Here is a 499134-nt window from a genome sequence, read left to right as displayed (position 1 = left end):
CATGCTAGCCCCTAAGATTCAGTCTCTACAAAATTCAATTCTTTCTCCTCATAATTGCTTTACCAGTTGATAGAATTCAACTAATTTCTTTATCTCTTGATTCTACTCTGAATTCATTTCATAATTTTCTTCCTTGATAGGGCCAAACTATTATATTTAGATGGCATTGGATTGGGTTCTGCATATTCATCATGGCTTTGCCTTGTTCTTCAGCTACAAAACTGAAGTCCTAGTAATGATGGATAAGACCACTTGATTTAGTTTGGGTGCCCCTGGAAGTAGGCCCTGAAAAAAGGACTGCAGCTTAAGTAGGATACAAAGTAAACACTGGGAAGTGGGACAGAGACAGAAGCCAGCCAACAAGAATTGTCACTGTGGGCTACTGGAATTTAATGCCAATGAGGGAACTCTGGGAACCAGTATAGAACACGTGTTTCAGAGTCATTCTCATCCAAGAGGTGAGTGAGGTGAGGTATTTATGCACCAATTCCTGTCAGTCATGCGTTAAATGCTGTTCCTGGAGGTCACTAATTTCCAGTACTTTCAGCCTATGCCACAGGACAAAGTGCTTTCAGTGATGAGAAAATGCTCACAGGCAAAGACATATAGGAGCTGAATTGGTAGAAGCATGAACCTGTCTGTCATTTTCTTCCTTGAGAACTTCATTGTACTTTATGACAAACTAGTTTCATAGTTCTTAATGACCATTTCCTCCAAGTCTCTCAAATACTAGTGATCTGCATTATCCAGTACACCATCTTCTACCTGTATCAGATTCCAGTTAACAACAAGTGAGAATGTTAATAGTTGGGTTGCCACAGAATGCCTAATGTTGGTACTATTCCACTTATCACCAGTAGTGGAGCCCTTATTGCCATTTGGCTGGTGAATTGTTCAATTCTAGAATCCCATTCTGAAAATCTGCTTCTTAGGATTTTTGCCTTGCCGCTAGCTCAGTTTGGGCTGTCACAGAAACATACTTTGCGAGAAAGATGGTAGAACAAAAAGTTTATTTGAGAGATGAAGCAAACATCAGTAGGAGAATTGGGAACTAAAACAAGGAGGGAAGGCAGCCAATAAAAAGGTTCATTGTCTGGTTAGTTACCACTGTGGGCAACTGGAATTTAATCTCACTGGGGGATCTCTGGGACCTATGTAGAACAGATGCCTCAGTGCTATCCCCCGCTCCCCAGGGTAAGGGATCTGGGATATTTATTTAGTAACTCCCTTCCACATTGGTGGAGGGCTCCTGCTAAGGGCTCCTGGCACTTTTGACCTGTTGCAAAATGGCTATAAAAAGCTGTCAGGGAAGGAAACCCAAGTATTGGGAGCTGGAAGCCTGGGCCACATACACAGAAGTGGTTAAGGATGAGAGGATATTAATGGGACACTTGCAGCCTTCCTTATACCATTGTTGTTGAGATTTTTGCTCCAGTTTGATAATAGATGTTTAAATAAAATGAGAATTAAAATTTCCAAAATTTTCAAAGTCTTTTAAATAACTACAAAGCATTTTCAGGATGTTAGTAAGTGTGAATTTGCTGGGAAAGGCAGATTCACTAAGCTGAGCTATTTAAGCTAAGCTATTTATTTTTACTTCTGCTAATAAGATTCCCAGATGTAGATGCAAAAGAATAGAATAAACATGTTTCTTGGATCACTAGAGGAAGGAAAGAGTATGAGTCATGTGTATAGAGACAGACAGGAATTTGTTTAGAGAGAAATTAGCACTGCTGGGAATTAATGTACCTATTTTAGAACAAGTAAATGAATTGGTATTGGGTGCTGGTACCCTTCTGGTATCATAAGATAGTAACAATGAAAACAGAAATGTTTTATTTTTCTATTTTCCATGATGAAATTAAATTTCATAGTTTTTTTGTTTGTTGAAGGAACACATTTGATAGAGATGTGAGAAAGTTTTTTTACCAATAATACATGAACTAGGGATGGTCTTGGGTTAATATGATGACCATATTGAAACTTCTGGTTATCTAAAATTTTGTAAATCAAAGTCAACAGTGAGGAGTATGATATTCATTGTCAATAAATTTCCTAAAACAAAATCTTATGTCGGAGCTGTTTTCTAATTAGGCATATTTTCTGAAGAGATATTAAGGAGGCACATTTAATTGTGATAAGGTGTTCTGACTAAATAATAGAAGTTATCAACAATCTTTGTGTGTATAGGAAAAGCAGAATCACTTCTTCTGACTTGCCACAATTACTTGGCAATTTTTACTATCACACATCAAGCATTTTATTTTCCATTTACTGAAATCCATACTGTCATCCATATCCATTATGTGAAAAACATTCTATTGGGCACTATGAATAATACAAAGTCAAGTTCCACAGTTGCTGTCTGTAGGTTGCTTATGGCTCAGTACAAAAAAAGGCCCCCATCTCAGCTATTTCTCTTACAATGGTGACTTTTTTCCCCTTCCAAACTATATTTTATTTATTTATTTAACATTTATTTTACTTTAAGGGATACATATGAAGGTTGGTTCCATCGATAAATTGCATGTCGTGGGGTTTGGTATACATGTTATTTTGTCCCCCAGGTAATAAGCATAGTACTCAATAAGTAGTTTTTTGATCCTCCTCCTCCTCCTCCCACTCTTTACCCTCAAGCAGGCCCCTGTGTCTATTGTTTCCTTCTTGTGTCCATGGGTACTCAATGTTTAGCTCCCATTTATAAGTGAGAACATGCAGTGTTTGGTTTTCTGTTCCTGTATTAGTTAACTTAGGATAATGGCATCCAGCTTCATCCATGTTGCTGCCAAGGACATTATCTCATTCTTTTTTATGGCTGCATAGTATTCCATGGTGTATATGTACCACAGTTTCTTTATCCAGTCCACTGTTGATGGACATTTAGGTTGTTTTCATGTCTTTGATGTGATGTGATGATGTCTGTGATGAACTCATTCTGTGAGGCTAGCATCATCCTGATACCAAAACCTGGCAAAGACACAACAACAACAACAAAATTTCAGGCCAATATCCATGATGAACATAGATGCCAAAATCCTCAACAAAATGCTAGCAAACTGAAATCCAGCAGTATATCAAAAAGCTAATCAACCGTGATCAAGTAAGCTCTGTTCCTGGGATGGAAGGCTAGTTCGACATATGCAAATCAATAAATGTGATTCACCACATAAACAGAATTAAAAACAAAAACCACACGTAGTAGATGTAGTAGATGTAGAAAAAGCTTTTGATAAAATCCAACATTCCTTCATGATAAAAACCATAAAGAAACTGGACATTGAAGGAACATACCTCAAAGTAATAGCTGTCTATGACAAACCCACAGTCAATATCATACTGAATGGGCAAAAGCTGGAAGTATTCCCCTTGAGAACTGGTGCAAGACAAAATTGCCCACTTTCACCACTCCTATTCAACATAGTATTGGAAGTCGTGGCGAGAGCAATCAGGCAAGAGAAAGAAATAAAAGGCATCCAAATAGGAAGAGAGGAAGTCAAATTATCTCTGTTTGCAGATGATATGATTCTACACCTAGAAACTTCATAGTCTTTGCCCAAAAGCTCCTAGATCTGATAAACCACTTCTCCAATGTTTCTGGATACAAAATCAATGTACAAAAACCAGTAGCATTTCTATACACCAATAACACACAAGCTCAGCGCCAATTCAAGAACTCAATCTCATTCACAATAGCCACAAAAAAGATGAAATACTTAGGAATACAGCTAAAAAAGAAGGTGAAAGTTTTCTATGATGAGAATTACAAAATACTGCTGAAAGAAATCAGACATAACACAAACAAATGGAAAAACATTCCATGCTCATGGATTGGAAGAATCAATATTGTTAAAATGGCCACACTGCCCAAAGCAAAGTACAGATTCAATGCTATTCCTATCAAACTACCAACGACATGCTTTCCAAAATTAGAAAAAAACTATTCTAAAATTCATATGGAACCAAAAAAGAGCCCAAATAGCCAAAGCAATCTTAAGTAAAAAGAACAATGGTGATTTTTTGGACCTTTATAGAGAAGTGTTATCTATGACACTTTTTAAGGTGATTCCACCATAAAATTAGATGCTGAACAAAAACTTCAGTGGCTGCTGAAATAAATGATTGTTTATGCATGGTTAGAAAAGTGAGTGGGAACCCCAGAGAAAAGTTTCTGGGTGACTTTTTATAACACAAATGTTGCTAGATAGATATTTCCCAAATGGAAATTCTCTTAGGCAATCAGTGTTTTCCAATTTGAAAGGAGCTAGTTTACCCTTCACAGCACCTCTAAGCAGCTGCAGATGTGGATGAAGTGGATGGAGATGCCTACAAATACTCAGTAGCACTAATTATATTTTGGCAAAAATGAACTCTATTAAATGAGTTGAGTCTGTTCTAGATCCTTGTTCCACATGAACCCAATTTATTTCAACCATTGGCTGTGATTATAGTTGATTGTCTTGGCCCAATTGCATGGTGGTAGATGAACAGATCTGCTTATTCACTTTCTCAGATCAGTAAAATCACTGAGGAGTCAGTAGTCCTGTCCACATCTCTGTGTAATGATATTAAGTAGGTATGCTGTGTGCCTGGAGGAAGTTATCTGCACTGTTATTGCACCCTCCCCAAACACTCTGCTGAGCAGAATCCAGGTCTGAAGCTTACCCTGTCTTTTATCTCCCACAGAGCTGCTTAGAAAGGAGAGCAAATGCCGTGCTTAACATGCTTTCCAAAGAACAAGAAACAAAGCTAAATCTGGTTCTAAGGAAAAGCTAACATTTCTTCAGTCTCTGAGCATGCATATTTTAAAAGGCAAAACCAAAATGCAAAGCATAGTCTGTATTTGTGTCATGACTATCTATCAGATGAAAATTGGCCAGTTAATACATGCAGAATAGGAGAGACCCAAGTTATTAAATCGATGAGTGTTGTTCAGACTAGAATAAATTGGAGTGATAGATAGTACCAGTCAATTTTAATTTTCATTTGGAATCAAACCCTGGACCCTATTTATATTTTCATGTCCATTGATGTGGGTTCACTGGCTTGAGATGGATGGCCTCCAAATATGCTTACACTGTATTCATACTGTGCTGACACTGCTGACATGCATTTGCCTCAAGCTGGTGTACACTGGTCTAAGCAGGTGCCTTGTGCTTCACCAATATTGGCAAATGCAAGGATTTGGCCTTGGCAGGAGGTTGGAATATCTGGTCCTCTTTGATAGCTGGTGAGAATGAAGGATCCCCAACTACATCCTACAGGAAATAAGCCTAGCAGTGACCCCGGAAACTGAGAACAGAATTATCCTACAACCAAAGTGAACATGACCAATTTGGACTACAGTACCTATATGTTAGAAAGAAGGAACATTAGACTAGGTAGGACATGTGGCTGAAACTCAGCTTTGGAAGTAAAGAGATGAACTCACATATGAGTCTTGGCCACTCCAGGGAACTTGCTTGAAGCAACGTAGGGGTGAATGAGAGCAGGGATCTGCCCTTGGAAAATGGGATGGGCTGGAGCCAGGTGGGAAGTAGCTCCCCAGTCAGTCACAGGAGGGACAGACAGTGGCTGGAGGCAGTGAACACAGTAGAAAGGGCAGGCTTGGTGGACTGGAATCAGATTCAAAAGTGCTTTCCCTCAGGTTTGGGGCATGAAAGGGTTTGGGGAGAAAGATGACTTGGTAGGTGACCTGATCACCTTACAAATATATTTGTGATGAGAATACACAAGAGGCTTTGCCTTTCATGTGAAGAATAGTAACTTATTTCCAATCCAGCTGTTATATAATTATTAATTCCCCATGCAACACACATTTATTGAGTGACTGTTATACACATACACCATTACTGGTCCTGGGGCTACAAGCACAATCTTCAAAGAAGTACATACAGTTAATTATAGCAATATGGCAACAAAGAAGAGAATGACATCTGTCCAATATGGACCAGAGGCTGGTGAGAAAAAGTTTCTTAGAGAAGGTAGTGGGATATAGGCAGATGGGACAAACACAGAAACAGTGGAGAGAGATGGTTTGGTTTAGTTGGGGGAAATAGTAGAAGTTCAGCATTGTTGGCTGAATGATGAGGTCCAAAGCCACGCAGGAAATGATTAGAGATATAAGTCAACTGTTCTTACTGCTTCAGGAAAGAGAGTGGGGCCATATTTGCCATTAGCTTATTGGTCATAAAGAACTCTGAGACAAGGCCAGGCATGGTGGCTCACGCCTGTAATCTCAGCACTTTGGGAGGCCAAGGTGACAGATTGCTTAAGCTTAGGAGTTCAAGACGAGCCTGAGCAACATGGCAAAACCTCATCTCTACAACAAATACACAAATTAGCCAGGTGTGGTGGCTTGCACCTGTAGTCCCAGGTACTCAGGACGCTGTGGTGGGAGGATTGCTTGAGCCCAGAAGGCGGAGGTTGCAGTGAGCTGTGATTGTGCCACTGCACTCCAGCCTGGGTGACAGAGCGAGACCTGTCTCAAACAAACAAAACAAAACCACACAACAAACAAACAAACAAACCTCAGGCATTAAAAATATCTAACCTTTATTGAGTGTTTATTATAACCCAGGCACTGTGCCAAGCATTTTATGAATCTTATTTTATTTTTACAACAACCCTATGAAGGGTTGCGTAACACAATATTGTCTTTATATTATGGATGAGAAAGTTGAAGCTTGTAACTAAAGTTTACACATAGATGAGGGCAGAGTTAGGACTCAAACACAGACCTGTCTGCCTAGAAAGCTCATGCCCTTTACAAGCACTATGGCTGTGCACCTGGGAACAAGCAGGCTGGGAGAGTCATCTCATTCAAGCCTGGAGACTTAAGGTCTGGGAATGGGGATACAGGCAATAGTTGATATTCAGCCAGGACACCAAATCATCAATCCCGCCTCATTTTCTGTCTTCCAATCTTGGCCCATTTATATCAAGATCTTTCCCAGGGGATAGATTATGCAAATATATTTGATCTGTTTAAAATGCTCCATTTATTCCTACAGTTGTATATGGTGTTGTTTCCCTGAAACTCTTTCAGGAAGTCTATGAGGTCAAAATGATTTTCATAATAATACTAAGACATTATTTACTTCTATCACTGTGCAGACATTTGCACTGAGAGTGCAAAAAATGCTTACAGTTTTAAAAAGTCAGTTTCATTTAGGAATGTTCTTAATGAAGTAGAATTATTAATTATATCAAATATTGACCCTTGAGAACACATTTGTGTGACAGAATAGTAAGTACCCACAAATGTTTTCATTTTATACTGAAGTATGTTGGTTGTGTTGAGGAAAAGCACTCCTGTGATAGCGTTGTGAGCTAAACTAAACTTCTTTTTTCATGGTACACCATTTTACTTCAAAGAATGGCTATGAGACAAACGTAATTATTTAGACTTAAGTATTCTGCATGTATATTTGTAGAAAATGAATGAACTGAATCTGCTGTCACTCTAAGGAAAACAACAGAATTTGGTGGCAACAATAAAATTCAATATCTCAAGTGCAAATTACAATTTTGGGAAACTTGAATCGGCTGCTATGAGTAGGACAGTTTTCCAATACTTTTCTGATGAGATCTGTAGTGATATTAACAAATGTGCTTTAAAAATATTATATAATGAATTATGTCTATATTTGGAACATCTGAATTATTTGGTGAAACAATATTTTTCAAATGACCGGTGTATGATGTTACAAAATTATATTGTACATTCAAAGGGCAAGATGGACCAATGGATTTTAACGTAGCAGAGCAACAAAGTTCATTGATAGGATTTCAGATTCCATGTGGTGACTAATCTTTTAAGAAACATCAGCGCATCAAAGAAGAATATTCACAATTATCTGAAAGGACTTTTAAAATAGCCCTTTGCTTTCCAAGTGTATATCTGTGAGAGGCCAAATTTTCTTAAGATACATCAACTAGCCCGGGCGTGGTGGCTCATGCCTGTAATCCCAGCACTTTGGAAGGCTGAGGCGGGCGGATCATGAGGTCAGGAGATCGAGACCATCCTGGCTAACACGGTGAAACCCCGTCTCTACTAAAAATACAAAAAGTTAGCTGGGCGTGGTGGCAGGCGCCTGTAGTCCCAGCTACTTGGGAGGCTGAGGCAGGAGAATGGCGTGAACCCAGGAGGCAGAGCTTGCAGTGAGCCAAGATCAGCCACTGCACTCCAGCCTGGGTGACAGAGCGAGACTCTGTCTCAAAAAAAAAAAAAAATCAACTAAAATAACATATTGCAAAAGATTGAATGCAGAAGCAGCTAGGAGAACCAAGTGTTGTCCATTAATCTAGACCTTAAGGAGATTTGTAAAATTATAAAACAAGGTTACTGTTTAAATATTTTTGTTTTGCTAAACGTTATTTTTCACAGGAATATGTTATTTAATTTAACATGTGATGGGTTTACTATTGTTATTTTTTATTTATTATTATTTTTTATTTATCTTTTTTGAGACAGAGTTTTTGCTCTTGTTGCCCAGGCTTGAATGAAGTGGCACGATCTCAGCTCACTGCAACCTCTGCCTCCCAGGTTCAAGAGATTCTCCTGCCTCAGCCTCCCAAATAGCTGGGAGGCATCCGCCACCATGCCCAGCTAATTTTTGTATTTTTAGTAGAGATGGGGTTTCACCATGTCATTCAGGCTGGTCTTGAACTCCTGACTTCAGGTGATCCACCCGCCTCAGCTTCCCAAAATGCTGGGATTACAGGCGTGAGCCACTGCGCCCAGCCTATTATTATTTTAAAATAAATATATACTTAAAACATTTCTCAGTTTTAATTTCTAATATAATAAATATCAATAGATATAACCCACATAAAGTGTAAAGAGCCCCTGAGACAAAAATACTAGATGATACATTTCTATTCAGATTCTCCTTGATAAAGTGTTTTTGACTTATGTGTTGCATTAGATGTAAGCTGTGTTTAATACTTAGATGCTGCGCTTTGAGAATTCAAAGAGTTCATAAAAATTTATTTCTAAAGCATAGAGATTTAACTTCTATAACTAGTTCTAGTGATATTCATGAAACTTCAGAGAAACTCACTGTTGATCAACAATAGAATTAACAGAGCTAACACACCCTCCTTTCTACGAACAAGAGGAAAATCTGTCAAGGGTCAATGCCACTTCCACACCTTTATTTCAAATAAGCAAATGGTGTTTATTCCTGAAATTGCTTCCTGCCTTTGAAAAACATCTAATCAACCACTACATTTCCTTGGCTCAATAAAGAGTAAAGGGATTTCACTGATACTTGATTCATTCAGTGCTTAAACTTCATTTCTGCTATAATTTCGTCTTTAAAAAATAGGTGTATTTGTCATGCAAAAGGTTTTTCTAGTCAATGCATATCAAACAAACACATTTACAGGCTAAAAAGTGAAAAATGCCATCATTAATTTTTATTTCCATAGAATTCTTTGCCATGTTTTCACATCGTGTGTCAAATACTAGTTCAGAAGTAGTTGGGTCTGAGGAAATTGGGTCTAAGGAATTGGGTCTAAGGAAATTGCTAGAAGACAGTGCTAGTGCATTGACTGTTTGTGAAAAAGACCTTTCAAAGAGTCTCTTTTACAGATAGATTGCTCTTTTATTTTCCCTATTGATGATCAGCTTCCAGTGGTATAGGGGGACGAAACCTTGCTATCCACAGAGAGGTCCTTAGACCAGCAGCATCAATACCACCTGAGAGCTTGTTAGAAGTGCAGGATCTCAGGTTCCACCCTAGGCCTACAGAATCAGAATCCGAATTTTAAAAAGATTCCCATTTGATGCCTAAACACATTAAAGTTTGAGAAACACTGCTATTAGGGATACAAATAATATGTTCTCCATACTTTTTTGGGTGTTTTTTTCTGACTAGTATTCAACTTCTCTTTTAGAACAATCTTAAACAATGTAATCAGTGTACTCAGACTTATTCCTGGATTGTTAAAATATTTACTTCTACCAACCATTTTGAAATAAGTACAGGTACTTATGCCCTGTCTTCTAAAATGCGATAGCAATGAAAACATCAAAGAACTTAAGAAATACAGATTGAAACCTAAATGTAGGGCAACAGTAACTGATGATAAGAATCAATAAATATTTATATTTTAAAGTATTTTGTCTTAAATGAGCCTGTTTTTGGGAAAAACTTTTATTTAAACATGAGGCTCTTCCATCTAGGCCCTTTATTTGCTCAATACCACCTTTTTAGATTGGAAAAAGATCTGATTTGCAAGATAACCTGATAGATATTCTTTAACATACTGTACTTGCCTGCCAGATACCAGTAGCACCCCCTTGATTGTACACCTCCAAACTTTGAAGTGTAGTGAATTCATTTTTTGAAGGAAAATAAAAGCTTTTATTGAAATATTTTCTTTATATTTCCCAAAGATGGCCTGTTTGAATGGTGAGCTCCCACACTTGGTAGCTCTACGGTAGCCTGCTTTAGGTCAGTGGAGATCATGGGCAGTCTTCCTGGAAATGACAAAAGATCACTTTATAAAACCAGGCCATGTTTTGCAACAGCTGGTTATTTTTGCTTCAGAGAAGCAGGCAATGAAGAAATATGGCAAAGTGTGAGGAAAAGCACATTATGGCAATATGATGCCATCTTTTCATATTCTGCGTATATTTCAGTGCATCTGTCATTTGGAATGTGGCCTTCCCCTGGTTAAAGATCATGAGATTTAAATATGTGTGACTCAGCACTTTGTAAACTCAGGGCTTTTAATGTTGATCACATAAACACTTAGCTGCAGTGTATATAACAAAAGACATATATGAAAGACCTACCTGTGTAAAGCATTATGTTAATTAAAGGGTATAACCACATCATTATGTACTTCAGGAATTTAGATAATGATTATCTATTGTTTCTTTTATGTGCTACTAATTTTAATGTAGTCCAGTGATACATGCTTAAGAATATGTGCTTTCAGTACTCTGATAAAAATGACTGTCAAAATGTGAATATATTTCACACTTCCTACATATTCCATTAGTCATTATTGGAGGAAAAAATGTGAATAATTTATTGGTAAAAAGTTTGAATTAATCTGCTGACAACTTAAATCATACATAAAGGTGCCTAAGAGTGTGGGGCTTTGGGGGAAAAAAGGCATGCTTTTTGTTAATAAGAAGGGTGACTCTTTGAAGGACAGAGAAAATAATTTTACCTTCTACAGAAAAAGTCAGCACACAATTATCTAATCTATTTCCTCATAGTGTAATCATCTTGGGTAAATTATTTCTTCATACATTATATTTATAACTGTTTTTAATTATAATGATTATGTATGGATTTGCCCACAGAGATATATATATATATATATAAAATTTGTTAACAAGTATATTTTCATATGCATTTATTTTTACTTATTTTAATATTTATTTTCTTTATGTTTTAGAGAAAAGATCTCACTCTGTTGCCCAGTCTGGAGTTCAGTGACATCACAGCTCACTGCAGCCTCGACCTTCTAAGCTCAAGCAATTCTCCTGCCTCAGCTTCCCAAGTAGCTGGGACTACAAGCATGTGCCACGACTTCTGGGTAATTTTAAAATATTTTATAGAGATGGTATTTCCCTATGTTTCCCAGGCTGACCTCCAATTCCTGGGTTCAAGCGATCCTCCTGCCTCAGCCTCCCAAAGTGCTGGTATTACAGGCATAAGCCACTGCACCTGGCTTGCATTTATTTTTATAAGATCTGTTTTAGATCATTTCATTTAAAAACGAAAAAATCTACATTTAGAATAAAACTAAAAATCACTAAAAAGTATAAATTACATGGAATAATATTCTACATAGAGAAGACACAGACAGGAACAGGAACTGAGGTGTAATGAGAAAGAGTTTTTGAAAGTGGGGAGTAAGAGAATATAAAATAAATGAATTGAGATACTTTGAGAACTGCTAATTCTAGGTAAAATCTAGATGAATCATCATAATAATAAAGTTAAAATGTATTGAGTATTTATAATGTTATATATGTAATTTTTTCCATTTAATCCTCAAAATGACCCTTTAAGATTTGACGCTATTGTTTTGCCTGTTTTCAAATGAGGAAACTGAGGCACAAAGTTATGTCTTAAGGTTGTACAACTTTAAGTAGCATCAAACCTAAGAAGTTAGCCCAGCAGCTCATGCTGTTTAACCCTGTGCTATGCTGAGCCTGACTACTGTGCCCCGCCTCAGGGTTTGCCTGCTAAGAGAGTCCACAGCTCAGGGCCCTGTGCTATAAGGTTAGTGATCAGATAATTTTCCAGTATGATCTTCACTCATTGACTCAGCTTCCTCATCTCCCTTTCCCTGATCAGTTCTGCAATCAGGCTCCCATTCTCACCACATTTTATAAAATAATGTTTTATTTTTAAATCAATTTTTTTTTTTTGAGATGGAACCTGGAGTGCAGTGACGTGATTTCAGCTCACTGCAACTTCCGTCTCCTGGATTCAAGTGATTCTCCTGCCTCAGCCTCCATCAGTAGATGGGATTACAGGCATGTGCCACCACGTCTGGCTTTTTTTTTTTTTTTTTTTGTATTTTCGTATTTTTGTATTTTTAGTAGAGACCGGGTTTCACCATGTTGGCCAGACTGGTCTTGAACTCAAATGATCCACCTGCCTCGGCCTCCCAAAGTGCTGGGTACAAGCATGAGCCACCAAGCCCAGCTATATTTTGAAATCATTTAAGCCTCATATAAAAAGCAGTAAAAATAGTACAGATTTGCTCTGTATCCTCCCCAAACTTGGTATTATCAGCATTTTTTTATTAACCATTCTCACAGGTATGCACTGGTATCTCCTTGTAGCTTTACTTTACATTTCCCTGATGGCTAAAGATACTGAGGATGCTCATTTGCCATTCATATACTGTTCAAATCTTTTGTCCACTTTCAAATTGGATTGCTGTGGTTTTTTTTTTAATTCTGAGTTTAGAATTCTTGACATGTTTTGGATAAAGTTCCATATAAGTTATATGATTTGCAAATATTTTCTCCCTTTCGTGGCTTGTCTTTTTATCCTCTTAACAGGATTGCTCTCAGAGTTACAGTTTTTAATTTTGTTAAAGTTCAATTCATTGATTTTTTTCTCTTAGGGATCATGTCTTCCATGTCATGTCTAATAACTCTTTGCCTAACTCCAAGTCATGAGGTTTTTTTTTTCCTACATGAAGTTTAGGTCAAGGTTTTTTCCTATGATTGTCCAATGTTCTGACACCATTTGTTGAACAGACTATCTTTCCTCTCAACTAATTTTTGAAACTACTTTCACCAAGGTTGCTAATGGCCTCCTACTTTCCTGATCTAAAGGAACGATGGCCTGTAACACATTTTAGCAATGTAATGTTGGTGTAGACTGTGTGCTTTGTAACAACAGTGACATCAGGAGTTCCTTCACCTGGACGTTGAGTGAATGGAGGGAGAGTGCTGGCCTCATCCATCACCCACTGGAGGGGTGGAACACATTCATAGTGGTGGGAGCAGCCCTGACTCTACACTGCCTGCTCATGTAGCATGAACCAGGTCTGTCTACCCATATTTTCCTAAATTGCGATAGACAATGATCTTTCAGGAATATTTTCTATCTGCACTCCTTGAAATAAGAAGATAATATTGTAGTTTTAATTTTTATTTTAAATATTTTTTTCTTATTATAAGAGTAATATAGTATATGCTCATTGTAAAAAATCTGGAAAATACTTAACACCTCCTCTTGCTCTTCTCTCTCCTCCCTTCTTCCTTCTTTTGCTCCTTCTCTTCCTTTTCATTCTCCTCCTCCTTCTGCTGCTGCCCATCTTGCCCCTTCTCCTTGTTCATAGGACTCATAAACATAATGGCAGTCTACTTCTGTGGAAGAAGGAAAAAAGTGAGAGAGAAAGGCTTAGATGGATGGAGGATGGAGGTTAAAGCAAATATCACAGAAATAACATGTTCAATCTTGGTAGTAGGGACATGGAAGTCTATTTTTATTTCTTCTATTCTGGTATGTAAGCTTGAAATGTTTCAGAAATAAAATAAAAATGAATAAAAGCCCTCAAGGCATTTACTTTCAGATGAAGAGACACTAAACATTTATGATCTTTATTATTATATTATGCAGCACTGAACTAAAAGGTTAGAAGCAGAGCATCCCCACCATCCCAGAGATGAAGGAATGCTGCTCTTGACTATTTAAAATGCACTAGACCTTTTCTTAAATGATATGAAAAATAAAAGAGAATATAATCTGTCCTGGATGTTTGGGTAGGGGACAGATGGAAGATGAATGAGGTATTTTCTGTATAGGCATACTGTTCTTTGCTATGTATGACAGAATGAATAGATGACCTGCATGGCAATTTTGGAAACTTTCCTGATGTGTTAAGATAATAAGAGCAGGCAAGTTAGCTGACTGGGAGCTATTAGTTCAGCAAGTTAGAATTGCTGTTCATAGTCAAGTCATAGATTTTATAGAAGTTTTTCTAGGTTTAGTTTGCTGATGGGTCTGTAACTTTTTAATATGTTCCCTTTCTTAGACATCTTGGCCTCCATCTGCTACCAGATTAGGCTCTGGAGACTTAATATTGAAATATAAATGTTAATAAGCTCTAAAGATTGAGGTATCTGTCTAAAAGGTACAGCATTTTAAGTTTGCACCTTGCAATGGTGTCCACGTTCTAAAGTAAAGCAAAGAACTAGGGCAATGATTTAGATGATTCAAGCAAAAACATTTTACCAAGCTCTAATTACCTGGACACTTAGGCCAAATCTATTTTTGGCACAAAGTATTCAGACAGCTACTTCATTTTGCGTAGACAGATATAAATTATGTCAAACTTGACTTGTTTGCCTTTTTGAAGGAACTTTAACACACACTTTTATACAAATGCTTTTCTTCCCCCTTTGGAAAAATGAGAGCAATAATTTTGCTTGGGAAATTTTCCTATTCTTGGAATCTTGTCTCACTTTGGACAAGCCTCTTGCCTCTACTGGGTCTCTTGTTCCTTGGCTATAGAATGTAGAGTTCGGACTTGATGGACTTTAAGCTCCCTTTCATCTTCATGCTTTTAGGTAAAAATCTTTGTGAGTCCCCTTTTCTGTTGGACTTCAGTTTTTCAACTGGGATATGATGTTAGGTAACCATTCTCCTGCAGAAATGGGCGCCGGGAGAGGGAGGAGGACGTGAGCCACCCTGATCCACACGTTCTCCACGCAGGCAGAGAAGACAATGTATCTTCACAGCTCTCCCACTGTGTGGCTACTTGGAGGAAATATGCTGCCAAATGAATGAAGGAAAGAAGGTGGAATGGTGAGTGACCAGATCACACCTTTAGGAGTTTGGACTTCAGTCTCTAAGAGCTAGGGCGCCACCTGAGGTTTTCAGGCAGCACAGTTATATGTTTCAATAAAAGAACCTCTGGCTAAAGTGTGAAAGATGATGGGAGGGCTAAACTGGCAAATGAGGCACAAGGTAGGAGGTTACTGCAGTAGTTTAGGTAAAAAATGACAAAGACATAGACTAAAGCAAGCGGAGAAGAAAAGAAACATTTGAGAAATTTTAAGGAGCTGACTTTGTCACAGCTTCTTGGGTGATAGGATGTAATGAGTGACAGCGAGCACTTAGGGTGTCTTCCCTGTTTCTCCATGCAAATTTTGCATTCTTTCCTATGCTACATCCTTATTTATTCTAATCTAAAAGTAATGTTTTGATTACTACTGATTATAATTAAAAATTTCAGATAAAATTATCTATGTTTATTCTGTGTATTCAGTTTGAGAAGTACAGATATAGAAAGAGAAGAAAAAGAGGCAATGGTTAGAACCCTAAGGAAAACTAACATTTAAGGGGTAGGTAGAGGTAGAGGAGCTGGCAAGGAGATTAAGGAGGAATGGTCAGAGAAGCTGGGGGTGAAGCTGAGAAAATGTTACCATGGAAGTGAAAAGAGGAGACAGTTACGGGGGCGAATGACTAATAGGGTCACATGCTGCAGAGAAGTCAAGGAAGTTAATGGAAATATTAACTTTGAGTTCAGAAATTAACAAAGTCTTGTTGATTTTAGTGAAGGCACATTCTGGTGACAGACAGTAGATTGTCATGAGTTGAGAAGTAAATGAAGAGTAGAAAAGTAGGGCAACGAGCATGAGCTACCCTCTTCAGGAATCTTGACTGTGAAAAGAAAGAGCACTAAGAGGGCAATTTATTCAGTGGGAAGCATAGCGTTTTTTTTCTTTCAAGTGTCAGAAAGATGAATATTTTTATAGATTGGGAGGAAGGACCCAGTAGATATGGAAAGATAGAAACTACGGAGAATTAATCTCAACCTCTCAAATTCTAGAAGGTAAATGGGAAGTTTTAAAGGTTTTAAAATATATATACTACATCCTTTAACTTTCATTTCTAGAATGTTATCCTAGTTTTAAATGCTTTGAGCACTTTTCCATAACTTAAACTCCACAATTAGAATTGTATCTTAAATATTTAATTAAAAATAAAATGAACAGAGATTTGTACAATTTTAGCATCAAAAAATTGGTAACTACTTACATACTCAACATTGAGAAAATTTCCATTGGCTGCTGTAAGAATATTCAGGTGAAAATTATTGAGTTTTTAAAATATATGTTTTTTTATTATACTTTAAGTTCTAGGGTACATGTATTTTTATGTTGGATAGGTTAGACAAGCTCAAAATATTTGTCATACCCAGGAGCCCTTTCAAGATGTTCCTCCCCACTTTTTTTCTTAAATCGTATTTATTCAGGCATAATTTACATGTAATAAAATGCACCCATTTTAAGTGTCCATTTCAAAAAGTTCTGACAAGTTTCACACCAGTGTAACCATCACCATGCTCAAGATAAAAAACACTTATACTACCTCAAAGAGTTCCCTCTCCCCCTTTCTAGTTCATCCTCACCCTGCCACTGGCCATAGGAAATCCCTGACCTGCTTTCTGTCACCATAGGTTTGTTTTTTCTAGTTTTAAATAGCATAGTATGCACTCTTTTTGTCTGCCATTTTTAGCTCAGTATTATGTTTCCAAGATTCTTCTATGTTGTTACAAGCAAATATTGGTAGTTATGCCTTGTTATCATTGAGTAGTGATGTCATGAATACACCAAATTTGCACATTTATTCACCAGTTGATGGACATTTAGGTTGTTTTCAGTTTTCAGCTGTTAAGAATAAGCTGCTATGAATATTCATTTACAAGCCTTTGTGTGAATGTATGTTTTCGTTTTGCTTGGGCAAATACCTAGGAATGGAATTGCTATATCCTAGGGTCAAATGGTAAGTGGTATTCAGTTTTATGAGAAATTGCCAAACTGTTTTCCAAAATGGCTCTACACTTTTTACATTCCCATCAACAATGTATGAGAGTTCCAGTTGCATACTCTTCCCAACCCTTGATAAATCAGCCTTCTTTACATTTTAGCCATTCTAATGGGTATGCAGTGGTATCTCACTGGGGTTTTAATTTGTGTGTCAGTGATGACTTGTGATATTGAGCATTTCTCATATGCTTTTGGGAATTTGTGTATCTACTTTTATGTATTGTGAATTTAAATCTTTTGCTTATTTTAAGATTAAATTGTCTTCATCTTCCTGAGTTGCAAGTCTTCACATATTCCAGATTCAAGCTCTTTGTCACATATAAGTATTATGCACATTTTCTTCCAGTCCTTGGCTTTTTAAATGATATTATTAGTGATATCTTTCCAAGAGCAGACATTTTAAATTTAAAGTCTGACTACTTTTCAAAAAAAAAATACATTTTTTTTTATACCTTAGGAATCTTTTTCTATTCCAAAGTTGTGAAAAAAACTCTCAATTTTTCTTCTAGAAGTTATATAGTTGGGAGGTCGAGATGGGCAGATCACCAGAGGTCAGGAGTTCGAGACCAGCCCAACCAACATGGAGAAACCCCGTCTCTACTAAAAATACAAAATTAGCCAGCTGTGGTGGCACACACCTGTAGTCCCAGCTACTCGGGAGGCTGAGGCAGGAGAATCACTTGAACCCGGGAGGCAGAGGTTGCGGTGAGCTAAGAGTGCACCACTGCACTCCAGACTGGGCAACAAGAGTGAGACTGTCTAAAAAAAAAAAAAAAAACAGAAAAAGAAAGAAAAAAGAAGCTATATAGGTTTAGCTTTACATTTAGAACAATGATCCATTTTGAAGTAATTTTTATGTAGGATATAAAGATGTTGGTTGTTTTTTTTTTAACATAGGATAGCTAATTATTTCAGCACCATTTATCAAAAAGATTAGCATTTTTCCCATTGGATTATGTTGGCACCTTTGTTGAAAGTCAATTGATCACATACCTACAGGTCTATTTCTGGGTTTTCTGCTTTGTTCAATTTATCCTTCACTACTACGTTGCTGTCCTAATAACTAACTTTATAATAAGTCTTGACATTAGGTAGGGTAAGTGCTCCAACTATGTTCTTCTTCAAAATTGTTTTGGCTATTCTATATCCTTTGAATTTTCATATAAGATTTAAAATCACCATGTGAATTTAATTTTTAAAAGCTTACTGAAATTTTGATTGGGGTTGTGTTGACTCTATAGATCAATTTGGATAAAAATTGCCCTCTTTGATTTGGAGAAATTCTGAAATAGTTTCTGCAGAATTGGTATTATTTTTTGCTTAAGTATTTTGTAGAATTCAACAATGAAGCCATCTGAGCCTATTAATATGTTTGTAAGACTTTTATTACAAATTAACGTAATTCATTTAACAGAATATAGGGCTATTAAGATGTATTTCTTTGAACTCCCTTTTGTTAATTTTCATCTTTTAAGAATTTTGTCTATTTCTTTATCACATTTATTGGTATAAAGTTGTTCATAATATTCCCCTATCTTTTCAGTGTCTGTAGGATATGTACTGATATCCATTTGTTATTTCAGATATTGGTAATCTGTATCTTCTGTCTTTAATTTTTTTGATCATTCAAGGTGGAAGTTTATCAACATGATTTATTTTTTCAAAGGCTAGGTTTTGGTTTAATTATTTTACTCTACTGTCTCTTTTTTACTTTACTGATTTTTGCTTTTGTCTTTATTATTTTATTTCTCCTACTTACTTTGGTTTAATTTGACTTTTTCTTTAGCTTCTTAGGGTCCATAACTTTTTTTACAGTGTGGCTTCTGCATACTGTGCCTGGGTCACCAGACCAGTACCATGTGGCTCCAGCACACTGAGAGATGATGGGCCTCAGTGAGCAGCTGATGCCGTGTATCGATTTGCCAGTGGCCCGTAAGATGCTATGGAGTAAAAATTCTGTTCAAAATCATTGAAGTGATTAATAGATAATTGTATTATTTCTCTCAAGAGGTTGAGAGCAAACAACAGAGTGAAAGTTTAGTTGTGAGAGTAGAATATTCTCAGATAGTGAGTAGTTGAGTCAAATAATGGTGCCCACTAATTGAGATAATGCATTTCTGCCACTGAAGGGACAGCAAAGTAGTTGTTAGTGCTGCCTTGAATGCTGGAAGACATTGTAGTTTGTAATTATGTTCTAATCTTGATAGAGCCTGGTTGTATGGCTGATCTTGTGTTTCGACAGGGCCTGGACATGTTACTGAGTTTGCCTTTTCTTTGCATGAGTAACTTTACCATTCACTCTTCTCCATACTTGATGTTACAAAGCAAGTCTCTGATCAACTACTCCTGAGAACCAAATGGGAAAAATTTTAGTGATAAAGCAAAAACACAAGACTCAATTTTATGTGTGCATTGTGTGATTCCATGGCAAAAACATGTAGAAAATGATTGAAAAGAAGTATATGGGATTATAGATAATGTTCATTTCCTTGTTTGTATTTTTCTTGCTGAAACCAGATTTCTTTAGACCTCACTTGCCTGTGTATAAAGATACAGTTACATTAAGAGTAGAAACCCAAATATCTCTGGCATAATTCCCTGTGTGCTTACACAGAACTTGGCTCCTTGTAAACCCACTTCCTTTTCCAACATAAGGAATTCCCAAACATTATTGATCTGAGGTAGAAACTAGGAGTATCCTAGACTCAAGTAGGAACCTTAGCGATATATATTTTTTATCATAAGCATGTATTACAATATCTTCATTATTCTCAGATTCTATATTTTCACATTTATTTATAACCCCAGATTAATACTTGCAGTGTTTTCTGGTCACTCATGGACATGTGCAGAGTGGGAAAAAAAATGGAGCCATCACATGCACATGTTCCCAGCTGAGTGAGCAATGTGATGTCTGCCTTCTTGCTTCAGCTCTTATGCTGTAAACAAGTGTCCTTCTAGTGGTCTATTTAGTGTCATGTTTTTTACACTTTTGTGCTTTTTGTTAATAATTTTGCTGTGTGAAGTGGCCTCCAAGCATAGTGCTAAAGTGCTGTTTGGTGTTCTTAAGTGCAAGAAAGCTTTAATATGCTTTACAGAGAAAATATATGTGTCAGTTTTGCTTCAGGCATTAGTTACAGAACTACTGGCTGTGAGCTCAATGCTCATGAATCAGCAATATATATTAAATAAGGTGTTTTTAAACAGAAACAGAAAAACAAGGTTATGTATTGATCCGTTGATGAAAATGTTGTGGTTAGAAGCTTGCTGGGACCTAACTCTGTATTTCCCCTAGGAACAATGGTTCAGGATTTACTAATTCAGTGTTCATGGTGGCTTTATAGAACACAACTCTCATGAATAATGAGAATTGACTATATTTTAAGAGGGAAAATAAAGACCTAACAAAAAATACAGACTAGAATGCATATGAACCAGTAAGATTAACATTAATAATTCTAACTGATGGAGGAAGACCAGAAATTGTAAAAGGATGTGGGGTCCAAGATCCAGAAGCAGGTACCTTTCCATTTTAGGCTTGAGGGAAAGAGATAAGGGAATAATCAGAAGAAGAAAATTTGAGGGGATGGAAGGGAATGGCAGAGTTGAAGACCAAATTTAAGGAGTTAAGGGCATCTACTAAAGATGATGTGGGGGGTTAATTAGGGACCCAAAAAGGATGTCAGCATTTTGGAATAGTCACTGAGAGGTACTAAGGCTAAGAAATGAAATGGTACTTAAAATGAAAGAACAAGCAACACAATTATAATTTATGACTTTTTTTTTGTTAAGATACATAGAAAAATGAGGTTTATAAGCAGATTGTATGGAATCTATTGTATAGATTGTTTAAACAGGCAGAATACTAACAAAATAATATTGTTTTCCCTAAGCCCTTGGCCAGGCTTCTAAATTGGATGTGTGGTGGCAGAACTATCATTTCCAGGCAAAACGTATATGTTCTTGATACTAAAATAAATTGTTTACGTGTTTTTCAAGTGCTAGTCCTTATGTTGTATATTTGTAGACATCCATTTAGTAGTAATTGGCAATTATTTATTGAACATCTACTAGATTACAGAAGCCAGAAATACATAAGAAATTAAACCTAGCCTCAGCCATCAAGAATCTTAGCTAAGGGTATATACTCCCAAATGAAGAGACAATTATGATTCAGTGTGGTGAGTGCTGCAGTGGGATAGACATGGGATACGTGGGAACAGCTGGGAAGCCTCAGACCCAGTCCTGGAGGTTTCATGAACGAGATAACCGGACTGAGATAATTGGGCTACAAACAGCTGGCTGGGAGGGATTCTAGGTGGTACAAAGTCCCAGAGATACAAACCACATAAAATTGCATACCAGAATTAATATCAAAGTATCTATTCTATTCTATTTTTGTATTACATTGTCAAAACCAGTGGCTGGCCTGAGTGCTCTTATAATTTTTCTGTGTAAAGTTTTATGTGACAATTATCATAATCATCATCAAAATTTTAATGTCAATATTTCTATAAATTGCATTTATTATTTATTCTTTTAAACTATTACATGTTCTGCCACTTTGATTATAATCAGAATATATTTAAAATTTGAATGGCCATAAAATAAAATAAATTGTTATCAATTTATAAACACGCTAAGCAGAAATAAAAATAGACATTTGTCTATCTATCAAACTATTTTAGAAACTCCACAAAGATGATTTAAGAACACGTTTTGTAACATGGAAAGGATTTTAGGTGAATTTTTTACTTAATATCTTTATTAACTAGCTTTTCTAAAATAGTTATAAATAACCCTCAAGCATTTTTTATAAGCCAATCTTTTTCTCCCAAGCAAAGTTGTGAGAAAATGTTCAACTAATAAGCCTTAAAGTTAAGGATTCTGGCAAAGTTTGACATTATAAACACATATATTTTTTGAAGAATAGAGAATTTTTATAAATATTCATTCTGGATGAATACTCTGCTTGGAAGTGGTTTGTATTTCAAATAAAATAAACTTTACATTGATTTATCTGTCTTTTGTATATGGAATAGGAGATATAAGTGATTTCAGATGTGTTGGGAGTTCTTTTTATTATTCAATTGGCTTTTATTAAAACACTATCATATAATACTTCCTTGCAACTAGAGTCTTTTTTGCTTTAGGACAATTTAAAATTACATAAATATTTCTTTTTTTCACACACAGACTCATTGAAAACAGTTTGGCACTAATTAGAGAAATTCATGTAAGTTATGTGGTCATATATTGCATATTAGCCATTTTCTCTGACCTGTCAATTGGAAGAATGTTGCTATAAAAATATGGAGAACAGTATTTTAAATAAATGGTCAAACTGCATTTGGCACTTATCAGAGCTGGCTAAGGGATCTTGCATACTATTAGATGTATTTGAAAGTGTATTATTGGTTTAAGGAATACCACTGTGGGCTTTTTTTTTCTTCCCTAAATAAGTCATTTGAATTCCTATAACTTTTTTTGCATAAGAGTGAGTGTTGTACTTCATAAGAAATGTGTTATTTATGTCAGTATATTTCCATGATGCTGCTGTGGTTTCAATTTTATATTGACATAACATAGAGTCATGAATGGGCATTTGGGATTTTTAAAAAATCATTGAATTGATATATTTGAACTGAAATGCTGTCTATTTTTCTGTTTGCTGTTGGAAATAGATGCAGAATGTTTGCATTATTAATAGAGGGCTTTGGGTTAGTAGTTTCATGCAAGTGAATGGGATGTACAATTAATGACAGAAATTAAATTATTTTAAAAATAGTTTCAGTAGAGGAGAGAGACTAAGTTATTAACTTGACATTTTAGATATGAATTATTAAGTTACTGAATATGAAAACGTTATATCACAGAGGTATAGCCAAGGGAAAAATCACATTTGCTTTAGACTAAATGTAGCAGAAAATGAGAACCGGGAATATTCCCTCTCGCCATATCTATGATATACACATATGATAGATTTCCATGTGAATACCCAGATGTTGAAGAAATTCTCAGTAGTTTTTCATACATCATAGTGGACAGTTGTTACAACTATTAACATTATACTGTATCAGCAAATTGTGGACTGCTATTCAGGATAAGCTGTGCTTATACACAGTTCTCACATAGCTAAAGCAAGTGAGTGCAAAAGATACAAGGACATGCTGGGTGCGGTGGCTCACGCCTGTAATCCCAGCACTTTGAGAGGCCAAGGCGGGCAGATCACGAGGTCAGGAGATCGAGACCATCCTGGCTAACACGTTGAAACCCCGTCTCTACTAAAAATACAAAAAAACAATTAGCCAGGCGTGGTGGAGGGCACCTGTAGTCCCAGCTACTCGGGAGGCTGAGGCAGGAGAATGGTGTGGACCTGGGAGGCGCAGCTTGCAGTGAGCCCAGACGGCGCCACTACTGCACTCCAGCCTGGGTGACGGAGCGAGACTCTGCCTCAAAAGAAAAAAAGAAAGATACAAGGACATGCAGGAAGTCATTCTATATATATATCTGAAAAGAAGCAAATCATTTTTAAATGTTGATACTTCACTAAGGCAAGCCGTGCATTTGATTATTGTACACTAGTCTGTTCCAATAGCATATTGAAAAACTGCTGGCCTAGAGGACTCTGGCTATGGAGAACACCCATGCATTATGAGTCATCAAGATTTCTTTATTATCAGTGGAAAGTGGCATTACAAGACCTGAATTAATTGCAACATACAGATTTTATTGGATTGAGCTGTTCACCAAGTAGCACTATTGATTAAATTCTAAGATAAATGCTTTGATGAAATCTTGAAATCAATAAATCTATTTGCATTATGACTTTAAATCATTTGTTATTTTAAATGGATGTGATGGTGAGCCATCTGGGAATATAATTTGATGAATTATAGATAAAAATAATGATTGGACTTTATTTATATCAACTGGGTTTTTTTTGGATCTCCAGTTGGGTGCCATTTCTAGAGAGTTTTGAGAATTAGGACTTGGACACATTTGAATAAATATTATATTCCAGGCATTGTGCTTGGGAATGATGTATGTCTTTGTTAAAAATAAAAGGATTGTTTTCCTTTGGCAATTAAGGTGCTGTTTAAAAGCTGTAAAGATGTAGTTACCCACAATGACATCATTCTAAGGCCTGGAAAATGGAAAAGGTTAAGATATGGAGAACAGTGGCTCTCAAGTTTTTTTTCAGTGGAGAGATAAGAAATTAAACAACAAAAAGAACATGACACAGGAAATATTTAAGGTGAAAGAATATAATTTTTTCATAAGAATAACTGAATTAAATATTTTTCTTTAATATCAATTAAAATTTTTTGAAGGAAATAACATAAGAACTGTTTCTTTTTTTCCTTATAAATTATTTATAGGGCAAAAAGGAGACTTTCTAGCAGGACACTGAAAAAGACAAGGAACCCTTGTGCGGATGAAATGCTAAGTGAAGTGTTAGGTAGTTTAATGTACAGTGTAGAGACAAGTAATATTGGCTCATTTCTGTAAACAATGAAAGGATTGTGTCATTTTGATTGCTGTTCCCTCAGGTAATTCCTCAAATGACAAAATGAATTTATCTACATTTCTAATAATGAAATCAGCTTCATCACTGGAATGGGATCCTGGTAGCAGACTTCTCAGTCATCTTGCAGCAATGTGGGTAAGCTGTACTGGCTCTCTTATTTATTCAACACCTATTTATGTCAGCAGTGGTCTAAGTGGTGGGAGTACAATTTAAAAAAAAAAAATCAATGATTTTTCAGTTTACTGAGAAGAGTGAAGGTAACAAATATAAGGCATTCACAAGGGAAAAAACAGCAGCTGCATTCTCCCCAATTTCCCCTTCTGCCTGTACATGTAAGACCTAGCTTAGTCATTGTGACTGATTGTGCAGAAACACTACTCACAAAATACCCATACACATTTCCTAATACCCATATAATGAAATGGGATCATGTGACTAGCTATGGTCAGTGAGTTGGACGTAGAAATAGAATTGATATAGTTCACTTCTAGGAGAAAGCATTATTAACAGGTATGTGATACTCCAGTTCTCTCTTCTTCACTGTGGTGACCCGGAATCCATGTGTTCTAGATGGTGTAGCTATAACAAGGAATTAGACTGGGTCCTTGAGTCATCGTTTTGAAGGGAGCTATGCTGAAGAGCCTCTAGACTCATGGTAGACTTGCTGTGTGTTAATCCATTGATAGATCATGGTTGTTGATCTTGCAGCATAACCTATCTTATGCTGACTAATGGATTGCCAGTAACTGATATTCCCCTGCTGCCGCCATCAGTAATCCAGAGATGAAACTTCCAAGCACATTAACAGTGTTCTAGGAAAATTTAGGGGACTCATTCTTTAATTCTTTAACTTATAATTTAAACATAGGATAGCTTAGCCTTAATCTCACCTACCTTTTTCCCTTACTACAAACTTTTCACTTTTGGCCCAGTATTTTAGTTGGACAAAGAAAATGTGCTACACTCAAGTAGGCTAGGTGATTATTATTCATGCCTAACCTTGATGTTGCTGGATTTTTGTTAAACAGAATCTTTGGAACTTGAACCTGTTGAAGGTAACAATAATAAGTCAGCACAGACAGTCACCACTTAAGAGAGATTGGTACTGATAAGCACTCTAATGACTCCTATTGTCTGCATAATGATGGTGGTGATGGTAATGCTAATGTCAGCTAACACTTCTATGGCACTTTAATATGTACCAATCATGAGTTTAAATTCTTTTCTATATATTAACTCATTTAATTTGTAATTAATGGTGTTCCCCAATTCTACTTCTACTCGTCATGAGTACTAACTTCATTTCACTGCTCAGTGAAATTTCTTCCAACTCCTCCAGGAACAATGATCACTTCTTCTGAGCTTCCTTACAACTTGGTACATATTTTTGTTAAGCATGTATAAGATTATATTGCAATTATTTGTTGATGTGTCTCGAACATCATATAATCCATAAGGGCTGCTTCTTGTTCAATTTTATATTCCCCAAACTTACACATTGTCTAGAACACCAATCAACATAAGATGAATGATTGAAAAAATAAATTTAATAAATGAGTGAATAAATAATTGAAATTACATGAATTTTTCCATTTGTTATGGCCAAGAGAGTACCGACAAATAAAAAACTGGGAAAATGGTCTTTTTACAGTGAAAACAAAAGGTTTTTACAGCTTTATAGTAACCCTGAAAATTTATAACAATAATTTTAGGCTTCACCTTCAAAGCAGCTTTTAATCAGGTATATTCTTTGGCCTGGATAATCAGATGTGACCCCATGGGGGAAAATGACACAAGAGCATTAGAAAGATTGATTTGTAAGGAGTCTCTTTCGTGCCTAGAAAGTGGTATTTTATACCCTTCGGGACATGGGTAGAAAATGGCCTAGTGCTCTTAGCTAGTGTCTAGGACTTAATGGAGTGGTTCTCTATAATCAGATATGAGACCTTTTAAGTAACTTAAAGGCAAAACTGCAAAAGCTTAAAATCTGGTAGCAAAACAACAGTGTTCATTGGCCTTCACTAGGATTAATGGCTTAAATTGTTATTATTTGCTATTTAATAAAAGAGAAATAATGCAACTGAAGGTTTTCTTTCAGAATTAAAGCATTCTGATAAATGATTCTATTGGAACTTTGACATAATTTTTATTCCAATATGTTAAAATCAAGGTCATTGATGGGTATGTGGACTTCCAGGCAAAAAAGGATGTCTCAGAAAGAACTCTTGAACATTCCTTACTGTATTGTCAACTTGGGAAATATTAAGGCTCTGTAATCTTCAAATCTGAAAGGGAATAAAATAAAAAAAATTTATTGCTATGATTAGTAACATTAGTAGTAACAGACATTTATTGAACTCTTACCATGTTTCAGGCATGCTGCTAATTCTGTATGCATTTTACCTTATTAAATCTTCCAAGCATCTTTTTGAGAGTTGTGTTATTATTTCCATTTTACAGATAAGGAAACTAAGGCACAGAGAGGTTAAGTAAATTGTCCTTGTCACAATCTCACATAGTTAATAAGCAATCCTAAAGCCCAATTCTTAATCTACACACTGCACATGCTCCCTATGGATGGGAATGGAGTTCTTTTTCTTCTTTTCCCCATCTTAATTGGGGTATAATTGACAAATAAATTCATCTATATTTAAGGTATACAATTTGATGTTTTGATATACCCATACATTGTGAAGTGATCACCAAACCACAATCAAGCTAGTTAACATATCCATCATCTCCTAAAGCTACTTTTCTTTTGATATGGTCAGAATACTTAAGATCTACCCTCTTAGCAGATTTCAAATATAGAATACAGGATTATTTACCATAGTCTCTATACTGTATAGTAGATCTCCAGCGCTTATTCATCTTGCATAACTGAAACTTTGTATCCTTTGACCACAACTCCCCATTTCCCCCAGCCCCCAACTCCTGGCAACTGCTGTTCTACTCTGTGCTTCTATGAGTTTAACTATTTTAGATTCCTCATATAGGTGAGATCATGCAACATTTGTCTCTCTGTGTCTGTCTTATTTCACTTAGCATATTATCCTCCAAGTTCATCCATATTGTTGTAAATGGTAGGATTTCCTTCTTTTTCAAGGCTAAATAATATTTGTGTGAGTGTATGTGTTTATTGTGTATCACTCCCGTGGCTCTTTTCCATGTTGCTGAGGTTGGGAAACAAGCTGGACTAGTACGAGGCTCATTCCTTTTAGTACCTTCCCACCAAAAAGTACTTTCCTCTTGGATCTACTATGGTTGGTTAGGAGGCTGGGGAACACACCCTTTTCTGAGAATCCTTTGCAACCCACAACTCTAATTTGGGTTGTGCCTAAGATTAGACAATGGGGACTTAAAAGAAACTGCCGACTCTCTCTGCCATTCAAAGGGACAATCTATGCTGTGTTGTCTAGATACCTCATATATCATTTTTTCATGATTCTCTGCATGATAAAAATTTTAAGAGACCACATGTTTTAAGAAAATATTATAAAAAAGAAAGCCAAACAAACTGAAGTTCAATTTAGGGCTAATGAATATCTGGAAGTCTTTTCCGCAGACATTTTTATCACAGGTGGTTGGACAACATTTATTTTTTAAACAGCTCATAGGTGCCTATACAAATTATACAATTAGAAAGATTTCATCTTTGTGGTAAATGGAAATAACTAGGGAATCCTAAAACTATCTGAGCATGGTTTTGTATCAGTAATAATAAAAATAACAGATTGTTTCATAACTGAATTTTGATATTTGTACAACTCATAAAATACTTTTACTAGTGTATTATATGATTAGATTTATAGAAACAGTTTTTGAGGTACATAGCTTGGGTGTTCTTATGAATTCTTACTTTATAGATGAGGAAACAGATGCTTGTTAGGTTACATGACTTGACCACAACCAATGGGGACTCACATCATATGCTCTGCCTTAAATCTCATAGTTTCAGCTTTGCAACACCTGACCTTTCTACCCAACCCATGACTCAGCTCTGTGGCCAGCCTCATGAGGGGATTAAGGAAAATGGGAAGAAGAGGCCTAAGTAATTTTTTCATAGATTATTGAAAATTGATTCATAAGACCTGGAAATTGAAATGTTGAAAGCACGGCTATCATCACAGCTAATTATGGGGTTGCAGATGAGTTCGACTTATCTGGGCTCAATGACTAAGGCTTTTAGATTCTCTCCTTCCCTCCCTCCCTTCCTCTCTTTCCAGAATTTGTTTAGCTAAAGTGACTTATGATTCATTCAACAAATATTTACAAAGCCCTAATCCACTTGCCTGGAAAATGCCCTTCTCTGAAAGTCAACCTGGCCCCACTGGATTCGAACAGTAAGTTCTGAAAAGAAGATCTAAGCTTTTCATACTGTTATTGGTTCAGTATTGCCTGGCTCCTTAGGGGCTTAAATGGCATAATAACTGGGGGCAAAAATTCCCATTACTGTACACATGCTATGTATAAGACACAATGCAAGATATTTGGGATGAGCAGAAAACAAAATGCAATAAAACATATTCCTTAGTGATCTTATAATTTAGCAAAATAGTTTCTAGGCCTAAATATTATGTGCCAATTCATATTTTTTCCTCTCTTGGACAATGTAGATTCTTCAGTATTAAAAGACCTAGTGTAATGAGGAAAAAAGATGTACTCATTTATTTAATTCATAGTGAGTGTCTGCTATGTGATCAGGTAACATCCCAGGCCCTGGGGAACAAAAGCAGCCTGAAACCACCTTATAAACCCCTGCCTTAACTCAAATAGGGGGAACAATTTAAAAAGAAATAAACATAAAAACTAAATGAAATGGTCCAAATTGTGTTATGTGTGAAGAGGCCAAAAAATAAAAAAAATAAAAAAATCAAGGGGCTAAGAAAAACACATTTGGAGAGGGGACCTCCTTTAGGTAGGACGCTCATGAAAGCATTTGGAGGGCTTCATTTAAGCTGGGACCTAGGGATGAAAAGAGTTAGTCATATGAAGAGAGAGGGCAAAGGCCTTCCAGGCAGAGGGAACGGCAGCAAAAAGTCAAAGGTCAGATTTCATTCCCACCAGGGCTAGAGTCAAAGATTCAAATGACGTGGTCAGGATTTGGTCCTGCTCTTCACCTCGCAGCTCTGCTTCCCTGTGTAGTAGTTTCATTCTAAGCTATGCCCTCACCATGCTCATGGCCAAGGCCCCATGTCCTGCTTGGCACTGAGGGTGCAGAAACCCACGGTGGGAGGATTTTACCAGAGGGAAAATGGATTCTGGGTAGGTAAAAACAACCTCCCCCTCCCCCATCCTTGAAGCCTGATTTGAAAACCCTTGAAGCCTGAAAGAGTTCCAAACAGATGGAGGATGAGTGTGGCAGGTTGTGGGAGGAGATCCGCCAAGATTGGGTGGGGCTGGTAGCGAGGGATGCATCCTCTAGGTGTTAGGAAGAGCAGCTTGGATTGGATCCTAAGAGCACTGGAAAGCTGTTAAAGGGTTTTAAATGGGAGTGATATAATTTGATTCATCTAATTTCTAAGATTTTTTCAAACATTTAAAATTATCCTCTATTTGAAAATAATTTCAAATTTATGGACAAGTTGCAATAATAAGAATACTATGTGGGATACTCATGTACCCTTTGTTCAGATTCACCTAATGTTAACGTTTAGTCTCATCAGTTTTATTATTTGCCTCCTCTATCTGTTTCTCTCTCCCTCTGTCTCTATCTCTCTTCTGTTTCCCTCTCCCTCTGTCTCTATCTCTCCCTACACACAAGAATAATCACACACATAAAACATACACATATAATATTTTTGAGCCATTTTCGAGTAAGTTGCATTATATTATCATAGCGCTCTACCCCTAAAACCTTCAGCATGTTTTTATTACTAAGAATATTCTATGACAAAACCTCAGTACAGTTAGCCACTTCAGTACCTTTAATTGTAATACAATATGTTAATGAAATCTAACATCTGCATTCCAGTGTTGTCAGTTGACCCAATAATGTCTTTTATAGATTCTTCCCCTCTCCTGTACAGGATATAGTATAAGATCACATACTGCATTTGGTTTTCATGTCTCTTTAGTCTCTTTTAATCTGGAACATTTCTGCAGCCTCTCTTTGTCTTTTATAGCATTGACTTCTTTGAAGAATACAGAATGTTCCCCATTTGGGGTTCCTCTGATGATTCCACGTGGTCAGATGGAGATATATGTGCCAGACTGAAATACTACATAAGCGATGTTGAGTCTTTCTCACGGTTTCACATCTAGAGACACATCATGTCCATCTGCCCATCATTGGCAACACCGATTTTGCTCCCCTGGTGTAGGTTTTGTCCAATTTCTCCTCCCCATTATTATATTATTTTGAAGCACATAAACAATCTGTGAGGAGTTACCTAAGACCATGCAAATATCCTGTTTCTCATGAAAAATTTCCCCAGGATTTAGCATCCACTGATAATTTACTTGAATCAGTCTTTGCTATGATGATAACAAAATGTGATTTTTCCAAAACTGCACTCCTTCCACATTTTATCGGTCAGTTCCATAAGCAAGAATACTCCTCTCTCCTATTTCTTTATTTGTTACTGGTATGGACTCATGGACATAGTTTTTCTAATAGTCTGTACTTTTTTACTATTCCTAATTGTTTTAGTCATCAAATTGTCTCAGATTTGGCCAGTGATAGACTTTTCCAACTGAAACCTGAATCTTGTGACATGCTCCCATGAAATTTTTTTAAGTACATTTTTACTATCTGGAAAAACAAGGTGTTCCATGCTTACCTGTACTTTCCTTGACCCAGCCTCAGAATCAGCTGTTTTTCTGAGAATCCTTGGTATTTGTTAGTGAGGAATGGGCATAGAGACCAATATCTGGGTGCTAGGCATAAAAATTGCTATTGGCATGGCTCCAGAGGCAGAGGTAGAAAATATATGCATATCTTACACCCATGTAAATATGGATACATACATGTACATGTACACACACATATATACATCAATCTACACATATACATGCATACATGCAAACACCTACGTATTCCATTTCTAGTTTAGAAAGCATGTGTTGACATTTATACCTCCAATTGTAATCCACTGCACAGGGTTGTTCATCCTCATTGCTTTTATAGTTAGAATTTGACTCTCAGCAACATCAACATACTTATTCATTTGCTCAATCCTGTAATGCATCTGAAATAGTTTCACAATTGCTTCTCTTTGTCACTAAACACATCCAATTGTATTTTTTTTTTTTTTGAGACAGAGTCTCACTCTGTCACCAGGCTGGCATGCAGTGGTGCAATCTCGGCTCACTGCGACCTCCGCCTCCTGGAATCAAGCGATTTTCCTGCCTCAGCCTCCTGAGTAGGGGTATTACAAGTGCGTGCCACCACGCCCAGCTAATTTTTGTATTTTTAGTAGAGATGGGATTTCACCACATTGGCCAGGATAGTCTTGATCTCTTCACCTCATGATCCACCCGCCTTGGCCTCCCAAAGTGCTGGGATTACAGGCGTGAACCACCGTGCCTGGCCCAAACGCATTTTAAAAGTTCAGGGTTTGGGCCAGGTGCAGTGACTCATGCCTGTAATCCTAGCACTTTGGGAGGCCGAGGCGGGCGGATTGCCTGAACTCAGGAGTTCGAGACCAGCCTGGGCAACACGGTGAAACCCCGTCTTTACTAAAATACAAAAAAAAAAAAAATTAGCCGGGCGTGGCAGCATGCACCTGTAGTCCCAGCTACTTGGGAGGCTGAAGCAGGAGAATTGCTTGAACCTGGGAGACAGAGGCTGCAGTGAGCCGACATCGTGCCACTGCACTCCAGCCTGGGCAACAGAGCAAGACTCTGTCTCCAAAAAAAAAAAAAAAAAAAGTTCAGGGTTTGTTTGTTTTTCTCCTTCTCCCCTTGTCTCCCCAAACCTGAGGGTAGATAATAAAATATTGTGTTCACACATGACTTAGATTCAATCTCTCTCTCTTTTTCTCCTTCTGTGTGATTATTTATTTGAATTACAATTGGGTTCACTTGTTTTAGTTTGATTTCAGCTTCAGTTTTCCTCTTTCCTAACCTTGTTGATTTAATCTTGTCAGGACATTAACAACCTTCTGAAAGAAAAATTAAATGGGAAGTTATCCTCAGAGAAGCGTTACTCCCTCTCACATCCCTTCCACCCTGTTCACTCTGCTCCCAACCCCTTGGAGGTAACCAACTTCATTGCTTTCTAATTAATCTTTCTTGAACTCCTTTTGTAAGGATAAGCAGGTAAATTCATGCTTTCTTGTTTTCCTCTTTCTTTCTTACAGAAAAGGCACATACTCTGTGTATTGTTTTGTACTGTGCTTTTTTCAGTTAACAATATCTCCTGAAAATTCTCCATATAAGTTCATATTGTTCTTTTTCTTTTTCATAGCTGTGCAATACTCCATATGTGTATGTATCATAGTTTTTTTCAATCTCTTATGCCCAACATTTGGATAGCTTCCAATATTTTGCCATGATAGATAATGCTGCAATAAATAGCCTCTTCCACACATGTATTTCCATATGTTGGAGAGCTATCTTCACAGTAAATTTCTAGATGTGGAGTTGCTGGATAAATAGCTAAATGCATATGTACTTTTATTAGATATTGAAAAACTCCCCTCCATAGAGACTGTATTATTTCTTGTGTCCCTCCTGCAATCCATTTGAGGGAATGAAATCTCTACTACCTTACAAGACAATGTATTGCTCTTTGCCAAACTATCTGCCATTATTTCTTATTTGGATCAAGTTCATTTTTCAGGAGATTTTTTGAGAAGGGCACATGAGTACATTAGGAAATAATTTCTTGAGTTCTTGCATGCTCAAAGACATCTATTTACAGCATTGATTGTTGAAGAACAGTTTGGATGGATACAATATTCTTAATTTACACATTTTTAGTTTTTTTTGAAAATGTTGTTACTATGTGTTGAATATGTCCCTGAAAGTTCATGTGTTGGAAACTTAATCCCCAATGCAACAGTGTTGGAAGGTGGGGACTAATAAGAGGTGACTAGGTCATGAGGGCTTTAACCTCATGAACAGATTAGTGTCATTATGATGGGAGTGGGTTATTTATCTCAAGAGTGAGCCTGATATAAAAACAAGTTTGCCCTTCTCTTGCTCTCTCGCTTTTGTCCTCTCTTGCCCTCCCACCTTCCACCATGGGATGATGCAGCATGAACGTCCTCACCAGATGCTGATGCCATCCTCTTGAACATCCCAGTCTCCAGAACTGTGAGCCAAATAAACTTCTCCTGTTTATAAATTACCCAGTCTCAGATATTCTGTTATAGTGACACAAAATGTACTAAAACAGTGGGTCAGTTGTTGCCTTGTTTTGTATGTTGTTTTTGACAAGGCCAATGCCAGTTTATTTCTCTGCCATAAGGTGGATCTTCTAGTAATGACTTCTCTCAGCTTTTGTTTATCTGGGAACAACTTTATTTTCTGTTCATTTTTGAAAGACAGTTTTGCTAGATGCAAGATTCTTGGTTGACAGATTCTCTTAGCACTTTGGATATTTCATCCCACCTGTTTTAGCCTCTATCTTTTCTGATGAAAAGACAGCTGTTAATCTAGTTGGATTCTCTTGTAGAGGATGATTCATTTTTATCTTGCTGCTTTCAAGATTTTCTTTTCCATTTGTCTTTCAAAAAATGTCAGGGTATGGATCTCTGTGTTTACACTATTGAGAGTTCATTTTTACTTCTTTCTTTATCTCTTTTTTTTTTTTAATTCTCATTTGAATCTAATTTTGGGTACCTTTTGATTTCTGATATAATTTTATCTTTTTCTCTCTTTCTTGAATTCAGCTTTCATTTTATTTCTTCTTTCCCATTCCCCTCTATTTCCGTTCTTGATTTTTGTTTTTGTAGTTCAAGGCTTTTTCATACTTACAAATATTTGTGTAAAAGTGTTTAATTCTGTTTGGAGTATTTTATGACAATTTCTTCAGCTTTGTGGTTGATTTTGTGGGGAGGGGTTTTGTTGACTAAAATGTCTCAACTCACATTTTCTGAGTTGTTCTCCAGCTTTTGTATGGATGTGGTCTGCTATTTGTATTCCTATTCATTTTGTAGTCAGTGCTCCTAGTTTGACAATTCTCTATTCTGATGTTTCTACCCTCTGAGTTGCTTTTATGGATGGTGTTGTTTGATAGTGTCAGGAAGACAAAAAATTGTGTGCTTTGTTTTTTTTGTTTCTTTAATTATTTTATTTAATTTAGTAAATATCTTTTCCTTTTCTCACATTCTACTTTTCTTTTACTGCTATATTTCCAAGGGTTACATCTCCTTTCCTGTACAACTGATTTTTCCCCTGAGTAATGCTTCTCAGAGACTGCTGCTTCTGGTGCCATCATCCTCAAACCCCTTCCCTTTAGCTGGTATTGTTAATTACCAAGTTCTCCCCTGTGATTAGTGTTTACTGCTGGATCTTTCTCTTTCTGGGGATGCTTTTGTTTGTACCATGTTTCAGTTATCTGTGCCTCTTTGATCTTTTCATAGTCTCTTAAGGATTGCCTCCTCCACTCTTTTCACCCACAGGCTTGTAGTGGTAGGTAGGCATCAGGAGCTCAGCTGGAGTTTTTTTTTCTCTACTTACAGAGAATTTGAGTGTCATGATATTCTCTCTCATAATACTGCTAAAGGAGTGGATTATGTATGATTTTATTTGCTCTCTTTGTTGGTTTTATGTTTTTTCACGGGGTGGAGGTTGAGTGGTAGATTCCAAATTAGGCAGTCACCATGAACCATTTAAAAAAAAAATTTGTTTTTTGAGATAGGATCTTGCTCTGTCGCCCAGGCTGGAGTGTAATGGCACAATCACAGCTCACTGCAACCTTTGCCTCCCAGGCTCAAGTGATCCTCCCACCTCAGCCTTCTGAGTAGTGGGACTATAAGTGAATGTCACCATGCCTGGCTACTTTTTGTATTTTTTTTTTTTAGAGATCGGGTTTCTCCATGTTACCCAGGCTGGTCTTGAACTCCTGGCCTCAAGTGATCTGCCCGCCTTGGCCTCCTAAAGTGCTGTAATTACAGGCATGAGCCACTGTGTCTGGACATTTTTAAAAATTTTAAATTTCTGAAATCAAGATATATCTTACAGTTATGTAATAAGAAAGCATTATGTCATAGTCTAAATGGTATGTGCTTTCTGATGTACATACCTTGTGGAGGTGTGTTTCTCTGGTACTATTTAAAAAGCACATTAATACTTATTACTTGTTTTTCTCACAATGTTCCTGTTGGGGTGGCAGGTCAGGTATTGATATTATTATTTCACAGGTGAATAAGTACAGGTCTGGTGTGACAGAAACATTTATAGCTATTCACCTAAAATGCATGATCTCCCTGGCTAGACCACATTTCTCAGGCCCTGGCTCCAACCTTACAATCAAGCATAGCCATTTGGCTAGTTCTAGACATTGGAATGTGAGTGAAAGTGAAATGTGTCACTCGTAGGCCAGACTCCTAAGAGGCAAGTGAGACTTCTCCACACTTGCTTTTCTTTTCCATTAGCTAAAAGCAGATAACTCTAAAGCTCTAGTGGATGGAGAAATTTTTAAAACTGGATGAGCCTGAATCCCTGAATAACTGTGTGGAGGAAAGTTGCTGCTGACTTGGAGTATTTGCATTGAACTGTCCTATGAACAAGAAACAATTTTCTATCACCAATGAAATGTTGGTATTTGTTCCACAGCTGATGTTATCTTAACTCGTATATCTGGAAATATTAAATGTCTTACACAATATCTCATAGTTAGTGAATAGTAGAATGATGGCTAAGACCCAGATCTCTTATCTCTTTGTTAAATGTTTTGATGGATCTCTATTGCATAGGTACCACGGGATCTTGGAACTGAGCATACTTTTTATAGAAAACTCTGAAAGTAGGTAAGTAGATAGTTGCATTAAATGCTCATTTAAAAATTATGTTTTAGATTTTGAAATAGGTAAAATGAATACATCCGTCCTGGATTCCTTATAAATCTGTGAAACTGATTTTAGAGATTATTGAGAAATAACAACTATTAGTAGGATAATAGCAGTTTTTTTTGTGGTACAAAACTGAAATGCACTTCTTAACAGTGAGACACCAACAGTGTGCATAATATTTTATCCCAGATGGCTCTCTCTTTTGCCAATTTTATGTGGAAATCAACAGCTTGTCTGGGAGAATGCCTAAATACCCTTTCAGGTCAAAGTTGTCGTTACATAACAATACACTCATGTGTTTTTCTCTAAGAAAAGACCTTCTAGGAAGGCTAGGATCATGCTAAAGTATAGTCTTCTCTGAAAAAAATTCAATTTAACAAAAGTATTACATTATATTATCCAGGGACTGATGATCTCATTTATGGATAATGGTCAACAATTTACTGTTACCAGGTTTTTGGTTAGTACTATTTTGGTTAGTACTCTTTCCAATATTTTCTTTTAAAATAGTTATCAGTCATTGGAGGAAATGATGTCAAAACTTCCACAAGTTTTTTTTTTTTTTTTTTTAATGCTTTCCTTGTCTGCTACTCTCTGTCCATTTCTGCAGTTTGCAGCTCTGTCTTGTACACAGCAGGGACCTGTTGCTACCTTAAACCTGACTCCAGGAAATGCATTTGGAGACTTTTTAGAAAAATCTCTCATTGGGTTCTCCATGGTAAATTTGGAGAGTTGGGGAGCTCTCTACTGCATATAAGATGGGTGGGTGCACAGAGTGTGACAGAAAAGCAAATGCACAGCCCTGTAGCAACTTTGAGAAAAGCTCTGATTCAGTCCTACATGGAGACATGCTGGTGGTTCCTCCTCAACTCCTTACTCCTCTATGGTTATAGTTTCTTTAAGTGCAAAAGTCCCATCTTCTCTTCGCTGTATAAGGCAAAGTCTACCCTTTGCATTCAGAAGAGTCCCGTGTGATGGGCAAGTATGCCCTACCACATCTGACAGGCAGGGAAGACTGAGGCAGTGTCTACTGGGCCCTGGTATGAATGGGTCTCTGTGAGGTTAGAAATGGAAGCACGAGTGCAATAGCATTTGTTGCGACTGGAGGGTCAGGCCAAGTCAGAGAGGGTACAGGAAAGTTCGGACTCAAAACCTGGGAAGACACAATGAGGCAAAGATCAAAGATGGGAATTGAAGTTAACTCTGTGAAGCCAAGTGCTCCGAAGGAAGATACCAATATAAGCAGAGTAGGATCAAGACTTAATTGAGTCTTTTGTCCCTGCTTAACGACTCAAGTTAACTTAGCCTCCTCCACCCCTTTTTTTTGGAATGGTATTTCCTTTAAGGACTTTCTTTAAGAAATTCCCGGTGGGGCGTGGTGGCTCACGCCTGTAATCCCAGCACTTTGGGAGGCTGAGGTGGGTGGATCACGAGGTCATGAGATTGAGACCATCCTGCCCAACATGGTGAAACCCTGTCTCTACTAAAAATACAAAAATTAGCTCAGCGTGGTGGCTTGCGCCTGTAGTCCCAGCTACTCGGGAGGCTGAGGCAGGAGAATCACTTGAACCTGGGAGGCGGAGGTTGCAGTGAGCCGAGATCACGCCACTGTACTTCAGCCTGGCGACAGAGCGAGACTCCATCTCAGAAATAATAATAATAATAATAATAAAAGAAAAAAGAAAAGAAATTCCCTGGCCAGGCGCGGTGGCTGACACTTGTAATCCCAACAGTTTGGGAGGCCAAGACGGGTGGATCACCTGAGGTTAGGAGTTCAAGACCAGCCTGGCCAACATGGTGAAACCCCGTCTCTACTAAAAATACAAAAATTAGCCAGGCCTGGTGGCAGGCGCCTGTAATACCAGCTACTCCGGAAGCTGAGGCAGGAGAATCGCTTGAACCCGGGAGGCGGTGGTTGCAGTGAGCCGAGACTGCGCCACGGCACTCCAGCCTGGGCGACAAGAGCAAGACTCCATCTCAAAAAAAAAAAAAATCCCTAGGGTTCCTAATTCTCTTTAAACCTTTCTAGTCTTTGTCCATTTACTATATGTATGTATGTATGTGTGTAGATGTGCTTCCCTATGGGGAAATACTTTCAGAGTTCTGGGGTGAGATGCCAGAAAGTACTGTTTCCGCTGCACACTTGACCAGGATTTTCTCTGACATCTTTGCATTCCTTCTCTGGGCAGTAGTATCAGCTTGGGTAGCTGTAAAGTCAAGCACTGGATTTGGGAGTGTGGATTCAGCTGGTAGATGAACTGAGAGACAAATTTTTGTCGAAAGAATGCTTTCCACAGTTGAAGAAGCCCTAGGAAACCGGGGTGGAAAAACCCTGCCTGACAGAGAGACTACAGAGCACTAGGTCTGGTAGCACAAGAGATTTTGACATCAGAATTACTGCTTTGCTGAAGGTGTTATCTGGGGAAGGAAATGCAATTAAAAGATCATAGTCTTAATCAATTTAACTCTCCTGTCCCTATGTGGCTTCCAGAAGAGAAAGTTTTCTTTAGTTTTATTTAACTAAAGAGAAAAAAAACCACAAGACCGCTATCAGATTCTCCTAGTTCTTTGCCCTAAAAATTCATTAACCGATAGTACTTGATAGAGCAGCTCAGAGCATAGGCAGACGCCAACTTCAAAGGCCGTAGTACTGACAGGTTAGACTGAAAGGCCAAAAGGGAGCTGGGGAGGGAGGGTGATATAGGGATTTCTGAAGAGGTTTTCTGAGAAAAAAAAAAAAAAAAAGAGAGAGAGAGAGGTAATAGAAAGCTGCTGAAGGCAGAAGAATTAAATGCAAGTGCCCGGTAGGAAATATTGGGAAGTTTGCATTCCTATCTGACCACTTTTCCCTCCCTTAGATTTTGAAACTATTCACAGTCAAGTTTAATACAATTGTATTAGGACTTATGTTATTGTGAAAAAAAAAGATGTTGGTTGTATAGGGCTCTGATTTTATTTTATTTTTGAGTCATCATTATTAATACAAACATCATCAACAGCCTAGATTTATATATTGGTCTGTAAGAACAATTTTGGAAGACACACACATTAACTTTCTAGGACAGTTTTTCACCTCAAAATGATATTTAAGTGATACTTTTATCATCTCCTAAGTGAATGTTGTTCGCAAAATTATCCTTTATTCTTTCCTTACAGTTTCATATTTTCTTTGGTAAGGACAATGCTCATAGTCCCAGAAGCAAACAGAAATTAGGCTGATTCTGAAAGAAAGTATTTAAGAAACCCTAATAACATAAAAATAAACACTAATAACATAAAATAAAATAAAAATAACATAAAATAAAATAACATAAAAATAAACACTAATAACATAAAAATAAACATTTTTTTTATTTTTCTAATAAAAAAATGATGGTCTCAGTTCTTTCCTTCTTCAGAATATTGATGTCATTGCTTGAATTCTGAGTTGTTACCTTGCTTTGTTAATTATAGGCCATGCCTAAGGAAAATTTTATTGGCTTATTAAAGATTTTTAGGCCCAAAGATATATTCAGCCTGCATCACCAATGATAAGAAGTCTAGCAAAAATCCTATCATCCTCTCCTAACAGTTTGTTTTGAAAATTGGAGTTTTATCCAATGTGAAGTTTATCTACATGTGATCACTTGCCCCTGCTCAGGTCTTTGAACACAAGTGAATCTGAAGAATCCTAGCTCATGGATGTGGGTTAGGTGTTGCTGTTTTCTTTGTTCAGAAAATATTGTCTAGGGTAACAAAATTACATAGAGTACTTTTTAAGCATACACAGAAGAAGAACTTGGCTGTTGATGAAGCTTTTGGTCCATAGTTCATTGAGTTTATGTAGAAACTCAGCTTCATTTTAATTCCACCAGATCTGGAGTTTAGTTTGGGCTTTCCTGTCACAAGTAGAGAGCACATAGGCAGAGAATGTATGCCTTTTAGGAACATCACCTTCTGTTTTTTTGCTTTCTCTTTATGAATTTCATGCATGGATATTTAAAACTTTGGATAGTAAATGATCTCCATAACAAAATCTTTCATTTGAGGATGTAGTGAACTCAGTTTTAGTCATGCCAAATGCTGGTTTTGAAATTTAATGTTATTTGGCCACAAATAATTATTTGCATTTTTGAGATGAATTATGGTTCTACCACAAATGCTGAAAGAAATGATAGAATGATAATGTGTTCTTTAGAGTGAAATTTGAGTTGGAAATAGATTGATATGAAAAGGACAAATATTCCATTGAAACCCACTATGGGTGTTTGTAAAACTGCTCAGTGATTGCTAAGTGTTTATTAATTTTTTCTAGTTATTCTTCTCAATATACTTCTCAAGTGGGCTGCATTACTATTTTTTATGCTTTAATTGTTAGAATCTAGTTTATCAGGGCTGATACCAGGGCTGACAGTAAAAGTATGAGAGATAAAAATTCCTAATATAAATAAGTAAATGAATAAACAAGCAAATAAGTAAAAAAAAAAAAAAAAAAAAAAAAGGTGAGTAAATGAACAAATGAATGAATAAATAAAAATAAATAGAAAGTCTGTTGGGAATGACCTCTTCAGATAATTCTCACAGTGACCCAACTATTATACTGTGAATGGCTGAGGAACTATCATTTGGTACAAAATGGCTATTTTTTTTTAACTTTCATTTTAACTTCTGGGGGACATGTGCAGGATGTGCAGGTGTGTTACATAGGTAAACGTGTTTCATGGGTGTTTGTTGTACAGATTATGTCATCACTCAGGTATTAAGCCTAGTATCCATTAGTTATTCTTCCTCATCCTCTCCCTACTCGCGCCCTCTGCCCTCCAGTAGGCCCCAGTGTCTGTTGTTCCCCTCTGTGTGTCCATGTGTTCTCATCATTTAGCTCTCACTGTATAATTGAAAACATGCAGTATTTGGTTTTCTGTTCCTGCATTAGTTTGCTGAGGATAATGGCCTCCAGCCCTATCCGTGTCCCTGCAATTGACATGATCTTATTCTTTTATATGGTTGCATATTAGTCCATGGTGTATATATACCACAATTTCTTTATCCAGACTATCATTGATGGGCGTTTAGGTTGATTCCGTGTCTTTGCTATTGTAAATCGTGCTGCAATGAACATACGTGTGCATGTGTATTTACAATAGAATGATTTATATTCCTTTGGGTATATACCCAGTAATGGGATTGCTGGGTTGAATGACATTTCTGTCTTTAAGTGTTTGAGGAATTGTCATACTGTCTTCCACAATGGTTGAACTAATTTACACTCTCAAATACAGTGTAAAAGCATTCCTGTTTCTCCACAACCTTGCCAGTATCTGTTATTTTTTGACAAAACGGCTGTTTATACTTGAAGAATAATAAATGTATTCTGTATTTTTTAAACATCATCGATAAGAACAATGCTATGTGCAACTCCACCAGGTGGTTTACAAACTTTGTATCACTTATATTTCCAGGCATTCGTGTAGCATGCTCTACCCAAATGAAAACTAAATTCATAATAAGGAGACCTGGATTTGAATTCTGGTTTGCCATGTTATTTGCATGACTGTCAGTAAATCACCTAATTTTTCTAAGACTCAGTCTTTTCTTGTATAAAATGGACATGATAATAATCCTCTCATAAGGATGATTTTGAAGACAAACCCTAATAATGGTTATTAAGGTGTGTTGTAAACTGGAAAGACCTATAGAAATGGTAAGAATTATCAGGTATTACAACTATCACTTTTTTCACACAGACAAAATGTGAAGGTGCCACTGGGTGGGCATTGAGCCCATTAGGTTATTATTGTTACAAATTTGAAGACAATAGAAACCTGGTAAATGAACGTTAACTGTGTTTATGTTTAAATAATTTCCCTTAACAATGTATTACATGTATTACATAATCTGATAATTAAACATGTTATTAAATATTAAATTTATTTAAATTTACATAAATTAATTAAATTATTTAAATAATTAAATTTATAATTATATATAATTATTATAACTATTACATATAATTATATATATTTTTTATATATTACATATAATATGTATTATAAAATATATAATATGTATTATAAAATATATAATATATATTATAAAATATATAATATGTATTATAAAATATATAATATATATTATAAAATATATAATATGTATTATAAAATATATATGTATTATAAAATATGTAATATGCATTATAAAATATATAATATATATTATAAAATATATAATATGTATTATAAAATATATAATATAAAATATATAATATGTATTATAAAATATATAATATGTATTATAAAATATATAATATATTATAAAATATGTATTATATATTAAATATATAATTATTAAAGAATTATTAAATATATAATTATTAAAAATTTAATATATAATTATTAAATATTAATTGGTAATTGGTTATGTTATATAAGTAATAATTAAAATATTAGTATACAATTTTGAATTCCATTCTCATCTGTGAGGTTAAAAATCAGCAGAGGGGAACCCTTTGTGAGTTACAAGGAAAGTGTAAGAAACGAGTACCCTCACACAGGATTTAAGTGCTTTTGCAATAGAACTTTGAAATCCTGATGTAGTGCTTTAAAAAAGGCGGTGCCTGGGGATAAGGGGATATGCATAACCAGACCTCTTCGTATTTGATTGGCTCACATATCTGCACTGAGACACTTACCTATGTAAATACCTGAGATACTTAACCATTTAAGAGAATTTTTGGTTTGTTTTAACTGCCAGACTGGAAGGAGAGTAAAAAGCCAGGTAGTTCTATCTAGTGAAGTTGATTATTGCTACCTTACATGACATAAACCAAAAATGATAAACACTCATTAAAAAAATTAAACCTACAATGAATTAATGAAGTGGATAAATCCTCAACTCCATCCACATGAGTCCATTGCAGATCTCATGATGAAACTACCGTTTCCCAACCAAGCAGAAACCACTGAACACATCCCTCATCAAACTACCCTGGGGCTTGGTCTGCAGATTCCAAGTGTCATATACCACTGCTCTTTATTTTCAATAAGCAAATGCTTCTACAGCAGTGGGCCAGGAGGGGAAAGATGGCTTGCTTTCAACCCAAAAGGAACACTAGTCCTGCTTGTGGAGTGAACTCCGCTGGGGTGCGGCAAGGGAGGATCTGCTCAGAGTCCCAGGAATCTGGCTCAGAAACACGGAGACCATTGTCTTTAGAGGCAACAAAAGGGGTTATTGAAAAAACCAACTTTAATATAAAGCCAAAAATCTGTGCTCATCATTTTGTGTTTATTTGGCATTCAAATATGGCAGTCATTCTCAGCTCTTGCTGCTGTTTATATTTAAAGGAGGCCCACAGCCATGGAATGGGAGCCAGCTTTCAATATCTCACTCTTAAAAAAACAAAAACAAAAAAAATCCCTGTATCATTTCTACTCATGTGTCCTTTGACTTCCTGTCTGAACCTTTGGGGCTGGGGAGATGGTGGTGAGTGACAGATCAGCAGGCTTCTTAACACCAGAGCCTGAGAACTCTCCCGGACAATTCTTTCATAACCAGATACACATTTGTGTTTACTTGGAGGAGGGGGACAACATTCCTTTGGCATTGGGTCAGATTTTCTTGTCTGCATATATATATATATATATATATATATATATATGTTTTTCTGGTTCTAGTTGGGCAATTTCTGTTAAATCTCAGCAACAGTGGAGTGTAATCATTGTGGAGTTTATTTCAGCTTCTTGGTTGGCAGTTACATTGGCCTCTAATCATGAGTGGTGGAGGAACTGCTGCAATTACATAACCTTTACCCTAACTGCCTGAGGAATGACAGTTGGAGGGGAGGGGAAGGTGATGGAGTGGGGCTGGTAACCTAGGAAGGGGCAAGGGTCACTACAATGTTAATTGGTGTCTGCAGATCAGACCCATTTTTCTATAGTGAATAATTTAAAAACAATGTCATTCATTAAATGAACCAATGCCCTTGACTTCTTAAAAGAGGTGAAGGGAATTAATCACAGTAAGTTCTCTGAACATAAAAATTAACTAAGTTTATAGTGCTGGAACTGATGTGTGTGCGATAACAGTACATTATATTTGAAAGGTGAGTTATATTTCTTCATAGTGCTTTTCATTTATATGATCATAAATTACTATATATTTGTATTTTATTGTATTACTTTATTTGATCATCACAATAAATCTGTAAAGAATTTAGAGCAAGCATCCATATCCTCAATGAGAAGTTTATTGAAAATAAGAAGTTACGTGATTTGCCTAGGGTCAAGTAAGCCAGTCTCCTACTTGATGCTTGGTGCCCCTTGATTTTTCAATGTTATCATTTAACTTTATGGAATGTTAGTCCCTTAGCCAAACTTAATGATTCAACAGTTGTAATACAATCAAACAACTATATGTCATCCAGTGAAAATCTCTATAGCACATCCCTGTTCTTTAATGTACCCAGTTTTAACCTGGAAAAAAAAGAAAAATGCTGCGGAAACATCACTGCTGCTTATTGTGGGTCCAAGTGATGGCACATGATACATTCCTTTCTATTCCATTTTCTTTTCACCATCAAAACAGATTTTTACTTGATTTCAGTGGTCTTTTCTTTAATTCTCTTTTGAATTAGCTTAGGGCAAAGTCTCTCTTGTCCACCAAACCTTAACTTTGAAAGAGTTGCATTTCTTTAGACCAATATTTTGCAGGTTACAACAAAACCCAAATGTCACCTCTTTCCATCCATATTAAAAATGCTCACAATATATGCTCACAATAATGAGTCTTCCCAGTCTAAAGTGGTTGCTGTAGTCCCTGGCCTAAGTAATCCACTCAAAGTCCTTTCTTGACCACATTTCTAATGACCCAATGAAAGCTGATGAACAGAAAGTAATTATAGGATCCTATGAAATCCCAGTAGGCCAACTACCCATCTGAAGTGTAACTATTCTATGAGTGTTGTGAACCACATTGGTCCATAAAGAAAGAACCTGGAGTGGCTCATGCCTGTAATCCCAGCACTTTGGGAGGCCGAGCCAGGTGGACCATCTGAGGTCAGGAGTTGGAGACCAGCCTGACCAACATAGTGAAACCCCGTATCTACTAAGAAATACCGAAAAACCTAACCAGGCATGATGGTGCTCACCTGTCATCCCAGCTACTCAAGAGGTTGAAGCAGGAGAATTGCTTGAACCCAGGCAGCAGAGGTTGCAGTGAGCCGAGATTGTGCCGCTGCACTGCAGCCTGGGCAACAGAGCAAGATTCCGTCTCAGAAAAAAAACAAAAAAAAAAAAAAGAGAAAGAACCTGGAGGCTCCTTCCACCTCAAAGGAGTTATCTCAGTAAATATTTGTTGATGCTAAACCTCATAATGGGAAATGTTTCTCTTTGTTCATCTTCCCAAATAGACATTTTATGGAATGTTGAATGTAAACATTTGAGGGATTCAGTAAAACTCCAGCTATGAGCACTTCCTGCCTCCAGCCTTTTGTTTGTTTTCCAGTGAGAATGTATAGTAACCCATTTCAAACTCTGGCTCGCATTTTTCTAGTGAAGGCTCCCCTGGAGGTAGGACTGCCAGGGCAAGAATTAGCCAGATTGTAATCTTTGTGTCTAGCAGTCTGACATCACTTGTAAACTCTGCCAAAATTCCTTTGGAAACAGATGTTCCTAGAGAGGGAATGGTAATCATTTATTCTCTTACATTTGTTCAGTAAATGCTGATTTGTGGAAAATACAAGGATTTAGGTTACGGTTAGAAACAATTCACTAAGGATATACCATTTCAGATAGAATAACCATTATTATTCCAAAACATTTTTTCTTCTTTCCCAGCATTTCTCATGCTTGAATTCAGGCTTTCCCATCTACTTAGAGTCAGGAACAGTCACATATATGCTCTCCCATGCTCCACCTGAAGTGGCTCCTGTATCAAGCTGTAGGCGAGTAATTTACATATCCTGGTAATATTTTCTAGTCACTAGCCTAGCATACAATATAAACTTTAAGCCCTCCTCCTTGTGATTTGCAAATTATCTCTTTCATCCAAAAAAGTGGAATGATAACATAAAACTCCAAAAAGGATCATTTTTTTGATGACTGACTTATAAACAAGGAAAACTCTGGGTCTCATATCATCACTGTGATCATAAGGTCCTTGGGCCACTATAATGAATGGATGTATATTGATATATGTATCAGAAAAATACTGCCTCTGATATAAAAATATCAAGGATTTAAATTTTTTATTTTTGTGTTCAAGGAATACATGCTATATGGAACATAAAGCTGAGTGAAACTGATATAAGACTGATTTGTGCTTGCCTAAATCTCTACACAAAAATTCTTTCTTTATTGGTAGTTACCATTGAACTGAAAGTATTTTCAGTTGAATTTTCATCTGAATGAATAATCAGCTACTGGTAAGGATGAAAGTTCGTTTAGAGGTGAACTCTTTAGTAACTGCTGAAGCATCTTACCAGGGAAGTCTTGGAGATCTTTTATGTTATTTGTGGTTTGTTCTGTAGTTTTGGGATCATCAGAATTTGCTTATTATGTATTTCAAACTCTGAATTATTAAAGAACTAAAAATAAATTATATTAGGGCAAGTTTCCTCCAGAAATTGCAGGATAGGGGCGTTCAATAATGTAATATATGAATCCCACTATATGTTAGTAACTTTTTCCAGAAATGTCAAGATGCTACTTTTATTGTGAACAGAAGTCTTTACAGCATTTATTAGTCTTTGATTCAATAAATGGAAAAATCTCTAAGGGCCAGATTGTATATTTCCTCTGTAGATTCCAAGCTCACATGTGTCTTTCCAGAGTCAGTTTCAATGCCCCACTGAGTTTCCAGGGGGTGGGATGGGCAGTGGACAGAACAATGCAGTGGTGAAAACAGGGCTGCATCTCAGCCCTTCTATGTAAATTCATGTCTGAATAATTTGATTCTGTTCTTACATGAACTAAATGATGTCCTCCCTTCAAAGAAAATGGGAGGACAAGTTAATGATCTAGTCAAAATTTTGGAGGTGGCCTCAAGAATAAATTGATTCTCATGGCCAATCACTGTCTTTAAAAAAATCTCAATATCAGTTATTGAGATTCAACTTCATTTTAATGGACTCTACTATCTAGTTGTGTAAAAAACTCGAATCCTTAGGCCATCTCATTTTAGAAACACCAAAGTAAATCCACAGGTGTTCTCATTTTAGATACCTTCAATTGAATTCTGCAGCTAATGCATTCCAGCAAGACATCAGAATGAAATCCTTCTAAAAATTAAGCTTTTGATAAAAAAGATATGTTCATGGTAGAATAAACATTTTTTTGTCCTCAAAATGTCCCACTCTAGATTAACAACTTACATGCTGTATGATGCAGAATTCAGCTGAAAATGGTTACCTGCTGGACTGCTTGAGCATCTGTTTTCTAGGGTGACCAATGTTTTGATCTGACGGGAACTGAGGATTTCTCAGGAGTTGGGGCTTTCAGTGCTAAACTGGGTCAGTCTGAGGCAAGCTGCTGAGTCACTTTCTGAGAAAAGTTCTGGCTCTGTTGTCAGGTATTTTTGTAGCTCAGGGATCAGAATACAAATCAGTGTCTCCACTTCTCAGAACAAGCATCACTTCCACCTAATTTTAGAGCACATGGGTTGCCTCATCAACCTCCTGTTTCTAGTGCTTACCAAGGTTTATTCCAAACAGACTTTCCTCTATTCCAAAGCTTTCATGAAAGATCCTATGACCACTGATATTTAGAAACATAGCCCAAGGAATACTCTGTCCTCCTTATTTTCTTCATTTTTTCTATAATTTTTGCTCAATCGCTTTGCATCAGGCATTGGGTTATGTGATGTTTCCAGTGAGGGCAGACACTGCCTACCATGGGGTTAGAATCTGATAAGGCAAATGAGTGAACAAGCACTATTAACAAAGCTTTGTCCCTTCATCAGGCCTGGTCAGACCAGGCCAAAGCTATGGTCCTAGGATAAATTCTGTCAGTTTTGTACAACTCATCTTCACAGATTTGCAATTTAGCATTATGCTAAGTGGTCATATGAAGAAGAACGACTTTGCGCTTTTTCAGAAAAAAAATTGACAACTGTCCCTTACACAGTTCAATATTCATTAAACAGAGATCTGTATAATGCAATCAGCTCTTCATATCTGTGGGCTCTTCATCCACAGATTCAACCAGCCACAGATAACAAATATTCAGAAAAAACAATAAAAAAAATACAAATTTAAAAAAATACGGTAAAACAACTATTTGTATAACATTTACATTGTAGGAGTGTTGTAGGTAATCTAGAGATGATTTAAACTGTATAGGAGCACGTGCATAAGTTCTATATAAATACCACATTATTTTACATCAGATACTTGAGCACCCAGGGATTTTGGTATCAGTTGGTGGGGTGGTTCCTGAAACCTATCCTTGGTGGATACTAAGGGACAACTGAGAGAGTTCATGGCTGGGAAATCATCTGTCTCTGCAGTTGAACAAATATGCTTCCTTGTAGTGGACAGTGAGAGCCAGGAAATGAATATAAGTTTGACATGCAGTTTTCAGTATCTTTTCTTAGTCTTGATTTAGTTTTCTGGTAAAATGATATTCTCATTTTTATAGTGTTAAAATATTTTAATCTCTCTCCATCAAGGGCTCTCTTTGCAACAGAGGGAGAATATTTCTTTTCTTCCATATACTAACCCCTTCAAAGACAGCATTCTTTTTATATTTAAGGCTATAAAGGGGCCAAGCATGATAGCTAACACCTGTAATCCCAGCACTTTGGGAGACCAAGGTGGGTGGATTGCTTGAGCCCAGGAGTTTGAGACCAGCCTGGGCAACATGGTGAAACCCTATCTCTACAAAAAATACAAAAATTAGCCAGGTGTGGTGGCATACACTTGTGGTCCTAGCTACTTGGGAGGGTGAGGCAGGAGGATCACCTGAGACTTGGAGGTCAAGGCTGCAGTGAGCTGAGATTGTGCCACCGTACCACTGTGCAACAGAATGAGAACCTCTCTCAATAAATAAATAAATAAATAAATACTAGCTGGGCATGGTGCCACATGACTGTAGTCCCACCTACTTGGGAATCTGAGGTGGGAGGATCGCTTGAGCCCAGAAGATAGAAGCTGCAATGGGCTATGATTGCACCACTGCACTCCAGCCTAGGTGACAGAGTGAGAACTTGTCTCAAAAAAAAAAAAAAAAAAAAAAAAAGACTATAAATGATTTTGGTTTTCAGAGGACCATTTTTCTGAAATTGACTATGAATCAGAAAAAAGTTCTTGCCCTAAGCTTCTCTAGCATTCTACAACCAGGACCACCCTCTTATTCCTGACTTTTGCCAATGAAATCTTAGGGGAAGGTTTTGAGAATGGGTGGTTCTTAGTGTACATCACAGCACTGCTGCAGAGTCTGATGTCTTAGAAAAATATTTGGTACTGAAAATATCTCTTCACCTTTCCCTAGTCTTCCAGTTCTCTTTTACTGGCACAAATAGTGTTTAAAACAAAAATTATCATATTTAATATGTGTTGCTAGGATGACCAGAAGACAGCAGCAGGAATTAAACTAAAGCCAAGAAACTGAGCACAGCTCCTTGGACAAATCTTAATCTTGGCTGATGCCATATCTGGTGGGGGTGAGCTGAAGTGTACTTCACTGTGCATAGAGAGAGAAACCTGCTTTTGAAACTCCTTCCAGAAGCATACTATCTTTTCGTAAGTGGGAAATGTCTTGTGTTTTGCCTTGTGTTTCTTGTTTGATGGCATGCCTGGGTCTTCTTTCTTATTTTTACCTTGTCTGCAGATTTTTCCACCACAAAGAGAGCTCCCAGATGATTATGCACTCTTCTGCCCAGTGAACAAAAGGAAGCATAATCTGGACTAACTACAGGTTGAATATCCCAGGTTCTTCTCAGGTTATGGTTGGCTGAGCTATACTTATTGAACACCTGCTGTAAATAACCATCATGAAGATGAAGCCTTGTAGGTTCCAATTGTGGTTTACCCACAGAGTGTTCTGGGCAAATCACTCTGTGATTCTGTTTTCCGTGTCATTAAAAGAGGAGAGTATTACCACCCTCCTAAAATGGGTATTGTGAGGATTAAATGGAAACAAAATAGGTTTTGTGGAAATTGTAAATGTTACCTTAACACTACACCAATGTTAGTTATTTTTTCCCAGTATCTGAAATTTGGGAGGAAAGAATAAAAGACAGAAAAATGAAAAAGAAGAGGAAGAGAAGGAAGAAGAGAGGGTGTGTGGATTTTGACCTTGAGATGCTTATACATGTGTGGCAGAGAAACAAAACAAATGACATGAAATGATGCTGTAAATTGGGAAACTTTATACATTTAGTTGGCTCTGCTGATTGTTCTAATTACCAGTTGATATGGTTTGGCTGCATGCCCACCCAAATCTCATCTTGAATTGTAGTTCCTATAATCCCCATGTGTCATGGGAGGGACCTGGTAGGAGGTAATTGAATCATGGGGGTGGTTTCCCTCATGCTATTCTCGTGATAATGAGTAAGTTCTCACAATATCTGGTGGCTTTATAAGGGGCTTCCCCCTTCACTCAGTTCTCATTCTTTTCTCTCCTTTTGCTATGTGAAGAAGGACATGTTTGCTTCTCCTGCCATGGCTGGAAGTTTCCTGAGGCCTCCCCAGCCATCCTGAACTGTGAGTCAATTAAACCTCTTTCCTTTATAAATTACCTAGTCTTGGGTATGTCTTTATTAGCAGTGTGAGAACTAACTAATACAGTTAATTGGTACTGAGAGTGGAGTGCTGCTATAAGGATACCTGAATGTGGAATGCAACTTTGGAACTTAGTAACAGGCAGAGGTTGGAACAGTTTGGAGGGCTCAGAAGTAGATGGGAAAATGTGGGAAAATTTGGAATTCGTAAAGTCTTGAAGGGCTCAGAAGACAGGAAGATGTGGGGTAGTTTGGAACTTCCTAGAGACTTGTTGAATGGCTTTGACCAAAATGCTGATAGTGATATGGGAAATGAAGTCCAGACTAAGGTGGTCTCAGATGGAGATGGGAAACTTGTTGGCAACTGGAATAAAGGTCACTCTTGCCATGCAAAGAGACTGATGGCATTTTGCCCCATCCCAGAAATCTGTGGAACTCTGAACTTGAGAGAGGTGATTTAGGGTATCTGGCAAAAGACATTTGTAAGTGGCAAAGCATTCAAGAGGAAGAATAGCATAAACGTTTGGAAATTTGCAGCCTGACTATTGTGATAGAAAAGAAAACCCCATTTTCTGGGGAGAAATTCAAGCAAGCTGCAAATATTTGCAAAGGTAGCAAGAAGCCTAATGTTAATCACCAAGACAATAGGGAAAATGTCTCCAGGGCATGTCAGACACCTTCACAGCAGCCTCTCCCATCACAGGCCTGGAGGCCTAGGAAGGAAAAATGGTTTCCTAGGCCAGGTCCAGGGCCTCCCTGCTGTGTGCAGCTTTGGGACTTGGTGCCTTGCATCTCAGCTACTGTAGCTGTGGCTAAAAGGGGCCAATGTACATCTCAGGCAAGAGGGTGCAAGCTCCAGGCCTTGGCAGCTTCCACGTGGTGTTGAGCCTGTGGGCACACGTAAGTCAAGAATTGAGATTTGGGAACCTCTGCCTAGATTTCAGAGGATGTATGGAAATGCCTGGATGTCCAGGCAGAAGTTTGCTGCAGAAGAACCTCTGCTAGGGCAGTGCTGAGGTGAAATGCAAGGTTGGAGCCCCCACACAGAGTCTCCACTGGGGCACTGCCTAGTGGAGCTGTGAGAAGAGGGCCACTGTCCTCCAGACCCCAGAATGGTAGATCCACTGACAGCTTGCACCATGCACCTGGAAAAGCTGCAGACACTCTATGCTAGCTGGGATGGGACTGTACTCTGCAAAGCCACAGGGGTGGAGCTGCCCAGGGCTGTGGGAGCCCACCTGTTGCATCACTGTGACCTGTATGTGAGATATGGAGTCAAAGGAGACCATTTTGGAATTTTAAGTTTTAATGACTGCCCTATTCGATTTTGGACTGGCATGGGGCCTATAGCCCCTTTGTTTTGTCCAATTTCTCCCATTTGGAATGGGCATATTTACCCAATGTCTGTACCCCCATTGTATCTAGGAAGTAACTAACTTGCTTTTGATTTTACAGGCTCATAGGCAGAAGGGACTTGCCTTGTCTCAGATGAGACTTTGGACTTGGACTTTTGAGACCATACTGGAATGATTTAAGACTTTGGGGGACTATTGGAAGGACATGATTATTTTTTGAATTGTGAGGACATGAGATTTGGGAGGGGCCAGGGGCAGAATGATATGGTTTTGCCATGTCCCCCCGCCCAAATCTCATCTTGAATTATAGTTCCCATAATCCCCACATGTCATAGGAAGTATCTGGTAGGAGGTAATTGAATCATGGGGGTGGTTCCCCCATGCTATTCTTGTGATAGTGAGTTCTCAGGAGATCTGATGGTTTTATAAGGGGCTTCCCCTGCACTTGGTTTTTCATTCTTCTGTCGCCTGCTGCCATGTGAAGAAAGAAGTGTTTGCTTCCCCTTCCATCATGGTTGGACGTTTCCTGAGGCCTCTCCAGTCATGCTGAGCTGTGAGTCAATTAAACCTCTTGCTTTTATAAATTACCCAGTCTCAGATATGTCTTTATTAGCAGCATGAGAATAGATTAATATACCAGTCAAGTGTTTGCCTCAAAAAAACCCTAAAAATTATGGTACTTCCTGGAAGGACATTTATTTTGTTGTTATGAAGAAAAAAAAAAGAGGCAAGATAGTTCAGAAAATAAGAGTGGTAATCTGGTATGTTTTACAAAAGGATCTAATATACCCAAATTTTCTATCATATGGAATAGCAATTTAACCTCATAAAAACTCATCTCCTTTTTATTTAATTCGAATAGCTAAAATTTAAAAATGCCAGTTTGTTTAAAAACATTTCACATTTAACTCTTACAACTTTTGAGACAGACATGTTACTTTTACACTTTAATACTTTGGTTGTAAAAATAATTCATGTTTACTTTAGAATATGCAGAAAATATAGATGGAGGAAAGAATATTTTAAAAATTTATCCAAAATCCTTTACCCAGGAATAATCACTGTTAATACCAAAAAATATTTTCCACCTTTTTTTTCTATTTAAAAATCAAAATTATATTCACGTGGCATAAAAAGTTTTCATCCTCCCCAAATTTCCTTTCTCAGAAATAACTAATTCCACCTCTTTTTAAAGCTTTTTGTTTTTGTATTTACCTCATCTTTAAATAACATATTTGTGTTTCTTCTTGTTTTATAAATTTTAGGCATTGTCTGTGGACTTCCCATTATGGAAAATGGCAGAGAAGTTAGCTCTGCCCCTCTACCATTGTATATGTATATATCTCATCTCCCATCTTCTCCATAGAGATTTTGGTTGATTAACATGCTGTGCTTACATTATTATATTGCATATGCTATTTGGAGATGAGATTCAAAGCTGAGATATATGGCTTACTATGATTAGTCTTTTTTCCTTCTTTCTTTCTTTCTTTCTTTCTTTCTTTCTTTCTTTCTTCTTTCTTTCTTTCTTTCTTTCTTTTTTTTTGAGACAGAGTTTCGCTCTTGTTGCCCAGGCTGGATTGCAATGGCGATCTTGGCTCACTTTAACCTCCGCCTCCCAGGTTCAAGCGATTCTCCTGCCTCAGCCTGCCAAGTAGCTGGGATTACAGGTGCCTGCCACTATGCCTGGCTAATTTTTTGTATTTTTAGTAGAGACAGGGTTTCACCATGTTGCCCAGGCTAGTCTGGAACTCCTAGCCTCAGGTGATCCACCCACCTCGGCCTCCCAAAGTGTTGGGATTACACATGTGAACCACTGCGCTGGGCCTTATTAGTTTTCTTGAACAATTTGGGGATGAATAATTACCTAGCTTTTCCTTTTTAGTTATTTGCTAGATGTAAATAAGGGTTAATGCAGGTTTTTCTCAGCATGGCCATCATACAATTTTGGGAATCCGCTAAGAAATGCAATTGCAAATTTTCAAAAAGTGAAAGGAACTTGGATCCCTAAATCAATACTTGGAGGAGAGCTGCCTACTAATCAGGAACTCCCATTTTGGGGTTTAAGTCATTGTTCTATGTAGGTTTAATTTTGTAACAGCTGGGATTATTGTATTTAATTTCTGCACCATAGACCACTTTTCTTCTAGGGTTTTTTTTTCTTTTTTTCTTTCTCTTTGTTTTGGTCTCTAACATTTATGTTAAAGGATCTACTCAAATATCTGGTTATACTTGATTGTCTGCTCGTGTTTAAAAGTGGGGGTCTAAATAGCTGATCTGTAGTCTCAGCATATGAGTGGAGCTGATTGAACATGAGCTTTACTTTAGGGTGCTCTGCTTGGGCCCACGTCAGTATGTTTAAGGCTTTTCTTTTGGATTGGTCAGATGCCCCAAAGAAGGCTCTTTCATCTCTGATCTGAAGGTAAAGGTCTGACTGCCAGTGTTCTGTGTGTTGAGTGGAGAAATTTGGCTGGAGGGTCTCAGAATTTACGACGTACAGGATTACAAAATCCCCGTGTGTCTGTATGATACTCATCCTTCAGTTAGGCCTGGTATCCTCTAGAGTAGACCAGACCCCCTCTATCTTGCCCTCTCTGTAGTATGAACCTCTTGTTTTCACCAGAGTGGGAGGACAGTCACCCAGTGGGGTGAAGCAGAGAAGAGGATCTAGGATCTGTTTCCTCAGAAGCTTTCAACAAATCCTGTTGTCTGTCCCATTTTCAGAGGTACCTGGTGCCAGTTCCTGAGACTTGAGGATTCTGGTTGGTTCTCAGCACAGGAGTCAGCCTGCTCTGATTTGCTAGGTCAGTGACCATGTGCTCATTTGCTTTCCAGTTACCAAAATGTTATTTCCTCTTCCATTTCCTCCAAATGTGTTCCTTTTAAAGATATTACCCAGAGGCTCGCTCCTACTCTTTTTTCTGTGCATATTTCTACATAGTTGTATGTTTCATATAAATTTTTTGAATGCTACTTTAATGATTGTTCATAGCAGATACAAGTGTTTGATCCTGTTATTAAAAGTTCTTCAGTCATTTATAGAGCAGCTTTATCAAGATTTAATTCACACATCATACAATTCATCTACTTAAAGTGTACAAATTAGTGATTTTTTTGCATATTCACAGTTGTGCAACCATTAACATAATCAATTTAAAAATATTTTCATCATCCCCCCAAAAAGAAATCCCATATTCACTAGTAGTCATTCTCCCTTTCTCCATAATACTAAGCAGACACTAATCTACTTGCCTCTATGGATATGAATATGGGTGTTCTGGACACTTCATGTAAATGGAATGACACAATATGTGGTCTGTTTTGACTGATTTATTTTACCTAGCATAGTCTTTTAAAGGCTTATCCATGTTGTTTCATGTATCAGTATTTCATTCCTTTTTTTTTTTTTAAAGGAGTCTCACTCTGTCACCCAGGCTGGAGTGCAGTGGCGTGATCTCGGTTCACTGCAATTTCTGCCTCCTGGGTTCAAGTGATTCTCCTGTCTCATCTTCTTGAGTAGCTGGGATTACAGATGCGTGCCACCACACTCAGCTAATTTTTTGTATTTTTAGTAGAGACGAGGTTTTGCCATGTTTGGCCAGGCTGGTCTCAAACTCCTGACCTCAAGTGATCTGCCTGCCTTTGCCTCCCAAAGTGCTGGGATTACAGGTATGAGCTACCGCACCCTGCCCATTTCATTCCTTTTTATTGTCAAATAATTATTACATTGTATGTTTATACCAAATTCTGTTTATCCATTCATCAGTTGATGGACATTTGAATTGTTTTCACATTTTTGTTATTACGAATAAATGCTAGTATAAATATTTATGTACATATTTCTGTGTGGACACATTTTCATTTTCATAGGAGTAGAATTGCTGGGTCATATGGTAACTCTATGCTTAACATTTTTCGGAATCGTCAGACTATTTTCCAAAGTAGTTCCATCATTATACATTCTCACCAGTTCACAGTCATTTTAATGTCTATGCATACATATTTATTTGTGCAAAATATTGCATTGTTTAGATATACCATGATTCAGTTAACTATTTTCTGTTGTCAGATTTTTAAGTATTTATATTTGTGTCTAACAAGTTTAATTTCTTTGAAAGTCCATGATGTGGTGCTATTGAGTTGCAGAGTATGAATGTTTTGGAATCTCTCTTCTACCTCCCTTCATTGCCCAACCCCTCTGCCTGACTACCCAACCATACACAATCTTTTCACAAGTGCATATTCTTGGTAGCAGATAGTCCACTTTCCTTAGCATTGACTGACTTTATTAAAAGTCTTTGCTCATTTAGTAGGTTTTTAAAGAGGTATAGCAGTGTTTTAAAATCCAGTCATTTTATTCCTAAATAGGCTGGATATATTTTTTCATATTTATCTTGGAGGTAATTTACTTTTGTGTGAATTTTCTGAAAACAAAAAAACTATCACCTTCATTTTATAAATGAGGGTCATAAACTTCAGAAAGGAAAAAGGGAAAGGAAATGACAGTTGTTGAACTTCCATCATGTTCTGGAACCTTGCTAGGTGCTTTGCATGTACCTTTTCACTTAATTTATCTCTCAAAGCAACCAGTAAGTAAGATTAAACAAACACACATTGCCATAAAGTGGCAGAGCCTTTTTTAAACTTTATTTTTATGCATCAAACAGCAGGGGAGAGGTTTACAACTTAGCCTTTCTTTTTTTTTTTTCTTTTTCTTTAAATTTTTTATTTTTTTATTATTATTATACTTTAAGTTGTAGGGTACATGTGCGCAATGTGCAGGTTAGTTACATATGTATACATGTGCCATGCTGGTGTGCTGCACCCATTAACTCGTCATTTAGCATTAGGTATATCTCCTAATGCTATCCCTCCCCCCTCCCCCCACCCCACAACAGTCCCCAGAGTGTGATGTTCCCCTTCCTTTGTCCATGTGTTCTCATTATTCAATTCCCATCTATGAGTGAGAACATGTGGTATTTGGTTTTTTGTCCTTGTGATAGTTTACTGAGAATGATGATTTCCAATTTCATCCATGTCCCTACAAAGAACATGAACTCATCATTTTTTATGGCTGCATAGTATTCCATGGTGTATATGTGCCACATTTTCTTAATCCAGTCTATCATTGTTGGACATTTGGGTTGGTTCCAAGTCTTTGCTATTGTGAATAGTGCCGCAATAAACATACGTGTGCATGTGTCTTTATAGCAGCATGATTTATAGTCCTTTAGGTATATTCCCAGTAATGGGATGGCTGGGTCAAATGGTATTTCTAGTTCTAGATCCCTGAGGAATCGCCACACTGACTCCCACAATGGTTGAACTAGTTTACAGTCCCACCAACAGTGTAAAAGTGTTCCTATTTCTCCACATCCTCTCCAGCACCTGTTGTTTCCTGACTTTTTAATGATTGCCATTCTAACTGGTGTGAGGTGGTATCTCATTGTGGTTTTGATTTGCATTTCTCTGATGGCCAGTGATGATGAGCATTTTTTCATGTGTCTTTTGGCTGCATAAATGTCTTCTTTTAAGAAGTGTCTGTTCATATCCTTTGCCCACTTTTTGATGGGATTGTTTGTTTTTTTCTTGTAAATTTGTTTGAGTTCATTGTAGATTCTGGATATTAGCCCTTTGTCAGATGAGTAGGTTGTGAAAATTTTCTCCCATTTTATAGGTTGCCTGTTCACTCTGATGGTAGTTTCTTTTGCTGTGCAGAAGCTCTTTAGTTTAATTAGATCCCATTTGTCAATTTTGGCTTTTGTTGCCATTGCTTTTGGTGTTTTAGACATGAAGTCCTTGCCCATGCCTATGTCCTGAATGGTAATGCCTAGGTTTTCTTCTAGGGTTTTTATGGTTTTAGGTCTAACATTCAAGTCTTTAATCCATCTTGAATTAATTTTTGTATAAGATATAAGGAAGGGATCCAGTTTCAGCTTTCTACATATGGCTAGCCAGATTTCCCAGCACCATTTATTAAATAGGGAATCCTTTCCCCATTGCTTGTTTTTCTCAGGTTTGTCAAAGATCGGATGGTTGTAGATATGCGGCGTTATTTCTGAGGGCTCTGTTCTGTTCCATTGATCTATATCTCTGTTTTGGTACCAGTACCATGCTGTTTTGGTTACTGTAGCCTTGTAGTATAGTTTGAAGTCAGGTAGCATGATGCCTCCAGCTTTGTTCTTTTGGCTTAGGATTGACTTGGTGATGCGGGCTCTTTTTTGGTTCCATATGAACTTTAAAGTAGTTTTTTCCAATTCTGTGAAGAAAGTCATTGGTAGCTTGATGGGGATGGCATTGAATCTGTAAATTACCTTGGGCAGTATGGCCATTTTCATGATATTGATTCTTCCTACCCATGAGCATGGAATGTTCTTCCATTTGTTTGTATCCTCTTTTATTTCCTTGAGCAGTGGTTTGTAGTACTCCTTGAAGAGGTCCTTCACGTCCCTTGTAAGTTGGATTCCTAGGTATTTTATTCTCTTTGAAGCAATTGTGAATGGGAGTTCACTCATAATTTGGCTCTCTGTTTGTCTGTTATTAGTGTATAAGAATGCTTGTGATTTTTGTACATTGATTTTGTATCCTGAGACTTTGCTGAAGTTGCTTATCAGCTTAAGGAGATTTTGGGCTGAGACAATGGGGTTTTCTAGATATACACTCATGTCATCTGCAAACAGGGACAATTTGACCTCCTCTTTTCCTAATTGAATACCCTTTATTTCCTTCTCCTGCCTAATTGCCCTGGCCAGAACTTCCAACACTATGTTGAATAGGAGTAGTGAGAGAGGGCATCCCTGTCTTGTGCCAGTTTTCAAAGGGAATGCTTCCAGTTTTTGCCCATTCAGTATGATATTGGCTTTGGGTCTGTCATAGATAGCTCTTATTATTTTGAGATACGTCCCATCAATACCTAATTTATTGAGAGTTTTTAGCATGAAGGTTGTTGAATTTTGTCAAAGGCCTTTTCTGCATCTATTGAGATAATCATGTGGTTTTTGTCTTTGGTTCTGTTTATATGCTGGATTACATTTATTGATTTGCATATATTGAACCAGCCTTGCATCCCAGCGATGAAGCCCACTTGATCATGGTGGATAAGCTTTTTGATGTGCTGCTGGATTCGGTTTGCCAGTATTTTATTGAGGATTTTTACATCAATGTTCATCAAGGATATTGGTCTAAAATTCTCTTTTTTGGTTGTGTCTCTGCCTGGCTTTGGTATCAGGGTGATGCTGGCCTCATAAAATGAGTTAGGGAGGATTCCCTCTTTTTCTATTGATTGGAATAGTTTCAGAAGGAATGGTACCAGTTCCTCCTTGTACCTCTGGTAGAATTCGGCTGTGAATCCATCTGGTCCTGGACTCTTTTTGGTTGGTTACCTATTGATTATTGCCACAATTTCAGATCCTGTTATTGGTCTATTCAGAGATTCAACTTCTTCCTGGTTTAGTCTTGGGAGGGTGTATTGTCGAGGAACTTATCCATTTCTTCTAGATTTTCTAGTTTATTTGTGTAGAGGTGTTTGTAGTATTCTTTGATGGTAGTTTGTATTTCTGTGGGATAGGTGGCGATATCCCCTTTATCATTTTTTATTGTGTCTATTTGATTCTTCTTTTTTTCTTTATTAGTCTTGCTAGCGGTCTATCAATTTTGTTGATCCTTTCAAAAAACCAGCTCCTGGATTCATTAATTTTTGAAGGGTTTTTTTTGTCTCTATTTCCTTCAGTTCTGCTCTGATTTTAGTTATTTCTTGCCTTCTGCTAGCTTTTGAATGTGTTTGCTCTTGCTTTTCTAGTTCTTTTAATTGTGATGTTAGGGTGTCACTTTTGGATCTTTCCTGCTTTCTCTTGTGGGCATTTAGTGCTGTAAATTTCCCTCTACACACTGCTTTGAATGTGTCCCAGAGATTCTGGTATGTTGTGTCTTTGTTCTCGTTGGTTTCAAAGAACATCTTTATTTCTGCCTTCATTTCGTTATGTACCCAGTAGTCATTCAGGAGCAGGTTGTTCAGTTTCCATGTAGTTGAGTGGTTTTGAGTGAGTTTCTTAATCCTGAGTTCTAGTTTGATTGCACTGTGGTCTGAGAGACAGTTTGTTATAATTTCTGATCATTTACATTTGCTGAGGAGAGCTTTACTTCCAACTATGTGGTCAATTTTGGAATAGGTGTGGTGTGGTGCTGAAAAAAATGTATATTGTGTTGATTTGGGGTGGAGAGTTCTGTAGATGTCTATTAGGCCTGCTTGGTGCAGAGCTGAGTTCAATTCCTCGGTAACCTTGTTAACTTTCTGTCTCGTTGATCTGTCTAATGTTGACAGTGGGGTGTTAAAGTCTCCTATTATTATTATGTGTGAGTCTAAGTCTCTTTGTAGGTCACTCAGGACTTGCTTTATGAATCTGGGTGCTCCTGTATTGGGTGCATATATATTTAGGATAGTTAGCTCTTCTTGTTGAATTGATCCCTTTACCATTATGTAATGGCCTTCTTTGTCTCTTTTGATCTTTGTTGTTTTAAAGTCTGTTTTATCAGAGACTAGGATTGCAACCCCTGCCTTTTTTTGATTTCCATTTGCTTGGTAGAGCTTCCTCCATGCTTTTATTTTGAGCCTATGTGTGTCTCTGCACGTGAGATGTGTTTCCTGAATACAGCACACTGATGGGTCTTGACTCTTTATACAATTTACCAGTCTGTGTCTTTTAATTGGAGCATTTAGTCCATTTACATTTAAAGTTAATATTGTTATGTGTGAATTTGACCCTGTCATTATGATGTTAGCTGGTTATTTTGCTTGTTAGTTGATGCAGTTTCTTCCTAGTCTCGATGGTCTTTACATTTTGGCATGATTTTGCAGTGGCTGGTACTGGTTGTTCCTTTCCATGTTTAGTGCTTCCTTCAGGAGCTCTTTTAGGGCAGGCCTGGTGGTGACAAAAATCTCTCAGCATTTGCTTCTCTGTAAAGTATTTTATTTCTCCTTCACTTATGAAGCTTAGTTTGGCTGGATATGAAATTCTGGGTTGAAAATTCTTTTCTTTAAGAATGTTGAATATTGGCCCCCACTCTCTTCTGGCTTGTAGAGTTTCTGCCGAGAGATCCGCTGTTAGTCTGATGGGCTTCCCTTTGTGGGTAACCCGACCTTTCTCTCTGGCTGCCCTTAACATTTTTTCCTTCATTTCGACTTTGGTGAACCTGACAATTATGTGTCTTGGAGTTGCTCTTCTCGAGGAGTATCTTTGTGGCGTTCTCTGTATTTCCTGAATCTGAATGTTGACCTGCCTTGCTAGATTGGGGAAGTTCTCCTGGATAATATCCTGCAGAGTGTTTTCCAACTGGGTTCCATTCTCCCTGTCACTTTCAGGTACACCAATCAGATGCAGATTTGGTCTTTTCACATAGTCCCATATTTCTTGGAGGCTTTGTTCGTTTCTTTTTATTCTTTTTTCTCTAAGCTTCCCTTCTCTTTTCATTTCATTCATTTAATCTTCCATCACTGATACCCTTTCTTCCAGTTGATCCCATTGGCTCCTGAGGCTTCTGCATTCTTCATGTAGTTCTCGAGCCTTGGCTTTCAGCTCCATCAGCTCCTTTAAGCACTTCTCTGTATTGGTTATTCTAGTTATACCTTCGTCTAAATTTTTTTCAAAGTTTTCAACTTCTTTGCCTTTGGTTTGAATTTCCTCCTGTAGCTCGGAGTAGTTTGATCGTCTGAAGCCTTCTTGTCTCAATTCGTCAAAGTCATTCTCTGTCCAGCTTTGTTCCGTTGCTGGTGAGGAGCTGCATTCCTTTGGAGGAGGAGAGGCGCTCTGCTTTTTAGAGTTTACAGTTTTTCTGCTCCGTTTTTTCCCCATCTTTGTGGTTTTATCTACTTTTGGTCTTTGATGATGGTGATGTACAGATGGGTTTTTGGTGTGGATGTCCTTTCTGTTTGTTGGTTTTCCTTCTAACAGACAGGACCCTCAGCTGCAGGTCTGTTGGAGTTTGCTAGAGGTCCACTCCAGACCCTGTTTGCCTGGGTATCAGCAGCAGTGTCTGCAGAACCGTGGATTTTCGTGAACTGCGAATGCTGCCGTCTGATCCTTCCTCTGGAAGTTTTGTCTCAGAGGAATACCTGGCCGTGTGAGGTGTCAGTCTGCCCCTACTGGGGGGTGCCTCCCATTTAGGCTGCTCAGGGGTCACAGGTCAGGGACCCACTTGAGGAGGCAGTCTGCCCGTTCTCAGATCTCCAGCTGCATGCTGGGAGAACCACTGCTCTCTTCAAAGCTGTCAGACAGGGACATTTAAGTCTGCAGAGGTTACTGCTGTCTTTTTGTTTGTCTGTGCCCTGCCCCCAGAGGTGGAGCCTACAGAGGCAGGCAGGCCTCCTTGAGCTGTGGTGGGCTCCACCCAGTTCGAGCTTCCTGGCTGCTTTGTTTACCTAAGTGAGCCTGGACAATGGTGGGCGCCCCTCCCCCAGCCTCGCTGCCACCTTGCAGTTTGATCTCAAACTGCTGTGCTAGCAATCAGCGAGACCCCGTGGGCGTAGGACCCCCTGAGCCATGTGTGGGATATAATCTCCTGGTGCGCCATTTCCTAAGCCCGTCGGAAAAGCGCAGTATTCGGGTGGGAGTGACCTGATTTTCCAGGTGCCGTCTGTCCCCCCTTTCCTTGACCAGGAAAGGGAACTCCCTGACCCCTTGCACTTCCCGAGTGAGGCAATGCCTTGCCCTGCTTCAGCTTGCGCACGGTGAGCTGCACCCACTGTCCTGTGCCCATTGTCTGGCACTCCCTAGTGAGATGAACCCGATACCTCAGATGGAAATGCAGAAATCACCCATCTTCTGCGTCGCTCACGCTGGGAGCTGTAGACCGGAGCTGTTCCTATTTGGCCATCCTGGCTCCTCCCTTGATCAAGACTGGGTTTAATTCCTAACTTTCTTGCTTACTTAGCCTTTCTTCCTCTGAAAATAATGGAGGCAGATGAAATTGCAGAAGTCATAAAAGTAAGGCTCCTCTTCCAAAAATAATGATTACATATATCCTTTTCACTAAAAAGCTATTTAGAGAGTCAATAGGGAAATATTTTCTATATTGACTTGGTTGTTATAAGCCTATCAACAATATGTAGATTGTCAGCACTGTCTTTGTGGATTGATCTCACCAAGTGGAAACTAGGAAAAGGAGCTAGCTTTTGAGGGTGTGTGGAGATGGAAATCAGAATCGGCTCATTTCATTCATTTCGTCTTCCATCACTGATACCCTTTCTTCCAGTTGATCGCATCGGCTCCTGAGGCTTCTGCATTCTTCACGTAGTTCTCAAGCCTTGGTTTTCAGCTCCATCAGCCCTTTTAAGGACTTCTCTGCATTCGTTATTCTAGGTATCCATTCGTCTAATCAACTCTGTGGATTTATTATAGTACTCAACTCCCTTGAGGCTTTTAGAGGAAAAGCAAACATGACTTTTCACTCAGGGTTCATGAAGATTTCATTAAGAACATAGGAGTTCTTCAAGCTTGAAAATAGCAAAGAGATTCTTTGAACATGATTAAATCAATTCAATTCAATGCTCATGTGACAGCTGCTGCATCAACACAGTTGATCATCACCACAGCTCCTGATTTTATTCCTACATTTCTGACCATTCCTTTTCAGTCTCTTTTATTATCTCCATAGTGATGATGTCAAGATTTGTAGTACCAGTTCAGACTTTGCTTCTGAATTTCAAGCCTAGATTTCCAATACTCCTCCCTCTTTTCACTTGGATGTTTAATAGGCATCTCGAAGGTATTAAGTCCAGAAATTAGCTCCTGAAATTCTACCCACCCAAATTCTGCTCTTTCTCAGTAGTTTAATTCTCCCAGTTATTTGGGTTCTCAAATTATTTTATCATCCTTATTTCTTCTCTTTCTCTCACACACATCCAATCTACCCACAAAATCTGTTGGTTCTACCCTCAAAACATATTTAGAATATAACCACTTTTACTCTACCCTTAGTCTAAACTATCATTATTTCTTTTTGTTTGGATTATTGCAGTGATGTCCTAACCAATCTCCCTGAAAAATTATCTGTGAAATTTATTTCTATACATCCAACAAGCACAATGAACTCTAGGTAGAATAAATTCAGTGAGGTCCACATCAAGAACATTGTAATCAAACTGTTGAATGTCAAAGACAGAGAATCTTGAAAGCAACAAGAAAGAATCAACTATCATGTACAAGGGAACCTTAGTAAGATGAACAGTTGGCTATTTATCAGGAACTATGGAAGCCAGAAAACAGTGGGCATATTTAAAGTGCTGAAAGAAAAGAACCTATCAACCAAGAATTCTGTATCTGGCAAAATTGCCCTTCAAAAGTGAGGAAGAAATTGAGATATTCCCAATAAACAAAAGCTGAGGGGTTCACTACAAGTAGACCTGCCCTGCAAGAAATGCTACAAGATGTCCTCAAGTTGAAATGAAAGGACACTAAATGGTAACTTGAAGCTGTATGAAGAAATAAAGGTCTACAGTAAAGGTAACTACATGGGCAAATATAAAAGCAAGTATTATTGTGTAGCATAATGGAGAATATATGTGGTCTCTCTGGTCTTTGTACCTGGCTCCTGGCACAGAGCTTCAAAAGCCCTTGGAATTTCCTGAGTGACAAGAGTATATTTTTTATGCTAATGAGGTGACTCTTTGTAGGTTCCTAGATAGCTTCAGAATGGGGCTGATCACCAGAAAGATCAATCACATGATTAGATGATGGCAACTTCTGGGAAGGGTATCTTTATGTCCTATATACGGGAATCCTCAAAGTCCAGGTGATGCTAATTCTGTTGGTCACTGGACCATATTTTGAGCAGCAAAGAAATAGCATAATAGCATTTGTTAAAACTGGTCAGACTGTAAGCATCACCTGAAGTGCTTATTAAAAATACCATCCAGATTACCTGACCCTACTCTACATCTGCCAAATCAGAATTAATCAACTTCTCAGGAGGCTTTTGTAATTCAATAAATTTGGGAAATGCTGAGGTAGGGCAGAGCTAAATGTGGCCCCTAAGAGATGAAGTGGTGAGTCACTGGGATAGCGCCCAAAGGGATGTGGACAGGAGCTGCTGGACATGCCCTTGGCTCTCACCTTCAAAGGGAAGTGGACTGTGTGAGTTCCCTCTCACGATTATCTCAGGTCAGTATTTGCCTTTGTAATTGATGGAGAACTTCTTAATTTCTCTCTCTAGTGCGTCTAGAGTGTTGACAGTTGTTTCCATGGACTTCAAATCAACCCAACCCTGTGAGCACAGACTTTCAGCACCAGAGTCAGATTTCCCAAAAATGCTATTCTTGAAGCGTAGAGCCAGACTCACAGATCCTGTAAAGAAAACAGATCTTTCAGCAAGTGAAACACCCAATCTTCCATTGCATGGGACTCACAGAGGTTCTGAGGGAGAGATGTGAATAGAAGGAGTGATCATCACTGTGGACTCTATTTCTTCCATCTGTGCGTGCAAGATTTATATCTGTATGTGTTTGTTTTAAAGTTTTATTGAGGTATAATTGATACACAATAATCTGTACCTATTTAATGTATACAATTTGATGAGTTTGGACATACTTAAATACCTGTGAAACCATCACCACAATCAAGGTAATAGACATAGCCATCACCTCCAAAAGTTTCTTTGTGTCCCTTTGTGGTTTGTTTCTGAGATAAGAACACTTAACATGTGGACTCTTGACACTCTCCTTGGATCTCTTAATTTGATTGCTGTTGCTGTCACCACATTGACTTCCTAGCCCTGCTGATCCTCCTTTATCACTAGCTCTAGAAAAAAAAACAAACCAAACACCACTAATTCATTTATTCAGTAATTCAACAAAAAAACCATTGAGCACTTAATATTTGCAGAATACATGGCTAGATGCAGAGGATTCAAAGAATTGAGTGAAGTCACATAAAGTGTTAAGAACAGTGTGTGATACAAACATGAAATATGTTAGCTGTTAGAATTTCAAACTCACTTCCATATCAATTATAATAAGGATTTCCATAAATAGCAGAATAGTATTTCTATTAGATGCTCACAGATGCTAATAAAACAGTAGAATGGTAAAAACCATGCATCCCCCAAGGCAAGAGAAGGTGAGCTATTTTGCCTCGGTGGCTCAATATTCCATCAATGGGTCCTGCTTTAAACTGCAAGTACCTGCCTTCCTTCTTTCAACAGACTGACTCCACGTTGCTTTAGGAAAGATTCACTGAAACAAAGGAATAAACCACCCAAGATATAGTGTTTTTAAAAACATTTTTTAATGAAGAAATTATTCCACTCCAAAATATAGACACACAATTAAATAGTTTAATCACTTCAAAATATAACATGTCCCCAGGAGGTTCCAACACACACACACACACACACACACAAAACAATACTTAACAGCAATACAAAAATCCATACAATAGTATTTTTTTTTTACAATACCAATGAATATTGTGAAATCTTTAGTGTCTCTGAATTGATTATTTCAAATGGTGTCAAATTGCAGTAGTCATAATTAAAAATGTCTTACAGTTAATTCGCCTCAAGATGCAACACTTCTGATTTTTTTTTCTCTTTTTGGTTCAAAAGTAAAAATGCCCTTTCTTCTAAGGACAGTGGAGTTCTCACTTGTGGCTCCTTGCGTGGAATCGAACCAAGGGGAATGCAGCAACCAAAGGTTGCTGGATTTACAAGATCTATCTACGGTTAACAGCCAAGAACTAATAAGGGTGGACAAAGATGATCAAAATAAAAGCAGACATCAGTGCTAAATTATGATGCAACAGTTTGGCTCATGCATATAAGAAAATACATAGTATATCACAACAAAGGCCACACACTCTTAATGCAATTCAGTTCACATTACTACTTACAAATGAACCTTCCCTGCCTTATAGTAGATCATTCAAGAACCCATTTTTCACAATCTCCAGCACAACTCCCTCTGACCAACCAAACTTACCCCAACTTCCGTCCTGACCAACCACAACTGTTTCCTGAATCCCATGCAGTAGATTTCACCTTCCTCCCCTCCTCCATTAATATGGCGCTGTGGAGGAGGGTTGGCTGTGTTAGACCAGTGCTTATTAACAGGCTATCAGCTCTGATGGAGATGGATGTGCAATTCATTGTGGAACAAGAAAGAAACAACCCCCGCAAGATGTAGTTGTATCTAATGGACAGGACAAGTGAAACTTGCTGGGTTTGCACTTAGAACAGGCCCCAAAAGTAAATCTGGAGAGCCAAGGAAAGAAACCCACCAAAAAACACAAAACCCCAAAATAACACACGCCATTTTGTCTCGCTTACAGGACAGGGGTGCTCGAGTCTGGTCTCAGTGCTGACGTGGAGCTAAGAGAGAGAAAAGGTGGCTGGTTAGTCAGAAATTGGTCATTGGCGGCAGTTTCCAGAGTCCTTGCAATGGCTTTATATGACGATATCAACAACCATGTGATGGAGTTGGTTGGCAATGAAATAGCTATGACAACGGGGAAGGTTATCAGCAGAACAGTTCAAATCTTAGACGAACATTTTGATGTAGAAACACAAAGAAACAACATATGCCAGCTCGGTCCAGTCAGTGGTGGAGTGCCACGTGCAGGATTTAAGTTCTGAGTTCAAGAACTACCTGGCTATGATTTTGAGCTGACAGCATTATAGGTAGCTGGGATGTAGTGGTTTTCAATACTGAGTATGAGGCACCAGTGGCCACCTGCTCCATCTAGAGAGGTATGGGTTCACAGAGGATGGGCAGTGGAAAAGAGATGAACATTAAGACACCCCAACAAAACCCGCAATAAAAATCAATCTGTGCAAAGAAATCTGAGAACTGTGCAGTTGTGCCACTTTGGTGTCAGCCTGTGCTCAGAGACATTTGTCAGGTGAGTTCTCTGGAGAGATATATGATTAAGTATGTCAAGGGATAGGATGGGCTTCTCACTAATGCCAATTGAGCACTTTATCCCCAAGGCAAGTGATTTGGTTTCAAAGGGCAGCCAAGGAGATGATGTCTGACCAAACGCAGACATGTGAACATCGTACAGCCGCCCTCTGCAGAGGGGGCATGAAGATGTCAGGACTTGGCTGGGCACCTACCAACTACGAACTTGGTGTGTGGGTTCAGAGAAGGTTTTTGCCAGCCCCAGAAGCAAAAGTGAATCACAGAACCTTTCTTGCTTATTCTGAATAAGGCCTTTTCAGAGACTTTATTATACGACTTCATTCTAAAGCAGTAGTTCTCAACCTTTAGCGAGCATCAGAATCACCTAGAGGGTTGACTAAAACAGACTTCTGGACCCAACCCCCAGAGCTTCTGATTCAGTAGGCCTGAGGTGGGGCTTACAAATTAGTATTTCGAAGACCTTCCTAAGTGTTGCAGATGCTGCTTGTCCGGGGAACACACTTTGAGAACTATTGTTCTAAAATGTTCTCTCCTTTCTTTTAAAGGAGAGACAGGAATTCCAGAGAAACTGCTAATTTAAGCATAATGTATTGAATAGGTCGCAGGCTTTTTTAAAAAAATCAAATCTTGAAGCAAGTAGAAGATTACTTTTTCTTTTTCCCCAGAATTCCCAAAGGAGGTCTTTAGGGCCCTCTAAAGAGGGTCCTTGGAAAAGACTATCCCAGTCTTTTATCCTCTTGTCTTTGATAGCTCTTTTGCACTTCAGCTTTTCACTGAGTGCAAAAATCCCAACTCAACTTAGAAGAGCCTGTCTCCTTTCACATGACCACAGAAGGCTACATGCAGAACACCAGGTGGCCAGCTAAGGCAATCAACATTCAGAAAAAAAGGAGAGCAAACGTTTGCAAGCGCACTTTAAGCCTGTACATTTAAAGCTGAAGGCCTCCAAACAACTTGATGGGGGAACTTGTGAACGAGCGGTGCTGTTAAAGACATGCTTCCTAAAGCCAAAACGAGAGGAACAAGACCATGGAAGAGCAGAGATAACTTTAGTCCGTTTGGGGATCTTATGGCACCTGTGGTTTATAAACAGCTTTAGTAACGAGTATTTCAAAACATAGTTCACAGTTTTTAAGAAGATCTGTGCTGATTTTAAAAACTAGATTCTATATAATTTGAATGCTGCCTTTTTTGAATATGATATCTATTTGGAAAAAAAAATATTTACACTAAATTCTATGGCTGATTAGAGTATCTTGAAAGAAAACAACCTCGAGTTGGAAAGAGGCCCCAAAGAATGGATTATTCCTGGTGTGTTTGGTTCAAGTCACTGCTCACAGAGACTTGGAGTCAACTACAGACCGTGCAGGCCAAGGACCCTTCTTGGCTTCCGGGCTCTGAGTTTGTACACTCAGGAACCAAATTCTTCAGGGTTATTGAATGATTGCAAGTGGTTGTTTTTTTCCAATTGCTGTGAAAAAAATGTACAGTGTATAATAAACTGTTTTGCTAAAATCTCAAAGAATTCAGAAATCAAACTTCTAGCTATAAACAGTATTAATATTGTCATTGTAAACTGAACAGGTTCAATATCATGTGCAAAGGTTTAAAATGCTTGTTAATACTGCCATTGTGTATAACAGCAGCATGGGTTTTCAGCCTGTGTTTGTTTGCTTTTTAACCAGGGATGAACCACGTTACAGAGGATGTAGCTGATAAGTTAACTTTGAACAGAAGTCTTTTTTTTTCCTTCTTGAAACACACACCTATGCACTACAAATCTGAGAACAAAAAGTTAGCTGCACTATAGTCATCAGGACACATCTTTAGGGGTGGGGGTCTGTCAGGAGCTGCTGGGTGTGGTGGTTCCTCTCTTCGGTGAGGCTGCTGCCAGGCTGCTGTCTTCCTCCTCTGTGTGGCCACAGGGCTCTCCATCATCACCAGTTTTCATGTTACTTTCATCATCTGTCTGACTATAGCTTGCCTGGGAATAAGGAATGTGTAATTTTTTTTAAAGATGCAAATTGTTTCTAAATTAGGGTTATGAAACTTAGGATCCCCCCTTTCCCCAATATAGAAGAAAGTGCGCGCGCACACACACACACACATGCACACACACACTCCTTTCCTACGACAATCAGGAATGAAAGTCCTAGGACACTGTGCTATTGCACCTTCTGGAAGAGAGGACAGGAAGTCCTCCATGTGGATCTCTTTCTTAGTGGGTACCAGAGGCATCTGGAGGGGAAAAGCAACACAAACAGAAATATTTGTGCTGTCTTTTGGACAAAGAGATAAAACCAGTGACCCATGATTAGGCTGCCACGTTGGTTTTTAAAAAATCTACTTTGGATGGTCCAATCCTCTAATTTCCACTTGGATGTGAGTGGCCAAGGACAGTGGTGTACCATGTGGCCACAGGATGTAACAGGGACAAATTGAATACCTAAATGGGCTAAAATTGAGTCTTGGAGGACCCTAAGCTGAGTGCCATTATGTATACCGTTTCTTCAAAAGTGGCTAGTTGAAAACCAATAAACCAGGTTTTAAACTATTCACTTTTTTTAATATTGTATGTTGAAAGTGTGTACTTATTTTCAAATAAGCCTAAAGCTCTTTTTGAGCAGAGGTTGCATCTTCTATGTCTCTGGCGTCCACCTTCTGCCTCTTCCCAATGCAAGGCTCTCTGCCTTGGCGGATGGCTAACTAATGTCAAGCTGATGAATCTGGCTTCAGAACCCTTGGATAAGAGACACATATACTTTGGGATAATTTCTGGTCTTGCAGTACAGCCAGAAAGTCTAAACAAAAATATTTTAATGAAATAAACTGGCCTAAAATGCACCTGCATTTCTTGGTTACATTAAGAAAAAGTACAATAGGATAGAACCAGCTGCAAAAATGAAAAGCCACTAGTTTTTACAACATTCTATCAGGTTTTAAATGAATTTGCCTATGTGGCTGATTGAATGACAGGCTGGTTCTTGTTCAGAGTTCTGTGGAATTCCAGCTAGGTAGGCTACAGGATGCAGTAAATGGCAAAGACTACAACAGTCTAATTTTTCACTGCCAAATTTGCAACCAAAGATTTAAAAAATGGCCTAGGAACTTCTAGAGTACTGAAATTTTTGGCTTTTAGGTACCAAATTCCACTTTTTATCTGGGTTTAACGCAAGCACATTTTATTAGACTTTCAAAAATATTTTTCTAAGAACTAGCTACTGATGTTTAAATAATGTGCAGAACAACAATGATCAAATTGCTGAAGCTAAGAGAAAGAAAGTGCTATTAAAGGAAAAGGCCTGCCCCTTGGGACTAAATTTGTTATAACTGGAGTGAATATTTTCAGAAACAGCTCCTGGGAATTTTTTCACTCTACTTGTAATGAGTCAGGAGAGCATGTGTGGTGGCACTCTCAAATCCAGGAGAGGCAGAATAGAGAGTGGTCAATGAGCTCCTTCCTCTTCGCTCATAAAATATATATGATCATAGCAATTACTCCATGATTTTCACTTGCTTAATTTTAACCTGAGGACTGAGACAGGATGTCAGTAGCATTTGCACTAGCATGTATTCTTTACTAATTAGTATGTCACTTAACAGATATTTATTCCTTTTTCAAATTATTAATAGCAACCAACATTGATAGCATTTACTGTCCACTGCAGTACAGACTTATGGGATTCCATGATTGGGAAAGCTCAAATGTTTGGGCCAGTGCAGCCAGAATCCTTTGAGAGGTATATTAGCTTTGAACTACCATGGAGGCATCTAAATGGCTATTAGCTGGAGCCAGAGAAAAAATCTAGACTTACGGAACAGTGTGGCCCACAGTGTGCCAAGTCATCACATGTAGCTGCATCCTAGCCTTGTTTATAAAAGTAGAAGAGAAAGCAAGCTAGTTCTGGGTCCCAGTGTTTCCCGTACACTTAGGTAAGCAATATGGCAGCTGCCAGGTGTTGAAGTGCTATAAAGCACTGAACATAGGGGCAGGCATATATGTGAATGTTCATAATAAATGATAATGTGCCTTCCACTATGCCAAGCTCTTTAAAAACTACATCCCAGTGAGTAGGATATGGTTTTTAATACCGGCCTCTTCTGTGGTGATACATAATACCAGCCTCTTCTATGAGGCTATTATGCAATATGTTGTATAGAGGAAACTGAGGTAATACGGGTTTAATAATTTGCCCAAAGTTCTGCTGTTAGGATTTGGTGAAACCCGTATTTGAAATGGGTCTATTAGAGTCTGGCGCCTAAGCTTCAGACCACTACAGTCAAGTGATGCTGCCAGTCCAGTGCTAATCTCTCTGCATTAAAAAATTACTGAGAATTTTCCACATATTTAGGTAGGGCTTTGGAGTGGTTTCACATGCCATGAAAATAATATTTTAAATTAATTTATATACTGCTGAATTCCACAATGGATTTGAATCAGGTATTCCAAAAACATAAGGCTGCAGAATTTTTCCTCTGTTTGGGCTCTTTTGTTCTCTTTATTAATGCATGATTTTGCTTTCACTCGTTAAGGCACACACATTTGATCTCTTGAGCCCGAGGTATAGTATGACTAACAAGCTGGCCCATCTCTAGAGGTACTGACTTTTCCTTTTCAAGTGCTAGAGCGGCTACAAACTCCGATATTGTCATGGATTGGTGATGTGACAAACTTATTGGTAAGTTTCATAGCCACAGAGGATTACTGGAACGTCTCTAGGTTTAGAAGCTTTGTGCCAATTTTCCTAGCTAATAGAGTAAGAAGTCACCTCCCAAGGATGTCTGGCAAATCTCCACTGGTTTATAATGAAACCCTCCACAGACTGAGACGACTCTTCGATATCAGCAGTTAAGGAGGGTATTTTATCACATAGAAAGAAATGACTAAGAGAAGTGATTGTGAATTCGCATTACAGGTTATCAGAATTCAGTGTACAGTGGCCATGATTCCTCCTAAATAAGATGGTACTTACTTGAGAGGAGTGTGATAAAAGGATATTGCATTCAACCTTGCAAGCTGACCTGTGGGTGACAAAGGACACAAACGAGAAAGGTGACACGTCAAGTCTGTGATGCAGTCAAGCTGGTGAATTATTTGGCGGGAAGCCATGCACAAAGACACAGAGAGAGAGAGAGTCTATTGAGTGAGAGTAGCGTTCCAATCCATCCAACAACCGTATGCTCACAGAGCATTCAAGGAAAACCACTTTGACATCTCCTCCAGGGAGTATGTTTTGAGTGGAGATACACAGGCCTGTTATAGTCTCCCAGCTTCTTCCCTGTCCTTTTCTTGGAAGTCATGAGGCACGGAAAAGAAAGGAGAGGGAGAGGGAGCTTAAGATTTACCAGCGATGGTAAAAACTCCAGTTGAATCTTAAGTCATTAGTAGAAATTCCCTTCATTTTACTCATAGAAGGTTACATTTTTAATTCATTAAAATGAATAAAAATCTAATATTTTATATGGAATGGTGTAAGCCTGCCTCCCTTAAAGAAAAAAAAGAACCCCTAGAATTTCAGTTACTGCTGCCACTGAAATACAGAAGGTGACACGAGCTCAAAGAGGGAGGCCTAATAGACGCTTCTAATAGCATGAACCAGAACATTGGTTATTTAGTCACATTTTTCTTTCCTTCTACACAGCAGAGCCTAAGGAGATATGTGTAGGAATGCCATCCCTGAGGATTCCCAGAGACACCCTGGCAGTTTCATTCCAGGCTGATTTCCTTCTGTGGAGGAGCCATAGAAGGCGCAAGGAAAACTGCACTCTCCATGGGTTTGCAATCAGGCGAATTTGTTTCTGAAGCATGGGAGCACGGCTCTACATATAGAGTCACTTATGTTTTTCTTTTACCCTCTTTCTTTGGTATGGCTAGACCAACATTTTAGTTGCTTCTGAAATGTGGTCGTTAAACTGAAAAGGCAAATGGAACATTCCAAAGAGGCAAAACTTTGTTTTTATATTGCTGGGATGGAATTGGTGGGCTTCCGTTTCCCTCCTGCTACAATCTTCTTGGAAAAATATTTCAAGGCTTTATCTATAGACATATGAGAAATAGGAGATAATTTCTTCTCTCTGCTTCCCTTTTTTTTCAATAACAAAGTAAGACAGGGCACTGCTGCCCTAATAATATGCAGAAAGCCTGGGTATGGTGGCTTATGCCTATAATCCCAACACTTTGGGAGGCCGGGGTGGGAGGATCACTTGAGACCAGGAGTTCAATACCAGCTTGGACAACATGGTGAGACCCTGACTCCACAAAAAATAAAAACATTAGCCAGGCATGGTGGTGTGCACCTGTAGTCCCAGCTACAGGAGGCTGAGGTGGGAGGATAGCTTGTGCCCAGGAGTTAGAGGCTGCAGTGAGCTATGATTGGGCAACTGCACTCCAGCCTGGGCAACAGAATGAGACCCTGTCTCAAAAAGAAAAAAAAAAAGGAAAAAAGAAAAACAAAAGAATGTGCAGAAAACTTGTCTGGCCACTGGACAGAAAGTCTGACAGGATAAAATAACCATTGAGGCCCAGGTTCAACCAGGCAAACATCCCTGAAATACCAGAACCCCAAGTAAACGCCTGTGAATTAAAGGGAAAAGGAACATACCAGGAAGACAAACAAGGTAGTAGAACGACCTCCATGGGGAAATGCATGGCCTTTAGGATGAGTCGCTGGTTACATTTATTGCCAATTGTATATGTCATGTTCAGTGAATTTTCAGGTGGCTAACATACTCCAGTACATCTGAAAATCTGTCCGTCCATACCTTGATGAACACAGGCCTGCAGTTCCCCCAACATTTCTCCAGGAATTTTGCCATTCTCCTACTTACACTTGGCATGAGGTGGGCAATGAGGAAGACTGAGGGCAAATAATTCAAGGGAAGTGGTGGGTTTATGCTTATTCAATTTCCTCGTGCCCTGTTCTTTGTATCCATTTAAAAATAATTATGAGAAAAAGCATCTTTCTTAATGGGCCTGAAAGAGTCTGGACTGTTAGTTACCTTGTTTTTTTCCAATATAAGAAGGCTGTTTATCACTTTCTAGGGCAGAATTTAAAAGAATACATGGTGAGTGACAGCTATAAGAGTGGGTGCAGTGGCTCACGCCTGTAATCCTAGCACTTTGGGAGGCTGAGGTGGGTGGATCGCGAGGTCAGGAGTTCAAGACTGGCCTGGCCAATATGGTGAAGCCCCTTCTCTACTAAAAAATACAAAAATTAACTGGGCGTGGTGGTGCATGCCCGTAGTCCCAGCTACTCGGGAGGCTGAGGCAGGAGAATCACTTAAATCAGGGAGACGGAGGTTGCAGTGAGCCAAGATCACACCACTGCACTCCAGCCTAGGCAACAGAGTGAAATTCTGTCTTAAAAAAAAAAGAAGTATTTAAAATGTTTACTGTCTAAAAGACACGGATTAAGGAGTGAAATCAGTGTATTTTGAAAAGGGAGGGTGGAAGGAAGAAGGCTCTGATTCTGCAAGTCATGTCAAAGACCCAGCTACCAAGGGGTTGAGGCAGAAGAGGTGGGGTGGGGTGGGCCTGGATCCCTGTACCTGATAAGCTTCATCTTGCAGCTTCTGTTTCAGGTATTCCTCCATCTGGAGCTCATTCTCCAGCTGCCGGACAGAGTCATTTTCATAGTTTTCATCTTCAGGCTGCACATAGGGATCTGCATCCTCCGTAACCCTGAAAATAAACCACAGATGACATGTTAGAGCAAATCTTAAAAGAGAATTACAAGCGGGATTCATGTGTGAGCTGTAGTTTCGTTGGCACCTTTATTTCCCCTTAGTTCTCCAAGTCACTTTCATGTCTTCTTTAGTAATACCTAAAAAAAACTTGGAAACATTTTGGAGGTTTGAAGCGATATATGATCAAGGTATTTTCATACACAATTTTTTTATGGCAGTTGCGATCATTGGTCATTTATCTTTTCCTAGGGTTTACTGGAATGGGTTGGCCCTTTAAATGTTCTATAATTTAAAAAATGGCAAACATCTTTTGAGGGGATACAAAGTTTTCCCAATCTGAGGGCTCTTTTTATTCTTGTTTAAAATAGAACCCAAGATCACTTTCTGTGTGGAGAGTGAGCCCTCTAGTGAAATAATGCTTAAGGACATTTGGTTATAATTTAACCTCTTTTGTGTTACACATACGCACATACATGCACATACACATATGCATGCATACCACATTCATGCCTTATTTTTATAGAATTAAGTCTTAGAATATCAGCTAGTCAATGCCAGGAGGGCTACTAACCCATAACTCTTGACCTTAGCTCTAAATCTGAAAAAAAAAAAAAAAAAAAAAAAAAGCATTTTAATTATCCAATTCCACTATCAAATAAATAGATAAAAATGACCTCATTCCCTAATGTGGGACTCTGTCTCCATCTATTCATCCTAGACTATGCAAAGCTTTTCATGGGGCTGGACATAAACTCACTACCTAAATCATAGGACTAAAAGAGTCTCAGGGTAAAACACAAGTACATGTTTAGACAATAGAAATATTAAATTATTCCCTAAAATGAAATAAGTGGTCAAGAAGAAGTTTCTAGGTTGGAACTTAAATGTCGTTGTTTGCGTTTATTTATAGCTGTACAACATGTTCTGGTTATTTTTGGAGGTTTGGGGCCAGGCTAAATGGGTCTGCCCAGGACTCTGTTAACTTTCCTTCCCTAACTCCTGAGTCACATGTTGGTAGCTGGTACTGCTACTCAGCATACCAGGGCTAGCAGATTAGGGTGGCCTCAATAGTCTTGGATTTTAGAATTAGGACAAGGAAATTCTAGCTAACTGCCATATAAATGCTTAATAATAAAAAGTCAAATAGATATGAATTTACCAGACAAAACAGATGACAACTAATTCACCATTTTGAATAACAAATCCAACAATTCTAGAATACAGAAGAAAGGACAAGAAAGCAAACTATATTAAGCAGCAGCGTACTGCCATGTTAAGTCCCATGATAATGGTTTTGTTTTGATCCTACTCTCTGCTGCTTCATAGCTGACTCTCAGACCACACCTCTTGATAATTCTCCATGATTACTGATTGTTTATTCACTGCTTGGATGGAGAGCCAAACACCAGAAAGGCCTCTGTTTAGTTTCTTCTCTGAGTCTTTAAAATGGCCAGTTTATTTTTATAGACTAGTCTGAAGTACTTTTCATATTAAGCAACATCACCCTTCTGAAGTATTTTTAGCATTCAGAAACTCCCTCCCCCAGCTTTTGGGTCAGCCTTTGCCCACATTTCCCATAACTCCATGAACCATGGTCATTTAATGGGCCACTTTCTTCATTTCTTTTGTTTTTCTCCTTTTTCTCCCAAGTTGGGCTCTGCAGCTCTGTCCCAGCTTTGCCTTTGTTTCTCAGCTTTGGTTTTCTCTGTTGACTAATTTGAGCTGATCCAGGGTCACAGAAAGTCTAGTGGGGACGTTACTGATGCTGCTGGTTTCTGACAAGCTCCAGAACTGGGTGAAAACTTTTGCAAATAAGTCTTTGGAGGGTCAGATTCATACAAATTCAACAAGTCAACCAAACTGGATTTCTTTATAATGAGATTTTATACATGTACTTATTTCAATTCCAAATACTTATGTGATGTTGTTTACACCAATTCTGGACAGAGACCTCTCCAATGTCATGGTATCCTCTAAGTGCAAATACAATAAGTTCAGAAGATAGGATGATTTATCTCCTGAACTAGTCTGTGAGTCCTAAAAGGGTGGCAGCAGTTTTTTAATACTATTTTGTATAGCACTAGCAATGTGCCTTGGGCAAGGCAGGCTCTTGATAGGCACTGGTTGGTTTAGGTTATTGATAACTCTCTGGAAATTGTAAGAGGGGAAATATTACAATGCCGAATTTAAATGTAGCACCCTTCTATATCTCTGGCAGAACAGAAAACTATGTCACCCCTTCTGAAGGTTAAAAAAACCCTAAACAATTATGCTTTTACTTTCTTATTGTCTCCTACAGATTGTTTTGTTACTGAGAAAATGCTTCCAAGCGGAAGATACTCACATGTCGCCACGCATGGTACTTGTGGTAGCTCCACTGTGAATGTACCCAGGTTTTCGGGCATGGATTTGCGCTAGAAAAGCCTTTTCAGAGGTTGGTGAGGGAACAAGATCCTCAAACTGAGTCCGTGCAAATTCAGAATCCACATTACTCTCTGTTTCACTCCCAACCTCTAGCAGATACAATTGAAGAAATAAAGAATGACTCGTTAGATTTTTTTATGACCTGCAAATAAAGGAGTAGGCTTCACAAATCAACCTGTGCTGTGTAAAATGTTAACCAGTTATCATATTTTAATCAAATACATTTTTATTGTTTCAAAATAAGAATTGATATTGACATGAATTACTATAAAATCATTTGGTATACAGCATTTTTAAAATCTCAGAAATGTTATGAGGAATTTTTGCCATCTTAGTAACTGACTTAACTCTTTAAGACTTCTACTTTTTCCTTTCTGTAAGAGACTTAACTAAAATTGTTACTTTTGCTTAATATTACACTAATTTAAGAACTATGAGTTAAAACCTAATCCTAACCATAAAATATTCACCTAAAATGCTTAAAATATGAACTTAAAATATTAAGTGAACCCTATCACTTAATACTTTAAAGAATTATGAGTATAAACTAACAGTACTTAAGACTTCTACACCAAGAATAACTTTGTACTCATCATTTGCTAGGGCAGTGGTTACCTGCCATTAATCATGATGTATTAACTACTATCTTTTTATTCCGTTTGGTAATCTTAATCTAAATTAGCAGCAACAATTTTCAATTGAGAGGCTTTAAGAAAGCGAAGTCCAGGATTTTTTTAAAACTGAAGTTTTATTTCTTATAGTTGCAATCTCAGCTGTAAGACCATAGTCTTGCCAGACAAATCTCTTGGTAGGTCGGCCTTAAGGAATAGATGGAGATGTATTAGTGACTGGTAAGATATTTATTTGCATATTCATACTGCTAAAGTTTTGAACACTCTTTGTAGTATTAAAAGGATAAAAAGTCTCCTTAAATTTTATGCTATTTATTTCTGGGCAGATCTATCTTCAGAGACATTGCAAAGGTAAATTTCAGTTTGAAATTCAAATTTAAATGATCAGGCATTCCAAATTAATGAAACCTAAATAGATAAGGGCTGGGAATCCCAGCACTTCGGGAGGCTGAAGCAGGAGGACTGTTTGAGCCCAGGAGTTCAAGACCAGCCTGGGGAAAAAAGGCAAGACCCCATCTCAAAAAAAGATAAATAATACACTTGACCCTATAAAATAACCTTAGCATCATGTTGTTTTAGGTCACCATAGATGTTAACAGTGGCTGTCTTTGGATTCCAGAATTATAGGTCAGTTTGAATATTTTTCGTTGTTCTTCTCTGCCTTTTTCAAACTTTCTACATTGAGTATGTGTTAATAGTCTTTTAATAAGCAAAATATAAACATTACTTAAAAAATCTGAATAGGCCAGGCATAGTGGCTCACACACTTTGGGAGGCCGAGGCAGGAGGATCACTTGAGGCCAGGAGTTTGAGACCAGCCTAGGCAACATAGCAAAGACTCTGTCTCTATGAAAACAACAACAAAAAATTAGCCAGGCGTGCTGGCATGTGCCTGTAGTCTCAGCTACTAGGGAGGCTGAGGTAGGGGGATCACTTGAGCCCAAGTGTTTGACATACCAGTGAGCTATGATGGTGCCACTGTACTTCAGCCGGGCAACACAGAGACACCCTGTCTCAAAAAACCAAAAACAAACAAACAAAAAAAAAACCCCTCAAATCTGAATAGACCAACAAAATATCACATAGAGCTTTAAAGAATCTTTTGATATTAGACAATAAGCAGATCTCTAAGAGAGACCCCTAGCACTTATGGATCCCTCCATGATGAGCAGACAAATGAGAGGGAATCAGGAACTCACCAGAATTCAGCTCTTTCACAAGAGAGGACATAGTGTTAGTGATGGAATCTGCAGCCACTAGCAAGTCATTCCTTAAGTTTCTTCTTGAACCTTCAGGGAAGAAGAAATAATTTAAAAAACCAAAGCTTCCTTCTATCCTAAATTTTTATGTTGTTTATTTATCCTTCCCATTAATAACCTAAAGCAAGAAAACTTCTAAGACTTCTCCTTTTCAGAAGTGCTTTAGTTCATTTCCTGAAACAAGAACAACAACAACAACAAAACACTGCTTAGGGCAGTGGGTCCTGCAGTAAGAAGACATGGCTAATGATGGAGTTTCATATATTATTTGTCCATATGGGGACAATTTTGAAGGTGAAAGAGAGCAGTATGAATAAGGCTGGCTGACCTGGCAAAACTGGGATGGTTCCAGGTAAACCAGTGCGTGTGGTCACCCTTCTTAAGAATAATCCACACAGATGAAAAATCAGGTTTTCCAGGAGAGCTGCGCCTTCCTAGCTGCTATTATTTTTCTTGCCCTTACCTGGTGGCTGAGCCCTTTAGATTCTGGTCTCTACTAGGACATGCGCTGTCTCCTATCAGGGCTCTTGGAGCTCTTCCTGCCAGTGTAAGTACCACTTGGGAATGGGAAACCCACATGCACTGAATGCCCCCAGAGCGTGAGAAAGGGGTGAGGATTCTTGTTTCTTCTGCCAAGACATGGGCAGATGCATGTCTGGTACTATAAATTGGAACTTAGACTATGTTTCTTTATGGCAGAGAAAGATTATTATTTTGTTTCAGGCACACTAAGGGTTAATGGAATTTCATTCCGTCATTTTTCAGAAAGTAATACTAACTAAATAAAATAATAAATGTTTAAATTAAAAAAATCAGAGTAGTTAAGTAAAAACATTAATTATAATGGAAATCACAAATTGATTTAAAATATAGTACATTTCTTTAAAATATGATTAAGAGAAGGGATATTTTCTTTCTAAAAATTAAAAGTTATTTTGTGAATTACATTTTTAAAAACTCTTGAGTTATATTCAGTGCCTAGAAGAAAAAGTTCTAATATAGATCCTTCCTTTTCCCTCAGAGTAGAGAGTTCATCATTCTCTCTCATTGAAGTGTGTTAAGATTTTATCACCCCTCTACATGGACGAGAGTACCTTTTTCCTCGCACTTTTGCTATCCCTGGATATTATGATGTTTCAAAACATTTTTTTAATCTTCTAGGCAAAAAGTGATACTTATTAAAATTTATATTTCTGTAATTAGAGGTTGAACATCTTTTCATATATTTATTGGCAATTTCTCTTTGTTCTTCTGTCTATTCGTATATTTCACCTGTTTTTGTTTTGGTGGTGTCTATTCTTTCTGATCTCTACATGATTTTTGTATAACTGAAATTATGAAACTTGATTGACACATATACTGGAAATGGTTTCCTCAAGACTGTTTTCTGTCTTTTAACTTTGTTTATGATCTCTTTTGCCTTAAAACCCATATTCAAACATGTCTCTCTTTTCCTTAGATCTCTATGTGAAGACTTCGAAGAATGTTAATGATATATTGCTAATTTAAAGAAAATGCAAATTGCAGACCCCAAAATGCAATGCATGATCCTATTTGTGTGAAAAAAAGAGTATGTGTCTATAATCACATCCTTAAACATATCTATTTACACAAAAGCAAAACTTTGGGAAGGATCAAACTGTTAATAGTGGTTACTTCTGGGAATGAAAGCTGCCGGTGAAGGTCTACAGAATGATTTTTTTATTATTATTCTCTATAAATTTAAAAAGTGATAGTAAGAAGAGGTTTTAAAAAGTGTTAAAAATATTTCTAAATTAATAAAGTTACTCTCCCTGTCATGGGAAAGTGCTGGCTGGCATCCCCATCCCTCTTTGTACTCCTCTAACTGCAGAGGCTTAACCCTGTAGCCCTGCCTTACAGAGGCAATGATTCAACTCTTCGGGGCATCAGAACAGGGAATCTGTCAAATGACTAAATGTCCTTCTTGGTTACCTCATTGCTAAAGAGCTGTGATTACTTATCTCAGTCTTGACTTTAATATAAAGAAAAGACAATATGAGATAAGAAAATCTCTAAGAATTAAAAAAAATAGATTACATTTATGAAGTTTTCTGGGGGTATTGGTGAAAAGATTTCCTGTCTTTTGATGAACAAAGACTTACTAAAAAATAAGGCAGGGCAACAAAAGCCAAAGGAAGGTAAAATCGTGAAGTGAGAACAAATTGGTGTAGGGAGTTCCCAAAATGGCTGGCAGGCCAGGCTCTGACACCAGCCATGAAAGACCCTACAATAGTCACATGTGGTTCTGACAACTCTTGACCACTCAATAGACCTTGGTGACCTATTTGCCACATAAAAGCAGACCACAACAAAAAATAAAGCCACTTACTTTGTGCAAATGCCTCTTGTACATCTCCCCCTACTCCTGTGAGGGAGTCCTGCGGCGTGTGCGTCGGGGTGGAGCAGGCTGACGCTGACCGGATGGGCATGGGAATTGGCCTGCTGATGGTGTGGCTGGGGGAGGAGCGGGGAGAGCCTGCCCCCTGAGTCTGGAGAGACAATGCAGGTCATTAATTTGCTTTCCCAAGAAAATGTCATATGTCATCCCCAATGCCTCAGTTGATTGTTGAAAACAGTGACAATGAAATTTCAAAGCAGGAGGAAATCCTAGGTAATTGTGTTGGTAATCCTAAAGCTAATTTGCAGGTGCAGATAATTTAGGACCTTATTGTATGTAATCTGAAGTTTGGGTTAAATATTGAAAGCTAAAACTATTAGTACAGCATTGCTCTACAGTATATGGGACATGTGCCCATAAAATGAAGGTACTGTTAAATGCAGATAATTACAAGGTGTGGATACTTTCTCCTTGAAGGAAGGTCTCCGAGGACTAAGAAGACATTAAGGAGAAAGTTTAAAATACAAACTAGAAGACTATTTGCAATGGATGCTTTCTGAATTTTCAACCTGACTGTACTAGCATTATCTTTAGAGGATAAGAGTTTAAATCATGTCATACAATATTGTGCATATTAAGTCTCAAATTAAGAATCAAATGAAGTGTAAATTGTTTTATCCCTATTTTATAGTAAAAGCTGATTTTGTCAAATTAGTAACTCAGGGATTCCAATGGGGAAGAAGAAGAAGAAGAAACCTTGTTTTCTAATTTTTTGGTATTATTTCCTGCAGGAAATGTCCTTCTCTTCTCCTATGAAAAAGCAGTATTCTAGCAGGACAATAAGAATAGTAGGATTTAAAGACAAGTAAAGAAAAAAGTAGAAAACAACTGAAGGAACTTATCTTTGCACTACAGTTTTTGGCATGAAACTATTCTGAGACTGTCACACTTTGAATCTTAAGGATTTGTCTCTAAATGAGGTGCCTTGGAAATATTCTCCCTGTTTTAATAATTAGTTGACAAAAGAAGTCAGCCACATGCGTAAGAAAATGCAAGGAGACCCTTGAGTGCATACACAACAGATTAGGTGTTCACATCAATTCCATCCCAGTCTGTTTGCTGTGGTTGCTAGAGTGAGAATTCTTCTCCAGCAAGGCCCAGAGAGTCATCATTAACCCATTCAAACTCCTAGATGTATACCACCAGAGCAATGCTCTGGAATATTCCATTTAGATATTTGCTTTGGGCTCAGTGGCTTGTGGTTAAAACACACCACATCAATCCTGAAAAATGCCATGCTGTTAGCTCTCCAGGCTCAGCATCACGCATAATTGTTAAAGCCATAAACTGAGAAAAACCCAGAATTAAAAATGAAGCAAAACAGAACAGAGCACAGAAAATAACCCATGGGGTGCCCAATGGGCTGAGGGTCCCATTCTTTCACTCTCAACAGTACCTTGTAATGGTCTGTCCAGGCCCAAGGAAGAGAACTTTGCCCGGTTGTGATGTTTTTGCAGCCTGCTTCCCTCGGCCTGCTCAAGGAGGGGTCTAGTTTTCCCCAGCAAACTCTGGCAGCTCAGCCCCATTACCTTGAAACCTTCTGCTTCTGAGCTACCACTGCATCCTTGACCTTCCCATGCCAATAATAAATAATTTCACATTTGCGTTGTGCCTTATGATGTTCAAAGGGTTTTCACATACACTCTCACTGATTTCTCTCCATGACCCTGGGAAGTATGCATTCTTACTCTAAATGTGAAGTTGTGGAGCCCAGTACTCAGAGAGGTGAAAATAATTGCTTTATCTGGAGACGGAGTCAGAGGGGCAGGGCTGGGGCTGAGCCCAGGGGCTCTGAGTGCCCTGGGCTGCGGGAGCCTTGCTGGCCATGGCTGGCAAAAAGTCCCTCAATGGAGACAGACGCTGGTCAGATGCCCTGAGCTCTTCCTACTTTGGCAATTCCTCTTGTACACCCTTTTTAAGGCAGAGGCCTTAGCAAGGCTCCTGAGCCTCTTGTCTCTGTCCTCTTTATCAAGGGACCAAACACAGCCGGGAGTGGGGACTAGAGAAGGGAAGTTGGACAGAGTGGTTATTAAGAAGTAGGATTCTCTTGGCTATCAGTGTGGGTTACCGTCTCATCCCTGGGAACTCAGATTGTCTTCCATGGTGAGAAGTTCACAATAATAATATAACTCCACTTTTGTAAGTAATTCAATGTACAAAGCACTTTTACATACACTGTTTTGTTTCATTTTCCTAGTACAGTGGTACAAGTGGTAATATCTTATATTTGAATAGCAATTTGCAGTCCATAAAGCACTTTAACCCCTAATACTTCATGTAATCCTCTTAATAACCATATGAAGTATTATTATTCCCATTTTATATATTAGCAAACTGAGGCTAAGAGGAGATAACTGGATTACCCAAGGTTTCTGAGCAAGAGAATGGCAGAGATAAAATTGATCCCCAGTCTTTAGACTCCAAGCTCAGGGTTTGCCATGCTGAGTCTAAGGACTGTGGGCACTGTGACCAGCCATCATACGCTTCCATCTATGCTTCACTACTATAGAAAGGTTCAGCAGCCTGAAGAGGGAAAAGACACAGGGCACAGACCCAGTAGGACCACCTTGTGGTGCTGGAGCAGCGTCCTAGGGCTTCCTGCTACTGGGCCAGGCAATACCTTTTAGTTGCTGGATCATGGAAAAGATGTATGGGTGCTCAGGGTGATGGGAGGGCCTTGGACTGTTTATCAATTGGTACAGAAGTACAGGCCTACAATCTCTTATTTGCAATTCTGAAAGCCAAAAAAGCTCTGACAAACACTGGTCATTCCATAATGAATTTGGTCTTAATGGATGTGAGGTAACTGATACGATATCTGCATCATATTGCTTTTCAAAATCAGATAAATGCCAAATTCTGGAACATATCTGGATCTAGTGATTTGAGATATGGGGCTATGGACCATATTTCACTACTTTAATGTCTGTTCTGGGGCTGTAGTGCACACCAGCCTTGCTTATACCTCTTATACCAGGTTCTCCAGGGTGCTGGGGGCTCCTCCCTCTAGGCAGCATTTGTAAGAAGACTCATATGTCTGGCCCTTCCACCTCCTTTTCTGTAAGCCTCTCCCCATCTCCTAGTGCACTGGGCTGTTCTGCTAATTCCTGTGGGTCTGAGGCATGCCTCACCCAACCTCTCCCTGCTCAGTTCCTGGTCTCAAAGGCAACTTTTGCTACTCCTTTCTGTGGGCATTCTTTTTCAAAACTCCCATTAGTGGTTCTGCAATAAGAAGAAAATCATTGACTCTCGTTGTGTGTTAAGGGAAAAACAGTTGACTGAATCTAAATTACACCAATGTGTGAATGATGAATAGCCACCATTTCCCAAAGGAATCTCTAATTGGTGCAATTTCATGCAGTTTGATTATGTGAAGAATTTAGGTGGAAGATCCTGTGCTGAAGAGAATAATCAGTTGCATCTTTCCCACAACTGGCAACTCCCATGTCACATCCAGCCTTTACCCAGACTTTTGGGGGTAGGACACTGACACCCTGGGTGATCACGGCCCCACCTCTCCATGTCAGGACACTGTCCAGTTTGATGCAGAGCATCTTCCTAGTGCCTACCCACTGTGAGGAATGCCATCTCTGGCCTTCCTTTCTGTTCTGTTCTTGTAGGAACACTAGGAAAAGGCAGTGGCCTCTTGGCATTGGGGCAGATCAGTGATGATGTCACTGAGTTTCATTTTCACAGGAAGTGGCCTCGGTGGGATGGTGGCCTCCAGCCTGGTCATGAGGCATGGTTGTCTGCTAACAACTGTAGAAGAGTTAGAGTGAATAATCTCTGTGAATATCCTTTCCTGGAAATTACTCAATGATTAATGGAGCAAAGACTTAAGGGACAATGGTCCATGCAGATCAATATATAGATCTAAAATTCCCAAGGAGAGAGTTGATTTATGGAAGAAGGAAAACATATATCACACTTGGCAAATTTAAAATAGCTCACTTCCTGGAGAATAAATGAAAAATTAATCTCTATGCACCATCCTCCAAGTCTACTCAACTTGCTGTTGTATCCATTTTTTTAAAAAGTCTGACAAGATTCATACATTTTCTGATATTTTCCAGGAAGTGTTTTGATTTCTATTCACCACCAGAAATGAGGGATGCTTCAAGGAAAGGAGCAAATGTCTAATTGTTGAATCAGGACACCCTGGTGAAACAGCAGAGAATTATATATCCCCCTCCCCGCTAGACCTGAAGAGTCTGCCTCTCAGTTTGGCTGAGAATGCAGTCTGGTCATGCCTGGCCGCACCTAGCAGCTTGGGAAGGTGCAGCAAAGCAGTGCTTAGCAGCATTCAGCCCTGTTTTTATCCTTTCTTCCAATATAAATTCACTGGCTATCATCACACTGATGATAATTTTTATAATCAGGCCTTTTAAAGTGCTCATTGTGTATAGAGTGTTGTGGGGGTACATGAGAGGTGATTAATTCCGACTGTTCAGGCAGGAGGCATCATTTGACTTGGGTTTTAACAGTGAAGATTTGCAGGCAGAAATGAGAAAGTGTGGGGAGAAGAGAAGAGCAGAGCAACCTGGGAACAGCAGGAGCAAGGCATGGGAAATGTGACACGTATTGTGGAGAGGGTGGGAAGGCCATTGTGGCTCTGGTGTCAGGCTGGCTGCTGGGTGTAGAGAGAAATGAGGCTAGAAGAGGGAGATGGGCAGGTCTCGGGACCTCCAGGGTAGACTTTATTGTGAACCAGAGAGTCATCTTCCTAGGTTTTTAAGCAGAGAAATAATATTTACTTACTTAGAATTAATTATAATAATCAATACTTAATTTTAAAAAGAGAGAGTCTGGGAGGGTATGTTTTTGAACACTAGACGATCATCTTTATATTGCAGTTGATCATTTCTGAGGTGAATTATCCCTCTCCCTCGCTTTTGACTGGTTCATGCCTGCATAGAATACCCACCAGAGAGGATGAGCTAGGAAAAGCCAGGAAGGTGAGGCCCAAGCAGGTTATTGCTGGCCTGCTAGTATTCCATGAAGTGTTTGGAAGAAGTAGAAACCTGATGACTACAATTTCCTGACTTAATTGGACCATCCAGTTATAAACAGAGAAGAGAATAAGGGTAGGAGATGGAATTTGGAATGATGCTTGACTTTTTTTCCCCACCAAGTTAGAACAATTGTATTACTTAACATAATACCAATGTATAGACATTATCTTCCCAAATAAGAAACAATTCAATCCCAAAGTTTAAAATGTAGTTTAAAAAAATGGATCCTTATTGTAAGTCTGAAAAAAAGTCCTGCAAATTAGCATAAGCTTAATTTTACCCCCTTTTTTTTGAGACGGAGTCTCGCTGTGTCGTGTTGCCCAGGCTGGAGTGCAGTGGCACGATCTCAGCTCACTGCAAGCTCCGCCTCCCGGGTTCATGCCATTCTCCTGCCTCAGCCTCCCGAGTAGCTGGGACTACAGGCGCCTGCCACCACGCCCGGCTAATTTTTTGTATTTTTAGTAGAGACAGGGTTTCACCGTGTTAGCCGGGATGGTCTCGATCTCCTGACCTTGTGATCTGCCTGCCTCGGCCTCCCAAAGTGCTGGGATTACAGGCGTGAGCCACCGTGCACGGCCTTAGTTTTATCCTTGACTAAAATATGCACCCTGTACTAATCACCTCTCTCACACAAAAATGTTTATTATAGATAAAACTTAAGAAAAAATATCAGATGTTTCATTGCACTCATATAGAACATCTGTTACTGGCAGCCCTTCACTGTATTAGCTGTTTAATATACCTACTCAAATTATGGCGAAAGCCACACTCTGTAGATATTAGTATATCTAGGATCATATCTAATGTTACCAGAAATAGGAAAATATAAACTTACTGGACTTGTCTGTCACTTTCTCTAACATAAAAATGACTCTTTTTTTCTACTGTTAAAAGCAATTACAAGAGATCTGAACAAATTAAAAGTCCTTTTCAAATTTCTTTCCCTGATGGAGACACTGTTAATGAACTGTAAGGAAGAGAAGTGAATGTGTGTGTGTGTGTGTATGTGAGTGTGTGTAAAATATGGACCAAATTTGAAAAGTTTATATATACCTGTGTGTATGTATACCTATATACATACATTCATACTTATAGCTGACGTATAAGATTTTACAAAGTGCTTTCACATCCAGTATCTATCAAAATCTATACAATAATCCTATTAGCCATGGATTATCAATAGTTTGAAATTAATGAACATGAAAGTTAAGCTTACAGCCGTGAGCAAAGATCTGGTACCACTGTAATTCAGGTCTAATTCCAGTAACTTTGCTAAGAAAACTAATATTGAGACCTTACTTTCTGGAGTCAAAGTCAGTCTACTCAGTTTTAGACTGGTACATAATATTTGGAACTGGAAGTGTACCAGAAACTCTGGAACATATTGGTACTGCAATTATACCCCAGCTGCCTTCATTATTAAACGTTTTATGAGTGTTCTTTTTATGGTTCCTTCAATAAATCTTAAAGATACACAAAGAAGAAAGAGGGTAGGATAACTTCAATTCAAGTTTTGTAAAAAAAAATTTATTGCTTGTGATATCATAATCATCACATTATATTACAGGCACTATTTTTTTTAATTCATGTTCTCTCCTCGAGAGGGATAAATTCATGCATTACCTCTAACAAGAAACAATGTAAGTAGAAATTATATATGCCAGTATAATAAAACACTACATTGAACCACACAGACTTATGATAAAGCAAGTAGAGGTTATTAAATCCAGCACAATTTGTTGTGTGGGGGTGTTCTAAGTTTGGTTTTACAAAGACAATGTCCCCAAAGGGGAGAAACACTCATAAATAAAAACAGAATTTAGAAGCAGATGCCAGTCTAAAACCTCTAAATTCTCTCCTTAGATCATGTTTTACCATGAGAAGTCTATATTTGGACAGCATTTGTTTATTTCCTTGCAGAACCGCCTCTATAGGGCTGGGATTGATAAGGTTCTGCTTTTAATTTTGACTGAGGTCAGTATAAGAAACAGCCACATGAAATCTATGACTGCTTTTTTTCCTTTTCTATCGTCCAGTACTCCTATAAAGCTCCCAGTGAAGACTTTCTTTCATATTTTATGCCAACAGAAATTTTGTTCCCCTGAGAAGTGGTATTTCTGTACTGATAAAACCACCGATAATTTTCCTTTTTTTTTTTTTTTTGCTTCATTGCCAGAACATGCAGAGTAACATCCTTGTCCCTTAAGATTAGCATATTCACATTTTATTTTCTTTAGTTTTTGATTTTTCTATTTCAATTTTATGAAGTCACTGTTTATATCTTTTGTTGTAAGCTGCCTCAGGTCCTTTTTGAAAAGAGGCTTGTGTATAAAAGCAAAAAAGATAAATAAGTGAAATAGGCAAACTCTGCCACTACCCAGACGATGTATTGCTGACATCTGGGTGACGTGGGCCCTGGTCCTTGGGTACCGACACCGCAGTACCCGCTGTTGGCCCCCTGAGATGCAGAAGCTGCTGAGGGGCTTGGTGGAGAGGAGCTGGAAGGTGAGGGGGCAGTGGCGCCACCTTGGGGGCACTGCCACAGTTTGGCTCTGTGCATCCATCTGTTTACGAACTTCCTGGTCCATAGGAGCCTTTCAAGATCCTGCTGCCTGGGAAATGGCCTGGAAAGTATCCCCAAGGGAAATGGCTAAAGCAAGGCTGATGACGACAGGATGATTGCCCTCTCTCTCTGCTAGGAGGAGGGAGGTTATAATTGAACCTTATTTCCTTTTTCTATGCACATGCTAAATAAGAGACAGGAGAGGAAAGAAGCCATTTGCAGAGAAGTATCATGAAGAAGGCATTTTTCTTTACCATGATCTAAGTGTATTGGAAATACAATAGCAATACCCCATGTATGCATTCATGGGCAATTATACAGGCTGTATGTGTTATGTGTCCTTCACCCAGGGGGACTGTCTTCTGTTAAAATTTGACTTTAATTTAGTAAAGTAATTTTTTTCACAAAATACAAAATAATGTAATACATTATCTTTATTGTCTGACATTACAGATTGATTTTACACTTTCCTTTTTTACAGACCATGGGAATGAAGGGTAAAAATGTGTCCAGCATTTTCCAAACATTCTTTGTTACACACAAACACACATAATGAATAATAGAAAAGAGCATACAGAAGAAATGAAAGATACGTTGAAATTGGACAGGTTGTGGTTCTAATTGATCCATGGAAATAATGTGAAACTTTTAAATAATGCTAGTGAGTGGGATATATTGTCATACATAGCGTGGTACATGCACTTGAAATTAAAGCTGCTTTTATTTTGCTTCTATTTAATTTAATTTAATTTAATTTAATTTGTTTTTTTTTTTGAGTTTGCTGCTCCCCCTGCTGGCTCTTGAGCCTGACCACAGGTTCAGACAGCTCCAGTTTAGGCTATAAAGTCACAATGCCCCTATTTCCAGAAAAAAAAAAAAGTATGTAATGACCCTCTCGTCTCCCGGAGCCGAAAGGCTCTGGTGCTAAGGAAAAAGCTGAGAGTTACTTTTTAAAAAGAGATTACTGTCAACCAACAGTAAGGATTCTGCTTTGGGGAAGAGCCAAAAAGATGGGACGTGAATAGTCAGTTATGGAGTACAGTCTTTCTCTCACAAAATTGAGCACATTTTGGTGAGCCATGGGGAACAAGGCTCAATAATTGTGTGATGAAAAGGGATTTAATTGCCTGATTTTTATAAAAAGAGGTTTCACAGGTTTTCAGTAAAATGAAACCGAACTGAATACTCACAGTGTGAGTGGGTGTAGAGGTTAGCTTCTGAGTGCTGTGGGTTTTGGGATGACATGAACCTCAGGGTATCTCTAGTGACTGTGGTATCTCTCTGTTAAGAGAAGGGTCTGATCAACAACTTGAAAAGCTAAGACTGGTTTGAAACTTATACCTCTGGGGATCTAAAATGTTTCCAATAAATGACAATTCGTTCCCTTTTCTAAAAGATGTCATAGTTCTTCTTTTGATGTGGATAGTAGTGATAGTTATAAAAAATGCTAAATTTATATATCTCAATTCAAGCACTACATTGAAAAAGAAGCAAATTAGTATGACTTTTTTCTCTTTCCAAACTGAAGCATGAACATACATTAGAGCAAAAGCAATGAGAAAACCGCAGGTCGGCAGGCCCCTCCACTGTTAGTTAAGACCTGCAGTAGGGGACATAACTTACTCCCTGCTTCAGTTCTTCTTCCTACAGAAAGATTGAATCAATAACAGTTAGATTACCCAGGGTTCCAATAAGAGCATGTACACAGTGTGAAGGAACGCAAGATGGGGAAACATCAACACACCTTTGACGGCAGGTCCAGGCCTCTGCCACCTCAGTGACTATCACTCCAAGTCTACTTGGTTATTTGAGACTACAGGCCCATCTCTTTTCTCTGCATGTACAACCATTTTTCAACACAATCCACCTCTCTGTCCTGGTATGTGTACATCTCAATAAAAGGCAGTACTCTGTTAGGCTAGGTTGATACCAACATGGCTGGTGGTGAATAGACTTCTATCCCATAGGGAAAGAGTCATAGCTAATGGTGACAGAAGCAATAGAAACATAGGGGGCAGTTTTCAAAGCTTCCTGTCATTCACTGAGGGGAAAGATAGGTTCAGTCCTTTTCATTTGGTATATTTGGAAAGGGAAGCAGAAAGAGTTTATTTTTGGTTATCAAATGAGATTAACAGGCCAGAAACAGCAGCAGGTTATGAACTATCTAGTCTTGTCTTACCCAAGATAGATCAACAAGAATTGAATTCTACACTGTACATATCTAATTACTGAAAAGTCAATTTTGTTGAGTAAAGATAAAGTATTCCCAATACCAATTGTTAAAGAGGACACTGATGGAGGGAAAAGGAATAAAATAGAGTAAGGAAAACAAAAGAAAGTTTACAAGAACAGTGGCTGGGACAAAGTAGCTTTCAAAAAATAAAACAAAGAAGGAAAGAGGGGGCAATCAAGAAAGAAACAAAAAAAATGAAGAAAAAGGGAAGAAGAAAAGAGAAAGGTAGACAAAAAAAAGAGAAAGAAAGGACAGACAAAAAAAAGAGAGAAAGAAAGGACAGACAAAATAAAAACAACAAATGTTGGTGTGTTGGGGCCGTGGGACATCCACGGACTGAAAGTTGGGAGACCCTCTCTCGCAAATGAGCTGCCCCAGGGTCTTCCCTTTACCATTCTCCTATCAGAAGTTTCACTTCCTGCCTTTGACATGTCACAGTTCCAATCCATACTGCTTCTTGCTTGTTTATATCAGGCAGGATGATCATGTGGCACTGATCACATGGGCTGACTGTAGACATGTGGCCATAATTTGCCTGCTTTTGACTTTAAATGCAATTTAATGTATACTAAAGAAGGGAATAAGGCTTTACTAAAAGAAGAATGCCACTTCCCAATGAGAAAAATAGATTACAGCACTCTACAGAAGACTTCTATAAATCATCTTATTAAACATTTTACTTACAGAAGAGTAATGAGATATTCTCTCTTAGAGTTTGTGTCTGAGTTCACTAGAAATCATGTGACCTACTGATAAAGCATACTAATGGAATAAAATATTTTACTGATATTAACAGTCACTCCTCTTAATTTAATCAGAATTGCTGAAAGCTACTAAATATAAAATATTTCTAAATAAATCCAGTTTTATTACTTGCAGACATAAAGAAACTGGAAATAAGCCAAGAAGAAGTTGCCCCATGAAGGCCCTCAGCAGTCTGGTTTCAGGAATGGATAAGAATGTGTTCTAGGCCGGGCGCGGTGGCTCACGCCTGTAATCCCAGCACTTTGGGAGGCCGAGGCGGGCGGATCACGAGGTCAGGAGATCGAGACCATCCTGGCTAACACGGTGAAAGCCCGTCTCTACTAAAAATACAAAACATTAGCCGGGCGCGGTGGCGGGGGCCTGTAGTCCCAGCTACTCGGCGGGGGGCTGAGGCAGGAGAATGGCGTGAACCCGGGAGGCGGAGCTTGCAGTGAGCCGAGACTGCGCCACTGCACTCCAGCCTGGGCGACAGAGCAAGACTCCGTCTCAAAAAAAAAAAAAAAAAAAAGAATGTGTTCTATTACTGACAGCTACTGCTACACTGGTCTAACAAATTGTTTTACATCTGAGCTTGAAACAACATGTTGAGGGAAATCACATACAGCAATTGGAAAAACCATTGCACATTATGTGCAAAAATTTTCACAGATGACATGGAAAATAAGCTCAGGAAAATTTATCTGGCAGGTCTTACCTTTAGTAGCTTCATGAGACCCTCCAACTGGACCATTAGCTCTCTCCGGCTCTCCTGGAGAGCAGACATTCTCTGTTCCAGCTCATCTTTGCGCTGTCTAAGAAAGAAGCAGCTGACATCAGAAGCGGCATGCAACTCTCTGAGCTAATCACATTTCCATTCTTGAGGGACTTGTGGACTGTCAGAAAAAGGGCATCTCTGGGTCTCTGACAAGGTTACCAGGCAGGGAACTGTTGTCAAATGAATGAACAATTACAGCTGGAAGTGTTTCTTTTGTTAGCAGTCATACTACATCAGAATTAAAGTCCTTTTAGATCTTTTGTTTCCTTCAGACCTTTCTACCCTGAATTAATCAACCATTGAATGAAATATTTTCTGAATGCTTACTATGTAGTGGGCCCTGTGATGTGCTATGGGGTCCCTTGAAACAAACAAAAACCAAATTGTCACTGAAAAAGGCAAATCTTCCAGATTCTCCAAATCTAAGAACCCTTTTGCAAATTCACAGAAAATATTGATTACCTTAGTATTTGGAAATATATTTAGAAAAGTACATTTGAAATCTTCAGCACCCATTGAGGTGTCTCTCAGAGGTGAGATATTAACAGCACGTAGATACAATCCATTTAAATTTTTGGGTTTGAGTTTGGTTTCATAAAGTGAAGTCAAAATAAAGGCATTTCTACATACTTGTTCAACAAGTGAAGATGATATATAAGGTTCATGCTTAATTTTGTTTTGTTTTACAGACCTTTTATTAAACTGTCAGCAAGAATGAAAACAACTAAGGACAATCTATACTCGATCATTTATGTTGACACTAAGAGGTACCAAAAAGATCTTTAAAGGGGGAAAGAAATGAAACAGTATGATGAGGAATGTTAATGGTTCACAATTCTGAAGTATATGTATACTTTCCAAATAAATTCCAAATCCATTACTGAATGATTATTACTGAATAAGTAATACATATAATTTTCCCATTGCCCCAAAGATTTCTGTTTGAGTTTGAAATATTCATACTTACATACTAAAACTGCATGGAAACTTTAAACATGTATGTATTAATGTATAAATGGATATGGCTAGTCTCAATGATAGCATATTAAATGAAACTATGACAAGAACTCTGCAACGAAAAACTGATGATATAAAAATGTCACAGTGAGCTAGGTCAATGACTCACTCAATTGAAAGATATTTTGTGGGAGGACAGGTTAGTGATATAAATGATACATTTCTATTTTTTTCTATTTTTTTTTAGAGACAAGGTCTCACTCTGTTGCCTACGCTGGAGTGCAGTGGCATAATCATAGCTGATTGTAACCTCAGTCTCCTGGGTTCAAGCAGTCCTCCGCCATCAGCCTCATGAGTAGCTGATACTACAGGCATGTGCCACCATGCCTGACTAATCTTTTTTTCTTTTTTAAGAGATGGTTTCTCACTATGTTGCCCAGGCTTGTCTTGAACTCCTGGCTACAAGAGCTCCTCCTGCCTCAGCCTCCTAAAGCAGTGGAGGACATTTCTAATTCACTTTCTTATAGGCTTCTTCTATAATGAATTATGAATTTAAAATTTATAAATATTTCACAATTCTTTTTGAATAAATTTATATTTTTAACTTTTTAACTATAAAATATAAATTTTTAAATTTATATTTTTAACTATTATTGCCACTTACAAGCAATCCTTACAAGAGTAAGGACTGCTTACTCTTGAAGCAATCTTTCTTTCAATTTCCTTTAAAATTGCTTCTTTTCTGAATCCAGAGGATGAGAAACATCATAATTTTATATGCTTTAATGGTATCTTATTTTAGTCTTTGTCTTCCTGGGTTGAAGCATTCTAATTTCAAAAGCCTTGCCCCATTCAAGAATATTCCTCAGTGACAAATTCAGGAGGTGTTCTTTCTCTTTCTCTTTTTTTTTTTTTTTTTTTGACCTTGTCTGTGTATGGTGTTCCAGGTACATCCACAGTAGTCTTTGGTACAAGAATAGATAATGTTTCTGATTTCTTTCCAGTTCTCTTCTTGATACTGTTCTGTAATTTTGGCCCTTTGGCCACAGAAACACTTTGGGAAGAGGGTTAAAGCAACCTTCTAAAACTGTAGGTGAGAAACACTAAGAGAAGCATTTAAAAACTATCAGAGAACGTTAACTGGTATTATTAGGTTGGTGCAAAAGTAACTGCGGTTTTTGCCATTAAGAGTAATGGCAAATTAATTTAGAATTAGTCAACACTAAAAAAATCTAATTGTACATTTATCTTACAGTAGTAATCTCTTAAAAATATGACATCGAATTCAATTAAAAATTAATTTAAGAGTGTCTTCATTCAATCTTCTCTAAGTTTCCACCAGCGTTTTCCAAATGTAGGTATAATAACAAATCTGTGGTGTAACCTCCACCTTCCAAGGAGAATGAGAAAACAAGACTAAATAGTGATTTTCCTTTCCTAGCACTACATGTATTCATCTCTAAAGAAGTGCCTTTATTCTGATAGTCTGTCAGATTATTTCTAATGTATATGTGTGTTAAAACCTACTTTCTTTTTTTTTTTTTTTTTTTTTTTTTTTTTGAGACGGAGTCTCGCTCAGTCGCCCAGGCTGGAGTGCAGTGGCGTGATCTCGGCTCACTGCAAGCTCCGCCTCCCGGGTTCACGCCATTCTCCTGTCTCAGCCTCTGCAGCAGCTGGGAGTACAGGTGCCTGCCACCACGCTCGGCTAATATTTTTGTATTTTTAGTAGAGACGGGGTTTCACTGTGTTAGCCAGGATGGTCTCGATCTCCTGACCTCGTGATCCGCCCGCCTCGCACTCCTAAAGTGCTGAGATGACAGGTGTGAGCCACCGCGCCCGGCCGTTAAAAGCTACTTTCTTTTAGAACAGTGTTAGAACAATTGTCAAAATTTTAATATGGGTTTATATTAAATACCATATATCAACATTAACTTTCCCGAATTGAAGATGGTATCATGGTTATACAAGATAATTTTTTTCTTAGGAAATATATACATAAATTACACACAATTATACAAATTTTTTTCTAAGAAAAAATTTCTCCTTATAAATCATATATAAGTACATAAATATATACACTAAGTGAAAGGTATGATATCTGCAACTTCTGTGTGACTTCTGTGAATCTCAGTTTCCTTATCCATTAAACGAGTAGAATAATACTGCCTATCTCCTAGGTTTGTTACAGTAATTTTACGGGACAGTGTATGTAGAGTTAGTATGCAGCAAAGCGTCAGATTAGCACATAGAAATGCCTATCATTCATATTCATTGTCACTTCTGGCTGTGACTCAGCTTTCAGTTTTCTTGTGGCGAAAGTGAAAAGGGAAAGGGAAACATGATCGTTGAGAAAGTTCATTGTGGTTTTAAGACAAAAATGAAAGTATGCATTAACGAAAAACAAAGCTCTGCCGTGCTCAGGTGTTAAAGTGTCTGAAGAGCAGAGCAAAGATAGAGCCTCCGGAAACATCCATGCAATCAACAGGAACTTGGTAAAATCCAAACATAGTCATAAAGAACTTGCTTCATTTCGTCTTTTTGTATGGAAGAAGAAAACAGGACTAATTCTGACAAGGGTTTCTGCAAAGAGGCATCTGTACTTACTATAAAAAGTATGACTCAGAGTTATAGATATACCTGGAACATAGTTGGCACCCAAACTGAAAGATGAAAAGAATGGGCTGGGCGCGGTGGCTCACGCCTGTAATTCCAGCACTTTGGGAGGCCGAGGCAGGTGGATCACGAGGTCAGGAGTTCAAGACTAGCCTGGCCAAGATGGTGAAACCCCGTCTCTCCAAAAAAAAAAAAAAAAAAAAAAAAAAAAACAAAAAATTAGCCGGGCGTGGTGGCACGCGCCTGTAATCCCAGCTACTCCGGAGGCTGAGGCAGAGAATTGCTTTAACCTGGAGGGGCAGAGGTTGCAGTGAGCCGAGATCGTGCCACTGCACTCCAGCCTGGGTGACAGAGTGAGACTCCATCTCAAACAAACAAACAAACAAACAAAAACAAAAAGAAAAGAATGTAATACTTCCCAACTACAGGTGCCTTGTGAAAGAACAGTATGATATTTATACGAGGGAATGTCTTTGAATTTATTTTTGTGTTGTTTGCCACATAAATACACTGGAATACCAGCCTTATTCAAGGCATGGTAAGAAGCTAGTCTGAAATGGAGCCCACAGCAAGACTCATTTTGCAGCGTGGGAGTAGTAGGAGAAACCACATTTCTTTTCCAAGGCCTGCTACTCCCTAGCTTCTGACTCTGAGAAGTGCACTGAAATGCAGCGGCAGAATCTGATTGAGTCAGGAGAATAGGGACTGGAGGCAGCGAAACTAAGGACGATTTGTACTGACTTCCTAGAACTGAATGGAAAGGAAAACCTCGCCTTTCCACACCCAAGTAACAAAAGGATCCGAGGCTACTCCCTTTGTATGGTGAGGCAGATGAATAATGGAAAGTACTTCTGATTGGTCCCCTCCTGCAACCAATCAAATGTTTGCATAGGATGTCACTTTGTAACTTCACTTCAGCCTCTGATTGGTCGCCTCCTGCAAGCAATCAGAGTGGTCCTGGGCCAAGTCCTCATTTACACAGGGTGTACCCAAATAACTAATGGGAAACCTCCATAGGGTATTTAAACCCCAGAAAACTCTGTAACTAGGGCTCTTGAACCGCTTACGGGAGCTGGCTCCTACTCTGTAGAGTGTACTTTCGTTTCAATAAATCTGCTTTCGTTGCTTCATTCTTTTGTTGCTTTGTTTGTGCGTTTTGTCCAATTCTTTATTCAAAATGCCAAGACCCTGGACAACTTCGTGGTCAAGACCCTTCACTGGTAACAAGATGACTTCTATAGTCCCTTCTAACTCAAGTATTTTATGATGACAGACTAAAGAAGACTAGGCTTTTATGTTCCTTTATAGTACAGGAAGGTGTGATGCCTATTTTTAAAGATCTGAATATAAAGAAAGATATTAGAGACCAAGACTTAGAGAAAATCAGACTCCTTTTATGAGTTAGGGGTAAATTTTTAAATTTAAAAACCTGTGATGTTTATTTAACTGATTATTTCTAAAAAGAGCTATGTTTAAATTGTTCCTAGTGAGATATGTTGTTTTTGATGTAAAGAACACTGCTGGCCGGGTGTGGTGGCGCACGCCTGTAATCTCAGCACTTTGGGAGGCCAAGGCGGGTGGATCACCTGAGGTCAGGAGTTTGCGACCAGTCTGACTAATATGGTGAAACCCTGTCTCTACTAAATACAAAAAAATTAGCCAGGTGTGGTGGCGCATGCCTGTAATCTTAGCTCTTGGGAGGCTGAGACAGGAGAATTGCTTGTACCTGGAAGGCAGAGGTTGCAGTGAACCGAGATCGTGCCATTGCACTCCAGCCTGGGCAACAAGAGTGAAACTCTGTCTCAAAAACAAAAACAGAAACACACTGCTTTTCCCTGTACCAAATGAAAGAACAAAATATAAACAGCTTCTCTCTAAATCCCCCAAATATCAGCAATTACGTGTGTGCTATGAAAAAAACAAATGTCAGCAGCTAAGGTAGCTGAGGACTGTTTTCTGGCTAGACACTGCTAGACTTTCTCAAAGATCTGACACATATATATTCCCTGAGATGACATGGGTGCTCTCTCCTACCTGAGGAGCCGGAGTTCTGCCAGCAGGGTGGGGTTTTGCTGTGCCTTCTCTGGCGTGGGCTGAGAAGCTTGTTCATGCTCTAGCCGAAGTCTCTGGATCTCCTGTAAGATTTCTCTTGGGAGAGAGGAGGAAGGTGAGAAACCAAGGTTAGTTAGCTTTCAGGAAACTAACATCGGAGCAGATCAAGGCCACCAGAACAAAGAGAGAAGGGATCATCCTATGTTTAGGAGCAGAACCGACCTTCCCTAACCAACAGATTCCAGTGTATTTAAGAGGCTTTGACTATAGCTAGATGGGTGCTGTGGGTGACGGGAAGATTGACTTCATTTCCAGTACATCCAAACCTAGAAGCTTCTGCAGCATGTCGTTGAGTTAAATCACCAGGGTCCAGTCATCTCTCTAGCAAGTAATGTAATGCATTACTACTAGCAAGTAAGGTAATGTGTCCAACTTTGAAGAGCATGCTGCTTAAGAGACAAAAATGCATCTTCCTGTTATTTACGATCACACTCTGACACCGTAAAGTACCTGCAGCTACCAAGTAAGAGGAGCCTGAAGGGAAAATAAGGATAAATGGGGCTCATTTCACAAAACTAAGTAACCTCATTCTCTCACCAAGAAGGGACTTCTCATTGAATTTATCTGAGAAAACCCCAGTTAGACAAAATTCTTTCTCTTTTTTTTTTCTTAAATCTCTCAGCCTTAACAATGGATCTCAGGGAAGTCCACCTTAGAAGGAAAGTGCTTTTAAAAAGATTCACAGTAATTGAGTCTGTGACATACAGTGCTATTGGTGTGACCTCTGTCGGGGGTGAGATGTGTCAGTCAACTATTGATGTCAGAGCCTGGGCTTCCCTGCATTTGGTGAGCATTAGGCTAGCCATAAAGGATATGTGACCTGGCAAGGCAAATTATCCCTAAGTGAGTCAGAAGCCATTAAGCAGGGTTATAAGTCATGTATTCTTGGGAGCTGGGGGTGTCAGTTTCCTACTCAACAAAATGCATAGAAGCCAGTAAGACGGAGCAAAGCACTGCGAATGGAAGGTGAACTTGGTGTACAAGGAAGTAGCTTTCCATTTTGGAGGGCTGATTTAAAACTGCCTGCTTCGCAAAGCCCCCAGAATCAGGAGGCTAATGATTAGTAAGCCATTATACATTTCGTGGGTGTGGTGAGAAGATGGAACTGTAATTCAGTGGTTTTCAGTCTTTTTTTTGTTTTCTCCTCTTTGTGATTCCATCGGGGAATCCTTTCTTTAAAAGAAATATGCCATGGATACCCAACATGTCAGATAGTTTAAGGGGTCGGGTGCTGCTGGGGTTAAAGAAATGAGGACAAGTCCCTGTGTTGCTGGGCCCTGCTGTGCCCTCCCAGGTGCCCCTGCAGAGCCCTCAGGATGCCATAAAGCTCAGCCTGAAAATCAGTGCAGTGGGATTTCCAAGATTTCCTCCAGGGCTAACACCCTGATATTCTATGACTCCTGCTATTCTCTTTGTTCATTCTAAAGACAGAAACACAACAGAGCCATTTGGTCCAAGGAAGGAAAAGAGAGCAACAGCTCTGGTAAGAAAAAATAAAGAAGAGATATGTAACGTGCATCGAGTAGTCAGTCTGTACCTGGGAACTCTGCTGACTTCTTTAATGTTATTTTATTTCATTCTATAACAGTTCTATTATATATAGGTACCATTATTATCTCTGTTTATTAAATGAGAGAATCCAGGCACAGACCAGTTGAAAGATTTCCCCAAGTTCGATAACAAGTAGGTGGTAGACGTGATGTGAATCCAGGCTGGCTAGCCCCAAACCCCACATATATCAGCCTGCCTCAGTCTTCTGGTACTTGCTTTGCTAGGTCTAGCCAAGACAGGCTGTGACCCATACAATATAATTTGAAGATTCCTGGTACTCCTAATACTAACCCTGACTGGCTCCACCAAAGGTGCTATAAGGAACCATTACCTTCTAAAGATCATTGCTGAAATGTCTGTGTGTTACCTGGGGTAGACAGAGTCATTAAATGAAATGAGGAACTCTATCTTCCCCTTAAACTCACAGATCTGATTATTGAGTTGTCATCTTAGAGACATGAGTTCCCTGGGTGGGTTTCCATGGTGCAGTAGTATTACCTAAAGGAGCTTTTGGCCCTGGGATGTCTAGAGAACCAGGCTGCTGGCTCAGAGAGATGAGCTTAGGATGTACTTGCTGCTCATCAGAGATGGGTTGGGGAGCTCTAGAACCCACAAAAGAACTCAGGGACAGAATGAATCTCTCTTTCCGCCATCTCTTCTCACTCCTATTTCTTTTTTCCTCTCTAGTCCTTAAAGACATGCATTTAGAGAGTGCGATCCAAAAACATCCAGGAAACAAGCAGCAAGAGTGATATTAAGGCATGGCCAGGGTTGTTGGGGCCTTCATGGTGCTTCATGCTGATTCTGGAATCAGAAATAGACAGAACCACATGGAGGCAGATATCTCTGGGGTATTTCCTCAAAAGAAGTCCTGCTTTCCCCTCAAATGTGTTACCCCCATGCCCGAGTGGAAGCAGAGTATTGGAAGGGAAAACAAAGTGCTCTGAAGAAGTGGAAGAGTAGGTTAATTAACAGTGCAACCAAGATAAAATATTCGTGGGCTTGTGAATTTCTGTTAGTCTTTTCTTTCTAAGAAGGGATGGAGGCGTGATGCTGCAGCTTGTGGAAACTCTGGTCAGGGTTGACCTCCTTTTGATATTCCACAAAGCCCCCTTTGACCTTGATGTTTTATCCCTTCTCTTTATATCGGGACAGATGGATAGGAGGAAGGAAAGAACAAGAGAGTGAAAGAAAAGAGGATTGCTAGTAAAATCTGAGTTGTGTGAAGGTTGTTGTTGGAAAATCTGGAATCCCTAATGGAAAGTTCAGAAATGAGTAATAGAATCTTGTAAATTAACATTTCAGCACTATTTTGCCTTTTGTCTAATCATCTCCTTTTTGGGTTCCTTTATTTTTATTTCTGGAACCATCTATCTAACATAGTTCCTCATCACTTCCCACCAGCTTCTAGTCAATCCCTTGTAAATGCAACCTGCATATTTAGTGAGCTGATTATTTTGCCATAAACATGCGGACATTCTGTCACTTGCCTGACCACTGCTGTCCATCATAACAGGATAGAATTAAAATTCTTTGGTCTGGTATACAAGCCTCATATACTGATGTTTTCATTTTATTCTTTGATTCCTCAGTGCTAGCCTGGCAAGTGTCTTGTTGCTTTTCTCAAAGTCTATGTGTATTTTTACCTTTAATTCTATCTCCCAACTTTCACTGCAAAATTTCACTGTCCTGAAATGTCCTAAAAACTCACCTTCCCCATGAAGTTTGCCCTACACAACCTAGACCACAATGATGGTGAAGTGGGTCATGTTGGGGAAAAAGAGTAGAAATAACACCTCACATTTAAATTTTCATCTGTAGAATGGGGATGATAATAGTCACCCTGCCTACCTTAAATAGTTGTTCTGAGGATGAAATGAAACTATATTTGTACACATGTACTTTAAATGTATTTTAAAGTTGTCCTTATTCTCACTTCAACCCCTCAAAACAAAAACCCAGGTTTCTTACTGCTGCCACCTGGAACCTGTGAGCATATGTTATTAATCCCAGCTGTGGTCCCTTCCCCAATGGATGGCTCCATGCTTGTTAGCAATCATAATATGTCTTAGAGAAAAGGGACTAAGGGATGGAGAAGGGATTATGGAATGATGTCTGGTAGAAAGTCCGAATGAACGGACTACATAGAAAGTTAGGTCCTTCTTCAGAAAATGGCCTCAACTCTGGCATAGTTCATTAAGGCCTCAAGCTGGCACAGCCTTCCAACAGCAGATAAAATGATTGTTTTTATCACTCCTTTCCTCCTTTCTTCTTTAGCTCTTTCTGTTGCCTTTATTATGGGACACTCACTGACTTACTGACATCTGTTAATTCTGAGTCATTTTAAATAAACCTTTCCACCATATATTATTGGTTGACTTTGTGGACTGAAAAAAATAAAACCCAAAATAAAACAAAACTGCTTTACATTCCAATTCTGACATTTGCTGAGGTTATCAACCGTAATATTTTGTTCCAAAAAAGCTGAAACTTTGGATTAAGTCTAATTGTCAATAATTTAAAACTGGCTTATTTTGCTTCTTTTTCTTGCCATGATCTTTCCAGTGCCTGAATTGATGTAAAGTATCAGTACATTTGAGGACGGCCCCTCCATTCTCCTACTCCCCATTGTCATCAGTGTCATCAATACTCACACAAGCATTCCACGAACCACAAAGTCCAATGGTTCTTTTACATTGTTTGCTTCGAGCCCTCTGCCTGCTAGCTCAGCTCATACACTTTCTCCAATGCCTGCCTGTCCCCACTTTTACTTGCATCCCCCAACTACCCTTTTCCTTTTTTTGGGTTGTTTCTCCTACCTTTTTAAAGTGCCTTTGCTCATTTGAAGACTTGGCTCCCACTCTCAATGCTTTTTTCTGACTTGGCACAATTACTTGCACGTAGTAGATATAATAAATGATACATAAAATAGAATAGGTAATTTTACAGACTTGTGAGTATCCTGAACAAATTCCAATTTGTATGGCTATTTTTTTTTATAATTCGTCACTATGCATCTGCTCTTTCCCTTCTTAATTCTTTCCTCCTATTATTTGCTACATTGACAGGGATCACATGTGACAAACTTTTTTTTAATTTTATTTTTAAATTTTTTTATTCCAGCTCTGATGTGAGCACATCTCCCTGGGGGTCAGAGTAGAGCAGTAGTTTCAAAGGCGATGGAGTCATGGTGTCACATTTATGAAGCTATTTCTATCCTAATTTGTGGTTTCCTAATGATGGCAGCCAGGTCTCAAGACAACTAAGCCAAAAGCTTTCCTTACTAGAAAAAAATATGAAAAAGTGCCAACCAGAGTTTGCACCCTCCTTTTTATTCTTTCTTGAGAACTTTAAAGAATACTTTGATCATTTATCCCCAAATTCTCAGGTCAAATTTTACAGGCATGAAATAATTATCACAACCTCCTCCTTTACTCCTCCAGTTTGACCTCAAATGTCACATCAGTGTTTAAGAATGGGGTTAAGCATGGAAATGTTTTGGTGCTGTTTCAAGAAATATATTACTAGAATGTGTTAGGTTGGTGCAAACGTAATTGCGTTTTTTTGCCATTAAAAGTAATTAAAAATAATGGCAAAAACCACAATTACATTTGCACCGACCTAGTACAAGTTGTTCCATGTTGGGTTTCCTCAGAACCAAGTTTGAGATTTAACTCAGCTATTCATCGTTTTCTCACTCAATGTATATCTACTGAGCTTCTACAATTGCCAGGCCTGGTTCTGGGCTCCAGGGACCATTTAGCCATGGCCTCTGTTCTCAAAGAACTTCCGTTTCAGTCCAGGAAGACAGACAATAAACGAAGAAACAAACACACATGATTATTTCAGATAGTGATAAGTGACAACCTCCTGCCCCCAACACACACACAGGGGTATGTAATTGAGACTAGTTTCTGGGCTAGGGGCAATTAGGTAGGATCAGACAGGTGGTCTTTTAGGAGATGATATTTGAGCTGAGACCCCAGTGATGAGAAGGAGCCATCCACACAGAGACCTGGAGGAAGAGCTTTCTAGGCTGAGGGAATGACTAATTCAAAGGCTGTAGACAGGAGGAACACATGGGAGGTGGGAGTGTGCTGAGCAAGGTGAGCTGAGGCTGGAATGGCAGGAGGGAATCAGGTCAGGTAAGACCTTGCAGGTGATGGTAAGAGGAGTAGGATTTAACTGAAGTGTGATGGGAACACATTAGAGGGTTTAAACCTGGAATAACATAAGATTGATGTTTTTGAAAAGGACAGGCTGAACTGGGTGGTGGTGGAGATGAGCTGGACAATTTTTGGGGTGTATGCTGTGGAGGTAGACTGTGAGTCAATCTGTGTTGAATAGAGGAAGAACCTGCTGATGGGCTGCAGGTGGAGATCTTTGGATGTTTGGAGAGTAACTGGGTGATGGTGGTGTCTCTCCAGATGCCTCTTTAGCTCAGGGTCCTTCCAGGGGGCCTCTCTGGTGAGCCTCCTACCTGTTTCTGGGTGGTAGAGACACCTTCTACCTAGTACCCAGGAGGGTCCTCCTGTACTAGAAGCTCTTGAACAAAATTAAGTATCTCAGAAAAAGGGAAGTGAGACCGTCTAGAGGGGCAACATTAATTGCATTGATATCTCAGAACTATACACATACATGCACACGCCGTTTTCTCATGGAGCTTCTGAAGTTCTAAAGATCTAAAGACCAGCTTTTTGGAAGTGAGCATCACTGAGTGTAGATGTCTTCCCTTGAGTAGCCATACAGGGTGTAAAGCCCTGAAACTTTAAAGCACGACCATAGTTTATTAAGGAATGCGCACATTGATCAAACAAGCCAGCACGTCTACAAAGTCTCACCTGTTCTTGTTTTCTAGCTCAGCAATCAGCTGCCTTTGCTGCTTATTCGCATCGATGGTGAAAGAGATGTCAGGAGCACTTCTCTGCTGAGGTGGCTGCTGTAAAATATGTAGTTTATAAGATTTCATATTGAGAATGTGAACCTATGTATTTGGGAAGGCAGGAGTCATGAGATATGCAGACAAGGAGGAGGGAATTATTTCTATCAAAACAAAGAAAGCAAATACATAAAATTCAATTGCCATTTTTCTCCTATGGACCAACTTTTCTGTGGATCTGGAGCACATCTGTGAGGTGGAAGGCAGAACAGAATTCTCTGGCAGGCAAATACACAAAAGGTAGGAAAAATGATTTTTCAGCTTTCTGACTGAAAATCTTTGGGAAGTGATTTTATTTTTGCCACACTGTCCCCATTGTACCTATTCTTTCATTATAGGTGGCTTTAAAAGATGTTGCACTGTTGAGAGGGTGCTTTCTCTAGAGTTACCGTTCAATTACTGTAATGTACAATTAAAAATATAGTTTTAGGCCAGGCATGGTGGCTCACGCCTGTAATCCCAGCACTTTGGGAGGCTGAGGCGGGCGGATCACTTGTGGTCAGGAGTTTGAGACCAGTCTGGCCAACATGGGGAAATCCCATCTCTACTAAAAATTCAAAAATTAGTTGGGCCTGGTGGCACACACCTGTAATACCAGCTACTAGGGGGGCTGAGGCAGGAGAATTGCTTGAGCCCGAGGTGGAGGTTGCAGTGAGCTGAGGTCATGCCACTGCATTCCAGCCTGGGTGACAGAGCGAGATTCCATCTCACAAAAATAAATAAATAAATAAAAATATAGTTTTAAAGTCATAGTTGGTAAGACTTACTTTTCTGATTCTTCTAATCAACAAACTTTTATGTCTTTCTTTATTCACACATGTAATTTTAGATTGATGAATTCACATATTCATGTATATTCTTTGATTTCCTTCTACTTTCTCACCACTCCAGCTCCTCATTTTCAGAAATGCAATCAGCTTTAACGACTGGTATACATGCAGTCACAGCTTTCTCCATTCTCATATAAACATAGATATCATTAATCATATGCCATATATATATATCTGTTTGTGTATGTTTATGTATATTTAGTCAAGGATTTATTTGGTGTTGTTTTACAAAAATGGGGTCATATTATGTACACTTATGTATGTCTTGCTTTCTTTGCCTTACAGTACATTTTAGAAATTCCTCCACACCAATTTTTATTGTTTTAAAAACAAATTTTTAAAAATCACAACTCATCTTTCTACCGAAGAATGGAAAGCTTTTAAAAATGGCAACTGTTGCCTAAGCCAGATGCAGAGAATCTTGTCCTGCTTTTTAATGTCCATAAACCTAACTGTAGGAAAGATTAAGTTTTGTAAAGGTTTTGCTTTTATAAAGCTGTCTATGCATTTTAATTTACACCTCTTTTCAGCAAAGAATGACTTATATAGCTAACAAGAAATTTTGAGGTCCTACATTTTAGATTCTAAATGACTTTCGGTAGCTAATTCTGGCATATGGCAACTTTGACTTGTGATTCAAGATTTTCTTCTGATTTCATTACATAAGTTTCCTTTTCTGGCATATACTTTATGTATTGATAAATGGTAGAAACTTATCTGAGCCAGTTGTGAATTTCAGTCATTGCTTTGCTATGTATATTAATTGATCAGGAATTATAAAGAAAAACATTGACCCATTTACTAAATGACCGTTCTATCTCCTTTCTAACCAAGTGTCATCTTACTAATCATGATTTACTCAGCTAATCATACTATTCTTAATATGTGGTTATGAAGAGATTTACAAAGGAACTAGAATTAATGTGTGGACGGTATCTTTCCTATGATGGATCCACAAAGATTATATATAGTGTAAGTAGGCAAGGAACACAAGTTACTAATGTTCTCCAGAAAGAAATGGAACAAGACTGGAGAATTTAGTACACATATAAATAATAACATGTGCATGGAGATTTAGCAGTCTGCCAGGGATCACTAATGCAAATGCTGAAAGGGGCAGGGAAGTAACTCAAGTGACGGAGGTGGGCCAGGGTAGGGGTTGTGGCAAAGTGCCACACACTTGCCCTGTCCGAAGCAGCAGAGTAATGCCTCCACTCCAGCTGCCTGCTGTCAGAAGGAACATGCATCTGATCTGGTCAGTCTTTTAAGATAAGATGAAAATCCAGACTTTCAAGGAAAACCATCTGATTTGTAAGTCCTGACATCTAATAAAGAATTGAAAACACTGTGGGGCTCAACAAAACATTTCTGGGGGACAAATTTGGTCTGCAGGCTGCCATTTTGTAATTGCTGGTTTATGCAGTACTTTCACACATTTTACTATCTCAGTGGATGCTAATAACAGGCAGCACTGACATATATAATAAGCATATTTACACCTGTGTACAGATGAGGAGACTGAACTCAAAGAAGCACTGCTTTGCATGAGGTCATGGAGAGCTGGGACACACATTGCTAATCCCATATCTTGGTATACCATAGCCTCTGTTTATAGAAGTATATGCATGGATAAAGGCAAGAAAACTTGGAAAAGAGGTTTTTCCAAAAACCTTGTTTTGCCTTTACTTTCAAGTGACTCCTGGAGTGGTTGCTTGTCCTAAAATCTAATTCTCCTGTATTCTCAGCTGATTCTATATTTTAATTTTCTTTAACATGTTTGCTCCTTACTTATGGCCCTTAAAATTTCATATACTCCAATTACGTCTCTGTTTTATCATGTCTGATTTTGGGGGCACACAGTACACTTTTAGCCTGTCCTGGATCCCCTCCATCTTGCTCATGGTAGTTTCTAACAGTGTTACAGTCACGGATGTCACAGAGAGCAACTGCCAGGGCTAATGCAGTCGGTCATTATGCAGCTCCCATCTGGGATCATTAGGTTAAATGCTCAGCATGAAGGGCTCTGATAACTGCAACATCTGATGTGAGAGGTGCAGGCAACAGCTTCCTCACTTGCTCCCCTGCCACTCTTTGTCCTTTGTGACGCACTAATAGCAACTCACCCTTAGTCAGCACAGATGAATTCTGAATCAATGTGTTGAGCTGACAGTTGCTTTTGTCTTAGAGACTGACACAAATGGAGAAAGCTATAGCTCTATTATTTCTACTGGTATATTTTAAGTGTCACTTGCAACTACTCTGCCTTAAACTTAGTGCCTTCACTAACCACACCTGCTTTAAATAAAGGAATCACAACCAGTCCTTGCCCCCTTCCTTGGGACTTCATATGGGGTTGACACTGAATGAAGGGGGATGCGAGGATTCCAGCTTGACTCCAGGGTCACACTACTGTGGATGGTTTTGTTCCTCAAGTCTTCCATTTTTAAACTGTAAATTCACCACCAAGACACCACAAACTTAGCAACAAACACATGCACAATAAATTAGCACAAATTGTCCTGGTAATCAGCACCAGCTATAATAACAATAAACATGACATATAAAATTCAAGGATCCCAGATGCCAACAGACGAATCCTTTTACTCCAACTACTTACAGACGAAGAGGACTCTGCTGCCAGCCTTGCCGCATACCTGGCAATTAGCCTGTGTTCTTCATCAAGCCGGTTTGAACTCTCAAGCATGCTATTAAGAACAAAGCAAGAAGGAGACCGTTAGGCAACTGAGAAAGATTGCTGCAGTCATTTTACCACAAGGAGTTTTTACTATTTCAATGTTTTGGTGCAAAAGATTTGCAAACTACACAAAACCCTGTTAGAATAACAATCTCAGACTTGAATTTGTAACATGATCTAATATATAGTCGGGAAGGTCATTAATAAATCCTGTCTTCAGTCAATTCAATTGTCTTACTAAGAAAGCCTCACAGAGAGGTGACTATTCTGATCAATACATCTGATCAGAAGAATTTCTCTTACTTTTATTGCCTTTAACATTTTTTCTTTCCTTTTTACACAAGTAACACATGTCCAAAATTGACATGTTAGAAAATAGGAAAGCAAGAAGAAAGAAAAACATCATTGTGGTCAATGTCCAGTGATCCCTACCTGCTGGTATTACATTCTCATGTAATTTCCTCCCCTTTAGGATGGGCTAGACTTACTAATCTGCTTCTAATGAATAGCATATGGCAGAAGGAATGGAATGTCACTTCCAAGATGAGATTATAAAAAGACCATGGCTTCCATCTTGGACTTGCTTGTTTTCTCTTTAGCTCTCTTGGTCTGTTTGGTGGGAAAATAGCTGTCAGGTCATAAAGCAGCCTTTATGGAAAGACCTAGGTGATGAGAAACCCAAGCAAGCCAATTACCATGTGAATGGATCCCCACTGGTAGAGCCTTCAGATGAGATCACAGCCTTAAGTGACATCTTGATTGCAACCTCACAGAAGCCTTGAACCAGAGGGACTTAGCTAAGCCAAACCTGGATTCTCAACCTACAGAAATTCTGAGATGATAAATGTTTGTTATTTTAAGCTACTAACTTTTGGGATAATTTGTTATGCAGCATAAGGTAACTAATACAAGTCTCATCTATAATATTACTACTTATTTATAACCTGCCTTTTATATTTACTTTCAGAGAAACAGAATTTTAGTAGTGACTCCCAATGACCTTAATGGAATTTTTTAGTGCCTCCTATAAATTTACAGAAACTGTTCATACTAGAATAAGGATGATCTGAGTCCCTAAAAACTAATGCAAATAGAAGCGTTACTAATTCTTCCATATTTCAGAAAACTTCATTCTGTGAAGTGCTCCATTCAAGACTAAGTTTTGGGTGCCATTAAAAATAATTCTATGAAACATACCAATAGCACTAATCTTGTTAACAAACTAGTTGGTTGTAGTTTGGCTTATTGGTTATTGTGGTATGTATCAGTTCAGAATCAAGATCAGAAACTAGTTCCTCTCATTCATAAACATACTTATATTCTTCTGCATCAGTTCTTATACTTACGGCTCTTCCTTAAAGAAATTAACTCATAAATACATATTGTAAAGACACCCTCTTATGCCAATATTAAGGTTGTAAGAATTATTCATTGCAATCACTTGGATCCATATAAAGTAACATACTATTATATGTACATTTACAAATAGAGTAAACATGAAACATAGTGTTTTAACCTTTGTTCTGAAGTGAGAAGATGAGTGAAAGTAATTATGTTCTTCCAGCATTTTGGCTATGTCACTTCCAAATAGCTCTTGTCTGGTTAGCTGAATCCACTATATAACAGGTTTGTTTTTTTTTTCTGGTCATTCATAAGACATTCCTGTCTACATTATCTCTGCTCTAGCCTACACCCCTTGCATATATAAGCTATAGCTGTTTTAATATGAATACTTCCACTCTAGACTTAGCCCTTTTCTCTGAGCTATAATAAATAACTAGAACATTCCTGAATTTCCTTATCTAACAACTGATTTCTCCCTCCTCAGAAAAAGAGGCTTCTCTTTCCTTTTGCTCAAATGAGATAATGTATGCAAAAAGCATCAAAAGAGTGTGATGCCTGGAACACATGAGGTGCTCAAAAATATTAGTTAATATAATGTTATTATTATTTTGCCTTTTAAATAACATGTTCATATCCATTAGTAATCCTCATCCCCTTCAAAATATCATCTACCATCTGACAATTATCTAGAGCAGTGCTTTTCAAATTTTAAAGTGTAAGCATATCACCTAGGGATCTTGTGAAAATGCAGTTTCTGGTTCTGTGGTGGTAGGGTAGGGGAGGTTGGGAGGGTGGGACCTGAGAAGATGCATTTCTAACAAGCTTCCAAGAAATGTCGATAATATTGGTCCAGTGTACTGGTTCAACACTGAGTATCAAGGATCTAGAAGATCTCGAAAACAAAATGGAAGACACAAATACGTGAAATGAAACCTAAATATAAACGATATAAAAGAGAGAGTTGTTCAAGAGTATTTAACAGATACCCATACAGCATGTGTGATATGTTATAAACATTCCCTTAAGACAGAAAATTGTAGGATATACGGCTTACATAATGTTTAGTATCAATCCCAGTGGATTGAGATTTTATTCATTACACAAGTTTAGATTTGGAGTAAGAAAATAATTTTAATAGCAAAGGCAGAATTATCTCTGGAAAACTGATGCTTTAAAGCAGATGTCTGTCTTTATAAAATAATGTCTGCATTCTGCAATGGTTAAAAATAATAACTAAATTCTTTATTACAGCTTCAATGAAAAAGAGAAAGTTACACTGTCTTTTCTTTCGACGTCAAACTACCCCACAAAGAGACAACTGAATTTGATTTTAACATGTTTATCATTTCTGGCTCATGTATTAGGGGCTATACATCTAATTCAACACAGTGTTTTGCGGATAACCCCATTGCTCCAGGCCCAGGAACATGATATCTTTGACACCTTGAAAGTGACTTTGTCAGAAACATTTGTATTTTGATAAATAAATAAATAATTTTAAAAATCTTGATAAAAACTTCTGATAAAAGTATCTTTTAAAATGAATGACTAGCTAGTGTAAGTAATATGAAGGTTATATTTTTAAAAAGCCTCCTGGAAATGTAAGACGTGAAGATATAGGATTCTGTATAGCAAGTGATAACTCATACGTCCATGCCTTTCCTCCCCCAGCACTGAGTGAATGAGGGCCTGTGTGATAATATTACCCCTTTGTGCACATGAACAATTTATGGGTCCACATAATGCCATTTCAGTATGTTCAAATTATACAAGGGTGAAGGAGGCATTCTTCTGATAAATTCCTCTATTTCAAGACTTCAATTACAAATAGTTGAAAATGAATGATCAACAATCCCTAAATCATTAAAATAAATACCAATTCCAACACTTTCTCCAGCCCTAGCTATTCATTTCAGGACTTTATAATCAGTAATCTTGCTACAAGACTATGATGAATTAACAAGTGATTGCAGTGTTGACGGCATTTCAGAGCAGGAAAATCCATTATTTTGAAAGCCCTCCACATTCTACCCGAAATGCATGGCCAGTGTCTGTTGCCAGTGATTTCAAAATGGCATTCCAGGAAACTCAAGTGGCCCCAGCTGAGCTAGGGCTTATGAAAGTGTGATTTAGCAAAGATTTTTGGGAACTCACGGTTTGTTCACATTCTTTTGATTTTTTTCTGGGCCTGTTCTGCTTTCTAAGTTAGGGTAGTCAACCAGAAAATACTGTGATCCAAAGCATATAGCATATATAAATGCAAAAGCAAAAGCATATATAAATGCTTCTATATTTTCTTTTCATATTTTTTCTACTACTCTGGCTAGTGATGGGAATTTTATCACTAGAAATTAATTTAGAAGGCCATCGAGTTTCATGTACTACTCTTCTATTAAGAGGATTAGTTAACTCAAATGGAAGATTGCTTTATTAGATTATTCTCTATCTTTGGCAGTTGGTTTAGAGCAAAATGCTAAGGGAATAGAGCACTTTTTTTTGGCATTTAGAAGTCAGTGAGCTCAAGAGAGTCAGGGTAGAAAGGAACAAAGTGACACTGGGGACCGAGAAATGGTTTTACAGTACTGAAGAATGGGGAAAGAAACTAACTCTCAAAGCTTAGTGTAGTGGCCCTTTGTGAGTGGTTTGGAATAACAACAAAAAAAGACAGGAAATCATGAAATGGCAATCTTCATGGATAACAATAAGAATTTACCACAATAATGGCTTCCTTAAAGGAGACCTTTAAACTCCTTTATTGAGACCCTGACTTCAACAACCCCCTATGTTACAGTTGAGGTCATGCATTCTATCTTCTAAAAACTCTCAGACTCCTCCATTTCCTTCTACTCCAACTGTTCCTGATGTGACAGTCTTTAGATTTATATTTCCAGGATTCTAAGGAAATATCTTTCTCAGAAGTCCAGTTCTATAATTGAAGTTCCTAAAAATTTTACTAAACAAAAGGAGTCGTGTTAACAGGAAATGAAAACTCATATAAAAGAGACACTGTCAGTAAGTGTAGGTAACTCTTCTTTTTTCTTTCAACAGATTATAATTTCTTTTTTCTTTCAACAGATTGCAATAAACTCACATTTTTCAAAATCAACAAAATGTACTAAAAAGAGTCAGTCAAATCTTGACCTACACATTAAAAATATTAAAGGCATACAATTCAGTGGATTCAGTGGGGAAGTGGGTTATGGATTCAATTGTGTCTCCCCCAGTATTCATATGCTAAAGCATATGAATACCCTCAGTACCTTAGAATGTGACTATATTTGGAGATAGGGCCTTTAATTACAGTTAAATGAGGTCATAGTGTGGGGCCCTAATCTCATAGGACTGCTGTTCTTTTAAGGAAAGGAAGAGACACTAGGGTAGAGAAAAAAGGTTATTTGCGGACACAGCAGGAAGGTGTCCATCTGCAAGTCAAGGACAGGAGAAACCAACCCTGCTGGCACCTTAGTCTTGGACTTCCAGCCTCCAGAACAGTGAGAAAATAAATTTCTGTTGTTCAAGCCATCAAGTCTATGGCATTTTGCTTTGGCATTCTTAGCAAACTAATACAAAGATGAAGAATCTAGGGGGGCATTAAAATTAAAAAAAAATTCTTGCCCAATTATCACTTTAAGTTTTTAAAAAAATTTTAGAATGCCCTATTAGTTGCTCTGTTCACATCAGTGAATTGCTGGTGCTTATCTTTGCCCATGTCTACCACTACACAAAGCTTAATACTTTAATTTTTCATCTATTTTATACTCCTATACTAAATGTTCAATTTAAGTGCTACTCTATAATAGTGATTTTTTTAAATAGTAAAAATTCTAATTTTGCTAGTAAAGTTTCTGACTACTCCTAACAACTTTGTTTAGGGGAAGATGGAATTTTTTTAGCTACTGCACTACTGATATTCTACAATATCAACAGATGTTTATTGAGCACCTACTATGTGCCTGGCACTGTGCTAGATGTCAGAGATAAGGTGGTGAACAAGTTGGAGAGGGTCCCTGCCCCACTGAAGATACAGTAAATAGTAAGCCAACCAACCAGCCACCAACCAACCAACTAACCAGTCAGCCAACCAACCAACCAATGAGCTAACCAGCCAAACAGCTAACCAACTAACCAACCAAACAATGACTGCAGCTGATAAGAAGAAAATAAAAATAGTATGCTATAATAGAGACTAATATAGAGGACCTACTGGGGGAGGTGTCTTTAATCTAAGATTGGAAGCTAGACAAGCAAGTTCATGTGCATATAGTAGGGGTGAAATGGGAAAGAATGTTCTAGACAGAGGGGAGAACTAGTATTGGAGTCTTGAGGCAGGAAAGAGCTTGGTTCGTTGGAGGAATTGATCAAAAATTGACATGACTAAATGTAGTGATTGAATGGGAGAACCCCATGAGATCTGAGGCTGAGAAAGGAGTAGGCAAGGGCTAAGTCACATGCAGGTTTGTACACCATGGTGAGGGGTCTGGGTTGTAAACTAGGTCCAATAGGAATCTATTAAAGAGTTCTAAGCATGCAAGCTAATAAAAATTTAGACCTCATAAATGAAATTCTGAAATAGGCATTCTTAGATGTCTTTTTTCCCAAAGCATAAAATATTGTGGAGCAATTTTAAACTAGATGGATTATTAATCCACTTAACAAGAAATCTATTGACAACACAAATGTACACTTTCTTGTACTTGAGAAAAATATAAGCAGAACAATTTTAACCTAGTCATATGACATCAGGAGTCTAATCAAGTGACAATGTTAGAGGTAGAAGTTCTGGGCTGGTTTCAAATCATTTGGTTGGTCTACTACAGACCTTGGTATAAACTAGCAAGCCCAGGAATTTGACAAGCTTTGGGGGAGGGTAGTAAAAGCCCACACTGTATCACATTTCAGACTCCTTCTCCTGCAATGAGGAAGGTGCATACAAATTATTAAGGCTTTTAAAACTTCATTGAATTAGGAAGGAAGCAGAAATTCTCCCTTGAGCTGCAGTTTATTTATTTGACTTATCTGACAGAACCAGCAATGACATAAGTGTTTCTTTAGCAGCAAACTATTACAAATAAGTCAGTTTCCCAGTGTGTTAAGTAGTTAATATAGGGTAGAAGACCCCCACACAGAGTTAATCAGGATTAGGTCTGAATAATGGCAAAAACAAAGCTTTTGATGGAGAACAGCTAGAGGCCAAGGAATGGGGTGGAAAATAGATGGGAACCAGTGTCATAAGACCTGTTTGCAAGCCCTTACTAGCATGTGACTTTGGATAAGTCACTTAATGTCTCAAAGCTCATATTTTTTAAACAGTGAAATGGAAATAATCATATCCAACCTTCTAGGACTATGAGAAGTAAATTAAATAATGTGTGGAAAAAGGCTTTGTAATTTTTGGAGCATTTCATAAATACAAAATTTATTATTCTTACTCCAGCTGTTGTAATAAGATAAAAGAGACTGAAGACAAAACTCTTGCCCTTTTTGAAGCTTACAATTAACATGAGAAGTCACAACTCAAGGAACTACATACATAAAAGGTAACTTGTTAAGAATCACCATTCCTGTTACTAGTATGTGCTCAAAATATTTGCTAAAATCAAATAAAAACACTAGAATAAGATATACAGTTTCAGTAAATACGTGGAGGATGCAGTGTGAAGGAGGCATCCACAAAAGATCCTGAAAGGCGTGTGTTGATGCAGATTTTAAAAGAGGTGATGAAACACAGTGGTTATGAACTTGGATGGATAATGGTTAAAATCTCTGCCCCACTTTTTATAGCTGTGGGACTAAGGGAGAGTCAGGTAAGCTCTCTAAAATGATACCTTTACTTGTCTATAAAAGGGGGATGATCTTATTTACTCCATGGGCTTACTTTAAGGACTAGGAGAAATTATGTATACAAGGCTCTGAACATAGAGCTTGGCATGAGGTAAGTGTTTTAAAAACACTTACTATTATTATTACTATTATTATATGTCTCACTGTAACTTAATGATGGTAAAGCATTGTAGCTACAATGATGTTAAAGGAGGTAAGAGGTCATTACATTACTTATAGAACCATGACAGGTATGAGGAATTGTTGGGATCTAATTAAACATAAAGAAAAGGGAAGAAAAAATGAGAAATTTGAAAAAGAAGTTGGAATTTTTTAAGGATAGAAAAAACTATGAGAAATATGGAGGGTGCAGCTATTAAAACAAAGCCTCCTTCATTGATTGGTTGGCCTTAAATTCTGCTTTGTTTTCAAAATACAAATCACATTTAGCTTTCATCAGGCAGACGCAAGGTGTCTCTGCTGAGACAGATTTATGGTCTTAAGTAACCATCAAGTCAATATGATTAATCACTTGAGTAGGGAAAATGGCTGGTAGTGACAAACTCTGAGCTTTTCTCTTTGGAGATTTCTTTGTTAACAACCTTAATTAAGAAAAGGTCAAAGAAGAGCAGTAGAAATAACTGGAGTGTGCTTAGAATTATGGGAAGAGGACATGATGTGAGATCGCATCATAGTCTTACAATTGAATCTACACTGACTGTATTCTTCTTCAAAGATGACCAATACAATTAAAAAAAAATTCAATGCTTAGTTCTACTGCTTCAGCTACCATGTAACACTGGAGTACCAAACTCCTTGGGAATAAAGCAATTTTGTAGTTTTGAGAGCCTGAGTTGTGAAAAAGTGGATACTATTTAATCTAGAAGCTCACAAAATTTGAAGAAAGAGATGGATTTACGTCAGCCAAAGAGTGCATTTTTATCCCCTTAAACAGTAGGATCTAAGGTAAAATTAAACTAGTGTACTGGTTATACATTTTTAAAAATACAAATTAAGATACATGTATGTACTAAAGCACATAAATGTTCATCAGTTCATGAGAACTAAAAATTATCTCATGTATTAATCTTGCAAAAATAGATCTAAGAAGCAGTAATAGGAAGAAAATTTTGAAAATACTCAAGTGAGGAGGAAAGAGGTTCAGAAACAAAGCGGCTAATAACATCAAGTGGTGAGGGCAAGGAGCATGGAGCAATGGCCTAGCATCTGAGGAATGCCTTGGTGAAATACTAGGTTGGTGCAAAAGTAATTGCAGTTTTTGTCATCACTTTTAATGTAATTGCCATTAATTTTGCCAATTACTTTTCCTCTAATAGTAGAGGAAAGAGGACTTGCCATGCTAAAGGTTTGAAACATTTTAATGGAAATTGAACCCATTGGCTTTCTTAATAATTGTAACTATGGAAAATCCATGGGCCCTTAATTGAGAGAAAATTGAAGTGGTTGAGAAAAATTGACATATTTTCAAGGAATTGGTTTGCTAAATATGTTTATAAAACAATAGTCTGAACTAGATTGAAAAATACATATGATACATAGTTTGTCCTTTTCCTTTAATTCAAGCTGCAAATCCACATTTATTATTAATATCAAGTAACTTTAACCAATGGAAGGAGTCTCCTATGTCACAATGAAAATGGAGAAAAGCCTTTTGAATGGCTTTATCCAAGTACACAGGGCTATCTTAATTCCTGAATTTAACATATCTGAAACTAAGTTTTGTGTATTCCAAGATGTGAAAGCAGGCTTTAGCAGGATGGTCATCAGAAAAATGTGTAATAGAATTGCTGAAAGACGATTGTTCCCACTGTTATCATTGTTAAAGAAATGATTTCCATTTTGTGATTCAATCACATCGCATTTTCTCTTTTTCACTCTTAAGTAAAATGAAGCATTGTTTTCCAAATCAGCAGAGACATCCATGTCCTTGGAATAAGACAAATTCTTTTATCACCATCCTGTGGTAATTTGACATGACACGTAGCACAGAACTGATTGGTGGGACCCGGAGTCCTGAATCTACCTGAAGGCTAATATTTAGCAAGGCATCCCTTTATGCAAGTTTTCGTTTTAGCTAATATATAAACAAGGATATGAATCCTATGGTTCCTTCATGGGAAGTATCCAAACTAACATCACGAGAGACTTCTTAACTGAACCAGTTAACAGTGCTTCAGTGTCACCACTGGCATCCAGTGACCTTGCTCCTTGCTGAGACTGCTTGTCACCAGCTCAGACTGTATCCCTCTCTAAGGACAGTCAAGCAGCCAAACCTGCACTAACCATGAGGGGTTGTTCCGGAGCATGTTGACATACAACCCGATGAGAACATGTTCATCAGCTAGCCTGTCTGCCACATTCAGGCTGTACTGTATCCTGAAACAGGGCAGGGGGAAAGAAAGCGTGTTGTTAAGAGAGGTGGACAGAAATAAGTAGAGGAGGTAGGAGTGAGTTTTTGGTAGAAAAGGCATTTAGAAAACCAAGCAGGTAAAGGAAGGGTAGTAAGTGATGTGCTATGAAAAACACAAGTGAAATCCAGGCAATGAAATCCACAATTCGATTTCACTAACTTTAAAAATAAAGACTTCCATTTAGGTTAAATAAAGTTTTAGAAAACAGATTTACATTTTTCAACCACTAAGGCCAAGGTATTCATCTGTAGAGTAAATACATTGAAATTGGTTGCAAGCAAAGATTAAATATCCTTCAGAAAATCGAGTCTTCAGCTTAGTCATTTCAAAAAAGAAAAGGACACAAATTCGGGAAAGTGAATAACAACACAGATGTGTCTACTGGAAATAACTACTTAGTGCTGTTAACTGGGTTAAAGCAGAGCTGCTTTTACTGAATCAAAGACAGTCTTTCACACACAAAGCATTTTTGACAAAAGAAATCTCCATTTTTAGTTTAGTTAATGCAGGGTTCCAGTACACTCTGGCTGTAACTTACCCTTTGCCCTTCAGAAAAGCTGGAGCAGCCCTAGCCAGCAGTTTGTTCTGCTCTACTTCACTGTCCTTGGGAGGAGAGCTAGTTAATAAGATGGGAAAGCCAAGAAGAGCGTAAACACGGCAATGCATTCAAGAATAGAAACTGGCAACAGACACTCCCAAGTCTAGATCCAAGTTTCATTTAGACAGATCTCTTATTATTTTGAAATGTTCAAGATGTTTTCAGATTTCCACAGACTTCAAGTAGGAATAGAAACCCAGCCTGAGAACCACAATCGCAATCACCATGATCCCAGATTTGACCTCTGCTATTTGCTTAACAAGCAAGCATTTATATTGAGTATGTCTAGACATAATGAAAATTCATTCAACATTTATCATGGCATATCATGTAAACAGTCCAATAGTTCACTAAGTCCTGCCAGCCTTTAGATCCCACTCAAGAACTTAGCCTTCCCTACATCCTCCAACTTTCTGTTCTGGATAGAAAGACTTGAAAATTACCTAGCTAGAGATTGCTTCATATTAGAAGTGTTTTACTACTCCAAGCAAAAGCCACATGATCTTGGCTGTGGAGCTACAAAGAAAATTTTCAGAGGAACAGAGAAATACACCTTTGAGTCTTATACATATATATTGTTATTTCTTATGTTTATATTAATACAAAGCTAGTGAATATAGTCTCATTGCTAAAGCAAATTCTTAACATTATGGATTCATTATGGGAACTACTCATTTTCTTTAGTAATTTAAATGACAATTTTAAAGTTTAAAATATAGTTTTATTAAAGTACAAATAGAAATATAAATAATAATTCATTAAGTGTGGCTATGGTAAAGTCATCCAAAATCTACTGTGACAATTTGTAGTCATGCTACATCGAGAACTATGGTATTGATTCTTAGTATTACAATTGTATTGGTAATGTGTTTGAAGAAAGTTTGCTCCTCTATAGGTTAAGTAAGAATTTGTCCTGCACACTGGTGAATCTAAAATTGTCCCTCTCCTTCTTCATGGAAAATAGAAAAATAAATTGTCTGTCTTTGTTTGAATACCAAATATTTAACTATTGGGATCTAAATTATGAGGTTCCACCAAAAATTTTCAAGAAACTCTAAATCTACTAAATATATATATAATGGTTTATAAATTAGTTAAAATCTTAAAAACTTTGTACTACAAGTTTTAGGGCTCTACTATAAAGCACCATTCTTTCAGGCCATGAAGTACTAAAAAATATAAATTTATACATAACACATTAGAACTATGCACATTATAGTTGGAATTCTTGCTTTATAATAGTGTATATTAAAAGATTCCTTGAATAGTGAGGTATCTGATAAATTTAATATTAAATTTGATTTGTAAAGAAAATGACTAGCAAAGAGTAGACATGCATGTTTGTCAGATGAATGACATTTTCACTCAGCTCTTCAGAAAGGCATCTGTTATATAAAGTATTGCTGTACTTAAAAAGTTCAACTGTACCCAACAAAATTGACCTTTTTTTTTTTTTTTTTTTTTGAGACAGAGTCTCGCTCTGTTGCACAGGCTGGAGTGCAGTGGTGAGATCTTGGCTCACTGCAACCTCTGCCTTCAAGGTTCAAGTGATTCTCCTGCCTCAGCCTCCCGAGTAGTTGGGATTACAGGCATGCGCCACCACACCTGGCTAATTTTTGAATTTTTAGTAGAGATGGGGTTTCACCATGTTGGCTGGTCTCGAACTCCCGACCTCAAGTGATCTGCCCCCCTCGGCCTCCCAAAGTGCTGGAATTACAGGTGTGAGCCACCGTGCTCGGCCCAAAATTGACTTTAAAAATAAATTAGATTGTGTTTTAGGATAATTTACTTTCCTGATGACCTCAATAACTTTCTTTTTCCAGCATATTGATGTTTTCCTTTTAAAACTGTGAAACCTGCCCATCAGGGCCAAATAACCACCTTCAGCCATCATTTTCTGATGTACCATTATACCACCAAAACTGTTTCTGTTTTCTGTGATGTACAGTTACCCCACCAAAACTGCATTCCAGACTTTGTCTACTGAAGCAGATCTCCATACATTCATTATGCAGTACCTACAGTACCCCTGCTGCCCAATATCCCCCCAATTCTTTTTTGTAACTAAAGATAGATGAATCTATTACATAATTTATTTCAGATGCTTGCAAAACCATTCAAAACACTGTGTGAAACATCCATGATTCTTCCCTCCAAACTAAAGTATCTCCCTGCCTTCTTATGCTTCTTTGTTCTTTGAATCTCAGAAATTGTGGCAATAATTTCTTAAGCAAACAGCCGAATAATTGCACAGGGACAACCTCTCATGCTGAACATGCAAGATAACAAGCAAGAATCAGTAGAGAAAAGAAACACAGGAACGTCAACCACAAAGATGTGTTTGCCACAAATTATTCTGGTGAACTTCTATGGGAGGAAGATGTGTCAGTGAAGGCCCAGAAATGTGGCTCCACCACCCATCACTGACAAAGCCCAAGCATGGAGGAGCCCTAGCCTCAGTACTGTGTACAGGTAGGGCTGAGAGAAGGGGGCGATAGGCCGGACTTTCCTTTGGTGGCCTTCTCCTTTTTTTTTTCTTCAAATCTTTGGGCTCCTCTCCTCCTTCCTCTACTCCACTTGCCTGTCTCTCCTCTCCTCTCCTCTTCCTTTTCTTCCTTCTTCTAACCAGGTCCCTTCTTCCCTCAAAGGAATGAGACATATTCTATATATATACATCTCTTAACTTTTGTTGTCATTTTCTTTGTGTTGGCCCTTGCCAGTGTTGGTTTAAAGAAATAGTTTAAAACCTTTTATCTTCCGTTCCTTTCCCATGTGAATTCTTAGAAAAAATAATTCTTGGAAAATATGGGAGTTACACCGTGAACATACATGAGTTTCTGGAAATAAACTATTTTGTTTTGCTATAGCTCTTAATTTCTAGTGCCAGAAGCACTTCTAACTTTTTGATACTCACTGTTCACATAGTTTCTGTAATTTCTAGAGCTAGCCTCAAATTCTTCTTCTCATCATCTGTTTCCAGGAAGCCAAAAATATGACTATGTACAGAGGAGGCCAAATGCATGATGAAAACAAGACAAAAATAGCCACTCTTTCAAAATGAAATGAATCAAGAACCTCGAGAGTTGACTGGGAGACAGGTTTCACTTAAAACTTGTGTCTTTAAAGTCTTTTCACTTGAAGTACTTTCCACCAGAACCTCTTCTCCAGCTTCCAAGCTTGAAGAGAGGCAGCAAAGTGAAATTTTTTCTCTTGAGTTGCTGTGAAAATAGTGATTGCTATGGTTTGAATATTTGACCCCTCCAAACTTCATGTTGAAATTTGATCCTCAATGTTGGAAATAGGTCCTAATGGGAGGTGTTTGGGTTATGGGGGTAGATCCCTCATGAATGGCTTGGTGCCATTCTCACAGCAATGAGTGAGGTCTCACTCTATTAGTTCCCTTGAGGGCTGGTTGTTAAAAGTAGCCTGGCACCTCTTGTCTGTGGCTTGCTTCCTCTCTCCTCATGTGATCTTGGCACAAACCAGCTTCCCTTTGCCTTCTGTCATAAGTGGAAGCAGCCTGAAGTCTCACCAGAAGCAGATGCTGATGCCATGCTTCACGTACAGCCTGCAGAACCATGAGCCAAATAAACCTCTTTTTTTTTTTTGAGACGGAGTTTCACTCTTGTTGCCCAGGCTGGAGTGCAATGGTGCGATCTTGGCTCACTGCAACCTCCGCCTCCTGGGTTCAAGCGATTCTTCTGTCTCAGCCTCCTGAGTAGCTGGGATTACAGGCACCCACCACCACACCCAGCTAATTTTTTTTTTTTGTATTTTTAATAGAGACAGGGTTTCACCATGTTGGCCAGGCTGGTCTCAAACTCCTGACCTCAGGCGATCTACCTGCCGTCGCCTCCCAAAGTGCTGGAATTACAAGCGTGAGCCACCGTGCCCAGCCTCAACCTCTTTTCTTTATCAGTTACCCAGCCTCTGGCATTCCTTTACAGCAACATAAAGGGACTAAAACAGTAATGATGTGTGGCTTATTATGATCCCTTCAAGGTGCTATATTATCACAATATTTTATGGACTAATTTAGATTCTAAACTTTGATTTTGTAGCTTGGAAGTTTGCATGGAGAAATTAAGTTTCTAATTCTTTGTGGGATTTGGGATCAGGTACAATGGAACCTACTTCCTGACTAAGGAAAGAGTGCTTCCAGCATATCATTGTGTCAGAATGTGACAATGGCTTTCATACAACCCAGACTGAGCTTCATTAAAGCTGCTTCTGTTCTACATGCCTTGTCTTCAAATCAGAATGCATTCTTCCTTTTAAGCTCCGAAACTGAGAACTATTTGGCATTCAACTTGACCATGGGATACACCTTTTCTAATCTGAGTTTCAAAGAGAAGCAAGACTATCATTTCTAAAATCATGTGCACACAAATCTCTTTTTCTTATCGCCATCTTTTTCTTTTCACTAATCCCTTGCCACTGTATGAGCACATCCTTTCACATACATATTATCACTGATGGTTGTGGGAACAGCCATACCTTTGAGGGCATGGCATGGTAAATTTTGAAGTTCATATATCTGCTGAAAGAAAAAAGGCAGGAAATATTCCTTCAGACTTTGTTTTTCTAACAAAAATCCTCTGGCTTCTCACCACTTCCTTTTTAGACCTTTGGAAAGCAGCATATCTAGAGATAAATAACCTTCCAAAATTTTTCTCACACACACACACACACACACACACACACACAGTGACACAATGGGTTCTGGAAAAGTAGAACAATCTCAAAATGTTTCATACTTATTAAAAAAATTATCCCCTTAGCTTTGAAGGGTGACGACTGATGCCAATAATTTTACTTCAGTGAAAATATTTAGGGGGTGGGTCCAAAGGTAACAAAATCACACACAGATGCTTCCTGGATACCTGAAATATATTTTTAAAAACCACTTCTGCTAATGTTGAGTTACTATATTAGCCCTTGACAAAGATTATTTTTTCTTTTATTGAACATGATATTAAAGGCCTGGCTGCAGTCTCACAGAGAACAAATATTATAGAAACAAATTATATTAATATAGAATAATTATCGCAATGGTTAAAAGAAAAACAATATTTGAAATATAGCAAATTAAGAACAGATATTTTCATTTCTATTGATTCTTAAATTATTAATAAGCTTGTATGACATTTGGATTTGTGAAGAATGACTTATAAAGTTGGCTGCCTCCTTAAGTAACTATCTATAGTGTATAAAATTTTCCTTCTCACTAGAATTATAGTCTAGTAATGAGGCCATCACACTAACTTAAATATAATAAAAAAATCCAGAAATCTGTTTTGTCAAGAAGTAATGTCTTGAAACATTGTTTCTTTTTTTCTAGATTTCAATAGCTTACATCTGAAATATAAAATATGTATTACCTGAAAATTCATAGACCAGTATTAAAAAATAGGTTAGTGTCTCAGTGGGAAAATTAGCTGTCATCAATTCAGGCTGGCATAGAAGTTCAACCATCTCAAACAGGTACCATGGAAAAAATAAGAATTCTTAGGTCATATTTAATTTACTACATTGTACCCAGGTATCATCAAGTCACAGCAATTGCACTTTTGTCAGGAGAGCCTCTAGGAAAGTTTGCTTGGTATAGGGCATGCAGAGACAACAGCCAAAGCAACTCTAGTAGGAGAGTAAAGGTTACTGAACTGAACAAGAGAGGTGACTGTGGTTTTAATGATGCATAGTATAGAAAATTATTAGGGTTGATGTGTAGACTGGTGTAATTCCAGTTTGGAAAGATCTAACATATTAGTAGAGCTCTGGGACTACATGAAGTAAAGAATTATCTGCAGAGAGTGATTATTTCAACTTCATAAAATTTCATACAACATGCCCAGAAAGTTTGAAAAGAATGAGAAATCTTCAGGGTGGTGCCAGATGTTGATTTACAAATTTATCTATTTTATGACTGAAAATGGATGGGCATTAATCTTAGAAAAAATTAGCTATGAAGAAAACTTTGATTTTCAAAAGGAGAGGCTACAATCAGTATCCAAAATTTATTTTTAGCTACTTTTGATGATCAAATCACAACTATTTAAAATTTAGCTTGAACTTTTTGAGTCAGATTAAAAGCCACGGTTGTTAAGTAAAGAATCTTTGGGTAAGCAAAAATATTTTTTAAAAATGAAAAAGGCACAGTGAATTAGCATTTCTTTGGTTGAAAACCCAAACCTATCAATCACCTGACCAACAAGTCAACCCAAAAAATAACTCACAATTTCTGCTCCTCTTGGAGGGATCAGGATTTGGGAAGTATCTGGGGTGGGTGCACTCTCCCTATAGGAACTACAGAGCCTAATACAGTATCATTTTTTATTTTTTTGAGATGGATTTTCACCCTTGTTGTCCCGGCTGGAGTGCAATGGCACGATCTCGGCTCACCACAACCTCTGCCTCCTAGGTTCAAGTTATTCTCCTGCCTCAGCCTCCTGAGTAGCTGGGATTACAGGCACCCGCCACTGTGCCTGGCCAACTTTTGTATTTTTAGTAGAGATGGAGTTTCACCACATTGGCCAGGCTGGTCTCAAACTCCTGACCTCAGGTGATCTGCTCACCTCAGCCTCCCAAATTGCTGGGATTACAGGCGTGAGCCACCTTGCCCGGCCATCTAATACAATATGATTAATTAACTACTTGTTATTGCAGCAAACCAGAAACTAGCACATTAGATTGTGTTCAACATGCTATATGAATTGTAAGCAATTTCCTAATATTTGGTGGAGTGATAAGACCTGGCTAGATGTTATATAGAATAGTCAAGGTGATTCCTTTTGTGAGTGCTTACCACTTTAGAGGTTGCAACTATGAAAATACCTGTGAAACCTTTAAATGATGTTTCTAAAATTGGAGGTAAAAGAAGTGTGACTAATTTTTTCATTAGTCTTTACTCTGACTAATGAAGAAGCTTGACCATAGTGAAAGAAGCTTACTTGACATTAAAAAGTATTGGTTAACTTTCTCATGTAAACTAAGTAATGATTATGGCAAGATAATTAAGATTTTAAAAAGGAGGCATGATGCCAAAGAAGATAGCAGATCCTAAGAGGCACAGAGCTGTGGGCAGTGAAGGGGAGAAAGAGCCTTTGGGACCTGGCTTTGTGGTCAGTCCTTGCAATAATATCTGCAATAATAATAATAATACACTAACTTTCATAAGCTTAGATAATGTTGCTGGCTCACCATACATAGCTCTTAGAGCTCTTTCCCCAGTGGTGATAATAGATTTCCATCAAATCAGCCATTCTTTCCCATAAATTTATAAGAAAACAAAATAGATTAGGGATACAGTTTACAATCAAGAAAATGAATGAAGTGAATCGGTCCATCAATTATGTTATATGACCCACATTCTACCTAACTTCTGACCAACACTGAATGTACACATGTGCACACGTGCACACACACATAGACATACACACATGTAAGAAGACTTCGAAGGACCAAGGGAGAGTGCCTTTGAGAATCGCTTTTTTTTTCTTTTAAGTAAGGGAAAAGTGAATCAAGTACAGAGCTAGAAAAGATGTAAGAACAGGGAATGCGACAGATGATGCTGGTAACCAGAGGTACACACTCATAAATCTGTGTGAAGTAGATTACTAGGATGTCAAAAGACTTCAAAGTTATATCCCTGTGTCTTTTGAAGATCAAAGTGGTATGCTTGTGAAGGGCCCTAGGTGAATAATGCCAGGAGTTTGTGGTGAGGATTCTGGAGTGGGGATTTCAATTCAGCCTCATTCAGCTTTATCTTTCTAGGATCTGTCATGATACAAAAGACTAAACTTAGGCTAAATAAAATATGGAGAACTTCTCTACTTTCTCGGTGCTGCCCTATACTGACTGGCACTATACTTGGCTTGCTTAGGTTTTATTTCATTGTTGGGATGGGCTAGGGGTGAGGGCAGAGCCATAGGTCATATTTCTTTGGTTCTGTTTCAATGATAGAAGTATAGAACCTTTAACTTTTGCCTACATCTGGCATGATAGATTTCTATCCATCTTAGTTTATCGACACGATTAAGAAAACAAAAGTGATTCACCACCAGCATTATCAAGTGATAGAGAATAAGCACAGAGAGCAAGAAACTGTTTTTGAAATTGTTACTTCATTAGGAATCAGACTTCCCTCCCTGGGGGGAAAATGGACCAGGTCCAATAGGACAGAAAGGTACAAGTCCTCAAGTCTTTAACTGCAAAGAGGTCCAGCTACATGACATTGTCCTAGCCTCACCTAGTTAATGCTAAAGATCTTTCCAACAGACTCCTTAATTCAAGAGTCTTAGAAATTACCATCTGGGTTTTTTGCAAATTGTACAAAAGCAGAGACTTGTCCAAACAAGATCCAGCTTGATACATTTCACATATATACATCTCTTATATACCGGTATGAGGCTATGAAATCCATAAAATATGTGGAAAGGAGAGGAAAGAGCTGCAAAGTCCAGCTCAAGTTGAAAAGTCTCAACACAATTTCATTAAACCCCAGAAGACCTCTATCTCCAATAAGACGTACTATGAGAGGATTTTAGTGCCAGAGTAGAATGACTTATCAGTCTAGCTATGGAACTACTACTACGATTAGCAATTCAGGGCTGGGATACTGACCGTGCACCGTGATCAAGCTGATTTACGTACAGCTTTATGAGGGAATGCTCTTCAGCCACAGGGCTGGATGCACTTATTCCCTCAGGTAACCTGAGGGAGTCAAACAATGAGACCTCATTAAAACTTCCCATGGACAGAGCAAGGCCCACTCAGAGAGGAAAGACATTTAGTGTACACAGCTTTATTGAACAGCACCCTCAAAACAGAAACCGTAGGCCAATCTCTGTGGTGACAGAAAGAAATGTGAGCTTTAAACAACACAACTGTGGTTCACAGAGAACATTCCAAAATGACTGAAAATGGGAAAAAAGGGAAATAATCATATTTTGGGTTAATGGGTACCATGCACCCTGGAGGAACCAGAACAGCTCAAAGTATTATAGGAATATTTTAGGGTAGAAGAAGTCATGTTATCCATCTAGACGCATCCACCAAAAGCACCGTCCGAGCTGAAATGATATAAAATGACCTTCAGTAAGGATGGGGTCTACCTCTGCTTGATATTTGCAGAATGCAGAGCTTCCTAATAAAAGTACATATTTCTAAACATCACATCAGGTCTTCCCTAGATAGATGCACAGACCTGTGTCTTTTACAGATTTTACAGTTTATGATTTCATTCCAGAAAAAAAAAATGGTTGCATTTGCTGGTGATTCTAAAAAAGAGTGCTAAAAGGAAGTTACTGAGGGCCTAAACCATATTATTTTACTGTGGATGTTCTGCTGTATAACTGTTTCCTTATTTCCACTTGTTACAGACCTCGTTTATACATCAGAAACCCCATTTTCTGCCATATTCTGTTTATTCTGCTAATTACAATTATGGGGAACATCTTCATCTCAGGTTCCTGTTGATGGGCACATACAGGAACTCAGAGGAAAAAAAATCAGCTGTGTTCTTAGTCTCATTGTCTTCAAATCCTCAGTTGAATGTACCAGGATATTACAGTGAAACTGGCACCTTATAAACCTCTTCAGGGAAAAGATGAATTATGTGCATTTTGTGAAATATGAGGCTGTACTTTTTTTCTGCTGAAAGGCATTTGAAATCTTATGTTCAATTACTCACTCCAATTTTCCTTACCTTTGTTTTTGCTTTCCCGTGAGCCTTCTCCATGTATTTATAAAATAATTATCTGGTGCTTGATTTGCAATATTTGATCAAATGACTCAGAGCACCTCTTGACCCTGCATATGTCTGATGCTAACTCTTAGAGAAATATTTGCTTCTCCTGTTTCTTGCTCACATGGCAATGGATCTTGTGCAAAGAAATGAGATGCAGATCCACCTTTTAAAAAAGTTCTTATTATTATCGTGAAATTACTTATATGGAAACTACATTTCCAAGTTTGGTCTTTATCCTCTAGCCTCAGGAACTCCAGGGTTCACCAACAAAGGATTCTTTTGTATCTTAGCTTTAAATAATGACACATTTCACCATTTATATAGTAACACACCATTGCATCCTGAAATTCCAGTTCTTTGACTTCAACTCTGAGGACTATGAACGTGACTTCCTTAATGAGATGGGATGCATGTGTGTCAGTAGTAAAACTGAAACATACCCTCACATTCTTACTGTGGGTAAATTATAAATGCAGGTTTCCAGACATGACATTAATCCCCAAAGCCACCCTACCCCTCTTTAAATGCATACAAATGAATGAAATTGAAAACTTATAATGGATATTTGCAAGTTAGTTTCTAGTAACAATATTCTGCCCTTGGCTTGCATGAGAATATTTTTCTTACCACAGAATCAAGGCTCATTACCAAAGAAAGGGCTTATTTTATAATAGGGTTGGAACTTACCTCCTGGTAATAAAAGGACTTCCTGAGGAGGGAACAGAGTGGGAGAACAGGGTGTCGTTCATGCTGGTTACAGGTCTGGGAGGCCTAAAACAAAACACAGGGTGAATGGAAAGTTAAAACAAATAAAAGTCACAAATTTAAAACTCTCCCTCATCCCTCCAGGAAACGGGATGGGAAGATCTGGGTTCTACCTTTCCCAGGATCAACAAGAAATCTTATATTTTCCAATTAAATTCCTTAAGTGTTTTAAAGTTACATTTCCTTGAGAATATATAATCTCAGGTAAACACTGGGAGGAAGATCTCCAGACACCATGTGAATACTGATGCATGAGCTTTGAGCCTTGATGTTTCATTGTATAATATTCTGGAATGAAGCAAGGATTTTGAAGAAGGTAGTGGCTTTACTTCTACTGCCTTCTCAAGAAGCCTTGAAGACCTGATCATTGAATCTATATTCTCTTGGAAAGAGGAAGATTCCTGAGGCTTTGAAAGGTTCCTTCTGTGTTCTCCATGATGATGGGCCTCTCCAACATGCCTGGTCTGAAAGGACACAGGCTGTAAAATCATATCATACCTTATTTGCCTTTGTTCTAAGTGAAGATGCAAGTAAGCTCCACAAGGATATATGAAGTTAGTTTCTGTTGTTTGGGTGATCCATATGATAGAGTATGTGGTGTACAGCATCCCATAAGCTTCACTTGTTTTCTTATGATAAGAGAAGGAAAACAGAATTCAATTTTCCTCAGAATTGTTCATGGTTCTACACACCAACTGCATGGAGTCTGTCTTCCTTCATCTGATTTTCATTTCATTCTGTCATTCTTTCCCCATCATGAATGTTTTAGTTCAGGTAAAATGATAGGGCTAAGATCCCTATCTCATCTCCAAGCCATTTTTACCCTTTTTTAGGTTCAATATAGGATAATGAATGGTAATATGAGATGGGACTTAGAGTTCAAAAGATGGAAAATGAGGTGGAGCATTTTCTGAATCAGAGGAAATTTCAGTTTCACTATAATTCTATATTTGAGTTTGACAGTATAGAACGTTTTGAAGATGAGACATTAATTATAGCAGCCTAAAGAATCAATTTATATTGGCATAATTAAGATCCAAATTTGTAAATGGTTTAATTTTTACCTTAGAGAACAGCTTTGGATTCTACAATGAAGACATTCTGGGAAAAAGGTAGACTTGCATATCCCAATGTATTGAATGGAATGGACCTGAAGCTCTGCAGGCTTTAAAATGTCAATACTACATGCAAAAATTCATTGAGACTTAGAATAAGTCTCTGGGGTTAGGGATAAAAGATCACAAATATGGTACAGTGTATACTGCTCGAGTGATGGGTGCACCAAAATCTCACAAATCACCACTAAAGAACTTACTCATGAACCAAATGCCACCTGTACCCCAATAACTTATGGAAAAATAAAAATAAAAAAATAAAAAATAACAAATTCATCAAAACTTTTTTCAAGGTAGCTGGTGCTAAACTATACTCTGAGATTTTGTAAGACATGTCATCTGTTGGATGAAGCCAAAACAACAGCTACTTATCTACTCTAGACAAAACTGAAGTTCTGAAAACAATCTTAGTGTTTTGCATTACTTATCTAAGACATATCTTTGATATATAAGGGAGCAACGCAAGGCTAGTTTAAAACTAATTCTGCCTTGAGTTGAACACTAGCACTTTGGAAGAAGGATGCTAATTTTATACAAATGTCCTCTGTGAATTATGAAAAGTTTGGTCTGTTAGATTTTAAAACAGTGAACAGAGTATAATATCTTCATTGTAGCTTTGCAAAGAGTTGAAAAAAATACTTGACCCCACACTTCTGATTTTGTCTTTTTTTAAAAATTTTTCCTTCTTGCTCTGTCTAAAAATGAGAAAACAAGTGGATTTAGAATGCTTTTTAACTAGCTTGATAAATGTATTCTATTGAATCTGGTCACTACAAAGCTGAAATCAAGGTTTCTCAGCAAATGGCTTTGTTTAAGGTCTACCACTGAAATGTTGAACTTTGGACAAAGAATGGCTAGCTCTGGCACCAAATGATGGTTTTCAGAGGGACTGAAATTCCTATTTCTTCCACAATCAAATGGCAAGTTACCTTATCTAACAAATGGCTCACACTGGGAATTTTGAACATATTTGGTTTTATGTAAAAGAAACAGCTCCACAAAAGAGAGTAAGTCACAATGGCCTTCTGGACAAGATCTTCACAGAGGACATTTTTATATAAGTGGCATCCTTGTGAACTGAGTGTACAGCATAAGAAGACTTAGTTCTAAACTAGCCTCATATTGCTCACTTGTTTTGTGTCTCATCCCCACTTATGATCATGATTATACATCTTTGTAAGTAGACTGGAAATGACTGCACTACTTACCAAGTATCACTTTTGGCAGCGAAGAATTGAACAGAATAGAGACCGTTAATCATGGTAATATTTACAAGCAATACAATAGCTAAGAACAAATGTCAAAATACCAAAATGTCACCACCTGCTCATTTCTATTTAAGGACTAATTCATGACTGGCAGCACCTCTCTACAAGGTGGGTAGAAAAAAAAAGTCCCTTGGCTATAGTTAAAAAAAAAATGGCATTTTCTGTGTGTCACATGCTTCATTTCCATATACAAATGTATGTATGTGTGTGTATATGTGTGTGTATTAGTACCGCAACCTGTTTAAAAATCCTATTGATTTAATTTTTTTTTTTTTTTTTTTTTACTGTATCTAAGGCTACCTGTAAAATGTTAACTTGTTACATAGTCAGACTGTGCCATATTTTTGCCATTTTTTCACATTTAAGTTGTGGCCAGGTATGGTGGCTCACACTTGTAATCTCAGCCTAGGAGTTCCAGACCAGCCTGGGTAATATAGAGAGGCCCTATTTCTACAAAAAATAAAAAAAGAAGAAAAAAGAAAAAGTTGGAACTTGAGTTTTAAATGAGTAATAAAAATATTTTCTAATGTATTGATAAAGCATTTTCCACTTATTATTTTCTTAATTTTATTTGTATCTTATAATGCTTTTGCTGCTCACCTTTGGATGCAATATATATTAGAGGACTAACAGCATTTTTTTTATTTTACTTTAAGTTCTGGGGTACATGTGCAGAACCTGCAGGTTTGTTACGTAGGTATACATGTGCCATGTAGTAAAAAAAATTTTTTTTTTTTTTTGAGATGGCGTCTTGCTCTGTCGCCTAGGCTGGAGTGCGGTGGCGCGATCTCGGCTCACTGCAACCTCCGCCTCCCTGGTTCACGCCATTCTCCTGCCTCAGCATCCCGAGTAGCTGGGACTACAGGCGCCCACCACCACGCCCGGCTATTTTTTTTGTATTTTTAGTACAGACGGGGTTTCATCGTGTTAACCAGGATGGTCTCGATCTCCTGACCTCGTGATCCGCCCGCCTCAGCCTCCCCAAGTGCTGGGATTACAGGCGTGAGCCACTGTGCCTGGCCAGCAATTTTTAACACAATCATTAAACAGCAAGATGTGCATTTAAGAAGACTGTATAATGTTCAACATCAAATTTTATATCCATGAGCTCTATAATGTTCTACATATTTCAGCACTATGTAAGGACATACAGTTATCCTTCACTTAAACATGTACATCATGGAATTTTTTTCTGAATATGTCTTTGAAGAATTTGTATTAATTTACAAAATCAACACACTTTTTCACAGTGGCAAAAAAATGTTTTATTTTGAGTCTGTGCTATAATTCCCAATGTCCAGAACCTCAGGTCATCAGTACAGGACAGAGGATGCCCATCAATATTGCCAATGCTTGCACCCCACTCACTGCTCCCTTCTTACCTCTGTCTGTAAGCTTATCTATGGGTGTAACTGATGTGGACTGGGATATTTTTGTGACACTACATCCAAAGAATGACAAAGATGTGGTTTGTACTACAATTAAAGATTGCTTAATAAATTATTTAGTAAAGCAAGGGGAAAGATCAGAGAGGGAATGAGGATGACCAAGACAGAGCTATAGCTAGAAAACATGTTTATTGCTATGTATAGTTCTAAGGAACATACTTTTAGGATGATTTTTGCTAGAGACTCAATGATAAAGTGTCTTACTATACACATTTCTGCACTATGACAATATTCCTTCTGCATAAGACCTTTATAATTTAAGTCATATTTGGGAGTAATAAATTAAGCGCATTAAGTGGAGGTGGGAGTATTGGTGTGTTTTATTTCTTAAATTTCACTTATTTCCATTGTACAGCACTGTATAAAAGTAGTGGGCTTATTATAAAATGACATGGTATGGAATGTCATATATTTTTGTCTAATTTATCAAAATCTTATTTACATACATTTGGAAGAAGTGTGAATATTCATTAATTCCATGTACATGTTCATTATAGCAGATTAAGAGAGCATTCTTCTTTGTAAATGATTAAGGCTTAATACCATTTATTTTTTCATTTCAATGGCCTTGATGTGCCTATGATAATTTAGAATAGTTAAATGAGCAATGCATTTTAAAATTAGAAATCTCAGAAAAAAGACATGGATATCTACTCATGACAATAGCATTTGAAAAAGAAACAAATATGGAAAAAATTTCTATGGCTAAAAATAGAAAAAAAATTCTTTTCTAATATAGACTTAACATTCTACATCCAGAATGTCTTGTATGTTATTTCAACAATTAAATATCTTGTACAATTTGCATTTTAAAATTAAAACTTTCATCCTGGGAAAATATGTTATCAGTGAGTAGAGATCAGTATTTTGATTCAAGGACTCTTGAGGATCTGGTAAAATACATAGAGGTTTTTCTCAGAAGACACATTTTGTACAGAATTTTAAAATCTCTCCATGGAACATAAACTAAGAACGCATTGTGAGGCTATAGCCCTCAGTTAATTCAATAAATAACAAAACAGATTATATTGCCCCGTAAGTCAAAATGTAAAAATTATTACTCAGCCAATTAAATACTTCTTTCTCCCTCTCTTTCTCTCTCTCATGCAGACACACACGTGCACACACACACACACACCACCCAATCCTAGCACCCACTGGGTACAGGCCCTGAGCTAGATAATACTCCAGTGGGACTCACTGTGAAATGGACTTTTACGTTGCAGTGCATCACGTTCTAATTCTTTGGAGGAGTGGGAAGCAGCAAAGCTCTTAGAGCCAGGCTATTCACACCCACACCCTCTATCTTCATGACACCCAGCAGCTCTGTTGAAGGCTGCTCTCTTGGGGTGAAACTCCCAGCAGGGCTGGTAGGAAATTACTCTCGGCAGAGCTCAGGGAGCACTGGCTGCTCTCACTTCGCTGTGGTCATTCATTAGCAACTTAGTGATTGTGTCTAATTGGTTATGGGAAGGAAAGTCTAGATCTTAATAAGGTTCTTAATAAGCATCTGTGAGGTAGATTTCTGCAAGTGGTTGGCCCTTTGGGACATTCCCCAGATTTATTTACCCCTGGCTTATTTTAAGGCTTATTTATAGAAACATAATTTCCAAAAATAAGCTAGCCACATTCTACAGAATTAGTTTACATTAGTTTCTGGAGGCTGAGCCCATGCCAGCTTGTAAGCTGAGAAACAGGAGCCTCCAGGCTGTGTATACTGCTGAGGTCAGAGATGCCTCAGAGCATCCCCGGGAACAAGCAAAACAAAGCCCCAAAGTATTTATACAAAGCTCACAGACGTGACCCAACACAAATCGTTTGGTGGTATTTGCTAAGGTCCATCAGAGAACATAGTTGCTGCTTCCACGAAGGTCTCATACCCACCACAGTGCCCCTTATGGATCATATGCTGAACTGCCTGAAGCATGAACTTTGCATTGTTGAATTCCTATACCGGTAGGTCCCGTCACCCACCTCTTGATGTCAACATGCAAACACAGGCCCTATGGTGTGATAGGTCCCACTGAAGTGTGGAAAACTACAGGCAGTTCATAAGGAGGCATCTGTGACTACATGACATCTAATTGTGCATAGAAGCAGGTAATGAGACTCTTTCTTCTTATGAGCCCCAGGTAACACCAAGGAAAAAATTGTTTCTTCTACCTAAGCCCCCTTGTTATCTTGGCCACCCAGGCCTGAGAGAGGTTCAAAGGCATGAAACTTCTGGGAGGTAGCAGGGATGGCTGGAAGGACTGTTTGTTGGCCCAACACCTTCTGCCACGAAACTCACACATACTTTGAAGAAAAGAATCTATGGATATTCTGATAAATTTTCCCGCCACTCCCCCTCTTCAACCTTCCCCTGCACAGGCTATGATTCTTCTAAAGTTATACAGCTTGGGATGAAAAACAAAAGTAATTTCTAGGTTTGCTGGCATCTTAAACTGGGTCTGCAGAGAAATAAAACAAACAGCTTTTATATTTGGAACTCAAAGCACATATGAAATTAAGGAATAATATACTGTAAATCATTTTTTACCACAGTGATCCCATTGTTAACTTCCAATGTGCAGACACCACTAACATCCGTATTTTATAACTAAGCTTTCTGAAATATTTTCCACCTCCAGGTGAATTATGTTAGTGTTGCATACTTTACTTGTCCAGCCTGGTGGAAGTACTGTACACCTCAACAACAACAAAAAATTATGATGGCATTACTCTGACTTTTTTTTTTAAACTAAATTAAAAATCTTGGTTGCTGACCACTGATAGGAAATTGCTTTTGTGTGGCTCCAGACATGTGCCCTTGAAGAAAATTGTCTCTATACTGGGAGGGTAGGGATACTCACACGATGTGAGCCAAGTTGAGTGGCTTCTCAGGCTGATCTGGGAACATGGGGTGCAAAGGTTCACGGCTGGAAGCACAGCTCAGGGACTTGCTTAATGCATTAGTCAGCTTCTTAGCAGGTGATTTCTGGAAAGAAGAAGGAAGGCAGAAGTGACAACAGCTAATATTTATGTAATATTTTATCAAATGATTTGCTTTTCATAATAGATATTCATTTACGGAAGAAATCCTTTTTCAGTGCTGATTCTGAGTCTGGAAGTTTGCTCAATGCTCGGAAAAGAGTTTCCGAACAAGCTGCCTCCTGCTGCTCAGTGTCAGCAAATGCTACAATAAATGGAAGCAGGCATTGTGCATGGGGCACCTGCGCTGGGACTTAATGGGCCTGCAGGAATCCTTCTGACAAAAACTCAGCAGACTGGGAAGGTCATTCGAGAATGGAGGAAGCAGCAACAGTGAAGGGAGCCCTTCTGGGGAGGAAAGCAGGAGGCAGATCATCAAAATCTTTATATGGCTTGTTAAGAACTGTCTCTTTATCCCCAGGACAGAGGCAGACCATGAAGAGTTTACATCACAGGCATGACAGCATCAGACCTGATTCTAGAAGGACTGCTCTCACTTAAGAACAGAAAATGGTTTGTGAGGAAATAGGCTTGGAATGAAGATGAGTGGAAGATTTTGCGGGAATCCAGGTGCAAGAAAGATGTTTCAGGTGTGGCTGAACACATCCAGTTAGAAGTGAAAATGGAACTTCAATCTGAGTCTTCAGAATTTAAAATTCAGGTTATTTCCAGAGAATCACGCTGCCTCTTCTTCGTTTAGATTGTTGGGAAATTTATCCTGATGTTATACAGTCAAAATTTTATAAAAAGTAGCCTACCACATACATTAGGTTGGTGCAAAAGCAATTGCGGTTTTTGCCATTTGAAAGTAATGGCAAAAACCGCAATTGCTTTTGCACCAACATAATAATAAAACCTTAACCATGTTTTTCCTTTCCATAAGAAACCATTTCAAATTTTGTCACTTTCTTTTATACCTAGAGTCCATAATTGGTAATATAATGAAGTGACTATTGTCCTCATTTTTTAAAAGCTAAGTAATAAGAGCATTGCTCAAGAAATCCCTCTGGCTTTTGTTAGGAGATGTAATTCTTAGAACAGTTAAGACAGCAGCAACAGCAGCTCTTTGCCCCACAAACCACAGGGCCTTCTGTCCTCTCAAGGAGTCTGATCCTTCTTTGTACAGATAGTGCCCTGGAATATAATGTTAGGTCTACAACCCCTAAGAAAGAGGCTCCTTATGTAGATTTAGCATTTATGTAAAACAACTAAATCTGATTAGTTTTCAAACATCAAATCTTTTAGGATATGGGGTAGAAGTTTGAAAACTGGTAATATGCTAACAATAAGAAAATAGAAAGTTTTAGCTCCTTTCTTCTAAACTAAGTTGTAGTTCATGATCCGTGTTAATGTATCTATCTGTCCTCAGCATGACATAAACAACAGTGAGGAGTTGCATTGGAATTGGCAAGTTCTCAGTATACTCTTCCTTAGTGAAGAACTGTTGCTTGAATTCAGAATCTGACCGGTGATGAAGTACTAGTATATTTACACTGAATATTGGTTCCCAATAATAATTCCTAGGAAGAACATTTTGATTTAAGATGTATATTCTGAAGACTTCTTTAAGTAAAGACTAAAGGTTGAATTGAAATATATTAAAATATAGAAAAACTCATAAATAGGTTGGATTTTCTTGTGACGGAACTATTCCAAGAGGTGCTGGAAGGGCTGATGGTATATCCCACAAGAACCAATCTGTACACCTTACAAAAACCAATCCTTGAAGAGATGCACGAGGGCAACATTGCTGGAACTGATCTTTGAGTTTAACGAAGATAAACATCAGTAAATCATAATCCATTTGAACAGTGAGCACATGGAGTCACATTTCCTCCCACAGACCTGGTACCACATGCTCCTGAGAATACATCTATCACACAGACACTCACATGCCACCTTTGCCAGGTTGGTCACTCACACTCTTCATGAAAAGATGGTTTGCTAATATAACCACAATCTCCCCTCCCCACCCTCTGCAGAAAAGTAAAATGGAACAGTATTATTAAGTCCACACTCTCCTCTCATACTTGTTTCTTTAATATTCTAGTCACGCACTTAAAAGAACTCCAGAATCTAAGAAAAATAAAACTAACAATAATTTTTAAGCCGTTTCCACAAAACAAAACTTGGAAAAGATTTTAACTTACTGTGAATGTAAGATTATGTTCCAGAAGGTCCTTGCTATTCAGTTGTTATTTAAATCAGTACTGAATTATCTATATTCCAAGAAGTAACATAGTTTTGAGTCTTCCTATATTTTAAATCTCAGGAAGCTACACTGGGTTCCAACAGAATAAGTAAGAGCACGCAGTAGGGTGGAGAGTGGGAGGAAGGGGGACTGAATACTAGACCTGGGATGGAAGGTAAGTTTGCCCTTTAATTCTGCCACCATCCTTGATATTCCCTTTAACTCTGGGCAACACTCACACATCCAACTCCAAGTATTGCCTGGACCTTGCCTTACCCATGACGTGTACTCTTTCATTTGGTGCTGGTTGCTATGAGAACCACCGGCATGTCCCCTCCAGAAGCAGTCCTGACAGAGCTGGTAATTGTGACACTGTTGGCATCGGTAGCGAAATCCCATCATACTCTCACTGTGGCAGTAGGAACACTCAACCGGATGGAAGACTAAGGGGGAAGTAAGTGAAGAAAAACCAAGAAAACAAAAGTATGAACCAGAAGAAGGAAAAATACAGCCTTACAGGAATTGCACCTTTCTTCTCTGCACCACGATTTCAGATGATAGTTGATTTGGGCTCAGAGAAACATTTAGTTCATTCCTGGAATCTTACAACCCTTTTCAATCATGCCTGTGGGGAAATGAAATGAAATGGGATGGAGAAGAGGTGTCCTTTTAACAACAAAAATCTCTGTAATGCCATTTGCTCTTTCTATTCCCATCTCTCACATTACAAGAATTTAAATTAGCCAAACAGACTTGCCTTTACCCCAAACTGCTCTCTGTCTCCAGGAGACCAGCACAGCTCACTGGAAGACTCAGAAGCACAAGGGGTGAATGCTGATTGTCCAGTGGGAAGAGAGCGAATATCAGAGACACGGAGAATGAGAGGAAGAAAAAAGAAAGGAAGATGGGCAGAGAATGGAAAACTGGTGTGGATGAGATAATTAAGTTATTTTTTAAAAAATAGAGTGACTAATGGCTTACTTAACGAGTGGTGTTGCCTACATCTGACAAACAGATTTTTTTTTCTTTCCTGAGGCAGGTGTATAGGGCCCTAAAAAAGATGTGCAAATTATCTGAAAACAGTTCTAAATAATTCAAATGCCTCAAGAGACGGTTAACTTTCTTTGGTAGGAAATTTGAATTATAAAGCAGGCAAAGCAAAATACTAGATTTGAAGCAAAGTAAAATATTAGATTTAAGTGATCAAATCCAAGTAATTGTCTACATGCTATGAGCTAGATACTAAAACAACAATAACAATTCTTGCCTTTGGTAAAGCTATTCTCCGGCCTAACCAGTCAGGAAAAACAATGAAAATAATAATAAATGAAGATAAAAAGCAAAGTGTAAAAACAAAGACATAACTAGCTCTGGACGCATTGTCTTCTAAACAAGTGTCATAACCTTTCTTCCCGGCTCTTGAGAAAGACTAGAGTGGGACTTCAATCTAGGGACAACTGTTCTGGGATGGTGCCTAAGAAACTGATCTCCTGCAGCAGGAAATGCTGAGAGAGAACGAAAGAAATTATAGCTTTATGATTGGAAAATGACTAGTTCTAGAACTGTAAACAGTAACGTGAACTCATTTTGCATAATAACATGGACCTTGATTGCTCTTCGCTTCTGCATATGGATAAACATAAAAAAACTATGATTGTTAGTGATTGCAAAAAAATAAAATAAATTCATTCTTTAAATTTTCTCCATGAGAAAAACAGGATAAATTCATAACTTCTAACTAACAGATAAATAAGGGCAGATGCTAAAAATTCTGAATGATAATTTAAAATTAAGCTAACTTTAGCTGCAATGTATATTAAAGAAATACACAGAAGTTGAGTAATATATAGAGACTTAAGTTAAATCTCAGTAAGAGATAGAGACTAAATTATTTCCTCGTCAAGTCTGGAGAAATTTCAGAGTTACATTGAACAATAAGTAGGAACACCTAAAGATTAGATGGAGGCACTGAACTGCTCCATGTTTAATTTTCTGTAAATTTTGCCCCAAATGGTATTTCATATTTAAATCTGGATATGCCAACAGTAGTTCCTTTTATCCTAGAAATACTTGCTTTAAAAAAAGACATGATACGAAAGTTATTTTACTCTTATCTTTAACGTAAGTACAACTATTGAAAGCTCACAATCTGGAACATATGACTAAAGATTAACAGGGTGCTATCATCTATTTTTTTTTCTCATTTCTCCCACCTATTTCTGGCTGAGTGCCTGGGAAGAAATAATCAGTACCGTGTATGCAAATATGAGAAATTCGGATCTAAAACAAATACAAAATAATGTCACACTCCTTGTTGAAGTTCGCCTTCTATCGTGCCAAGTCTTTTAACCACACCTGACTTGTAATTGAGAAGAAGACCATGAGATTTATTTTTGGAACTGACAGTCCTAATTTTTCAGTGGTCCTTTAAGGCCTTCCCGAACAGGGAGATGGGTTAGTTCTACCCTAAACAAAACTAAGAGCCACTAAATAGGCTTCCCTAAAACAACAGCCTGGGCTTACTAACTGTAGAACTAATGGCCTAATTTCAATAATTTAAAAAATCACCTTTGCTCCTTAGTAACTACTCACCATTTTCCACATTTGCTAGTCGATGCAGAAGAGGCAACCAGACCAGACACTGCGGGGGAGGATCTGACATAAGCGTGTCCAAGAAACCATTTAACGTGACTTTTTTCTGCATAAAAAAACCCCCCATAAATTTAGGACAGAGAATCATCTCAATTTACCTGCTATGTAAATATCATATCATTTGAGACTGAAACAAAAGAGCACTCAATAAATGTCTAATATCTGAAGAAACAGAACTTGCCAAATGTGTTATTAAACTAGTTTAGAACTGAAAACATCGTTTGCTTTTTATACCTAAGCAGACATAGGACTGAATTCTCTCCACTGAGGCTGAGTCAATAGTATCACCAGGAGAAAAACAATTCCAAGAGCATCATTTGTATATATGAAAGACAGTATAAAAATAATGAAGCAAAATAAAGAATGGAAATTCTCCATGGAATTTTACTCAAGAACGCATCATAGCTCACTCTACAATTTTCCTGTCAGTCAGTCTTCTAAATTTATAGAACAACTTCCCTTCTGAGCTTCCTCAACTTCCTTAAGTACTAAATATTTAGTGGTTAATGTGAATGGTTCTGTTATACAAGAGCAGGAGGGAATCCTGTTAGGACAGAACCATCTACATTTTTAAAAATTTGCTCCTTTTATTACTTTATATATAATTCCTCTCAATTCAGTCTGCTTCTTTCTCACTATCCAGGTCCTTTTGGATGTACAAAAGGAATGCATTGTATCTATAAGTTTCTTTCAAAATGATAAAAGTAAGAAAGCTATATTAATACATGTACTGTAATGGTATAAATAAAAAAATACATATTTATATGCAAAAATCACTACTTGAAATTTTGAACTAGAATATCAAAGGGGATGGGATAATTTTATTTATTTATTTTTTAAAATATTTTATTTATTTGCTTGAAAGATGGGGTCTCATTATGTTGCCCAGGCTGGACTCTAACTCCTGGTCTCAAGCTGTCTTCCTACCTCCTCCTACCTACCTCAGACTCTTGAGTAGCTGTTAATAGCCAATTCATTAAGTACAAAAATAAACTGGTCTTATTATTTTTGTGTTACCTCTTTTCATATTTGAAATGATCTTATTCATTTTGACTATTTGTCATACTTGCTAAAAAGCACTCCTGGAAGTTTCCAACAATGCTATTATGATTTCAACATGTATAAGTTGCTTATCATTAAGGATATATATAAATCATATAACAGAACAGTCTATAGGATATTTCAAAAGGAATTTTGAACATGTCAACATCACATATAATTCTTGAACACATAGGTCCTTTTTTCTCTTTTTTTTTTCTTTTAGAGACAGGATCTCACTCTGCTGCCCAGGCTGGAGTGCAGTGGCACAATTATAGCTCACTGCAACCTTGAACACCTGGGCTAAAGGGATCCTCTCATCTCAGCCTCCCAAGTAGCTGGGACTATAAGTGTGTGCCACCACACCTGGCTAATTGTTTAATTTTTTTTTTTTTTCAGAGATGAGATCTTACTATGTTGTCCAGGCTGGTCTTGAACTGCTGGACTCAAGCTCTCCTCCTGCCTCAGCCTCTCAGTGCTAGGATTACTGTGTGAGCCATCACACCAGCATAGGTCCTTTTAAGATTTTTTTTTTAAAACCCAGTCCTATTATTCTAGCTGATTTTGAATGAGACATATATTCTGAGGCATTAGCACATTTACCAATTATTCTATAATACACTAACTAAAATTCAAGAATTCAGTTATAAATGAAATTATTCTTGTTTCCATGACTGGGTGAAGTAATACAACAGGTAGTTACATTTCCTTGAGTCAGATCATCTGCATATTTGTAAATATGAACTGAAAGTGCACAAAACAAAAGCAACAACAACAAGAACACAAGAATAACATTAACAGATGGAATTAGAAGACCAGAGTTAAAAACTCAGCCCCCTGCCCTCACTAGCTATGAACTTTATATTGTTAAAAAAGAATCATATTTTCCTTGTTAGGTCACAGGGTTGTTGCAAGCCATAAATCAGATAATTCACTTTGTGAGGCATAAAGCACTGTAAAAATAAAAGGAGCCATACATTTAGCATGCCATGAGAAAAGTTGGAAAGCAGTAAAATTGAATGAAAAAATAGATTTGTGTTTTGAAGTGATTGACTTTTTTTTTTTTTTTTTTTTTGAGATGGAGTCTTGCTTTGTCTCCCAGGCTGGAGTGCAGTGGCACAATCTTGGCTCACTGCAACCTCTGCCTCACGGGTTCAAGCAATTCTCCTGCTTCTAGCTGGGACTACAGGTGCCTGCCACCATGCCCGGCTAATTTTTGTATTTTTAGTAGAGACGGGGTTTCAACATATTGGACAGGCTGGTCTCAAACTCCTGACCTTGTGATCCGCCCGCCTTGGCCTCCCAAAGTGCTGGGCTTACAGGAGTGAGCCACCTCACCCGGCCTATTGACACTTTTAAAAGTTAATTTCAGTAAAAAGAAAAGACTTCCTGACTCTTAATCCATAAAGCTGTGTAGTGAGCATTTGTTGTATGCATTTTATGGGGCAGGGATATACCTTTTTTTTTTTTTTTGAGACAGGGCCTTGCTCTGTCGCCCAGGCTGGAATGCAGTGGCGCCATCCGGGCTTAAGCTATCCTCCTGCCTCAGCCTCCTGAGAAGCTAGGACTACAAGCATGTACCACCATGCCTGGCTATGTTTTAAAAATTTTTCGTAGAAATGGGGTTTCCCTATGTTGCTCACACTGGTTTTGAACTCCTGAGCTCCTGAGCCTCGGCCTCCCAAAGTCCTGGGATTATAGGAGTGAGCCACCACACCCAGTCAAGAGGCATTTTTAGAGGACAAAAAAGTTAGTTTGGATTCTCAAAAAATGGTAAACTAACCTTTAATGTATGGATTTCTATGCTACCACTGGGCTACGCTGGAGAATGGGCCTGGAGTCTCTCTACATGACCAGAGAGGTACACACATAGATAGCCCCCTAAACTATGCAGCTTCCCAGGGTAGCTTGAGCCATACCCAGTTAAAACACATCACTTGGAACCCCAAATGTGTCATGCTGTAGAAGATTCAGGCAGCTGTGTTTACCATATTTTGGGCCTCTCAGGTCATGATGTGGCAGATGTTGGGATTCCTTTCTGGTATCCTTTGCTAAACCAATGTTAAAGCTTGTTGCCGGGTCAAGCATATATTTCACATGAGGCTGAGTGAGACAATTAAGCCCTTTTGAAAGTGCAGTGATAGTAAAAATAATGACACTGAGGGTGTAGGTGATATGGTAAGGCTTTGTGTCCCCACCCAATCCCATCTTGAACTGTAATTCCCAGGTGTTGAGGGAGAGACCTGGTGGGAGGTGATTGGATCATGGGGTGGTTCCCCCATGCTGTTTTCATGATAGTGAGGGAGTTCTCAGGAGATCCGATGGTGTTATAAATGGCAGATTCCCCTGGGCTTTTCATTCTTTCTCTTTCCTGTCGCCATGTGAAGAAGGTAGGTCTTTGCTTCCCTTCACCTTCCACCAGGATTGTAAGTTTCCTGAGGCGGAACTGTGAGTCTGTTAAACCTCTTTTCTTTATAAATTACCCAGTCTCGGGTATGTCTTTATAGCAGTGTGAAAAGAGACTAACACAGAAGGGTTGTTGTAGGGATTAAATTAGACAATGAAAGGAAAAAATTTAGCACAGTGCCTGCCTCATGGTCAGTAAACACTGTCTATTATTGTGATCCAGATGTGCTGGGTTTAGTTACTGGCTCAGAGGTCATTTGCCAGAGGCTGAAAAATACAATACAGGTTGCTATCACACAGAATAATTTGTCTGAGTATCTGTGACCTGGAATGACATCTAGAAGGAGAGCAACCACTGTTTGAAAGAGATACTTCCTTAAACATATTTTTCTCCTACCTGTTGGGAGAAACAGGATCTGGCTGACTGTTCTGTGTAACCAAATGAAGGACCTTCAAAAACTGCCGTGGGTAGTTTGAGAACTTCCCGAAGGAATTGGTCATATCGTCCATAAACCATCACCCCACTGGAGTCAGAAATCATTGAGAAAATATCTGATGAAAGGAAAAGGAAAGATATTATTCATCACATGAACATTCTCCACTGTTTTTGTTCAATATATCTGCTACAAATGACAAAAAAGTAGCAAAATAAACATTTTTTATGAAAGAATAATATAAAAGCTAATTTTTATGCTGAAATATTCCTGGCATAATGTTTTCTCTGGTTTCTTTTTGTAGATGATTCTGGCACATAGCAATCACAAGTAATTTGGGTAAAGTTAACATTTTAATGAGAGAGACACTTATTAAATGTCTTTAATAAGACACTACATTTTTGTTTTGAGGTCAACTATTAACTCTCATGTAGCTCAACAAGAGAAATTTTTGTATATATGAGAGAGACGCTGACTTCATTTGAAACACAATGAGAGTTTTACTATAAAGTTGGGGTGTGCGTATATTCATTTATCTAGCTAGAAATTTACCAATTTATATTATCACTAAAACTTTCGGATTTTGGTGTAAGATATTTGAAAATCAAAGACACGGTGAGGATAAAGATGTAATGACAAACACTTGATTAACTTCCTACAGAAGAAGAAAACTTTCTATGAATTACAGTTTTCTGGGTGGAAGGCACTTGATTTACAGGGAAGGGTTTTCTGACTCGTGTAGTGAAGAGGAAGCCTGGTCTTGTGGATGATCAATGAGGTAAAGTCAGGGTCCTGGATCTTTCTCTGAAGGGCCTATGGCTTCACTGAACCACTGTTCTTCAATTTCTGCCACTATGTGCATTTAATGAATATTAATGGCATAATTTCCCAAGGTGTTTTATAATTCCTCTGTGCAAATCACTATTAGAATGAAAGGGTTTGCTATTATATAGTTTGTCACCATGCTAACTAGCTTGTCACCAGGCCAGCACAGCTGCTGGGATAAACTGCTGTGAATGTGCCACCTCTATTCACTTTAGGTTTAATTTTTCAAGGTCAAAATATAATCTGGGAACATTGTTTTTACACCAAAGTCAGATGTTAAGCATATCAGAGGCTTTTATCGGATTATGGTTTTGAGAACATGAATTGACTCTCATTTTCATTAAATACTCCATTTATAAAGGGTTTCCGCTGTTTCAAATAGTTTATTAACCATGAGACTGTAGAGATTCTATCTGAGTAAAAAAATTAATGTACATATTTATGGGCTACAGAGTGATAGCTTGATACATGTGTTCAATGTGTAATGATCACATCAGGATAATGGGCGTTACCTTCATTTCAAACATTTATCATTTCTTTGTATTGGGAATATTCAACATCTTCTCTTCCAGCTTTTTGAAAATATACAATAAAATTTTGTTAACTATAGTCACCCTACAGTGCTATAGAACACTCGAACGTATTCCTCCTACATAGTTGTAATTTTGTAGCCATTAGCTAACCTCTCCCTATCCCCCCAACCTCCTGCAGCCCCCTACCCTTCCCAGCCTCTAATAAGCACAATTCTACTTCCATGAGTTCAGTTTTTTTTTTTTAGCTCCCACATATGAGTGAGAACATGCAGTATTTATCTTTCCGTGCGTGACTTATTTTACTTAACATAATGTCCTCCAGGCTCATCCCTGTTGCCTCAAATGACAGGATTTCATTCTTTTTTATGGCTGAATTGTACTGAGGAGTTTAGGTTGTGTCCAGAAGATGCTGAGGGAGATACTGAAGAATTTAAAGTAGGTCAGTGCGTTAGAAAGTCTATGGGTAGGCGTAGAGGCAAAACAACCAGTTCAGTAATAGAAACTCAATAAATATGCAGTATTTTCCATAATACTAGTCTTTTAAAAAGACTTAAAAAGTCCTCCCCAAAGCTTTAGAACAGCACATGACATACCAGGCTTACAGCATTGGATTTAGAATCCCTTAAGATCCTTAGAACTATCCAGGAGCCCTAAGACAGAAGTATAAACAAATGTTCCAACCCATTAAAACAGCTTATAATTGGGCCAAGAACAATCTGACAAAATAGTAGTGTTATTAGGTAAGTTTATGTTTAGGTTGCCATGGCACATGACTGCAGGGGGCGCCCTTCATCTCCTAAGCTGTGTCAATGATGCTCCCTGGAATTACACAGGGAACACCCTACCACTGAATGGTGCCCTAATTACTGGAAATTATGTTGCAACATAGTGTTGTTTTCTCTTCTAATGCATTTTAAAGCGTTAAGAAAATCAACTTCAAATTTTCTGTTGCTTTCTCTTTGTTTTTTAAAATTTCCGACTTATTTTCAGCCAGTTATTCTTGCTCTGTGTTCACCAACAATAAGGGAGTAGCTGGAACGAGCTAAATATCTCTCAACCCTATGCACAAAAATAGAAAAATTGCCAAACAAGCACAGCTGGCATTTTGGCTTAACGTGAATTAGAAAAACTTTAAAGAAGGGAAAACAAAACCCTCAAGCCTGAAACATTCCATATCCCTTCATTTTACTTTTTCTTATTACAGAAGCAACGTAGAAAATCATGACCTTACCTGTTTTTTTTGTTTTGTTTTGTTTTGATTTGTGTTTTTGAGATGGAGTCTCGCTCTGTTGCCCAGTGTAGTGGCGTGATCTCAACTCACGCAACCTCTGCCTCCTGGGTTCAAGTGATTCTCCTGCCTCAGCCTTCTGGGTAGCTGGGACTAAAGGCATGTGCCACCATGCCTGGCTACCTTATCTGTTTTATCATTAAAATGCAAGCCAGCAAAAGAATACAATAGGAACACCCACAATCCCACTCACCAAGGGGCAGCCACTGGTCTCTGCGGGCAGATTTTGTGGGTAAATTTGCCCACATTCGCTCATTCCATTAATAATTATCACAGAAACTAGAAATATTCATAACTCAGGATATTCATTTTTGACTAGTTAACATTCTGGAGAGATTTTTGTGACCAAATTACCTTTAACTAAATTGTTTTTGGTCAAATTGATTTTAACCAAGTTACCTGGAAACTGCTAAAACCATCTTCCCAGGATTAACTATACAAAGAGTGACTCCTCAGTCAGAGAACCAGGGACACATAAGGGTGTGATTCAGGTGCACTGCTCTCAAAGTGGGGAATGCGATTTATCGGGGTCACACTATCTGTATTTCTACAGAATCTGTGATATTGTGGGCTTGTTTCTGCAGACTAGAAAACTTAGTTTACCTCCAAGGGGACACATGCATTTGTTGCTTCTTTCACTGCCCTAAAGAGGATAGACTTTGGCCACTAGAGAGTGCTTTTTGGAGGGTGATGGGATGGGGTGAGGAGAAAGCACTGTAGCAGTTATACTGTTTCCTTTGAACTCCTGGGCCCAAGAGAGAACTGGAAGGGTTTTCACAATTGTAAAGATCTAATCAATAACTTAGTTATATTTTGAACTTTGTAACTGTGCTGACATTGCTAGTCCCTTACCTACCAGCCATTCCCTTCATCTTTATTTGACCCACATTTGTTCATGGATTGCTCATGGGTTGAGGGAAAGGGATGGCCCTTCTGAGCACAGGAGGTGAAAGTGGATTACACAATGGCCATTGCTGTCATACTTTTTCTCTAACCAGTAATTAGTTTAGTAATTGGTCTGAGACGCCACCTAGGTGATGAGCTGTAAGGGCTTGGGGACCTCTGTAGTGAGATGTGACTCCTGTGACTGTCACCTCCACCAAGCCCCCCTCCCTCACCCTCCACCCTTACTCTTGGAGGAGGATGAAATCTTACACTGAACAAAGCTGAGTGGAAAGACAGCAAACACCAGGACTTCGAGGGCTCAGAATTAGCCTGGTATGTTAAAGGTTGACAGACGTTCTGAGATGCAGAAAACTGGTTTTCTTAGATTTCCTTAAACCTATTTTAATATGGGACCCTTCTATCCAGGTACCTATTAATATAATATTAAACAGGTATTTTTAGATGTCTCTCAAGTGGATTTTTTTGTTTAGCTTTTGTTTTGTTTTTTACATTTATCTAATGTCCTCTTCGTAAATGGCCAGTTGGGGTTGGCAGACAAGGTTCTCAGAACTTCCTTCCTTAGCCTTGGTTCATTTTGCTAAACTTTCTCTTTCTGGCTTAACCCTGAAGGAAATGCCCGAGGATTACTCTGAAGCTTTTTTTTTTTCTTTTTTTTTGAAAAAAAAAAAGAAAAAAAAAAGCCCTCGGTGTCAGCACCTTCTAATTTAGCTATTATCTCTCAAATAAGCACTGAGGTAGATAGTTTTTAATTTTCTATATCTTTCAGGCTAACAAAAGAGAAGCTACATGGCTCCTCCTAAGGTCTGGCTAGGCTTCTCTGAATCCTGGCTGTCTTTGGCTCTCCATGGAGGGAAGTCCCAGAAGTGAGGGAAGCTGTGTGGCTACCTGAGGCTTTGTTGTCCCTTTCACTTACTTACTGGTCCACTGGAATGACTCATCCCTGGAGCATCTCCAGGGAAATTTCAAAGGAACAAAAGGTGTTCTGTGTCTTCCTTTATTCTTTCCTTTTGGGTGGATCAAGAAGCAAGCGATCTCACTCAGAAGAGGACAGGCAGCAGGTGAGCCTTGTGCTGTGAGCCACACAGATGGCTGCATGCAGCCAGGTGTGATTCTATGGGTATCTTACAAAATCCCAAAATTTAGGATACAGAAGGAGGCTGAGGACTAAAGAAGTGAAGTAACTGACAAAGGATAACTCAGCAAATTAGTCACATAGCTGGGCTTGCAACCTGGAACTCCCAATTCCCAGGACAGTGCCCTTTCTAACACAGCATTATAGCCCCAACTCATACTATTTAGGGAAAAGGATAGGGTTAAATGGAAATTTTAAATTTAAACAGCGGCATCAACATCATTTTAAACTAGTTAGAAATAAATATGCTTTTCACCCACCCTCATCCTAGGCCTACTGAGTCAGAAATTCTTGGGGTGGGACCCAGAAATCTATGTTTTACCGAAGCCCTCAAGGTGATTCTGATGTATGCTAAAATTTGTGAACCACCTGTGTAGAAAAAAAAGTCAGGGTTCAAATCCTGGCATCGTCTTAGCCATATGGTTAACTGAGTCTCAGTTTCTTTACCTAAAGCAAACAAACAAACAAACAAACAATCCCCAGTGTGTCGTTGGTTAAGGAACTCTACCATATTTAGAGACAAAATGTTCATTAAGGCCCACAATTACTCAATGTACTTTAGCTACCATGCTTTTACTGGCATCTAGTTAACTCTGCCAATGCTGTCTCTATGTAATTCCTATTCTTCTTTCCTGACATTGTTGGCTTTGAAACCTTTGGAGTTCCCAGTGATTTGAACAGTGCTGGCTGAGAAGAATGAGGAAATGTGCCAAGAGTCTTGCTTTTAGAAGATTTAAAGGGGAAGGTTTCCCACTAAGCCTTCACGTGCCTATCATCCTGTACCACGTGTAAGGCAGTATAACACAATTAACTGCAAAGAGTGCTTATTTTACTTTAATTTCAGAAAGAGGCCAGTTGGTGATACTCAACAGGTTATAAGTAGAGGAAAACATTCATTTCATTAGCATTTATCTAATATGAAAATATCGCTATGACAAAATCCAAACATCAGTGAAAAATGTATTTCAAACAACTCTCATAGAATGAGGAAAGATACAAATGGGGAGGGGACATAGAGGAATGAGGGAGAGAAAAGGGTGGTACCTAGCAAGGAAAAGCAAACAGACACACAAGGAATAATAACTTACATCTTAATTTGTCCATGATCTTCCCTCCACACAATGTGGCTAAAGCCATTTTGACAGCAAATACTGAAATTTTACCATGGCCTTCCCTGTTTAATGGTAATAGAAAAAAAACAAAAACAAAAACAAAACAAAACCATGATGTCATTTGGAGTACTTCCAGCAACAAGGTTTGACATTTTCTATTCTGTAGAAATCACAGGATACATAGCTGCATGCCTTATGTGGGCACATCCATTTTATAAAAGGTTGTGAAAACAATTCAATGCACATATCTGAAGAACTGTCTATTCAATGTTTCCTTAAGAGACATCAGAATCTCTTAGCTTATTCTTTGTATATGTCACTTGCTCAAAATATGGGCTGATAGCCAGAGGAATATCTACTAGCTAACTATGGATTTAAATAACAGAACATGCTTTTCACTTGGAGTTTCATAAAATGATTTTTGCACACAATAATTCCAGAATCTCTATAATTTACTTAAACAGAGCTTCAGAAACATCATTTTTTTTTTTTTTTGTCAGAGAATTTCTGAATTTGAGGTTAGGGTAACTATGGGGACTTTTTCATCACACATTTTTTTCAACCATCATTTCCTACCCACAAGCCAACTGTGCTTATGTGATATATTTACTTTTCAAAGAGAGCTGCTATTTTAAAGGGGCAAAAGTAAAAGCTCTGGCCGAGCACGGTGGCTTACGTCTGTAATCCTAGCACTTTGGGAGGCTGAGGTGGGCAGATCACTGGAGGTCAGGAGTTTGAGACCAGCCTGGCCAACATGGTGATATCCTGTCTCTACTGAAAATACAAAAATTAGCTAGGTGTGGTGGTGCACGTCTGTAATCCCAGCTACTTAGGTGGCTGAGACATAAGAATCGCTTGAACCCGGGAGGTGGAGGTTGCAGTGAGCCAACATTGTGCCACTGCACTCCAGCCTGGGCGACAGAGGGAGACTCTGTCTTAAAAAAAAAGTAAAAGCTCTGTTTGAACACTTTCTTTCTACCCAAATGACACAAGTGCTGCCAAATCCTCATTGATTCAGGAAGTATAACAAATCTGTCCTTCACAAATGTGATATAAAGGGGATATGATAAAAAGTATAATGTTTCAGCTAAATGATTTTCCAGCTGGAATCAACTGTTTATTCTTATACTTTGGAATCAGAAACTGTATCATATTAGTAATTCATTTATTTGATAGTTGCTAATCTTAAGAATGGTCAAAAGAGTTATTTAAAATAATAATGTGTCTGAAAGGTAAGTAAAGCTTGTATTGGCAAAGCTTTAGTACATGGAATAAATAATTTATATGAATAAGATTCATATGCCTTATATATAAGAAAAATAAGATATAAATAATCGTGGTTTTGTTCCTTACTAGGTTTCAGAGAGGGATCATTTGTTATTTATCACTGTCGCTGTCATTTTTAGTGTAATACCTCAAATACAACCAGCCAGAATGCAAAATTGACTGAACCCTATGCTAGTGACTCTTTCATATTTATTTCTAAGCCTCAGCACCAGATTTATGTAATCATTTATCTGAAACCTTCACTTAGATACCTCATGCCAAACTAAGTATGTTCAAAAGAGAACTCATTATCTTTACAGAGCTCTTCCATAATACTCAGACTCACCGTAGTACTAACCTGCTGTTCCTCCTGCAGTCCTTCTGCTGGTTATTAGAAACACCATGTACCTAGTTACCTGAAAATGAATCCTGAGTTGGGGTCGCCTTTGATTTCTTGCTCTTCCTTAATTACTACCACTCCGAACAAATGTTTGAAGGACTCAGCTAGACTTGTTACCTGTATGTTGAATCCATTCCCTTCTTTTCATTCCCACTGTCACTGCTTCCATCAGCTCTTGCTTTAACACGGTCATAACCTCTGAAATGATCTCTCTGCTTGCACACTCATATCACAAATTTGACCATATTATTTCATTGCTTAAAACCCTCTGGCCGCCTTTTGCCCTCAGGACGAAGTTCTAACGTTTGCTCATGGCACACCCAGCAGTCTCGTCTAGTCTCCTCTGCTACCATTTCTGTTGTTGTACTGCACACCATGGTCAAACTGTTCAACGCCTCCTGGCCCCTCCCCCTCCTAACATGGTCTGCCCACAACCCTCCCATCCATTTGTCAAGATGCCACTCAATATCATTATTCACCCTGCTCTGAAAACAGCTTTTCTCCTAGATGTCTAGGAAATCACTCTGCCCTTCACTTTTTACTTATTATGTGGCATCTGTCACAATGAATGACCTTGATGTGATTTTTACATGTCCACAATGTGACTGGATTCTACATTGTGAGATCCTTCAGTGCAGAGATGATGTTTTCTGAATTACTTGAATTCCTAGTGCCTAGCACTTGGTCTCACACAGAGTTAGTGACTAATACATTTCTTATATTAAGAAATGATTAGTAATCATTATAAAAATTACACCTAGAATTTTGAGTGTCCATCCACTCAGTGAGTTATTAATTTTAGAGCAGGTAGCTGTAATAGAAATGCAATGATTTTGTAAAAACCAGCCTATTCAAAAGCATTCCTGTCCTCCCATTACATGGATAACTGGAAGTATCAAACATTTGACCTCAGGAGGTAATTAGCTTTTTTCCTAAACTGTAACATGGTTCAAATAATGACAACAGTAAAGTCTACAAGGTATGGAAGATTAGCAATCACATAGCAATAATGTGGCCCTCAAAATGCAAAGAAATCGAGGAGCATTATATGTGAGGCTTCAAGAGCAATACAGTTCCTTTCAATGAATCCGAGAGAATAATTTATTTAAAAGGAGAGGATTGACCACCAATGATTTTGGAACAGAGAGTTCTCCAAAGGATGAAACAATGATAGCTCATAGGTGTACTCTTAGACCTCAGCTTTTAATGAAGAAGATCATGGGGAGATTGCCAGTCCTGTATTGTTCCTGGAAATGGAAGATTGATGATACTAGATCCAACAGTGGTTATATCAGAGCTGTTCTGCCAAATTGACACAATAAATCTAGATAAATCACCAAGTGGAGGGCAGCCGAATGAGGGTTTTACAGGAACTCAAGGGTGAAATTAGGCCACTGGAATCTATTGTTATGCAAGCTACTGTGCCAGATTGCAAATGTGACTCTGTCATGAAGAAGGATTCTGGGGGTATGCAGGGATTTAGGTCGTGGCAAGCACACCAAAACTGGGTGAGTTCATACTTTGCTTATCCCAGGCACTGGATAAATATTTATGCGGTTTGAGGAGTGAGCAGAGATGACTGACTCTACAACAGAGAATGGGAGCACTAAAGACTTAAATACAAATGGATCTTTTTTAAAAGAACATTATTTGTAAATATAACAGGGTGAAGAGGAGGGTGTCCAATTTTAAAGAGGGGGCCTTTAAAAAATATCAGCTTTTTTTGAAGAGTAAATATATCACATAAGCACAGTTGTATTGTGAGTAGGAAATAATGGTTGAAAAAAATTTGTGATGAAAAAGTCCCTATAGTTACCCTAATTTCAAATTCAGGAATTCTCTAACAAAAAAATTATGTTTCTGAAGATTTGTTTAAATAAATTATAGAGACTGTGAGATTATTCTGCACAAAATTATTTTATGAAACCCAAAGTGAAAAGCGTCTTCTGTTGGCTAGTTAGCCAACCACAGTTAGGTAGCATATATTCCTCTGGTTATCAGCCCATATTTTGAGCAAAACATGGGACCAGGGTCCCTATTTCATTGTGAAAAAAGGCACTGGCATTAACACAGGAAGCAAGGAGTAGAGAAAAGCTGATACATCCCAAATGGAAAAATTTAGGAGCTATGCTCATCAGGAATTGTCATTAGTTGGGACCAGTTTGATTTACAAACAGCCAATAAAATCTGTTAAGTGTCTAGGAAGCAGAAAGACAAGTGCATGAGGATGGATAATGGGAAGCTCCTCAGAGTCCTGTACAAACGAGCAGGAAAGCAGCATATTGCTCCAAAATGACTATGTCTCTGGCAATGCCTTTGCAGTAAGGTAGTAAAACTGCACCGATGGAATGCTGGCTGTCAGCTGCAACCCAGGAAGCCAACCACCAGTGTGTGCTGAGGTTGAAAAACATAGATTTTCCCTAAAACTTCAGGCCAAACAGCCTGGGAGTGGGGCAGCATCAGGAAGTGCACAGAAAAAGTCTGTATACTTCTCTTGCTTTTATGAAAAGCCATGGCAGTATGCCTTCAACTTCATGTGCAATTCTGACTGCCATCTCAAGACATAAAAGAGCCAGATGTGTTTGAGAGACTGGATGCATCACAGGGCACAAGTCTGGATGAATCACAGACTTTTAGGGGCGGGATCAGCCTTAGGAGTCTGTGATGTGGTCAATCACATGGCCATGTAAGTCTTTCTTTGTGAATTAAGGCTGCTAGTACAGTTAATTCTTTGGTAATATAAAAGGCACAGAAAAAGCTTAAAGAATTAATATTAGTATATCATTTTATTATTAAAATAGTAATTGGCCAGGGGTGATGGCTCACGCCTGTAATTCCAGCACTTTGGGAGACTGAGGTGGGCAGAACAAGAGGCCAGGTGATCAAGACCATCCTGGCCAACATGGTGAAAACCCGTCTCTACTAAAATACAAAAAATTAGCCGGGCATGGTGGTGTGCACCTGTAGTCCCAGCTACTTCGGAGGCTGAGGCAGGGGAATTGCTTGAACCCAGGAGGCGGAGATTGCAGTGAGCCAAGATCGCGCCACTGCACTCCAGCCTGTTGACAGAGCGAGACTCCATCTCAAAAAAAAAAAAAAAAGTTATTTTATTTTTAAAATAAAATAATAGTATTTTGTTTGTAATGTTTTCCATTTCAATGCAGAGAGAAAACAGCGCATAATACATACTTTATTCATTTTCTCCATTATAGTCTTTTGGCATAGTGGAATATGTTCTGTTTCTAAGCCAATTACCCTGGAACTTTTGCCTATACAAACTTTACTTTCTTGTTCTAGATCGACATTCAAAAATTCTCAATAAAATTGTGTATTGGTATATAATTAACATGTAACAAGGTATTTAAGAGAACCAGGCTAATATATGCAAATTATCAAAAGCACAAACTGAAATGGCTTCATAAATCAATGTTTCTTGAAATCTTTTATCTTCCTTTACATTTTGTTTTCTCACTCTGAGACTTTTCAAGTTATTCTAGGGGACAACTGATTGAAAATGGAAAGAGGAAGGCACTTACCCTTTGGTTAAAATATATATAGTGATTTGTAGGGTGTTTTATGTTAAAAATTTGAATTACTTCAAAATTTGACTTGTCATAATAAAGAAGTGAGAAACTGCTTTAGTCTGCCCTGGGTTTCCCATAATCTTATAAAGAGACATACTGATTTCTTCCAACTAAGAATATATTATTTATATGGAAAAGTTGCAGGGAAGAGAATATTTGTTTTTGACAAGAAGATAAAACAACAAATAGATATTGATCGGTAGGGCTGGATGCTAAGTACAGGAGGTAAATTGTCTCCGAATTGCCAACAGGGTTTCCTGTTTGAAGTTACAAAATCCCATGAGAAACTTGAAGTTCTTTTAAGTAAGATTCAATTCTGACTGATTCTTTCTTAAACAGACAGAAGGAATTATTTCTCTATTTAAGAGTACTAAAATCAGAAGCTCTTCTTTTACCAACATATTTCACAAAAACATTTGGTAAGCATTTTTGATAAGCAGAGGCACAGCACTCAAACTGCTCTTTCTCACACATTTTGGTGGCTTAATTAACGGAGAGAATTGCTTCCTCCCTCTGCTTCCACAACATGCCTCTACTATAACACATTTTTTATCTGAAAATTATTTTGCTCATATGGATCACTCATTTAGTCACTCAATAAATATTGATTAGCATTGTCCTAGAGGTTGGGGATATACAGATGAAAAAGGTGTGGTCTCTACTCTTCATTTGCTCACAACATGTTGGAGATAAAGGGTCAGAAACAGTTAATTTTAATACAACCCATTTTCCAAGGGTATCTCATCTCATTTCATCTTGTCTTATCATTTATTCCCAGCCTATCATAACACCTACCACATAGCAAGCTCTTTACATATGTCAGTTCAATTAATGAATGCACAAGTGAGAAGCAACTTTCTGATTTACCACTTGAGATTTATATTGAGAAATATAACGTGTTTGAATACGATGATAATGATTGGCTTTATGGCTGTTTCTTTTAGATTGTGCAGTTATGTGATGCTTTGAATTTAGAAGTGTTCACAGGCATAATTAACTCTGGTTTGGGGCGTAGTGAAGTTAACCTGTGAACAGACAGAAACCCTTTATTTGGATCTGGCTTCTCTCTGGGCCCTCCACAATGTTAGCAAAACATCTGGGAAAAGTACTCCTTATAGCGCCGGGGCAGGTGAGTTTGCTAGGGGTTTCTCCAGAACAGAAGGGGTCAATACTGTTGGAATGCCCCCATACCCCTTGAAATTCCTCATCTCTCTTGAAATTCTACCTGCTACTCATTCAAAGTATGTCAGATAAACAACGAGTGACATTAGGATATTTAATGTATCTACAGCTGTGAAAATTCTTTGGAAAGTGATTCCATTTTAGCAGGATGTAGAAATTTTGAACAAAGTATTTTTCACTACAACAAGATTTTAGTTAGTAGAGGAGAATGTTCTATGGACATCTTGAAATTTAAGACGTGCAAAGAAAAAAGTCACCACGCCAAGTAAACACTGTTTTAAATATCTAGTCTTGGCTGTATAGATAATAAAAGAGAAGAACATTTGGTTTTTTATAACTCTTCTCTTTTTTTCTTCTTTGCTTTCACAAATCTACATAGTCTCAAACATGAACAATACTTTTTTTGGTGCAGAGAAATGGTTGTGTACTTTGTAGTACATTTTGCATTAAATATCGAATCATTTTTTAAATTCGAAAGACAGAAGGATTTTGGCAGAGTACCAGGCATTTCATATCCATGCATTTGAAATAGTTCTGTGGTCTTTTTTGTAGCATTGGAAGGCTCAGCAGTGGGCATGGGTGTTCAAATGGCCCAGTAAGGTGCAATATGGCAAACAGGGAGGAAAATACCAGGATTTTGTATTCTCTACGTAAGACTATTATGTGATGGACTTGTAGTTCTGGGTAGCTGTCATAAAACTGATCCTAATGCTACAATGTAAAACATGTTAAGTCCAAATATTTCTTCCACATACACTCTTTCAAATGTGTATAAATACCAGAAACTGGAAAGATTAGGAATGTAAGCATCAGAATAATATCCTGTAATAAGCAAAACAAGTCTGGGAGAAAAAAGGTTAATTAATTTTCATTTTAAAAAGTGAAACAGAAAGCATGAATAGAGCTGAGCTTAAAACAGTTCCTGAAACAAAATGAGTTTTCCCTCATTTACCTCATTTAGTATGATGCTGTATGACCTGCAAATTATTTAACCTCTTTCTATCTCCTCTACTGGAAAATCATGATAATATAGGGCCAAGTCAGTAAGACTATTGACATATAGTAAATACTGAGTACATCTTATTTTTAATACAATTATTATGATTATCATGGAAGACTATAGCTTGACCTCTGAAAATAGGAAAATCACTGTTCCTTTTAATATTTTTAACTGTCATACTATGATTTTTGAGTGACTGAGTATATATGATAATGTTATTTGCTAAAAACAAGGCTAGAGTCACATAATCTACTTTATGAAGAACTGTCTTACGAAAGAAGATACTACTGAATTGAAATGAGATTGAGTCAAGACAACTTGTTTTTAGTGTTTCCTGGGGAAGCAGGGAGAAGGTGAGAGGAGTACATAGAAGTCTTTTGTAAAAATAGGATCACCAACATTGGTAACCATGAACACTTGTTTTTTTTTTCTGTGGAGCAGAAGTAAAAATAGAGGGTCTGAATCTAGGTGACTGGGACCCGCTAGTCTTTGTAATATATTGGAGATCAAGGAAGACTTAATCTCAGAAAAAGAATTAAAAGAAAACTGGCCAGACATGGTGGCTCATGCCTGTAAATCCCAGTACTTTGAGAGGCTGAGGCAGGTGGATTGCTTGAGCCCAGGAGTTCAAGACCAGCCTGAGCAATATGGTGAATCCCTATCTCTACTAAAAACACAATTACTAGCCAGGTGTGGTGGTGCACGCCTGTAGTCCCAGCTACTCGGGAGGCTGAGGCACAAGAATTGCTCTAGGCCAGGAGGCGAAGGCTGCAGTGAGCTAAGATTGTGCCACTGCACTCCAGCCTGGGCGGCAGAGTGAGACTCGGTCTTAAAAAAAAATAGTTAAAAGAAATTAGTACGACAAGAGCTCAGAAAGATCAACCTTGGATTTTCATTCATTGATTCATTCTTGTGTTGGCTATGGTCTCAGGTGCTGTTCATAAGAAGAATAAAATATGGTTCTTTCCTAAAGAAGTCTTTGGGAGGCAGTCATATAAACAGTCAGACATGCACTATAAGACAATAGCAGAATCAGGTGCAAGGAGAGGTGGACCTGTGGAAAGGTGATCAACTTGACCATGACAGGCGAAAGGCTTCACAGAACCTCAGAGTTTGTGACTGCACCTCTCAAAAAGGCTGCACATTATAGGCTTTTAAGAATTATTTTCATCTTTTAACTTTCTGCAATATTTTTCTTTTGAGTTACTCTCTATTTCCTACAAAATAATAAGAACAACATTAAAGGTCCTTTGAAGACTTCAAAGAGTTTTCCCCCTCCTCAATAGAATATGGACAAGAGGTGACAGAAGAAGCTGCTGCCAGTTTGCTGGGGGGATTCTGGAGGAGACAGAGGAGCGGAAGGCTCCTGGCAGCAAAGAAGGGGAGGTGGGAGGCCAGTTCCTGGGGTGATCGGAGGAAAGGGACAAGAGGAAGAGACTGGCTCAAGTTCTGGCTGCTCCCTCACATATCTTCTTCCCTCTCAGCCCCTGGTCTTATTTCTGACATCTCTTTTCCCATCCTTCTCAGGCACACTCATCCATTCCACTAGACGCCTTAAAAAAGATAACCTCTGGCCGTGGAGAGATTTGCTTAGAAGTTGGTTGGTAACTGCTCCCTGGGTGACCCCCTCCCAGGAATACAGCCATTTTTAAAAGGAATGTCACAAAAAACAAAAATCTTCTGGACTCAAGGAACTGTGTCTTCAGGGACAGAATGGCAAGCATGAGCATAAACCACTGGGGTCCACTGCCCACCCCCAACATTGTACAAATCATCTACAGATGTAGTTATCATATCTTCTGAGAGGCTGACTTGCCAACGAGCAGAGAGAAATCTTGCAACCAGGAAACTGATTACAGTCTGCAGTAAGCATCCTGGTATGAAAATTGAGATCCGGATGTTTTTTTGGTGGGAGAGGGAATGCTATTCTTGGGGAGCTATGGCTGTGCGAAGGTAAGTCTGGCTCTCAGAAGTACATCCCAGTAAAGGAGGCATCAATCCTCATCTCAGGTTACCACTTTCTTCACGAAGTTCAACTACCTGGGAGTCTAGTGAATTTTAAGGCACCATCCCCTCCCCCACAAAATGGCCAAGTTTCTTTGAATCCAAGTTCTTATTCTTCATGAGTTTAAATCACTATACTGCCTTTCTTTTTTATTTATTTATTTTTAGCAACTCTTCTTCAGAGTCTAGGTTCTTAAGGCATCTCTAATTTTTATTTTGGATTTTTTCCCTGTTTATTTATATGTCCATTTAAAATACGACAAATGGGAGAAAAATCTCCTAAATGTTTCAGTGATTCTGTAATAGCAACAGCACATCTTTCTTTTAGTAGTATCAGGATCATTCATGTCTGCCAAAATACAGACGGTTCTCTTAAACACTTGGACTCTGTCGTGGGACAGGTGGTAGGAAGTGGCATCAGATTTCCACGCTGGGTCTCATTTGGATAAATTGGAGTTTACTATTATAAGAAATAGAATTTGAACATTTATTTTATTCTTAAGTTTCTCTTCTTATATTCACTTCTAAATTACATATCCAGTTAGCTGTACTTCCTGATGGCTTACATTTCATATCCAAAATTCCATGCCATCAGATGGAAAATTTGAGTGTCAGTAGGACTGCCTATGCTCATTTGCTACGCTGAAGGAGCAAACGCAGAAGTGTCTGCAGAGTAGGATCTCTACATGGATATGTTTATAAATCTTTGCAGTGAAATTTGTCTATGTGGATGTGTTTATAAATCTACTACAGTGAGATTATTGAAAGTACACATCAGGAGGCTTCCTATCTATACGAAGAATAGGCACCAAATAAAGATTTCTTCTGAACTTTTTTGTGAATTGTTCCTTACCTTGGAATAGATGTCAAACTTAGCTTTTCATCAATCTTGAAATGATTCAGCTATATTTTCAGCAGCTATTTAGAGACCGTTCATAGCTCTATATTTAGAAGTGATCTAGCAAATATTTCTGACCAAAAGTGAAAAATCTAACTATATTTGTGTGAATCCTATATATCTCACAAAATACCCCCTTCCTTATTGTTAGTCTGGTTTCTGGTCTATATTTATGGAGTGGGTGCAAATGATTATTTGGCTTTGATTCTTTATGAGTTCTCTAGCAGTACTCCAGGATTTAGTGAGATATTATATTTCTCTTTTTGCAGTTTCCATTGTTACATTTCTAACAAATAAGTCTCTTGACATCTTTAGGGGCAAATCTGAAAGCTGCCACACTCTTGTCACAGGGCCAGGTTAGAAATGCCACTACAGAAATGCCATGGCCAGGTTCCATTCTGCTGCCTCTGCTGCCTGTCATGTGGAACCACAGTCCTCTTTACCTGCCCCAGCATCCAGTTACTATAGTGATTAAGCTAGAGCTGTACATCTCGTTCTGAAGTGTGCACAGCCGAAGCAAAGACTCTACCAACCTGGAATGCTAGTTGTAAAATTGTTTATTTTAACTGAAGAATTTCTCAAAATATAAATATCACGAAGACAATAATGCACACTGGAAAAACTGAGCAGGAACGATTCTGTTAACACTCTAAGTTGCAAAGTGACAGCTGGTAGCTTTTGTGAATTGCAAAATAACATTAGCCTGGCTGGAACATCTCCACTGCGGGGGTAAATACTTCCAGGCATTGGCCAGACAATGAGACTAAGTAAAACCTTCTGAGAATCTCAAAATGTGATTGCTGAAAGGTCAGGTTAGCAATTTTCCTTTTTAATATTCAAAACAAGCAGTGGAAGTGGAGGGGGTGGTACTACGTCCAGGTTGGAGGCTATTGGCAAAAAGCCCTCTTGAAATTGTAGGCTGAGAATGTAATTCAGGGGAATCCACATATACCTTGGTAAAGAAACCTTTGTTGAACACCTAAGTCCCCACTCGGCCACTAACATGCTGCGAGACACCAAACAAGTGACAATTTCTTTGTGCTTCATTTCCTTCATCTGTAAAATGAGATATGTGGACGAACAGCCTTTAAGATCTCAGCCAGCCCTGAAATTCTCTGATTCTAAAAGGGAAAATTATACAAAAATGAAGCTGAGCTTCAGTTGTGGTCTGTGGACAGCATCCCCTTATTTTATGATCGAAACACTTAAATTGACCAGTCCATTTAACGCAAGTCATAGTTACTTTGACTGGGATAGTCAAGAAACCCTTTTCAATTTCTTTCTTGTTTGCTGTAGGGCCTTGTTAGGACACCTCAGAAACACTGTCTTAAACAATTTGCAAAGAAGAGAGTTAAAAAGATCCTCCCACTTCACGCTTCATTAAATCGCACCACAGGCAATCCTCTCAAGCATCCACAGCTTCCAGGAAGCATGGGATGAGATAACTAAAGGTCAGCACATAAAATACAATTGTCCTCAAGTTCCTCTGGCACCATTTTACTCTCTAGTCTTTTTCACAGGATTTAAAATTTATATTAAACACATGGAGACTTTACTGACATAAGCATCCACTGTAAGAAAAAAGAGAGTAAAAAAAAAAAGAGAGAGATATAAAATTGTTTGGGAAAAAGACCAAGTAAGACAGGAAGTGAAAGCCAAACATGTAGAGAGGAACAGACATTCAGAGGGTGCTTACGGATCAAACGCTGCAAGCAGGAAGTTAAGGAGGAGGCTGATGGACTGCTCCACATGGATTTGGTGAGTGGTTGGCATCCGTTTGTTGAGCTGGTAAAAAATAGTGGAGAGCACAGCCTCTAAGCGGGACACGTTGAGTTCAGTGTTTGGGTCCAGGTTGTTCAGAGCATTTTCCCGCAATGCTTCTATGACATTCCATATGTCCACCAGGTGCACTACAATTAAAGCAGAGTTAACACATCAGCCCAAAGTAATGGAAGGCAAATACATCAGTTTACATGACCCTCTGTCCTGTTTTTTTCTAGGTATCTCACATGTGTGCAGCTGTTGCAGGGGGTCAACATAAGTAAATGAACATAGGCTGTGCATTATCTCTAAGACTTGATGTGCATTACATAATAGCAAGCAAATGATTTACTGACCACCACAATAGATAGTTATTTCCAATCTTCACAATCACTCTTGAAATACAGCTATTATCCCTGTGTTACACATAAGATAACTGAGGATCTGGAAACTGAACTGACAAATGCAAAAGTAGAAGAGGAGTCAATGGCAAGACTAGCATTCAGATCCAAGTCTATCGGTTTAAAAGTTATTTCCCCATTGCACACCCTGCCCCCTCAAAAAGAAAAGGCCAACATTTAAATTCTAGTGTTTGAAAGGATGTCCAAATTATATTTGAGTATTTAAAATGTTTTCATTTATTTATGTGTTTTTTAGTAGTATGCTGTTGGAAACAAGAAAAAAAAAGAAAGTTAAGGTAGGCAGGAAGACAAGGTAAAAAGGAAAAGTTATGTATACACTGCAGCAGCAGCAGAACTAAGTCACACATCACTGAACTAGGCTGGTCAAGAACAAGAAGTTTCTTGGCTACATTATTACCAGCTGATTTAAGTCATGGTTACTTTCACTAGGGTAGTCAAGAAAGCTGTTTCTGTTTTCTTCCCTATTTGCCCTGAGGTCTTGTTATGAGATCCCAGAAACCATGATCACGACCAAGATAAAGAACACGTCCTCACCCTCAAAAGTTTTCTCATGCTCCTCTGCAATCCATCCTCATTCCCTGTTCCAGGCAACTATTGATTTGCTTTCTGTTGCAAACTTCAGTTCTTAATAACTGTAAGTATATGGTAAACACTCTTTTTTGGGTCTGGATTCTTTTACTTAGTGTTAACTGTTTTGAAATTCATACATGTATTGCTGAAAGTATCAATAGTTTTCTCTTTTTTATTGCTGAGTAGTATTCCATTATATGGATATATCACAATTTGGTTATCAACTCACTTGTTGATGAACATTTGGGTTGTTTTTCAGTTTTTGTTTATGAATAAAATTGCTATGAACAATCACGTACAAGTCTTTGTATAGATATGTGGCTTCCATTTCTCTTAGACAATGAGGGATTCAAAATATTAAAATCATTAAAAATATTAAGTAAATACTTAGAAATGAAAAGGCTGGGTTTCACAGTAAGTGTATGTTTAATTTTTAAAGAAAGTTCCAAAGTATTTTCCAAAAGTAGTTGAACCATCTTACATTCCCATCAGCAGTGTACGAGAGTTCCAGTTCCTCCACATCTTCACCATTTAAGGTTGACTTTTCATTATGCTTTTGCATTTGCAAATAAATATTTTGTTTATTCTCAATGAAATATAACAGTTTCCGTTTTTGAGAAATATGCACTGTATATATATTTTTTCACTAACAGCTCCCTATTTTTTTGTCTTCTACCTCATTGCTCTCTCCTGGCTATATACCTAATAAGCAAAACTAACATCAGCTTCTACTATGAATTGAGCTATGTGACTTTTTTCTTGACTTCTCTCTTACTTTTGCTTTTCAGAACAGATCTATGGTTTCTGACTTTTGGTATAGGAGAACTTGTCACCAATTTCTTCCATTATAATAACAAATGAGCCAACTAGCCAACAGTCTTTTGAAGTCAGACCCTTTTCCCAGGCTAGGTTTAACTGCAGGATCTGTAACCACAGAACCCTAAGAGAGAGAGAGCAATCTGTTCAGACATTCTTATTTTCAAATTAGGCATAAAGAAAAACAAAAACCTAAAGTATGGTTCTCATAACTAACTTTGTGTGCACATTGAGATCCAAGAGATGAGTAGATTATGCAAATCCTTAAACTAAAAAAAAAAAAACAACAGGTTACATAGAACCGTTACTGTGTCCTTTACTTGGATTTTTGCTGTTAATTTTAACAATTACTCAAAATAATGTTTTATGTTATGAAGGGAAGATACCTGTGCTCAAGGAGCACTGGACTTGGAGTCCAAAGACCTAGGTTGCAAATCTGGCTCTTCTACGACAAGTGCATGACCTCTAAGACTTAGAGTCTCACTTCCTTCATCTATGAAATGGGGCTGGCATTCCTAAAATGGAAAAATGCATAGAGTAAAAAGTGGTAGTTCCTGGTACCTAGCAGACAATGCATTATAGATGAACAAGTAAATAATGTGAGTCATGTCAAAAGAAAAATATATTGCAATATATCTCTGATTTGGAGCAGATGAGTACAAATCACATACCAACTAAAATAAATATTTATTAGTTTTGGAAAAATTCAGATTTAAGTGATTTCAAATTTGCAAGCTTTTCTGTATATCAAGAATTAATCAACAAGGAAATTATTTGTATTTCTTGGTGTTATTTATCCAACTCTTCTATCTAGCAAGCAAAACACTCCCAGGGAAATGGCATTTATAAACTAAATTTATTTATTTATTTAAATTCTAGTTGGGAAGAGCTGGGATTCCTCTAATTACTCCCTATAGATTTGATCTGTGAATCTTCTGGATCTAGTCATCAGGATGTGTCTGGGTGCAGGATGCAAAGAAAGCAGTGCTGATGACATCCAGCCTGTCGTCCTGCTTGGTCCCTGTGACCTATCCTCACCTAGTTCCTGGTTGTGGATGATGTGGAACAGACATCTGGGGAGAGGAGCATGGACTGGGAACTTGAGCATGGGAGGGAGATGGGTATATGTCAAGAAAGCTAAATGGCTGTTGGCAAAGGGAGGGAATCTGGATGCTTAAATTTCTCTTGACGAGCCATTGTAAGGAATAGGAAACCCTTTTAGAATTCCCAGTGGTGGAATTATCCAGGCCCATGGGAGTGACCACAGGAGTGGCCCACATAAGGGTTCCCACATAGGCATGCCCATGTAAGGGTTCTTTGGGTACTTCAGCCTCAGGGTGAGCAGCCCATACTCATCTCTCCCCTTGCCGGCTCTGGGATTCCCTTCCTTGGTGAATGCCACCATCCTCCCGCTGCCTATTCTCCCTCCAGGGAGATTTACTTTCTGGGTTCTATCAATGACCTAGTCCTATGGACTGTATATCTCCTAAACATCACTGTAATCCCACCATTTCCATGAACCTTTATTGCCACCACCCAATTTCGTTACCCAATGCTATCACGCTTACTGTTTGGCTGAGTCAGTTCTTTTTTCATTCTTTCTGTACTCCCTTTCTACTCACTGCAGCCAGAGTGTGATTTCTAAACCGTAATTTGACATATCACTTGTATGCTGCTTAAAATTGTATGCTGCTTGGAGAATGGCGTGAAGCCGGGAGGCGGAGCTTGCAGTGAGCCAAGATTGCGCCACTGCACTCCAACCTGGGCAACAGAGCGAGACTCCGTCTCAAAAAAAAAAAAAAAAAAAAAATATATATATATATATATAGTATGCTGCTTAAAGTCCTTTAATAACTTCCCATTAATTTGAAATCTAAACAAGGATTGAAGTTTTTTTTCTTTCTTTTCTTTTTTCATCTAGCCCCTGTGTACTTCTCATCTACATCTCATCTACTATACCTTGGCGTCAACATTACTTCCTCAAGGATATCTTTCTGGGCTGGATCAGAAACCCTGTCTCCGGGTTTTATACCCCTTGCATGCACCACCTTAGAGCTCTGTCCTTCCCCATCACAGCATGTAGTGGGCACTCTTGTGTAGACCAACAGTTTGTCTGTTTCCCATTCTGCGTTGCATGTGGCACAGGACAAGGCTGTGTCTATTGTGATAACTGTTCACACCCCTAGTGCCCCTCACACTGCCTTACACATCCTTACACATAGGAACTTGGTAAATGTCTTTTGACTAAATGAGAGAATGACAAAGAAATGACTCAACAGTGAAACAGGGTTTTCTAAGGATGCATTTGCTTTCTAAAATGCAATAAGGCATAGTCATGAAGAATCACAGAGACACTGGTTTGAATCCTAGGTATACTGTCAGTCTAATTAACTTCTCTGAATCTTCATGTTAGAAAAGTGGAACTGAAAATAGCATCTACTTTCGGATGATTACTATGACAGCTGAATAAAATAATGCCTGTAAAACACTTGGAATAGGGCATGTCATGTAGGAGACAATAGTTGTTTATTATTATAATCAAATACCTAGAAATTATATGAAAGTTATTAAACATAAATATGCTGCATTTATGTGCTTACATATTGAAGGTCCTAATATAAGGAACGTAAAAGAAAAATATTTCATGAAAAATAAAATAATTCTGGCTAACTGTGAGAATAGATAATTAAAAATGATTTAAGTAAAACTAGTTTTCATAATTATATGCAAACACTATGGTAGATTGTGAGGACTCAATACAAACAATATAGATGTGGTTCCTGCCTATGGGAGCTAACAGTCTGGTGGGAATACAGACATGACTCACACAATCACACAAACGGGTGATCAGAAATAGTGACATACTGTGACATATAGCATGCTAGGTATAAAATGGGATTACGATATGGTCTTGATTGGGCCAGAACAAGATAAGGTTGCAGGAGCACCATAACTACAATAAGGATTTGGCTCTTTATGCTGAGTATGAAGACATGGGTTTTAAGTAGGACAGCAACATGATCAGGAATGCAGCTTAAAAATGTCATTTCTGACTTTAAGGGAAGAAAGGAGCGGAGACGGACAGGCACACAGTGGGAAGTAGTTGGAGCATATTGTTTTAGTTCCAGTAAGGGATGGTGGTATTTTTGTCTACAAGGTGGTACTATGCAGAAAAAACTGCAGTCACGCACATTGTACCCCTTATTTTCCAGTGGTGGCATAGTGGAAAGAATTCAGATTTTGCAGCCACAGAGATTAAGGTTTCATTCCTGGCTCTGGAAATAACTGCAAAACTGGGCAAATTTTATTAATAAAAATAAAATGTAATAATATTTTGTTTATACATTGTATTATTCCTTTTTTAAAATGAGGAAACGAATGCCATCCAGAGGCAGTTATAGTGAGATTAAAAGAGAACGTGTATTTACATAATAGATGATCAAGAAATGAGCTATTTGTGATAAAATAACTAAATACACTCTGATCTAAAGCCATACTATTCTACTACTAATTTATAAGATCTGTGAGTCCAAAACTAAATTTTAGCCAAGTATCCCAATTTCAATAAATTAATCAACCCATAATCTTGATGACGTATTATGTGGGTGAAGTAAAAGAATCACAAAGTGCATTGCAGCCACAAAAGCAGACACTTAGTTTTGTTGTCATAAATTTTGAGTTAGTGGAGTTTAAGTTGATTTTACCATATCGGGTCATTAGAAACCTGGTGAGGAGGCTATCTTTCACAAAGGTTTCATGGAAACTTTATTTCATTGGCGACTACCTTGGGAGGTGTAAGCATAGTGCAGAAGGTGCAGGAACCGGGGCAGTGGCTGGGGTCCCCTACTGACTGTCCCTATGACCTTGGGCAAGTCACTTAACTTCCTTAGGTTTCAGTTTCCTCGCCTGTAAAATGAGGACAATACTATTTTCTCTACTACATTGTTGTTTTGGGGGGGTCAAATGAGATACTTCACATAAAGCACTCCACATAGTGCTTATAATAAGCATTGTATAATAAGCATTCAGTATACATTAGTTATTGAGAAATTTAAGTAACATAAGCCTTTTGTTTATTTAAATAGTGACACTGAGAAATGCTAAGTTGAGATTCATTAAGAAGTTATTAAGAAGTTTGTTTTAAAAGTCTGACAGTTGTATAAATATGTTGCTTACTGCTGTGCTAGTTAAATCATTTTAGATGACATTTAGGTTGTGTAATAATGACTATGAACCACTAGATGGCACTGCGCGCATTTTACTAAATAGCTATCAAACCAGTCGTCCATTAATAGAGCACCTGCTACTAGGCACAGGAGATAGGAGGAATTCCCTCATCTATACAGTTGCATATATTTTACATTAATATACTAGGAAAGGCAACGGTTTGCATAACGAAATTCCTTAGTTAACAATAACCACATCGAGAATAGACAAAATGCATTCTTAACCTAATATTTAGTTCTTCATGGAATCTTAAAAGTAACGATAATAGTGTTGATTTCAGGCATTAATTATTAAGACCTAAGATTTGTCTTTACATACATAAATGGAAATAGACAAAGCTTCAATGGTTTTCTATAAATCCAGGCAATCTCAGGTAGAAAAGGGCTAGGTTCGGGTGTTGGGGGGAGAGTTGCAGATGGGTAAAGGAGAGTTTGTTTATCTCAAGAGATATTTTTAATGTGTTTTCTGACATCTTGCACTATTTTAATGGGAGATGGAGTCCTTCATTCACAGAGATGACTTAAATCCAAGCATCCGTAGGAAAAGTGCTAAAATGACAAACCTAGTTATATCTAGATAGAGATGGCTGATGTCATAAACTTTATTAGAAATAGTAGAATCATATAAGTTAGATAAAATATGGGGGAGAAAAATATCAAAAAGACAACTTCAAGATTTAGTCTATTTTATGATTTATCCAGGGCCAGCCTTTCTTGAATCCCTGAGGCTGGGTCCAAGTTTCTGAATCTAAGCATGATGTTCTTTTTCTAAAGCATTTGATGATCTCAAAATTCTCAAACCCAGACTCTACCACCTCCTGAGTCCAAAATATAAAAGAGTGGAAAAGGGTTTTGACAAAACTCTCCAGGTGATTCTGACAACCACTGATTATAAACTTTTAGAAGGTTTTCAAAGGGCTTGCAGCTGAGAAAGGTCAGTAGACAATTATAGTGACTTAGCTTTAGTCATTATGGAATAGTGATCCTTAACTGTGGCTTCACAATGGAATCACCTGCAAGGATGTAAAATGGATTCCTGGTGATACTGGTGGTCCAACATCACACTTGTAGTAACAAAACACAGGCTATTTAGAAATGCTGCATCTCTTAGGCTCCCACACAGACCTAGAAAATCGTAATCTGCATTTTAACAACATATCTAGGCAGTTTGTATTCACATTTAAGTATAAGAAGCGCTTCTTGAAGTCAGTAGTTCTCAGTCCTTTGGCATCAAGACAGCCTGAAATGTCTTCGTAGGTTGTGAGGTGTATTGCAAGAAGCTGATTACCATAAATTAATTTATGCAGTTTAACAGTGATTTGTATAAGGATATATATACATATTATTTTAGAAGGGTTTGAGGCTTAATCCCTAAGAAGGTCACTCATTGCATTATGATGTGCTTTAATTAGGAGAACAGGAAATTGTAGTTATGCTGGAAATTGGATATAATCTGTTGATCTGCTATTGGGAATACATATATCTTCTTGTGCGTAGACAGTGTTGTGTGTGGTTTTGTGTGTGTGTGTGTATATCCATGCGCATGCTCCCTCAATCTCCACCCTGCCCTCCGTGCTTAAAGTGAGGGTGACTGGTGTCTGAGGTTTCTGTTATGACTTGTTTTCCCCTCTTTGAGATATGCAGATATATGCAGGAATCCCCATAGCAACAAAGATAAATAGTTTCTCCTGAAAATGCATTCAGTTCTCCCCTCCCTAGATGTAAATTTCCTGACCTTCAGTGCAATATTCCCGGCATGAATTTCCATTGCAATTACACTCTTCAGAGTACAAGAACAAAGTTCAGGTAGTATTTCTGATTAGTTTACACACCGGGTTTGAAGTGCCATATTATGTTCTTTCATATAGCAGATTCTTAAAATACATTTGCTAGCTTGTAGAAAAGTTAATTATGGAGACTCATTCTTTTAGTTATCAAACAAAGTTCCAATGTCCTTAGAATGAACAGATGAACACGCATATAAGCATTGTCTTGTTCCTACGACAACTCTCAAATGGAAAGTTTCATTCAGTATTCTAAGCACCAAGTAGACTTTAAGAAAAAATTGCTTTTAAGGAGCTCACATGTGGGCCAGGCTTCACAGAACTGGGGTGTGAGGAGGTAGGGAGAGGAACTTAGCCCCTTGAGAATGTCAGGAGTGACACTAGGTTCCTGAGACTCATTACCCTAAGCTGCTCACTGGCTGCATTTTGTAGTCTTCCATCTTAGTCTTATAACTTCTCTCATACAATAAGTGTTTATTCAGTCCTTATTGTGTTGCAGTGCTGTTCTGGTTTCTAGAATTGGAGTGTACAAAATAGGTCCCTAATCACACAGAACTTACATGTGTGTCGGAGAGGGAGGAGATAGAGATATTAAATAAGTGCATTGAGCATGCAATAATAATCTATTTTCTCTCCTTTTAGATTTCAAAATATTCAATTGGCATATAAAAATTGTATATATTCAGAGGTATACAATGGGATTTGACATTTATATATACATACTATTTATATTCTCTTATAGAGAAACATGAACTGAGACACTGGGATTCAAGTGTTTCTTCATTTGTACAATGGGAATAATAATATCCTTTCTGATAGAGTTCTGAGGAACAGTGAAAATGTACATGGGAAAAGAGTAAAATATAAAGTACTATATAAATTTTAGGCATTATTCTTATTTTTGAGAGCAAACAGAGAGGCATTAAAATTTACTCTCATATTCAGGTAGAATTATAAAAATTTTCCACTCACAAAAATTCTTTCAATTCTTTGCCTCACTCTGTCTGGTATAAATATATTTGTCCCTTAATATGAGCTTTCTTCTATAACTTGAGGTTTGTTTTCCCTTTAGTGGATGAAATGATGTTATAAATCCATGAGAGACTGTATCACAGTGATTACGAGTTTAGTTCAATTTCAAATCAAATATTTCAGGGGCCGGTGTGGTGGCTCACGCCTATAATCCTGGCACTTTGGGAGGCTGAGGAGGGCGGATCATGAGGTCAGGAGATTGAGACCATCCTGGCTAACACGGTGAAACCCTGTCTCTACTAAAAATACAAAAATTAGCTGGGCGTGGTGGTGGGCGCCTATAGTCCCAGCTACTCGGGAGGCTGAGGCAGGAGAATGGTGTGAAACCGGGCCAAGATCGCACCACTGCACTCCAGCCTGGGCGACAGAGCAAGACTCCATCTCAAAAAAAAAAAAAAAAGAATATTTCAGTGTATCACTAGTTGCCATGCATCAATCATACATGCAGGCTGTAACATATGGAGAAAGATTGCCATATGCATATACACACAGAGTTGGGAAATGGAACAAGCAGCTAGATTCCATAATAGTTTCAAAGAAATTAAATCCAACCAGCATTTTTAAGGCTCTACAATGCATTATGGTTGATGTTATTGGTGATTTAACAAAATATGAGAGCCTGACTACAAAAAAGATTGTAAGTCTCATGGGGAAAGACACACTCAGATGACCTAACTGAAGATCACCACAAGACACTGTGTTATCCAAAGCCCACATCCACAGTGCAGATTAAAAAGAAAAGTGCTACAGGAGCTCAAAATACAGGAATGCTTTATGGGCTGGAAACTATGTAAAGATTTGGAAGAGGAGGTAAGGCTCAAGTTGATTCCTAAAACACAGCAGAAAGTGCATAGATGGGGATAAGGAGGGAAGGATATTCCAGGAAGAAGTGGGTTCAGTGAGCAATGGCACAGAGCAAAGAACGATGATGGTGCATTTAGATTTTATATTGACCTAGAACCAGAGAAATTTGTGTTGGAGCTTAGAGGAAAGCAGGGTCTATAACTATTCATTTATACTGCCCAGTATATAACACTCTTAATTTTTCAATGAGGGAATATCTTTGTTTTTATATTTTATTAAAGATTTGAATCTCCTAAAGTTAAATGTTTAATTTCATTTTCAGACTACTATGTGAGTTAATTCAGAGCCCCATCTAAAGCTAAGAGGTATGGTGGTGGAAACCCGGGCTGTTCTTTAGAGCCATAAGTGGGTCTCAAACTATCGAGTTTGAATCCATAGGTCTAGAGTGTGGCCAGGGCATCCCTAGGTATAATCAGCTTCTTAGATGATTTTGTTAGACAATAAAGTTTGAGAACCACTGCTATGGAGCACAACTTAAAGAATGGAGTTAGACAAGAGACAGGAAGAATAGAGATGCTCCTTTGATTCAGAGGAATTTCCTGGGAGCACTGTGGCCAAGAAAGCCAGGTGCAAATTACCTAGTTGTTAAGAGCTCTAAAATAAATAATTTATTTTTATGCCCTTGTTCAGGCCTCTTATCATGAGAAAATGGTATTTAAAAATCTTTTAGGGAAGAAGGACTCAATTAAATGGTATGCTTTTCCAGGGTCAATAGATACATTTTTATGTGATTACACTGAAGCTATCCGCCATCACCCACATTAACCAAACATTGAAATCAGAAAGAAAATGTTACTAAAGGCACAATCTTCAGATTTGTTTTCCATTAGTGAGCATGAGCTATACCTTTATAAAATGTGAACCCAAACAACAGCTGAGTAGCTCACTAGGCGTTTTTATGCTTCCAATCTCAACGTCTTTCTGGCTCTGAAAGCATGCTTTTATCTCCAAGGTAGTTCTCTTTGCTAAGGATCCTTAGAGAGAAGCATCATGTCTTACAGAGATAACATTTTAGTTTCACTTTAATTTCCTGGTTAAGATGATGTAATAAACCTTCATGAAAAGGTCTACAACATATTTTTGGTGTAAAATCAAATTGAATATCATGCCAATCTTCACAGGCCCTGGTAGTACATCCATTGCCTATTAGGAAAAGGTATTCAGTATTCCTTAAATTGTGTCTGCAGACCAGAATCGTTATTCAAAGTGAGGTATGAAAATTGTTGACTCAGTAGCTGTCACACTATAAATTAAATCTAAAAACATTCAATTGAACAAGGATTTATTAAGCCCATTATTTTTAAAGTATTATACCAAGGATTACAAAAATAATAAGAGAAGGTAAATGAAAAGACAGATCTGAATGATAACTAATTTCTCATTGCCAGTGTTTAACTTTATTCAGAATATTAATCACTTTAGAAGCAAGAAAATCTTGTATCTTATTTCTCCTGTGGACAGTCATTTTATAAAGGGCTTTTAGAGCTCACATCTTTAATGTGGTCTTATCATTCCCTACATTCTAGTGCCCTAATCTAGGCTTGTAAAAGCCTTCTACTTAGAAGCAAGCCTCCTACTCACCTCCACTTTCTGTCTCTTTCTGTCTATCCTAAGAAATATTATAAGGTTCTGCTCTGGCCATGCCGTTCTCCATTGCCTATTGAGTAAAACCCAACAGGCTAAGCATGAAAATCAGTGTTTGGACCTCAGTCTACTAGTCTGTAGTCCCATCTCCCACTATTCTCCAGCTTCTTCCAAGAGTCCTATGCTCTAGCCACACTGGACTTCATAAATTCCAGGACATTCCCTTGGCTTTCTTGTATGTGCCTTTACTTAGCCTGCTCCCTCCACCAGGTGTGCCCTACAATCACCATCCCTCAAGGTACCACTCACATGCCATGTCCCTGAGGATGCTCATTCTTATACCCTCAGGTAGGATTACTTTCTCCCTTTTGTTGCTCCCAGAGCACTTCACATATCTATTGGACCATTTATGACACTACATATTTTCCATAGTTATTAATAAACAAGTTTTTTCCTGAATGTTTTATATCATTCCATAATTGGAATTATAAATTCCACTTAATATAAAATCATGAGCTAAATTTTATGCTCAGGGTCATGTATATTTTGAAACATAGGTCCATGGCTTTCATCAGTTTCTCCAGAAGATACGTGGGGGTAAACTTAAAAACCACAGAACTACGTGCTAGCATCTTGAGGGCATGGGCTATGTCTTGTTCATCTTTGCATTCCTCTCAACTCTGCATAATACCTTGTTCAAACTGGGTTCTCAATAATGCTAAGTGAATGGAATAGAGTAGGGCACCTACTGGATGCCCAGCATTACACATAATCTTTAGAAGCTTTCCCTTTACCTCAGTGTTCTAAGAAAGCTCCACAAGGCTTTATTGGGCATAGTTTTCCACAGAACCTTTCTTATTTCTTATGCAGTAACTTGAACTGTGGCCAGAATCCTAGAAGCCAGAGGCCACATTCTGAAAGAGCACCGATAGGGCTGGCAGCCATGAGGAACTGTCTCCTACTTGTCCTTTAGAAATTTGAACTCACTGACCCTGAATTATGTGCCCATCTGGCCAACATAAACTCAAATAGATGAAGTATACCTGGCCATTGAAAAAAGTGAGTAAGTAGCAACTGCATTACTTTTACTTCATTCATTCTGTACTATATATCTATACAATTCTCTGTGCAATGAGAATAAATACAAATAAATAACAGAAAATCCACTTTATTTATTTATTTATTCATTCATTCATTCAGAAAATAGCTGTGGCCCAGCTCCCTAGTGCATAGAAAATTGCTTGGGAAATAGGACTAGAATTTGGGATGAAGAGATCTCTAGGTGGTTAATCAGCAGTACAGGTCATTTATAGGTATCTTGAGTGAGGTCATCCATAAATCAATATAGTATAAAGAACATGAGGAGTGTATCTTTTGTTAAAAAAAACTTTTAAGGCCAATGGGATAAGTTTTAGTGATCTATTGCACAGCATGGTGACTAAAGTTAATAATGTATATTTCAAAATTGCTAAAAGATTAGATTTTAAATGCTCTAATCACAAAGAAATGATAAGTATGTAAGATAGATGTATATGTCAATTAGCCTGTTTTAATTATTACACAATGTCTACCTTATCATAACATCACATTGTACTCCATACATATTAATGTATACTACTCTTTTTCAATTAAAACAAAATTTTTTAAAAAGCCCATGAAAAATAGTGATGAAGAACCCTGAATAATGAAAATCAAGTGAGTGATATTTCAGATCCTTCTTGTGTACCTTTGGAAATCCTCTTGGCCCTGCCTCTTTCTCCTGCCCCTGCACACGTGACTGGTACCACACAGATTTTAACCAGGTTGATGCAGCTGCAACCGGACAATGGCTGGCCTCAGCCTCTTTCTGAATACCTCTGACATCTCAGTACAAACACCTGGAACTTAGCTACCACTCACACATGTGCAACCTAGAAGCATGAGGACATTAACTCCTGTAGGCAACCATTGACCAATGCAGGACAGAGCAGCTAGGTTAGAACTCTCTCCTTTTGTCTCCTGAATGGACAGTTCTGGAGTGCATTGGACAAGGTTTCTTGGAAATTCCTGCACTGTCTATCAGCTTTCCTCCCTTCCTGGTTTCAGTTTGTTCTGGGTTCACTATCCCAGTGAGCTGCTTCCATGCAAGTTTTGTCCTGAGGTCTGCTTCCTGGGGAAACAGACTAAGCACTGATCCTAATAAAGTCTCTGTCTATTCCTGGCTGAATCCTCCCAGAACAATAAATGAGAAGAAAATGATGATTATGACCATGTTTGAAGCAGATTCTGATTCTTGTTTAGTTACATAAATTTTTCTCACTTTATTTTTCTCCACAATATAATATCATTGTTTTTTATTTAGCACTATTTAAATTGAAAGATAAAATGTATCATACTTGATTATATCAAAAAGGCTGATTATTTTTCTGAGAAAGTAAGCTGCTTAGGGCTGGTGCCATTACTATCAGTTTTACAGCAGGTTTGCTGGTCCACATGCTTTTCTCAATGTTCCAGTGTTTTTTGGTGACAAGGCTTGACAGACATTGTAGGACACTGACTGTCTACTATAACACTTGGATAATATTGGGAAGTTAGAAGTAAGGCTCTTTAATTACATGATTTTATCTGGTATTTACCCAAGGGAAGCCACTTAATATCTTTTGTACTATGCTCTCCTCACCTTGAACAAATAGAACTTTATAATTTCTGACAGACAAGGAGATAAAGCAGACGTCCTAGCCCAACACCATCAATGGTTAAAAACAGCTACCGACAATTTATTTAAATATGTTATATATATATATACTTGATTTTGTAACTACCATAATTATAAGTAACCCCTTTTTCCTTCAGAAAATGACATTTGGCTCATGAGATTGATAGGGCAGATATCAGTTTATGCAGCAAAGCATGAGAGGGGAATTACTATTTGATAGTAGATCCACTATCCACTGTCTGATACTACCAATCTACAAAATCAGGAGCATTATAATAAATAGAACACATTCGTTGGATTGTAAACTTGAGGTTATTCTATTACTAAATTTGTATACTAAGGAATATTACTATCTAGAATAATTTAAACTAATGGAAAAATCTCATTGCATTTGTTTTCTTATGCTGCCCCAGTTAAATTTTTTCCCTTTTAAATGCAAAGATAGTGCCAAGAACCAACATTATCTGATTGACACACATCTAACTGTTCCTGAGGATGGATTGTTGTTGTTATTATTGGGGGAGGGGGCTTTGAAAAGGGAAGAAAGGGAGAATCCTTTATTGGACAATTCAGGCTTTTAGATTTCTTGCTACTGCTGAACATTTTGAAGATGCTAAAGTAAGTTGTACAGACCATGCTGAGCAAAGACTTTAGAAAGGGCCTGGGAAATTAGAGTAATGGAAAGAAAAATGAAATAAAAACTGGGTTTAGGCCAAGGAAAAAGCTAAATAAGTTATCAAATAGCTACCTCTAGAATGTGCATATCAGGTTTCTTATGATCATTTACAAGGAGCTTGAAGTGAAGCTCCAAGTCTGAATAATCTCCATGTCCCTCAAGGTACTCAGTAAGATGTCATGCATAGAGTCATTACTCAATAGACATTTTATGAACCCATCTGCACATGAATATGGGTCAAATGCATTCTGTGTGCTAGACACTGTGGAGGATGTAAACAGTGATAAGACACAAAACAATTCTTATCATTCTGTCTTGTTTTCCTTAGATTACTTGCTCCTATCTGAAATTGTTGTGTTGTTTGCTAGAATGCAAGCTACATGAATGTTTTTTTCTGTTTTGTTTACTGTTCTGTCTACAGAGCACCTGGCACATGGAGGGTGATCCATACATATTTGCAGAATGATTTTTAAAAATACTTTCCCGCTAACATGGTGAAATCCCGTCTCTATTAAAAATACAAAAAAAAAAATTAGCTGGGCATGGTGGCGGGCGCCTGTAGTCCCAGCTACTTGGGAGGCTGAGGCAGGAGAATGGTGTGAACCTGGGAGGTGGAGCTTGCAGTGAGCCGAGATCACGCCACTGCACTCCTGCCTGGGCTACAGAGCAAGACTCTGTCTCAAAACAACAACAACAACAACAACAACAAACTTTCCCTATATATATAGCTTTTATTTTACAAGTCATTGACAAATAGGGTTGTTTTGTAAAGTAACTTTATTTTCACGAACATTTTTTAGGGGTACCATGAAGGTCACTTAACCATGTGCTTGACTTTTAGCCATTTTAGTCTATACCCCAGAGGTTAGTCTATTTGGTGGCCATCACTGAAAAGAATGGCTGAGACAATATTTCCAGGATATTAAAAAAATTAATGAGTGCAGAATTTTTGTTTGCGATGATGAGAAAATTTTGGAAATTGACAGTGATGATGCTTGAACAACATTGTGAATGTATTCAATGCCACTGAACCATACAGTTAAATGGTTAAAATGTTATGTACATTTTAACAACCTTTTTAAAAAGCATTGAATACATTTAACTAGAAAAAGATAAAATATGCTATAAAAAGAGTGAAGTGGAGACAATCGGTGCCACTCTACATTGCACTTAATGTAATAAAAAATGCAATTGTCTTTTTAAAAGTCTTTTGCCTAAATACATTAGCTGTTTGGATAGTAAATTGGCTTGGTTTATTTTTGATATTTATATTTTTAAGGTTTGATGTAATCATCCCTCCCCATCTCCTGTAGGAGCTTCTATGTATCAAGCTTTAGAATGATGCTCTTAAGTTCCAGTTGATTCTGAAGTCTCCCAAATAACTTAGGAAAAGAAAACCTCAATCTGCTGCGAGATCCTTCTGCCCCTGTAAAACCTCACAAATCCATAGGGCTTTCTCTGTAATGGGTTTTGTCACATGGCCTTCTAGTCATAGGTTCAATAGCTAGGCTTCTTAAAGCTACTGCAGTTCCCTCACTAACACAATGATGAGGGTTAAGATTTTTAGAAGCCTTATGGCAAGAAAAGTCAAAGTTCAGATCACTTAAGAGGAAAACAGACTTAGGGGTTGATGTGGTTTGATTCTGTGTCCCCACCCAAATCTCATCGTGAATTGTAATGCCCACATGTGGAGAGAGGGATCTGTAATCCCTATGTGCCAAGTGAGGGAGGCGATTGGATCATGGGGGCAGTTTCCCCCATGCTGTTCTCATAATAGTGAGTGAGTTCGCATGAGAGCTGATGGTTTTATAAGTGTTTGGTAGTTCTTCTCTTGCTCTCTTCTCTCTCCTGCTGCCTTGTGAAGAAGGTACTTGCTTCTCCTTCACCTTCTGCCATGATTGTAAGTTTCCTGAGGCCTCCCCAGCCACATGGAATGGCGAGTCAGTTAAACCTCTTTCCTTTATAAACTACCCAGTCTCAGGGAAGTTCTTTATAGCAGTGTGAAAACGAACTAATACAGTGTGAAAATGGATGGATACTGAGCATTGGGGTAAACCCAGAAGATATCTATAAATATTTTTCATTTCTGAAATACAACTTAATGTCAACACACTAGGTAGACCTCCAGTGGTATTTTATTCATTTAAAATTAATAGGTACTGAACCATACACTATCTTTGACATCATTTTCTTGTTCAAGAGCTCCTCCCCAGTAGTCTCAAAATGTTGATTTACTAATTCAGTAAGTATTTTTTGAACACTTATAATGTTCCAGGTATGGGGGATATGTCAGTACACAAGACATACACTGATCTTTGCCCAAAGAAGCCTACACTCAAGTTGGGAAGGTGTAATAAACATAACAACTAAGTAAATTACATAGCATAGCGTATATTAGAATGTAATAAATACTTTAGGAAAAATACAAACAATAGGACAAGGCGGATAGGGGAACTGGAGTGTTAAATGGGGTTGCCAAGGTAGAGAGCTCACTGAGAAGATGACAAGTGAGCAAAGAATTGAGAAAGACGAGGAGGTCCGCCATTGAGTTCGCTACAGGAAGAGAATTCCAGGTGAAGGGAACAGCCAGTGCTAAGGCCCTATGCGGGCACATGCCTGGTATGTTCCCAGTGAAGTAAGGAGGCCAATGGTGGATGGAACAGAGTAACCAGATAGGAGAGTGGGAGGAGATGAGGGCAGAACAAAAAAAGACTTGATCCAGTGGAGCCAACTGGGCCATTGTCAGGGCTATGCTTTTACCATGAGGGAAGTGGGGAGCCACTGCAGGAATCTGAGCAGAGAAGTGACAAGATCTAATCTGGGTTTAGATATCCCTTTGAGATTGAATTCATTTTGTGGTAGAAAATATTCATGTGGGCCAGGCACGGTGGCTTATGCCTGTAATCCCAGCACTTTGGGAGGCTGAGGCGGGCAGATCACGAGGTCAGGAGATCAAGACCATCCTGGCTAACGTGGTGAAACCCCATCTCTACTAAAAATACAAAAGATTAGTCAGGTGTGGTGGCAAGTGCCTGTAGTCCCAGCTACTCAGGCTGATGCAGGTGAATCAAGCTGATGCAGCTTGAACCCGGGAGGCAGAGGTTGCAGTGAGCTGAGATCGTGCCACTGCACTCCAGCCTGGGCGACAGAGTAAGACTCTGTCTCAAAAAGAAAATACTCATATGTTATTTCCCTGTGTGGCTTCTCCGTGTTTGGAGGATGCTTTGGGGGTGTCATTACTCAGAATGGTTGACTTTTGACTTCTCTCTCCCACCTTTGTTATCCTGCTCCTTGTCCAGATCCTGCCTTTGGTTCCTTTTTCTCCCTCTATGATGATAAGGGACTTGGAACTTGATAAGGGAAAAGTTTTCGGTAAATAGCGCTGAACTTCATCAGTTGTGTAAAACAAAGTGTCCACTCCCCTTCTAAACCTACAGGGTTATTCAGTCTCAGTCCTGCTTTGAATTTTATACAAAGTATATGTCCCAGTGGCTCTTACATATCTGAGCAGTCTTCTTTCTCACAGATGTCACTGGAGTGCAGGTCCATGCTTTACTGTGTATAGCAGAAAGCACAGGTCCATGCTTTACTGTGTATAGTTCTTTATGACTGTGTGGCAAATAACCACAAACTCATAATCTTAAAACAAGACTCTTATTAACTCACAGTTCTGTAGTTAAGGAGTTAAGTATGGCATGACTGGTTCCCTGCTCAGGGTATCACAAGATTAAATCAAGGTGTTGGCTGAACTCAGTTTTATTTTAGAAGCTCTGAGGAAAAAAAATACTTTCAAGACATTTGTTAGCACAGTTCAGTTCCTTGTGACCATAGGACTGAGGTCCCTATTCCTTGCTGGCTGTCAGCCAGCTGTCTCCCAACATCTAGTGATTGAGCATGTGGCACTTTCCATCTTCAAGCCAGCAATGGCATGACAAATTCATCTGTCCCTTCAAACGTCTGATTTTCTCTTCTACGGCTGCCAGATAAAACTCTCTGCTTTTATTTTTATTTATTTATTTATTTTTATTTTTTTTTGAGATGGAGTCTCGCTCTGTCGCCCAGGAGTGCCGTGGTGCAATCTTGGCTCACTGCAAGCTCCGCATCCCAGGTTCACGCCATTCTCCTGCCTCAGCCTCCTGAGTAGCTGGGACTACTGGCGCCCACCACCAAGCCTGGTTAATTTTTTGTATTTTTAGTAGAGACGGGGTTTCCCAGTGTTCACCAGGATCGTCTCGATCTCCTGACCTTGTGATCCGCCCGCCTCGGCCTCCCAAAGTGCTGGGATTACAAGCATAAGCCACTGCACCTGGCTAACTCTCTGCTTTTAAAGGGCTCAGGTGATTAGTTCAGGCCCACCCAGGTGATTCCCCTATTTTAAGGTTTGTTGCAACTGTGCAATGTAACATAATCTAATCACAGGAGTGAATTCCACGAAATTCCCAGTCCTGGGGATTATGCATGGGATTGCTCAGGGGATAGGAAGTTTTAGGAGCCATTTTAGATTGTAATTCAGGTAAAGATGTTTTGGACTAGGCATTTGTAGTCAGCACAGAAAGATGTGGATAGATTTGAGATATATGTGAAAGCATAACTGATGAGATTTTTATGATTGATTCAATCTGGGTTGAGATAAGAGGTCAAAGATGATGCCCAGATTTATGACTTGAGAAACTTGATGAGTCTTGGTACCCTGTGGAAGCAACCTCTCTTTTAAAAGGATTCGCTGAATAAATCTTCCACTTTTCTATTACCAACTTCTATCTCTCTTTTGCTTTACTCTTCGACAGGTGAGAGTGATATATTGAAAATGAAATTTTTATTGCTGAAGAAGTACACTAAAATAAATATGCATTTATGTAAAGTTTCAGTAAGAGAATATGCAAATAGGGATGAATTTCTGAATGGTCCACTTTGTACTCACACTGTTCTCCCCATGATCTAGAATAATGCTTGGCATGCAGTAAGTGCTGTCTCTATTTATGGAGTGAATACATAAATGAGTGATTGCTAATAACAATGAATGTTAACAAAACCTCAGTGAGGAGTGAACCCAGGTGACATCAGGAGTGACTTTCAGATGGAATCTCAGGTGTGATTTCATGGGAGAAGCTGCTCTCCCATCCCTGTCCTCCCGACTGACTTCTGTTTTCTTACAATGTGTGCTGGAGTCCTGAGATCCTGGGAGCCAGGCAGTGGGAGAACCCCTTCTGGGCATCCCTTCATCGCTCTGCTGACTGGCTCCAAGCCAAGCAGGCAGTTTCCCAGAAACAGGGCTTGGCAGGCCACCAGGGGAAGGTCATCGAATCTTGCCTTGGCACCTGTTAGATAGGGTTGGGAAGCTTGAAACGCATTCCTCTGTATGCATCACTCTTTCCCAACTGACAGGAGCATTTTAAGATGATGGTTTTTCCTCAGCTGTGAAAGTAAAAGTGCTTAGTTGGCACAGCTTTCACGTCTAATGCAGAAGCAGAAGAAAGGGAAGGAAGTCACTGTGTGTTACATCCAGATGCCTGGAAACGAGACTACAGGTGTGGCTTAGCTCACAGGTTATGCAGTGGCAGCAGTTTAAGCAAAGCTTCTGGCATTCTCTAAAACAAAAGTCTACTAACAAGGAAACAAAACCCTGATTTTTAAGATCTTAAAAACCATTAAAGGGAAGAAGCAGCTTTAATTAAACCCATATCATAATCATCAGGACTTTAAAATCATTGCTTTTCTCATCCAGAGGTTTACTCTGATTAAGGGGAAATAATTTTGCCATAGGTCCAGGGTGCCAGAGAGGAGCAGTTTTTCCATTGTCCTATTACATAGGCATCTTTAATAGGTTTGTTTATATTCCACTGCCACCACCAACTTTCCCACAGGGAATTTTTGGGAACGTTGCATTCTAGCACAATGCACCTTCCTTTATTCTAAACAAGTGTCTAGAATGATTCAACATCAGGAATGAAAATATGTAGTAAAAACATTTGCAACAACACTAACATAGATAATTGTGCTCCAAGGGTTAGTCATCTGCAGTTTATTTCCCCAACTGTGAATATTCCTGCTTTTCCTGCTGGCTCCTTGACTAGGGAGAATCCTCTGATCCCTCTCTTTTAAATACATATCTTTCTCTGGTTCGATTTCTCTTGCCTGTGTTTCCGACTTTAAACTTTATTTTTACATCCAAGATTTTATACATCGTTATCTGAGAAATACAAGAGTCTATGTTCTTGAGCAGTGTGGTTGATTCCTGGTGCATGGTGTCACATACTTTCTCCTAGTTATTCAAACATGAATCCAGGGGCTGCAGTGAAGGGATTTTGCAGATGATATTATGATCCCAAATTAGCTGACCTTAAAATATGGATATCATCTGAGTGGGCCTGATATAAACACGTGAGTCACTGAAAAGCAAGGAGACTTCTCTGGCTAGTCATAAATGGGGAAGTCAGAGAGGACACTCTAGCTGGGCTGGAAGAAGCCACAAACACCCATGCCCTGAGCAGCCCACAGGGGCCATGAGGCAAAGAATAAGGGAGGCTCTAGGAACTGAAGGTAGTCTCCAGCTGACAGCCAGCAAGGAAACGGGGCCCCAATCCTACAACCACAAGAAAATAACACTTTCCCACAATGAATGCACTTAGAAGAGAACCTTGATCCCAACATGAGAATCACAGACCCAACCAGCACTTTGATTTTAGTTGAGTGTAAAGCTAAGCCGAAAACCCAGCCATGCTGCATTGGATTTCTGACCTACAAAAACTGTAAGATAATAAATGTGTGCTTCTTTAAGCTGCTAAATTTATGGTAATTTTTTACCAAGAATAGAAAATTCATAGTGGCAGCTAAAAATCCACATATTTAAACATGAAGCAGGGAAGAGGAAAATACTGATACACTAGTTGGAAGAAAAATGAGTGGAATATTAGTGTTTACTACTAAAAACATAGCTCAAGGCTACTCCTGCCACATAAGACCAGCGTTCTTCTAGTCACCTGACTGGTGAGAAATGAATCTAGTGGAGCATATTCGTTCATTCATAGAATATTGATTCAGGACCGACTAGTTATATGGGACTCACTTGGCTTACTTTTATGGTGATAGAGAAACATTTAGGTAAAAAGGTAACTGCATTTTTTTGGTTCAAAAGAAATTTGAAAAGAAATTTAGAGACAGTAACATAGAAAAAGCAGGTGTTCTAACTTAACATATCTGAATGAAGGATACCTTTAAAATATTTCAATTACTAGAAAAAGAGTATGTTGAGAAACTCTGACAGCCGAGATATAATTATAGACCTTTTCTCCTCTTTGCCTTTTAAACAAAATTTTAATTAAATTTTAGTTGATATGACTAATGGAAAGAAAATTCAGGCTGTAACCAGTAGGACTAAAAGATGGTGCAATGTTAGCTGTGGGTGTAGGATAGAATATTCCCTTGCCTTCTTAATTTTGTTCCTACTATTAAACAGGAGGGATTAGATATTTCTGATTTATTTCTCTTGTTGTCCTTTGTTGTTCATGATTTTAGGGCTGCATTTCATTGACTCCAAAGTAATTTCTGAAAAAAAAAAAGATCTGCTGACATTACAGGGTATCTGGATCATTAACCACGTCAATGCTGACCAAGGAAATAATGTTATGGTAGAAACAGCTATTTGTCTAAAATAAAGGCTGAGATGATGCCATTTTATATATCCTTATAAGAGTTTATGGGGTATTAATTTTTGTGGAAAGTTAACAAAAAATCTGGAAGCTGAAGAGAAGACTACTGATTAGAAAGGATTATTTAAAATATTATTTGTATTCTTTGTTCTGCTCCATTCCTCCTAGAATATCAAATAATCAACTTGGTGTCCCCTAATTTTTTAGAAACACTCATTCTTTTATTCTGTTAGAGAATGTGCTAGTTACATCATGGGGAAGGTATGGCAGGGTACAAAGATGAATGGTAAGGGGAAGAAGCGATTTGGAAAGGAGAACCCTTTGACTCAAAAAGAAGATGGGTTTTTTACAAGTGTGTTTTTGTTTTTGAGAAGGAGTCTCACTCTATCACTCAGGCTGGAGTGCAGTGGCACGATCTCAGCTCACTGCAATCTCCACCTCCCCGGGTTCATGCCATTCTCCTGCCTTAGCCTCCCAAGTAGCTGGGACTGCAGGCGCCCGCCACCACGCCCCGCTAATTATTTGTATTTTTAGTAGAGATGGGGTATCACCATGTTAGCCAGGATGGTCTCGATCTCCTGACCTTGTGATCCGCCCGCCTCGGCCTCCCAAAGTGCTGGGAATACAGGTGTGAGCCACCACGCCTGGACTTACAAGTGTCTTTTATAGCAGGGATTGGTCAACATTCTTTTTGTGGACCAAGGGACAAAATCAGGGATATTATATCAGTACATACATAACAAGAGAGAAAAAGAATTTACACAACATTTTTACTGAAGTTAAATATCCAATAATTGGGTACATTAAGAAAATGCTGGTCTACCAATGAGAAGAATGTAATTCTTGGCCAGGCACAGTGGCTCATGCCACCTGGCCTGGCCAACCTGGTGAAACCCTCTCTCTACTAAAAACACAAAATTAGCCGGGCGTGGTGGTGCACGCCTGTAATCCCAGCTACTTGGGAGGCTGAGGCAGAAGAATCACTTGAATCCAGGAGGCAGAGGTTGCAGTGAGCCAAGATCACATCATTGCACTCCAGCCTGGGCAAAAAGAGCAAAACTCCACTCAAAAAAAAAAAAAAAAGAATATAATTCTTCTTGGGAGTATGCATTTTTAAAAATTGGGGTTACAAGTTAGTGTTCCCTGTTATCAAATCGATTACAAATATTCATCTATAAAATCCATTAGTTCATTCTCTATAAAAAAGTAGGTTCTGGGCCTCATTTAGTTCATGGGTGACAGTGGCCTCTTGTTCAGAGTCCTTTTAGAATCCCGGGAACTGACTATTCTCAGCATACATTAGGAATTGAACAGAAGAAAATAAACATGAATGTCAGTGATAGGAACCAGTTGTCCACATGCAAAATCATAAACAAAGTAGGCAAGGGCTGTGGGGAAAGAACTATAGGGAATTAACCAACATTTATGAAATTTGGATTTAGATAATAGATAAAAAAGAAATCTCCTGAAAACATACACAGTCTGTGCTGTATGCAGACAGTATTCATTTTTTTTCTAGGTGATAGTTTTACAACAGCCGTTTTTGTTTTTTCCTCCTTTATGTAGTTTTAAAACTTAGTTTTGTTAGTATACGCAATAAATTTTAAATAAGGTATGGACCTAAAAGTAAACAATCTATTTTCACTTCAGATCCACTGATTTCTACGAAGTAAATACTATAATGAGTTTCTGCTATTGTTTGAATGTTTGTGCCCCACCAAATTCTCATGCTGAAACTTAATCCCTTAATGCGATGGTATTACCAGGTGGGGACTTTTAGCAGGTGATCAGGACTTGAGGGCAGAACTTTCATGGTGGGGATTAGTGCCCTTATAAAAGAGGCCCCAGGCCAGGCGTTGTGGCTCACACCTGTAATCCTAGCACTTTGGGAGGCCAAGGCGGGCAGATCACATGAGGTCAGGAGTTTGAGACCAGCCTGACCAACATGGTGAAACCCTGTCTGTACTAAAAATACAAAATTAGCTGGGCGTGGTGGTGCATGCCTGTAATTCCAGCTACTTGGGAGGCTAAGGCAGGAGAATTGCTTGAACCTGGGAGGCGGAGGTTGCAGTGAGCCGAGATTGCACCATTGCACTCCAGCCTGGGAAAAAAGAGTGAAACTCTGTCAAAAAAAAAAAAAAAGCCCCAGAGGGCTGCCTTGCTTCTTCCACCATGAGAGGACACAGTGAAAAGGGGCCACCTATGAACCAGAAGGCTGCCCTCCCTAGATACCAAATCTGGCAGTGCCTTGATTTTGGATTTTCTAGCCTCCAGAACTATGAGAAATAAATGTTGTTTATAAGCCACCCAGTTTATGGTATTTTTGTTAGAGCAGCCTGACACTTTCCAATAAAAAAATGCACTTACAAATATGCTACCTACATTTTGTTTCTTATTTCTTTTACTGTAGGGAAAAACTCCATTATAAGGTATCATAATTTATTGTGGGTTAGGTTTATTGCAGACTAAAATTACTTTCCTCTAATCAGCGAATATATTCAATGTTGACTAATGTTATGTCATGTAAACATTGCTGCTTCTGGTTGGCTAACTTTCTAGAAGGAAGGTTTCAACTTTGATTAAGATAAGCCAAGATCAATTATGTAAGCATTTTACAAATACCTCTGAATATCACAACTGTTGCATTTATTGTTAGAAAGGAAAACTTTGCAAAGACATATAGTACTTGCATTTAATGCCTCTGATGAAGGTAGAAACAATTTTTAAAACCTTAATTTAGCAAAGCATTCAAAATATGCTTGTTTTTTTTCCTTGGGCCTTAACTTTGTCTAATTTTGTAGAATGTAATATCTTTTCTCATCCTGAAATACAGGAATTTTATAAGGTACATTATAAAATAAATAAGACTTTCCTGATATCTCCTTCTCTAGGAAAGTCCTACCAGTGACCCTCACCCCCAACAACTCAGGGCACTGACTCCCTGAAGCTCTCACATACCATGTACATATTTCTATCATTATCTTTCTACATGGTTTTATAAATCTGCTTAAAAGCCCATATTCTCAGTTAGATTTTGAGCAACTTGAAGGAAGGTATTGCATGTCATTCATCATCACACTATCCTTGGTACCTAGCACAATGTCAAACACATAGCAGGAGCTCATTATACACTTAACTGAATTAAGAGGTCAATGAATGGACAGACTGAAGGGCCACTGGACAGGTATAAGCTTCTATTTTCACCCAGGGATGGATTAGCATCCTCACTTCTTCTCTACTGTTTTTCAAGAAATTCCAAGACAATTCTGGATGCAGGATAAGGATGTGGACCAGAAAAGAACAGAAAGAGGAAAAGGAAATGCCCAAGAATGAGAAAGTGCCTTTCTCAGAGAGCAGGAGGCATGGGATAAGGCCTGTGGACCACAGCTGCAGACAACACAGTGTGTCCACTTTAATGTTGAGTGGGGACAACACAGTGTGTCCACCTTAATGTTGAGTGCAGTGTTGCCAAGTCCCTGATTCCCTGAGCCCTTCCTTCCTTTCCTTTTCCTTTTCCTTTCTTTCTTTTCTTTGTTTTCCTTTTTTTGCTTTTTTTGGGGGGGCGTTCCTTCTTACCATTTTGTAGTCTTTTATTGGAAATCTCTAGCTCTCCTGAAAGGAGCCTAAGGAAGGCTCCGCTTGGCAAAGCTCTAAGGAGGACAGAGTGTCTACCACTTACCCTCTGCCTTCCCCTCCAATTCTGAGGCCATTGTAGTGGTAACACATGATAAGAACGTGGGACAATCATATCCCTTTTAATTGCTGAAAACACGGAGATTCTTCCTTTTATTTGTAATCTGGGTGATGTGTTTGAAGGGGAAGAGGAAACTTCTTCTGTGGGAACATTTTCCTTGGCCCCTATCGCAAGCAGTGGAAATGGCTTTTATTGACTCATTAGGACTACAAATACAGTAACAAATTCTTTCAACATCTGTAATGCTTTTCTCACTACTCATTTTAGATTGCTTTAGCTTCCTGTGAGGAGTCAAAACACATATATGATGTGTGACCAATGCTATGGTTTGAATGTTTGTCCCTTCTAAAACTCATGTTGAAACTTAACCCCCTGTGAGGCAGTGTTGAGAGGTGGGGCTTTTAAGAGGTGATTGGTCATGTGGGCTCTGCCCTCATGAATGGATTAATCCATGAGTAATCACAGGAGTGAGGTGGCCTTATAAGAAGGGGAAGACAGACCTGAGTTAGCATGCTCAGCCTCCTTACTATGTGTGCCCTGCACCATCTTGAGACTCTGCAGAGAGTCCCACTAGTAAGCAGACTCTCACCAGAGGCAGCCCCTTGACTTGGACTTCTGAACCACCATAACTGTAAGAAATAAATTCCTTTTCTTTATAAATTGCAAAGTTTCAAGTATTCTGTTATAAGCCACAGAAAATGAAAATAAGACAACCTACTTATATTTTTCTTCCATCCCCTCCTTCCCCAAACTTCAGCCCCATTTTTATCCACTGGGGCTGGGGAATAAGATGTAGAGGAGAAACTTGAGGAATAGATGCGTACTTTGCATCCTCACAGTCATGATTAGCTGTAAGCCTAGAAGCCTGGGGCTAAGGTGACCTGCCCAGGGCCCTAGGAAACATCTTCTAGAGACTCTGAGAGGGTAGACATGTGGAGATGCCGGTTTCTACCCTTACCATGAGTCTAATTACCATGCCAGTTATCATAGAACTATGTGTATGTATCAGGAGAACATTACGGTTTTCATTTTTAAAAATTCATCCAATATTAATTAAAAAATGAGACTTTTTTAATAAGTAAACTTTTTAAAAAGAAAAGAAAACGTTCTTACACATGAACTATGAATCAATATTTTTTTCCAAGAGAAAATGGATATGGTAATACAATGGAAGTGTTGACCCAGCAGAGAATAAGACTGCTCATTGTTACTAGTGATCTAGCTTATTGCTTACACTTTTAAATTTGAAAAAAAAACTGGAGCAAGTTCCTTTGTTTCTTTAAGTATTGTCTCTTTTCTTATTTTTGTCTCATGTAAACAAATGTGGTTAAAACTCTGACACAAAGAGCTAATTTTGTTCTTTCAGAAAAAAACTTAAATGTTTTCCAAAAGCTTTAAAATATTTTCCTGTGCTTGTAAAAGAAAATACAAATATAAGGGGGATTTAATGTTTGATATTTTATAAAGTTCTTGGAAACCATTTTTATTTTATTTTATTATTATTACACTTTAAGTTTTAGGGTACATGTGCACAATGTGCAGGTTTGTTACATATGTATACATGTGCCATGTTGGTGTGCTGCACCCATTAACTCGTCATTTACATTAGGTATATCTCCTAATGCTATCCCTCCCCCTTCCTCCCACACCACAACAGGCCCCGGAGTGTGATGTTCCCCTTCCTGTGTGTTCTCATTGTTCAGTTCCCACCTATGAGTGAGAACATGTGGTGTTTGGTTTTTTGTCCTTGCGATAGTTTGCTGAGAATGATGTTGGAAACCATTTTGATGGCACTGCATTTATGATACCAAGGTTAGAGAAAAGAAGAAAAACATCCATCCAGATTTAAACCATTCCAAGGTCAGAATTATATTGTATATGTATCCAGAGGTTCATCCTTTTAGTATGAACTAAACGGTTCATATGCTTTAGTATTTAAGCATTTTCAGATTTCAAGACTACTTAGGAGTCATCTCTACCATTTGTGCCTCATAATACCCCTTTTATTGTTGTGTAAACATATATAACAATATTAGCAATATTTGTAACAGAATCTAGTTTAATAAACTTAGTACCAAATGTAAACTATAGGATTCATGATGGTAATTAGTCCAAACAACTGGCATACTTACAATTGCATTTCTTCTGAACAAACCTAAGCTTGCATGCTGTTCTGTAGGTGGAGAGTCGGATGCGATCCAGATCTTGAGCCCCTAGTGCGGGGAAAAAGGACACATAAGGTATGCCATGTGTGCAGAAAGAAATTTACAATGTTTACAAATAAAACAACTGTAGATATGATCCTTACCCCTAATTTTATTTTTATTAGAATATAAATATAACTTTAAGACTTGAACAGGTCTGTCCTATTCAAGGACAAGTTCCTCAGGTTCTAGGGAAAAAGAGCACACACATGTAATCAACATTGGAGATTAGGTTGTAAACCATATTCTTGGATCAAGAAACACAATGTCATCCCTGTTGTGTCCACCACTTCTGAAAACAGTCTGCTCAAGCTGTGACCTACAGTGAAACAGCGAGATGATATAGATACTATCATCAAATAAGCATTTAAAGTGCATTGCTATTGGTCATTAGAATGTGGCTGTTAGGTGACCATGTACTGACTGCTGAGCATCTTCTCTGTGTGCCCTTAGGCCAATTGCTTTTAGAGCTTCAGTTTTCTCACTTGGAAGATGGGGATGATGATAATAATAGTACTTATTGCACAGGACTGTTGTAAGGATAAATGAGTGAATATACCTAAGGCACTTAAACACCGTCTGGCACACAGTAAATGCTGCATAAGTATTCATTTTTATTACTAACAACTTTCTTGTGATCCTTCCTGTCAATCTCAGAGGAAGACATGCCTTTCTAAAACAACCTTTCTTTTACTGTGGCTTCCAGTTCCTTCCTAACTTAGAGGGAACACATTCCCTATATTCTTAAACTACTTTCCTTATTTCACTCTCCCACTTAGGAGTCCAGCATGGCTCCTGATGCCCAGAACATCAGGTCTAAAAGCTCTGCTCAGAATCCAAGCTCGTCTGCAGTTTCTTTCCAGCTTACTTGCCTAACGACATTGCCCACCACTTTCTACCACAGAATCTCTCGTAGCCTTGGTCAGTCTCATCTCAATACCCTGCAGATGGGCTGCTTGTTACATCAAGACCTGAGCTCCTAGTATTCCTCCCACCCTCCTTTGAATGAGTTAATCTCTAGACTTTGTCTAGAACACATTAGACTATCAATAAATGTCTGCTTTTCTCCATTTCTACATATTTTCTTTTTCTAAGCCCATGTTTATGGTCCATAACAGATATAAAGGCATGTATTGAACTTTTATCTTTACCAGTCATATACTAATAAAATGTGCTATGTGAATCCTTTAGAGTAAAACAGAATAGAAAGTAAATGAACTATCCTGGAAGCGATTATATTAGACGGCCAATTAAGTGCTTTCCCAGTGAAACTCAGCATGAATTAGCAAGTGTCCCCCACTAGGGGATTTAGCATTTCTTCAACTCAAACCGATATCTTCAGATTCACTTGAAGTGTTGCCAATAGTCCTATTACTTTGTGGTTTTACAAAGCAGATCATTAAACGGTCACTCTTAATAAAGCTTATTCTTTGACAAACAGGCTTAGTGACACTGAGCACTTGAGGGATCAAAGAGATGGGGAACTACCCTCACCCAATGCAGGAATTCCCTTAGAAATGTTCTCAAGAGATGAACATTTAGCCAATGGCCACGTAGGATTATTTCCAATGATAGAGAAGATTATTACTTGTGAAAATAAATGAACTTTAAAGGAAGTAAAATTTAACTCTGTCACTTCCCAGTTGTGTGAGTTTCACCAAGTTTTTCCTTGGCATCTCAATTTCCTCATGGATAAAGCGAGATAACAATATCAACTTTACTGGCTGGTAATACAGATATAAAGTCTTGACTTCTGCACTGAGAACATAATGACCACTTAACAGTAAATGGGCCCCTTAAGAGGCTTCATGTGCCATTTCTGAACAAAAATATGTGATAGAAATTTCTTTTTTATATTTGAGCTTTGATTTACCTCCCTGTAACTTCAACCTATTTGATCTAGTTTCCCCTGGAGTCACATACTCTTTTCCCCCTGCCATTTGAGAATTCATTTCTGAAATATTGCAAAGCAGCTACATTATCATTATTAGCATCCTCATTACCATCTGAAAATTATGTGCAACAGTCCTTGTCATCATGGACTTTAAAATTTAGCTGGGGAGGTAGCTTCTCCTTGACTTTTTTTAGGGTAAAAGATGTTCAACTCCACAGCCATTTCAGGTATACTGTTTATCTGTCTGGTACCCAGTAGGGCTTCAATTCATGGCAGTTGTTATTATTATTTTCATTATGATCAAGCATGGTTTGAAACCCTTAAACATTCTAGTCACCCTGTTCTGTGACTGGCTAATATCTCTTTAAAATTAGGTGTCCAAAATTAATCCAAATAGCTATTGCTTTACCTGTATAGAATATACAGAAAGCAATTATTACTACCTTTGATAAGGACTCCTAACTAATGTGATCTTTTTTTAAAAATAGACGGCTCATTATGCCAGCTTTTATTAAGTTTGAAGTTAATTAAAAAACTGCTTTGAAAAATCATATGCACTTCTATATAAGTCAAATCTTTTCTATTTGCTATTTAAATGCCTATTTTGGAGCTAAGGGTAGGACGTCATATTTATCTGGTTAGTTACTTTTAAAATTTAGCTCATACTAGGAACTTTTCTGAATCTTTTAAAATTCTTAAGTTGTCACTGGAACTTCAAAAATCTTTCCTAGTTTCATGCCCTCTGTAAATGTGACTCGTGGGGAATGAGCTCTCTAAGATGCCCGATAACCAGAGACAGAGAGACTTTTAGAAATACCTGAATGCTAAATCTGCCTTTGCTCCCAGATGAGGATGTACTTTTATTGGTGCTAAGTTTGGCTCAGCAATCAGGAGAGTCTCAATATCTGTAAATAATCACTTAAAAGAAAACATTAGGGGCACAGATTATTTGTGTAAGTTCTTCAAGCATAATGATTTAAGCTCCAGATGAAAAAATGTTTGTGATGTGGCACATAGTTAAGTTTCTCAGTTTCTGCAAGACCTTACCCTCTGAGCACAGTAACCCTGGCACCTCTGCACTTTCCTCTGATTGAAGTCCTGGGGGAAATACGGCAAAGGTGCACTTCTCCAGGATGCAGTAAAGAGGGATGTAGAGATGCTGCTTTGGGCCTGAAGTGCACTGACTGCTCTCTCCTGTCGTATCACTGTGTGGACTTAACTGACCCTGTGTTTTGTTCAAGAATCAGGAAGAGGTCTGTAGGTCTATAAATGCTGTATAAATTCTTCCTGGCTGATGATGTAAGCCCTGAATATTAAAAGGGATGTGGTGAACAATACAATTTAGTGTGTCAGATATAGCAGCACACAACCGTGCACAATCAATGTATGTGTTAGCTGCAGGATCCATCCAGAAAGGGACCAGAAGAAGCTGGGCTGAGATATGATACATAGCCTCTTACTCTGTTTATCTGCCTTGTCAAAATAAATGTATTTTTCTTTGCCCCAGCAAACAATGAACTTAACCCAGTTTTACATGTGTGGTCTTTTCTTGAAAGTTTATAAACCCAAAAACCTACTTTGGGATTAGTTCTGTGTCTTCATTCGAGTCATTGATTAAAACCAAGGACCAGAACAGGTCCACAAACAGAGCCTTCCAGGATACTACTAGACGCCTTCCTCCAAGTTGATAGACCCATTAGTTGTGGCTTTAGACATGGTCATGACATCCCCCATAAATCTACCTAACTGTATTGTGACCCAGTCCACAATTCCCCAACACATGCACAGTCCAACAGCTTTGGTCAATATCTTGCTGAAATTAAGGTTAATTTTTATCAGATGGTATTTTTCTGATCTAGCAGTCTGGTAGTCTTATTAAAAAGCGTATTAGCTGACTTAATTTATCTATTAAAAAGATGGAATTTAAATAAATGAGTAAAGAAATAAAATCAGCAGGGCAATCTTTGCTTTTAGTATGTTGATATGTCTAGAATTACCACTATATTTTGGCCAAGATCTAAAAAACATCCATTTTGTTATGAAACTTATAACCAGTTCATACCCTAAACTCCAAAGAATCTATACTTTTTCTTTTTAATAAAAAAGTACAGAATTTTCTCGTTACATTTTTTTTCAATGTACTCTTCATTATTTTTCAAAATAATGGATAGTGGTTGTTTTCTGAATTATATCACTGGAATATAATTCGTTAAATCTGGTGATTCAACTGATCTAAGTGATTTATTAGTTTTGCTTCATACTAATACAGTGGGGGATGGCATACATAATTAAGAGTTGAGATAAATACTATTTTCTCTACTTCTACATATATTTGAAACTTTTCATAATAAAAAAACTAAAACAAATTTATTTAAGGCAACTTAGTGCTCTTGCACCGTCTCCTCAAGCCTCTTGTACCCATGTCATAGTTGGAAGGAAGTAATAAATAGGACAGCAAAGACACAGATTGTTTACACTGTTATCAACAGCAGTTTTTCCTTTCTTTAGCCCTTTTTGAAAAGATTCTCTTTCTTCTCTTCTCCCTCTGTCCCTACTTCCCTCTCTCTCCCTCTCTCACTCCCTTCTTTCCTTCCACCTTTTCCCTACCCATTCATTTGTTCATTCAAACAACCAATCAACCAACAAATCAACGAACCAGTCTTATCTAACTTTTGGTTTTAGCTTTTGCACTCTGAACATTTTCACACAATTTTTGTATGTTTTGCCTTTTATATTTTGATAGCTCATTATATAGCCATTTTTGATAGCTCTATTAATATATAGCCATTTTGATTCTTAAATATCTCATTCATTTAAAAGTTTTGCTCAATACATATTTCCAGAATAAAAATGAAGCCTATGATGAACCTGCTGCCTGAACTCTGCCACGCTTTATCATTGGCTCTGTGTGTGTGTGTGTGTGTGTGTGTGTGTGTGTGTGTGTGTGTGAAGGATGGAGGGAGAGAGAGAGATACTGAGAGAGAGAAAGAGAGAGATACTGACAGGAAGATAAAGGAGTTTGGGGGTAAAAAATGATTGCTACCTTAGGTAGCTGAGTGGAATAGAGTATCCCTCATTGAGCTAAGTAAGGTACAAACAGGGAGGAATAGGTTTGTTGATGGGTGAAGATAGTTTTGGGCTAAAGAGTTTGAGTTGCTTGTAAGATGTCCAAGTAAGATATCCACAGGACAGTTGGATATAAGGATTAGAGCTTTAGTATATTCCAGAAATTATCAACAAGCACACAAAATGTAGTAGTGTGCGTGACTGGGCCAAGATTGCCAACAGGAGACTCTGTGCACAAGTAGGGCTATTCTATATTTCTAGCGACAAAATGAGGCACAAACTTGGGAACAGGAGTGCTCTCCCCACTTCTGAGCTGTGCCCAGCTGCTTGGCAGTTGTTCAAAGACCGCAGGCTTTGGGAACACTAGAAGGCAGCCGCCTTGGCAGGGATGATAGGTATTTTTGTGATGGGCACTATTAGTGGAGTGACAATGAGCCCTCCTCAGACTGCTTCATTAGCAGAACACTTGAAAACAAGTAGGCAAGGCTGGAAGGGAAGTTTAGTTTATGTGCTGCCTATTTTGGATAAGCTGGCTCATGAGAAATGAGAGTTGTTTTGGGGGACTCTGAACACTCAAGGGTTATAGCAATAAAGGTAAAGGCTTGAGAGAAAGACAAATTGTATATGGAGACAACTGGTCAAGAAGAAATCTTTAAATTCTCTGACTTCAGTGTCTACAGGGTACTAAGAGACAGAAAAAGAGAAGTAGAGGGGACAGAAAAAGCAGGAGACTATGTTAGGGTGATGACATAGAGAGAATTTCTGGGGTGGCGATCCATGGTGTTAATATCTTAAAAAGACTGAGGAGCATGAGAAATGAAGAAGCAAGTGAAAACAGTCACCGTATCCATGAACCTACGGTGGTGGGGTCATTCATGTCATTTTTCTGAATTTTTGAGATCGGTTTTCTTAAACTCATAGTGTGCGTTTCAAAATCATGCCCTAGGTTCCTTTCCAATCGTGCATGTGCCGACTTCAGCCAACACTCTCAAGGATGGCCTGCCTTCAAATAATTCAACAGTACTTAGGCCGGGCACAGTGGCTCAAGTGGTAATTCCAGCACTTTGGGAGGCCAAGGTGGGTGTTTCACTTAAGATCAGAAGTTTGAGACCAGCCTGGCCAGACATGGTGAAACCCAGGGTGTCTCTACTAAAAATACAAAAATTAGCCAGGTGTGGTGGTGCACCTGTAGTCCCAGCTACTTGGGAGGCTGAGGCACAAGAATCGCTTGAACAGGGAGGCGGAGGTTGCAGTGAGCTGAGATCGCGCCACTGCACTCCAGCCTGGGCGACAGAGTGAAACTGTGTCTCAAAACAAAAGCAAAAACAAAAGCCAAAAATGGTATTTGTTGAGTAGTTTCATTTGCCTCCTTTTGATTTCAAGTCCTGTCTCTGCTGACAGGCCGGTGGCATCACTCTCATTTCTCCCCAGGACCTTCCTTACCTTGTTAGGCAGCCTTCAATGTTCTCAAAGTGTGTTTTCCAATCACTTCCCTTCCATTAAAACCTACCCATCCTGTGCCCAATCGGCTTTTAAACAAGGCTTGATTCAGCATCTAAGGGGAATGGATTTGAAGGTACATGTCCTAGGTCTGTCCCTAAAAAGGAGTTCACAGCAGTGAGTGTTGTGGACATGTTCACAAGTAACTACCATATAAGGCTAAGTAAATGTGCTCTGAGAGTAAAACAACAGAAAAGGAGAGTTTAATTCCAAGAACAAACAATTTATTCTGTTAAAAGACAGTCTGATAAACTTATTTAAGCTGCTAAACTTATATGATGGCTGAAAAAGCCAAGGTGAGGATGATGTTTATATTTAACTAGAGGGTTTTTTTGTTTTTTTGTTTTTTTCAGCTTTAATCCAAGGTACTAAGCAAACTGATAATTAAGGCATTATTGTGAAGAGAATTTTTGGTTAAGGGAGAACTTGTACAGAATTTCTTAAATCAAAGTAGGTGGTCACCCAATTTTTTATATAAAGCTATTTTTTTCTGTTTGTTTTTTAGTCTATGCTTCTCTTAATTTCATTTCTTTGCTGTTTCTTCCTGCTTCTGCTGCTTATAGTAATGAGCTAAGAGTGAATGTTTAACACATATGTGCTGCAATCACCTGAATTTGCCAAACTTTCTTATCCATTTTTCTTATCAATTGCTCTCTGTTCTTTACCTTTTCTAAGACCTAGACCTCCTCAACTTGCCTAACTTTAGATAGACTTCTTCCTTGCTCTAGGCTTCTGACCTCTGTTTTCTTACAGCATTTACTTTAGAAAACTTTTCATTGTAAATTCTTTCTCTGCCCCTTTGAGATGTAAATATCTTGCCAAGTTTACAACCCAGGAATGTCTTTCTCAAGAACCTGGGTGCCAGCCCTTTGAAATATAATAATTGAAGGACTTATCACCTCTATCTCCAAGTCTTATCAGGAGGGTAGAAGCCTAACTTTTAAATGTGACAATTAGCAAACAGATGGCCTAATCACATTGACCAATCTCCTCCCTGAAGTCCTCCAGTATTTTTCCCCAGTGCTTAAAGTACTTCCTGCCTTTTCTTCCAGGGAAGTTGAGTTCAGTCTTTCTCCCTTGTTGCAATAGTCTTGGATAAAAGTCTTCCCTGCCTGTTTAACTCTGGCCATTACAACTTTTCTTTCACATTTCTAATTTCTAAAGCAAAGAATCTCATTGGCACTTTCTTTTGTTGTTTTTTCTTTAAATATTTCTATATAATACTTAGATGAGAAGATTTACAAGTCTAGTCCTTTTTTGCTCCCTGTCTAGAAAGCACAGATTCCTAGAAGTTACTTTTTGAATCTTGATGTCAGTCTTCTCTGATAAGAGTTTCCTTTCCTTTCTTTGGTGTGCTGCTGATACAGCTGGGATACCCATATATTTTTCAACCATTTAACACATTCGCAGTGATATTACCTTTCTCTTTTGTATGACAGTCTACCTGTCAAAATCAATTGCTCCCTTTGAAACCAGCCAATTGTTTTATCCAGCCGAATCCTACTTATTGTGGATGTGCCCTACTTAGTGCTGATATAAACATGTTGCTCAAACTAATGAATTATTAAGGTCAGACGTATTTAGCTGTTTTTGCCAACATTTGAGTTGGAACACCCAGGGAGGAAAGATATATATTTGTTTGGCTTGTTTATCTATTCTGACCGTTAATCACAAGAACTCACAGAACTAATAAAGCTGCAAGACATCACTGTGATGTTTCTATGAAAACACAAAGTTATAATTTGGGAACCGAATGCACAATTTTCCTAAGTCTCTGTCACTTGAAGAAAAACTTAGAGTTGTCTTATTTCTATGTCTCTAAAAATCATATCGAGCTTTCTTTGAGTTGGGCAATTTTAATCCAATAGACATTTGTAACATATGTATTTGTCTGAGCCAGGCACTATATCAGGTTCAGAAAGCACTGGGATACTTAAACTCAAAGAAGGATTTACAAAATCATTGAATAAGCATACTTTTATAGTTCTTACAGTGTGCTGTCTGATACAGTCTTTAGTGTTATAATGATAAGTTCAAATATTTTTCCCCAGATTTTATTGCCTTTTTATGGTAAATATTTTTTTTCTACTGTGTCTGAGAAGACATTGTCCCATGATGTCTTATAATATAAGACATAATTTTATGCCTTTTTAATATAAGAATGTGCTGTTGGAGGATACCTGTGCTGCTTTGGATTTTGTTTAGATGGACAAGTACTCACTAGGCTCCTTGCTCTGTTGGATTTGTAACTGCACAAAGGTCACAATTCCAGGTGAAGACACAGTACCACACATGGGGTCTAGGAAATTGGAAGGCCTGGCTGAAACTCTCCCAAACACTCTAAGCACATCTCTAAAAGTGGAAAAAGCAAGGAACACGACTGAGATTCCCCACATCAATTTTAATTTTCTTTCCTCCTTGTTAGTTCTAATGCTATCTTGGTACCACCAGATTATTGGGGAATGATAAAGGAAAATATGAATCTTATTATCTGGGACTTTCCTTTTTCTGTTCTGACCCTCATTCTTGCCAGTCACTTCCAATCTTTAGTAGAAACCTAATTTTGTCTACTGCCTTCTTAGGGAAAAAGGCTTACCACTCACTCTTGCTCATCCTCATTCCGTATGCAGGAAGAAGAGATAAAAAGACATGAAGAGAACCATGCTTTTTCCTTTATAATATTCAACTTGAGATGTGTGGTTTTCTCCCTAATGTCAAGTTCTTTTTCTTTATGAATAAGAAAAATGGTCTACAAGGGAGATGCTACCAACCAATTACTTATACAGCAACTGTGCACTTACATAAACCAATAGCCTTTATTGAATAGATTCTTCACTGGAGTCAGTAACTTAGTTTGGTTTCCCTTGTGTAGCAGGTCAACTCTAAGCTCCTTTTATCTTTTATTTTCCTTAGTATTTTTAAAAAAACCAGTTTGCAGAATAGATTCTCCTTTTCTACATGAGGTCTGAATGACAAGTTTATAGTTTGGTCCAGTAATTGTGCCTAACTTCTCCTTTCCACATAAACATATGATATCACTTTGCAGGGAAGAAAGTCAATAATTCATTTCAAAAATTTTATCTAGTGCCTACAATATGCCAGCTGCTGTGACAGTTCAGGGTGATGAACACAGACTTTAAAGTTTAGTGGACTGTATTAATGTCAACACTAAATAGTGTTTATCAACTGTCTGTGTATGTGCATATATGTGTGAATGTAAATATATAAATCTATAAACATTTTCTTCCACATAAAATAGACAGTCTAATAGCAAATTAGGATGAATTACTGACTAACTGAACTCTTGCCAAGTAAGAAGTAAAAAAGGCCAAAATGTACACTTCATGAAAGGAACTTAGGATCCTAAGGAAAAGTACAAATATCATAAAGATAAATGGTTATTTCTAGCCTTTCCATGAGTATTCAATGGAAACTATAGGGTGTTCCTTAAAAGATCCATACTTACTCATCTCTGCAAACAGCTGTCTTCTTTCTGCCATGGTATTTCCTCTTTTCCCACTATCTTCAATCATTCTATGAGACAAAATAGTTACAATGTGTATTATCCTCACGCTATTGAGGCAAGAAGCCATTTCTCTGTAAACGTACTTGCTGTACTTGTGACACAAACACATAGAAAACCTATTTAAAACTGTTTGTTTTAAAAAGTACAGCTTTAGTTTTACTAACCTAAATTGCTGCGCATATTTTTCCATATATATTATTGTTGTAGTTGTTGGAGGGGGGATAAAATTTTTATTGTCTAACATAAAAATAACTACTGTAGCAAATGACCTTGTGCTATAACTAAATACAACAATCTACCATCTGTTAGGTGACTCGTTTCCCATTCAGTTTCTCTTTCAATTTTAAGAATACCTATGACTGGAGAACAGATATTGTGGATCCCATTCAACAGATGATGAAACCAAGAGTCTGATGGACTTGGTGAATGAAGGATGCAGACGTTTGGATTCTAAGACCAGTATGGCTTCCATCTCATCCTGTTGCCAGTTGTCCCTTATACACTCAAAACCTCAATTTATAAACAGGTAATTTTCTAAATGTTCATTTCTAAGTTGAGTGTTTGGAACTTGCAACAGTTCCTGTATATAACAACTTCATGCAAGGTGGTTAGATTCAAATATCTTTCCTTAACCATACTATTGTCTGCAGTGGAACTATTTAAAATATACTACTAAAATGCCAACAGTTAAAACAGAGAATTAAAATGTGATAGAAAAAATAAACTTCAGCTTGAGGAAAAAGAAAATAATGAGAAAGTTAATGGATATGTTTAATCATGTAGAGGGCTTTGGGCTAAATATCAAGAGTTTTAGAGGCTGACGGATTTGACTTTTTATTGCATCTAATTAAACTTTCAAAAACCAAAGTTTCCTCTCATGTGCACATATATAGATGCACACGTATGTCTACCACACTGACTTCTGCCTTGATTCTCAGGCATAGTTAACAAAAGGTGTAGCTGCATGGTTTTTTGCCTATGGCTATGGCCCCTGCTCTTTCTCAAATCTAGGACTCTGTCCATGCTCTTTTTTGACAGGATTGTCCTCTCCCTATGCCAAGCTAACTTGCTGTCACCCTTCAAATCTCAGTTTGTCTATCTTCCTCTGAAATCTTCCCCAACTTTCTACAACTGCCTGGGTTTGGTGCCTGTCCTCTGCACCTCCACAGCACACAATGCCTTTCAATTCTGAGCACTCACTCAACAAACAGCATGTTCACCACAAAAAATAAGTTGGTGAGGTGATGGATATGTTAATTAGCTTGACTGACTCTTCCTACAATGTATACACGGATCAACACATTACATTGTACCCCATAAATATACACTATAATTATCTGACAATTAAAAATAAACGAATGGAAACAAAACAAGCCTTTACTGAGTGCCTTTCATACTCCAGGAACCCTACTACACTTTGAGTGCCCCACAGTGATCAAGCCAGGATCACACTGTCCTATGAGCGCATCACAGTGATCAAGCCAGGACCACGCTGTCCTCTGAGTGCACTACAGTGATCAAGCCACAGTGCTTGTCCTCAAGGTGCTTATACTGTAGTGGCAGAGATACCGAAGCATAAAAGCAATTAAGACACAATGAGGTAATTATAGCCATAGAAGTGGAAAGAAAGGTGTGACCATGAGAGGGGTTGATTTCCTGAGGATAAATTTAACAAAACTACAGCAGAAGACTGCTCAAAAGGTAATGAGCTGTGTACAAAATGACTCACCTGAGGGTAAAATTAAAAAAAAAAATTGGTGGTAAAAGTGATGTTTATCAAATTGGTCCAGTAGCCTGACCAGATGCTTTTATGGGTGAAGCACTATTTGCCCATTGCCAGGAAGGGAGGGAAGGACGTAGAGTAGCTTTGGTTTATGGAGTCAAGGGAAGAGTGTGCACATATTAACAATGGGTTAGATAATATACCAGGGACTATCCTAAATAATTATTGGAAAGGAGTAGAGTTACTAATGAAGCTTCATCAATTTGGTAACAATTTGTTGCTGAACATGGTCAAATACTTTCTTTTTATAAGATTTCATATACGCAGGTAAAGTTGATATATAGATCTAGAAAAAAACACTCCCTTCCTAATTCATATAACCTCATCTCCTTTATTTCAGAAGAAGTGGGTAGATAATACTGACTTTCACAAAATAGTATGAATATAGCTTCCAATTTTTATTTCAAGGGCTCAGAAGTAGACTTGAGGCAGTAAGAGAGATAGAGGATAGAACAAGTGATGTGTTCCTGGATCTGTGTGTTAGAATGAGATGAAAAGAATGATTAAAAATAAATCACAGGCCGGGCGCGGTGGCTCACGCCTGTAATCCCAGCACTTTGGGAGGCCGAGGCGGGCGGATCACGAGGTCAGGAGATCGAGACCATCCCAGCTAAAACGGTGAAACCCCGTCTCTACTAAAAATACAAAAAATTAGCCGGGCGTAGTGGCGGGCGCCTGTAGTCCCAGCTACTTGGGAGGCTGAGGCAGGAGAATGGCGTGAACCCGGGAGGCGGAGCTTGCAGTGAGCCGAGATCCCGCCACTGCACTCCAGCCTGGGCGACAGAGCGAGACTCCGTCTCAAAAAAAAAATAAAAAATAAAAAAAAAAAAAAAATAAAATAAATAAATAAATAAATAAATAAATCACAAAGGATGGTAGTCTAGGGAGCTCTGACAGAAAATATCAGAGGTAAAGCCTGGCATCTGAACTTGCAGGCCTTGCTGCTTGTACTACTTGTTTTGCGGTGTTGTGACAACTCTACTCCTATTTAACACTTTGTCTGTTTCTCTGTAAGGTTTCGAGAGCACTAACCTCACATATCTTAATTTTTCACAGTGCCCAGCAAAGTCCAACCAACAAATGATATGGCCAGCTAGTATTTATTGAATAAATGAATGAAAGAGAAAAAAAAGAGGAAAGAGAGAAAACAGCAAAACAAGCTAAGTTTGGTTTCCATGAAATGAACTTTCAATTATATTTCCCAAATCTGACTTACAGAAGTGTGAAATTCAAATTGTACTAGTTTCAGAGATTAATTATTTGAAATGACAGAAACTAATTTACATTGTTTATAATCTAGGACCATACATTTTAAAGCAAAATCAAGTCTTATGAAGAAGTTGAAAAATATGCAAAGTACACTGATGTCAACTTTTGTTCTATTCCTCATGTTTTTTTTGATTAATTAACTTGTAAAAGAACCATCATTAGTTACACAATAGGTATTAATTCTCACTTCCAGGTCAAATGTGTACCTTGGAAGAGATAGAAAAATCTCTGTGGTATGAAATAATACAAGGCACAGAATATAATTATAAATATAAGAGAAAAATAACACACTTCTCATTTTATCCCCAGAGTTTTCTGGAAAGTAGTGTAGTCAGATAAAATTGAGAATACTCACCTATTACTCATTGATCGTAGTCATAATAGTAAAAATGGGAGGCCTGCTAGATTACACTTTACACTGATTCAATAGAGGGACTCTAGGACAAAGTAAGCTCATGAGTTCAACAGGCAGGGAACACCACTGTGGGCTCCTTGGTTTCCAATTTAACTCTCATCAATGGGATCTGAGACACACAATGCCTGACTACATTCTCACTGCCTTTGAAAGAGAGAAGAGCATGTCATTCTGTAGGGAAAGGAGCAGGTGCTTTTACAGAGAGCAGTTTTATTTCTGAAATGAGGGAAATTGACAAGGAGCTGTGCTTTTCATGAATTTCAGTACAACAACAGCTGCCCAAAGTCATATGGAGGAGGTGAAGAGGAAAATAACCCATCTGTGATGACACTAATGTGTACCACAGGGCACATGGCTCACCGATGAGCCCAATTTGGTCAGTTTTTGTTGCTCCTTCATGTACATAAGATGCTTACAACCTTAGATTTTACAAGAAGATTATATAAATGTCAAAAAGGTGAAAAGAACTAACAGTGATAAATAAGTGATGAGCCCTGTCAGATGTTTCCTTTACTAAAGCTCAGTCCCACAAATTATACAGGACATATGTTGTTTTCGCTTATAAGAACCCATCCATTCATTTACTTAAGCAATATTTATAAAGTAGCTATACTTTGTCAAACACACTGGTAGTTTCTTGAGACCCAAAGATTAATACAACATGATCCTTGTCTTCAAGAAGCTCACAACTTTGAAAGGGGAAACAAATTTTTCTAACAAATAATTAAAATTTGGAGTAATATGTACCATAATGAAAATATGTACTGTAAGATGTAGTAGTTTATTTCTGGAATGATCTGAAATAGGATCAAATAAAGAGGGACTCTGAAACAGAATTTAAAAGGATAAACGGGAATTTTCCAGATGAAAAAGAGTGGAGGAAGGGCAAATAGAATCGTGAAGAAAAGCAGGGAGCTTTAAAATAGGTAAGGTGCATTTGGGAACAGGCAGTTGCTCAGTATTGCTGGGTGCAAGTGTGAGTGGAGACACTTCAGAGATTAACAGGCATCAAATCTGGAAAGCCATCCTTGTCATGTTTAGACGATAAAGGGCTTTCCAATCGACGCTAGATGCCATCCAAGGTTTAAGTAGGAAATTGATGTATAGAGATTCAGGTTTAGGAAACAACTCCAGCATGGTGAGTGGAAGGAAGACTGGGTAGGTAGGAGGGTAGGCGTGGGAACACACGACTAACGGAAGAGTCCAGTGAATTGGATACTTCTGTGTTTCAGGAGTGAGACTCATGTGTTGCATTAAAGCATTGATTTAAGAGAGATTTAGAAGACACATTTGATAGGACTTGGTGACTACCAGACCACACAGAGAATGGCAGATGAGAGGACCTCAGCTTTTTCTCTCCCATATTAGGAAATAATCTTTTGGCCCCATGGCATTAATGAATTTGTAGGAGGTGAAGTCACCAAGTCACCCTTCTTCAGAATGGTCATTAAAAGAGGGTTGCACCGCTGGACAGGGATGGCTCCAACTCTTTGCCCCCATGTATGGGGAAGGATAAAATAATAGTAAAACAGTTTGGGAACCAGCAAGAAATAAAGAATAAATCCAAAGGTAGGGAATACAGTGTTAGAAGAAATGTGAACTATATTTTGGCATAGTGAAATGAATTCACATTGAAATGTCACATCCTCAAGTTACTTCCTTCAAGGCACACCTTTCATCCAACACCATCCATAATAAATACACATTACTATTACGCATGATATATAAGAAATTTTAAAGGCAGAAGCTGAAACTAATGGTGCCTTACATTTGTATAACTTCTTAAAGATTATAAAATGCTTTTCCCTGTAACTTTGTTAGGAAGTCAAAAAGATATTACATTCCCAAGTTATAGCTAAGGAACTTAAGACTCAAGAAGGTAAAGTGGCTGCCTAAAAACCATAAGGCATTTTCTGGCATGACAAGATATTGAATTCTCTTTTTTCTGTTAATTATTAAATCCCTAAGCTAGTATAGATTCCATTCACCAGTAACCTTATTCCAGATGCTACTGTTCAATGCAAATTAAGATTTTCTGAAATTGGTAAACTGAAAAAAGTAAATAGGACTTGGCGATTAACAGGCCAAAAGAAGGATGGAGAAGGGTCACAGCTCTCTCAAACTTCACTGGGAAGTTCCTTTATGTATTATTTCTTAAAGGAATCCTCCTATTTTAGGACATTGTTACACTGGAAATAATCAGGGAGATTAAAAGAATTCCCAGTGTCCAGATTTATGTAAACCAGACACATAGAAACACACCAAGTCACACACTGATTCACAGTCTCGCAATTAAAATCCACAAAAGCAGGACAATGTTTTTGGAAACGTCTGGCTCTGCTTTGTTTTGCTCCACTTTAGCAAACACTTAAGCAGACTTTGGGTTTAATATGATGACAGCATTACCATGCTTTATTTTCCTACATTTTGCTCCAGGTGAATGAAAAGAAAATGCTGGGTTCAGCAATCCCCAACTGCTGCACTCCCTGAAGTTAATAACCACAATGAAGGCCATTTCAAGCTCCTTTCCTCCTTTAATTGATTTATTGGTGGCATATAAATGCCTGTTTCCATTTCTGTTAATGAGGAAGGCCTTTGATATTACTTTCTTAGATTTACATTCTAGTCCTAATCTTTGGCAATATAATAAAAAAGTATTCAGAGCTCTTTCCTGAGGCAAATTATAATTGCATTTGCTTTCACTTCCTAGTCCTTTATCTAGATGAGCCCATGACAGTACAAAAATGCTGTTACTAAAATACAAGGTTATAATGAGTTTCTGACTTTGTATTTTACTTTGAATATCATCTTCTACTCCTGGAACTGGTATCTTATTTGTTATTATTATTATTATTATTATTATTATTATTATTTTTTGGAGAGAGGTGCATGAGCTCACTACTTTAGTGTAGCGACCAGCTAGATGGGTTATCCGGGATTTGGTTTCCCTTATCAAGTGTCCAGCATAGTAGTTCTCGGCTATGACTGCCTCTCACGCTAGCCTGGAGACCTAATCAAAAATGCAAATACCTGGACCTACTGAATCTGGAGTTGGACCTGAGCATTTATACTAAGAGTTTCTTGAATGGGGGAAAGTTAAAAGCATTCCCCCTGAGAACTGAAACTAAACAAAGGATGCCCACTTTCACCACTTCTATTCAACACAGTACTGGAAGTCCTGGCCAGAGCAATCAGACAAGAGAAACAAATAAAGAGCATACAAATTGGAAAGAAGAAACCAAACTGTTGCTCTTCACTGATGATGTGACTGCACACCTAGGAGGCCCTAAAGACTAGTCCAAAAAGCTCCTAGATCTGATAAATAAATTCAGTAAGGTCTTAGGATACAAAATCAATGTACACAAATCAGTAGCATTGATATACACCAACAATGACCAAGCTGAGAACCAAATCCAGAACTCAATCCCTCTTACAACAGCTGCAAATAAAATAAAATAAAACAAAATAAAATACTTATGGATATACTAAACCAAAGAAATAAAAAATACCTACAAGGAAAACTATAAAACACTGCTGAAAGAAATCACAGATGACACAAACAAATAGAAACACACCCCATGCTCATGGATGGGTAGAATCAATATTGTGAAAATGACCATTGTGCCCAAAGAAATCTACAGATTCAATGCAATTTCCATCAAAATACCATCATTGTTCTTTGCATAACTAGAAAATAAATCCTAAAATTCACATGGAACCAAAAAAGAGCCCACATTGCCAAAGCAATACTAAGCAAAAAGAACAAATGGAGGTATCACATTACCCGACCTCAAATTAAACTACAAGACTATCATTACCAAAACAGTATATTACTGGTATAAAAATAAGCACATAGCCCACAGGAACAGAATAGAGAACTCAGAAATGAAGCCAAAAACTTACAGCAAACTGATCTTCAACAAAGCATACAAAACATAAATTAGGGAAAGGACACTCTATTTAATAAGTGGTGTTGGAAAAACTGGCAAGCCACATGTAGAAGAATGAAACTGGATTCTCATCTCTCACCTTATTAAGAAATCAACTCAATATGGCTCAAAGACTTATCTCTAAGACCTGAAACCATAAAACTTCTAGAAGATAACATTGGAAAAACTCTTCTAGACTTTAACCTAGGCAAATAATTTATAATTAAGGCCCAAAAGCAAATGTGACAAGAACAAAAATAAATAAATGAGGCCTAATTAAACTAGAAAGCTTCTGCACAGCAAAAGAAATAATCAGCAGAATAAACAGAAAACCCATATAGTGGGAGAAAATCTTCTCAAACTATGCATCTGACAAAGGATTAATATCCCGAATCTACAAGGATCTCAAACAAATCAGCAAGAAAATAACAACTAATCCCATCAAAAAGTAGGCAAAGAACATGAATAGACAATTCTCAAAAGAAGATATACAAAAGGCCAACAAACATATGAAAAAATGCTCAATCACTAATCATCAGGGAAATGCAAATGAAAACCATGAGATACCACCTTACTTCTGCAAGAATGGCCATAATTAAAATGTCAAAAAATAATAGACATTGGTGTGGATGGGGTGAAAGGGAACAATTTTACACTGCTGCTGGGAATGTAAACTAGTACAACTACTATGGAAAACACTATGGAGATCCCTTAAAGAAGTAAAAGTAGAACTACCATTTGATCCAGCAATCCCCAAAGGAAAAGAAGTCATTATATGAAAAAGACACAATTTGCAGCACAATTTGCAATTGCAAAGATAAAGAACCAACCTAAGTGTCCATCAACCAACGAATGGATAAAGAAAATGTGGTATACATATACACCTTGGAATACTACTTGGCCATAAAAAAATGAAATAATGTATTTTGGAGCAACATGGCTGGAGCTGGAGGCCATTATTTTTAGTGAAGTAACTTAGGAATGGAAAACCAATTATCATATATCCACACTTCTAAGTGGGAGCTAAGCTATGAGGATGCAAAGGCATAAGAACGACATAATGGACTTTGGGGACTCAGAGGAGAAGGATGGTAGGGAGGTGAGGGATAAATGACTACATATTGGGTACAGTGTTTGCTGCTCAGGTGACGGGTGCACCAAACCTCAGAAATCATCACTAAAAAACTTATCCATGTAACCAAAAACCACCTATAGCCCCCAAAACTATTGAAATAAAAAATTAAAAAAAAATAAAAGCACCCTAAGTGCATCCGATTCATGGCTCGGGTTGAGTGGAAATATGATGCTAGTTGAGTTTGAACATGAACTTACTTGTACAACATTAGGTTGGAATTCTTATGCTGCTTTGCAGTATGTTTCTATAACTTAAGACCCACCTTAAAATTTACTTTGAGCCAAGGGAGAAGATATTTATTTCTTTTAGAGGAATATAAATATACATAAACATATATATATATATATAGATACAGATATAGATATAGATATGGGTATCTAATGAGGCAAACTTTAAGAAACAGAAAAATGCCATTTAAAAAATGACAGGACCATTTGTATTCTCTAAAGAACTACTCTTAGTGGTTCTTTCAAGTCAGGAAGAAACCTCTTATTCTGGGTAAGACTGTACAAGTTGCTTAAGGACATTTGGTTTCGTTTGGTTTCATTTGATGACATTTGGCTTGGTAAGAGGCTAGGTACTTCTGCTCAATAGCAGCTGGTATCACACCACACCTCCCCCTTACTATGAGGAAAGACTGCAGAGCCAGGCTGGGAGCAGATTGGCATGGGTGGAAAGGAACTTTTTGGAAGGATGATGATCCAAATTCAGACTCTGTTATGCATGTGAGGTTCAAAGTTATTAGAGTGTCTCAGAGGGACTGGGGAGCCCTGCCAAAGGTTGAGCTTGATCAAAAGGACCTCCAGAGTCCCTGTGGGGAGACTATCATAGGTGGGGTCAGCTGTACTGCTGCCTTTAGAACTGCACCAGGACCTCAGATTTTTTTTTAGAGAATCATGTTTTATTCAATACGATGTATCTTGGCAGAATGACTGTGTACATGTGTGCATCTGTATTTCTCACTAGCAATAATATTATACACATAGGCCCACTTTGTCATAGGGAAATGATGGCTGAGCCTCACATTGGAGAGAGAGGCTTTCTTGTCCTCCTGCTGTGGTAGCCAAGTCCTTAAGTCTTGGGGAAAGGGTATTAGGAAATGACTGCCTTCTGATCATTTGGGACTGTCTCAATTCAGTGTAGAACATTACTATTCATGAAAATATATCTGTTTCTTTTTCCTACATATTAAATAAATAAAAACAAATAATCTGCAGGATTAGGTATAAATGAAAAAAAACCCCAAATAATTAAAAAGTCCCCCCCCCAAATTAGAAGACTGTTTTTTTAATTAACCTTGCAATAAGACAACCTTGAATTTTGTAATTGAATTTTTGAACTCCTCTTATCAAAGTGGGGAGTATATTGTATATATGCATAAACATTTATAAAAGTAAAATATTTTGGAATACTTTTAAAAATGTAATTCCAAAATTTTTTCAAGTGACTGAGCTAAACTTGGCATCCCAACAAAGAGGCTGCAACAGGACAAGGAGGTATTTAGCTGGCTAAGTGGTGTGATGCTGCCCTGTCTATATTTTAAAGATTTTAGACCCTTTAATGAGCTGATGAAGGTATGGACCCCACCAAAATGTTCATGTCTATATACACACACAACTAAAGGCATTACAGTTCTTGCATGGGCTGGTTTAGAAGAAGAAAGTCAGGATTTGGTGAGAATCAAAGGTAGTTTTATTTTATGGGGAGTGCCAACTATTAGTGAAATGGCAGCAGCCAATTACAGTGGACACATCTACAGAGCAACTGCCCAAGGGACAGGGCAAGAAGCTTGCTGGCGACCTGCAAAGGCTAAGGTGGAACAGTGAAGGTGGGAGAAGACAGTGATGCGCTCCTCATGCACTAGGAACCAGAATACCTGGATACACAACCCAATAATCATGGTCAGGCAGAAACTCGCATCCTGAAAATCCCACGTGTTTTAGGACATTATTGGCATGACTCTTGGTGCTTAAAGAATTCTAAACCATTGTTTGTTTTTGAAGATATTAGAAAGAGTAGTAGAAAGAAATAGATCCTCCCCCAATTCTAATGTGTTGAGAAAAATTACTGGGGCTGCTAATGGCCATGGGCTAATTGTGATCTGGGCTTCTGAAATTGATTTCCATAGGAGAATTGGGGAAAAGAGAGTGAAAGTGCAGTATTGAACTAGATGTAGGCTAGGGAGGCTTGTATGCTTTAACATTTTCTTTTTTTTAGTGCTGAGTTTGGAGAGTTGGGAAGGGGAGAGGCAGGAGAATATATTGTTTTCTGCAATAGGACAAAAAATCAGACTTCTGGGAGAAGAAATAATAATAAATAATAACAGTAATAGCCACGACACTACTTAACACAATTATCATCTTAAAAAGCTTACTATGTTCCGAGTACTATGCAGGCCCCTTCTCACTGTGTTCTTGTAAGAACACCATAAGGTTGGTATTATTAGTCTCATTTTACCAATGTGAAAACCAAGATTCAGAGACTAAGATGTACCTTAAGTGGACAATGTAAGGTTTAAGACTAGACATGTCTGACTACAAATCCCACTGAGCTTCTTAATGAGAACCAAAATGCAATTGTATGAAAAAAGACTCAAAGGAACTGCCCTGTTTTTCCCGAGGGTACTGGTTGTGGGGCACTGCCCACACAGACACACACGGACATAGGCTAAAGCATAACTGAAGACATGTGTGAGTGAATTCCAGAGGGGAGCTGGGCAGGATGGAGTTCACGGGTTGTGCAATGGCCCACTTTTGCCAAGGAAAGAGACCTGTGAGCCGAAAGTGCCTATCTCCTCTGCATTCCTCCCATTTTCTTCCACCTCTCTTCTTCTTTCCATCTTATTCTCTCATTCTCTGCTCCAACTTTCCCTCCCTGCTCTTTGTTTTCCTTTCCTTAACTCTGTTCCTTTATTCACCTTCTTCGTTTCTATGTGTGTTATAGGAAATGTGACTAAAACCAACAAGGTAGACAGAAAGCCTCATGATATTTTTTTCCTGGTCAAGAAAGACCAGGAAATTATGGTGGGAAAAGAAATACCAATAGAGTTCCTAACAATCATGATATCCATGATGTGTGAATCCAACAGTGGCATGGTGCTTTATATCACTGTATACTCAGAACACAGAGCTGCTTTTGCATAGGCATGAAGATTCTTGAATGAATCAGTGAGGATGGAGAGGGTTGCCATTTATTTGGGGTGATTTTTAGTGAAACTAGAAAGTTCTCTTTAACATGAAACCTCTCATTTACTATGTGTCATTGAGATGTACCTTGAAATTTCACCATGGGAAGTTTATTTTATGTCATTAATAAAGCAAATTTCCTTGGGAAAATCAGAATTAGTATACTTAATTTGGTTGCTTTCTTCTTCATACCTGCTTGAGATAAACACAGTGAAGAGGTGGCAATTTTGATTCGCTGGGAAAAGGAAATAATAATGGCTCTTGTGTGCTTTCTGAGGAGTCTAGCTCTGGATGATATTCTCCAGAGGCCACACGAGGAAAGCGTCTTTTGAGATAAGGAAGATGAGAGGGTCAACGGCAGATGAGGGCTAAGATGGGTGGGTGGGAGGATGCCAATATGACCATCACTGTGTATCTACAGATTTAAGACCAATAGCAAAACTTAAGAGCACAGGGTTCCAAAGTCAGTACAAGAAGGATAGGAAAAGATGATAGAGTATGTCTATTAAAAATTTCTTTTAAATCCCCTTCCTCGCTACTGATTCTACTATATGTTTCTGCAAAATTATTTGTACCAAAAATATTTTTAAAAAGTATCAAAAATTCTATGTTGCAGAAGGAGCTATTTTGATTTTTAATAAACATGCATTTACAATGAGAACATAAGAGAACCTACATTTAACAAGTTTACAATCTAGTTTTATCTATCAGTAACATGTGGAATAGAGATTAATTCATAGCTAAATATTAAATTTAGTAATATTATTCTATTTTTTCCTTCCTCCACTTAAATTCTTTCTGTGGTGGATATCCTAGGCTGATATAAAACAACTTAGAAAACAACAATATTTAGAAACAACTTAGAAAACAACATTGTAGGGACTCTGGTGATTGTTATACAATGAAAACACAGCCAAGTAGATGGGGTTAATGAACATAGATGCCAAAACTAAATAGGCCACATGGAAAAGAAACAGGCGGGGGTATGAGCAGCCAAAAGTTATGGCTGCAAGATCTCCAGCAGTAAACAATGGCATTTTGCACACCACGGTTCCTTTCCCCAAGACCAGCGTTGACTGGCTATGACAGGAATACAGAATGGAAAGAGAAGAAACAGAGGCAGCCCTTATTTCTTGCCTCTGGATCTGTTCCTATAAATTATAAGGCTTTTAATTATGTCCCTTCCATTGAAGAGAATTTTTTCTGAAATTAAGGGAAGACTGGGAGAATGTGTTTCTTAAGAGAGCCATGGCTCTAATTTGGTGATTGCCAAGAATTTGAGTGAGGAAGAATAGCTGGTGGGAAGGCGCCTTCTTTTTCAGTCTTCCAGGCCTCCTGCATTGTCCCGGTGAGGCAGAGGCATGAATGCCTGGGTTATTAGCCGGAAGAGACCCTGAGATTCATTCATTGAATGTCATAACAATAATAATAAACATTTATTAAGTGCTTCCTCTTTGTGAGTAGGCTCTGTACTCAGCATTTCACATGAATTATTTTATTTATTTCTTATCCTAACTCTGAGAGAGGCCATACTATATTACCCTGTTTTTAAGAAGAGAAAACGAAGGCTGATGAAATAGACAGGATAATGGGAATAGATAGATAATAGATTATCTATCTATCTAGATAGATAATAGAAGATAATCAGAGATGTCCACATCTTAACCCCCCCAAATTTGTGAATACGTTATCTTGACAAAAGGGACTTTGTGGATGTGATTAGGTTAAGGATCTTGAAATGGAGAGATTAACCTGAGTTATCCTGGTGGGCCCAATGCAATTATTGGAGTTCTCATAAAGTGTTGAGAGAGGATTCGAAGATGGAGGCAGGACCCACAAACCGAGAAATGCATGTGGCCTCCAGAAGCTAGCAGTGGCAAGGAAATGGGCTCTCCTCTAGAGCTTCCAGAAGGAACGCAGCCCTGCCAACACTCTAATTTTAGTACAGTAAGACCCACTTCAGACTTCTGGATCTCAGAACAGTAAGATAATACATTTGTGTTGTTTTAAGCCACTACATTTGTAGTTATTTGTTAGATCAACAAGAGGAAACTAATACAACTGAGAAGAGTTAAGAAACTTTCACAAGATCACATTGCAGGTAGCCAGAGAACCAGGATTTGTACTTAAGAAGTCTCTCCTAAGGCTTCCTAGCCATCAGGCTGCACTACCTCCCTAATCCTCCTTAGACTCTACTACCTCCTAAATATCCTTTAGACAGGCCTACTGTGATTCCTAATTTTAATTATTTAATTTTATCTTCAAGTTAGTTGGTGTTATTATCCTCATTTTGTAGATGAGGAAACTCAGGCTTAGAGAAGTGAAATTTAAAGAACTCAAATTTAAATAACTCAAATTTGAACTCACGTCAGTCTAACTGACCTTTGGTCCAACTTGTAGCCTCTTCATCATATTGTTATATACTAATATTTGACTATTATTTATTATGTATCAGATATTACTCAATATTTAATAAATTGACCAATATCAGATAAGTACTGACTAATATATTGACTAATATCAGATATAAATATTAGTGAATATTTCTTGCATATCTGATAAATGCCAGCATAAAACAGAAACTCAAATTTGAGTACTTTGGATCTCAGTACTTCTTGAAGATATCTAGAGGGCTCACACAGGACTCACTGTAGCAACTAGGCTCCAGGAATATTCTGCTCCAAAGGATTGGTGATGAAATCCTTGGACATAAAGTTACCATTGACATAAGCTTTTGAATCTCGAGTTTCCTGAAGAGAATTAGCTAGGCTACACTCTGAAACCATTTAAGTGTCAATATATTTAGTTAGCTCTGATTGCTTAATTAATATGAACAAATTTAATAGAGGTAAATATAGCAAAGATTATTTTGAAGTTATTAAAATATCAGCCCACATATGTGGCTATCATGATAGAAGAATCATTGTAACCCCAATACCACATATCAAGGACTGCCTGAATGGGAGGATACCCTGCTTATTCTAGTTCAAATATTACGAAACATAAAAGTAGCTAGCTAGCCAAAGGGTATGAAAATAAAGTGCCTGCTCCTGGGAACTTTATGATCCCCCAAAGCCAGTACCTCAGTGAATTACATTAACCTAATTAAAATATCACATCCTTTTATTATGTTATGTTATTCTTACTATAATATAAAGGACAAAGTGATATACAATACGATTATGTAGAAAATGGACCTGCGCAGAGAACGAGAACACAAAGTTAATTTTTGTATTATAATTCCACCAAGTTAGAGTTTGTAAATGGAACAAATAAAAATACCCACACATACATCATGCTCCTCTGATTCATGATGCCTGTGCCTCAAATCACCTCCACTCCACAAACACACTGCTAGAAACAGTCACCAGGGTACAAAATAAGACTGTGGCACATGAACAAAATATTTGCAGCCAAAAAGCATTAACACTACTGTGGACACTTTCTTTTCTTTTTTTTTTTTCCTGTTTTTGAGACAGCATCTCACCCTGCCACCTAGGCTGCAGTGCAGAGGTGTGATTATAGTTCATTGCAGCCTTGACCTCCTGGGCTCAAATTATCCTCCCGCTTCAGCCTCCCGAGTAATGGGGACCACAGGCGTGCACCATCATGCCCTAATTTTTATTTTTTAAAGTTTTTTCATAGAGACAAGGTCTCACTATGTCACCCAGGCTGCTCTCAAAACTCTTGGGATTGGGAGATCCTCCCACACTTTTGAGACCATAACAATCATGCTTGTGATGTGCCAGTATGTGTCCACTCTGCAGATCTCTAAATACTGAAAACACATGTTCCAGATTCCAGCTTCAGTGTCTGCATTTATGGAAAGAAGTGTCCCTCAACCTGGTAAGAACACAGCAAAAGGACTAATAAGCAGAAGGCTAAGTGTCCCAGAGTGAACAAGCAGTTCCTTTTTAACAAAGCCTTTTTCCCAGGGGGTACTCAAGCCATTTCCTGATGGTTCTGGGCACACAGACAAGCAGCCACCACTTCACTGTCCTTCAATGCACAGAGCAATGATGCACTTAATAGCACCAGTAACTTCAAAGGCTTAATGAGTCTAAACTACTACCTGGAAATGATAAGACACTGATTAAGAAATAACTACTAAAAAACTGTCCTATAAAAGCTAGCAAAAGGTGGCGAAAGGGATTCTGGGACTTAGGAAGTTTATTATATGTGATGAATATATACTTGGAACTCCCACAGTGTAGGAATCAATCTCAGAGATGCTCCCTTCCAGCTGAGAGGTGTTACATCATTAGGCTTGAAACTTGAATCAGTCCTATCTCTTATATAAGGTCAGGACATCTCAAATAAAAGCCAGACCTGCATAACACGTCAGGGCAAACAAGAATGGTGTGTGAATAATGGAGTCACACCAAGAAGTTTCTCACCATTACTTCTCCTCTAGTAATAGGTATCTGTACTACTGTTCCCTACTTTGCATTGTCACATGATGAGAACAATGAAACTCAGAAGTCAAGCAAAAGGTCCAAGGCTGCCTAGTGAAACAGCAAAGCCAAAGCCAGAATTTAACATTTTGGGGTCCTGGTTAGAGATGTTTTTCTGTTTTCTGATTTAGAGATCTATTTCTTTGAGCCAGTTCCTCCTTCTAGTGTAAAAAACACTTTAGAATGCCTATCATGAAATGAATATGGAGTGTCAGGGATTGCGGAGGTGAGGAATGAGAGACTTGGAGTTTGCAAGTGATTGTCATAATTACAAGGGTCCACAGAAGTCCTTTCAAGGAAGCAAATCATTGCTCTGTGGCACATCTGTCTGGAAATGTTTTAAACTTCAGTTTTTATTCCCCAAGGTCCATTAATAGTCTGCAAAGCAGGCAAGCAAATGAGACTTTTGAATGACAAAGCTTTTAAAAGTATGATGTGCCTTTGTTTGTCCAAACTTGAGGATTATGCCAATATCTTATGGAGGTCTGTGAGGGGAAGACTATTTGTGAGAGTTAAGAAAAGAAAAAGAACTAGACCTTGCACCTCCAAACAAAAAGAAAATGATAATTATTTTAAGTTTTTAAATATGTCACTTTTAAAGAAGGACAAATGTGTTTATTTTTAATATAAATCCCACTTATATCCTAATCTCAGAGAATCAGCCAGGCATATTTTAGTTTAAAAAGCTCAAGCGTAGTATTCCATGGTGTGCAACAATAGAAACAGGATTACTAGAGCAGGGAGGGAGGAAGGGGAGAAAGGGTTGAAAAACTAACTCTTGGGTACTATGTTCAGTACATGGGTGATCATTCACACCCCAAATCTCAGCATCATATCACACAATATACTCAGGTAGCAAACCTGCACATATACCCTCTGAATCTAAAATAAAAGTTGTAAAAACAGTTCAAGTGAATTATGCAGCTTTTCTCTGCAAAACTTGTCAAAAGTGATTTGCAACATGATCTCGGAAACTTTCTCTAGGCATGCATTCTGCACTAATCCTTCATTAATGTGCAGCTCCAGACTGTTAGCTATGTATGCACAAAACTCCAGAGGTGTGCAAAAAGGCATGACTAAGCAGACTGGCATTCCTCACCGTCACGCGCTGTCCTCTATCAGACATCCTAAACCCTGAACACAGCACAGGGAGAGATTTGTCACATCGGGACGGCAGATAGAAGAAGAGGATAAAGAGACCGAGGTGCAGAGGGAACAGGGTGAAGAGAAAGGAGTAGAAGGAGGGTGGCCTCCAGCCCAGCTTCAAAGCTGGACTCAGCCTGGTTTGCTTGGTAATCTAGATTTTTAGTAAATCATGTTTTAAATGGCAAAAAGCCAATATGGGCATCTTTGTTTTAAACAAAGTAAACATACTATGTTGCTTTGTTTCTGAGGCTCCTGGAATATTCTTGCTAGCTGGGCCTGTACTGTGTGTACCTTCCTCTGTTTAGATATTATGCTTCTATTATTGCAGCTCATATTACATGAGCTAATTTATAGTAGACATGCGTGTTGTGTCTGATGGCCTCTGGGGTCAACTAAGATGCTTTTTGAGAGAATGGCAAGTAAAAGCAGGATGGACTTCCTACTGCCTTTAATTTGAAGTCCCGAATCTTTAAAGTGGCTTTGTATGTCCAAGCCACCTGGCCCCCAGGCCCATGTCTCTGTGTTCACTCATATGTGCCTCAGGGCCTTTGCTTCTGCTGATCCCATTGCTTGGAATATTCTCTTTTTCTCTTCATAGATATCCTAACCCCTCTCAGCCCCAAACCTGGCTAGTTCCAATAGGCATGTCTACCACAGGGCAGCTTTTCCGAATTTCTCTAATATACTCTAGTATATACTCTAATATACCCATAATTGTCTAACAGTTTTTGCAATTGTCATAAAATCTTCATGAAATTGTTTTTGTTGGTGTCTGTTTTATTCATAGGACTGTCGGTTTCATGAAGGCGTGTCTCTGTGATGTTCATTAGTGCCACTTGTGCCTAAAATGAGTGAAGTTAGGGAGCACTACACTGACTACAGCCGGGTCACGTGGCTTATACTTCATAGTGGAGGAAACAAAGAGTTCTGCGAAGACTCCTATGCACAGGACTTAAACAATGCAAGCAGTAATTACAGAATATGAATCCAACGGTAAACACACAGGATGAATCGGAGAGGGAGAGCGACTAAAGACTTGGAAGATTTGACCTGGAAGGGCTGGAAGTGAGAATTCACACATCGAGGCCTATTCCCAAGAATTGGGAGGCTCCCTTTCTCTAAGCATCCCTTGGTTGTATGCATCATAAGAGGGAGGACACTATACAGATGATTCAGCTGGAGCTAAGTGAACTACTTAGAAAGAAAAGGAGAGAACTCTTTCATTTGTAGCCTTATGGCTTCAAATATATTTCTAAGAGACAGAAAAATGTGGCAAGAACCAGACCGTCTTTAGAAGAAATAATTACTATTTCGCTTAGGTGAGGCTTCACAATCACTTTACAAAGTAATTTTGTACACATATATCATTTCACAATTTAAACTATATGTTGTTTGTGGATTTGAACTTAGATAACAGCCTTCATAGGTACAGCTTGCCTCAATTTCCTTAATACATATTAGCTAGTTCTTCCTTTGATGATTAAGATAGCCTTTTATGTATAAAATATACCGTTCTGTTTCAGTTAAGCCCCAAATTATTAATTTTGGATAACTGAATATTTTCAAAGAATCCAAATATCCTTAGAATACTAATACTTTCACTATACATCTGTTTAAAAATGAATACAAATGAACTTTCACTACTCCCTGGTTTTGAAGGAAGCCCATTCTTCCCAAGCCATACCAAGTGAGAAATGTTGCCTGCACTATGTGCCTTTCTCACAAAACTGATGCCCTGTGGCAAAGCAGGAAGATCAAATTATATGAAGAATGAGAACAAAGTTATCCCCCAGGTTTTGTCATTTCTAGAACAAGACAGACTATTTTTAGGTTTTCAAAATTCATTACTGAATTTTGCATCATTACTTTTAAACAGGACCTATGCTCAAATGACTTGGTTGATTCACACAGTTTTTGGCCAAAATGTACTATGAACACTTTTTGGAGGTTCATAATATCACGTTTATTTTAATGCACAATTTTGAATATCCCAAGAACACACTGGGCAAATGTCTTTTAATCCTAAGAAGTTCAAGGCATTTAAATGAGGCCTTAAATTTCAGAATACTGAGATTTTTATCTTTATAAAGTTGACTTTATCTTCGCTGTCCACCCTACTAGTTTTAGAACCTGGAATTTGATTCTGTCTGTACAATCTTCCATTTTTTCTTCTTATCTGTGACTCCATTTTAAGATCCATGACAAAATAGCTGTATGAAAAATAATGAAATTCCTCCTTTGGTGATAATATAAATGGGAAATGTACATCCTGAAATGTTTTGCATGAGCGGATTTATTCATATTAATTATGGTTCATATATAATTCATTTGAAAAGATTCTCCTACAGCTTTTAGAAATGAAATCTCTAAAAAATGGAAACAAATGACAAATAGTGCACGCATACATATGTGTAGTGTGTGAGTACTCATTAGGGAAAGTAACATTTCAGAGTTTAATGTGGTATTGCTCTCCTTTATAATACTTATCAGTGTTAGCTAATCTGAAGGTGCAGCTACAAACTACAGTACTCAGTCATTAGTGTTTGTGAGAGCTCTTCACGTGGAGGGCATTGAACTAGAATTTCCAACTTCATGGTATAGACGTCCTCTAGGTATATTTTATGCATTTCGAACACTATTGGCTTCAATTTTTGAATGAGAAATAAATTCCAAAAGTAGTAAAGTCAAAAGAAGTGGTGTCTCTGGGGGTGAGTTGGGTGAGGATCCTGTGTGAGATAACAAAAGGAGATGAAGGTGAGGAAATGGCTAGCTTCTCATGCACTGTTTTAGCCACCTTATGTGAAGAGTACACCTTAACAGTTAGGTTGGCGGAGGGACAGCATTAGGAAAAGTAGCTAATGCATGCTGGGCTTAATACCTGGGTAATGAGTTGATAGGTGTAGCAAACCACAATGGCACATGTTTACCTATGTAACAAACCTGTACATCCTGCACATGTACCCCAGAACTAAAAATGAAAATAAAAATGTTAGGTCCAGGGAAAGCTGCCTCTTCTGGCTGGTCCACAGAATGATAATGTGTTGCAACATGAGGCCAGGCAATGAAATAATGCAATGAACTGCAAAGAGCCACATGAACTAATGGTAATAATAATAATAAAAGAAAATCAACAGCAAAAGAATCCATTAAAAAATGTCTTCGTGCTCTTCTTGGTTTATAATGCACATCCTTTAGTCCCTAAGAGCCTGGCATATAAGGTTGCCACACTTGGCAAACAGTTTTTTAGTATAGGTGTGATGGTTAATACTGAGTGTCAACTTGATTGGATTGAAGGATACAAACTATTGATCCTGATTGTGTCTGCAAGGGTGCTGCCAAAATAACGTTTGAGTCAGTGGGCTGGGGAAGGCAGATCCACTCTTAATCTGGTAGGTACAATCTAATCAGCTGCCAGCAAATACAAGCAGGCAGAAAAACGTGAAAAGGAGAGACTGTCCTAGCCTCCTGGCCTACATCTTTCTCCTGTGCTGGATGCTTCCTGCTCTCAAACATCGGACTCCATGTTCTTCAGTTTTGGGACTTGGACTGGCTCTCCTTACACATGTATATATATGTGAGTGTGTGTGTGTGTATATATATATGTGTATGTGTGTGTATATATATGTTCTATTAGTTCTGTCCTTCTAGACAACCCTGACTAATACAGATTTTGGTAACAGGAGTGGTTCTAGAGGAACAGAATATTAAGAATGGAGTTCTTTCGTTGGTTTTGAGGCTTCTGGAGTTGGCTGCTTAATATGATTAGACCACAAAATGCTAAGGACTCTACTTCTAATAGTATGGAGAACACTGATAGTCCTTGGTGTGAACTGTTTAGAGAGTTATGCAAAATAAATGCATTTGACACTTCTGATTCACTGCTCCTGAGAGGCAAGGAGTTTGGTGACTCTATACATAATACCTTTGACCATATATGGAGAATAAAGGAACATAATGAAGCTGGTTGGTTACTTCTAACTTCAGTGGACAAAGTGTTGAAAGAAAATGATGAACTGGGGGATTCTGTCTCCCAGCTTCAGAAGCAGACACTGAGCCTCAAATCTGCTAAGATTGCCCTGAATGAGAGTCTTATCTCCTGTAGAGAAAGAGCTGAAATTGTGGAAAAACAGACAAGCTCTTATCATGCAAGTGGCTGACCTGCAATGAAAGATGCATGCACAGCCTCGCCAGGTGACTACTGTTAAAGTGAGGGCATTGATTGGAAAAGAATGGGACCCTGCAACTTGGAATGGGGATGTGTGGGAAGATTCTGATGAAACTGAGGACACTGAGTTTGTAAACTCTGATGAACCTTTTTTTTGCCAGAAGAAAGAGCTTTCCCATCCCCAGTAGAGTCAACATCCCCTCCCTGACCCATACTGCCATCAGCCTTTCGACCTTTGTCTGAAGAGATAAACCCTGCACTGCCTGAGGCAACAGTGACTCTCCTGAGGCAGTTGTCAAGCAAGATAATGTTGATTCTCCTGAGGAGCCACCCTCAATACCTCTGTTTGCTTCTAGACCTATAACTAGACTAAAATCCCAGCAGCCCCTAGAGGTGAGGTTGAGAGTGTGACCCATGAGGAGGTGCTCTACACTTGAAAAGAACTGCTTGAGTTCTTCAATTTATATAAACAAAAATCTGGAGAACAGGCATGGGAATGGATTTTAAAGGTGTGGGATAATGATAGAAGGAACATAGAGTTGGATCAGGCTGAATTTATTAATTTGGTCCCACTAAGTAGAAACTCTGCCTTTAATGTTGCAGCTCAGGGAGTTAAAAAATATTCTAATAGTTTATTTGCTTGGTTAGCTGAAATATGGATTAAAAGAGGCCCACTGTGAGTGAGCTGGAAATGCCTGATCTCCCTTGGTTTAACATAAAGGAAGGGATCCAAAGGCTTAGGGAGATTGGGATGGTGGAGTGGATTAGTCACTTTAGACCTACTCATCACAGCTGGGAGGGTCCAGAAGATATACCCTTGACCAATGCCTTGTGAAATAGATTTGTGAGGGCAGCACCTGCATCTTTGAAGAGCTCTGTAATTGCTCTTCTCTGTATGTCAGATCTAATGGTGGTAACCGCAGTCACTCAATTATAAAATTTAAATACAGTGGGAATAATTGGATCCCAAGGTGGCAGGGTCCAAGTTGGCACTCAACCATCAAAGGCACGGTGGGCATAGCTACCATAATGGACAGCAGAAGCAGACCTGCAATCAGAATAATCTGACTTGTGTAGCACTCTGGCATTGGCTAATTAATCACGGTGTTCCTAGAAGTGAAACTGATAGGAAGCCTACTGCATTCCTACTTAATTTATACAAGAAGAAAACTTCTAGGTCGAATGGACAGAAGACTAATTTGAATTATAAAACCAGAGAATCACAGCCCCTCAATCAATTTCCAGACTTGAGCCAGTTTGCAGACCCAGAAGCCTTCGAATGAAGGGGAGGCTGGCTCCTTTTGAGGAAAGACCCCACTACATTACTGACAATTTATGCAGTGAATCTTTCTCCCATTCTTCCCCAAGGAGACCTCCAGCCTTTAACCAGGGTAACTGTGCACTGGGGAAAGGGAAGTGATCAGATATTTCGGGGACTACTGGACATTGGCTCTGAGCTGACATTGATTGCAGGGGACCCAAAACGTCACTGTGGTCCTCCAGTTAAAATAGGGACTTATGGAGGTCAGGTAATTAATGGAGTTTTATCTCAGGTCTGACTTACAGTGAGTCCAGAGGATCCCCGGACTCATCCTGTGGTCATTTCCCCAGTGCCAGAATGCATAATTGGCATAGACATACTTAGCAGCTGTCAGAACCCCAACAACAGGTATATCGCAAATGTTGAATAGGACTCACTTACACTAAAAAATACTCACCATTTATCTGAAATTGAAATTTAACTGAGCCTCATGTGCTTTATCTAATATTCCTACTAACATAGCACTTTAGACTTAGAAAATATTTGTTGTGTGATTTAATTTTCTTTGCTTGGGATTATAGAAGAATGTCTTTTCCAGCTTGCTGATTTTTATTTTTGCCATGGATTTTTAAAAATTCAAATGAATTCCATAACCTGAGCCAAGCTTCTAAAACGTAAGCAGGGAGGTGCTCTCACAGGGAAGGAGAATAGAACCCAGCTCAGTCCAGGTTGCATCCTTTGCTACTGTTTGACATTTGTTTCTTTAGCCCAGGCTTCTCATTTTAGATAAGTAAAGGAGGATCGCAGAGGAAGGTGACTGCAAATCCAGTGTCTTTGCTTTGGATCACGCTGTCTTGGCATATACAGGTGACTCTGCTGTATAAGAATGAGTTATATTCCTAGAGTTAATTTACAAGCTTCATTACAGCACAGAGCACATTGTCCTCTTCAGAAAAAGCTATAACACTAAAGTTAGATTAGTAGGCAATCCAACAAGTTAGCTGAAAAACAAAATACCTGCCATGAAGAAAATTAGGGGGAAAAATAAACTACTTCAAATAAATTATGGGTAAGGTAGGTTTCACTGGACTAGTCTGAAAATGTAATGATCATGGTGTTAGTGAGACAGTGTGGAAACAGGCAAATAAATATTCTCTTTTCTTTTCAGCTTCAGGGATACTAATAAATGGAACTTGGATAGGGAGGAGACTGATTTGGTGGTGAGAGTAGAAAATGCACAGAAAGAATGAGTGAATAAAGAAATGGAGTCTCTGCTAATCTTTCCCAAACACTTAGACAGCTGACAATGTTCCAACATCTTCAGAGTTTTCACCATCCCTCACCTGCCCTGTCACTTCTTTCCCCTATAAAGTTAAAACTGTAAAGAAAGAAAAACTCTCCACATTTAACACTCTCCATTTGACCATTTATCTATTCATTAATACAATAAAGAGTTAAATATGTGGGCCAGGCACTGTACAAGGCACTGGTGACACACAGGTAAACAAGACAGAAACAGTTTCTGCCATCAGGGAACTTCAGGGAGACATACATTAAGAGATGATTACACAAATAATTAATTATAATTGTGATAAGTGATACTCAAAGAAGTACAGTTACTGCAAACACTGGCTACCCAATACAGAATCATCATCATCATCATTTCTTCATTATGCACTTGCTATGTGCTGTACTTTGTGCAAAGTATTGTATATCCCTTTTATCTAAAATTCGCACAAATCTTTTTTTTTTTTTTGAGACGGAGTCTCGCTCTGTCGCCCAGGCTGGACTGCGGACTGCAGTGGCGCAATCTCGGCTCACTGCAAGCTCCGCTTCCCGGGTTCACGCCATTCTCCTGCCTCAGCCTCCCGAGTAGCTGGGACTACAGGCGCCCGCCACCGCGCCCGGCTAATTTTTTGTATTTTTAATAGAGACGGGGTTTCACCTTGTTAGCCAGGATGGTCTCGATCTCCTGACCTCATGATCCACCCGCCTCGGCCTCCCAAAGTGCTGGGATTACAGGCGTGAGCCACCGCGCCCGGCCACAAATCTTGAAAAATAGCAAGGTAGAAATTATCACCATTTTCAAAAGATAACAGATAACCCTTTTTTTCTATTTATAGCTTTGCTTTCAGAGGAGGCCATTGGAAGACCCTTTGTTCTGGGCATCTTGATGCATTTGAGTATGAAAACTTGGAACAAGAACAGAAGAGAGCTAAATTTCTCTGCATAGTAAGAGGGAAAATATTTGTGTTCCTAGGAAACTATCTGGAGGCATATGTGAAGGGTGAAAAAAGCAGATAGAGGTTTCTGGAGAGACATCAAAGGCTGTGAGCCTCCCCACACCAGTCCTTGCCAACCCCAAACCTTCAGTGAAGTTACTGGACACACCAACATGAGTGAGCTCTTTGGTGGTCACCAGTGAGGGGACAGAGTTTCACTTGCAATTTGATAAAGGGGGAAAAGAGAACACAATGTGCATAGATATTAGGGTGAGAGGAATAACAGGTTAGGGGACAGTAACTCCAGTATTCCCAAAGGTGGTGAAAAGGGTTCGAATTGGTTTGAGCCAACTTTATGTGAGCCCTCAAGGGGCTAGGAAGTCCCAGCTGACAACTGGGTTATCCAAATGAGGACATATGGACACAGAGAGGTCCCAGAGCCATGAAAATTACTATATTTGAACCCAAATCTGACTCCAAGGTCTATATTCTTCCCACTTTGCCATGTTCCCTCAGTTTTTGCCAAGACTGAACAAGGGGCCACAATGCAACACTTCTGACCTGTGATTCTTGAAGGAATTAGCTCCAGACTAACCAGAGAACAGGCTGGCCATTCTCACATCAGAGCCCCCAACAACTGTGTACTGCTTTAACACTTCAAGTTTAAAGCACTTTTGCATACATTACCTCATGCATGGAATTTTACTTCTTCTGAATGAAGAACTAAATAAATTGTGCTAAATAAATCTCAAGCTGTTGTCAGTGCTTTTCACTACAAATTCCTCACCCAGCAGTTCCCCCATGGGTATTATCTGTTAAGTGCAGCTTTGCCCAGTGCAGTCACTCAGCTGGGGAGCAAATGCAGAACTTGGATTTGTTGTGCTGCAGACAGGCTTCAAGAGCAACTCGTACATCCTGTAGGCTTCGGAAAGAAAACTGGGGACACAATGTCCTGGTTCAAGCAAATGCCTACATTTATTTTTGGAATTATTCCTTGGAACTGTGGAGAGATGAGTTTTTTCATGCAGAACCAAGGACAAGAAACAGCAAGGTTAAGAAAACACAAATCTTGAAGTCTTAAAGCTCTTCTAGACTTATCTAGTGTGTCCTGGAGGTTTAATCACTGGGTAGAGTAAATCCTCAGCAGGTATAAATAACCTTAGGTTTCTTTCAGATTGTCTGCTTTGGTTGGGGAACTGCCAGATCTACAATGACTATTATTTCTGGTTGCCATTTATGTCTTTCCACCTTGAATTTCCCATCTTCCATCTTTTCTTTGTGTCCTAATTTAGAGTGTGTTTACTTTTGTATCTTTGAGAGTGCCTCGTATGCTGTGGAAAATACTCTTTGAATGCCCAATATGGAATGTGCCCAGCCTCCTTCAGAAGTTTTAAAAATTTGAGTGTTAAATTATTTTAGTTTATTTGAATCCTACATCTGATTTTAAAGTGTGAAAAATATACAACATTTTACCTCAGTCACACACTCAGACGTCCTGTTCTCTTCCTTAGCTTTCCTCAGAGCGGGGTTCTGAAGGAGAGAGCAGCAACCTGCCACCTACAGGAAGGTATTAAAACTTCTAGTTGCCCCTGTGCCATTTCTCACACACAGAAACACAGAATGTCTCTCTCTGTCTCTTGATTGCAGGTAAAGCAGCCATAAGAACTCAAGGAAGACAAAACATTTTAGAGGGGAGGTTTGGCAATGACATTAGACACACTTGAGTTCAAATCTCCTTGCTGCCAGGTACTACCTGCATGTACTTGAGCAAATAACTTGTTTTTCTTACCCTCCATTTCCTTATTTGAAAGTGCACATAATAATTTTCCTTATATAATTCCACGAGGACTGACTGAATAAGATGATTTTGTAAGACATTTGGTATTATACCTATGAGTTCCTGCCATTGACATTGACATCATACTCTCTTTTCAATATTCCCTTTCCTCTTTTTTTTCTTGTGACTTCTCTGGGACTCTCTTCCAGGTAATTGTGGTGGGGCTGCCTGTGTTTTCCTTCAGACATAGAGGTGCACAACTGAAGGGACCCCGGGTGTCAGAATACCCCACCCACTTGGCCATGGTGACCATTCAGGGCTGTACACACACCCCAAGCCAGGCTTTCTCACTTACTTGCTGGGATCTTTGAATTATTAAGAAAAATCTCCTGCTCAGAAAGTGAAGCTGGTGGGGTGTGATTTGGGGGCTACTGGCAGCCATCTTACCTGCTGTTTGGGAAGCCTCTTTCCAGGAGCTAGTGAGAGGCATAAGGTTTGGTTTTGTGTTTGAGTAGGAATCACTGAAGAAAGCTAAGCAGAAACAAGCAAAGCCTTGAAACAGGGAAGAGAACTTGGGGATGCCCTTTGGGCCTCTGGATCTAAATGAGTCTGCAGCCAACTGTACCCAAGTCCTTGTTATTTACATAAGCTGATTCCTCCTTTTTATTTTTTTTTGAGAAAAATACTTTATTTTATAATATTCTTTGAAAAAAGTACTGGAAGGAAATATATAAAGCCCTCAACAGTTTTATCCTGGGATGAGAATAGAAATTTTAGGTGGGGAAATTTTACTTTTCATGTAAAATATTTCTGCATGAAAAATTATTTATTTTATTTTTTTAAATTTTTTAAACTAGTTGAAGTGATATTTCTCAAACCTGCAGCAGGAGGAGCCTATTATAATTCCCTTCTGTTCTCCTATACTGCTTTTCATAAACTAAGAAGTGGGCCTTGTTTTTTGTCCTTTCTTTGTCAAAATCATTTTTGTCCTGATTTCTTAACATATAGAAAAACTCCAATAATTATACAAAAGAAGATAAAAACCATACTATTAACATTGCAGCTGATAGTCTTCTTGCTTCTTCTATACGTAGCTGCATTCACATTGAGTATGCAATTTCAAATTCTCACTTTTAACTTAATATCACAACATTGCGAAAGTAATACGTATCTGCTGAAGAAAATTCAGAAAACATAGGAAAGTAAAGATAGGAAAATTAATCTATTACCCATGGACAGTCATTAAGGATACCTTGCTTTATTTCTATCATTTTTTGCCTTTTCCCCCCCTCCCTCTTAATATTAGGATTAGATAGTAGATGGCATTTTATAAAAAACATATCCTCTTTCACAAAACACTTTTATAAGACATTTTAGGCGCTGAGTGCAGTGGCTCACACCTGTAATCCCAGCATATTGGGAGGCCAAGGTGGGTGGATCACTTGAGGCCAGGACTTTGACACTAGCCTGACCAACATGGTGAAACCCTGTCTCTACTAACAATACAAAAATTAGCCAGGGAAGGTGGCACTTTCCTGTAATCCCAACTACTTCGGAGGCTGAGGCAGGAGAATCGCTTGAACCTGGGAGGTGGAGGTTGCAGTGAGCCAAGATTGAGGCACTGGACTCCAGCCTGGGTGACAAAAGCAAAACTGTCTCTCTCAAAGAAAAAAAAAGGACATTTTAAATGGTTTCCATCATGCAGATGTTCCATAATTTATTTAACTTGTTCTTCATTGTTGGGCATTTAGTTTGTTTTACAGTGAAAATTTGTTTTCACAATACTGTGAATCAATATCCTTGATTCACAAGGATATTATAATACTGGGATCAGTATCCTTGTTTATAAATTCTGGGCCAAAAATATTTCCATTTTAGACATTCCTAAAAGTAAAATTACTAGTCAATGGTCATAAGTATTTTAAGGAAATTAAAAATATTATCAAGCCAAGACAATGGGAAAAAGGCCTTAAAAGCATTTCAGAAGGCTTCAGGACAGTCCTCCCATCACCAGCCCAGGATCACAGTAGGAAAGAATGGGTTTTGGGGCCAGGCCCAGGACCCTGCTGCCCTGTGAAGCCTCAGAAAACTGCTCCCAGCATCCCAGCTGCTAGGGCTCCAGCCTTTGCTTAAAGGGCTTCAGGTACAGCTCAGGCTGCCGCTTCTGAGAGTGCAAACTGCAAGCCTTGGGGGCTTCTACGTTGTGTTGAGCCTGCAGGCACACAGAATGCACAAGTGAAGGAGGCTTGGCAGCTTCCACCTAGATTCCAGAGGATGTATCAGAGGAAAGCCTTGGTGCTTGCCGCAGGGTGGAGCCTCCACAAAGATACTTTCCTAGGGCAGTGCTAAGGGGAAATGTGGGGTTGGAGCCCCACACAGCGTCCTCACCAGGGCACTACCTAGTGGAGCTGTGAGAAGGGGGTTGCTGTCCTTCAGTTGGGAAAATGGTAGAGCCACTGGCAGCTTGCATCCTGAGCCTGGAAAGCCACAGGCACTCAACTCCAATCCAGGAGAGCAGCCACTCGGTGGCAGTCTGCATAGCCATGGAGGTGGAGATGCCCTAAGTGTTGGGAGTCCATCCCTTGCACCAGTGTGCTCTGGTTTCAGGACAAGGAGTGAAGGATTATTTTGGAGCACTAAGGTTTAAGGTCAGCCCTGCTGGGTTTCAGACTTGCATGGGGCCTCTTACTCCTTTCCTCAGGCTGATTTTTCCCTTTTGGAATGTTTACTCAATGCCTGTAGTATTACTGTCGTTGGAAGCAAATAACTTGATTTTTATCTTACAGGCTCATAGGTGGAAGGACTTGCCTTGAGTCTCAGAAGAGACTTTGGACTTTTGAGTGATGCTGGAATGAGGTAAGACTTGGAGGCTATGAGGAAGAGATGACTGTATTTTGCAATGTGAGAAAGACATGAAATTCGGGGGACCAGGGGAAGAATGATAGATTTGGATATTCTGATCCCTCCAAATCTTTCTTTTTATTTTTTTTTAAATTATTATACTTTAAGTTCTGGGGTATATGTGCACAATGTGCAGGTTTGTTACATAGGTATACATGTGCCATGTGGGTTTGCTGCACCTATGAACTCGTCATTTACATTAGGTATTTCTCCTAATGCTATCCCTCCTCCAGCCCCCCACTCCCCGACAGGCTCTGGTGTGTGACGTTCCCTCCCTGTGTCCATGTGTTCTCATTGTTCAACTACCACTTATGAGTGAGAACATGCAGTGTTTGGTTTTCTCTTCTTCTGTTACGTTGCTGAGAATGATGATTTCCAGTTTCATACATGTCCCCGAAAAGGATATGAACTCATCCTTTTTTATGGCTGCATAGTATTCCATGGTGTATATGTGCCACATTTTCTTAATCCAGTCTATCATCGATGGACATTTGGGTTGGTTCCAAGACTTTGCTATTGTGAACAGTGCTGCAATAAACACACGTGTGCATGTGTCTTTATAGTAGAATGATTTATAATCCTTTGGGTATATACCCAGTAATGGGATTGTTGGGTCAAAGGGTATTTCCAGTTCTAGATCCTTGAGGAATCGCCACACTGTCTTCCACAATGGCTGAACTAATTTACAGTCCCACCAACAGTGTAAAAGTGTTCCTATTTCTCCACATTCTCTCCAGCATCTGTTTTTTCCTGACTTTTTAATGATCGCCATTCTAACTGGTGTGAGATAGTATCGTATTGTGGTTTTGATTTGCATTTCTCTAATGACCAGTGATGATGAGCTTTTTTTCATAAGTTTGCTGGCTGCATAAATGTCTTCTTTTGAGAAGTGTCTGTTCATATCCTTTGCCCACTTTTTGATGGGGTTGTTTTTTTTTTTTCTTGTAAATTTGTTTAAGTTCTTTGTAGATTCTAGATATTAGCCCTTTGTCAGATGGATAGATTGCAAAAATTTTCTCCTATTCTGTAGGTTGCCTGTTCACTCTGTTGATAGTTTCTTTTACTGTGCAGAAGCACTTTAGTTTAATTAGATCCCATTTGTCTATTTTGCCTTTTGTTGTCATTGCTTTTGGTGTTTTAGTCATGAAGTCTTTGCCCATGCCTATCTCCTGAATGGTATTGCCTAGGTTTTCTTCTAGGGTTTTTATGGCTTTAGGTCTTAGGTTTAAGTCTTTAATCCATCTTGAGTTAATTTTTGTATAAGGTGTAAAGAAAGGGTCCAGTTTCAGTTTTCTGCATATGACTAGCCAGTTTTTCCAGCACCATTTATTAAATAGGGAATCCTTTCCCCATTGCTTGTTTTTGTCATGTTTATCAAATATCCGATGGTTGTAGATGTGTGGTATTATTTCTGAGGTGTTATTTCTGATCAATGTTCTGTTCCATTGATCTATATATCTGTTTTGGTACCAGTACCATGCTGTTTTGTTTACTGTAGCCTTATAGTATAGTTTGAAGTCAGGTAGTGTTATGCCTCCAGCTTTGTTCTTTTTGCCTAGGATCTGACCCCTCCAAATCTTATGCTGAAATGTGACCTCCAATGTTGGAGGTGGGCCTAGTGGGAAGTGTTTAGGGATAGATCTGTCATGAATGGCTTGGTGTTGTCTTCACTGTAATGAGAGAGTTCTCACTGTATCAATTCACACCAAGAGCTGGTTTAAAAGAGCCTGGCACCTCTCCCCTCTCTTGCCATGTGATATGCTATTTCCCTTTCACCTTGTACCATTATTACAAGCTTCCTGAGGCCCTTGCCAGGAGCAGATGCTGGCATTATGCTTTGTGTACAACCTGCAGAACTGCGAGCCAAATAAACCTGTTTTCTTTATAAATTAAAAACATTAAAAATTATCAAACTGCTGTTCAATAAATTTGTAGTAATTCTCACTTCTACCAACAGTTTATGATAATGCTTAGTAAACACCGCTTTAGTAGCTGCATAGGATTTTTTAGCTATGAAATGACTTTAGCTATTCATTTTCCTGTTATAAGACATTATATCACACTATAAAAGACATTCTGTACATAACTCTTTGTATCCATTTAAGGTTATTGCTTCAGGTGATTTCAAAAATAAAATCTTTTATCAAAGGGCATAATTATTGTCAAGTCATTGATACATACTGATATGCCAAATTGCTTTCCAGAATGATTGTATTAATTTATATTTCACCACCAATAAAGTGTGAGAATGGCTTTCAACTTCACTAACATTACATATTACTACTATTAAAATAAAGCAATAAAAACTGACAATAACATATCTAAGAATATTCACTCATTTGATAGGTGTCACAGTTTGATTTTATTTTGAATGTATTTGATTAAGAGTGAAGTTTAATATTTTTCATAGTTTTTTTTTCTTTCTTTCTTTTCTTTTTTTTTGAGACAGAATCTCGCTCTTGTTGCCTAGGCTGGAGTGCAGTGGCACGATCTTGGCTCACTGCAACCTCTGCCTCCTGGGTTCAAGTAATTCTCCTGTCTCAGCCTCCTGAGTAGCTGGGATTACAGGCACCCGTCACCACGCCCGGCTAATTTTTGTATTTTTGGTGGAGATGGGGTTTTGCCATGCTGGCCAGGCTGGTCTCGAACTCCTGACATCAGGTGATCTACCTGCCTCGGCCTCCCAAATTGCTAGGATTACAGGCCTGAGCCACCGTGCCTGGCCCTATTTTTACTTTTTTTAGTTGTGAACATCTTATGTCCCTTGCCCATTTTATTGCCTTTGTATTCTCCTACATATTTTGCACAAATTATATTTAGGTTATTGACATATGGTCTCACATATTTATTTCAGAGATATACAATATATAAATTATTTCTATTATGTTTCACATAATTTCCTACGATTGGATATTAAACTTTTTTTGACAAATATACCGTCTATGTATAATATATACTCCTTCTCCACACAGGGAGGCACCACTGAACAGTGGTTAAGTACACAGGATGTGGCACTATAGTGTTTAACCTTTTAGGACTGTTGTGAAGATCAACTGATAGATCAGACAGAGTTGCCGATGCTTTGCTTATGGCAAGTTCTTATCATTGTTAGCTATTACTTATACAGTTTCTTTGACTATCATTTAACCTGAAGTTTGGTTAAGAACATTTTTTTTTGAGTTGCAGTAATTTAAAATGTTAATGTTGTCAAATATAATGATTTTCCATGGTGAACTTTTAATTCTTATATTTATAAAGTCCTTTTTCTTTCATGGATCATTTAAAATTCCCATAGACATTTACTCAAAAGGAAAGAAAATATGTATCTGTTGAAACATTTTCACATGAATGTTCATAGTAGCTTTATTCGTAATAGTCAAAAACCAGAAAGAACCTCAATGTTAATCAAAGATGAATGGATAAACAATAAATAAAGTAAGAAAGATGAACACATTGTTGATACACACAATGTAGATAAGTCACAAAACAATTATACTGAGTGAAAGAAACCAGACCAAAAAAGTATGTACTGTCTGATTCCATTTACATAAACTCTAGAAAATGCAAACTAATCTATAGTGACTGAAAATTCATTTGTGGTTGCTTGGGATGGGGGAGGGACAGGTGGGAGGCATTACCAAGGAGCTTGAGGAAATTTTTGGTGGTGATGAATATGTTCACTATCTTGATTCTAAAGATGGCTTAGGATATGTGTGTGTGTGTGTGTGTGTGTGTATGTATATATATATGTCAAAACCTATTAATTTGTACAATTTAAATAGTTTAGTTCATTATCAATTATATCACAATAAAGCTCTTTTAAAATTCCTGTATATTTTCTATTAATCCTTATAATTTGATTTATAGTAAGTATTTAACTCTAATTTACCTGGAATTCATTTTGTAGTATGAATGAAAATATTTTCCTTCCCAGTAGTATTTTACTGCATAATAATAATAATCTTTCCTGTTGCTATGCACAGCCTTGTCTAGCATATATTGATACCTATGCAAGTATTTGTTTATACTCCAGGGTTTGTCTATATTAACACCCTTTTAAATTATAGTTCAACTTAATTGTGATTATAGCTTATAATATATTTAATAGCTAGCAAGTGACATTCTTCTTTATTTTAATATTCCTTTCCTGCCTAACCTTAACCTAATCAAAAGAATCTCAGATCTTAGCATTACTAACAGAAGATAATATTTAAACCCAAAGGATTATTTTAATACAATTTTAAATGAGAAAGGTAATAAATGTTGCAATTTGGACTTTTTTTAAACATTTTAGGAAGGAGTATAAGGAAAGGGGAGCTCAAATAGCTGCAATACTAGCTGAAGTAAGGAGCTTCACTTTAGCCAAACCGGAAAACCCTAATACTGACAATCATATGCCCCGACTTCTTTTCTCCTGCCCAGACTTTAATCACTGGTTCTCACAGAGCATTAGCCAGGGGAAGAGTATTTTTTATGTCTCCGATAGGCAAGGAAGATAACTAAACTCAAGGGCAATGTCAGGTAAGGGAAGGTTTTTAAAGAATACAGACAGTGTGTGGTACAAAGACAAACACATACGTAGGAATATACTTGGGAATTTCATAGGCAAGATAAAATTGTATATTGTTTGGGTGTTGCATGGATATGAGAAGCAGAGTAGTTTTGGGGCTCATGATAATTTCCTTTGATTAGTTTTGCCTAAGTATAAGTTGTCTGCCTTGTTGCCTTCTGGCTTTGTCCAGTTATTTTAAGTCTACTCATTTATATGTTAGAAGCTAGATTATTTTCTTAAGTTAAAAAGAACTGCGTCACGTTTTTGTTTGTTTGTTTTTTTTCATTAGTTTCCCATGTTGGGAGTTGTAATTGCAGAGTATTCCCTTCTACTCCAAAATAAACAACCTTTTAATCCAGTGTGTGAGAATCAGAATGATTGCTCTGGAGGAGTACAAAGAGACAATAATCAAGCAGTTAACACTTATTAAATACCTACTGTGTACATAAACTACCTTGAAAGTATGTTTAAAGGGAGAATTTAATCTGAACAATCTGAGTAAATGTAAGAGTTCTTTATTTGTAATAGCCATTTTCTAAAGGTAAATAGCTATCACTGAGACAATTTTTACTTTTAAAGGTGAAGAGGTGTTGAATGAAGCAGGATGCATTAGTAAACCAGTAAATTAAAATTTGTGCTTTGCTATCAAACCCAGTGCCTCTAGGAAAGTAATTGAGCTTGATTTCCTTCATCCTTATAAAGGAATTGATGGTGTCATCAACCTCCTAGGATTGTGGGAGATTCAAATATAACATAATTGAATATTTTGCAAACAGTAAATCACCATACAAATTTAGTTATTATGGTTGATAAAAGCTTGTTACTTCTCCAGATAACCAACTACACATAACATTTGCAGAGATTATTTCAGACACTCTATGAATCACTAACATTATCAATGTATTCCCTAATAGTTGGAAGAAAACCATCACCATTTAAGCTCATGGAGAAAAAGCCATCACAGATGGGAGTAACACAGCAGAGAACAAACCTCTAGAGAGAGATTCCCCACCCCACATCCCCAGCTCCCACACCACAGAATCAGAGTGGTGACAGTTCTGCTGATCCTTCCACTCTCTCTTCCTTGTCCTCTTATTGGGTGGTCGGCCTGGCACACTTGCCCAGTGACATTACTGGTGAAAACCCTGTGAATTCTCAGGTCACTGATGAAGACAAAGGGAACTATAGGAGCCACCAAAGCAGACGACAACTTCTGATTACTCAGAATCCAGATTTTGCCTTTCCCTTCTCCTCTGTAGTCTCCTGTACCTCTCTAGCTTTCTCACATTTCTTCCTTCCTGAGCCATGGTATTCTCAAAGCTCCTCTGCCTTACCTGTGTCTTAACCCAAACAGCATCATTCCCTGCTGGAAATCCAGTACAACAGAGGCATTGTTCTTTCATTGCCTGTATCTACAATGTTTAAGTATCTTTAATTATGCTTTTATTGACTTTCTTATTTCAGTTAGATTTCAGAGCCAGCTAATTTTCCATACAATTCTTTTTGTACAGAGGATGACAATCAACCCACCCCTACCAGCCCACATTATAGGGAAAGGAGATAAGAACCAAACTTTGAACCTAACTTTGTTCTAGAGTCTGGTTGGGTTCTGCCTGGGTCCACCTGCTTGACTTTGACTTTGTGACCCTTCCACCCCCTCATGACTATGCCTTGGCCAGCCTCTGGCCTGATTCCCTTTTCTGGCTGCCAACCTCGCACTAGCTCCCTTAGGTTATAAAAATATTAGCGCATTTAATTCCTAGTAAGACGGCAATGAACAAATTGACATATTATTCAAATACCAAGCTTGGAAGGGAATTCCATTTGCTCTTATTAGTACCATTAGCAGCAGTCATTCTCTGTCAGAAGGTCAGAGCCATGTAGATGAGTATATAGAACATTTCAATGAGGCCCATTCTTTGAGGTAAAAACTTCAACTGTGCCAGTCAAACTGATTGACAGTATTTGGGTAGAAGAAGAGTTTCTCCAATTTATAAGGGCATGCTCCTAAACAAAGCTTTCTTTACACTTTACATAAGAAAAATCCAGAGCTGCCCTAAAAATCTTGTTACTATTTCTGAGCAGTGTCGGTGTAGAATGACATAAATACCGGAAAGTCTTCTAAATCTTATTACATAATGATAATTGCTAACATTTTTGCAGGTTTACTATATGTCAGGCACTTTGTGAGCACGTTACAAGTATCATCTCTGTACATATTATAAAATTAACATAGATTAAGAGTAGGCAGGATGGCGTAGTAGTTGAGCTGATTAAATAGAGCTCTCTCTGATTAACTGTATGCTGTTTGGGGGATTACTTAACCTCTCGGGCCTTAATTTCTTCATCTGTAAAATAAAGATGGTAAAAGTACCCTGCTCATAGGGTTGTTGTGAGGATTGATGGAGAGATAATAACTACTTATTTTTTTATTTTTTTATTTTTTGAGATGAAGTCTCACTCTGTCACCCAGGCTAGAATGCAGTGGTGCGATCTGGGGTCACTGCAACCTTCACCTCCCTGGTTCAAGTGATTCTCCTGCCTCAGCCTCCTGAGTAGCTGGGACTACAGTAGACCCACACCACCATGCCTGGCTAGTTTTTGTTTTGTTTTTGTATTTTTAGTAGAGACGGGGTTTCGCCATGTTGGTGCCAGACTGGTCTTGAACTCCTGACCTCAGGTGATCCACCCACCTTAGCCTCCCAAAGTACTGGGATTACAGACGTGAGCCACTGCATCCCACCACTACTTACATTTCTTCAGTGATTTCCATGTTCTATGACTGTTCTCCAAAAAAAAAGGGTTAATTGCCTTAAATAGGTTAAACAAAAAGTACTTAGAACAGTATCTGGCACTTAGAAAGTCTTCTATTTTCTTAAATCCGAGAACTCATGGAACTCTCACATGATGTGCTCCTCTCTGTCCTGCTGTATGTTCAGGTTTCCTAGTATCAAGCCACACATGGTCAGCACATTGCCCAAATGGCTGCTATTCTTTCCTCACTCACTCTGGCTTGTAGTTACTGCCAAAGTCCTCCTTACAGTCAGACTAATGCCCATACTCTTCAGTAATACCTTTCTCCTTTCATTTCTTTATGACCAAGACCATACTCCACCTCCTCCACCATTTTTCTGCATTTTCCACCCTTCTTTTTTTGACTGCAGTGATCATAAGGCTTTGGAAGAAATAAAACCTAACGTCTTATTAGAAAACAGTGGGGGCTTTGATGCTGGAATAACAGCTTCTACTGTCTTCCCACCTATAAATGAACCTGGATATACTGCCAAGAGAAAAAAGTCCATCAAAATGGGGTAAAGACTGGAGAAGAATAATGTACCCAAATCATAAATTCAACAGACGATTGCTTTTTTGACCTTTCTAAACGATGCCTAATTATATACTTTTAAAATTCTTGTATTTTTGGAAGAAATAAAAACACTATTTGTCAAAATCAAAGAATGTTAAGATTTTAACGAAAGAGGAAGTCTCATAAATATTAAGTTTCCACCTCAGTTACATTACATCCCCAAACAAAATTGTCATGTGTCATACATTTCAACTACATACATGATGTAGTTGCGCCTACTTCCAAGAGGATGATTTATGTAAGTTGGTCCTGTTTGAAAAACTTGCATATTGTAAGATACGCTCAGTTTCCTTGGCCACAAAAATCCTGCTCCAGCATTGTATGCAGTAATCGACAATTTTCAAGGGGGCTTAAAAGATAAATCAGTTGTTCTCTACCTGACTTATTGTAAAGAGAAGCAACAGACAAAACACCTCTCAAATCTACTCTTTTTAAATTCTACTTTCATCCCCTTAGCTCATAACCTCCCTCATACTTGTTCTGGATTGTAACATTAACTTCTGGACTCATTTCTGTCTACACACTAGTCTATTTTCTGTGCTGCTGCCATTATTACATTTCCAGACATTTCTGATTCTCATCTCTCCCTGGTTTTCCCATACTGTTCTGTTTCTCAAGATCCTCCTTTCCCCAGCTTCCTATTGAACACTGGCCATTTCTTTAAGGTTTATCCCAGTGCTTCCTTCTCCACACAGCATTTTCTCTCCCCTCCTCTGTAATATCTGCTCTGCACCATTTACTCCTTAGGATACTCCAAGGATTTCCTGAATCAAGGAACTCTGCACTACTACTATCTTTTCAATGTCAGTGTCCAACACAAATATATTCAATATAAGGTTTTTTAAAAAAAATAAATGAGAAAATGAATGAGCATTAAAATTCTTAAGCAAACAAAACTACAGACTACTTGAGACCAACACTTCTCTGGAAAATCTTGGACTTGCAGTCACTAGAATCAAAGGATTTCATTGATCTGTATTTCTGTAGATAAAAGGGAAATTGCACAAAGAATACTCACCTTCTTGTCCTATCTATATCATCCGAATTTAGCAGAGGTGCTTGAAATTAACCTCCGATATTAAATAAAAGACCCTATTTGTTGTGCTTAATTCTAGAGTGTCACTGTCTATTAAGATAGCACTAGACACACGTGGCTATTTCAATTACTTAGCATTAAATAAGATTTGAAATCTGTTTCATCAGTCGCACTAGCTACCTTTCAAGTGTTTAATAGCCACATGTGGCTAGTAGTTACTATATTGGACTAAGAAGATATAGAGCATTTCCAGCATCACAGAATTTTGAACAGATTGCTCTGGAGCTCTGCCTCTCCACCACACCTAAATGTAGGTGTGGCCCAGTTATTCAAGCCCAGTTATCCTCTGCCCATCCTTATATGAGCAGAAATTTCTTTAGAATAAATTTCAAAAACTAATAATTGGAATGTATACCCTATTTAAAATATTTTGTTATTTTCTCTCACAGTCAAGGCATTCCAGATTTTACCATTTGGTATTGAATTTCAGTGAAATTATAAAAATCTACCCTTCCCACTTGATATGAGACTTCTTATTTGCAAATCAGCGGTGAAGACAAACACATATACATGGGTAAAGGGATTCACAGACTTTTCTACTCTTTAACATTATTATTTTAATAATTTCATAAATTTGCATATTTATATTAACTCAGCTAGTTAGTAGCATGATTCAGGCATTCCAATTCTTAAGCCAAGACTCTTTTTCTACACCATGTTGCCTATACATGTTCCATCTAAAGAGTTGGGAAGTCAACAGTTAGACCAGCATATAGCCATGTCTATGACTTCTTGCAGCTTTTTTTCTTTCTTTCTTTTAATTGAGATGGAGTTTCACTCTTGTTGCCCAGGCCGGAGTACAATGGTGTGATCTCGGCTCACTGCAACCTCCGCCTCCTGGGTTCAAGCGATTCTCTTGCCTCAGCCTCACAAGTAGCTGGGATTACAGGCGCCTGCCACCACGCCCAGCTAATTTTTTGTATTTTTAGGACAGATGGGGTTTCACTACGTTGGCCAGGCTGGTCTCCAACTCCTGATCTCAGGCGATCCACCCGCCTCGGCCTCCCAAAGTGTTGGGATAACAGGTGTGAGCCACGGTGCCCGGCCGACTTCTTACAGCTTTATAGCTTCTAGAGAGGAAATACGAGCTCATGTGTTTTCTATATTTCTTGGATTTTCTTTTTCAGACTGCTATTGTCTGAAACAACGAAAAACTATGTAAATACGTTAGACTATTTATTTTGTTAGGACATATTCCTAGTAGTAGAACTGTAGGGCCCAAGGATATGCAATTTTTAAAGACTTTGCTACACATTGCCAGCTTGATCAACTCCCCACCTGCACCCAGTGTACACTGCTATATGATAGCAGTGTATATGTGTTCCCATTTTCCAGACTTTTCCTAAACCAGACATTATCTCCCCCTTCCTCCTTTTGCTTTCCCCTTTAAAAAATAGTTGCTAATTATTAAAATGACATGTGTTTAATTTGTAGATATTTTTAAAATTAAAAGGGAAGTGCTTTTTCTTACAGATTTATGAGACCTCATTACATAACATGGATATTCACTTTTTCTCTTTCATATATGTTGCAAATGTTGTTTCTAATTTGCCATTTATCTTTTTAATTTTGTATATAACATATTCTAGAAGGAGTAAGTTTTCATATTACCATTCCTTTATGATTTTTGTCTTTGAGGTCATCCTTTTCTATCATAAGTTCTATATTTTCTTTCACTACTTTCATAGATCCATATTTTATACTGGAATTGCCAATCCATCCAGTATTTTCTTTCATGTCAGGGATGTGTAGAGGTAAGTAATTTTTCTGAGTAAATGTTCCACCAAACAAATCAAAATTAACAGGTTTCAGATATAAAATATTGTTTATTTAAAATAAATAATTAAAAAATTAAAAACAATTAAAATATTGAAATGGTGTCTAGTGAACATTTCATAACATGTGTGTTTGAGAGTGGGGAATTATTATAGTAATACCACTCTAAAATATCCAGCTAATAATACCATGAAGTGAAGACCAGTTAATTGCCCCTTTATATACTAAAAATATAACTAATTGTTCTTTCCTAGAAATGAGTTTGCATTTTTCCTGTCAGATACTGACCCACACATTGTACAATTCTTGATAAGTTTAATCATTTTTTTTTCTATTTTTTATTATTATACTTTAAGTTTTAGGGTACATGTGCACATTGTGCAGGTTAGTTACATATGTATACATGTGCCATGCTGGTGTGCTGCACCCACTAACTCGTCATCTAGCATTAGGTATATCTCCCAATGCTATCCCTCCCCCCTCCCCCCATCCCACAACAGTCCCCAGAGTGTGATATTCCCCTTCCTGTGTCCATGTGATCTCATTGTTCAATTCCCACCTATGAGTGAGAATATGCGGTGTTTGGTTTTTTGTTCTTGCGATAGTTTACTGAGAGTGATGATTTCCAGTTTCATCCATGTCCCTACAAAGGACATGAACTCATTATTTTTTATGGCTGCATAGTATTCCATGGTGTGTATGTGCCACATTTTCTTAATCCAGTCTATCATTGTTGGACGTTTGGCTTGGTTCCAAGTCTTTGCTATCGTGAATAATGCCACAATAAACATACGTGTGCATGTGTCTTTATAGCAGCATGATTTATGGGTGGCTGGGTCAAATGGTATTTCTAGTTCTAGATCCCTGAGGAATCGCCACACTGACTTCCACAATGGTTGAACTAGTTTACAGTCCCACCAACAGTGTAAAAGTGTTCCTATTTCTCCACATCCTCTCCAGCACCTGTTGTTTCCTGACTTTTTAATGATTGCCATTCTAACTGGTGTGAGATGGTATCTCATTGTGGTTTTGATTTGCATTTCTCTGATGGCCAGTGATGGTGAGCATTTTTTCATGTGTTTTTTGGCTGCATAAATGTCTTCTTTTGAGAAGTGTCTGTTCATGTCCTTTGCCCACTTTTTGATGGGGTTGTTTGTTTTTTTTCTTGTAAATTTGTTTGAGTTCATTGTAGATTCTGGATATTAGCCCTTTGTCAGATGAGTAGGTTGCGAAAATTTTCTCCCATTTTGTAGGTTGCCTGTTCACTCTGATGGTAGTTTCTTTTGCTGTGGAGAAGCTCTTTAGTTTAATTAGATCCCATTTGTCAATTTTGTCTTTTGTTGCCATTGCTTTTGGTGTTTTAGACATGAAGTCCTTGCCCATGCCTATGTCCTGAATGGCAATGCCTAGGTTTTCTTCTAGGGTTTTTATGGTGTTAGGTCTAACGTTTAAGTCTTTAATCCATCTTGAATTGATTTTTGTATAAGGTGTAAGGAAGGGATCCAGTTTCAGCTTTCTACATATGGCTAGCCAGTTTTCCCAGCACCATTTATTAAATAGGGAATCCTTTCCCCATTGCTTGTTTTTCTCAGGTTTGTCAAAGATCAGCATTCTTATACACCAACAACAGACAGAGAGCCAAATCATGAGTGAACTCCCATTCACAATTGCTTCAAAGAGAATAAAATACCTAGGAATCCAACTTACAAGGGATGTGAAGGACCTCTTCAAGGAGAACTACAAACCACTGCTCAAGGAAATAAAAGAGGATACAAACATTCCATGCTCATGGGTAGGAAGAATCAATATCGTGGAAATGGCCATACTGCCCAAGGTAATTTACAGATTCAATGCCATCCCCATCAAGCTACCAATGCCTTTCTTCACAGAATTGGAAAAAACTACTTTAAAGTTCATATGGAACCAAAAAAGAGCCCGCATCGCCAAGTCAATCCTAAGCCAAAAGAACAAAGCTGGAGGCATCACACTACCTGACTTCAAACTATACTACAAGGCTACAGTAACCAAAACAGCATGGTACTGGTACCAAAACAGAGATATAGATCAATGGAACAGAACAGAGCCCTCAGAAATAACGCTGCATATCTAAGTTTAATCATTTTTGATGACAGCCTCTATCGCTTATTGAACAAAACCAAGATATTTTATAATAAAGTCTGATAATAACATACCAAGCACCTCTATTCCTAGTGACTTATAAATGCTATTAACATAATTAATTAAATTTGAGGGTTAATTTCTGAGAATCATACTACCCATTAGTAATTTCCACTTTCCTTCTAAGAGCATTGGCCTTTTACTACACAAAGAGGCAAGAGCTTTCTAATCTATCTTATTCTCCAAATTAATCATTATTGTCGTTATCATTATCATCATGATCATGGTACCATTACTTTCTTTTTCATTTGAAAAGTCTTAGATTTCTAAAAAAAAAATCCAATTCTTTTCATGTCAAAAATTACATAGTGGTCAATAATAAAATTCACCTTAATAAAATCGGAGGTTAAAAAATAACTCCTAAAAATGGAGTATCTAGATGATATTGAGTCATCATTCATTGGCTTGATCTTCATCTATTTTAGAAATATTTTCTTGGAATTTAAATATCATTAATTTTTTAGCAGAGGCTATACTATTTTACTCAATATGGTTGTTTTTTAACATGTTAAAAAACTGTTAAATATCTGTCTCCTTAGTAGAGGTAAATGTTTGCAGATAATTATCTATTGGTCTATGACTCTAGGCAGCTCTAGAGATTAAAGCTAAAATGTTAACAAACACTACAAATTATTCAAAATTAACAAGAAAGCATAATTTAAACAAGAGTTGAAACAAATACTGTACAATTAAAACATCCTGGCAAAATTTACAGTTTAAAGCAAGTACATCAAAAGTCAATTTTGCTTCTTAAGAATGAAAATACCAAAACAACTATAAAAGAATCTTCCATCTTGTGATCTCTGTTAAAATTATTTCAGAAGTTTTTGTGTACATATGGTCTAATGTCAGATGAATAAAGATCACAGAAATTTGGGCATATCTTGGTTTTTACACACTTGTAGCTCTAATATCTAAGCTGGCTGGTAGCCCATAACTACAAAGACTGAGACAACCTCACTGTAGATTTTTTTTCATTTTATTTAATAGAAAGGAACTATCTATACTTTATCATGTATTTTAAAGATGGAATAGTGAAATAAAAATACTTTTTAGTAATTTCCCTCATCCATACTACTCTCTTCTCTGACAGATACAGATTTAACCCTTTCCAGTACCGGCGGGAAAGAAAAATGCTTGGGTAAGAGATCATTTACACTTTTATCTTTACCTTTTGTATATCTTTTCATTTTTTTGTCTCTCTCTGTGTCTCTGTCTTGCTTCTTCTTTCCCTCTTTTATTTTTCTTTTAATAAAACATAACACTTTCTACCTCAGATATTGTCAGTTTCAATAATTTCATACTTTAGAATAGTTTACCAGGTACCATCTTTCACTGATTTTTAGAAACTCCCTATTCTCTAGTAGTAACAACTTATGTTTATGAAAATATCTCATGTTTTGAAAGACATGGTCATAGCTCATTTGTACTCAAACAACAAAGGGAAAAAGAAAGGAATAAATTCAGATACAAGCATGAACATTTACAATATTAGATGCTATTATAGTACTTTTGATATCTGTCATCATGGAAACAGTTCTCTTTATTTGAAATCATGGCAAATAATTTTTTTGAATAATGATTATAATTCCTTGCTTAAACTTAGAAAATGGCTTGGACATATGGAAACTAGAGAGATCAAGGAAATAGCGACGAAAATCACAGAGCATAAATAAATTTAATAAAATCTAAGTTTTCCTTTTGTAAGAAAGCATGCTGTATGAACAAACTTGGGAAAATTTATTGGCTTTTATCCTAATTAGTGCCAATTAAGGGCACATAATTGATTTTAGTTCACTAAGAAAGTATTTTTCAAAAAGATTTTCCTATATCTGCACTTTTTCAGGTGGACAGTGAATACACTAGAATAACAGTAGGGCTTTGCTACTATTTAATTAGGTTTTATTTCTAAAAGCTGCTAAGACAGCTTTGTTCTAAGAGGAAGGAAAGAAGTTGCATTAAGTAAACCCCTGGCTAAAATTAGAGTAAATCCTAATATCTTATGAGAAAGTCAAACATCAAACATCAAACATCAGTAAAAGCCATGAAAAAGTAATTAAAATAAGTTATTATTAAAGAAATTGTTCTCCTTTAACTTGCTCTGTGTGTACCAAAGCCTCCCATTTTGAAACAAGCTGCCAGGGTGATATGTAAACAACGCATGAGAAGGCGTCTGCGCTCTGGGAATTGATGCTCCACACAGCCACACTGAATTGTTTACATTCAGTTCCTACCAGCCTCTAAGCAAAAGAGTTCATTTTGCACTCACCCATGTTGTATTTACTTCTATTTTTAAATCCTGTATCACACATACAGCCACAATGCCTAAAAGATTAGAATGCTAATAGAAATAATAGATGTTTTAAAAAATATAGATAAAACCGGACTATACATGTTAGATGAGGCTCGCAATAATATGATGAAAGAAAAACAAAAGCTCACATACAATAAACACACTAGATAACTTTGCTGGAAAACTTTGTCCTACTGCTTAATTTAGTAGAAGAGACAAGTAGCTTTGGACAAATGCCACTAATAAGGTGTCCTCTAAGAAAAGCGGACCATTTTCAAAAAACAAAACAAGAAAACACTTTGTTCAGGTCTACGCTGATTTGAAGACACCAGTTATTGCATTCTTATTACTTCCTTTGCAGTTTTCTTTCTTTGACTTACACACACACACACACACACACACACTCCCACACACACACACTGCCATAAAACTATAACATTTCACAACATCTTAGACTTTCAAATTAAAAACAGCTGAAACCGGAGGTGGAGGAGCTAGGAGGGTGGGCAGGAGAAATTTATCGGGTGCCCATGTGGGGGTGGGGGTGGGGGCGACAGTGAAATTCCACCCAGCAAGTTATGCCACTGCGACAGAAGTCAGAGAGTTCAGTTTCATAGATTCAATTGTACCTTACCTGGTTTTGTAGTTAAATGCACCAACATGCCCCTTAATTCTTCCTCTGAAGTACTACATATGCTGAAAACTATAGTATTTGACCTTACACATTTCCAAACAAACTCCAAAGTAACCTTTAACTTCAATAAAAAGCTGTGTTCATTCTTCCCCTTGTGCTCAACACACAGCAATCTAATACACCTCATCATGTGGTCCGTTACCATGGTAGCAATGAATCCAGCTGCTGAAATACAAAAGACTGACAAAAAGTTGCTTTTTTCCCCTCCACCCACCCTGACAAAGTCAGATTTTTTTTTCTGTATGACAAGTCTAATTTGAATATGCTTCTCTTGCTGACTCAACTTCATGAACAAGAAAAAAATAACAGAAGTATAAGAATAAAAGGTTTCCCAACTAACTAATGAAATATCTCTATGCATTTTAAGTCACCATTAATCTTTTGAAATACTGATCATTATCTACTACATCAGCCAACTAAATATTTTTAAATGTCAGTTACTAACTCAATAGGAAATGCAGCAATAATCCCACAGCTCCTTTAGAAACATTAAAAAATGCAGTAATGTATTCAGTAAACACAGATGCTGAAAACACTACATCAGTGTATGAAGGGCTAGTTTCAAAGTGCTTTTTTTCTAGAGCAAACTTCTAATCACAGCTTAGATGTGGGAGGTAAAATTCTTCATTTTCTTTTCATCAAAACCCTGTGTTTAACTGTTATTTAAACAGATTTCAGTTCTTTTAAAATTTATCATTTAAATTTAAAGCAGGCAACACAGCCTGCTGGAATCGATCAGGCTATATTTGCTGAGGTGGGGAGGGCTCTATATTAAGAGCAGCAGTCTTGGATTTGAAACGATACAAACTCTGAGCAATCCTGGGACTCCCCAAACCAATGGCTATGTAGTTAGGATTTAAGGAATCACCTTCAGCGCATTACCAGTCCTTTAGGGAAAAGCTGAAGGAGTCCCAGGTGACTGGAGCTTCCCCGCTTGCCAGCATGTCAGCATGGTCCTTCCTCCCACCATGGTACATTAATCAGCCAGTGGGTGCCCCCGTCCTCCAGGGATGGCTACTTCATCCCTCAGGCCTCGCATAATCACTCTGCTCTTGCACAACCTTCCTTATTTCCCAAACTTAGCTTACATTTCACAATAATTTGTTTGCATATCTATCTTCTCTCTTTAGAGATGGACTCCCAGAGGAACAGGAACATTGTCTTACTCATCTTTCTCTACCAAGTAACCATCAAAAGACTTGGCACTAGGTAGGGCTACTTCTTCAATGGATAAAGATGGCATCTGAAAGCTTTCCCTCAACTCCTCCAGGACTGTCTTCAGAGCATGGCTTGCTGTGGTTAAACCCTTCAGAGATCTGCACAGAATTTTTCTTAGTACATCACATCACAAAGAGAGGCAAGGCAGAGGAGTTCTTAAGAAGAGCAATTGTGGAATCAAGCAGATGCGGATTTGAAATCTGGCTCTAGCCCATACTACTTTTGTGATCTTGGATAGGTTACTTAACCTCTCTAACCCTCAGTTTACTCTTCTGTAAAATTCCTACTTTAACAAGGAATGGAAATGGATTAAATGAGATAGTCCAAGGGAAGCACCAAGCTTGAAGCATACTAAATGCTCAATAAATTCTGGCTAGTATTATTTAGTCAATATGTGATTTTTGAACAAGAGGGACCATGAGAAAGCTGACTGGCACGTGACTTCCCTTTGCTGAATAAACTGTCATTTTCAACAAGATGTGCATTAACAATCCTATGTTTCCTAACATAGGTTTACATAACAACACAGCATAAATATAGAGACCTTTTTAGGCAAAGAGCAAGGGCTGCTTGCTCCAACCTACAAACCAGCTAGGAGCAACTGATCAGTCAGAAGGTTAAGCATATTTCTAGTATGAAATGGACTGTGGGAAGAATGTTAAACATGGTAGTTAATTTTTTTCATCTTTAAATATGGAAGAAAAACACAAGTACAGCAGTTCATTGTGGTATTCATTTTGGATTCTTAAAAAATGGTCTATATGTTATTTGTTAATGATACTTTCTCAAATTAAGATGAACTGTAAAGAATCTTCATCATAAAGGGCTTTAAAATATAAATTATATACATAGATTACATTTCTAGTAATTAACCAATATTGTGTCAATAGAAGCCTTTACAAGGTCACCTTGATCTCTAACAAGTACTGTAAACTGCTCACCAGTGTAGACTTTTAGCTGCTTCTCTCCATCGTAATCAAATTCAGGAAATTACCTGACACCAAAGCCAATGGTATAGGAAAATTAGCATTAAAATCCCTTTGAAGAATATGGTACAAAGAAGCAGCCAGGGGTTAAAAAAGCCTGTGGTAGAAAAAAACAATTTTATTTTTCATTGCAGGAAGTTACCAGAAAGAATAAAGTGAATGTTGCACATTGCAAGATTTCTCTATCATTAAAAAGTAAGTAAGAAAGAAAAGCCCCACAACAAATCAGTTGGGATGATTAAAATAGCTTTGGCACTGCTCCAACCTTGAAAAATCCTTCAGCGCGGTGACTCATGATGATCCAATCCAAAAAAATGTGTGAGGCCGACCAGGCAAAAAGGCAAGGAGCAGCTACACCGGAAAATTAGCACTCCCTAATCCTCTTCAAAACAGTTGATGAAGGAGAGACTATTTGAATAATTTGAACCCCAATTTGAATAATTCATACCTATTCTCATGTGTGGCTGGCTGAATAGAGACTCTCACTGACTGCATTCATTTCATCAGGAGTGTTTACCTTGTACATTTTTTTCCCCTGGAGATTGGTTATGTGGCCATTACACGTATCTAATTGTTTTTCATTTTGTAAATGTAAGAGCTTATCATTTATCTAGTTAAGGTACACTGTTACTAGAGCATTTAATATGATTGATTGCCAAACAGAAGGTGCATCCTTTGTCAGATGTTAAAGTGACTGTTGATTCTTTAACCCCTAGGGAATACGACGCCAGTATATTTGGTTTCACAAAGTTTTAAATCCCCTTTTGCAAATGTTAAAATTAAACTTCCCCCTCATGTGAACAAAATATGCAACATAATCTGTGCTCTTGTGACCCACTTAATTTCATATGAAGAATTCAATCACTTAGAAAAAGTTTTTGAGACATAGGTAATGATGCTTCAGAAGGTACCCCAGGAAGTCAATTTGCCAAATCCTAGTCCCATAGAAGCAGGAGGGAGCTTCAAAGTTATATGCTTCACTGCCCTCTCTTCAGATGTGAGAGCACCTAATTTCCTACAAACTCAAGGTAACAACATGGGCTCAGAAGTCACGCGCTTAAATTAAGCAACATGGCTGCAAAAAACGTTGATGGCCAATGTTAATGAAATTAAAACAAGCAAAACAATTTGAACCTCTGAAAATGCAATTTTCACATCATAGTTAAAAATTATTATTTATTTTTTCATACCACAAAGTGCTTTATTGTTAGGGCACTGGTTTAAATTAAAAAAGAAAGTGTGTTGACAGCAACAAAAAAAGATTGTGATCTACTGAACAATTTTTGCAAGCACATTGTTTCTTGGGCCACTTTGAGCAGCTGACCTAAAAAATATTAATCGGATTAGTATCTATTCTGCTCATAAAAATTTCTTATGAAAGAACAAGTCTGTTGCAAGCCATCTCAATTTATACAATTTAATATCAAGATATTCTATTTTACCCTTAAGATATTTCAAACATGCACTTTTCCTTTGAATTGTAACAATGGGGCTATAAATAATAAGGATTTCTTTATGTTTTTCTTCTGTGAGTACATCACAGAAAATATCCGTTTTTAAATAACACTATGAAATTGATGGCTCCATATCTTACAGATAACCTATTGTGAACTCTGAATCATTTTGCCATATCATTTTTGGAAATTTATCCTCAAGCCTCTGTTTTTGTATTTTTTCATGTGTTTAAAAATTATAATTATATACTTATATTCTGAATGTATTCTTAGTGAAAAATACGTTGGTTTTTAAACTTAATAATAAAAACTTGTAACTTTCCATGTTCTCATGAAAAGATAATGTTACATGTCCATTGTAGAGAAGTTGAAAAATACAGAAAACATTTGTGAAATAATATTAAAAGCACTTATAATTCAACTATCAGAAATAACAAGTATCAACATTTTGATGTATTTCTTCATACATTAAAAATTCATGGCTGGGAGCGGTGGCTCATGCCTGTAATCCCAGCACTTTGGGAGGCCGAGGCGAGTGGATCACCTGAGGTCGGGAGTTCAAGACCAGCCTGACCAACATGGAAGAACCCCGTCTCTGCTAAAAATACAAAATTAGCTGGGCATGGTGGCGTATTGCCTGTAATCCCAGCTACTTGGAAGGCTGAGGCAGGAGAATCGCTTGTACCTGGGAGGCGGAGGTTGCGGTGAGCTGAGATCACGCCACTACACTCTAGCCTGGGAAACAAGAGCAAAACTCCATCTCGAAAAAAAAATTCAGAATAATTTTGAATATTGCCTTTTCACTGAAAGACAGACATGTAAAATAAGCACACTATGGTATTATACATTCTTTGAAAATACCTTTTAATAGTGGCATAAAATTTTAACATTCGTATATATCAGAATTTATTTAACTATCCCTTACTGCTAATATATGTTTAGTCTTTTCCAGGTTTCTAATTATAAGCAATATATCTTTGTATATAAATTTTTGGTTATACCTTGGGTTATTTCCTTAGAATAGATTCCTGGAAGTGGAGGGAGATTACTGAGTTTGAGTTAGAAAGTCTAAGAACAAAATTTAAGAATTGGCAGAATCAATACTCATAATTTAGTATTATACCTCATTTTATTGATTTTTATTTATGAGGAATCTGAGGCTTAAAGAGGTGAAATAACTTGCTTAAAGTTCCAGCATGAAATTACTCTAGTGCTAGAAAGGAAACAGAGTTCTTTGTGAGTCCACTTTGCTTTTTGTAATTTTACCATGCTGATTCTAAATGGCAACTCATCTCTGAGGGCTTCCCTCTCAGTTCCAGTTTGATGTCATCTGTGAAACCCCATGAATGTGTTCTGGAGTCCAAGTCAGGAATGGTAGTTACTTTGAGGTGGGTGATGCTGTTTTGTTTGTTTGCTTTTTATTTTTTTTTTATCAGGGACAACCCACACGGCAGTATATCTAAAGGCACCTTCTATTGGTGGCAAGACAGAATTGATACTGAGGAGTAAATATTCTCCCAGATCAAAATCTGTTCTGTGGGAAACAAAATGGAAAAATTCCAAAAGAGCTGAAGGGTCAGGGTGCTCATCAAGTTAGTGAGCTGAGATTGATATAAAATTATTATGGCTCTTTTATGGCCTCTGAGTTCTTTTATGGCCTTTTAGTACGTTGGGGTAGAAGAAAATCCATGTGCTTTGAGTGGAAGACTGTCAGGTAACTCAATAAGTACCTGTCTGGTCGCTCTCTGTGACATTCCCATATCCTGTAAACCCAGGTGTGTTTGCACAGCCATGACATCTCTATTTGATGGATATATTCTCTCTCAGCTAAAGGGAAAAGGGAAGGACATTTCTGAAAATTAAGTCTACCTGTGAAGTCAAGAAAACAGGCAAATTCCTGAGATCTCACTTTTAAAAGAATTCATTTTCTTAGTCTGGATACAAAGATTTAGAGATTATTGTTTCTTAGTTTCTTCTGTGTGGCTTATTCTGAAATGAGATGTACTGATTCAGTACCTTTGAATTAAGTGCTTTCTAAAAACAGTTAATGAACTAGGTGTAGTCAAAGAAATATAAATGGCCTACAATCTAGATGGGGAGATAAGAACATGGAAAAAGGAAATACTAACTGTAGCTATAACAATATATGAGAAGGAATATGACCAACTGATTTGAGAGTAGACAGAGAATTTAATTAGGTCAGTTTAGGCAGAATGTTAAGGAGGGGAAAAATCACCCAGTCAGTGTCCCCTGAGTTTAGAAAGCATTTGTTTGGGGGATATTAGGTGTATTTTCCCAGATTCTTTTACTTTGTATTCAGGGACTTGGAATACATCAGCACAGTACACATTCTAAAGCTCTATGGAGAAATGCCTGATGTACTCTAAAAGCATATTCAGTGACCAAGATGAGATGTAGGAGTGACAGAGTGACTCCACTTTCTCCCTTCCTTCCTTTGTAAGGCTCCCTGGGGAAAGGACAAGTAATTATGTAGTCAGTGGGCAAGGGGAGGGTGAACTATAACTACATATCAAGTAATATGTGTGTATGCATCATAGATAATGGGATGGAGAGAACTGGGAAGCAAATGCGATGTCATGTACCCTGTAGACACACAAAGTTAATTATTGATGACATTATGATAAAAAAAGAATATGAGAAAATAAAGCAAGTTAGAAAAAATTAAGGGAAGACTGTAGAATAAATTATTATGGTAAAACAAAGATTAAGAAACAGTTTGAAAAGGATATAAGGTGATTTGGGGGAAAGAAAAAGAGAAGCATATGTGGTTCAAGAAAACACATAGCAAAATTCCCAAGAAGGGGAGAATAGAAAAGAAGGAAATACTGAAGAAATGCACACTATTGTGGAAATTGTTTGACTAAACTGAGACAAGCAACAAACGAATATTTGGAATTTCATTCTATACACTTAAATGAATTCCATTATTGGAATGAATAAAAAAGGTCCATCTAGTAATTGAACAAATTTCATATAAATTGACCCAAAATATAAAGATAACAGGCACTTTGAACACTTCTGGGTGTCTGTGGTGGCAAATACTCTGCCAGCAAGGACTGTACATCTGATATTTCAGAGATCCCTGGAGTCAATCTGGGAGGCATGCTCCTTGTTCCACACTGGTCAGTTCTCCATCAGGCCACTGCATTCTGTTTGGAGCCTCATAGTGACATGTGAAAGGGAGAAACTGGAAAAGGTAAGATGGTGAACAATAAACAGGAAGGAAAGTGGAAGAGAAGCCTGTGAGGGAGGCACTTGACCATTTGCAAGTATATCCCAGTGAAAATAATGGTGAATAGATGTTCTTCGTTTTTTACTGAAGCTACCATAGTACGTTTTTGCCAGGCGAGACATTAGGAAGAACCTCCTAATACAGCACCAAAATTCTGGCTTATAAGTATACAAGTTAGGAAGACATTAACATTCTATATTATTCATCAAGGACGAATTTTCAAAGGATATTAGCCACTTATATTTGTAGTACATGTAGGAACGCTCTACATCCCAGTGATGACCAGTTTTGTATTTAAATTCTTCTATACATACATACAGAGCATAGAGAAACCCGACAATCCACATTCAATCCTGCGGTTGAGCTTTCCTAACCATACTGTTATACCTGTAGCAACCATATGTAAAGAATGAACATAAAGACTATTTTATCTGTTTCAGACTTTATGACATCCTCAGTACACACTGCAGACCAATTAAACAATAAAAGTTAGCAAAAATATTTTCTAATCCTTTATAATCCCAACAACCACAGTCAACATCTTTATAGTTACCATTTCCTATCTGTCTCTATGTAAATATGCAGGTTGGGTAAAATGAATTGTTACCTTTAAAACTGTCTATTTTCCAAGATTCTAAGGAAGGCTACAGAGTTCATGGCTTTATGATTGCTCTTTTTTTTGGAATAAATTTTAATAGGTGTATTGCTTATATATAGCTTAGTCTGGAAGACAGAGGTGGAGGAAAAAGAAATTAAGCCACTTTATGTAAAAGAGAAAAAAATGCTGTGTTTATTATGGGTGATATAGGTGGAAAATTACAAGTTATTAATTGGAATGGGGAAGGGACTAGGGGCTAGATCAAGGGAGAGAATAGGTGCTGAGGTTCTGGACGTGGGGATAAGGTCCAGGTCAAAGCAAACGCCTTCCTGTGGGGGAAGCAAGTTCTAAAAACGGTGGCCCAAGAAGAAACGCCAATGGATTCTATTATTAGGATGAATAAGAAAGGCCAATCTAGCAGTTGTCTTATGAAGGGCAAGACTTACAGTTTAATACTTATGCTGAAGACTAATTTTAATGATTTCTGACTTGTATCGTCTCTGTTATTGTGAAGATTTTAGGAAAGCTTCGGGAGCTGGCCGCAGCTTCACGTGATAATTTAGTCTGTGTCCATGCTTGGAATGGGCTATGAGGATAGAATGTCACATCTGAGGTGATTTGGTGGTATCTCTGACCTTTCTGAGAAAGTGACATTTGAGATGACACCTGTGAAAAAGGAGGCGAGGGATTTCAGGCAAAGGGAGACCCGAGTCCGTGAGTAGGAGGAAGCCTGGTGTGATGGAGGAATGCAGGAACAGCAGTGTGGCTGGAGCACTGTGCAGATGGGGACAGGGTCACACAGGGACCAGGACTTTGAAGCCCATGTTAGGGATTCTGAAATTTATTCTCAGGGCAGCACAAAGCTTCTGAAGAATTTCAATGATAATAGTGATAAAACACAACTTTTGTTTTTAAAATAACACTCTGTCTATGGTGTGAAGAGTGGATGGGACAGAGGAAAGGGTGGATAGTGAAACGAGTTTGGAGGCTGACTGATGATGCTGGACTGGATGCTGACAATGGGGACAATGACAAGCGACACATTTGAAACATATTTTGAAGGTAGAATGGACAGGGATCAGTCACAGATTGAATGTGGGAAAACGAGTGAGAATAAAGTATTTAAACAACCTCCCAGCATTCTGAGATAAATGGAGATGCCATTTACTTTAATGCAGAAGCTGGCTTGGTGCAGGAATGCGCTGAGGGAATGTAATGAGGGGAGAGGTGTGTGCCAGGAACAGTTTTGAATTTGAGATGTCACATAGGCTGTGTCTGTATTAACCTGAAGCTCTGAAAATAGGGCTTGGATGCAGATACACATGTGGAAGTTGTAGGTAGAGAGGAATTTTTTTTTAAGTCCTGGGAAGAGAAGAGACTGCACACATCGAGATCATGCCTAGGATGCTGCCCCAGCTCAGGGAGACCTAGGAAGCAGGAGAAACACCATGTGAGCGTGCTTCTATGGACTTGAAAACAAGGGAATTTTTCAGGAAGAAACAGGTGATTCTTGAGTTGAAAGCTACTGAGAAGTTGAGTAAGATGAGAATGGGAAAAACATCCACTGGCTTTGGAATATGGAGATTACAGTGACTTAACAAGAACCTTTTTTGGGGGAATGTTGAGGAACAGGAGAAGGATAGAGGTCAAGGAAGTGGAGTCAGCCTGTGTAGACAACTTTTTGTGTTTTTAGAAACTTTAATTTGTACGAGAGCAAATGTAGGGCAGCAATTGAAAGGAAATATGAAGTCAGGGAAAGATTTCTAAATATAGGAGACTCTTAAAAATATTTACCTGCTGAGTGGTCCACTACAGGCAGAGAGACGGAGCATGTGAGAGAGAAAATGGCTGGTTGAATGCACTCAGTCCTTAAGAGGGTGAAAGGAGATAGGATACAGAGTGTATGTGGCAAGAAACTGCCTTTCCTGCGACACTAGGGAAAAAGGAGTTGAAGGCTGCAGATGATGGTATACTTGCATGTTTGGAAACCTAAGGAAGAGGGAGTCTATCTAATGGCTTTTATGTTTTCAATGAAGTAAGAAGCAAGGTTGGTAGCTCAGACACGGAGTGGGAGAAGAAGCATGATGCAAATGGGAAAGTGATGAACCAGTCACCATGCAGAGGAGGAGTGTGAGCTGACTATAGAAATAGTAGGATAGACATGGAGTGCTGCAAGCACACCTGAAGTGCTTATTATGAGCCTAGTAGGATTTCAGCATGGTCTGCTGTGTGGTTTTCTGCAACAAAGCTCAGCTACATAGACACAAGTAATAGTAAATCAGGTGAGTGAGTTCACTAATGCCTGGTGAATGTGATGGCAGGACAGGAGGTAGGGACTTGAAGGTATATAAAAGGAAAGCTTGTACAAGGGATAAACTATGTAATAGAAGCAAGTAAGGAAGAAAATAAAGACAGGAGGAGTCTGATAGTGAGAAAGAATGAGGCCCAAAAGACCCTTTAATGAACACAAAGAATCACAAATGTGAGATATCAGAGCAAAAGAGCTGGAAGTGGAGCATGTGGTATTTGGAGACAGAAGTATCTTATTTTGATTGTGGAAGTGGTTAATTTCCTGAAGGTAACCAGCTCTAGTGGTCAAGCAAGTGGATGGCTGAGGTCAAATGGAGGAATATTTTTCTGGATATGATGAGGGTATTGATTGGGTCATCCATATCATAGGTATCCTGCAGCAATCAAGATTGAAAATAAGAGTTGGAGTAGGAATGTTTATGTGACCTAAGGAAAGCCAATTAGAGTTCTATGGTGGTCAAAGTTAAGCTCTTTTCTCTGTGATCTATAGTTGGGTAGATTGTTTATGCTTGGAGGTCTGCTGATTTTCTTCATCACTGCATAGATAGAATCTCCTTAACTATTAATTGAACGCCAGAGAGAAATGGTGCTGAGAAAGGCGGAAAGAGACAGGGTCCTGAGTATAACCTTTGAACTTTTGGATCTGTCCTTGTCTAAAGTGCAACTGTCTCTTTTTTGTTAAGCTAGCCAAGTTTTTTTTTGTTTTGTTTTGCTTTGCTTTTTGTTGCTTGAAAATACAAAGCATAGACTAATATGGATGGGTCTGTTTCACCAAAAAGAAATATATAGAAATGCAACAGATTTATTAGTTACTTACCTAATAACCATTCTCCCCCTTTTCTTTGCTGGTAAAATGCTGAATTATTTGTTGTCTGTGCCTCCACCAAAGTCTCAGGGAAGGGTTTAAGTCAATCACTGCGAATGCAGTTCCCTTGCCAGGCTTGTCAGCAAGGGAAAGTCTGCGGGGCATTGTGTATTTGAGTTGTGTGACAGTGAATTTTATGTGTCAACCTGACTGGGTCACCAGGTGCACAGATATTTGGTCAAACATTATTCTGGGTGTATTTGCAAGGGTATTTCTGGATGAGATTAATATTTGAATTGGTAGACTGAGTAAAACAGATTGCCATCCCCAGTGTGAGTGGGCCTAATCCAATCTGTTAAAATTACAGTGTCTGAATAAAACAAAAGGCTGAGCAAGAGAGTGTGTGCTTTTTCTGCATTATGGTCTTTGAGCTGGGGCACTGGTCTTCTCTTGCTTTTGGATTCAGCCTGGAACTTAGGACATCAGCATTCCTGGTTTCCAGGCCTTTGAACTGCATACCTGGAGACTTCTCAGCCTCCATAATCACATGAACCCATTCCTTATAATACATGGTTTTATAGATGTGTGTGTGTGTGTGTGTGCACATGTGAGTACATATTGGTTCTGTTTCTCTGGACAACCCTGACTAATACAAGGAGTGTCCCTCAAAAATTCATATCTCAAATGCATATTATTATCTCCTTTAGAAATAAAGTCTTTTCAGATATAATCAGTTAAGGATCACAATGAGATCATACTAGATTATGGTGAGCCCTAAATCCAATGACTGTTGTGATGATTAGTATTGAGTGTCAATGTGATTGGATTGAAGGATGCAAAGTATTGTTCCTGGGTGAGTGTGTTGCCAAAGGAGATTAACATTTGAGCCAGTGGACTGGGAATGGCAGACCTACCCTCAATCTGGGTGTGCACAATCTAATCAGCTGCCAGCATGGCCAGAATAAAAGCAGGCAAAAGAACGTGGAAAGATTAGACTGTTTTAGTCTTCTGGCCTACATCTTTCTCCCATGCTAGATGCTTCCTGACCTCAAACATCGGACTCCAAGTTCTTCAGCTTTGTTCCTTGTTCCTCAGCTTGCAGACAGCCTATTGTGGGACCTTACCTTGTGATCGTGTGAGTCAATACTCCTTAATAAACTCTCCTTTATATGTACATCTATCCTATTAGTTGTGTATCTTTGGAGAACCATAAGACAACTAGTATCTGTATAAGAAGAGGAGAGAATGTAAAAAGAGACATACAAACGGGGGAAGCCATGTGAAGACTGAAGCAGGGATTGCAGTGATGCAGCTGCAAGCCAAGGAATGCCAGGACTACTGGAACCCACAGAAGCTAGGAAGAGGCAAGGGGGGATTCTTCCGCAGAACCTTCATAGGGAGAATGGCCCTGCCAGCACCTCAATTTCAGACTTTTTGCCTACAAAGCTATGACAGAAAAAATTTCTATTGTTTGAAGCCACTAAGCTTTGTGGTAATTTGTGACAGCAACTCTAGGAAACTAATGCAGGTAGTTTCTGGGAAAAGTCTCTTCACTCACAAAAGGGACTCTACAGGGTGAGAAGACAATGTTGACACATCAGGGGGATGACAAATGGTTCTGTATGACTGGGCACAGGACGAGTGGAGAGGCAAGACCCAACAAGAGCCTGAAAAGGTAACAGAGTGCAGCTGGCCATCAGCAGGAGCATTGAAAAGCAGATGACGCATTGTGTGAAGGAGTGTGTCAAGGGAATGATGAATCAAGGAACAGAACCATTCTCTGAAAATAACGTTACTGTTTTCTTTTCACATGCTGAGGATGATGAGGTTCTTTTGCAGCAAGTGTTGGCTAAAGTGGATTGTCACCTTCCTGTTTTGTGATCACCAACACTTCCTGGGCTTCTTCTGTGCCCATGCCTGACTGCCTTCTTTGCTCTTCCAGTAGTTCAGATTCCCTCAAGGGCAGGCCACAAGCGAGACAATGGGTTCCTCTAGCAGGAAGAATCGGCCTATCCTCTCCTTTAGAACAAGGAAGTTGTCACCTCCTCCTGCAATACTTGCTACCACAGCCTCGCTCTATTTCATACAATCAAATCCCCGGTGCACAATTAGGCCTTTTCTGCACTCTAAGCCTTGTCCTGGAATCCCATCTTCTCCATCAAAGAGGTTCTTTTAAAAATGAAATTTCCCTTTTCAGGAACCTTTTTTCTCCCCTTCTAACAATGTCATCTCTTCTCCAGTCCAGGTCCCTAGAACCCAGTAAATTTACTCAGGAAATGGAATCATAGGCCATGATTAACTATCCTGTCAGCCAGCTCAAATGACACACATGCATTTTAATAGGGGCCCTGTGGAGACAAAGAGTTTCAGAAAACACAGAAGGCAGTTATGTAGGTATTTTTGAAGAAAGAAGCACAGTGACCTCACAGGAGTTGGCTTGAGGAAACTAATCTGCTTTTGAATTCAGGGTCCACTACTTGTTTACTGCACGGCCTTGAGCAAGTTAACCTTCTGAGCCTCCACTTCATCATCTGAAAATGGAGGTAACAGTAATACCCACCTAAAGGAATGGTGGTGGAGATTCAATGGTAACAAAAAAATACCACATATTGAACCTGGTACAGAGTTACTTTAGCCTTTGTACTTTTTAGAAGAATTTCTCAGCATTGGCACTATTGATACGTTGGGCTAGATCATTCTTTACTTTTAGGGACTGCCCTGAGCATCGTAGATTGTTAGTAGCATCCCTGGACTATACCCACTAGATGCTAGTATCACTTCCACTCCCAGGCATCAATCAAAAATGCCTACAGATATTGCTAAATGTTCCCTGGACAGCTAAGCTGCTCCTGGTTGAGAACCACTGCTTTAGAGTAAAGTGGGCAGGCCTCTGAACAGCTCTCAATAAATAGTGGTTAATAATTTTCTGTCCTGCCCATATGTAGGGCAGAGTCCAAACAAATCATTTGGTTATGAGTAGTGACATTTTTTCTCATTTAAATTAAAAAAAAATCATCTTTCTTTCCAAACAGTGAAATGTCTATCTCGTACAGCTGTACTTCTTCAAATTTCCCACTCAGTGGGCTGGGAAGGTGAGGCAATGGCAGTGCATGAGGTGGGTCTGGTGACAGAATTACTTTCCAATGCTGCCATTCCTTTACCTTATTTTTATTTTTTTATTTTTTGAGATGGAGTCTCACTCTGTCGCCAGGCTGGAGTGCAGTGGCTCAATCTTGGCTCACTGCAACCTCCACCTCCCGGGTTCAAGTGATTCTCTTGCCTCAGCTCCCCGAGTAGCTGGGACTACAGGCATGTGCCACCAGGCCCAGCTAATTTTTGTATTTTTAGTAGAGACGGGGGTTCCACTATGTTGGCCAGGGTGGTCTTGATCTCTTGACCTTGTGTTCCGCCCGCCTCGGCCTCTCAAAGTGCTGGGATTACAGGCATGAGCCACCATGCCCGGCCTATCTTTTTTTCCCCTTAAAAACTCACGCTAATTTTGCTTTCAAGTCAATAGTGTATTTCTTATTGTTTTCATAAAAATGTAATGTTCTCTTTTCCCTTTAAAATGTAACACACTTTAAGACAGGGGTATCTTATCCTGGGGCTTTGAAAGTCCCAGCATATGGCCAAATGTCCCAGTATAAGGAACAGCACTGGGTATGCTTCAAGCTGTGTGTGCTTTCTTCAGAAGTTATCAGGTATTATTTATGTTATGGGTTAATTTTACCATCCTGCTATCAGTCTGCTTATTCTAACTATTTTTCTCTTTGTTTCTACATTGCTTTTTAAAGCAAGAGCCTTTGAAAAGGGAAAATGTTTCAGAATCCTTAACCACTCAATGTGTAAAAGATAATATTAGAGAATGGGTAAATGCTAAAAAAAAATTTTCCTAATGAAACTGAGAAAACAGAATCAGGAACACGTGGAAAAAGCTGTTTGAGAGTGTTGAGTCCTTGCAAACACTTTATTCTGTATTCTGTAAAAAGTATTTCAAAGGCATTAGGATCTGGTCCTGTTGTTTCCATGGTCATTCCCCAAACTCCTATCAGACCATAGAGAAGGACATTATGTTAAACGCTAATTCTTGTTTTTATGATTTAAGGAGCTACTTCTGAGAAAGCTACTGTTTCACCAGCCCATTAGAAATGTCTGGGATGGCTAGTGCAGAATTAAGGCTTGGGTGACCCAGCTGAAACTAATGTCAATGCTTCAGTTATTTATGTTCTTCAGACTCTCTGACCCGTCTCCACTGGTTAGCGCCTCCACTGGTTACCAGGCAACCACAGCTTATTAAGGCTGTGTATGTTACACACGAGCCCCAGGTATGAGTATGAAAAGGATCTGAATATTTTAATGAGAAGGCAATCATGAGCTGAGCTAGATTATTACCTTTGTTATTAGGTAAGACAAAATCGGGAGAAGGTGGATTCAGGAGGTGGATTAATAATATTTTAGTGAAAAACCTTCATGCTTGCAGTTACAACTTTACACACAACAGCCCCAGGGTTAGACGATATGGGAAATCTCAAAGGTGTAATTATCAGATGGAAGAATTCCTATTAATAACTGAATTTAGGGGGCATTTACAAGTCCTGCTACATAGGTCCTTTCACTTCTAGCACTGTACGGAGGGAGAATCCAGGAGAGAATGGGAAGGTTGTTATAGTACAGTAATTTTACCATTGTACTTAATGTCTGCAAATGTTCTTTGCCAAAGGAGAATTCAAAGTGCCGTGGGAATATGCCAGGGATTCAGGTGGTGGCATGCTCCGTCCTACTCATGGTAGCACCCTTGACCACACACGAGGAATAGGAACTGAGGGAGGCTAAATCTGCTTCAGTATAAAACCAGAACCTGTTTAACTGAGGGGATGAGAGGCTCATTTGCTGTGGCTGAATGGGAAGAATGTAACCTTATCTATAATGTACTAGTGCTGTTTTGCTGCCAAATATATGCTTTGTGGATGCTACTACCCTGGGAAGAAATTCAACTTCAGAAGGGAAATCATGTGACACTAGAGCTGTTTACATACATTAGGGAGACATGATATAATAAAAACCCGTTCATAAAAAAAAAGACAGCCACCTTACTTATCCAACTAGGATTGGAAGTAAAAATACTGCAAGTTTTTATCTGAGTGTGAAGGCATATTATACACAGACAAAAGTGCAGTAAAATTTCTAGCCTACTGTTAGAGAATGGTTAGAAATAGACAAAATTGAGAGCTACATTATTTATCTGCTTTGCTAATTTGAAACTATCAAATTTACAGTTTAAGATTTCACTAAAATAAACTCTGTACAGACTTAACATTTGCTTTTTGAAAGTGACAAAAATCAGTTGATGGCTAAAATACAAGCTCAAACAGTAAATTGTCATTACTAAGAATGCACTAACATTAAAGCACATTATTACTAACTTTTGTAAACCCATCAGAATTCTAGTTTTTGATGGAAAAACATTGCTCCATCCATTCTTGTGATAACATAGTTTTAAAAATCATACTTATGAAAAGGTAAATAGTATTCTGCAAAGCTCTTCTAGGGAAGTAAAGGGGCAATTAGCAAACAAAAGATAACTAATCAGGAACATAACATGGGAATGTGAACAGATTTCTCATTTTTTTTTCTAAAATACTGTATATTTATCTTACTCAAAGAGATATAGCAGTGTAGATATGTACTGAGATTTTAAAAAATTATTTTCCACTTCTGAAATGTTTAACAGGAAACAGTCATAAAACAAGTTATTCATATAACAGTAGTAGACCAAAGACATATACCTGTATCTTTTCAGTGTAATACATAAGGTGTTTAAGGATTGCACTGTTTTACGTTTTTTAAAAAAAGTAAATATAAATATGTTCTAATCACTTTAGTTGCCTTTTTTAGCATTACATTATATCTGCCATTGCCTGGGCTATTTTAATATTCCCATTAAAGGGCAGTTTAGTGCCTTTAGGCTAGGGTTTTACACACACACACACACACACACACACACACACACACACAGTGCACACAAGATGACAAGCAGGATGTGGTCCAGAAAGACATTTCTGTTTTTCTCACACATATGACCAGCTCGTAGGAAAGTTCCTGATATTTGGTTAATTCTCAATTAATACTTGATGAATCATAAATCTACTTCTATTTATTATATTTAAAAGAAAAATCAACTTTATTTTCTCAGTCTTCTCTTCTTAGACCAGGAATCTCCTCTTGGGGGAAAATAAACTCAAGAATATAGAAATGTTAGCTAGTTTATTGTATAGTAGAGAAGAGCTGGGTAGTAGGAGACTCAGACATGTCTGAGTTGTGGCTTTGCTGCTAATTATTTGGGTAGTACTTAAGCTCTCTAGTCTTCAATTTCCTCAAACTAAAAATTAGGAGGTCTGGGCTGCATGATCTGAAATATCCTTTCTGATGCTTCAATTCTATGATATTCTATGACTCTATGATATAATCTATGGCAAATATAATTAGGATATTACTTGAAATAATTAAACTTTATTTATCTCAGGCTCCCAGGTGCCTAACATAGAGCCAGGGAACATAGAAGATGTGCAATATATGTTTAAAAAATGAATGAATGAATGAATGATCATTATAAGTATAAATGCTGCCTATGCATCTTATGATTTTTCACAAAGGAACCCTTCTCTACGGATGCTGATTTTTGCAATTAAATTTAATTTTGAGTTATTAATATACATTATTATTCTTATGCATGGCCCTTGAATAGTGTTATAAAAATTTCAGAATGTGTTTATGTACTTCTTTAAGAAGTGCTAATAGTATCACTATGTCTAGGAAATTTTTTTGCATTCTAAAGAAATTCGTTTATAATTAGTCATAGATATTTATTTCATAAATATTCTTAAGGAGAAAAAAGAAAGAGAGACAGAAACTCTTGCCTTAAAGAGACTCCACCTCCAGTGGTAATCCCAGATAACATTTAGCACTAAAATTCTATCAGTCTACAGCTTTAGATACCATCATTTCCAGGCTTATGTGCACATCAACGAAGAAGATTTTGTATAAATAGTTTGCAGAACCACAAGGTGCTACATCTTTTAAACTCTTGTTGAACAGAAATAATGCTAATTTTAGCATCAACCTAAACATAAACTTATTTGCCAATGAGTAAAGATCTGTGCAGTTATAAATAGCTTACTCCTCGGGAAATGTTTTAAATGGAAAATTTTAACACTATCTAACAAACATATTCTTCTTATAGGATTAAATTGGAAAGCTCTTTTAGAGTGGCAGTTTGCTGCAGTGGAAAGATCTAACATTCTCATTCTGCCACTTACCAGAAATACAACATTGGCAAGTTAGCTAAGCTATTGGAACCCTAGTTTTTTTTCTCGGAATAACAGGGATAATAATAGCTAATTTGTGGGGTTATTATGAAGATTAAATAAGATAATGTTCATGGAACGTCTGCTTTGGTGCTTGGCACAGAGTGCCACGGACCCCCTCTGTGAGGTTTCCTTCCCCAGAACGGAGCTCTTCTTTTACTTCTAATGGCTGGATAAAGTGTTAGGATCTTAACTACACTGAAGGAACTCAAATTTATCTCAAAATATGACCCTCCCTAGTTCATTCAAAACCAGAAAGGAAGACTACTTCTGAACTTGGTATAGGAACTTCAAAGAGGAGGAGACTTGGCATTTGTCTCTGATGAAAAATTCAGAAGAAAAAGAGAAATAACATGAGAAGCTAAGATATGGTGCTGTGATTGATAATGAAGGTTGATTTTCTTTCTGTTGTCTACATTAGGTGCTGATACCCTACAAATAACCCAAAAGTCTATGTGCATTCAAAGATAGGACACATAACTATGATCCATGAGAAGTTCATCAGTGACTTTAGTGAAATGGTAACAGCAGCAGCTGTGCTGGATATTGAAAGATGACTAGCATATTGCAAGTTATGTAAGAGTACATGAGTGCATGCAGATGAAGGGGATTTAGGGAGGGGTGTGGATGGGAGGAGTGTCTAGGCAGAAGAATCAGCATGTGCAAAAGTAAAGGAACAAAGAGCATGGCTTAGGAAAGACAAAATATCCCTATATTAGCAAAGATCAGCTGATGGGAAGCAAAGGTAGGCAGTGAGACCCAAGAGGTCCATTGTACCAGTATTATGACATGCTAAGGAATACAGAACACAGATTTTCTTCTGATGGGGCAGTCAATGCTGGCTTTGAAACCAAAGTGGATGAGAGTACTTGGATGATATTTTCAACTGCTTGTTTCACACATGCAATGCATCAGGAACTCCACTGTGCTTTGTTTTATAGGTATTGTTTCCTAGTCCTTGAAGTAAAATAGACTTATCTTTTCAGCTTGGTCAACTGACGCTCAGAGAGGTTAAGTAACTTGCTCAAAATTACACATCCGTAAGCAATCTTGTAAAAGGAGCAATGGCATATTTGAGATAGAACAAATCACTGAAGAATGAAAATGATGAGATCTGAACATAAGTTAGAAAGTTAGTTTAGTCGGTCATGTTTTAAAAGGAAAGGAGAGGAAGAATACAGAAAAGAAGTAATTTCTGTTCAAAGTGAGTGTTCATGATTTGGGCAGGTCTGTTAATATAGGTGTGCTATATGACGTGACAGAATGTTTTTAAGTAATACAAAATGTTGCTCCTGTGTTTTAAAATTACTTGGTGATTATTTTACCTAAGAGGCAGTGGAGCATCACAATTAGGAGCTCAGGCCCTGAAGCCAGACTATCTGGACTTGAATTTTCACCTTCAACCTACTTAACCTCGGGCAGGTTATTTAACTTCTGTGAACCCGAGTTTCCTAATCCTTAAAAAAGGAGATAAAAATAGTGCCTATGTTATAGGGTTGTTTAGGCATGAAAGGGAGAATATAGAACAATTTCTTGCATAAAATAAGAACTCAGTAAGCATTAGCCAGCATTGCTTTGTGCCTTTGCCCTTAATCACCAGCCATTTATTTAGAAAGTATTAATAGTGTGCCAAGCACTGTGTTAGTTTCCAGGAATACAAAGATGGATAAAAGATGATTTCTGCATTTAAACACATTTGGGTTTTCTCACATACTCTGTGGTTCAACAGAAGTACTTGAGATTACATCATGATTAAAATCACCTATCTGAATTACTTGAGAACAAGTTATTTAAAATCTCCCATTGTGGCAAGATGGCTGAATAGGAACAGCTCCAGTCTGCAGCTCCCAGTGAGACCAACGCAACAGGTGGGTGATTTCTGCATTTCCAACTGAGGTACCCAGTTCATCTCAATGGGACTGGTTAGACAGTGGGTATAGCCCACAGAGGGCCAGCCGAAGCAGGGTGGGGCATTGCCTCACCCGGGAAGCGCAAGAGGTTAGGGAACTCCCTCCCCTAGCCAAGGGAAGCCATGAGGAACTTGCCATGAGGGAGGGTGCTATCTTGCCAAGTTACTACCCTTTTCCCATGGTCTTTGCAAGGAGATGCTCTTGAGTGCCTGTGCCACAAGGGCCCTGGGTTTCAAGCACAAAATGAGGCGGCCATTTGGGAAGACACCAAGCTAGCTGCAGGAGTTTTCTTTTTGTACCCCAGTGGTGCCTGGAAAGCCAGTGAGACAGAGCCGTTCACTCCCCTGGGAAGGGGGCTGAAGCCAGAGAGCCAAGTGGTCTTGCTCAGCGGATCCCACCCCAAAGAAACCCAGCAAACTAAGATCCACTGGCTTGAAATTCTCGCTGTCAGCACAGCAGTCTGAAGTCGATCTGTGACTCTCAAGTTTGGTGGAGGGAGGGGCTTCCACCATTACTGAGGCTTGAGTAGGTGGTTTTCCTCTCACAGTGTAAACAAAGCCACTGGGAGTTCAGACTGGGTGGGGCCCACCACAACACCTCAAAGCCACTGTAGCCAGACTGCCTCTCTAGATTCATCCTCTCTGGGCAGGGCATCTCTGAAAGAAAGGCAGTAGCCCCAGCCAGGGGCTTATAGATAAAACTCCCATCTCCCTGGAACAGAGCACCTGGGGGAGGGGGCAGCTGTGGGCGCAGCTTCAGCAAACTTAAACATTTCTGCCTGCCAGCTCTGCAGAGAGCAGTGGATCTCCCAGCACAGCACTCGAGCTCTGCTAAGGGACAGATTGCCTCCTCAAGTGGGTCCCTGACACCCATGCCTCCTGATGGGGAGACACCTCCCAGCAGGGTTCGATAGATACCTCATACAGAATAGCTCTGGCTGGCATCTGGCAGGTGCCCTTCTGGGACGAAGCTTCCAGAGGAAGGAGCAGGCAGCAATCTCTGCTGTTCTGCAGCCTTCACTGGTGATACCCAGGAAAACAGGGTCTGGAGTGGACCTCCAGCAAACTCCAGCAGACCTGCAGCAGAGGGGCCTGACTATTAGAAGGAAAACAATCAGAAAGCAATAGCATCAACATCAACAACAACAAAAAAATGACCACCCAAAACTCCATCTGAAGGTCACCAACAACAAAGACCAAAAATAGATAAATCCATGAAGATGAAGAAAAACCAGTGCAAAAAGGCTGAAAATTCCAAAAAGCAGAACGCCTCTTCTCCAAAGGATCACAATTCCTCGCCAGCAAGGGAACAAAACTGGATGGAGAATGAGTTTGACGAATTGGCAGAAGTAGGCTTCAGAAGGTGGGTAATAACAAACTCCTCTGAGGTAAAGGAACATGTTCTAACCCAATGCAAGGAAGCTAAGAACCTTGAAAAAAGGTTAGAGGAATTGCTAACTAGAATAACCAGTTTAGAGAAGAACATAAATGACCTGATGGAGGTGAAAAACACAGCACCAGAACTTTGTGAAGCATATACAAATATCAATAGCTGAATCGATCAAGCAGAATAAAGGATATCAGAGACTGAAGATCAACTTAATGAAATAAAGCATGAAGACAAGATTAGAGAAAAAAGAATGAAAAGGAACAAACAAAGCCTCCAAGAAATATGGTACTAGGTGAAAAGACAAAATCTACGTTTGATTGGTGTACCTGAAAGTGATGGGGAGAATGGAACTAAGTTAGAAAACACACTTCAGGATATTATTCAGGAGAACTTCCTCAACCTAGCAAGACAGGCCAACATTTAAATTCAGGAAACACAGAAAACACCACAAAGATACTCCTCAAGAACAGCAACCCCAAGACACATAATTGTCAGATCCACCAAGGTTGAAATGAAGGAAAAAATGTTAAGGGCAGCCAGAGAGAAAGGTCGCGTTACCCACAAAGGGAAGCCCATCAGACTAACAGTGGATCTCTCAGCAGAAACGCTACAAGCCAGAAGAGAGTGGGGGCCAATATTCGACATTCTTAAAGAAAAGAATTTTCAACCCAGAATTTCATATCTAGCCAAACTAAGCTTCATAAGTGAAGGAGAAATAAAATCCCTTACAGACAAGCAAATACTAAGGGATTTTGTCACCATCAGGCCTGCCTTACAAGAGCTCCTGAAGGAAGCACTAAATATGCAAGGGAAAAACCAGTACCAGCTACTGCAAAAATAAACCAAATTGTAAAGACCATCCACACTATGAAGAAACTGCATCAACTAATAGGCAAAATAACCAGCTAGCATCATGATGACAGGATCAAATTCACACATAACAATATTAACCTTAAATGTAAATGGGCTAAATGCTCCAATGAAAAGGCACAGACTGGCAAATCGGATAAAGAGTCAAGATCCATCAGTGTGCTATATTCAGGAGACCCATCTCATGTGCAAAGATACACATAAGCTCAAAATAAAGGGATGGAGGAAGACTTATCAAGCAAACAGAAAGAAGAAAAAAAAAAGCAGAAGTTGCAATCCTCGTCTCTGATAAAACAGACTTTAAACCAACAAAGATCAATAAAGACAAAGAAGGGCATTACATAATGTTAAAGGGATCAATGCAACAAGAAGAGCTAAGTATCCTAAATATATATGCACCCAATACAGGAGCATCCAGATTCATAAAGAAAGTTCTTAGAGACTTACAAAGAGACCTATATTCCCACACAATAATAGTGGGAGACTTTAACACCCTACTATCAATATTAGATCAATGAGACAGAAGATTAACAAGGATATTCAGAACTTGAACTCAGCTCTGGACCAGGCAGATCTAACAGACATCTGCAGAACTCTCCACCCCAAATCAACAGAATATACATTCTTCTCAGCACCACATAGCACTTATTCTAAAATTGACCACATAATTGGAAGCAAAACACTCCTCAACAAATGCAAAAGAATGGAAATCATAACAAACAGTCTCTCAGACCACAGTGCAATCAAATTAGAACTCAGGATTAAGAAACTCACTCAAAACTGCACAACTACATGGAAACTGAACAACCTGCTCCTGAATGACTACTGGGTAAATAACAAAATTAAGACAGAAATAAAGATGTTCTTTGAAACCAATGAGAAGAAAGACAGAATGTACCAGAATCTCTGGGACACAGCTATACAGTGTTTAGAGGGAAATTTATAGCACTAAATGCCCACAGGAGAAAGCAGGAAAGAGCTAAAATTGACACCTTAACATCACAATTAAAAGAACTAGAGAAGCAAGAGCAAACAAATTCAAAAGTTAGCAGAAGACAAGAAATAACTAAGATCAGAACAGAACTGAAGGAGATAGAGACATGAAAAACCCTTCAAAAAATCAACGAATCCAGGAGGTGGTTTTTTGAAAAGATTAACAAAATAGATAGATGGCTACCAGACTAATAAAGAGGAAAAGAGAGAAGAATCAAATAGACACAATAAAAATGATAAAGGGGAGATCACCACTGATCCCACAGAAATGCAAACTACAATCAGAGAATACTATAAACACCTCTACACAAATAAACTAGAAAATCTAGGAGAAATGGATAAATTCTTGGACACATACACCCTCCCGAGACTAAACCAAGAAGTTGAATCCCTGAACAGACCAATAACAAATTCTGAATTTGAGGCAGTAATTAATAGTCTACCACCACCACCACCAACAGAAACCCAGGACTAGACGGATTCATAGCCAAATTCTACCAGAGGTAAAAAGAGGAGCTGGTACCATTCCTTCTGAAACAATTCCAAACAAAAGAAAAAGAGGGACTCCACCCTAACTCATTTCATGAGGCCAGCATCATCCTGATACCAAAACCTGGCAGGGACACAACAAAAAAAGAAAATTTCAGGCCAATATTCCTGATGAACATTGATGCAAAAATCTTCAATAACGTACTGGCAAACTGAATCCAGCAGCATATCAAAAAGATTATCCACCACAATCAAGTCGGCTTCATCCTGGGATGCAAGGCTGGTTCAACATACACAAATCAATAAACGTAGTCCATCACATAAACAGAACCAATGACAAAAACCACATGATTATCTCAATAGATGCAGAAAAGGCCTTCAATAAAATTCAACACCCCTTCATGCTAAAAACACTCAATAAACTAGGTATTGATGGAACATATCTCAAAATAATAAGAGCTATTTATGACAAATCCACAGCCAAAATCATACTGAATGGGCAAAAGCCAGAAGCATTCCCTTTGAAAACCAGCACAAGACAAGGATGCCCTCTCTCACCACTCCTATTCAACACAGTATTGGAAGTCCTGGCCAGGGCAATCAGGCAAGAGAAAGAAATGAAGGGTATTCAAATAGGAAGACAGGAAGTCAAATTATCTTTGTTTGCAGATGACATGATTGTATATTTAGGAAACCCCATCATCTCAGCCCAAAACTTCATTAAGCTGATAAGCAAATTCAGCAAAGTGTCAGGATACAAAACCAATGTGCAAAATTCACAAGCATTCCTATACACCAGTAATAGACAAACAGAGAGCCAAATCATGAGCAAACTCCCATTCACAATTGCTACAAAGAGAATAAAATACCTAAGAATACAACTTACAAGGGATGTGAAAGACCTCTTCAAGGAGAACTACAAACCACTGCTCAAGGAAAGAAGAGGTGACACAAACAAATGGAAAAACATTCCATGCTCATGGATAGGAAGAATCAATATTGTGAAAATGGCCATACTGCCCAAAGTAATTTACAGATTCAATGCCATTCCCATCAAGCTACCATTGATTTTCTTCACAGAATTAGAAAAAACTACTTTCAGTTTCATATGGAAACAAAAAAGAGCCTGTATAGCCAAGACAATCCTAAGCCAAAAGAACAAAGCTGGAGGTATCACAGTACCTAACTTAAACTATACTACAAGGCTACAGTAACCAAGACAGCATGGTACTGGTACCAACACAGATATATAGACCAATGGAACAGAACAGAGCCCTCAGAAATAACGCCACACATCTACAACCATCTGATCTTTGACAAACCTGACACAAACAAGCAATGGGGAAAACATTCCCTATTTAATAAATGGTGTTGGGAAAACTGGCTAGCCATATGCAGAAAGCTGAAACTGGACCCTTTCCTTACACCTCATACAAAAATTAACTCAAGATGGATTAAAGACTTAAATGTAAGACCTAAAATCATAAAAACCCAAGAAGAAAATCAGGCAAAACCATTTAGGACATAGGCATGGGCAAAGACTTCATGACTAAAACACCAAAAGCAATGGCAACAAAAGCCAAAATTCACAAATGGGATCTAATTAAAGAGCTTCTGCACAGTAAAAGAAACTATCAGCAGAGTGAACAGGCAACCTACAGAATGGGAGAAAATTTTTGCAATCTATCCATCTGACAAAGGGCTAATATCCAGAATCTACAAGGAACTTAAACAAATTTACAAGAAAAAAGCAACCCCATCAAAAAGTGGGCAAGTGATATGAACAGACATTTTTCAAAAGAAGACATTTATGCGGCCAAAAAACATATGAAAAGAAGCTCATCATCACTGGTCATTAGAGAAATGCAAATCAAAACCACAATGAGATACCATCTCATGCCAGTTAGAACGGCGATCATTGAAAAGTCAGGAAACAACCGATGCTGGAGAGGATGTGGAGAAATAGGAATGCTTTTACACTATTGGTGGGAGTGTAAATTAGTTCAACCATTGTGGAAGACAGTGTGGTGATTCCTCAAGGAGCTAGAACCAGAAATACCATTTGACCTAGCAATCGTATTACTGGGTATATACCCAAAGGATTATAAGTCATTCTACTATAAAGACACATGCACATGTATGTTTATTGCAGCACTATTCACAAAAGCAAAGACTTGGAACCAACCCAAATGCCCATAAATGTTAGACTGGATAAAGAAAATGTGACACAAATACACCATGGAATAATATGTAGCCAAAAAAAGAACGAGTTCATGTCCTTTACAGGAATATGGATGAAGCTGGAAACCATCATTCTCAGGAAACTAACACAGGAACAGAAAACCAAAGACCACATGTTCTCACTCATAAGTGAGAGTTGAACAATGAGAACATATGGGCACAGGGAGGGGAACATCACACACCAGGGCTTGTTGCGGGATGGGGGGCAAGGGGAGGGATAGCATTAGGAGAAATACCTAATGTAGATGACGGGTTGATGGGTGCAGCAAAGCACCATGGTACCTGTATGCCTGTGTAGCAAACTTGCACGTTCTGCATATGTATCCCAGAACCTAAAGTATATATATACATAAAAATCTCCCATCACAATGTTGTTCATTATTGTAATGACTAATACCTCCACTCTTCCCATCCCTCTCTCCCAACGTGACATTAAGATCTGTTCAGCCTGAGTTATCTTTGATGTCAGGTGTTTCCCTTGACCCTACAGGCAACATCATAAAGTTGGTGAGATCATTTCCCACATATGTGTACCCCAACTTCCAATGCTGAATGTTTGTACCATTGTTTCAGGGGTCTCTTCCTTGCTAATTCATTAGATTTACATATTATGTAGTATATATAATTAATGGGTGCATTTTTCTTCCCAAGGGTATTTTTTTAAATTATAATTTTATAAAATCCTATTTCCAAAAGCTGGAGAAAAATGTTAATGATTAGAATTTTTAGAGCTGTATCAAATAAGGGGAAGACTTGTACTGGCAACATAAGTTATTCATTGTCTTAAACTGTATCATAAAGCTCCTCATACCTGTGTCTCCCAGCTTTAGGATGATGAAGGAGTTTTAGAAATTCTGTTCATGATGGCATTTGCGCATTGTCTGAAAGGATTCTAAATTAGGCATTGCAGGTTCAACATTGACATTGGTTGAATAGATGAAAATTGTTGGTAGAAGGAACATCATGTCCTTCAGAGTCCAACCACAGTACATTAAAATGGACAGATGAGCAGTTGAGATGACCTCTGAGAAAAGATTGAAAAGGAACATGACTACATAAATAAATGAGAAGGAAATGAAAATAGCAAGGCCCTTCCATTTAAAATAACTAAGTGAAGTACCAAAATGATTAAGTGAAAAGCGACTTTAATACCAAGGAATCTCTTTAGAATGAATGGAATTGTTGAGACAGAGTGAATTGATTAGTTATCAAGAAAGACAGACACTGGGATCCTGATCACATTGCTTTCCAATACAACCAGTATTTATTACAGGACATTTGAAATGTTCAGATCATAAGGCATCTTCAAGTAGCAAACAACCATTACTAAAAGAGAGAGGTCAGATCTCTCAACTGCAGGTGAAAAGAACCAAAATAAAGTAAATCAGAAGCTTTAGATTTAAATGTGAATGTTGGAATGAGACTGATTTAAATTGGAATGAGACTAAGAAGTTCTTATACTGTACATAGTAAAGTTTGTGAAATGTGGATATTTTAAAAATAAAAATAATACTTGGGATATACCTGAAAATTTAAAAATCTTCCCATTAATTTGATATGCAAAATGGGAAACTTGACAATGATTGTGTTAACAGCAACAAATTAATGTTACAATATTGTATAGCTGAGGATATGGCTTTAAATATATTAAGTTTAATTTTTTTTCAGTTTTTAAAAAAACAAACCTTGAAGAGAATGACAAGCGAAGACAGAAATAAGAGAAATTATTTTCAAAAGACACATGTGATAAAGGATTATTAGCCATAATATACAAAGAACTTTTAACACTCAACAATAAGAAAACAACCCAATTAAAAAATGGGCCAAAGATCGGAACAGACACCTCACCAAAGAAGATACAAAGTTAGAAAGTAACCATATGAAAAGATGTTCAACATCATTAGGGAACTGCTCATTAAAATCAGAAGTATACACCTATTAGAATGACCAAATTCTAAAACACTGACATCAAATGCTGGAGAGGATATGGAGCAACAGGACACTTATTTGTTGCTGGTGGAAATGCAAAATGATACAATTAACTTGGAAGACAGTTTGGCAGTTTCTTACAAAACTAAACATATTTTTATCCTATGATTCAGCAATTACACTCCTTGGTATTAGGTTGGTGCAAAAGTAATTAAATCAAAAAGTAATGGCAAAACCGCAATTACTTTTGCACCAACCTAAAATATTTACCTAAATGAGTTGAAAATTTGTGTCCACACAAAAACCTACATATGATGTTTATAGCAGCTTTATTCATAATTTCCAAAACATGGAAGCAACAAAAATGTCCTCCAATAGGTTAATAGATAAATTAAATGTGGTACATCCAGGCAGTGGAATATTATTCAACACTAAAACAAAATGAACTATCAAGCCATGAAAAGCCATGAAGGAGACTTAAATGCATATTACTGAGTGAAAGAGGCCAACCTGAAAAGGCTACACACTGTATGATTTCAACTATATGACATCTCAGAAAAGGTAAAGCTATGGAGCCAGTAAAAAGATGAGGGGTGAGGTGCAGGGGAGGGATGAATAGGCAAGAGCACAGAGGATTGTTAGGGCAGTGAAACTATTCTGTATGACACCACAGTGGTGGATACATGTCATTTATGCATTTGTCAAAGCCCATAGAATGCACAACACCAAGAATGTACCCTAATGTAAACTGTGGACTTCAGGTGATGATGGGTTAATGTAGGTTCATTGATAGTCACAAATATACCATTCTGGTGGAGGATGTCCATAGGGTGTGTGTGTGTGGGGTGTGTGTGTGTGTGTGTGTGTGTGTGTGTGTGTGTTGTGTATAGGGGGATATATAAAAACTGTACTTTCTACTCAATTTTTGGGTGACCTAAATTGCTCTCAAATAAATTTTACTAAATTAATAAATAAATGACACACTGCATGATTCCATTAGATAAAGTTCTAGAATAGGCAAAATTAGTTAATTGTCACATAAGCCATGATGATGGTTTCCTCTGTGGGAGGAATGACTGGAAGCTCACGTGAGCAGGACTTCTGGGGGCATTGGTAATCTACTTCTTGATCTGATGGGAAGTATACACTTTGTGAAAATTCATTGAGATATACACTTACTTGTGACCTCTTTGTATGTATATTATATCTCAATGTCTTAGTATAAAGTATTTTAAAAGTAAAAAACACCCTGCCCAACTTTACATTTAAATTTAATTTCTTAGGAATCACTTGTTTTCTTAAGAAGCAAGTAATCCATGTTCATTTTCTTCCAATAATTTTGGAAGAAATTAATGAAGTATTGATAGATTAGTTACGATTCAATCAAGATAAAAGAAAACATTCTAAGTATTTAAAATGATGAACTTTAATACAAGGAAATGGTTACAAAGATGAAAGAATTGAGAAGCTAAATTGGGAATGGTGGATCAAATTGAAGATCAGCAGCCTCAGGAAGCCAAAGGCACTATCACTCATGATTCTCAAGGGACAAAAGGGAAGAGGTAGTGTTAATGAGGTTCAGGGTTCAGGTCACTGGAAGAAGCTGGAGGTAACATGTAGGAGGGGAGGAGAGGCTCTGGCTGGAAAATACAGCCCATAGGGTCAGTCCCTGTGGAATAAAGAGAGGCAGGGCAGGGCAAGGAATGGCCCTGAAGGTAACAGGCACAGATGGGCACAAGTGGAAAATAAAGGATTCAGAAAATAAGTTTTTCATTTTCATTTTTTTCTTCTAGAGTAACTGTTACACTAGGCAAATTGATTTACTGGTATTTTTGATGGGCACCAAGTTTAGCTTCTGGGAACTGCATTCAACACACATCTTGTAAATAAATAGAATTACCATTTTAGTTCTAAATCCAATCTCTATAAACCAAATTTATACACCTGTAAGTTTATGAAAGCATTATTTGCCATCATTTTGAAGTTAATCAAAAGTATTAAGGAAGCATCTCTGCCTTTCAGATTAGATTTAGACAGTGGCCAATGCTCTGTCAGCTGCATTATTTTATTGGAATTGTAAACATAGGTATATGCTGGTGTTCTGAAGATCACCTTTCTTCAAAGTACATAATAAAGCCACACTTTGAAAACTAGACTTAGGAGGAGGTGGAAAGCCACACAATATCCTCAATATGACCACCACTCACTTTCTCCATTCCCCTCTATTCTGCTGAAAAATGGCAATGGCATATATCAGACTAATATTAAACCACCAATTTTAGGCTCTTCTCTTTTCTGACATGGAAGGGTGATGACATATGATGATGTAAAATATATTTATTCATTCATTTCATGGCCAGACAAAACAAAGCTTAATGTGAGTGTGTGTGTGTGTTGTGTTTAACTGTACATAGCACTTTAAAAATTTAGCACACCTGCCCTTAACCATGCCCTACTTTTAATTCTAAGCAAAACCTCCCAATAAGCGCATCTAAAACGTTATCCCGATCTCAAACACAGATTCATTAGTGATTAAGCCACTATTATCACCATCAAATTTTCCTTCAGTTTATGCCATCAAAAATTTTGTCTCATTCTGGTTTATTACACTGATATTAAATACATTTTATATTTTACAAATTATATAACCTTTAGAATAGAATGAAGTATTATGGCATTTGCTTAATAGAAACTGGGAAGTGACGGTCAAGACAATCTTTATGTTATATAGCTCACAGTTCAGATGGTTTCTGATAATAATAATAATAACAATAAATAAACAAAAAGACGGTAAGTCTTTCATTGTCTGGAACCTCACTAAAGGTACGAAACTGAAAGGCATTGATAATATTTATTTAGCCATCTTGCTCCACCTCAGCATTGATAATATTTAAACCCATTTTCTTTTCAGGCAAATGAGAGGAGCACTCTAAAGAGAAACAGTTCAATATTCATCTTAAGTTCTTTGTCTTAAACACACTCACCTAAAATTCAATGAAGGGACAGCATGAACTTTTCAAAACCATCTATATTCTTTGAAATGGCAGTTGATTATGGCACTTAAAGACTTCCCAAGCACTTCATCCAAGGATTGGTAAATCCTATTTATCTGCAACGAGAAAGTAGACTTTTATTTAGCTAAGCAATTCACACTTCTGTATTTATTACACAAACAGGAAGCCAGAATTGGCAGATCTAGAACATACGTTATTTTATAAATCCCCTTATCCTCTATTAATAACGTATGCAATTTAGAACCTTGCTTTTCATTTAGTATAAGAAATATTTATAATAACAGACATTTATGGTAGAAGTCATTTCACAGATGAGGACAGTGAGTTCCAGAGGGATTAAGTGATCATCCAAGATTTAAAAGCTGGTTAATGATAGTTGCCTGGAACATTGGGTTCCTGATATAGCTCTATGGATTTAGTTGACTGAAAAACCAGAAATGGAAAAACATGGAATCTTCTTTGTTTTCCAAGTAGATAGTTTTCTGGGATATTTTATTGACATAATTTTTACTGAAGCCAAGTAAAGTATTGCTAAGATCAGAGTCCTCAGACTAACATTTCCTCTGATGGATTGAGCTTGAGCAGTCATTAGTAGATACCCTGTAAGAGTGGACTACAACAAGGTGGACTACAAAGGCAACCTAATGTTACTTAATAATCCATATAATTATGTTGTGTAGTAATAACATAAATTGTAAATATTTCATAAGATTGGCTGTTAATTTTTCTTAACTAAGCTGAATGGTTTTATAAGCTTTTGCCTTCTGAGAAAATTTCTAAATGAGAACTGAAAGAGACAAGCTCTAGACTGCCCGCCCCAATGCCCAAGATCCCTGACCCTATGGCTGGGAGTGACCCAGGCACTCCACTCATCATCTCCCCTCAGCCAGTCCTCCCCAGTGTTCTCTTCCTCCTCACCCTTTCTTCCTTGCTTCTCCCTGTGAACACACAGGCTGCGTGTTACTATCCCAGGTGCCAGATGGCTTGAAGCAGCAAAAATTTGAAGCTTAGGAAATCTCATGTTAAGATGAAGGAAAAGTGTGGGGAGGAGGGACACAGTAAAGTAAAAGGGACAAGGCATCTGGTGGCAGTGGGGGTGGAAAGGGAAGGGATGGAAGGAACCCAGCTCTGCACCTTTGCTGGGTGATGGGTGCCTTCTGCTTCTGACTCCCACCCCATGCTTTCCTCTCCCAACCCAGGTTATCTAAAATGAACACAATAATTATTTCAGCTTTCATGACTGGGTTCAGGCTTCCTATGATTTGAGGTACTAAAGAAAATTCTATAACAAAATCTTCCCCTTCCTCTTATCTAAGTTCTCAGACATGTTCATTACGTGAGGTTTATTTATGATACGGGTTTGCTGTGTCCCCGCCTTGACTTGTAGTTCTCATAATCCCCACATATCACAGGAGGGGCCCAATAGGAGATAATTGACTCATGGGGGCTGTTATCCCCATGCTGTTCTTGTGATAGTATAGGGGCTTTTCCCCCTTTGCTCGGCACTTCTCTCTCCTGCTGCTACATGAAGAAGGATGTGTTTGCTTCCACTTTCACCACGACTGTAAGTTTCCTGAGGCCTCACCAGCCATCTGGAACTGAGTCAATTATACTTCTTTCCTTTATAAATTACCCAGTCATGGGCAGTTCTTTATAGTAGAGTGAGAATGACCTAATACAATTTAATAGGATATAAAGAGACTTTCACTACACAATTAACCACTGTTCTGTGACATTCAGACCCAACAGTCTTTCCCTGTGCTATGATTCTAGGCATATACATCTTCTGTTTGACATTCTTTGAATTAAATGTATTATTACAACAGTAGTACTTTCAGATATTTTTTGTTTCTTAAAGTACATGCTTTTTTAAAAAAAAATTGGAGTCGGAGTAGATTAGACCTATGTATCTGAGAATAAATTATATATTAAAATATTTCTCCTCATGAACACAGCTCTCTAAGCCACAGCACCTGGAAATAAATGAAAATCGCATATAATCTAAAGTATTATATTTTCACCTTAGGCTATATCTATGTATATAATAAAGTGAGATAAACTTATATCCAGCTCTATCTGGCAATGTAGAATCACTCGAGAAATCACTTGGTATTGTCCTAGGGACCTCTTAGGATTTGGCTGCTGGTTGTTGTTCCTGTACCTGACAATTTTGGGAAGGATGACTTGCATATTTCTTTTTTTTTGTCCAGATCCAATGGGTTACTCCAGACTGCAATAGATTTGGAGGGAGCCTAAACAATGCTCAGATGGAGACACTGTGTTAAAGAACCCCATGGGTGGTCCAGGTTGACATCTTGACCAGGATCTATGACTAATAAAATTTACACCTTGGGTGGTCTACGGATCACAAGGCAGCTTTAAATTCTGCTGTTCCTTTTCTACTAAGAAGTGGCCCCACTTCACCCCATATATCACAGATAGTGATTAAAAGAAGTTAGTTGTCTAATCTGGAGGCAGATCCATCCCTACCATTCTTGGCTTCTATCCTGCATGGCAACTCCAGAGTATGCAGAGCTGAATACCCTCAATTCTTTCTACTCTTTCTTTCACCTGAGGGTGGCAGCTTCCCAAGCTGCTAGTGAATTAAAGGCATCAATCCTACTATACTCTTCCTGCAGCCTACTGGACACTTGGAAAGCAAAATTGTCACATGAACATTGGGTGGGAATACAAATTATACCTTTCTCCATTCTCTCCCTCTCTCTTTGAGACAAGGTCTTGCTCTCTCACCCATACTGAGTGCAGTGGCATGATCGTGGCTCACTGCAGCCTCAAGCTCCCCAGGCTCAAGCAATCTTCCCATCTCAACCTCCTGAGTAGCTGGGACTACAGGTGCTCAGCACCACGCTCAGCTAATTTTTGTATGTTTTGTAGAGATGAGATTTTGCTATGTTGCCCAGGCTGGTCTCGAACATCTGAGCTCAAACAATCCGCCTGCCTCAGCCTCCCAACATGCTGGGATTACAGGCATTGAACCACCGTGCCTGGCCCCTTCTCTCTTTAAGTTCTTACTTAAATTACAGGTCAGCTAACGTAAATTCTAGGTTGGCTAACTTGTGACTAGAAATTAAAATTTAGTGTCATGGTATAAAATAAAAATACTGTATTCTTTACTAAGCTCCCAGAAAAGCTTTCATCCAGGGTCTGGATTGGAGCTAGGAACCAGTGTCTTACCACAGAGTACCATAAAAGAAAGAAGTATTTCATTCATTTTGGGTGCTGCATTTTAGGCATGTAGGTTAGATGGAAGTTGCAGGAGTCACATTTTTGCTTAATAAGAGGACCCCCTCAAATTGGAGGACACAAAAACAGAATGGGCCACCTAAAAAGGTAGTGACCTTCATACCAATGATATCAATTTAAACAGAGGCTCAATAATCATTTGTAGTGGTAGGATTTGGTAAAGCATACACGTTTATTACAAATTGGGATATGTGGTCCTCTCAGCCCAGATTCTGTGGGACCTAGACAAATATTAGACTGGAGAAGAGTTAACATTCGTGTTATTATTCCTATTTATGCTCGGACTGATGTTTCTACCATAAATAGCACTCTGTACTCACTCTCTATTGTTTATTTTGATATATTCCCCTGTACTGCCACTACCTGATGTATTATTTATTCATTGTCTCTTCACACCAGAATATAGCTCCACAAAGGCAGGAACTTTTTTCATTGTTGTGCACCTGATGCTTAGAATGGTGGCTGGCACATAGTATGCCTGCAGTAATATTTATTGCACGAACAAACAGATGTATGAATGAATGTATATTTTTGGTTGCCATCAAATTTAAATCTAAGAAGTTTGGATTTTTCTTTCACACAAATATTTGCAAGTCAGATTAAAGCTTCTAGATGATGATTTTATTTATACATACCTTAGAATAAACAAGGTAGGGTGAAATACAAGATTAACTAGCAAGAATGTAGTAAAAGAAAAATCCTATTACATTTTCTTATTTTAAAATTTGTCTTCTTTTTCTTATAAATATTTGGTTCAATTTCCTTTCTCTTACCCTTGTGAACTTGCACCATATTAAAAATAATTTCATCATCACAATCTGAAGAATTCATGATTATTTTATTCACCCTAAAAATATAAGGAATCCAAGCAGAAATTTTAGCTACTTTCATTATTATTCAAGAACGGGTAGCCTAAATATTAAAAGGAGGAATAAAAAGGTGCTCTCCAGGACTTCTTTTGAGGGTATGACTTTTGTCCAGTGGTTCTCAATCAGGGTGATTTTGCCCCCAGGGGACATATGACAATGTTTGGAGACATTTTTGGTTGTGCAGGGTGGGTACGTGCAACTGGCATCTAGTAGGTACAGGTCAGGATACTGCTGAACATCTGAAAATTCATAGGACTACTGCCCCCCAACCCCCAGCCAAATAATGAATAGTCCAAAATGTTGATAGTACCCAGGTTGAGGAACCCTGGTAGGTGGTCCGAGTTCCTTTGAGTCCTAATTCTATTATGTAATTTTACCACAGGTCCCATCCAGACCTCTGAAGTTGAACAAGGTAAGTCTAACTTCCCTTTTGAAGCTTCCTCCAACTCTATATACCACGTGAATTCCTTCCTGCCCCTCCCAGCTGTGCTCTTAGACCCTCTCTGTATTCCAGTCCTTAGTGCTGCCACACCACTCTTGGAGGTCTTTCATTGCAGCACCTGTTATCATTTAAAATTACCATGAATTTTCTTATCCCTTTATAAGAATACGTGCAACTCTGGGCAGGGACTTATTGCTTGTTTCTTCATCATCTCTAGTACATAATCTTTAATGATGAATAGCAATCATCACTAAATGCTTGTTTGAATAAATGATTGATAGTGGAACAGTTAGCAAACACAAAGCTCATGTTTTCACATCTGGTTCCTGTACAGAGTGGCAGTATAAACTTATTCAAATAATTTCACCAGATTATTAGTTATCAGCCTAAGAACGTCAAAGTGGCTTAGAAAGTTGTAGTAAAATGGATTTGGAATCATGGCCCTTGGACTAAACCCAGAATCACCCCAGACACAAGCATATTAATTAAGTCAGAGTCAGGGAGAGGATGGCTGGCAAATGGGCCTTTTTGGACACTTAAAAGCTGGAAACAGAATTAGTGCTATTGGATGCTTAGGCATCCTCTCTATTTTAAGGACTTATTTTTGTTGACACACAGCACAGTATGAGAGGCAGGAAGGTCTTGGATGTCTTTACTTCCTATTAAGGGCATAGCTTATTTCTTCAAGCCCCTAGGATAAAGGGGCTGTGGCTGTGACAGTTTAGTTGTTCACATCCAGTGTGGCACCTTTGCGGAAGGGCAAGATCACACAGTCAGGCAGGCCTCTCCCATTAGGGATTCTGGGCCCCAAGGAAAGTGCCTTTGAGACTGGCTGCATCAGCTCCTAAGCTGGGCGGCAACCTCATTTCTGTGAAGTTTTTAAATCTTTGGACTAATAATCAGGGAAATTAATCTAATCTCAGAAGGGGTTGTGCATCTATAATTCATTTCCATCAAATCACAGCCCAGTGATTGCAGAAACATGTGTGTACTTCACAATTCTGGGTATCCATATAGGCCACTGCTGTGCCTCACTTTTCAGTTGCCTACTTTAATACTTATCTCTGATAAAATTTAACAAGACAGCAAGAAGATATTTGAGAAGTATAAGATAGTAGCAGAGAATTCGGTTTTATTCTTGATATTTCGTCAATAGAAGTGGATAAAAAGTTGTACCTTATCACTTAGGTTAAAGTAAGATAAAGCAGAGAGAACAATATTTGGACAAAATAGCTGTCAACAGGAAAAAAATATATACCTTCAGCAATGAATGTAGAATTTTTCACGCCACAAAGCCGAAGACCTGCTGACATTCAGGAACACTTAAGAAATAATATGATGGCCTGCCTGTCAATATCAGTTCAGTTGGGTATCCAGTCAACTGTTTTAAAGGTGCTGAGAAAAATGAAGGTGGTTTAAAAAGGATTTATCAGCTGTTTCTTGCACAGCATTTTTTTTTTTTTTCTGAAGGACTGGCTCTGCGTATCTTTCTGTTGCATTTTATTGTAAGGTTAAGACAGTTGCTTATCGAGATGATACTTGCATTTTTAAAAGGTAAGGTGGCTCATGCCTGTAATCCCAGCACTTTCGGAGGCCAAGGCAAGCAGATCCCTTGAACCCAGGAGTTCGGGACCAGCCTGGGCAACATGACAAAACCCCAGTGATTAAGTTTACGTAAGTATCTCAGAAATTGTATAGAGAAAAAATAATAATAATAATACTAATAATACAAAAAATAGCTGGGCGTGGTGGTGTGTACCTGTGGTCCCTGCTGCTTGGGAGGCTGAGGTGGGAGATCACCTGAGCCCAGCAGGCGGAGGTTACAGTGAGCCAAGATTGTGCCACTGCATTTCAGCCTGAGTGACAGAGTGAGATCCTCTCTCAAAAAACAAACAAATAAAATGTAAAAATAATTGGCTTACATGGTAATACTTATTAAAAATCAAGTTTTATTAAAAATAGATCAAGAGACAAGAAGAAACATGGAGTTTTTAAACTGCGGGTATGTGTGTGTGTGTGTTTTGATCAAAGTAACTCTCCTTTTAGGAAATGTGGAAAATATAATAAATTGTGAAGAAAATTAGTATCACCCACATTCCACCCCACAGGAAATCCCTATGAAGATTTTATACATTTACTTCCAGTTATACACACACACAGACATATGTTTGTGCATATATATACATACCATATAATTTTTAAGGAAGTAGTTGAAGAACTGTAAACTATATATAATTTTGTTTTAATATTTGAAACTTTTTTGTCCTATTATTAGCAATCTATACATATTCAGCATGAATACTTCCTCTGTTTATGGCTATGAAATTATTTTTATTCAACTTGCTCACTAAGGGATATGATACATATGAAGATATGAGACATCAGTAGTGGCTGAACGCTCCTTTATTCACGTACTTTATACACACATTCACACAGAACACATGTCAGCTGCATTTCAAGGTAAAGCAGTAAGTCACTATTTTATTTTTATATTAAGGTTTATTTTGTTATAGAAATCGCTACTGTACAAAATTCAGGTATCCCAAAATATCAGAAAAATAGGAGTCACTTTCTTAGAATACACTTTTAAAGGGAGTGATTATCTCATTTTGTATCTTTTTAAAAAATACAGTTGAGAAACCAGTGAGTCTCATTGTGTATTTACCTACACAAATAATCACTAAACCTAAGTATCTCAGGTTTTCTTAGATGAAAATCTCCTTTTATGAATATAAGTAGGGCAATATGAAACTAAAACTAAGTATAGATAAATGCCACCCCACAGTGATGAATCTCATTAAAGCTTTATGTTCTCCATGTTGAAATTAATTCCAAGTAAGGCAGAAAGATTCACGTATTTTTGCTGATCAGGACAAGAAAACAATGTTTACCCAAGTGCAGTCTTTTGTCTCCTGCATCTCATTATACCCACCAAATTGGCCAAAAAAAGAATTAAATTGAATTTTGCAGGTTAAGTAAAAATGTGTCAAAGGTTAGTCTAACTAGCTTTTAAAAAGCCATATTTGTAGTTACCTACAAGCAGGTATACCATAGAGTGTATTGAAATCTCTCTGATACTATGTGATCATGATTTTGCTCATAATTTCCATGCATTCATTTGTTAGAGAAGCCCACTGCACACTTCTAAGAGACTGATACAGTGTGATCTGGTATAACTGTGTCTGTTGATACTATGATGTAAAGTTCAATTAGAAAAGAAGGAAGGAATGAAGAAATAAAGGAAGAAAGGATAAAACCTTATAAAACTAGATATAGAACAAAAAGGCAAAATAAAAAAAGATTTTGTAGGAACTCTATCAGTTACATTAGTAACATGAAAAGCAGGGTGAATGGAGAGGAGAGAAAACGTTTGCATGCAGAGTACCGTACTTCTGACAAATATTCTGAATTAAATTTGTACTGAGCACATGCAATTCCACATTTTTAAACATCATTCTTGAAGATGGCCAAATAGGAACAGCTCCAGTCTACAGCTCCCAGCGTGAGCAATGCAGAAGACAGGTGATGTCTGAATTTCCAAATGAGGTACCGGGTTCATCTCACTGGGGCTTGTTGTGAGCCAAAGCAGGGCGAGGCATTGCCTCACCTGGGAAGCACAAGGGGTCAGTGAATTCCCCTTCCCAGCCAAGCAAATCTGTGACAGACAGCACCTGGAAAATCGGTTCACTCCCATCCTAATACTGCACTTTTCCAATGGTCTTAGCAAATGGCACACCAGGAGATTATATCCTGCGCATGGCTCGGAGGGTCTCACGCCCCACCCACGGAGCCTCACTCATTGCTAGCACAGCAGTCTGAGATCCAACTATAAGGTGGCAGCGAGACTGGGGGAGGGGTGCCCGCCATTGCTGAGGCTTGAGTAGGTAAACAAAGCTGCAGCTGGGAAGCTTGAACTGGGTGGAGCCCACCACAGCTCAAGGAGGCCTGCCTGCCTCTGTAGACTCCACCTCTGGGGGAAGGGCATAGCCGAACAAAAGGCAGCAGAAACCTCTGCAGACTTGAATGTCCCTGTCTGACAGCTTTGAAGAGACTAGTGGTTCTCCCAGTACAGAGTTTGAGATCTGAGAACGGTCAGACTGCCTCCTCAAGTGGGTCCCTGACCCCCGAGTAGCCTATCTGGGAGGCATCCCCCAGTAGGGGCAGACTGACACCTCACACGGCTGAGTACCCCTCTGAGACAAAACCTCCAGAGGAACCATCAGACAGCAACATCTGCTATTCAGCAATATCCGCTGTTCTGCAGCCTCCAATGCTGATACCCAGGCCAAAAGGGTCTGGAGTGGACCTCCAGCAAACTCCAACAGACCTGCAGCTGAGGGTCCTGACTGTTAAAACGATAACTAACAAACAGAAAGGACATCCACACCAAAACCCCATCTGTATGTCACCATCATCAAAGACCAAAGGTAGATAAAACCACAAAGATGGGGAAAAAACAGAACAGAAAAACGGAAAATTCTAAAAATCAGAGAACCTCTCCTCCTCCAAAGGAACGCAGCTCCTCACCAGCAATGGAACAAAGCTGGACGGAGAATGACTTTGACAAGTTGAGAGAAGAAGGCTTCAGACGATCAAACTTCTCCGAGCTAAAGGAGGAAGTTCAAACCCATTGTAAAGAAGTTAAAAACCTTGAAAAAAGATTAGATGAATGGCTAACTAGAATAACCAATGCAGAGAAGTCCTTAAAGGACCTGATGGAGCTGAAAACCATGGCACGAGAACTACGTGACGAATGCACAAGCTTCAGTAGCCAATTCGATCAACTGGAAGAAAGGGTATCAGTGATGGAAGACCAAATGAATGAAATGAAGCAAGAAGTTTAGAGAAAAAAGCATAAAAAGAAATGAACAAAGCCTCCAAGAAATATGGGACTATGTGAAAAGACCAAATCTACATCTGGTTGGTATACCTGAAAGTGATGGGGAGAATGGAACCAAGTTGGAAAACACTCTTCAGGATATTATCCAGGAGAACTTCCCCAACCTAGCAAGGCAGGCCAACATTCAAATTCAGGAAATACAGAGAATGCCACAAAGATACTCCTCAAGAAGAGCAACTCCAAGATACATAATTGTCAGATTCACCAAAGTTGAAATGAAGGAAAAAATATTAAGGGCAGCCAGAGAGAAAGGTCAGGTTACCCACAAAGGGAAGCCCATCAGACTAACAGCGGATCTCTCTGCAGAAACTCTACAAGCCAGAAGAGAGTGGGGGCCAATATTCAACATTCTTAAAGAAAAGAATTTTCGACCCAGAATTTCATATCCAGCCAAACTAAGCTTCATAAGTGAAGGGGAAATAAAATCCTTTACAGACAAGCTAATGCTGACAGATTTTGTCACCACCAGGCCTGCCCTACAAGAGCTCCTGAAGGAAGCACTAAACATGGAAAGGGACAACTGTTACCAGCCATTGCAAAAACATGACAAATTGTAAAGACCATTGATGCTAGGAAGAAACAGCATCAACTAACGAACAAAATAACCAGCTAACATCACAATGACAGGATCAAATTCACACATAACAGTATTAACCTTAAATGTAAATGGGCTAAATACTCCAATTAAAAGACACAGACTGGCAAATTGGATAAAGAGTCAAGACCCACCAGTGTACTGTATTCAGGAAACCCATCTCACGTGCAGAGACACACATAGGCTCAAAATAAAGGGACGGAGGAAGATCTACCAAGCAAATGGAAAACAAAAAAAGGCAGGGGTTGCAATCCTAGTCTCTGATAAAACAGACTTTAAACCAACAAAGATCAAAAGAGACAAAGAAGGCCATTACATAATGGTAAAGGTATCGATTTAACAAGAAGTGCTAACTATCCTAAATATATATGCACCCAATACAGGAGCCCCCAGATACATAAAGCAAGCCCTTAGAGACCTACAAAGAGACTTAGACTCCCACACAATAATAATGGGAGACTTTCATACCCCACTGTCAACATTAGACAGATCAATGAGACAGAAAGTTAACAAGGATATCCAGGAATTGAATTCAGCTCTGCAACAAGTGGACCTAATAGACATCTACAGAACTCTCCACCCCAAATCAACAGAATATACCTTCTTCTCAGCACCACACCACACCTATTCCAAAATTGACCACATAGTTGGAAGTAAAGCACTCCTCAGCAAATGTAAAAGAACAGAAATTATAACAAACTGTCTCTCAGACCACAGTGCAATCAAACTAGAACTCAGGATTAAGAAACTCACTCAAAACCGCTCAACTACATGGAAACTGAACAACCTGCTCCTGAATGACTACTGGGTACATAAAGAAAAGAAGGTAGAAATAAAGATGTTTTTTGAAACCAACGAGAACAAAGACAAAACATACCAGAATCTCTGGAACACATATAAAGCAGTGTGTAGAGGGAAATTTATAGCACTAAATGCCCACAAGAGAAAGCAGGAAAGATCTAAAATTGACACCCTAACATCACAATTAAAAGAACTAGAGAAACAAGAGCAAACACATTCAAAAGCTAGCAGAAGGCAAGAAATAACTAAGATCAGAGCAGAACTGAAGGAGACAGAGACACAAAAAACCCTTCAAAAAATCAACGAATCCAGGATCTGGTTTTTTGAAAAGATCAACAAAATTGATAGACCGCTAGCAAGACTAATAAAGAAGAAAAGAGAGAAGAATCAAATAGACGCAATAAAAAATGATAAAGGGGTTATAACCACCAATCCCACAGAAATACAAATTACCATCAGAGAATACTATAAACATCTCTATGCAAATAAACTAGAAAATCTAGAAGAAATGGATAAATTCCTCAACACATACACCCTCCCAAGACTAAACCAGGAAGAAGCTGAATCTCTGAATAGACCAGTAACAGGCTCTGAAATTGAGGCAATAATTAATAGCTTACCAACCAAAAAAAGTCCAGGACCGGATGGATTCACAGCTGAATACTACCAGAGGTACAAGGAGGAGCTGGTACCATTCCTTCTGAAACTATTCCAATCAATAGAAAAAGAGGGAATCCTCCCTAACTCATTTTATGAGGCCAGCATCATCCTGATGCCAAAGCCTGGCAGAGACACAACAAAAAAAAGAGAATTTTAGACCAATATCCCTGATGAACATCGATGCAAAAATCCTCAATAAAATACTGGCAAACCAAATCCAGCAGCACATCAAAAAGCTTATCCACCATGATCAAATTGGCTTCATCCCTGGGATGCAAGGCTGGTTCAACATACGCAAATCAATAAACATAATCCAGCATATAAACAGAACCAAAGACAAAAACCACATGATTATCTAAATAGATGCAGAAAAGGCCTTTGACAAAATTCAACAGCCCTTCATGCTAAAAACTCTCAATAAATTAGGTATTGATGGGACATATCTAAAAATAATAAGAGCTATTTATGACAAACCCACAGCCAATATCATACTGAATGGGCAAAAACTGGAAGCATTCCCTTTGAAAACTGGCACAAGACAGGGATGCCCTCTCTCACCACTCCTTTTCAACATAGTGTTGGAAGTTCTGGCCAGGGCAATTAGGCAGGAGAAGGAAATAAAGGGTATTCAATTAGGAAAAGAGGAAGTCAAATTGTCGCTGTTTGCGGATGACATGATTGTATATCTAGAAAACCCCATCGTCTCAGCCCCAAATCTCATTAAGCTGATAAGCAACTTCAGCAAAGTCTCAGGATACAAAATCATTGTGCAAAAATCACAAGCATTCTTATACATCAATAACAGACAAACAGAGAGCCAAATCATGAGTGAACTCCCATTCACAATTGCTTCAAAGAGAATAAAATACCTAGGAATCCATCTTACAAGGGATGTGAAGGACCTCTTCAAGGAGAACTACAAATCACTGCTCAATGAAATAAAAGAGGACACAAACAAATGGAAGAACATTCCATGCTCATGGATAGGAAGAATCAATATCGTGAAAATGGCCATACTGCCCAAAGTAATTTATAGATTCAATGCCATCCCCATCAAGCTACCAATGACTTTCTTCACAGAATTGGAAAAAAACTACTTTAAAGTTCATATGGAACCAAAAAAGAGCCCGCATCGCCAAGTCAATCCTAAGCCAAAAGAACAAAGCTGGAGGCATCACACTACCTGACTTCACACTATACCACAAGGCTACAGTAACCAAAACAGCATGGTACTGGTACCAAAACAGAGATGTAGACCAATGGAACAGAACAGAGGCCTCAGAAATAATACCACACATCTACAACCATCTGATCTTTGACAAACCTGACAAAAACAAGAAATGGGGAAAGGATTCCCTATTTAACAAATGGTGCTAGGAAAACTGGCTAGCCATAGGTAGAAAGCTGAAACTGGATCCCTTCCTTATACCTTGTACAAAAATTAATTCAAGATGAATTAAAGACTTAAACGTTAGACCTAAAACCATAAAAACCCTAGAAGAAAACCTAGGCAATACCATTCAGGACATAGGCATGGGCAAGGACTTCATGTCTAAAACACCAAAAGCAATGGCAACAAAAGCCAAAATTGACAAATGGGATCTAATTAAACTAAAGAGCTTCTGCACAGCAAAAGAAACTACCATCAGAGTGAACAGGCAACCTACAGAATGGGAGAAAATTTTTGCAATCTACTCATCTGACAAAGGGCTAATATCCAGAATCTATAAAGAACTCAAACAAATTTACAAGAAAAAAAAAACAACCCCATCAAAAAGTGGGTGAAGGATATGAAAGGACACTTCTCAAAAGAAGACATTTATGCAGCCAACAGACACATGAAAAAATGCTCATCATCACTGGCCATCAGGGAAATGCAAATCAAAACCACAATGAGATATCATCTCACACCAGTTAGAATAGCAATCATTAAAAGTCAGGAAACAACAGATGCTGGAGAGGATGTGGAGAAATAGGAATGTTTTTACACTGTTGGTGGGACTGTAAACTAGTTTAACCATTGTGGAAGACAGTGTGGCGATTCCTCAGGGATCTAGAGCTAGAAATACCATTTGACCCAGCCATCCTATTACTGGGTATATACCCAAAGGACTGTAAATCATGCTGCTATAAAGACACATGCACACGTATGTTTATTGCAGCACTACTCACAATAGCAAAGACTTGGAACCAACCCAAATGTCCAACAGTGATAGACTGGATTAAGAAAATATGGCACATATACACCATGGAATACTATGCAGCCATAAAAATGATGAGTTCATGTTCTTTGTAGGGACATGGATGAAGCTAGAAACCATCATTCTCAGCAAACTATCGCAAGGACAAAAAACCAAACACTGCATGTTCTCACTCATAGGTGGGAATTGAACAATGAGAACACATGGACACAGGAAGGGGAACATCACACACTGGGGCCTGTTGTGGGGTGGAGGGAGTGGGGAGGGATAGCATTAGGAGATATACCTAATGTTAAATGAAGAGTTAATGGGTGCAGCACACCAATATGGCACATGTATACATATGTAACAAACCTGCACATTGTGCACATGTACCCTAGAACTTAAAGTGTAATAAAAAATATATATATAAATAATTCTTCTCTAATATGCATTAAACCCCAATCATAAATCTTGTTTTCATAAAAAATTTGTATACAAATGTAGCAGTTATTTGGACACAATTTCATTGACAAATTCTTAGCATGAAAATCAGATTCTTAATATTTTGTTGTTGTTGTTTGTAATGTATATCTTGTTTCCCTAAGGAAAAAAATATTTGTGTGCAAAATATGGGTGGTTGCTTTGTTAGACAAAGAGATACTTTTACTGGAAATCATAAAAAGACAGAAGCATCTAATTCTGGGAAAGAATGCTCAGGTCTTGCCCTTTAGTGGTGCATTTCTACCTTAACTGGTGGCCTTGCATATGACATATGCCTTAGGAGCCACCTGAGGGTTACTGAGAGCTTGACTTAGCATTTTCATCTGACTCTGGGGAGATGAGTACCTTTAAAAAAAAAAAAAGAAGAAGAAGAAGATAGAAGATAGAAGATAAATCATTTAATTTGGTTTCAATAAATTGCCATGCTACTTTGGGGTTAAAAAAAGGGATCCCATATCCTACATCAGAGGTTTTTAAACTTTTTGTTCTGAAGACCTCCAAGAGCTTTTGTTTATGTTTATTATACCTATCAATATTTACCCTATTAGAAATGAAAACTTATAAACTTTAAAAATATTTATTTATAAATTCACTGGAGATAAAACCCAAAGCTACTTGGCAAGCTAATGGAAAGCTAAAGCTATTGATAGGTGTACTTGTCCTTGTGTCTCTGTGATAGAGCAAGTTTGTACCCCAGACACCTTCCACCTGTCTGTTTAGGCCCCTTCCTCAAACCCTATTCTCACTCCACAACCACACCACCAGTTTGGAAGGCTGGTGTAGCAGAAACAAGACATATGGACATTGTATAACCCAGCATTCAGGTGGTGGAGTTCCTTTTATTCCACTTGCATACTATTCTAAGTGCATTAACCTACCCCACCTTTCCTCCCTTGATTCTCATTATACGTTTAAAATTGACTTAATAAAGCACGTGATTGGAGCATCTTAAAAGAATTGGTCTATAAATTCATTTATGTGACAATGATAAACCCATTACATGTGACATAAATAAAATAATATATTTTTAATAAAATAGAAATATTTTCCAAAACAAAATTTTGGTGATAAGCATGGTTTTACATTTTTTGGAAATCCCCTAATATCTGGCTTAATGGAAGATAGCCAGATTTACCTATCTGCTTCTGCATTTAATCTATTGGAATATGTTTTGGTTGACAAATATGAAGAAACTCCAGGCTCACATAGACTTGTAGTTTGAAATAGTAGAGTCTTTTCATAGCCTTTCAGATTATTATGGACAGTTTTCTTTGATACAACAGTGAAATTCAACAAGTGATTGTTCCTTAAAAATGGAATGTGGAATCTGAAACATATCAATGAACTTCATATAATCTATTACAGTAAACTCAATTATTTGTCTCATACTTGGTATAGTTTTTAAAAAAATCTATATATGATTTTATGACAAAATAGTCTAGCTCACTTAGTAAAGCAGATCTTCCAAATGTTTACGTATTATTTTTGATAACAAAAAATTACTTTTGTTAATGTCACCACGAGTCTCATCAAGAAAGGTATTGAGAAGCTGTCAAGTTTATAGTGGCAGATGTAGGCTTTTCAAAATTCTAATTTCTACTTGAAAGTTTGAATTTTATCATTGTCAGAAATTCCTGTCAGTTGTTTTTTCTGGTGACAAGCTTATTTCATTCAATTTCAAAAAACATTTGCCAAATACCCCTGCTGAAATAATCATAGTTTGTCTGCCCATTGTTCTTTCAAAAAAAAAATGTTCTATGAAAGAAATGACTAGTACCACTTGTACCTTGAACAATAATACTTGGAGACAACTACCGCACCTCAACATATTTCAAAAGTGCTTTATGTGTACTTCCCATTTCCTTGCACTATTAAAAGGATGTGGCTAGGCACGGTGGCTCATGCCTCTAATCCCAACACTTTGGGAGGCCAAGGCAGGAGAATCGCTTGAGCCTGGGAGTTCAAGACAAGTCTGGGCATAGCAAGACATATCAAGACCTTGTCTCTACAAAAAAAGAAAAAATTAGCCAGGCGTGGTGGCATGCACCTGTATGTAGTCCCAGAAACTTAGGAGACTGAGGTAGGAGGATCACTTGAGCCCACGGGGTCAAGGCTGCAGTGAGCCACGATCATGCCAATGAACTCCAGCTTGGATGACAGAGTGAGACCCTATCTCAAAAAAATAAAAAGTAAAAATAAATAAATAAAATAACGTCATTTACACTCCCAAGACTTAATAACATGCTTTTGCTGTTGCTTGCTTTGTTTTTCACTGGAAGTACATGGGAGTGAAGAAATATTACTACCAGTAGAGCTTGGTGCCACTGCCTTCAACCCCTAGTAATAGATTCCAGCAGTTTTACTTACCATTACTTTTGCACATCTGTGTGACTGTCCCATAGTGAAAAAGGCAAATAATATGATAGAGTTGTTATTAAAATAGTTTTAACCTCAAGAATCTCATGAAAGTGTCTTCATTTTGAGAACCGTTGTCCTAAAAGGAAGGGCATATATTAAGGTTGTTGAGACAAATCTCTGAGGTTGAATAACACAGTTGTTCCTCAGGGTTAAAGGAGATCACTTAGCACAGTGCCTGACACAACTGTCAACTCAACAGATGTTAGCTATGATTACTAATATTTATATTATCATTTCTTTTTCAGATCAAGAAGCAATGATATGAGTAAATCAGAATATCAGCTGTGTGTTGGAATTTATCCTACCTAAATCCAAATTTTAGTTCTGCAATTCTTCTGTGAGTATAAGTTACATGCAGATATGTTTTTCCTGCTATTTTAAGTGAGACTGAGATTTTTGTCCCTCACATGTCAATTTTGTAAATCCTTGGGTAATCAGTCATGAGAGACATTTCTCAGTCATTAGTTAGTGGGGACAACTGAGAGAAGGTATTTGACTGGGTCCCAGGATCGCCCAGTCCCTTATCTTCTTCCTGCCATATCATGTTTGGGAAGCAGGTATTTCCAAAGGGTTATGCAAAGCTCATAGGGACATCTAGCTGATGTAAATGATGGAAATAGGTAAGTGTAAGTCAAGGAGACCAGTCACATTGTGCCTGCATATTTTACTCTTATGAATATTTTTTACTGCCTCCAAGAAATATGTTCTCTCTCATTTTCCTTGAAATTACAAGAGGCTTGCTTGCTATGTTATTCTTTTTACCATCTTTGACCTGAGTACAAAAAAAAAAAAAACAACAACCGGTTCTTAACAACAAAATGATGCAAGCTTGATAATAAGTAACAGCTTACATTTAATCTCGGTGTTAGAAAAATAGAGAGTGATAGTGATGGAGTTGAAATGAAGAGTTTGTGCCTTGTTTATAGAGAGAAGCTCCCTCTGACTGCCACACAGAGGCGCAGACATACAGTGTGGCCACATCTTTCTATTTTCAAGCTCAGGGTGGAAATCCAGATATTTATGTGAAATTTTCCAATTTATAAATGTTGCCCCAAACTGGGTAGGCCACATAAAACATGTTGGCAGGGTTTGAAAGCTGCCACATTTTTGATTTCTCCAAATATATAACTTAATTTCCCTCCATGATCTCACTGACCATTATCCTCTGCACTTAACTCTGTCACCTCTCCTATCTTGGGGCAAAGAGGGTGGGAACAGTGGATGGAGAGGCGCCTTTATCTCCCTCTAGTGGTGAAAATATGCCAAAACAACTAGCTGAATGTTCATTCATCCTGTTTATTGAAAACTCATCTATGCGAAACTCATCCTTTGTCTGATTAAAATTAGCAAAACAGACTCTGGCTGTTATGTGTGAGATGTGAACTGAAAGGAAATTTTACTACCAGTGCAGATTAGACTCTGGGGTAAAAGAAGCCAGAAAGAGGGAGCAGGGATATCAGCCCAAGTAGGAATTTAGAAGATTCAAGAGTTTCAGACCTCATCACCAGGAAAAGAGAAGAATCTAAAAACTTGTACTCTAACAGAAGGCAGGGCCATCAATACATACTGCAGCTGGAAGGCATACACTAAGTTTTATGGGCAAAGTTGAGTATAGTGTGAATGATCAACGTATCCACTAGCTAGAGCAGTGTCTAGTAAGTACTGCTAATTTGATCCCTGTTTTAAGTATTTAATAGTACCTTAGCTCTTATTAATTAATGGAGAGCATCTCATATTCTTTGTTTAGAAGCTCCACTTGGGGAAAATGTTTTCAGGGTGGAGAATGGAATACATTTTGCAAATAAACAGAATTTCAAATAGGTTAGTAATACAGAGCTAATAAATGATACTGAGAAAGATAAAAAATAGATATCATAATAGTTGTTGACAAAAGAGTCAAACTCTGAAAAATATTTGAAAAGATAAATTTTGAGCCAAATATGAGTGGGCAATGGTCAGTGACACAGCCCTGTCTCCTGAGAACATGTGCCCAAAGTAGTCAGGCTTCAGCTTAGTTTTATACATTTTAGGGAGACAAAAGACATCAATCAATACATGTAAGATGTACACTGGTTGGGTCAGGAAAGGTGGCACAACTCAAAGCGGGGGTGGGGAGCTTCAAGGTCATAGGTAGATTCAAACAATTTCTAATTGGCAATTGGTTGGAAGACTTAAGTTATTGTCTAAAGACCTGGAATCAACAGAAGGGAATGTCTGGGCTAAGATAAGGGGTTTTGGAGACCAAGGTTCTTATTATGCAGATGAAGTCTCCAAGTAACAGGCTTCAGAGAGATTAGATTGTAAATGTTTCTTATTAGACTTAAAAAGGTGCCAGACTCTTAGTCGATTCTCTCCTGGATCAGGAAAAAGACCTGGAAAGGGAAGGGGATTCTCTACAGAATGCAGATTTTCCCCACAAGCAATAGCTTTGCAGGGCTATTTCAAAATATGTCAAAGAAATATAATTTAGAGTAAAATACTTTGATATCTTTCAGGGCCTGCTGTCTGTCAGGTGATGCTATACTAGATCAGGCTGGAATTTGGTGACCTATTGCTACAAAAAGTCTTAAGATCTCTGTTTTAATGTTAATGCTGCTCAGTTGTGCCTGAATTCCAAAGGGAGGATGTCTGACCCCCCACTTCCTCTCACGGCCTGAACTAGTTTTCCAGGTTAACTGGAATGCTCTTGGCTGAGAGGAGGGGTCCATTCCGATGGTTGGGGGGCTTAGAATTTTATTTTCAGTTTACACAGCTTTGCTTCATTTGGATGCCCATGGTGTCTTAGAACACTGTCCCCAAGTATTATATGCCTGTAGCTCAAATGTCAACTTTCAAGGATGGTTCCCTCTCTTGTATACTCATTTCTTTGCCTTCTGCCCTCCTTGGTACACTCAGATAATTTAAAGAACTGAAATACAATTGCTTTTAAAAGCTCAATACTTCATTATACTTTTGTTTTGAAAACAGTTTTTGAGTTGAGAGTATGTCAGCAAAAGCAACCAAAAGAATGTGGATGTTGTTACAAGGTCAGCTTTTCAGCAGCCGTAGGCAGCCATTACTGGCATTCTGTCAAACAATCACCACTGGCAGCGGGGCCATTCATAGGCAATGAGTCAGCAGCTCTGACAGCACTAAATACGGTCACCGGTTAATGCGCAAGATAACAGGCTCACATGCTCCTTCAGAAAGGGCTGGTGAGAGGAAGTATTTTATTTTTCAAGTTTATTTAGAAGAAGATCAGAATAGGTTGTTAAAACCCAGATGTTAAATGAGTGTGTGTGTGTGTGTGTGTGTGTCTGTGTGTGTCTGTGTGTATGTGTACGTGTTAGAATCTAGAATGAAATATATATGGATTTCTTGTGTAAGGAAAAACATGTTCAAACTGAGAGCTGAAATATCAGAAGCTAGGCATTTCAAATGAGATACTGTTGTACAAAGAAGTGCCTGCCTTATACCTGGGCTGTACAGTCCAGTAGTCATTGGCTACATGTGGCTATTGAGCAGTTGAAATGCGGCTAGCCCAAATCAAGATGTGTTGGAAGTGTAAAATCTACACAGGATTTCAAGCATACAGTACAAAAAAGGAATAAAAGACCTCATTAATAACTTTTTATATTAGTTACATGTTGAAATGATAATAGTTTTGATATATTGGACTAAGTAAAATATATTTAGATTAATTTCACCTGTTTCTTTTTCCTTTTTTAATGTGGCTACTAGAAAATTTATAATTACATATGTGGCTTGCATCCTGTTTCTATTGGATAGTACTATTTTAAAGGAAGATATTTGCTATCATCTCCTTCCAGTCATAACACACACATGCGTGCACACACACACACACGTACAGTAAATGGATAGGAAGGCAGTAGGTGTTTTAAAAATGCAGGCTGCAAAATTCCACTTAAGGTGCTGATTTGAAAATCCCAGTTCTCTAAGCTAAAGAACAGTGCAACATACTCCATAGCACTGAAAGATATTCTACCCTGAATTGTCATTAGGCCTCAGCCGTGGTTACAGTGGAGAAAGAGTGTTAGCCATATTTATTTAATTCTGGCCATTTTATTAAGAAAGAAAGGGCACTGTCCAAGATGCTGAGAAATGACACTCTCATAAAAGAACAAAATGAGCACTGTAGAAATAAATTAGTGTTGTTCTCTGGACTTTTCTGTTCTGTTTTAGACTTGAATGCTCTTAACACTGCTTTGGTGGTGGTAATCAAGACAGTATTATAACATATTGGGCTTAAACTTTGACTTAATAAGGATTTTGATAAAGGCCACATTCAGTGGCTCAAGCCTGTAATCCCAGCACTTTGTAAACCAAGGGAGGTAGACTGTTTGAGATCAGGAGTTTGAGACCAGCTTGGGCAACATGACAAAACCCCATCTCTACAAAAATACAAAAAAATTAGCCAGATATGGTGGCACACTCCTGTTGTCTCAGCAACTCGGGAGGCTGAGGTATGAGAGTCACTTGAACCCGGGGGGCAGAGATTACAGTGAGCCAAGATCACGCCACTGCGCTCCAGCCTGGGTGATAGAGCCAGACCTTGTCTCAAAAGACAAACAAAGAAACAAAAGAATTTTTATAAAAGCAAAATTTGGATACTAATTTGGCTGTTTAAACAGCTACTGAAAGATTGTAATTTCTAGATTTGCCTGACTGTTTTTGTGCTTTGAGTCTGATTTGTCACTGCTAGTAAATTATCCCCCTAAATTCTGGCTAGTGTTGAGGGATTCCTAGTAGCCTTTCTCCTATATCCTGCTGCATACTCTCTCCTTTTTAGTTTCAGTGCTTGAATCAGTTTCATCAGTCAGCTTCTTTCATCTTTTTCTTAGCCAATATCTACTTAGAAGACTTTGGAGTTTTGGAGTCAAACAGATGCCAGTTTGAGACTCTGAAGTCAGCCAATTCTCCTGAAATTTCTCTTTCATCCATTTTAACTACTGACTTTAATTTTTATGAGCAAAGCTGGAAAGCAAGTAGCTGAGCAGAGGTTTCATTAATAGTGGCCAGGACTTCCTGAATGATTGTCCAAAGGTGTATTCTAGCAATACAAAGATGGCAGTGTGTGTGGCTCCTGAGCTAGTTGGAAGAAAGTGTGAAATTCTTCAGATTCTTTTTCATTCAGAGCTATGTGATGTCTCCCCTCCTTCCCAAATGCATAACCTAATTTCATCCCTCAAATTCAGAAACTGAAATTTGGATAGACTTCTATTGGAGAATGGCTCATGGTGTTCCCCTAAAATCTCTGTTTAGTAGTCTTCCTTGTCTAAATGGAGAGTGATGTATGAAAAATTTAGTGTATCCATTTAAAGTTATAAAAATATTTTAAAGAAAAATTAAATGGTTGGTATTCTAATGATTTTTAAGTATATTTTTGCTTTCTCATTAAAAAAGACATTGTGTTACAATATAAACATTTACATGATAAATAAAAATAGATTACTTTTACCACTCAAAGGAAATTGTTTCTTAACTCTTTCAGTTTGGACAATGAAAGCAAACTGACTGATTTATAACACATTTTGTTTTTTGACAAGTTTTTTTAAAAATTCAAATTCTTGACAAGTGTTGCTGAGCAATACCAAAAAAGTACCATATTTGGGAAATACACAAAAGCAAGAAAAGTTAAAGCAAGCTATGACAGGCTTTCAGTATTTTTAGAATGACAACCTTACATTATCTGATTCCAATGGACAGGAGAAATGGTAGGGGTTAAAAAGATGTTGATTAAGACTTTACAAATAGGACCAGGTGCAGTGGCTCATGCCTAGTCCTAGCACTTTGGGAGTCTGAGGTGGGTGGATTGTCTGAGCTCAGGATTTTGAGACCATCCTGGGCAACATGATGAAACCTTGTCTCTACTGAAAATATAAAAAATTAGCCATGCATAGTGGTGCACACCTGTAGTCCCAGGTACTCGGAAGGCTGAGGCATGAGAATTGCTTGAGCCTGGGAGGTGGAGGTTGCAGTGAGCCGAGATCATGCCACTGAACTGCATCCTGGGTGACAGAACAAGATGCTGTCTCAAAAAAACAAACAAACAAAAAAAGGCTATGCAAATATAAAAAGATTACGTAAAATAGACTATTGGACTATTAACATCATTTCACTAAATTTTTAGATAACGGCATTACTATGTTTTAAAAAAGCATTTCAACATCTAACAACTATAATTTTCTCTTCTCTTTGTTTCAGTTTTTATAATGAAGAAATTTTAAATAACGAATCCTGTATATTCTAAAAGTTTATGTGTTGTTAATAAAACTCTTTTGGAGAAACCTACAAAAGAAAAAACACACCATTGAAACTTGTGACATCTGTGAAATGTGGTTTAGGAAACCTGGCAGGGCTAGGAGAACTTCAATATGAAAGTAAAAAGCATTTGGGGACTGCTCCGTGACCTGGAAGTTCAGAAGGGAAGGGGTTAATGGTGACTGGCAGCTCATTTCAAGTCTTTTTAGCACCCTGTTCCCCTAAAGAGGAGAAGGAAAACGACACAATTGTCAGACATTTACCGTAAGAAGAACCCTTCTATTCTTCTAATTCCTAGCAAGACGTGCAGAAAATAAAATCCAAACTGTATAGCCAGTCTTCACTGACTTAACCAAGACGAATCACTTTCATGAGTGGCTTACTTCACCTCTTCTAGGATTGACATCTGTGCTTATGGTTTAGCAACACTAAAATTGGAAATAAAATTCATAACTGATACATGTCTAATTCAAGAGATAAAAGCAACTTATAACTATAACTTTATAAAAGGGTTCTATAAACTGCTAACATTTGATAATCATATAAACCATCCTGTAATGCAAACCACAGAATTACTATCAAGAACATAAAATATATTCACATAATTTGATTCATTCATCTGCAGCAAGAGAAGCAGTTGACAATAAAATATCACTCAGTGTGCACACGTGTGTGTAAACATGTGTTTATGTGTGTAAAGCCTCCCTTTTGTGCTCATTTAAAAGGGTAGAATGTGAAAGTTGACGAGTTAGAGAATAGGTAAAATGAAGACTTAATTTCTTTGTATATATGAACAATTAACTTCTTCCTCAAAGTCTGTCTATTCCATAGCAACGTTATGAGTCTCCTGGCAGGACTGGCCCATTCACACTCTAACAAAGTAAGAGTTTTATTGTGCTCAAATACAGTGAGTTATTTGGTTAAAACAATACTTGGGCAATCCAGCTCCCAGGAATATTACTGTCTTATTAATTATTAATAGTAAACCTAAACACTTATAGAAAAGAGGACACAATTTAACATGAGAAGTTACCCTTTGGATATTTTTAGAAATTAATATCCATATAATTTCTGTGATAAAAAGTGAAGACACATGAGTAAATTGAAAGATACAAGGGTAAAATGCACAATAGTCTGCTTATCTGAGAACTTTTCTTTTTCATTTAATAATAGCTAATACAGGTGAACATAATACTCAGAAATACCTGCTTAGTTTTGCCTTTAGCCACCATTTCCTTTACCAGATAAAGTTAAGCAAGTAGGATTCTTAGCATCTTTGAGCAGGCAAGTGGAGGTGGGAGGTGGGGGAGGAGGCCTTGGTGGGCTGGAATGGTCTGAGTTATGTTTGGGTGATGCTAATCTTCCCCTTACTCTAAAGTAACACCAATTATGTAAGAGAGAAGGAGGCAGTGAATATGTCCAATAACCGATTCAGAGAAGGGCTTGAGTAGGTAGGCAGAGTGTGGGAAGGTCACCTCTTGAACCTAGCAGTTTACTTACCTGTCTACTTAAACGGGGGTTTACATTTTTGCTGGATTTAATAATCGAATATCATATATTGCCTGCATATTATGGAGTTCTGAAAAACTACATGTGTTAGTAAAAGAATTTCTTAATATTATTATCCCTATTAAAAAAATTAGGCCGGGCACGGTGGTTCATGCCTGTAATCCCAACACTTTGGGAGGCCGAGGCAGGTGGATCACCTGAGGTCAGGCATTCAGGACCAGCTTGGCCAACATGGTGAAATCCCGTCTCTACGAAAAATACAAAAATAAGCTGGGTGTGGTGGCACACACCTGTAATCCCAGCTACTTGGGAGGCTGAGGCAGGAGAATCGCTTGAACCCAGGAGGCGGAGGTTGCAGTGAGCCAAGATTGCACCACTGCACTCCAGCCTGGGTGACAGAGCAAACTCTGTCTCAAAAAAAAAAAATTATTTACAGATTTTACAGTCCACTTTCTAAACACATACATAGTGGAACATAGATTATCCCACATGGAAGATAAGTTATAAAATCTGCATTTGGATTCAGAGGTATTTTTTTAGAATGTACCCATATGAGGTATGTTTTTAGAATGTTCCCAAGAGATTAACTTTCATATTTAACTTTGTTGCAGTTAGTATTAAAGGTACTGCGTGTGTTCTGAGTATACACTGGCAAGTACAGCATAGTGACCAACAGCATGGACTTACATCTGTGACTTATTTTCTCTAAAAGCGTTTCCTCATCTTTAATATAAAGGTAATAATAGAGCTTACTTAGAGAAATCTTGAGTTTTGATTTAGATAATGAATGTATTGTACCTAGTACACGACTGTCACTCAGTAACTGGTAACTGCTCGAGGATTATTAACTAAGGTAAGGCATGGGAAGTAACTACATTGAAATGGGGTCACAGGGACATTTGCAAAGTGCTGTTTCCAAGGTGAAAGTCTTCCTGCCAATTTGCAACAGCTCTATCACATCAGCTATTTGAGAATGTCACTAATCCAGCTGGAAGATGGTTGGCCAATAACAGGAGAAAAAATTGAGCAAGCTCACCAGGTGAATTACTGAGACCACCCAAGTCCTATAAATAAATCCACAGTTCCTTGAGGAGTCATCCCTGTCCCAAGCCTTCCTCTCATAGGAACACTCTGAATGTTGGCTTTAGTAAATTATCTGAAATGGCTGACAAGAAAAACTCATCAAAACCCTTTGGATAGATATAAGGAGGCTGAAGTGAGACAATGTATCTGAAGACATATACTGTATTGTGAGTCTCCAATTCAAAGCTGTTTGATATTGATATTTTAGCATGGATTCCTCAGTGGTATTTTTTGTTTTTATTGTTTATTTATTTTGAGATGGAGTCTCATTCTGTCACCCAAGCTGGAGTGCAGTGGCGCAGTCTTGGCTCACTGCAACCTCTGCCTCCTGGGTTCAAGCGATTCTCATGCCTCAGCCTCCAAGTAGCTGGGACTACAAGTGTGTGCCACCACACCCAGCTAATTTTTACATTTTTAGTAGAAATGGGGTTTCACCACGTTGACCAGGCTGGTCTCAAACTCCTGACCTCAAGTGATCCGCCCACCTCAGCCTCCCAAACTGCTGAGATTACAGGCATAAGCCACTGCACCTGACCCTCAGTGGTATTTTTAAAAAACTCTTTAGTGTTAAGTGTTTTTTTTTTCTTGTTCTTTCAATCACATAAATGATACATTGGAAAGAATCAAGCCTTAACTATAGTATTCACTATAGAGACAAGCAGAATTCAATTCTAGTAGTCACTATGAATCACAGAACCTGCTACAAATTAGATTGGTGTGCCTAGGAAATGCATAAGCAATCACTAAAAATATTAGCTATAAATCCAGGTAGAGGACTATAAAATTGAAATGCTAAAGGTGAGGCTGAATTTTATTTTTAGCAATCAACAGGTAGAAGCCTATTCGTTTTTTTCCCTTTTTTGATTTACCATGATTATAAGAATAAATAAAAAGCATGAGTAAATGCATAGTACGGAGCTGATAGCAGTGGTGATACAGTTTCAAGTATTTTAGATGTGTAATCTGTAAAAACATACTATTCACCCATCAGGTTTTTATGTAAATCTTGGAATCCTGCAGGAAATAGTGACATTTAAGAGAAATTATACTAGATTCAGATATGATCACTTTGAAACAAAGTCATTGTTCTGGCAATGTGGATCATTAGGAAGTACCAAAATAACGTCACCATTATCCAGGTTCAGAATATGTATCCACCCCTTTGGATATTTACTATGAACTTTGCAGCTCCTAGGTTAATGCAGGGTGATGGGCATTACCCGATGATAGATTGGATCCCTGGACTTGGCCACCTAGAACAGAAGTCTCATGGAGATTTCGGATTCACGTTAACTGCTTAGCTGTCATGCAGTACAAAAAGTGGCAGCAGACAGAAGAGAGGCACGTTTAGGATATTAGGACTTCAGAGAATGAAGAAAACTAGAAGAGATTATGTCAGTTGAAGCATCTGGGGACCTTCACAGAAGTGTCATTTAAACTAGTGCTGGAAAAGTAGCATGGCACCCTCTATATGTTGGTGCTTAATAAATTTTCATCAAAAGAATGAATGAAAAGACATTGGAAGGGTGATAGCTCACAATGTCTGGCATGTACCAGTTACTCAGTAAATGCTCCCTGAATTCTAAAATTTGAGGAAGAACATTCCAGTCAAGGAAATAAGCAAACACCTGGGCATGTAGGAACAGTGGGTGGGGTATGTGAGGAAAGTAATGGGAAGGGTGGATAGGGCCAAATTTCACAAAATCCAGCTAAGAAGGCTGAATGCTATTGGATGGATGAAGAGAACTCATTGATGAGTTCTGAGCTCATGCTGAATTTCTTTCAGTTCCTCAATAAAGAGTATTTTCTTTCACCTCCAAGTGTTACACATGCTATTCCTTCTGGTGATCTTTCCACTTTTGTCCTCCCTCCCCCGCCCTCTGTCTGGCTAACTCCTACTCACCTTCAGGTCTCAGTTTTCGTTGTTGCTGTTTTGTGGTTTCTTTTTTCTTTTCTTCTCTCCTTCCTTCCTACCTTCCTTCCTTCCTTCCTTTTTTCTTTTCTTTCTTTTGAGACAGGGTCGCAATCTGTCACCCACACTGTAGTGCAGTGGCATGATCATGCCTCACTGCAGCCTTGACCCCCCTGGCTCAAGTGATCCTGTCACCTCAGCCTCCTGAGTGCCTGGGACTATATATGTGTGGGCTACCATGCCCAGCTAATTTTTGTATTTTTTGCAGAGACAGGGTCTCTCTGTGTTCCTCAGGCTGGTCTCAAATTTCTGGGCTCAAGCAATCTTCCCACCTCGGCCTCCCAAAGTGCTGGGATTATAGGTATGAGTCACCATGCTCGGCCCAGGTCTGAGTTTTAACATCACTTCTTCCAGGAAACCACAGTGGTCCCTGTATTAGGTTAGCTTCCCCTTCTGTGTTCTCCCATTGATTCTGCACTTCTCATTGCATCGTAATGAAATTTTATTATTAGTTTTCCATTTTATGGTAGGCCCTATAAATGCAGAGACCTTGCCCTTCTGGCAGCTGTATTTCCAGTACATAGCTCAATGCCTGGAATATTAATTAAGTTAATTTGTTAAGTGAATGAAACAAACAAGATCAGAAATGAGTCTTAGCAATGTTGATCTGACTCAAGCATATCCTCTATTATTGAATGAGGAAAGCCTAGGATTTAAAAAATAAAAGTGGCTAGCATATGGGGTATGGCCATTAAAATATTATAAAATCAAAATCAAATAGTAATGACTATTAGCATTTATTGAGTGTTTACCATGTCAAGCACTGTGCTAATACTTTTCAAGTATTACCTTGTTTTATCCTCATAGTAATCTTACTAGGAAGGTATTGCTAATAAGTAAATGATATCATAAATGCAATTATACATTAACAAAATGTGGCCATTTTTACAAAAACATTGTGTCTACATCTTAAATACCACTTGTAATTCTAGTTGCCACAGCTCACAAGATATATATGAAGTGTCTAAGGAGAATAGGGAGGTAGCTGTATAAAGACAGACTACAAAAATATGGGGCATTCTGTTTGCGAAAAGAAGACGTAAAGTCTAGAAAGCTTTGAATGGTCTGGAAAAGATGACAATGAGCTTATCCACTAGAAATCTATTGTTGTTTCAAGAGGTAAGTGTAAGATCAATAAAAGGGTGTACTACTAATATTAGTAGGATTGGGTTGAAAATAGAAAATAATTTTTAAACATTCAAATGATTCAGGGTAGTAGAACTATAATAAATTACTAATGTACATGAAGAATTAGAGGTAAATTCTTAATCTGACAGTAAAAAGAATAACTATATTCTGTATTAACACATATCCTAGTACTACTATAATAGAAAAAGTGTGGTTTTAGCAGGACAAAGGGTCTGATTCAGTGCACTAATTTTATGTTATTTACTAATATTAGGACAGAACATCCAATTGCAGCAGCTTTGCCTTCTGGGCCTAGTATAGTGTCTGTCTCTAAGCTCAATAAATGTTTATTGAATGCTAACAGAGTGCCTGAAGGTGCCACAGGCTAAGAAACTGAATTTTCATTCTATTTTGAGGTAGAGATACTGGCTTCAAATTCAAACGATGATTAACAGTGTCGAAAAAGGAAAGGATCTAATTTCCACCATTACTATAAAAAGACTGTGTCTCAAAAGGAGAAGTAGGAACAAAGCAGATGTTTACAAGTAGGAAAAACACACAAACATGCACATGCACACACACACTCACACTCACATATTTCTTTCACTATTTACAGTTGATTCATGTATCTGGAACTTCATCCTTGAAATAAAATGAAGAGTTCATCTGACTCATGGTCTTTCTGCTTGTAGTTCTTATTTAGTGTTTTGGCAGTAAATCCAGATGCTTGGAAGGTCAACGTTTTGTCTTCAAACACTTGGCTTTCAGGAAGTGAAGATTTTCAGGTGCCAGGTGCCAGAAAGCAGTGTAATCAGAGATCTGCTTGGCTGATCCGTGCAACGGAGAAACTTGAAACAAATTTAAGTCTTTTGACTCTCAAGTTCTCCTGTGCAAAGGACTTTATCCAAGACTTCAGTTTTTTTTTTTCTTTTGCTAGGTTGTGAACTACCACTTTTGGAATAAGTGAAATACCTGCCAGGAATTACAATTCACAGCTTGGAATTTGAAGGCAAACACATGTCATTTTTATATTATTATCCTACAACCACATACAAACTGAAGTCAGAGCAACAAAGTGAATTTACAAGTTTCCCTCAATTTCCTATGCTTTGGATCACGTATAGCATAATCTTGAAGTGAGGTGGCTATGTGACAGGAAAAAGCAATGGAAAATAAAGAAATAATTTTAAAAGATCTTTGAAAAAATCTTAAAACAGAATGTAGGTAAAAGTTAATCTGGAGTAGATATCAAAAAGAAAGTGAAGGATATCCCAATAGACATGAAATGAAAAAATGAGGTTATAAACATTAATGTGTTTGGCAGAAACAACCAAAAGTTTTTTCTGTAGAAATCATAATTCCCTCAATTTTTTTCTCCAGAATGCAAATAAGCATTTAATTTAATCCAACAACTTGTAGCTCAAAATAGTGCCTTTTGGATGAAAATTATTCAAATAAATTATTTAAAATTGCAATAACATTTAACACATGTAAATGCTATTGCCAGAAGAGTCACAGAAATGAGGCTCTATCTTTAGGTTGAGGGAGGGAACCTACCAGAAGTATTTCACTGATCGTGGGTATAACGTCCCCACAGGAAATTCACCAGTCCCTCACAGCATTCTTACTTGTGCAATAGCAGCCGTTTTGCAGATATATCAATCCCAAGATCATAATCTTCTTTTGTGCACGTCATCTTAAAAGCTGACTTATAAACATTGAAATAGCTCTCTCAATACCTCTGGGAAATCACTATAATGTCCATTTCAAGATGATAAATACAGACAGAGATAAGTTTGTAACCCAAGAATGAATGGGGAGAGAGAGGAGAGCAGAATGGAATGCAAAAACATCAAATTTCCAGCCTTCTGTACACAGTGTTCTTATCTCCAAAAAAACATTCTAATAAACACCTGAATCATTAGAATGGTCTCCGAAAGAGCAGAACACTGGCTTCAATTAACACTATTAGAATATTTGAATTACTTCCTAAAACATTAAATTGAAAAATGAGAACCAACAGTACCACATTAGAAAAATATTAAAGATTGTCCAAAATTTACCTTTTAACAAAAATATTTTAAAGTTAATGTGTGTGGGCACTTAAAAATACATTTGCACATACACATGCACACATACAAAATTCTTCACTGTGATTATGCAACTTACCTAATCTATTTCTTGAAGACAAAGGGAAACAGAAATACAATATAACTTGGAACAAGTTTTGAAGAATCCCAGTAATCTAGCCTAAGTTTAAATGCTTGCTATTTGACTGATTTTTGAAAAATCTTGAGAGTCGGAACAAAGCTTCTAAAAGAATCTGAATAAAGCAACACTAACTGTCTTGAAAGGTCTACTTTTAGTGGCAGCAGTCATTTTAATGGCATCTCTAAAGAGAATAATGACAAACAGAGCCAGAGGACTTTATTGCTGTATTTACCCATCTACTCCAATTTCCCTTTATCTACAAAATGTATTTCAAATCCGTCTATCTGCTGTGCTTCCACCTTGTTTTAAACCACTGCACTGATTTAGGTATCCTATTTGGATGATTTCCAATAGTCTCCCAACTAGTCAAACTTACTGCTTCTACTCTTACCCCACCTCAACCTACTCTTCACAGAAAGCCAGCATGATCTTTTAAAATGAAAATATAATCACATCACCCCCTTTCCTTCCTTATACTTTTCATCGTGACTGTGGAAAGACCAAAAGGCTAGACATACGTTATAAACCTTGCCTGATACAGCCCTTGCCTATTTTTTTAGCCTCACTTCTGCCATTACCACTCAGACCCTCTGGGGTCTTATAACTCTGGCCGTTTTCCAGCTCCTCAAATGTATTAATCTCTTCCCAACTCAGATGCTTTAATATGCTGTTCCCTCTTCCTGAAAAATGTTGTCCACCACACAACTCTTCTTTTTGCTAACTCCTAGTCAGCCTTTATGTTTTAATGTCAATATTATTTCCTCAGAAAGACCTTCCCTGATTGCCAAACTAATTTAGATTCCCCTACTGCTTTCTTTTACAGCAACTATTTTTCCCCCTCATATATTTTCATTCATTCATCCATGGAGGTAGGCATGCATTAATTCAACAACTATTGCTGAGCACCTACTGTGCACTAAGCACTGTTGTAAGTGCCAGAGAGGCATGTTCCAAGCTCTTTTAGAGCCTATATTAGCTGAAAATTGTAATGATATATTTATTTGTGTGTTGACTTAATGTCTTTTCTTTAAGACTGTCAGCTTTATGAGACCAAATCATACAAAAGGCAGAGGTCAGAACTTGCTAAATTTTTCATAATTCCTTAGTGACAGAGGTAGCCCTAGAAGCCAGTCCAAAATAGCTGAGTGCCTTCCTCATTTTTAGGAACATATGGAACGGTAGGTGTGGCAAAGACCACTGACTGTTCTCCTCTTCCTGGCACGCAGCTCTACTACATTTCCCAGACTCCTTTGCAGTGAAGTCATGTGGTTAAGTTGTAGCCAATGGGCTGTGAACAAAGGTGATACGAGGTACTTCTAGGCGCCTGCTCCTGTAAAGCTGCCCTTTTTCTATGCCATTTTTCCCCCTACTGGTGGCTAGAATCTGAGGAATTCTGTGGTCCAAGAGGTTGGCTGAGCTTTGAGATGAAATGGGCCTGGTTCTGTGAATCATCACATAGAGGAAAGCCACCTGCTGATCAGGACCACCCATCCTGGACTGGTAGGTGGAGACATTTCAGGATTTGTCATATCACCTAATTTATTATACATGTGGCTTTTCTAATAATGTAAAAATTTAAGGATCTTAGCCAAAGTGGCTACCCGTGTGTTATTCTCATTTTGAATCCTGAGAGTGCTTCCTAAAGAGGAACCATTGGACAGGTACCCTGGTACTCACATTCACTCAAATGAAAACATGGGTCTATCTCACTTCCTCTCAGAAGGCTGTGAGCCTCTTAAGAATAACAAAACTGGCCAGGCGCGGTGGCTCACACCTGTAATCCCAGCACTTTGGGAGGCCGAGGTGGGTGGATCACGAGGTCAAGAGATCGAGACCATCTTAGCCAACATGGAGAAACCCCGTCTCTACGAAAAATACAAAAATTAGCTGGGCATGGTGGCGCATGCCTGTAATCCCAGTGACTCAGGAGGCTGAGGCAGGAGAATTGCTTGAATCCGGGAGGCGGAGGTTGCAGGGTCGCAGTGAGCCAAGATCGCGCCACTGCACTCCAGTCTGGTGACAGGGCAAGACTCCATCTCAAAAAATAAATAAATAAATAAAGTAATAAGAATAATAAAACTAGTAGCTTCAGATGGAGATTTGTAAAGAAGAATAAATCATTTGAATACGTGGTCTGTGCTTTAAAAAATTTGTAGCACTGTATTTGGTACTTCCGATGTCATATTGCTTCTAAAATAATCTGTAATGTACAGTTTATATGAGGCATTGACTTGTGGCAAATCAAGTAAAGTTAAAAGTGGTGATTATTACTCTGGTAAATTCACATCATTTACTTAATAGCTCAAAATGACTTTTAGACATTAAATATAATCAGCACTGGATGTAAAATATGCCCTTTTTCACAATAAAATGTAAAATATAACAGATATGGTTTCTTATTGTTTGTATGAGCTGTATCGTCCTAATTTTAAAACTACCAAGTTAAAATGCTTACATCTAGAAAATAAGTTTATTGCCATTTCTTAACATGAATTTTTTTTTAGTTTATTATAAACAAAAGACAGGAATTTAAGTAATGTGTCCAGTTTTTCACTGTGATTTTCATCATCTAATGAGAGATGTTGTATTGTCATTTGTTTATTCTGAAGTAACTGTCAAGATGACCTTTTAAAATATTGATTTAAAGGGTATAGCTTACTGAAAAGGCAGGAAGCACAATCAGACATTTCTTAAAATACTGAACCATAAAAAGAATACCAGCTAAGAGAGTACATATGCAGTCAGTGCAGTTCAGATGATCACATCCCATGCAGTTAGAAGGATAAATAGGAGGGGACCAGGATGTATGTCTTTACCTCTGTTTCTTGATTTCTAGATTAGATTAGGAGAATAGGTGATGGAGATGTACCAAGAGGAAAATATTAATAAGCAAGACCCAATTTTTTCAAAAAATGGTTAAAAAACTAGAAAACGAGTTAAAGAGTGGAAAATATGTAAGCCAGCTTCTAAAGTCAATACAGCTGAGAAAGCATCTGACTTACTTTTTTTCTTCTCTTACAGAGTTCTAGAAAAGACGTTGCAGGAAACTGAAGAGACTCCCTATTTACTTCAATAATATTCATAGGGTGTGCTTGTTCAAAATTCTGATCAAGGAACCCCTCTCCATTTCATCCACCTGTGAGTGTAGTGTATACACACCATCTGTATTACCAGAGCCCTTCTTGAGATTTATTCTCTATCTTCTATATGGATTTATACATATCTGTAGGTTTTTCTATGAATCGAGATATCTAGAATGGAAAGGAATACTACTAAAGTTAATATTCCTTCAACAAAGCCTAAATTTTCCTCTTCCCTTAGTCAATAGTAATTCTCCATTACCTGCCCACATTACAAGGTGGGACGAATAACATTCTCAGCTTTTGCCAACTTCATGAACAGGCTCAAAAACCCATACAAAAATCTTATTAATAATAAGTAACACTGCCCTAGTGGGTATATGCAGGTTTCACTATAAGTGTTTAATATTGAGGATAATGAGCACCTTTAAAATCACACTATTTATTTAACAAAGTCCTCCACCTAGCATGAAAATTGCCAAAGGTTTTCCAGAATCAGAATAGACAGGCTGGAGCCTGACTTTGTGAAAATCCTTATTCCTAAGATGACAACAACTACATTATGTTGAAAAGCTATGGAGTGAAAAAATGACCTTGAGAAACTTAGGAAAACATTGAGTTTTCTTCCAGTGTTAAAGTGATCATTACGATCATTATTAAAGATTCAGTTTGTCGTTACCTTACAAATGTGCACTAAGGACTCCTAAAGGGCAACAATTGAAAGCATGAATTCACTATTTTGAAAATAAATTCAAATACTTAGTATACATTAAAATATTTTCTTCAGTACAGGGAACATTAGAAAGAATGTGATGAGCTGTTTAGAATATTATGTCGTCTTTTCATATTTATTGTAATAATGGATTCATTGTGCAAAGGTCTCAACATTCTGGCAGGCTGCAGCAATACTAGGAAACGCTAATGCCAGTTACATTTTATATCCATATTAGGCTGAAGGAAAAAGACTGGTTGAAATGAACTAAAAAATATGTTCTTCTTTTGCTCAAAAAATTTTTTAAGCCTCAGTGCTGTTCTTTTCAGATTATAAAGTGAGGTGCCAAATTGTATATTTCTCAGATATTCTTGATGATTAAAAATATACAAATCAACAGTGACTAACCCAAACTTGTAACTCAAAAATAGAGATGTTTAAGTGACTACAAATCCTTGGAGAGCCTTTTGACTCCCTAGTAAGATTTAAATGTTTTAATGTCTGTAATCCCAGAAAGCCTTTTAAACTAATGAGTGTGTTTAAACTGGAATCTTTTAAAAGTTATTTTACTAGCTGCTATGCAATTTTATTCTCTATGTACCTCAACTAATAAACATAAACATTACAAGTAGTCATAAATAATTAACATTCACAAAAACATCCTCTTGATGATAATACAGTCGACTCCTACATGTTCCATGAATTATTCAGTTTTGTGGCTTTTTGGCTATCTCCTTTATTTCTGCAGTTTCACTCTCTCTATATGTACTTCCACTACTTACTAAGAATTCCACTAGAGGGTGAATAGGACAATAAAAGGATATAAGTGGGCCACGATCTGGTGAGGGAAGCTTGAAACTACTTACTCAAAAGAGATTTAGCTTATTTTTTTTATTTAAAATATCAATGTTATTCCCATTTTCTATTATCCCTCACAATTACATTGGCCATGATAAGAGTGATAGATAATTTAGAGAGAACAACATAATATACAGCTGAAGAAAAATGTAATTTTTGATGAATTATACAGTTTTGTTCTAGCCGGGTAGATCTAGATTATATTATATAGCAGGAGCTTATAATTTTATAGGTATAAAAGATGATGCTTAATAATGTATGGATATTTAACAAATCATGTAATTAAGGAATATACAATCTGATTGCTGTGAATTACATAATGATAATTTTATTAAGATTTCATGTTGGCATCTACCCTCAAAATGTGGAGCAGAAAACATAATCTCAGCTTTTAAAAAAGGCAGTTTCTATCATATAATCTGAAATATGTTTAAGGTTAAAATTGGGATACTGGTCAGATGCTTCTGACCAAGAGCCTAGACAAGGAAACTGGATCTTGGGATTTTGTTGCCAACATTTCTGGTTTACCCAATGAATATATTCTCAAAACACCTGCAGAGAATAATAAAGAATAAACAGATTTCCTGAAAATCATGAAATATGTGGAATTGAAGGTAAAATCAGAAACAGGCTAATTAACACATTGCTTATGATTCTTTTGTCATATTGTGTTTAAGCCCAGGAACTGGGGATAGGCTGCTGCCATAATTTAAGAGTGATTCTTGTAGACTCTTATCACAAAATAAGAATGTGCTAATGCAAATCACATACTTTTTAATGAGTGTTAATTTTGAAAGTTAAACTAACATCATGCATTCTTCTTTTATTAAGATTTCAAAATATTTGGGTATGTGCTTTACCACCATGGCTAAGAACCCATGGGCTCTAATTATAATTAAAAGCAGCAATGGTTAACACAGGAGAGGCCCTGAGGAACCAAGAGCCATGACACATCTTGCCACTCTTAGGTACAAAGTCACTGTACCCACTAAAGACTGGCCATGTCTCCAGAATGTTACCAGAAATAGTCGTCAAATTCCTTTTTTTTGTTTGTTTCCAGTTATACCTAATACTCAGAGATGTTTGCAGTAGCCTGCTGCTAAGTTATGGCATGCTAGTTACTCACATGAATTCCAGGTAGTGTTAGTTTGGGACAGGGCAGTGCTGCTGTGACATTTCTGGGAGGGTCTGAATTTCTGTAAGCAGAGAGATTTCACACTGGAGCCAAGGCAGCATGATTCCCTGAGAAAGCCAGTCTGGGCCAGGTGCGGTGGCTCACGCCTGTAATCCCAGCACTTTGGGAGGTCGAGGTGGACAGATCATGAGGTCAAGAGATCGAGACCCCCCTAGCCAACATGGTGAAAACCCATCTCTACTAAAAATACAAAAATTAGCTGGGCGTGGTGGTGCGTGACCATAATCCCAGCTACTCGGGAGGCTAAGGCAGAAGAGTTGCTTGAACCAGGGAGTCGGAGGTCGCAGTGAGCCGAGATCGCGCCACTGCATTCCAGCCTGGCAACAGAGCGAGACTCCGTTGAAAGAAAAGAAAGAAAAGAAAGAAAGAAAGAAGGAAGGAAGGAAAGAAAGAAGGAAAGAAGGAAAGAAAGAAAGGAAGGAAGGAAGGAAGGAAAGCAACCCAGCCTGAAGTAAAGTGGAATGTGAAAGTTGTTCTCCTCTACCAAGGTAGTAAGATTGGGTAGTAAGATGGCATTCAAGAGCCTTAAGTAGTAAAGAAAAGTACTCTTCCTCAAATCAGTGGGCTCCTTCTAAAGCCCAGATAATCCCAACATGAAGGGTGGGAGTTTCTCAGAGACACCCAGCTTCCAGTTGGGCAACCTTTAAGGGGGGACCCCAGTGCAGCTCCCAAGTGCCTTAATTCTTGTCATCCTGATGCCACATTCAATTTGGCTCTAGGATGCCCTAGAGGGTTCCCAGAATGCCTCAGTGGCTTCTCACAGACTCTCTGCTGCTTTGGGAAGAATGTGGTGAGTCCTCATTAGCAAGCTTCTGCCTACTGTAGCAGTACCTCATATCCAGTGAATAATCAATGTATATTAATTGAAAGGCAGCTATAAAGTAGTTAAACAAGTTCTGAATATAGTACAATCCTTATATAATAATGGTGCTGGGAAGGATATTAATGCCTATTTGGTGGGTTATGCTGTGCCATAACTGTTCTATGTGACTGTTTTTCAGGGATTACTTTTAAACTCTTGGCATACATGAAAGTCAGCACGCATGTAACTTAATTTATGAAACTCAGCTCTCTGGCAAACAATGCTTTCTATCCTTGCTCTCTATCTCTCTCCACCACTCAACTCCAAGCTGAAGTCCTTATATCAACTTATTTACATTAAAATAAAATAAAGAACCAAATGGAGAATTCCCCAGCTCTGTTTATGCCTGAAACACAATGTTTGGTTATCTGGGCCTCAATTTGAGACGCAATGATATTCAATAGGAGGGATAGGTTGAATCCAGGGATTGGAGGAACTCCTCCAGAAAAGAATCTCATACTATAAGTGGATAGATTGATTAAATGAATTATTGATATTGTTCCACCTGGATAAAAGAAGATTCAAGAAAAGTATGATTGTTGTCAAATATTTAAGGGGCTGTCATAGGAAGAGAGACTAGGCCTGATCGGCCAGGTTCCAGAGGGGGAAGGTTTAGCCTGGGTAAACGGAATAAGTCTGTAATATTCAGAGTTGCTGTGAAACATCTGGGGCTGCTGTGATCAGTGGCCAGTTCCCAGTGCTGGAGAGGAGAAATTTCCAGTATTAAACTAAATCAATCATATGCTTCACTGATAACACAGTACATAGACATTATTCATTAAATGCTAGTTATCACATTATTAATAGTTATAATTATTTTTAGGCATGGGATTTGGTAAGTCACTAATAAGTTCTTGTAGATCTTTGAGATTCTATGATTCAATAGATAGTTAAGATTATTATCTGTCTTACCCTTATATTCATATATTATCTACTCTGTTCTAGAAATATTCTAGATAGATTTTTATTTTAATATTTATTTTTACTAGTAGCAACATTTATTATAAAATAGCACATCCGTTATTTGATTAATAATAAAGTCTTTACCCCAAGTTTATAGATATGTAAATTGATGATACCTGGTAAAATTCAAATGCCTTCCCCTCCCAAAAAAGCAAACAACAACAAACCAACCCAACAACAACATCCGCCACTGCCAATTAGTCCTTTCTATGCAATGAAAAGCAGCTAGAAGGCCATAAGAAAAAAACAAACCTTTGCTTTTAGAATAAACTTTTAAACTTTAACATGAAAATAGGGAACTAGCCAGTTCTGGGGTAGGCTAGATCAAGGCTGGAAGGAATATAAACTTCAAATTGGTTTTTAAAGATGAAGCAAACAATTTAGCTGGGCTTAGGTTCAAATCATGGGAGACATTCTAGGCAGTTGGTTAAAGCATAGCACCCAATAGCAAGAGGCCTAGAAAGATTGGTAGGACTATCAAGGGGTATCTGTACCTAGCATGTGGTCTGAATTACAGTTGCATTCCATAAATGTCTATAGGATGAATGAACAAATAAGTGAACGAATGAATGTCTGTGATTGGCACTGGAGGTCCTTGCCATGGGCATTAGGTATTTTTGCTGACAATGCAGTTCCTATAAGAATAGAGAAAGAGGGTAGGAAGGACAACAAGGGTCAGCTATTGGACCTGGAGCATCAATACAGAGTAAAGCCAGAAGGACAATTGTCTACAGACCAATGAGGGAGAATTGTTAATCTATGGATGCCTGTCTTTCAGCCTGAGAGTGTTGAGGAAAAGGAGACAGAACTCAGAGGAGGGACAGGCAGGCAGGGAGTCAGTCACACCATCCCATAGCTGTTGCTGAGAGAGGTAATGAAATGGTCTGCAAGGTGCAAATAGGAAGCTGCTGACAAAATGGTGATAATCATATGAAAATATAAAAAGCATTATCATCTCTGATTGTCCAACTGTAGATTAACAGTCATTTCTGGCAGAGTTTGAAACTTAGATCAGGAGAAATTTGCATCAAAGGCTTTTATTGGAACTTTTGAAGTGCAATCTTTTATACCTGAAAAGATAGTTTGTTTTTCAAGTATTCACTGGGCTAGGCGAAAATAATCTCTGAACTATTATCCTAATCCCATCTCAGTAAATCTCAGGGAAATGTGTCCAAATAAAAACAGAACAGAAGGTGATGTTGCAACTTCTGCTGTTGTTATCTGCCAGGCTGGCAGCTGAGCTTGCAGTCCCTCTTCATTTCTAAATAGAGAGAAGCACTAAGACTCCATGGGAGCAGAATAAGAATAAGGAAAATAAAGAAATAAACAAACAAAAACACTGCCACCAATTCTGAGTTTAATTTAACTTGTATTTCTTTCCTTCTGAGTCCTGGAGTAGGTCAGGAAGAGCTGTGTTTATAGCTTGAACATGAGCTATAATCGAAGTAGGCCCATAAAAGCCTTTTGCTGAAGGAGATTTTGCAGTACTATGCCACTTAATCAATTCAGAGAAGTTTAGTTTGAGCAGTGCTTTGGGGTGTGAAGAAGGCTTGGAGGTGAGGTATCTGACTATCATACTTAAATAGGCCCCTCCCTCCTGCTCTATCAATATTACCTGCAATTCTATTATTTATCCTTGTCTTCTTTTTTCAGTCCATTCATATAGAAGCTTCATGAAAGCAGGGCCCAGGCAAGAGGGTCTCAACCAGGAGCAATTTTGCTGTTTCTCTCCAGAGGACACTTGGCAATGTCTGGGGACAGTTTTGGTTGTCACAACTGGAGACAGGGTGATGCTATTTGGCATCTTGTGGGAGGAAGGCAAGGATGCTGCTAAGCATGCCACAAAGCACAGGACAGCTGCCCACAACAAAGGATGATTTGCCTGAAATGTCAATGTGAAGAGGCTGACAATCTCTGGTCTAAGGTGTATCAGTAGTACCTAAAATAATGCCTGGGGCCAGGAGCAGTGGCTCACGCCTATAATCCCAACACTCTGGGAGGCCGAGGCAGGTGGATCACCTGAGGTCAGGAGTTCGAGACCAGCCTGACCAACAGGAAGAAACCCCATCTCTACTAAAAATACAAAATTAGCCGGACATGGTGGCACATGGCTGTAATCCCAGCTACTCGGGAGGCTGAGGCTGGGGAATCACTTGAACCCGGGAGGTGAAGGTTGCAGTGAGCCAAGATGATGCCATTACACTCCAGCCTGGGCAGCAAGAGCGAAACTCCACTTCAAAAAACAAAACAAACAAACAAAAACAATGCCTGGAAAACAGTAAGTGATCAATAAATACTGATGTAAAATGTGAATGTATGCTAGGATAATTACTCGAACCTATTTTCCTGAATAGTGGAATATTGCTTTCATTGTGGGCATGAGTATCATATTTTTCTAATTTATGAATTCAGCAATCAGAAATGCTTATGAATTAAGGTGATGGTAGCATGTTCCCATATAGAATATAGAAATATAGGAACCAAGATGTCCTCTGAGAATTAAACTGTAAATCAACACATAATGAAGTGAGCTAGAGTATGCAAAGTCCCTTTAGGAAGATAAAGAATGATGCCTAGGCAGGTCACACTTGAGTGTCAGTGTAGGGTACCAACCAGAAACATGGTTGGTGGAGTTAGACTGCCTAGATTCCAATCTCAGCTCTGCCCTTTTCCAGACAGGTAAATTAGTTAAATATCGTATCTCAGTTTCCTCTTCTATAACACGGAAATAATTATAGCACTTGTCACAGATTGCTGTGAGGAGTAAAGGAAATAATGTATTTTAAAAATTTATTAAATGTAATGCCTAGTGCACAGTGAGCACTCAGTAAATATTAACCATTAGTGACAAGACTTAACAATAATTCCACTTAGGGTATTTGGATACCTAAGAGAATAAAGTGTTCATCAGAAGCATAGAAAAGGCAAGCATCAGAAAGGGGATTAATACTTGCTCTCCTAACTTATGCCAAGCATTTTATTATGTGATCCGTATCCATTACTTCATTTAATTTCTAGCTAAAGGAGGCTACGTAGTAATCAAAGGACAGACAACGATAAGAAGTAATGCTGAGATGCCTGGGACCTATCTGACAATGGACAAGCCTCACTCTTTCCAATGTGAAGAGGAGATGCCCAGGCAAAAATGACAATGACAAGTTCACATGGAAAAGACTGTAATGACAAATTTACCTTTGCTATTGAAATATATGCTTAGCTCAGTGCTCTCAAATATTTGAGTGACCCAGCTAATTGGCCTTATTCTGACTGAATCTTAAGAAACTCCCTGGTTCTATTTCCCTTTCTATGGAGAGTATCCTTGTAACACTTACATTTATCACTACAGAATTTAATAAACTGCTTTGGGGTTTCATAAGCTGGGATAATACAAATGTACCTCTGAGAAAGAACTGTGTCTGTCTCTGCCCCAAATCAATAGGTCCAGGTCCTGCACTCTAACGCTCAGAGGAAATGCTGCTAGATGCCAGACTGTGGTGGTGAGGGTGACAGTGCTTTGTGGAGTGGGGACTAAGAGCTAAGCAAATTTTTAGCCTAATAGTATCTGAGAGCCAAACGGAATAGGCTTTAATTAACTAACTTGCCATATTTACACATGTAAGAAATTCACTCATTTATATATATTCTCCTTTTGGGTACTTTCCCATCCAGTTCTGGGGAAGAAATAGATATATTTTTCCCATAATTTTCCCATTTGGGCAGCATGTTTCAGGCAGCAACAGTGGCTTTACACTTCTGAAGGATCTGATAAGAACTGTGAAGGGGGCAATGAACTGCACTTAATTAAATCCTGGTTGCTAAAAGTAAATAGCAGAGTATGCCACTGACAGCAACAGACTGGCCCTGAAACAAATTATATGTAGGGCTGAAGATATACCTAGTTTCTTTGCTCTTGGCACAACATTAGGACATAATTCCATCCATTTCCTTTCTCTTGGAACAATTAGGGAGCAAATATCAGCAATTACGCAAGCAAGGTATTATATAAGTACAGCATTTATTTATTTAGAAACTCAGCCTTTTTGGAGGGTATTAAGCAACTGGCAGGTGCCAACAATTTTATTCTCTCTTCTCTGGGGTCCTTTCAGAAGAAATACCCTGGAAGTTCCAATCAATGACAGAGTCTCCTATTAAGCATCCATTGAGCATCAATATCTCCTACAGCATTTCAAAACTGTCAGCAAACAGATTACTAAATTCATTTTAACCAACACCTATTATCTGAATTTTATTCTGAATATTCTTACGGCATAGTCACAATTTTGGATTCTGTAACTCAATGACCTAAAAGCTGTAGGTCAGAAGGGAGATGCTTTAAAATAAGACAAAACAAGGCAAACTTAGAAAGAAGCATTCTGTATGGTTCTGTTCCTCAAAGGGTGATCCATGGGCTCCTGGGAGACCCTGAGACTCTTTCAGGGTATCCATAAAATCAATACACTCTTCATCATAATGCTAACATGTTACCAGCTTTATTCACTGTGTTACCATTTGCACTGATGGTGCAAGAACAATGATGAGTAAAACTTTCAGCACCTCCACAAGAATTGAGAGAGTTCTCTCAGACTTCACTAGTAATTTTTAACTACAGGTTTTTTAAAAGTTTGTTTTACTTCAGGGTGTCCTTGATGAAACATTAAAAATTACTAATTTTCAGCCCAGCACTGTGGGATTACAGTTTATGCCTGTAATCCTAGCACTTTGGGAGGCCGAGGCAGGAGGATCACTTGAGGTCAGGAGTTCGAGACCAGCCTGATCAATGTGGTGAAACCCTGTCTCTACTAAAAATACAAAAATTAACTGGGCATGGTGGCTGAGGCAGGAGAATTGCTTGAACCCCGCAGGTGGAGGCTGCAGTGAGCTGAGATCATGCCGCTGCACTCCAGCCTGGGTGACAGAGTGAGACTTTGTCTCAAAAAAAATTAATTTTCTTAAATATCACCCTCAAATATATGTCTTTTTAACATTTTGTGTGATGAAATGGAAAGTATACATAAAGACTTGCTGCACACTGAAGAATATATTGTGTGCACACACGTGAAACATCTGTGCAACTGATTGTGAGCTAGGCTACATGTGTTTTTGTGGAACATCATTTTAAGTGAAAGAAGACTGACAGACAAACTATGGTTATTCAATCTTGGATATTTCACAGGTTTTTTTTTTTAATTGAAAAAAAAGAATTAAGCTGTCACTTCAAGTAAAACAAATGACAGTATTTGTTGCCAGTGATAAAATTGGAGCTTTCTAGCAAAAATTAGAATTTTGGAAAACTTGCCTTTGTCTCCATGAGCATGACAGCTTCCCAGTACCTAAAAGACTTTTGATTGAGATAAAAGATTGGTGAGATCAATGGTTATATTAACAAAATTCGTGTTTTTGTTATCGTTAAGTAAAATGGGTCAATATTTGGAAGGCCTACGTAAGATCTGTAAACCAATATCCTCCAAATGATCAATGCATGATGTTATAAAATCATACCTAAGTTAAGGATATATATGAAGTATGAGACAGATAATGGATTTTAATGTAATAAATTATGCAAAGTTTATTAATATGATTTAAGATTCTACACTGCAACTCACCTTTAAGAAACAATCACATGTTCAATGTAAGCTAGTACAGCTGTTATGAAAAACAGTGTGGAGGTTCCTATTAAATATAGAACTGCCATATGATCCAGCAATCCCACTAGTGGGTATTTATTCAAAGGAAATGAAATCTGTAGGTCAAAGAAATATCTGCATTCCCATATTAATTGCAGCATTATTTAAAACAGTTAAGATGGGGAATTAACCTAAGTGCACATCCACAGATAAGGGGATTAAAAGTGTGTCATATATACACAATAGAATACTATTCAGCCTTTAAAAAGAAGGAAATCTTGTCATTTGCAACAACATGGATGAACCTGAGGGACATTATACTAAGTGAAATAAGCCAGGCCCAGAGAGACAAATACCACATGATCTCAAATGTGGAATCTAAAAAAGTTTAATTCACAGAAATGTAGAATAGAATGGTGGTTAGCAGAGGTTAGGGTGGGGAGTGGGGGGATATTGGTTGAAGGATACATTTCAGTTAGGAGGAATAAATCATAATGCTAACATGTTACCAGATTTATTCACTGTGTTACCATTTGCACTGATGATGCAAGAATAATGGTGAGTAAAATTTTCAGCACAACGCAGTGACTATAGTTAATAACAATGTATTGTATTCTCGAAAATTGCTAAGATAATAGATTTTAAGTGTTTTCACTACAAAAAAGGAGGTAGTGCATATGTTAGCTCAATTTAGCCATTCCACAATGTCTACATATTTCAAAACAACATTTTGTATATAGTATACAATTTATATTTGTTAATTAAATTTTTTTTAAAAGAAACAACCACTTTTTGAGTTTAGGTGCTATATAAAAGAATATCCACAATTTTCTGAAAAGGCTATGAAAATGCTCTTGCCTTTTCTGACTACATATATGTGTGAGACTGGATTTTCTTCACATACTTCAACCAAAACAACATATTGTAACAGATCAAATGCAGAAGCAATTACGAGAATTCAACAGTTCTTTATTAAGCCAGACGTTAAAGAGATTTGCAAAAATGTGAAAACATGCTGTCTTTCTTACTAAATTTTTGTTTATAAATTATAGTTTATTTTTAATAAAGTATGGTAATATGTAAATGGTTTGTTATTTTTGACTTAATAGGTAAGTAAAAAAATTTTAAATTTCTTAATTTTAATTTCTAAGTTGATAAATATCAACAGATGTAACCTGTACAAACGAAGTCCTTTGAATAATTTTTACAAGCTTGAAGGCCTTGGAGACTAAAAAGTTTGAGAATAGCTAACGTACAGAAATGCATTTTGGGCAAAGGAGTAAATGCTTTCGAGAAAACGTGATGAAAAATGCAACCACAGTGAATGAAAGACAAACATCTCTAGAGGTTTTATCTTCCAAATCTCAACCTCAAATCCAAAAAGTGACTTAAAATACACCAGATAGATATGCACTATGTTTTCTTTCCTTTTTGGGCTGGGGGCTTGAGGAAGCACATCTGTTTTCTCCTGTAATACTATTAACTACCAGCTATTGGTTATCTACTATGTGCTGCAAAACGTACTGTAGATTTCCCATGTTATCTCAATCCATTAAATTGATATTATTCCTACTTAAGCCCACAGAAACCAATTTTGATGATGCCCAAACAGTTGATTGAAGTTTTAAGAAAGGTATGTTCTGTTTTCCCATTTACTCTTTTTCCTTAGGCTGGAAACTCAGGAGACTGTTCACTACTCTACAGTCCTTCAGGCATGGATATCCTTGGGCTGGCCCCATTCTTAGCAATTAATGTTAGGTGGTCAGACAGGGTAGTAGAAATGTGGCATGTGTGTGAGTGTGTGTGTGTTCCACAAAACATACCATACTTAAAAGTGAGAGGAACCCTTTGAGTGTATGACCTGTTAGTACTGTGTGTATTCAGTTTTCTGCATACCACCTGGCCCTCTGCCATCCCGACCTGCCTGCTTTTCTGTTTCTCTGCTTGCAATTTTTCCACTTCATTGAAAATTAGCATGTCTTGTAACATCCCTTATTCAGTTCTTTTCTTATGGCTTTCTTACTATAATAGATCTTTATATTTCCCTTCATTGTATAATTAAACCTAACATTTATTCAAGCAATACTATTAAAAATTTTTTAAAGTTTCTTACTGTTTTATGTTTTCCTTGATGTCTGATATTGCAACATCATAGCTTTGACATTAATTACTATAAATATGCTGTATTTCACCGACTTTAGATTTCAAATGAGATTTTGTGGGCTGGGCAGAGCACCAGACCTCTCTAGCATTGTATTCTGAGTTCCAAATAATTAACTCACACTGGACTTTTGAAACTCACCAAAGGCTGTAAAGAATTGTCTTAATCCAGATATCAGAATAGTTACCATTGATTCATCACAAGGAAGATACATTAACTTAATGTTCTAGATCTTCCTTGTTCATCAAATATGGCTCTGGAATGAGACTACCTGGATTCAAATACTGGTTTTACCATTTACTAACTTTCAGAATTTTTTTAATCCTCTCTATGTCTCAGTTTTGTTAGCTGTAAAATAGGGATAATAATAGCACCACAAAGAATAAAAATGAATGATAATCTGGTATATAACATAACAAAGGATATACTAACTCTTAATTTAGCAAATTATTGTTGTTAATTGCAGGTGGACTAGCTTAACAGAAAAAGAAAATCTCATTTTATTGATGAAAATGAAAATAAGGATTAATATATTTTTAAAAGTGAGTTGAAAAACAAGAGAAAATCTTTAGTGAATTAAAATTAAGATTTCTGTATAAAAGTTTGTAGCAAATGCTGAAGTTCCCAGATAAAAATCTTTGCTTCTAAAGCTCTTAGGATGAACAATTAGGATAAGCTACAGTTGGCATATTTTACAGGAACAAAATTTACCGGTAAAGGGCTGAATGATTTCTGAAACAGCTGAGAAATCCCGCTGATAGAAAGATTCTCCCTGACAGGGGACAAGAGTTCAAGCTGTGTTCTGGCATTTTCTGCAGAGGGCTTTTCCAAAATAGCACTAGGGAACTGTTAAATAAGGCACCATGCCCAGCGTTATATAGAAACCTACAACAAAGCACAGCAGCATCATTTGCAGCCACCACATTTGAAAGAGCTGAAATGCAATGGGAACCACTTGACTTGCTTGCTAAATGATCCTCCCCTTAAATCACCATTAACATAGGGGAACATAAGCTTCATGTACTGGTGAGGAAAAGTTGACACAAAATGTCCCATACGTATGAGCCATTTATGTCTGTGGCACCATACAAGGAGAAGGAAAAGCATGATGTCCTGTAATCTGCTTCTGGTGCCAAGGGATTTATAAATCCATTTTGTGAAGTTTACATTACAAATGGATTAAATTCTATTAATTTAATTTAAATGGATTAATTTAAATGGATTAAAGAAAAACAGAAATAAATTATATTTTCTTTAACTAAAAGCATATTAAATTGAAAATGTTATGAGACACCAAGATAATAATTTTTTAAAATGAAGTCCATGAGAATGGTGCAAAGTAGTATGCAAAAAACTTATCTGCCAAATGGAGAATTGTGAAACTCCCGATAGAAGTATAGCTCACTAAATTTGAGGAGAACCCAGTGGTTTCATTGTATTGACATAATTGCAGATCATATCTATAAGCTCTTCTGTGCACAGTGACTCTTGGGTGATGAACAAGTTTGCACATGGGAGTCCTTGGTACACAGTTCAGGGTAGGAGTGTAAACAGACTCTTTGTAGCTCAATTTCCATGTGGTAACAGTTCCTTGTTATTGACCAACTCTGAAATCATGTTATCTTCATCAAATCTCTATTGCTACTATTAGATGAATTAGCAGATGAATTAAAAGAATGTGCTTTATGGATTATTTTCATGACTACGTCATTGTATTTAGATCTTTTAATCACTTTGCTTCTTAAAACTATTTGCTTTTTTGTTTTCTGCAACATCCTTTCCTGCTCATTAAATACTTGGACTCTCAGGTAGATCTCTTTCAAATATCAACAGTGACACTTGCTATAAGTAACCTTTTAGAATCTCAGTTTTCTCAATTTAAAAATAGTGATAAAAATCATGTCTCCTCATTGAGTTATTGTGAAATTAAAATTGGAATAATAAAAATAACTGTTAATCCTTATATAGGGCTTTCTATGAGTCAGACATTGCCTTAAATGATCCATTAACCATTTTAGGCTTCATGCCAACTCTATAAATTTGGCACTTTTATTATCCTCAAGCCATAGCAGCACAGAGTGCTTAAGTAATTTGGTAATGGCTATAGCTACTAAGTGGTAGAATTATAATCTGAACCCAAGCGCTACGTGTGCTTTAAACCCCTCTACTATAATGCATATAAAATGCATAGCAAAACTACTTGGTAATAATAAGCACTCAATATATGTTAGCTAGTATTATTGTTTAAATCATTTTCATTTGTAACCATTACTTCCTTCTCTGGCCCTGTGATTGACTCTGTGTCTCCTAGCCATGCCTATGATGTTGAGGTCCTTCAGTCATTTATCCTTTCTTTTCCTAATTCTACACACTCTCCCTGGGTAGTTTCATCTACTCTCTTAACTTCAATAACATTTATATGCTGATGATTTCACAGCTTTATCTTTTACTCTGGCTATTCTTCTGAATTCCAAACACATATATCTACCTTTTTTTTTTGACAGTTTGGCTTAATAATACCTGAAATTTATCATTTATCTGCTCCACCTTCCAGCTGCATGAACAGAGCTACAATCCAATTATTCTCCCAAGCTAGCCACTTTGGAGTCAGCCTCTACTTCTTGCTCCTCTCTAAATCCAAGAGGTTATTACATCTTCCCGATTTTATCTCACTCATGTCTCAGGAAACTGACACTCTTTACCTCCTGTGCTACTGCCTCTATCCAGGCTTCCAGGAACCTCTTCGCTCCAAATAAAATGAACTTTCCACTGATCTCTTTGCTACTAGTCTCCCCTTTCAAATCCTTTCCATCACTATTCCCAACTCTTCATTTTCTTATCGCTGACTAACCCTCACAGTAACCCTGTAACATAATGTATGATTATTACAGAGTAAAATGATCATACACTGCATGTGATTAGCAGCTAAGGCTTAGAGTTAGTATCAGTTATTTCATTTATGATTTTATGAATTCAGGAGAATTGGGTTATTCAATATTATGATGTGGCTGGGCGGTGGGCTGCCTGAAGTGGAATAGAGAAGATGAATAGAGAAGTCAGGGAAGCCAAGGCCCTATAAGCTCTCCTTTTCATAAATCACCCGCCCAGACGTGAAGTCACTTAAGATGATGGCAGTTGCTAGGGTTGTGATTAAAAAAAAATGTACTGGCTTCTGAACTCTTCAACAAGTAGGTTTACAGTGGTGATAACTGAGGTAGAGAGAAGTGAAGGTGGACACCATATATCCCAAAAAGAGATATTCATCAAGTGATGGTAGAATATGGCCTGGAAACCACTTTGGGGAAGGAGAAAAATGCCAACGACATCATTTAACCCTACGACACAGAGCATGAGATAGAATAAGCAGCTTTCTCTGGACTGGGCTGCTGAGGAAGCATGGAATCAGAGGCCCAGCAGGCATGTATCAAGCCCAGGAGAGGAGAGATGCTCAGTGAAGAGAGTGACAGTATGGAGGATTGCGGGACCAGCAGTCAGTTCAAAATGGACTAAGTTAGGAGGAAGGTGGTTCAGGACATTGTGTCTGGTGGTAGAAGCCCATGAGAAAATGAAGGACTGGGGAGGCTTATATGCTGGGTTGTAGTTGACCACAGGTAACAGGCATAGGTGGCCTGGAGGACTAAAGAGGTTGCAGGTTTTAAACAGCACTTGTCCTGGAAGCCCAGAAGAATGGGCATCTTAGGATTGCCTGAAAATATCTCACTACGACTTGAATTCACTGGTTTTTCTGATGAAATCCTATCCCAGGAGAACAGATAGCATGTTGAGTGAATTCCTGGGACCACTTCTAGATATCTTCCGAGCTAGGGCTGAAAGTACCATATTCATTAGGAATCTGGACAACAATGGCAATAAAATAAAAAGAAAGTAAGATAAAAGGATAAAAAATAAAACCAGTTTTCCCAAGTCTCAACCACACTTACTGGCTCTTTGTACAGTTACTTATGGAAACTCCGTCAGGGCAGACTAACAGAGAACACTTTGGTAAGTATTGCTGTAGTTGAAAGACCTTTTAAGCCAATTTACAATAAGAAAAATTTTCAAGCACTGGGAAAAACCTGGGTTAATTCTTAATATAAATAATGTAGTAAGCTTTTTTGTGTTTTAATTGAAGCTGAAGTTGAGCTGTAGTGAGGATTGTTCTTTATTAATAAAGAAAATAAAAGAGCTTGTGTAAACATAGCAGAGAATTCTTCTAATTGTTAAAATATTTATATGATATGCCATTTCATAATTTAATAAAATATTTGATTATTAAACTCATGAAATTATTTATGCTACTAAGAAGAACGGTTAATGTGGGTACAGTGTTAGATTGAGATAATATCATTTATGGGGAGGAGGCGCTTTGTGAAGTTGGCCCCATTTTCTAGATAAAATTATTAACATTATTTCAGTTAAGAAACATTGTACTGTGAATAGCATGCATTTTAAATGATTTAAACTATGAGTATGGTAGGTATAAGGTGTGTCAACCAGTTTGAAAATATAAGCTTATAAAGTGTGACAAACAAGTTCAAGTAAGAAAAAAAGAATGTACAGAGTTTGTAAGAAATCCAGGCATCCAATAATACTTCACACATACATCTTTCTGCTTTAGCTATATCTTTAGAAACATTGAAACTTGACAATTACAACAAATAAAGTTGTTATGCAGGGAATATGCAATTTTGAAATGCCAGAAGGTTACTAGAAGTTCTCTGATAAGCAATTCTTTGAAAAGGCATCAAGCAAGATTTATCTGGATCAATGAAAAAAATCTCAATAAACATAATGCAATTTGAACATTGTGTAAGTACAGGCCAAGGGATATGAGTCTTTCTTCACAAATGGATCTCTAACCTGATGGCTAGCTTTCTTTATAAAATTGCATGTCATGTCTAAAGATCCTTATGGCAAAACAGGATCAAAAGAAATCACTGTGTCACATGAATATGTGAATCCTTTACCAAATAATTTGAAAACCTTTCAGTAGAACTGATTTAGCACACAGCTATGTTATATCTTCTAACTTCTTACTGTATTAAAAATAAGATGAGTTATAGACGTTGGTTAGCAGAGAGGGAATGCATAAGAAGGATTTTAAGTGGTCTTCATGAAAGCTAGAGAAATGAGTTGTTAAAGAAGCCTCTGAGTGTTTCATAGCTATTGTAGATAACTTGAGTCTTCTTAAGGATTAGAATTCATATTTTAACAAATTTGTGCCAGGCGCAGTGGCTCATGCCTGTAATCCCAGCACTTTGGGAGGCTGAGGCAGAAGTATCACTTGAGGCCAGCAGATGGAGACCAGCCTAGGCAACACAGTGAGATCCCATCTCTACCCCCCAACAACAACAACAATAAACAAACAAAAAAAATTAGCATACAGTCAGACAGAAGGGTGTACCATGGAATTCCTACAAGTAACTAATGTTAGAAGAAATATAAGCAGCACTGGGAAGTCAAAAATTGAATGAAGATTTTTAAAGAAAATCTTTCATATTTTGCCCAGACTTAGCACACATTCAAAAGAGAGGCTGGGCTGTGGGTGGAATTCTCAATAAGCACAGCTGCACTGGCACAATCATGTGCATCATCCTTCCCTGACTCAGGAACTCAAGGTTGATCACCATGTTCCAAGAGAGGCAAAGGACAAAGAACACTGGACTGAGCATTATAAAGATGATGGGGCCAGAGATCTGAGAATAATTTCATTTGCAGATATTGAAAGGGACTTTTCAGATAGCATGGCCCTCTATGATCTCTAAGGCTTATTGATATTGGTGAACCTAAACTTAATATCTTGAATGGATATGTGGGCATTGGCTGGGAGGATGCTATGGGAACTGATAGGGCCCTGAGAAGAGTGGACTGGGAAGGAACCATGGGGTCTGGGGAAGAATTTGTCCTTCTTGGCTAAAGGGAGCAGTGGAGACTTCAGTAGAAGAGTAAGGGAAAGTGAACACACTTTACACAGGTACTGCTTGGAATGAACGTTGGTTCCCCAGCTGTCACACATTCTCACACAGATATTCTTGGCTTCAAGGGTAAATTTGTTTGTTTGTTTTGACCAACCAAGTGAACACAAAAAAGATCAAGTCACTTAAATCATCAGCTTTCTTGAAGTGGTAGATACTTTGAATGAATCGATTTTTTTTTTTTTTGACTCTCAGACTCATCCGTAGATATAGACTTTTGCTTAAGCAGAATTTATGGATTTTCTTTTCTTCTAGTGGTGATGACAAATTTATTTTGTTCTATCATTTTTGTCAGGTTCTTCTAGCTATAAAAACATGCATTGTGAGTCAGTGGGAAGGAGTGAGCCCAGCTGGTAATGTGACTCCAGGAGCATGTGAGTCCACATGGAGGGGATTTCCATTACTTTGATGCCATTAGCACACACCTTTGGTCAGTGAGCTTATCAGCTACAGACAAATGTTTCCAAATTAATGGTGAGACACCCTTAAACAATAAATAATATCTGGATATAAACCCTCATCATCTATGTCCACATGTGACAGCCCCAGGCTGCATCTGTGTAGCTTCTTAAGAAGAATGCCAACTGGAGCAGACCCTAAAGCCTTACAAAAATTCAGCCACATTATGGCCTCCTTATCACTAATATCTATTACTGTGTTTTGGGTGGAAATTGAACTGATCTTCCCTGATTTTCCCCTCATAAGGTCATGCAGATTGCTACCTACATTAAATGGTTTGCTGGTTGCTGGCAACCTGTTGCGTCTGCCTCTTCTCAGGTATTAAAGGTGTAATGACCAGTTTGTAACTCTCAAAGATATTTCCCTCTTAAAACAAACCAACAAACAGAAAACAGCCTTACAGAAGGAAATTTCATTTTTTTTTTTTAACTTCAGGACACTTTCTGAAGGTTCTTAAAATATCTGTGATAGGCCCTTTTTGGACATAAATCTTTCTTTTCATGGAGCATTTCCACTTTGGTTTCTCTGACATTGTTTTAACAAATGTTAATCCATTATCTCTGTTTTTCATCTACTCCTTTATGGTAGAGCAGGCCAACTAAATGATTTCTTCTGAGTCTTACTTATAAGATTTTACAGAACACTTTCACGAGTGTTAGGGTTGTATACACACTCATTAGTTCTCTGTATGTGTCTGATGTAATAATAACATTCATTGTACATCTGTCTAAAGCTTTATAAACTGTTTAGAGGAACTTTATATAAAACATTTCCTGAAAAAAGCAATAATCACAAGCCTAATCTTTCTAGTTGCTTTCACGTGTCACTAGGCTGCTTGACAGTCTACGAGAATTTCCTGTTCCTATCAGATCAAATCCGGATTCCTTGTCTTGGCATTCACAAAGCACCCCCATCCTACACTTAATGCAACCAATTAGTTCTTCCAAGGTTCCCCAAAGAAGACCTCATGCTTTGGCCAGGTCAGTCTCTGAGGTTCATGGAACAGGATGTAGTCAATTCTGCCTTCATTCATTGTTTTCATCATTTCAAGTCTTACCTTCTGCTGCTTCTGCAAGTACTTCCAGCACTTCCTCTCCCATATCATGGTCCACCTTCTCCAAGATGTTATTTCATTTCTCACGTTGATACCAACTTCTCCTTCTACTGAACTCTCAGAGCCTCTACATTCTGGTCAAAGACTTTTTATTCTTTTGCATACAATTGTGTATTTGATAATATTTTGTGTATATATAAGTGTATAAATGTAGACATATATTTTATGTATGTCTTATGTTTCCAAGAAGATAAGTTTCCCAAAGGAAAGGGTCATATCATATGTTTGTATTATTGTCCTTTGTGGCACCTAATGCTTCACCTGATGTATATCACTTAAAAGGTGTCCCTGGCCGGGCGCAGTGGCTCACGCCTATAATCCCAGCACTTTGGGAAGCTGAGGCAGGCAGATTATCTGACACCAGGAGTTCCAGACCAGCCTGGGCAACATGGTGAAACCCCGTCTCTACTAAAAATACAAAAATTAACTGGGTGGGCCAGGCGTGGTGGCTCACACCTGTAATCCCAGCACTTTGGGAGGCCGAGGCAGGTGGACTGCCTGAGGTCAGGAGTTTGAGACCAGTCTGGCCAACATGGTGAAACCATGTCTCTACTATAAATACAAAAAAATTAGCCGGACGTGGTGGTATAATCCCAGCTACTCAGGAGGCTGAGGCAGGGGAACTGCTTGAACCAGGGTGGTGGAGATTGCAGTGAGCCGAGATCGTGCCACTGCACTCCAGCCTGGGTGACAGAGTGGGACTCTGTCTCAAAAAAAAAAAAAAAAATTAACTGGCTGTGGTGGCATCTGCCTGTAGTCTCAGCTACTCAGGAGGCTGAGGCAGGAGAATCGCTTGAACCCAGGAGGCAGAGGTTGCAGTGAGCCAAGATCAGTCCACTGCATTCCACTCAAGCCTCGGTGAAAGAGTGAGACTCTGTCTCAAAAAACAAAACAAATGAAAAAAAGTGTCCCCAACTGGAATTAATTACCCTATTCCCTGCAATACTTTCAGACTTGATGTTGTTTATTCAACTATTAAAGCACTTATCACAGCTGTTTCCCACTGTGTATTGTGAGCTCTGGATGAGTCACGGTCCCGTCTAATTCATCTTTTTATCTCTCAAAGCACCTAAGATAGCATTGTTTATAAAAAGAATTTAACAGCACTTGCTAATTAAGTTTCTATTAAATTTCAACTTTATTTAACATATCAGCCTTCTCAGTAGCCATCTTTTGGAAGAACAAACATTTCCACAGTTAACATTGATTATACTTGAAATTATATTGGCATTTGGCATGTGAGAAGAAAATGTTTGATGCTTTCCTAATTTGTTTACTCAAAAATAATGTTAAAGTCTAGATTTAAATGTAAGTTAGTGAGTTGTGCTGTCAGATCTTTACTTAAGGGGCAGTTGCTATATCAAAAATGCAATAACAGATATTTCAACATAGTAGGTACTTTCTATAGAAATGTTAATATATCAATGTGTTACTCAGTTCTCAGCATAAGATTTTACATTATTGTTATTTACTTCAGTGTCTTTATGAGACACTGAAGATTTTGAGATTAATTGATCTGCAACTGGCAAAAGTGAATTGAAATTGAATTTTCATTGTATCATTCAAGAAAACTTCATGACACAATCCATCCATAACCGACTACCTTGTATTTTTTTTGCTTTTTTGATGTAAATATGACACTATTTCTTTCTTCAGAGGTGGGCAGAACTTTTCATAGACTTGGACAGTCATGGGAAATCATTTCACTAGGCCTTTGGGTAATTTTAATTAAAAATTCATTTCAAGTCAATCTCTTATGCTTATCAGAAGCATCTGCCATGTTTTCCCCACTTAAGAACTTGAGCTGAAAATATGAGCATTTTCCTGTTATGAAAGCGCCACATCTGTGTAAAGTTAAAATAGCTTCTAAGGACAATTTTCAACACATTTGGATCTTCCAAATTATAGTTTTTAAAATGCAGCTTTCAGAGAACAACACTGATGCCTCATTCAATGGTGTGACTGCATTTCTTGCTATACATGATGCCTTCTCTCTCAGCATGTGTTTAATTCCTTGAACCATTAGCCTACTCTTAGTTTCCTCACTAGGCTTATGGCCAGGACATAGCACACCGCCTGCCACATAACAGTTGCTTAAAAGTACTTATTGATTGAATGGATGAGTGAATGAGTGAGTTTAAGGATATAAAAGCCCTGTCTTCATTTATTTCTTCTATGTGTTCTAACTGTAGTTACTGATTCTAGCCTAGAATGTTCTCTGAATATAAAAATGCCCTTGAGCTCCTGAAACTAATTGGTGAAAACTAAATAGAGAAGCAAAGGTTCCAGAAAGATAAAGTGACTTTGTACAAACAAGAAAAGAAAATTTTTGTACTATACATTTTATTAGAAAAGGTACTTCTATCTGCTAGAAAATTCTATAAAACTCCAACACCAAAAATCTACAGTATGAATGAAGTTTCCCTTGATTTGCTTCTGAGGTTTATTACAGCCTCTCAGTAACCAAAATAAAAGTCTTCTAAAGTCTGTCTTTTCTTGCTCAAGGCTCAGATATTGCTTCCTGAATCAGATTTTTGTTCCTTTTTTAGGTGAAGCCTGCATTTTTTGGCCCTTGACCCTATACTGGCAAGGTTATGAGGTTATGCAGCTCCAATGTATTCCATGTGAATGGTGCCCTGGGAGATCTGCCCCATGGGGGTCTCATGTGCCTTAACACACAGCATGTTTGTTATCCCAGGGTATTTCTTAGAAGAAAAATATTTCCTATTTTTAAGAGAGTCTGATGTTACCCATCTGTATTAGTCAAGGTTCTTCAGAGAGAACCAATAGGGTATATAAAGATATGGATGTAAACAGATATATGGGAGAGGATTTATTAAACAAACCGGCATTATTATGGAGGCTGAGAAGTTCCAAGACATGCCATCTGCAAGCTGGAGACTTTGGGATGCTGGTAACATGGCTCAGCCCAATCCGAGGGCCTCAGAAACATGGGAGCCGATGGTATAACTCTTGTCTGTGGCCAAAGGCCTGAGAAGACGGGTGGAGAGGGGCACGAGGAATAACGTAAGTCTAAAAGCTAGGGAGCCTGGAGTTGTTGTCCAAGGACAGGAAAGGAAGAGTGTAACCCAGCTCCAGCAGATACATAACATATTCACCTTGTCTCTGTTTTGGTTCTCTCTGGGCTGCCAGCAGATTGCACGGAACCTGCCCGCATTGAGGGCAGATCTTCCCCACCCAGTCCACTCAGGCTCACATGTTAATCTTCTCCGGAAACACCTTCACAGGCACACCCCAAAATAATGCTTTATCAAGTTTCCATGTATTCCTTAATCCGGTCAAGTTGACACCTCAAATTAACCACCTCACTGTCATGTACACCAAACCGTAGCACTTTTTACTAAACCAGTGTGGTCTATGGATAACAATTCAAGTTGTTCTTTTGATGGTAAATCACACTAGTTTAAAACCGGAGTTATACGTATAGGGGGCTTCTGATCTCTCCACCTCCCTACTTTACTAGGGTTTAACTGACAAATAAACATTGCATATATTTATAGTGTACAATATGATGTTTTGATATATGTATACATTGTGCTATGATTAAGTCAAGCTAATTAACATCCATTGCCTCACATACTTATGGTTTTGTGATGAGAACATTTAAGATTTACTCTCTTAGCAATTTTCAAGTATACATTATTACTAGCTATAGTCACCAATAGATCTCCAAAACTTACTCTTCCTAACTGAAATTTTGTATCCTTTGGACAATATCTCCCAATTCCTCCCCTCTGCCCACCCTTTGCAACCACTCTCCTACTCTCTGCTTCTATGAGTTCAACTTTGTCTTTATTATTTGACAAATATAAATCGTATACTATGTACAATGTGTTGTTTTGAAATATGTATACATTGTGGAATAGTTAAATTTGGCTCATTAACATATGCATCACTTCATATACTTATTTTTTATAATGAACACCTAATATCTACTCTCTTAGCAATTTTCAAGAATAAAATACATTGTTTTTAACTATAGTCACTATGTTGTACAATAGAGTTCTTGAACTTATTCCTCCTTTCTAAGTGAAATGTATCCTTTGACTAACATCTCCCCAGTCTCTTCCCCAGCCCTTTGTAACCACCATTCTATTATCAATTTCTATGAATTCAACTTTTTTAGATTCCATATGTAAGTGAGATCAGGCAGTGTTTGCCTTTCTGTGCCTGGCTTATTTCACTTAACATGATGTCCTTCAAGTTCATCCACGTTGTTACATATGACAGAATTTTCTTCTCTTTTAAGCTATACAGTAGAGATTGCAGATATCTACCACATTTATCCATTCATCCATCCATTGACAGACACTTAGGTTGATTCCATATCTTGACTTTTGTGAATAATGAATGCTACAGTGAACGTGGGAGTGGACCAGCTCTATTTATTAAGAAAGCATTACCAGTTCCCACAGAATTTAGTTCTTTCTAAAATGTCTTCTGCAGGATATATTGATGTGTGTGTATATATATACACACACAATCATTATTCACAGGATATATATATATCATATATATGTAATATACAATATGTACATATATTACATATACACATATTATATATAATATATATTTATTTGTAATATATATTTGTAATATATGATGATCCTTAAGAAATCATGTTTCAAATACTAGGTAATCATTTGTAGAACTGAGAGAAGGAGATTTTTCTGGATCAACGGTTCACATTCTATCTACCAATTTTCCCTTGATAACAAAAAATAGCACTTGAAATTTGCAATAAATAGCTGGGTTTTTTTAAAATGGTATTTTATGCAATTGCTCCCAAAGCAATTCAGTTACTCCAAATACATTTTTTATTAGAAAAAATTTCAACTATGCAATGTGCATTTTGGTTTGTAATAAGTGGTATGTTTTGGATATGTGTCCCCACCCAAATCTCATGTTGAAATGTAATCTCCAATGCTGGAGGTGAGGCCTGGTGGGAGGTGATTGGATCATAGGGGCAGTTTCTCATGAATGGTTTAGCAGCATCCCCGTTGTGCTGTTCTCATGAGATCTGGTTGTTCAAAAGTGTAGGGCACCTCCCTGCTCTCTCTCTTCTTCCTTCTCAGGGCATGTGAGATGTGCCTGCTTCCTCATCGCCTTCTAACATAATAGTAAGTTTCCTGAGGCCTCCCCAGAAGCAGAAGCCACTAAGCTTCCTGTATAGCCTGCAGAACTGTGAGCCAATTAAAGATATTTCCTTTATACATTACCCAATCTCAGGTATTTATTTATAGCAATGTGAGAATAAACTAATACGATGAGTAAGCTGTATTTCGCACAAATACCTGTTCTAGAGATTCTTCTCTTCATTCTCTGTAACTTAATCATCTTCTATTTTCTGTGTATTCAAATTATCCATTTCCATGAACTTTTTTGATATGAGCATTCAAATATCTTCAAACTTATTTAAAATTGACATTTAAAAAACGTTCTTCAATTTGGGTTCCCCATTTAGCTACCTCTCATTTTCCTTTCTACACCATCAAATTTCCCAAATAGCAATCTTATGTTGACTGTCTAAACTTCTCCATCTCCCTTTCACCTTTTACCCCAGTGCAAACTAGCTCATTTTCCCACCACTACACTGAACCTGTTCCCAGTAAGACTGTCTCTGACCTCTGAATTGGGGAAGCCAACAGGAACTTCTGTCTTTACCAATCTTGTTTGTTTCGTATAATACCACTTGCAGTACTCCCTGAAAAAAGTTCTTCCCTTGGTTTTGGTAAAACCATTCTGTCCTTATTTTCACCCCTCCATCTCTTTGGCTAATTATTCTCAGTGTCTCATGATGATACAATTAACTTTTTCTCAACCAAAATCATAAGTGTTCTCTAGGGTTCTTCCCCATGCTTCTTTTCTTTCTGATACACATCCTTCTTGGGATAACTCATACTGCTCATAGCTTTAAATACTTATATACAAATGACTTTTAAATCAGTATCTCTACACCAGATATGTCATCCCATTTATCCTAATGACTACTGGATATTTTAGTTTGGATATCCCACTAAAACCTCCAACTCAAAATGTCCAAAGCCATTGTGTTCATCCTTTCCATACATGAACCTTTTCCCACATCCTCTATCACAGTGGATGACATTACCATCCATTCTGTTGTCAGAGCCCTGGGAACCATCCTTGATATGTCTTTTCCTCCTGACCTCCCATCCAATCTTTAAATCATGTTGATTCTATTTATGAAGTATCTCTTAAATTTCTCCTCCCTTTCCTATCTCATTGACATTATCACTGTGATTTCCTTAGAACATTAGGCTCTAATTTTTCCTTGCTTGGAATTTGTGGTATATTGCTTCTTTGCTATTCTTCCTGGTTTGAGGTTCTCTGCCATCCATTCTTTCTTTCAGACTGTGGCAACAGTGGTTTTTCTAACACTGAGATTGGTTATGCCATTGCCTGTTCATAATTCTTAAATGGTTTTCCACTGACCCAGTATAAATGTTAACCTGTTTAACACAGTGTTAAAGACCTTTTATGATGCTTCCCCCAATGTGCCCAGTCTTATTCTGTACCACTCATTACAACACATCTTAGGCTTTAGCAATGCTAAACCATTTGCATTTAACTAAAGATATCATACTCTTGCCCCTCCAATACCTTTTAAATGATATTTACTTTTTCCAGAATATTATTTTGCACTCATATTGCATGCACACACAAACGCAAATCTGCCTGACACACTTGTAGTCATCTTCCAACCTTCATCGCATTTATCTTTCCCTGAATTAATTCTCTGCTTCCTCTATAATGCCTTTTGGGGCTTCTATTGTATCTGTCATATGAAATATTAACAATTTACTTGTATGTGTCTTTCCCCTACACTCTTTGAGCTCCCTGGGGCAGAGATTGCATCCACAGACTTAATAAATTAATTGGTACATGGCTGATGATCAAAGTAGATGATAAATGAATGAAAAGATATTTTAAAAATACAGGTTTTCCTCATTATTGAGGGTCAGTTACTTGAGCAATATTTTTACGAAAATGAAAAATGCTTAGGCAATATTGCAAGTAATTGTTTTCTTTTATCACAACATGACATTGTTTTGAAGTTCTTTCTTCATCTGCAACACAAAGCCCTTAAAAACACCAAAAATTCTACATCCTAAAAGTGAACAGTTTGGCATAATCCCCCAAAAATGACATAGGCAGAAAGGAACAATAACACATGATTGAGAGACTGAGAGAATTGTAAAGTGAGTCACAGAATTATGACCTATCTACTCCAGCCTGTGAAGGACATGCTTCCATTTGCTTGATCTGTGTATAGAGAACTATCTGATACCATGTTTGAATGAAACAGTAATTTATAGTCAGCACTGATTTAAAATGATTTGCTGACAATGATTAATCCTTCTGTCTCTGGATTTTCATCATCAAAATGATTTCATACTATTGTCTACAAATATTGAAGGAGAATGAACCCCATAAAATGAGATACTTTAGGCTGGCAAATCATTATCATATATGTCAAAAATGGTTGACATGAATATTTTAAAGGTAAAAAGATCTAACACAACAGAACTGGATTGAGTTCGACTCTTGACCCTTGTACTCTTGGACAAAGTTAATCTCTCTAGACTGTGGTTTCCTCTTCCGGAAAATTAACAATCTGAACTACTCACTAGATGATGTCTAAACCTGCTCCCAGCTCTAACATTTGGTGACCCAGCCCAGAGATTAGCTTCTCTGTATTCAGTATAATATTGGAAAATTATATTATCAAAAAGATGAAGGAAATGTGCAGATAAATTAGTTCTCTAAAAATGTGCATACAGGTATACCTCAGAGATATCATGGGTTAAGTGTCAGACCACTATAATAAAGCAAATATCACAATGAAAGGATCACACAAAGTTTCTGGCTTCCCAGTGCACACAAAAGTTATGTTTACATTATGCTGTAGTCTTTTAAGTGTGCAATAGCATTATGTCTAAAAAATAATGTAGATACCTTAATTAAAAATACTTTATTGTCACAGCTGACTTCTACCAGACATGTAAAGAAGAGCCAGTACCATTATTACTGAAACTATTCCAGAACATTGAGGAGGGGGAACTCTTCCCTAATTCATTCTGTGAGACCAGCATCATCGTGATACCAAAACCTGGCAAAGACGCAACAAAAAAGAAAATGTCATGCCAATATCCTTGATGAAAATAGATGCAAAAATCCTCAAGGAAATACTAGCGAACTGAATCCAGCAGCACATCAAAAAGCGAGTCCACCACAATCAAGTAGGTTTTATCTCTGAGATGCAAGATTGGTTCAACATACCCAGATCAATAAATGTGATTAATCACATAGAAAGAATTAAAAACAAAGCCCACAAGATCATCTCAATAGATGCAGAAAAGGCTTTTGATAAAAATTTAAACCATCATTTCATGTTTAAAACCCTCAACAAGCTGGGCTTTGAAGGAACATGCCTTAAAATAGTAAGAGCCATCTATAACAAACCCACAGGCAACATCATACTGAATGGGCAAAAGCTGGGAGCATTCCCCTTGAGAACCAGAAGAAGACACGGATGCCCACTCTTACCACACATATTCAGCATAGTACTGGAAATCCCAGCCAAAGCAATCAGGCAAGAGAATGACATTGAATGCATCCAAACAGAAAGAGAGGAAGTCAAACTATCCCTGCTTGCAGATATGATCCTATACTTAGAAAAACCCACAGACTCTTCCCAAAAGATATTAGATATGATAAACAACATCATCAAACTTTCTGGGCACAAAATCAATGAAAAAAATCAGTAGCATTTCTTCATTCCAATAGCATTCAAGCTGAGTGACAAATCAAGAACTCAATCCCATTCACAATAGCCCCCAAAAGATAAAATACCTAAGAATACAGCTAGCCAGGGAGGTGAAAGATCTCTACAATAAGAATTACAAAACACTGCTCAAAGAAATCACAGATGACACAAACGATTGGAAAAACATTCCATGCTCATTGATAGGAAGGATCAATATTGTTAATATGACCATATTGCTCAAAGCAATTTACAGATTCAATGCTATTCCTATCAAACTATTAATGACATTGTTCACATAACTGAAAAAAATCTAAAATTCATATGGAACCAGAAAGAGCCTGAATAGTGAAAGCAATCCTAAGCAAAAAGAACAAAGCTGGAGGCATCACATTACCCAACTTTAAACCATACTACTAGGCTGCAGTAACCAAAACAGCATGGTACTGGTACAGATGTGGATAGTAGACGCTGGATAGTAGATCTTTGTCATATGCATAGTTTGCAAATATTGTATACCATTCTGTGGGTTGTCTGCTTGCTCTGCTGATAGTTTCTTTTGCTCTGCAGAAGCTCTTTGGTTTAACTACATCCCATTTGTCAATTTTTGTTTTTGTTGCAACTGTTTTTCCATTTCATCATAAAATATTTGCCGGGGCCTACCTCTAAAATGGTATTTCCTAGGTTTTCCTCAAGGGTTTTTAATAGTTTTAGCTAGGCTGTGGAGGAAAGGGAGCACTTATACGTTGCTAGTGGAAATGTAAATTAATTCAGCCATGTGGAAAACAGTTTGGCAACTTCTCAGATAACTTAAAAGAGAAGTACCATTTGATCCAGCAATCCCATTATTGGGTATACACCCAAAGGAATATAAATTGTTCTACTACAAAGATACATGCACATGTATGTTAACTGTAGCACTATTCACAATAGCAAAGACATGAAATCAACCTAGGTCTCCATTAATGGTGGATTGAACAAAAAAAATGTGGAACATATACTCTATGGAATACTATGCAGTCATAAAAAAGAATGAGACAATGCCTTCAGCAGCAACATGGATGGAGCTGGAGGCCATTATCCTAAGTGAACTAATGCAAGAAGAGAACCAAACATTTCATGTTCTCACTTACAAGTGGGAGCTAAACATTGAGTACATAGACACAAAAAAGGGAACAATAGATACCAGGGCCTACTTCAGAGTGGAGGGTGGGAGGAGTGTGAGGTCTGTAAAGTTGCCTACTGAGTACTCTGCTTATTACTTGAGTACTATGCTTATTACTATGCTTATTACAGATGAAATAATCTGTACAACAAACCCCCGTGACATGCAATGTATCTATAAAACCAACTTGTACATCTACTTCTGAAACTAAAATAAAAGTTAAAAAAATCTTTACCTCCAAAAAATGCCGACAATCATCTAAGCCTTTCCTGAGTCATACTCTTTTTGCCCATGGAGAGTCTTGCCTTGTTGCTGATATCTGCTGACTGATCAGGGTAATAGTTGCTGAAGGTTAGGGTGGCTATGGCAATTTTAAAAAATAAGATGATATAGTTTGCATGTTTGTCCCCCATAATCTCACATTGAAATGTAATCCCCAAAGTGAGAGGTGGGGCCTGGTTGGAGGTGTTTGGGTCATGGGGGCGCATTCCTCATGGCTTGGTGCTGTCCTTGCAATAGTGGGTTCTTGTGAGATTTGGTTGTTTAAAAGAGTGTGGCACCTTCCCCTCCACTCTTTCTCTTGCTTCTGCTTTCACTATGTGTTGTGCCTGCTCCTGCTTTGCCTTCTTCTGTAAGTCAAAGCTCCCTGAGGCCTCCCCAGAAGCTAAGCAGGTGTCAGCACCATGCTTGCACAGCCTGTAGAACCATAAGTCAATTAAACCTCTTTTCTTATAAATTACCCAGCTTTAGGTATTTCTTTATAGCAATGCAAGAATGACGTAATACATAAGGAAACAATGATGTTTGCTGCATTAATTGGCTCTTCCTTTCATGAAAGACTTCTCTGTACTGTGAAATGCTGTTTTATAGCATTTTACCCAAAGTAGAACTTCTTTCAAAATTGGAGCGAATCCTCTCAAACCCTGTCACTGCCTTATCAACTAAGTTTTTGAAATACTGTACATTACTTTTTGTCATTTCAACAATGTTGACAGAGTCTTGACCAGGAATAGGTTCTATCTCATGAAACCACTTCCTTTGCTCATCTGTAAGAACCAGCTCCTCTTGTTTTCAAGTTCTATCAAAAGATCGCAGCAGTTCAGTCACATCTTCAGGCTCTACTTCTAATTCTATTTCTTTTGCTATCTGCACTACATTTGCTGTTACTTCTTCCACTGAAGTTTTGGACCCCTCAAAGTCATTCATGAGGGTTGAAATCAACTTCTTCTAAACTCCTGTTAATGATATTTTGACCTCCTGCCATGAACCACAAATATCCTTAATAGCATCTAGGATGGAGAATCCTTTCCAGAAGCTTTTTGATTTACTTTGTCCAGATCCATCAGAGGAATCATTGTCTATTGCAGCTACAGCCTTGGGAGATGTATTTCTGAAATAATGAGACTTGGAAGTTGAAATTACTCTTGATCTATGGTCTACAGAATGGACGTTGTCTTGGGAAGCATGAAAACGACATGAATCTCATTGTACATCTCCATCAGAGCTCCTGGATGCTCCAGGTGCATTGTCAATGAGAAGTAATATTTTGAACATTATCTTTTTCTTTTTAGCAGTAAGTCTCAATAGTGGGCTTAAAATATTTTTAAAAATTCAGGAAACCATGCTATAAACAGATGCATTATCATCCAAGCTTTGTTATTCCATTTATAGAGAACAGGCAGAGTAAATTTAGCATTATTCTGATGGGACCTAGGGTCTTTGAATGACAAATAAGCATTGGCTTCAATTTAAAGTTATCAGTTTCATTAGACCCTAACAAGAGGCACCTTATCCTTTGAAGCTTTGAAGGCAGGCATTGGCTTTGCATCTCTAGCTATGATAATCCTAGAAGGCATCTTCTTCCTATAGAAAGCTGTTTTGTCTAAATTGAAAATCTGTTGCTTAGTGGAGTTATCTTCCTCAGTCTTCTTAGCTAGATCTTATGGATAACTTGCTTCAGCTTCTACATCAGTACTTGGTACTTCACCTTGTTCTGTTACGTTAGTTATGGAGACAGCTTCTTTCTTTCAACCTCATGAACCAACCTCTCCTAGCTTCCAACTCTTCTTCTGTAGCTTCCTCACCTCTGTCAGCCTTCACAGAATTGAAGAGTTAGGGCCTTGAGCTGGATTAGGCTCTGGCTTAAGGGAATGTTGTGGCTAATTTGATCTTCCTCCCAGATGGGTAAAATTTTCTTTATATCAGCAATAAGGCTGTTTCACTTTCTTATCATTCATATGGTTTACTGGGGTAGCACTTTTAATTTCCTTCAAGAACTTTCCCTTTTACTTTGCATTTACAATTTGGCTGACTGTTTGGTGCAAGAGGCCTAGCTTTCAGCCTGTCTTGGCTTTCAACATGTGTTTCTTAACTTAATCATTTCTAATTATTATTTAAAGTGAGAGACACAGGATCCTTCCTTTCACTTAAACACTTAGAAGCCATTGTAGGGTTATTACTTGGCCTAATTTCAACATTACTGTGTCTCAGAGAATAGGGAGGTTGGAGGATAGGGAGAGAAATGGAGGAATGGCTGGTCAGTGGAGCAGTCAGAATGCAGACAACATTGATTAAAATATCTGTCTTATATGAGTGTAGTTCATGGCACCCCAAAACAATTATAATAGCCACATCAAAGACTACTAGTTGTAGATCACCATAATCAATAGGATAATAATGAGTTTGAAATATTGTGGGAATTATCAAAATGTGACACAGAGACATGAAGTGAGCACATGTTGTTGGAAAAATGGCAGATAGACTTGCTTGAGGCAGGGTTGCCACAAACCTTCAATTTGTAAAAAAATTACAGTATCTGTGAATGGAAATAAAGTGACCTGCAATAAAATGAAATATGACTGTATATGTTTTTAAAAGTAATAAGGTATAGCATGAAGGTGGACTCATTATGATTGGCTTATGCACTGAAAACTCTCCTAGTCATGATTAATTCTAATGAGTATAGTATCTTCATTTAGATTAATATGTATAGTGTTTCATAAGTATAAGGCAAGAACAAGGCACATTGGTGGGGAAATGTTTACAGGCAAGCTGAGCACCATGAAAATGTCAACGTGTAATAATGTTTACTGATGAGTGCAAGTGCTGCAAAATCAATGACAACAATCTTTCTTTGTTTATTGCTTTTCAATATAGCTAATCACAGCATAGGCAGAAAATACTCTCCCTGTTTTTTTCTTTTTCTTTTTTTCCAGAAAGATGGAAGTGGACATTACCCTTTATTACAGGGTCCACACTGTGGGTGCCAGGGCCCCTTCCGCTGAGGGTAGGCTGAGACTCTAGCCCGGGCTGACCATATGGCCTCCTATGAGTTCATTCTCCTTCTGTCCCCTTAATCTCAGGTTGAGCATTTGTACAGGATCCCTGGGGGCCTGGGAGACCTCCTTGGCCACCATCGCCCACTGTCCTATGTGCATGAGAGCATCACAAGTCAGTAGCAGTGAGTTAGGTGGTATGTGGGTCACCTGGCATGGCAGGTCTGGGCCTCAGGTCCCAGCCAGCAGCTGCAGGATCCCAGAGGTCCTAGGCTCAAGGTCCAGGCACGCGTAGATGGTGGGGAGTGAGGTGTGCAGGCCAACCAACAGGGGTTGAGCCAGGGAGGCCAGGTCCCCGTTGTTGCCCAGGTCCTCCCAGGCCAGCACAGGGAATGTTGTGATGTCCTTGCCAGCCGGTGAGCTCACGCGCGGTGGCCCGTGTCAGCTGGCTGCAGTTGAGCAGCAAGTGGGTGAGGAAGGGTGCCGCCCACAGAATGCACTCATAGGAGGCCAGATGGTCAGCCTGGGCTGGGCAGGTGGACAGCCATCAATGAGCCCCGTGAAACACAGGCCCAGTGCCACCAGCCCAGCTCTGTGACTGCCCAGGTAGCATGTGATGTGCTGCACGCCTGCCCAGCGAGATGCCCGAGACCCCTCTGCCAGCGGAGTCTTCTGGAAACTGCTCTTGAGATGAGTGACCAGCATCTCCACACCTGCTATATCTGCCATCTCACTTATTTTTCAGTGAGGTGAAGTAGCTCCTCCATGGCCACACACAGCTAAGGGGAGAACCAGGTCCCCAAACCAAGAAACTCTGATTCCTGACTCCTGAGCCCACATGGTTTAGTTTAGTTTTGTTTTCCCCCTGTGCCCCTTCTAAGATTGATTCTGCTCTGAGTTTTACCCCTGGTGCTTTTTATTTCTTTAGCAAAGAGGTGCTACAGAGTATGCCTGGAGTCTCGGGTGCCACTTTTCACAGTTACACACCCCCATGTCCTTCAAGAATACATGATTCTTCTGAACTTGTTCCTTGCTTAAGAGTAACACAAGTTCTAAAGAAAGAAATGAGTTCATATGAATAAAGATTTATAGGGCTCAGCACCTGAGACTGGAGGAAACTTCTGAGACCAGGATTTAATCACTCTCTACCTGTTAAATTTTCATTACAGGTGAATGAACCTGTCTAAAAAGCTAAAAGGGATTTGCACTAGAGTTGAATGGTACTGTTTCCTTGGTGTATTAGAGATGTACACTCACAGATAAAGGTTGTAAGCAAATAAACCACACCAGCTACCTCCAAAAAATCCAAGAATTGTTAAGATCCAAGAGAATTTTTTTTTGTGGGAGTTTAGATCTATATTTATGAATTTTATATTTTTTCTGAGCATATGTTGTATGCATTTTATAGAAAATTTGCACAATACAGGTGAATACAAGAAATAAAATAATCTCCTCTTTCTCAAAATCCAAAGTAATTGCAATTAATGTTTCTGTCTTAGCCTTTTCTATCAAGATATCCACATAATTCTAATTAATTGCATAATTTGTGTCCTGGTTATGGTATTGTTACATTGTGACATCAGCCTTTCCCTATGTAATTAACACTTTTCATAGACATTATTTTACTACATGTAATAATCTGAGCTCATCAATTCTTTACATGGATTATCTCATCGAATCTTTTTAACAATCCTAGGCAGTAGCTCTATTATTGTTCCAATTTAAGAGATGAGAATAAAAAGTTAAATAAGCTATGCTGAAGTCATACAGTTTACAGGAAGGCTTTTGTTCTAGATCATTAAAGAAATGGACAACAGCCTAAATGCATAAAAGGCCACATATTATTTTACTGAGTGGATTTATCACAGTTTTCTTAAGTATTTCATTTTCAAGTGTGCACTGTTACTTATGTAGTTCTCTGCACCCTTTCCCAGATCCCTTTGGATCTATACATTTTTTAAATGTACCTGAAAACAAACTGTACATGCTATTGGCACAAAAGATAAGTTGACAATATACCACACTTCAAAATCATGTTCCGTATGCTCAGTCATACGGAAGTCATAAAGTCATAAAGTTTCTGGACTTTAAACCAGAAAATTTGTGATTTATACTTCCATTAAGACTGATTTGTTCTGGTCCTGGATAATTACTTAATCTCTCCTGCCTCAGTCTCCTTAGATGTCAAAAGATTTCCATGAGAGAAACACCAGCTCTTGGTTGGTTTGACTTATCCCAGTTCTCATAAACACAGCCTCACAGGTGAAATCTTCCTTAGCCTATAGAAGTCTCCTCACGTACTTGACTAGTGGCCTTGGTTGTAAGAATAGGACAAACTGATGACATAAACACATTGTAATCAGGCATGACCTTATTGTTTAACTATTCTGTCTAGATTCCTCTGATGCAAACTCCAACAAAATTAAAACTTGCTGAAAATAAAACTCAATACAGTAAAATGTGACCTGACTGAAAATAATATATATATATATAGATCTCGGCAAAAATGGAGGGAGGATAAGAGGATATCGCTAAGCTCTTTGGAGAAAATTGGTCTCAAAGTGTCCCTAAGAATTGTTATTGTTTTTATTTATTATTCTCAGCTAATTAATTGGTTTGTTAATCATTCTTGATGGTTTAGAATTTTACTTCCTATTTTCAAAATGGCATATTTCATTGTTAAAACATACAAGACAGTGCAAAGTAATGTTAATTCACTAAACATTATTTGCTTGATGATGAGAAACAGTAGAACACTAGACAGTTATCACGTGAGTCCAAAATCACAGGCAAGTAGACAAGGAAGGAATTCCACCTTCATGAGATAAGGGTTATAAAAGAGAAAATAAAGGGGACTCTGCAAAGGTATGAGTCAAAACAAATTTTGAAGACAGTAGCTATATCAGGCACCCAAAACTGGATCATTAATACAACTGAGCATTCAAATTTAGCTTTAAGAATTGAAGCAGTGGCCAGGCGCGGTGGCTCACGCCTGTAATCCCAGCACTTTGGGAGGCCGAGACAGGCGGATCACGAGATGAGGAGATCGAGACCATCCTGGCTAACACGGTGAAACTCCGTCTCTACTAAAAATACAAAAAATTAGCCGGGTGGGGTGGCGGGTACCTGTAGTCCCAGCCGCTCGGGAGGCTGAGGCAGGAGAATCGCTTGAACCCGGGAGGCGGAGCTAGCAGTGAGCCGAGATTGCGCCACTGCACTCCAGCCTGGGTGACAGAGCAAGACTCCGTCTCAAAAAAAAAAAAAAAAAGAATTAAAGCAGTCAAAACAAAAAGGGAAACTGATAGATTATATAGTTTATCTTGTACAATAAAGAAAGCTTACAAGCTTGTCTTGAGTGATAAACTTTTTCCTGGCATAATCCCTATGAGAATTGTGTGGGCTTAGCTCCTTATTCTGAAGATAGCAAGTAGCATTTAGCACAAATGTTACTGCAGTTGTTCAAAGTCATTCTTTATTTTCCCAAAGTGCCATGCTTTATGGTAAACTTGAGCAGTAATCAAGACCACAAAATTAAATAGTTACTCAGTAATGACATTACATGTGTATGAGGGGGCAGAGAAAGTGTTAAGCCAACGTGCTCTAGGTCTGAGATCCAATATACAATAGCACTTAGAGAAGGTATCTTGGCTATAGCACAGCCAATCCAAGGTTAAATTTGTTGACAGCTGTTAGAAGTGCTGATATTCTGCATGGTTGATTGAAGAAAGATCTATATGTTTAAACAGCAGGTGAGAAGGCAGCAGAGTTGACATTCTGATGGGAAAACTGCCTGACTTTTATTCTCACAAAGAGATGGGTCACCCTAATACATAGAGATGGATAAACTTTTTTTTTCTCAAAAAGGAAAAAAGAAAGAATTCTGAATCTGCTCTTGTGATTTCATAAGTCCCATGAGGCATGATTGAAGCAATTTGGGCCTAGAAATTTTTATGAATAGTTCTCACCATTGCACTGCCTGAATCCATAAAAAAAAAAAAAACCTAACGAATACTTTTGTCCCTTTTGTCAAATTTCTGAATATTTGAGTAGAAAGACATACTGATGGGTGCTCCAGGGTATTAAATATTTCAAGTAGATGAACAAATTGACCTAATAGGATTATTTAGTATTGTTTATTTGAATAAAGGATATGTCTTTTATTTTTAGCACTGCTAATTTAAAATCTTTCTTCCTGGCAGCAGTTAGTAACAGACAGCTACTTATTAAGACTACTCCTGACCGTGATAGCAAAACCATGTCATCATAGGTCAGGCTGCCTATCTTTATGTAGGCTTGGGCACATAAGCATGCTTCCAATTCATATAAATACCAACCCAGTTACTTAGATATATAAAATGAGGAGGACATGGCACAGTTCTTTTCGTAAGATTGAAAATTATAATTGAGTCTGTCAAAAGAGTAGGGTAGCCTCATCAGGGATTGGAGAGACCTTCTGGGCTTCCCTTAATTGGCATCCATCATAGCAATTTAAGATTCAAATCATAGGGATTTGGAATCCTTGCCACTTCTAGATCAAGCACTGTTATAATCCTCTGTCTTGCATTTCACTACTGTATCTATTAAACAGAGCCATCAGTAGAAAGCCTTCCTCACTGAGTATCGAAATGCTACCTCTTTGGCCTTTTTCTTAGTTGTTGTATGCAATTCTGTATCTTCTGATCTATTGACCCTGGATAAAGTGGATTGTGTGAATGCATGGGAAACAAAGTACCCCAATTTCCAGCAAAACCCAGAACTTTGAGTGTTTGTGGAAGACTGTCACAAGATGTCAAGAGGTCATGAGAAGAAATCAGGAACCCTTCAGGACAAACACCTCTCTCTGTGTTATAAGTGCTGGTAACAGTAACAAACATTTTCTCCCATGTCTCCTAGTATGTATTTGTAGTATTGGGGAAGGGCTGAAACTATGAGAAAATCATAAAATGTAGTCCATTTTTTATATATTTATTTAGAATGTCTGCTTTGGAACAAGTTTGGAAAGTATTCAGCTATATCAATTAGATTTCTACAGAATCAAAGTAGAAAAAATAGGGGAGCTCCCCTCAGTGGTCAAAATATTATTCCATCTAACTAGGCATCATGAAATCTGTTACATCTAACATTTTATGAGCAGACTATTGCAATATTCTCTTTCTCCTCAGTCTGTATTCTTGCCTTCTTTAAAATCACCATCCAGAGTGATCAATTTATGTGAAATACATTTCTTGAAACTCTTAGTTTAAATAATCTTTGCTACCTACAGCTGCACTTCTCAGTCAAAAAAGATTTGTAATCATAGAGAATTCTAAGGACACAAACAGTATTTCAAGGGATGAGAGCTATTGGATAAAAATGGTGCATCTTACTAGAAATGTGGAGAAAAATACTTTTATGGTGAATGAAACAAAGATTCATTATGAAGTAAAATGCAAATACTTGAGAATTCAAAGAACTGGATACAGATGGGAGGCCATTTTGAGCTATGGCTTCAGTCCCTTTCGTGGGAATGTATTCATTTTATTTTTGCTTTGTTTACTTTGTGGGAGGGGTTTGGATTTCGAAGCACTAAACCTCCAAGGAATAGAGACCAAACCCCTTACAATGACATGAAAACCCTTCCATGTCTGGATATCTATTTACCCCTCCAAATTCATCGCCTTTCATTTTAGCCTCAGAGTTCACCCTATTATAACACCAAACTGTTGGGTATCTCCTCTGCACACCATGCCCTTTCATATCCTTGCTCATGCTAGTCCTTCAATCCTGAAAGCCCTTCCCATCTTTCCTTATCTAAATAACTCTTACTCATCTATTAAGATCCAATATAAGCATCACCTTCTTCTGGATGTCTTCTCTGGGCACCTTTATACTGTCTATAACTTACTACAATTTAACTAAACTATCACCATATGTATGTGTCTTCCCACTGGGCACTGCATTCCTCAAAGGCAGGGACTTGGCACTGTGTAGGTTGTTTAAGACTTCAAATATGGAGTATAATGCTGAGATTCAGGAATGTCTTACTCCAATATGCATGTTATTGATAGTGTCATTTTGATACGAGTCTTGGTTGTGAAATGATTATAAAAAATAGACACATTGCTAGTTTCTCATTTTTTGTTGTGAAATATTTTTGTTGTGAAATAGTCAAAGAACATAGTACATTAAATGTTTTCTTTTATTTGTATTTTGAAAATATATACCATCATATGAGCTAAGAGACAACATAGACTTTATAATGGCAAGATATAAATTTGCTATACTGAAGTTGCAGCTATATCAAGTAGATTTCTAAAGAAATAGGTAAAAAAAATAGAGCCCTCCCGTTGTCAAAATAATGCATGCAAATACCCAGTTATTTACTCAGTATTTTTCCCCTCCACAGAACTTATTAAACTCCAAAGTCTTCCTTTTATAAAACATCCCTGATTTGATTACTTTCTTATATCCCTATCTTGAAGGTCATTCATAGTTACTAACTGAAGTGGATTTTTTTCATTAATAGTACATAAATTGTTTTTTAACACTATAGGAGAATAGATGTTTATTTAAATCATTTAAATAAACCACAGACAATAGCAGCCCAAATCACCCACTTATCAATGAGAGATTTTGGGTAGTAGTTGGAATTTAACCATGTGAAGGCAATGCTAAATCCTGTCCAGATATAAGTAATTTAATTATTTGTACTGCAGCCATTGAGAGAAATGTTGCTATTTATTAAAACCACTCAAGGTAAAGAAAGGATCCAGTCAACCCTAGCTGTGTCTGCTACTTCTGCATTGCCCTTAAGCATGGAGTTGTGTTTTAATGTGTATATTCCTAGACTTGTAAAAGCACTGTGTGTGTGTGTGTGTGTGTGTGTGTGTGTGTGTGTGTGCCTGAGTTGCAATTTTGATGGTTTGCATAAGAAATCTGTTGGCTTCTCTTCTAGAAAATGCATATCTAACTAAGCCAGGCAGCAGCACTTTCATTTGCTTCATCCCTTGTCATCAGATTACCAGTAATGGTTTGGCAGAAAGCCTGGAGTAATGTCTCTGCTTTGAAAATTGTCAAGCTCTAAAATTTACCCAAATGTTGCAACACTGATTGGTGGAGGGACTTTGTTTTGTTTTAATTACATTCTTATATTACCTTATTAGAAAGCAAAGCTTGTTTAAAAAGCTCAAACACACATTTGGACATGTGGGTCCATACATTTGGTATTCAAAATAAGTTTTTGTTTTTTTACAAATATAGAACAATATATTTAATTATTATAGTTCTAAACCCTCAAAGACCACCTCCAAAAGACCCATGATTATTTATTTTAAAAAGTTTGCAGTAACAGTGGGAAAATTCCAAGAAAAAATTGTATGCCCTATAATTTAATTTCTTACCCAGATTTTTTTTTTTTTGCTGGTTTTCTAAATGTTTGAGACAAAGAAAATGCCCATTGTTTTTCCATTTTGTAAAATAATGTATGCAGACTTATCACTTGGATGTTTCTAAGTTAAAAAAAACAAAAGACAAATCCAGTTAAGTTGGTATATATGAATGACCTTCAAGAAATTCAGCCTATTGTAAGAAATGTTATGGGTAATTCTCAGAAAGCATACTCTCTGAGAATAAGTTATGGCCTAAGACAAAAGTTGGCATTTCGGGAAGCTACATTGTGTCTTTGAGGCCACTGGGGTACCATATAGGAAACTGGAGCAATAATTTACTCTTGTGCAATGAAAAATGTAATGTAACTTGCACACCAGGATCCTCTGCCTCATTAAGTTAAACATTTCCCTCATGTCCTTTTTAAAGGAGAAACGGTAGTACTGTAAATCTAAGTAAGTTAGATTTATGTTCTGGTGTCTGGCAAACAGCTACATAAGATATTTTTCAGCATTCCAAATGTTCTAGGTGCTAGGCAGTTTCAGAATATGAATACAATTAACTTCATAATTTGACAAACAAGAAATGGAGTTCTGCTGTGGGGCTAGTCAAAGAGTTACAGAGGAGCAGCCCTGCAATGCTGAACAGAGATCTTCAGATCCTCTTGCTATAAAATTTTAGAGGAGTTGCTGACATCATTATAGCCTCTGAATCTTGTTATGGCCCTATGAATAAATATAAGCCAAAATTAATTAAAGGAAAAAAAATGTGTGCTAAGAATTTATGCTACCCACAGTTTTGACTGAATAATTTCTCTTTCTATGGTACAGAAAGAAGTTATATTTCCCAAATTTTTTTTAAAGTATTGATTTATCGCTTATTTTGAAATGATGGGAGAGGAACTGAAATTGCTAATGAATGAAAAGCAGGATTATCTTCTCAGAGTGGACAAGTGATGAAAGGACACACACCCGGTCACGCCTAAGCCACCTTAATATTTATGGGTGAACCTTATATCTAGGATTTTCTTTGAATGGAGTTGCTGGTAGTATAACAGTTCACGGAACAATTGCTTCATTTTAAATGGTCATAACACCTCACAACTATAACACATATTTAGGAACGTGGACATTTTGTTTTTGTTAGTCTACTGCTTTTCTTCTTGCACAGAAAAATTCCCATACATGATAACTTTAGTAGAGCGTAGAGCTTTTTTTTGAAACTCAATAATTTTTTTCTTTTTAAGCTTTAAAACTTCTGAACTTAAAGGAAACTACCAAGAAAAACTACCAAGAAAAAGAAGTTGAAGATGTTGAAGTTGAAGATGACCTTTCTCTTCACAAGGTCTTCATAAAGAAATAATAAGTCTAATAAATTTAACGATGTGTGATCATATTCTAAAATGAAATAACAGTTTTAGATTTTTGAATGAAATAGGTAAAATGGAGCAAATCACTTTAGAGTTCTGCATTCTGAAGAACACAACCAATCTCCTTACCTGTGGTGTATCAAAGATAATATTCCTCAACAGTATTAAACAAATATTATTGCAAGCTCTGTCAATTTAAAGTTTGATTTCTGTTGGTGTTGAAAATCAATGCCATTTAACAAGACAATGAAAACCGAAAAAGGTGAAAAAAAAGAATACAAATGTATTTATTACCATTGAACTCTACACTTAAAAATGGTAAAGATGGTAAATTTTACATGTAGATTTTAAGTGAATAAAAACTGCTAAAAAAAAAGAGAATGAAAATAAAGTGCCAAATACTAAGGATACTTATAAAAGTCCTTTAAAATTCTTAGCTTTATATAAAAGTATTACATGAGCTGCAATATTATTGCACTTTTAATTATTAATACAATGTACTAGAGGTATTTATTTTATTTTTATTTTTTAAATGGGATTTTTTTTTCCTTTCCTTTCCTTTTCTTTTAGAGACAGGGTCTCACTCTGCTGCCCAGGCTGGGGAGCAGTGGCACAAACACTACTGCCTCAAACTCCTGGGCTCAGGTGTTCCTTCTTCCTCAGTCTCCTGATTGGAACTACAGGCACACACCACCACGCTCAGCTAAATTTCTTTCTTTCTTTCTTTTTTAAAATTAAATTAAATTAAATTTATTTTTTATTTTGTATTTTTTTTTTGAGAGGGAGTCTCACACTGTCGCCCGGGCTGGAGTACAATGGCGTGATCTCGGTTCACTGCAACCTCTGCCTCACCGGTTCAGGCGATTCTCCTGCCTCAGTCTCCTCAGTAGCTAGCATTACAGGTGCCTGCCACCACGCCCGGCTGATTTTTTTATTTTTAGTAGAGACGGGGTTTCACTATGTGGCCAGGCTGTTCTCGAACTCCTGGTCTCCTGATCCGGCGGCCTCCCAAAGTGCTGGGATTACAGGTATGAGCCACCACGCCGGGCCTCTTTTTTTGTTTGTTTGTTTGTTTTTTTTTGTAGAGACAGGCTCTCACTACATTTCCCAGGCTGGTCTTGAACTCCTGGCCTGATGATCCTCCCATGTGCTGGGATTACAGACATGAGCCACCGCACCACTCAGCCTTAGAGGTTCTTGCAACCAGAATTACCAAAGTGTGTTTTGTGGTGTTGAAATGTGATATATCTCTATCTATCTATGTATCTATCTATAATTATAAAGTTCCATAGTCAAATTACACTGGAAAACACTGGGTTAAAGAAAGTCAAACATATCCCTTTAGTGTAGAACTTTTATGCATTCTTAATGCAAATGTTTACCTAAATCTCCAAGAAAGGGATACGGTATACAGCATGTTCCAAATTCATTTGATCCAAGATTCTTATCCCAGCCCTCCCCACAATACACACATAATATTTCCTAAAATTATTGGCTTCCAAGGACACAAATTGGATTTGCTGATTTAAATGACAATTCAAAGGACCTTAAAATATTGGCTTAAAAATTTTCAACTCTTAAGTGTCTCAATCTTTGAATTCCTGAGTTTTATCGATTATAGTTAGTGCTTAAAACTAAATGCTAAGCAAAGGGTAGAGTACCAATAATATAAATGCTATTCGAGACTATGTATTTCTAATATATAATATACATCACCATTCCTCTGTGCCATATTCCCTGAGCCTAGGCCTTTTACTCTGTCTACTGATTAAAGTGGGGGCTGAGGATTAGAATTGTATTCAATTTCCTTTTTCTCCATTTCTGTACTACATATGAGCAGTTCCTAGAGAGGAGAAAGCATTAAGATTTCACATTTACTTTCTGCATTCTGTAGGAATTGCCCCAACGGAGTCTCCTTACACTTCCCAAAACTGTTTATGGGCAGGACTCCCTGAGTGGTAAGTGTAAGGATAGGTAAAATCCTAGAATTCCATAGTGGTGGAGAAGCTGGACAGAAAAGGTCACAGACATGGAAATGGTAAAGATTTAGACAGCTGAAAAGTCTCAGTGGAGATAAGAGCCAAAAGATGTAAACAGGCAATAGACATTAGTATCAGATCGCAGGTGGCGTACATTTACCAAGTATGGACCTGTTCACAGATATATATGACTTTAAGTCTAAATCTGTGTTACTAAGGGAGTTTTAGGCTGCCTATTATCCAATAGTGTAGAAATTCCTCAGAGCTCTACATAAATATTCCAGTCCTTTCTCTTTCTAAGCACATGGTGAGGTAGGAGGAGGGACTTGACTCCAGACGCTGGGCTCAGACACTGGAAGGAGTTGAGGACTAGCTAAAACAGGGCCAGTATGGAAACAGCTTTCCATAAGACATGCTTAGCAGTATGCCATGTCAGTTCCCCATTGCTATGGCAACACCCAAAAGTTACAACCCCTTTCCATAGCAATGACCAGTGACCTAGAAGTTACCTTTCTCCTAAAAATTTCTGCATAAATCACCCCTTAATTTGCTTATAATTAAAGATATAAATATGACCACAAAACTGCCTCTCAGCTGCTACTCTGGACACTCTATGGGGTAGCCCTGCTCTGCAAGGAGCAGTACCTCTGCTGCTGCTGTACACTGCCACTTCAGTAAAAGTTGCTGTCTAACACCACTGGCTTGCCCTTGAATTCTTTCCTGCCCTAGGCAAAGCCAAAAACCCTCCTGGGCTAAGCCCCAGTACTGGGGCTCACCTGTTCTAGGCCAATGGTAGGATCATATTATACTTCCCATCCAACTGAAGTTAGGTGTGGCCACATGGCATGCTTTGGCTAAGGGAATGTGAGTATAAGGAAAATGGGTCATTTCCAGGTGAAAACAGCTGTGTAGAGAAGAACCTTCAGCTAATCTGTGGTGGCTAAATTGTATAAGTGAGAAGGAAACCTGGTTTCTATATGTCACTGAAATTGAGAGTTGTTTGTTACCTGAGGAAACCACCCATAGTATATCTGGAACACTTCATATGTCTACATCTTAGTTTTATCATATGTAAAATAAATGTCTCTTACCTACAAAATAACTTCAAACATTGGATGCATCTGGGAAGAATTGCTACATTTATCTGAGGTGTTAAATATCTTTTGGTTAGTAAACATGATTCTTCAAATATGTAGAAATGAACAATCTAAGACCTGGAAGTTCATATGCATTGGAAGATAAATTTCATTCAAAATTATATCTTGTAAAAAACTAATTAAGGCATCTGTATTCCTGAACTGTGATTAATTCAGTGAATTCATTGTTTCAGCATCTATAAATGTGTGAACTATCACACTATATAGGAATGAGTACAAAAAATAAACTGAGACTTAAAAAGAAAAATAATTAAAGTAACTCTATTGCTCTTTTTAAAATACTTAGAGGTTTACAAAACTTTCATGATTCAGAGTGTCTGAGTCATCTTTACATCATTTTTATTTTGCAAAAATGCCAAGTCCAGTTTTATTTATGCAAATAAATGTGTTTCTATTTTATATTAAGATTTAATTAAATATGTAATAAAAAATACACATTTGACTTAACTTTTTTTCAGAATTTATTCAGCTCTCTTTAAGCTCTTCTGTTACATAAGTATCTCCTAAACAAGAGATTTTTTAAGAATCTCAAGACTATCCTCTAACTTAGCTTTCTGAGAAGAAAATACTAGTTGTTGAGAAAGGCAAAATGACTTTTTAAATATGTGTGGAGATTAAGACAAATACATTTAAAATATCAATGAAAGATACATAAAGAAATTTGTTGGCTGGACACGGTGGCTCACACCTGTAATCCCAGCACTTTGGAAGGCTGAGGCAAGCAGATCGCTTGAGGTCAGGAGTTCGAATCAGCCTGGCCAACATGATGAAAGCCTGTCTCTACTAAAAATACAAAAAATTAGCTAGGCGTGGTGGCGGGTGCCTGTAATCCCAGCTACTTGGGAGGCTGCGGCAGGAGAATTGCTTGAACCCAGGAGGTAGAGGCTGCAGTGAGCTGACAGCTGTACTCTAGCCTGGGCGACAGAGCAAGACTTTGTCTCAAAAAAGAAACAACAAGAAAACAAAACAACGACAACCAAAAACAGGTAAAGTCATGATTTTCCTACATTGCTTCTGTAATAAGAAAAAGTAAAATGAAGGGATATGGAATTTTTCAGGTTTGAGGGTTTTGTTTTCCCTTTTCAACAACAAAAAAGAAAAAAATTGTTAATTAAATTCATTGTTTTAACATGATATCCTTCAGTACCAGTGTCCGGTGAAGGGGGTGAATAAGTAATTTCATTGTCTACACAGTTAGAACAAAAGGTAGGAGTTCAAATTATTGAATTAATGAGAAAAATGAGTTCAGCTGTTTGGAAGTTATGATTAGAAATCAGCCATTATTCAAGAGCTAGTTTAGAGTTCTTTTATAGATGAGGCAAAAAAGAAAGGCCAATATCATATTTTCATATTTTGCGATGAAGAATTCTGGGATCTCAAACACTGAGTTTGAACATTTCATTAAATTCAAAGATGTTTTCTGAAGATACATTTTCTGAAGATACATTCTGAAGCCCCACCCATACTGGGGCTTTTCTCTTTGTGAAGGTAGGAGTGTCCTGTATGAGAAATAATATAAGCCAAGTTTCTTATTTATCTAAATCTCAGAAGTTGGCGTATCAAAGCCTCACAATAAATGTGTAAAAAGTTTATAAGTGGTCCAAAGAGTATAAAATTAATTAAACATCCTTGGAATTAATAAGTTATATTTCCTCTTCCTCTGGTTCCCATCAACTATATTCAATGTTTAATAAACAAATACAGTTTTTCTTTGCTTAGCATAGGCTTTTAGAAAGATGATATTCAAATTGCACTTCAAGGCCTTAAATTTTTTTTTTGAGATGGAGTCTCGCTCTGTCACCCAGACTGGAGTGCAGTGGCGCGATCTCGGCTCACTGCAAGCTCCACCTCCCAGGTTCATGCCATTCTCCTGCCTCAGCCTCCCAAGTAGCTGGGACTACAGGTGCCCACCACCACACCTGGCTAATTTTTTTTTGTATTTTTAGTAGAGATGGGGTTTCACCGTGTTAGCCAGGATGGTCTCAATCTCCTGACCTCGTGATCCACCCGTCTCGGCCTCCCAAAGTGCTCAATTACAGGCGTGAACCAATGCGCCTGGCCAAGGCCTTAAAAATTTTAAGAAAAGTTTTCCACAAGCTTTCACAATATTGTATTACATAAACACTCAACTGCTTTCTTTGTAGCACCACACTGTGATTTGAAAACAACCCAGTGTTTTCTAATGGTTGAAATTGAGGTTGTATGCAATGAGATAATTTTCATTTAGTTGTGCCTCATTGACATTTTCCCATTGTGCTATTTAACATTCTGGACTAGATTTGTTGAAATATGTCAGTTTTCCCACTCTATGACTCTTTTGATTATGAATCTCTCTGATAATAAACAGCTGACTCACCATACTTAAATTTCTACTCTCTTGTTGTCACAATCAAGTTATACATCACATTTGGTAAAAAAAAAAAAAAGAAAGAAAGAAAATAGAGAATTCCCTTTCCCCAAGACAGTGACAACAGCCAAATAAACATGTTTTTACTGACTCCACTTGACATACAGGATTACTAATGATCATTATTCTAGACAAAGAGTCTAAGGTCAAAAGAAAAAATGATGTTTAGAATGGAAAAGAATATATTAACAAAACAAATTCCTCAGAAACAAACTTCTTCTGAATAGTCATCTGTTCATTTCTTAAACATTTTTTTGAGTGGTTCCTGTGTGTCAGTGACTGAGAATAAAAAAGCGAGTAAGACACAAGCCACAGCATTAGGGACTCCCAGAACAGTGGGTGAGCTATACACTTAAAAAGAAAGTACAGAAAGTACAGTGAAGGTGACTTATGAGGTCAACCCTAAAGGAAAAGTGGGGTTTTCCCACAAAGGAGAGAAGCAATAGGCATTCTGGGGGGGCGGGGGGCGGTGGGGAAAGGTAGACTAGCACAGAGCTAAAATAGTATACGGCATATTGTGGAGGCAGCCATTGTATGTGATTGAAGTGTTGGTGATAACCAGTGAAGCAGTGGAGTCAATGTTTGAGAAACAGATCGAGGCTTTGTGATGGACCTTTTAAGACATACTAAGGACACTAAGCTTTATTTTGAAGGGAGTCATGAATCACTAAAGATTTTTAAGTAGGGGAGCAATTAATTGAAGTCTATAGTTTTTAGAAGATGGGTATGTTGGTTTCAGCAAGTGTGTATGTAGTGGCAGGGTGAGGGTGTGGATGGAGCTTAGAGACAGGAGAACAACTGGAAGACCATATAATAGCCAAGTTAAATGATGAAGACCTGAAGTAGAGCAACTGCAGAGAGAATGGAAAGCACGGGATTTAAGAAGATTTTTTAAATGTCTTAGTACTGGATATAGGCCAAGAGAAACCAGAAAGAGTCAAAATCAACTTCTGAGAGTGAAGGATGCTTGTGGGATGGATTAGAGGTTAAAGAAATTGCCAAGGAAAGGGGCCAGCTAGGGACAAATAATACTGCACAGCCATAAAAAAGAATGTGTTCATGTCCTTTGCAGGGACATGGATGAAGCTGGAAACCATCATTCCCAGCAAACTAACACAGGAACAGAAAACCGAACACCACACGTTCTCATTCATAAGTGGGAGTTGAACAATGAGAATATATGGGCACAGGGAGGGGAACATCACACACTGGGGCCTGTCAGGGAATTGGGGGCTAGGGGAGGGATAGCATTAGGAGAAATACGTGATGTAGATGACGGGTTGACGGGTGCAGCAAACCACCATGGCACATGTATCCCTATGTAACAAACCTGCACGTTCTGCACATGTATCCCACAACTTGCGTATAATTAAAAAAAAGAACTGTTAGGTGGTGTTGACAGCTCAAATAAAGTCAGAAAACATGAATCTTTCAATCAGCATGCATATGCAATTTTCTCCAAAAAGTTTGAATATATCAGGTCACAACTAAAAAATAAAATCAGAAAAGTTATCTGAAATCATTAATGATATCAGCAAACTTTGATATGTTCTCTAGAACGAAGAGTGTAAAAAGAAACAACTATAATAGCAGTAGGATGAATTTCCATTTCTGGTAACAGTAATGAGAGAATCTGGACTGATATACCCGATGTAATAAGATATTTGTATGTATTACCTGATGTAATAAAGATATTTGAGATATAAAAACAGTAAAGAGGCTGGGCATGGTAGCTCATGCCTGTAATCCCAGCACTTTGGGAAGCTGAGGCAGGTGGATCACTTGAGGCCAGGAGTTCGAGATGAGCCTGGCCAACATGTTGAAAACCCGACTCTACTAAAAATACAAAAATTAACCAAGCATGGTGGCATGTGCCTGTAATCCCAGCTACTTGGGAGGCCAAGGTACGAGAATCACTTGAACCCAAGAGGCAGAGGTTGCAGTGAGTGGAGATCAATCGCGTCATGTCACTGCACTCTAGCCTGGGCAACAGAATAAAACAAAACAAAACAAAACAAAAAACCAACCAACCAAACAAAAAACAGCAAAGAGCCTTTAGTAAGATGGTGAAGATTTGGCATATGAAAACTTAGGAGAAGATCAGAAATCAGAGAGGTGAGGTCACTTTTAAAAGCCCTTGGGCATATGACTATCAGGAAAAAAGATCTGAGAATCTAGCTTTACACTTCAAGTAGCTTTCTGTGCTTCATAGAAAAGTCAAAGTCCTTGGCCCTCAGGTGGGGCTTTAATTAACTAACCCAGCTTTATGCTGGTGTCATGAAAGGTCATACTCTCCTTTAGGGGAGGAGTGAACCTACCATTCCTCTCACTGATTTGCAGCCTTCTTGTCACAGAGGTGATTCAGGGAACATCAGGAGTTGTACTTTGTCTAAGATGATTCTGGTCTGATATCGCCCCCAGGTGCCTGGCAGAAGCAAACCAAAGTCTTCTCTGGAGGAAAACATTATCACTTAGATCTCAACTTACTCTTACGATCTTTAATTATAATGTAATTTTAAAAATACATTTCCAGCATAGAGTCAAAGATATCCAAGCAACCAAGAAATTAAGACACCATGAATGAGAACTAGCAGGAAGAGTAATAATAGAAACAAATCCAGTAACACTTGAGATACTATAATTATCAGAAATAGATTATAAAACTACACTTAGGATGTTCAAAAGAATAAAAGCTAAGATTGACAATTTTATACAAGAATTAGAAACTATAAAAGTGATATAATAGTAGCAGAGAAATATTTGTCTCTTTTTCTGTCAACACTATTTGGCCACATAGTTTAACATTCTTCATTTTAGAATTTTACATTTTGTGTTCTTTTTTGTGTTTTTTTTTGACACACTGAAAAAAAACCCAAATCCCACACTGGTAAGCCTAACATATTTTCATTTATTTTATAATTCAATAAAAAACATATTAGTTACATAAAAGGTATGCCTACATGTGTTACTGTGTGTACCTGAGTGTATGGTGAGCACCCAGGTGCATGCATTCACAAACTTCTTGGAAGCACCTGTGATTTCTGCCAGGTTCATTCTTATTGTCAACCATTCAGTACACAACTGGTAATACAATGTCACAAGGCACCCAGTATGACCACAGAAAATTTACAAAGTTAACACATGATTATGGGGAAATGAAAATTAATTGCAATTGCTTGCAACCTAAAGGGGTTAATTATAAGTATTACCCAAGGTTAACTATCATTTAACAAATTGTCTAAACTGTCACAAGGTCAGATATTTACACTGAAAAGCAAATATTACTGGGGGACTTAGTACATTGACTTTAAAACTCTCTTAAGTCAGATTCTTTCTTGAGTATAGGTCTTGCTTGACAAGAAAACGGGGGCGCTGAGTAGTCATATTCATCAGGGGTCTGGAGGGATAAGGAGGACTGAGAGGGAGGGAAAATTGGACAGAGAAAGGAGGAAAGGGGCATCAGAACTGAGCTCTGCCAACTTCACATTTGCTTGGCCTCACTAGATTACTCAGTAGTTGTAAAATCAAATGACTTTATCAATATAATGCCCATTTTTCATTTTAGAAGAGTGACACAGTGTATTACTTATTCTCATCAAAGTTGAATGAAAAATCCATAAGAAGCCCTTCATTGTTTGTACCTAGTTTAGCCAACTTAGTTCATTAGAATCTGGTCTATTTGACAAGACAAAAAACTGGCCAGTTACATTTAACAACTGTTCATCTGTGCACTCTGTAATAACAGCGTCAGCAGATTTATTTTCCCCATATAAAGTAGAATTTCCAATTCACACCATGTACTCTGTGACTATTATGGACAGTATTTATTCAGAAGGAATGCTGTGCAAGTTTGGAAGAGCTGTCTCTAAGAGCAGAGGGAGAGGTCATTTGACAAAACAAGAAACAAAACCTATACATGGGCAAAACATGAAGAGAACTAAAGTTTGTCATTCTTTTCAAGAAGAAGTTTGAAGTCCTAAAACAGTGCGACAATAGCAAAATCAGACAACTCTTCCTCTCCCTTGTCTTCTCTCAAGCTCTGTAAAATCAGAACGCCTCCATCCACTTAGCAAATTTCAGCTTTTTTTTTTTTCCTGAAGGAGGGGAACCTGCTTGGAATTAATGAGATAACACTAAAAAATAACTTCTATTAATTCTTCTCTTCCTGAAAAGTGCCTATTTTTTTTCTCAGTTGCTTTTTAAAAAGTAGAATATCTTCTAAAGGCTCCTTACGCAGTTTAAGCCACCTTTAGAGCACCTTTCCTCTCCTTTTTCCTTTTTTTGTTTCTCAAATTGGGAAGTGACTTAGTAACATGCAGGGGAAACTGAACTCCATCTCACAATAATATAGTTTCATCCAATGGCATAATAGACACAGTAGCATTCAGTCTGTGTTGTGACATAAAACTATTGAGATTGTAACTCAGTAAACTCATAGTGCTTAAGAGAAGAATAGAGGGAAAAACAAATAAGGATAAAGTCAAAACTGAAGTTACAGACTTGCAATGTAAATTTCAAAACTAAGCAAAAATCCTCTTTCTGCTGCACAAAATGTAAAATACCAAGTATCTTAAGAAAGGTAAGCAAGCTACAACACTGAAAAATCTTGACCTTTTCATTCACACAGATAAAAAGAAAAATTCAATATTAAGCATCCCAGAAAAGCGATGCACTTTAAAAACCAATCTTTTCACTTACCCTAGAACATGCACACCATGATCTCTTAAATCCTTTTAATTCCAGTACATCCAGAACATATGTGAATTCTAAGCATATTCATTTAAAGAACAAACTTGAACCAAATTGGTAATTACAACAGAGATCATAACAGAACTCTCTGAAATTCTAGGGAGAGCTATGAGTATGAAATCCAGCCTCTAGATCCTGGTGTGTACTGTGTCTATCTTTAACTTGAAAATGATTTGGTTTCACATTCCATTGAAGTCCCACTGGCAGATGCCTTTGGTAAGCTCGCCAATGGCAGGCTTTCATGCGCCCTCCCTCCCCGCTCCCTCTGACTGAGCTTCCGCTGTTACATCTAATGCTGATTTACTCAGCTGTCTTTTTACCTGTCTCTACGTGGGTAAAAGGAGATGCTTTCATTGACGGATATTACGGAAACACTTGGAAGCTGAACATCAGCCCGAGGACTCACTATGCTTCCCCTGCCATCCCCTCCCCCTACTCACTGCCAGAAACCAACTGACTTCCAAACTTGGCTGCCTGAAAAAGAATGTTCTCTGATTGGCATTCCTGGAAGCAGAAAGCAAGGCAGCTCAAGTTTTGTACTGTTACTCAGCATGAATAACTTCCCAGGTACACAAAATACAAATAGTAAATTTTTTTTCTTAACTTTGAGGAGGGCATTAAAAATATTTTCATTGTAGGACAGCATTTAAGTTTTAATGTCCACATGTAATTTTACAGAGGATGGCAATGGCTGTAGTAAGAAAGAGAAATGACAAATTTTTTGTTAAAAGTTGAATGAGTCTTAGTAAATGAGTTGGGATCCGTTAGAAGAGGAAATCATCATGCCGCCTGCTTGCCAGTGTTTTGGAGGGCAACTGTTCAATCTGTGCATTTTCTGTTAGAGAAAAACTTGTTGTAAGAATTGTGGAAAAACTGATTTCAACCAAACAGGAGAGAGTGCAAAAAACACTTCTATCTCCCCACTGAAACTTCTTTTTCAGGACTGTCTTGCAAAACTTGAGTGCGGACTGGAAAACAAAATGTGTGTGTGTGTGTGTGTGTGTGTGTGTGTGTGTGTGTTATACAAGTGTATATCTAAAAGAAGAGAAATTGAGTGAATGGAAACAAAGAAAAAGATACATTTCATCAAATAGAGACTGACATGAATTAACAACATGGGGTCCCTTTAAATCACCATTAATTAACTTGTGTTTAATATTTATTAATATTTAGTGGTCACTGGGGCCAAAAGATCTCCTGCCTCTGAAAATAACTAACCTCTTTATGTTCAAAACATGCAATTCTACAGACCACACAACTTCTTCAAAAGCCTAATGAAGGCTTTATAATTTTGGTAATTGGACACATCTCAACCCTAAGCATTTGGGGGTTTCCAAATTTCAGCTAGCTGTGGCTGCCAACTCTAGGCAACTGTCAGCTGGCTGGGCTCAGGGTGGTGGTGTGGCTGCAGCTGCTCCTTGGAACTTATGTGGACATCTCAAAAATATTCAACGGCAAAACGTAGATGCCAGAAAGCAAGCTTTCTGTTTTTGTTTGTTGATGGTTTTGAATCTTCTATTTTGGGTTATATTTTATCATATCTAGGGCAATACCATCTTAAGAAACCATGAGGGAAAACTTGATTAATTGGCATCATATTACTAGCCTATTTTAGTGATATTTTGATGCCCCATATAGATTGGTGGCTTACCAGCTTTTAGCCTTTTAGCCTAACTTTGTTACTAGATGTCTTTTAAAAAGATCAAAAGATAGAAACAGAGGAGTAAGAAACTTTCCTTATTTTTGTCCCCAAAGTTGACAGTTTCTTAGGGAAACTGCAGGCTCTATGTAATGCTGATAGACGGGCATTCTAATGACTTCACAAATAAATGGGAAGAAATAAAGCAATAGTCCAGAAAGTACACATTTCTGTCACTGTGTTTCTTTATCCCTCTGTCAAAAACACGCCTTCCCAAGGCTAATGGATGGTGCCAAAACACAAATGAACTAAGAAGGGTGGACAGACGTGCGGCCATCAATGGTTCACATTCAGCTGCTCTGTTCACCTCTGTTGTATCTCAGAGTGAGCACTAGCACATAACTGATACTCAAAAAATGGTTGTTGAAACTGAAGAACTGCTCATGTGCAAGTGTATATCTTAACCTATGGAAAATGGTTATTTGTTGGCCTACATCTTAGATAAATATGTTTTGTATTTGTCTTGGGAAAAATACGCTTCTTTTCAGGCAATTAACCAAAATATTATATAGAATGTATATTATGTACCAAGTACCTTTACTGAAGCCAAAAAATCATTATACATCTTATGTATGTATGTATGCATGTGTGTGATTCTAAATATTAACGTGGCAAATATTTGTTAAGAGCACTTCTACCAATCTTGGTGGCTTATAAGAAAAATAGAAAAAAAAATGAAATGTTTAGGTTTGCTAATATTTCCCAGTAATGAGTAAACTATAATAATTTTCCTTATCGAACTGTTACTGGCCACTCTTTATAGTGCAACATTCATCAGTCAGATATCTCCTAAGGTTCCCAACTTTATCTCTGCTGCTATTTCCATTTGTGCCAGTCTTAGAAATCTCAGAACACTCAACAACGGGAATAGGAACATTAGTCCAGATGCAAGTGTGAGTGAGTACAATCATTTTTTTCCTTCTTTTTCCCCCTAACCTTCACAAGGCAATTGATAAGATTTATAATGGCTAGAACTCAGTCTTTATCGTGAGTAAATGTTGTTTTCCTCTTTCATAAGCACTAATGTGAGAATTAGGATTAGATCAGAAAAACAGCTTCTAGGGCTTGCTTCCAAAGAAAACTGGGCATGTAACAGGCAAATCAGATACCCTTGATTTATCATGAACAAGAAGTTAATCTCTCCTCCATTCTCCAGAAATAGACTCTATTAGCACCGTTCTGTGGATGGCAAATGCTGGAGCATGGCTCCTTGCAGGGGTGACCAAGGTGTTCAAACACAGGCCTTAGCTGATCTGTGAGACATCCATGTGTATGAAGAACCTGGTCACTGAAAAGCAAACGACCTCTGTTATTTTTTTCCTCCCTAATAAATATCCTTAAGGGATTAGGACAGGCAGTATTCTCATGGTGATAGTTTTATAGCTAATATTTTTGTCATATCATTTATTTTTAAAAGCATATACTTTTTATGCAAAAATAATTTGGGGTATAATTGTGATTTTTGTTAAAAGAGAAAACATTAATACATCCAAGTCATTTAAAAGTAATTAAAATAGATACTGCCCAAGAAAAAGTAGAAAAACTTTACATAAACTGCATTAGAAAACAGGGGCTCTACAGACAAATATGGAAGATTCAAAGCAGCAGCATGCTATTTATTATCTTATTAAATGCCAATCAACTTAAAAATATACCCAGCAATCTCTTTTATGGGTATATACCCAAAGGAAATACATCAACTCCTAAAGGTATCTGTACTTCCATGCTCATTGCAGCATTATTCACAATAACCAAGATGTGGGAACAACCAAAGTGTTCAATGACAGAGGAATGAATACAGAAATTGTGATATACATATGCAGAATCTTATCCAGCCCCCAAAAAAGAGATCCTGCCATTTGCCATAACATGGATAAACTTAGAGGACATTATGCCAAGTGAAATAAGCCAGGCACAGAAAGACAAATCCTGCATGATCTCACTTATATGTGGAATCTTTTAAAAAATCAAATATATAGAAATAGAGTAAAGCAATAGTTACCAGGAGCAGGCAGAAATGGGAAGATATAGATCAAAAGGTACAAAAAGAGAGTTATATAGTTAAGCGTAGAGATTTAGCATATAGAACAAAGACTACAGTTAATAATATTGTATTGTATACCGGTAATTTGCCAAGGGGGTAGATTATGAGGTACTTTTTTTTCGTTTTGTTTTGTTTTGAGACAGAGTCTGGATCTGTTGCTCAGGCTGGAGTACAGTGGCACAATCTCGGCTCACTGCAAGCTCTGCCTTGTGGGTTCATGCCATTCTCCTGCCTCAGCCTCCCAAGTAGCTGGGACTACAGGTGCCCACCACCACGCCCAGCTAATTTTTTGTATTTTTTAGTAGAGACGGGGTTTTATTATGTTAGCCAGGATGGTCTCGATCCCCTGACCTCATGATCCACCCGCCTCGGCCTCCTGAAGTGGATTATTAGGTACTCTTAACACACACAAACGTGCTCATACACACACATGAAAGTAACTATAGGAAACAACGGAATATTAATTTGTTTAACTGTAGTAATCACCTCACTATATATATCAAAATAAGTATATCAAAACATCATGTATACCTTACAAACATACATTTTAAAAACAAAGAAAACCACAGCAGCATGCTACATATAATCCTATTAAATGCCAATAAACTTAAAAATTGGTTGAAATGGACACCTGTTATATATGCCTGTCACATGAAAATAACTGTAATCATGCAAAGGGCTGTATGTACAAATATACTAATTACAAAATATACTTAGTATTATACATATAATTAGTATAGTATTATAAATATAATTAGTATAGTATTAATATAAAATATAATTCGTATATTTGATAGCAAATAATGGGGAACAATGATAGTTTTTATAAAAAACAGAATGGCATAGGCTAATGCTTAGTTAGGTTAAAAATCAGCTTGCATGTGTATGTGCACCATGATTTCAACTATATTAGAACACCAGAGAGGAAGATAAAGGCTAAAAAATTCCTACCAAAATGATTGTGGATCCTTTATGAAAAATCTTAATTCACTTTTTGTAAATTTTCTGTAATGACATTATTTTACCTTCATAATCTACACACACACACACACACACACTATAATATTCAAGTAGGAATAATTGCAGCATTTCCTCATTCCTCACCCTCCTCCTCATCTTTGAAGAGGCATCTCTAGTTCTCTGGATCTTTGTTGCAGGAGCTTATAGGGGAGAGGAGCATAAGGGGATGAAGATGCTCTTTAATGTCTAAAGAGACATAGAAGAAGATTAATGGGACTTATGTTGGTTTTAAGAAAGGGCAAGGAGGGAAATATCCAAGAAAAAGAACACTCTTAAGATGGTGAGAACGAGAGAAGAGCAGGCGGGAAACAGAATCTGGCACACTATAGGTAGGGGGTTGGGGGCAGACTGTAAGCTGGGTTGGGGAGCAGCTACTTCAATGAGGCAGACGTTGAGGAGATCAGGATCTCAAAAAGAGGTTTAGGGTATTTGGCCCTAGGATATCTGTCTGAGTGTTTTGTGATTTCTTCTCATAAAACACTTAAGAGAGGTTTTACTTTTCAAGATATGGTAGTACCAAGTTTGTGGGTCTTTGGGACACTTCATGATATAGTCATGAATCTTAAGTCTATAGATATATTTGGTTACATAAACATTTTTGAAAAGTTGGTGCCAATTGTTGGGTTGTGGTGGTTGTTACAACTGGTTTACTTTGATAGGGTAAGAAATCAGTTTTACTCGTCTATACAAACTTTCTGGATCATTTTCTTCTACTTGCATTTCCTTCCCTGTGTCTCTCTCAGTTCCCATGATGGGTATCTATTACAGTCTCTTGGACTGACTGCTGAATGTAAAGTGGCCAGCCATTCTGTTTTGTCTAGGCCCGAGGGATTTCCTGGGATACAGGATTTTCAGCGCTGAAACTAGGAAAGTCTCAGACAAACCAGAGTTGGTCATCCTATATATGTGATCTGGAAGTTTTAAAGTTATATGTATGCTTGTGATAAAGATTAGCCTTTTTAATAATTAGAAAGTGTTTGGCCCAAGTAGACCAAAACTCTGAAAATAAAGATTTCATTTGGTCTTTATCCCTTGTTAGCTACACAACCTGGGAGAGGTCCACCACCAAGGGCCACTATTTCTTCATCCCTACAATGAGAATAATAATACTTCAAAGAGTTGTTGTCAACTTCAAATGAGATATGCATTTAAGTTCAGAACACATAAAATGTGTAAATATATACTTTATATCAAATATATTTTATATAAATTTGTATTAGATAACATAGTTATTTTTCAAAGCAGATTTTAATTATTTTATATTGAGAAATAATGGAAGCACAAAGAACAGGCACAGCATTTCACACTATGTGGAGTGCAGAGGAGAACAAAGAAAATGAAAGAGAGAGACTGACTAAGGAAACATATTTTTTCAGGAGTGTCTGTTTTAGCATTTGATTTTCTCCTAAATTAAACTCACCAAGTTAGGGATGTTTTGTCTTTAAGTGGTTATAAAGCCCCAGTAACAACCAATATAACATGCTTGCAAAACATATGGGTTATCTCCAGTATAAAAGAAATAAAGATTTTTAGCCAGTGCAATATAGTGAGACCCCATCTCTACAAAAAAAAAAAATTAGCCAGGCATGGTGGCATTTACCTGTGGTCCCAGCAAGTAGCTCGGACCCTCCCAAGTAGGGGGGCTGAGATGGAAGGATTGCTTGAGCCCAGGACTTTGAAACTGCAGTGAGCTGTGATCACACCACTGCACTCCAGGCCTGGGTGACAGAGAAAGACCTTGTCTCCAAAAAAAAAAAACTAAAGATTTTGTTGTATTTTTTCTATACCCTGGGGTGGGGGTATTTTTCCTTTGTGGAACCAAAGTCAACTCGAATTGGAGCACAATCATAAATATGTCCATCACTCAGTGAAACCAGAATGTCCAACTTCATCCCAGGGACAGAGGACCACCTCTATTGGATTACTTATTTGAACTCTGCCAGCATATACTGTATGTGATACTGCTTAAGAAGTGAGGGTAAAATTTGGTTTTGGAGCAAAATGAAAATATACAAATTTTCATAATCAAATATCTAATCCATATTTGAAATCCATGTGAAAACTGGTTCTAATTCAAGTTCTTTTAAAGATCTATCCAGGGTTAGAAATACGACAATTCTGTTTTGTGTAATAACAGAAAATGACAGGTGATAGCCAAACTGGATGGAGTCTGATAGTTAGAGTCAGCATATTCATTTGTGTTATGGAGGCTGGGAAGTCCAAGACGGGTGGCTGCATCTGGTGAGGAACTCATGCTGCTTCATAACAGGGTGGGAAGGTGAGAGGGGAGCCTGGCCCATGCAAAAAAAAACAAAAACAAAAAAAACCCGACAAGACAGGCAGTTTTACTTTGTAACAACCTCAAAGTAACTAGGACTTCACTCCCATAAAAAAGGCATTACTCCCTCTTAATGACCTAATAATCTACCCTTGGAGGCACCACGTCCCAACACCACCACATTGGGAACCAAGCCTCAACATGAGTTTTGGTGGGGACAAATCATATTTGAACCAAAGCAATTTGGGAACAGTTTTTCTCCAAATAAGCAAACTACTATCAGTGTTTTTCAAACTTGCTGTTGTTTTCTATGGAACCTTTTCTTCAAAGGAAATAGTTCACTGAAACATAACAATGACAAAGCATAGCTCCTTTAGCAGTAACAGGTGTAAAGCCTGTGGCCCCATTTCTTCAGCCCCCTCCTCCATGAGGCAGTCCCTGTGGGGACTCCAGGAGCCCTCCATGAACCTGGGAAGCACTGCTTGAAAACCACAAAGCTCTAGTATTCATGGCATTCATGTTCTTTACAAACAATTAGCTTTTTCATATTAATAAAAATTCATGCACATATTCTTAAAAACTACACAAAACTGTAGAGCTTAAAAGAATGTCCCACCCACCTCTCTATACCTTTGAAGCCCAGAGGCAACCATCTTCATCTAACTGTTCATTATGATGATGATTCCATATTCCCACATGATACTCAGATACCTACTTTTTGATTTTCAAATGTTGATATTACCTTTTGGCCTCCTACTATGGGAGATAAGGATTCTATGTAGGATATTATATATAATACTTCCTCCAGCATGTGTGTCCTCTCTCCCTATCTCTCTCTCTTTCTTCTTTCCTGCCTCCCTGTCACCTACCTCCCTACCACACACATGAGCACACACATGCTTCCCTTAGCTTAATCTTCCCAATTTAACTACACAACAATCTTAGATAAACTACTAATTAGGGTTTACATTATTTTAACTTGTATATATTATCCACATGTAAGCCACATGGGAATGTATGATTACATTTCTTTTACACATTTTTTTCTTCTTTTTCCTGATATTAGTTGCATCATATTTTTGTTTTCTTAATTTTTCATCTGCCCATCTTATATTTCCTCAAACTCTCCAATAGAAATGCAACATTCCTCTTAATACAGTCAAATATGTTAGTTGTGTTGTTGTTGTTGTTTTTTAGTACCCTCATGCTTTTTGTGGCAATCTTGCTACTGAGCTGTCATCCTAGGACTGCTCTTTGCCTCTCTGTAGTTTGGGTCCCGTTCCCTGAATTCTTTGTTTTTCTTTCTCGATGGACTCCCTCATGGGTGGGTGGGCGAGCATGCAGTAGCTTCCTGAGAAAGATGTTTGGGACAAACTCATTTTTGGAGAACTTAAATGTTTGAAAATATTTCTTTATTCTCTTATTACATTAATTGTTACTTTTACTTTACACAGAATTCATTGTTTAGAAATACCTTTTCCTCAGAAATTTCAAGGGATTTCTTTACTGTCTTTTAGCTTCCAGTGTTATTAAGAAGTTATTTTGTTTCCCGATTCATTTTATTTGACTTTCTATCTTTCTTTGTTCCTTTCCTTGCTTGTTCATTTCTTCCTTCTCCTCTTCCCTCCCTCCTTCTTCTCTCTGAAAACACTTATGATTTCTTCTTTATCCCTGGTGTTCTATTGTCTCATAACAGCACATTTGGTGCGATATGCATGAGTTCCCCCAGTTGATTATATTTGAAATTCAGGGACTTTTACTCATTTATTCAGTTCCAGGAAATTTTGTTATGTACTTTTAGCAATTTCTGACCTCTATTTCTTCTGTTCTTTTATTCTGAAACTAACCTTGAGACTCAAACTCTAACGTTATTATCTTTTCTATTTATCTTCTTTTTGTCATCTACCTCTAGAAGAGTCTCTCATCTTTGTTCTGTTGATTATATTATTTCGCCTAACATTTTTAATTTTTAAGAATTAAATTTTCTCTAATTTCTCCTTTTTCATAGCACCATGTTTAGTTTCATGAACACAATTTCTTTTTTACTATCTATAATACACATTTCAGCTTTTTAAAGCTACATGTAACAGCTTTCTGTTCTCTCCAGAGTCTTTGTTTCCTTCCATTTCTTGTTGGTTAGTTTGCTTTGGTCTCTTTGTTGGAGACTTTCCTCCATATGTGGTATTCTTTAGCTGTCTGCTCAAGCAATGTATTATGGGCTCCAGGACATTACCATAAAACCATTAGACAAAGCTGAGTTGTTTCACCGAAATGCCCTCAAGATTAGCAAGATTTCTTCCCCCTTGGGTAGTCAGACCCTCTAGGAAGGTGCCCCCTCCAATGTTCTGCCTGGGAAGTACAGCCTGGTTGCCAGTGTCCTGGGAGCTGAGCCACCTAAGAAGGCTTGAAGGGAAAGTAGAGTTTGTTACTATTCGGCACGCAGATTTCTACTTAAGTCTCCCAGATTTCTATATCGTATCTCATCCTCATCTGCCACTGTCCCCAATAATGCTAAGCTTGTAGCCTCTATAGTTAAGTTACTCCAGAGAATAATACCCCGCCATCTCTCTTACAGGGTGAGAGAGGGGTAGCTGTCAGGCTGCAAAAAGTTGAGGAGGGAATTTGGGAGTCCAGGTGTTCTTGTTAAGAATTTCAAACAGTCCTGTTTTCAGCCTCAAGTCTGTCCCTTAGCGTCAGCAATCCTTTTTGCCTCCAGTCTTTGAGTCTTTTGAGGGTTCTCAATGGAGTTCCCATTTGTTTCTTTTTGGCATCTCCTCTGCAGACACCTGGGTTTCTACATCTCTGTTTAGCTAAAAACACATACCACTCATTCATTCCATTTCCATTAAAAAAAAAAAAAGTCAATAGCTCTCTGCTGTTGTGTTCTCTCCTGTTTTCTTTAGAAAGTGAGTTTCTTTTTCATTCTTTTTTTAGTTGTCATTATAGCAGTTCCTTTAGGAGGGAGAGGGTAGACTTAAGCAAGTATCCCATCCACCATTTTAATTGTAATTCTCTGCCTTCACTCTTTAGCACTGCCTTATAAAGGGAACAAATTCTCAAACATCTCTCCAAAATGATCCCACCAAATTCAGCAGTTGTGTGTTTGGGGGTGGGGGCCAACGGGGGCAACATGATATTTCATTTTTCTCCACAAGTACACCCAATGCTAAAATGAAAGCTAAATCCCAGCAAGGTATGTAATTATTTCTATCAGACAGACATAGTGAAGTACAACATTCAATTAGACTAAGGAGATCCTTTTATTCTGACATTACATGTTGTTCCCTATATTAAGACTTCCATCATTTATCTGTGGAATTAAATATCTGAACATATATAATTATAAATAATTCCTTCCTAGGCAAAACTATCTCTCTTAAAAAGTGAAAATACAATTCTTTTGTAATTGAACTTCTGCCTAAACTATTAATTAAGTCATAACCTAGTCAAGACAAGTAAAATTACTTAGCAGTCATTTTATATTTGCTTTTTGTTAGAAGACAATGTAAAATCTAATAGTGAACTAATTTCCCTTTCAAGTTGTCATGATGATTCGTATATGGACCACATTTGTATATTTTGTTATTTGAGGTAAGGTTTCTCTTGAATCATTTTACATACTAGTTTTGGCTCCTTATAATATGTGAGTCTGGAGAAATCAGTCTTCTAGAAATATTGTACCCTATTTCTTCAAGAGTATCCCATCAACATTGAAGCTACCTTTTACACTTAGAGAGATATATACATTCAATTATTTATCCAACTGTAAGAGTTGGCCCTGAGGAGAGAAACACAGGTTATTCTTGGCATCCTTTACTTTCTTGCCACATTTACCCTCTCTATGTGGTCTGCTCACCTAGCTCCAAAATATTCTGTTGCCATCAGTACTGCCCTAAGACACAGTCAAGGGGGTTGGGAGGTTGTGGGGACGGGCTGCCCTGGGCCTCACTCGTTAGAGGGCCTTGCTGCTGTAGTCTTCCTCTGTTTTCTATGTCATCCCCAAAAAGCTATGAGTTAGAAGAAATACCAGTGTCCCTCTTCTAACCAAGCTCTGAGCATGTGAGACTCTGGAGTTTCCCGCTCAAAAGGCGTTGAGACTGCATCCAGGTCTGTCTTCCCAAGGTGAACCTGCCTCTAGTATACACACCTTAAAGACTTAAGGGTAGTTGAAGAGTGGTTGTTTGTGGGGATGTGATGTAGGGGGTAGCAGTCAATCTTGGAAGAATGAGCTAAGGTGTTCACACACACCTTAGTGCAAGGCCCTTTCAGATACAGGACAGAACTAGGGATGGGAAGAGAAGGCAGAGTGTGTGGGTGCTCTCTCTCTCTGAGCAGCCACATTTAGGAGAATTTCAATTTGAACTTGGCCTTAAAAATCATTATGAAGATACACATATTAAGGTAGGAAAACATATTTGGTTTAATAATTTATAAGTTTGCGTTATAGCTTTTAAATATTTAGACATATTGTTTGTATGTCCCTCTTTGTATTTGTGCCTCAGATCCTACAAAATAATAGGGGCAGGGCCGGGCATGGTGGCTCATGCCTATAATCCCAGCACTTTGGGAGGCCGAGGTGGGCGGATCACGAGGTCAAGAAATCAAGACCATCCTGGCCAACATGGTGAAACCCTGTCTCTATTAAAATTACAAAAATTAGCGGGGCATGGTGGTGTGCACCTGTAGTCCCAGCTACTTGGGTGGCTGAGGCAGGAGAATCATCGCTTGAAGCCAGGAGGTGGAGGGTGCAGTGAGCCGAGATCATGCCACTGCACGCCAGCCTGGTGACAGAGCAAGACTCCGTCACAAAAAAAAAAAAAAAAAACTAACTAGGGGCATGCCTGACTGCCATATTGCCCCCATATTTACAGTGCAGTGTTCTAAAAGTAACTGTGTGCCTTTCCACACTTTCTCTTCTCTATCAAATTTATCTGTCCTTAACAACAAAAAGTCTCAAAATCATATTTTAAAAAAACACATCAGAGAGCTGAAGACACAAAGAAATCCAAAGAAATTAATTTTCAAAATGAGGTTAACCTTTTCTTGGATAGAAGAATTCTACAGCTGTTGTCACTCCTGAGGACACAGCAACAGGTGGAGCACCTTTGCCACAGAGTTGGATAAGGACAACCAGCCCAGGTATTAACACAGTTTCTTTTTTGTTTTGTTTTTTTGTTTTGTTTTGTTTTGTTTTGTTTTGAGACCCAATCTCGCTCTGTCACCCAGGCTGGAGTGCAGTGGTGCGATCTCAGCTCACTGCAAGCTCCACCTCCCGGGTTCACGCCATTCTCCTGCCTCAGTCTCCCCAGCAGCTGGGATACAGGCGCACGCCACCACACCCGGCTAATTTTTTTTTTGTATTTTTAGTAGAGACAGGGTTTCACCGTGTTAGCCAGGATGGTCTCAATTTCCTGACCTCGTGATCCGCCTGCCTTGGCCTCCCAAAGTGCTGGGATTACAGGCGTGAGCCACCGCGCCCAGCCTTAACACACTTTCAACAGTTGCAAGTGGACAGGTACCACAGATTAGAATACTGAGGCCCCACAACCACAGAGAGAATCCATGCCTGCCTGTTAACTCCTTTCCACAGATCATCACTGAATATTTGGGGGTAGTTGATACAGGCTGGGGCAGGGCAAGAGAGTTGATGGAGATCCCCTCAAGGTGCAGAGGTCTTCATTCAGTGCACAGTAGCAGTTCTCCAGAAGTGAAGAGAGATATCCATATACCTGGAAAGCTTGGTGCTGGAGTGTAAAGAAGAAAGAGATCCTCCGTGGTCCAGAAACATTGGCAGGATGGCTTTAAGTACGCAGACATCTCTGAGGCAATGCTATTCTCAGTCTTCCTAAAGATAAATTTCTATTTCTTCCCCAAATACATCTAAAGCCAAGGACAAATCACACTAAAGCTATAGCAAAGCTTACATTCATATCTAATCATATTAGATTAATCCAGTCTCCCTGCATCCCCCCGACCCCACACACAGCCAAATAGAGAAAAGGATGAGCCATTTTATGGGAGTAAATATTATTTATTTCTGTGCTTTTACCCACTGACATACAATAAACAATTATAAAACACATGAAGAAGCTGAAAAATGTGACTATGAAATAAAAAATAAACATTAGAAGCAGACCCACAGATGGCTCAAATGTTGGATATAGCAGGCAGAGATTTGTTTAAAAATTATGATAGATATGTTAAAAAGATATAATGAAAAAGTGAGAAGCATGCATTAACATTGGGAAATTTCAATAGATATATGGGCATTATCAAAAAGAGCAAAACAGAAATGATAAAAATAAAAATTATGTATAATAAATGAAGGATTCATTCAGGGAGTTGAACAGCAGACTGAACCCAGCAGAAGAAAGGGTGGGTAATATTTGAGACATGTCAATAAAATCATCCAAACTGAAACACTAGAGAAAAAAAAAGAGTGAAGAAAATGGGACAGATATCCTGTGACTGTAACAAAATATCTAATGATCTAAGATATTTGTAATTGGAGCCTCAGAAAAGTAGCGGGGAGAAAATCAAGGAGAAGAAATACCTGAAAAGATGATAGGTGAACAATTTCCAAAACTGGTAAAAGATATCAACCCATGTATGAAGAAAGTTAAGTAAAACCCAAGCAAGAAAATTCAAAAACAAACAACTAAACAAACAAAACAAACTCCACCACCACCAACAACACGTTGAGGCATTTTGTGATTAAACTATTGAAAAACAAGGATAAAGGGTAAATCTTAAAAGCAGCCAGAGGAAAAAGACATTTCACACAGGCAACAACCTTAGGTATGATGTCTGAGTTTTCAACTAAAATATTGACTGCCTTAAGACGATGCAATATCTGCAAAGTATTGAAGGAAAGCAACTCTTAATCTAGAATTCTATGTTCAACAAATATATCTTTCAACATGAGGGTGAAATAAGATGAGAAAGGTTGAGAGTGTTTATTTTTAGCAAATACATACTATAAGAGACAAGGAAAGTTTTCAAGGTGAATTCTTGCTGAAAGCCTGAATCTACAAGGAGAACTGAAAATTATTAGAGTGGATAAATGACTAAATATCTGGATAAGTATAAAAGACCTTTTAAAAAATTACCATCTGTCTACCTACCTACATATCTATCATCATCTACCTACCTATCTATTCATATTTTAAAAACTTGTGACTGTTTAAAGCAAAAATAGTAACACATTTTGTGTCGTTACCTATAAGTAAATAAAATACATGACCAGAAGAAAGCAAAGGACAGCAAGTAAATAGAATTATACTTTTTAAAGGTTCTTACATGGTTATTTTTGTAATATTATTTAAAGGTAAACAATAATAAAGATGCATGTGTGCAATCTTAAGACACAACAACGAAAAATAAAAACACTCCATTGAGGTGTAGTAGAAAACATCAATGGAAGAGATAAAAAGAAATAATAAAATTTTTAATTAGCTCAAAGGAAAGCAAACAAATAAGGAACACAGGAACAAAAAACAGATGTGACAAATAGAATACAAATACTAAGATGGTAGACTTAAATCTAATGACGGTAAACATTACATTAAATGTAAAGGCCATGGTCACCAAAACAGCATGGTAGTGGTATAAAAATAGGCACATAGACCAATGGAACAGAATAGAGAACCCAGAAATAAACCCAAATACTTATAGCCAACTGATCGTTGACAAAGCAAACAAAAACATAAAGTGGGAAAAAGACACCCTATTTAACAAATGGTGCTGGGATAATTGGCAAGCCACATGTAGAAGAGTGAAACTAGATCCTCATCTCTCACCACGTATAAAAATCAACTCAAGATGGATCAAGGCCTTAAGTAAGATCTTAAACTATGCAAATGCTAGAAGATAACATCAAAAAAACCCTTCCAGACATTGTCTTAGGCAAGAATTTCACGACCAAGGACCCAAAAGCAAATGCAATAAAAACAAAGATAAGTAGGTGGGACTTAATTAAACTAAAGAGCTTTTGCATGGCAAAAGGAACAGTAAGCAGGCAGCCCACAGAGTGGGAAAAAAAAAATTCACAATGTATACATCTGACAAAGGTCTAATATCCAGAATCTACAATGAACTCAGACAAATCAACAAGAAAAAAACAAACAATCTCATCAAAAAGTAGGCTAAGGACATGAATAGACAATTATCAAAAGAAGATATACAAATGGCCAACAAACATATGTAAAAATGCTCAACATTACTGATGATTAGGGAAATGCAAATCAAAACCAAAATGCGATACCACCTTACTCCTGCAAGAATGGCCATAATAAAAAAATAAAAAAAAAACACATAGTAGATTATGGTGTGGATGCAGTGAAGAGGGAACACTTCTACACTGCTGGTGGGAATGTAAACTAGTACAACCACTATGGAAAACAGTGTGGACATTCCTTAAAGAACTAAAAGTACAGCTACCATTTGATCCAGCAATCCCACTACTGGGTATCTACCCAGAGGAAAAAAAGCCATTATACCAAAAAAAAAAAAAAAACTTGCACATGTATGTTTATAGCAGCACAATTTACAATTGCAAAAATGTGGAACCAATCCAAATGCCCATCAATCAACGAGTGGATAAAGAAACTGTGGTATGTCACACACACATATATTATACATATACACACAATGGAATACTACTCAGCCTTAAAAAGGAATGAATTAATGGCATTCGCAGTAACCTGGATGGGATGAGAGACTACTATTCTAAGTCAAGTAACTCAGGAATAGAAAACCAAACATCATATGTTCTCACTCATAAGTAAGACCTAAGCTATGAGGATGCAAAGGCATAAGAATGACACGATGGACTTTGGGGACTCACCAGGGAAGGGTGGAAAGAGGGTGAGGGATAAAAGACTACAAATGGGGTTCAGGTGATGGGTGCACCAAAATCTCACAAATCACTACTAAAGAACTTACTCATGTAACAGAATACCACCTGTTCCCCAAAAACCTATGGAAATAAAAAATTAAAAATAAATTTTGTAAATGGACTCAATATTCCATTATCAGACTGAATAAAAAACCAAGACCAAACTACATGCTGTTTATATAAAAAATGCTTTAAATATAAAAACACATATTGATTGAAAGTTTAAAAATGGTAAAAGATATACCATAAAAATATTTGTGTGCCTATGTAAGACACATTAGATATGTTAAACTTCAAGACAAAGTATTAATATGTTATCAGAGATAAAGAGAGACATTTCATGGTGACAAAGGGTCACTTCATCAGGAAGATATACAACTAAAAATAGGGCTTCCAAATACATACAGCTAAAATGAACAAAATTAAAGTGAGAATAGACAAACGCATAATCATTGTTTAAAGGCAAGCAGAAACCCTTTTGAGGCCCTTTATTTCAACACTCTTACACAAATACTATTTATTACTGACCCACAATAAACTGGGGTGGGGTGTGTTTTGGGAGAGAAGTTTTTGGGACCTTTCAAGGCAAGTTGTATCTCTAAGGCTGTAGCCTAGAAGTCTGATACAAAATGTGGGAGACTCAGAGCACAGTTTGCTGACCGCCAGCAAAGTTAGAATGTTCACACGCATGACAAGACATGGGCTGTTTGTCCCTTGCAGCCTCTAGGTGGAGTGAGTCATAAACAACCTCATTCATTTTCCCCGACTATCATACAAATATCACCAATTTACGGCTGGGCATGGTTGCTCATGCCTGCAATTCCAGCACTTCGGGAGGCTGAGGCAGGCAGATCACCTGAGGTTGGGAATTCGAGACCAGCCTGGGCAACATAGTGAAACCCCATCTTTACTACAAATATAAAAATTAGCCGGGCATGGCGGCATGTGCCTGTAATCTCAGCTAATTGGAAGGCTAAGCCAGGAGAATCACTTGAACCAGGGAGGAGGAGGTTGGAGTGATCACACCACTGCACTCCAGCCTGGGTGACAGAGTGAGATTCCATCTCAAAATAAATAAATAAATAAACAAACAAAACAAAGCAAAAACAAAAATATATCACAAACCAATTTATTTGTGTTCCATGATGAAACAAAGATGAGGAAAAATGTGTTCATACCCTTGATTCCCTCCCTGCAAGTTTGTCTTGATTGTCAATTGCTGACTTGGGATCTGAGTGGGATATTCTGGGTTCCTGGAAGACTACAGTGACCAATAGGACATTCTCAATCAGAGGCAGTTCTGTGGCAGTCACTTGTGTGACACAGGACATGCAATAGTCACACAGCTTTACCACTGGCTTATCCTGAAGGCTCCATGCAGCTCTGTGAGCATTATGCCTGCAGGTTTGAGCCCAGGATCAGGACTCTAGGATTTTCCCCAAAAGATGGTTCTATGGACAGCTCTCATTGGGTTTCACAGAACTAAAGCTTGCTTTATAAATGTAGGGAGAAAGAACATCATGGCATGTTTTCTGCTCCAGATGAAGAAAAACTTAAAATTTCTGACAGGCTCTGGCATTTTAAGAGAGGTCATTAAGCACTGGAAATGTCTTGGTTGAAGGCCAGACTTGAAATAAAGTTGTTTGAAATGCTGTCTGGAGACAGATATTTAAGAACTGATTAGTCCTACTCTTTATTGTGGTTAAAATAGACTTTCTAGGGGAAAATGGGGAAGAAAAATCTAACTATCCAGAAGAAGATGGCATGATGGTTGATGTTACACAAAGGCTATAATACAGTCATTTGAAGGATAAATCAGAATCCATCCAATCCCAAGTAGCTAAACCAGAATAATCTTGAAATTTATGTCAGAAAAGTAAAACACAGCTATAGATAGTATTAAAGAAAAATTTCGATGAAAAATCCAAACTTTAGGGAAATGGAAAATTACTTTTATACAAAGGTAAAGGAAGACTGAGTGGTCTTAATTTACATAGAAAAAAAGGAGGTTGAAATTTCAAGACCATGTTTGGAAAAAATTCTACATGAGAAGGAACATCAGATCTAGCATTTGACTGAATGTTTGTTGAAGATGACAGATTTGTTTGCTGTCCTTAGAGATGAAATGGACAGTGGTCACTAGGTGTTGGATATAGTAAGAGAGTCAGAAATAAGAGACAACTTAGATGAAGAGTTTTGAAGAATCACGTATAACATCAAGTAAAATCTTCCTTACAAACTCTTGAAAAAATAATCAAATATACAGTAAATTCACTAAAAGAAGCTTATGCATTATATTAAAATATTCCAAAGCAAGAGTGTATCAGAAAATGCAAAGATAGAAGATGAAGTTCAAAAGCTTGACAAGAAACGAGTGATGGAATTTTATCAAAATGAAACTTCAAAAGAAGTTCACCTTACAGGAAAGAGACTCTAGAAAGAGAGAAGAAATGTTTCACAGCAGATACAATATCAGCTATGCCTCTGAGGAGCCGGACACCTATAGAAAAGAATTATTTCTACGTTGTTGTACTATTTTAGTAAAAGCATTATATTATGACTTGTTCAACCAGACTACCATACATTAAGAAAAACAGGCATTTCTCATGAACAATAAAGTAACTAGAGATAATTGAAACTTGAAGAGGTATTTCTAGGCTTAGGCAGGAGGATCAATTGAGGCCAGGAAATAGAAAGATCTGGGCAAAACAGCAAGAACCCATGTCTACAAAAATAGTAATAAAAATAAAAATCAGCTGAGCATAGTGGCTTGTGCCTGTAGTCCCAGCTACTTGGGAGGTAGAGGTGGGAGGATCACTTGAGCCCAAGAGTTAGAAGATGCCTTGAGCTATGATCACATCATTACTGCATTCCAGCCTGGAAGACAGAGACTGTTAAAATAATAATAATAATAATAACAATAAAAACAGGTATTTCTGTTGGCTTCAAGCTGTTCTGCAGCTCTACCTTTCCAAAAACATGTGAGTGTGTGAAGTTCCTGGACGGCCCCAGCGATGCCTCCTGCAGGGTGTGGCCCAGACCATTGCTCACTGTGACTCTAAGAAGGACAAACACTTCTGGGGCATCATTGGGCTGAAGTCCACAACCCACTTCCACTCCTCTGTGTGTATCCTGGGGGCCAGCAGCACTGTGACAAGGCCAAGGTTGTGGAGTCCCCCGTATGGACCTGGAGGCACTGGAGAAACTCGACAAGAACAAGAGGCTGGCCAAGAGGTATGGTACCATTTGGCCTTGGAGTCTCAGATCAAGCAGATCCCATGGATCCTTGGCCCAGGCCTAAATAAGGCTGGCAAGTTCCCTTCCCTGCTGACACACAACGGGAATATGTTGGCCAAAGTTGATGAGGTGGGAGCCCACAATCAAGCTCCAGATGAAAAGGGGGCTATGTCTGGCCATGGCCATTGGCCCCCTAAAGATGGCAGATGATGAGCTTGTATGTAACATCCACTTCACTGTCAGCTTCCTGGTGTCGCTGCTCTAGAAGAACTGGCAGAATGTCCATACTTTAAACATGAAGAGCACCATGGGCAAGCCCCAGTGCTTGTGTGAAAGCACATTCTAATACATTTCAGTGCCACACACACACAAATGAGCGAAGAACCTTCCCTTATATGTAGAATCTAAAAGAGTGGAACTCGAGACTACAGACTGGAATGGTGGTTAGTTATTAGGGGCTGGATGGGTAGGGATTGGTCAAAGGATACGCAATTTTAGCTAGGCAGGAGGAATAAGTTCAAAAGATCCAGTGTACAACATGGTGGCTGTAGTTAGTAACAATGTATGATATTTTGAAAATCACAAAAATAGATTTTAAGTGTTCTCACCACAAAAAATGATACCTACATGAGGTAATGCATAGGTTAATTACCTCGATTGAGCCATTCCACAATATATACATACTGCAACGCATCATGTTGTACATGATAAATGTATACAATTTTAATTTTTCAATTAGAAGAATAAAAAAGAGCCTACCCTTTATCCAGTCCTTTACCCAGTCTCATGTCAATTAATGGTTATAGCATATAGAGTATGACAACATGTAGCCATGTGTAAACAAAATGAGGTAACAGGTGCCTATTGAGACTAATGCATGTTCTTCATAAGTTCCTTAGGAGAGATCTTAAAACGGGATTTTAGGCATTTGGATATATTGGTGGTAGCAGTGGCAGGAGAGGAGGGAAGCAGGAGAGGCTATAAAGTTTTGAGAGGCATTTTTGTTCCTAATATTTATTTAGGGCCCTAAAGTTGTGTTATGTGTGTAGCTTTCTGCTTTGCCCAGCAGACCTTTCTCATACAAAACTTTGGCTACTTAGCACAGACTTTTAAACACAGAGGAATAAAGGAATAAAGGAAAGCAGAAATATAGAAGCTAAACAGGAGTTGCCAGGTGCAAAGTTAATTGTATATGTGACATGGGAGCAGAGCAAAAGGGAAGGAACCCATGTTTACTGAGCACCTACTGTGTGCAAAGGAACCTTCTATATGTTATTCTACTTCATCCTTTTAAATCATGTGATTTAGAAATCATTATTTCTATTTTATGGATTAAGAAATGGGATGTCAGAGAGATTAAGTGACTTGCCCTGGGCTCAGGATTAATAAGTGAAAGTACATAAATTTGATCTTATATCTGTGTGATTCTTAAGCTTTACATTCTTTCTACTGTTTTCAGGAATAAAGAGGCCACTTTCCCAAAGCAGATGAACCACCTAGCTGTATTTCCTTGAATCTCAAAGACTTGGTTCTGTTCCACTGCAAGGTAAATACAGCAGGTGTGGGAGTTAGATGGAAGTGGGGGAGAACCTCCTAGGCACCTAATAGTAGAACTGGTGAGCCTATACCTAGATTAGACTCTGCAAAAGTCAAGAGGAAACGGGAACCTGATGGGAAGGCTGGGGAGACATAATATGGTTTATTTCATAAACTCACTTAAGTTTCTAAGAGTACGGGGTGCTAGAAGCCCTGAACTCACATTCCGCCTCTGCTGTGCCTTACAGTGAGTTACTTAATCTCTATAAATGTATTTTTTTAATTTGCAAAAAGATGATAATAATATTGGCCTCACCCAGTAGCTGTGGTGAATACTAAATGAGCTGCTATATGTAAAACACTTAGGAAAATTGGTTAGCACATAGCAAGCTCAATTAGAGTAACTATCATCATTATCATGGTTGACAGAAAATATATGAATCAGAGTATTCTCATTTAATACACATTTTCTACAACAGTGGAAAGTCTGAGAAAGGTAAGAAAAACAGCAGATTTGAATCACTTAGGGATAACAACGATTGGCCCAGTCAGACTGGGCCTGAATCAGAATCTCTAGGGCTGGGTTCTGAGCATCTGTTTATCTAAATCTGTTTATCCCAGATTCTAATGTGCAGCCAGGGTAGACAACTTTTACCATTCTACTCACATTTTTGTGTTTTTCTTCCCCAGTCTCTCTTGATTTTTTACATATATATTATGCATTAAGATAACTGACTGAATTTTGATATGATGTCAGGGCCTTGCACAAATGCATTTTATTTCACATGAGGTTGGTGACCCTGGACATTAGCAACAAGTTTTTATAATACAAAGAAAAATGAACGCTGTGTTGCCAAAATTAATGGAAGAAAATCTGATATGAAACTTAATTGTTTCTTGATACCTATTCAATTTAATTTTTATGGTGAATGTGTGTGTGGCCCAGGTAGTACCTACTTTTTGGAATGGGGTATGTTGAAAAAGCATCAGCTGTGCTAGAAAGCTTACAATGGCAGAACGGCCCTGAGCAGGACCCTTTGCAGAGAGTTAGAGACTAGGCATGATGTAATCCATTTCATTAATTTAAATTAAACAGGATAAAACTCTTGCTAACATCAAAGCAGCCACCAATTAAGAGCACCTCAAATCACAGGGCCAGTGCATGACTATTCAAGATTTTCTTTTTTTTTGTTTGTTTGTCAAGATGGAGTCTCTCTATGTTGCTCGGGCTGGTCTCAAACTCCTGGACTCTCAAGCCATCCTCCTGCTTCAGCCTCCCAAAGTGATGGGATTACAGGGGTGAGCCACCACACTCAGTCTGTTCAGAATATTTCATCTGAGTTTAGGGTGCGCCATTCATAAACTGAGTCAAGTCTCTTTTCCTGGGTGAGAACACCTGTAAGCACACAGTATGAGAGTTGGCAAAATGGAAGAGTATCTACAGTGTTTCTGATAGTGGTTTTCAGCCCTGGAAACATTTTAGAAATACTGATGAGACTTAAAGTTAAATATGGAGGACTGTGCCTCTTACTCAGAACTTTTCATATAACTGATCATAAGTGGGGTACAGACTTGGGTGCTTTTGCTCTGTAGTTAGAGTTGAGAACTGCTGATGTATCAGAAAGAACATAAACTTTGTAGCCAGTCAATATAGGCTTGAATTTTTTGCTGTTCTGTTGGCTTGATGTGAGGAACTTAACCGAACCTCAGTGTCCTTATCTGTGAAAAGAATGTAACACTATATACCTTACAAAGGCTATTATGGAGACAAGTGGCAATGAATGCAAAGCACTTAGTACTGTGCCTGATACATGGTAAATACTCAGAGGTGCTTACAAAGTACCTCATAGCTTTCTTTTCAGTACTTCTTTCTCCTCTTTAGGTATCCTTCACTCCTCCCCTGGAGCCCACTCAAAGCTTCCAACCTGGTATCCCCATGTAGCTCTGCCTTACATAGAGGTACCCAAAATTTTTAAACTTCCTCAACAACTTCCCCACTTTAACTGCATCTAGTGCAAGGATTTGTGACCTCTGGAATTACCCGCAGGTCTTTAAAAACTGCTGATGTCTGATCCTACCACCAGTATTTTGTGATTTATAACCCTTGTTGCTAGTATAATTTCTCCAGATACAGCAATGCAAATCTGTGCAAATTCTTCAGAATGTGGTTTTTAAAAAAATCTTTGGAATAAAAGTGAAGTATTCAGGGACAAGGAAAAATACAGAGTAAACATTTGGTAAGTCACACTTCCATTATTTCTGTAGTAAGCATTTACTGAGCTCTTAATTTGTGCTAGATGTTAGGTATAAAAAAGTAATTAAGACTCTGTCCCTGCTTTCAAAGAGTTCACAATGTAGTAAAACTGATAGAAAATAAATGCAACTTATTACCTCATAGGTATAAAAAAGTAATTAAGACTCTGTCGCTGCTTTCAGAGAGTAGTAAAACTGATAGAAAATAAATGCAACTTATTACCTCATTTATCCATCACTTTTATTGAGTGCCTACAATGCACCTGGGGACATTTTAGGTGTTGGAGATACAGATGTGAACGAAAAAACTCCCTAAATGACTATACTCAGTGGCTTAGATTTTGGTGGGGGGAATTAAAGAAAGATGTTTTTATGACAGAAGTAAACACAGGGTAGTTTGGCAATTTAGTTCAAAAAGGCAAACTCCCACCTAGGGAAAGGTTTACAGGAAGGTCTCCTTGAGAGAAGACAGGACAACTGATTTTTGAAGAACAAGGAGTTAGCCTGGCAGCTAATGGAACGTATGTGTCATATGGTTAATTTTATGTATCAACTTGGCTGGGCCATGGGTCAAACATTAGTCTGAATGTTTCTGTGATATTATTATTATTATTTTGTGTGTGTGTGTGTGTGTGTGTATGTGTGTATGTGTATGAAATTAACATTTAAATCAGTAGCCTTTGTGTAAAGCAGACTGGTCTCCATAATGTGAGTGGGCCTCATCCCATCAGCTAAAGGCCTTAATAGAACAAAGATTGACTTCCCCCAACCAAGAAGGAATTCAGCAGGAGACAGCCTTCAGATGTGCACTGCAATATCAACTTTTTCTGAGTCTCCAGACTGCTGTCCCACTCTGTAGATTTTTGACTTGTCAACCTCCATAGTCACATGAGCCAATTCCCTAAAATAAATAGTTCTATATATGCACATCCTATTGGCTCTGTTTCTCTGTAGAATCCTGACTAATGCAGTATGCATTTGAGTTAGATGAATCCTTTCTGGTTCTTCTCAAGACTCAGTCCCACCCCTTGCTTTTTTTTTCTCACTATCACCAAGAAATAGATGTCATCCAACATGATCACTTTCAACTCTGTTTCCATTTACCTCAAAAGTTCCCCTTATCTTTATTGGTTCACTCCTCCTTTTCTGTTTAAGAGGAAAAGTACTCCCTTTCCTTCCTAAGGCTAATCTTCCACCTGTGCTTCAGGTCCTTCTCAGACAATCTGTTGCGAGTTTGGTCTAATAATGATCTCCTCTCTCACATCTGCAACCTCTCCTCCTTTCCTTTCCCTTACGATTCACTCAAGCCTTCTCCTGTACACACATTTCTACACACAAAAATGTCTGGGTGTGTACATTCATGAACATGACTGAGTCTCTAGATGGGCTGAATCCAATGAGCTCAGATCCAGCCAGGCCATTTCACAGAAGGTAGGGGCACAATTTACTTGACTTTGCATTTCTGGCCTCCTGTTAAGGGTCAAAGTTTTGTGCTGGAAATACCATGGATTCAGCATAGTAACATGGGTTTCCTCAGATGTTCAAGAGTCTTGATTGACAGTCATGAATATATTTGATTAGTTAATTATCACTTAATAAATGAGAAATGGGCCAGGTGTGGCGGCTCATGTCTGTAATCCCAGCACTTTGGGAGACCAAGGCAGGCGGATCACCTGAGGTTGAGACCAGCCTGGCCAACATAGTGAAACCCCATCTCTACTATAAATACAAAAATTAGCCAGGCATGGTGGTACGTGCCTGTACTCCCAGCTATTCAGGAGGCTGAGTCAGGAGAATCACTTGAACCTGGGAGGCAGAGGTTGCAATGAGCCAAGATCGTGCCACTGCACTCCGGCTTGGGTGACAGAGAGAAACTCTGCCTCAAAAAAATTAAATAAATGAAAATAAAAAAATTATAAATGCTTTAGGGATAAATTTTCAAAAGGAGTAATAATAAATTGAGACTTTTATGATTATGCATGAGGAAACTGTAGGAAAGTAAAAAGACAACAGAGAAGGAGGATAGAGGATAGAAAATATGGAGATAAAATGAAGATGAGTGGCAGATGGGAAATTGTAGGGAATGAGATAAACCCTGAACAGAAGTGCCAGGAACTCACGTTACCTAAGATCTTATCTTTTTCTTTATGAAATAACATGATTTACAACCAAAAGCCAGTAAAAATCTCTCTCAAATTTTTAACGCCAGAATGCCTTGACAAATCATATCACTGCACAAACACACACATATACACAGTGGTGTAGAGTGGTTTGAGGCTACATTGTGCTGAGTTATTGGCAGAATAAAATGGCTTGACTTATCATAGATAAACTATGAAATCCCATATTTCATTTTTTTCTTGGCCTTATTTTTATAAAATTACCCTTCATCTAGTGTGAACAACAAAGACTCAGATTCATACTGAATATGTCTCATTTCCCAATCTATTGCTCAGAGTATTCCTATTTCTATAGAAACAATATTCATTTTTTTTCTAAAATTTCAAAGAGCATTCTCTCCATAAAGCAATATTCATGTAAGAAAACCGCATAATTGCAACATGCAGGAAAATAACATAAAATTGTATTTTTAAAAACCCGGCAGAATAACATACTTGATAGTGACATTAAAAGTAGGGCAAGGATAAAAGCTTTACAGAGACCAAAATTTTCTCTCGGGTGAAAGGCTTATTAAATTCTAATTAGTTACATATATGTGTTTTGTGAATATAAAAGAGTAGAAAATATACACTATTGAATTTTTCTAAGATGTGCTGAAGTCTTGGAGTTATTTCTTAATTGAATTTGATGTCAAAATAGCAGTTAGGTAAAATTTTTTTTTAAGATCTATAACATTGCATGGTTTAACCCTAAGACAAAAGCTGTTGACCTGTTGATTGATGTTAGTTCTAAGTTTATAGGTTATCAGTTATTATAAGTGACATAAAATTATATAATCAGATTTTGTATATGCTTCAACTTAAAAATTTCTTATCAATCTGTATACTTTTAAATTCTGATTTATTAAGTCTAACACAAAGTATTTATAAAACAAAATTTTAAATGACTTCCTTCATAATCTCATTTAAATTCTTAAATTCCCAATCTAAAAATATCATAACAGCCAAAAAGTTGATTTTTAAATAACATCATTTATTTCACCTAATTTTAAAGCTCAACTTTTTAAGGTAACGAATAGTAAATCCACTTTAAGTTTTTAAAATAAACATACTTACCATAATCTCAGTTCATAAAGCTAAGAAAAGGATTAAAAGCTTATTGATTGTTAACAATTAAAATAAAGACATCTAAAATGCCCAAATTTACCATCCTTAAATTAAAAAAATGTTAGTTGACGCAAGCACGCTTGAACATAGTTACCATTGTGACTAATTCAAAAATTTTGTGGGGGAATATCAAGTGGTCAAAAGAAACCTCAGGGTTCAACCACTCCTTAACATGGAATTGAAAAGGCAAAATTGATGGTATATTGACGACATACCATGGAATGATTTATTCAGTGTCTTTCCAACAGTTGAGATTACAGCGATCCGGGTATTTCAGTTATTAACCTTAAAAAACCTAAATGCACTTAACAACAGATGTCATTGCAGAGAAAAAAGGTGATGATGGCTTCAAAGTATAATGCAGTTTTAAATCTCTATGGTGTATAAACATTAAGGCTCCTTTTATTCTCAAGATCTTTCACACTACTGATCAGGAAGGTCTCTGATCTACTTTATGTAGGCCTGACTGATGTTTCATAGTGGATTCAGTAGGATCCCTGGAGAACATGCTTTTACATGGAAGATCAGAGTTAGAATTACAGTTTGGAAACTGGATTCTCCCACTGTGAATATAATAAGATGTCCTGCAACGAGAAGAGAGGTTACAAGTAGACGACTCCAGCACAGCGGCTCTAACAATCTGTGGCAACTTGCACAGTCTGTCTCATATTTCAAAGAAGACAGGTCACAGACATGTGTCCTCACACAGAATTTTTGAAGAACTTTCTCTGAAACATGTGCATTGGGTGTTATGAAGGGAAGGCCATGTATTGGTTTAATTTCTTTGTCCATTAGGTAAAAAAATTCTAGATGTTTGTCAAACTTTCTACCATTTTTAATCCATGAAAAATTGGACTTTTAACTTCTGAAACTGTGTATATCAAAGTTCCCAAATGCAGGTTTCATACTACTTAATCAGCTTAACCTAATCTGACACCTTCCTTTTTTTTTTTTTAAAGATTAATTTCTCTCTTCTCTCCTATGCCACCCTTCTCTGCTGGTTTCCCTATTGTTTTTCCACAAACTCCTTCTCAGCCTCATCTTCAGAATTTCTCAAGGATGGACATTACTTGGTCATTGCTTTACTCTTTTCGCTTCTCACACAGCTTGCATTGGCAATCTTGTCCATTCTTCTGTCCAACCCAGGACTTTCTCCTGATTACTAGACTTATGTCCACCTGCTAGTGGCCATTTTCATTGAGTGTATTTCATTAATATTCCCACAGTCACTGAGTGCTTGCTATTTGCCAGGCATTTTGGTGTCAATGGGAAAGACTTGCACATCTCACATTGTCTATGCCTAAGATACCTCACTATGTGTTTTCCCTCTCTCCTCAAACCCGATCTGCAATGGAGGTGTCACCTACTCTAGGTGGCTGTAGCAGGTTGAATGCTGGTCTCCAAAAGATAAGTCCATCCAATACCTGTGGATATTACAGTATTTGGGAAAAGAGTCTTTATAGACATAATTAAGTTAGATCTTGGGATGAAATCATCCTGCATTAAGGTGGGCTCTAAATCCAAGGATACAGGTTCTTAATAAGAGAGACAGAAGAGAAGACAGAGAGACACAAAGAAAGTCATGTAGAGGAAGGCAGAGATTGGAATTATTTTGCCACAAGCCAAAGAATGCTCTGGGCCATCAGAAGCTAGAAGAGGCAAGGGAGGAACCACCCACTTAGCCTGCAGAGGAAGGTGTGGCCTTGCTGGGGCTTTGATTTTGGACTTCTAGCCTCCTGACCGTGGCAAAATAAATGTCTGTTTTTTCAAGCCATCAAGTTTCTGTTAATTTGTTACAACAGCCCTAGGAAGCCAATACAGTACCCTTTCTAAATTTCCCCCTGCCCAAGGGCCCAGTTTTCTCCTTAAGCAGATTCTTAACTGTCTATTATTCCTCTTCCCTGTTAAAACTATCACTCTTTGAAAGCAAGACTCTGAATTTCTTCTCTATTTTTAATAACTGATACTTGGCACATAGTAGAAGTGCTGAAAGAATGAAATAGGGATTTGTTTGTATGTTTGTTTTACTGGCTAGAGAAATAGCATAAATCTACATATAATAAAGGCAGATCTCTCAAGTCATTTAAATTATTTTAGCACAGTTGTATTCTTATTAAATGTTTCTTTTCATTTGTATGACTTTTAAAAATGCCTACTTACATATTACAATATAGATGCTTTGCTAAGCTGTTTGGGAAAAAATAGCAAAGTCACTCAGAACTATTACTATAAGGTAGAGTGCATGCAAATTAATTTTATTAAGGCAGGATTCCTAAATATATCACTCATAATTACATATGTTTTATTTTTAAGACATAAAAGCTTTGCTTGGTAAATCTCCATTCTTTATCTTAAGTCTACAGCAGGCAGCCACACACATGCATGCACTCACGCCCACACTCCAATTAACCCTGTCTATGGAGGGTCAGTGCATTCATGACACAATTGAAACAGCAACAGAAGGAGGCACAGATACACTTAATAGTATTACTTATTTGCAAATAAAATAGCCAAATGGTCTAATTAAAGGCTTGGTATGTATTTGAACAAATGAGTATAAAGCAGCTTAAGAAACACAATACACCTCAACTTAAAATTTTATTGAAAGACAGACGAATGGGAGATAATATGCATAATTTCTAACTAAAAATACACAAATGCTTTATTTCTCCACAATGAAAAGGGCTTTGTATTTAATATGCTCCCAGTAGAGTTTCTTTTTCCCCAACAATAAATAAGACTATGACTTTCCCAGTTGAACTTAGACTCTTCAAAGATCCTTCAAAAGTGTGGGGGCCAGGTGCTGTGGCTCACGCCTGTAATCCCAGCACTTTGGGAGGCAGAGGCGGGCGGATCACTTGAGGTCAGGAATTCGAGACCAGCCTGGCCAAGATGGTGAAACCCTGTCTCTACTAAAAATACAAAAAAGTAGCTGGACGTAGTGGCGCGTGCCTGTAATCCCAGCTACTGGGGAGGCTGAGGCAGGAGAATCACTTTAACCCAGAAGGTGAAAGTTTCAGTGAGCCAAGATTGAGCCACTGCACTCCAGCCTAGGTGATAGAGGGAGACTCCATCTCAAAAAAAAAAAGGAAGTACGGACATGTTGGTCGAAGGGCACAAACTTGCAATTATACGATAAAAGCCTTCCGCCTTCTGCCTTCTGGAGACCTAATGTACAGCATAGTGACTGTAGTTAATAATAATGTAGTGTATACTTGAAACTTGCTAAGAGAGTAGATCTCAACCATCCTCACTACACACACACACACATACGAAAGCAACTGTGTGAGGTGATGGATATGAATATCCTTAAACTGATGAGGAAGTGTAAGGATAGAATGAACTGGAATTATTACAACAACCTTTTCTTAGTTGGGGGTTCTTGCAGAAACATAACCATAATTTATATTTGAAAAACAGGGGAATTTCTCCCCCGCCCCACATTTTCTGAATGTAGTTTAGTGTCTCTAAATTTTGGTGGATTTAAGGCAACTTCAGTGGAGAGTAATATCACTTTGTACACCTTGAATAATACAATTTTAATTTGTCAGTTATAACTCAATGAAACTTAAAACCAACAAACAAATGTGTGGGGTGGATATAGCAGAAGAGGAAGGAGGAACTGATGAGGTGGGAAGGATGAGAGCATATTTCTTTACAAAGCACATTTTAATGAGAAGGTCTTTATAGACTAAGAGCAAGGCAAAGAATACTCTTAAAACATAAACCCTACAAAGCCCTCTGTTAGTTTCCCCAGGCTTCCATAACAATTAAGCAAAAACTGGTTGGCTTTAAACAACAGAAATTTATTCCATAATAGTTTAGGAGGTCAGAAATCCAAAATCAAGATGTCAGCAGGGTTGGTTCCTTCTGAAAGCCCTGGAAGAGAAACTGTTCATGTCTCTCTCCTAGCCAAGGTGGATGGCAGCAATCCTTGACATTCCTTGGCTTGTGGCAGCCTAACTCCAATGTCTGCCTTCATCTTCACACAACCTTCTTCCATGTATGCCTCTCTAAATGACCTTCCCAGTAGGGAACCAGGGATTGAATTTAGGGCCCACTCTAATCCAGTATGACCTCATCCTAACTGTTATACCTGCAAAAACCCTCTTTCTAGCTAAGGTCACATTGGGTAGTTCCACGTGAAACTGCCACTGGGAACATTTTGGAGGAAGCTAGTCAATCCAGTACAAGCTCTCAGTCTTTGAAGTTCTCAAATTCACGCCGTAACTCATTAGGTAAATTCTCCACAGTCAAAAGTTTTCAGGGACAACTTTTCCTAATTTGCAATTTGTCCAAAGGTACAGTACCTCATTACATCGTTTTTCCCTGCATTTAAACAATAAATTTGGAGAAGATCTTTAAGGATAGCATAGAATTATCTGTGCACTCTCTAATGGGTGATTAACGTGATTGTCATGATAACTATTCCCTAAATCAGTAGTCCTCTAACTTTAGTGTTCTTCACAATCACCAGGAGGCTTGTTAAAATACAGATTTGCTGGGCCTCACCCTCAGAGTTAGATATTTGTGTATCTAACAAGCCCCTGGTGATGCTGATGTGGATGCCCAGGGGATCACACTTTGAGTACTGCCCTAAGTGATCATCAGGTAAGAGTCCCTATTACTTGCAGGGAGAAAAATCTTTTCTCTCATTATCAAGTTCCCTTCTGCCAATGTTATGAATGGCAGAGAAAAGTAGAATGCTGCATGGTAAAGAAAAAAAAGGAAGGAGATGCCACTTCCGGTGGCATCATATCTCTATTATTAACTTCTGACTGAGGACGAAGTCTAAGAATAGAACAAAGTGGAATGATTACACCAACCTTTTCTTAGTTTAAGGTTGCGCAGAACTATAGTTCATACTCAAATAACGGGAAGTTCTTTATCCCCCATATTTTGTGTGTCTCTAAATTTTGGTGGATTTAAAGCAACTTCAATGGAGAGTAATAAATGTGAAACTAGGGGCAGGGTTCGTTTTTTAAAATTTATTTAAAGATGTATGTGTGTGTATTTATGTGTATGTATTCTTTTAAAGGAGATTTTTAGTTAACTTGATTGTTGTTGTACGGTTTTATTATAAGAAACAGTTTGGAATACATAAATGTCCTTTGACAGTAAAGCAACAGTTAATGGCTCCAAACTTATTTTACAGAAAACACCACATAACTTTACCACAGTCTCTAGTATGTGGAAAAAAAGGAAATGAGTTTAATACTCTTAAATACAAACAAAGATAACTTGGAGAGTGGAAAGAAAAAAATGCAATCACTTAACTGGATTAAAATGTATTCTCTAATAATTGCCATGGTACAACATTCTCACTTTCCGTCGGCACAAGTATAAGTAGATAAAAGTAGTTTCAAAAATGAAATTTATTACTAAATCAATAAAAATCACAATATTCAATAAAACTGTCAATAAATGAAGGATTATGCCAGGATGTTGCTATAGCATCCATTTATAACCTTTTTCTCTAACGTAGTAAGCACATGCAGCAAAATGTTAATACTTTTTCTATAAATTATGAGGTACGATAAAAATTGATTATTCCCTATACTGTTCAATCACTGATTTGTAAAGAAGACAAGCAAATAAGGCCATTAAATAGCATTATTTCACTATTATTGAAATAATAATGAGCCACCATGCCCAACCTGTTATTCATTATTATTGAAATAATGCTATTTCAATAGCATTGTAAGAAAGCCACTACTTTTTTTCAACTCAACTGTGATGTTGAGAAGGCAGCAAATATCAAATATATAACTTAGAAGAGTTAAACAAGTTATTTCACCAGTACTTCAAAAGTCTAACAGTATAATCTTTCACTACAGCACGTGTTTTAAAACACATGAAAAAATATCCTGAGAGAGTAGTGATTTCAGTACTGAGAAGTTCTGTAAAATTCTTAAGGCTCCCAATGATAGTATTATAAATTTCATCTCGATCCTTCTTTAAAATGTTAGGAAGATGGAGTATTTTTAGGGGAACCTATTTTATCTTTGAAAGAAAGTGATGCTAAAATCCGTTGTCACAGTCATGTTTGTTGTAGTATATAGTTGTAAAGTTGTTGCCACATCTTGAAAAAAATAGGACTTTTTTCTTTTCTGGTAAAGCTATCCTCTTCACTATCAAATGCCATCTCATAATGATCACATTTATTGTGCAGATTATAATTAACATTCAATTTAAATAGATCAAAAATGAAAATATAGAACTTAATATGTTAAACCAAATAATTTCAGATTCTTTTGATTCAATGTCAATATTTAATGGAAAGAAATCAAGAAACGTTATTCAAATTTTATTTTTTGAGACAGGGTCTCCCTCTGTCACCCAGGCTGGAGTGCAGTGGCATGATCTCGGCTCACTGCAACCTCCATATCTTGGGCTGAAGCGATTTTCATGCCTCAGCCTCTCAAGTAGCTGGGACTAATAGGCACACGCCACTATGCCTGGCTAATTGCGTGTGTGTGCGTGTGTGTATTTTTTGTAGAGATAGGGTTTCAGTATGTTGCCCAGGCTGGTCTCCAATTCCTGAGCTCAAGCTATCCATCCTCCTCAGCCTCCCAAAGTGCTGGGATTACAGGAGTGAGCCATAGCGCCCAACCTCTTATTCAAATTTTAAATTGCTATAGATTCTCTATAACTACCATGAAAAACTAAGATGCATCATATGTTCAGAATATTTACTGGAAACAAAACTCATCTCAATGAACATCAAAATAATTGAGTAAACTATGTGTAGGCTTATTTCAATTACTTATGATAACACTGGAGTACATTACTTTAAAAGGCATTCTAAGTTACAAGTATCTTTATGACCTTAGAATTTGTAACTTTCTCATTACTTACTTATTTGGTTAAATAATATATTTGTTTTGAAATTGTGTCATTCAATTATTCAACAAATATTTGTAGCACCCAGCTATGTTCCTGGCATTATGGTACATATTGTGAATATAAGGAAAATGAAAATACAGTTCCTGCTCTCAAGGAGTTTGTGGTCTGCTACAGAAGACATATCTAAAATGAAAATCAACACAGCTGAGGTGCAAAAAGGTATCTAACCCAGAGAGGATGATTAGGGAAAGTTTACAGGGTGAGATCACTTAAAACCTCAGCCCAGAAAGATAAATAGGAGTTTGTCAGGCCAAGCATGGTAGTATGGGAAAGGAAGGCATTTCAAATAAAGGGAAAAGTCTATATGGGAAAGGGTATGTATGAAAAAGAACAAGGTGAAATTACAGAATCTCTAGTGGTTTATTAAGGTCAGCACAACCTAGTTTACAATCATAATAATTCTAAAACAGGAAGTAATATATTTCAAGCACTTCATAATTTGTGTTTTCCTATACATATTTTGTGGTACAATGTATAGGATGACAGAGGAGATGCAACATTAATTCCAGCTTACTAGTAAAGAAATGGATGGCATAAGAGTAAAAGGAAGTCTAGTTCTGAGACTGTGTTTACTAAAGACCTCTGGAAACTGGCTTTCCTTAGTTCTGATTTCAGGAGGAACTACAGTAAGGGAAAGAGAGGATGCAACCTTTACTTCTGTTTCAGTTGAACATGGCCAACAGTAGATTTAAAGCTCTTCATTATATGAGCCTTGGTGAATGAAGGAAATTGATAATTATACCAAAGAGTGAAACCAGGCACTTATTTCCTTTTGAATTTCCTGTCCAGAACAGCAGCGTGTTCTCTTCGTAGTATTAGACATAACATTTAATCCTTATCCCACATCTACAAAATGAGGATATAACACTCATTTGTGCACTAAGCACAGCTTTCATATTTCAATTAAGAAATAAAAAAGGTTGCACACATTTAAACGCCCATTCAGTATTTTTGGAATACTTTAATTCTCTATTCATTTTTCCCCCCACTTATCCACAGAACTTGATTCAGTTGCTCACCCTGGCGAAATTGCAATGTAAGAAAGCAATTAAACAACTGTGAGTTTTGAATTTTAAATAACTTTGAAACAATTAGTTTATTTCCTTTTAGAACTATTTCTAATTACTTTTTTATAATATGCCCTAATTATCTTTACTTTCTCTTCATCCTATCTACCTTCCTAGAGTCAAGTAGGGAAATCAGGCATTATGGGTATCATGTATGTATTATTGTTACTAGAACTTAGTTATCAAATAATGTTTTGAGTTAAATCTCACCACACAGCTTGCTTCTACTGGTGAAACTGTTGCCATGTTCCAATGGACAGTACTCTTAATCAACCAACATTAAGAGTGGCCATGTGTAACAAGCATATGCAGTTTGTCACAGGCAAAGTCTGTCAACCATCTCCATCAATAGTCTCATTCTGGCTATCTTAGTACTGGCCTCATCTCTTAGCATTGCTTCCTCCTTCCCTAAGCTCCAGCCACATCAGTCTCCTGTTGTTCCTCAATAACAGCACATACATTTCAGTCTCAGAATATTTGTCCTTAGTCTTCCCTTTGCTTCCCCTAGATATCTGCTTGGGCTGGCTCTCAATTTCATTAAGATCCCTGCTCAAATACCACTGTATGACAAAGAGACCTTTCTGGACCATTGAATGTAAAAAATTCTTCACTTTCCTATTCCCAGCCTACTCCAATCACTTTCTCTTCTCTTCAACGGCTTTATTTTTTATTTGCATCACATAATATATTATGCATTCATTTCATATTTGTGTATTATTTTCCCTCCAGTAGAATGTACACTCCATAAGGGCAGTAACGTATTTTTGTTTATGGCTGTATTACTGACAACTAGAATAGTGTCTGACACACAACAGGCACTTGGTAAATAATAGTTGAATTAATCAATGAATTAAAAATAAGCAAACTAGGGGGGAAGAGCCAAGATGGCCGAATAGGAACAGCTCCAGTCTACAGCTCCCAGGGTGAGCGACGCAGAAGACGGGTGATTTCTGCATTTCCATCTGAGGTACCAGGTTCATCTCACTAGGGAGTGCCAGACAGTGGGCGCAAGTCAGTGGGTGCGCACACCGTGCGTGAGCCGAAGCAAGGCAAGGCATTGCCTCACTTGGGAAGCGCAAGGGGTCAGGGAGTTCCCTTTCCGAGTCAAAGAAAGGGGTGACAGACTCACCTGGAAAATCGGGTCACTCCCACCAGAATATTGCGCTTCTCGGACCAGCTTTAAAAACGGCACACCATGAGATTATATCCCGCACCTGGCTCGGAGGGTCCTACGCCCACGGAGTCTCGCTGATTGCTAGCACAGCAGTCTGAGATCAAACTGCAAGGCGGCAGCGAGGCTGGGGGAGGGGCGCCCGCCATTGCCCAGGCTTGATTAGGTAAACAAAGCAGCCGGGAAGCTAGAACTGGGTGGAGCCCACCACAGCTCAAGGAGGCCTGCCTGCCTCTGTAGGCTCCACCTCTGGGGGCAGGGCACAGACAAACAAAAAGGCAGCAGTAACCTCTGCAGACTTAAATGTCCCTGTCTGACAGCTTTGAAGAGGGCAGTGGTTCTCCCAGCACGTAGCTGGAAATCTGAGAACAGGCAGACTGCCTCCTCAAGTGGGTCCCTGACCCCTGACCCCCGAGCAGCCTAACTGGGAGGCACCCCCCCAGCAGGGGCACACTGACACCTCACACGGCAGGGTATTCCAACAGACCTGCAGCTGAGGGTCCTGTCTGTTAGAAGGAAAACTAACAAACAGAAAGGACATCCACACCAAAAACCCATCTGTACATCACCATCATCAAAGACCAAAAGTAGATAAAACCACAAAGATGGGGAAAAAACAGAACAGAAAAACGGGAAACTCTGAAACGCAGAGCGCCTCTCCTCCTCCAAAGGAACGCAGTTCCTCACCAGCAATGGAACAAAGCTGGATGGAGAATGACTTTGACGAGCTGAGAGAAGAAGGCTTCAGACGATCAAATTACTCTGAGCTACAGGAGGACATTCAAACCAAAGGCAAAGAAGTTGAAAACTTTGAAAAAAATTTAGAAGAATGTATAACTAGAATAACCAATACAGAGAAGTGCTTAAAGGAGCTGATGGAGCTGAAAACCAAGGCTCGAGAACTACGTGAAGAATGCAGAAGCCTCAGGAGCCAATGCGATCAACTGGAAGAAAGGGTATCAGCAATGGAAGATGAAATGAATGAAATGAAGCGAGAAGGGAAGTTTAGAGAAAAAAGAATAAGAAATGAGCAAAGCCTCCAAGAAATATGGGACTATGTGAAAAGACCAAATCTACGTCTGATTGGTGTACCTGAAAGTGATGGGGAGAATGGAACCAAGTTGGAAAACACTCTGCAGGATATCATCCAGGAGAACTTCCCCAATCTAGCAAGGCAGGCCAATGTTCAGATTCAGGAAATACAGAAAATGCCACAAAGATACTCCTCGAGAAGAGCAACTCCAAGACACATAATTGTCAGATTCACCAAAGTTGAAATGAAGGAAAAAATGTTAAGGGCAGCCAGAGAGAAAGGTTGGGTTACCCTCAAAGGGAAGCCCATCAGACTAACAGTGGATCTCTCGGCAGAAACCCTACAAGCCAGAAGAGAGTGGGGGCCGATATTCAACATTCTTAAAGAAAAGAATTTTCAACCCAGAATTTCATATCCAGCCAAACTAAGCTTCATAAGTGAAGGAGAAATAAAATACTTTATAGACAAGCAAATGCTGACAGATTTTGTCACCACCAGGCCTGCCCTAAAAGCGCTCCTGAAGGAAGCACTAAACATGGAAAGGAACAACCGGTACCAGCCGCTGCAAAATCATGCCAAAATGTAAAGACCATCGAGACTAGGAAGAAACTGCATCAACTAACGAGCAAAATCACCAGCTAACATCATAATGACAGGATCAAATTCACACATAACAATATTAACTTTAAATGTAAATGGACTAAATGTGCCAATTAAAAGACACAGACTGGCAAATTGGAGAAAGAGTCAAGACCCATCAGTGTGCTGTATTCAGGAAACCCATCTCACGTGCAGAGACACACATACGCTCAAAATAAAAGGATGGAGGAAGATCTACCAAGCAAATGGAAAACAAAAAAAGGCAGGGGTTGCAATCCTAGTCTCTGATAAAACAGACCTTAAACCAACAAAGATCAAAAGAGACAAAGAAGGCCATTACATAATGGTAAAGGGATCAATTCAACAAGAAGAGCTAACTATCCTAAATATATATGCACCCAATACAGGAGCACCCAGATTCATAAAGCAAGTCCTGAGTGACCTACAAAGAGACTTAGACTCCCACACATTAATAATGGGAGACTTTAACACCCCACTGTCAACATTAGACAGATCAACGAGACAGAAAGTCAACAAGGATACCCAGGAATTGAACTCAGCTCTGCACCAAGCGGACCTAATAGACATCTAAGAACTCTCCACTCCAAATCAACAGAATATACATTTTTTTCAGCACCACACCTATTCCAAAATTGACCACATACTTGGAAGTAAAGCTCTCCTCAGCAAATGTAAAAGAACAGAGATAATAACAAACTATCTCTCAGACCACAGTGCAATCAAACTAGAACTCAGAATTAAGAATCTCACTCAAAACCGCTCAACTACATGGAAACTGAACAACCTGCTCCTGAACGACTACTGGATACATAACGAAATGAAGGCAGAAATAAAGATGTTCTTTGAAACCAACGAGAACAAAGACACAACACACTAGAATCTCTGGGACGCATTCAAAGCAGCATGTAGAGGGAAATTTATAGCACTAAATGTCCACAAGAGAAAGCAGGAAAGATCCAAAATTGACACCCTAACATCACAATTAAAAGAACTAGAAAAGCAAGAGCAAACACATTCAAAAGCTAGTAGAAGGCAAGAAATAACTAAAATCAGAGCAGAACTGAAGGAAATAGAGACACAAAAAACCTTTCAAAAAATTAATGAATCCAGGAGCTGGTTTTTTGAAATGATCAACAAAACTGATAGACCGCTAGCAAGACTAATAAAGAAAAAAAGAGAGAAGAATCAAATAGACACAATAAAAAATGATAAAGGGGATATCACCACCGATCCCACAGAAATACAAACTACCATCAGAGAATACTACAAACACCTCTACGCAAATAAACTAGAAAATCTAGAAGAAATGGATAAATTCCTCGACACATACACTCTCCCAAGACTAAACCAGGAAGAAGTTGAATCTCTGAATAGACCAATAACAGGAGCTGAAATTGTGGCAATAATCAATAGTTTACCAACCAAAAAGAGTCCAGGACCAGATGGATTCACAGCCGAATTCTACCAGAGGTACAAGGAGGAACTGGTACCATTCCTTCTGAAACTATTCCAATCAATAGAAAAAGGGGGAATCCTCCCTAACTCATTTTATGAGGCCAGCATCATTCTGATACCAAAGCCGGGCAGAGACACAATCAAAAAAGAGAATTTTAGACCAATATCCTTGATGAACATTGATGCAAAAATCCTCAATAAAATACTGGCAAAACAAATCCAGCAGCACATCAAAAAGCTTATCCACCATGATCAAGTGGGCTTCATCCCTGGGATGCAAGGCTGGTTCAATATACGCAAATCAATAAATGTAATCCAGCATATAAACAGAGCCAAAGACAAAAACCACATGATTATCTCAATAGATGCAGAGAAGGCCTTTGACAAAATTCAACAACCCTTCATGCTAAAAACTCTCAATAAATTAGGTATTGATGGGACATATTTCAAAATAATAAGAGCTATCTATGACAAACCCACAGCCAATATCATACTAAATGGGCAAAAACTGGAAGCATTCCCTTTGAAAACTGGCACAAGACAGGGATGCCCTCTCTCACCACTCCTTTTCAACATAGTGTTGGAAGTTCTGGCCAGGGCAATTAGGCAGGAGAAGGAAATAAAGGGCATTCAATTAGGAAAAGAGGAAGTCAAATTGTCCCTGTTTGCAGATGACATGATTGTATATCTAGAAAACCCCATTGTCTCAGCCCAAAATCTCCTTAAGCTGATAAGCAACTTCAGCAAAGTCTCAGGATACAAAATCAATGTACAAAAATCACAAGCATTCTTATACACCAACAACAGACAGAGAGCCAAATCATGAGTGAACTCCCATTCACAATTGCTTCAAAGAGAATAAAATACCTAGGAATCCAACTTACAAGGGATGTGAAGGACCTCTTCAAGGAGAACTACAAACCACTGCTCAAGGAAATAAAAGAGGATACAAACAAATGGAAGAACATTCCATGCTCATGGGTAGGAAGAATCAGTATCGTGAAAATGGCCATACTGCCCAAGGTAATTTACAGATTCAATGCCATCCCCATCAAGCTACCAATGACTTTCTTCACAGAATTGGAAAAAACTACTTTAAAGTTCATATGGAACCAAAAAAAGAGCCCGCATCACCAAGGCAATCCTAAGCCAAAAGAACAAAGCTGGAGGCATCACACTATCTGACTTCAAACTATACAAGGCTACAGTAACCAAAACAGCATGGTACTGGTACCAAAACAGAGATATAGATCAATGGAACAGAACAGAGCCCTCAGAAATAACGCCGCATATCTACAACTATCTGATCTTTGACAAACCTGAGAAAAACAAGCAATAGGGAAAGGATTCCCTATTTAATAAATGGTGCTGGGAAAACTGGCTAGCCATATGGAGAAAGCTGAAACTGGATCCCTTCCTTACACCTTATACAAAAATCAATTCAAGATGGATTAAAGACTTAATCGTTAGACCTAAAACCATAAAAACCCTAGAAGAAAACCTAGGCATTACCATTCAGGACATAGGCATGGGCAAGGACTTCATGTCCAAAACACCAAAAGCAATGGCAACAAAAGACAAAATTGACAAATGGGATCTAATTAAACTAAAGAGCTTCTGCACAGCAAAAGAAACTACCATCAGAGTGAACGGGCAACCTACAAAATGGGAGAAAATTTTCGCAACCTACTCATCTGACAAAGGGCTAATATCCAGAATCTAGAATGAACTCAAACAAATTTACAAGAAAAAAAACAAACAACCCCATCAAAAAGTGGGCAAAAGACATGAACAGACACTTCTCAAAAGAAGACATTTATGCAGCCAAAAAACACATGAAAAAATGCTCATCATCACTGGCCATCAGAGAAATGCAAATCAAAACCACAATGAGATACCATCTCACACCAGTTAGAATGGCAATCATTAAAAAGTCAGGAAACAACAGGTGCTGGGGAGGATGTGGAGAAATAGGAACACTTTTACACTGTTGGTGGGACTGTAAACTAGTTCAACCATTGTGGAAGTCAGTGTGGCGATTCCTCAGGGATCTAGAACTAGAAATACCATTTGACCCAGCCATCCCATTACTGGGTATATACCCAAAGGACTATAAATCATGCTGCTATAAAGACACATGCACACGTATGTTTATTGTGGCATTATTCACCATAGCAAAGACTTGGAACCAACCCAAATGTCCAACAATGATAGACTGGATTAAGGAAATGTGGCACATATACACCATGGAATACTATGCAACCATAAAAAATGATGAGTTCATGTCCTTTGTAGGGACATGGATGAAATTGGAAATCATCATTCTCAGTAAACTATCGCAAGAACAAAAAACCAAACACTGCATATTCTCACCATAGGTGGGAATTGAACAATGAGATCACATGGACACAGGAAGGGGAATATCACACTCTGGGGACTGTGGTGGGGTGGGGGGAGGGGGGAGGGATAGCATTGGGAGATATACCTAATGCTAGATGACGAGTTAGTGGGTGCAGCGCACCAGCATGGCACATGTATACATATGTAACTAACCTGCACATTGTGCACATGTACCCTAAAACTTAAAGTATAATTTAAAAAAAAAATAGTTAAAAAAAAATAAGCAAACCAAAACTAGCAACTGGGCCCGTGATGACATAGTGATCTATAACTCAGGGGCTTTTTTTGTATTTCTTTATGAAATGGTTGATTACAACATACTACCATCTTCCATCGAGGTGTTCATTAAATGCACCTTTCAAAAGATTAAAAGGCAAAGTTGGGAACCTGTTCATATAGACTATGAAAAGTAACGATGGAAAAATATGAGTTATATTAATTTCTGAAGAAAATTTAAACATAGGAAAGTAAGAGAAGAATATGAGATAAGGTGGCTTGGGAAGGACATTATAAAGGAGGGAGCATTTAAACCAGAGGCTGAAATGGAGCCAAGCAGTGACAGCATTGATGACAAATGGCTGAGACAAAGGGAACAACATGGGGAAAGATTCTGAGTGGGAAAAGAGTCTTAGTTTATTCAAGGAAATATAAGGCCAGTTGAATAGAATGAGAGCCACTGACACATAAATATTGCAGAGACAGGCCAAGATCACATTATTTGGGTCTTATGCGTCACAGAGGTAAATTTTCATTGTATATTAAGAGCAAGAGAAAGTCACTGAAAGGTTTTAAGCTTGGTACAGGGATGCAATGTGATATATATTTTTAAATGGCATTCAGGACTTTCAGATCTAGACCAAAAGATATACTTTTTCCTAGCCCTCCTGCTATGTTCAGCCTAAAACTCTAGATATTATACATAAAGCAAACACAAGTATCCTCTGAAAGCTGGAGAGATGAAGACAGGCTGCTAGGGACCTCAGCCTCTGAGGAACAATGCAGCAATGAGTTCCCTGGGTTTTCTTTTCACCTTATACATCCCAGATTGGGCACTGGAGAAGCAACTACTTTGGAAATGCCAACAAGCATTGACAAAAAAAAATATCCAATAAAAAGTAAAACAAAAAGCCTTTCTGGCTGCTGAATGGAGAGTGCATTAGCTGAGTGGTAGAACCCGTGGAGAAGATGCTGCAATAGCCTAGGTAAGCGATTTTGGGAACTTGGTTTGAGTGATGGCTGTGGTGAGGCGAACACCTGTGGGATATAGTTTGGAGGCAGAACCACTTGACTTGTTTTTTGCCTACACATGGGTAGGGTGAAGAGAAAGGCCTTCATATGAATGAGACACAAACTGTAAGAGTTTGAGTGGGAAATTATCAATCTCTGTGGAATAAGATAGGCGAGCTAAAACAAAACTCTTTTCTCTTTATGGTTGACAAGACAGATCCATCAGGAGAGCATGAATGGAGGCCAGTCTATTCATAGTGATGACAAAAATAGTAAAAGCTCAGGCTCAACAGATGGCCTTATGTTTCATATCAAAGTAAATAAGGGCAATCTGGATTAAAGAAATTGGAGTTAATATGAGACTAAAAGCAGTGCCTAAGAAGGGGCTCTATTGAACAATGCAGAATGCAATGTCATCAATGAAAGCTGTACAATTAACTGAATAGTTATAGGAATAAATATAGTGATCAGAAAAAGTGAGGACAAAGCAAAATATAATAGGAAAATGAAATTTTTTTCCTTTAAAGAGATAATCTTTTAAAGACATTTTTGATTAGAAATATAACATCCAGACTATTTGGAGTTCTACTGTCTCTTAGAAGTAATAGAAAAAAGTTGAAGATCCCTGAATAACAATGCAATATACATGAAGAGTTGAAATCACTTGATGTTTTAATTCATTTTAGGTAAGAACACTAGAACAAAACTAGATTAATTTTATTGTTCTTTTGACAATGCATTTAATTTGGTTTATTTATTAAAATGTAGACAGGCCCAAAATGACAATTCTCAGACTCAAAAGGCATCTAAGAATTTAACTAGGCAATTTTGGAAAATGTATTAAAAAATGTGTCGATTCACCTGCTCACCACCCTGATGTGACACAGCTGTTAAGTTAAAATCTGGATATTTTTCTGATAATCCAGTAACTGTTTCTACTTGCTTTGGGTGAGCAAGAAGGTCCAGTTTAGCACTGCATATAGATCCCCTAGCCGAAAATCAATAAATCAATCAACCACTCCATGCACCTTCTAGTGGACTCAGGAGTACTCTGCTCACTAGTCCCTTAGAAAATAGTGTATGAAAAATGTTGACAGAAGGATCGCGGAGAAAATCCCACTCTCATCCTGCCAATTCCTAAAACCCTCTAGTTTATAACAATGAAAACAAATTCCTTTCTATGAAATTTTAGGGAATTGGCCTAATCCAACTGAGGTTGTACACTAGGATAAAAGAAAAAGGATAAAATATCACTGTTAGAAGCTTTCTAGAGTTGTTTACCTATGTTCCCAGAGAACACTTTGGGATTTTTAAGGCAGAGAGTATGATTTCAAACATTTCTTTAATAAGGAACTTAAGGAACAAAAACTGATATCTAAATTCAGATAATAGTTACTCTAAATCTTTTTTTAATGGCCAGAATTCATCAAGACAAATTCATTCAATTTCAAATTTTGATTCATTTGCCAAATGTACAAATCACCAGATCAGTTTCAAAGTTACCCTTTATGAGGCCCATTTAAAGACTAACTTTTAAAGTACTACAGTCATTATCATTAGTAATAAAAGGCAATAGTTGTTACAAATAATAAAAAATCTCATCTAATATGGCTCTAAAATAATGCTCAGAGAAACAAAGTAGAAAAAATCAGCAAAAGGAAAGGAAATAAAACAATTAAAGCTTGCAATTGTGAAATAAGATAGGAAAGCTAAAACAGAAGTCTTTTGTCAGGACTGAGTTGAGTCTGAATTACAAGTAGGATGTAACTATGGAACAAAGCAACATAAACAGCAATGGTAATCTGGGCACTCCTGTAAACTAGATTAAAAGGAGAGTCAGAAAAGTGAGAGAGTTAGGATGCAGTCCAGGAACTTTGTGAATGAGAGGGAAGCTTTTTAATTAACATTAAAAAGGATGGATATTTCTTTCAATGCCTTTAAATCAAAGCACAGGCTTTGATTTTCTTTTTAATCACTTGATATTTTCCTTTCAATACTCTAAACGCTGAAAGAAATGCTTCGATTATAAAATGCTTTATATAATGTAAATTCCTTGTAACCTACAGGGAATCCTTGTATGATGGGATTTAAAGAAGATGCCGATTTATGTTCTCGAGAGATTCTGATGGCTCTAGTGTGGACAGATCATAGAGGGGTCAGAAACCAGTTAGATATTAGCACTTCTTAGAGAGAAATGACAATGCTCTGCTGACCATGTTAGTGGGAGCAGAGAGAGAGAAAGGGAAAGAGGGTGAAGAAAACACCAGGAGGCAGGAGCTCTAGATGACATTTCTTTGGGGATTGAGAGGGACTTGTTAAAAGGTGGTACCACTTATTAAGGTGGGAATAAGGGAAAGAAATTCCATTGTGTGAAGATTGCTAAAGAATCAGTATTAGCCACAATCATTCTAGAGACTTGATTTGAATCTAAGTGGGCTAGAACACTTTCACAGACTTGCTTCCTGTTTCCTGGCCAGTGGCATTATCTCCTCCAAGGGTAAAGTATTGAATTGGTCAAGCATTAAAAAGACAAAAGGTTTGATTATAATGCCATTATGCAGTTACCCGATATTAACATACTTCTGTTAAGGTCTTAAGGTATTTTTGTTCAGGGGTCAGTGAAAGTCCTTAAAGAACCAAGAGGTAGAGGCAGATATTTAGGAATTTTGACTCCTGGCTTGGGATGGTTAGGAGGCTAATCAAAGTCTACTAGGAATCTTAGTGTCAGGGAAGGAGGGTGTGCACAGATATGACCAAATGATAGATATTTCTTTCAATGCCCTTAAATCAAAGCACATGCCTTTTTAATCACTTAATATTTTCCTTTCAATACTCTAAATGCTGAAAGAAATGCTTCGATTGTAAAATGCCTTATAAAATGTTAATTATCATCAAGTTTTCCTCAAATGAGATTGTTTCTACTGAGAAAGAAAAATATTGAAAAGAATTCAGCCTAAAAGAGATAGAGCTGTCAATCTTTAGGCTCTCTATTGACCTTTACCTTTCTATTGACCTTTACCCTTACAGCTTTGCTTTCTGGTCTGGGACACACCTCTAACCTGTGTGAATTACCAGAGTATAGGGACACCTTCAGGCAAGACTACAGTCCTGTCTTTTGAGACAGGGTAGGCCTAAAATTTTTCAATTAAATGTGCTATTACAAAATTTATAGCACAAAAATACATGTAAGGCAGCATGGAAGAGGAGGAAGTCATTCATTAAAAGAGGAAAATCAAAGTCTCTAACTACCCAAGAATAAATCTCCTAAGCCTCAAGAAACAGAAGGTAAAAGGTTTCCCCAGCTTCCAAAAATATTGTCTTCAATCGTTAACATTTAGCTATGTTTATGTGAATCTTTTAATCTTCCATTAATCCTTGTTTTGTCTTATTTATTTTAGATTTATCTCAAAAGCATCCAAGAAAGATTCTGGCTGGGTTAACACTTAGTTGGTTGCTGTGATTACAATTTAGCTGAAATATGCAGAGACAGATTGCACCCAGGATATATTGAAATTCAAATTCATAAAGCAAAGGCTTAATATCCAATAGTCTTCTCCTAAACAATCTATTCCAACTTTTGTCATTTAAGCTCAGTCGTATGTCTTTTTAGAAGTGATTTTCAAATGTTGAATTTGTCCTTGTATATCTATACATGAAGATGCAGTTTATGTAAACAGGTTTGTTCTGTGACAAAGAAAAAGTGAAGCCAATTCACTCAAGGATAACAGTAAGGTATATCTCCAGGAACCCAATATAGTTTAAAAAATAATAATGGATGTCTTTCATAAACTTGTCCAGTATAAGGGCAATGTGTAATTTTCATTGAGTTAGGCCTTATGCACACAGGTCAGAGCACAGAGTAATTCCCACCCTGTAAGACTTCTCCCAAGACGTCTCACAGTGACACATACAATAGAGTAATTCCTTGGCTGGTTGCAGCTCAGAGCAAATCCGTAGAAAGATCAATTCTTGCTACTTATAGCTTTCTTTATGATGAACGTTGGGGGAAATGAAGGCACGAAGCTGACAGGTTGACTGAGGCTCCCTGGCATAAAGAGTTAGAAATTTAATAATTTTAAAAAGTATCATTATAATATAACAATAGCTCTCTATGATGTTGAAATATGTATATATTTTGCTTTTGTTGGTGAGCAAGAGGGCCTGATCAAACTTATAAAAAGCAGAAAATAATTTCTTTCAAAAAATTATTATACAAATTTCCAATCTTTCAAAAATTATTTATATTTGCAGTAAATCACCAGTATATGGTAACTTATATTACACTTATTCTTTCTATATCATTTTAGATAATATCATAACAGCAGATTTATAATCATGAAAATTACAACAGGGTGGGGTGTAGTGGCTCACATCTGTAATGCCAGCATTTTGGGAGGCCGAGGTGGGTGGATTGAGGTTGGGAGTTCCAGACCAGTCTGGCCAACACAGCAAAACCCCGTCTCTAATAAAAAGTACAAAAATTAGCCAGGCGTGGTGGCACACACATGTAATCTCAGCTACTTGGGAGGCTGAGGCACGGGAATTGCTTGAACCTGGGAAGCAGAAGTTGCAGTGAGCTGAGATAAAAAAAAAAGAAAGAAAGAAAGAAAGAAAATTACAAAAAAATAAGGGCAGGTAATTACTGGGTGGCTTCCCCTCCCCCATGGCCCTTACTCAAATTACTCACATTTTAGCCACAAAATGTCACTTCAACTTTGTTTAAAGGTTTGGTTGATGACTTGGTGTTTGTGAGATAATGTTGGATGCATTGATTATGTCTTCATTTTTTAGTTTCCTTGGGATATTGAACCTATGTGACTAATTTGTCAGAGGCATATTTACTAGCATAGAGTCAGTCAAGCAGGAAATCATGCATGATTCTAGATCCTTTCGTTGATCTGAATTAATCTTTGAGACTCTTCCTTCTCATTGATTAAAGAGGCATGATTAATTCAGAGTTTCAGTACTATACTGATTGGGCTCACTTGATAGGGCAGATCTCCATGTAAATTAGCCAGCTTTACTGACCCAGAGTTGCAGAATGAACATAAGGTGTTCAGTTAGGATGAGCTGACATGTATGCCTTTGGTTAGACAGAGGCCAGAAGGAGGGAGTATGACAATATGAGAAGAAATATATTCTCATTGCTGGGGGAAGGGGAGACCCATGTTTTTTATCGTGTGTCAGTAAGTTCATTTTTTCAAAGCACTTGGCTATTTCCTAGGCTCTTGTACCAATTAGTTCATTTTTCAAAGCACTTGGCCATTTCTTATGCTCTTGTACCAATTTACAGGAAATTGTATTTTAAACATTCTTCCCACAGTATGATTATATGAGTACTACAGAGCCGAGCCTCCCATAGATCCTTAATGAATGATCTCTGAACAAACGTGCTGCACACTGTGCTTTGAGAAAGCCAGGTAAGCTTGGGACCTGGTGGTGTGCTCAGAAAGTGTTGACACAGAAGAAACTGACTCCATGAATTATTAATGTTTCCTACAGCCTGCGGAGAAACAAATAAAATAATTTTCTCTTACCTGAAAAAGAAAAAGAAATGGACACAACTGAACAAACTGCATTAAATTCTACCTATTGCCATTTATAATAAAAATATTTAAGAAATTAAATATAATTTATAAAATCTTAGAGTTGGGCAGAAGATTGAATTGAAGGTAGTGGGAAGCTCTGAAATCCAAACTTGCATATCTGACATTTTGTTACTCATATTCCTTAAACAAGGAGGTTGAAATAAAGATACACTACTAACCATTTCAATGTTTTACATGCTACCATGAAAATAAATTGCTAGATCTATTTTTTAAGTTATGCATTCTATAATTAAAAATCAACTTATACTTCTTTGTTGTTGCTAACTACTATGGTGCCTGGTTAAGTTAATCACACATTAGAAAATATATAACAAAAACATAACTGAGAAATTTTAAAACTGTAATAATTTTCCATGGAGTACATATCCTAGTAGGAATATAAACTTGGATTTACATCATATCCTTGTCCCCCACTGACTGCAACACCCAGCAGAGGTTCCTCCCTTTTACTGCAAAGGGATTCAAGATTAATTGGGACTTCCAGATCCAGTGTCCATTGGCTAGCCAGACTGCAGGGCATCTCACGTCACTACCATCACCTCTGCTACTTATCAGATCCCTTGTTCCAAGCGCTGCCTGGACTCATACTTCCCTATGTCCCCTTCCCATTAGCCCCCACAAGCTCTAAATTGAAATTTGGTAGCTTGCCAAGGACTTACATCAGTCTCTCTCCGGTGATAGGATTCTGCACTTGTGCTTTCCACATTCACTTTGTAGGGAATCTTGCTGGACAAGGATAGCTACCTTTGAACTTTATCTGCCACTTGTTGGAATCACAGTATTAAACAACATCATCTTTTCTTGAGGCCACAACTGCAAATGTTGATAACTCAGTCAATACCAACTGCTTCTGACAGTATCCTAAGGGCCCCTTTTGGTAATGGACACATATTGCCCAGTCAGTTTTACCCATTGCAAGTCTCCAGGCTTCCTCCTCAACACCGAGAAACCAGCACTCTTTTCTGCCCAGTAATTACCTGACCTTGAGTAATTACCATAGCCAAACACACACTGCGAGTTGCTTCCTCATGAATGCCTAGACAGATACCTAAAACTTTAGGCACTAGATTCTAAAGATGTTATGAAAAATAGCTTTTTCAAAAAGATAATTTCCTAAATAAAACTTCAATGCAGATGTAATTATAAATATATGTACTCTAATTTAAAATTGTTATGTCAACTAAAGTTTAGAACGTTCCATAGAAGGTCCACAATTATATGGAAAATTCCATTGAGACTGAATTCCTTGATTTTCCTTTCTAGTTCTCCTTTTAAGATTGAAGGGGAGTTCCCAAGTATGGTTCTCTTGAGTTTGTTGAGCATTGCATTATTTTCTTTTTCAGGGGATAGTGCCCTTTGAAACAAGACATGTAAATATGTCAGTAGGCTTCAGCTATAGCAAGAGTTTCTATTATTTTTTTTAAAAAAACATATTTATTTAATCATAGACTTAGGAAAGAAATATATAACACTATAGTGTGATACATTAGGCATTTTTAAATTAAGACATACTGGAGAGTAGTGTTATTTACATGAAAAACCCCAGGCTTGCCCAACCTCTGCTAGTCCTTGTACTTATTAATGATGCCACAGATGATGGCTTCCATGAGGTCAGTGGCTAGAAAATACTAATCTGCACAATCTTCTCACTAAGGAAGTACTCTCACTTCCACTTTGCATAATCAATATTTTCCTGTACTAACACCTACTAACTGGCTTTTTATGTAAGAGAATCTATTGCTTTCACAGCTGTCACTCTTTGCAACTGCCTCTTGAAGTTAACAGCTGGCTCTAAAATTTCGTGCAAAAACAGCCCCCTTCCTTCACACCTTTCTATCCTGATTGCTGTAGCTCAGGCTTATTTTTCTCATTTTTATGGGTTCCCAGATGTCTACTGGCCCTGCTACAAAGTTGAAAAGCACTTTCAGTGAATCGAATATTAAATTCCAATTGTTTCTTTGTATGTGTGTATGCAGTATTTGTATGATGTTTCCATTTGGTGGGATTTTTCTGTTGTCATCTACTGTCCACAATTTTTAAACCCAGTACACTGACTGAATTAATAAATGCTTATTTGGGCTTGCTATATTCCAGAAATTGTGGAAGGACCTTTCATATACTTTATTCTACTGTGGTTAGCAGGTAGCTACAGCATGGGGCAACAGGCAGTATTCTCAGTTTTCCTTTTGGATGACATGCTGTTTAACATCCATGAGAATTGTAACAGGTGCAGGTGTATTAATCTATAAGGCAAATAGAGTACTTTCATCAGCACAGCTTTCCTATCCAAGAACAAACGCACTGTGTTAACAATGCTGTATGAACTTTCAGCTGTGTTTAGAACTTCATGCTATTTTACACATTTTGATCTATTGTGTGCTGAAAGACAGCTTTTTCAGAGATTCCTTTTGTTAGAATTTTTTTGGAGAAATTATGTATTGCCCACATGATGGTTTAAAATAATTAAATTATTATATTTAATAAATACATTTCATTATTTTATATATTTATTGAACAGTCTGAACAGCAGTATCAGGTCTTGTGCAATGACTGACAACACCGCAGCAAAGTAAATACATAGAGAAACATCTAGATGTAACTTCTAATATTATTTCTGGAAATTTTATTAAAGCTACAAGTGAGATTAATAAAGCAGACTGAATAGTACAGAACCAAATACATAATTATGCATTATACTACTAAATAAGATTGTTACAGAATATCACATTTGTAAAGGCTCAGAGGTCAGCTAGTTCAGGTTCTCTAACTCAGGTCTGCAGCTTCTTGGAGATCCATGCTGGACTTTTCATTAGTATGATGTAGAAATAAGAAAAAAAAATGAGGACATACATTTTTCAAAATGTGAAATGTAGTTGCTTTTTAAAGTGTGAAAATAGCAATTCTTTAATAAAATGCTGGTGTAAGCAGATATTAGTTGTGGTGGTGGTTGTTTAAATGGTTGTTGATTCTGTGCCTTTTCTATTTTTAAAAATTATACAGGTATATAAAACCCCAAAGCCTGGCAACACCAAGTGACATCTCCACTCTTAATTCTTAATTTTTCACTTTTTTTTTTTTCACAGAACAGAAACAACTTCCACAGTCTCTAGTCTCTGGACATTTCTTCAGTAACTTGAATGAATCAGCAACATGAACTGAAAACTTTGGATTCCACCTCTGCTTCCACTGGGAGGCATGCTAAGTGAAACACTTTGGCAGTGTAGACTGGCCTTTGTCAGAAGTGGGTTACTATGTAGTCATTAATGAGTAGACATAAAACCAAAGAAGCATTCAGTTCAGAAAGGAGAAATAGTCCACAGGAGGGAATGGATCACCACAGTACCCACACACATTGATCCAAATTCCATGAATTTCATGAGATTCAATTCTGGAAGCTAGGAAATATTAACAATATAATCACTGAAGCAATTTGAAGTTGGACTGTTGTTCTGAATGGTGGGTTCTCAGTGGCAAATTACAATGATAAAAGTGAATTTATAGAGTTTTAGATTTAGACTATTCACTAAATCTAAATTTAGTAGACACTTACTACAATATAAGGCAAAAGAATGAATAGAAATCAGCATCAGTAAAAATGGAACAACTTAGTACATGTTCCTGGTGAGCTCTCTCTCCCCCAACCTTTCCCAGCCCAACGAGGGCACTGTCCACAGCTAGACTGAGGGGATGCCCAGAGATTTCTGTGTGCTCCCATGATACCACTCTTCTCTGCCTCTCCACTGCCCCTGGAGTCTCCCTGTTCCCCATGCACAAACTTTCTATGATTTGCTTATTCCCAAGAAGGAGGCATTAATTAGGGTTGTTGACCTTCACTTCTAATCAATCACCAGGTCTAGACCCATCACACCTTGCAGCTTTTTTACTCTGGTCACAATCAGAAGTCCACAGCTCCTATGCCATCCCTTTTCTCAAGGACAACTCTCTTCACATTTCTCTGGATATCTTCTAATCTCACTTTATCTCCCACTATTTAATACGTCCTAGACTGTTCCTCTGTGTCTGTCATCAGAAAAATCCTTTATTTTCTAACCTATTTCCTGAATGTTCCTGTATTAGTCTGTTCTCACACTGCTAATAAAGACATACTGGAGACTGGGTAATTTATAAAGGAAAGTGGTTTAATTGACTCACAGTTACACATGGCTGGGGAGGCCTCACAATCATGGTTGCAGGCAAATGAGGAGCATCTTACATGGTGGCAGGCAAGAGAGCTTGTTGGGGAACTCCCCTTTATTAAACCATCACACCTCATGAGACTTATTCACAATCAAGAGAACAGCATGAGAAAAACTCACCCCCATGATTCAATTATCTCCACCTGGCCCCGCCCATGACACGTGGGGATTATCACAATTAAAGGTGAGATTTGGGTGAGGACACAGCCAAATCATATCAGTTCCCATCACATTCTTGCTCTAGCTGAAATGGTTCTCTTTTGACAACATGTATCTCAACTGTGGGCCTAGACTCCTGTAACTATGCAATTTGTATCATTTGTATCATTACCCAACTTGTAAAATGGTGTTGTGTTTATCATACGTAGAATTTTGTTTTCAAAACTAAACTTTTTATAGAGGTAATTTTATGGTGTTTTGAGATAGAAAAAGGATTAACATTTTACAGTGCCTTTAAAGTCCCATTGTGTTCTCACCGCTGAAGAATATTATGTCTTACTGCATAGCCCAATTTTTACAACCCATAAAAATGTTAATTTCATTGAATCCAGCAAGGATTCCTAAATTGGCTTAACAGGTCCTTAGGTCAATTATAAATGCAGAAGAGAATCAGAATATGTGCAAGATGAAAACCCTACCTTCAAGGAACAATCTGGATATTGGAAATGTTTAGTGTGTTAAACATGCACAATGACTACAATAAAATCTCAAATTCTTGGTTGTCCAGCACATCATGTCTGGTTTAGAGAAGCAGTTTTTATAGGGCACAGTTTTAATGATATCAAGTCTATTTTTTATTCTGGATAGTTTATGTTTTGCCTAAATAATCTAGATTTTCCCTGTGGATTAAAGTAGACTGTCATAAAGGGTAACCTTGGGCCATATGTTCTTTACTTCCCACAGATCTTCTTCTATTTAGTTGTATGCTTTGGTGTCACACCTTAAATATTGTTGAAGATTATACTAGATATTATTTTAAGGACTATGATAATGTGTACGTTGAAGAGATGTTAATAAAGTCACTGTCCATCCACTGTATGAGTGTCTGTTATAGAAAGTCCCCAGTAAGGTGATGTTCCGAGATAAACTTTTCTTTGCATGGAGGTTCAGTATATTTTCTATGCTTCATACAATGAAAATCATATAAATGATATGTTTCTTTGTTATTGTGGACAACAGGAAGCCCAGAAATAAATGCTAATATCCACTATTAGGAGCTACATAAAATCTTATGGCTTGCATGCTTGTGTTCTATTCTTTCCTTTCCACAACTTTAATATTTTTGGTTCTTGAATTTTTAAAAATCCCTTTTCTTATATGATCTCTGCCAAATTATTTTTGTAATAAAGGGAGAAATTAAGTAAGTGAAAATATAGGCATTAGATATTCCACATTTTTTGGACATCCTCAATTTTATGTAATATTATTTTCAATGAAGGTGATTTATTAAATAAAAAGCTTAAAGAGATTTAATATTAATATCTGAGAGTTCATAAAAATGAATTATTCAAAAATCAGATTAATGTTGTCCAGATTTGTCACTTGGTTTAGTATTGTGTTTAATTACTTATATATTTTTGGTTAATTATAGTGACTATATTGATAAGTGGCCTTAAAAGCATATAGCATAAATTAATTTTACCAGTCAAAATGTCTACTTAAATTTAAGTAGAAAAAATCTTTTTGAAGAATATATAAAATAGAAGGAACATTTTCTAGTGCTTATATATTGCAACTGAAAAAAACATAAAGACAACAGATTCCAATTCATGGACTTCTTTCTTTAACAGAATTCCTAAATCACTTTAGTCCAAGGTTTATATCTTTAAACACCCTACCCTAAAAGGAAAAGATATGTTCACATAGACAATGATACAATTAACTGCTGGTAACTTAGAAGTCAAGATCAATGCAGAAAACAATATAACTGCCTCCACAAGCCAAAAGAACAGTAGGTAGGTTAACAGAGATGGAATCCCAAGCATAATGACCTTAGTAATCACACTAAACTAGCCTGCCTGGAACCTCTGATTCCTGACACTTTATTAGATTACTTGAAAGAAACTTGGAAATTTAGATTGCCCCTAATTTTCTAAATTAGCAAGTCAGCCAACCACCATTACCCTTATAGCTCATAAAATTTCCAGTGGACATCTGAGAGTACTTTTTTGTTTTCAGTTTAACTTTAAGAAACTAGAATCTACAATCAAATTTAGAATTCAAATTTTAAATTCAAAATGCAAATTTGTCTTCCTTGGACAAACATCTTCATATTCATTGCCAACTTTTTTTTTTTGAATGGAATCCTAGAAGTAAAATTTCACTGATTCTACGAACCTTTCCTCTAAAACAGTTTTCCCAAGAAAACCTGCATTAAGAGATCAGTGTGCTGTCTTACTCCTGGACCATCAATGCATATTCTTGATCATTTTAAATATTTTGCCAATCTGATCTGTGAACAGTGATAACTCATTATTTTACATGGCATTTACTTGTGACATTTAACATATTTTCATTATTGGTCATTTGTATATTCTTTTAATAAAATTTCCCTTTTGTTCTGTTGAACTATTTTTCTCTGAGTGTGGTATTTGTTTTACTATTCATTAGTGTCTCTTGTGTTGAGAAAATTTTAATTTATAAATAAGCAAATTGGACAAAATTTTCCTGTGTGGATTCTGCTTTTGCTCTTTGTTCTTAGGAAGATCATTCCTACCCAAAGACTGTACACATACAATTATATATTATTTTATGATGCTTAAATTGATTTATGTTTAGGTCTTTAGACCATGTAGAATTCATTTTTGCATGAGGTAAATATTGTTTAAACAATACCAAAGAACATGTATGGGGTATTTACCATATATCAGGCATTGGGCTACTTATTTTTAACGGATTACCAAATTTAACCCTCCCAACATTTATACAAGATTTTTTTATTTTCTTGCTATCTTCATATGAGGAAACTAAAACAAACAGGTTATTAACTTCCTTAAGGTCATAACGCTCCATGAGAAAACTATGATTTGAACTCAAGCAAGCTCACTGCGTAGAGATTCTACTGGTCAGAATCCACTCCACTGTGAATATTTAAGGACTCACTAGGTAAAAGTTGCTCTTAGTTCTCACAGTATTTTACTAGGATAAAGGATCAATTTCCATTTTTAAGAAATCTGTGATTGCATGGTCTTTGTTCTAATCCCAAGCAATTTAGAGAAATGAATTTGGGACTCAGGACATATATAAAACAGTGGTTTCCAAACTGGATTGCTGGGCCCCAACCCCACAGTGTCTGTTTCAGTAGGTCTGGGTTGTGGCCTGAGAATCTGCGTCAACAATTTGATAGTTAGGTTAGCAAAACTGCTCTCTTTTTGTTAGCACTTGCCTGGTATAACTTTGTCTATTCCTTTGTTTTCAACTTTTATTTACCATTTTGCGGAGCGTAGCTCTTATTAAACAGCATAGAGCTACTTAATCAGACTGAGAAATTCAGATCATTTGATGTGTTCAAGTGTATAGTGAATGAATTTATTTCTTACACTTATTTTTAAAATATATTGTACTTTCATGTTGCTTCACGTTGCCTTTCCCTATCTATCATTTTGAAAACTTTGTTATTTTCCCTCTAATGATTTTAAAGTTATGCATCTTATTTGTAATCTTCTAATAAATACTCATACATTTATAACATATTTTTTCAAGTGTATAACATTTCATCAAAGTCTAATCTACCTCTGTCTCCTCCTTCCTATAAAAGCATTACTACACATTTCCTCCATTTCCCCATCTTATTCCTCTTTACTAGATCCCAACTACGTGCTAAAGTCATCTGAAATTATAGTTCCAGGTTATTGTTAATTTTACTGCAGACCTATCTTCTGTGTTTTGTACTATTGCCATTCCTTCATATTTTGCTGCATTTATCACATTTGAGATGCCTAAAATTTCAGAATTTAAATGCATTGAGGTGAATTTCTGATAATTACAACTTTCTTTGTAGAGAATATGGGATTGTAAATGTGCTTTTTTTTTTGCTTTTTAAAACATGTTATTTATATTTTTAATCAGCATTGTATTTTAATGCACTACAATTTCCTTAATACAATACAATTTCCTTAATTATTTTCCTTTTTAAAAATGCTATTGAGTCATGCTTCTGTGACTTTTCTTGTGATATTCATATTATTTTCAGCACTGCAAATTTTCTCTCTGTAGATTGTTACGTTTGCTATATCAGCAAGAAAGAGTAAGACAGTTGATAGAAAATTACAAATAGACTCTGTTGCCTTAAGAATAGATTAGGTAGTCATGTTTTGAGTTAACAGTAACTTTAGTAGGATGTAAAAATTTATCTAAGCCCCCATTAGCTGAAGGAGTTTAACAACCAGCATTTAAAAAATTAAAAAGGACACAGTTTTGCCCTAATAGTCATGGAGATTTAGACAGGTATAGCTAGTAATAGCAAGTTGTACTGATACTTCACAGAACACAGTTTGACTTCAAGAGAGCAAAGGAGAAAATATCTTTTATTGTCCCTGAATTTTTATTTTCATTTTTCCATGTCATGCTGCTAGTATAAAAGCAGCTGGCTGACTTACATTATCTCTGTGCCTGAACCTCAACAAAGATACCTGTATCCTGTTTCTTCCTTCTCCTCCCATATTATTTGCTATTCAACAAAGGAGAATATTTTTGCTCTGATATATTTGGCCACTTTTTCATAAGCACTAGGAATATTATTGTTATAGCACATAAAAGAGGGTAATTTGGTATATGGGTTTTTATTTATTTAATTTAACACATGGGTAGCACATATTTCTCATGTGCAACTTAAAAAGAAAGCCAAATTAGATGCAAATTAGATAATAGCTACACTTCACTATGATAGAAAAGTGAACTGTTTCCTAGATATAAGAAAATATAGAGGATGTCTTTACATTATAGTAAAACTAATATCAAACTGACAGAAAAATAACTCAATAGGACAAAAAGGAGATTTATGAAAGGAAATACAAATGGCCAATATAAAAACATGCTAAATGTCAGTAGTAAACACAATTTAAAACAATGAGCTATCACTTTTCCCAGATCAGACTGGGAAAGTATTTAAAAGAATCAATAACATGTTTTGATGGTCCGGGAATAAGAACCTAGAACGCTCATCATCTAATAAAAGTTTACTTGAAAAACCATTTCGCAGAAAGGCTCATAGTATCAGATAAATTCCACTTCTAGGAATCCACAAGAAAAAAAAACTTGGCAGTGAGCAGGAAGATGTTTGCCTCAAAAAAGACAAATTTACATTTAGTTTGCTTAAATAATTAGAATCAAATGACATACCAATCAATAGGGGAATTATTTTACAAATTACAAGCATCTATTTATAATTTATTAGGTAACCACTTAAAATGAGAAAGGTCCTTATAATTGAAGTATAAAAACATTGTCAGAATAAATTAAAGAAAGAAATGGAAAAATGTATTTTACACCTTATTTTATGTCAGAAAATTATGTATGTGTGTGTATTTATAAATTCTTAGGAAAAGAAGCATAAAGTTTCAGAAGCAGAGGTAAACTTATTTTTCAGGAAGAGAGAGAAATTATTAGAAGAATAAAAGAAGACAGTTTTACTCTCTAAACTTCTGTATTTTAAATCTTTATCATGAGAACACATTCATGTGCTACTTGTCAAATTAAAATACTGAATTCTGGTATTTAAGGGGCAGAGGTAAAAAATGCCTGATGTCTCCACAACCATCTGATCTGTGACAAACATGACAAAAACAAGCAATGGGGAAAGGATTCCCTATTTAATAAATGGTGCTGGGAAAACTGGCTAGCCATATGCAGAAAACTGAAACTGGACCCCTTCCTTACATCTTACACAAAAATTAATTCAAGATGAATTAAAGACTTAAACATAAATCCTAAAACCATACAAACCCTAGAAGAAAACCTAGGCAATATCACTCAGGACATAGGCATGGGCAAAGACTTAATAACTAAAACACCAAAAGCAATTGCAACAAAAGCCATATTTGACAAATGGGATCTAATTAAACTAAAGAGCTACTGCACAGCAAAATAAACTATCATCAGAGGGTACAAGCAGCCTACAGAATGGGAGAAAATTTTTGCAATCTATCCATCTGGCATCCATTCTGGATATTAATCCAGAATCTACAAGAAACTTAAACAAATTTACAAGAAAAAACAATCCCATCAAAAAGTGGGCAAACAATATGAACAGACACTTTGCAAAAGAAGACATTTATCTGGCCAAGAAACGTGAAAAAAAGCTCATCATCACTGGTCATTAGAGAAATGCAAATGAAAACCACAATGAGATACCATCTCACACCAGTTAGAATGACAATTATTAAAAAGTCAGGAAACAATAGATGCTGGTGAGGCTGTGGAGAAATAGGAACGCTTTTACACTGTTGGTGGGAGTGTAAATTAGTTCAACCATTGTGGAACACACTGTGGCGATTCCTCAAGGATCTAGAACCAGAAATACCATTTGACCCAACAATCCCATTACTGGGTATATACCCAAAGGATTATAAATCATTCTACTATAAAGACACATGCACACATATGTTTACTGCAGCACTATTTACAATAGCAAAGACTAGGGACCAACCTAAATGCCCATCAATGATAGACTGGATAAAGAAAATGTGGCACATATATACCATGGAATACTATGCAGCCATTAAAAAGAATAAGTTCATGTCCTTTGCAGGGATATGGATGAAGCTGGAAACCATCATTCTCAGCAAACTAACACAGGAACAGTAAACCAAACACTCATATTCTCACTCATTAGTGGGAGGTGAACAACGAGAACACATGGACACAGGGAGGGGAACATCACGCACCAGAGCCTGTAGGGGGGTTGGAGGGAAGAGGAGGGAGAGCATTAGGACAAATACCAAATGCATATGGGGCTTAAAACCTAGATGATGGGTTGATAGGTGCAGCAAACCACCATGGAACACGTATACCTATCTAACAAACCTGCATGTTCTGTGCATGTATTCCAGAACTTAAAGTTAAAAAAAAATAAAATGCTTGATGCTTGATGCCCTGTCTGTCTGCATGGGATAATGTCTCACAACTAAGAGCTGTCCTGACTTTTCATGCTCTCAGACACATTATTTTAAACCTTTCAAAGTATTTTAATAGCAAAATGAATTTACTCAGTAAAAATATTATTAAAAAATACTATTTTAAGTGACTGGCACATAAGCCTCAATAATATAAGAACAGTAGTTGAAAACACAGGTTCTCCTGCCTCAGCCTCCCAATCAGCTGGGATTACAGGAGTGCACCACCATGCCCGGCTAATTTTTGTATTTTTTAAATTAGAGATGGAGTTTCACCACGTTGGCCAGGCTGGTCTCAAACTCCTGACCTCAGTTATCTGCCCGCCTTGGACTCCCAAAGTGCTGGGATTACAGGTGTGAGCCACCATGCCCAGCCAAGAATGTATTTTTGAAGTCCCTTCTGTTCCAACTCTGATAAAAGTGAGGTTCAACATAGTTAAGGGCTTAGAAGACTAATAACCAGCAAATCCTTATTCTCTTAAAAATTCATTCATTTCTCAAAGCCATTCAAATTGCTCCTACAGGATCCAAACAAAAACGTCTCACCAAATTTAAGCAACACAGAAAAGCTAAAGCTCTTGTTTATTTTTAGAACGATTGTCATAAGATTTCCATCTGTACCATAGAATGCTTCAATCAAGATATTTTGAAATAGTGTCCAGAACAGGATAAGATATTTACATACAGAACATATATTTTGTTTCTTGTATGGTTTATATACACACTATATGCATTTTCAGATTTTTTTCTTCTTCGGCATAATGATTTCTGTGTATGTATTTTTTTATTGAGAAAAAAGACTAAATTTTCAGAAAACATGCGCTGCAAATAAGTTACTCAATTACAACACTTCAACTCAAATCTTTGATTATCTACGGAGGCATACTAAAATGTCGTTTTTGCCATATGGTTGCCTCTAGTTCCAGTTACACATATTTGAGAGCTACCAACTAGACTTAGCAGTGGTTACTTGCTGATACTGAACCAGTGTAGAAGACATCAGACACTGGGGCCATTAAACTTGGCAAGCATCTTCATGTCCCACTCTGTACTTTTTTTTTTTTTTTTTGAGATGGAGTTTCACTCTTGTCTCCCAGGATGGAATGCAATGGCATGATCTTGGCTCACTGTAACCTCGCCTCCCGGGTTCAAGTGTTTCTCCTGCCTCAGCCTCCCAAGTAGCTGGGATTACAGGTGCCTGCCACCATGCCCAGCTAATTTTTTTTATTTTTAGTAGAGACAGGGTTTTACCATGTTGGTCAGGCTGGTCGTGAACTTCTGACCTCAGGTGATCCACCCGCCTCAGCCTCCCAAAGTGCTGAGATTACAGGAATGAGCCACTGCATCCAGCCCCACTCTCTGCATTTTGATAATGAAATAGTGAGTCTACTTTTGACATCTCCCAAAGTCTTCTAAATTATTTCGCCAACATAAGTGTCCTGCATTCTCGCATTATGGCACTAATGGTATTGTAAAGAGCCAAGCTTCTTCCTTCTTCCTTCCTCCCAAGAGAGCTACAAAAACTTTCCCTGTATCCAACCATTCCTCACCTTTCCACCTTCAATTCCACCCTATATACAGTCACCAGGTTTCTCTTCCTAAAACACAACCCTGACCACATGGCTTCTAATTTTTAAAATCTATTCGTTCTATGCATACACACACACACATATATATATATATATGTTTTAAATATACATATACAGTTCTCATTCTCAGAGGTCTTACAGCCCACTAGGGAGGTAGCCAAGTGAGCTGGTGATTTTAACACAGTGCGATACATGCTGTTTTTGTTGACATGCATAAAATTGTATGAGATTAGAGAAGAGGCAGTAGCACGGACTAGGGACAAGAGTATAAGAACAAAGACTTCCTTCCGGGTGTTAAGTGCTAAAAAAAAACCAAAACAACAAACTTCAATTGCTTCTTACAGCAAGTGGTGGATACCAAATTCTGCAGTTGCAATCTGGCATTCCAACCCTCCATAGAATGATCTCAACTGAGCTAACTTAGAGCAGTTTTCCACACTCTATAATCCACCTGACTTGTCTTTTTACAGTTCCACAAAAGAGCCCAAGCACCAGCACATTTTTTCCAACTTATTTGCTCATTTACTTCTCTCAGCCTAGAGTGGCCTTCTTCCCCATTATTATTTTTCAAAAAACAGGTTAAATGCTCCCACCTCTACAGGGAAGTCTGCTAAAATGCCCTCATCAGAATTAACTTATGTCATCTTTCCTCCCTTGACCAGTGTGCCCTGTTTTAAACTAATCTATGCATACATCTTTCTCTCCCATTGCCTTGTGCACTAAGAGGAGGCGGATGTCATGTCTCATTCATCTTTGTAGTTCCCAAAGGGGCTTTTACAATAATGGGCAGCACCTCACCTAGGAGGTACTCTGTGAATGCTGTTTGAATTAAATTAAATTAAAATGATTGAAAAAGCATTTTCATTCTTCATGATCTTTGGGCACTTCCCTGAAAGGCCTTCTATTCAAAGGATTTAACCTTTTGGCAGAAGATGTTCATGTTCTTTTTTCAACTCTGAGGGAGGACTTTTTAACAGAACTAAAAGCCAAAAACCTCTGTTTGGCCACTTAAAAATTATGTGCAAATAAAGTATTATCATTCTTTGTTTCAGGGCTTTTCAGATGCTTTAAAAATTGTTTTGAAACCAAAAGTCAGAAAGGGTTTAAAATTCCTGCCTGAGTGGACAGAGAATAATAAATGAATTTAAGATGACTTCAAAAAACTGGACAGAAACTAACTGTGGTGTTCACACTGCCTTGTGCTTTCTGTCTACAGAGTCTTATTAAATATTTTGTGTTCCCACTTTGCAGAGTTAAATAATTTACATAGAATGTAGCCCAATGAATGAAGTGATAGTTAATAAACAAAAAGATAACAGAAAGTTATAAACTGGATAATGGATGAGCAAATGCAAGACAAAAGAAGAGTAAAATACTTTTGCTTTCATTTACTTATGAGATAGTTTTAAATTTTCAAAGGAAAAAAATAGCTTATGTAATCATGTCCTCAAAATACTAATGCACCAGGAGGCCCTATCAGAGTTATGAACGTATCTATGAGAGAGATAAGGAAACAATGACTGGCTTAAAGTCACACAGCCAGCTAGTGAAAGAGAGATTCGAAACCACATCTCCTGAACATCAGTCCTCTACCTATCTCAACAGTGTTAGGTCATGATGCCTCCAACAAAGCGTCATGAATTATATTCAGGGTTAAAACACAGAATGTATATGCTAAAGCAAGAGATTTCCAGGAAAACTATGTTTCTCATGTGTCCATTTTCACTTTTAATATTGTGTTCCCATTCAGACAAATCTCTTGACCTAAGTGACTGTGTAATCACCTCTACCTCACATCAGTGGTTTTCCAGAAAAATAAATATCTTAAGTTCCAGCTATTCTATGACTGCACAGAAATGTCCAATTTGATGCTTGAAGCACCTGTAGCTTGTAACTGGGTGGAGAGAGGAGGAGAGAGGGGAAGAAGAAGAGAGGCTGCTGATGTATTAGTAGAAAGCATTCCCTGATATTTTCTTGGTAACAGCAACAAACAACTTTTGTTTTACACTTTATCAGCTGGACTTCTGGAAATTAGCAGAATGGTTAAGAATGGTAGGAACTGGATCAGATAGCTTTGGTTTGAATTCTGGCTCTACTATTTAGTGTGACTTCAAGCAATCTTCCCTACGAGCAAATTGGGATAAAAATAGTTATCTTCCTCAAAGCACTGTTGGAGGGGTTAAATAATATATGCAAAAGTACTCAGCACAGATTTTGGCACTTGATAATTCCCCACTAATTTAGCTATTATTATTAGTGGTAGTATAGAATTATTAATTTTGCTTTTCCATGTATAATATGATAGAAAGGAGAAACGAGGGTTTGGGTGGGGATGGAGATAAGTAACTAAAGAAAAAGACAAGTATTTGTGAGAAGAGACTAAAAGTGATTTGGAGACTGATTTCAAAGGAATGAACACACCATAAGCTCATGATTTCAGAATGATTTTATTTTCCTCAAAGGAGAAGAAAAAAGAACTAGAGTAAATTTCAGGGGGATCTAGAATGATGGAGCATGAACAGAGAGGACTAAGAGTAAAAGGACCCTTTAAAAGATTTACCATTTTTATTACAGTGTCACCATTCATTACAGTCCCCAGTTAGGATAAGTTAAACTTGATGAAGACGTTTAAATCCTCAGTTTGGGAATCAGCCTTGACTGACCACTGTGGGAGTTGCTCTGCCCGGGCAGACAGTGGGCTGCCTGACCAGCTCATCTGTATCAGCTATGAGCAGGAGTACAAAATGCCATCACCACCAAGTGTTTTCTCAAGGATAAAGTGGCTTACAGTGGACTACGCAGCTCTGGCCTTTGTATATAATCTCATAGAATGAAAGGTACACACTATCATATCTATGTATTCAAAGAAGCTAGGAAAGCCCCTGGTAGTTGCATTTATTAAAAAATATTTTATGACAGTGTTTCTTAACTACTAAAACTTTGGTTAAGAGAACTGAGGTACTTCTGAAGCATATTCTCACATTCCATTTTTCTAAATACTCTTTGCTCTACCCTGGATTAAACCAGACTTCCAGAGAATCATGAATTTATACTGCATCATACTGGTGAGTTATCAAGTTGTTTTTACTAACATGCAATTTGACACTGTAATATCAGCTTATATTAAGAGACAGTACATTAAAAAACTATAAAAATATAACTGTATGACAACGGTTACATAGATTTTGTTCATTACAATCCACAATAACCACTTTGTGACTCTCCATGGGGAAAACGTCTCTATCATTTCCTAGTCAGTAGCAGTCGGCCTTCTGCTAAGCAACTGATTTGTTTGTTATTCTCTTATGGACACTGTGAATTGTGTAATTCATCTTGTGTTCCCCTTTGCACTGGGTGCTGGAAATCTTGAGGCAAATCTTTGTTTGATCTTGAAGAATATATATAAATCTTTTAGATATATTTTTGTGTTCTTTTGGCTTTATTTTACTCTTCTACCATTATACTGTCTTCAACTTATATTTCTTTTTATTAAAATTTTAGTTTACCTTGCCATATTATACGCTGACTTCAATCACATACTGTAACATAATGAATGAATCAATTATTCTAATAATAAATAAGTTATACCATGATATTTACTAGGATAAAAGGCAGAGCATATGTCAGCCTATATAAATATATAGAGTTCTAATATAACAAGAATTCTAAAAATAAGCAGTCACTAGAATGGGTTCCGTTGCTCAAACAAGTTGGATTTAATGTCTCTTATATCCTTTACGTCTTTTCCTCATGTTGACATAATGGCTATGCAGCTCCACTAATTTTGCTGTTTATTAGAGCAAAATGAAAGGAATAGGGGCAGAGGCAGTGCCAGTGGACAGCCACCTACATATCAATGGCTATGCCTGAGTTGCACTGTCACCCATACTTATAAGGGAGATCAGAAAAAATAATCTGTAACATTTACAACCTATAGAGCAGGGTCAGGTGAGTGAGTAGGGTTGGAATTAGGTATTGGGTGTGAAAACATAAATTATGCTACTGGTATCAACTATGTAAATATGGCAAATTTTCAACTGTAAGTTTAAGTTCAAGTCAAATTATCTATTTTCTAGGAAAAGCAGGCTCATGTTTAAAAAACAGAAGCATTTACACAATTAGTGATTTGATTTAGGGGTAAAAAAAAATGAAGGAAAGGCATTTTCTTCCAGACAACTTAGCAGGCCCTGTACCCCAGAAGCTTGAGCCAACTGTGAAACATGACACTAATGCATTAGTTCTGGGTAGTTCTTTCTTTTTTTTCCTCTTTAGAAAGCATTTCAACCTAACACACTCGCAGTTATCCGGAGTATATCCTCATTTGCTTAGCCTTATTTAAGTCGGAAAAAAATATATGTGTGTGTATATATATATGCATTGCTGAAGGTGAAAATAATAGGTCACTACCTCTATGGCTTCTTTTTACTGAAATTCCCATGTTTTGTTTTGTAGCCACACCCTCTTGCATGAGCTAATAGGAATAACCCATGATTGTCTGTAGGAGGCACTACCAGCTGAGGTGACAATTCTAGAATTTTTAATGGAACAAGCTCCAAGCCATGAAGTTATTCTCTTCTTCAGTTCCAAGTAACTTTAACAATTAATTCTAACAGATTTGGCAGAAGTTCCTTGAGTCCAGTCAATTGTCTAATTTCAAGGTCCTGCACAATGCATAATAGTTGTACAGGAAATCCAGGTTTCAACGGCATGCCTTCACAGAAGCCATGTATTAGAAACAGATGGAGTTTTAAAAACAGAAGCATGGAGACTCTAACTCATTAAAATAAGATATAAAAATAGAATTAAATAAAAAATCAACCACAGTAGCAGGTATATTAACATTCCTGTGTACTCCAAAAAGAGAAAACAACTGATGTTGCAGTCCTTTACTAAAGGCTGGGCATAAAAGCACTTTCAATGGACAATAGAGGTGTAAGTAATTTCACTTTAAGAAGGAATTCATAGAGAATTTCCCCAAATAGGTGACTTTATTGAGCTTGATACGGGTTCAAGCAAAGCTTAGGATTTTACCTAACTGCAGTATCTGGACTCATTTATCATGACTTAGTGGTTTAAGTAACAGTTTAATAACTGAAAATTGGTCTTACCAATGATTTTCTCTGACCTGGAACTAGGCACTTGCCTCCACAGAATTGCTTCTCTGGCTTTTATTTTTGTTCTATAGAATACAAATAACTCTAAAAAATCGTAGATCAAATATACAAGTAACAAAACTGAAAACATTAAACAAGTAACAATGTCTTCAGTGATATCTCAACATATTTTGGAACTCTAAATACAGATTTGTTTTGCCACTTAAACAATTTCACCTTCTCTGTAGGAGGCACAGGGACTTGAATAAAAATAAAATGAAACATTGTCTCATTTTGCTGAAGTTTCTGTCTATATCTGGAATGTCTACTATTAAAATGTCATTCTTTATTAACTTTTGGCAGCATCTGGTGCACCACTAAAATATGCTTTTGTATGGGACAAAGGGAAGATAGGAAATCTATTTCTTGACGAGCAGGCGATTCTCTTTGGTTTGTGGGAAGTATGACTTGAGATAAAAGGATTTGACTAAATTACCTTTTGAGCTCTAGTCTAATCTGTTTTACTGTTGCACTCTTTTAGCAGAGAGATATTACCTACTAGATCCAAGTATGGAAACACACATACTGCACATTTCCATACACACATATACCTGTGTGTTTGCACATGAGGTAAAGGAGGTTTAAGGTGTTACAGAAAGGACAATTGTAGAGAGAGAGAACAGAGTGGGAAGAAAATGATTGTCGAATGCTTAAAAAATATCAAACCTGAGAAAAATAGCCTGAAAAGCAAAGAGAGTTTTCATGAGGATCTGCCTAAGATTTCAGTGTCTGTTCCTTAGTAGTGGAACCCACAAATCATCACAGCATTGAAAATTCTTGCCTGCACCTCTTAACAGATGAAAACCAAATACACTTGCAAAATGATGTGTTTCAGCTTTAAATGAAAACGTAAACTGAAAAAAAGTAATAGCCTCCATAAAAATGGCTTCTCATCTCTTGCTCATTGAGAAAACATCAAAATTTTAAGAATGAGCAAAAAACACAAATCATGCATTCTTAAACAATAGAAGGGTCAACTTCTTATGCTGAGGATAGTCAGACATTATTTGCATAAGACTGACTCCCTCTATGAAGTATAGGTCCACCAAATCATAATTTTACATATTCCTGTTAGAATAAGTATTTATTTGATTATGTAAGTATAGGGACACGGCCGTTTTCTGTTATTCATTAATTCTAATAACAGTAATAGGTAATACTTAGTGTAATATGTGCTAGGAACTGTTATCAGTATTTTATATTTAGTATACACATACTCACCAAAACCCTTGATAGAGGTACCATCATTATCCCTATTTTCAGACATAATAATGTTTGAACCTAATTGCCCAAAAGCACGCAATTGAGACTAATATCTGAGATCAGTCAATGTGGGTCTAGAATCCCTACTCCTAATGATGATACTGACTCCTAAGAGTGTTTTATTTTTAAATTAATTAATCTTAGCCTAAAAATTGTAAGGACAGCATACTGCAGAAGACAAAGGTCATTAAATCACAACGATTCCTCTTTAAGTCTCCCACTTCATTTGAGTGAAACAACATTTTATGAAATTTTGCTAATCTTTCAAGAGCCTAACAGCAAAAGCCCAAGTGAATAATGGATCTTTGATTTCTAACCAGAACACACGTAGCCGTGCTGTTTTATCATGTAACACCAGCCACTCCTTTCTACTGTCAAATATTCTGCTAAAGACCATAGCTTCGTGTTCCGAAAGAGTGGTGAGTTCAGGGATGTACCTGCCCTTACAATTCTAGGACACTAAGTAAACTACAAGAAAGAGCACTGAGCTAGGCAACAGGGGACTTGAGCCCCGTTTCAGTTTTGTGATGTGGAAATGATACCAATCTATTCACAGCCAGGGTAAATACATGAATGAGAAGACAGATTTGTGGATAATTTAAAATTCCTAGAAGACATCTTGAGTAGACAATCAATTTCTGTTTTGTTTTCATTATGTCCAAATAGGTCACATTCTCTTTGGATTCCTGGAAAATGTTTGGCTTTTTCTGGATCAATAAAATAATTGAGGAATTATTTATTTCTAGTTCTACCACTCAGCGTCAGAGGAGTAGTTTTACTTGAATTGTGGAACCTCCCACTATAAAACAATCTATTGTGGAATATACTCTCCTTTAAGAGAAAAACCTGATGGACAAAGAAAAGCCTCTGGTCTTACAATGCATTTTCAAAACTTATGAACCAAAGATCTAAACATTTCCTCCAGCAGGGAGAGATCACACTCACAATAGTATAAGACAAGTACTGATGAACTGTGGGGCTCAGACAGAAGGAGCTGAAAGGGCAGCAGAGGGCAAAGGAAGAATTAAAGCTGGAGGAAAGACAGTGTGCGAGAAAGTACAGTGAGAGATGGAAGAGTCTGAAGGGCAGTGGAGAAACGAATGGTAGCAGAGGAATGGCACCTCTGCCCTGGTTGTTCAGCATATTTTCCCCTGATTTTGGAGGCCAGAAGCAATTACTATGGATCTCCCTGAACCTCTGGGGCCCCTGATGTCCTAGAGAGTGGAGTACTTATTCACTCCCACTTTGCTCATTATTCTTTGGGAGTCACGGAGACTTTCCAAGGTTGAACAACAAAGAACTTCATCTCAGTCCCCAGATGAATGATCACTTCTATATGTACTGTAAAGAACATACATAGTTCTGATTTCTTTCAAAAATTTGTCTGATTTCTTTCAAATTTGTTTTGAATATTGTTCTCCATTTATAATCTCAAAGCAGAATTAAGGAATTAGTGGGTTTTAGAAATTCAGTTTTCATCCAATCCATGCTAAATAATTCACCTTTTATATACAGCTCCAGTATGCCCCAAACTCACTTGCTTTCAAGTGCTTGGTTTTCTGCACAAGTTATTAAATTTAGTCCTCTATCGGTTGGACACAAATGTTTGGGTTGTCACAGCTTCCAGGAATATTTTTCTTTTAGATATTCAGAAACACATAAACCTTTTTTTTAAAAAAAAATCCTCTTGTGTCTCTAAAAAGTTTTAAAAATTATAATTTCTCTGCAAGCGTGTGACAACAGAAAAGACATACTATGTTTGCATACCAGAGCACCAGCACCAGAAAAAATAATTTTGCTCTGTCCAAATCCAGTAATGGATATCAATTACTTGGAAAACAGTTTGTAATTTAACTCACTCTTATCTCTTCAAACAGGCTATTTATAATAGAAGTCAGATGATATCCTACCAAGTTTCATGAGGAGAGTGGTTTTCTGGGTTTCTTTAAGTGAGCTGACTTCCAAAAGATTTTTTGATTGGTTCTCAAGACTGGAAAATTTCATTATCAGCCTTATGTCCAAAAGCAAAAATCTGTCATTTTTAACGGTAAATATAAATAGCAATTATCACACATTGTTTGTCACATGTCAAAATAAGAACATAGCATTTCCAGTTGGAAAATAATCACATGCGAAGTAGTACAAAATACTTTTATATTTTTACAATTATATTTTCATACAGAGGTGCACAGAGCACAGCAATTTACTATGGAGTTCTATTTATTGCTGTTATTTTATTAATACACAAAAGTCACTATTTGTGTTTATGTGTAATATGGTCCAACTCATAGTTTTTGAAGAGCAGTAATATTGTTTTAATATCTCTAAGAGAAACTATAAAGAATACAGCAAACCAAAGATCAGGAACAACCATCTTCATGTTTACTCAATAATTTAACACACACTAGGCAACACAGTGACCTACTCAAATCCCTAGAGGACTTTACCGTTGTCAAAACCATAAACAGAAGTCAACCAGCAGCCCTTGGATGCTGAATTTCCATCAATGTCCAAGACACTTGAAACATAAGAGTTTCCCTTAAGTCTCCATTGCCAGATTTAATTAGCAAAATCAAAAATAGAAAGCAAGATTGTAAAAGACTATGATCATTTGATATTAAAAGCCATCACTAGATATTGTCTCATTATAAAATAGCCTTCGAATTAAAATTAATATGATAAAAGACAAATGATCTTGAAGTTTGAGCTCTAGTCACTTTACCTGCACAATTTTTATTTCCCTCAACTGAAGAGAGACCAACAGGCCTGCCTTACTTACCTCACAAGGTTATGGAGAGGTTCAAAGGAGATAATATATATGAAAATTGTGGGAAGTGCAAGGTGAAATATAAATGTGAAATATTATTAGAAAATGCCCATGAATCTTATGTAGGGTTTGTGAGAGGTTTTCTTTTATAATTTAGATGGACATGATGCTTATAAATTATCTAAGGTAATCTGCACACTTTTTAATAATTATTATTATTCTAATCTTTTTCAGGTTTTCCACTTGGGCAAATGGAACACTACACAGGTGATATTAAAGTAGATTTTCAAGGTGTAAATGTTTTTGCCTGTGCTACAGGCTGAGTCCTATCTCCATATATAGTCACCTTCAGCAGTTAGCAGGAAAAGAAATTAAATTTAGTTCTCATTTTATTAAAACAAGAAAATTGAAAAGAGAAGAATAGTTTTGGAAAAATTCTAATAATATTTTCAAAAAAGGAGTATATTGGTGATTCTCCTACATCTCTGGTCTTTTTTTGGAAAATATTAGGTTACCTCATGATGTACAAGTGAAAACACTGCTTGAGCAAGACACAGCATCCCCTTTAGTGAAGAGTGACTTGGGAGTAAAGAGGGTCTCTAACAAGTTACTTCATAAGCTTTCTAAAGTGGGACTGAAACATTGATTTCTTTGCTTGAATGTTTTAATTAAGGGCTGAAAGCTCATCTTTCCTGACGCTTAGTTTATAACTCAGCCTTTCTGTTCAAGAATTTGTCTCCTGTAAATGAAAGACACAAATGATAAATATGCATGTGTCCAGAACAGACATGCGTGCTCTGCTGCCTGCCCCTGCTTGGGCCCATCTGCTCTGATGGCAAAGTGCCCATTGGCAAGCTGGTCCATCTTACTTCAGCAGAGCGGCCAGCCTTCTTAGGGGTCTGTGTGTGGGTATACTGTGGTGAGAGCTAGCTTTCTGCAAGGAGCCCTTCCACCCAACATACATATGGGTCTATTTGCACTTGACCACACTTGTTGGCTCTCATATGTCATAAAACAAATGCTCCTAGCATGAATAAAAAGAGGGCAGAGCTGCACTAATATATCAGGCATCAGTTAACATAGAACACATGCAAAACTTCCTGTAGGAAATGGCTCAGAGTGGTCAAGGAGGCCATGGACAAAAGGAGGAGGAAAATGATCCATTTATCTATTATTAGTGTGAGAGGTAAGAAGCAATGTTAGCTTGAAAGTCCCAGTGTGAGCATTTTGTCATCCCACATAAAAGTACATTTCCCTATCTCATACGGTTCTATAAAAGTCTAGAAGAGACAATACGTGTACTCAGAGTATTTCCCTGTCTTTGGGATCACTGTTGACCCAATATAGCATGCCCTCTTTATAGCCCTCTTTCAACCTAAATCTGAAAGCCCCAAAGCCAAGAACAGGATGCAAAGCCCAGGACTTTATAATAAAGGGATAACAGTGAAATATTTTAAGGACTAAACTGATCTAGGCATGGCTCCGTTCTTTATAAATATTAAAGTGCAGTTACAAAAGGCAAACAAGGTCATGAATAAAGTGACTGACAGAGATCAAGACATGTCATCTAAATTTTTAGGAATTTCATGTATAAGCATCAAAGGCACTGCTGCAGAAGAACCCAGGAGAGTGACAACTGCTATAGTTACTAATTCATTCATTCAACAAATACTTAATGAACCTCAGCTCTGTGCCAGGTGCTAGGGATATAAAGGTGAACAAGAAACAGATAAAAATCCCTTCCCTTGTGCAGCTTACATTGTAGTGGGGGAGAGAGACAATGAACAGCCCAATATATGTATGCTTCAGTGTCAGGTAGTAAAGAAGGCTATGAGGAAAAGTAAAGCAAGAAAAGTGGATAAAGAGGGACAGGGTGCTCTACTAGGCAGAATGGTAGAGAAGTCGTCACTGAGGATATGTGAACAGAGACCTGTGTGAAGCGAGAGAGTAAGCCGCGGAGATGTGGAGTAAGTGCTCCAGGTAGGGGTCAGAGCAAGTGCAATGGTCCTGAGCTGGGCAAAAGCTTGGCTTATTCAGAGAACAGCAGTGAAGCAGAGGGACGGAAGTCAAGGAATAGAGTAATATGAGATGAAGCTAGAGAGGGAGGTCCAAGCAAGGTCACCTAGGACTTACAGGTCATGCTTTGCAAGGGAACTGATTTTTAACCTAAGTGTGATGGGACATGACTGAAGGCTTTAAGTCAATGAATTATATTACCTCTGATTTATACTTTTGCATGATTATTCTTGGTTCATTCTGAAGGACTAGCCATGGAAGCCGAAGGAGGAGCAGGGGATACAGTCATCCAGCTACCAAAATAATATAATAGTGATTTGGATTGAATGGCTCGTGGTGGAGTAAGAAGGGGTTAGACTGGGACATATTTTGAGGGCACAGCTGACAGAACTTACTGATGGACTGGTTATGAAGTGTCAGGGGAAATGGGAGACAAGAATAACACCTACTCAGCATTTGATGACTGCTGGAAACATACTGGGATGAGGGAAGCCTGGAGGAGGAGCATGTATCAGGAAAAGGAGTAATCAAGAGTTGTTTGAAATATTGAGTAAGCAGCTGTAAATAAAAGTCTATAGTTGAGACTTCTTTCATCAGAAAATACAGTCCAAATACTAAAGACACATCTGTCACCTAGTGAATGCTCAATAAGTGATGGCTTTTATGTTGTGGTTGTTATTGTTACTACCAAACTGACACCATCTTTTGCCTCTAAGATGTTACTTTAGGAAGGAGTTTGATATATGGGAGCCGGGGGACTCAGATAGGGTAGGAATTGTTTAAAACATCTATCAGCACATGTTCTAGTTCTGAACTAGAGAGAAAATCTGAGGACAACTATAAAGTGTTCAAAAGCAGTAGTTACCTAGGAAGGAAATGGCAGGAGAACAGCAATGAAAACTTCAAGAGGCCTGAGATAAACAATAGAGAAAGGGTTCTCAGATGTTTCAGCCTCACCTGGAAAGAACTTTATTTTTTATTATTATTATTTTTTTTTGAGACGGGGTTTTTGCTCTTGTTGCCCAGGCTGGAGTGCAATGGCAAGATCTCGGCTCACTGCAACCTTTGCCTCCAGCGTTCAAGCAACTCTTCTGTCTCAGTCTCCCTAGTAGCTGGAATTACAGGCATGTGCCACCATGCCCAGATAATTTTTTTGTATTTTTGGTAGAGACAGGGTTTCACCATCTTAGCCAGGCTGGTCTCGAACTCCTGACCTCAGGTGATCCACCCACCTCGGCCTCTCAAAGCGCTGGGATTATAGGCATGAGCCACCGCATCTGGCCCTGGGAAGATTTTTTAAATGAGATAGTAAAGATCCACTTTGGGTCAAGTGACTCAATCTTCAAGGATCCATCCCAGAATCTATTATTTAAAAGTGTTCTTTGGATAACTGCATGTTTGAAACCAACACCCAAGGACACAGTCTTCTAAACCAAAATGGGAAATGTTTGTCAACACTGGCTGTTAAGAGAGCAGGACAGAAAGAATATCATGATTGTCTTTTATATCAAGTGGGCCCACAAAGCTCATTTCTTATCAGAAGGTACCTATCAAAAAGAGGCTTTTTCAGAAGGATGCATTGGAGGCCACAAATCACAGAAATGCCACTGTACCTCAAAGAACATTTAAGACATCAGCTTCTTCTAGAACTGTACCTACAGTCACCTATGCAAGTAAACATTACAATGTGAGTTATAGGTACTATGGTATTTCAGAAAGAATATGAAAAAGGGACGAGAACCTAGGGGCTTAAACCCGGGTGTGCCTCCAGCAAATCATGTGACTTGAGAAAACTTTCTTTACCTTCTTAGATCACAGTGTTCTTAACTTTAAATGGATGATCTTATTATCTTCGTGATTTACAAGAGTCTTATGTTGCCACATTGTTGCTTCAATTGAAAACTTGGGTAAAGAGGAGACTGCTTTGCTTTTAACTGTTTTCCAGTTCTGTATGAGACTTCATTTGAAAAAAGAGTTCCCTTCCTTTAAAAAAAGTAGCTTGAAAAACATTATAGTAAATAATCTCAAAAGTATCTTGTAGGAATAAAGGAACTAACATGTGCTAAACCTTCATTACAGGACAAGAATTTTAGGCTTGTCATCTCATTTGGTCCTCAATGCAGTCCCAAAAGCTCTAGGGCCATGAATACACCCATTTCACAGATGATGAAATTGTGGCTCAGAAGAGTTATTTATTTATTTATTTAATGAAGTTTGTAATCAGAATCACTCTATTTCAGATTCATACCTGAAGTGCACCAAAGCTCACAACCTCTACATTAATCCTTAATGTTTCCTTCTAGAGTTTTATGATTTCTGTTTTTGACTTAAAACAGTACAACCTAAATTTATAACATCTTTCCTTAGCTGTAAGTGATTTCTGGTGATTTTCAAAAATTGTCTGCCATGAAATTCTCCCACAAGCTTTAGCTTCATATCGGAAAACAATTACTAGGACAGTTCCTCCTGGATGTTTAATGGCTTTCTCAAACTCAAGAAGTTTAAAACAAAATCATTATCTTCAATCCAAACCTGTTCCTTGTTTTATCCTTTTGGATAACATCACCATCCACTTTGTTTACCTTTGACTCTTCCTTCTCACTAAACCATTCTCTGCAAGGCTCTGATAAATACTCCTCAGATCTATTCACTCCTTTCTGTCTGTAAGCTCCTGCTTTAATTATCTCTCATTAAGCTATTGCAATGGCTTACACCTACTCTGCCTGCATCCACTTGTATTGTTCAAGTCCTTTTCCTCTGTGCATTATTCTATATTTTAATTTAACCTACAATTTTGAAAATATTGCTATATGTACCTCCCCCACTATACCAGGAGATATTTCAGGTGCTGCATTCTATTAATGTTCCCGTCTTTACTACCTAATAGTGTCTCACACATAGTAGCTTCACACACACACACACACACACACACACACACACACACACACGTTTGCCAAATTAAAAAAAAAAACGGTAAGTCAAAATTGAAGACATTTTTGTTGGAGCAACTGGACATTCATAGGCAAAACAATAAGCCTCAACCTAAATCTCAGACCTTATACAAAAATTAACTCCAAATAGATCATAGACTTAAATGTAAAATAATGAAACTTTTAGGAAAAAAAAAGAAAATCTTCAGGATAGAGATTTAGGTAAAGAATTCTTAAAACTTGATACCAAAACTGCAAACCATTAAAATAAAAATGGATTATTATCAAATGGTCCTCATCAAAATCAAAACTATTTGCTCTGTGAAAGACTTAGATAACAAGAAAAAAAGACAAGATACACACTGAAAGAAACTATTTGCAAACCACAAATCCAACATATAGAATATAAAATGGACTCTCAAAACCTACCAGTAAAAAGACAAACAATCCAATTAGAAAATGGGCAAAAGATATGAAGAGACATTTCAAAAAAGGGGTTACACGGATGGCAGATAAGCACATGAAAAGATGTTCAACATCGTTAGTCATTAAGGAAACGCTTAGTAAAACCACAATGAGATATTACTACACATGTATCAGAATGTCTAACATAAAACATAGTGTTAACATTAAATGCTGGCAAAGGCAGAGAAGTTTAATCCCTCACACATTGTTTATGGGAATGTAAACTGGCACATCCATTCTGAAATATAGCTTGCAGTTTCTTACAAAACTAAACATCCAGCAATTGCACTGTTGGGCATTTATCCCAGAGAAATGAAAGTTTACTTTCACACAAACCTATTCACAGATGTTCATAGCATATTTACTTATAATATTCAAAAACTGGAAAAAACTGAGATGTCCTTTAACAGGTGAATGGTTATACAAAATGTGGTATATCCATACCTTGGACTACTACTCAGAAATTAAAAGGAATGAACTATGGACACAGGGGGTAAGGTGGCTAGAACTCAATGAAATTATGTTGAATTTTTAAAAATCTCAAAGGGTTTTACATACAGCAAAATTCCATTTATATAACATTTTTGCAATGATAAAATTATAGAGATGAAGAGATTACAGGTTGTCAGAGGTTAGGGATGGAGGGATGGAGAGGGGAAGAGAAATGAGCATGGATATAAAAGAGCAGCACTATGGAACTGTTCTCTATCTTGATTTTAGTGATATTTATACAAAGCTACATATGAGATAACATTGCATGTACCTAAATACACACACACACACACACACACACACACGTGTATATAAAACTTATTAAATCTGAATAAGGTCTGTGAATTGTGCCCATGTCAATTTTCTCATTATGATATTTTATTACAGTTTTGCAAGCTGTTACCATTGGGTAAATTGGGTGACAAGTTCATGGGACCTCTGTATTATTTACTGCAACTGCATGTGAATCTGTAATTATCTGAAAATAAAGTTTTTAAACACAGAAGGCATTTAAGAGTATTAAAGAAATTTAGGGCAGCTTCAGTGTAAGACGTTCCAACAAGTTTTTGAGCAGTAGCAGCTGCTTTGGTTAATCTTATGCAACAGTTATGTGGATGGCTGAGTGTTGTGGGAAGTCAGGGACCCCGAACAGAGGGACCAGCTGAAGCCATGGCAGAAGAACATAAATTGTGAAGATTTCATGGACATTTATTAGTTCCCCAAATTAATACTTTTATAATTTCTTATGCCTGTCTTTACTGCAGTCTCTGAACATAAATTGTGAAGATTTCGTGGACATTTATCACTTCCCCAATCAATACTCTTATAATTTCCTACGCCTGTCTTTACTTTAATCTCTTAATCCCATCATCTTCATATACTGAGGATGTATGTCACCTCAGGATCCTGTGATGATTGCGTTATCTGCACAAATTGTTTGTAGAGCATGTGTGTTTGAACAATATGGAATCCGGGCATCCAAAAGGAAAAGGATGGCTGCGATTTTCAGGGAACAAGGGAGATAACTATTGGGCCTGACTGCCTAAGGGGCCGAACAGAACAGAGTCATATTTCTCTTCTTACAAAAGCGAATAGGAGAAATATCGCTGAATTCTTTTTCTCAGCAAGGAACAGCCCTGAGAAAGAGAATGCGTTCCTAGGGGGAGGTCTCTGAAATGGCCGCTCTGGGAGTGTCTGTCTTATATGGTTGTAGATAAGGTATGAAATAAGCCCGGGTCTCCTGTAGAGTCCCCAGGCTTACTAGGATTAGGAAATTCCTGCCTAGTAAATTTTAGTCAGACCAGTTGTCTGCTCTCAAACCCTGTCTCCTGATAAGATGTTATCAATGATAACGCGTGCCCAGTGGGACATGAAACTTCATCAGCAATTCCAATTTCGCCCTGGTCCTGTGATCTTGCTCTGGCTTCATTTGCCTTGTGATATTTTATTGCCCTCGAAGCATGTGATCTCTGTGATGCACAACCTATTCATACATTCCTCCCCTTTTAAAATCACTAATAAAAACTTGCTAGTTTTGCAGTTTGAGGGGCATCATGGAACCTGCCGATATGTGATGCCTTCCCCGGACACCCAGCTTTAAAATTTCTCTCTTGTACTCTTTCCCTTTATTTCTCAGACCGGCCAACACTTAGGGAAAATAGAAAAGAACCTACGTTGAATTATTGGGGGTGGTTCCCCCAATAGCTGAGATTCACTGTATTAGTTAAAATTTCAAGCATGGTTATAGAAAAAGATTGGCTAAAAGGTCTTGACCCTTAGTCATTTTCTGTGTGACTAATTTAGTGTGTGACATTGAGCAGTTTGTTTAGCTTCTCTCTTAAATGAAAGGGTGGGGCTAAATGATACCTCTGCTTCTTTCAGTTTTAATGTTCCACAAGCACGTCATGATCCTAAGACAAAAGTAGAGGATAAGAGCTGAGTTTGACAGAAGAATATGAAAAATATCACTGGGACCTGGTTAGAAGAAAATGGCAGAATCTTTCCTTTTGGTAAGGTCGCCAAGGTGGTTTTGGGACAGCATTTGTTGGTTACGAGAAAATCTAATCTCTGGAAACAGGATACATTAAGCAATGAACAGTGCTTAAGAACACTTTCTTAGCAAAACTGGAAACGTAACACAGCACCATCCTATTAAAACACAAGTAGTAGAGAACAACAGTAACATATTTCATTTATTACAGCGATCAGGATGCCCCACAATACAATCGAATACAAGGCTTATTTCACAAATACAACTATGACTATGGAATAGTAAGATGTTTTTAAGAATGGTTTTGTTGTGTTTGTGTGTATGTGTGTGCAAGTATTTTCGAAATAATTGACCAAGGTACTAACACCCTTTTGCATTGTAATAGTATTTTTCAAGGAAAGGTCTGTGTAGGAAGTTAAAACTGGAGATGCACAAGGACCCAGATTTCCTGAGCAACAATTAAAACTGTAAGGATTAGCTGACCAACAGTCCAAACAAAAATTAAGGGAGTTTTTTCTTCAAGGGAAGAAAACTCAAGGGAGTTTGCCATCTAACAAGCCAAACAAAACCAGTGAGCTTACTAAGAGAAGTGAAAAATCCTGTTTGGAATGGGTCAGAGCTGACGTTAGGGTAGAGAAAGTCAGGTGGAATGAGTTGAGCCAGCTGTTTTGCAATATTCTGAGCAAGAATTTTAAAAGGCATCAAGCAAGGGGAGTCTACCCTAATAGCTGAACTAAACAAACCCCCAAAGCTTTATCAACCCAAAAACTCAGTCTACCCTCCCAACACCCACACTGCAAAATTTCAAGGCCAGCACAGGGTGAGTTTCATATTAAAACACACATCTTGCTATGGTCTGAATGTCTGTGTCCCCCTGAAACTCACATGTGGAAATCCTAACACCCAAGTTGATGGTGTTAGGAGTGAGGCCTTTGGGAGGTAATTAGGTCATGAGGACAAAACCTTCATCAATGGTATTAATTCCCTTATGAAAAAAGTCCCAAGAGAGACTCCTTGCCCTTTCCACCATGTGAGGACACAGCAAGGGTTGCCATATATGAGCCAGTAAACAGGACCTCAACAGGCACCAAAACTGCCTTAATCTTGGACTTTCCAGCCTCTAGAACTGTGAGAAATAAATTCCTGTTCTTCCTTAGCCACCAGCTTATGATATTTTGCTATAGTCTGAACAGACTAAGACACACTCATTTGGCCACACTTCAGTACCCCATTTCTTCTTTAATACTGCCTTAGATATTGCATTTAAATGATTCACTTTTTAATAAAGTCACTGTGATTCACCATGAGCCTTATGTGTCATATCGATGACTCTTAAAGTTTGGTCCCTGGGTCAGCAGTGTCAGCATTGTCTGGCAACCTGTTAGAAATGCAAATATTGGTTCCCAGTCCAGACTGATTAATCAGAAATTCTGGCAGTGAAGCCCAGCAAGCTGTGTTTTCACTCCCCCCAACAACCAGGTAATTCTTAGGCATGCTAAAAGCTTGAACTACTGTTTTATACATACATTTATACACACACACAAACACACATACACAAACACATGCACACAAAGAGCTGATGTGGAATTAGGACAAAGATAATAAAATCATAGATTTCCTTAAAGATGGAAATTGATCCTTCAGCCTAATAAAATAACAGATAACTAAGAGCAATCTTTAGAGTCCTTAAATAGCCACTGTGGAGTGAATTCTGACCACTAGAACCTCTGTGCACAATTTAAATGAGATTTTATTTTTTCTGGTCCATTCTCCCAGTTTCCTACAGGTAGGGAAATCTATCTTGTCAGAGTCGTTACCTGCATAGGCAAAGAACTTACAATGTGGAAGCATCCAAGTAGGACTCAAGTTCTGTTTAGGTTTCTATTGAAGAGATTTGAAGTAGGGTGCAGGTAGTAGTTAATGGTAAAATCTACTTGTTCATGCAGTTGTTGATTCAAGAAAGCCACTAAAATGTTGTCACATATCTCCTCATAGCCTTCTTGCTTCTCAGAATGTTTAGATATTTTCTCATGTTTCATACAATTTTTTCTTTCTTCATCTCATGTTGTTTCATTGTTTCTTAATTGCACCTCCCAAGTAGAATGTAAGCTCCCTGAGGACAAGGGAGTGGTGTCTCCAGCTGCTCAGTGTGATCCAACTGTACATAGACACTGATGAGCAGATGCCTTCATCTTCCTCCAGTCTCACATTGGGTCACCTAGACAGCTGAGATGTCACCTTGCAGCAGACCGATGGATTCTCTAATGAGAATTTAGAGCAAATCATTCAATTATCAGCTTTGTATCTGGCAGAGCCAGAGAAACATTTTAGGTATTGCTAAAGAAAATGATGTTACCAATAAAACATTACTTTTGTATTTGAAATTTGCCATATTTTCCTCTTAGCCTATCGCTAGGTAAAGACTGGCACATGTTATGACCATAACTATTTAGTTTTGCAACTATTCTATGTCAAGTTTACTATTAGCATATAGGTGTTGTTAATTAAGCTTTCTGCTTGTGTTATAGATTTCTATCAATCTCAACCAGTGTTTTCTGGATTCATGGACATGGAAATTAGCATAACAAATCCAGCTCACAGTAATGTGCACCTTGGCAGTTTTAATGGATATGAGGCAAAAGGCTTTGGGAAAATAAACGGAGCTCTAAAAGCTATGTCTTTGAAAACACATGACAATCTAAAACAGTGCTGCTGTTAGGTTTACCATCAATCCTAGGCAACTATTAAAGTTTTCCATGGATTATTAGATTCATGCAACCAAACTTCATTCACTGTTGTCATCTTGATTATAGCAGTGGTCACATCTTATGTGAAACCAGTATTCTTCTATACTGGTTTGCTAATTTGTATTCCACAATGCAATGGTTACTTTTCATCACAGTGGAAAAATTTTATTTTTATTTTTTGACCAAATATGCAAAATCTGGTAAACTATAACCTGCAAGATGCAAACAATGCTTATGTAAGCATTGGAAAGGGTTGTTTTCTGAAAGATATCAATGCAAGGATATACCATGTTTTTATGACTAGGGCCCTAAAGTTTTCTATGCTCAGCAATTTATGTAATTCTCACATATACCTTTCAGAGAACAGTAACACCACCACCATTGTGGAGTTACGGTTGCACTCCTACTTAAAAGAATCCCATAGTATCAACTGCAATATCACACACTGCCACTGCGCCATCCATCTGCTGGATTCACCACCATAAAAGATGGAAGGTTAATGTTTATGCTGAGGAGTTTTCAGGGACTGCTAGTGGCAGACATTTATTTCATAGATGAGAGGGCCATTCACTTTTCCTTTCTGAGAGAGTAAGGGTTACATTTCAGTAGTAGTTAACAATCTGATAGTTCCTAGCAGACTGAGGAAAACAGCCAGAAATATGATTTACTAGTGTGTACCTGCTGTTCTGAGATGAATTTGTACATTTATAAATAACCCCATTTCTCACACAGTAAGGTACTGAAGCTTAAGTTAAAAAGGCAAACTATATAAATTTTTTTAGAAAAAAAAATGGTTGAGGGAGTTTCAATACTAGGGATATCTAACATTGCTGTCCCATAACACAACTCCATTGCCTAAACCTATAACAAAGTCTCCTAAACACACAGCCTAGAGCCAGTGGGACTTCTGGGATTAAAAGAATCAAGGGCATATAACCAGCAGGGTGACCTAAGTTGGCACTGTGCTTAGGAAATAAAACTCAGAGTAATGATTGGGCATTCAACAGATGCAGAGACTCAGAACAGAGTCACAGGAGAAATGCAAGCTCCATAAAAATCCCCCCAAATAACAGAAAATATGCTTGAGTTGGAGCTAGTGGAAGCTCAAGCCAATTTCACTCAAATTTTCTGAGTCAAAGTGACCTAAGGACTTGGGGACATTCAAGAAACTGATACACGCATACTCACCTAATATATTTAAATATGCATCTATTATTATATATTAATATTTACACTAGCTATTTCTATAAACTGTGATTCATTTTTCCAAATGTGACTTTGAGAGCAGACTCTGATTCTGTATATCTTTCACTTAATCACAGTTCTGGAGAGGTTAAGTTAGACAAACCACAAGGTTCTGACCATGATATCACCCTTGATCCACCCAGGGGCTATTCATTCTAGTTACACATGACTTGAAAGCATCCTATCCATATGAATGGCAGTTTGCACATTTCTTTCTTCTTCACCAACTAGGAGCTATGCTGGCCCCATTTGATTGCTTACTTAGATGCTAAGGCCCAGCCAACTCTCAAGTTATCTTCTTTTTTTACTAATAACTAAGTCATAGAGCCCAGGAATTTCAGCTCTACCTTTTGGTGGCTCTGTCATATTCAACAAGTTACATAGGATCACTTTTCCTATCTTTTTCTCATCTAGAAATTAGAGCTAATAATACTAGCACAAAGGGTTACTGAGTAGGATTGAGATAATACAGATGAAATGTTTAAAATTGTTCATAACAGATGGGTCTTAAGTATATATTCACCATTTTTATTCAAATAACTTTCTTTAGTCTGACTCCAGGTTCAAGAGAAAACTTATAATAATTTTTCTTTCCGTGGGGATCAGCCAGTAGGGTAAGAATGCCTTACTCATGCTGATCCTAGTAACAATGACAATTCTAATTGTGATTAAGCAAATTCTTATTTATAGCTCAGTCTCTATAAGCTTAATGTGGCTTTGTCTTTCAGAGAAGGATCTGGGTTCTGAATTTATAAATGAGGATAAATCCATGGACTTTCATGAATTCACTGAAAGTAATGCTTTTCTGTCAATACCAATCTCCATTCTTACATTTCAACTTCTACAGCACATTTCTGGTTGTTACCGTCAGCTGCATGATTTAAACACACAAGGCCATTTAAGTGGGAAACTAGGGGATGAGATCCATGCATTCTGATTTTTTAAAAGTTGCCCTGGATTGTGACATGCAGATCTGGACTAGCCCCTATCATTACTATTAGCCTTAAAATTCTAAACTCATAAAGATAGATTCTGATTCAATGTGTGGCTCTAGAATGGGTTTTAGATACCTGTACTTTTAACAAACCCCCCAGATGATTCTGATGCAGGTGGTCCTTGAAATATATTTGAGAAGCACCAAAAAAAAAAAAAAAAAAAAAAGAATGGCCAGTGTCCTAGTCACATTGAGCCACAGGGGCTCATAAAAGGCGTGGCAAGGATAACCTATGCCGAAGACTAGCTCTGCCACTGATTATAAAATACTGACTCCTAGTAAATAATATGGAATGACTGATGGAACAGGGAGGAGGGAAAGCTGAAATATGCAGTCTTGTCACGGCCTTGGTGAAAGCTTCGAGAAGCACACGCAAGGAACCAAAATGTTTTCAATTTCACTATGCTAGGAGCACATCTCCTTTCATGACCATCCAACTAGATGCTAGATGCTAGTCGGGGTACTGAGGGATGAAAACTCAGAGAAAAACAGAGAACACACACAAAAACAAAATAGATGGAGAGAACAGATAAATTTGTAGGAAAAAAAATCTAATTGGCATAGATTAGCACTGTTCATAAATGGGCAGGAGCAGTCAAAGCTAAGAAAGAAGTGAAACGCTGATATCTGTCACCTTCTCCCACCTGTGACCAAGCTCAGACTTAAAAAAAAAAAAACAACAACAACCAAAAAAACCACACACACACACACACACACACAAAATTACACTCACTCACATGAAACCACAGGACTATTTTTATCCCTTAAACTACTATTGGGTGAGTGAAGTTAGATTATTTTGCTTTTATAACCACTCCATGGCAGACTGGTAATAGAATACCATTTCCTTTGGGTTCACTTCAGTTGTTTTTCCTCCTTGTCTATACAAGGATTCAAATTGTATAACCATGGGACAACTCTCAATCTCATATCTAAGCTCAATCTGAAATATTAAAGGTATTTAGAGAACTTTTATTTTTAGCTGTTACATCATATGTTTGGAAAGTAAGGAAGGCATCAAACAGAAACAAAAACTTAAATCCAAAACAAGCAAACAAAAAGCAGAAACAAAAAAAGGTTTAAGCACTATGTTGACACTGAGGCAAACAATAAAAGAACAGCTAGATGATTTGAAATGTTTTCCTGTTTTGAAAATGATTCATATTTTGATCAAATTTTCAAAATCAATCTGACTCATATATCACTTCCTAAAGGGTATTTAGCATCATTAGCAAAAATCATTATTTTGTATACACTCTTATGATAAACATTATTTTTACAGTGTTTGGGTTAAAAGGAGGAGGCAGAATTTATCTGCATGTGGAAAAAAAATCACCTGACACATTTTGTGTTTATAAATAGCACCGAACACAGTAGGGGAAAATCTGGACCACTACCCACAGAAGACACAGTGTGTACTTCCTATCAAAGCATTTTGGTGCTGATTTAATTACCACATTTAAAAAATGTCAACCAAGTAATGATTATAAGAAAGAAGACATCTGATTAGTATTGCCATGGCTGGGGGCCTTTATTTTAGAAAGGATGACTCTATGTAAGAGGAAACATCTGCTATACCATTTAAAAATCTGTTCCTAAAGGAGTGGTTCCTCCAACCTGCCCAAATGGTATTATTGAGCAAACATTGTATAATGAAGGTTTGGAAAAGTCTTATCCCCAAAACACTGCAGAGGCACAACCATTTAAACGCCCAAGCAAAATGAGTAAATGATAAATAGTATCAAATTGAATGCACAAATGAAACAGAAGGAATAAAAAGAGCCTAAGACAACTGGTGGTGAGGAACAGTGAAAGGATAGAAAGTAATATTTTTCTAAACCAAGAATATGTGTCATCTTAAATGAAAAGCAGATTTCCTCAGCTCACACAGAAAAAGACATTTTCAAAAAAGTGTATAAAGGGTATATGTAATTGAAACATACGATTTACAGAAACTAAAAAATTCAGCTTAAAAAATTATACACAGTAAAATGTGATGCCTAATCCAAAAGCTAAAATATTATTCATCAGAAGAGGTGGATACTATGTGAATACCGATTATGCCCTCTCAGTTTAGCAAATTGCTAGTTGAAAGTGTAAAATTATATAAAATACTGTCCTTAAAATACAATGAAACTGAATCATATTCAGGGCTGGAAGCCACAGACTACTTCTCAAATCTGCATCTGTCTATATTTCAGCACCATCATAAAACATTTTAAAACCTTTTAACCTTTTACTTCTTGTTGATTTTGTCTTACCCTATCCTGGGGTTTGGAATTCTATCTCAGTTATAAAATATCTATATAGAAATGCAGCTTTTCTTTCCTCAGGACAGGCTTTTAGCCAAGATGTCCTTTAATCTCACATGACCCCAGAGAAAAATGCCAGCATACAGTAAACAGTAAATCCCCCATGGTAGAGCTGATGTAGTAATGACAATGATTAATTTGGACATCCACATACGCATCTGTCTCTAACAATACTATGTGACAAGATCTCCTAAAAAGCATCTTCTTCAAATAATGCAGAGACACCCCCACTCTCACCTCCAAATACCTAATGATGGGTGTCATCTCTAGAAAAGAACATAAAAACAGCTACAAAATCCATTAATGTATGACTTGGCAACTATGAGAAACAAATGGAGGGAAGTGTAGGCCTGGCTCATTTTTTTGATGTCAACCACAAAATCAGACATGGAGTAGATCTGGGTTAAGGATAGAAAATAATTGCATAATCATTAATATGTATCAACCAAGGAGATAGTTTTAGGTAATGCATTTTTAATTTCCTTACTATATTTACTTGAAAAACATTTATAATATGAGCACATAAAATGTTAAATATAATAAATACATTTTCCAAAAACCCAGTCAAGGATCACTGAAAGCATAAATTTAGCATATTTTTCAATGGTTGGAGGGATTACTCTAGTGCAGTGGTTCTCAACGTTAGCGTGTAGCACAATCCCCTGTATAGCTGGCTATAAGACAGATTGTGGGATCAATCCCCATAGTTTGTGATTCAGTGGGTCCAAGATAGACACTTAGAATTTGCATTAACAAAGAGTTTCAAAGTTGTGCTGATGCTGCTGAGGCCAACACTTTGAGAACCATTGCTCTAGTAGAGTGAGAATTTCAAGGTTGGCTACAATGTCAATAACTTGATTTGTCTTTTTCATGAATTTCCCTAGACTGTTGTCCTTTGTGATCTCCTCCATGTCAACTGTAATCCCTCAGCATATTGGTTTCAAGCAGAGAATTCTTAGCTCCATCTTTTGTACTTAACCTACCAAGTAGTGATCAAACAACTTGACAAATCAGAACATTTATTTTTAATGCATAATTTTTACATCAAAAGAAATTAATAATAATAATTTCTAGGAGGTGCTCCTCAGTTAGATTTAAATATAGATTCTGCATTCACTATTTCTTAGTTTACAAACATTTTCCCATGCACGTACTGGTCCAAAACTACATTTCAGGTGGATGATATTCCTGGAAACAAAGAGCATTTAGTGAGAGTAGAGCAAGAGCTGGGATGGTGTGGTTCCAGCATCCCACCAGAAAAGACATCTCTGAGAGTGGGGGAAATCTCCAACTATGCCACAGCCTACAGTAATGGCTTTCCAGGAGGGGAGAGAGAATTGATTTGGGGGAGTAAGGGTACCTGCCTGTGGTCCATGAATCCTACAATGATGGACTGCATTGTGAACCCATCTATCTGCAACACCACTTGAGGATTCACTCATCCCACTTACCTGTCAACTGTTGATTATTCAGAAACAGATAAGCAGTAACCCTCTGAGGTTTATCCTCTGAGAATCAACGGGAGTGATATTTTTTCAGTTTATGCTTGCATAAAACATATAGATTGGGCTTTTGCTTCTGTGAAGAAGGAGAAAAAGCACTTTCCCCTACTCTTCTTACTAAGTACAACTGAAACCCCTGTATTTTATATATTAAATAAACATACAAAGACACTGAAAGCTGGAGAAGAGAAGACAAATCAGCTAGGGGACCTCAGAGCTCAAGGAATGACATGATGGTGAGTTCCCTGGAATCGTGTGTTGCCTCACATATCCAATTCTTGGGGCTAAAGAAACTGGAAACCCAGAAATGCCATCAGGCACAACTTTTAAAAGGGTGCCAACAAAACCATACTCTCTCTGGCCTAAGGAACAGGAAAGGAGCATCATAGCTAGATAAAAAAACAAATTTAGGCAATAACTGCTCTATTGTAGCCACAGAAGAAAGAAATAATTGTGGTTCCACCACACCTATGCCAACACAAGCTGTGTGGGAAACCTACACTTCCATCCTTGCCAAGCTGTAACAAGACACCCCAACTTCTCCCATCCCCACCGTGATGATGTCATAGAAGGCCAAGTAAAAAGCTGGGACTTTCATTTTCACCAGTGGTAATAAAGACCCCCCCTATTCCTCACCCCCACTATGTTGTCAATAGTAATGGTGGGAGGATCCTGGAGTTCTACCCCTGCCTTGCAGTACTGAGTCTCCCTTCTCCTTCTCTCCTGGGATGGTGTCACAGGTGGCTTAATGGAGAGTCAGAACTGTCACTAAGACCCAGCAGTCATTAGGCCCCCTCTTCTGTCCCCCTAGTGTGTCAGTGGAGAGACCACATGGGGAACATAAAGGAGGCACTTCTACCCTTCATAGCTGGAAGTATCAGTGAAGACCCACTTTGCCCTACAGTAATGTGAAGTCCCCTCAGGTGTCAAGGGAGACTGAGTGAGGAACCTAATTTCTACCCCCCACCTGGCACTGATGCTCACTGAGGTGATGTTAGTGGAACTCGGCTAAATCAGAAAGTTTAAATAAGATTCAGAGTCTCTTAACATATAAGAAAATGGCCAAGTTTCCATTGAAAATCATTCATCATACCAAGAACCGGGAAGATTTCAAACTGAATGAAAGACGACAATCAACAGATGCTAAAAGCAAGATCCCAGAGATGTTAGAATTATTTGACAAAGTTTTTAAAGCAGTCATAAGAAAAACATTTCAATTGAATGATTATAAACATGCTTCAAATAAATAAAAAAATATAAAACTTTGGCCAAGAAATAGAACACATAAGGAAAAACTAAGTAGAAATTTTAGAATTGAAAAAAATACCCAAAATATAAAAATCAGTGGGTGGGCTCAAGAGCAGAATGTGAGTGACAGAAAAGAACATGGGAGCTACAAGATAGAAAAATAGAAATCACTCAATTTGAATAACAGAGAAAACAGATTAGAGAATAAAAAGAGAGAGAAAGAAAGCCTCAGAAACCTGTGTGTGGTAAGCTGAATAATGGCTCCCAAAGATATTCAGCAGAATGGCTCCAATCCCTGGAAGCTGTGAATGGAAAAAAGAGATTTGGTAGATGTGATTATTCTACAACTCTTCAGATAAGGAGAATGGCCTGCACTATCCAGGTGGCTCCTAAATGTAATCACAGTGTCCTTAAAGGAGGGAGGCAAAGAGCAGAGATAAATCTGGCCGCAGAAAAGTAAGTAGGAGATACGATGACAGAGGAAAGAAATTGGAGTGATCCAAGGAAGGGATTGTAGTCAAAGAATACAGGTGCCTCTAGAAGCTAAAGAAAGCAAAGTAATAGATTATTCCTTAGAACCTCCAGAAGGAAGCAGCCTTGCTAACACCTTGACGTTAGCCCTGTGAAACTGATTTTTGAGTTCTGGCCTTCAGAACTGTAAGAAAGTACATGTGCACTTCTGTAAGGCATGCACTGTATGGTAATTTGTTACAGCAGCCATAGGAAATCAATACAATGTGTGACAATAACAAAAGGTCTAAAATTCATGTCTTGGAGACCTGAAGGAAAGGAAAAATTGGGCGAGGCTGAAAAATTGCTAAAAAATGGCTGAAAACTTCCCAAATTTGACAGAAGTCATAGACCTACAGATTTAAACACCTGAGTAAATCTGAATGCTAAAAAACCTTCCAAGGATATCCATGTCAAGACACATCATAGTCACATTTATGAAAATTAAAGACAAAAAAGTTTTATAAACAGCAAGAGAGAAATGCTACTTTACCAAAGAAGAAAATCCATTAGAATGACAATGGATTTTCATCAGAATACATAGAGTCCAAAGGAAGTAACACAACATATTTCAATTGCTTTAAGAAAAGGCCTCTCAACCTAGAATCTTATGTCCAGTGAAAATCCTTCAGGAAGAAAGAAAAAATCAAGACATTCTCAGCTAGAGGAAAACAAAATATTTTGTCACCAGCAGATCTGACCTGCTCACAAAGGGTGGCTAGAGAAAGTTCTTAAAACAAAAAGGAAACAATAAAAGAAGAAAGGTTAGAACATCAAGAAAAAAGAACATGGTAAGCAAAAAATATGAATAAATGCAACAGACCTTCCTTCTTTGCTTGTTGAAGCAAAAATTATAACACTGTCTGATGTGGTTCCAAATGTATGTACAGGAAATATTTAAGACAATCATATTATAAATGGAGGCTGTAAAGGGAGGTACGGTTTCTATACTTCATTCAAATTGATAAAATGACAATGGGAGTAGCCAGTGATAAATTATGTGTATATGATGTAATACTTAGAGTGATGATTAAAAAAACAAAACAAAACAAAAAAATACCTGGCCGGACACGGTGGCTCACACCTGTAATCCCAGCACTTTGGGAGGCCGAGGTGGGCAGATCACGAGGTCAGGAGATCGAGACCATCCTGGCTAACACAGTGAAACCCCATCTCTACTAAAAATACAAAAAAAAAAGAAAGAAAAAAAATAAAATTAGCCAGTGTGGTGGCGGGTGCCTGTAGTCCCAGCTACTCAGAAGGCTGAAGCAGGAGAATGATGTGAACCCGGGAGACGGAGCTTGCAGTGAGCTGAGATTGCACCACTGCACTCCAGCCTGGCCAGCCTGGGCAACACAGCGAGACTCTGTCTCAAAAAACAAACAAACAAACTCTGTACAGTGATACACTTAAAAACACTATACATATAGAAGTGGAATTCTGTAAATGCTCAAGTAAATAACAGGATGGTAGGAAAAAAAAAACAGTGAAATCCAAAATAGAGATAACAAACAAAAAATGGCAGATTTAAGCACTAAAGTATTGTATTAATATTTACAGTAAATGTAAATGGTTTAAATATACCAATTAAAAGACAGATATTAGCAGAGTGCATTAAAAATATGAGCCAACTAGGCCAGGCGTGGTGGCTCACGCCTATAATCCCAGCGCTTTGGGAGGCTGAGGTGGGCAGATCACGAGGTCGGGAGATCGAGACCATCCTGGCTAAGGTGGAACCCTGTCTCTACTAAAAATACAAAAAATTAGCCAGGTGTGATGGTGGGCACCTGTAGTCCCAGCTACTCGGGAGGCTGAGGCTGGAGAATGGCATGAACCTGGGAGGCAGAGCTTGCAGTGAGCCGAGATTGCACCACTGCACTCCAGCCTGGGCAACAGAGTGAGACTCTGTCTCAAAAAAAAAAAAAAAAAAAAAAAAAATGAGCCAATTATATTTTATCTACAAGGAACTCAAATAAAATATAAAATATGGGCCAGTGGAAAGTACAAGGATGGAAAAAGAGATATGCAAACACCCATTAAAAGAAAAATGAGTGTCTATATTAATATCAGACAAAGTAGTCTTCAGAGCAAATAAAACTACCAGATACAGAGAGGGGCATTATTTAATAATAAAGTCAATATAACAGAAGACATAACAATTCTAAATACATATGCACCAAATAACAGAGCTATAAAATATGTAAAGCCAAAGTGGCAGAAGTGAAGCGAGAAATAGACAAACTCACAATTATAACTGGAGACGGCATATACTTTTTCATTAATAGGAAAACTAGACAGAAAATCAGCAAAGACATATAAGAACTTGACAGCAACATCAACCAACATGACTTAATCAGCATTTATAGAACACTCTACCCCGAAACAGCCAAATATACATTCTTTTCTAGTGCCCTTGGAACATATACCAAGGCATAGCACATTTTGGGACATAAAATAAACCTCAACAAATTAAAAGAATTGAAATCATACAGCATGTGTTCTCTGAATACAACAGAATCAAACTAAAAGTCAATAACGGAAAGAAAGCAGGAAAAATCTTCAAACATTTAAAAATTGAACACTCTAATTCTAAATATCCAATGGGTCAAAGAGGAAATCTCAAGGAAATTTAAAAATACATTCAACTAAATAAAAATGAAAATACAATATACAAAAATGTATGGGATACAGTGACAGCAGAACTGAGAGGGAAATCTATAGCACTAAATGCATACATTAGAAAAGAGGAAAAATCTCAAACCAATAATCTTAGCTCCCTGTCAAGAATATAGAAAAAGATATTATTATCTTTCTCCAAGAAAAGTAGGAGAAAATAACAATTATAAGAGCAGAAATCAATGAAATGGAAAACAGAAAAATAATAGAGAAAAATTAATGAAACAATGTGTTCTTTTAAAAGTGAATAAAATTGAAATCCTCTAGCAAAACTGACAGAAAAGAGAGAAGACATAAATTAGTAACATCAGGAATGAAACATGGGATAGCACTAAAGACCATGCAGACATCCAAAGAATAATTTGAAATATTAGGAGTAATTCTACACAAATAAATTTGACAACTTAAATGAAATGGAACAATTCCTGAATCAACTTAAACTACAGTAACTCACACAATATGAAACAGATCATTACTGTGTCGTCCCACAAATTCATATGTTGAAGTCCTAGCCCCCAGGAACTCAAAACGTGACTCTATTAGAGATAGGACTTTTAAAGAAAGTGATTAAGATAAAAAAGAGTTTAAATTAAAATGTAGCTGTTAGGGTGTGTTTAGGGCCTAATCCAATCTGACTGGTGTTCTTACAAAAAGAGGAAATTTGGACACACAGAGAGACACCAGGGATGCTTGAGCACTGAGGAAAAGACCACGTGAAAACATAGTGAGAACTCAGCTATCCGCAAGCCAAAGAGAGAGGCCTCAGAAGAAACCAAATATGCCAACTCCATGACCTTGGACTTGTAACCTCCAGAACTGTGAGGAAATACATTTCTGTTGTTTAAGCCACCCAGTCTGTGGTATTTTATGTCAGCCCTAGCACACTAATATAGATATTAAAGAAATCGAGTCCCGTAACTAAAAACAAAAAAGCCCTAAAGAAGAAATCTCCCAGCCCAGGTGATTTCACTGGAGAATTCTACCAAAAGTTTAAAGAAAAAAATAACATGAATCCTATGTAATCTCTTTCAGAAAATAGAAGAGGGAACACATCCCTATTCATTTTATAAAGCTAGTATTATCCTGATACTAATACCAAAAACAGTACCAAAAAAAGAAAACTACAAGTCAATATTCCTCATGAATATAGATGTAAAAATCTTTAACAAAATATTGGCAAATCAATTCAGTAATTCATACAAAGAATTAATCATACATAATGAATAAATGGAGTTTATTGCAAGGATGCAAGGCTGGTCCAATAGTTAAAAATTGATCAATGTACTCCATCATATAAAGAAGCTAAAGAAGAAAAATCATATGATCACATCATTTGGTGAAGAAAAGCATTTGACAAAAATCAATACTTATTTGTGATTTTTTTTAAAACTCAGGAAAAAATGGAAATCAAAGTGAAATTCTTCAATTTGATAAAGAACACTTACATAAAACTTACAGATAACATTATACTTAATGCAGAAAGAGTGAATGCTTTCCACTGAAGATTAGCAAAAGGCAAAGATGCTTGCACTCTCTACTTTTATTCTATATAGTACCAGAAGTTCTAGCCAGTGCAATAGGACAAGAAAAGGAAACAAAAGGCATATAGATTATAAATAAATAAAATTGTTTCTGTTTTCAGATTACATGATGGTGGTCTACATAGCTAATCTGTTAGTTAGCATGATTTAACATGTCACATTGAATACATATATAGAAACATCACATTGTACCTCATTAACATACTCAACTATGATTCGTCAAAAAAATATAGAACTGGCCGGGCGTGGTGGCTCATGCCTGTAATCCCAGCAGTTTGGGAGGCCGATACAGGTGGATCACCTGAGGTCAGGAGTTCGTGACCAGCCTGGCCAACATGTTGAAACCCCCTCTCTACCAAAAATACAAAAATTAGCTGGGCGTGGGGGTGGGTGCCTGTAATCCCAGCTACTCAGGAGGCTGAGGCAGGAGAACTGCTTGAATCGGGGAGGCGGAGGTTGCAGTGGGCATAGATCGTGCTATTGCGCTCCAGCCTGGGCGACAGAATGAGACTCAGTCTCAAAACAAACAAACAAACAACAACAACTATATACACACACACATACACACACACACATAGAATTAATAAGTGAGTTCAGGAGTTCCCAGGATACTAGATAAACATAAAAATCAATTAAATTTCAATATATTTGCACTGAATACCTCAACACTGAAATTAAAAATACATTATTATTTTAAATTGCTTAAAAATTATTCATATGTAAGTCTAGTAATATATGTACCAGACTTAATCCCAAAACCTACAGATCACTGGTAAAAGATACCAAAGACATTCTACATAAATGGAGAAACATGCCACATGTATGGATTAAATATCAATTATCCTTAAACTGCTAAGCAGTTTTAACATAATTCCTATCAAAATCCCATTAAGACTTTTTTGTTAATATAGACAAGATAATTCTAAAGGTAATTCTAAAATTTATATGAAAAGGCAAAGGAATTAGAATAGCTAAAACAATTTTGAAAAAGAAAAACAAAGTGGGAGGAATCAATCTATTATGAGTTCAATAGTTATTTACATGTAAAACTATGTAATATGTTTCCAAAGAATAAGTAACCCCAAAATAAATCCAAACAAATATTCCCAATGCAAACCACATATCTTAGAAAGAACAATTATTGAGAATATATAAAGAATTCTCAAAACATAGCATAAAAAACTCCCAAACAATCCAAATAGAAAATGAAGAGACATTTCACTAAGGAAGATATTTAAATGACAAATAGGCACATGAAAAGATGTTCACCATCATTAGTCTTAAGGAAATGCAAATTGAAATCACAATGAAATATTGCTACACACCTATCAGAATGGCTAAAATACAGCACAGCAATAACACCAAATGCCAAATGCTAGCGAAGATACAGAGAAACTTATTTCTCATATATTGTTGATGGGGATGTAAAATGGCACATCCACTCTGGAAAAGTTTGGTAATTTCTTATAAAAGTAAACGTGTAACTTCTGGGAATTTATCCCAAAGAAATTAATACATATTATACATTAATACAAAAATATTTACATGAACGTCTATCGTAGTTTTAGTTGTAGTAGCCAAAAAATTGGAAAAAAATAACCCAGATGTCTTTCAATAGGTGAATGGTTAAACAAGCTATAGCTCATGTATGCCACAAAATACTATTCAGCAATAAAATGCAGTAAGCTATTGGGACATTCAACAACCTAGATAAATCTCCAGAAAACTACGCTGAGTGGAAAAACCAATCCCAAAAGTTCCCATTATGTATAATTCCACTTATATAACATTCTTGCAATGACAAAATTATAGAAATAGAGAACATATTAATGATTGCAAGGGATTAAGGGGTTGGAGGTGGGTGGTAGTTACAGCCAAGTTGGTGTTGCCATAGAAGAGCAATAGGAATTATCCTTCTGGTGCTGGAATTTGTTCATCACTGTATCAACGTCAACATCCTGGTTGTGATATTGTACTATCATTTTGCAAGAATTTACCACTGGGGAAACCTGGGTAAAGGGACCATGGGATCTCTGTATTACTCCTTACAACTGCATATGAACCTCAAATTATCTCAAAATAAAATGTTTAATTAAAAGTATTGATTGAATATATTCTAATTATGCAGATTATGTTTGGCAATGCAAAATAAATGTATAGTATGATTTATATGTTTGCATACTTTTTATAGCAATGTGTGATAGCAGAAATTATACTTTTGTCTATTTTGGGGTATGTGACAAGAAAAGATACGCACATAGCTGTTCTGATTTCTGTACCATGTTGATACTATCAAATCTGTTCAGAAAACCCAATTTGGTTGCTGTGGGCAGGTATTGGCACTGTTCTAGACTTTCACTTGCTGTCAAATAGGCTACCACATGCATTCACTCAAAAATAAATCATTGCTTTTATTATTCCTTGACTAAATACAACTCTCACTGGAAAAGAGTGAGAGCATCAGTTATTGATAAGTCTACTTTTAAATTGAGGAATAAATCATTTTTAGGTGATTAAATTATTATTATTATTATTATTATTATTATTATTATTATTATATTATTTTCTGAGATGGAGTCTCGTTCTGTTGCCCAGGCTGGAGCACAGTGGCGCGATCTCGGCTCACTGCAAGCTCTGCCTCCCGGGTTCACACCATTCTCCTGCCTCAGCCTCCCAAGTAGTTGGGACTACAGGTCCCGCCTGTAGGTCTTGCCACCACCCCCAGCTAATCTTTTGTTTTCGTATTTTTAGTAGAGACGGAGTTTCACCGTGTTAGCCAGGATGGTCTCGATCTCCTGACCTTGTGATCTGCCCGCTTAAGCCTCCCAAAGTGCTGGGATTACAGGCATGAGCCACTGCGCCCAGCCAATTTTTGAATTTTTAGTAGAAACGGGGTTTCACAATATTGGCCAGGCTGGTCTCGAACTCCTGACCTCAGGTGATCCATCCACCTTGGCCTCCCAAAGTGCTGGGGTTACAGGCTTGAGCCACCGTGCCCAGCCTTAAAATTCTTACATTAATTAATGATCACAGAACCTTTAGCTGTTAAAGATATTTTCCTGATCATTTGAAATGCTAATATAGATACTCTTGTACTTTTGATTTTAAAAATTTTAATAGTTTCAAATGGTGCTCAATTTACCATTTTTGAATTAAAAAATACATAATATAATGAAACATTTCTCATAATCTATTAGTCATCTGTTTTTGTCTAGCACTCACATATCTTCATGTTTTGTATATTTTTCACGTATAAAATATGGGGCAAAAAGTATTCATATAAAGGAAGTTCTATTTTTTCCACTTTTTTTTTTTTAAACAATGGAAATATCAGATTAGGGGGTGTTATGATTTTCAACAGCAATGGAAATTTAATTCAGCAGTAAGATTCTGAGCCAGGTATTATACATCAATATTTAATAGTATGAAATACAGAATCAGAATCCTTTGTCTTAAACACCATCTCAAACTATGTGACAGTGGTTAAGGTTACTCTCCCCGTTGTGTTTCATTTTTCCCTTCTATAAAATGGAGATAATGATATGCAAGCCTCACATGGCTTTTGTGAAGAGTACGTCATTTAATTTATATAGAGACCACAGAATGACGCTCAGTATACAGTACATGTTCAATAAATTTAGTCACTCCTATGTTTGCTTGAACTCATTAATATGAATTTCCCCAGCATCTTCAGCACTCAATATCATCTCCATCACTATGAAGCCTCTTCTCTTCTTTTGGGTAGTTGAGACAATCTCAGGGACTGTGTGATAAATCAATTAAAGTTCTATTTTGAGACATCCTGGCACTTTATCAAAAACAACAACAACAAAAAAACCTCCCAAACCACACAGAACTACTTCTTTCAGTTTGAAAGTAGTTGCCAAGGAAAAGAAAGAAAATGACTATATTACATTAAACCTAAATAACTCTTTGCAAATAGGCAAGTAACCACATAAAGGTAGCACATGTTCCATGTGCTTTAAAAAAAAGTACTGATAGTTTTGTAAACCTCCCCATGTCCATGGATGGATAATGAGGTGAAATAGTATGTCTCCTGGTGAATACAGAAGTAACTAGAGTGACACACATCTCTGATTCAGAACATAATTCAGAAAATTAACATGCAAGCATTTAGGAAAAGATTACTGGAATTAGTACACACCTTCTCACGTGTCATTCCTGCACAAATATGTGGCTTTTCAGGCATCTTGTTCTGACCTCCATGTCTAGTCCAGAATCCTTTAATAGATATTCTCATAGAACTTCTTTCATTCAGGAAACTTAGCTCAACTTACAAGTAATCATTTATTGGTATAATTATTTTATTAAAACTTGTCCCCCTGTGCAGTCAGGGCTCACAGATCTTTCTGCTCACTATTGAGCCCCACTCCTGCACCCCACACCTGGAAAAAAGAGGCTCTGTAGAAGCAGAAGCAGTACAATTCTTTCAAACTAGAGGTGTGGGACTTGAAAGGAAAAGGTCATGTCAAAACTACCAAGTGAGATAAAAGTAGCAAGCTGTCTCTAAAATAAGTAACAGACGCTAGAAAACTGGAACACTGAGTTAAGAAAGGATATATGTATGTATCACAGGATTTATGTCTTGATAACAATCAACACTATATATAAATGGACTTGGAAAAATCAAATTCAAGTTCAATATCAAAAACATTTGTGACTGATAGCATACAACCACTCTGACCACAGGACTGCACTGTAGCATCCCAAAATAAAGATGTAGCCATAATTCTGGTGTGTGTGTGTGTGTGTGTGTGTGTGTGTGTGTGTGTGTTGCAGGGAGGGGATGGTTAACCACTGAAGAGCCAAATATTTTTTCTCATATCCACAGATCATGTTTCCGTGCCGTTTAGTTGGATTCCACTCTCTTTTTACTTATAATGTTGAGTAAGTGTGAGTTTGAAATTATACATATTGAATTTAATTAAAGTGAAAGATGAGAATTAAAGGAAATCTATGAATGTCAAAATAATTTTGAAACTCGTTATGTGAAGAAGCAATTAAAATTTACTTGAAAAAAATAACAGATGAAGAATTAAGAGACATCTGCCCAATAAAATGAATATTGTGAAAGCTCTATGATAAGCTCAAATGAAGAGTAATTCTCTAAATATGTGAGAGTAATTCTCTAAGTAAGTTGGAGCTCACCCCATTGAGACCTTTCTTCACATCACGGTTCATTTAAAACAAGTGGAGATTTTAAAAGTATTTCAACTTAGAACTAATGAGAAAATTTGATTTCAGTCTTCACCGCTACACAATTCTGTATAAAGTACATACAATTGGCTAAATGACATGACAGACTCGAATGCCCTTAAAATACAGCTTGCTTTTAATCACTGATAGTTGAAAGAGAATTGCACAATTCTTCTTTTAAAACCGCCCAACTCTCGCCAGAGTGAGTGGGTTAAATATAACTAAACTTCCTCAAAAATCTGGAAGATGGTGTTCTGAAGAAAACGATGGTCATGATCTGAACAAAGAACAGACTAATAACCTATGAAATTTAAAATTAAGTGCAAACAAACATATAGCTTTAGCCATTTGCTTTATAATAATTTACTTTGCTGATACATCTTAACGGCTGAAAATCTCAACTTTATGGTGAAATGCAACTTTAATCATTGTAGGACATGCAACTTTAATTACTGTAGGACACTTGGTTAATTGTGCTGAAAGGAAACTACTCAAACGTTATTTGCCATAATTTTAGTATTGAAAGTTAGAAGAAGAAAAAGTAGAAAAAGAGTTAATTGTTCTGAACATGCAGCACATACCTATTAAGGTTCATCTTCATAGAAAGATGTGGTCAGTATAGAAGACTTTAGGTATAATGAGTTGATTAGGGGCGCATGAAAAGCCCAACTAGACTCCTAACACTTAATAAATGTATGACCTTGGGTAAGTTATTTTATCTCTCTGTGCCCGGATTTTCTCACCTGCAAAAGTTGTTTAATAACATTACCTACTCCCTTGGTGGTCTAAGAATTAAGACAGTGAATAAATCTAAGCCATATAGAACCGTGGAACATGTGGAACACTTTTTTCCTAAAGTTTCCACCTTTGGAATAAGCAAAAGAAAAAAAAAACCATTATTTTTTAAAGAAATCAGTAACTGTACACTTCAACAATACAAGTATCTCTGAGGTTCAAAAGGAAATACAAACACATTAAATGCCAAGTGATGACATATAACAGGAAAACATAAGCATCAACTCAAAAGACAATTTTTTTAGAATAAGAATAAATGTAAAGCATGGTAAGCTTCACTGCAAGGCACATCCAATATTTGCGCCTCCCCTGCCCCCTCCCCCTGCGCCCCTCACGGCCAAGTTCTACAGTTATCTTTCCAAAGCCATACCCCAAGCCTACTAAACAGCAAAGTTTTACCTTCAAGTCCCAGGAGTGGTACCACTGAGTCCCAGCCTCGCCGTCGCCACCCCTCTTCTCTCTTTGGCTTTGGTCTTTTGACAGACACCTCTCTTCAACTCCCACTCCGGATACCAGAACGAACCTCCCGCCTGCCCTCTGTCCAGCAGAAAACTTCGAAGTGGGCAACAGGCTATAAAAGCCGAAGACACTCACCCCCGTGCCCACCCGCCCCCGCCGCCCCCCGTCCCCGGGGCCCGGAGCCCACTCCCACCCAGGCATCGGCCCGGGCACCGCAGTGCACTGCAACACGAAAGGACGCCGCTGGCTGCAAAGGAACCCAACGCGGATGTCCCAGTCAGTACCCCTCAGACTGTTCCCCGACGTGAGTATCATCCCTAATGGAGGTAGACACTCCACCTCCCACCAGCTCAGCCCGAGAGGATGACCAAGAGGGCAGCGACCACAACGAAAACAACTCAACCCGCGACGCGAAGGAGCCGGCTGCCATAGCCACCCCCCGAGCGGCGCCGCGGCAGCAGCAGGGGCTGCGGCGCTGCGAAGGCCTTCGAGGGCGGGGGAGATTTACCTGCGCGGCCCCGCGCCCCCGGGCCGGACATCCTGCAGCAGCCGCTACCGCCGCCCCGCGGGCCTGAGGCGCCGCCCGCCGCCCGGGGAGGCGCCGCGCCGCAGTCCTGGCTGCGGCGCCCGGCACATGCTTCGCGCTAGCCGCGGCCGGCGCCGGCGCACAGGTGGGAACCCCGTGAGTGGGCGTTGAGGCGAATCCCTGCCCCCGCCGGCGCTCTCCGCCCGCTTCCACTCTTGACTTTGCTCGGTGCGCGGCGCCTGCCCTTGCTCCAGCGCCGAGCCGCCTGTGTCCGCGCCCCGGCGCCGTGGGCGGCTGCGGTCCCTGCGCAGCCGGGGCTGCGCGTCATGTGCACCTCCCGCCCCGCGGCGGGCTCCTCTGCACCGGGCGGCCGGGGGCAGCGCGGCAGCCCGGCCTCGCGCCCACTCCTCGCCCGGCACACGGACCCCCTCCACCCCCGCGCCCTCCCCCACTCCGGAGCTGTCAAAGAAGAAAACGCCGTGCACACACCTTGGAATGGACGGGCGCTTCAGTCACTGACTCGCCAAACTCTTAGAAGGTGTCCATTGGTCTGCAGGGAGGTTTGAGCCTGGAGTAGGAGCCGCTTTCTTATTATTTAATAATGTTGGAAGTGCCGGGTCCGCTGCCAGAGTTGTGGGTCATGTGGGCACAGCAGAGGCTGGCTGCTGCCAGTACCAGGGTTTCCTGAGGATCCTGAAACTATGATCTCATCCTCCTCATCCGCCTCCCCCGCCCCTCTCTCCGCGGGCGCGCACGCACAGCACACACACACACACTCACACACACACTCATGCTGAATGCACTATCTTCCTTCCTGGACCGAAATATTCCTCTAGGGAAATAGTGGGCACGCTCGTCATTGAAAAAAAAAAAAATCCTTCAGATAGAGATTTTTCTCTTCCAAAGCTTGATTTATGTGCTTTGTTTATTTCCTACAGTTTTCCCTCACACGTGCAGGAGATTGGAACAGAGAATCAGGTTTAAAATTAAAAATAATTATTCTCTTATGTTGACCCAGATTTTGGTCAGAACCCAAGAACTTAAACAGTACAATTTCAATTTAAAACAGAGGCAAAATATACAAGGCTTGAATATGGAATATTCTTAGATGTATGCAGTGGGTTTCTTTCCCAAGCTGCAAACATTCCCCAAACATTACCTCATTTATTTGCAGAGCATCTTTGCAGAGGAGGTGGATGAAAAGGCAAATAGTATTGTCACTTCAGAGACACAGAAGCATAAGTAAGATAACATGACCTATCCAAGTACACATAATAAGTCAGTATCTCACTATAAATATTAATTGCATAGCTACTCACAGGTTGCTTTTTCACTATGATCAATTCCCAGATACTTAGTTTACTGAAAATAATGAAAACATTGTTGATTATTTTTAAGTTACCAAGATTGAAAATTATTTTATCTTACTATATGTATGTTTTCATATAATTTTCTCTTGTATTATATTTCCAATTTCACGTTTTCATATAATTTTCTTTCTTTTTGGAGGAATGTGGCATGTATATGCATACATTTATATCCAATTGCATTGTTTAAATCCTTAGATAGTAATTTCAAGCAATTTTAGCCAATGTTTCTGAAGTAGTCACCAATTTCATAATTTGTATATGTCATTCAAACCCCTTTCACCTGGTGTATGTGAAGAGCTACGCTACATTTTGAAGGATAGAAAGAAGTTTAATATAAGTATCTGTCTTTAGTTTACATCTAGTTGTTGAAACAAGATACATATACTGAATGACTGCAGATAAAAACCTTTATTATTTTGGTGGTGTGAGTTATCACAAAGAAAGTACAAAATACACTTATTTTCTTTTTACTTAATTTCTGTTCCATGTTCAAATCATCTCATTTGCCTATGTGCCCTATATTTCAATCTGTCATTAACCCTCCTACCTTCTAAATGGCCAAGGTAATTATGTCTAACCTTGCCCTTCTCTTACACTGGCACCATACTCACATAAACAGTAAATGGGGATTGTTTTATGTCGTAAAATTTCCCAGAAGGAACACTCTTGGGTAGCTTCTGTTCAGTGTAGATAAGGAACTCCAGCAGCTAACTAGCCTTCTAATAACCCAAAAAGAAAACAAATAGTATGAAAGAGAGAATGGTCAGAGAAAAGGCAGAAGAGAAAGCAGTCAAGAGGGGGGAAAAGGAGGGGGAATTAAGTTACAAGATAAGAAAGAAGAGAAGGAAACAAAAGGAGAAGAAAAAGAGGATCAACTTTCGTGTGAAAGCTAAAATTTTCCAAATTTTGGTGCATGGAAAACAAATTCAGGAAATTGTAGACTTTCTTATTGAATTTTTTTTTCCTAAACAAACTTACAGGAATTTGGTGGCAATGACACCAGGTGTTGGTTCTGCAGAGGATGTGCTGAAAGATCTCAAGTTTTTAAAAAGTATAGGATCCGCTAAAAGAAATATGTAGACCTATTAGTATAGTGTAATAATAAAAATGACAATGGGATCAAATAGCCATGGTATATAAATTTTTAAGAAGAAATTAACACTGAAATTAAGGGAGATAGATGGGAAAGCAAAGGCACTGGTATAATAAAGTAGGCAATGAAGAGATAAGTTTGCAATATTTAAAGCAAAATAATATTAATAATATATTTTAAAGCACTTTCAGATTTTTCCAGATCTTTTCATACATTTTTATGGAGTCTAATAATAATCAGAAGTAGTCCCCTTTATGGACTTCATTTTTAAAGAGTGATAATTGTCCCTAATTTTTTGTAATACATGTTGAATGGAGAAGTACTCAAAATTTTCATTCATTGTTTTGAAACTATTATATTTTCTGATCAGTCAACTCTAAATGTTACTTAGTATATCGTCTTCCAATACTTCTCCTAAACAATAAGTCTAGATGGATTTCTGGGCGTAGATTGTAACAGTGATTTATAATCCAGGATTTTACACATGCTTTTGGAGTTAAACTAGAAGCTTTAGTATGCAGCAGACTCTAATGGCTTTGCAGCATTCCTGGGAGATTTCTGCAAAAGAGGTGGAGGGCTAAATTGAACAGCAATATATCAAGAGCACTTTCCTTTTGATCAGCATACTCATAGCAGGATTTGTTTTAATTAGAGATATATTTAGGTTTGATGATTATTACATGTGTTTCAGAAGTGCATTACAACTTCGGTGGCTCAACAATTACTAGCAGTTTGTGTCAGAATTCCTTCATTTGGGGAAAAATATTTTTAATGTGGTTATGCACAAACATTTATGGTTTGTACTAATTTAAGCTATCATTATCAACGAAAATACATTCCTGATGTTTATTGTTTTGCTCTTACAATTTCTTGCTTTTTAAAATTATAATTGATATGAGAATGGCCATGGGTAAAATCAGAATGTTCACTATATTATGTTAATAGTAAAACTCTATGTGTGTACCTATGGTTTAATATGTAATGATATATAGAGTATACATGTGCTTTGGGTCAAATGGGGATGGTTACTATTATCTATAAACTGATAATAGTTTGGGGGCATGAGGAATTAACAATTTTGGAGTATTTAAATGATTCAAAAGAGTTGAAAAAATAAAGACACTGCTATTTTATCAATTAGAAGCTCTTACCCCTTGGATGTAGACTGTTTCAGGGAAGAATGGGGTCTTGAAAAACACAAAATATACATAAATTTTGCTTCCCCAACCGACTGGTTAGCTTTCAAGAATGAGAAGTATGTTAGCAGTCCCACACGGGTCAAGAAAATAGATCAACTGAGCTGTGGCGTGGGGAATTCATGGTTAGTTTTTTTCTTATGAGCACTACCAAATTTTGAGGCTAAGGTGGGCCCTAGGCAGAATTATGAAGTAGATGAATTTTGTCTCCCTCCATTTTTCCCCCAATGTCTCCTTCTTCCTGCAGAAGCCCTGACTGCCTTTGGGCTCCCAGGGATAGTCAGCAACCCCTTGCTGTTCTCTCGCTTTTCCGAATACCCGCATTGTGGAACTCATCAGCAGTGTAAAACAGATATCATGTTCTGACCTCCCCTGAAATGTGTAAATGGTGTCCTAAGTATTCATGAAACCTGAGGGGATGTGAGTATGTGTTCATATTAAAAAACACCAAGGGTGTCTGTCTATTCAGTCTCCTTCTGCATCACTTCAAGATGTATATTTATATAAGTTTAATATGTATTCGCCTATGAAACTCAGCATTAAGACATGGCCCTGTCAGCTGTTAGGGGGTAATTGCTAAGTCTAAGAGAGCCGAGGTAGTCTTCCTTTCATCCCACCTATGCTCTGTCTCCTTAGCTAGACTGAAGCCCCCTGCATATGAGCAGGGCCTCCGAGCTCGGCAGTCCCTGGCAGTGCCTATTATGGTGCTCTGTTGTGATGTCTCCTTTGTCGATCTTCCTGTCTGGCTGACAACCTCAGAAGAAATGTTGTTTCCATTCTCCACGGTCTTCTCAAACTGAAGGAGAGAACCTAGCTTCAGAACTGGTGTAAGCGGTCAAGTGTATTTTGTTTCTTAGTGTTAGAATGAACAAATCTGTTGACATTCTAAATGGCTGTAAGTCCACCTTATAATGGCAATTCATTAAATACATATTATGGTGATTCACATCTCTCAATGGCATCATACCAGCATGCCCTTTACTCCTGGGAGAATTTATTTTCTCAATGGACCATAAACAAAATACAAATGTTTTAGATGAAACTTTAATGCACTGTCACGGTGAAGCCACAGCAGGAAAAAGCCACCTGGAGAATAGCTTTTGAGAAGGTGCTTATAATCTACTCACTTTACTGCTAAAACTGTTTTTAACTCTACTTTAAATTGCTTTTTGGCTGAATGTGTGTGTGTGTGTGTGTGTGTGTGTGTGTGTGTGTGTGTCTGCCCAAGAATACAGAATATCTTGATACATGTAACCATGGATTGTACTGAATAAATCAGAAATATCAATGGCAAATACTGGCAAATAAATCTGTTCAACATAGATGACTTATCCAAATAATTAAAGACCAGAAAACCCCTACTACTTATTGCACATTAATTATCTGAATAGCTGTCTACTTATTTCAGGAAAATGTCAAAATTTTCTTTGATGTTTTCTGAAGAAAACCTAATGTTTTTAAAAAATACCAAAGAAACTGTTACAAAGTGAAAAGCTTAGTCAAAACAATTTTATTTATGAAAAATCAGCTTGACTGATTTAATTTTTTCCTGCTGAAATGATTCTTTACATATCAGGTAGATACAGCCCAAATCTCTTGTAGACCATCAGGAACTATGTTAACAAGCACACATTTTAATTTGAAAGTTAATTGCTACAGCAAATACCATATAATTTATTTGATGTTGAGAAGCCTTATGTGTTATGAAAAACTAAATGAAAAATAAAGGAGGGAGGATGAAGCTAAACTAACCAATTTGTCATCTTTAAAATTGTGTAGTAAATATGTGGGTAGATCCATAATTAAAACTTATTGTTGGGAAATAGAATATTTTAGCCTTTAGGGGATACATTTTGAGATAGTTCAAAGTGTATTTATATGTGTAATGATTTTTCTAATAATATGCAAATTTTCTTTGTTAATCAAGATGCTTGTATTTTATATGTGCCACAAATATCACACAAGATTATCTTGATCTTTCCTCCTTTTTGTCCCTGACCTGCATCACCAGATCAGCTTGAACATTCCACCTTGTTTCAGTGCTTTCTCATTTACATATTGCTTTAACTTCCCCCTTTTTTATGTCAATCAGGTAGTCTGAAAGAAACAGGGATAGCAGGGATTTTACATGTTTTATCATAACCAAAAACCAAAAGCTTTAATTTGTACCCAGTTCTTAGTCTGTGGTCAGCATTGTCTTTGCTGCTCAGTAGACATATCTGAACATTTCCTGATATTGAAATTGTTGCTATTTTCATTTGCACATATCTCAAGAAGCATTTTAAGATTCTCAAGGACAGTGCTTATAATGAAAAACATTCTATTACTTTTTTCTTCCCTAGAGAATCAAGCATGTTTATATCATGTAGAAGGTTCTTGGAAAATGTTTATAAGATTAGGATGATAGAAATATTTTTAAAAATTACTTCTGGCATTACACAGCATATGGAAATAATTTTTTGAGCTTGTGAATTCCTTTGACAGATCATGTTTTTATGTTTTATATGAACAAGATGAACTGGATACCTTGTTTGGTTTGCTTTTGCCATTGGGGTACCTTTTGGTTTGTATGTTTAAAACACATCAAAAAAATTTTGGATGGCAGAATTATGTATATGGAAAGGTTTTCATTTAAATTGTGTGATCAATACCACAGCCGTCTACTTCATACTGTAATGACAGTAATTTAATGAAGGAAAAGAATTGTAACTTCCCTCATTTATATCTGTGTCTTAAACGATTACGGTAAAAGACTGTGAGCATTTAAAAAATATTTTATATAGCCAGTCATGGTGTTGCATGCCTGTAGTATTGGCTGCCTGGGAAGCCGAGGCCAGGGATCACTTGAACTCAGGAGTTCAAAGTTACAGTGAGCTATGATCGCACCACTGCACTCCAGTCTGGGTGACAGAGCAAGAACCTATGCTAGGATATATATAAAAGAAATAGTGGATAGTTTACGATCTTTTGTTTTTTATTTCAAAGAAAATAAAAACAATTTACTTATTTTATAGTAGAAGTGGAGTGAATACTTTAAGGATTATGGTACATAAAGTATTCCATAATAAATATTCCCTCTCATTTTCTTACCATCATTCAAAGTGCATCCTTCAGCCTGGTGTTATTCATTTTCTTTGAGCTCGTATCAAAGACTTACTCATGGAAACACTATCTTAAAACCTATTCATATAATGTGCCGTATTGTTGTCTAACCATTTCATGTGTATTAGACATCAAGATTGTAAACTTCTAATCCAATATATCAACTGTACATTTCACAGCATCTTGCAGTTATTCTACAAATACTTGCTGATAGCTTTGTTGATTAACTGAAAATAGACTGCTATTTTGACATGACACTGCCCCAAAATTGGAAAGAGTAATTTCTTCTCTATTTATTATTAATCTCTATGAGTTTCCAAATATTTAAATATATTCCTAGTACAGCATTAAAGTTGTTTATAATAATGTCATAAAATTGATAACAAGTTTTGTATCTGTATTTATACATAAGTGAATAAATAAAAATTAAACCAAAATCAATTAGTTGTTTATTTGTACGTGTGTTCTTTTAAGTTCCTACCTTAACCAGACAGGATTACTGTAGTTACCATTCATTCTGGGTAATGTAATTTTATTTCTTATATTAAGAAACTTCTACAAATGCATCTGGAGTTAATTAAATGCAAAGGATTTTCTCTCTTTGCCATTTTTTCTTCGTTCTTACAAAATTTTGATAATTTAAAATTTTAAGCTGATTTACTTTTTCAATTATTTGTCAATCATACTACAAAATGGTTTATATTTGTTCAAAGAAAATGAACAAATATTTCAAAAACCAAAAATATTTATTGAATGCCCAATATATAATAAGCACATTTGTTTAACAATAGGTCATATCAAAGAGTTGCTATCTACAATATCTAGTCTTCAGGAAATTCAAATTTACCACCTGAGTTTTTGTTTCTAAAATAAAAATCCAAATTATAGTATTTTTCACATCCTGGATAGAAAAAAAAAATACGCTAGGACCTGCTCCACTGCTACCTCCACCCCATCTGACATGAACACCTTTCCAGTCACTTTCCTGTTAGTCGGGATGATCCTTACTGGGCAGTGATGAAGGATTTGGCTCATCCTTCACTTTTATTTTTACTGCCCCCCTGGGGCACCTTTAACCTATGAAATTTTCCTGATACAAAACAAGCAAAACCAGCAATCCTCAGTCTAACCAGAACAGGATAATCCAGTAGGTGGACTATGCATGGGCTTTTAACATTAGCGACAGGGGCACTAAAATACTTAAAAGATTCTTTTTAAACTTCAAAGTCATTTATGAAAAGTAAATGAAAACTTCTCTGGAATTAGCACACTGATTTTATGGTCACTACATTTTTTTTAAGCTTGCTTTTTTTTTTTTTTTTTTTTTGAGATGGAGTTTCATGCTTGTCGCCCAGGATGGAGTGCAACGGCGCAATATCGGTTCACTGCAACCTCCTCCTCTGGGGTTCAAGCTATTCTCCTGCCTCAGCCTCCCGAGTAGCTGGGATTACAGGCGCCTGCCACCATGCCTGGCTAATTTTTGTACTTTTAGTAGGGGCGGAGTTTCACCATGTTGACCAGGCTGGTCTCGAACTCCTGACCTCAGGTGATCCACCCACCTCAGCCTCCCGAAGTGCTAGGATTACAGGCAGGAGTCACCAAGCCTGGCCTTTTCTTTTTAGCTTTCCGTTACTGAGAATTAAAACATATATAACAGTACCCATTATTGAGGTGCAGCAATTACTAATGCATGGCCGAACTTTCCACATACCCATTCATCCCTCTATCCATATTATTTTGAAGCATATTCTAGAAAGAAGATAAATCCATCCATATTATAGTATATCATTATTACAATTTTAATTTAAAATTACATTATGTGCCTAAGTAAGTCAGAATACTGTATTATCTGTGCATAGAGGTTTTAAAAATCTTAACTTGGCTTCGACTGCAGCATACGTACATCCTTAAAGCCAGTGTGATACTTTACAAAGTGGACATTACACAAACACAATTACACGTGCTTAGAAATACAGTAAATAACTTAGATTGCTCATTCCTGGAAGCTCCTATCCATTCTCTAAAGGCTGTTTCTTTTTATCTTAGTGTTTACTTCTGAATTTTTCTCAAAGTTGATGTTTTATTATTCTTCTATGCTTTTATCCCTGATCCAGGTTAAATTTTTCCCCTAAGACCTGGACAGTTTTTTGTTTTTCTTTTTTTTTTGTCCTTTTATAGTCTCTCTCTCGCTCGCTCGCTCTCTGTTTCTCTCTATTTCTCCTGTTTCCCTCCCACTTTCCTCACTTTCTGCCTCCCTTTCCCTTCCTCCCTAGCTCTTTCTGATCTTCAGTGCACAGTTTGACTTTTTGAGAAATGTAACCAATACCGATCAATATGCAGACACTGATATCACCAAGAAAATTCCCCGTGCCCTTTCCTGGTAAATCCTTGCTTACCTCCTCCACCCAGAGGTAATGACTGTTCGATATCTGCCATTATAGATTTGATTGGACTGTTCTAGAATTTTGTGTAAAAGAAATTATACAATATTGTATGCTTTTGCGTCTGTCTTAGCACAGCATCATGTCTGTGAGATTCATCAATGTCATTGTGTGTATCAATAGTTGGTTTCTTTTATTTTTCTTTGCTTAATTTTAATCCATTGTGTAAATATATCACAATTGGATCAAACATTCCCATGTTGATAGACATTTGAGTTGTTTACAGGATTTGACACTTATGAGTAAAACTGCTACAAATATTTTTGTGTGAGTATTTTTGAGAGTTTCTATTTTTATCTCGGGTAAATACATGATCAGTTTTATCTTTTTGGATCTATATTTTTACCTTTCTTTGGTAAATACTTGGTAAGTCTTATAGAGGTTATTAATTTCATTTACCTATTCAAAAACTCAGCTTTTGGTTTTTCTTGACTGTCTTTTTTGTTTATCTGTTTTCTTTTTTTTATTGGTTTCACTCTTTATGCCTACCTTCTGCTTACTTGAGGTTTAATTTACTCTCCTTTTACTTGTTTCTTATGATGGAAATTTAGATAATTGATTTGAGTGCTTTCCTCTTTTCTAATATTAGAGTTTAATGTGATAATTTTCTCTCTAAGCACTGCTTTAGCTGCGTCCCTCATATTTTGATTTGCTGTTTCTCACTTATATTCAGTTTATTTTTTCCTGATTTTTCCAGTGACCTTTTTTTGATCAATTTTATTTAGAAATGTGATTTAAATTTCTGTATATTGGGTGGTTGTTTCCAGACATTATTCGCCTATTGATTTCCCTTTCCATTGTGGACAGAGAACCTACTCTGAATGATTTCAATCCTGTTTAATTTATTGAGGACTATTTTATGGGCCAGAATATGATCTATTCTAATGAATAATCTGTGTTCACTTGAAAAGAAAATATTTTCTTTTGTTATTGAATGAAGTGTATAAATTACATTTAGGGAAAGTTGGTGGTAATATTTTTAGAGTCTTCTGTAATACATCCTGAATTTTCTATCTATTTATTCTATCAATTATTGAAAAAGGGGTGTTGGAACTTTTAACCTGTAATGGCTATGGTAGTTATCTATTGCTACCTAGCAGATTACCACAAAATGTAGTGACATAAAGCACCTATTTATTATTTCAGAATTTCTGCAGGTCAAGATTCTGGATGTGCTTAGCTGGGTTCTCTGGCTCTGGATCTCTCACAAGTCTTCAGTCTTCTCAAGGCTTGATGGGAAGGACTCACTTCCTGGTTCATACATGTGCTTCTTGGCAGGACTCAGTTTCTCTTGGGTTGTTGGGCCGAGGCCTCAGGTTTTAAGAGCTGTTGCACAGTTGGTTCTTTTCACATGAGCATCTCACAATCTGGCAATGGTTTCAAAAATGTGAGGAACTGAAAGAAGAAGTGAGAGTTCCAGGGAGATAGGGAGTTCTAGCAAGACCTTGTATCCTAATCGCAAATGTCACATCCTATCACTTTTACGATATTCCATTGATTAGAAGCAAGTCATGAGATTCAGCACAAACACAAGTGCATGAACACTAGGAGATGGAATCATTGGGAGCCATGTCAGAAGCTGCCTATTACAATAGTGGATTTGTGGCAGTCTCTTCTTATTTCTATCGGTTTTTACTTAATGCATTTTGAAGCTTTTTATTAGGTGCATAAACATGTAGGATTCTTACAATCTCTTATAAAATGGACTCCCTTTTCACTATCAAATGGCCTTAATCTTTTCTGTGTTCTCTCCTGATTTTCTCTCTCTCTCTCTCTCTCTCTGTGTGTGTCTTATTTGTCTTGAACAGTCTTGCTTGAGGTTAATCCATTTTGTTGATACTGTCAAAGAAACAAACAACTTTTGGCATATATTTGGATCTTGCTTTTTAATGTCTTCTGAAAATCACTATACTTTAAATGGGATGTTAAGTTAATTAACAGTTAATGTAATTCTTAATATGGTTGGATTTAGGTTTCCTATATTGTTATTTAATTTCAACTTGTCTCCTTTGTCCTCCTTTTCTGTCTTTGTTGTGAGTCATAGGATATTTTTAGAATCTTAAATATATTGGCTTTTAGCATAGCTCTTTGAATTATTGTTTAATGGTTGCTATAGGAATTACAACATACATTCTTACCTTTTTACAATCTATTTAGAGTTTCTATTGTACCACTTTGTGTAAAGTATATAAATCTTTCAAACATATAGGTCAATGTATCCCCCCACCTTAACCTTGATGATAAAACTTTTGTATATATTTTTTCTATTTATGGTATAGGCCCCATGCTTTAGTCCAATTTTTGTTGTTATAATGGAATACCTGAGGCTGGGTAATTTATAAAGAAAAGTGGTTTCTTTAGCTCATGATTCTGCAGGCTGGGAAGTTCAAGGACATGGCACTGGCTTCTACTTAGCTTCTGGTGAGGGCTTTTACACTGTGTCAAAATATGGTGGAAGGTCATAGAAAAACAGACTCCTATAAAGAGGGACCAAACATTAGTAGGAACCTCCCTTTATACAAATCCATTCTCAGGGGAACTAATTCATTCCTGTGAGAATTAATCCAGTCTCTCAAGAGTGAGAACATACTTGCTACCTGGAGAACAGCACCAAGCGATTCATGAAGAATCCACCCCATGACCCAAACACCTCCCACTAGGCACCACCTCCCAACACTGCCATATTGGGGACCAAATTTCAACATGAGTTTTGGCATGGACAAAACACATGCAAACAATAGCATCCCATAATGTTGTAATTTTTTTTTTAAACAGTAATATGCATTTTAAAAAAATTAAGACGGATCAATAGTGTTTTATATTTACCCAGATGTTTGCTATTTCTGAATTCAGAGTCCAGAGTGCTTACCATTACACCATGGAACCCCACAATGATGTTTGCTATTTCTAATGCTCTTATCTCTTTTTAAATATCTGAGCTTTTGTCTAGTATCATTTCCTTTTATCCTGATGAAATTCTATAACCTACAATTTGGTAAATATATGTTTTACCAAATTTCGGATATAGTCATCCACTATGTATTAGAATATTATTTCTGCCCCATTTTCTTACTCTTGTCATAATAAACTTTAATTACAATATATTAAACCATTTGGTATTGTTCCATAGGAACCTGAGGCCCTGTTAATTTTTTCAATCTATTCTCAGATTATTATTATTATTTTTTTTTTTTTCCTGAGACAGGGTTTTGCTCTGTTGTAGAGGCTGAAGTGCAGTGACATGATCACAGCTCAATGCAGCCTTGACCTCCTGGGCTTAAGTGCTTCTCCCACCTCAGCTTCCAGAGTATCTGGGAATACAGTCATGCACCACTATGCCCAGTTAATTTTTGTAGTTTTTTTTTTTGTAGAAATGGGATTTCACCATTTTTCACAGGCTGATCGACTCAAGCCATCCACCCCTCTTGGCCTCCCAAAGCATTGGGATTATAGGTTTGAGCCACCATGCCAGATGCAGACTGCATTCTTTATAGTTATCTATCTTCAAGTTTACTGTCTCATTTGATTGTCATCTCCATTCTGCTTTTGAGCCTGTGCTGTGATTTTTTATTTCATATATTTTATTTTTAAATACTAGTATTTAATTTTAGTTATTTTTGGTATTTTTTACTTCTTTTTTGAGATTTCCATTTTTTACTCTGAGAATATTTTCTTTTATGTCATTGAGCATTTTTTTTTTTTTTTTTTTTTTTTTTTTTGAGATGGAGTGTCACTCTGTCGCCAAGGCTGTAGTGCAGTGGTGCGATCTCGGCTCACTGCAACCTCAACCTCCGCCTCCCAGGCTCAAGCGATTCTCCTGCCTCAGCCTCCTGATGTCATTGAGCATAATTACAATAGCTTTTTCAGAATTTTTGTCTGCTCATGCCAATGCCTTGATTGTCTTGGAGTTGGTTTCTGCGTTTTTTTTTCTTGAGGATGGGTCACATTTTTTTTGTTTTTGTTTTTTTGAGTAATTTGGGATTTTACCTGAACACTGTGTATATAATTTTGGAAATAACCTATTTTAAATTCTTCCAAAGAGTGTTGATTTTTTCATTTGATTGTATTAGCAGGTAATAAACTTGGTTGCAGTCAAACTGCAAACAATCTGTTTTGCAGCAGCTCAAATCTCAGTATAGTTATTTCATTCTTAATTAGCTTCTGTGGTCTGCCTCATGGGTGTGTGGTTTAGGGTTCCGCAGAGCTTGTAAAGAAAACTTGGGGTTTCTTTTCTTTGTCTCTCCTTTCTGGGATTATTCCTTTACTTTTCACAAGCTGTGGTATCTTTGAACTCTATCCTTTGTTTCTTTGAGTCAGAAAATCTGCGGATTTTCTATAGGAATTGTATCCACTCTGCATGGTGCCTTCTGCAGCATTCTTTTAGCTTAAGAGCTATAAAAAAGGTAAAATACTCTGTGTTATTCCATTTTAAAGTGTTGACCACCCCTGATATCCATTCGCTTTTGTTCACTCTATGGTGCTTTCAGATGATTGTTTTGTTATAAAGGCAGTCCTTGCTACGCACAGTCCTTGCTATGCACAGTACTGCATCAATGGAAACCTGTGAATTTTGTAACTGCATCTTCTCTTTGCACATTAGCTGATACTATAGAACTATATAAAGCAATGACATAGTTCTCATATGCACGACTTTTAACATGGTTTTAGGTAACATGCGGACTGCCTATATTTTTGTCCAGAGTCTATAGTTGTCTTCAGAAGGATTATTCTTGCTGGATCTTTCTTGTCCACATCAGAAGAGGAACTCTTTCTCCTGATCATTTTTTATAATGGTCTCATGCTTTTTTACTTCATAGCACTTTTCACAAATTTATAACTATTTATAGTTCTAACTATGTCTGTGTACTTATTTTCAGACTGTTTTGTTAAAATTTTGTGACAAATAGGAAGCAATCAATAGATATGCATGGAATGAAAGGGTGAAACATTGCATGACTAAATGATGTCTTCCATTATGGTAAAACAGGTAGCAAAATGGTTTTAATTACAGTCCCAAAAGATACTTCCAGGGACTGCAATCAGGTAAACAGTATCATCACAGGGGTCCACATAAGATCTCTATGGTTGTTTAAGAGCTAAAATAGACATTTTATTTGGAAATTATAATAACAAGACCACTTCAGTCCTACTTTTAGATATTTCTGAATAATGCCTAACTGGGGAGATGGGAAGGGCTTGACATGTTACTATTCAATAATAAAGCAAAGTTTTAAACACAGATTTTTGTGTCATCAAATGATTAAGAATCAGTGTTTGTACAGTTTTAACAGATCACAATAATGCCATATTTATATGATTAGAGAGCAGATCTCAAATTTAACAGTTTAGAGACTCTCTTTATATCAGACGGCTACTGTAGCACTTAGCATAGGGTAGATGCTCAAGAAATGTTAGTTTATGTCTTTATCACCTCATCCTTCTACTATTCATAACAAATCAAACAAGTACCCTTTCCAAACAGCTCAGTTTGCTAGTTTTCAAGTATAGATGTAACCCTCTATGTTAATAAAGCTTAATGAAGCTTAGGTGGAAATTGTCATTTGTATATTACTTAAAGCAAACTGTAGAGCAGATAAGAGTGGAACATTTATTGTAAAATGAATAAGAACATATGGATCTTCTGTTTAGTTTTCTGGATTCGCTTTGCTTTTGCCCTGGTGAATGAAGGTACAAATAATAAAGGACCTCGATTAAGATTTTAAGCTAAATTTCTCCAGGCGCTAATTTCTTGGCTAGAGTAGAGCAGGTCTTCATAAATGGTCTGCATCATTCTTAAGCGAAGTCTAATTCAAGCTATTTCCTTCATGAAGGACCTCTTCAGATTTACATATTTTCATTCACTAAGTGTGTGACATTAGAGTGGGTGGTATCATAAAATTTAATTAACTGAAGTCAAATAAGGCAGATGGGATTGCTACAGATAGATGGTATGAATTTCCCTATTTTCGGGATGTAGATTTAGTGGGATTATATATCACTGTCTCTCAAACTTTAATGTGCATAAGAATCACCTGGAAATCTGGTTAAAATGCAGATTCCGATTCAGCAAGTTTGGAATAGAATCTGGGTCTGCATTTCTAACAAGATCCCAGGTGATGCCTGTACTGCTGATCTGAAGACCACACTTCAGCTTGCTAGATTATACTACAGACTTGTTTGCTATGTCAACTGAGATGGGGCTTAGGATATTTGCTGTTATTTCCTCCCTTTTGAAAAGGTAGTTAATGCAAACCTGGAAATCTTTACATTTGCTAGGTAGAAAACTTTGTGTATTAGGTTGGCACAAAAGTTTTTGTGGTTTTTACCATTACTTTCAATGGCAAAAACTGCAATTACTTTGGTACCAACTTAATAAAATAAATTCCAGGTGATATTAGTGAGGACACTCCATGATTTTAGAATTTCTTGGAATTTTTAATTTTGACACATTTTTAGTACACCTGAAATATTCAATAATAAGATCTTTTTGTTTTTTTCAATGATGTAGTGTTTATATATAATAAAATGTGCTCACTGAAAGGGAACTTAGCTGTCATTCCAATTTCTCATTGCTCAAATAAGGAGACTGGGGCTAGTTTAATTACAGGACTTGACCACTTACATGTTCTGAGGCTCTTTAACATGCAAAAAGAAATTATATTGATTTGGAAGAAGATCATACTGTGGTGCTACCCCAAATATATTAAATTAACTGCTTTGATTGGGACTTAATCAATCAGTTCCATAAAACAGAATTATTTTCCCACTGCTTTGAACCCGTTACGTTAGCATTAGTAGGCACAATATATTCAGAGACCTCTTTTGCTAAGAAAACTAGCACTACTCATTTCTGTTCAAGGTATTAATTGGGAACACTTAATTAAATGGTAAAAATTATTCTTTGATAATAAACATTCAGTTTACAGAGCTAAGCTCTGCCAAATCAGAAGATATTGCTTGCAATATTCCAGCAAAGCACATGAATAAAAGAGACATGATTAAATTGAGAAGATAACTAATATGTCTGAGGATAAATTAAAAACATGGTAAGTAATATAAATGACTAGATCTCTTCAGTTTTTCAATGCGATGTTCAAATTGAAACCTTACTATTTTATCTGTCTGTTTTTTTAAGTGAAGTTTTACTTAAAATTAAAATGGATACAACTCTGACCTCTCACCTAGGCTTGCATTTTTCGCTGCAAACAGCATATTTCCTTTCTTATGTCTATTTATGCTTCAAATTGAAAGCCTCTAAAACTGAACTCATATTTTCTATTTTCTCTAAGAGCTTTCCATGTTGAACAAAGTAAAAATGTAATTCTCCCAACATAAAATTGGAATTGTCTGACTTTCTTCTCATTAGCTTGATATATCAGCCAGTTTCACTGATTCTTTTTTCCAGATTTTGTTAGTCTATGAATTCTTGCTATTCTATGACATCACCTTGCTGAAGCTATGATTAGCTCACACCTATTTTACAAACATCCCCTCTATTGATTTTTCTTCTTCCAGCCTATCTCACTTTTAATTCATTTGTAATTGTTAACACTAGATCATTCCTTTTAAACCATTATTGTGCTCACTTTAACTTGAACTCCTGAAACAGTTTTCCATTATCTGTAGAATGATACACAAAATTTTTAGCCTACTGTTCAAGGCTATTTATAATTCTGCTCCAAACTACCTTTCAAGCTGTACTTTGTACTAATCTCAACATAAACCCTCTGCTGTAATCCAATTGCTTGATTCTATCTCCCAAACATGTAATGTACTCTGTGTCCCTTATATCTTTTGCCATTTTCTTAGCCTTATAGGCATTCCCTTCTCCTGTGTTCTGGTAGAAGTAAATTTAAGTGGAAAGTGAAAAGTACAAAATTTTTGACTGGGAAGAATCTTTAGAGTTAATTTAGTTCAACTTCTTACCTCTTGTACCATTTTAACATTGAAGAAACTAAAAATCAGAAAAATGTAGGTTTATATTTACTAATATCTAATGAGAATTACACTAATAATTACAAAACTCAGTTATTTAAAAAATTATGTGATTCATTTCACATCTACCATATTATATAAGTTTACATCAAGTTAAAATTTTCTAAAGACCAAAAATCTGCTCAATTTGACTATCATAATCTATCTCAAGAAAATCCAAATGAAGCTCAATTTCCTAGATGTTCTATGGACTGGCTAGCAACAAGTTCTGAACTGACTTCATTGACTCTTAAGATTTTCCTGGTTCCAATAAAGAAATGTTCACTTTGTCTTGCTGATATCATGATCAGTTCCAGTAAAAGTTCAGAAGCTGGGCTTTAAGTATCATGTTAAAATCTCTCAAGCCTTATTTGTGTGTGTGTGTGTGTGTGTGTGTGTGTGTGTGTGTGTGTGTGTTGAGGGGGTTGCGGACAAATTAGATGACTGTAAAAAGTAGGTCAACTAAAATTTGGTAAAAATAGCTTTTTATAAGAAATGATAGTGATAGAGGAGAATTATTCTCCTTTATACTAAGGATAAATAGAACTTGCCACATACAAGTTGATATTCTTCTTCATTCTGGGGACCCATTAAACATTTATTATTGAAAAATGTATGTTTTTATAGATACATAATAATTGTACATCTTTATGGGGTACATGTGATATTTTGATACATGCATACAATGTGTAATGATACATCAGGGTAATTGGGTTATTTATCATTTCAAACATTTACCTTTTCTTTGTGTTGGGGACATTACAATTCTTCTCTTCCAGCTATTTAAAAAAAATAATTATTGCTATCTACAGTTACCCTACTGTGCTATTGAACACTAGAACTTATTCCTTCTAAGTGTATTTTTGTACCCATTATAGATTAACATTCTTAAAAGTAAGAATTAAAACATATGCTATGTTCACCTTGAAATAACCTACTACAGATGATTGTATTGTTTATAGAATATTTTCTTAGTCAGGTGGCACTACCGTAAAGTGATTCAGCTGCAGATATTCCTGATTATTTGATATAACCTAAGGTTAAAAAGGATATGATTTGCAGACAACATTTGTACTGCAGTTTAAGTTTTACACACAAAATAATTGCAGATATTTGATAACTTGTTATAACTTATGAAAATAATATTTTCAGTTGACAAAGTATCAATATAATAAAATAGTATACAAATTCTCAAAAAAGAGTGAACACCTATGAGATAAAGAGTCCTCTAGAGAATTTTTTTTCAGCAAGTTCCAGACAGGGAAGATCAAGATGTCACCTCTTCTCCAACATAATGGCACTCTCTATACCCCAGAGCTTAGAATCAGGGAGAGAAATCACAGGGAGAGGGAAGAGGAAGGGGAAGAGAACAAGTAAGAATATGAAATTTTTATTGGCTGAGTGAAATCCTCAATCAATTGGGTTTACTTAGAAAAGATTAAGCTTGCATATGCTGTCACCAAGTCAATTGTTGGCTCAACAAAAATATATTTTTTAGGAAAATAAAGGAAGTTACTTCTATGTGTACCTGAGTACATCGACTGTGCCATAATAATTGATGATTCTCGGAAAGAAGTCTATCAACAGTAAGTTAGATGTTCTATTCAAATCTGTTTTCTGCAGAGAATATCCAGTACCCCAGTGCCTAGTGAGTTATAAAGCTGGTTATGTTGTGTGTGATTCTTTTGCTGTAAAGATATTTTACTATATACAGGTAACTTGTTGTGATCTGTGGTTTAGTCTGAGTCTGGAATTATAAAATTAATGATTGTTTATGTCCACGAAAAGCCAGTTAAAAGAAGGTTCACAGCAGCTTTATGCATAATGGCCAAAAACTTGAAGCAATCCAAAAATCCATCAGAAGGATAATGAATAAAAAAATTGGTATATTTACATAATGGAATGCTACTCAGCAATAAAAAAGAATAAACTTCTTGCTTATTATTCCTGTTTTAGAACCAACATGTAAAGAGCTTGGAACTCACTATTCCTGTTTATTCTTGCTGAATACATTGAACATTAATGACTTTCTTTGGATCCATCAAAAAACTGAGGTTGGAGCTAAGTGTCCATAAGCGGATGAATGGATAAAGAAAATGTGGCATATAGACAATGGAATACTATCACTTTTTAAAAGGAAGGAAATTCTGTCATTTGGGACAACATGGACATTATGCTAGGCGAAATAAGCCAGACACAGAAAGATGAATAACATGTGATCTCACTTATATGTGGAATCCAAAAAGTAGAACTCATAGAAGGAAAGAGTAGAATGGTGCTATGGGAGGCAGATGGATAGGGAAAAGGAAGACAATGGTAAAAGGGTACAAAATTTTAGCTAGACAGGAGGAATAAGCTTTAGTGATTTATTGCACAGAATGGTGACCGTAGTTAATAATAATGTACTTTAGATTTCAAAATTGCTTAAAGACTAGATTTTAAATATTCCCACAAAAAATTGATAAGCATGTGAAGTGATGAATATGTTAATTAGCTTTACTTAATCATTCCACAATGTAAACATATACCAAAACATCACACTGTACCCATGAATATATACAATTATTATTTGTCAATTAAAAATGAAACAAAAGTTGAAAAAACTGAGGTTATGGGAAGATTTAAATGATAATTTTGATGAATTGTTGGAAGCTGAATGTGGACTAGTATGAGGGTAAGAAATTCTTGGGGATGCATTTTGGGGGGCCCCAAACTTTTGTGGGTATTACTTTCAGGAACTCCTCCAAATTTTCATGATGAAGAGCTAAGAAACATCTCCTTATGGCTCTGGAAGGAGGAGGAGTAGGGTAATCATTGTGCAAAAAGCCCAGAGCATTCTCCATAACAAAGGTCTACTCTCCAAGGAAGACTATATCTTATAGCAGAGCGTTATCTCAGCTGGGGTAAGCACACTGCTCTTACTTCAGCTCTCTTGAGCCTTGGCATCTTACCTAAGGGTGAAAAAATGTTATGATATTAGAGATGCACTTATGGTCACAGCACAGAGACATATACCTAAAACTTTAATAACTAAAATAAAATGGACCAATTCATTGAAGATACAAACTATAAAAACTCATGCAAAGAAAATTAGATAATCTAAATAGGCCTATATTTCCTGAAGAAATTAAATCAATAATTAGTAACTTTTCAGAAAAAGAAAGCACCAGGCTCAGATGGTGTTATGGGTGAGTTTTACTGAACATTTAAAGAGGAAATAATACCAATTCTTTACAGTATCTTTCAGAAAATAGAACTAGAGGGAACACTTCCTAATTTATTCTGTGAAGCTAGCATTACAACAATAATAAAACTAGTTGAAATTTATGTCCATGTAAAAACCTGCATTTGAATGCTTAAAGAAACATAATTACTCCAAATTGTAAAAAGCCAAGATGTCATTCAATAAGCCAATGGATAAACGATGTACATCCATACAATGTAATATTATTTAGTAATAAAAAGAAATGAGCTATGAAGCCATGAAAAGACATGAATAAATCTTAAATGCATATTACTAAGCGAAAAACATCAGCATAAAAAGTCCACATAATGTATGATTTTATTATGTGACATGAAATAAAGCAAAACAATGGAAACCATACAAAGATCAATATTTGCTAGGATTTTTTTTGAGGTGGGGAGGGAATGTTGAAAAGGTAAAGCACAGGGAATTTTTCAGGGTGCTGAATCTATTCTGTATAATATTGAAATAATAAGTATATGACACTGTGCATTTGTCAAAATCTATAGGGCCTTACAGCTATAAAGTAATGCTTAATGTATGTACATTAAAAAGTAATTTAAAAAGTTAAGGGATGGAATACAGAATGTGACAAAACAATCTCAATCTAATTGTAGGAGGTAAGGGCAAAATGTGCTGAGATAAGTAGCTTTGAAAATGTGTGGAGTCTGTAAGATTATTGGCAAAACTGTACTAAACATTGTATTCTAGTGGATAAAATTGTTCCCACAGAGGTATGGGTTAATAATTCTGATACCACCACACATATATATTGGAATTAAACAGTTATGTAAATGGATGGTGGATGTTGGGAGCCACATGTCCCACTTTTGGAACGTGAGATGGTAGATGAGTAAGCAGAGGAGGCTAGAATGAGACAGGGGTAACAGATTAGAGTGTGAGAAATCAGTATGAACTGATGCTTAGCTTAATATAGATACATATGGTATTGTAGGTGTATTCATTTGCTAGGGCTGCCATAATAAGATGCCACAGACTGAGTGGCTTAAATATTAGAAATTAATTTTCTAATGGTTCTGGAGGCTAGAGTTCAAGATCACAGTTTCTGCCCGTTTGGTGTCTTCTGAGGCCCCATTCCTTGGCTTGCAGGTGGCTGCCTTCTTGCTATGTCCTCACATGGTCTTTCTCTCTGTGTGCATGAACCTTTAGTATCTCTTCCTCTTATAAGGACACTAATCAGATTGTATTAGGGACCACCCTAATTGACCTCATTTAAGGCCCTATCTCCAAATATAGTCAAATGCTGAGGTATCGGGGGTTAGGGCGTAGGCATGTGAGTTTTGCAGGGGCATAATTTAGCCCACTGTAGGCTTAATAATGGTATTTCAAAGAAATCCACATCCTAATCCTAATAGACTGTGAATACATTATTTTATGTGAAAAAGGGATTTTGCAAATGTGATTAAGAATTTTGAGTTGAGAACATTATCCCAGATTATTCAGGCAAACCCAATGTAATCACATGAGTTCTTATAAGAGGGATACAGGAGAGTCAGAGCCAGAGAAAGAGGTGTGACAATGGAATCAGAGGTAAGCGCAATGTGGAGCCATGAGCCAAGAACATGTGCCAAGGAACTTACAGCCTCTATAACATAAAATGTCAAGGAAACAATTCTGCCCTAGAGCATATGGAAGGATGACAGCCAAGCTAACTCATTTTAGAATTCGAGCCTCCAGAACTAGAAAGATAATACATTTTTGGCATTTAGATTTTTGGCAGTGTGTTACAGAAGCAACAAGAAACTAATACAGATGCTTACATATATAAATATTTATAGATATGTATGTATACATGGGTTAGTATACAACCATGTATTTCCCTGCTCTGTCAGCTGACGGGGACTAGAATTAATGGCACCCGAGTTACAATGAACATATCTAGCACTCAGATCTTCATTTTTAATACCATTCTCCAATAAAAGGATCCAGGAATCCTTGGAGAAATGGCTGATTCTAGGACTGGAGGTGGAAATACATGAGATGAGCCTGGAACTTCTTATTGTGCTAGAAAGTAAAGAAGTCAAACTATGTCTCTTCACTGACAATATGATTCTATGTTTACAAAACCCTAAAGACTCTACCAAAAGGCTACTAGAACTGATTAATGATTTTAGCAATTTTTCAGGATACAAAATCTATGTAAACAAATCAGTAACATTTCTATACACCAATAACATCTAGGCTGAGTCAAATCAAGAACACAACCCCATTTACAATAGCCACAAAGAAAATGAAATATCCAGGAATACAGCTAACCAAGGTGGTAAAAGATCTCTAAAGGAGAACTACAAAATATTGCTGAAAGAAATCAGAGACAACAGAAATAAATGGAAAAAACATTCCATGCTCATGGTTTGGAAGAATCAATATAATTAAAATGGTCATACTACTTAAAGCACTTTACTGATTTAATGCTATACCTTTTAAACTACCAATGTCATTCTTGACAGAATTAGAAAAAAAAACTGTTCAAAAATTCATATGAAACCAAAAAATAGCCTAAATAGCCAAAGCAATCCCAAGCAAAAAGAATAAAGTCAAAGATATCACACTATCCTACTTCAAACTATACTACAGGCTACAGTAACCAAAACAGCATGGTACTGGTACAAAAACAGACACATAGACCAATGGAACAGAATAGAAAATTTAGAAATGAAGCCACACACCTACAACTATTTGATCTTCAACAAGGCCGACAAATACAAGCAATGGGGAAAGGACTGCTTATAAAATAAATGGTTCTGGCATAATGGCTAGCCATATGGAGAATGAAACTGGACCCTTACCTTTCAGCATGTACAAAAATTAGCTCAAGATGGATTAAAGATTTAAATGTAAGACCTGAAAGAATAAAAAGCCCAGAAAAAAACCTAAGAAATATTCTTCTCAACATCAGTCTTGCCAAATAATTTTTGGCTAAGTCCCCAAAAGTAATTGCAATGAAAACAAAAATTGACAAGTGTGACCTAATTAAACTAAAGAGCTTCTGCCCAGCAAAGAAACTGTCAACAGAGTAAACAGACAACCTACAGAATGGGATATAATATTTGCAAACTAGGTATCTGAAAATGTTTAATATCCAGAATCTGTAAGGACTTTAAACAAATCAACGAGCAAAAACCAAATAACCAATTAAAAAGTGGGCAAAAGACATGAACAGGCACTTCTCAAAATAAAATATAAAAGTGGCCAACAAACATGAAAAGATGCTCATCATCACTAATCATTACAGAAATGCAAATCAAAACCACAATGAGATACCATCTCACACCAGTCAGAATGGCTATTATTAAAAAGTCAAAAAACAACAGATGCTGATTAGGCTGCAGAGAAAAGGTGGGAATGTAAATTAGTTCGGCTACTGTGGAAAGCAGGTTGGAGATTTCTCAAAGAACTTAAAACAGAGCTACAACTTGACCCAGCAATCCCATTACTGGGTATATACCCAAAGGAAAATAGATAATTATACCAAAAAGACACATGCAGTCATGTGTTCATTGCCATGCTATTCAAATAATGAACACATGTGTGTTAGTCAAGGTTCTCTAAAGGGACAGAACTAATAGGATGTACGTATATATGAGGGGGAGTTTATTAGGAAAGAAATCAGAGACAACACAAATTAGGAGAATTAGGAGAATTGACTCACAGTATCACAAGGTGAAGTCCCACAATAGGCTGTCTGCAAGCTGAGGAGCAAGGTAGCCAGTCCAAGTCCCCAGACCTCAAAAGTTGGGAAGCTGACAGTGTAGCCTTCAGTCTGTGGCCGAAGGCCTGAGGGCCCCTGGCAACTCACTGGTGCAAGTCTAAGAGTTCAAAAGCTGAAGAACTTGGAGTCTGATGTTTGAGGGCAGGAAGCATCCAGCAAGGGAGAAAGATGAAGGCTGGAAGACTCAGCAAGTCTTCTCATTCCACTTTCTTCTGCCTGCTTTATTCTAGCCACACTGGCAGCTCATTAGATGATGCCTACTCAGATTGAGGGTGGATCTGCCTCTCCCAGTCCACTAACTCAAATGTTAATCTCCTTTGGCAGCACCCTCACAGACACATACAGGAATAATACTCTGCATCCTTCAATCCAATCAAGTTGACACTCAATATTAACCATCACAACATGGAATCAACCTAGGTACCCATCAATGATGGATTGGATAAAGAAAATGTAGTATATGTACACCATGAAATACTACACAGTCATAAACAAATGAAATCGTGTCCTTTGCAGCATAATGGATGGAACTGGAGGCCAATAATCCTAAGCAAATTAACTCAGTAACAGAAAACCAAATAATAAATGTTCACACTTGTAAGTGGGAGCTAAACATTGAGCATATATGGACAGTAAAATGAGAACAATAGACACTGGGGACCCTACTATGGGGGGATAGAGAAAAGGGACATGGATTGAAAGACTACCTATTGGGCACAATGCTCAGTACCTGGGTGCAACGTAACAAACCTGCACATTTACCCCCGTACCTAAAATAAAAGTTGAAATTTAAAAAAAAAGAAATGCTCAAAAAGAAAAGAAAAAAGCAAAATAAAAATTCATGGGAGAATGTCAAAGAGACACAGGAGTTGAAACAATTTGAGCAAAAAAAATACTGGATTGAAGTCCAGAGTATAAAGTAAATATACAGACTCTGTGCTGATATAAATGATTAAATAAGTAAGTAGATAAATTAGGGGAAACAGACAGCTCCTGTAGAGAAGAATCCAAGTAATTTATATAGCTAGCCCATCGTCAAGGAGGCAGAGCATAACTTCCCATTCTTTCAGTATGGGCATATAGTCATTCCCTGACAAAAAGTAGAGTATGGAAATGGGGGGAAAGTAACTTTACAATGGAGAAATTTGACAAAGACTACTTCAGCTAGCTGCTCAAGGTTAGTATCAAGAGTGACAAATTATGTGATTATATTTACTCTTGATAAGATCAGATGAAAATTGCACCTGACCATCATGGCTTTCCTTCTGAAACCTCATAATTACTATCTAATTATGAGAAAAACATCAGATAAATTTCAGTAGAAAGGCATCCTACAAAATGCCTGACCAGTACTCCTTAAAACTGTTAAGGTCATTAAAAACAAGGGAAGTTTAGAAAGCTGACACAGCCACAGACAAGCCTAGAGAGGTATAATGAGCATAGTGTGGTGTCCTTTATGGGATCCTAGAACTGAAAAAAGACATTAGGTAAAAATTAAGAAAATCTGAGTAAAGTATGGGCTTTAGGCAATAAAAACAAAGAAGAATAAATGACTGTTACACATGAACAAGTCTTAGGGAACTAATGTTGAGCAAAAGAAGCCAGATAAAAGAGAGAACATATATGTGAAACTTAAAAGGTGGCAAAACTGATCTCGAATTACAGTCAAAATAGGGGTTACCTTTGGAAGGGAGTATATCTGGAAAGGAGGAAAAATGTGCATGCTAGGGTAATGGAACTGATCTGTTTCTTATCTGGGTGGCAGACACATGAATATTACATTAATAAGCATGTATCAAACTATACACTAATGCAGTCAATTTTTCCCTCAGCAAAAATATTAAAAATAGAAATAAAGAAATCACAGAATTTAAAAACTTTGCTTGTTCTGAAAAGAAGGGCTATTTTCCATAATTCAGATGATGTATATATATATTTTAAAATGGCTCTATTGAAATCTAACTTAAATGCCTTATAATTCACTCATTAAGTATTCAATGATGTGTGATCACTCCCACAGTCAATTTTAGAACATTTTCATAAACTCAAAAAGAAACCTCCTGGCCTTTAACTATTATCCCTCTAATTACCTAATTATCCTGCTCTCTCCAGCCTTAAGTAACTACTAAATTAATTTCTGTCTTTGTAGATTTCTCTGTTCTGGACACTTTATATGAATGGAATCATATAGTATGTTGTCTTTTGCGACTGGCTTCTTTAACATAGCACAGTGTTTTCAAGGTCCATCCAAGTTGTAGCATGTATAATACTTCTTTCATTTTTATGGCCAAACAATATTATATTTAAAGTCTATATCACATTTTGTTGGTTGATGGACATTTGGATTGTTTTAACCTTTTGGCTATTAAGAATAATGCTACTATAAACATTTGTGTACAAGTTTTTTGCATGGACATATGTTTTCATTTTTCTAGGGTATATACCTAGGAGTGGAGTTGCTGGATTATATGTTAACTCTATGTTTAGTCATCTGAGGAACTACCAGACTGCTTTCCAAAGTGGCTGTACCATTTATATTACCACCAGCAGTGAAAAAGTTATTGATTTCTCTACATCCTCACCACCATTTGTTGTTATGCGACTTTTGGAGTCTAGCCATCCTAGTAGGTATGAGTCATATCTCACTGTGGTTTTGATTTGCATTTTGCTAATGACTGATGATATGAACCATCTTTTCATGTGCTTATGGGCCACTTGTATATCTTTTTTAGAGGAAATGTCTAGTATGTCTTTTGACCATTTTGAAATTGAGTTGTCTTTTTATTATTGAGATATAAGATTTCTTGATAAATTTTGGGTACTAGTCCCTTTTCAGGTACATGATTTCCAAATATTTTCTCCCATTTTGTGGGCTGTCTTTGTACTTTTTAAATTGTGTCCTTTGAAGCACAAAATTTTTAATTTTGATAAAGTCCAAGTTATTTTTTTCTTTTGTTGCTTTTGGTTTTTGTGTTATATCCAGAAATCCTTTGCTGAATACATGGTCATCAAGATTTACTGCTATGGTTTCTTCTAAGAATTTTACAGTTTAGTTCTTATGTCATTCTTTGATCCATTTTGAGTTAATTTTTGTATATGGTTTGAGGTAAGGGTGCCAATTAATTCATTTGTATGTGGCGATCCAGTTATCCCAGCACCAATTGTTGAAAAGAAACCATTGGATGGTCTTAGCATCTTGCCAAAAATCAGTTGACCATAGATGTTTGGGTTTATTTCTGGACTTTCAATTTTATTCCATTGAACTATATGTCTAGCCTCATGCAGCTACAACAGTCTTGATTACTGTGGCTTTCTAGTAAGTTTTGAAATTTAAAAAATTGTGAATCTTTCTACTTTTTTTTTTTCAAAATTCTGTCAGCTATTCTCAGTCCTTTGCAATTCCATATGAGTTTTAGAATCAGTTTGTCAATTTCTACAAAGAAGTCATCTGGTATTCTGATGGTGATTACACTGAATCTGTAGATCAGTTTAGGGAGTATTACCATCTTAAAATAGTCTTCTGATCCATGAATACAGGACATTTTCCCAATTATTCTGATGTTCCTTAATTTCTTTCAACAATGTTCTGTAGTTTTTTTGAGTATTCATTTTACATTTCCTTTGTTAAATTTATTCCTAAATATTTTATGCTTTTTGATGCTGTTGGAAGTGGGATTGTCTTTCAAATTTCATTTTCAGATTGTTCTTTGCAAGGGTCTAGAAATACAATTAATATTCATACGCTGATCTTACACCATGCTAACTTGGTGGGCTTGCTAATTTGTTCTAATACTTTTTCAGTGGATTTTTTAGGATTTTCTTTATGTGGCACATGTCATAGGCAAATAGAATAGTTTTACTTTTTTCTTTCCAATCTGGATGACTTTTTATTTTTTGAGATCTTCTTCCTTAATACAACATAGGCATTTGCAGCTATAAATTTTCCTCTAAACACTGTGTTAGTGCATTCCATAAATTTTTGTATGTTGTATCTTGGTTTTCATTCATTTCAAAGGATTTTCTGATTTTGCTTTTTCATTTCTCCTTTGATGCATTGATTATGTAGGTGTGTGTTGTTTAATTTATACATATTTGTGAGTTCTCAATTTTTATGCTTTTGATTTATAAATTTATTCCATTGTATTTAGAGAAAATACTTTGTATTGTGTTTGTCCTTTGAAATGTATTGAGGTTTCTTTTATGACCTAGCATGTGGTCTATCCTGGAGAATATTTTATGTGCTCTTGAGAAGAATGTATATTCTGTTGCTATGAGTGGAGTGTTCTATATTGCCTTTAGGTATTGTTGGTTCAACTTCATTAATTCTTCTGCCCAGTTAAATCTACTGTTGGGTCCCACTAGTGAATTTGTTATTTCAGTTATTGGACTTTTCAACTCTATAATTTACACTTGACTCTTTTTGATAATTTAAATCTCTTTTTTGATGTTTCTCTTTTTGATGCATCACACAGTGCAGCACATATCAGATAGTCAAAGAAGATTGTTGGGTGAAAAAATGACTATTCATGTAAATGGGTATTGCTTTACCTCCTTTTAATTAGTTTATCTTTTCCAGTTACTTGATTTTTATTTTCACCGTGTTTAGCCTGTTTGTCATTATCACTGTTCCTTTTTAACCCTCTCTCTAAACCATCATCATTTATATGCTTCTTTGCTTACTAGGGTATTCCTAGGATAACTGGAGAAAGTAGGTAAAATATAATGCCAACAGGAGGGGGGAAACAGAAGATTCTCCAGTGTAATTTGCAAATTAAAAAGCCTCATCAATTTTCAAAAACAAATGTAATGGCAATGTTATAGTACTTTAGGGGATCAATAAATATTTGCTAAATGAAGGAACAAAGGGGAAAACACTAAATATTCTTAATAATGAGGATAAATGGGCAGGTACAGAATCCAAAGCAAGTAATGTTCCCCAACAACAGATGAAGCAGAAAGAGAAGGTAACTATTCCCAGAGATTACATAATTATCTGAAGAGCTGATTTGCAGATCTGGGTAACTGAGAAACCAAGTAAAATTTAAACAGTCCTCTAATAGTTAATATTGAAGTTGGGAAACATTTATTTAAATTAAAGTTTTACTTATAGGTTTTAAAATTTATTTACTTTCATCAAAATTTTATATTTATAGATTACAAACTGCATATTATGTATTATATAACATGTTACATATTATACAATTGACATGGTTTGGCTTTGTGTCCCCACCCAAATCTCATCTTAAATTGTAATCCCGTGATCCCCATGTGTCCTGGGAGGGACCTGGTAGGAAGTCATTGGGTCATGGGAGCAGTTTCCCCCGTGCTGTTCTCGGGATAGTGAGTTCTCATGAGATCTGATGGTTTTATAAGCTTCTTGAATTTCCTCTGCTGGCACTCATTCTCTCTCCTGCCACCCTGTGAAGAGGTGCCTTCTGCCATAATGGTAAGTTTCCTGAGGCCTCCCTGGCCATGCAGAATGGAGTCAATTAAACCTTTTTTTAATATAAATTTCCCAGTCTTAGGTATTTCTTCATAGCAGTGTGACAACAAACTAATACAGTAAATTGGTAACAGGAGTGGGGCACTGCTATAAGGATACCCCAAAATGTGGAAGCAACTTTGGACCTGGGTAACTGGCAGAAATTGGAACATTTTGCGGAGGGCTCAGAAGAAGACAGAAAGATGTGGGAAAGTTTGGAACTTCCTAGAGAATTGTTGAATGGCTTTGACCACAATTCTGATAGTGATATGGACAATGAAGTCCAGACTGAGATGGTCTTTGATGGATATGAGGAACTTATTGGGAACAGGAATAAGGTGATTCCTGCTATGCTCTCACAAAGAGACTGGTAGCATTTTGCCCCTGCCCTAGAAATCTGTGGAACTTTGAACTTGAGAGAGATAATTTAAAGTATCTGGTGGAAGAAATTTCTAAGCAGCAAAGTGTTCAAGAGGTGACAGAGCACAAAAGTTTGGAAAATTTGTAGCCTGACAATGCAGTAGAAAAGAAAAACTAATTTTGAGGGGGATAAATTCAAGCCCACTGCATAAATTTCCATAAGTAATGAGGAGCCAAATGTTCATTGTCAACACAATGGGGAAAGTGTCTCCAGGGCATGTCAGAGGACTTCACAGTAGCTCCTCTCACCACAAGCCTAGAGGCCTAGGAGAGAAAAATGCTTTTGTGGGCTAGGTCCAGGACCCCCTTCTGTGTGCAGCCTTAGAACTTGGTGCCTTGCATCCCAGCCACTCCAGCCATGGCTAAAAGGAGTGAAGGTACAGCTTAGGCCATTGCTTCAGAGGGTACAAGCCCCGAGTGTTGGCAGCTTCCATGTGGTGTTTGTCCTGCAGATATGCAAAAAGCAAGAACTGAGGTTTGTGAATCCCTGCCTAGATTTCAGAGGCTGTATGAAAATGTCTGGATGTCCAGGCAGAAGTTAACTGCAGGGGCAGTGCCCTCATGGAGAACTTCTACTAGGGCAGTGCAGAAGGAAAATGTGGGATCAGAGGCCCACACAATGTCCTCACTGGGGAACTGCCTAATGGAGTTGTGAGCTGCCTAATGGAGTTGTGGGGAACTGCCTGTGGAGTTGGGGTCTTCTGGACCCCAAATGGTAGTTCCATCAACAGCTTGCACCATGCACCTGGAAAAGCCACAGTCACTCAATGCTAGCCCATGAAACCAGCCAGGAGTGGGGCTGTTCCCTGCAAAGCCAGAGAAGCAGAGCTGCCCAAGGCTGTGAGAGCCCACCCCTTGCATCAGCATGACCTGGATGTGAGACATGGAGTCAAAGGAGATCGTTTTGGAACTTTAAGGTATAATGACTACACTGTTGGATTTTGAACTTGCATGGGGCCTGTAGCCCTTTTGTTTTGGCCAATTTTTCCCATTTGGAAAGGATGTATCTACACACTGCCTGTACCCCCATTATATCTAGAAGTAACTAACTTGCTTTTGATTTTACAGACTCATGGGCAGAAGGGACTTGCTTTTGTCTCAGGTAAGAGTTTGGACTGTGGACTTTTGAGTTAATGCTGAAATGAGTTAAGACTTTGGGGGACTGTCAGGAATGCATGATTGTATTTTGAAATATGAGAACATGAGATTTGGGAAGGGCTGGGGCAGAATGATATGGTTGGGCTTTATGTCCACACCCAAATCTCATCTTGAATTGTAGCTCCCATAACACCCACGCGTTGAAGGCAGAACAGGTGGAGATAATGGAATCATGGGGGTGGTTTCTCACATGCTATTCTCCTTAAAGTGAGTGAATCTCATGATATCTGATGGGTTTATAAGCATCTGGCATTTCTCTTGTTTGCACTACTCTGTCTTGCCACCCTATGAAGAAGGTGCCTGCTTCTCCTTTACCTTCTGCCATGACTGTAAATTTCCTGAGGCCTCCCCAGCCAGGTGGAACTGTGAGTCAATTAAATCTCTGTTCTTTATATATTACCCGGTCTCAGGCATTTCTTCACAGCAGTGTAAGAATGGAGTAATACAATAATCTAATGGTATAAGGCTATTAAAATAATTTTTGTAAATCAATAGTTATATGCAAAGAAAATTGCAATATATTGTTATTAAGTAGTTTATACAAAAAAGACTTCTGTGTTTATTAGAAAAAGTAAATATGTAGATAGCCATATATACAGGAAACTCTCTGGAAAGATCTGGACAAAATGTTAATTGTAAATGCCTGTAGGCAGTGAGGCAAAGCAGATTTTTAACTTCTTTTGGTATCTTTTTAATGTTGCATATTTGAAAATGAAATAAATCTAAATCAAATTTTAAAAAACAAAATCAAACAGTCTGGCTATTCTCAATAATTTGTCTGTGCTTTTAATACCATCTGCTGCTAATATTCAATGATATTAAACGGTATCTGGGGCTTACACAGGGAGGAAGAATGGTTGGCAAGAGACACTGAAAATGAGAGTGAATTCAGAAAAAAAGAACCCTCCCAGAAATATTTGGAAGTTATAATTAGGTTCCAAGGGAAGGCTGCCTTTCCCTCCTTAAAAATTTCTCTTTACTAATATTGCCTGACATATGAGGAATTTGAGAATGTGGGGCCCCTGAGGTTGCAGCAGCAATGAAAAAATGCTATATCCCAGTGGTGAGAGTAGAAGAAAGAAAGATGACAAGATGATCAATTAGTCTAAAATGATACTCATTGGCATCTATCCAGTAAAGTACCGCATAATCTACTTACCGGGTTTTTAAGTTTTAAAGCAAAGTGAAATCAATTATTTTGAAATCTGCTTAAATCAGCTCTTTGGAATTTGTTCCATGTCTTTCAACAGATTAAACACATGTAAAAATAGATAATATCTATTTTTAATATATTTCACCCCTAATATAACCAGTTGTTGCGCAATATGGTGATTATGAATTGCTAAAATTCATTAATTACATTTTGAAAATATTAAATAATGCCACCATATTTTAAAAGTAAAGTCAATTTGAATTTTTTAGTCCTCAAATTAGTACTTTTTAAAACAGGGAAAGATTATCTGAGGGTGGAGTACAACCCAAAGGAGAACTCTAATTTTTATGGTATTGATGTTGACAAATGTAAAATGACTATAATGAATAAAAAAATAAAATATTTAAAATATAGAGTTTAAATTTTTCCTCTACATCATTAATTCTGTAATACAAAGGTGTTACTGTATTATTAAGAATAAGGTAAAATTGATGTCAGATAACAAATAATAAATAATATAGTATATAGTTTTCAAATGGTTATGTTAATAATAGTCAAGGAAAATGTCAACATCCAAGATAGTAATTGAACTGACTGAAATTTTGGTGGCAGCTGATTTATGGGTTTATCATTTGGCCTCCTTGATTGTGTATGAGGCAATTTCCTTGCAAACCTTAAGACCCTATTTTGGGTATGTATTAGTCCATTCTCACACTGCTATAAGAAATACTTGAGACTGGGTAATTTGTAAAAGAAAAGAGGTTTAATGGACTCACAGTTCCACATGGCTGGGAGGTCTCACAATCATGGCAGAAGGCAAAGGAGGAGCAAAGTCATGTCTTACATGGCAGCAGACAAGAGAGCTTGTGCAGGGGACCCACCCTTTATAAAACCATCAGATCTCATGAGACATTCACTATCACGAGAATAGCATGGGAAAAACCCGCCCTCATGACTGAATTACCTACCACTGGGTCCCTCCCATGAAATGCGGTGATTATGGGAGCTACAATTCAAGTTGAGATTTGGGTGGGGACACAGTCAAACCATATCAGGGTAGTTGCTCCCAGATGAACCTTAGAAAGTAGCTTATAGTTGTTTACAAAAAGTATGCTTTCCTTGAATTAAAAATCCCAAAGGGAAAAAGATGATAAACACACAATTGAGTCATTTTCTGCTTTTAGTGACATAAAATATTTTTATTAAAATAAAGAATAACTGTCCCTGTTTACTTTCTAATGCTTGCGTATGTATCTTAAACATCATATTACTCAGCAACTTGTAAAGCAAATTCAAACTTCTGACTATGATTGGGTTTTTTCCCTCGCCAAACTTTATCTGCTTCCCATCTTTTTTATTTCAGATTTCATCTCACTCACTCTGAACTTTGAATTAATCAAAATTATTCAGTCTCCATGTCTAATTTTTAATTCCATAGCTCACATTTTAAATCTTATTTATAACTCTTTAGGGAAAAATTATTGTCACTTTTCTAATATTCCTATTATTTATGTGAAAATGTTGGGTAACTATAAACTATAAGTGTATACTAGTATTATTGTAATTTTTTTATTTTTTCAAGAAAAAATAATGTTTTAAACTAAAGGTGGAAGTAATATGGACTAATGGAAGTGATACAAATCATTGCTACTATTCATACATCTTGATATGACTCACATTTAGCAGGAAATAAATGATTAACATCAAAACTTCAGCAATCCAGCATGTGAAAACAATTTTAAACATGGCTTCAATTTTTATGGATTGAATGAAGAAACAACCATAGAGAAAAAGCTTTCCTGGTTAGTAAAAATGTTTTTCTGATGTGTAATGATGGCATGCATTAGTTTTGGAGTGAGATGTACCTGAACTATTTTTCAAAACTGTATTAATTTTTAATCACACAAGTGCCTTTTGAATACATTTTCGTGATAAGAATTCAAATACAATAGATGAATTGAAATCTAAATCTTTCCCCACCTCCAATCCCAGTCACTTTACAGAAATAACCATTGTCAAGTTAGATATATTACCCCAGAATTTTTCTAAACTTTTATATAGATACACCCTATAAATATATTATAGTTGTTAGTATATACAAATAGAGTTCCATGGAAAACATATTTTTCATTGACATTTTGTTCACTCAACACTGTGTCAAGAATTTTTCCATAGCTAGCAATGAACATGAAAGTTTGTTTTCATTCATATGCTATAAGAATCAGTAAAATAGTAGCAAAATAAATATC

At 37.7% G+C, this 499134-nt stretch overlaps 1 protein-coding gene, 3 long non-coding RNA genes and 1 pseudogene across 81 annotated transcripts, besides 12 other annotated features; 4 read left to right on the top strand and 1 right to left on the bottom strand.

Annotated features, from left to right (window-relative positions):
* LOC105372061 (uncharacterized) lies at positions 15156-66507 on the top strand. 7 transcript variants are annotated; one of them, XR_007066333.1, is made up of 9 exons: positions 15156-15299; positions 24880-24992; positions 36725-36778; positions 50353-50531; positions 50620-51070; positions 51429-53419; positions 55591-55670; positions 64879-65363; positions 66073-66507. It is a non-coding gene; the product is annotated as an uncharacterized LOC105372061 (long non-coding RNA). The 7 variants fall into 7 exon arrangements; XR_935370.3 differs by lacking the exons at positions 15156-15299; positions 24880-24992; positions 36725-36778 and adding an exon at positions 44647-44897 and having other exon boundaries at positions 50620-50706; positions 50998-51070; XR_002958217.2 differs by lacking the exons at positions 15156-15299; positions 24880-24992; positions 36725-36778 and adding an exon at positions 44666-44897 and having other exon boundaries at positions 50620-50706; positions 51429-51494.
* Positions 15224-15518: a silencer, noted in NCBI's record as "tiled region #2105; HepG2 Repressive DNase matched - State 3:PromF". NCBI's record gives its function as "represses a minimal TATA promoter and a strong SV40 promoter by Sharpr-MPRA in HepG2 cells {active_cell/tissue: HepG2}" and the evidence as "EXISTENCE:reporter gene assay evidence [ECO:0000049][PMID:27701403]".
* Positions 28964-29258: an enhancer, noted in NCBI's record as "tiled region #7107; HepG2 Activating DNase unmatched - State 1:Tss". NCBI's record gives its function as "activates a minimal TATA promoter and a strong SV40 promoter by Sharpr-MPRA in HepG2 cells {active_cell/tissue: HepG2}" and the evidence as "EXISTENCE:reporter gene assay evidence [ECO:0000049][PMID:27701403]".
* On the bottom strand, positions 66679-465211 carry DTNA (dystrobrevin alpha). Of its 70 annotated transcripts, none has more exons than XM_047437322.1 (24): positions 465009-465211; positions 278931-279055; positions 202480-202547; positions 192482-192562; positions 164273-164486; positions 152219-152304; positions 146410-146564; positions 142509-142614; positions 140193-140359; positions 137608-137732; positions 133248-133256; positions 130847-130930; positions 120352-120429; positions 119686-119778; positions 110140-110227; positions 106595-106692; positions 100125-100238; positions 94461-94557; positions 83125-83284; positions 80715-80804; positions 78804-78972; positions 76322-76454; positions 73747-73795; positions 66679-70757 (listed from the first exon to the last, which is right to left on the bottom strand). In XM_047437322.1, the coding sequence occupies exons 3-23, from the start codon at positions 202544-202546 to the stop codon at positions 73778-73780; spliced, it is 2232 nt and encodes a 743-aa protein (XP_047293278.1). In that variant the 5' UTR covers position 202547; positions 278931-279055; positions 465009-465211; the 3' UTR covers positions 66679-70757; positions 73747-73777. The 70 variants fall into 70 exon arrangements, with proteins under 70 accessions (XP_047293278.1, XP_047293277.1, XP_047293296.1 ...); XM_047437321.1 differs by lacking the exon at positions 133248-133256 and adding an exon at positions 92392-92412; XM_047437340.1 differs by lacking the exon at positions 133248-133256 and adding an exon at positions 92392-92412 and having other exon boundaries at positions 106595-106689.
* Positions 97742-97871: an enhancer, noted in NCBI's record as "active region_13217". NCBI's record gives its function as "activates an Ori minimal core promoter by ATAC-STARR-seq in GM12878 lymphoblastoid cells {active_cell/tissue: GM12878}" and the evidence as "EXISTENCE:reporter gene assay evidence [ECO:0000049][PMID:35858748]".
* Positions 97882-97981: an enhancer, noted in NCBI's record as "active region_13216". NCBI's record gives its function as "activates an Ori minimal core promoter by ATAC-STARR-seq in GM12878 lymphoblastoid cells {active_cell/tissue: GM12878}" and the evidence as "EXISTENCE:reporter gene assay evidence [ECO:0000049][PMID:35858748]".
* Positions 98584-98878: a silencer, noted in NCBI's record as "tiled region #11937; HepG2 Repressive non-DNase unmatched - State 23:Low, and K562 Repressive DNase matched - State 3:PromF". NCBI's record gives its function as "represses a minimal TATA promoter and a strong SV40 promoter by Sharpr-MPRA in HepG2 and K562 cells {active_cell/tissue: HepG2 | K562}" and the evidence as "EXISTENCE:reporter gene assay evidence [ECO:0000049][PMID:27701403]".
* Positions 110328-111133: an enhancer, noted in NCBI's record as "OCT4-NANOG hESC enhancer chr18:32427354-32428159 (GRCh37/hg19 assembly coordinates)". NCBI's record gives its function as "activates a minimal SCP1, AML or CMV promoter by ChIP-STARR-seq in primed H9 embryonic stem cells {active_cell/tissue: H9 hESC(primed)}" and the evidence as "EXISTENCE:reporter gene assay evidence [ECO:0000049][PMID:30033119]".
* Positions 190857-222130, top strand: DTNA-AS1 (DTNA antisense RNA 1). 3 transcript variants are annotated; one of them, NR_199046.1, is made up of 5 exons: positions 190857-190980; positions 192529-192589; positions 198460-198590; positions 202888-203065; positions 220643-222130. It is a non-coding gene; the product is annotated as a DTNA antisense RNA 1 (long non-coding RNA). The 3 variants fall into 3 exon arrangements; NR_199048.1 differs by lacking the exons at positions 190857-190980; positions 192529-192589; positions 198460-198590; positions 202888-203065 and adding an exon at positions 219752-219913; NR_199047.1 differs by lacking the exons at positions 190857-190980; positions 192529-192589; positions 198460-198590; positions 202888-203065 and adding an exon at positions 219752-220001.
* Positions 298123-298626: an enhancer, noted in NCBI's record as "OCT4-NANOG-H3K27ac hESC enhancer chr18:32239861-32240364 (GRCh37/hg19 assembly coordinates)". NCBI's record gives its function as "activates a minimal SCP1, AML or CMV promoter by ChIP-STARR-seq in naive and primed H9 embryonic stem cells {active_cell/tissue: H9 hESC(naive and primed)}" and the evidence as "EXISTENCE:reporter gene assay evidence [ECO:0000049][PMID:30033119]".
* Positions 298627-299130: an enhancer, noted in NCBI's record as "OCT4-NANOG-H3K27ac hESC enhancer chr18:32239357-32239860 (GRCh37/hg19 assembly coordinates)". NCBI's record gives its function as "activates a minimal SCP1, AML or CMV promoter by ChIP-STARR-seq in naive and primed H9 embryonic stem cells {active_cell/tissue: H9 hESC(naive and primed)}" and the evidence as "EXISTENCE:reporter gene assay evidence [ECO:0000049][PMID:30033119]".
* LOC124904281 (uncharacterized) lies at positions 308469-324135 on the top strand. The gene is made up of 2 exons (XR_007066335.1): positions 308469-311257; positions 312779-324135. It is a non-coding gene; the product is annotated as an uncharacterized LOC124904281 (long non-coding RNA).
* RPL10AP13 (ribosomal protein L10a pseudogene 13) lies at positions 384024-384537 on the top strand (annotated as a pseudogene).
* Positions 395392-395987: an enhancer, noted in NCBI's record as "NANOG hESC enhancer chr18:32142500-32143095 (GRCh37/hg19 assembly coordinates)". NCBI's record gives its function as "activates a minimal SCP1, AML or CMV promoter by ChIP-STARR-seq in primed H9 embryonic stem cells {active_cell/tissue: H9 hESC(primed)}" and the evidence as "EXISTENCE:reporter gene assay evidence [ECO:0000049][PMID:30033119]".
* Positions 408910-409465: an enhancer, noted in NCBI's record as "OCT4-NANOG hESC enhancer chr18:32129022-32129577 (GRCh37/hg19 assembly coordinates)". NCBI's record gives its function as "activates a minimal SCP1, AML or CMV promoter by ChIP-STARR-seq in naive H9 embryonic stem cells {active_cell/tissue: H9 hESC(naive)}" and the evidence as "EXISTENCE:reporter gene assay evidence [ECO:0000049][PMID:30033119]".
* Positions 409466-410022: an enhancer, noted in NCBI's record as "OCT4-NANOG hESC enhancer chr18:32128465-32129021 (GRCh37/hg19 assembly coordinates)". NCBI's record gives its function as "activates a minimal SCP1, AML or CMV promoter by ChIP-STARR-seq in naive H9 embryonic stem cells {active_cell/tissue: H9 hESC(naive)}" and the evidence as "EXISTENCE:reporter gene assay evidence [ECO:0000049][PMID:30033119]".
* Positions 464558-464687: a silencer, noted in NCBI's record as "silent region_9393". NCBI's record gives its function as "represses an Ori minimal core promoter by ATAC-STARR-seq in GM12878 lymphoblastoid cells {active_cell/tissue: GM12878}" and the evidence as "EXISTENCE:reporter gene assay evidence [ECO:0000049][PMID:35858748]".

The sequence above is a fragment of the Homo sapiens genome, chromosome 18 (assembly GCF_000001405.40).
Source record: "Homo sapiens chromosome 18, GRCh38.p14 Primary Assembly".
Lineage (NCBI taxonomy): Eukaryota > Metazoa > Chordata > Mammalia > Primates > Hominidae > Homo > Homo sapiens.
This window is presented reverse-complemented; position numbering and strand designations above follow the sequence as displayed.

What these genes read in the sequence shown, in the direction of transcription:
- DTNA (XM_047437316.1), bottom strand. Translation starts at nt 202,546, where the DNA reads ATGATTGAAGATAGTGGGAAAAGAGGAAATACCATGGCAGAAAGAAGA. An exon ending in GATCATGGACAAATTAAGAT is followed by an intron (nt 146,565 to 152,218) that starts GTAAGTTATTAT and finishes TCCTTTCATCAG; the next exon opens with ATATTTTCTCAATGATTTCT. An exon ending in AGTACCATGCGTGGCGACAT is followed by an intron (nt 76,455 to 78,803) that starts GTGAGTATCTTC and finishes GTTTATTTTCAG; the next exon opens with GGTTACGGAGGATGCAGATC.